The sequence below is a fragment of the Buteo buteo genome, chromosome 24 (assembly GCF_964188355.1).
Source record: "Buteo buteo chromosome 24, bButBut1.hap1.1, whole genome shotgun sequence".
Classification (NCBI taxonomy): Eukaryota; Metazoa; Chordata; class Aves; order Accipitriformes; family Accipitridae; genus Buteo; species Buteo buteo.
Genome location: NC_134194.1, coordinates 22,232,348 through 22,779,758, shown reverse-complemented (window position 1 = coordinate 22,779,758; position 547,411 = coordinate 22,232,348). Strand labels below are relative to the sequence as shown.

The following is a 547,411-nucleotide window of genomic DNA, read 5'->3' as shown; positions in this document are numbered from 1 at the left end:
TGAATTCCTGCTCAGTTCAGCTGCGGATGACAGCTACAGCTTTCTTTGCTGAGGTAAGGCAGGAGATGGGGAAGGAAGGGGTCAGAGGACTTTTACCGAGATACTGCTGCTTGGGATGTCTTTTTTTGTGGGAAGATCCCTGGCGAACGGGTCCCTGGAGCGGGGTGGCCAGGGGAGCACCTGGCCGGGACCAGGTCCCCACGGCGCTGCCTGTGGTGTTGTTCCAGATCTCTCGGGACCGCAGGACGACAGGGACCTCCGAGCGAGGCAGGCACTAGAGCAATCCCTCCGCAATACCTGGCCCCAGCCAGCACCACGGAGTTAATTAAAGCTCATCAAAAGACACCGAAAGGGGAGTGTATCTGTTCTTTCCCTAATAGCACCCTGGCAGCTGGTGAGACAACGTGTGGGTGACACCGAGGCTGGGGGCTGCCAGCTGTGGGGCCCCTCTCAAATCTTCCCGGGCTGGGGACAATGGAGTCATGCCAGGACAGAGCCCAGAGCAGGGGTCTCCCCGTGGGGTCCTGGGGCCTTGGCGTGCCCTCCCACTGCCCATGGGGATCCCCTCGCCACCCCTCCCACCGCGGCACGACCACCTCCAGCACCAGCCCGCGCTGGTGCAGGGAACAGCCCGCGAGAGCCCCGACCGTATCGCCACAGCAGGCTTCGCCCTCCCGGTGTCCCATCACGCTGGGACCCCCCACAGCACTGCCCAGTGACACACTGGGGGGAGTAGGGGGCACTGGGGGGAACCGAGGGGGTCACAGGAGGTTACAGGTGTGTGGGCAGGGGGCGGAAGGGGGGCACTGGGGGACGAGTGGGGAATGGCGGGGGGACCTTAAAGGGTCAGCAGCGGCACAGGGGCCGAGCAGAGGGACGGAGAGTAGCATCTGGCTGGCCCATCGGACCCCTGCCCGTTAACCCAGGCCCCACTGGTGCTGTTCCTCACCCCCAGCGAGCCTCCGCACATCTGCAGGGGGCAGGGGCAGCTCCACACAGGGAGGCCACCAGCAGAGACGTGGTTTTGTCCCTTGGGCTGCTGTGCACGCTGGCCCGGCTGCGAGCCCACGTGAGCCTCAGCCCCCTGTCCCGCGGGTCCCACCACACGCGCGTGACCCAAACGGAACGCTCTGCAAAGTTCGCTCAAAGGAAGCACGTGCTTCCGCCTTGCCCAGTCCTTCCTAAAGGTGTTCCTTGGTAAAGGTGAGGATGTAAGCGGGAACGGAGCCCCTTTCTGGGTTGAACAGCAGGCTGAGGGGGGCTCCTGCTGTGGCGGGGGCACCGGCAAGGGCCAAGCTGGCCAGTCTTCCTTCGTCCCGGTCTTCAGAGGTGGCAACCTCCTGCGTGCTCTGGGCTGGCACAGCCTTGCCCGTGAGCCAGAGGAAGCTTCCCTCTCCCCGAGTCCAGAGTCCTACCCCATACACGGCACCCTGGGGCAAAGGGCAGAGGAACCAAGAGGTTCCCCTCCTTCGCAGGGTCCCCAGCGTCAGCTGTAGCATCGCGCCTATCCTTTGTAGTGCCCAGAGCCTCCTGTTTCGGGCCGAAATCCTCGGTTTTCGGGTCCAAACCCGCCTTTGATGACCCCCAGCCTTTCCTCAGGGCCCACAGCTCCATGCTGAGGCTCTCAGCCCTAAAGGTGGAGTTCGTTGCCTGGCAACCTCCACCCAGCAGTCCCTGGGGAGTCAGTGGGCCCAGGACAGCCAATCGCATTTGAGGAGGCGGGGGCAAGGCATGTGATCGATAGGTAACCCACCAGTCAAGCTTCGAGGCCTGCAGGAGAGGTGGCAAGAGGGGAAAAAGCCGGGCTCCCTGCCGGGTGTGTGTGTGTGGGGGGGTGTTGGTTGGAGGCGGGGCATGCCCGCTCCACCAATCACAGCTGGCAAGAGCAAAGCAGAGATGACTGATGAGCCGCCTGACCCATCACTGGATGGGAGGAGCGATCTCATGCAGCCAATCGGAGGAAACATCGCCTCAGGGAAGGGCGGGCCCCAAAGCAGGGCACAGTGGCAGCCGAGGGGAGCGATCCTCCGAGGCAGCACCGCCTGAAGGGAGGAGACTGGCAGCCCTCCCCAGCTGTGCTGACCCATGGGAGAAGAAGGTGGGGCCTTCTCCTGGGGCCAGGAGTTTCCTCTAGGCACCTGCAGTGCCGAGGGCTCCGGCAGTCCTGGGAGCTGAGTGTGCCAGGCGCAGGGCAAGCGGCTGAGCTGGGCGTTCTCCAGCGGCAGGCATTTGGACGAGGGGGGCTCGGCGGGAACCCGTCTTGCCCTCCCGCTTCTTCTTGTGCTTCTTGAAGTGGAAGCACTTGTGCAAGGCTCCAGGAGGAGTTCATTTGGTGCCCGCCCTTGCTAATTGCAGGTGGGTGGTCTGCAGCGGGCAGGGAATGGGACAGGACTGCTCGCAGGAATGCCGTGGGAGGGGAGGTCCGTCGCTCAGGGAGACAAGGATGAAGGGTGGGCATTGAGGGTTGTGGTGCTTCTCTTCCCAGGTCACCATTACGCGTGAGGAAGCTCTGCTTCCCTGGCAGTGGCCGAACATCTGCCTGCCCTCGGGAAGCCAAAGGCAGAAATCAAGCAAGCAGTCGGGATGGAGTTGCAGGAATAGTCGCCACCTGTCGACCCCAGCTGTCGCCCCAGTTCATTCTCTGTGTGGAGAGGCAGTTCAGGGTGCCAGGAAAAGGTAATTTAAGGGATCTCCACTGCTTATCGGTTCTGCTGACTCTCATGACTTTACTGGCATTGTGGCATTTGGTGCTAATGCCAAAGCTCTTGGGGAAATCTGTGTCAGGGTATTGGCATCTCTTAGGGTTGTGATCCTGTGGTAGGGGGGAAAGCTAAAAAAATGAGACACAACTGTAAGTAAAGAAGCAACATTGAGGGGGGGGGGGGGGAAATACATTTTCCCAAAACACTTTTGAGGTTTAGGGATTTGGTTTGAGAACTCTTGTTTTGGTGACAGACTTGCTAATAAGTCCAAAAAGAGATTTATCTTTGCTTTCATTGAGATTTTGACTTGAGTGCAGTTAGTGATCTGCTGAAACCTTAAATCACTCCTGTCATCTGACCAATTCTCTGTTTTGTCTCTACTACTGAGCTGATTTTCTTTTCTCAAATGTGGCATAAAATTTGCATGTACTTCCTGGAAATTGAAAGATTTAACAGTGCTTTGTGGAGTGCTATTCAGTCGATGGGCGCATGGCACACAAGAATTTAGGGGTAAAAGTTCTTTTAGAGGTTCTGAGGGTTATGGTCCTGCTGAAAGATTAGTGAGAAATTCAGCTACACAGTTGTCAGGACTCATAAAACTTGCCAAGACTGCAAATATGTGATGTCTGGGCTTTGGTGTTGACTAAGCACAGTGCAAACACAGGTGGATACAAAAGCTGGAAACAAGAGCTTAGGCATAAAAGAACCAAACCAAACCAAAACCCAAGATGATGGAAGAGAGAAAAATGTCCTGCCAAAAATACTCCTTTAATTATTCACCGACAGAAAAGACAACTTCCAGAAGAGATTGTCTTCCTGGATGCAACTGTGAGAAGAAACCTAATTACTGAACCAAAATAGTACGCATATTGTAGGATGATAATAATGCATTAAGTATAAAATAAATAAAAAGGCAGAAGAAGCCATGCTGCATTTCCTTCAGATTGTGGATTGCCTCTCTTCCAAAGATACTAGATGTTTATCTGCCCAGTACTAACAGCACTTAAATATTATTTGCTGTTTGTAAATGAAGTATTTGAATTGGAAGTAAAGGCTTAAGATTATGAAGCTTTTCACTGCCAACAAAATGTCTAGGTGCTGAAGGAGCTGGCTGCTTGCTGGTCCCAGGGTGCAGGTAAAGCTACTTTCTGCTTATCAGAGATGAATCAGAATCTCGGACATTGCCTGACTCTTCATCATCTCGGTATCGTGCTGAATATCAGTAGCAGGCAGGGAAGGGGGTTCTTGTGTCCCTGTCTGAGATGCCAAATTGTGATTTCTGCTCTCTGTCCCAGGTACGTGCCTGTGCAGGCAGCTAGATGGGAGCTTTCCCTCTGCAGAGCACGGCTCTCTGCGGTTTGCAGAGAATAATGTTTTCTACAGCCTTGTTTTCAGCTTTAGGCAGGTCTGGCTTCATTTTTCGGGGGAGGCAAGAAGGCTTGCCTTCTGGGAGTGTGTTTCACCACTGTCCCATTTTTGCTGAGGTCCATGAGTGTCCCTAGTTGTGAGTAAAGGAGCCCTGGTGGGACTGTGGGCTGGAGATGTGCTGCTTTTTGCCCCTTCTGCCCCTCCTCTGAAGATCTGATAGCAGAAGTGTCTTTGAGACAGGTTTTTTGACCTGCTTCAATGCAGTAATGGATTACTGAGAAGCAGCAGTACCAGGGAGTATGAATGCAATTTTCTCTTGCATGATTTGGCTGAAGATCAGAAATGTGCTTCACTGAATAGGAACATTGTTGATTAAAATGGCATGACTGTTGATGCCATATTACAGCGGTATCTTGCAGTGTTGGAAGCTCAAATCTATCTTTTCGTGTTAACTTAAAGCTTAAACTCTGAGAAGACTGTAGGAATTTAAAAATCACCCTCTGCAACCTATGCAGACCTTGAGGTATGAGCCAGACTGAGAGGAGTGAAGAAAATGTGTTCATGCTTTTTTATCCAGCTGAAAGAGCTCTGTATAGCTTTAAATGCTGTTGCATCTCATTTTTAGTTGAATATAAGCTGATGGTAGTAGATTAGGTGTCAGATATCTTGTGAGGGCAACTACCTGGCAATGACATATTATTAACAGTAGTTTAAATGATTGCACTTGTTTCAGAACAAAAAGTGGAGTTCTGTCTATTTTTAATCTGAGTTTCTGAACTATCTGATTGGAACTTAGTACTGGGGAGGCCTTCAATACAATTTTTTTTATGATGATCACTAGAGTGTGATGGTTGTTGGTTATTTTTAGGTGGTGTGGTCAAATCAGAGGTGTTTGAAAGCTTACCCCTCATCTAATTGGGGTGGGTTTTGTTTGTTTTCGGTGCTTATTTCTTTTGGAAAAGCTGAAGATTAAAATCTCTCTGTATATACCCATGCACCCCTTCTCCATGGTGTTTACATAAATGTTTAGGCTGTTTTCCAGGCTGTTTCCTTCGTGCAAGACTGGTTGGAATCCCCTTAAAACACCCTTTTACCCAGCACCTGCGAGGGAGGACCACAGTGTTTGGGGACCTCGGTGGTCCCAGTGCCTGAGGATGGTGTGTGCACACACACACACATTTATCTGGGGTGTTCCTGCAGCTCCCTGGGACTGGGCTGTAGCCAGGGCCAGGGTTTGTGAAACCCCTTGTCTGAAGATTTCTTGGGACCACAGCACCCACAAGGGCAGGAGCAGAGGGACAGGGAAGAGAAGCATTTAGCAATATTTAGCAGGGGCTCTCACCAAACCAGGCTGATCCACTCTCCAGCTTCTCCCTTAACTTGGGGGGAATCTGCTACCACAGATGTTTCTGGCGTTTGCCGCATCGGGAGGATTGTCAGTGGGCTGCACTGGGAGCAGGTTATGGGAAATAAGAGCCTGTAATGGTCAGACTACAATGCTGGGAGATTTTTACAGTAATGCCCGTGCTGCAAGAATCCAAAGGTCAGAGAGGAAAATTGCAATACCAACTTCAATTAGTGACTAAGAAAGGGAATGACTTTCATGATGTGTCAGACTGTGCCTCTAAGCCCTATGAGAAGCTGCCACCCTTCTCCGATGACAGGTAGCGTCGTGGCAGTGGCTACTGCTGGGCCAGGAGCAGCAGGCAGATGCTGCGCAATAAAATGAGAGCAGAGAGCAGGCAGGCTTGGTCTGTGAAGGATCTGCTATCCCATAATTCATTCCCTGCCCTTATTCACCGGAGGCTGAATGTGAGGATCTTTGTTCACTGGGGTTTTTTTGTTTTGGTTTTGTGGTTTGTGGTTTTTTTTTTTTTCTCTTTCTTTTGGTTTGGTTTGTGGTTTGTGTTTTTTTTTTAGGGGAGTTTAGGAGAACTGACTATGGGCAGCAGAGAAGATCTGGTGATTCAAAGGATCTTTTTTCAGTTGTTCATGCTAGAAAGTTCTTGGGGTTTTTTGTTTTGTTTTTTTGTTTGCTTCTTCCTGCTGCCACTGAACACCTCTGGGATCCATTACATTTTACGGGGATTGTTGCTTTGGAAGATGGCAGGAGGTCCTGTGGCCCTTTCTGCCAGCCAGCCCTGCAGGAGCAGGGAAGCTCTGCTGGGAGGAGGCCAAGGAAGGGTGTCAACAGCTGCTGTAGAAATCCAGACGAGCAGTTCAGGTACATAGGAGGGATCAGGGGTACAGTCCAAAGGATCCACGCAGGGATGTGCTTGAATGATGACTGTTCCCTCCCACCCCAGTGCTATGAAGGACATTTGTGCCCAGGTCTTGTACCAAGGGACTGTCATACCCTCGTGTACGGGGACCCCTCGTACACGCACCCTGGCACGATTAACTTTGCACAATCTTGGCCCCCTTCCCTGTCTTCAGGGGAACCCGAACTAGTAAAACGTTTTTGGCTTGTTTTTCTTCCTTGCATGGTGAGGATGGACCATGGCAGCATGATGTCCTTACAGTGTCACTTGGTGGGGAGACTTGGACTTGTCCTCTACAGGCTGGACACTAACTGTCCAAATGACTTCCTAGAGCTGGCTGCAACAAAGAAATGCAGTGTCATGCTAGGGAGGAAATGACAGCTGGATAGCTCCCTCCCAGAAGCTATAGCAAAAGAAGAGAATGAGAAAAATGACGGATAATTGTTCCTGACAATGGTGTCTTTTAAAATCAAAATAGAGATATTTTTTTTCCTTCAAAATAGAGATTTTTTTTTCCTTCAAAATAGAGATTTTTTTTCCTTCAAAATAGAGATTTTTTTTCCTTCAAAATAGAGATTTTTTTCCTTCAAAATAGAGATTTTTTTTCCTTCAAAATAGAGATTTTTTTTCCTTCAAAATAGAGATTTTTTTTCCTTCAAAATAGAGATTTTTTTTTCCTTCAAAATAGAGATTTTTTTTTTCCTTCAAAATAGAGATTTTTTTTTCCTTCAAAATAGAGATTTTTTTTTTCCTTCAAAATAGAGATATTTTTTTTTCCTTCAAAATAGAGATTTTTTTTTTCCTTCAAAATAGAGATTTTTTTTTTCCTTCAAAATAGAGATATTTTTTTTTCCTTCAAAATAGAGATTTTTTTTTTTCCTTCAAAATAGAGATTTTTTTTTTTCCTTCAAAATAGAGATTTTTTTTTTTCCTTCAAAATAGAGATTTTTTTTTCTTCCTTCAAAATTTCTCAGGAAGTTTTTGGTGATGTTGGACTCTCCAGTGCAGAATGATCTGAACACCGCTGCAGTGTCCTGATGACAGGACTTTTCCAAGCACTCATCTTTAGAAATAGTCTATGGAAAGATGTCCATGTCCTGGGCATGAGATTTAAAAAAAAAACAAAACAACCAACCAAATTAAGAAAATAAAATTTGAGCGGAAAGTCCTCCTTTCTCCCCAGTGCAATAATTCTTCATGGCACTTGGAATCATGCTCAAAAATGTTGAATCTCTTCCCCTTAAGTTTGAAAGACGGAAGAAAGATTTGAAAATAAACATGGAAGAACACCTGGTCTGCAGGAAAGTTTTTGTGGGGAAAAAAGTTATCAAAAGCAGCTTGGTGATGTGATTTTTTTTTATTTTTTTTTTTCCTATTGCCATTTAGGTCAGAGGGACTAATTTGTATGATTTTCTTAAGAATGCTTTCATGTGTAAAATTTAGATCTCATAAATCAAGACTCAAACAGGACAATAGTAAGGATGGAAATGTTTTCTTTACTGGCATACTGGGGACAGACTTTATAGTAGAGAGTGTTGCAATAGGACAAGGGGTAATGGTTTTACACTAAAAAAGGGTAGATTCAGACTAGATATAAGGAAGAAATTTTTTACAGTGAGAGTAGTGAAACACTGGCACAGGTTGCCCAGAGAGGTGGTAGATGCCCCATCCCTGGAAACTTCAAGGTCAGGTTGGACAGGGCTCTGAGCAACCTGACCTAGATGAAGATGCCTGTGCTCATTGCGGGGGGGGGCGGGTTGGACTAGATGACATTTGAAGGCCCCTTCTAAGCCAAACTATTCTATGATTCTACGCTAACAAGTTTGGAACAATGTCATCCAGTTCTGGGCTCAGCAGAGAGGAGTGAAACATCACTGGAGTCAGGGTGCCACTTGTTTCTATTAAACATTTTGTTAGAATCTTTCTTTTCTTACTGTAGTTTTGTACAGGCATTCATCTGCCTTTTCCAGTGTTTAATATTCACATGCTGGAAGAGTAATTTAAATGGGTAATAGATACAGAGTGTAACCATTAAATCTAGTTCATAACAATGCAAACTATTGGATGGCAACAATTGCAAATATATGCCTGGCTTTGCAGGATGCCAACTCGTTGGCTTGGGACACAGAGCTCACCTTAAGTGACAATAAACATTTTATATTTAGATGTTCATTGCTGAGCCAGATGAACACAAAGAGCTGCAGCGTTTCATTTTTTTTTTTCTTTTTGTTTTATGTAGGGGCCTTATGCGGACTGACGGCAGTCCCGGAGAGAGATCCAGCCTCGCTCGAGTGGAGTACACCTGCAGCTTTTAATCAGAAACGACAGCTATAAAGCAGCACTATGTGCAATACCTCTGAGACCTGTACCCTTGCTGGTGCTCACACTTGCATGGAGGAGGAGGTGAGCAGGATGCCTAGCAATAAGAGAAGGATAGCATTTGAAATTTCTGGAAGAAAAAGAGTTATTTCTGTCTGTTTTCTTCATTCCTGTCTTTTCTGCTCCTTCTGATAAGCAGTGTGGCTATGTTGTCGGAAGGATAAGCTGAGAAGTGGGTTAAATGAGAAGGTTTTCCTCTGGGGGGAAAAATCTGGAAGTGGCTTGGAGCCATATTTTGTAGCTAAATGGATTGTAGCTGTAAAAACGTGCTGTAGCTAGACGATGAGTAAGGCTGTGTCACAAACTGGAAAAGTTGTGGCTGACTGAGGAAATCTGGAGGGGTTTTTGTGCTTATGGAGTGTCTGTTTTTTAAGAGCTTCTGGAGAGCTGGATAGCTTCAAGAGTAATGTCAAGTCGTTTTGGGGTCCAAAAAAATGCTGAATTGCTGCAGGAGGAGTGTATGGGGTTTGCTGAATCTGAAATAGCTTGTGAGCACCACTGGAGGCACAGTGTTGTGGGGACACCCCCAGAGGTGCAGTGCCCTGGGCGGTGGGGTAAGGGTGTACTTGTGTGGCTGTCACCTTAGCCTGTTTGTAATTCTGTGCTTGTGTGGGAGCTGCCTGTGTCTAGGTGAACAGTACCTCAGTCACACCTTCCTTCTCATACTGTTTTAATGCTACCGTATTTTAATTTGTCTCCCATTATTAATTAATGGATTGACTCCCCTTCAAAGCAGGTTACTGCTTTTTTCCAAGTGCTGAACTGAAAATGGTGACCAAGTCCTGCATACAATGATACTTTCTGCTAGAAAGTCATTGGAATGATTCAGGCACCCACTTTGGTGCTCATCCATTAGGGGAGGACTTCACGTGTGCTGTACTTTGGGAAATGAGTGTGCATTTATTTCTCCATTTAACTGGATTTTTGTGTGAGTGAGATTTGTTAATATTGTTGTATCACTGATTTTGCTGGCTTGCTGTGGAAATCTTCCCCAAAAGAGTTAACAGCTATTTCTAAACAAGATCCTCCAGACCAGATACATCCTGAACAGCTGAGTTGACCTGGGAAGTGGTTGTAGCCTCAGGTGGAGTTGCCATTACAATCACAATAACTGAGCTATCATATTATCAAATTCTCCAGCTCCCTGAATTGCTGATCTCACTTCTAAGCTTTCTGTAAGTGGAACTTCTGAGTCCTTGATGTAAGAAAAGCCTCGGCAGCTTTTAGTTATCTTTTTGGCATTTTCCATCAAAATTTCTGACTAAACTTCACAGCTTCCAGCTGCCTACTTGGCAGTAGGTTTAGGGAGCTGAGCCAGCACTAATGCCAACCCCATGGGGGTCTGCACTTGCCCTCAGGCTGTGATGGCTGGTGTGATGCTGGTGGTGCATCTGGTGCAGAAAAGGAGCCTTCCCACAGACACAGGAATAAGGCACGAGTCAGCTGGCACGCTCAGCTCATGCTGCTGTAAATAAGCTGAAGTTTTTTGAAGGCTGGCCTCAAAGTGACAGCCTTTCCATTGTCACAGGAACTTGAAAGTCAATAGTAAAGATTGTAAAGTAACAAAAGTCCATGATAAAGATTTCATCTTTGAAGACCGCAAACAGCAACCCGCGTGAGGAGTACCTGCTCTAGCCTGAAGTTATTGAAGAGAAAAGAGAAAATGTGTTAGTTAGCATTCAGAGGGTAACAATTTTCTGATTTATATTGATTGCATGAGCTAAAACCAAGAAGTACTGAATGCTTATCTGGGAAGTACAGCAGAAAATTGAACTTAAAGGGGATTTGGAGAATGTCTGTTGGAAGAAAAAAATTCTCTTTTATCTATGCAATTTCCTGAAAATAAAAGCACCCACACTCCATATTCCTTAATCTTTTATTCCTCTTTTCATTTCTACTAGTTGTGAAAACTAGAAGACAAACTAATTTGTTATCCTTGTTTAGCCAAAATGATTTCCTAGAGGAAAGAAATATTAAGAAATGTCTAATGTGCAAAACCAGCAGGATTTCTTGCAAACTAGGACAGGGTTTATCAGGCATAGCATACACATGGCCATTTCACCCTCCCAGGGTTTAACAGAGGGCTGAGATTTACCTGAACTCAAAGTTGAATCAGGAGAAATGGATTTGCCCCAAACCAGGAAACAAGGTTTGTAGTTGTCTCAATAGATACAGTGTGATATAGCCCAGGGGAGGTGGAAAACACTGCAATGGTTTCTGCTGATGTTATATGGAAGGAAAAAGAAAAGCAAGCTGAGAGAAAACCTATCAGATAAGGGAAATATCCAGTCATGATCCTACTGTTTGCAGTAGGGTAAACTGCAGCTACTCAGAACAAACATAAATGTCAGAAACCTATGGAAGAGATGAGATCATCCAAAGGTTAGGTACAAAACCAAAGCAGCTTCAGTGTATTGACATAAGCAGTCCTCATATTGAATGTTAAAACATTTCTCTTCTATCAGCTCAGTGCTAAACAGAAGCTGTAAAATGAAATGATAAAGTGAATCAGATAGAGCAATGTATGTTTGGCTGCTTATTGCTGACAACTGGCCCTGGCAAAAGCTGAAATGGTTTTGTGGGTATCAGCAGGCTGCTGCATTCCTACAGTATTTGCAGTTAATGAGATTATTGGGTTGTTGTGTGATGTATAAAAAAAGCTAATATTCTGTCTACAATGCCAAGATGTCTGGGCAAGTCAGAGACATGGAAAGATAAGAGTGAAGTTATGGGACTCATATATTGGGATGTATATTTCAGATATTTTATCCATTTTCTCTACTGCTTGCAGAGAATAGAGATGATTTATTATGAGGTCCAAAAATGCCATTAGTATGCTACATTTGAAATGCATGCCCTAATCTTATTTACCATTGTCCTGTGTGAGGAATTTTAATTATTCTCTAAGGTTTAAAGGAAAAATACCTCCTGGAAGAAAAAAGGAATAATGCTGCAGTAAACTGGCTTTCTCCAGTGTAAGCTTTCAGCCGTAACAGAAGAGAAAATGTGGAAGTGTGTTAGCAACATTCATTTTTCACTACATTACCTTGTGGAAGCAGTATACAAGAGCTATTAATATTTTATTACAGATATCTGTAACTGTGTTTGCAGTTGACTGATCTGACTGTATGATAAGAATTAAGTTGGCAAACAGGTATTTCTCAAGTACAGTCCTGTCTTTTTGTTTGTTTGTTTTCATGGCCAATTGTTAAGCTGTATCAACCAAGCCACTATGTTGTTATGCAGGGTTTTCCATTTCACACCACGCCTTTTCATGCACACGTTGCATGTGGTGAGGTGCTCAGAACAGAGAGAAACCTGCAGCCCAACACGGATGATGATCTCCTCTGCCTGCACTCCTCTCAGAAGCGATGGCATATACATGTAGTACTCTTACTGAATACATAGTGGCTGGGTTGGTGTGGTGTTTGGGGTTTTTTTGTTGGTTTTTTTTTTTTGTTGGGTTGTCATGTCCGTCCCCCCCAGCCCCCCCCCCTCCGGTTGCTTGGCTTTTTTGCAGTACTACGTTATAGGCCTGATCCAGCTGAAAATTCCCCCCAACAAAAAGTCTGCTTTTTGTCATCATTTTATAGATGAGCTGAAACCAAAAGATACTGAATACTCAGGTCCTGTTCAATACTTGCTCAAGGCTGGCATGCTGCCATAGAGCACAGCAGGGCTGGGAAGCGGAGCTGGCTCTGGGGCAGCCAGGGGGAGCATGGGGGCAGAGATGCTCTCTTGTGTGGGGCACCCTTTGGCTCTCTGATCTGACCTTGCAGATGGAGGGTGGGTTTCTGTGTGTGTGTGTGTTGGGTTCCCTTTTTTTTTTTCCAAAATTATACAAACTTAGGATAGATAACTAGATAAATTCATGTGTGTAGCTATGTTCGAGTCAGTGGGAGAAGGAAGAGCTCTTTTGTGGAGTCTAGAGCTGATATTTGCTAAGAGTAACTATGGTGGTGCAATTATGAAATTTTATTGTTAACTGACTGTACCATATGCACGTTTTTGTTTTTATTATGCTGATAATTTTCACTGTTTTGAGCTATCTTCTACGCAATTTTCTGGTTCAAAAAATTTCCCCAAACAAGCATTTAATAATTTTTTTTCCACTACCTTCTTGAATCTCTATATAGGAAGAACCACGTAATTTTTTATTTTTTATTTTTTTTAGCGTTCAATCTCAAGCCCCTGGGATACAGTTAATTTCTCTGGCTCTGTATCACTGCTTTTCCAAGGATGTGAGTACTAGATGGCTTGTTTGAAAAACAGCAGCTGACAACTGCACTTAGTTTCAGACAGCCTTAAACTTTTGTTCCTCATTTACTTGAGTCTGTCGAAGATGCATTTGATACGGAATACCTAATTCTGGTACAATCCTGTTCTTGTAAGGTTTAGAATGTACTGACACAGAGACTTTGTCACGTACGTAATGAGTTATTCTGATAATTATAGAAGAAAATTACTTGGAAAGAAATGCCACATGTACGTGCTTAGAAATTCATGTATTAAATTGAGTCCAATTTGTTATAAGTTTCAAATGTCAAAGAAAATAAAATCAGCAAACCCAGATATATGCGTATTTTCCACAGGGCTGAACAAAACCATCATAGAAACTTTGGAACAGAGTTTTGTGTTTGGACACCTTTCTATTGTACTGTCTCTTCTCTGTCAATGTTGGGCCATTCTTCTCTCATAGCTGAAGTTCACTGAGATGAGAAGGTTGAGAGCACTCTGCTCTTGTATAGCCACTTTTTTTCTCAGTATGTGTAATGGTCCCCAGAATGAATCCTAATAGCGTGATAATCTTGCTCTGAGCTCAGAGGTGAATTTTGGTCTTAAGTCGGATTTACCTAGCTTTCTTTGAATACTCAGGATGTGGAGAAAAATGCTGTCCTGGTGTCAGCTGGGATAGAGTTAATTGTCTTCCTAGTAGCTGGTACAGTGCTATGTTTTGAGTTCAGTATGCAAAGAATGTTGATAACACACTGATGTTTTCAGTTGTTGCCAAGGAGTGTTTAGACTAAAGTCAAGGATTTTTCAGCTTCTCATGCCCAGCCAGCAAGAAAGCTGGAGGGACACAAGAAGTTGGGAGGGGACACAGGCAGGGCAGCTGACCCAAACTGGCCAAAGGAATATTCCATAGCATGGGACGTCACATCTAGTATAGGAACTGGGGGGAGTGGGGGTGGGGGGATCGCCGCTTGGGGACTAACTGGGCATCGGTCGGCAGGTGGTGAGCAATTGCACTGTGCATCATTTGTATATTCCAATCCTTTTACTACTGTTGTCATTTTATTAGTGTTATCATTATCATTATTAGTTTCTTCTTTTCTGTTCTATTAAACCGTTCTTATCTCAACCCATGAGTTTTACTTCTTTTCCCAATTTTCTCCCCCATCCCACTGGGTGGGGGGGGAGTGAGTGAGCAGCCACGTGGTGCCTAGTTGCTGGCTAGGGTTAAACCATGACAAATGCCTATCACAAGGTAAGAAATAACATATTAAGGGACCTTGAACCTGCACTTAGTAGCCGGATAAATTCCTTCTAACTGGTCCAGCTGAGGGGAGAGGGGGTCCCTTGCATGAATGAGGGTGGCAGAAGGTCTCTGATTTGCCTTAAAACCTGCTTCCTTGCCTATAGGCTCACAGAGGAAAGAGGAGTTAAGTTCTGAGAAAAGACAGCAGCAACCCATCATGCCTGGTGGGACCTTGTAAAGCAATTTACAGCCTTTGGCTGTCCGCTTTTTCACCATTAGAGAAATGCTGTTTTCTTTTATTTCACCTTTACGTTTTGCAATGCGTGTTCCACTGTTCACTGCAGAAAATTATCAAACGTGTGTACAAGAGAGTCTGTATTAATACCTGGGCGGGAGATGGGGTTTTGTGGGCTTTTGGACCTCTCTAGGAGTAACTTGGAGCATCCAGGGCAGGCAGGGAGATGGGTTTATATTTTCAGTGAGTGCATCTGTTTGTGTAGGGAGCAAGTTCCCTGGGTGCAATTTTGGTGCTGGCTGTGGGAGCCAAGGGCCTGTCCTGGGAGCTGGACTTCTCCTAGGGCCAGCCCTGGGCCACTGCCAGCCGTGATTTGGGCATTGGAGAGATGCGGAGCAAGCACCTGAGCTAGGCTGTGGGTGTACAGAGCCTCAGCGGTGTCCCCCATGGTTTGGTGCTGGCGAGGAAGGGTGGCAACTCCCTGTGCTGCTACAATTGGGGTTGCATGTGGAGAAGCCTGGGGGTGTGCTGCCTGCCGTCCCATGGCGGGGGGGTCAGCCTGCTGCTGGCAGCAGGATGGGGCACCCCGGCTCACTTGTTGCATCTTCCATCCAGATGAACACCGTGTGGCCAAGGTGTGTGACTCGGTTTACAGGAGGTTAAAACTGTGGTGTGTGCAGCACGCTGGCATTGTTTCTTTTTTGCACATTGCAGCAGTATATTGTGCAAGTGAGTTACCAAAATATCCTGGAGCCCACCCACAACTTCAGCTGAGAATGGATTGTGTTCATCAGCTTTTTTTTTTTTTTTTTTTTTTCTTCATTCCACTGAGTCTACTCCCCCACAATTTAGTGAAGCAGGGATGTGCCTTCCTCCCCTGGCATAATGCAGCATGGCTCAGGAATATAGAACCAATTTGTCTGCGTGACAATATGAAAACTCAATAGAATTACAAAAATAGAGTTATTATTTTTTTAATCCCCCCACCCCCACCCCGCAACGTGAGTGTGTATTATACTTTTCTCCTCATCTGGTTAAATACGCACAACTCGCATAAATGACCCTCAACATGAAGTGAGAGTTGTTTCCTTTAGGCATGGAATTATTCATTTTTAACTTGATACTGGTGCATCAAATTGCATGCAATTTAAGGGTTGATAAGGTATTTATGTTTTTCCTTTAGACTGTAAATGAAACAGAGTTTTCAGACACATTAACTTCTTTAAAAAACAATTCTCTGTGAATTTTGCGTTTTTGAAGTATGCCAGAAAATTTCTTCTCAAAACAGACACTATGTAATACTTGCTTCTAGAAATCAAATTACATATTGGGAAGGTATAATAACAATTGCAACACACAAAGGCAGCACTTAATATTTTCCTAGTCTCACCTACCATTGATGATGACAACCTTTGTTTTTCCCCTTGGGAGTACAATTCATGGTGACCTTGTGACACCATTTTTTTTCTGGGCTGTCATAGAGGAAGAAATTGTGTCATCTGACGGAGGTGCTTCAGAACTTCTCCAAATCCAAATACTGTCCAGGCAAAGGTTTTGTTCTGTTATCTCCCTTTCTCCTCAGCCACCCTCAATCCATGTTGTACTTGTGCATGAATTACGTCCAGTTTGCAAAAATATTGACTGCTACAGAATAGCCCTAGTTAGTAAGCAGAACCACTAGGCCAGAGAGAACTGGGATTTCCCCCCCCCTTCTCCGTAGTGTTGATAAGTTATCGATTCCAATTCCAGCTGTATAAGGTGATTTTCTGCAGGTTTTTTTCATGCATCAGTCTGAGCTCAGGTCCCAAGGCCAATAATTTCCTGCTTTGCCATCTGTCAGTGTCAGTAGCCATAAAGATACAGTTTTTGGGGGTAGCTATTCACAGGGGCCATGGTGGCAGATGTGGAGGGCTGTGCTGCGTCCCCCAGGGTGGTTCCTGCCCTCTGCTTGAACGGTTACAGCTGCAGAGGCTGTTCCTCCCTGCTGCCTTGCAAATGCCATCTGACCTTGCCTGCAGGATGTCTGCCAATAGTTTGGGTTTGAGTATTTTAAATGGTCCTCTGGTTTGCCCAGTATGTCATTTCCTTTATTGGCGGGCTGCCGCATTCCCCTGTACCGCTCCTAGTATGGTGACTTCTCAGGATTTGACCCAGAGCATGCGTATTTATTCTTCTGTCAGCACCTCCTGTTCGACTCTGTTCGAATTTGACGAAGCAGAGCTTGCTGCTCATTATCAGGACAGCAGAGGGAAAGACTTGCCACAGAAAGCCCTTGTGGTGCAAAGCTAGTGGAGTTGAGCATCCTCTCCTGCCTTCTCTCAGTTTGCCACTCCTTCTGGCATTGCAAAAGGGCAAATCCCCTTTGTGGTCCCACATGTATGTAAGACCTATGACCTGAGCCATAGAGAACCGCACAAAGAAATAACCTGGGTGCTAAGCTGCTTCCCAAGAGTCAGATCCTCTCCAGAGGGGTTTCCACAGCCTTCCACTTGCCTCACTGCTGCGAGCAGTACACTTGTTCCCAGGTAAAAACCCTTTTGCCATTTTGCATTTGTGGAGTCCACCAGATTCAGATTCAGGAGGACTCTACGCATGGCAGTATTGGCATGTGAAGGCAGGACAGACCTCCCTATGGCCTCCTGAAGATGCAACAACAAAATATCCCAAGCAGCAGAGTTGCACTTTTGCATCACCTGTTGGGAAAGCTGTTACCTGTAAAGGTTGTAACTATAATGCACATTAGGGCTGTGAGTTTTTCTATGCTGTACAGATAACGTCTGGGAGCTATCACTGCAATGAATATGAAAGTGCAGCATAGTGCTTGGCCTCTCAGCTGAGCTGTTGAATTTGTAGTCCCACAGCAGGCAGCAACAGTAAAAATGGGGGGTTTGTGCCATTGACAGTGGCAGTGATTTCTCATCCCTTGGACTCAATAAAAACCTGACACTTCCTTCACTGACATAGTTAATATTTTCTCAATAGCATGTCAGCGTGCATGTGATCAGAATCTGGCTCCTCTGACTTAGAAACTGGACCGTTTCAGCAGCAAATTTTGCTAGGCAGCCATCCAGTTGACCTAAACCATTTTTAACATGGTAATTTAGAGGCAAAAGGCAGTTCTATATACTTTGCTACATCCTGAATCATCTGTGCTTGTTCTCCCTGTAGTTGCACTATGTCATTTTAGTAGACGTATTATAGCTGAAGCATTTACACTCAGCTCCAAAAGCTCTTTGAATATTCTTCTAAGAAAAGGCTGCTTTATAGGAAAATAGAGCACAAATTATTACCAGTCTGGAGCTGACATGGAGATTTGGCACTCCAGCTGGAGTGCTTGCTTTCAAGAGGTATTTCTATAAATTCTGCCCTGTTCCTGATGAACAGGCAGTCTCTGTTGTCAGTGTCAAACTGTACACTTGTCAGACGTGATAAAGACAAAGGAATATATACAGTGTGCGCTGGCTGATTGCACATTGTCTGGAGCTGTAGAATTTTCCTACACTGTTACTGCTTTCAGGTGATTTATTTGTGCAATTTCTTGGGGAAAGTCATCTGCAGGTTTCAAAATGCATAGTGTTATGATCTTAGGGATTTATTCTCACTGTGTAAATGGGGACTATCAGTGTCATCTGTGAAACTACACTAAGATAGTATGGAAAAATAATCAAGACCACTTTTAGAACAGGGACCTCAGCAGAATGACTGCAGGTTTATATTAACACGCCTGGCATATAATGATGTGACTGGAGAGCAGTTGATAGTCTATCTAAGAAGTAGTACTACTTTTGGATAAAAATTATTGAACATTAGGGGCAATGAACAGAAGGTTTTAGAGGTGTAGTGTGTAGAATTTCCCACATCTCTTGAAAATAAATGTCTTATTTTCATGCTAAGTACTGTCTTTTTCATCTTCTACAGGAAATACTTCAACTCTCATGGAAATAAGTAGGGAAGATAATTGTAGTTTCTTACTCATTTTTGCCCTCAGAGGAAGGAGACCAACTTTTCTTTTAAGACTCTTCTTACTGTAATTGAGCCAGGGTAATTACTATGCAAACAATACCTACTTTTCTCATAGCTTCAGGAAATTTGTGATCTCATTATTTGTTTGCTTGTTTGTTTTCCACTGCCTGCAAATCACTACCTAGATAAAGTAAAGATTAGCCTGGTGAACCCTGCCATAGTTTGGACAATACGTTCCATCTGCAGAGTGGTGAGGTCTTGGCTGCAGGAAAGGCTGGGCAGTTTAAGATGCCAGCTTGTTGCTCTCTGATAATTTGTTAGTCCTTGGCTGTGAGGAATAAGCACCTTTCTGGCTGATGTGGTGGAACAGACCATGGCTCAAGCTCTCTTCTGTTGGCTGGAAGAAACCATAAGGTATTTGCTATATTAATGTGTTTTTTCTTTATGCTGAAATTGCGTGCACTGGTGTTGAAATTTTTCCTTAAACAAAACTGATAGTGACTTGTTGTCCAGCTTTTGTATAATGGTGAAACTCTCCAAAATCAATAGACTTTTCTCTGGGCTGTGTGATGGAAAGCATTTCTAGACATAAAACAGCAGTGCTTAGTGTGGACAAAAAAATCCTTCCATTTGCAGGGTATGCGTAGGGGTAAAGACAGTGAAATAAATCACCAGTGTAACATGGACACATTGGAATAAGTTAATTCTTTTCTCTGTCAGTCTGTAGCCTAGAAATACGATGCCGTGATGTGAGGAAGCAACTTCTTGTAGTTTTCCAAAACAGTGGTTTGAGTTTTGTGTTTCTCAGAAGTCCAGCTGCAAGCTCTGCCCTTGAGCTGCCAGCAAGGCTATTGTGGGGAGCAGCTCCTGTGGCTCGCTGGACCCTGGCTGTCTTGGTACCGGCTCCTTCAGAGGAACCAACTCCACATTAAACATGCTGCAGCTGTGGCAGATGACCTTCCCTTGCTGCTACCTTTCTTTTAAGATGGACAGCATTGCTGGAGTGCTTTTTTTCCAGCTGACACAGCATGTTTTATTTACTGTAGGAAGCAGAAATATCTATGTCACTTTTGGTCTGACTACACATTCCCCCCCCTTTTGTTTTATTGCCTTGTTGGTCATGGAAGTGCAACCTCCTATTGTTTTGTCTTTGTTGCTCTATAAATTACTGAATATTGCCATGTTTCATCAGTTCAGAGCCAGGCAGTTGTTGCGGTTGTAGCAAGTAGATGTTCTGCACTTTTATATCCTTTACTTTCAATGTACAGATCATATTTTCTGCTGATCATAAAAAAAAATGACAGGGGCACATGGGATTCTTTGGATGCTGAATATACATGACTGTTTTGATCCAGGTAGTGAATTCAAACAGAAATATTCTATTTATGAAGGAATCAACTGCTAAAGTACTAGCACTGGTGCCCAGTTTGGGGTCATGGTAAAACTGCAGAAGCAGAGCCCCCAGGAGAGCTCTGTCACTTACTGTCAAGTTCCTGAAACTAAATGAAGTCCAAATAACTAGCATTTAGTATTACTTAATATTTCTTTTCATCAGATCTGGCAGTATCTCTTCCAGTCCTACAGGTTTCTGAAATGCTGTAAAGAAATTAACTGAGCCGAAGAAATAGCTTTACTTTATAAAAACTGAAGGTGTGAATATCCTTTAGTTTTGCACTACTATACGCACAAGATCTTTCTGCTCCTTAGTGCCTCCACAGATAATTTCTCAGCTGAGGCCCTCTCATTAACCCCCTAGGAAAGGATGAGGCCTTGAACTCCTACTTGCTGACCAGAGCAACCAGAAGTCTTACAAATAATGGGCAAAATGCGTTGTGTCCTTCGTAAGTACCTGCTAGTGTTGAGCATATGCTGGTGAGTTCAGCTTGGATAGGAGATATCCTTTAGCTATATACCGCTGTGTCTTCTCTGTCACTCTATGTTTTCTGCACCTAACATCCCCCTCTGTTTCCCCAAGGTGAGAAATTATTTTTCCTTACACATTCCCAAGGGTGCTGATCCCCAACTCAGCTTGTCTGTAGTGAATCGATATTTGTGAGAGACAAAGCAAATGCCATCTTATATTACATGTGTACTAAAGAGAGAGAGAACAAGAAAGAAGCAGTATCTCCATATCTGTATTACTCTCACTCAAACCACAGACTTCTCGACCAGTTCAAGTCCCATCTCAAATGAGGAATGGACAGCTTATAAACTGTCTGCATCAAACTTATTTGCTGTGACTTGGTCCTTCCACGGGGAGCTAGTTTGGTCCTTCCTAACAACAGACAGAGTTGCAGAGAACTCGGCGTTTCCCTTGACTGAGTTGCTAAGTTTCAGTCTACCTGTATCATCAGAAATGTCCATCCTCTTTACTTTGGCAACTCTAAGCTTACTTTTTGAGTGACTAAAAAGCCCACTTTAGCACATTTTATATGCTCTCCAGTCCCTCAGGCTTCTCAGTTAGCAATTCCTTCCATACCCTTTTTCTTAACCAGTATAATTTTGCAGACTCCTCCACAGAAAATATGATCTCACTGTAATCTCCTATACCTTAAAATAAACCATAACCCTTCAGTCCATTTCCCTCTCTCCATCCTCTCTTCTTTTGCCCTAAAGCTTAATGAACTGCTTTCTGGTGTCTTATTATAGATACTTCCCAGTTTATCCTTATTTCTGCACTGAAATGCCTTCAGTAGTGACAGACCTTTGCTGGAGGTCTAACGGCATTTTCTTTTTTTCTGGTGATGTGCTATCTCTGGAAATCTCATATATGGACTCAGATTCAGGGATCTGTGCGCACTCAGCAAATGCAAGCTAAGCTTGTAGCATTTTGGACAACTCTTTGGAAATTCAGTTAACAAAATTCAGTCTCTTGCCCTTTCCTTGCTAAAGGTCACTTTCTCTCTTTTTTTTTTTTTTTTCTTCTCCAGGCACTGAAGACAAGACCACCCAGTGTCTTTGTCACGGCTCAGCCTGCAATGTGAGTGTTGTTTCAGTGTGTCGTCCTCACACCCTACTTCCAGGGCATCTGTGTTTTGCTGTTCTGTTCTGTGCAGCAGCATCTCTGTGTCCGCACAACTAAAATTCTGACTCAGGTTTCATCACCTCATGTTTGGAGTTACTTAGAACACTCACACTACATTTATATTTGTTTAAAATGCTGCACCTGAGATTCACTTCTTGCCTTTGTTAATTTAAGTACTTCATCACTCTTCTTGCCTCTCTCCACTGGCTTGCTTTCCTCCCCGTATACACTGTAGTTCTTCACTTTTTAAGACCCTTCCAGGCCTGCCCCATGAGGCTATGAAGCTGTTAACTCTTGTTTCTGCCCGGAAGATGATGCCAGTCTTTTTCACCCTCCTGCTTCACCTTTCCTTATGTTTCTTGCCAGGAGTGGGCAAAGTTCCTTGTAACCCCAGGAGGACAACTCGGTTGGGTGCCTCCTAGGCTAGCCTTGAAATTCCCTTTAGCAGTGATGCCTGTGTGACAGCAGACGCCCCAGTGCGCTGCCTTGTTCTGGCTTGTGTTTGTGCCCCGGTGCTGCTGTCTTCTAGGAAGTGGTATTTGAGGGGACAGAGCCCGCCTTGCTTTTGTCACCCAAAAAGGAAGCCTTGGTAGCAGTGCACTGCTATAATATGAACAATGCAGCTTACTCGTTATGAAGAGTCTGGGTTATCTATATGCATAAGCTTCTCCTAAACAAATTGTTTAGACTGAAAGTATCTACATTTTAGAAATGTAATTCTATAAATCAAATTGTTTTCACCGATCACACTTCCCTTTTATTGCTGTTTGTTATTTGAGGGCATATGATAGCTTTCTGTAAAATGTCGCCTTAATTGCCTTCTGGATATACCCTATAAATCCTGACAAATACTTTTAAAAGCGAAAACAAAGGCATATTTTTCTTCTGTCAGAGCTTGCTCAACAAACCGCCTGTACCTTTTCCATGGGGCCTTGCAAAATGGTGTTATGTCAAGAAGAATAATGCTATTTAATTTATGAACCATTAATATTTATTGCACATGCAATCACTGGCATTTTGTGTGTGAGAGCTGGGCAGCAGCTAATAAAATTGGGAAGAGGCTATATATTTACCAGGACTACCCAGATAATTCATATAGGATAATTTTTGATTAATTTATTTCTTTGTGTTGACCAATTTCCTGGTAGCGGCCAACGAGTTGTTTGGGGTTTTTTTGGGTTTTTTTAAACTTATTTGCTAGCTCATAATGAATTGCTCAATAATTACTACAAATAATTCAAGTCCTTTGTTATTAGGGATTTGTAAGTGTGTTGAGGAAACTTGCTTATACCACTATACAATTAACAATCGGATCTCAGTCTTATTTCTGAGCGGAGATCTGCTTATTTCTCACAAAGATCAGGACTGGGGACTCCTTATACTGTATTTTGTATCAGTGCATCTGGAGACCCTGCTGTGTAATGGTGCTGCCCCAAACCACACATCCGATTGCCCCGTGCGAGGAATTGGTTTTGCAAAACCTTGTACCGGTGCTTAGCTTTACAATGAGTCCCCCTGCAAACTGTGTGTGGAATACTGGCCCAAAAGAGGGCTCTGGTGCCACAGTATCATCTTTTGAAAACAGTAGCATTAGTTTGGGGGAAGAAATTAGATACATCTGCAAGTCTTTGTAGAACAGGTTGCCTGAAAATAACTGGTAACAAGGTTTTAAAATTCAGGTTGTGTTGGTTGCTGCTGATAGGTGTCTGCTCTTTTCAGTTCCTGATGGGGAATAATATTATGTTCTTGAATCACGTTCTGGTTGCAATGTAAGTTTTATTTCCCTAAGTAGTATATGTGGCTTACTTTCGAATTAGCTGCTTCTAAGACGGTTCTAGCCAATAGATTACTCTGGGAGGTGCTCACAGAAACATGTGAGTATGGGTGAGAGCCATCCACATAGAACAGGTGGGAATTCTGACCCGTTTTGATTAATGTTTGGGGTGGGGTTTTTTTTGGTGTTATTGTTTTCTAAATATTGTGATACTTGCATCTGTAACAAAGTGGAGTCTGTGACTATCACTGAAGAGATTGGTGGAGGAATATTATGCCTAATGCGCCGATACAAATACAAATTTGACTCCCATGCAGATTGGAAACCTGGAAAGCAGCAATATTGCAGCCAATTAAGAGTCACAGTTAGCAGCGTGCTAGTCAGAACTGAAGTGCTGCACCAATACAGTTCTGGCTGATACTGATGTAAGAACACAGAGATAATGGAAGCTTTTGCTACGTGCCTGTGTTATACAAAGGGATTAATTGTGATTGGATCTAGGGTGTTATTTAGATGAATTATTCCCAGTAAGATATTCACAGAACAAGAGGGACTTCAAGGTTGGTGAAGCACAACAATCCTATTAGCTGTTTTGAGAAGATCTGATTTAACTTTGTCTTCTAAATTCAGTCCTTGGAGTCTAGGAGGGGGGAAACGGCTGCTCAGGCCGTGGCCCAGACGACAAGGTAGCAAGCAGTCCTGTTAGGAAGAGGGTAGGCTGCGCAGAGGACTGCTCCCATACAGTCCTCTGGTGTCTCATTAAACTAAGTTCTTGCACATTGGCAACCAGGCGCAAATGTCTCAATACGTGTGTGGGAAACTAGTAAGTACAAGCAAGGGAGCAGATTTTAACTACTTTTTGGATTCCAAATATGTGGTCTTGCAGAAAACTCTTCTTAAATGCATTTTGAATGTTGCCTGAATAAGGACAGCCAGAAAGAATCTCTCGAAGTCTTTTGGGGTTTTTTTTCAGCACACTGGGGCTGGAAAAGATTCAGGGAAAACCTGGCATCACTAGCAATAGTAAGCTTCCAGCACCTGTGGCAGACCAGGGTCCCTCACTTGCATTTTGAAGTTGCACTGAAATGACAGTAGTTAAAAACTCTTGCATAGTGTCCCTGTCTGTGACAGAAGTCAGAGCTTTTAGATAGAAAACGAAGAGAAATTAGAAATATGTCATCTTTTAACTCCTGGAAGACACATCAGTTCTTTTGTGGAGCTGGTAGAGATTTGTTAGTTGAGTTTGAATAGGGAAAGCAATGCAGTGTAGTTACTGGCAACTTCCACACTAACATTTTAATGAGCTGATTTTTCTGATGTGGACAAGCAGAAGCAGCAGCAGCATTTTATTTGTTTCCATAGGGTGCATCAGAAGCACAAAGCTGTGCTTTTGAGTTATGAGGAAAGATGAACATTAATAAACAGGCAGGTCAAGAAACCCCACAATACAAAGGATTTTGTTCTTCCTTCAACATTTGTCACCAGATGCTAGCCGTCCAATAAATCTTGCTTTGAGCAATAGTTTTTAAGTCTTGCTTAGATCTGACAGCAGTAAAAGTCCCTTGTGAACTTTGAAAAGGCAATCTCAATCCAGCTGCTGGTGTTTAGGGCTACACAAGATGAAAAGTGCTGTAAATGACAGAATCTATCTTCTAATAGATTTGACAAATGTGGGGGCTGAACCTGTGCACGATGGGAGCTTTTTTATTGACTTGCCAAAAGCAACAGCTCTTGTAACTTGCACGACTGAAATAAACAGTAAAAACATGCAGTGATGCAAGTTGCTGAGTAATCATGTATCCTTCCAGTGAGCAGTAAATACCTTTTTGCTAACTAAATGCTATGTTCAAGAAGAACAAAATATAAAGAAGATGCAATAAACTTCAGAGTAAATCTGCCTCTTGGGTATCCAGTACCAGGCTGCAGTTACTGTGTGACTTTGGGTAGACTGCCTAGCTCAGGCTCCTCAGTTTCTTCATCTGAACCAGGTGGTTTGTAAGATCCTTCAGATCAATGGATGAGGGATTATTACTCATGTTGGGGTATTTTTAGGGACTTGCTAATTATTGCAGTCTTGGTAGGTTGATCTCTCCACTTGCTCACTAAAAAAGTTTGTTGCTTTTTCCACAAAGCCTAAGTAGAAGACAGGCGCTCTTCATCCGGCACTAGTAGTTTTGCTCTAGTGTGTGTGTATTTTTTTACTTTCCCAAAAAGTTAAAACAGTCCTCTTAAATAGTGTTTTAAGAACAGTGCTATCCAGGTAATATAATGTACGCTATAGTCACCAGCAGGTCAGCTTCTTGGAGAAACAGTCCTCACTGGGTTTATCAGCGTGACATCTGTTGAAAACAGGGAAATTCTACCACCAGCTGAATTTTCATCAGGGACACTTGATACCAGAGAGGAATATTGCAGGGCTGTAGCACACACTGTGGCTCCCAGACAGGTTGCATTGCTCCGCAGTGGCTGGGTGAGCATGACCTCAATGGAGACTGGGATCCTGTGCAACTGCTGGGAGTGTGGGGGCACCGGCTGTACTACATGCCACGTACCGCAAGCCCTCAAGCTGACCGTGGGGAGTGAACTTCGGAAGCAGTGGTGTGACAGCAAAGCCTCCAGCTGAGGAACGTAGAAATTCCTCAGGCAAACATTAATCTTTCAAGGGCACATGCTCTACTGGTAGCCAAGCAGAGAACTCCCCCTTTCTCTAGCAAAAGAAATCCACTTCGAATAACTAAAATCTGCGCTTAAACCTTAATAACACAATCCATGATATTTTTTGAAAAAGCCAGTTGTTCCCACGCATGCCTTTCTAGCTAGGATTGGGGCACTGAAAAGATTAAATCTCATCATTCTGCAAATCTCTGTATTAACTGACTGCAAAGGCAACAAACACAAACTGCAAAAGTGTCTCTTTTCAGCAGATACCCATGGCTGCTTCTTGGACAAAATTATCTGAATCACTGATGGGCACGTTTAACTCCAGTCGAAGCCCAAGCTGCCTATCGCATTCGTCCCCAGCGAAGGTCCCAGCAATATACAATCTTAGTAATTAGTCTTTGCCCTTGTCTCAGTGCAATTTTTCCCCCCCCCCTGCTAAAAGCTTGGGTGTAAAATGCTAGCTATACAAGTTTAACTGATGTTCATTTCCCCCACACTTTTTCCTCTTAATTCTCCCTGTCTTTTTAAGAATTCCCCTTTATTCTTTCTCCCTGCTGGTTTAGGATTTTGCAGCAGCAGAGAAAATATTTTGTTGTAGTGATCGTGAAGAGTATTTTCCATACAGGTATCACTGAACTTTAATGGCACTATACAAGTGGCACTTAATTTTTTATATGACCTAGATGTTTTCTGGTCTTTCCACTCAATATTTGATTTGGGAATCTGCAGCAGTGAGCTGGAGGAAATGAACGGTATGGTAAATTCAGCAGAGGAGGAAACTTTGGAGTAAAATACTGTAGCTTGCTCTGCTCTGGGGAGATAAGTCATTGCTCAGTTGCAGTAGGGCACATAGGGATGGTGTAACGATCCCTCAGGCAGAAGCAGGAACCCTTCAGTACACAGACATCCCCACATGTTCAGCTGTGGCAGTGAATTTTGGTCCCAGGACCACTTCTGTTTGACTGGCAGGGCTGTCCCAGCTGGTTGTGAGTTCCTGGTGCCACGCTGAGCCTTGGAACTGGGGCTGAAAGTGGTACGCAAACAGCACACACTGGCTTGGGCTGCAGTCTGTCATGTATGTCTTGTATGTCATGTCTCCTACTCCCAAGAGAGAAGGAAAGAATTGCTGCTGCTGAGCATGGCAAGAGGAGTGTGGGGAGCATGTGCAGATAAGCGTCTGGATTTTGGTCCCACCCGCAGAGGCCATGCCACTCTGTAGCAGTCTTTTGCTGTCTTCTCTTTCTCTGGTTGCAACTCACGTAGCCTGGGGTGTACACATGCAAAGACAATGGTGAGAGAGAGACGGCACGGGATATGTGGTGTTCTTCCCATTGTTCTTATAAGGCACTAAGTAAAAAAGTGAAAAGCATGATTATTTATTAATTCTGCTGTGTAACAGGCATATGTGACCACAGACTTGCAAAAGACATTAAATTTGCAAAGTCAAGCCCTCAGAATACTTGTGCAACCTTGATGCAGCCCTCTGTGTGCGTACAGTTAGGAAATGGCCTTTAACTACAGAAATGCAAACTGGAGGGAAGCATCAGAGTGGGAAGGATGAATAATGGACGTGAGTTGCAAGCTGTTTCTTGGGGCAGATAATAAAAAAAAATTGAGGAATGAGGGTGCAGTCAAAAGAATGAAGCAAGGGCATGTGGAGTGGACAAGTGGTCTGGGTTGTCTATATCTGGAGACTGCAGGGCACAAGAGTTCCACATATGAATGAAATGCTCTCTGGAACTTTGGAAGAGAGTTTTCCTTCAGGAGACCCTCAGTGGGATCCAAATGACCCTGTAGACAGGAGAAGGTTAACTCGGTACCAAAGGTGGGTATTGTATGGAGTGAAACATGCAATGCCAAAAGCTCTGAATTGGTCTAAATTATATGAGATAAAACAAGATAAAAATGAATCTCCTTCTGTGTTTTTGGAAAAATTGAAGGAAACTGCTCGAAAATATACTGATTTAAAATTGGAAACAGAGGCAGAACAGCAACAGCTGGCCTCGATTTTTATGGGACAATCGGCACCTGATATAAGGCGAAAGCTCCAAAAATTGGAGGGGGAGGACTCAAGAAATCTGAATAAAATGTTAGGAACAGCATGGAAAGTTTACAATAATCGGGAAAAGGAGGAGGAACAAAGAAAAGAAAAGAAAGAGAAGATTAGAGAATGTAGGTTAATAGCTGTTTTAACAGGGGGTGCAGTAAGAGGAAGAGGACAAACCCGAGGAAGAGGAGGTTTTAAAAACTTTGGTGACCAGGACCCTAATGCACCTTTAGGAATAAATCAGTGTGCTTATTGCAGAGAGAATGGACATTGGAAAAAGGACTGTCCTCAGCTGCAAACAAATCAGCAAGAGGCTGTGAAAATGATGACTGAATGAATGAAGGGGACCGGAGGGGAGCCCAGCTGAACCTCTGGTTACAATTAAGCTGGGAAATGATAAAGTTGAATTTTTAGTAGATACAGGAGCAGTATATTCTGTTTTGAATACTCATAAAGGGAAATTAGGAGACAAAACAGCAACCATAATTGGAGCGACTGGGAAACAGGAAAATAGACCATTCTTTCAACCCCTTGATTTAAAATTTGGAAATAAGGCAATTACACATGAATTTTTGTATGTGCCAGAATGTCCGCTACCCTTGTTGGGTCGAGATCTGTTATCCAAATTAAATGCACAGATAGTTTTTGAGGGAGGAGAAATTCTTTTAAAGATACCGGAGTCAAAGACAGGAGAAATATTGATGATACAGGAGAAGGTTAAGACTCAAGAGATGCCACAAGAAGTTGATGATGCTGTGATCCCTACAGTTTGGAACACAGACATACCTGGAAAATCTAAAATGGCACAACCTGTAAAGGTGGAACTGAAGGAGAATGTGAGGCCAGTGAGATTAAAGCAATATCCAATTAAACCTGAGGCTAGATTGGGAATCAATAAATTAATTGATAAATTTTTGAAATATGGAATTTTAGAGGAATGTGAATCTGAATATAACACTCCAATTTTACCGGTGAAAAAGCCATCAGGAGAATACAGATTAGTACAGGATCTGAGAACAATAAATCAGATAGTGAAAGATATACACCCTGTAGTGGCCAATCCATATACACTGTTAACAGCTCTAGGGGAGAATCATCAGTGGTTTACAGTGCTTGATTTGAAGGATGCTTTCTTTTGTATACCCCTGGAAGAAGGAAGTCGGAAATTATTTGCTTTCAAGTGGGAAAATCCAAACACAGGACGAAAAACACAATTGACATGGACAAGACTGCTGCAAGGGTTCAAGAACAGCCCAACAATTTTTGGGAGCCAATTAGCAAAAGAACTTGAGATGTGGAAACAAGATGGTCCCAAACCTGGACATTTGCTCCTTCAGTACGTAGACGACATACTGATAGCTACGGAAGAGAGACCAGCGTGTATAAAGGTAACAATTGATCTTTTGAACTTTTTGGGGCTAAGTGGATACAAAGTCTCTAGAACTAAGGCCCAAATAGCAAAGCAGACTGTAATATATCTGGGTTTTGAAATCTCCCAAGGACAAAGACAGCTGGGAACAGAGCGGAAAGAAGCAATTTGCAGTATCCCGGAGCCGAGAAATACCCATGAATTGAGAACCTTTTTGGGAATGGCTGGGTGGTGTCAGCTGTGGATAATGAACTATGGTCTGTTGGCTAAGCCATTGTATGAAGCTCTTAAAGGTCCACCATTTGAATGGGGTCCAGATCAGCAAAGGGCTTTCAAGAGTTTAAAACAGGCCCTGATGACAGCACCAGCCTTGGGACTTCCGGATTTGACTAAAGACTTCCAGTTATTTGTACATGAAAAAAAACACATTGCACTGGGAGTACTGACTCAGAAGATGGGAAGTTGGAAGTGACCGGTTGGATATTTTTCCAAACAATTGGACTTTGATAAGCAAAGGCTGGCCTGCTTGTTTGAGAGTGGTAGCAGCCACTGTGATGATAATACAGGAGGCTCGAAAAATGACTTTGGGAAGAATGATGGTGGTATATGTGCCACACATGGTGATATCAGTGTTGGAGCAAAAGGGGGGCCATTGGCTATCCCTGAGCAGAATGATGAAATATCACAAGATGATGTGATTTTAAAAACTACTAATTTGACTAATCCTGCAGTCTTTCTGAGTTCTGTACAGGAAAAAGGACAACTGGAACATGATTGCTTGACTACCATTGAATATGTATATTCCAGTCAAGAGGATCTGAAGGATGTACCTATGGACAACCCAGACTGGGAATTGTACACAGATGGTAGCAGTTTCGTTGAAAGTGGAATTCGCTATGCAAGATACGCGGTAACAGCTGAAAAATCAGTTATAGAAGCCAATACCTTGCCGAGCACAACTTCAGCTCAGAAGGCGGAATTAGTGGCTTTGACAAGGGCTCTAGAATTGAGTAAAGAAAAGAAAGTAAACATCTGGACTGATTCGAAATACGCATTTGGTGTGGTCCATGTCCACGGGATCTTATGGAAAGGGAGAGGATTATTATCCTCTCAGGGGTCCAACATTAAATATAAGGAGGAGATTTTGCATTTATTACAAGCAGTACAGAAACCTAGTGCAGTAGCAATCATGCACTGTAAAGCACATCAATCAGGGAACACAAAAGAGATTGTAGGGAACAGATTAGCAGATAAAACAGCTAGGGAAGCAGCCAAAAGGAATACTTTACAATTGGCATTGATTCCCACAAAAACTATTGCATTACCAAAGGAAAAACCTAAATATTCAGAAGAGGATGAGAAATTGGGGAAATTATTAAATGCAAGGAAAAATCTGGAAGGATGGTGGGTGACATCAAAATGACAAGTAGTGGTCCCACCATTTGTAATGAGGGAAATAGTGCAGACAAAACATAAAGAATGTCATTGGGGAGCAGAAGCATTAGTAACCTTTTTGAGAAGGCAAGTAGTATCAGTGAAAATGCTAGAAATAGCTAAAATGACAACTGCTACATGTGAAATATGTTTGAAAAACAACCCAGTAGTAAAGAAAAAGGTCCAAATGGGGATATTGAAATCAGGAATGGAACCAGGGGACTATTGGCAAATAGATTTTTCAGAGTTACCTCGACAAAATGGGTATCGATACGTTCTGGTGGGGGTTGATACTTTTACAGGATGGCCAGAAGCCTTTCCCTGTCAGACCAACCAAGCCAAGGAGGTCATTAAATGGTTATTACAAGAAATCATCCTGAGATTTGGAGTACCTATTGGAATCTCTTCTGATCAAGGTTCCCATTTTGTTGCAGAAGTGGTCCAGGGTGTTAGTAGAATTTTGGGAATTACATGGGATCTACATACACCTTGGAGACCACAATCTAGTGGAAAGGTGGAAAGAATGAATCAAACATTGAAAAGACAAATTAGTAAAATATGTCAAGAAACCAATTTGAAATGGCCTCAGGCACTCCCATTAGCCCTTTTACGAGTTCGGGTCCAACCAAAGAGTGGGACACTGATTAGTCCTTATGAGTTATTGTATGGAAAACCTTATGAATCTCCTGAACCAAATTTGAGCATACATTTAAAAGGAAAACAAGATGTGTGTGACTATTTACTTTCTTTAGGAAAAACTTTAACTGCGCTGCGGAGTGCGGTTGTTTAGAGCAGACCTCTGTCTTTGGAAAATCCGGTACATGACTTCCAACCAGGTGATTATGTCTATGTGAAGACATGAGCTTCTGAACCTCTACAAGAACGCTGGAAAGGACCCTTTCAAATATTGTTGACTACTTTCGCTGCTGTCAAGATTGCTGAATCAGATGCATGGATTCATTATTCAAGAATAAAGAAAGCACCAACAGGGAATTGGAGGTCTAAGGAAGTTGGTCCTTTAAAACTGAAACTTTATAGATAAGTTGCATGCTATGTACTTGGGAAAATAATTGTGTAAAGCTTATAATATTAGGGTTACTATTAGGGATACTGTCAGGGGCATTGATCCTCTTGTGTGGTATAGGCTGTGAATATTTCCTCATAAGTTGCTCTAAGCGTAAGATACAAAGCAGATGTAAGATTATAAAAGTAGAATCACGAATTGACATGGTAAAGGAATAAGTAGTGTGAGGTAAACAAAATGAGGCGATTATTGCTTAAATTATTAATCTTGATATCAGTCGCTCCTGGGATGTTGATTCAGGATAATCTAGTTTTACAATTGATTCAGGGTTTTGAAGAAGAAAATCAATCATAAAGCTATGATTATCCAAGTTATTGACATCAAAATGGACAAACAATCCCAGAGCTTCTTTTAGCTTATAGTGAATAATTGATAAATTACAGTGAAAGTACTGAAGTGATTTTCAAAACTTTCAAAGGGGGGAAATGTTACCAATACTTGATAAAAGTTGAAATTTTACTTAAGTCAGGTTTGGTTAAAAGGTAAAAATTGTAGAAAATAGGGGTTTGAAGCTCACAATAGCTATAGAAACTAAGGAACATACAAAATGTGCAGTATGCAATCATAAAAGAATAAGTCTTGTCTAAGATCGGTTAACCATAGAAATTTTGACAGATTTGTTAGGTTGTAGTGTTTTGTTTTAAGAAACTAAGAGAGATTGTTATGGACCTTAGTTCCGTTGCTTAGAAACCCCACTTTGATCAAGATTCCAGTTAGTGGAATTAAGTAAGATTAACCAATGAATGTTTTAGTATAAGAATATTGATAAGGTGGTGTGACTGAGGGCCAATCACTAGAAACGTTAAATTCAAGAATTAACATTGAATGTACTTTCATGTAAATCTAATACATGATGGCAAAATCGTACTGCGCAGAATCACATAAGAGAGGTCAACTATCGGACAAGGTGAGGAAGACTATGGAAGACCACCAGAGGGCTTCTGAAGACCACCAGAGACTTCACCACGCCTGCATAAAAGGACATTTACATATGCTAATGATTTATCGGACAGTTGATGATTATGTATGACATTTCCCAGGCATCTAGTGAATATCTATAACAGGTGTGTATTTAACCTGCATGATCAAACCAGACAGGTGCACACACGAGGTGGAGGGATCCCCTGTGTGCCCAGCGCTGCAATAAAGGAGTGCCTGCTTCTTAACTTCTCATTGCCGTTAAGGAGTTTTATTCCGGTTTTCGGCGACGTTACCACCCGGGACGCCCCCCAGCTGTTTCCAGTGTTTTAAAACACACCGCAGAGGTGATTTTTTATGGAGTTCACTTGACTGTCCTGTTCCCATTATCAATACCTTCAGTATACAAAAATCAGAAAGTCAAATATCAGAGCCTAAGTCAAAATACCAAACAGAATCAATCAGAGATCTAATGTCATATCCAGAATCAATAGTCAAATACCAAAGCCTGAATCAAATTACCGAGACCAAACCAAATGAGTATCTTTGCCTTCAACCAGCGAGACGAATACCCTTTACCAGAGGAGTACTTCTACCAGAATACCAGATTTTTAAGGATCCTTTTATATTTCTTCCTTGCTGACTTCTCTTAGTCGGGCTTACAGGTAAGAGTACCAGACCAGAATACCAGAACCAAGTTAATCAAAAGAATGCCTTTAAATAAAATCTTACCAGTGGCCTTGGCTTGTGAGCCCAGGGAACAGGGATCAAGGGTCTCCCCAAGAAATCTCAGTGCCAGCTGGAGGTCCTGCGATCCCAAGTCCATCGAGTCTCAGAAGCCTCGTCCCATCTGGGTCACCAAAATGACACCGAAAAGCTGGTCGAAGAAACTCTCAAAGACTCGTTTTGGCGTTTTAGAAAGCAGGCATTCTTTATTGCAGTGCTGGATGCACGGGGGATAGTTCCACGTAGCGTCCATACCACAGCTTTAGCACAAACAGGTTATACAGAATAAGTAATTGCATATTAATCGAATTAGTGTACATATACATAGAAACGATCGCAACTGATTATCTTAGTACTGCCTACATCCGATCATGCGCAATGAAGGATCCCTTTGAGTCGAAGGGCTGCTTTTGCGACCACCGACCCATTGAAGTTCTTGCTGGCTGTCCTTGAAGTCTTTATTCTTGTCCTTGTTCTTTGATCTTGAAGCTTAATGCAGCTTCAATCACATGTGGTCAGTTTCAGCATTGTTCTCATAGTGTACAGGAACATCTAGTCATAAGAGCAAAGAACTGCAAAACTTATGAAGATTTACTAGTCAGTCCCTTGACTACACTCTTGTAATTATCTCCCCAGTTACCCTTTGTCTCTTGTTTCAGCCATGATTTTAATGCATGATCATTTATCAAATCTCACTTAGTCATCTAGCAGCAAACCAGTTTTCATAGAAGGTACAAAATATTAAAAACAAAAAAGTTTGAACGAACCACATGAAATGTATGGACATATGCTATCAAGTTCAGTTATACACATTCGATTTCCAAAGTTCTTCCCCAAAACTATTACCGGGAGTCGCTTATCTCGCACAGTTTCTATCGGGTTGAAGTTCCCCCGCTTTGAATTAAAGGTCCAGTGTTCTTTTCTTCTACAGCACATGCCCAAGGGGGGTGTGTGTGTAAGTGTTTTGGTCGTGAATTGAGTCGGTGGTCTGATCTGCCCCTGCTGCCTTTACCTTTCCTCCGGTTATCCAAGATTTTTGCTGACTTCGTGCCTATTAGCAGCTTTTCAGCTTCTCGGCGCCTCCTGGGGTAGGATGGTCCCTTCTTCTCAGCCTTTTCGTTCTCCTTCAGGGGCCCAGTCGTTAGCAAGGCATGCCTTGTACAGACAAAGGATCTCTTATTTCACAAGACCTCTTCTTAAGTAAATCCCTCCTTCAGTCCATGGCTTCTCTCTCCAGTCCATCCTCTTTTGTTACTGTGAAATATGTTCATCTGATTCGTGTCACTATAAACAATGCTAGGGCCGCATAATAAAATGTGACCCTCACTGTCTATGTAACCTTTAACCATTTTGTGGATCCTCGTCTAACCGCAGGCCGGGAGGAGACAGATGATACGTGCATAGTTCGTTCTCTTTTTGCCAGCCCAGAGCCGGTTTTGTTGTTAACTATCCTGGAGGAGAACTGAGGCATTTGGATGTGTGTTTGGCCTCAGGGATTGCAGTGCTTGGGATCTCGATGGGCCATTTGTGGTGTGCATTTGTTGAGGGGGAGGTGTCTGTTGTGAACTTGTTTGGGTCCTGGTGACCGCAGCCGGTGCTGTGCAAGGTGAGACCAGTTTCTGGGAGAACTACTGCACCCCCACAACCAGGAGGTGGAGAAGAACACTCCTAGTATGAATATGTAACGAGCGTTGGACTACAAAAGAAGCTGTCTTGTTTTTCGCGGCGCGCGTTGTGGTAGAGCAGAAGCTCCCGGCGCGCCCAGCGCTGTTTGCTTGCCTTTATTCATTGAATAAATTGTTAACTTTGATTGGAATCCTGTTTGGGACTAAATTCATTTATAACAGTTACTCCTTTGGAATCCAGTAAGATGGAGGCCTGCTGCCCCTCTGCTGAGAGAAGCCTCTTGACTGAGGTAAGCACCGCTGCAGCCCTTGGCTGCTCTTCTCGGGATCTGCTCCCTCCCTGTTTCGGGGTTGTTTGTGTGTGTGCCGGGTTTTTTGTTTTTTTTTTTCCTTTGTGTGGCGGGGGAGGGTCCGCAGGGCCGTCTCCTGGGAGAAGCTGCTCGAAGCTCCCCCGGCTCGGAGCCGGACCCGCCTCTGGCCCAGGCCGAGCCCCTCAGCGACGGCGGTAGCGCCTCGGGGAGAAGAGATTTCAGAAGGGGAAGGCCCCGTGAGGGAGTCGGGGGAGTGGGACGTGAGAGGAACCCCTCTGCGGATGCCGAGGTCAGGGAAGGAGGAGGGGATGCCCCCGCAGCCCGCGGGGAGGCGGCAGGCTGTCCCCCCCAGCCCGTGGAGGGGAGCGGGGGAGCGGATGTCCCCCAAAATGGCCGCGACTCCCGCGCTGGAGCAGTCTGTGACGGAAGGACTGCACCCTGCCTGTGGAAGGGACCCGCGCTGGAGGAGTCTGTGAGGAACTGCAGCCCGCGGGAAGGACCCACGCTGGAGAAGTTGGTGAAGGGCTGTCTCCCGCGGGAGGGACGGACCCCCCGGCGGAGCAGGGGCCGAGCGCGGAGTCCTCCTCCCCCTGAGGAGGAAGGAGCGGCAGAGACAAGGGGTGAGGAACCGACCCCAGCCCCCGTCCCCGTCCCCTGTTCCCCTGCGCCGCCGGGGGGAGGAGGTGGAGAGAGCGGGGAGTGAGTGGAGTTGAGGCGGGAAGGCGGGAGGGCTCCCCGGGGGGAAGCTGTTCTCAGGCTGGGTTTTGCTTCCTCGTAGCCTTGTTGTGATTTGATGGGTAGCAGGTTACGTTGATTTGGTTTCTTCCTCAGGTTGAGCCTGTCTTGTGACCGTGACCGCAAGCGGGGAGTGATCCCTCCCTGTCCTTGAATTTGAGGAGCTGTAAGTCAGGTCTTCTGTTCTTCAGGGGTGGGGAGGAGATCTGACTGAAGGGTGCTAATTGTACTTTGTCAGTGGAGCTAGGCTTACAGATGAGGATGGGTTCTCTGAATGACATGCAAGAGGCGCCTGGTGACTCTTGGAAATGAGTGTAAAAAGGCCATCCATAGAAATATTTTGGCATTTGAATGTCTGCTGGGAAAAGTTGCAATTTCAGCAGAAAAGAAGTATGTTTTTTTGATAGGCGCCCTTCAGTGATATCTCAAATCTGTAATTTAAGCACTAAGAAACGCAACGGTTACTATTGTATTGATTTGGTACTTTGTGTTCTGGTTAGTTCTTTGGCTTCAAATACAAGTACGCCAACACATGCTAAGCTCTAAGTTGATGTGGAGAGGATGGTTTTTACTGAGATGTGAAAACTCCCTGTTCTGTAACCAAATCTTTTTATGGGAAGCATTGTGGTCTTGGACTTGGAATGAGCTGAAAGTTAGTGCTTATTTCCACTTGGAGCTTTATTTTGGGTTTTCAGGCTTAATCCCAAACTGGTGGTGATGGAAAGGTAAAAAGATGAGAGAGCATCTTTGTTTTGCAGACTGCTGAGAGGCTGGGCAGTAGGCCTATGAATGTATTTTGCTGACTGTCTGGTTTTGCAGGGTCTAAATGACAGAACTGCTTGTGGAACCCCATTATCGGTGGGCTGACCGGCAAGCTCAAGGCAAGGCCAAAGCCGACCATCATCAGTGACCCGAGACCTCCTGAAGAAAGCTTAGCAGATGGACTAGCAGCAGTGGACAGTCCTGAGGCATTGGTGAAAACATCTTTCAGGTCTGGCGGATATGAGCTTACTTTTGTTTATCCTTGAGAGGATATGTTTTTAAGATTAAGTCTGCAGTGTGGGTTTGGTGGGAGAAATCGGTCCCGAAGGATTCCGCAATGCTGCGTATCTGTACTGAACAACAGTGAAAAAAGAGGTCCATAAGTAATACTGGCTGGACTTGTCCTTTACTTCTCTGACCTCGTTAGCCTTCCTAAAAGATGAAGAACTAGACAGATATAAAGTCTGTAACTAGTCAAAATGGTCAGGAGAGACAGCTCACTCTAGGAGGATGTCTTTGAAGGTTGGCACTGTTTCTTCTGAAAGTGGTTTAGTGGTGAAGACTTGCGCTTTAGGTCAGATGATGTGCTTTATTGATGCGAGGGAGAGCTAACCCTTTTCCTGTTGATGTGATGTCTTGAGAACTGTCTAGCATTAATTTATTTTGCCAAGGAGAAGGATTCTGGCCAGGGGCTTGCGAGCAAGCGATCGCTGCTGTTGTAAAGTGTGTGATAGATCTATTGCTGGGTTTTCCTACCTCTTATTTAATCATGTGGACGTACCGTTGTCCGATGTTTCTTGGAGGCATGTTTTCTGAAAATGATTTTCTCAAAGTGAGGTAAACTGGAGAAGCCGAGTGATCTTTGACCAAAATGTGAAAATTGGCGTGCCCAGCAAAAGCGGAGTGAGTGGCAGAATTTATTTTTTCCAAGTGTTTTTCGAGCCTTTTTTTGGTTGTTGTTGAAAACCTACGCTCTACTTTTCTTTTCTAGTACACATACATGTGTGCAAGCATGAAATGGTTTTTGCTTTGGATAAATTTCTCTTGACTCCAGTGATTTTGATTATACCTCAGTCTGTCAAACTTATTTCAGTCTTCGTAGAATTGTGATTTTGAAGGCGCTGAAGTTCAAGTCATTGTATTAGGTGGTAATTTCAGATACCTTGTTTATGCTGCTTGACATTTAAAAACATGTTACCACAAAGTGAGTTTGTCAGTCTATATAAATGAATCCTGTAATTCCATGGAGCGTTTTCATCCTTTAATATTTCCATTGAAATGATTCAGGACAAGTGTTTCAGAACCTTTTATGGTTTTATGGTGAGCCCTGGTATTGAATGGCTTTTAAACACTTTGTGTCTCTGGTATTTAAAATGTGTAATTTCAAGAGATCTAACTCTTTTTTTCAGCTTTCACTTCTGATACCAGATTCTGGGTATCTGCAGTCCTTAGGTTGCCGTCGTCACGATAATTTCAACCTTTTTATATGCCCAAATAATGTCAGAGCGTTTCAAGTGGCATGATTTGATCATGTGAGTAGGGGTGACTCTTGGAAGAAGTGAGCTTGTACATAGCATGAAGGGTTGGAAAATGTCATTAAGCAAGATAGTTTTGCTCATGCAGTTTAAGTGTCTTTATAAACATTACCGAACCTTTGTATTTCACCAGTAGAGCAATTACTGTACAGTGTGGCATTTTTGGAGGCTTTTGTAGATGGGAATCCAAACAAATTGTTGTTCCAAAGTAAATTTTAATTGTCTAGTTTCATAAAGAAAGGAAGCCCCGTGTGCGCTTGAGCTGTGCAGGGGAGTGGAAGAGAAGATGGTACGTTGCAATTACTGTCTAAAGACACGAGAAAATAAAAACACTGTGGTGTTTTGACTGAGTTTGGGATCTTGTTGATATTATGGTGCAAACTGGGGCTTAGGAGGCAGTAGCATCTTTTGTATGATGGGCTGCATGTTTGATTCATCAAGGTCGTCTGTGGGTGGTGATCTTCAAGTGCTTCCATGACAGAGTTTGCCTGGTGTGTCTGAGGGTAAGTGATTGCCTGGCAAGCATGGGCTTTCCTTGTTTCTTGTTTACTAGAGGCTAGTGGAAGATCTTGTTACCCTGTTGCCTTTTGGGGACTGAACTGTGCTTTCCAAGTTGTCCAGTTCAGCATGTCTTAATTGGGAATCTGGTGGCTGAATCTCAGGGGGTGCGTGGGGCCACGTTGGGCTTGCATGAACTGATTTTACAGAGAGAAAAACCAGGCCTTGCTTTCGAACGTGACTGCTACGAACTGTAAAATGCAGCGACTCCCTTGCTAGTTCTGATTCACTGCTGTTGGAGCCGTGTATGGTGAAACTATCCCTTCCATGCGCAGCTAGAAAGAGAATGCCTCTCCAGTGTCAAAGGAGTGACGCTTGCTTGTGATTGCATATCTGTTTACGTGAATACATACAAGCAGCATGAAATCCCAGCTGCCACCTCTTGTATTAGATCTTGTTTTCTACTGTGCGGTACTTATTGTTCTGTAGCTTGGAAAATTAGGAGGAGATCTATGTTTGATTTTGTTCCGCTTCCAGATATGAGCTTGAAATGCATTTAAACCTTATGGAAGGAGGAATGTGACTATTTCAATCATTTTGGTTGTACTTTTCCTGCGGTAATAATCCATCTTTAAGATGTAAAGCAAAACCCAAATGAAACCGACCCCCTCTCTATACCCGGCATAAGTCTAGTGCACGATCCCTCCCTAATGAAGAAGTGTTCCGAAGGGTCTTGATTGTCTTATACAATTATTTTACTATCTCTTTTCTGAAGATACCAAGAACCAGCCCCAGATTGGTCTATGCAAGGCTGATTACCTTTCTAAAGAGAGAATTGAAAGAGTTTGTAGTATCATCTTGTTTGGAATATTGCAGTGAGGGAGCAGTTGTAAGTAATTTTGTGTCTTGACTAGTTCTACTTCTCCAGTGCTTAAAATGTAGATTTAAAATCCATTCTCACTGGCATTTAGTCTGTTTGCCTAGTAAAGGCAGGGGAGGCCCCAACTGGAATTACATTTGAAAATACAGTGGACTATGGAGAATGGTGGATTATCCCCTTTTGACAAGGGAAAAAAGTATCATGAGACACATAGAAGTGATTAGCTTCTTGGCCCACACTTTATGCAACAAACCCGATATATCCACTGTCTTTCTTTGCACCAAGATGCAAGTTCACAATTACAGGGGCTGTGATGCCTTTCTTTTTGAATAGCTGTGCGTGGATCAGCATCCATGTACGTACAATGGTTGGCAGTGGCTGTGGACTGATGCCAGTGTGGAATATTAGGTGGTGGGCGTACGGCCTTGTCCGGGCTGTGTGATCTGGCTGTTGGCTGGAGATGTCAGCGGTTGCCGACACTGAAGCCTGTAACTCAGAAACTCTCTTCCCGGATCTGCTTTTTGATCTGCTTGGTCCCTGTAAAGAGTAGTGGTGGTATTGTTCTTGGTAAGAATTAACAGTGGTAATTACTGAGCTCTTTGGGAGACTGTGTAGTAACTTTACAGCCTGCTTTAGCTTCTGTGTGCTGCTGCCTGGCAGCGCTACCCAAGCAGGCATTTTGATAATGCTGGGCTGGCACCCAGCAGAGGGAGCAGAGAAACGAGAGACAGTTTGGGTGCTGTTCTCCCAATACCACCTAGAAGTTTGTGGAAGTGCTTTATATTGGAGGGTAGGAGAGAAACTGCTGCGTTTGTCCCCAGACTGCTGCCTGGAGTGAACCAAGTCACCAGGGTGGCACTGTTCCAGCGGAAAACTCGATGTGTCCAAGATGTCATCATTTCTGCTAGACTTGATTGGTTTTGATGTACGGGAGAGACGGGCTGTTCTTTTGAGTCCGAAGACCCGGGACGCTGGGTTGGGGTATATGACTGTGGTGGTGCTTATGGGATGTAATGGCTGTGCTGGACCTTGTGGCAGGAGAGATCCCATGGTACAAGGTGATGGTGACATCCAGGGAGGAGTGGAGATGCTCGCCTGAGACAAAATGTTCAGTGCAACCTGCCATCCTGGTCCAGGGCCTGTGTGACAGCTGAAGTTGGTCTGGAATCGTGGAGTAGTGCAGCTGGCTCCATCTAGCACGTGGGGGCTTGGGGCAGCAGTGATTCCAAAGTGATCAGCCAGGGTAGCAGGCAGCTGAAGAGTCAGCAGGTGAGGCAAAGACCCTCTGTCCTGTAGCAGACAAGCCTTACGGGATACCTATGTAGCTATACTGAACTAGGAAGGGATATATATCATCTGTTACTGAGGCCATATGTCCTGGGAACCAGAAAGGCAGATTGAGTTCCTTCAAGGTGAGAGTGTTTTTAAGCTCAAGGCTTGCATGGGTTCTTAATTGCTGTCACCTTTCAAAATACTTCTAGCTTGAGACTGGTAACACCCCTGCTTACCTTAATAGCTGCTTTTCCTGTGTCAGCTGCAAAGTTTCTTTATCTTTCCAAGGAGGGTTTGCTTTGCTTCCCTTATCTGCTTCTGTTCTGCTTTGGGAGTCTTAAATGGCCCTGGCAGCTGATCTTCCTGTATTTCGGGTTCGGTTGTGAGTGATGTAAACTGTTGCTCGTGCCAGCGACTGGCCATTTGATCGACAGGATAGAGAGGATGCTGCAGCGCTCCAAATGCGAAAACTTCAGTCACAGCACCGCGTGCTGGGAGTCAGCCCACGAGGCTCAATCATGTGGGTCAAGGTGGCATCAGTGGGAATAAGGGGTATGAGCCAGCCTTCCCCCTACCTTGCCTGAGTCCTAGCAAGAGCCCATCTCTAGTGAGCTGGTGGAGAGGGACCTACAGGACTCCTTTAGCACCTCTCACGTTTTGACACTCTCTGGGCAGCACCGAAGCTTGGCTGTAGCTCCCTAAGCTAGTATGTGAGGTCTGAAAATCAGAGAGGGAGGTGATGCTATGCGGGAGAGCTGTGACCATGACCGCAGAAGAACAGGAGTCGAGGGCTAGTCGTGGGGTAGAATAAAGCCCGCCTTCCCTGCCAGGTCTCAGTATTTGTTCATTGCCTTTTTCATTTGGATTTTCTTCTTCTTTTTTTAAAGAACACACAAAAATGAGAGATGACTCTCACTTGCCCTAACTTGTTAAAAAAAAAAAAAAAAGACGACATTTTCTCATTGTTTTTTGTACCCATCTACTGCAGATTCAGGTCTTGCTAAACATTAAAATGTAAGCAGTCTCTCTGAAAACCACCCTTCTCAACATCTTTTTCAATCCAGACTTGTTATAAGGCACTTTACTTGCATTAAACTTAAATTCATCAGCGTTGTATTCAAACCTGTTGCTTCTTCCTGTTATTTATTGGTAGTCATTATGACAAATAAGAAGGGAAGAGTGTTCTGTTCATTAAGGAAATGGCTCCCATATCATTTGTCTCTCTTGTCTCTTCTTTTAATTGTGCTTCCCTTCTAGGTGCATGTCATGCTTTGTGAGAGCTGTGCACTATTTTCTTGGTGGATTGAGATTTATGAGTCAGAGGGCAAATGATCAGAGGAGAAAGATTTATCCCAGTTACTGTTCAAAGGCTGCATTCTCTCTCTCTTTGCGTATACGCACAGGGGTCCAGGAGGAAGGTGTTTTTTCAGGCAGTTGAAAGAGAAATGGACTTCTCTGTCTTTTGGGTTGGGGTTTTTTTTTGGTGTCCCAGTCTTCTTGTTCTTCATAGGATAGATGTATTATTGATGACAAGCAAAGCCAGAGATTCTGTCCCTGTAAATATCAGACACATGAAGAGACCCAAGTTGAGAAATTCAGATGGACTGTGGGTGTCCTAACAGAGCTGTGCCTCGGAAAGGCAGGGAAGAAATCCCCTTCCAAAATGGGAATGAGAGTTTGAGCTGAAGCTCCATGGCTAAACAAAGTCCTGGTAGTAAAGAAGTCCTGCTTTGAGGACTGCCCAGTGCCTGTCCTTGACCACCCTTCTCTGCCTGACGTACGTCACGTGAATCTGGTACCATAATAAACTCTGAGCATTTGTTTTGCAGCTGTGCAAGGCTTCCAGGTCTGTCTTTGTAAGCATGCAGATCACCCCCAGTCCTTGACATGGACTACGGTACCCCCACCACACACAGAGGACAAACATATTTTTAAATCCGGATGGTGGTATACCTCTCCAACCACGTGAGTCTCAAATGTCTGTGCGGCACTCCTGTGGGTATACAAGGCTGTTCCCGGGTCTGTGCTTAGTTGCTTGGCTTACCGAAGTTGCTAGCCCAGTCTTCCTTGCAGGTTTTCAGAAGAAACTGTATATGGGCAGGGAGTTGTATATAGGAAAAGACACTAACTTAAGGATAGCCTTTATTCTGATAAGGAAGTGTTTAATAATGCACTATTTAGTTGTCTCCACCATGAGCGACTAAAAGCCTCTACCTACTAATATCAAACTGGGATGCCTTGCAATTCCTGTTGACATAATTTTTAGCCTGGTTTCCTAAGGAAAACTGGCTATCCTTTTCCAAAGGAAATTGCTGTATATCTCTCAGTCAGCCTTGCCGTTAAGTTCTTAAGCATAGCTGAACTTGATCAGTAGCTTAACAGAATGGTAGACATCTCAAAGGTGTTGTTGTGGTTTAACCCCAGCCAGCAACTAAGCACCACGCAGCCGCTCACTCGCTCCCCTCCCCCGCCAGTGGGATGGGGGAGAAAATCAGGAACAAGAAGTAGAACTCATGGGTTGAGATAAGAACGGTTTAATGGAACAGAAAAGAAGAAACTAATAATGATAACACTAATAAGATGACAACAGCAATAATAAAAGGATTGGAATGTACAAATGATGCGCAGTGCAATTGGTCACCACCCGCCCATCGACACCCAGCTAGTCCCCGAACAGCGATTCCCCCCCACCCCACTCCCCAGTTCCTATAGTAGATGGGACGTCGCATGGTATGGAATACCCTGTTGGCCAGTTTGGGTCAGGTGCCCTGGCTGTGTCCTGTGCCAACTTCTTGTGCCCCTCCAGCTTTCTCGCTGGCTGGGCAGGAGAAGCTGAAAAATCCTTGACTATAGTCTAAACACTACTTAGCAACAACTGCAAACATCAGTGTGATCAAGGTTCTTTGCATACTGAACTCAAAACATAGCTACTAGGAAGACAGTTAACTCTATCCCAGCTGAAACCAGGACAGGTATTTAGTTCCTCTCTGCTTTGTGAAAACTGCTGGTAGGATAAGAAAGGGTCCCAGTGAAGGAATGGATAGGAGAGAGAGAAGCTGACTTCCCAGAGTTGCTGTCTGGCTGAGCAGTGCTAACATCCTCTCTATGTAATCAGCACATCTGTAGCTGTGAAGGAGGCGCCATATGTGACCACACAAGCAGGCAGGGCGCTATTTGGAGGAAAAGCCCAAGGAGAGCAGAGCAGCAGGAGACACAGCAGATCAGAGAATGTGTTGCTGTGGGGAAGGTAGGAAAGATGTAAAGCACAAGTGCCTAAGAAACCAGTCACAGCTTGTGCTGCAGCTTTGAGTACTCGAAGTGCTGCTAATGAAAGGTACTCTTGTCACTACTGTTATGCTATAAATCGTGTCTAATCACCCTGGTGGAGGGGACCACATATCTTATTCGGGTTAATTCTATGCCATGACCCCCTGGCCTCTTGGCATGTGGTGACGCCCAGCGTGGTCTTTCTGTGCACATGCAGAGGTCGAGGGTTTCCTGATGTGAACTGACTGTCCTGGCATGTCACCTAATGGGCAGGAGCAGCTGGGTTTTCAGGCAGAATAGCCCTGGAAAGGGGCTGGTGGCCACCTGGCCTATTCCTCCAGCCTGCAGCTTGCCCTTGAAGGGCACTTGGGAGGAGGGGAATGCGGGCTCTGGAAGAGATTTATTGTCCTGGCAGTCTGTGCATGTCCTGTGGTCCATAAGTTGCTCACGCTGTTATTGAATTAAGGCTGTCATGGTGTATAATTGATTCCCAATGAGAAAGTGGGATAGTGGCTTTCTTAGTCTTGGCAGTCAGAGAGAGTGTGATGAGCTGAGCTAAGTGTCTTTGAATTGCTGAAGCCTTGAGTTCTTTAATTTGCATAAGCAAGAAGCATTAAGGCGGCACTCCAAAGGAAATTCCTATACAGTTTCATCTGCTTTTAAATGGCTGGCTGATGGCAATGAAGTTACGTGGTACGTTGTACTGTGATGCTTTCCTAAAGGATGTGGTAAAACATTCTCCAGATCCAATCCAATCAAGGACAGATTTGGTTTGGTTTTGAGACCACAAAACCTGCAAGTAAGAGTTCAGGAATATTTTGAAGGGAATAACAACAATAGCAATCGTGCAATGACCCAAAATAATCTTAAGGCTGATGGATAAGAGCTTAATCTTTGTTAAGGTCCTGCGTTTCTTCTTAGTGTGAAGAGCTTTGAAGGAGGAGGAAAAAGGGATACTTAGCTCCAGTTAATTGAGTGTGACAATCAGATCTGGAGAGAAAACTGTGTTCCGTCTTGGGAAAACACTAGCCATTTATGCATCGAAAGACCAATTTGAGATTTGTTTTTTTGATGAAACCCAGGAGAGAATCTATGCTAAACATTCACCTGGGACACATTGGAAATCCCCATACCTGTTGCAGGTGTCATGCATCCAATGGATTGAGTTGTTGATTCCCCCAGGAATGCTCGGACTACCAGCTATGGGTTGCTTGGAGTCCCCTGTTTGCACCCCCTGCTCTGTGTATCTCTCTTTTGACCCTGTGCTTTCTGATGAAGGTTTTGTCTGGTTTGCCTCCCCATGCAGAATGATTTTTGGTAACTGCTGTATTTTGCTGGAGATTCCTTTGCCAGAAATTCTAAAGCCCAGCCTAGCAGTGCCTTTGCAGAGAGATAGCAAGGTGTAGGTAAGCTGCCGTGAACTGTCAACACTCCTTACCCCCCTAACTTGCTAATGTCTGTTCTTTTATCTGGTTTTTGCCTGTTAGGCTGCCAACTGGCAACTTCTGGAAACTCTCTTATGTAATAGAAAGGTCTCATTTGGAAATTATCACACTATCCATCTGAGTACTCAGCACATGCTGATGTCAGAGCCGCTGTGCCTGTAGTTTGCAGATTGGGACAATTATTTGTAGTTGTAATAATTTTTGGATCTGAATCTACTGAAGTGTTCACAGCAAGACTGCTAAAGCTATCATGTGTTAGCTGGTTTCCACGTGAACTTTATAAATGGATCTAAACTTTATAAATTGACTCCGGTTGTTTTGAAACCAGGCCTGTAGTTTAACTTTGCTGTCAGTGCAGCACCAGTACTCTGGCAAAGAGCAATCTTGTATCTTCTTTTGGTGGAAAGGCCTTTATTCTGAGGTGTGGCAATTGACCCAGGAATGTGGGCTTTGGGTCCCCATTTGTGCCCAGGGCTTCCTTCTGTTATGTCTGTAGCTTTGATCTGTCTCTTCTTTCATGTGAGCTCTTGCAGTTCCTTGTCAGAGCAAATTTTCTCTCAGCTCAGCTGAGAAAGGGCTAGACCTGAAGTTGTGTTTCTTTTAAATGAGAGCTACTGAAGAGCATTTCTTGTAAAAAGGAAAACTCTCAGAAGCTTCTTTTGCTTCCTCTTAAATGATGTGCGCAAGCAGCATTTAGATCAGTGTGAGCATCTGTAGTTGGAGTTTCTAAGAAGAAGGTAACATTTCTCTTTCCAGTACTTGGAACCTCAAGACTGATTTTTGTCATGTAATTGTCACCAATAGTATCTGCTCCTGAATCAAAAAGATGCTTGTTATCCTTCCGGCTGCTTGTAGCAGTTACAATTAAGCCTGCCCTAATTCCAGACAGTATTACTCATGATAAAGTAATACTCAGATTCATTCTGAAGATGTTGAGAAAGTTGGATTCCTCTTCTGGCACTGTAGCTCCTTGTGAGAGTTTCTTCGCTTCCTAAATAGTTTTAAAGTTGCTTCTAATGTGATTACCTGCAATGCCTGCAGTACTTGAGTAAAAGAATGAGAGAGTGTAGTAGTGTAAATGGGGTGGGCCAAAACTGGTGTAAATTGGCATAAAACTCAGTTGACTTCTGTGGAGTTCTACTGATTTACTGCAGGTGAATGTGTGGCTTGGTATTTCAAAGCGGTGCTCGTGCACTGAAACGTGCCTCTTTGTTGATTAATGTTAGAAATCTGCTAAACTTGGCAGAGTGTTTTTGCTGAATCATGAGCGATGCTGTTGAATGATGTGTTAGTCAAAGTGGCCTGGGCTAGATACAGCAAATTCCCGTCTGTGGAGTGCCCACTGGCTTTCACAAAAACTCTGTGAAGCTTGCAGACTTGGAATCAGTATGGCCTTTAACTGTTGACCTTTTTTCTCCACTGCTTTAATGCTGATTCTAATGTAGCCAAGGCACTTTCTGAGCACCTGAAGATGGTGTTGGCAAGCCATGAGCTGACACGTAGGTTTTCTTTGTGTTGCTTGGGCTTTGCGTGTTTGCTCATTGCATTAGTTCTCAGAAAAAAAAAATGTGCTTAGTGCTTTTCTGCTTTCTAATTCATTATGTCATATAAATAATTGTGTTATCCTGATACATCATCTCTTCTGCTAGCAAAACTGTCTTAATTTCTTACAGAAGCTGCTGTTTGGTATCAACAGAATACAGGCTCCTTAGTTTTGTGCTGCAGCAGAATATCAGCCGTATTGCTCTCTTTTTTCCAAACTCATTTTTTTCTGAATTGAGGTTAAACTCAGATTTGTCATCTTCTATATGTCATTCTTTTTGAAGCAGCGGTACAATAATGAGTGAAAATTTTATAATAGCAGAAACTGATTCAATCTATTTTACACAGATCGGTTTCCGCCCCGGTCGCCCGTGCCCCAGCATGGCTGTGTTATGGCCTACACAACTGTGGTTTGTGCTGTTTAACATGAATGACCTGGATGATGGGGCACAGCGCACCCTCAGCAAGTTTGTAGATGAACACCCCCCCGCCCCCAAAAGAGGGGCTGTGGTTGGTAGACCTGGTGGGTGTGTTGCCATCCAGAGGGACCTCCACAGGCTGGAGAACTGGGCTGACAGGAACCTCATGCAGTTCAGCAAGGGGAGGCACAAAGTCCTGCTCCGCGGCAGGGAAAAACCCCATGCCCCAGTATGTGCTGGGGGCTGACTGCCTGGAAAGCAGCTTTGCTGAGGAGAAGCTTGGGGTCCTGGTGGACAACAACTTAGACCGTGAGCCGGCAATGTGACCTTGCAGCAAAGGCGGCGGCCAACAGCATCCTGGGTGGCATTAGGAAGAGCGTCACCAGCAGGTCCATCTTCCGCTCTGCTCAGCACTGGTGAGGCCACATGTGGAGCGCTGGGTCCAGTTCTGGATTCCGCAGTGCAAGAGAGACAGGGGCATACTGGAAAGAGTCCAGCAAAGGATCATGAAGAAGATGACGAGACTGGAGCATCTGACAGAGAAGGGGAGGCCAGGAGAGCTGGGACTGCTCAGCCTGGAGGTGAGAAGGCTTGGGGGAAGCTTATCAATGTAAATACCTGACGGAAGGGAGCACACAAGATGGGGCCAGGCTCTTTGCCGTAGTGCCCAGTGACAGGACAAGAGGCGGAGGGCAAAAATGGAAATTCAGGAAATACCATTCAAACATAAGAAGCAGCTCTTTTTTTTTTTTCTGAAATGGTTTTTGGGTTGGATTTTTTTTGGCTTTGGGTTTTTTTTTACTGGGAGGGGTAGCCAGACACTGGCAGAGGTTGTCCAGAGAAGTTGTGGAATCTCCATCCTTGGAGATATTCAGAACATGATGGGACAGAGTCCTGGGCAACCTGCTGTTGCTGACGCTGCTTTGAGCAAGGGGGTTGGACTAGATGATCTCCAGAGGCCCCCTCCAGCCTCAGCATTTCTCTGTGATTCTGTAGTGGGAACAGCGAAGCTGAATTATCACCCTGTGAGTAAAATCCTAGCGTCTGATCCGCATTGCGGATCTGTTGTCTGCATTGCAGATTTTTGTTGCATTGTCTGCACACGTCTGCTGGGTGGAACTCCCTGTAACATCAGTATGAAGTAGAGGTCTGCGGTGCAGATTGACAGCTGGGATTTTTCTCTGGAGCGTTTCCCCATCTGTGTTTGAGACAAACCAGGATAACATATTTTAACTTTTTTTTCCTCTGTAAACGGAGTGTTTTGTGAGTTGAGTGTTCCATAGAGAGGTTTCTTAAAAGGCAAGCTTCATCTCCCAGTCCTGGAAAAAAAGCGGCGCTGAGTTCACAGCTCAGATGATAGGAAAGAAGAAACTCATGTGACGAGATACTAATACAGGTCCGCAAGTGTAATCTAAATTTGTCTGAAGGAGTTTCCTCTAAGGAGGGAGGGGAAGTGCAAATGACAGAGACAACTTCCATAGAGAAGCAGTGAAAACGTTTTTATCAGTTCATTGTGAGTTGGGTAATGGTCTTAGTGAGATTATCTGTAGCCTTAGAAAGCATTAGTTCATTTCCAGGGTCAGCCAAATGCTTTGATCTGTTTTGAATCGAAGCCTGGTCGCAGAGGTTGCTGCTTGTTGCTTCTGCAGAAGCATTTCTGGGGGTCCTGCTGAGCTTTCTCTAGGTCTTAAAAAATACTGCTTAAATGTTGATCTTTGCAGAGATACTGGACTAAGGTGGCATCTCTTTTTAACCAGTACTCTCTCCTAATGTTGATGTCAACAGAGAACTTGGCCTAAAATACTACCTGGGCAATTTTCTAGTGTATTTCCTCCAGCCCTGAGATAAGACAAAGTGATAGGAAAGCAAATAAGCCCGTTCTCTCATTAATCTTTCAGTTGCTGACTTTGTGTGTCTATTGATGTGCAAAATGTGATTATACTTTTCCTTTGTCTTGTCAAAGGTGAAGTCATCTTAGTGACACTCCTCCTGTCCACAGACACTTTCTTGGGAACTACCTGTTCAATACTTTCAGTAGCTGGCTTCTAAACTTCTCTATTTTTGTTTGGTTTTGTTGGCCCAGGCATGGCCTCAGATGTGAGAGCAGATTCTCTGCCAGTTTTATCCCTGCAGTTTTATCAGAGTACCTGCCTTTAGCAGGGCTGTACCAGTATATGCCTAAGGCAACTAAGATGTCACAAGCTGAATGGCATTAGCTAATGGAGTGCAATTCAGATGGAGAGCAAGGTAATCAATCAACCAGTTCTCTGTTCTCTTCTGAGTGCCTTCATACTTCTGTGGGAATTTCAAGGACTCTGGTGATAGCAACAAAGCACCAAAAGCTAACTTGACTCAAAATTTCAGATGGGTAGCATGAACAGCGACCATCTGTGGTTTTGGGTTTTTTTTGAACAGGAGATATTTTCTGGAGAGGAGGTGAAAGAAACAGGTTTGCTGTGTGACCACATTGAGATAAACACTGGCTTTGTTGAACTCTGAGACAAAATGCTGGCTTTTGAGGGCCAAGTATGCGCAATTTGTAGAGTAAGTCCCCATGGCTGTAGCTCTGGCTAGACAACTGCACCTGTGTTCATGCTGTTTGACATCCCCAGTACAGAAAGGCTGAGTGCTGCGAGGGATCCTTGCTATTCCACAGCACCTGACTACGGTCTGCCTAGTCTTGGAGAGCATTTGTGCCATACTTGACTTCTCTGTAACCATGCGGACCCCAGGGCCACCTCACTGTTCCCTTTGTAAGTGGCTCTGCCCCGTGTCCTCCTTGGCTGTTCTCTGGTGACCACGGAGGGATTGTTTTTCAGTGGGATGTTACTAGCAGGACAGGAAAGGCAGGAGGGGTTCAGCTGTTTTGTGAGGGACAGCCAGAGCTGCAGGTAAGAGAGCTGAGGTGACCTGCGGTGACCTCCTCGTGGCCATGGATAACCAGCTGGTTCACATGCAGGGGGGGTCTAGCTCCTGTGCCAGTTTTATGTTGTGTGTGGGATTTTGTGTGATTTTGTTTTTGTTGTTGTTTTTAGGTTTGGTTTTTTTTTGCGATTCTTACTGAACCAAGGCCTGTCACCCCAGGCTGTTTCTGGCAGAGTGACACCAGCATCCCTTGGCAGGACTGGATTTGCAGGACTGAGCTGTGGGTAAATGAGCTGGCAGAAAGCCTGGAGTAGTGCCAGGTCTGGGATGAGCTGCCCAGTCCAGGAGGAGAGAGAGGGTGGTGGTCATCATCCTCTGCCTGCACTAAACTCGCATTACCTTGTGGCCTTCCTCGCTTGGCACCAGCCTGTTCAGTGTCAGCACTGGAGCGTGCAGGTGTGTGAAACTACAGCCATCTGGCTTGTCCTCGACTTAGTGATGAAACTAACAGTTGCTTTCTGACAGAAGGCCATCCTTGGCTGGGCTGGGCATGTCCACGGGTTCCCTGTTGCGTAGCATCTACTGGAGGATAGTGTCCATTTGTGTGGCACTTAGCATTTTCCTGGGATGACTGCCATAAGCATTCCATTTATGCTAGTGTCGCTGATCAAGTCTACGATTTCTGCGTGTTTTAGGACTTTTGTCTGTCCCAAACTTGTAAGCAGTCAAGACCCAGGTGTTAGTTTAGTCTTGTGAAGCCCAGTGGCAGTTACCTGATCAGCAACCTCCTTGCTTGGTGCCCGTGTTGAGATGACACCATGACTGGTCACGGTGAGGCATCGTTGCATCTAGTTTTCTGGGTCACACTGGCTATAGCATCGTGCTGACCTGGCCATGTAACTACAGTGGTTTGGGCTATGCCTCTTCTCCAGGTGTGCGTTGACTAGTGATGCTTCAGGTGGCTTGCGTCCAGAAGATGCATCCAAACTACATATGAGTGCCGACTGGAAAGTGCGTCAAAAGCCCACTATTTTCAAAGCGTTACTGCTTGTTGAACAAAGGCTGGTGCCTTGCTGCAGCCTAGGCAGTGTGGACATATGGCCAACTTAGCCTGCAAAGCGGCTTTGAGAAGATCGTCTCAATAGAACCAATGGAGAGTTGAGAGAGGATTGCTGAGTTCATTTTATACCCATTTCCTGAAATTTCTTCTTCTCAGCTTTATTCTTCTTGGTCATATATTCTTAAAATGAAACTCTTCTTTATGAAAAAGAAAGAAAAAAAATTCTGGCTCTATAGTTTCCAGGCAGCCTGGATTATAAAATGAAATAACCCAACTGTATATTTAGAAGCATGCAAGTAAATGTCTCGTAGCTAAAGTTAATATAAAGGTACAGCTAATTGGAAGTAGTATGTTAACACTGAGAATAACAGTGTATTTATTTCCCATTTCACAAGGTGGAAAACAGACTTCAGTTAAATGAAACTGCAATGAAAATCATAATTATTTTGTTGTATTTCTGAGGAAGAAAGTAAGCCTTGGAAATTTCTCAGGTGATTTTGGAACTTTCTTCTATTGTGGGTGTTCTTTCAACTTTAAAACATTTTCATCAGAATTTTTTGATGCCTGTAAAAATAGTAATAACATAGGAGACTAGCAATATTAGATAAACAATTGCCAATTAAATCAATCTCACTGTTAAAACACAATAGGAAAATGTACACTGCAAAGCAGCATGAAAAAAATGCATAGAAAAATGGTAATGCATGATTTTCAGAATCACGTGCTTTGTGGTTTTTACATGCCTGTTTAGTGGTTTGTCATAGTCCTTACCAAACAGTCGTGTAAGGAACCAGCTTTGCCAAGGACCTTCCTTGCAACACTCTCGTTGGGATACCTAGTTTGTGACAGCAGAAATGGGAATGCCATGGAAAGGAGAATGAGGCATGAGAGTAGATGGATGGTTTTCTGTGTGTGTGCATGTGTAGGTAGGGAGAGCCCTGGCCCATTTCATGAATGTCAGGCCAGGATCCTGCTGAGAGATGCTGGTGGTCCTGCAGGATAACTCAGCCCCGGATTGTCTTCCTTCTTCAAGTGCTCTGTCTGTGAGAAGCCTGAAAAAGGTGGCCTATGTTGGAAAAGCAGGGCGTGTGGTACCAAGTACCTGCTTTTTTTTTACCCTGATAGGAGAGGAGGATTTGTGGCCTGTCACAGACTGCAAGTTTCCTCTCTAGTGTCAGCAAGTGGGAATTTTGCTCCTTCCAGGGCAATATGGTAGGTTGAGACCGATGAACACAGTGCAACAACTCGGCCAGGTGGGAAGCCTGAAACCATAGTGAGGGACAAAACTTAGCTGCTAGAAGAAGCATTAGAAACTGGCAGTGAAGTTTGTCATGAACAGGTCCAGTGAGGAACCCGCTATGTTGTGCTCATCTCTGAGGAGATGCAAAACCCACAGCTGAATACTAAGCAAAAAGGGGGAAAAAAGGAGGAGGAAGAAAAAACCAAGCAGCATCATTTGGAGGAAAGCACGTATTTTTCACTCTCATGTAGAATCCAGGAAGTTGGTTTCAAAAGTTTTGTTGTTGTCATTACCTCTTTGATAGGAGTAGTTCATGCTGCTACAGGAGAATCACAATTAAAACTGATGACGGTGTGAGGGTAGCGTCCATGATAGGAGGCAGCACATTCCCCTCTCTCTGTGTTGGCTTGCAGAGCCTCGCTCCTCACTGAGGGCGGCGGGCTGCCACACTGCTCTGAGCATGGAGGCGGGTGATTTTGATGCTGAAGGTCATGCCCAGCTCCTCTTTCATGTGCCACAGGTCTGTGACTAGCTGATGAGTGTAGCTGCCCATTATGTATATGCAACGGGAGAGAAGAGGGCTGTTTTGCTGTGGCTCTACAAAAGCTGTGGACAAGAAGACCCAATGACAGAGGAGCGATAGCTCTGATAAGCCAGACCTCTACGCAGTGTCTAATGTTAGTGTTTATCTGGCCAGTGGGTAACTGGAAGTGTTGTCAAATGGCAGATAAAACCCTAAAAACATGCACTGTGACCATCCTTTTACCGTTCGTTGCAAGTAACCATGGGGCTAGGGATGCAAGAAGTCCGTTTTTGTTTCCCCGTTGTTCAGTTGAGGAGTGAAATCGGGAGTAACTTGTAAGTGAGAGTCAAATGGACTCCAAGCCTGTAGATGAAACGAAATACAGGGATGGAGACTCTGACCTTGCCTATCCACAAAATAGCAGTGATTTAGAGATCAGTTTATGAACTTATGACTTGCATCTATTTAATTTCATTCAGTAACTGATGTGTGCAGCATTCCCTTTCTAGCACACCTGGGTGGAGGAAGATGTTATCATGCCAGTTCAGGCACTCATGCAGCAGCAAGTAGAATAGCTGTTGTTTTCTTCCTTCACTTCTTCTAGATGAACATCTGAAGTAAGGCAGAGGGGCATCTTTCCACACTGTCATTCTGTGAATTTCTCTTTCTTCAGCCTGTTTCCATTGTACTTTAATTTTGTGCAGAAGTGATGGCTTGCCCATGACACCTGGCTGATGGTTGTTCTCTCATTTGGCCCTTGTCATGGCAGAAGCAGGCGTACTGTGATTGCTTTACTCACCACGTTAGGCTATCAACCAGCATTTGTTGATCACTTGTGCGCTTGCAGATTTGAAGTTGTCATTCTTTCCATTTGCCACAGTTCTCTTTTCTTTTTTTTTTTCTTTTTTTTTTCTTTTTTTTTTGTTAAAGCTTCTGGCACAGGACACAGCCCTCACTATACTTCAAGTAATCCTCTCTGCACCCTTCCCAAAATTCATGGCTATTATTCAAGAAAGCAAAGAAGGGTTCAATGAACAACACTGAGACAGAAAGAATGAAGTCCTGTCAGTTTATATTAAATGGATGGCATTTTTTAAAATTCCTAATTAAATACCGCAACCTTTTCTCATTTCAATTGTTGGCAATAGTTTTGCTGTAGCCCAGTGTCAATTTACTGTTCTCAGGCAAGAGAGGAGCCCTGTTGGTGGGAGAATTGTGCGGGTGGTGTAACACATAGAGCTTCTAGCTCACCTTCCTGTTATTCAGATGCCAGAGTCTGTGATCAGTTGTATACAGCAAGTTGCCTATATTTGCGTTTCACATTTTGGTGGCACTTGCAAGATACCTACTGCTATGTATTAGTCTTGTATTTTGCCACTAGTAAGAGATTGCTGCTGAGCTGATTCACCCTTGTGGAGAATGAAGTCATATATGTAAAAAGTAAATTATTTGGCATGTGCTTGACTTACTACCCTGACTTTTTATGATGTTGTGAGTCAAATTGAGAGTGTTTGTCCTCACCCAACTTTTGAGAAGCTGGCTTACAAAAGATGTCGTTAATAGGTGCGAACACAGTTTGATGCAGGCAGTACACAACTCCCAGCATCACAGGGCCTAGCTCCAATGCTGTGAAGGCCCGTTCCTCTGCAGGTTTGCACTGTGGAGGGGATTGAGAGACACGTCCTGCCGGTTCCTTCTTTTAGTCCCTTGAGCAGAATGGCATTGCGATAGGCTGGAAGAGAGAGGTGCTGGTTTGAGGGCACCTTGTCAAAAACCCCAGTCCTAAAGGTTAGTGAGGATTGACTGAAAAGATCTGATCTCTCATCCTTTGTATCCTCAGATGCACAAAATACAAATGGGCAGAAAATTGAAAAGGAACAGTCCTTGTGGAAGACTGGATGTTTTTTAAGAACAATAAACTGGGAATTCATCTGCCTGCTAAGTATTTTCTCTGTGCAATGGGAATGATGTTTTGTTGTTGTTTAAACTCTTACAAGGAACGTAGCTCTGTTGCTTTTTGGCTGGGGTGGGACTAACTCTCTGTTTGTTTCACAGCGGTCTGGATCTCGACACCACTGAAAGTGCTGTCAAGGAGTTAGAGGTAGGAGATGAAGCAGGTCCACGGGAGCTTAGCTGAATGTTAGGCTGAGCAAATCTTTTGTTTGTTATGGGACGGAGGACGTTTTGTCAAATGCAGCATTTCAAGTGCGGGTAATGGGGAACTTCTCTAGAGAGTACGAGGGTGAAAAAAATGACGTAAATGAAAAGTGTCATCAACAGGCAGCATTAGCGCGAGTAATGCTTTTATCAGAAATACTTCAAAGAAGCTACTGCCTGTTGAAATTGGACAAATGAAAACTCCTATTTGTGGAGCTCGTTGCACTCCGTGCCTTGCTGGTTCCTGTTCAGATTCGTTCTGCAGTAGCACTTTCCCGTGGTTTCGCTCTCAGCCCCAGACCTGACCACTGCTTTGAACTTCTCAGGCTTGACTAGCTGTCAGACCCTCCTAGTTTTTCAGGAGCTGTGGCAGTACTGGTGAGCTAGCTTGATAGCAGCTAATCTAATGCTCAATTGCATGTGCTTTCCTCATAGCTGTGGGAGCCAGGGGACGTTCTTTTAATGACGCCATTACTTTGTGGCCAAGCTCGGTGACAGCTGATGAGTTCTGTTGTTGTCATCTTCTTCCTGAGACAGAAGAAAGCCCCTGCCATTCCCGAGGAAATGAGACCAATATACTGCCTGCTTAAAAATGCTCCTGTTAGTTAAGTTTAAACAAATCTTCAGAGTACAGTAGTAGCATTGTAAATAGTATTGAAGAAAGTGTGCTGATCTTAACTGATACAGAAAATTATTGGTTCTTTTTTTTTTTTCTTTTTCACTTTTGAAAATACTGAAAGGTATTCCTAGAAAAAGTTTCCCCTTTATAAAGCAGGAGTTTGTTGGAGCTGAATTACAGTTCCTTTGTAACTGAATTGGGTCAATATTCCGAAAAAGGGGAATATGTTTATTTTTGAAACAGGTCAATACTGCATGTGTTGTGCTGGCAAGGAGGAGGCTTCTTAAATGTAGAACTTCTTAAATTTAAAAGCACACCTCCACTCTCCATAGTAATGCTTCCATGTTAATTCAGGGTTAAGATATTCATTCACTTCAGTTTCTGTGAATCTGTTAGGGCAGCATGCTCTGAGGTGATGGGAGGGAGCAGGGGGAAGAAGGGGAAGAGGAAAAGCAAAATATCTGGAACCTGCTCTTCCATGACTCCTGCAAACTGCAATGTTATTTTTTTCCCAAGCCTGAAAACTGTACTTGACAGTGGAATTGTGGCTATCTTGTTAATATTCTTCCTTCCTTTCTTATTTTGGCCTCTCCAGGAAGCAATTCGAGTAATCCTCGGAAATCTTGATGATTTACATCCATTTTCTACAGACCACTTCACTATCTTTCTGTGTACCCTTTCTTTCCTACTTGTAAAAGAAAAGATCCAATGACTTGTATCTGTTGGGCATTGCTTAATTTGACATTCCTGCCTAGTAGTGCGCAGATCTTTAGATGGAGTACGAGTCCTTTGAGCTTTGCAGTTTTACACTAGCTGAAGATCCTCCTCAGTTGTTGCCTTCACCAGAGAACTGATGTACGTAAAAAGAATGTTTTGCAGTGTTTTCAGATGGCCACCCCTGCGTTCCAAATCTGATTTAGCCAGAGAAAACAAACGTGTATATGTAAAGTCCCAGGAAGCCCACGTAATGCGATTGCAAGGAAAGCTAGTGCGTTGTTTCAAAAGGTTAATAAAACGTAAAGCGCTCCTTACAGGCGCAGCAGTGTTGGCCCACTAGTAGAGAAGACCGCAGTAGTTTTCTTGTAAGGTACATTAGGATTAAACATTGTAGTTGCTGTAGTGTAAAGGGTTAAGAAGAAGTTACTCTCCTGAGGCTGTTGTTGCAGAGAAAAGTAAGTTAGTTGAAGGAGAAGCCTTTTCAGTCCTAAGGTGTGTCAGTTTGTGAATCGGATCAGGCCCTTTGGCATCATCACCTCCCGTGATTCCGAGTGCCCAGGAGTAATGAACACCCACGTGTTTCTGCCTCCAAGGCATTCCCTTCCAGTCTCGGCAGACTGCGTTATTGCCACCCCTGGTCCTAGCAGGCAAGAACGAGATCATCCTCTTTCCCTGTCAGAAGCTGGTATGTATGAGAGCAACTTATTCCTCTTACTGCCAGGAAGAGAAAGTAGCCCAGAGCATTGTCAGAGAGGAGGCGCCCAAACAAACGAAGCCTCGTTGTTGGTTTGCTTCGCTAAAGCGCAGCCAGTTTTGCCTGCGTGCTTGAGGAGGGTTTGATTCCCGAGCTTGTATTTCTAGAACTGTGAAGTCCATCCACCTGCTCAGCCAGCACCGGGCCCTGCGGAGAACTGCAAGCTCAGAGGCCTGGCGTGATGAGTTGTCCTGCAATCTGTGTGTCGGGCTCCTCGCTGTAGCATACCTCTTAGTTAATCACCAGCTGTGGGAGTCCTTGAAGCCAAACTCAAACGAACAATTTCATCCCTTAAAGGAACTGATTGCGTCAGCGTTTCATCTAGGCAAATCTTGGGCTCCATCTCTGGTCCTCAGGATGTTAGTTTCTGCTAGCAAATGGAGTAAAAGTATTCATGTTACCTGTTTCTTCCTGAGATCAGAGGCACGTAAGGAGACTGCTGCCTGGCGTCACCCATTCTTGCACGCATGAGCTCCTAGGTGTGCGAACTGCACCCCCAGGAAGGAACGTCTGTAACTGTGGCGTTTGTCATGTCAATTATCTTTTGTCCTCCCATTTTGAACTGTGAAGTGAATGTAATGACGCTACTCCTGTGAATCCTAGTCCTTTTCAGTTTTTAAAAAAATTACTTTTTAGTTAGGAAAGCTGATGAGGTTTTATTCACAGGGTTGGGAGCGCCTGGCATGTTGTTTCTTGCGGGAAGATGTCAGGACTGAAGCCAGATACAGTTAAGGAAACACAATGCTATTAATGCAAGCAACTGATGGGAGAGTGTCACCTGGGTGAGTGTTTCTTGTAATGTGTTACTAGCGCTTTTTCACCAAGTTCATACGGACAGATTGTAGGTGCTCCCTTCTGCATATACATTCAGTGTGGTATGACTTTTGAAGCTTTACAAGAGGACTCCTGCTCCTTTGAAATGTTAGTGCTATGTTCTTAAGTCTTATTGTTGTTCTCAGATGTCAGTAAATGGGAGAGAGTATCGAAGATGAGATTCAAACATGAGAATGTCCACCTCGTGCCTTATCCCTACATTTGCACGATGTATCTAGAACTCGGCTCTATTTCAGCACGGCGTATCTTGTGGTAATTCACTATGGTTATGTTTGGATAATGTCTGGAAACATCTATGATCTATGTCTTGCTTTTCCCTTTCCCTTCCTCCACTGTGTCTTTGAATGAGAGGGAGCAAAACTGCGTGCGGTATGGCTGTACCATGGATTTGAAATAGAGCATAGCAATGTGTTCTCTTTTGTCCTGTATTGCTTTTTTTGAAAATGTCTGGAATTTCTCTTTGCCTTTTCACCCACTGCTGACTCTTCAGCTAGTATTTTTATGAAGCAATGCCCAGTGGCTCCCAGCCTTCATTCTTGAATGTCGGTAACTAGGCTGGAGCCAGCACATATATATATGGAACATGTGTTTTTCTTCCTTATGCTTGACTACATTTGTTGACGTTGAATTTCACGCTCTTTGTTTCTGTTTTCCTAAAGAAAGAATGCATTTGTTTTTCTAAATAATGATAGTAATAATGGTAATAATGTCTTTTGTATAATTAGCAAATGTTGTCACCTCCCTAGTGTCTCATTTTCCAGGTTTTCTATGAATTCCCTGAAGAGCCTCAGGCCCCAGCTGAGACCTCTGTGGGACTCTGCATTGAACCTCCTCTGTTGTGAAAACTGAGGTTTTTTTCTTATGTTTCCTGTTCTGATGATTGGTCCCTGGGAAAGGCTGCAGCTGGTCTGTCTTGTGAGCACTTAGTAGATATTCTGGTCTTCCTTATCAAATGGACAAGTAGTCCAAAGCAATTGTCCCCATCCCACTGGCTTGTGTTATTCACAGCCAGGAATTCTGAAAGAGCTGTATTTGCAGTTCTTCGGTTTCAAGATATCATATGCAAGTCCAGCATTGTTTCTAAGTCATTTATCTTGTTCTCAGGACGTGTGGTGCAATGCAAAAATGTACTATAAAGTTGGTTAAAGAAAGTCCAGTCACCAAATATTCACCAGATTTTACAATACCTCTGTTACAGGTAAAGAAGTAAACAAGGGCAGTGATGAGCTTTTAAGTTGCGTGTGTGGTTCTCTTTTGTGTGTTGTTTTTTTTTTTTAAAAAAAAGTGATATTCCAAGTAGTCTGGAGAAGCAGAAGATATATCTAGGCAATGCTGTAGTTGTCCTGTTTCTGGGTGTCAGTCAGGCAGTGTAAGGTGGGAGTGAATTCTCACCTAGAACCATCCAAGTTGAGGGAAACCTTCCTGTCAATTCCAGCGGACTTTGAATGAAGTCCTGCCTGAGGACGTGAGAGCCGTGCTGGCTTCAGTTAAATGTGTTTTCGCCAAGTCTGAGCTGAGCTGTCAAATGGTTTCTTCGCTGTGAGAGTCTGTATGAGGTCAATAGTGCTGAATAATGAAGTAGTTTCCTAAGTGCTGCATGTGTCGAAAACAACCAAGTTAAGCTTCTTTGGAAAGTAGTTGTTTAGTGAGATCTCAGGGTGGGTTTGTTTTCAATACAGGTAAGTGTCTGAAGATGGAGTGAATTAGTGAAGGTGTCCTGTCCAAATTCCCCCCGAGGAAATCCCGCTCTCTCTGCTAGCATTACGTTCCTGCTAATGATGTTCCTAGGCCCTCCTCTAAAAATGGAGCCAATAGGATGTCCTGGGAAGCAGTAGTTCTTCTTTAAAACTGTTGAGCATAATTCTCTGGATGGCCTCTCAGTGCTTACCTTCTGTTTGAATAAGGCAGCTAATCTTTTATTCCTGAGTCATTTTTTGGTTTTTGTTGTATAAGCCTGGACAATGTTGCGAAACACAGATGTATATTAAGTCTGACTTTTGTTCTAAAATAGAAAAGTCAAAATCAAATTTTATCAATACCAAGTTTGCAATGTTTTGAAGGTCAAGAGAAGAAAAGAAGTGTCAGATAGTGCTGCAGTGGAAGAAATGGTGAAGAGGAGAAGAGTGGAAGTCGGAGCGGAGGCCTCATGCCCACAGTCGGGTGTGGGCAGGTCAGTTGACTACAAAATAGTCTTCTGGGGCACATATCGATGTTTTTGATGTCTCTTGCACCTTCCTCGTATTTCATTCCTGTGTAACCCTTTGGCCCATTTGTCGTCTTCCTTCTCTTCCCTAGGTGACAGAATCTAAGCAGCATTGCCCACGTTTGGGGAAAAGTTGTCCTGTGCTTTCAGGTTCCCATGCCGTTAACTAAAGCTCTTCCCCTCTCACTCCTTTGTGTTAACGTTACCTGCAGAATCACAGCGGGATGAGAACTGGGCGGCTCAACAAAGCGGTGCACTGGCTTGCACACCTGAGGCAGGGATGACAAGGGAGGAACTGGGAAGAGTTTTCTAGCTGCCTCCCAGCCTGCTCCTCTGAGTCGGCTGATGACTGCTGCCTCTCGGCTTGAGGCAGAGATCTCTGTCTGTGGCTTTCACAGAACCGTTGAGGTTTTTGGGACCTTTGATATCATCGAGTCCAAGCCCTCCTGCTCAAGCAGGGTCACCCAGAGCAGGTTGCCCAGGACGTGTCCCCTCAGGTTTTGAGTGGACTCCAAGGGTGGAGACACCACAACTTCTGTGGGCAACCGGTTGCAGTGCTCGACCACAGTTGCAGTCAGAAAGTTTTTCTTGTGTTCAGCTTTAATTTCATGTTTTGCAGTTTGTGCCCTTTGCCTCTTGTCCTGCCAGAAGGCGCTGCTGAGAAGAGCCCGGTTCCCTCTTCTTCATTCCCTCCCATCAGATGTACATGGATAAGAGCTCCCTGAGCCTTCTCCAGGCTGAAGGGTCCCAGCTCTCCCAGCCTCTCCGCATATGAAAAGTGCTCCAGTCCCTTCGTCACCTTTGTGGCCCTTTGCTGGGCTCGCCCCAGTGAGTCCCAGTCTTGTCCTGGGGAGCCCAGTCTGGACAGAGCACACAGACTGGCCCCAGCAGCCCTGAGCAGAGGGGAAATGATCCCCCCAGGCCTTGCTTTCTCATTCAGTGCTGTCTGTAGGTACATGCATAAATTTGCATGTCTGAGCAGCCTCTCAGGCTGTTGTTGCTGGAAGGGTCTTTCATTCCGTCTAGCTGGCGCTCTAGGCTTTCACCTGTCTCCTGCCTTGCTGCTCTTTCTTCTTGAGCTCTTGGGGTATTTCTCACGGAATGTTAAGTGGTTAAAACGTAACACAAGACATGGTTATTCAAATGCATTTGTCTCTTGTTTCTCTGTGCAGCCTGATGAATATGATGGCACTAAATGACTCATTGTTATTCCTTGTATTGCAGATAACTAATTCTTGTTCCTCAGATGCAGCTGTCCTAGGCGGGTAGTATGTTTCACCGGAACTGTTGACCCAGGTGGAAAAAACAGTCTTCTCGGTTCTAGCTAGCAGCCAGGATAAACTACTGTGTAGCAGGGTTTTTTTCTGAATCTACCCATTGATCCAATAAGATATTCTTTTTCCCTACCGTATTTGTGCCTCCTGTTATCCTCAGGATGCTAGAGCTTCAGCTCTACTGTTAGAAAGAAAAAGAGAGAAAACATGATGCTGCTAGTGGGCTTTGCTTCTCAGGAGGGTGAACGAGCCTGTGAAGGGTTTTCCTTCTGCACACTTTTGAGCCTGACACCTCTCATGCAGGAAGTTTCTCTGTTCTGGAGAGTTTTTGCTCAAAGCAGAGCTGGCTTCTCCCCAGGCACTAAGTTTTCCAAGCGGGAAGGCTCTAGGGGTGCATGGCTTTAAGTAGCTGCCTGGATCCGCATCATAGCTTGTGATTTCACAATGGTCCCTATTGTGTCTCTGGAGTTGGTGCACACTGGGTGCCACTTAGCTCCTCCCGTGAGGGCTACTCCATCAGTCCCTGGGGAATCGGGCCCCCTGACTGACCTGGAGGTTCAGTTGTCCCCGAAACCCAGTGACTGACGTGAGGATGAACCCAAACGGGGGTTACAAAATGACACTTCTGGAAGAGTTACAGGTAGCACGGCCGGGGCTCAAAAGTGCAGTTTTGTGGGTTGGGGTTGTTTTTTTTCCAGTTTGGAAATCACTTTTTTAGACAGGAACCTCAAGAACAAAGCAGGAGGTGGGTTTTTTTGGTCTGAAACACTCATCCCTCTCCTGATGTATTAAAGACGTCCAGACTCTCGTGGTATACAGTAGAGGTGATGTTATGGGCTGTTTTATTTGCGTATGGGAAGGAAAACCTCCTACAAGTCCGTGGTTTTAGGGCTGTGCCTGAAGGAGGAGGAGGCGGCACGTAGAGGCGTGATGGCTCGTGGACTCGCGTGGACGCAGGGGTGGGTGATGGCTGGGAGGACGTAAGGGAGCTCTCCACCCCCAGCCCCAACTTTTCCCTTCTTGTCGTTGCTAAACAGAGACATGACGAGGAGGCAGTGATTGACCGGGGAAGAAGGAGCAACACTGTCAGTGTTCGCTATGAGGAGGAGGAGTTGGAAGGTGAGTCTCTGCTGAGATCCTGGTAGAGGAGCCACCAGCCCAGCGCGTTTTCCCATTGCACAAAGTCTCTCCTGTGTGCCTTGTCGGGTGTCACATCATGTGCAGCAAAACGTGCCGCGCTTCTCAATGAAGCAGCACAGTTATTGTCACGTTTTTTACTATTACGGCTTTTTAAACGGAGGGAAAAAGCCCCCCGGGAGGCCACGGTGTGAGTTGTAGCCACAGGGCTCGATAATTCACAGCTTTTTTTCTCGCAGAGGCTGCTCCTGGCTTGGAGAGGTCAGGAGAATCATTTCAGGGCTGCAGACGCGGGGCTGTGATTTTCTTTTTTTGTTCTGGAGTTCATTACGATGGGACTGATTTGATCGTCTCTTGTCGCCTCGTGCCATACAGAGATTTTGAAAATAATTAGCTTGTGTTGCTGCTTAATGAGCAAGTCTGAGTGTTGTCCAGCCGAAGCTGGAATTTGAGAAGAGGTCCAATACTTTGGGGGCACTTTTAGATGACCCAGAGCCAACACTTGTTGTTGCTGTGTTGTTGCAAAGCTCGAGTAAAATAGGCTTGGAAAAAAGGAGGTCCAGTGAAAATAACATTCAGGGAAGCTGGCGTTGCTCCTGGGATATATAACCGTGGCTTAGCAAGGCACCGGCCACCTCAACCATTGCCGCAATGCCGAGAGTGCTGCAAAAACCGCTGCTTTTTCGCAGGCCACCGGACCCTGTACGTGGGCGCGCGGATGCCACTGGTTAGGCAGAGCCACCGGCATCACCGACGCCACAGCCAGAAGCATCGGGAAGGGGAACGGGAGAAGGACTCTGCCCCGATGGAGCAGGGCTACCACTGTAAGTCCCACCGCGGCATTCGCTAAACTCCTGGGGGCAACGTGGGCGCTGGGGCCTTCTGCAAGCAGGTCCCCGTGGCTAGTTTGAGTGAGTTGCTGTTCTTCCGAGGGAAAGTGGCCGTATTGAGCAACACCCTCTTTTTCCCAAGTTTTCTTTTTTTTTGTTGTTTTTTTTTGTTTGTGTTTTTTTTAATGCAGTTAAATGCATAATGGGTTTAGGCTCGTCTTCCTTAGAGGGATCCTGGCTTTAAAAATGGCAATGTGGGGAAGGAAAGCAGCCCATCCTCATGCAGAGGTGGACTAGATGCTTCTCCTTCTCCACGGCTCTGTGCAAGCCCAGACAGACGCAGAAGAGAGGGGCCAGCCCAGTGTTTATGGCTGCACTGGTGCTGATGGCCACTTTGCACGTGAGCGTGACGAGCTGTGTTCAGGCGCGGTAACGGGATGGGTCTTTGCCTTCTGCCCCCAGGCTCCCCGTCCCAGCGGGTGCAGTTCATTCTCAGGAGCAAGGAGGACGAGCAGCACCTCCCTCACCACTTGTTCTCCGAGCTGGATGAGATCTGTGTAAAAGAGGGCCGAGATGGCGAGTGGAAGGAAACGGCAAGGTAAATCCCTGCTGCTTGGCTGCGGTGGGAGAGGAGTCCCTGCACCGGCAGCGCCCGTGGGCTCTGCTTTCTCCTCTCCAGGATGCGAAGCTTTTGCAGCTGCAGGTGGCGGCACGAGGAGCCTTCTCCTCTTGCCACCCCGTGGCTCTGTCAAAGGGGTTGCAGAGCTGGGGCTGTTTTCTTGCAATGGGGCTGATCGCACCCGATGTCCGCAGGTGGCTGAAGTTTGAGGAGGACGTGGAAGATGGCGGCGAGCGCTGGAGCAAGCCCTACGTTGGCACGCTGTCCTTGCACAGCCTCTCCGAGCTGAGGAGCTGCATCAGCAACGGGTCGGTGCTGCTGGACATTTGTGCCAACAGCATCGAAGAGATTGCAGGTACCATGGGCGCTGCATCCCTCCGGGAACGGCCGAGCTCAGCTCGCCACGGTGCTCTTCACTCCCAAATCAAACCCTGCCCCAATGGCACGTCCTTTTCCAGAAGTGCCACTGTGTTTTTCTCATGAGCTGTTTTTGGATGTAGACTGGGCATGCAACAGTCGCACCGTTTTTTTATTCCAATGCGGGGTCCTTTTGAAAGCAGTTTGTGGGGTTGGAGAAGCCACTAGAGAATATTCTGCAGCCAAAAAGGAGCGTGTGTCAGGGCTTAGCAGGCTGCTCTTAGAAATACAGAGTCTGCGTAAGAGCTGAACCTCCTTAAAGGAACTATTTCTTACAAGCTGTTTCCTCGCATTCTTTTTTTTGCTTTTGCCTTAAGATCCAGCATGTAAGAGTTTTAAGGCAGAGTTTATCTGGCGATGACCAAGCAGTGTATTTCTGTGGGGAAGATACTTGAAGTTAATTGCAAAAGCCGCTTTGGAGAAGTTATCTTTGACTGGCGGCAGGTCTCCATTCAGCCCTTTCAAGGGCTGGAGAAGTCGGAGCCGTTCTTAGCACGTTTCTCCCTGGGCTCGGCAAATTGCACTCCATCAGCACGGGAAGCTCTGGGAACGTCTGTGCTATAGATCGCTTATAATTTGGGTGAACGTGTAGAGTCAGAAAGGCCAGGTCGGGCAAGAAAATTGCGTCATTTAGAATGGGAAATATTTCTCTTAGCGGAATGATGAATAAGCACTTGGATGCCATGTTTCTTAGCAGAAGAAAATTCTCGTTTTGGCTGCAAAGGCTGAACATTATTAAAAGGCCTTGCTATGCAAGGCTGAGCCGGCATTAGGGTGCAGCCTGTGTGGCACAGCCTTCCCTGGGGGCTTTGGGGGTCGGGACTTGTTGGGGTTTCTGCTCTGATGGCTTTGTTTCCCTTTGCCATCCTCAGATACGATCCTGGCCCAGCAAGAACAGTCCACGGAGTTTGACGAGCACGTGCGGGCGCAAGTTCGAGAAGTCCTTTTGAGGAAGCACCACCATCAGAACGAGAAGACAACCAACCTTCTGCCCGCTGTCTGCTCGTTTGCTGATGTGAGCAAGAGGCAGTCAGACCTGCACCTCCTCTACAAGCCAGGTGAGGCTTTCTGCAGGGCTGTGGCCCCATTAGACTTGTCCGGGCAAAGGAGAAGCGTCCCAGTTGCTCCTCGTCCATCTTTCTGAGTGTCTTTCTTTTTCCTACCAGCCCAAACAATCACCTCTTGTCCTTCTCCCACCGCTGCAGAAGCTAAAGATGGGGTGAACCCTGAGAGCAGAGCAACGGATTTAAGCAAGGTGAGACACTCGTAGCTTTCTCACGCCTTTAGGGCCAGATTTGCTCTTGCAAACTTGGCTGGAGAGTGTGCTGCAGAGCGCTGTGGGCTTTGCTTTTGGGGTAATTGCCTGAAAATCGCTTGTCGTGCCCAGGCGGAGCTGCACTTCATGAAGAAAATTCCCACCGGGGCTGAAGCATCCAACGTGCTTGTAGGAGAGCTGGATTTCCTTCACCAGCCCATCGTGGCATTTGTCCGCCTGAGCCCGGCTGTCCTCCTCTCGGGCATGACGGAAGTTCCCATCCCAACAAGGTGCGAATGAGAAGCGCAAATTTTTTCCGTAAAAAAGACACCCAACCAAAGATCGAGTTGCAGGCATCAGTTTGGTGTCCCAAGGGAACAAGGCGAGTGGGAGGGGGAGCAAGCACGTTTCCCCCACCCGCATCTCCTCGCCTTCGTTTCTCCATTCCCTGCTGTAGCTTTTAAACCCATCGGCCAATTGTAATGAAAGTTGGCCCCCAAATGAAATTTGCCGTCGGTTTTGAAGAATTTCAAATTCATCGTGGCGTCGCTGAGCCTACGTGTCCCGTCTTGAGCCACGCTCCGGGCTGGGAGCTGCCAGGGCTTTCCTTGGGTGCTCTTGGAGCAAGGACACCTTCTTCTCTCTCTCATTTTGTTTTTCTTGCCCAGGTTCCTGTTTGTTTTGCTTGGACCAGAAGGAAAAGCCCATCAGTACCATGAGATCGGCAGGTCCATGGCCACTATCATGACAGATGAGGTGCGACAAGATGAGATAGCTCCGGGTCATTTTTGCCTTTCTTCAGCTCTCCCTGTCTCTGAAGTAGTGAGGAAGAGGATTTGCTGTCCCAGCTGCCCGCAGCTCTCCAAATAGCCCAGCCCTCTTTCTCACCCCAAAGCGAACACGCAGATTTGCATCACCCCACATCCTGGAGGCTGAAATCCCACCCGGGGTGCATCCTGCACCTCATCCTTCTTGCCGGGGTCCCCAGCACGCTGTCCCCAGTGGTGGCATTGCCAGGGCCAGTCAAACTTCTCTTGCTCTTTAAGCAGAAGGGTATGGTGTGCCATGGGGGACGGGGGCCTCGTGGGGGAGATGATTACAAATGCCCTGATGCACAGATTTTTCCTTTTGGGGGAATATTTCCTGCCCTTTCCAGCAGGAAATTTTGGGGAAAAAGCCTTGCGTTTAGCCAAGAGCTTATTGCACTGGTTAGGACCTCCGAGCTGGGTTGTCCTCTCACCAGGTTGTCTTCCATTGGCAGGTTTTCCGTGACGTTGCCTATAAAGCCAAGAACGGGGCTGACCTCGTGGCTGGCATCGACGAGTTTCTGGATCAGGTCACGGTCTTGCCGCCAGGAGAGTGGGATCCATCGATCCGAATCGAGCCCCCGAAAAACGTCCCTTCGCAGGTGGGAGGCGCGAGGGGGACGGGCGGGACGGCTGGGGATGCTGTTCAGGGGCCCAAATTCACAAGGTCCCACTCTGACACAGTCACAGAGCCAGACCAGAAGCAAAACAAGCCAGCGGTTACAAGTCCATAGCTTTATCTTACTTCCATTTTAACAGGAAAAAAGGAAGATGCCAGGAGCTCTTGACGACAGTGCTTCTCACAGCACGCTGGAGAAACACAGTGGCCCTGAACTGCAGCGGACGGGAAGGTGGGAGCTTTAATAGTTTGGGTTTTTTTTCTGTTTGCTTCTCAAATCTGAGCATGCACCCTCCCTTCTAGCAGGTCTTTGGGGTTAGCTGGTTCAACGAAGGGGCTCCGCATTGCCAGCTTGGTCCCCTGGGCTGGGCAGGGGGGAGATCTGGGCAGCTGGGCTCAGCCCCAGCCATCACCATTGCACGCAGGTTTCCTTGATTTGGGAGGAAGGAGAGTGCTTCTTTTTAGCCACGAAAGTGACTCCGTGCTTCTGATTGCCCTTCTGCAGCAAAGCAAAGTCACCGTGTTCCTCCAAGAGAACAGACTCTCTTCTTTTTCCTTCCTGCAGGCTCTTTGGAGGTTTGACCCTGGACGTGAAGCGGAAAGCCCCGTGGTTCTGGAGCGACTTCCGGGATGGTCTGAGCCTGCAGTGCCTGGCGTCCTTCCTCTTCCTCTACTGTGCCTGCATGTCCCCTGTCATCACCTTTGGGGGACTGCTGGGGGAGGCGACCAATGGCCAGATAGTGAGCACCTCTCTCTGTTGGGGGGCATGGGGGAGGATAAAAGTCAGGCCAAAGTCCTCGCTGCAGTGAATCGGCTTTGGTTTTTGTTTCTCCCTAACGATTTATTTACTCACGGCTGCCTCTCTTCCCCGGACAGAGTGCCATGGAGTCGCTGCTGGGCGCGTCCATGGCCGGCGTGGTGTATTGCCTCTTTGCCGGCCAACCTCTCACCATCCTCGGCAGCACCGGACCCGTCCTCGTGTTTGAGAAGATCCTCTACAAATTCTGCAAGTAAGGCTGGCTGCCGCAGCTGGGTGCTGCGAGAGCCTTCAGAAGGGGGCAGTGATGGAGAAAAGATGCTTTGCTTTGCTTTTCTGTTTCTTAGGGGTAGTTGCTAGATTTTAGTGACAGTCCTTTTGTTGCTGTGGCTTTGATGGGAGATAAACCACCCTTATTGCCATAAGGTTTATCATTAAGCCCCAGCTTGCTGGCAGCAGGTGACTGGGTGCAAACCCAGCTGGTTTCAGTGTCAGGGCATCAGGGTGATGTGGGAGAACACCACCTGGCCCAAGAGGGACCTGACCTCAAGCAGCCTCCAAGGTGTTAACACAAGATCCTTGTTCAACAGTGGTAACTAAATAATTGGCCTCTCCTCCTGTGGGTCTACACCCTGCACCACAGCCCCGAGGCTCTCTGTAGTAGTACATGGAAACTGCATTTCCCATCCGCAGCCTTGACACGCTCCAGAATTGCTCCCTGTTTTCCCCGAAGGCAGGCATGTCTCAGGGCCTCTTGCTGGCCTTTGCAGCCTTTGTTTCATTTTGCTTTCCCAGGGAGTACACGCTCTCCTATCTGTCTCTGCGGGCGTGCATTGGGCTGTGGACCGCCTTCTTGTGCATAGTGCTGGTGGCCACCGATGCCAGCTGTTTGGTGTGCTACGTCACCCGCTTCACGGAAGAAGCCTTTGCCTCCCTCATCTGCATCATCTTCATCTACGAGGCTCTGGAGAAGCTGAGTCACCTGCGAGACACCTACCCTGTGCACATGCACAGCAAGCTGGACTTCCTCACCAGCTACTAGTGGGTTTTTTTCCCCCTGAGAAAGCTGCTGCCCCTTGGCAGGAGCTGCGGGCTGCACCTCCATCGCCTTTCCCTTACCCCTGTCTTGGCTTCTCTCCTCCCAGCTGTAAGTGTGAGGCACCGACCCATCCCAGCAACGAAACGCTGCGTTTCTGGGCGAGCAACGGGATCAACGTGTCTGGCATCGCCTGGGAAAACCTCACGGTGACCGTAAGTGCCCCGAGCCACTGCTTCCTCGCGCCGCGGCCACGGGGTCCAGGGGCATTTGCATGGTGCAAAAGTCAGAGCCCTTCAGGGAATGATGGGCTTCAAACTGTGCTAGTGCTGCTCGGAAAAGTCCTTGCTTAAATCTAGCGTGTGGTTTGTTAAAACCGCTTGGTCCTCGGGAGGAGAGTCCACCTTGTCCCAGTCTACCTGGTCCCCAGCGTTGTGGGTAGGTAGCAAGTGTCCCCCTCAAGCCTGTTGCCGGACAGTATTTCTGACTGGGAGGAAGGTTAAGTAGTGGGTGGTTTGATTATTGTAGAAGTTGTAGGTAGGACTTAAGTTCATGCTTGAAAGGTAGTAATTGGCCTCCTTAATGGGTTCCTAGTAACTCTGGGCCTTGCTTTCTCGTTCAGTGCTGTCTGTAGGTACATGCATAAATTTGCATGTCTGAGCAGCCTCTCAGGCTGTTGTTGCTGGAAGCAGAGCCCGGGCCTAGGGCGGCAGGCTCTTATGGTGGCCTTCATCCCCTCTTGGCCAGGTTCTGCGAGCCCTCCCCTGGGAAGGGACGATTTGTCTCTTCTCCTCCTTTCCTACCATGGTTGTCTTTAGCCCTCCTTCCCTCTTCCCTCTCTCTCTCTCCCCAAGAGTTTCCAGTGTTTCCTTCCCCTCTGGTGTCTTCTTTAGCCACGATTGCTCGAATGGCAGGCAGAGGATGTGCCGAGGGTGCGTGGTATGGTGTCCCCTCACATCTCGTTTCTCCGCTCTATAGTTCGATGTGTCACTTGTTCAGCTGCTGCTGCTCATTACATATAAATCTCCATTGGCAGGAGCAGTTAGAGGGTCGTGGATCTTGGACCAAGATCCTCAAAACCCCCTAGCTACGCGAGGTTTCCCTGCCGCACGTGCACTGCCTTTGTGTCCTGACGCTCTGTTTCTCCAGGAATGTCGGCATTTGCGTGGGGAGTTTCAAGGACCTGCCTGTGGACGCGACGGCCCCTACACGCCTGATGTGTTCCTCTGGTGCTGCATCCTCTTCTTCGCCACCTTTGCCCTGTCAAGCTTCTTGAAGAAGTTTAAAACCAGCCGCTACTTTCCAACCAGAGTAAGTAGAAGATGGTGGCCAGCGTCCATCTCCACACTCGTTTCCCAAAATGGCTTTCCTGGAGCACTAAGCAGTATTAGCCCCGCCATGGTCAAGCTGGGAAACGTTGGCCTTGCAGGCCAAGCTCTCCAAGAGCTTGGATGTCCCGCACTCATTTCCGTGAGTGCAAAATCATCGTAGCATTTCCCACCTGCCTCGCGATCTGCCCCAGATTGAAGATTTTTGGGGTTTGATTTTTTTTAATTTTTTTTTTTTTCCCCCTCCTCAGGTAGTAGGAAGTCAGGTTTCCCAAAGTTTTGGGGGTTGGGGTTGTGGGTTTTTTTCCCTACCTTCTGCGCATTATGTGCTCGAGCGGAAAGTAGATTCGAATGAGGAGGTTCCTTTTGAGGACTAAAGGATGCCTCAGTGCCTTGTTGCCGTTGTAGCTGTGAGTGTAGCTGTAGTGGCAGACATCTCTTTTCTTATTTTTAATATTATTATTATTATTTTTAGGTTTTGACTTAAACCAACCCTTGTCCGCCTAATTAAGCTTTTTTTATTATCTGACGCCAGATCTCACGGGGACAAACACAGCAACAGTATCTAAGCAAGGGATCAGGCTGCATGTGCTCAGAGGGGTGGTGGGATTTGGTTAACCAGCCTGAATGTTGTGGATGTCCGCAACTCTTGCATCTCACGTTACGGCCCTGTTTGCCATGCCCCTTTCACCTCTGGTTTCTCGCCCCAGGTACGGTCCACGGTGAGCGACTTTGCTGTTTTCCTCACCATCGCCATCATGGTGCTCCTTGACTTTGTGGTTGGGATCCCATCGCCAAAGCTCCAGGTCCCCCACACGTTCAAGGTAATGGGGTGTTTTGGCACGTGGGGGTGCCACAAGGTGATGCCGGGGCAGGGCAAGGCTGAGTCTGGAGGAGATGCTGGTGGTGTGACCATCTCCTCTTCCACCTCCAAGTGCCTTCCTTCCTCCTGGCAACGAGAAGATGGCCCCAAAACTAGATACCTACAGGAGAAGTACCTAGAGGTGCTTGCAAAGAGGAGACTGGCACTGCTGAAGCCCACGGGAGAGGGGGACATGAAGCCAGGGCTGGGAGGTGCTCTGACACAGGGAGGGAGGGGAAAAGGAAAGCCAGTGGAGTGCCTGGGCTGGGAGACGATGCTGATGTGTGGGCTTTGTTGCAGCCTACCAGAGACGACCGCGGGTGGTTCATCAACCCCATAGGACCCAACCCTTGGTGGACGGTGTTGGCTGCGCTCGTCCCAGCTCTGCTCTGCACCATCTTGATATTCATGGACCAGCAGATCAGTGCCGTTATTGTGAACAGGAAGGAGCACAAGCTGAAGGTAAGGGCCTGCGAGAGATGACCCCGGCCCCAGCCCCTTCTGGGCTGCAGGTCTGGGGAGAAGCTCTTATTGCCGATGCTTTCTGAAGGCATTGGTTTGGGACAAGGTCAGGCTGCGTGGCAGGATGCTCTCCTGGATTAACGATGATGCAGGGAGCAAGTGACAGGGCAGTTCAGATGAGCAACCTTTTGGAGGAGCAAATTAATCTTGGAGCAATATGGAAGCGCGTTTTTGTTTTGAAACGGCAGCGGCAGCAGGTGCGGGGAATGCATTGTTTTGATGCGCTGCCAGGGATAACTCAGAGTCACACCTTCCTCGCAAGTGGTAGAATTTTCTTTGTGAGTGAAAAAAACGGTTTGGTGGTTTTGGGTTGTGGGTGGGGTTTTTTTGGAGAAGTATGTATCGCACAAGCTCCCCATATCCCTTGTGTCTGAACTCCTGCCAGATTTTCATGCCAGGTGCTTGTGCAAAGCCTGCGTACACCCTTACTTGTTTCCATTTCTTGTTTTAAATTCTGAAGAAGTTGACCTGTGCTCGAGCAGGGTTTGAGTCTGACTTGCGACGTTATCCTTGCTCTTGTGCTATGGGATGCTCTGTTTCTTGTTTTCCTGCCTGCAGAAAGGATGCGGGTACCACCTGGACCTTTTCGTGGTGGCCGTGATGCTGGGGGTGTGCTCTGTGATGGGGCTGCCCTGGTTTGTGGCTGCGACCGTCCTGTCCATCACCCACGTGAATAGCCTCAAAGTAGAGTCTGACTGCTCAGCTCCAGGAGAACAACCCAAGTTTCTGGGGATACGAGAGCAGAGAGTCACTGGCTTGCTGATCTTTGGGCTCATGGGCTGCTCCGTCTTCTTCACTTCCGTGTTAAAGGTGAGAGGAAAATGCAAACCACCCGACAACCGCGAGCTTGTTGGAGGTTACAGAAAAACAGTCCCCTCTCTGCAGGCCTGAGTAGTTAGTTGTGGAGCAGAGGAGGAGGGGGTGATCCCAACCCTTGGGGCTTGACCCACGGTGGGAACCAGCCTCGGTTAGGCTTTGCAGCCCTTTGGGCCCCCGTTTGGTGTGCTCGAGGCAAGCGAGCAACGCAACTGCTTGAATTTTCGGGTGTCTTTCAGGCCCGCCCATGTTTATGGGTTACAGCTGAGCATATTCAGACCAGCACGTCTGCTCTCTTTCAAACAGGCAGCCCTTTACGGGCTGCAATTTGCTCCCCAAATGCCCCGGAGCAGCTGTTCCCAGGAGCTAAACACACTGAGGTCATCCCCGTGGGCTTCCTTGCACGTTCCTCCCACAAAGTAATCTCGTCTCTAGGCTAAAAGGAGGCCTGTGGCCTTTGCCTGTTGCCCCAAGATTAGGCAGAAGTGTTTTTCTACCGCCACAGAATGCGGCATAGGGTAGCACGGGTGAAATCGCCTATTTTCCTCCAACCTTTCTGGAAAATAGGAGTATTCTGAGGAGAGGTAACTCCAAAGTTCAGCCTAAAGCAGAGCCTTAGCTCACTCATGCGCACAAAATCTTTAATGGTTAAAACCTGACCCATCTGTAAGCCTGAATGGAAGCTGGAAGGCTTCAAGCAATTTTAGGCAGTGCCTGTGGAAGAGGGTGGTAATACTGAAAATGCAATATGGAGAAAGAAACGATTGCATTCTTTTTTTTTTTTCTCTTTCCCCCCCCAGTTTATACCAATGCCTGTGCTTTATGGCGTCTTTCTCTACATGGGTGTGTCGTCGCTCAGAGGAATTCAGGTACGGACTCTTTTACAGCGTGCAGCATGTCGTTTCCCTGGTATTTTGTCTCCGTAGCAGCAGGGAAAAAAGCAGTGGCATGGGAAAAACTTCTTGCAGAGCAAGCAATGAAACTCTTTTGTGTAAGAAAAAGATTGGTGGAGGCACAGGAGGTATATAGGGCTGGGAGGACCAGGCAAGTTCAGCGCTCTCTGTTTCAGGGTTTAGGGCAGGTCAGTGTTTGGTTACGTGAAAGCGGGGGAATTCAGTGCAAAGGGAAGGCAGTTTCTGCCACTGGTGGAAATCCTCGCTGGGGGATTCAGTGGGCCGAGAAATGCTAATAATGGAATGGCACGGAATAGTTGCCGTTTGGTGGGCAGCTCTCAGGGGCAAGCCGGTTGATAGATGGAGCGAAGGGAAAATGGGTGCTGCTCCCAGGAGGAACGCGGTGGGATCCAGGATTTCTGACGGCAAGCGAGATGCTGCAAACCGCCTCCACGTCTCGAGAGGGCCAGAAACTTGCCGCAGTCCCAAGGCGGCAACCTTTCCCTTTTATTTTGCAGTTCTTTGATCGCTTGAAGCTGTTTTGGATGCCAGCGAAACACCAGCCGGATTTCATCTACCTGCGGCACGTGCCCTTGCAAAAGGTGCATTTGTTCACGGTGATCCAGCTGACCTGCCTCGTCCTGCTCTGGACCATCAAGGTGTCCCGTGCCGCCATCATCTTTCCCATGATGGTAAGAGCTGCCGCCGCTCAGCAGCGGGGTGTTTGCAGCGTTGGAGTGAGAGGTGGCATCGTCTCTGAGCTCACCGCATCTTCCCTCTTATTCGTGAAGGTTTTGGCTCTCGTCTTTGTCCGGAAAGCGATGGATTTCTGCTTCTCAAAGCGCGAGCTCAGCTTTCTGGATGACCTTATGCCAGAAAGGAAGAAGAAGTTGGACGATGCCAGAAATGAAGCCAGAGAAGAAGAAGAGGTAAGGCTTGCTGGGTCCTCGGGGCTGGACATCTCCGTCGGGCTGTGAGGTTGCCTGTTTCTCTTACAGCTTGTCTGGAAACGTTGGGGGAAGATCAGCACTCAATCGAAATAGATCCCAATAGCCTGGATCCCACGTTGTAACCTTTGTTTCCTCAAGTAGCAGTGAGCTGAACGCTTGAATACAGGTGTAATTTTTAAAACGAGTCGTTCTTCACAAAGGTCATTATCATTACGATGATTATTATTAGAAGGTGCTGCTGCTGCTGCTGGCAAGATTTGCTCATAATCGTGTTTTGAACACCCAATCCCCCTGCCCCAAAACCTTTGGAGTGAACGGTTTCTACCCTGCTGCACTAATACCTATAGCTGCCAAGGGGCAGAAGGGGAGGGCAGACTGCTAAGTTTGTGCTGGGCATTCAGCTTATCTCCACTTTGACCAAAGACAGAGAACGTGATTTGTCCCTTTTTTACCTCAGGAGTCCAGGAGGGCGATGGAAGCTGCTGCTGCTGCAAGTTCAGTTCAGCTGAACGTGGGGAAGACCAGTGACATGGATATCCCAAAGCAAGGCAGTGACAGGTAAAGCCCCACCAAGCGCCAGGACCCCCGGCAAGATTAGCTTGAAGGGGTTTGGCAGAGTTTTCTCCACTTGCCTCTTTGTGGGGCATCCCACAGAAACCAGCAGGCAGCTTGGTGGGAAAATCAAATTCGGGGGCAGGGCTGCAGGAGGTGATCGCAGGGCTCTGACCCCAAGCAGAGTGGCTGCAGCACTCGCGTTTGACCCCCAAACCTTGCATCATCAGCGCCTTTACGGTAGCTGGAGTTCCTCATACTTACACATGAGGAGTTGCAGGCGTGATCTGTACCAGCAGTGGCTTAGGAACCCGGACCAGGGCTAAACCCCAGCAAGAGCCTTTGCACAGAGCTGTTGCTCTGCAGCTCCCCAGCTTGCCTCCCAAAACTCCTCATCCAGCAAAACCTCCCATGCTTATGCGCAGCTTTGATTCTCAGGGCTCCGCTGTTCCTCTTGCTGATGCTAATGCCCTTGGTGGCATCAGTTCCCATAATCACGGATTGCTGTGTAAAATATTTATTGCAGGACTGATCCTTCTGAGATTATTATCCTGGATGAAATGTCACAAACGACTGTATGGAAGGCTCTCACTTTGAAGACAGAAACCCTTTGAATCCAGGGAGGAAAAAGGTAAAGGATTGCACACGAACGTGTCCGTGCTCCTCTGCAAGCGACGGTGCACGCCTACGCTTTTCCCACGCTTTGGCCGGCAAGGCTGAGCAAACAGCCTGTCCCTGGGAACAGGCAGTGAGGACCGTGGCATGCAAACCAGCTCCTCTCTGCTGGGGTGGTCCCCCAAACAGGGCTGAATCAGCAGCAGCTGGCAGGTCTTCCACTGATGATGCTCTCCCTCTTTTTCTCTTCCCTTTGCCTTTCCCCACTCCCGCTTTTCACGTTTAGGAATCTTGACTTGGAAGGAGAGGAGCGAGAGCGTGACTCGGGGATGTGCCAACGCAGACAGAGGGAGAAAGCGCTTTGTTTCAGTTGGAGGATTCCCATTAAAGCCATGCAGATGTTTTCAGTTATCCTTGGTGTGCTTCAGGCATTCAGTGTCTCTAGACCAGCAAGCTGAGGTGAACGTCACAGTCAATGGGAGTTTGGTGGTGTTAAGTCTGTGTGCGTACGTGTGCGTGTGGGGGTGTGGGTTTGTAGTGGTAGAGGGACTGCTACTGCTTTATCATTCAGTGCTCTTCTTTTGATACCTAATTCCTCCGCTTTTTTTTTTTTCCTCTTTTTTCCAAATGTAAACTGGGAATGTCCAAAATAATTTTCTGTTATATTTGATGCATTCTCCACTTTCTTCTTCATCACGACCGGGTTTTTGGTCTGGTTTGGGGTCCTGGCTTTAATTCACTCTTCTGTCTCTTACTGGTACGAGAGGGATGCCCTCTGTGGCAGGGCAGCATAGAGAGCGTCCGAGCAGTTGGCCTAAGGTGAAAGAGAAGCATTTGCTCCCTGCGCTTCAGTTTTACCTCTCTTGCTTGGTTTGGTTTTGGTTTTGGTTTTTTTGCTTTGGCTCTGCCATCAGCCTGGGAGCTGCAAAATGCAGAACTGCCACCTTCTTGTCCCCTGGCTGTACACTGCATCTAAGGGAGCACTTCAGGTATTTGATTTTGAGTACACCGTATGGTCACAGGAGCGGCCAGATGAGACCTGGGGGGGGCTCTGTGTCCCTGGGCTGCCCCCTCTGTTGTTCCTCCACTTTCCTTCTGTATTGGGTCTGGCTGAGTTGGAGTTCTTTTACCCCATAGCAGCCCTCGTAGTGCTGTGCTCTGTACTGGTAGCTAGAAAGCTGTTGATAACACAGCAGTGTTTTGGCCATGGCTGAGCAGTGCTGGCACAGCATCAAGGCTGTCTCTCTAACATTCCCCCCCTCCCCAGTAGGCTGGGGGTGGGCAAGATCTTGGGAGGCAACGTAGCCAGGAAGAAGGCATACAGGCAGCAAGAAGAGGCATCTCGGTAGCAAGTAAATCTTAGGTCCCTTCAGATGCTGGGGACCCTGCGTTCATGCAGCATTGGGCAGACCCCAGATGGATTTTCCCTTGGCACACTGTACAGATCCTGCCTGTGGAGAAGTTCCTCCTTTTGGTCATTCACGGTGTTATACAACTTTTCTTAGAAGAAAACAACTCTATGCGTAAAGGATGTTCACGCGCGGACTTCTTGCTGCACTTTAGATAACGGCAGGGCCGCGCAGGTGGCGTAATCGCTGGTACCAAGCAGGAGCTGCCTGGAGGCTCCTCTGTCACAGTCAACCAGCTCCGTTTATCCTGCGGCCAAGGGCCATGTGTAGGGACACAGCCTGAAGGCCACGCCGTACGTACGGTGCAGCACAGACCTGCACCCGCTCCGGTGAACTGTTAGGTGGATCCCCAACTCCTGGAGGTACAGTGATCTCCCAGTCAGGATCTCTGCAGCAGGCTGTTAAACTGCACGGTAACTTGGGAACCAGAGAAGATCCAGATCTGGAGGGGATGGTTAACCACAGGGCCTCACGTTGAACCTCCTCTAAGCTCGTCCTGTGCTTCCAGGGTTCTCGAGCCTCTCGGGGGGCATGTCCCAGACTGGCCGGTGACTCCCAGCTCCCTCGTTCCTGCCTTCCCCTCCCTGCCTGCCTGCCCCACTGTGGCCCCTGCAGCAGCACTCAGCTGAGCACCCTCCGTTGCTCCTGGGGAAAGAGCGTCCTCCTTGCTCTCCGTGGCATTCCCCCAGCACACGGTGCTGTAGCGAGGACAAGGCAGTCAGATACAGACACAGCCTGTTGAACAGAGCGTCCTGCACGCAGTGCTTCCGATAGAGCAGCTCAGGAGCAAGGAGGTGAGCTGGGTGTGCTGCCTCTCACAAAGAGCATTTGACATCGGCGACCTTCCCCGCTGGACCCTCTGCAGCCTCTCTTTTTCCCGATGTTGTAGGTGTTAGGTTGTGTGGTTAAAGGTTCATCTCCACAAACACAGAGGAGGACAAAGGAGCAATGGCAGGCAGGGGAACCCCAGGGACCTAGGCAGAGGCAAGGGAGCACCCTGCTGTGGCTTTTCCCAGGGCTGTCGCAGGAGAGGGATCGCCCAGCTTGTCTGGGTATGAGGCTCACCAGACAAGTATTGACTCTCCCTTGCTCACCTCACAGACTGACGGGGGGAATGCGCTTCTGTGGCCATGCCCTGCCTCTGAAGCCCGGCCGTAGACAAAAAACTGGCTCAAACTGTGAAGGTTACCAGGCAAGACGTGACTGGGTGCACGTGTGTGGCAAGGTCTGTGCATGTGAATGTCTGAAACTGGATTCTGAGCTGTCAAGCAGAAGCCTGCTTCTCGCTACACGCAGCCAGCGTGGGCTGGTTGTAAATTTGGGTAACACCTGGAATAAGCAAAAGTGGCATGTCCCGAATCCTACAGTTAATAACGAGCTAGGAGAGAGAAGCCTTAATTCGGAGGCTGATCAGGCATTGTACTGCTCCCATAGACAACTTAGATTGGGAACACTGGGGGCGTGGGGTTCCAGAAAGAAGAGGTGGTGGCAAAAAGAAGGGTTCCCAGAAAGAAGAAGGGATCTTGAAGAGAAGGAGGGGACCCAGGAAGGAAAAGGTGAAGATCCTGGCTGGAGGAAGTATCCTGGAAGTGGCGGAAGATCTTGGAGACCAGAGAGCTGCGTGGAGACAAGTGCCAGGGGATGCCCAGGGACCTTGACCAGCACCCTGCGAAACTGGTAACGGCGAGCAGCTGCACAGCAGGAACCAAGGTGATGTTCTGCCTGACCTTCCTGGACCTGCAGTAGCCTCCCTGCTGGGATAGGGGAGTTGGCTCAAGCAACTGCAGGATTCAATAGGAATGCATTTCACCAAGGTAAAGAGGACACAGCAGTGGCTTGGAAATGCTGGTTGGTTTAATGGTAAAACTGGAATTATTCTGTGAACTGTGCATTCCTTTTAATACGGACTTAATTTAAAACGGCTGCTTTGAAGTTGTTCTGGCTTCACCTTAATCGACACCTGCAATCTTCATCATCTTATCTTCTCCAACAGCGACACCACACCCTGCCCCTCCCCACCCCCTGCAAAAAAAAACCAAAACCAACCCAGGAAAAGAAAGACTTCAAGGGCAAGCTAGGCAGCAAAGTTGTGCGAGATTGGTCAAACTGCTCAAAGTTTGCAGGGAGATTGGAGCTTGCAATTCAGATGTACGTCACTCAGCGTGGGGAGGGTAGTACGCACCTTTCACTGGAGTCAGAGGGAAAAACAGGGAGAAGGGAGCTGCAGCGTAAAGAGTAAAGGACACAACATTCTTAGGAAAACTCTCCTTTTTCTTTCCTTTTCCTTGCTCCTTCGCTTCCAGATCTCCGTGGTCGCAGTTTGTGCTGCCTCACCTCCAGCACAGCGTGCAGAATGAAAAGACTGTCACAGAATTCGTCTTCCTGGGGTTCTGCAGCACCCCAGCCCTGCAGCGCTGCCTCTTTGGCCTTTTCTCTGCCCTCTGCTCTGCCACTCGGATGGGAAACACACTTGTCTTTCTGCGTATCTGCCTGGACTACTGCCTCCACAGCCCCAGGTACTTCTTCCTCTGCCACCTCTCCATCGCGGACATCTGCTACGCCTCCAGCAATGTCCCCGTATGCTAAGGAGCCTCCTTGGACAAGGCAGAACCCTCTCCGTTGCTGGGTGTGGGGCACAGATCCATCTTTATTTAATCTTTGCACTTACAGCGTGCGTGCTGCTGGCAGTGATGTCTCATGTTCGCTACGTGGCAATCTGCCGTCCCCTCTGCTGTGCCCTCATCATGATCTGGAGGCTGCGCCTCACCCTTGCCACAGTTTTGTGGGCTTTGGCGTTCGTATTTGGTACACTGCAAGCCTCTCTGGCTTTACACCTGCCTTTCTGTGGCCCCTGCGAGGCTGTCCACTTCTCCTGTGAAATTCTTGCTGTCTTAAAGCTGGCCTGCACTGCCGCTCCTGCCAATAAAGTCCTGATCTTTGCTGTTTGTGTGTGCTTCTTCCTCTTCCCTTTAGCCTTAATCCTGATTTCCTCCCTGGACATCCCAGCCACCGATCTGCGCATCCGCTCTGTGCCAGGATGGCACGAAACCTTGTCCACATGTGGCTCTCACCCGACCGTGGTGGGTGTCTTTTATGGAAACGCCATCTTCATGTACGCGGGGCCCGGGAGCAGTAAGTCCTCTGGGAGGGAGACAGTTCTTTCCCTTTTCTACACTCTCGTCAGCCCCAGTTTGAAGCCCGTCATTTACAGTCGGAGGAACAAGCAGGTGAAGGAAGCCTTGCTGAAGCTTCAGAGAAGGAAGAGGGTCTTTCACTCCGTCTAGCTGGCGCTCTAGGCTTTCACCTGTCTCCTGTCTTTCTGCTCTTTCTTCTTGAGCTCTTGGGGTATTTCTCACGGAATGTTAAGTGGTTAAAACGTAACACAAGACATGGTTATTCAAATGCATTTGTCTCTTGTTTCTCTGTGCAGCCTGATGAATATGATGGCACTAAATGACTCATTGTTATTCCTTGTATTGCAGATAACTAATTCTTGTTCCTCAGATGCAGCTGTCCTAGGCGGGTAGTATGTTTCACCGGAACTGTTGACCCAGGTGGAAAAAACAGTCTTCTCGGTTCTAGCTAGCAGCCAGGATAAACTACTGTGTAGCAGGTTTTTTTTCTGAATCTACCCATTGATCCAATAAGATATTCTTTTTCCCTACCGTATTTGTGCCTCCTGTTATCCTCAGGATGCTAGAGCTTCAGCTCTACTGTTAGAAAGAAAAAGAGAGAAAACATGATGCTGCTAGTGGGCTTTGCTTCTCAGGAGGGTGAACGAGCCTGTGAAGGGTTTTCCTTCTGCACACTTTTGAGCCTGACACCTCTCATGCAGGAAGTTTCTCTGTTCTGGAGAGTTTTTGCTCAAAGCAGAGCTGGCTTCTCCCCAGGCACTAAGTTTTCCAAGCGGGAAGGCTCTAGGGGTGCATGGCTTTAAGTAGCTGCCTGGATCCGCATCATAGCTTGTGATTTCACAATGGTCCCTATTGTGTCTCTGGAGTTGGTGCACACTGGGTGCCACTTAGCTCCTCCCGTGAGGGCTACTCCATCAGTCCCTGGGGAATCGGGCCCCCTGACTGACCTGGAGGTTCAGTTGTCCCCGAAACCCAGTGACTGACGTGAGGATGAACCCAAACGGGGGTTACAAAATGACACTTCTGGAAGAGTTACAGGTAGCACGGCCGGGGCTCAAAAGTGCAGTTTTGTGGGTTGGGGTTGGTTTTTTTCCAGTTTGGAAATCACTTTTTTAGACAGGAACCTCAAGAACAAAGCAGGAGGTGGGTTTTTTTGGTCTGAAACACTCATCCCTCTCCTGATGTATTAAAGACGTCCAGACTCTCGTGGTATACAGTAGAGGTGATGTTATGGGCTGTTTTATTTGCGTATGGGAAGGAAAACCTCCTACAAGTCCGTGGTTTTAGGGCTGTGCCTGAAGGAGGAGGAGGCGGCACGTAGAGGCGTGATGGCTCGTGGACTCGCGTGGACGCAGGGGTGGGTGATGGCTGGGAGGACGTAAGGGAGCTCTCCACCCCCAGCCCCAACTTTTCCCTTCTTGTCGTTGCTAAACAGAGACATGACGAGGAGGCAGTGATTGACCGGGGAAGAAGGAGCAACACTGTCAGTGTTCGCTATGAGGAGGAGGAGTTGGAAGGTGAGTCTCTGCTGAGATCCTGGTAGAGGAGCCACCAGCCCAGCGCGTTTTCCCATTGCACAAAGTCTCTCCTGTGTGCCTTGTCGGGTGTCACATCATGTGCAGCAAAACGTGCCGCGCTTCTCAATGAAGCAGCACAGTTATTGTCACGTTTTTTACTATTACGGCTTTTTAAACGGAGGGAAAAAGCCCCCCGGGAGGCCACGGTGTGAGTTGTAGCCACAGGGCTCGATAATTCACAGCTTTTTTTCTCGCAGAGGCTGCTCCTGGCTTGGAGAGGTCAGGAGAATCATTTCAGGGCTGCAGACGCGGGGCTGTGATTTTCTTTTTTTGTTCTGGAGTTCATTACGATGGGACTGATTTGATCGTCTCTTGTCGCCTCGTGCCATACAGAGATTTTGAAAATAATTAGCTTGTGTTGCTGCTTAATGAGCAAGTCTGAGTGTTGTCCAGCCGAAGCTGGAATTTGAGAAGAGGTCCAATACTTTGGGGGCACTTTTAGATGACCCAGAGCCAACACTTGTTGTTGCTGTGTTGTTGCAAAGCTCGAGTAAAATAGGCTTGGAAAAAAGGAGGTCCAGTGAAAATAACATTCAGGGAAGCTGGCGTTGCTCCTGGGATATATAACCGTGGCTTAGCAAGGCACCGGCCACCTCAACCATTGCCGCAATGCCGAGAGTGCTGCAAAAACCGCTGCTTTTTCGCAGGCCACCGGACCCTGTACGTGGGCGCGCGGATGCCACTGGTTAGGCAGAGCCACCGGCATCACCGACGCCACAGCCAGAAGCATCGGGAAGGGGAACGGGAGAAGGACTCTGCCCCGATGGAGCAGGGCTACCACTGTAAGTCCCACCGCGGCATTCGCTAAACTCCTGGGGGCAACGTGGGCGCTGGGGCCTTCTGCAAGCAGGTCCCCGTGGCTAGTTTGAGTGAGTTGCTGTTCTTCCGAGGGAAAGTGGCCGTATTGAGCAACACCCTCTTTTTCCCAAGTTTTCTTTTTTTTTGTTGTTTTTTTTTGTTTGTGTTTTTTTTAATGCAGTTAAATGCATAATGGGTTTAGGCTCGTCTTCCTTAGAGGGATCCTGGCTTTAAAAATGGCAATGTGGGGAAGGAAAGCAGCCCATCCTCATGCAGAGGTGGACTAGATGCTTCTCCTTCTCCACGGCTCTGTGCAAGCCCAGACAGACGCAGAAGAGAGGGGCCAGCCCAGTGTTTATGGCTGCACTGGTGCTGATGGCCACTTTGCACGTGAGCGTGACGAGCTGTGTTCAGGCGCGGTAACGGGATGGGTCTTTGCCTTCTGCCCCCAGGCTCCCCGTCCCAGCGGGTGCAGTTCATTCTCAGGAGCAAGGAGGACGAGCAGCACCTCCCTCACCACTTGTTCTCCGAGCTGGATGAGATCTGTGTAAAAGAGGGCCGAGATGGCGAGTGGAAGGAAACGGCAAGGTAAATCCCTGCTGCTTGGCTGCGGTGGGAGAGGAGTCCCTGCACCGGCAGCGCCCGTGGGCTCTGCTTTCTCCTCTCCAGGATGCGAAGCTTTTGCAGCTGCAGGTGGCGGCACGAGGAGCCTTCTCCTCTTGCCACCCCGTGGCTCTGTCAAAGGGGTTGCAGAGCTGGGGCTGTTTTCTTGCAATGGGGCTGATCGCACCCGATGTCCGCAGGTGGCTGAAGTTTGAGGAGGACGTGGAAGATGGCGGCGAGCGCTGGAGCAAGCCCTACGTTGGCACGCTGTCCTTGCACAGCCTCTCCGAGCTGAGGAGCTGCATCAGCAACGGGTCGGTGCTGCTGGACATTTGTGCCAACAGCATCGAAGAGATTGCAGGTACCATGGGCGCTGCATCCCTCCGGGAACGGCCGAGCTCAGCTCGCCACGGTGCTCTTCACTCCCAAATCAAACCCTGCCCCAATGGCACGTCCTTTTCCAGAAGTGCCACTGTGTTTTTCTCATGAGCTGTTTTTGGATGTAGACTGGGCATGCAACAGTCGCACCGTTTTTTTATTCCAATGCGGGGTCCTTTTGAAAGCAGTTTGTGGGGTTGGAGAAGCCACTAGAGAATATTCTGCAGCCAAAAAGGAGCGTGTGTCAGGGCTTAGCAGGCTGCTCTTAGAAATACAGAGTCTGCGTAAGAGCTGAACCTCCTTAAAGGAACTATTTCTTACAAGCTGTTTCCTCGCATTCTTTTTTTTGCTTTTGCCTTAAGATCCAGCATGTAAGAGTTTTAAGGCAGAGTTTATCTGGCGATGACCAAGCAGTGTATTTCTGTGGGGAAGATACTTGAAGTTAATTGCAAAAGCCGCTTTGGAGAAGTTATCTTTGACTGGCGGCAGGTCTCCATTCAGCCCTTTCAAGGGCTGGAGAAGTCGGAGCCGTTCTTAGCACGTTTCTCCCTGGGCTCGGCAAATTGCACTCCATCAGCACGGGAAGCTCTGGGAACGTCTGTGCTATAGATCGCTTATAATTTGGGTGAACGTGTAGAGTCAGAAAGGCCAGGTCGGGCAAGAAAATTGCGTCATTTAGAATGGGAAATATTTCTCTTAGCGGAATGATGAATAAGCACTTGGATGCCATGTTTCTTAGCAGAAGAAAATTCTCGTTTTGGCTGCAAAGGCTGAACATTATTAAAAGGCCTTGCTATGCAAGGCTGAGCCGGCATTAGGGTGCAGCCTGTGTGGCACAGCCTTCCCTGGGGGCTTTGGGGGTCGGGACTTGTTGGGGTTTCTGCTCTGATGGCTTTGTTTCCCTTTGCCATCCTCAGATACGATCCTGGCCCAGCAAGAACAGTCCACGGAGTTTGACGAGCACGTGCGGGCGCAAGTTCGAGAAGTCCTTTTGAGGAAGCACCACCATCAGAACGAGAAGACAACCAACCTTCTGCCCGCTGTCTGCTCGTTTGCTGATGTGAGCAAGAGGCAGTCAGACCTGCACCTCCTCTACAAGCCAGGTGAGGCTTTCTGCAGGGCTGTGGCCCCATTAGACTTGTCCGGGCAAAGGAGAAGCGTCCCAGTTGCTCCTCGTCCATCTTTCTGAGTGTCTTTCTTTTTCCTACCAGCCCAAACAATCACCTCTTGTCCTTCTCCCACCGCTGCAGAAGCTAAAGATGGGGTGAACCCTGAGAGCAGAGCAACGGATTTAAGCAAGGTGAGACACTCGTAGCTTTCTCACGCCTTTAGGGCCAGATTTGCTCTTGCAAACTTGGCTGGAGAGTGTGCTGCAGAGCGCTGTGGGCTTTGCTTTTGGGGTAATTGCCTGAAAATCGCTTGTCGTGCCCAGGCGGAGCTGCACTTCATGAAGAAAATTCCCACCGGGGCTGAAGCATCCAACGTGCTTGTAGGAGAGCTGGATTTCCTTCACCAGCCCATCGTGGCATTTGTCCGCCTGAGCCCGGCTGTCCTCCTCTCGGGCATGACGGAAGTTCCCATCCCAACAAGGTGCGAATGAGAAGCGCAAATTTTTTCCGTAAAAAAGACACCCAACCAAAGATCGAGTTGCAGGCATCAGTTTGGTGTCCCAAGGGAACAAGGCGAGTGGGAGGGGGAGCAAGCACGTTTCCCCCACCCGCATCTCCTCGCCTTCGTTTCTCCATTCCCTGCTGTAGCTTTTAAACCCATCGGCCAATTGTAATGAAAGTTGGCCCCCAAATGAAATTTGCCGTCGGTTTTGAAGAATTTCAAATTCATCGTGGCGTCGCTGAGCCTACGTGTCCCGTCTTGAGCCACGCTCCGGGCTGGGAGCTGCCAGGGCTTTCCTTGGGTGCTCTTGGAGCAAGGACACCTTCTTCTCTCTCTCATTTTGTTTTTCTTGCCCAGGTTCCTGTTTGTTTTGCTTGGACCAGAAGGAAAAGCCCATCAGTACCATGAGATCGGCAGGTCCATGGCCACTATCATGACAGATGAGGTGCGACAAGATGAGATAGCTCCGGGTCATTTTTGCCTTTCTTCAGCTCTCCCTGTCTCTGAAGTAGTGAGGAAGAGGATTTGCTGTCCCAGCTGCCCGCAGCTCTCCAAATAGCCCAGCCCTCTTTCTCACCCCAAAGCGAACACGCAGATTTGCATCACCCCACATCCTGGAGGCTGAAATCCCACCCGGGGTGCATCCTGCACCTCATCCTTCTTGCCGGGGTCCCCAGCACGCTGTCCCCAGTGGTGGCATTGCCAGGGCCAGTCAAACTTCTCTTGCTCTTTAAGCAGAAGGGTATGGTGTGCCATGGGGGACGGGGGCCTCGTGGGGGAGATGATTACAAATGCCCTGACGCACAGATTTTTCCTTTTGGGGGAGTATTTCCTGCCCTTTCCAGCAGGAAATTTTGGGGAAAAAGCCTTGCGTTTAGCCAAGAGCTTATTGCACTGGTTAGGACCTCCGAGCTGGGTTGTCCTCTCACCAGGTTGTCTTCTCTTGGCAGGTTTTCCGTGACGTTGCCTATAAAGCCAAGAACGGGGCTGACCTCGTGGCTGGCATCGACGAGTTTCTGGATCAGGTCACGGTCTTGCCGCCAGGAGAGTGGGATCCATCGATCCGAATCGAGCCCCCGAAAAACGTCCCTTCGCAGGTGAGAGGCGCGAGGGGGACGGGCGGGACGGCTGGGGATGCTGTTCAGGGGCCCAAATTCACAAGGTCCCACTCTGACACAGTCACAGAGCCAGACCAGAAGCAAAACAAGCCAGCGGTTACAAGTCCATAGCTTTATCTTACTTCCATTTTAACAGGAAAAAAGGAAGATGCCAGGAGCTCTTGACGACAGTGCTTCTCACAGCACGCTGGAGAAACACAGTGGCCCTGAACTGCAGCGGACGGGAAGGTGGGAGCTTTAATAGTTTGGGTTTTTTTTCTGTTTGCTTCTCAAATCTGAGCATGCACCCTCCCTTCTAGCAGGTCTTTGGGGTTAGCTGGTTCAACGAAGGGGCTCCGCATTGCCAGCTTGGTCCCCTGGGCTGGGCAGGGGGGAGATCTGGGCAGCTGGGCTCAGCCCCAGCCATCACCATTGCACGCAGGTTTCCTTGATTTGGGAGGAAGGAGAGTGCTTCTTTTTAGCCACGAAAGTGACTCCGTGCTTCTGATTGCCCTTCTGCAGCAAAGCAAAGTCACCGTGTTCCTCCAAGAGAACAGACTCTCTTCTTTTTCCTTCCTGCAGGCTCTTTGGAGGTTTGACCCTGGACGTGAAGCGGAAAGCCCCGTGGTTCTGGAGCGACTTCCGGGATGGTCTGAGCCTGCAGTGCCTGGCGTCCTTCCTCTTCCTCTACTGTGCCTGCATGTCCCCTGTCATCACCTTTGGGGGACTGCTGGGGGAGGCGACCAATGGCCAGATAGTGAGCACCTCTCTCTGTTGGGGGGCATGGGGGAGGATAAAAGTCAGGCCAAAGTCCTCGCTGCAGTGAATCGGCTTTGGTTTTTGTTTCTCCCTAACGATTTATTTACTCACGGCTGCCTCTCTTCCCCGGACAGAGTGCCATGGAGTCGCTGCTGGGCGCGTCCATGGCCGGCGTGGTGTATTGCCTCTTTGCCGGCCAACCTCTCACCATCCTCGGCAGCACCGGACCCGTCCTCGTGTTTGAGAAGATCCTCTACAAATTCTGCAAGTAAGGCTGGCTGCCGCAGCTGGGTGCTGCGAGAGCCTTCAGAAGGGGGCAGTGATGGAGAAAAGATGCTTTGCTTTGCTTTTCTGTTTCTTAGGGGTAGTTGCTAGATTTTAGTGACAGTCCTTTTGTTGCTGTGGCTTTGATGGGAGATAAACCACCCTTATTGCCATAAGGTTTATCATTAAGCCCCAGCTTGCTGGCAGCAGGTGACTGGGTGCAAACCCAGCTGGTTTCAGTGTCAGGGCATCAGGGTGATGTGGGAGAACACCACCTGGCCCAAGAGGGACCTGACCTCAAGCAGCCTCCAAGGTGTTAACACAAGATCCTTGTTCAACAGTGGTAACTAAATAATTGGCCTCTCCTCCTGTGGGTCTACACCCTGCACCACAGCCCCGAGGCTCTCTGTAGTAGTACATGGAAACTGCATTTCCCATCCGCAGCCTTGACACGCTCCAGAATTGCTCCCTGTTTTCCCCGAAGGCAGGCATGTCTCAGGGCCTCTTGCTGGCCTTTGCAGCCTTTGTTTCATTTTGCTTTCCCAGGGAGTACACGCTCTCCTATCTGTCTCTGCGGGCGTGCATTGGGCTGTGGACCGCCTTCTTGTGCATAGTGCTGGTGGCCACCGATGCCAGCTGTTTGGTGTGCTACGTCACCCGCTTCACGGAAGAAGCCTTTGCCTCCCTCATCTGCATCATCTTCATCTACGAGGCTCTGGAGAAGCTGAGTCACCTGCGAGACACCTACCCTGTGCACATGCACAGCAAGCTGGACTTCCTCACCAGCTACTAGTGGGTTTTTTTCCCCCTGAGAAAGCTGCTGCCCCTTGGCAGGAGCTGCGGGCTGCACCTCCATCGCCTTTCCCTTACCCCTGTCTTGGCTTCTCTCCTCCCAGCTGTAAGTGTGAGGCACCGACCCATCCCAGCAACGAAACGCTGCGTTTCTGGGCGAGCAACGGGATCAACGTGTCTGGCATCGCCTGGGAAAACCTCACGGTGACCGTAAGTGCCCCGAGCCACTGCTTCCTCGCGCCGCGGCCACGGGGTCCAGGGGCATTTGCATGGTGCAAAAGTCAGAGCCCTTCAGGGAATGATGGGCTTCAAACTGTGCTAGTGCTGCTCGGAAAAGTCCTTGCTTAAATCTAGCGTGTGGTTTGTTAAAACCGCTTGGTCCTCGGGAGGAGAGTCCACCTTGTCCCAGTCTACCTGGTCCCCAGCGTTGTGGGTAGGTAGCAAGTGTCCCCCTCAAGCCTGTTGCCGGACAGTATTTCTGACTGGGAGGAAGGTTAAGTAGTGGGTGGTTTGATTATTGTAGAAGTTGTAGGTAGGACTTAAGTTCATGCTTGAAAGGTAGTAATTGGCCTCCTTAATGGGTTCCTAGTAACTCTGGGCCTTGCTTTCTCGTTCAGTGCTGTCTGTAGGTACATGCATAAATTTGCATGTCTGAGCAGCCTCTCAGGCTGTTGTTGCTGGAAGCAGAGCCCGGGCCTAGGGCGGCAGGCTCTTATGGTGGCCTTCATCCCCTCTTGGCCAGGTTCTGCGAGCCCTCCCCTGGGAAGGGACGATTTGTCTCTTCTCCTCCTTTCCTACCATGGTTGTCTTTAGCCCTCCTTCCCTCTTCCCTCTCTCTCTCTCCCCAAGAGTTTCCAGTGTTTCCTTCCCCTCTGGTGTCTTCTTTAGCCACGATTGCTCGAATGGCAGGCAGAGGATGTGCCGAGGGTGCGTGGTATGGTGTCCCCTCACATCTCGTTTCTCCGCTCTATAGTTCGATGTGTCACTTGTTCAGCTGCTGCTGCTCATTACATATAAATCTCCATTGGCAGGAGCAGTTAGAGGGTCGTGGATCTTGGACCAAGATCCTCAAAACCCCCTAGCTACGCGAGGTTTCCCTGCCGCACGTGCACTGCCTTTGTGTCCTGACGCTCTGTTTCTCCAGGAATGTCGGCATTTGCGTGGGGAGTTTCAAGGACCTGCCTGTGGACGCGACGGCCCCTACACGCCTGATGTGTTCCTCTGGTGCTGCATCCTCTTCTTCGCCACCTTTGCCCTGTCAAGCTTCTTGAAGAAGTTTAAAACCAGCCGCTACTTTCCAACCAGAGTAAGTAGAAGATGGTGGCCAGCGTCCATCTCCACACTCGTTTCCCAAAATGGCTTTCCTGGAGCACTAAGCAGTATTAGCCCCGCCATGGTCAAGCTGGGAAACGTTGGCCTTGCAGGCCAAGCTCTCCAAGAGCTTGGATGTCCCGCACTCATTTCCGTGAGTGCAAAATCATCGTAGCATTTCCCACCTGCCTCGCGATCTGCCCCAGATTGAAGATTTTTGGGGTTTGATTTTTTTTAATTTTTTTTTTTTTCCCCCTCCTCAGGTAGTAGGAAGTCAGGTTTCCCAAAGTTTTGGGGGTTGGGGTTGTGGGTTTTTTTCCCTACCTTCTGCGCATTATGTGCTCGAGCGGAAAGTAGATTCGAATGAGGAGGTTCCTTTTGAGGACTAAAGGATGCCTCAGTGCCTTGTTGCCGTTGTAGCTGTGAGTGTAGCTGTAGTGGCAGACATCTCTTTTCTTATTTTTAATATTATTATTATTATTTTTAGGTTTTGACTTAAACCAACCCTTGTCCGCCTAATTAAGCTTTTTTTATTATCTGACGCCAGATCTCACGGGGACAAACACAGCAACAGTATCTAAGCAAGGGATCAGGCTGCATGTGCTCAGAGGGGTGGTGGGATTTGGTTAACCAGCCTGAATGTTGTGGATGTCCGCAACTCTTGCATCTCACGTTACGGCCCTGTTTGCCATGCCCCTTTCACCTCTGGTTTCTCGCCCCAGGTACGGTCCACGGTGAGCGACTTTGCTGTTTTCCTCACCATCGCCATCATGGTGCTCCTTGACTTTGTGGTTGGGATCCCATCGCCAAAGCTCCAGGTCCCCCACACGTTCAAGGTAATGGGGTGTTTTGGCACGTGGGGGTGCCACAAGGTGATGCCGGGGCAGGGCAAGGCTGAGTCTGGAGGAGATGCTGGTGGTGTGACCATCTCCTCTTCCACCTCCAAGTGCCTTCCTTCCTCCTGGCAACGAGAAGATGGCCCCAAAACTAGATACCTACAGGAGAAGTACCTAGAGGTGCTTGCAAAGAGGAGACTGGCACTGCTGAAGCCCACGGGAGAGGGGGACATGAAGCCAGGGCTGGGAGGTGCTCTGACACAGGGAGGGAGGGGAAAAGGAAAGCCAGTGGAGTGCCTGGGCTGGGAGACGATGCTGATGTGTGGGCTTTGTTGCAGCCTACCAGAGACGACCGCGGGTGGTTCATCAACCCCATAGGACCCAACCCTTGGTGGACGGTGTTGGCTGCGCTCGTCCCAGCTCTGCTCTGCACCATCTTGATATTCATGGACCAGCAGATCAGTGCCGTTATTGTGAACAGGAAGGAGCACAAGCTGAAGGTAAGGGCCTGCGAGAGATGACCCCGGCCCCAGCCCCTTCTGGGCTGCAGGTCTGGGGAGAAGCTCTTATTGCCGATGCTTTCTGAAGGCATTGGTTTGGGACAAGGTCAGGCTGCGTGGCAGGATGCTCTCCTGGATTAACGATGATGCAGGGAGCAAGTGACAGGGCAGTTCAGATGAGCAACCTTTTGGAGGAGCAAATTAATCTTGGAGCAATATGGAAGCGCGTTTTTGTTTTGAAACGGCAGCGGCAGCAGGTGCGGGGAATGCATTGTTTTGATGCGCTGCCAGGGATAACTCAGAGTCACACCTTCCTCGCAAGTGGTAGAATTTTCTTTGTGAGTGAAAAAAACGGTTTGGTGGTTTTGGGTTGTGGGTGGGGTTTTTTTGGAGAAGTATGTATCGCACAAGCTCCCCATATCCCTTGTGTCTGAACTCCTGCCAGATTTTCATGCCAGGTGCTTGTGCAAAGCCTGCGTACACCCTTACTTGTTTCCATTTCTTGTTTTAAATTCTGAAGAAGTTGACCTGTGCTCGAGCAGGGTTTGAGTCTGACTTGCGACGTTATCCTTGCTCTTGTGCTATGGGATGCTCTGTTTCTTGTTTTCCTGCCTGCAGAAAGGATGCGGGTACCACCTGGACCTTTTCGTGGTGGCCGTGATGCTGGGGGTGTGCTCTGTGATGGGGCTGCCCTGGTTTGTGGCTGCGACCGTCCTGTCCATCACCCACGTGAATAGCCTCAAAGTAGAGTCTGACTGCTCAGCTCCAGGAGAACAACCCAAGTTTCTGGGGATACGAGAGCAGAGAGTCACTGGCTTGCTGATCTTTGGGCTCATGGGCTGCTCCGTCTTCTTCACTTCCGTGTTAAAGGTGAGAGGAAAATGCAAACCACCCGACAACCGCGAGCTTGTTGGAGGTTACAGAAAAACAGTCCCCTCTCTGCAGGCCTGAGTAGTTAGTTGTGGAGCAGAGGAGGAGGGGGTGATCCCAACCCTTGGGGCTTGACCCACGGTGGGAACCAGCCTCGGTTAGGCTTTGCAGCCCTTTGGGCCCCCGTTTGGTGTGCTCGAGGCAAGCGAGCAACGCAACTGCTTGAATTTTCGGGTGTCTTTCAGGCCCGCCCATGTTTATGGGTTACAGCTGAGCATATTCAGACCAGCACGTCTGCTCTCTTTCAAACAGGCAGCCCTTTACGGGCTGCAATTTGCTCCCCAAATGCCCCGGAGCAGCTGTTCCCAGGAGCTAAACACACTGAGGTCATCCCCGTGGGCTTCCTTGCACGTTCCTCCCACAAAGTAATCTCGTCTCTAGGCTAAAAGGAGGCCTGTGGCCTTTGCCTGTTGCCCCAAGATTAGGCAGAAGTGTTTTTCTACCGCCACAGAATGCGGCATAGGGTAGCACGGGTGAAATCGCCTATTTTCCTCCAACCTTTCTGGAAAATAGGAGTATTCTGAGGAGAGGTAACTCCAAAGTTCAGCCTAAAGCAGAGCCTTAGCTCACTCATGCGCACAAAATCTTTAATGGTTAAAACCTGACCCATCTGTAAGCCTGAATGGAAGCTGGAAGGCTTCAAGCAATTTTAGGCAGTGCCTGTGGAAGAGGGTGGTAATACTGAAAATGCAATATGGAGAAAGAAACGATTGCATTCTTTTTTTTTTTTCTCTTTCCCCCCCCAGTTTATACCAATGCCTGTGCTTTATGGCGTCTTTCTCTACATGGGTGTGTCGTCGCTCAGAGGAATTCAGGTACGGACTCTTTTACAGCGTGCAGCATGTCGTTTCCCTGGTATTTTGTCTCCGTAGCAGCAGGGAAAAAAGCAGTGGCATGGGAAAAACTTCTTGCAGAGCAAGCAATGAAACTCTTTTGTGTAAGAAAAAGATTGGTGGAGGCACAGGAGGTATATAGGGCTGGGAGGACCAGGCAAGTTCAGCGCTCTCTGTTTCAGGGTTTAGGGCAGGTCAGTGTTTGGTTACGTGAAAGCGGGGGAATTCAGTGCAAAGGGAAGGCAGTTTCTGCCACTGGTGGAAATCCTCGCTGGGGGATTCAGTGGGCCGAGAAATGCTAATAATGGAATGGCACGGAATAGTTGCCGTTTGGTGGGCAGCTCTCAGGGGCAAGCCGGTTGATAGATGGAGCGAAGGGAAAATGGGTGCTGCTCCCAGGAGGAACGCGGTGGGATCCAGGATTTCTGACGGCAAGCGAGATGCTGCAAACCGCCTCCACGTCTCGAGAGGGCCAGAAACTTGCCGCAGTCCCAAGGCGGCAACCTTTCCCTTTTATTTTGCAGTTCTTTGATCGCTTGAAGCTGTTTTGGATGCCAGCGAAACACCAGCCGGATTTCATCTACCTGCGGCACGTGCCCTTGCAAAAGGTGCATTTGTTCACGGTGATCCAGCTGACCTGCCTCGTCCTGCTCTGGACCATCAAGGTGTCCCGTGCCGCCATCATCTTTCCCATGATGGTAAGAGCTGCCGCCGCTCAGCAGCGGGGTGTTTGCAGCGTTGGAGTGAGAGGTGGCATCGTCTCTGAGCTCACCGCATCTTCCCTCTTATTCGTGAAGGTTTTGGCTCTCGTCTTTGTCCGGAAAGCGATGGATTTCTGCTTCTCAAAGCGCGAGCTCAGCTTTCTGGATGACCTTATGCCAGAAAGGAAGAAGAAGTTGGACGATGCCAGAAATGAAGCCAGAGAAGAAGAAGAGGTAAGGCTTGCTGGGTCCTCGGGGCTGGACATCTCCGTCGGGCTGTGAGGTTGCCTGTTTCTCTTACAGCTTGTCTGGAAACGTTGGGGGAAGATCAGCACTCAATCGAAATAGATCCCAATAGCCTGGATCCCACGTTGTAACCTTTGTTTCCTCAAGTAGCAGTGAGCTGAACGCTTGAATACAGGTGTAATTTTTAAAACGAGTCGTTCTTCACAAAGGTCATTATCATTACGATGATTATTATTAGAAGGTGCTGCTGCTGCTGCTGGCAAGATTTGCTCATAATCGTGTTTTGAACACCCAATCCCCCTGCCCCAAAACCTTTGGAGTGAACGGTTTCTACCCTGCTGCACTAATACCTATAGCTGCCAAGGGGCAGAAGGGGAGGGCAGACTGCTAAGTTTGTGCTGGGCATTCAGCTTATCTCCACTTTGACCAAAGACAGAGAACGTGATTTGTCCCTTTTTTACCTCAGGAGTCCAGGAGGGCGATGGAAGCTGCTGCTGCTGCAAGTTCAGTTCAGCTGAACGTGGGGAAGACCAGTGACATGGATATCCCAAAGCAAGGCAGTGACAGGTAAAGCCCCACCAAGCGCCAGGACCCCCGGCAAGATTAGCTTGAAGGGGTTTGGCAGAGTTTTCTCCACTTGCCTCTTTGTGGGGCATCCCACAGAAACCAGCAGGCAGCTTGGTGGGAAAATCAAATTCGGGGGCAGGGCTGCAGGAGGTGATCGCAGGGCTCTGACCCCAAGCAGAGTGGCTGCAGCACTCGCGTTTGACCCCCAAACCTTGCATCATCAGCGCCTTTACGGTAGCTGGAGTTCCTCATACTTACACATGAGGAGTTGCAGGCGTGATCTGTACCAGCAGTGGCTTAGGAACCCGGACCAGGGCTAAACCCCAGCAAGAGCCTTTGCACAGAGCTGTTGCTCTGCAGCTCCCCAGCTTGCCTCCCAAAACTCCTCATCCAGCAAAACCTCCCATGCTTATGCGCAGCTTTGATTCTCGGGGCTCCGCTGTTCCTCTTGCTGATGCTAATGCCCTTGGTGGCATCAGTTCCCATAATCACGGATTGCTGTGTAAAATATTTATTGCAGGACTGATCCTTCTGAGATTATTATCCTGGATGAAATGTCACAAACGACTGTATGGAAGGCTCTCACTTTGAAGACAGAAACCCTTTGAATCCAGGGAGGAAAAAGGTAAAGGATTGCACACGAACGTGTCCGTGCTCCTCTGCAAGCGACGGTGCACGCCTACGCTTTTCCCACGCTTTGGCCGGCAAGGCTGAGCAAACAGCCTGTCCCTGGGAACAGGCAGTGAGGACCGTGGCATGCAAACCAGCTCCTCTCTGCTGGGGTGGTCCCCCAAACAGGGCTGAATCAGCAGCAGCTGGCAGGTCTTCCACTGATGATGCTCTCCCTCTTTTTCTCTTCCCTTTGCCTTTCCCCACTCCCGCTTTTCACGTTTAGGAATCTTGACTTGGAAGGAGAGGAGCGAGAGCGTGACTCGGGGATGTGCCAACGCAGACAGAGGGAGAAAGCGCTTTGTTTCAGTTGGAGGATTCCCATTAAAGCCATGCAGATGTTTTCAGTTATCCTTGGTGTGCTTCAGGCATTCAGTGTCTCTAGACCAGCAAGCTGAGGTGAACGTCACAGTCAATGGGAGTTTGGTGGTGTTAAGTCTGTGTGCGTACGTGTGCGTGTGGGGGTGTGGGTTTGTAGTGGTAGAGGGACTGCTACTGCTTTATCATTCAGTGCTCTTCTTTTGATACCTAATTCCTCCGCTTTTTTTTTTTTCCTCTTTTTTCCAAATGTAAACTGGGAATGTCCAAAATAATTTTCTGTTATATTTGATGCATTCTCCACTTTCTTCTTCATCACGACCGGGTTTTTGGTCTGGTTTGGGGTCCTGGCTTTAATTCACTCTTCTGTCTCTTACTGGTACGAGAGGGATGCCCTCTGTGGCAGGGCAGCATAGAGAGCGTCCGAGCAGTTGGCCTAAGGTGAAAGAGAAGCATTTGCTCCCTGCGCTTCAGTTTTACCTCTCTTGCTTGGTTTGGTTTTGGTTTTGGTTTTTTTGCTTTGGCTCTGCCATCAGCCTGGGAGCTGCAAAATGCAGAACTGCCACCTTCTTGTCCCCTGGCTGTACACTGCATCTAAGGGAGCACTTCAGGTATTTGATTTTGAGTACACCGTATGGTCACAGGAGCGGCCAGATGAGACCTGGGGGGGGCTCTGTGTCCCTGGGCTGCCCCCTCTGTTGTTCCTCCACTTTCCTTCTGTATTGGGTCTGGCTGAGTTGGAGTTCTTTTACCCCATAGCAGCCCTCGTAGTGCTGTGCTCTGTACTGGTAGCTAGAAAGCTGTTGATAACACAGCAGTGTTTTGGCCATGGCTGAGCAGTGCTGGCACAGCATCAAGGCTGTCTCTCTAACATTCCCCCCCTCCCCAGTAGGCTGGGGGTGGGCAAGATCTTGGGAGGCAACGTAGCCAGGAAGAAGGCATACAGGCAGCAAGAAGAGGCATCTCGGTAGCAAGTAAATCTTAGGTCCCTTCAGATGCTGGGGACCCTGCGTTCATGCAGCATTGGGCAGACCCCAGATGGATTTTCCCTTGGCACACTGTACAGATCCTGCCTGTGGAGAAGTTCCTCCTTTTGGTCATTCACGGTGTTATACAACTTTTCTTAGAAGAAAACAACTCTATGCGTAAAGGATGTTCACGCGCGGACTTCTTGCTGCACTTTAGATAACGGCAGGGCCGCGCAGGTGGCGTAATCGCTGGTACCAAGCAGGAGCTGCCTGGAGGCTCCTCTGTCACAGTCAACCAGCTCCGTTTATCCTGCGGCCAAGGGCCATGTGTAGGGACACAGCCTGAAGGCCACGCCGTACGTACGGTGCAGCACAGACCTGCACCCGCTCCGGTGAACTGTTAGGTGGATCCCCAACTCCTGGAGGTACAGTGATCTCCCAGTCAGGATCTCTGCAGCAGGCTGTTAAACTGCACGGTAACTTGGGAACCAGAGAAGATCCAGATCTGGAGGGGATGGTTAACCACAGGGCCTCACGTTGAACCTCCTCTAAGCTCGTCCTGTGCTTCCAGGGTTCTCGAGCCTCTCGGGGGGCATGTCCCAGACTGGCCGGTGACTCCCAGCTCCCTCGTTCCTGCCTTCCCCTCCCTGCCTGCCTGCCCCACTGTGGCCCCTGCAGCAGCACTCAGCTGAGCACCCTCCGTTGCTCCTGGGGAAAGAGCGTCCTCCTTGCTCTCCGTGGCATTCCCCCAGCACACGGTGCTGTAGCGAGGACAAGGCAGTCAGATACAGACACAGCCTGTTGAACAGAGCGTCCTGCACGCAGTGCTTCCGATAGAGCAGCTCAGGAGCAAGGAGGTGAGCTGGGTGTGCTGCCTCTCACAAAGAGCATTTGACATCGGCGACCTTCCCCGCTGGACCCTCTGCAGCCTCTCTTTTTCCCGATGTTGTAGGTGTTAGGTTGTGTGGTTAAAGGTTCATCTCCACAAACACAGAGGAGGACAAAGGAGCAATGGCAGGCAGGGGAACCCCAGGGACCTAGGCAGAGGCAAGGGAGCACCCTGCTGTGGCTTTTCCCAGGGCTGTCGCAGGAGAGGGATCGCCCAGCTTGTCTGGGTATGAGGCTCACCAGACAAGTATTGACTCTCCCTTGCTCACCTCACAGACTGACGGGGGGAATGCGCTTCTGTGGCCATGCCCTGCCTCTGAAGCCCGGCCGTAGACAAAAAACTGGCTCAAACTGTGAAGGTTACCAGGCAAGACGTGACTGGGTGCACGTGTGTGGCAAGGTCTGTGCATGTGAATGTCTGAAACTGGATTCTGAGCTGTCAAGCAGAAGCCTGCTTCTCGCTACACGCAGCCAGCGTGGGCTGGTTGTAAATTTGGGTAACACCTGGAATAAGCAAAAGTGGCATGTCCCGAATCCTACAGTTAATAACGAGCTAGGAGAGAGAAGCCTTAATTCGGAGGCTGATCAGGCATTGTACTGCTCCCATAGACAACTTAGATTGGGAACACTGGGGGCGTGGGGTTCCAGAAAGAAGAGGTGGTGGCAAAAAGAAGGGTTCCCAGAAAGAAGAAGGGATCTTGAAGAGAAGGAGGGGACCCAGGAAGGAAAAGGTGAAGATCCTGGCTGGAGGAAGTATCCTGGAAGTGGCGGAAGATCTTGGAGACCAGAGAGCTGCGTGGAGACAAGTGCCAGGGGATGCCCAGGGACCTTGACCAGCACCCTGCGAAACTGGTAACGGCGAGCAGCTGCACAGCAGGAACCAAGGTGATGTTCTGCCTGACCTTCCTGGACCTGCAGTAGCCTCCCTGCTGGGATAGGGGAGTTGGCTCAAGCAACTGCAGGATTCAATAGGAATGCATTTCACCAAGGTAAAGAGGACACAGCAGTGGCTTGGAAATGCTGGTTGGTTTAATGGTAAAACTGGAATTATTCTGTGAACTGTGCATTCCTTTTAATACGGACTTAATTTAAAACGGCTGCTTTGAAGTTGTTCTGGCTTCACCTTAATCGACACCTGCAATCTTCATCATCTTATCTTCTCCAACAGCGACACCACACCCTGCCCCTCCCCACCCCCTGCAAAAAAAAACCAAAACCAACCCAGGAAAAGAAAGACTTCAAGGGCAAGCTAGGCAGCAAAGTTGTGCGAGATTGGTCAAACTGCTCAAAGTTTGCAGGGAGATTGGAGCTTGCAATTCAGATGTACGTCACTCAGCGTGGGGAGGGTAGTACGCACCTTTCACTGGAGTCAGAGGGAAAAACAGGGAGAAGGGAGCTGCAGCGTAAAGAGTAAAGGACACAACATTCTTAGGAAAACTCTCCTTTTTCTTTCCTTTTCCTTGCTCCTTCGCTTCCAGATCTCCGTGGTCGCAGTTTGTGCTGCCTCACCTCCAGCACAGCGTGCAGAATGAAAAGACTGTCACAGAATTCGTCTTCCTGGGGTTCTGCAGCACCCCAGCCCTGCAGCGCTGCCTCTTTGGCCTTTTCTCTGCCCTCTGCTCTGCCACTCGGATGGGAAACACACTTGTCTTTCTGCGTATCTGCCTGGACTACTGCCTCCACAGCCCCAGGTACTTCTTCCTCTGCCACCTCTCCATCGCGGACATCTGCTACGCCTCCAGCAATGTCCCCGTATGCTAAGGAGCCTCCTTGGACAAGGCAGAACCCTCTCCGTTGCTGGGTGTGGGGCACAGATCCATCTTTATTTAATCTTTGCACTTACAGCGTGCGTGCTGCTGGCCGTGATGTCTCATGTTCGCTACGTGGCAATCTGCCGTCCCCTCTGCTGTGCCCTCATCATGATCTGGAGGCTGCGCCTCACCCTTGCCACAGTTTTGTGGGCTTTGGCGTTCGTATTTGGTACACTGCAAGCCTCTCTGGCTTTACACCTGCCTTTCTGTGGCCCCTGCGAGGCTGTCCACTTCTCCTGTGAAATTCTTGCTGTCTTAAAGCTGGCCTGCACTGCCGCTCCTGCCAATAAAGTCCTGATCTTTGCTGTTTGTGTGTGCTTCTTCCTCTTCCCTTTAGCCTTAATCCTGATTTCCTCCCTGGACATCCCGGCCACCGATCTGCGCATCCGCTCTGTGCCAGGATGGCACGAAACCTTGTCCACATGTGGCTCTCACCCGACCGTGGTGGGTGTCTTTTATGGAAACGCCATCTTCATGTACGCGGGGCCCGGGAGCGGTAAGTCCTCTGGGAGGGAGACAGTTCTTTCCCTTTTCTACACTCTCGTCAGCCCCAGTTTGAAGCCCGTCATTTACAGTCGGAGGAACAAGCAGGTGAAGGAAGCCTTGCTGAAGCTTCAGAGAAGGAAGAGGGTCTTTCATTCCGTCTAGCTGGCGCTCTAGGCTTTCACCTGTCTCCTGTCTTTCTGCTCTTTCTTCTTGAGCTCTTGGGGAATTTCTCAGGGAATGTTAAGTGGTTAAAAGTGTCCTGGTTTCAGCTGGGATAGAGTTCACTGTCTTCCTAGTAGCTGGTACAGTGCTATGTTTTGAGTTCAGTTTGCAAAGAACCTTGATAACACTGATGTTTGCAGTTGTTGCTAAGTAGCGTTTAGACTAAAGTCAAGGATTTTTCAGCTTCTCCTGCCCAGCCAGGGCACAAGAAGTAGGCACAGGACACAGCCAGGGCAGCTGACCCAAACTGGCCAACAGGGTATTCCATACCATGCGACGTCCCATCTACTATAGGAACTGGGGAGTGGGGGGCGGGAAATCGCTGCTCGGGGACTAGCTGGGTGTCGATGGGCGGGTGGTGAGCAATTGCACTGCGCATCATTTGTACATTCCAATCCTTTTATTATTGCTGTTGTCATTTTAGTAGTGTTATCATTATCATTATTAGTTTCTCCTTTTCTGTTCTATTAAACCGTTCTTATCTCAACCCAGGAGTTTTACTTCTTTTTCCCGATTTTCTCCCCCATCCCACTGGAGGCGGGGGAGTGAGTGAGCGGCTGCGTGGTGCTTAGTTGCTGGCTGGGGTTAAACCACGACGGAGACAGAGTCACAGCAGCACAGAATGGATGCTGAAAGGGACCTCTAGAGATCATCCAGCCCACCTCGGCTGCTCAAGCAGGGTCAGCTGCAGCAGGTTGTGAGTCTGGTTCTCAAAGATGCCGTTGGCTGCGTTGCTCCCAGGTCGTGGAGCTCGCTTGGGAAATGGGCAATAAAGAGGGATGAAGTTTCCAGGCACTTTCTGGCCGGTGCAGTGATTTGGGGTTTTTTGGGGGGTTGGTTGGGGTTTTTTTCCTTCTGATTTCCGCTCCCCCCGCCACTTCCCGGTCTTGTGGCTGCCCAAGGTGCAGCCAGAGAAGGGGAGGAGGGTCCCTGCCTGGCCTGCAGCTCCCTCCCTCGCCATTCTTGGGGTGATTTGGGGTTATTTTGCTGTGTCAGTGAGGCAAAGCTGGGCTCTCCGGGGCTGAGGTCAGTGGGACCCGAGGAAGGCCGTGACGGTCTTGAGGCTTTGAAGGGCTTTGCAGCGAGCCCCGTCCCCGCTGGAGGGGACGCTGGTGGTGTTCAAGACGAAGGCCTTGCAGCCCTTGCTGTCGTGTGTGCCCGCGTCCCCCCCGGCCCCCAAGGTCTGTCGTTGTCGCAGGGGCTCTGTGCTGCTTTCTGCGTGGGGCCGTGCCCGTGAGTCCTGCAGGGACCTGTCTGTCCTGGCTTCCCCACCAAAGGGCTGCTCCCCCTGGGGAAGGGGAGAGGGGAGTAGTCCGCGTCCCGCCCACCGTTGCCTGCCCCGCTGGTGGTGACTCGGCCCTGGGGGGATGCTCCCGCGGGCTTGCTGAACCCCCATGCGAAAAGTGCCGGGGGAACGGGTGTGATGGGGATGGCGAAGGTGCCAGAGCAGACTGGGGTGCCATACCTGCTGGTGGGGCCTGGGGTGCCTGGGCTGCAGGGAAGGGCTTATCTTTTATAGGTTATCTTTTGTGATGGTAACTTGTAACCTTCCTTCTTGTCTTTTCCCAGAGAGACCTGGCCACCATGCATTGTCTGGATGTCCTTTACCATATTGTGGATTGTTAAATAATGATACATTTATTGGCAGTGGCACCCCTATCAAGGGTAGGACTTAGCTTTGTCCAGAGGCTGGCATTTGGGTAGAAATCCAACAATCACTTTTGCGGAATATTTGAGCTATATTCTGTGTTAAGATTAAATGGAGGTTCCGATCCCAAGATGGTATCTGGCACACTTGACTCATTGCTACCGTAATTGTTACAAACAAATCATAAAAAATCAGTCGTAACTTTATCAATTTCAGTTTAAGGGGAGACTCTTGTTCAACTGTCCATGAGGTTGGAGCCCTTTTAATCTTGGAATAATGAATCCACGGGCCTTTCCCTTGGACCTTGACAGCTGTATGAGTAGTCAGGAACACCTGGAATGGCCCCTTCCACTTCTCAGTTAGCTGCTCCAAATTCCACGACTTGATGTAGACCAAGTTTCCAGGTTGAAATGGATGGGCTGGTGTATCCAGTTCCAAGGGCCTGCTTGTCGTCACGTACTTGTGCAATTCCTGTACAGTCTTTCCCAAGGACATTAAGTAATTAAAGTCCATTTCCCCTTTAATGTGAATTGTTCCTGGTATATGTGGGGCCTGGTAAGGCCTTCCAGAAAGTAAGTTGCAAGGGCTCAAGCTGGTTTTACCACGAGGTTGTATTCCAATTCTTAACAGCGCTCAAGGTAGCGCTTGTATCCAAGTCATTGATGCTTCCTGACATATTTTCCCGATCTGCAATGTAAGTGTATGGTTCATTCTTTCTACTTTTCCACTTCATTGTGGCCTATAAGGGGTATGGAGATCTCATGTTATGGCTAAGTTTTTACTCAACTGTTTTATAACTTCAGCAACAAAATGTGGTCCTCTGCCTGAGGACATTCCTAAAGGGATACTGAACCTCAGGATAATTTCTTTCAACAAGATTTTAGTTACTTCTCTAGCTTAATTGGTGTGACAGGGAAAAGCTTCTGGCCATCCAGTAAAAGTATCAACTAGAAGAAGCATGTATCTATATCCCCTTTTCTAGGCAGTTCTGTAAAATCCATTTGCCAATAGTCTCCTGGGGAATTTCCTCCTTTTGTAACCCCCAATATTAATTTATTACTGGTATTTGGGTTATTTTTACAACAAATTTCACATTTTTCCATGATAGATTGGATAATTTCTGTCATTGCTAGGCTTATAACTATCTTTTGAAGATGTTTTACTAAATTTTCAGTTCCCCAATGTTCTTTATTTAGCAATGTTCTCGTTTAGCAATTTCTCTCATTAATGAGGGTGGGATTATTGTTTGCCCTGTGGGTGTGACAGCCCACCCATCTGTTTGTTCTTGTGCCTGTAAGGCCTTTATTAAGTTAGCATCTTTACTATCATATTTAGGTGGTGTTTCCGGTAAAGTTATTTCTTTTTCTAGTAATAATGCCATGATGCCTGTTTCTGCAGCCTCTTTGGCAGCTTCATGTGCCAATTGGTTACCTATTTCTGGTGGGTTTTTTCCTGTTTGGTGGGCTTTGCAATGCATTATTGCTACCGCCATCGGCTTTTGAATGCTCTGTAATAGTTCTTGAATTTGTGCAGCATGCTTGATTTCAGTTCCTTGTGCTGATAGTAGTCCTCTCTCTTTCCAGATGGCTCCATGGGCATGTACAACTCCAAAAGCATACTTAGACTCTGTCCAGATATTAACCTTTCTCCCTTCACTCAGTTCCAATGCTCGAGTTAAGGCTATTAGTTCTGCCTTTCGGGCTGATGTTTTGGGAGGTAAGGCTCGTGCCTCTACTATGCCATCTAAGGTCATCACAGCGTATCCTGACAGTCTCTTCCCATCGTGAACAAAACCACCACCGTCAGTATATAACTCCCAGTCTGGATTTTCTAACAGAACCTCTTTAAGATCCGGACGGCTAGCATATATTTCCTCTACAGTTTGTAAGCAATTGTGTTCTGGTGAACTCTCCGCTCAATCAGTGGAGAGGAACACTGCAGGATTTGTAACTGAAGTGGTCTTGAGATCGATGTCATCTTGTTCTAGTAGTACCACTTGGTATTTCAGCGTACGGCTGAGGGACAACCAATGCCCCCCTTTTTGTTCCGAAACTGTGACTACCGTATGTGGTACACACACAGTAATTTCCCGAGATCCCGCTGCAATTAAGATGTCATCTACATATTGTAATACAGTTCCCCGTCCATTGTCTTTTCTCCAAATCTCTAATTCATTCACCAGCTGATTTCCAAAAATAGTTGGGCTATTCTTGAAGCCTTGTGGTAGAACTGTCCAAGTATATTGTGTCTTTCACCCTGGTTCAGGATTTTCCCACTCAAAAGCAAAAAGCTTTGTTCACTGGTGGCGGTAGTTAGTAACATACACAGGTTTGCAGCAACTGGATGTATATCTTGTACTCTCTGATTTATTGCTCTAAGATCCTGGACTAAACGGTAATCTTTTCCGTTAGCTTTCTTTACTGGTGAGATAGGTGTATTATATTTTGACTCACATTCTGTTAGCAACTTATATTTTCAGAATTTTTGAACTATTGGTACCAAGCCAGTTCTCGCTTCTAATTTTAAAGGGTATTGTTTAATTCTTCTTAGGTGACGATCCTAGATTTAGATCAATTCTTACTGGTTATGCTCTCTTAGACCTTCTTGGAACTTCTCCTGCCCAAACGATGGGGATCGCTGCATCTTCTATTTCTCAAGGTATCTTGTCCCTTTTGGGGTTTGTATCCTGTAACAACAAGGCTATGGCTTCGACATATTTAGATTCTGGGATTAAAATTTCAACTTCCCCATCCTTGAATCTGATTTCAGCTTCTACCTTTTCAAGTAATTCTCTACCCAGTAAAGTTTTCAGAGAATTTGGCAAATATAAAAACTGGTGAGTAACCCATTGTTTTCCAAGTTTAAATTTCAGGGATTTGAAAAATGGCCAGGTCTCATGAGTCCCTGTCACACCAATGACATTTATGCTTTTGTTACTTAAATTTCCTTCTAGTGTATTTAAGACTGAATACGTAGCCCCAGTGTTGACTAAAAATTGTGTTTCCTCATCTCCCAGCTTTGCTTTAACCAGAGGTTCTGCTGGGAGAGGTTGCTCTGGTCCCCATCAGTCCTCTCCCCCTGCTTACTTCAAAGGCTTCTCTCAGCACAGCCACAAATACACTTGATTCCTCTTTCCTTTAACATCCCTCTTCCTTAACCCTTTCCTCTTCTTGACCACTGTAGCCAAACACACTACCTCATCCATTAACTTCCCTGGTCATTCAGGGACATGTTTAGAAAAATATTTTTATTGGTGCACATATCCCAGATTTCCACAAGAGTAACATTTTCTTCTAGTGTTCCTTCACATTCTCCTTCTCTTTTTCTAGGTCTTAGTTCAGACCCTGCACCTGATCATCTTTCTTCCTAATCCTTATCTCACTTGTAAACTCTTTGCAAAAGCGACTGCCAATAAATCAGCCTCTTGTTGCTTTGCTCCTCTTCTTTTTTCTCTCTTTCTTTTTCTTTTTTTTTTTGTTTTGTTTTGTTTTGTTTCTGCTATCAGGGGCCATTTGACCCACAAGGACACAAATTGCAAGTGCATCATTAAAATTTTGTTAGCAGAGCTTGTCTGAGTCCCCCAAAATCACTGGGACGCTCATCAGGTCTCTGCCTGCATTCTTGCACTTTTAGTTCAGTTTACCAATTTACCCCTAGTTCTCCACATGCCCTAATGGCTTCTATTAAATTTCAGAGCCCTGTCTGACAAACGGCTCAGTCTCCTACACCGTTATAGTCCCAGTTTCGATTTTTTTTTTTTCCCCTAGACTGTTGTGCTAGTTCTGCTCAGGGAAATTTAACATTCACCCTTCTCCTTTTCTTATAGGGACATCAGACCCCAGATAGCAGCCGCAGCCTCCTCCAAGGAAGCTATCCTTGAGATTTTTTTTTCTTTTTTGGAGGAAGCTCTCCCCTCCAGGATCCACCTGTGACTCCTCCCAGCAACCACGAGAGGCTTTTAACCTCCCTTTTAGGCACCTGAGATCCCGGGTAGCAGCCCCAGACTTCCCCAAGGCACCCACCCACGATGATTTTTCTCCTTTGGAGGAAGCTCTTTCCTCCAGGGTCCACCTGAGCCTCCCCGGAGGCATCTCCCAGAGCCTTTTGGCCTTTTCTTATAGGGACCTCAGATCCCAGGTAGCAGCCCTGGATTCTCCAAGGCAGGTACACAAGATGATGTTTCTCTTTTGCAGGAAACTGTCTCCTCTGGGATCAGCCCAAGACTCCTCCCAGTTATCTCTCAGAGTCTTCCGACCTCTGCTTTCGGTACCGGAGATTGCAGCTACCTGCCTCAGACTCCTCCAAGTAAGTTACTCGAAATATTTTTTTCTCCTTTAGATAAATCTCTCAACTCTGCCAGCCACCTGAGACTCCTCCCAGGCATCTCCCAGAGTCTTTTGACCTCTGCTTTCAGGACCAGAGATCCCAGGTAGCAGCCCCAGACTCCTCCAAGTAAGTTACTCCAGGTAGTTTTTTTCTCCTTTAGATACAGCTCAACTCCGGCAGCTGCCTGAGCTTCCTCCCAGTCATCTCCCAGAGGCTTTTGTCCTCTGCTTTACCTACCTAAGATCTCAGGTATCAGCCCCAGAATCCTCCAAGTAAGCTACCCTTGAGGTTTTTTTCTTTTTTGGAGGAAGCTCTCCCCTCCGGGATCCACCTGTGACTCCCAGGCATCTCCCAGTCTTTTGACCTCTGCTTTCAGTACCGGAGATCACAGATCAGATTCAACAAGGGTGTAAAGAGGGTCCGCCGGAGGACATTTTGGAATCAGTCCTCCCAAAAGCAGCAGATCTGCAGTCAGGGACTCCCCCTTGGGTCGGGACACCGCCCGAGGTAACTCCTCAAGGTAGAGAGCCCTCAACTTTTAGGTGAGTGATACGCGCATTTTGAGTCATCATTTTAAATTCTTAAGTCGGCTGTGTAGTATTAATTCCCCTTACATCACTGAGCCTGTGGTTTACAAAATGTTACTGGAGTGCTAACTAACTTTTTACGAAAGAATAAAGCTGAGCTTTAACACCTGTTGGATTTGACTGTGTGTGCCTCCATAACATCCCTTCGAGTGTAGGTTAAAGCTCTGCCAATGAGCCCCGTTAGCTCGTGAGCCAAGACCCCCTTCCCCCTTTGAGAAAGGCGAATCCCATCTGACACCAGCAGGCCTGGGGCCGTGCCGGCCACCCCATTATTGAAAAACCCAAAACTCTGGCAGTGACACCAGCCGCGACCCACGTATTAACAGACCGGGTCCGTCTCTTTCTTCCAGTGTTGCTGCCCGCAGCTGGAAGGAGAGAGGGAAAAATAAGCCGTGTTCCAGATTCCCCTCCCAACCATCCCAAGGCCCCGAAGTCTCTTTCGATCGCCCTTGGACCACGCATTGCAGCTTCGTCGCCACCCAGGCAGAAGAGCAGTAGTGGGCAATAGCCCGTGGGCTGTCCCAGGCTGGGAAGTTTCCCAGTGCTGCCCTGAACCTGGGCCCCTGGGAGGCAGCAGGCTTCCCTAAGAGGAGGCTCTGTCCGGCATCTCGGCCCCTCTGTTCCCCTCAGAAGGGAGTCACCCACACCCCTAAGCTGTCTTGGCTTCCTCGGGGAGGCGGTCGTGATACGGGGGTAGGCCTTTCTGACCATGGCAACACCTCTGGCGCAGCTGGCCCGAGCTCCACATCCTCCCTGGACTGGCCTTCCACCTCCGCAGCCTCACAGCTCTTGTTGAGAGGCACCTGGGAAGGTGAGGAGGGGGTTTGCCTGCTGCCCCCAGCCTGGCCTCCTTTTTCTTTTTCCTTTTTCTTTTTTCCTTTCCTTTCCTTTTCCCTTTTTTCCCTTTCCTTTTCCCTTTTTTCCCTTTCCTTTTCCCTTTCCTTTTTCCTTTCCCTTTCCTTTTCCCTTTTTTCCCTTTCCTTTTCCCTTTCCTTTTCCCTTTCCCCTTTCAATTTCCCTTTCCTTTTTCCTTTCCTTTTCCCTTTCCCTTTCCCTTTCCTTTTCCTTTTTCCTTTCCCTTTCCCTTTTTTCCTTTTCCCTTTCCCTTTCCCCTTCCCTTTCCTTTCCCCCGGAGGCGGGAGGATCCAGGGTCCCCCCGGCTCTCGGGTGCTTTCTGGCGCCCGTTTCTGCCTCGGGGAGGGCAGAGCACGGTTCCAGCAGCCAGAGGCTCTCAGAGTCCCGGGTGCGCCTTCCCCTTCCTGCTGCCTCCCGGAGCTCTGCCGGCGGGCTGGGCTGAGCTGAGCTGAGCTGGGCTGAGCTGGGCTGAGCTGAGCTGAGCTGGGCTGAGCTGAGCTGAGCTGAGCTGAGCTGAGCAGGTCGTCCCCTCGGTCCCACCTCTCAGGGCTGGTCCCGCTCCTGCCAGCCCTTCCCAGGGCCAGGCTCTGGCACGCCCTGAGGCTGCGTGGGAGCTCTCTCTGGGTCGCCACATCCCTGCTGGCGAGCGCAGAGGACGTGGCTTTCTGCTACCGTCGCCTGGCTCCTTCCCCCGGCCGAACTCCCCTCTGGAGCGGGCAGGGGCACGCCGCCCTTCCCCACCAACTGCCGCCCCCGGCTCTCTTTGCCCGCTCTGGCCGCGGCGCTCCCCAGGCCGCTTCGGAAAGGGGTGGGGGTGGCGCTGTTACAAATAATCTGGTAAGTTAAAATTTTATATAAAGTGGGTTCGATCAAAAGGTGAAGACTGTAGAATATAGGGGTTTGAAGCTCGCAATGTAGTCGTCGAAACTTAGGAACGTACAAAATGTGCTGTATACAGTCATAAGAAATAAGTAGTGTCTAAGATTGGTTAACCATAGAAACTTCGACCGATTGGTTAGTTTGTAGTGTTTTGTCCTAAGAAACTAAGAGAGATCGTTGTGGACCTTAGTTCTGTTGCTTAGAAGCCCCACTTTGATCAAGGTTCCAGTTAGTGGCATTAAGTAAGATTAACCAATGAATGTTTTAGTATAAGAATATTGATAAGGTGGTGTGACTGAGGGCCAATCACTAGAAACTTTAAAGTCAAGAATTAACATTGAATGTCCTTTTTATGTCAATCTAACACATGATGGCGAAAATCGTACTGCGCAGAATCCCATAAGAGAGGTCAACTCTCGGACAAAGTGAAGACGACTACGGAAGACCACCAGAGGGCTCCTGAAGACCACCAGAGACTTCACCACGCCTGTGTAAAAGGACGTTTACATATGCTAATGATTTGTCGGACAGTTGATGATTATGTATGACATTTCCCAGGCATCTAGCGAATCTGTATAACAGGTGTGTATTTAACCTGCATGGTCAAACCAGACGGGTGCACACACGAGGTGCAGTGATCCCCTGTGTGCCCAGCGCTGCAATAAAGGAGTGCCTGCTTCTTAACTTCTCATTGCCGTCAAGGAGTTTTATTCCGGATTTCGGCAACAGCGCGGCCCCCGGGCCGAGACCTGCCGCTCCGCTCCGCTCCGCTGCGGGCCGGGCCGGCTCCGGGGCAGCTCGCCTCGGCGACCGACTGCCAGCCGCAGTGACAGCCGGGCAGCGGCCCCAGGCTGCTCCAAGGAAGCTCCCGGAGACGAGGGCTCTCCTCTGGAGGAAGCTCTCTCCGCCGGGAGCCACCCGCCGCTCCGTCCGTCCGTCCGTCCGTCCGTCCGTCCTCGGGTCCCCTTGTCCCGGCAGGCTGCGCTGGTGCCCGGGAAGGGCAGCGGGAGAGCCCCAGGGCTGGGCCGGGGCCGGGGCCGGGGCCGGGGCCGGGGCCGGGGCCGGCTCTGTCCTGGCGGCGACCCCCCTGTGGCGGGGGCACGGGAGGACCCCCTTTGGTCCGCCCCGGGACTGACTGACAGCGCTGCCCTCACAGCGGGGGGGGACTGACTGACAGCGGCGTCACGCTGCACAAAGCCCTGGGGAGCTGCCCCGGCGGGGGGGGGGGCGAGGCGGCAGACAAAGGGGGGTCCCTCGCCTCCCCTGCGACACACGGCCATGGGGGCTTCCTCCCCTGCACCGCTCCGCTCTGCCACAGATTGCCTCTGTGTGTGGGGGGTGTGTGTGTGTGTCTGTGTGTGTGTGCGGGGCGGGGACCGGGGGGACACGGACGCTGTGCATCTAGCGAGGTAGCTCTCGCCCTCTCTCTAGTGCAACTGTAATTGCCAACAAGCCGTAACAGCAACCATCAATCGGAGGAGCACCGGGTGTCTGTGTAGTATTTTCATACAAACTTATCCTCCCCAAGAAAGTAAATCGCTAATAAAGCAAAGCCAGCAGCAGGACAAGCAGCACCGGGGCAGAGGAGAGCCCCCTTTTGGGGAAGGAGCGGGTAAGTAGCACAAAAATGTCCTGCGGGAGGAGGAAAAACGGAGAAGCCTTTCCCAGTTCCGACTTCCCTCACCCACGAGCTCTCCGGCCTGATCACGCTGACTTCAGCAGCTAGGAGCATCAAGGTCCACAGTCACCAGTGCCAGCAATACGGGACCGGTGCCACCAGCCCAGGTACCGCTGGAAGTGCTGTCAGATACAGAAAACCCTGTGGTAGGTGAGAAAGTCCTGGTTTAAATTTAGTCAGTCAGCCAAGACCAGTCCGATCGGTTCTAGTCTTCCTGTTTAACGGTGCCTCACCTGGAGCACCAGTGCCGATCCCTTCTGCTCTTCCTCATGGATGGCGCGTCCCTCTTGGCAGGAAAACGGACCGCTGACCCGATACAGAGCGACTGAGCGGTCAAAGTGAGGAGGGGACACCTCCTCAAAAGACCACCGAAGGCCAGCCGAGACCCCCGCGCGTGCGGAGAGGGCGTCTGATGCGTCAGGGTTACACAATGCTAGGCACATGCACCAGATAGTTTGAATATGTATTAGGTAGGAGTAGTTTAATAAATTAGATGCAATTGTTACCGTATAAAAGGGACACAACTGATGAATCCGCCCTGCTTGATTTGTGCAAAGTCCACGGAGCACCCTGCGCAGAATAAAACAGTATCTCTTCCGCCTGTGTGAGATTGCTCTCTTGCACACCGTGTACCAAATCCGCTTTTAGGACAACAGAAGCAAGCGTGTGGCTTTTTCCAGGGTTTATGGGATGCCAAGGGGAAGAGAGGGAAGAGCTTGCTTGTTTCTGCTTGTTCTTCTTTAAGTACCTTTCCCTTTCCTTTTAGAAGGCGGCCAGTGCTTTAAAGAACAAGGTGCTTTCTCAAAGTTAAAAGAATGCCTATCCCAGTTAAAATAAAAACCATTTTTGTTTAGATTTCATTAACCCATGTTCTTTATCGTCTAAAATGATTTTCCAAAATGGATGCGCATCTTGCCCGTAATTCTGTAATGGCATTTTCCGGACTGAGACATCAAAATGTCTTTGTGTGTAGGTTGTAGCCTCAGCCAGCCCAGCTCTTGCAGGGTAAAGGCCCTTTCTTATGCAGCTGCATCTAAGATCAGGGAAGTGGGACATCCTCCTGCTCCTGACAGAACCAGTGCTAAAGAAGATCAACTCATGGATATCTTCCCTTATTTATGGCTTGTTCTCCATCTGGTCAACTCTCTAGCCATTCCCTGGTCCTCACCGCTGTCCATCTCATTGTACAGCCCCCCAGCAGAAGGGACCGAAACCTGGTGCACTCCGCCTGTACCACGGTTTGTGGGACAGGACTGAGGAGAACGCCGTAAATGGAACCAGTTTCTCAACCCCATTTCTTCTTGGAGGGAAAGCATTCTTTCACTGCTGATGGGAGTCCGGGAATGAATACAGAGGCATATAGGGTGGATAATCCGTGCATCATGGTGGGAACAAGCCAAACAGACCCCGTGTTGCGTTATCATCTGACTCTTTTAGAACATCGCCTCATTCTGCCAGACACGTTACCCCATCAGACGGCCACACGTCGCTACTGCTAAAGTAACCACCAGTAACACAGTGTTATGTGTTAGACCAGCATTGTGCGTGTAGGTGCTGACGGTGCCTCAGCTCGGGAGAGGGCTGAAGAATGACGGTTTATTGCAAATGCGCTAGCGTGATGGCAAAAAGCTGCCTCAGCATGCCCTAGGCGCGTCTGAAATCTTAACTCCCAGCCTCATCCCACTACCTATCAAAGGCATAAATAATTACACAACTTGTAGCAGAGTGGCAAAAGCTAATCCAAAACATTTTCACCAATTTTGACCTTTTTAATGCTGTGAAGCATAGGGCAGCAGTCCATCCAAGACGAGAAACCTCTACTTCTTCTTGGAGGGAAGGAGTGCTTTCTGCCAGGGTAAGACTGATTAAAGTAACACACAGTGCCAAGCCGATGCTTGTTTTATTAGAGTCTCATACAATGATTTTCAAATGTAAAATTCCCGATTTATGACACTCAAGGATCAACATCGTAAAGCTTGTCGCTCTTTTTTCCAAAACCTCTAGGTTGTGAAGAAAAAGACATTCTAACCCAACATCTTCAGTATGTTAATTTGAAAACGTAAACAAAGTAGAATTTCATTTTAAAGCATTTAATAGCGGAGACAAGCCATGTGTAAAGCTGAATTACAAAAGAAACAATACAACCCGACATTCATGCTACAAGTTTACCTTTCCACAACCAGTAGTACTTCCAGGTCAGTTCTTTCCAACAAAGAGATGCTGTAGTGGCGAGAAGATTATGCTGGGGAAACAACAACAACAAAACCCCACCACGCTGTACCTAAAATACTTCTCTGAGAATTGTAACAACAAGGTAATTTCTGTCCACCAGAAAGACACATCCCCAGCACAAAATAATACAGAGGAAGACCAAAAAAGTAGAGGAAACATAGAGAACAACCTGTGCCATAACGGTCTAGTCTCAATAGTTAAGGGGACTGGCATACATTATGATTAACAAGGAGTTTTATTCCTTCCAAAACCAACCCACCTATCAAACAGTTACTGCCAACGTTCAACACGGGCTGTGCAGTGAACAGACCACTCTTGTTTCGACAGCTTTAGAGCACTCCTTTAGTCAGCAATGCCCAGCAACTGCTGGCGGGGCTACTTTCATTTCAGTTTAAAATGGTGTCTTTGGGAGTCAGTTACAAAGGCCACAGTTGCTAAGCGGGCAAATAAAGGCCATACTTGCCTTAAGGGGACTGAAGGTCCCTCCCAGGAAGGCCCCTCGAGAAGGGGCAGTGTGTAAAAGTCCTTTAGAAACCGGGCTGGAGACGGCACTCCGCAGCTGATAAAAGCCACATCCTATGAGGGCTGTGACTGAGGTCAGTAACACCCCCCCATCTCCCCAACCCCAACCCCCCATGAGGAGTTTTTTCCCCAAAGACAGCCCAGAAGAGGAACGTTTCCTGGGAATGCTGCACCTTACCACAAGACAAAAGGACACCCCTGAATGCTCCTTTGCCTTGGCAGACTTTTTTGTTTAACCACAGAAAAGAGGGACCCATTCTTCAAGAGAACGTAGAATCACCTGAACTGCCAGAATCAGGCACAGGCTCGGACAGAGCCAGGACTGCATCTGCTCGTAGCTGCAGTATTCGTACCTTCTCCAGAACCTGGACAGACCCCTTCCTTCTGACTCCACGTTTCCTTTGTTTACCGTTTGGTCCAGTTGCTGCAGTAGCTGCACCGCACCCTCAGCCTGACCGGTTCCTGTTCTTTGTTCAAGGTTCGATCCCACAGGCGCCCCTGTCAGAAACAGCAGCAAGAACAAAAACACAAGCTCGCTCTCTCCACACTCCCTGCACACCCAACGGCAGACCCTGAAACCGAGAGGTCGGTCCAGACTCTGACTGACATCACGCCTGGGAGCTTTCAAAGCAATCACAGTGCAGACTGGTTGGAGGTAGGCTCCCATCTCACAGCCCGGCTCTGAAAGAGCTACGTAGCCTGGCTCTGTGGGTGGGAATTGCTTACAGCCAAAATCATTGCTGACCTACTGCTCTTTGGTGGTTCTAATTCCTAGTCTCACGTGCTGGAAAATACCAAACACCACTTTTAAAGGAAAACTATTACCAATGTCATCCTTGCGGCTTTTGACTTCATATGACCAATTCGAATGAAACAAGCCAGGAATTCCTTACTTACACAAACTCACCCGGTTACAGCCCACAGTAAGGGATGCTGGACTAAACTCACGCTCATCTTCTTTGGAGGAATTCTGAAAGGAAAAGGAACCCAAGAACTTTCACACCATGTAAAATTCTATTCTACAGGAGATCTTTGTTTCTTTGCTTGCTTGCTTGAAGAACTAAAAGGCAGGGTCTGCTCTCTTGTTCTGTGACTTTATTTTCTTTCCTGCTACTATGAGGACCTTCTTCACCAATATCTTTCTGCCCCTCCCTCCTCAGGACGTTCCCAGGCCTAACATAAAGCTGGAATTCATTGACTAGACTTTAATATAGCAGATAGTGAAAGCGGGACACCAGCTACGGCACAGACAGACATTTTAAAAAACATCGACAGAGGTGCTGTGGGAAATAACAGCCGCTGGACAATACAGGCCCCTAGACATCAGCCCTGCTAAGACACACTCATAGGAAGCAGAGTAACAGGGCAGGGACAAAAGTGAAAAGTGCCAGAAGCAAGAGGTGAGCCAGGAATACCCATTCACAAGGCTATCAGCAATACAAAGGACCACAAACAACAAAACCACCCCGTAAGCTTCTTTAGGAGAAAGTGAAACAACTCTGTCACAGAGATAAGATAAGCAAAGAATAGATCCCTCCCTGATGGTGCTTCTCTTGCACTAAGCTCAGGTTCACCTGAAATTCCAGACTTTAGATGGCCAGAGATCTTTGCAGTTTAGTCTCAGAGCATTAACTAAGGTAGGAAAATTATCTGCAGTGACAGGCTGAGCGTCTCCCAGTTCTTTCTTCCTTGGACTTCTACTGGTGCTCTTGGTAAGCAGAAAGATGCACAGGCTCAACTCCAGTCACCCTGACCAGACAGCCTCCTGTCAAAATCACAGGCCTGGAAGGCATTTGGATGAGAGCTGAAAATGCAATCTGTTTAAAAGCCATGCAACTGCAGCACTCCCACGCTCCTCCTTCTGAATCGACTGCCGATGCTGTAAAGTCAGTCCTACGCGTACTAAGCAGACAGATTTCCTTCATGTTTTAACGAGAGCCTTCCCTTTTCGAGATGCACTCTAAAACACCAGCTGGATTTGGATCCAAAGTCATACACTGCTCATAAACTGAACAAGAGCCCTGGAGGAATGACCAGAAGAATCCTGAGAAAGCACAGGCGCTACTGAGATGGTTTTTCCTAAACCTGATCTTTCTTCTCATCCTGAATACCAAAAGAAAACAAATGGAAAGCAAACCAAACGGAAGGCGTGTCACAGAAGCACCTGGCCCTGATCTCCTAAGAAAGCACACGAGGGAGAGGTCATCTGCTCAGGATTCCATGCGGTGCTCCTGACATCTGGTCTGGTATTCATAAAGACACCAGTTTGTGTCTGGAGCTCCCTCTCAGTGTAACAGTGCCCTGACTAGTGCAAATTGCAGGTACGAGTCATGGTGGCACAAGCATCTCTTCTGGAGAAGGTTCTTCTCACCTGAACTGGTATTTGCCGACTTGATGATTCACTCATCATAGTTCCAGATTACCTGGAAAGAGCTCAGGACATGTCCTCCCACATCAGTTAACATAACAGGAGGTTACGGTGATGTCTGCCACCTACCACATCATTTCTCAGGGTCCAACATGCTAACCCGGAGCTCCAGCTTCCAAGGACCCTAATGTTTGGGAAATTCAGCCACTGTACAAGGAGCGGAGGCATTCTGGGGACAGCAGTTATGGCAAAGCGGGGAATAAAAAAAAGCATCTTTCAGAGGATGACCCTTATCCCACCAACAGAGTGTTTGGAGCACCTGAGGAAAGAAGCCAGAAAGGGCACGCGTAGAGAGACCTGTCACTAATCCTGCAAAGGTAAGCTGAAGGGAAAAAAAGGGATACAGGTTTTGGAGACAAATCAGCCTACTTGTTTTAGAGAAGTTCTGTACTGAAGGCTCCTGAGGAGTTACCAGACAGTCTCCTTCCTATCTTGAAAATCCAACAAACCTGTCAAAAACCCCTCTTCTGAAAGAAAGTTTTGGGCTTACAACAAGGTGAGGGCTCTTTCAATACAGGAGTTTACCTGGGCAGGCTGAAGGTAACCATGCAGCTAGCAGCACCTGAAATTGCAGGCCACTGTACATGCAGGGGATCCCTGCAGAGCAATTATGCTGAGATTGGCCCTTTGAAACTAGTCCTACAGCAGCAAGCAGGCAGCATGCCCTGGCCAGCAGGCACCAAGCCCACAGACGATATTTGCGTAAAGGCTCAGCCAGTTGTGGAGAGGTCCAAAAGGTTTCTGAAATGGGGGCAGCACGTCATCATGCAGAAACACGCAGAAACCTGGGCATCTGATGCAACTCTTCCCCTCCCAAGGAACAGTGGGAGAAGAAGCTGTTCCTTTTATACCACCAGGCAACTTCCTTTGTGGACAACCCCAAGAGGAATGAGTTTGCCTCCTTTGAGAAGACTCTCTCCAAAGAGCTGGAGAGGTAAGGTGGCCAGGAAGGCAATAGTGTGGCAGGGGTTTGAATTAAATGCAGAATGGCTATCAGGATCCAGAAAATGGATGAAATGCACTGGGAGGATGGGCAACAGCCAAGAGGAGGAGAACAGGGGGGTGAGGGAAGACCCTCTTACCTAAAGGGTGTGCCTAACAGCAGCTCTGTCAGAGCAGCCTTTTAGCTTGTGGGCTACAAGAGAAAGAATCTTGCCCTCCTGACAAGCTCTCTGGAGAACAGTGGGTTTAGAAAGCAACTGCCAATCCCTCTGGGACAATCCTGTCGTAAATCTGCCTTCTGAGGACATAGCGAGAAAAAAACATGACACTGTTTCAAGAAGAGGGAGATGCCTGCAAGGCCATCTGCACAGAGAAAGGACACTGCTGAGGAGTGGCAAGTACTCGCACCGAAGCCAGCGTCAAGGTGTCAGCACCCACTGTTGGCCCTTCATGGAGTTCTGCACAAAGGAGCATGTGAGGTAAAAGAGGACTGGAGTCTCTTGAGGACAAGGCAGGGCAACCTTCAGGTTCAGCTGCGAGAGGCTAAGTTCACCCCTAGAGCTTGTAGCTTCACAGTCAGAAAAGCCTGTGTTGGTTCCCGGTAAAACTCATCCCGTGGCTAAGTTTGATGAGCAGGAATCACAAATGTCTCCATGCAGGTGATGCAGGTGAAAAGGGAAAAAAAGTTACCTGAAGGCATTTTTATGCTTGCCACTTTAAGAACCTAGGACTAAACAGATGCTGTTGTCTCTGAATATTCTGTAGCTTATCGTTTCAAATCCATGCTTTGCTTTACTCGTATGGCAAACGCGCTCGGCTCCAGTTCTGAAAATAAGTCAAACGGGTAAGAACTGAGTTTACCAAAAGTCACAAAAAGGAAGCAATCTTGTAAATGGCTGCTCAAGTATTTCATTAGAAAGCAGGGTTTTAGTACCTCCCTCTAAGCCAACAAGACAGGTACCCTTAATCTGTATTTGTACTCACGTTTCAAAGTCTCATCTAAAAAATGACAATAGGCACTCACTCCAGTATTAGGCTTTCTGCTTTTCTAGGAAGCCCAACAAGCAGTTAAAGAGAAAAACAGCGTGACGTGACAGGGAAAGGGGCATGAGCAGCAAGGTGAGAAAGCTTGCAAATCCTACAAGATTACTGACACAGGGAGAAGGGCAGGTAGCAAAGAACCATAGAAAGGTCTTACAAGACTCGGTCGTGGAGCAATAAAATGGCAGAGAGGTACAAAGTGGCGCACGTGGGGAAAAACAGTCCTGGCTTCACACACAAAGGCTCTAGAGCTTCTCAGCTGAACGCTTGAAGCAAAATTTCAAACTACCGTCAGTAAAACCAGCCTCTTTTCCCACTGAAGCACGAAATCCACGCGCGGCAGTGAAACAGGAGCGCTTTTTACAGCTCCCATTACTCGATGCTCAGCCCGTGCAAGCGCAGTAGCCCCTCGGAAGTGACCGCTTTCACGGTCAGTGAAAGAAGGCAGGAAAAGAGCAGCCCCCCCCGTCCGAATTTAGGGTCTCCTAGGAACTCACTGCTACCGGCAGGCACCAAACCGCAGGCTGTAGCTTCAACACGCTCACCTGCCGATTTTAAGTCCGTACACACGCCTGCCTGCATGAAGAAACCTGGTTTCAGGCGACCGACAGGTACCTGCTTTCGAGGACGTCCTCCTTTCTCCCGGCCTAGGGAAGGAAGCAGGAGAGCCAACGGGACGCGACTGCTCTGGAAACGCCGCTGCCGACCTCCCTGAAGCTTGACAGGCCTCTTGCCCCGGGGGCTGCCAAGAACGCCCGGGCAGGACTGCGTCGCAGCCCGCCACCGACGCCAGGCTGTGAGGGAGGGACGGACACCCCCGCCGGCTGCGGGTCCCCGCGGGGACAGCCGGCAGAAACCCCTTTCTCTCCACAGCCGCACGTCTCCGCGGTGCCCGCCGGCCTCCGCCGGACAGCCACCAGCGGCAGGCAGTCCCCTGCTGCCCCCGCAGCCCCGGGGGCGGCAGGGAGGGGCCGGGGCTGGCCGGGCCTGCGGGGGGAAGGCCGGGTCCCGGCGCCCCGGCCTGCCGCGAGGGGAGATGCCGCCACCGCCGCCGCCTCAGCCCCGCTGCCGGCCTGCGAGGCCCCCGGGCAGCCCCGGCGCTGGCGACCGCCGGGCAGCCCACCGCTCCACGGACGGGGAGGAGCCCCCGCCATGGCCACCTGCCCCGCCACACCCGCCGCCCGCCCTTGCCTCAGGCGGGGCCGGGCCGGGGCTGCGGCCAGACCGGAGCCGAGGGCAGCCGAGCCCAAACAAGATGAGCCAAACCGAGCCAAGCGGAGCCAAGCCCAAATGAGATAAGCCGAACCGAGCCGAGCAGAGCCGAGGGGAGGCGAGCGCCGCCAAAACGACATGAGCCGAACTGAGCCGAGGGGAGCTGAGCCCAGCTGAGATGAGCCGAGCGGAGCCGAGCCCAGCCAAAACGAGATGAGCTGAAGGGAGCCGAGCCGAGCCAAGCCCAGCCAAAGGGAGCTGAGCCCAGCCGAGATGAGCCGAGCCCAGCCGAAGGGAGCCGAGCCCAGCCCAGCCGAGGGGAGCCGAGCCCAGCCGAGATGAGCCGAGCCCAGCCGAGGGGAGCCGAGCCCAGCCCAGCCGAGGGGAGCCGAGCCCAGCCGAGATGAGCCGAGCCCGGCCCAGGCGCCCCCTCCCTCTGCTCCAGCTCCCCACGCTGCTCTGCACTGGCTGCTGCTGCTGCTGCACTGCAGACGCAGCTGCATTTTGGGGCTTGGAGTGCTTTGGGTTCCAGCGTGAGCCCGAAGCATCAAAGGAGTTGGCCTGTACCTCGTGGCAGGTCTTGCAGCTGCTTTCAGGGGGGTCTGTGCTCTGCCCAGGCCTCTCGAGTCAACGTTGACTCTGGTGCCTAATGACAGTATGCTGGCAGTGGCCCTGGTAGCTCAGCCCTTTCTCTCCCCAGTTGCGATGATGTCAGCAAAAAAGGACTGTTGTGGTTTCAGCTCAGCCGGCGACCAAGCACCACGAGGCTGCTCGCTCACTCCCCCGCCGCCACCATCTTTGTCCAGAAACAGGAACGAAGCCTCTCCCCAAGAGTAACGTCCCGACGGTGCTCCACGAAATCTAGAGTCCCCTCGGATGCTGGCGGGAGCAAGCTAGGAAAGTCTGAGTGCCAAAGCCCACAGAATTTCTTCTTTCAGCTCCAGGAAAGATTCCTGTTCATCCGTAAGAGGGAAGCCAGCGTCACCCTTGCAGGGCAGGAAAAAAGGCTTATCCGATCGACGCTGAAGTGCCGCGTGAAGCCAGAGCGCAAAGCTGGACAAAACCGGGGGGGCAGGGGAGAAAGCCTGGCCCGGCCCGGCCCCTTGGGAGCCCCGAGGGCCCCCAGGGAGCGCAAAGCTGGGCAGCTGCCCTTCCTCACGCTCCCGGCCAGCTCCTCCCTGGAAAAGCGGGCACCGGCCTCCTCAGCCATCCCGGGGGCCCGGCCGGGAAGACCCCCACCAGGGACAGCCCCGAGTGGTGCTGCCCAGAGCCCACCCAGCCCCGCCATCCTCCCCTCCGCAGCACCCACCCCTTCTCCCCCGTGGGTTTGTCCCCGCGGCAGCTGCAGCAGGATCGCGCCGCTTTCCATCCCCAGTGTGAGGGGCAGGGCTGCCCAAACGGAGCCTGAGGGGTCACGGCCCGTGGGCTGAGACCAGCGGAGAGCTGCCAGGGAAACCGCCACCTCCGTCCAATGCATGGATGGGAGCCGCAGCAGCCAGAGAACGCTCCTGAGTCGTGCCACTCCCAGGGCAAGCCCAGGCACCGCTTCATGCGTGGGACGTGCCGTCCCGAGAGCAGGGCTAGCCCGGGGACGGGCTGGCCAGCAGCGCTGAGCCCGAGGCAAAGTCTGCCGTGGGTGCAGCCGAGGGCTGGCGCAGCCTGAGTCCTGGCTGGCCCTCGGCGCCTCTGCAGAGCGCCGGAGCCACGAGAACCGGCTCGGTCCCTTTGCGTCGGTGTCCTTGGAACCGGCTGGGTCCCTTTGCATCGGTGTCCTTGCACTGGCTGGGTCCCTTTGCGTCGGTGTCCTTGCCACCGGTTCGGTCCCTTCACGTCGGTGTCCTTGGAACCGGCTGGGTCCCTTCGCGTCGGTGTCCTTGCCACCGGCTCGGTCCCTTCGCGTCGGTGTCCTTGCCACCGGCTTGGTTCCTTTGCGTCGGTGTCCTTGCCACTGGCTTGGTACCTTTGCGTCAGTGTCCTTGCCACCGGGGCAATCGCTGCGAGAGACGCGAGGCCCCCCGGGCCGCTCCCCAGCCCCTGGCAGTGTCCCTTTCCATCTGCCCGCCCGCCCCTGCCGTGGGCAGGAGGTCTCCGCGCCCGCACTCCCCCAGACGAGAAGCTGCAGCGCCTGGTGCACAGTGCCGAGGGGCCAGCTCCTGCCCACCATCACCTGCGGCTGGAGGAGCTGGACCGTGCCCGCAGGCACCGCTTCCTGCCCTGCCCGCCCATGCTGCTGCACCCGACCGCCTCCGCTCAGCTCGGCTCGGCTCGGTACAGCTCGGCAAAGCTCGGCTCCGCTTGGCAAAGCTCCGCTCAGCTTCACTGTGCTTGGCTCCATTCAGCTCAGCTCAGTTCGGCTCCATTCGGCTCGGCTTCGCTGTGCTTGGCTCCACTCAGCTCGGCTCGGCTCGGCGGAGCTCAGCACAGCGCCGGAGCCCCCCCCAAGGCGAAGCGGTCAGGATGCTGACCAAGCAGGAGCTCTCCTTCGGCGGGTCCCTGGACATCCCTGCTGAGCTCAGCCAAACCCTCCTCACTGGGCAGCAGCTGGCAGGACAAAGAAACCCGGGTGGGGGCAGGACAGATACACGGCAAGAGCAACCTGCCCTTCCCGGGAAAGAGGAGTCAGCGATGGCTCTCCCAGGACTGATGCCCCACGCCCACCCGTGCCTTTGCACCAAACAGGCTGGAAAAGGTCCCTGGCTGCCGACCCCAAACGCGCTCACCCGCAGGAGCTCCCCGGACCCTGCTTGGGCCACCAGGGCTGGGCTCAGGAAGGACTTTTTTCCCCCGGGCAGATTGGCACAGGTCCCAGGGGGGTTCGCCTTCCTCTGCAGCACTGAGCACAGCCCCTTGCCGGGGTCCTTGGGGCCATTTCTGGCCAGCGAGTCCCTGCTGTTGCAGGAGCAGGAGTCCAGCTGTGCCCTCCAGCCCTCCGCCTCTCTTCCCTGGGCCAGCTTGGCAGGGGAACCTCACATCTCCAGGTCACCTGCAAAACAAGGAGCCTCAAGGAAGCCGACTTTTCCCTGGTGCTTTTAAGCTGGCACACTTCTGTGGGGAGAAGAGAAAGCCTGGGGGTGGGGGGGGTGTCTTATCTATCTATCTATACCAATCTCTCTAAACCTGCTGGGAGGGAATGAAGATGAGGGAGCCAGGCTCTTCTCAAAAGTGACCACTGAGAGCACCAGAGGCAACAGGCACAAATTAAAACACATGATATGCTCCAGCTGCACTTGAGAAAACAACTTTTTCCTGTCCACGTGGTCAAACACTGGCACAGGTTGCCCAGGGAGTTTGTGGAGTCTCCGTCCTTGGCGATGTTCAAAACCCAAGGGCACATTGTCCCGGGCAACCTGCTCTAGGTGAGCCTGCTTGAGCAGGCGGGTTGGACCAGAGGAACTTTACAGGTCTCTTCCAACCTCCACCCTCCTGTGTGAGTCTGTGCTTTGGTTTCACTCCTAAACCACCTGAACTCAGCCCTGATGCCTGCGGGAAAGGATGCTGGGACAAGGCAAGATCCCAGACTCCTCCCTGAGGACTCATCACAAACCCCCATCTACCTAGTCCAGAATATCATATGGCAGGCACACTCAGAAGAGAGAAAAGATCCTTTTATTGCAAACATCAACCGCGGCGGGGGGGTGGGCCCAGGAGTCACAGGGCTTCAGCCAGTAACAGGGAAACGGCACCTACAACGACAGAGTCAGAGAGCACTGATAAACCCATGAAGGCAGGAATAGGCATGACTTGGTTCCCCTTTCTTTGGGGAACACCGTTGATGAGGAATTGTTCATAGCCCAGAAGAGAGAGCTATGGCTGGCATCAACCAGGGCACGGCTCTGGTGCCTTATCCCCACGGGTAATGCCCTTAGAGACCTGCACGCGTGCACAGATGCACAAGGCCCCTGTGCCACGCAGCAGGGCTCGATGGGGAGCCCCTGGGGAGCAGCCATGGAGTTATTTCCAAGCCCCACGCAGCACCGTCCCTTGCCAGCGGGTCGGACTGACTTGGAGCAGCGCTGAGAGTTGGGAAAGATGGACAGCAGAGCCTGGTACACACCTGGGCTTCTTGACCTGCTGGACCTTCCTGCTTCTTTTAAGTCCCCATCTCTTTCTCTCTTCCTTCTTTTCTTTTCTCGTTGGCATTCCTTCTCCTCTGCCCAGGCCTGTGTTCTCTTTCTTTTCTTTCCGTTTTCCTTTTCCTGGGGGGACCCTGCAAACCTTTCCATCCCACAGTATGATTAGGTAGGTAAAGCCAGGATCAACTAGAATCAGTTCTTGATTTACCCAAAGCTGACTCATTTTACCTTCTTTCCTCTGAAACACTCTTTAGTCCTTCTGTGCATCCCAGGGAGTCTACTGTGGTCCCTGGGGTGGTTGGAGCCAAAGCAACGGGTGCCTACAACAGAAATGTCAGAGTCAGCAGGTGGCAAGGGACACCCTGGAGTAGCAGGCAACTGTTTGGCAAAATGCTGCCTTAGCCCTACAGAGAAGATCCCTTTGGCTGGTTTGCATTAGCCCTTTCTTCCAAGGGCCTCACTTTGGAACACAGGATTCACACAGGTGTGTGACACTCGGTTTGTTTCTGGCAGCTCAACAAACACGGGGATACCATGTCTCGGGTAGGAGGGTAGCTCCTGATGGAGCTGCCATACCTCTGCCGTTTCGGACTCCACCACTGCATCTCCCCCAGCTTCTTTGAGGATGTCCAGCAGAGAGGAAGGTGGTACGTGCAGCAAGGCCTCTGCCTGGTGGTCCTTGTCTGCTCTGCCTGCAGAGCCACTTTGCTCTTCGAAATGCAGGTCTAGAAAAGAAAAGCACGTGCAGCAAATTGACTCCTTGGAAGTAAAGCACACCTAAAGCAAAACCCACCCAAAGCCCTACACCAGCTGTCTTCTCGACATTGAGGTTTCTGGTACCCCAAGCCCCAGCCTGTGACAGCCCTCAGTTCCTCCTCGTATCTGTGGCTCTGTCCATGGGTGCTGGCGACTCCCCGGCTGATGGACAGGAGCGGCCAGCCATCTCCTCCACAAAGATGTCACCGCAGTTTTCAATGAGAAACGCCACCAGCACTTTCACCTGCACACATCAAACCCTCAGTCTCAACCCAGGTGCCTGAAAATGTATCACACAGCCTTTCCCACTCCCGACCCTTGCCTCTGTGCAGGCGGCTGTGGTTGTGGGGCTGCTCTTGCAGGCAGCCACCCCACAAGCATTTGCTTAAGAGAGGAGGCAGCCAGGGACCTCTGAACAGCCAAGCTTGGATGGGCCGGCAAGGCTGCAGCCGGCTGCTCAGTACAGCACACCTTCTCAGTCACCACCAGCAGGTCCTTGTGAGGTGGGCTCAGCAGATTTGGCCCAAGGCAGATGGCCAGGTTGCTGGCGGTCATTCTGCTGCTGGAGGTGTTGTGGCCAATGTGCTGGAGAAGGGCCAGCAGCCACTTGAGGAGGAGGAGATTGGCTCCAGGCAACTTCTTGGCCACCCTGAGGGAATAGGAGGAACTCAATGTTAATAGAGAAGATGCTGCCCACAGCCGTCCCCAAAGCTTGCCCAACGCAGGTGAGTTGCGCAGCTTTCCGGGTGCTCTCAGCCAGCAGTCAGTGCTCCTGCACTTCAGGAAGGAAGCACGGCGTTGCTTCCCAGTTCCTCATTTCACCCAAGCCCAGGCGAGGGAAGGCTCCCTGTCCATGCCCTTTCCCCCAAAATCTAAGCCCACCCCAGCAAAAGCAAGCTGTCAGAAGACACAGCTTTTTAAGGAGACCATCCCTTTCCAGGCAAGTCCCAGGCCTCTACCAGTCCCTCCTCAACAGGCAGGCTGCTGCCCACACTTACGCTTTCAGCTCTTCAACCTTCTCCTCCTTGCCGCTCTTCTGCATCGCTGCCATCCAGTCCTTGTAGAGGTCTGTCACGAGGAGCTTGGCGGGGATGCTTCGGAGGAAGTCCTGCAATGCCAGGGGCTCCAGGTGAGCCTCTGAACACTCCAGGCCAGGCAGGAGCTCTTCCAGCTCCAGGTCGGAAGCGCTCACCTTCAAGATGACGGCCAACAGCAGCGCAGGCTGGCTGCCCAGGTCAACATCCACACCATGGTCCAGGGCCTCCCGCAGCTCACGAAACTCTGTCCCACCGGCAGCTCTTCGGAATACCCCTTCTGTCGACGGTCCTTCCTTGTGCAGGACAGCCAGCATCTCCTGCAGGAGGGGCAGGAGGACAGTTGCTTGGCTGAGAAGCTGCCTTCCAACAGCAGTGACCAAAGCACTGCCCCAGATCCTGCTCCTTGCCCCCCCCCCAACAGGGCTGGCACCAGAAGCGTCTTCTGGGGGTGAAGGGCCCAATCCCCATCCCCGGAGCTCCTGGGGACACCCACCTCCCCTCTGGAGCAGCCGGAGGGAGGGCTGGGGACCCCCTGCCCAGGCTGGCTTACCTGGATGGGCTGGGGCAGGGAGCCATCCTCCCCGCAGAGGGCTGCCAGGGGCTGTCCAAAGAGTGCCCTGCTGCAGCCGGAGCCCGCCTGCCCTGGCGCCTGGGCAGCGGCCGGGGTCCTCCACAGAGCAAAGGGCCAGGGCAGCCCCAACCTCCTCCTCCTCCTCCTGCTGCTGATGCTGTTCCCTCCTTCTGAAAAGGAAAACGGAGCAAGAGCACGTCAATGGAGACAGCCGGGCCAGCACTCCTGGAGCCTGCCCTGCCTGCAGCACGGTGCTGAGCGGTCCGGCAGGATGGGCAGGGAGCCAGCAGCTGGAACCACAGCTCCAGCTCAGCGGCTCCAGCTCAGAAGCTCCTGAGAGCCGGCGTGCCACCGGGACAACCTGTCCCAGCCCTCACCCTGCCCTCCTCCAAGCTGTGGGCAGCAGGAGAGGCTCTGGGTCCCCGCAGAACCACATCCAGTGGCTGCTGCCCAGCAGGTGTCCTTGCTCGTCCAGGTGACGTCCTCCCTTGGGGTGCCGCACCTGCATGGAGACACTCAAGGGACAAATGAGCACAGCTCAACCATTTGCAGGACAATGCATTTCTTTCCAGAACTCACCTGGTGAGTGGCAAAGTCCCCCAGCTTTGATAGACAGGGCTGTCACTGGCCCTCGCTTGGGACGATCCTGCAAGAAGCAGGCTGCGTTTAGAGACCAGCCCCGCAGCAGAAAGGGCCACTGGCAAGCTGCCACATGGCACCAGCAGCCTGAGCGCGGCAGAGCTGGGACCCTCTGACCTCCTGGGCTCTCTGCCCCACACGGCAGGCTTCCCCCCAGCACCGCCAGCAAGGATGTGCTGGCATGCCTGGTGGCTCCCCAACCCTCTACGCTCCCCGAGTGGCACCACGGGATGCTCCCTCCCTCCATCTCTGCCTTACAACTCACCCTGCTGGCCGCAGACGCCGGCACAGCCAGAGGCGGGTGAAAGGCAGCCATTCTCACCTCTGCCTGGTCCTCCATCAGCCTCTCCAGGCTCCTGGTGCTGAATGTCCTCCACTGGGCAAGAGAGAAAGAGCGGAGGAAGGTGAGCAGCGATGCCTCTGCTGCTCGGCTGGAGGACCAGGGCTCGGGGACAGAGCCCAGACTGGAGAGACACTCACGGTGTGGCGGCGGCTCAGCTCCTTCTGCAGGGGTCTGAGGGAGGGGAGACGGGTCAGGCGGGCTCTCTTTGCTCCTCCTGGTGTCCTGTGCACCGGCAAGGGACAGGGAGAGAGCTGGCTGAGCCCCAAGCTGCCCCTTCTCTCCTGTGAGGCAGCTCTGCCTGAGAGCTGCCCGCAGCCGCAAGGGCACCTCTCCCCAGCTGGGGAGCTGTGTTCCCCCCTCCGGCTGTGCCTGGAGCATCCCCCCCAGCTTACCCCAGCAGTGTGCCCACCCACAGCTCCTTCAGTGCCTGGGAGCTGCAGAAAGAGAGGAGAACCAGCGTCAGGCCCCGTTGCCCCCAGCCCGTGGGGAAGGAAGGACACAGGGGCAGGATGAAGCCCCACGGGGCAGGACAGAGATGCTGCCCAAGCCCTGGCTCCCCGTGTCCTGCCAGAGCAGCTGCTTTTGCCCTTCTCTTCTGGGGACCCAAAGGGCACCAGGGGATGCAGGACCTGGCAATGCCCCCATCCCTCCCTGCCGGCGTGCTTCCCGCTCCCTGCCCAGGCTCTGCACGTAGGGCAGAGGCCGTTCACAGGCGTGGGCATGGTTGGGAACCTCTCCTGCCCGGCCATGGGACGTGGCAGCATGACTCACCCAAAAGCGGCAATGCAGGAGCCGGTGGGCCAGATGAGGATGATGGAGGTCCTCTCCTCATCGCTGCCTTCCTCCTCCTCTTTTTCCTCTCCCGCTGCCTCCTTTCCGCCGCTCAGCACCCACAGCTGGTCCAGGGCCAGGCGGAGCTGTGGGCGCAGGGTGGTGCCACGTCTGCAGAGAGGAGAGGCAGGCAGTGAGCTGGAGGTGGCCTCCTGGGGGTCCCCCTGGGCAGAGCCCCGTCCCCCACCTGCCCTTGGGACGGACATCGATGGGCGCATCCAGCACCATGGTCCCGGGGCCTGGGGCTGGTGCTGGGGTGTCCCTGCCCTGGTGCCAGGGCCAGGGATGGGGGAAAGGCAGCTGGGCTCTGAGGGTCTTACTGCAACTTGGCGATCACCACTTCCTCCTGGAGGAGGAGAAGGCGTCTCTCGCTCCTCTTGCGGCCCCGGGTCAGCCGCACGTCCGCGCTCAGCACCGGCTCGGTGTCAGTGAGAGCCTCCCTGCAGAGCAGAGAGCGGCGGGCATGAGAAAGGCCGCCGCCGTGGGTCCTGGCCATGCCTGCGTGTCCCCAAGGCACAGGGAGAGCCCACCTGGAGCCACAGCAGCAGTTGGCCTGGCCCATCCTGCCCGGGAGAGGAGGACCCTCGCCGTGGACCAAGGACGCGGGCCAGTCGGCGACAGCGGGGATGGGAGGCGAGGTGCCGGTGCCGGCTCAGTGCTGCTCGGCCAGATCCTGCCTCCTCCCAGCGCTCCTCCGTGCCAGCACAGCTCCGTGCTGCTGTCTCTGGTGGCTGTGGGCTCCAAATGACCAACATTCTGAGCCCAACGGAAAGTGGGAGGGGCACTGGGGTGAGAGTTCTCTCCAGTATGGCTGTCTCTGCCAGGCACTAGGGAGCCCAGGGCTGGATGGACACAGCAGAGGGGAAGGACCACCTACCTCCACCTGTTGCCAATGCTTTCCCTGCTGCAGCCCAGGATGCACTTAGCCTTCTTTGCCCCAAGGGCACTTTTCTGGCTCTAAATCGGTCAACTTGGCGTCCACCGTGAGCCCAGGTGTCTGCACAGCTGCTTTCCAGCTGGGTGTCCCCCAGCACTTACTGGTGCAAGGGCTTGTTCGTCCCCAGGTCTGCAGGACTTTGCTCTTCCCCTTGTTGAACTACATGAGGTTCCTGTCAGCCCCTTTCTCCAGCCTGTCAAGATCCCCCTGATTGACAGCAGGACCCTCCGGCGCGTAAGCCTCTCCTCCCGGTTGTGTGCCACCTGCAAGCTGCCTGAGGGTCCACTCTGCCCCATCTCCCAGACCAGGGAATGTGAACAGGTCCCGCATGGTGCAGCGCAGGGGGGGCAGACATGCACTTTGATAGGCCATCACTTGTCACAGGAGGTTCAGAAATTTAGGGGGAAAATCCATATTGGTTTGGGTATTATTTACACAGTGCTTCCCCTTTGTATTCCTGCAAGCTATTAAAAGGTGTTCAAAATGTCTCCTTTTTCATTTGAATGTCACAGCTCTTCACAGTGCTGATGTTGCGTGTAACATTGGATCGGGTTGTACTCTCACATAGATCGTTAGGTAGTATGTAGCCTAGATTATTAGGTAGAAGATAGCAGATTATCTGCATTAATTGTGCTAACACCAATGACAGGAGGTTGTGTCTAGCTCTTGAGCCGAAGGATAAAAATCCAAGGTGTCTATTGAACTCAGTGGGCTATTGATCAGCAGATTGAATTCACCATGTTCAAAAAAGAAAAGGTACGTGAGAAAGGCGTATTCCATCTTGACTGCTACAATGCCTGTTTTTGTAGGTATGAAGATAAATTATCCATGCCCCTCCCGCCACCCCCTTCCAAAAGAAAAAAAAGGACTAGAGAAAAAAGATTCAACTTCTGGAGCAATGGGGCTTTTAATAGCCAAGTAAATTTCCCTGGATCATTCCCATTCAATGAGCCACTTTGTCTGACATTCTGCCTCTACTTGGTACCAACGGAAGACTCTACCTGTGCCATGCTATGGAAGATGTAGAATTCCTCTCTGATCCAGAACTTTCCACCTACAAGCAAAACCATGGTGAAGTTTTCCTCCACCTCAACCACTCCCTGGTGCCTCTTCCCCAGGGAAAGTCTTTCCTCTGTCACTCTGTGCTCATAGCTGGTCACGGGCAATGCAAGCCCCAAGCCTCAGCCACCGTCCGAGGCCACCAACCCCCTTTAGCCATAAGCAAGCTCTCAAACTCCTTTTCGGCTGCAGGAGAAGCGTTGTTAATAGAAATGGATGCACACGGCACAGTCTATTCCAGAATAGCCACAGCGATTAAAAGCTTTCCGTGTCCTGGATTGGTGGATTTCAGGACCAGCTCCTGGGTGCCGTTGCACGAGGCTAGCGATAGCTCTATTTCATGAAGGTAATTCAGGCTTAATCCTTTGTCCCCACAGGCCCAGCGGCACAGAAAGTCACCCTGGGCTGTGTTTGAGCAGCCTGCTCCACTGGACTTGTGGCAAATGGCCGCATCCCTGCTCTTCTGTTGTCCGCGTAGGGTCCTGGTCAATACAACAAGCTGTTTTCCCTGGAAATGACCATCGTGGCTAAAGACAGACTCCTCCTTGTGGATGCCAGCCAAGCTGTGGGAACGTCTCTGGCACCCATGCTGTGCCAGCTTTCAATCCCCAAGAGACTGGAACTGAGGCGGGTCCAACAGGAAGAAAATTTGCAATTGTTACTGAAAGAGGGGAGCAACCACCGGCACTGAAGAGCCATTCATATCCTGCCGAAAGCCACAGGGAAATGCAATGTGTGGTGAGCTTAGGCAGGAATACTCCTGTCCGAGGAGCAGCACACTTGATTATTAAGGCTTTATCACACTTGGGTGATAAGGCTTTATCCTTGGCTTTCCCGCCGTGCTGACCGCTGTGGCTGCTGCCTGTTCTTTCCTGCCATGCTGGCTGCACCCACCTGTGGGGCTGTCCTTGGGAAGGGCACCAGAGCCGAGAAAGCCCCTGGGAGAGGGGCGGGGAGAAGCTCTTCTCCAGAGATTTGCCAGAAGCTCTCCAGAGCATCCCTTTTCCAGCCCATGAGACGCTCTGTGTGACAAGGGAAGGTGCCCGTCGGTCCAATGTATGAGGCCTTGCAGGGCTCCCATCAGGGTCCTTTGACCTACCCATCTTCCAGCCACCACTCCAGGGGCTGGGGGTCTCACGAAGGGCAGAGCCCTGTCCCCCACCTGCCGTTGGGACAGACATTGGTGCATCCAGCCATTAAAACCTGCCGAGGCCAGCTAACTAGGAAAAAGAGATGAACCACACTGCGCATGCCCAAAGGGCGGACACTATGTCAAGGATAACATAAATAAGTATATGATTAGAACAATATGAGCTTGCCTTGCTGTAGGTAATGGTATGCACGATAAGCAGAACGATCCCCCGTGCATCCAGCGCTGCAATAAAGAATGCCTGCTTTCTAAAACTCCAAAATCGAGCCTTAGAGAGTTTCTTCAACCGGCTTTTTCGGTTACGCACCCCTACCTCTGACTGGCATGACAGAAGAGAAGATCGCTCGGGCACCTGTCCCTTTCACTCGTGCCACTCAAGTCCTGCTCGACCTTGCCCAGGTTTTGCTTTACCATGTACTGGTGCCCGCATGGAAAAGGAGCAGGGGAAAGTGGTCTGTGCTTCGAACCAGTTAGTCATGGCCCGGTTTTGAAGCTTTGGGTGGTACTTGCTGCTGAGAGTTGTGGGTCTGAGGGCTCTTCTGGAAGAAAGACGCTTGTTGAGTTTTCGGGAGGTGCTCTTTCACACCTTTGGCACTGAAGACGTGGCCCAGTGTGGAAGCGTGCATCCACGAGTGGCTGGCAATGCTGAGGGTGTCTCTGCGTGGAGTGTGGGAATTGCGCCTGTCTTGCTGTGAAAGGATCCAAAGCTGAGAATGTCCGTGGCTGCGTGTTCCCTCCAGTTGCTTGTGGGACCGTGACATGTTACAGAGATGGGATGGGTGGTGCGGCTCTCCCTTTGCCCACGAGTCTGCCCACCTCCTGGCTGTTTGCACGATGAGGATGGGGTCCGGATACGGTGGGTCTTGCGGAGCTGCCTTTGTCCATGGCTGTGAGCACCTTTGATCAGCCTGCGGGACCTGGATGGGGTCGAGACAGGGTGGGTGGTGTGTCTCTGTCCTTGCCCACAGGGTTGGGCACCTTCTGGCTGTCTGTAGGATGAGGATGGGCTACAGATAGGGTGGCTTTTTCAGAGCCTGTAAGTCTTTGCTAGCCCGTCTCATTGTCTGCCAGTCTCGTCTGGTGCAGCCCCTTTTCTACCGTTCCGCAGCCAGCCGTGTGTCCAACCCCTTTCTGACCTGGACCAACAGGCGTAGTCTGCTGGCTGTGACATGGCCATGGCTGGTGCCAGGATGTCCGTTTCGGGACCAGCCCTCAGCCCCCCAGGGCACAGTTTTATGGCGTTCCCTTTGCCTGTGGCTTTGGGAAGCTCCCTGCAAGCCCGGGATGGGTAGTGGCCAGGGGTGTCTCATCTGTCCTGTAGCGTGTTGAGAGCTCTGCGTGCAAGTGACGAGGTGGGCGAGGACAGGAGCCGTGGCCTTGTTGCGTCCCTTTGCAGGAGTCTGGCTGTCATTGTCAGGAGAAGCAGGCAAAGAGAAGTCACCCTCCATTGCTGTGGGGAGCCCCAGCCTCTTTGCCTTCCCCTGGGTGCCTGCTCCTCTCGGATCTCGCTCACCTGCCCCCTGGTCTGGCAGTGTGGCTTGGCGCAGCCCTTTTTATCCTCTTCTGGGGCTAGGGGTGTCAGCAATGCCTTTGTGACGTGGAGCACCAGGAGCAGTCTGCTGGCTGCGATGTGGTGGCCGTGACATCAGCAGGGTGGGCTGGTGCCTGGAGTTGGTGCTGCATCCGTGTGATCCTGCTTTTCCAGCAGTCCAGTGAGAAGGCGCAGTTCAATAAACGATGCAATACACTAGAAGAGAAGAATTGGTAGTGCTGGGGAAGGAAAGGAGGAGGCTGTAGGATGAGTTCACAGAGCAACTTGTTTCTCCTGGACACAGAGGCTAGACAAACTCAAAGTGCAGTTTTCTCTCTTCCCACTAATAGTTTATTGGTGCATGGCAAGCAGTCTTGTAGCTTATTGGGAGTCTCTGCTAGCAGCATCATTTCTTTCTTTGCTCTTTGTGTGTGGATCTGATGAGTAACTAACTGCAAGTGGTCATTCCAGGAGCAGAAAGTCTGCTTGGCTTTCCCTTCAGATTGTATTGAGCCCGACCTTTCTGTTTCCTGATAACAGTGTTCTACACTTAGTTACTGCAGAGGGTTCCTCCGATTAATCAGAAGCCGCTTCTATGTCTGATGGCCTGCAAAGAGAAGGGCCAAGGAGAGCTCAGTGGCAGGATTGCTTTTCTCATGGGGTTGTGCCCTCCTGATTTTGACACCGTGTCTACAGTGCCCAACCTGCTCGTCCAGCCTGTGCACTACTCTTTTATTTCGGACAGTCAGAGTTTGGTGCACTGACCTGAAGGGTGTAGCAGTATCTCTGGGCATAGGACCCTGTTCCTCTCGTTGCTCCAGCAAGAGAGGGCTTAGACCTGGTGTTGTGGTTTTCAGCCCAGCCGGTAACAAAGGACCACGCAGCCGTTTGCTCACTCCTCCTGCCCCCCTCTGGTGGGATAGGGAGGAGACAGAGGAGAGAAAAGAAAAAAAACCTGGAACCTCAAGGGTTGAGATAAAGGCAGTTTACTGGGACAACACAAAAAAAAGGTTATAACAACAGCAACGGTACTAATGAAAGAGTATACAAAAAGAGTGATGCACAGTGCAACGGCTCACCACCCGGAACCCGACGCTCCGCCACTTCCCCCACCGAAACTAGAGAGCTCCCCCCGGCCCACTCCCCATTTATATACTGAGCATGATGTCACATGGTATGGAATAGCTCCTTGGCTAGTTCAGGTCAGCTGCCCCAGCTATGCCCCCACCTCCCCGGTTCCTGTAAAAATTAACTCTATCCCACCTCAACCCAGGACATTATCCACCCCTTATTGTATACCATCTACATCATGCCTAGATCTTATATTTTTCCAATCAATCACTACCACTTTCCTTGTCTTATATAAAAGTATATGGACACCCTCCTACCACACACACACACAAATAGTATTCCCTTAGTCGATGGGCTATTCCTCTAATGTGTCCATCAATTTTATTTAGTCCATGACTTTGGGGCTCCATCTGTTGAAACAGTTCTTCAGGATAAGAGAGATGGTGTGAGGTGTTGGGTTGTTGTATGCTGCCTCTGGAACTTGTGGCTAGTACATTTGGTGCAACCCACGCCCTTGGTCTGCAGGTCAAAGATGTTCATCTTGAGGAAATTGCTGGGCGCCAGTTCAAGTTCTTTCACTGTTGTACTTGGCTCAGTTTCAAAGTCCATCCTGCAGTCATTTGGGTAATTGTTACAGTAATACCCTTGATATGGCATATAGACACTATAGATACAATGACACGCATTGGCAGGTTATTTAGCAGTTAAATATCATACAGCCTAATTCACTGGCTATTCTCTCCCAAAATCAAATCTCCCTGAGGTACACATCGAACTTCCCCATCCTTCTGCATCACCCACCAGGTGTACCCAGGTCCCTGAGCAAAAACAACCCCTTGAATGGGTTTGCCTCTGCTTGAGGGAGGACTAACCCAGACTGTCTTTCCTAACATACTACTCATGCGCACTACAGGGACTTTATCCCCTTCTACAGTATGTGGAAGTCTTGGTTGGGTGGGGCCAGCCTGATTGGCGGATCCTCTAGTATTAACTAACCAGGTGGCTTTTGTTAAATGTGTATCCCAATGTTTGAAATTTCCAACCCCCATTGCTCTCAATGTAGTTTTCAGCAGTCCATTGTATCGTTCAATTTTTCTGGAGGCCGGTGCGTGATTAGGGATGTGATATACCCACTCAATGCCATATTCTTTGGCCCAGGTGTCTATGAGGTTGTTTCGGAAGTGAGTCCCGTTGTCCGACTCGATTCTTTCTGGGGTGCCGTGTTGCCATAAAACTTTCTCTTCAAGGCTCAGGATAGTGTTCTGGGCAGTGGCGTGGGACACAGAATATGTTTCCAGCCATCCACTGGTTGCTTCCACCATTGTAAGCACATGGCACTTGCCTTGGCGGGTTCGTGGGAGTGTGATATAGTCAATCTGCCAGGCCTCCCACTGTTTATATTTCAGCCATCGCCTTCCATACGACAGGGGGTTTAGCCGCTTGGCTTGCTTAATTGCAGCACATATTTCACATTCATGGAGAACCTGTGCGATAGTGTCCATGGTCAAGTCCACCTCTCGATCACGAGCCCATCTATATGTTGCATCCCTTCCCTGATGGCCTGAGGTATCGTGGGCCCACTGAGCCATAAATAGCTCACCCCTATGTTGCCAGTCCAGGTCCACCTGAGACACTTCAATCTTGGCGGCCTGATCTGCCTGCTGGTTGTTTTGATGTTCTTCAGTGGCCCGACTCTTGGGTACATGAGCATCTACATGACGTACTTTTACCACTAGCTTCTCTATCCGAACAGCGATATCTTGCCACAGTGCGGCAGCCCAGATGGGTTTACCTCTGCGCTGCCAGTTGCTCTTCTTCCATTGCTGTAGCCACCCCCATACGGCATTTGCCACCATCCATGAGTCAGTATAGAGATAGAGCACTGGCCACTTCTCCCTTTCAGCAATGTCTAATGCTAGCTGGATGGCTTTCACCTCTGCAAACTGACTTGATTCACCTTCTCCTTCAGCAGTCTCTGCGACTTGTTGTGTAGGACTCCATACAGCAGCCTTCCACCTCTGATGTTTTCCCACAATGCAACAGGACCCGTCAGTGAACAGGGCATATTGCCTCTCATTTTCTGGCAGTTATTATACAGTGGGGCCTCTTCAGCCCGTGTCACCTCCTCCTCTGGTGACATTCCAAAATCTTTGCCTTCTGGCCTGTCCATGATCGCTTCCACAATTCCTGGGCGACTGGGGTTTCCTATGCGAGCTCGTTGTGTGATCAGTGCAATCCACTTACTCCACGTGGCATCAGTTGCATGATGTGTAGAGGAGACTTTCCCTTTGAACATCCAGCCCAGCACTGGCAGTAGGGGTGCTAAGAGGAGCTGTGTTTCAGTACCAACCACTTCTGAAGCAGCTCGAACTCCTTCATATGCTGCCAATATCTCTTTTTCAGTTGGAGCATAGCGAGCCTCGGATCCTCTGTATCCCTGACTCCAAAACCCCAGGGGTCGGCCTCAGGTCTCCCCAGGTGCTTTCTGCCAAACGCTCCAGGTAAGGCCATTCTCACCAGCTGTAGTGTAGAGCACATTTTTAACATCTTGTCCTGTCCGGACTGGCCCAAGAGCTACTGCATGAACAATCTCCCGCTTAATTTTTTCAAAGGCTTGTCGTTGCTCAGGCCCCCATTTAAAATCATTCTTCTTCCGCGTCCCTTGGTAGACAGGACTTACAATTTGACTGTAATTTGGAATATGCATTCTCCAAAATCCCACAACACCTAAGAAAGCCTGTGTTTCCTTTTTATTGGTCGGTGAGGACATAGCTGCTATTTTGTTGATCACATCCATAGGGATCTGACGATGCCCGTCTTGCCATTTTACTCCTAAGAACTGGATCTCCTGTGCAGGTCCCTTGACCTTACTTTCTTTTATGGCAAAACCAGCCTTCAAAAGGATTTGGATTATTTTCTTCCCTTTCTCAAAAACTTCTTCTGCTGTGTTGCCCCATACGATGATGTCATCAATGTATTGCAGGTGCTCTGGAGCTTCACCTTTTTCTAGTGCAGCCTGGATCAGTCCATGGCAAATAGTGGGGCTGTGTTTCCAGCCCTGGGGCAGTCAATTCCAGGTGTACTGGATGCCTCTCCAAGTGAAAGCAAACTGTGGCCTGCACTCCGCTGCCAAAGGAATGGAGAAAAATGCATTAGCAATGTCAATAGTGGTATACAACTTAGCTGCCTTTGATTCCAGTTCATATTGAAGCTCTAACATATCTGGCACAGCAGCACTCAGCGGTGGCGTGACTTCATTCAGCCCACGATAATCTACTGTTAGTCTCCATTCCCCATTAGATTTCCTCACAGGACACATGGGACTATTAAAGGGTGAGTGAGTCTTGCTGATCACTCCTTGGCTCTCCAATTGGCAAATCAGCTTATGGATGGGGATCAGGGAGTCTCGGTTGGTGCGATATTGCCGTCAGTGCACCATCGTGGTAGCAATTGGCACCTGTTGTTCTTCAACCTTCAGCAACCCCACAACTGAAGGGTCTTGGGAGAGACCAGGCAGGGTAGACAGCTGTTCAATCTCCTCCGTCTCCAATGCAGCTATACCAAAGGCCCAACGGTACCCTTTTGGGTCCTTGAAATACCCCCTCCTGAGATAATTTATACCAAGGACTATTGGTATACCATGGGGCCTCTGGGCCAGTTGCAATGGGGTGTTTATGCCACTCGTTCCTGGTTAGACTCATTTCAGCTTCCAATACGGTTAGCTCTTGGGATCCCCCTGTCACACCAGAGATACAGATGGGTTCTGCCCCTTTATAACTTGATGGCATTAGGGTGCATTATGCACCAGTGTCTACTACAGCCTTATATTCCTGTGGGTCTGATGTGCCAGGCCATCGAATCCACACTGTCCAGTAGACTCGGTTGTCCCTCTCCTCCACCTGGCTGGAGGCAGGGCCCCTCTAATCCTGGTTAGAATATCCGTTACTCACTTTTCGCACATGTGAATCAGAAGTCCCTTCAAGAGGATCAGAAATGAGATCAGCCCATCTACTGCATCTGGGGGACTGCTCACGGGAAACTGGAGCAGCAGTTTTCCAAGAAGAATCCTCTTTTCTGGTTGCTTCTTCTCACAACTCCCATACCCGTGCATCCAGGACTGAGGTAGGTTTTCCATCCCACTTCCTCATGTCCTCTCCATGGTCACGCAGGTAAAACCACAGGTTAGCCCGTCATGTGTACTTTGTCTCTCCTCTCTCTTGGGCAGAGGAATGCTTACGCCCAATAACTGCAATGCGGGCGTGTACAGGTGAGGAGGAGGACATATCCACTTTGAATTGCTGGAACTCTCGGGACAATTCCTCTACAGCCAAGACACAGGCCCATAGGGAGGAAGAGAGACTTCCTTTGTATTGCTGGAGTTGGACAGCCAATTCATCCACCGTTTGTCCATAGCCTTCTTTCCAGGACATTACTGACAATGAGTTGGCATAGGTTGGTGGTGCACTTCGTAGAAACTTCCGCCACATCGGTTGTGTGCATTGGACTTCATCTGGATCTGTGGGTGACTGTGCATTTTCTGGATCATTATAAATCACCTCCAGCTGTCCTGGTTTCAGCTGGGATAGAGTTAACTGTCTTCCTAGTAGCTGGTACAGTGCTATGTTTTGAGTTCAGTATGTGAAGAATGTTGATAACACTGATGTTTTCAGTTGTTGCTCAGTAGTGTTTAGACTATAGTCAAGGATTTTTCAGCTTCTCATGCCCAGCCAGGGCACCTGACCCAAACTGGCCAACAGTGTATTCCATACCATGTGACATCCCATCTAGTTTAGGAACTGGGAAGGGGAGGGCAGGGATTCACCGCTCAGGGACTGGCTGGGTGTCGGTCAGCGGGTGGTGAGCAATTGCCCTGCGCATCATTTGTACATTTCAATCCTTTTATTACTACTGTTGTCATTTTATTAGTGTTATCATTATCATTATCATTTTCTTCTTTTCTGTTCTATTAAACCGTTCTTATCTCAACCCAGGAGTTTTACTTCTTTTCCTGATTTTCTCCCCCATCCCACTGGATGGGGGGGGAGTGAGTGAGCGGCTGCGTGGTGCTTAGTTGCTGGCTGGGGTTAAACCACGACACCAGCACAGCTAATTCCCTCAGGTACTGGATACCTCTCTCCATGGTGGTCCACTTGCCTTGGTGACATGTAACTTCATCCTTGAAGGGGTATCTTTCCTTTACACCTAACAGAAGTCACCTCCAGAGGCTGAGGACTTGTGTTTTTCTCCCAATCGCCTTGTCGATGCCCCCTTCCCTAGACAGAGATCCCAACTGCTTGGCTTCCTTACCCTCTAATTCTACACTACTAGCCTCATTGTCCCAGCATTGGAGCAGCTGGGTAACAATGTGCTCACCTGGGTGGTGGCTAAAATCTTTTTGCATGTCACGCAACTCACTCAGGGATAGAGATCGGGTAATTATTTCAGGTTCTGCCTCTTCCTCCTGTTCTCACGATGACCCTGGTTCATCTTCATCTCTCACTAAGTGAACTGATTTCTTTGTGTGTTTCTTTTTCTGTACAGGGGCAACTGATACTGGCACAGGTTGGTTCTCTGGTTTAGCTGCAGTATCTGTCACCGGGGTAGGGGTAGCCACGGTGCCTGTTGTTGGGGTTTGGGTAGCCACGGTGCCTGTTGTCGGGGTTTGGGTAGCCACGGTGCATGTTGTCATGTTGTCCTGTTTTCCATCTTTTCCCCCTTTTCCCCCTGAGGATGCTGCCTAATATCAAGCAGTGTTTGGTAGATACTGGCCAGGGCCCAGCACAGTGTAGTGAGTTGCGTGTCTCTGGGATAGCCACAGCATTTTTCTTTCAAATATTCTATCACTTCATCAGGGTTCTGTAGTTGTTTGGGAGTGAACTTCCAAGTCACTGGAGGTGAGAAGTTCTCTAGATACCTGCCCATATCCTCCCACATGCCGTGCCACCCATGAGTATCCAGCTTTGGGGCAGATCTCTGGGTGGTACTCTTAAAGAGCCTTTTTGTAGCCCTAAACAAGACCTGAAACATACTCAGGAGGCATAGAACTAACAGCACACTGGCTTGCGCATCCCAAGGATATTCAAAATTCTCGAAAGCTGTTGTAATTAGTCGGAAGGAGAGAAGGGAGGCGAACGGACGGGGGGGAAGTATCCCCCCCTAACTTCCCCATGGATTGGGTGTAATTACCAATAAAATCTGACAGAAGGTGCCCAAAGTATGGAAATGATATCACTGCCTCATACAGATACCAGCTTAACCTCATGACCAGTGATGTAATCATTTCACAAGTCAACATTGCCCAGTACAGCAAAATAATACTCCCAATCACTCTCCCAGAGATGAGATATGCAACTACAGGCAATACATAGAGCATATAAGAACTTACAAAACGCCACCATGTAAACAAATGAATCAACATTGTGACTAACATCTATTTATCCAGTATAAGAAATGCATATGACAAATTTGTTTCAACACACTCTGGCCAGATATGTCGTTATCTCAACCCTTCGTGCCCCACCTTGAGTGCCAAAAAAGACTGTCGTGGTTTCAGCCCAGCCGGTAACAAAGGACCACGCAGCCGTTTGCTCACTCCTCCCGCCCCCCTCCGGTGGGATAGGGAGGAGACAGAGGAGAGAAAAGAAAAAAAACCTGGAACCTCAAGGGTTGAGATAAAGGCAGTTTACTGGGACAACACAAAAAAAAGGTTATAACAACAGCAACGGTACTAATGAAAGAGTATACAAAAAGAGTGATGCACAGTGCAACGGCTCACCACCCGGAACCTGATGCTCCGCCACTTCCCCCACCGAAACTAGAGAGCTCCCCCCGGCCCACTCCCCATTTATATACTGAGCATGATGTCACATGGTATGGAATAGCTCCTTGGCTAGTTCAGGTCAGCTGCCCCGGCTATGCCCCCACCTCCCCGGTTCCTGTAAAAATTAACTCTATCCCAGCTGAACCCAGGACATATGCCCATCAGACAGTGGCAGTCACTACCAGTTAGCAAAAGCAATGGCCTGAGCAGAAGGGAAGCACGAATTTGATGGCAGAGGCAGAACATGGATTAGATCTGGAAGTTTCACCTTAAGCTCCAAGGTATATCATAGTGGCCTCATCTAAAGTCTGTGGAAAAAATTTACTGTCGGGGGATGCAACAAGCCTACGGAATTCCTGACAGTTTGAGAACAGCGTGACCTTGAGCAGCTTGTAGTGTATCCTTGAGAGTCTGGAAAGATCCAAGAAGACCAATACAAAAACAAGATAGTGATAAGAAGAACCGTCCTAACGAACTCACCAATCATGAATTGTTAGTTACTAACCAAACCAATCATATACTAACACATACTCAAAAGAAGGGTATAAAAAGGTGTGTTAGAACAATAAAGTAGCCATTTTGCATGATCTATTACTTGTCGTGTCCGTCTCTACCGCGACAATTTACTGTTGTTAACCCTGGGCTGGTGTCATTAATGGTAGCAGTAGATGGTACTGTTCTCAGAAGCTGGGAGCCAGCAGTAGCAATTATGTTTTGTTGTATTCTATTCTCTTGTACATTTTTATAGCTGACACTGGCAAAACCACCAGCTTCTTGGAGCACTGCCTGAATGAGTGCTCTCCACTGTTATTGCCGCTAATGGAACAAAAATAGTGATAGCAAGGAAGGGAAAGGCCAAAAAGCACAGTGCAGGAACCTTTCTACCCCACCCTCCAGCTGGCAACGAAATGTGAGGGCACGAGTACAACAGCCGCTTCATGGATAAAGGGGACAACCTCAGCCTCCAAGACCGTCAAGTCAGCACTTTTTACAAGCAGTACGTCTGCGTGAAAAAATGCGCAGAAAGAGGTGGTGCCATGCCATGCCAAAGTTCTTACAAAACTGGCGGTCTCTCCTCTTTAAACCCAGGCACTATCACACCAGTTGAACAATGGACCAGCCTTGGATTAGATTGCCAAATATTTCCAATTTGGTCAACAATGATGGATTTTTCTAATTTTAAACCCCTTTCACTGCACTTAGAGGTGATGAAATCAGACAGACACTCTGAGATGGGTTGGCACTGAGAACTGCAGGAAACTGGGAACTTGGTCAAATAGGTTTAGTATACTTAATTTCAGTTTTCCAACTTTCTGACACTTTAAGAATTAATTTACTCCCCATATCAGTTCTCTTGGCATAATGTATGCAAATCACATGCACTTGGGAGAGATTAAAGGTTGAGTAATTAAACTACATGATCTAATTCCTGCAAAACAATAATAACCTCTTTAAGTGTGTTTATTTTCATTGCAGCTTAACCAAGGGAATCTCTATAAACAAGTCAAAATGTGTTAGTGCCGTAACCTCAGCCAGAGAGCCTGGATAACAGGAAGGGGGTGGGATTTTTTGTGCCCCATGAAAACAGAATGAACATGTAGAAGTTTGACACTTCAATAAATGCGTTTATAGCAAAAACTCATGTTGCATGACAGTTTCTGTGGAAACCTTTTTTATAACTGATTGGCAGAACATTTTAAAGTCTCATCAATTTTTTAAGAACGCCTTGGGAAAGTTTAGCTTGCATTACATCCTCTATGCCAGTCTTCCATATTTAATAAGTTACAGCGTTTTTAAGGACAAAATATTGTGGGGGTGTTTCAGACTCCAACCTCTGCTGGCAGGGATAAATCACTGACTGGTTTATCACGTCAAAACAAATTGCTGGTAAGATGCCTGTTCATTCCCAGTACGTGCTAGCTATTCAGTTAAATCATGTCAAAGATTTTCTTCAGGTTTATAATTAGCCAGATCTGTAAGGGCTGTAAATTAGATAGTAATGGAGATGTACCGATTCACCCTCTGGAATGCCTGAATTCAGTATTATGATTTTGCTATTTTTTGATGTGAAATTATTTCACAGTTTCCTGTGAATTATCAATATCAGTTTCCAGTTCCTAGAAAAATAGGCCCTTACAGAGAATCTGAGACAGAATGATTTGAAACTACAATTTGCAGCACGTTAACAGGTTAGCCAATAAAAACAGTGTGTAGGAATGTGGGGATGTACCTGCTTTTGCTAGCAACCCAAGGAACACTTTTTTTAATACTAAAATTGCCAAAATGTACTTTCTGCCAAGAAGTTATTACTAAATTTGAAGTTGACTCTGAATGAGGAAAAATAAAGCCTATGCAGGGAAGAATGGTGATTTAAAGCAGGCAAGGCATTGTTTTAGGAGATAGTTTTGCTGAGGTTTCCTCATGAAAATATTGGGCTTTAGGGCCATTTATTGAAGAGGACTGTACTTAGAATATTTGTTTGATCTTATTTTCTTTTGTTCTCAGTTATTATTCAAGAAGCTGCATTTGTTTTGTGGTGGTTCGTTTTGAGATTTACTCTCTTTTTGCTGTCTTTAAATATAACCTTCACACGAATTTGCTAATGATATGCATTAGGCAACAAAGGTTATAAATTCTAGTGCAAAGACCATGACTCCCAAAATAGACTATTACATTATGTTTCAGTGTAATGATTTCCTCAGAATAGTTACTCGCTTTATAAGTTATAGCTCTTACCTCTTCTATCTTTACGGTCTTACCGTTCATTTGCAGACTACCGTGTTACAGACTGGAAACTGCGGAGAAGTTGCTAACCAGTCTGTAACTGGGATAATCCATCCTTCCTAACACACTTAGGAGCAGCGTTGCACCAAGTTTAATAGCTATCAGGTTCCACTTAAAAAGAAAATGTTCAGCTGTGGGCAAAGTCACTTGAAGTGTTTTCGTATCTGTATGGAAGAACATTTAAGGAGTGAAGAAACATGCCATTTTTGGTCACACACAGCAGTATCTGACATATCCCAGTGAATGTGAGCTATGTACAGTACATATAAGGCTCCCGCAAAGGAGCGCGAGCAAAGTGAAAGTCACTGTTTATTGGCAATGCAACTCTGAATGAAGCGTGTGGCTGTTGTGGTCTCTGAAGCAATGTGTTGCCCATCTGGCATCTCTTTGACCTTAAGATGGGCACTGCTGGGATGTGATTTGATGGACCTGAAGTCTGTTCCTATATTACTGCAACTCCTAAGTGCCTGGAGAATGAAACATTAATCAAAGTATCTCTGATGTTAAAACAAGCTTAGCAGTTAATTGGGAGGACTTGCTGTGTCACAATACCTATCTCAACAAAATGGCAGTCTAGATATGCTCAGTTATTCTAATGGTTAATTAGTGAATCGCAACCCTGCAGAATAAGTGAAGCCTGAGACTATGCAGTAGCTGCAGAGAGGGGTTACGAAGTTTTTGCTTCATCAGAATACTGGAGGTATCAGTTGCTCACTGTGCTGTTCTAGGTTGGTAATTTGATATGAAATTCCGTTTCTTAATGATCCTCAATGTTACTGCACTATGGAATGGTAGTACACTGAGAACACAGAATGTATCTAAAATTGTTAGAAAAATGGTGAAAGGAACTTCTTTTGGCACCTCCAGTATATTTGGGAGGCAAGATGCATCTTTGAGATAAACAACTGAGCATCTAGATAATCATCACCGAACTAATTACTGGTGTTGACAACTGAATCTACATCTTTTGGTTTCAAAATTTCAGTTTCCTAATGAAACAAAAGGAGCAGCTAGAGCTTGAAACAGCGGGCATAATATAGACTAAAGAGAGTGGTATTGTTTTCACTTTGTTCACGTGAAATGGTGCTAGCAATCGGGGATTTTTATGGAAGCGCTGAATTTGCAGCAACTGATGGATTCCACACCCTCATTGCAGGAAACATACCAATCGCATGGTTTCAGGTTTTAGAAAATTGTTTAGATTTCTCTTTCATATAAGAAAGCACTTACCTAAATAGCTCACAGATACGTTCTTGTATACCTGGGAACATCAGATGGGTCTTTGAGATCCAGCAGATGTTCTAAAACTTGGCTTTTATTTTATCTGCACAGATCTGAACTTGTTTGTACTTTTGAACATGGACAGTTATGCCTGAGTGCATCTTTAATTCAGAAAGAATGCGACACAATTCTGTTTTAACACTCTCATCCCATAAAAATGAAAAAATATATATGGCTTGTGATACTTTGAAGGTGCAGAAGCATGGGTAAATTAAGCTTCAGCTCAGAAGAGCTACAGCAGCAACTGCTGTGGATGGGTACATTACTCTTAATTAAAAAGGAATTTAGTGAACTAAATTAAATTACTGCAAAGTGGCTTATCTGTATAAGAGCATCAAGTCAGCAGGGCAACCAAAGTTACATTTGCAGATCACTATACTTTTCTGCTATTTTTTTAAATAGTGCTTTTTGCTTTTGCAGCAATTTTGAAATGTAATGAAAGTGCATTAGAAAACTGGACTGTTTAGAGTGCAAAGCATAAATGTGTAGGGCTTTGTCTTGAAAGCAACATAAAGTGAGTAACAGTATACTCATACAAACATATGCATCCAATGTCTGCATATAGAAGGATGGTCTGTAATCAACAAGATGAAATTCTTTAAGGAAAATACATACATGTGTTGGCTCGCTGCCTTCTTCCTCTCCTGGGTACAGCTGGGTGGAGACTGTTACCACTTGTAGTTCATCCTGAGTTGCACCATCTCAGCATCTTCCTGAAGACGTTTCCCACTCCTGCAGAGAAGCAGAAGCTTGGGAGTGGGTTCCCTAACCTGCATCACTTCTCACAGCATGGGTTAGCAAGGGCTGCTTAAGCTTACACAATTTATTTTCACTGTTACAAAGCAGTTAGCTGTTCCAAAGAACAGCTGAGAGCAGTAATGGCTGACCTGAAGGAGCGCTGGCCAAAGCCCAGGGTTTTGGTGCTTCTGGCAGAAACTGTATGGTAAAGTGGGAGAACTCCTGAAGGCAGAAGATTAACTTGCCAAATGAAAGGCCTGCGCATCTAATGCGTTGATATGTTTGTGGAGGTTCCAAGAAGGCTGGATTGTCGGCTCGCACAACCTCTGTACTATATTAATGTGCCCACTGCTGCTCTGGGGGGGCTCCAAGGGACTCCGGTGTTTTACTTTATCGGTGCCTAATTTTGATTGTTCCTCTATTTAAAATTATATTTTAATTCTCCAGGTACCTGCTTGAGGGTGTACTGTAGTTCAAAACAGGGATGGCATTTGGGTTCAAGAGGGAGTATTTCCTCAGGTCAGATTGGTTCTTGGCACTGACGCCCGTTTGGCTGATTTTGGTTGTCATAGGAGGTGATGCGTGCCCTACCTCCTTGTTCATTTTGATGGACCGCCTCCACGGACTATGGCAAGAGCTTGGATCTTTCCTGCTCTCTTCCCGCAGCACTTCATAGTTGCCTTTTAGTGCAGGCAATTCCTTCATCTACCTGTGTGATATCAACTGCCTGTATACAGAATGGAATGTGAGCATTGGGGGGGGGGGGGAGGGGGGGGGCGGGATAAAAAGATGAATACACTTACCTACAAAATGCAATCTTTTAAATATGTATCTCTAAGCAAGAAAAATGCTTACATTTCTCTGGAACTATTTACAACTAATACTGCAGTAGTTTTGGTTTTGCCATTAATATCAAACTATTCATTTCTGAGATATTTCTTTTAGCAATGCACTTTAACTTTTAATGACTTCCATTCAGATACACCTGCAGCCTATCAAAAGAAAAAAAAAAAAAAAAAGGCAGGCAGCTTTTGAGAAGGTAATTGCTATAGGTAGGATTAATTATCAGTAGCATACAGATGAACCAGAGTGTTGACCTTGAAACTGGAAAAATTAATGGTATAATTAATCACTCTGCTTTCACTACTTCAACAGCTTCACCAAACTGTATAGTGTTTGAGCAGATCTGTAATTCTACTGTAACAGCTTAATCTGGCAATTATTTCTGAGGAGATAGTTACGTGTTTCAGTATTCCTAGCAGAGCAAGATCTTTTTTGTGGCCCCAGAATAATTTACATCACATAATCTATTCTATGCTTTGGAAAGGTTTTGAGGAGACAGTATTTAAGTATCCTCACTTCAATTTCATAGCTTGACCGGAAAATCAGTTTGTAAATAGTCACTAGCAGACTTTTCACTCATAATTTTTTTTATCTTTTCCAAGGATAATTTTATAGGTAGCATGATTATTACTTTGTAAATCCTTAGGACTTAAGAATCCTATACCTCACAGCTTGGGCTGGAAAAGGTATTTCATAGTTTTAAAATGCAAATCTTCATCTGAAATTTGAAAAAATAGCAGGTATATACTTATTTTCACTTACATTCCTCAAAGAATGGTGACCTATGAAAATCTTGTTTCTCTAAGAATATGAAGATCTCTTTAGATCAGATCTCACACTAATAATTTGTTATAGTAGTTTTTCCTGCTTCTTGGTTTATGTATGAAGGCTAAGGTAATACTGTTCTGACAGCCTGTCCCAACAGGCTGAATTTGGCAGTTCTCAAATTCTCCCGTGACAAACAGATGAACCATTTACAAATGTCCTTCATACCTCTGATTTCCAAAATTCATTAAACAGAATGCAAATACTGAAGGAGGAGGAACATCACCTGCTTAAAAATTTAGGGAAAAAGAAGCCCTTGAAGAGGGCTTGAAAGGAAGCTTGTCAGCCCTGACAAATTTTTTTGTAATACACCAAAACCAACAAAAAGTACTTTGATTATTGTTTGCTCAGTAGTTTTAAAATTAATTTTAGTAATGAAGGTTCAAGACTCTTTGTAGTCTTAACTTGCTAGCTTTGGTTTGGACTAAAGCAATTTCTAAAAACACTATTGTTATTTGGGGGCGCAGGGGAGGGGGCGCCATTTCTGTAACTGGTAATCCTGTCTCTAAAATGGCACTTTAAGCCTAGTCAAGAATTATCATCCAGAATTGGATTTTCTTGGCAAGAACTTAGTCGCATATACCCAATTAAACTCAAAGTGTGTTTCCAATTTCCTTTTTAAGACCACTGTTTCTCAGGTTTGGATTTTCTTTTGCCTGTTCCTTGTGGTCAGCCTCGTAACTCCAAACGAATACAAATACTAAAATTATTCTTCATTCATTTATAGCAATGATAATGATGTTCAGAGCTAAATTTACTGAGTTGTAAATGACATTGCAAGTAACTATGCTAAGGAGAAATGAATTTTCCAAGAGAACAACCTATTTTATTTTTTTAAAGCAAGCGTTAACAGAGTGAAACATTTTTACGGACGGAGGCTTCAGACAAGGGAAGATTTCTTTTATAGTGACTCCCAGAAATACTTTCCTTCTATCGGGATGTTGCATTCCTTTTCTTCGCATGACATTTGCAAGCCCTGTGCCTGCCCATCCACCATTACACGGTGCTTTGCCAGAAGAGGGTGACTTTTGCCACAAGCGCAGCACCCAGGCGTTGGTTTACCCATTCGGGCGCTTTGTAATTTGTTTGGTATGTTTCTGATGCAGAATCAAATTAGAACGAGATCACCTTGCGCCTTTGTGCCTGCTAACCTCTGATGGAGCGTTTGGGTTCACTGGAGATCTGCTTTGTTTTGTTGGCGTTCTGCATCTTGGTCTCTCCGGGTGGACTTGTACCTAAGGAAGGTATGGAGAGCGGGACTTTGGGGAAACGATACCTTCTGGGTGCGATGAGCCGCACTGTGCCGGTGTCCAGGCCTTGGCCTCCTTGAGGCGCTGCCCTCACGATGGCTCTTGGGGTGACTGTCCTCATAATGGAGCCCCAAACTCCCCTCGGGAGCGCTCAAGACCTTCCCTAAAATTTGACTCGAGATGTGTTACTGCGGGGATGAAACTCACCCTCTGATCCCCGTGCATCCCACACCCCTTGAAGAGGTTCGCAGCCTGAGGCCGTTACAGGCACTCCCGAGCCCCGCTCAGTTTTCTCTGCTTCCCCCCCACAACCCCCCCCCCGCCCTTGCCCTTCTCTCCTCGCGGAGCATCTGCGTCCCTTTCACCGCCTCTGTGCCGCACCGGGCCGGGGCCGGGGCCGGGGCCGGGCCACCCCTCTGCGGCTGGCGGGGAGCCCGAGCCCGCTGCCCCTTCACGGGGCTCCGCAGCTTTCAGCCTCCCCCCGGGAGGGAGAGGGCGGTGGGCGCGGCCAGTCAGCGGGGCGGGCCCGTCCGCCGCCGCGGCTCCCCCCGCTCGCCCGAGCGCTCCGCAAGAACGGCGGCAGCAGCCGAGCGCGGCGCGGAGGCGCCCGCGGAGCCGCCGCGGGGGGGTTGGGCCCCGAGGAGGCGGCGAGGCGCCTGGCTGAGGAACCTGCCGGCCGAGAGCAGCAGCCAGGTATGGCCGCTGCCTTCCCTCAGGCGGCCGGCGGCGTCGCGCGCTCCCGCCGGCGCCTCAGGCGGGCCGTGCCCGGGGGTGGGGGAGCGTCCGGAGGGGGAGTCAGCCGGGGGAGCCGCTCCCCAGAGCCGGCGTCAGGGAGGTGCCGGGCTGCCCGGCGGCCCGCGTTTGCCCTCGTCTCCGGGGGAGTGAGGGCGCCGCGGCTTGCCTTCCTCCCCGCCGCGGGTCCGCTCGGGCTTCTCCTCCCGACGCCGCCTTTGGCAGGTGGCTTTGTTACCGCCGGTAGCCGCGGTGCCTGCGGAGGGCGGCTCCAGCTCGTCCTCCCCTCACGGTGGGAACTGCCGCCCTCCTCCGCGGGGGGCGACGCCGGGCTGGCAGGGAACGGCTCCGCGGCAGCTTCGCGCTGGCGCCCGCGCTTACCTGCTCGCCTGTGGGAGCTGGAGTCGGGGTGCAGGGCGTGAGAGAGCAGCCCCCGTCCCGGGGCAAAGCCGGGGGGACTGTGAGGGGCAGCGCTTTTTTCGGCATGCCGGCAGCAAGGTGTGCAAGTCGGCAAGGCTGATGAGTGGGGTAATGGCACTTGTGTGACCCTCCTGAAGGGAAGCGGGAAGTGGTGGCCGGTGTGTGGCCCGTTAGCAGCACCCCTGAGGTGGCACCTGCGTCCTCACTGCATCCAGACAGGTAGGGCGGCTTCACGATCCTGCAACACGTCTGGTTTCTGTGTAAAAGTAAAGCTAAGAAGCTTCAAACCCGGGTTTTGTTTTTCTTTTTTTTTCCCTGAGGTGAGCAGCGTGTAGTCAGTGCAAGTGGTTTTCCGCAATCTGTTGGTGATTTAGGAAAATTCCGCTCAAACTACTGCACTTCAGAGGAGAAGACGGGTGAACTCTTAAACCTGATGCATGTGGGTCAGATTTTGAGGTGATTTAGTTGCACAGTCACTTACCAGATCTTTACCGTGCTCCAAATATTCAACTTGATGCACAAGTGTAAAAGAATGTAATTACAACTTTTGTTCTAAATCACTCCGTGTGTCTCTTCCCCTCTTTTTCTAAAGCACAGACAATTTTACTACTTGCGGGTAAGTGCAGCATGTGTGTAGACTATCATTTTCTCCGTAACTCCTGTAGAAAGGGACCATTCATTTTAGAGAGAATCTTTTCAGTGATGAGCATAATTTGGTCCAGAGTACTGAGCTTGCTTGCCAGTGTACTTCACGTTTTGTTCTCACGTATAGGGTGCCTTTTGGTCTGTTTGGCCGTGCTGTAGTGTGATTGTAGGTAGTTAGAATTTTTAGATGTGGCAGTTTTGCTATGATCCTGCATGATGTTTTACACACAGAGCCTCACCTCTATTTACAGCGACTTAATGACCCAGTCAGTAGCAAACTCACAACTTGGAAAACCCTGCTAATCTTCATCGTCTCTTCAAGAAGCCATCTCACGTGACCGTGTTGACAGAGAGGGCTTATTGGCATGTCACAAGATGCTTGCTGTGGATAGCCAGAGTGGGATCACTTTGTCTAACGCTCAAACAGTTGTGTTACTTGCTCCTGTTGCACACAGCAGGCACGTCATGAATTCACGTGTGGACTGGTTAGAAGCCCATCTCGCCAATATGGAAGCCATCAAGTCTGGCGTTGCTTGGTCAGACAAAGAATGCTAGCGTTAAGGACCAATTTGGCAGCCACACAATATCTTGGAAGTTTGCCATTTGGTTTTGATGACTTAAAAGTAGCACTGAGATGCCTTTTTCTCCATATGCAAGGTTCTAATGTTCACCCGTTACTAGGCTAGAACAGTACCACCATGTACAGATCCTGAAATACAGTTTCAAAAGATGTCATTTTGATTTTTTAACATTGTTGGGCTATTGGTGTTGGCGTGTAAAGGTAGAATAGTTGTGCTGTAGAGAGAAAGTTTCTGGCCTGGAGCAGTTTTGGAAAGAAGTGTGTTTGTGGTCAGGCATATTCAGTACACCTGTGTATTTGGCTGTCACGCATTTCCAAAAATTACCATAAAACTTAACATTTCTTATTTCAAATTAGCACCCTTGGTAAACACTGTGCAGAGGTGTTTTGTCTGCTGTTTTCTTCCTGAAATGATTGGTTAGCCAAGTAAAATCAGATAAACTATAGCTAACCTGGCCAATTTATTCACCGTCAGGAAAGAGATGAACATGGTTAAAATGCAGCAAAGTCTTCTAGAATAGGTTTTCATAAATGTAATTATTCATTTCTAATCACTAGGGTGTTGGGTTTGCTATCATTCGTTGTTATCATGTGAAGAGTGAGGCCAAGATTTACCAAAATAGTTTTCAAGCGAGAAATGACTCTTCTGCTGATATAGATTGGTGGAGATGTTCAGTTTTGTCAGAAGGTTCATCATCTTCAAAATGAGAACAAAACTCCAACATTTTTCAGGTGAAATTAGGTAACAAGCATTTTCCTCTGCCAGTTGTAGCTACATATTAACTTTATTTATTTATTATTGTACTTGTAATCTTCTATTACCTTTGGAGTTCCACTTGTGTTAAACTGAAAAAAAAAATAATAATACTCTTAAGGCCACAGAAGAAACGTACCTTAGCCATGAAGTTTCTGAACCAAAAACATTGTACCAGGGGTTGGTAGTCTTAGAAACCAAACAAACAGAGGGATCTTTATGTGTCAGAAGCATTCAGCACTTTAAGTGCTCGGTGGCTATTGTTAAGGGGCAAATGCTGCCGAGGAAGGACGGCCTGAAGAAAGCACTTTGCAGTCTGTCACATCAATTAAGTCAGCATTCCCGTAGGCGCTGTTTTTCATGGAGTGTCAGTATGAAACAAATCCAAAGGGGGAACAAATTAAGTCAAAATTATGTCAAGAAGATTCTTTCTGCATTGGGCTTTATAGCTCAACCTGCAAATATGTACTTGCAGGATTAGTATTTCTTCAAGCAATTCTAGCACTACAGCCACGGCGAAAGGTGTTTTTGTGACAGGTACGCGGTAAACATTTTTATTAGCACCTTCACTGTTCTTGAAGGCAAAGTCTCCATTTACTGTTTGGTTGGCAAGTCAGTCGATTTTGTACTCACCTGTCTCGGTGAAGTCTTCTAGAGTTGCCAGTTAGTCCCCCATATTTATCCTCTTTGATTCCTCCAGCACAGTACCCGAACTGTGGACATTATCAAACCTTTAGTGTGATAATGACCTAAAAATGGACATACACCGTTGCTGTGACTTCTCTAAATCTTGAGATGAAGCACCGTTGATATCTGTACAGCTATATTTTTGGTACTTTTCTGATTGCTGAATCTATTCTTAGATTACTGACTAAGATTCCTGTAAGTTGGGTCAGTGTTGTAAGTAAACCAGCTTACCAGATCAACTCCTGCCTTAACTAATGTCGTGTTTTCCCTCCCTCCCTCAATCTGATATTTTTCTATCATTGTGGCTATATGGAAACTATATTAAAAATGGGCTCGGTATTTTGTTCTACTTGGGGGGCATTCCTTCTCCTCTCAATCTGATCTTCTTGCTCTGAAGCTTTTGGAGAGGTGTGAACTGGTAACACACCATGCACTGAGAATATGGGACCCCTAGGTGTTATTCTGAATGTACTTCAGATTTTGAGGTAATACGGTAGCAGTGACTACTGTCTTAAAAAGAGAATTCCAGTACCGACTGTGGACCAGGCTGGACGGAGGGTCACAACGGGCCTTCCTCTTTCTCCGTGGAGCTTCGCTGCTTGCATCAAGAGCGTTGTGCCGCATAGCAGCCTTCATGTACAGGACGCGCTCTCCAGAGCAGCGATCCTCTCTCCTGCAGCCTTTGCAGAACATACTCCTCTAACTTGCAATTCGTCTTGCGAGAGTGGGGAAGTGTCATCTGCTCCTGCCAGAGTAATCATTTTATGGCTTCATTAGGATGAAGGGCCATAAGGAGGATCCAAGGAATCCTAGCAGGGAAGTCATGTGTGATGTTTTACAGTAAGACAGGCAAGATTGTCCCATTGGTGCCGGTCTTTCTGAAAAATGTCAGATAGTGGGTCTGTTCTTGTTAGCATTAATATCCTCTGATGCAGTATTATGGTAAGACTGATGTTTGTATCAAGAATCTTTGCAAAGAGACTTAAAGGTAAGCGTGGTTGTAGTTGTTCATTTTATTCTGGTCAGTGCTTGGCAATGAATCGGCAATCTCTTCGTTGGATGTCTCTTGTGCTTGCCTTGTTGTGCATGCATCTCCCTGAACCATCAGAGATGAATCAATTAATCCATTTCAACAGCAAGGAACACAATTGTAGACGATGTTGAAAGAGCAGTGCTCAAAGGCATGCATCGCATATTGAAGGTCCTTGGAACTATCATAAAACTGCTCTGGGTGCTCTGGGAGGCAGGAGGACTGCTCTGGGCTGAAGGAGGGAAGGTATCAATCACAACTTCTCTCCTTTACTGGTAAAGAGATGCCAAGAACTTCAGGATGACCAGAGTGTAAGTAACAGAATGTTATTTTAAAGTGTGTTGATCTTCTCTTTTTACTATCTTTTTTTTTTTCCCACAGCAGACTTTTTTGTTTTTTTTTTAATATCTGCACTGAAATCCATGTATCATGTCATGGACTCAAAGATTCAGTGGTCTGAAATTTGAATGAAAGGAACACCCCATTATATAATTTGTAAATGTAAAGCTTTTTCCCGAGAAGTCCTCCTCTTTCCTGCTCTGCCTGCACAAATGAAAACAAAGTCTTTTTTAGTTTATGAGATGATTTAAAACTTCTTGGTTAGCCAAACATGTTATTTAGTTCAACTACTTAAAACATAATTGAGTCTGTTTCAAGAGTATGCGAGTGAAGTTTAGGCCTTCAGCTACTTACTGAGAGCGAAGTTATAGACCAGGCTTGTACAGTGTTTATATTGGAAACACCACTAAAGCTTACTGTAGAAATCTGGCCAGGTGCCATTATAATTGTTAAATATTTTTGTTGCCAGAATAACACATTTCGGTATTGCATCTGGAGAGAGAAAAATACTTGGGGTTAGGGTGCTGTAGGCTTTATATACATGGTATCTTGTTCCAGGTGACGACTGAGTATTTCTTGCGTATTTCTTTTCCTGCACTATGAGATCCTGGGTATGAAAAGCTGATTTTATTAGAAATAATACATTGAACTTTACTAATCTGATAAATAGGACAAATGTGCCTGTTAATGACTCCCTTTCTTGTTTGTGTTTAAAACAGTGCAGGTAATAAAGCATAAAGACAGATCCTCTCTAAGGAAGGCATTCTTTCCATTTGAGAGATGCAAATTTCAAACGGATAGTATGTGGTAAAAACTCATGTTGCCAGGTTTTCTCCCCAAGGCAAGACAGAACAGGCCAAGAACTGAAGTATTTGAAGACCACATTTCTTATAGTAGTAAGTAATACATTTTAAAAGTATATTCAGCCTGTACTTACTAGTGGTTTCTCTTAAACTCCCTTTAATATATTTGGTTTTGCTTTTTCTGCTAATTTTAATTATGAACTGATTATTTTCTAGTTAGGATTTTAATTTTTACTGATGGTAAGATAAAGTAGCTTTCAAAGTCTGCTTTTAAGAACTTTGAAAGTTTAAGGGTCTGTATAGTAGCTAAGCATTGTTGGTTACATTTCTGTTCCAGGATGTTCAGTTAGAGCTGCTGGCATGGCCCATGTGTTTATGCAACTGCTGTTACTCTGAGCAAGGTCTGTCCTCCGTTTTCTCTCCTCTCCGTTTCTGTGGTACGTATCATCCTTGCTTTGACCAAGGACACATCCCCCCGGGAGCTGCCTGGCGGGGACTTTGCTCAGGTACAAACACACCTCGGTGCCCAAGAGTTGTTGCTGAGTTTTACATCTGGTTCAGGAGCCAACTAGGAGTCAATCCTAGGAGTGCAGTAATTGAGGGCCAAGATAGGCACCGCTATAAACAGCGTTTGCGTTGGAAACTTCACGGGATCCATGACTGCTGTATGTCTGCCGGATAGCTTTATAACTGCTTACAGGTTTTGTTGTCAAAATACCATAATCTAGCCTGATGTTCAGTGCATTGACGCTCAGGCAGCTAGACCTTCAGCATATTAGTGGATGTTGCCGTTTTGTTTAGACTTAGTGTGACACAGTTAAATCATGATTATCATGGTAATTGTCAGTCACTCTTTTTTAGGCTAGTAGATTCATTCATTTATAAAAGAGGAAAAAATCCTTTAGGAGAAGCAGTTTTGTAAAAGTTATGTGGAAAAAATACTAATAGTGGCCTGGCTTGCCCAACAGGTGGTTTGGATGTAGATATTGTGAGCATGGGCGAAGTGGTGGCACTGGGGATGGCAGCGAGTGCTCGCATGTGGTACGACCACGGGGTTTATTATTACTGCTTTGCTAAACCTTGTGTGATGATAAATGGTGAGTGCTTGCGTTGCCCTTCTCAGGTGGCTGCCCAGCACAAGGCAGTGCCAAGGTGAGGCTAACCTGGGGAGGGCGAAAGGTTTTCCTCCTGCACAGTGTGGGTAGGGGCTTGATGACTTCTCCGTGGGTGTGTGCAGTGGTGGTGGTAGGTCCTGCCATGGGGAGAGGGCTGGCGTAGCTGGGCTGGGGGGTGTGGAGGCTGGGCTTCCCGGGTGCATGAGCTGGCGGGCTGCTGGGAGGTTGGGAATGGGAAATGAACCGTGGCTGTTTGTTTCTGCTGTGCTCAGGCAAACAGCCCTCTGCTTACATTCGTTGCAAGTTAATAGGCTTGTGCCAGAGAATACACCTGACTTGGATGACCTGTTTCTCCTCCCAGAGTAAACACTCCTTCCTGGCCCAAATACTGGGTAACTGTTTACACCAAAGGGACCAACCATGTTCAGTGCTGTTGGTGCATGATGTTTGGTGGTGCACAGCTGAACCTGGTTAGGAACAGCAAGTAAAGTGTTCTTGTTGCTTTCCCTGAGAGTTCTGATCTGAACTGTCGGGAGTAGAAACTGTTAACAACATTAAAATGGTAGTGTTCGTCCTTTTCTAAGGGACCTAAGTGTTGAAAGATGTTGAAGGTCAAGTTTAGAGAAGTGCCCGAGTCCAAAAGCCGGCTTTGTAATTCTGAAAATATTATGAAGAATCTTAGTCTAATGTGCACAGATATCTATGTATCTGTTTAATTTGAAGGAGTACACATTTGCTTAAGAGACGGCGTAGTGTGTTTTATTTTTGTAAATTGTCACAAATGGTTTTTATGTGAAAAATGCTGTCATTGAAATACTACACAAACCCAATTCCACAGGTAGAGGTCTCAGCCCTGCCACTGGGGGCCATGAGAGCACAAGAACAAGCACCTTCCTGGAAGAGCCCGTTGCACAAACCTGGCAGTGTTTGCAACAACCTGTGGAAGTTGGTGTTAAAGTCTTTACCAAAACTACTTTGCTTAAATTAGGCTTTCATTTTAAATCTTCCTTATGTTCTCATCATTTTTTACATGAGACCTCATAATTATCCCACAAAGATATGTTCAATATAGGCTGTTTTCCCTCTCAGTTGAAGTTTCAGACAGTTACTGGGAAATCATGTGGAATCATCTGATTCACAGACGGCTTTCAAGGGTGTTCTGAGCTGTTTGAAATAGTATTTCCTGCTACTTAATCATCATATGTAATTTTCAGTGTTACTCTTGTAAAATAATCTAGGAAATAGGTAAACATGTCCCCCTTTCTCTAAGTGGGACAGAAATAACTTCTTTAGAGTCCTCAGTGCCACAGTACAGCTGAGCTGCACAAAACTGTGCAGAAAGTGTCTTCTCACTCTCCCATGACTGAGAATGAACCACCGTCTAATCCTCGTTAGAGAGATGTCCACAGTCAAATTGCCTACCTGGTCCAAATCTTTGAATTATGCCTGGTGTATTTTGCTTTTCCGAAACCACATCCTTATGGTGTCTGATTAGAGGATGGCTGGTAGCTTGTGAAATGCTGCATATTTTCTTAATGTAGTATTTGACAGCTGTTAACTAGTGAAACTAGAGATTGGTGCTGGCTTGACTAAAAGGTATGAACCTGATACCAGTCACAGAGAACCCAATTAACCTCTAGGCTATATATATTGAATTAGCAAACTGGCAAGTAGACTGGGCTACTGGAAATTGTCTGCAATTAAACTTTCGGATAAAGTTGGTTGATTATTTTGCTTACTGAGATGGTCTTTTGCTATTGTTTATGGGACTTATCCACGTAAAAGAATACTTATATCCACGTTACTACTCCCAGTTTCTTCTTGGGGATGGTTAACGTTCATGTTGGCATTCTTGCCACTGAACTGGTAATAGTTTGTCGGTTTTGTGGGTCATGTGCCTACACCTTGCTCTTGTTGGGGAATAGCCACAGCAAACTGGTACACACCTCTTTCTTACACTCGCTCCTACCCCACCCCTCCCCCACCCCTGTTCTCTCTCTGTTAATTAGTGGGAGCAAATAATGCTCTTGGGATTGATTCTTCATTGAGCATTTGTGCAGTAATTGATAGAAGACACTTTCCAGGGGTTATTCTGGGCACAGTTATCTGCTGGTTGAAAGAATATTCATTATTAAAAGAATGAAAATCTGTTAAAGTGAACTTGAGCAGTTATAGGAAACTAAACCAGCTGTTGTATTCTATGACAGTGTTCTGCCTTCAGTAAACTGCATGATGTGATGTTGCCGGTATTTCTTGTCTGTGTGGTATTTTAACTATGCTAGCTGTACTTCGGAGAAATTGTGGGGTGTTTGGTATTTAACGAACTGTGATGTTATTCATCTTTATCAAAAGACAGTCAAGAGGACATGCTGTTGTGCTTATGTGACTTTATGTAACGAAAAGTAAATTAATCAAATTCAGTAAGCCAATTTTATATATGAGATAAAATCATTGATACAGTAGTATAACGAGCTCTTTTAAAAACAAATATTTGATAGTGTTTCTATGGTGAGATTTTCTGTTTATTGGGAAAGTTTTTTGGTTGGGGAGGTTTTGGGGAGGTTTGGGGGGGGTGTTGTTCCCCCCCCCTCCTCCCCCCGAAGATGAATTATGCACTTATTTGGTCTGGTGAATTATTTATCTGATGTTACTTGTACTTTTCTCTTTAGGAAATCCATGCCTTATTTAAAGATTATGAAATCAAGTATTGTTATGTGGACAGAAATAGAAGAACAGGTAAGAACTGAAAACCTTCCAGTGTCATGTGTTTCAATTCTGTAATTAAACTAGTGAGGAACATCATCTGCCACGTATGATGTCATCAAGTTCTCTGCTGTCACCTAGCTTGATTGTCCCTCAGTGCCTTCTTTGGCTGCATAGTTTGTCACCTTCTACTGAAGCCTATGGAGAGTTGGAAACTTTACTGATGTCAGCCAGAGGTAGATTGGTCCACTATAGTATTTCTTAGGTGTATTCCCTTAGCGAGTGTCTCTTTGGGACAAAGCTAACCTCGACTTTCTGATTTCCTGTGAAAAACTAGGCTGAGGCCTCTCTTAGGACAAACTACAGGTGCCTATGACATGATCAGAGGAAAATGTACCTAGCTCCAGATGTATTTGTGTCAGGTAATATAAGCCAGAAGCAATTTATTAAAGGAATACTTAAGTCTTTGAAGGAAACCTCGTCCTGAATTAAATCCTGAATTATTTAAGTGTGATCTCCCATTTACAAATTAATTCTCTAAATGGGGGATTCACGGATTTTTAGTGCTTGTGAGGTACAGAAATGGACAAATATTTCTCTACGTGTTCCTCTCCTTCCAAATCACCATAGGTCCCACAGCCTGGGCTGTCTCCTGAGGCAACCTTGGTTTCCAGGACAAAATCTTCATGCGGTAGCTGTGGTAGATTTCTGCCGGGATTTTGTGAGGATGATGGTGTTTCTTGACACCTGCCTCTAAGGAGCAAAAATTTGTGCTTTACTGTCCCATTATCTTGCAAATTTGATTTCTGAATATGGAATAAGGCCAGCTTGTGTGTGAGGTACTATAGTCTGCCATCTAACAACAGCCTGAGTGCCTGTTTTCAGTGTGAAGGGAAATGTTTGAAAATACTTGGATAGAGTAAGAGAAGGATGAATTTTTTTCATTTAACTTAGATCTTCTTATAGATAACTAGTTTTTTACTGTTTATGTATTTGTGTTGTTGTTAGAGTGTATATGTATGTGTGTCTTTGTGTATATATATAGAACTTTGCCTATTCCTGTGAATATTTGCATGCCTCTGCAAATTTTCATGGCTGGAATACACTTTAGGTCTTTTATTTTTTCTTGGCTTCTCATTTGGATAGATTAAATTACTTTATCTCCAGATTCGTGAAGGCTTTAAAACTGTGTTTGGAGGCCCTAATGTTACAGAATCTTAACACGTTACTATACAATCAACAAAGTTCTTGAGCATCTCAGCTCCTCCTGCTCATGTTCTTTGTATTGCAGATTATTTTTGGTGTTGCTAGTTTTGCTGTGCAAAAAGCAAACGTTCTGCTAGTGCTTTTGACTGTGTCTCTGGGTGTTTATGTGTATTTATTTTGTCTTGTCCAATAAGTACTGACACAACAGAACAGTCATCCAGCCAAAAGATGGACGTACGTATTGTAGTGCAAACTGTTTCTGTAAGGAATTCCGTTTGTATTGAGGGTTTTTTGTGTGTTTTTTTTAAATTTTTTTTTTTTTTCGTTAGATAGATTTAATGACTTTTTAGTTTAATGGACATAATTGGAACTTTGTAGAGCTCTGTAGATGTTTCCAGTTAGATCATCTAAAATCCTCCTGAGTTTTCACTTGGTGACACAAAATAATTTCAGATTAATGATAAACTCAGGGAAGTAGCCCTAAGCAACTTCAAAACATGGGGAAAACCCCATTTTTATCTTAAAAAAGCTAACAGTATTTTTAAACTTCAATATCTTCTATGTAGCTATTCGTAGAATGCCAAATAGTATCCTGTCAGAGAAATATGTGATGCTGTGTCAGAATACTGGGGAGCAAAAAAAAGTAGGTTACCCAGGCACGTTTTAATCTATTTGAGAACCAGGTTGCTGATTTCCACACCATGTCATATTCATCTGATCACAGAAACATCTCTTTGGTTATGACTGATTGTAAAACCCGCTGCAAAGGCATTGTTCGTACGTTAGTACAAACTAATTGCTTGCAGGATGCATAACATTCATTTTGACTAGAACAGCAAAACTGAGATCTCAAATATTATGTGCGTGTCACCAAGATTACACTTGCTTTTTTTGTTGGCATAATAAACTGCTACAAGATAGTCACAAACCAGAAGTTGCTTTAAAACACCCTGTGGATGTTTAAGTTTTAAATAGAAATCCTCATTTAGACTGTTGTAACTGATGATTATTAACGCATGAAAGAAAATCTTGGCAGTTTCTAGCTGGCTCTAGGACTGTGAGGAGGTAAAGATATGATGGATGGTACGGTGCTCCCTTTCTCAACAGCTGTATGAAGCTTCAGATATATCTGGTATGATGATGGGGTACAGATAAAACAGGTGTTGCAACGCTCTCATTGTCCACGGCTGCATAATGCTTCCAGGTGCTTTAGAAACCATGACATGGTGGTACAGAGGTGGTGGGTGTTCCGACATTGCCTTTGTCCATGGCAACTGGGCACCTTGAAGCTGCCGTGGAACCTAGATATTCTGCAGATATGGTCGATGGTGCACCTCTGCCTTTACCTGCGACAGTGGGCAAATTGGGCATTGAAGACGTGGCCCAGTGTGGAAGCGTGCGTCCACGAGTGGCTGGCAATGCTGAGGGTGTCTCTGCGTGGAGTGTGGGAATTGCGCCTGTCTTGCTGTGAAAGGATCCAAAGCTGAGAATGTCCGTGGCTGCGTGTTCCCTCCAGTTGCCTGTGGGACCGTGACATGTTACAGAGATGGGGTGGGTGGTGCGGCTCTCCCTTTGCCCACGAGTGTGCCCACCTCCTGGCTGTCTGCAGGACGAGGATGGGGTCCGGATACGGTGGTTCTTGCGGAGCTGCCTTTGTCCATGGCTGCAAGCACCTTTGATCGGCCTGCGGGACCTGGATGGGGTCGAGACAGGGTGGGTGGTGTGTCTCTGTCCTTGCCCACAGGGTTGGGCACCTTCTGGCTGTCTGCAGGACAAGGATTGGGTATAGATACGGAGGTTTTTGCGGAGCTCCCTTTGTCCATGGCTGCAAGTACCGTTGATCAGCCTGCGGGACCTGGACGGGGTCGAGACAGGGTGGGTGATGTGGCTTTCCCTTCGCCCAGGAGCACGGGCCCCTCATGGCTGTTCACAGGACGAGGATTGGGTACAGATACGGTGCGTCTTGCAGAGCTCCCATTGTCCATGGCTTTGAGCACCTTTGATCTTCCTGCGGGACCTGGATAGGGTCGAGGTGGGGTGGGTGGTGCGGCTCTCCCTTTGTCCACAAGGGTGGGCACCTCCTGGCTGTCAGTAGGACGAAGATGGGGTACAGATATGGTGGGTCTTGCGGAGCTCCCTTTGTCCATGGCTGCGAGAATCTTTGATCTTTCTGCGGTACCTGGATGGGGTCGAGGTAGGGTGGGTGATGCAGCTCTCCCTTCGCCGACGAGTATGGGCCCATTCTGCATGTCTGCAGGATGAGGATGGGGTCTGGATACGGTGGTTCTTGCGGAGCTCCCTTTGTCCATGGCTGCGAGCACCTTTGATCGGCCTGCGGGACCTGGATGGGGTCGAGACAGGGTGGGTGGTGTGGCTCTGTCCTTGCCCACAGGGTTGGGCACCTTCTGGCTGTCCGTAGCACGAGGATGGGGTCCGGATACAGTGGTTCTTGCGGAGCTCCCTTTGTCCATGGCTGCGAGCACCTTTGATCTGCCTGCGTTTCTTGGATGGGGTAGAGGTAGGGTGAGTGGTGCGGCTCTCCCTTTTCCTCGACTGTGCGCACCTCCTGGCTGTCCGCAGGATGAGGATGCGATATAGATATGGTGGTTCTTGCGGAGCTGCCTTTGTCCATGGCTGTTAGCACCTTTGATCTGCCTGTGGGACCTGGACGGTGTAAAGGTAGGGTGGGTGATGCGGATCTCCCTTCGCCGAAGAGCATGGGCCCCTTCTGGCTTTGTGTGGGACGAGGATGGGGTACAGATACAGTTGTTTTTGCAGAGCTCCCTTTGACCATGGCTGTGGGCACCTTTGATCTGCCTGCGGGACCTGGACATGGTTGAGACAAGGTGGCTGGTGCGGCTCTCCCTTTGCCCACGATTGTGCGCACCTCCTGGCTGTCCGCAGGACGAGGATGTGGTAAAGATACGGTGGTTCTTGCTGAGCTCCCTTTTTTCATGGCTAGGAGCACCTTTGGTCTGCCTGTGGAACTTGGACGGGGTCAAGGTAGGGTGGGTGGTGTGGCTCTCACTTTGCCCACGAATGTGCGCACCTCTTGGCTGTTTGTAGCATGAGGAGGAAGTACAGATACTGTGGGTCTTGCAGAGCTCCCTTTGTCCATGGCTTCGAGCACTTTTGATCTGCCTGCGGGACCTGGACTAGGTCGAGGTAGGGTGGGTGGTGCGGCTCTCCCTTTGCCCACAAGGGTGGGCACCTCCTGGCTGTCCGTAGGACGAGGATGGGGTACAGATACGGTGGGTCTTGCGGAGCTCCCTTTGTCCATGGCTGTGAGCACCTTTGATCTGCCTGCAGGACCTGGACGGGGTCGAGACAGAGTGGGTGATGCGGCTCTCCCTTCGTCCAGGAGCATGGGCGCCTCCTGGCTGTCTGCAGGACGAGGATGGGGTACAGATATGGTGGTTTTTGCGGAGCTCCTTTTGTCCATGGCTGCGAGCACCTTTGATCTGCCTGCTGGACCTGGACGGGGTAGAGTAAGGGTGGGTGGTGCGGCTCTCCCTTTGCCCACGAGTGTGCACACCTCCTGGCTGTCCACAGGACGAGGATTGGGTACAGATACGGTGGGTCTTGCGGAGCTGCCTTTGTCCATGGCTGCGGGCACCTTTGATCAGCCTGCGGGACCTGGATGGGGTCGAGACAGGGTGGGTGGTGTGGCTCTGTCCTTGCCCACAGGGGTGGGCACCTTCTGACTGTCTGTAGGATGAGCATGGGCTACAGATACTTCCCTTGGCACCCTATTTACAGGCACAACAGCACTGGGGATCTGTGCTTTTGCAGAGACGGAACATCTCATGGCCCTCGTCCTCAGCAGAGCCTCTTCCCAAAAAGGCAAACGTCTGGCTCCTTCTTTCACAAGGAAGGGCCCAGCCCTGAAAGCTCTTGCTGGTCTTCTCCTTCCCTTGGCGCCTTATCTACAGGCACAGCAGCACTGGGGATCTGTGCTTTCCCAGAGATGGAACATCTCATGGCGCTCGGCCTCACAAATTCACCCTAGGACAGAGAATTACAGTGTATGTTCCCCACATGGTAATCACTGTGCTTGAACAGGAAGGGGGGCATTGGTTATCCCCTAGTAGAATACTGAAATATGAAGTGGTGTTGTTGGAGCAAGATGATGTTTACTTAAAAACTACTACTACTGTTAACCCTGCTGTGTTTTTAAGAACTGATCAAGTTGAAGGAGAACTGGAACATTACTGCCTGCAGACAACTGAAGAAGTCTATTCCAGCCGACCCGATCTCCAAGATGCACCACGGGAAGAAAACTGACGGAAGCAGTTTCATCCGTGAAGGAAAAGGCTTATCAGGATATACGGTAACCACTACTGAGAAGGTAATTGAATCATGAACTTTGCCTTCAAATGTATCTGCACAAAAGGCTGAATTGATAGCTCTTACTCGAGCACTGGAACTGAGTCAAGGGTAGCAAGTCAACATTTGGACAGACTCAAAGTATGCTTTTGGAGTAGTACATACACATGGAGCAATATGGAAAAAAGAGGACTGTTATCTGTACAATGAACTACCATTCAGCATGCAGAACAAATGCTGAAATTGTTAGAAGCCATTCAAAAGCCAACAGCAGTCATGATAATACACTGTAAAACATATCAGTCAGCTAGGAGTGTCCCTGAAACAGGTAACCGATTGGCTGATAGAGGTGCTAAAGAGGCTGCAGTAAAAGGCATCCTAACACTAGTTCCAGAGAAAGTGTAAATTTACCTAAAGATGCTCCAAATTGTAATGAAAAAGACATTGAAAAACAGAAAACCTTGTTAGAGATATGACAAAGATTATTCAAACAATTACAATTGGATGTGAAATTTGTATACGCAATAATCCCAAAACCAATAATAAGATTACTTTTGGAATTATGAAGCAATGAAATTCTCCAGGAAAATATTGGCAAATTGATTTTACAGAATTGCTTCAAAAAGGGATACTGATATATCCTAGTTCTAGTTGATACCTTTACTGGGTAACTTGAAGGTTTCCCTTATCACACCAAGAAAGCAAGAAAAGTAGTTATCATCATTGTTATAATCTGTGTTGCTTTTAGCTGTCTTAAACGAGCTGTGACACAATCTATGTTCAAGTGAGACTACTAAAAGAATTAGTAGCCTCGAACAGAAAGCAGGGAATTGATAGCGTATTTCCATACATTCTGTATGGTACGTCTAAATATTTTGATGGTTTTAATATTTTGTACCAGCTGTGGAAACTGGTTTGCTGCTAGGTGACTGTAAAAGTGAGATTTGGTAAATAATTATTAGAAATCTCATGCTAACATTATGATTGAAACAATAGACAAAAGTATATCCAAGCAATTAACTAGTAGAGGTAGTTACTCATAAGTTTTGCAGTTCTTTGCTCTTATGACGAGATGTTCCTGTATGCTAGATGAGAACAATGTAGAAACTGACCACATGTGATTGAAACTGTGTTAAGCTTCAAGATCAAAGAACAAGGACAAGAATAAAGACTTCAAGGACAGCCAGCAAGAACTTCAATGGGTCGGTGGTCACAAAAGCAGCCCTTCGACTCAAAGGGATCCTTCATTGCGCATGATCAGATGTAGGCAGTACTAAGATAATCAGTTGCAATTATTTTTATGTATATGTGTACTAATCTGATTAATATGCAATTAGTTATTCTATATAAACTGTTAGTGCTAAAGCTGGTATGGTATGCACGCTAGGTGGAACTATCCCCCGTGCATCCAGTGGTGCAATAAAGAATGCCTGCTTTCTAAAACTCCAAAACAAGTCTTACAAGAGTTTCTTTGACCGGCTTTTCGGTATCAATATAGAATAAGAACAAATCACAATACATAACTTCATCCCGTTTCTGCTCACATCTCAAAAATAACATAATTTGTAACATGGTGTTATAATTTAGTGTCCCATTCACAGGCCACTTTTCCCCTTCATCAAGCTTATACAGAGGCCACCAATGATTACAATATTTCATCAAATCTTCTCTCCGCATGTTACCACCCGCGACGCCCCCCAGCTGTTTCCAGTGTTTTAAAACACACCGCAGAGGTGATTTTTTAGGGAGTTCACTTGACTGTCCTGTTCCCATTATCAATACCTTCAGTATACAAAAATCAAAAATCAGAAAGTCAAATATCAGAGCCTAAGTCAAAATACCAAACCGAATCAATCAGAGATCTAAGGTCATATCCAGAATCAACAGTCAAATACCAAAGCCTTAATCAAAGTACCGAGACCAAACCAAATGAGTATCTTCGCCTTCAACCAGTGAGACGAATACCCTTTACCAGAGGAGTACTTCTACCAGAATACCAGATTTTTAAGGATCCTTTTATATTTCTTCCTTGCTGACTTCTCTTAGTCAGGCTTACAGGTAAGAGTACCAGACCAGAATACCAGAACCAGGTTAATCAAAAGAATGCCTTTGAATAAAATCTTACCAGTGGCCTTGGCTTGTGAGCCCGGGGAACGGGGATCAAGGGTCTCCCCAAGAAATCTCAGTGCCGTCTGGAGGTCCTGCGATCCCACGTCCGTCGAGTCTCAGAAGCCTATTCCCATCTGGGTCACCAAAATGATACCGAAAAACTGGTCGAAGAAACTCTCTAAGACTCGTTTTGGAGTTTTAGAAAGCAGGCATTCTTTATTGCAGCGCTGGATGCACGGGGGATAATTCCACGTAGCGTCCATACCCCAGCTTTAGCACAAACAGGTTACATAGAATAAGTAATTGCACATTAATCAAATTAGTATACATATACATAAAAATGATCGCAACTGATTATCTTAGTACTGCCTACATCTGATCATGCGCAATGAAGGATCCCTTTGAGTCGAAGGGCTGCTTTTGTGACCACCGACCCATTGAAGTTCTTGCTGGCTGTCCTTGAAGTCTTTATTCTTGTCCTTGTTCTTTGATCTTGAAGCTTAACACAGTTTCAATCACATGTGGTCAGTTTCAGCATTGTTCTCATCTAGCGTACAGGAACATCTCGCCATAAGAGCAAAGAACTGCAAAACTTATGAAGAATTACTAGTTAATCACTTGACTACACTTTTGTAATTATCTCCCTAGTTACCCTTTGTCTCTTGTTTCAACCATAATGTTAATATATGATCATTTATCAAATCTCACTTATACAGTCATCTAGCAGCAAACCAGTTTTCGTAGAAGGTACAAAATATTAAAACCATAAAAGTTTGAACAAACCACATGAAATGTATGGACATATGCTATCAAGTTCAGTTGTACACATTCGATTTCCAAAGTTCTTCCCCAAAACTATTACTGGGAGTCGCTTATCTTGCACAGTTTCTATCGGGTTGAAGTTCCCCCGCTTCAAATTAAAGGTACAGTGTTCTTTTCTTCTACAGCACATGCCCAAGGGGGGTGTGGGGGGCTGTAGGGGGTAAGTCTTTTGGTCGTGAATTGAGTCGGTGGTCTGATCTCCCCCTGCTGCCTTTACCTTTCCTCCCGTTATCCGAGATTTCTGCTGACTTCATGTCTATTAGCAATTTTTCAACTTCTCGGTGCCTCCTGGGGTAGGATGTTCCCTTCTTTCTCAGTCTTTTCGTTCTCCTTCAGGGGCCCAGTCGTTAGCAAGGCATGCCTTGTACAGACAAAGGATCTCTTATTTCACAAGACCTCTTCTTAAGTAAATCCCTCCTTAAGTCCATGGCTTCTCTCTCCAGTCCATCCTCTTTTGTTACTCCTTTGGAATCCCGTAAGATGAAGGCTTGCTGCACCTCTGCTGAGAGAAGCCTCTTGACTGAGGTAAGCACCACTGCAGCCCTTCGCTGCTCTTCTCGGGATCTGCTCCCTCCCTGTTTCGGGTTTTTTTTGTGTGTGTGTGTGTGGCGGGGGGGGGGGGGGGGGGGGGGGGGGTTGTGCGTGGCAGGGGAGGGTCCGCAGGGCCGTCTCCTGGGAGAAGCTGCTCGAAGCTCCCCCGGCTCGGAGCCGGACCCGCCTCTGGCCCAGGCGGAGCCCCTCAGCGACGGCGGTAGCGCCTCGGGGAGAAGAGATTTCAGAAGGGGAAGGCCCCGTGAGGGAGTCGGGGGAGTGGGACGTGAGAGGAACCCCTCTGCGGATGCCGAGGTCAGGGAAGGAGGAGGGGATGCCCCCGCAGCCCGCGGGGAGGCGGCAGGCTGTCCCCCCCAGCCCGTGGAGGGGAGCGGGGGAGCGGATGTCCCCCAAAATGGCCACGACTCCCGCGCTGCAGCAGTCTGTGACGGAAGGACTGCACCCTGCCTGTGGAAGGGACCCGCGCTGGAGGAGTCTGTGAGGAACTGCAGCCCGCGGGAAGGACCCACGCTGGAGAAGTTGGTGAAGGGCTGTCTCCCGCGGGAGGGACGGACCCCACGGCAGAGCAGGGGCCGAGCGCGGAGTCCTCCTCCGCCTGAGGAGGAAGGAGCGGCAGAGACAAGGGGTGAGGAGCCAACCCCACCCCCCATCCCCATCCCCTGTTCCCCTGCGCCGCCGGGGGGAGGAGGTGGAGAGAGCGGGGAGTGAGTGGAGTTGAGGCGGGAAGGCGGGAGGGCTCTCCAGGGGGAAGCTGTTCTCAGGGTGGGTTTTGCTTCCTCATAGCCTTGTTGTGATTTGATGGGTAGCAGATTACATTGATTTGGTTTCTTCCCCAGGTTGAGCCTGTCTTGTGATTGCAAGTGGGGAGTGATCCCTCCCTGTCCTTAAATTTGATGAGCTGTAAGTCAGGTATTCTGTTCTTCAGGGGTGGGGAGGAGATCTGACTGAAGGGTGCTAATTGTACTTTGTCAGTGGAGTTAGACTTACAGATGAGGATGAGTTCTCTGAATGACATGCAAGAGGCACCTGGTGACTCTTGTAAATAAATGTAAAAAGGTCATCCATAGAAATATTTTGGCCTTTGAATGTCTGCTGGGAAAAGTTGAAATTTCAGCAGAAAAGAAGTATGTTTTTTTGATGCGAGTCCTTCAGTGATATCTCAAATCTGTAATTTAAGCACTAAGAAACTCAACGATTAATATTGTATTGATTTGGTACGTTGTTTTCTGGTTAGTTCTTTGGCTTAAAATACAGCCACGCCAATACATGCTAAGCTATAAGTTAATGTGGAGAGGATGGTTTTTATTGAGATCTGAAAACTCCCTGTTCTGTAACCAAATCTTTTTATGGGAAGCATTGTGGTCTGGGACTTGGAATGAGCTGAAAGTTAGTGCTTATTTCCACTTGGAGCTTTATTTTGGGTTTTCAGGCTTAATCCCAAACTGGTGGTGATGCAAAGGTAAAAAGATCACAGAGCATCTTTGTTTTGCAGACTGCTGAAAGGCTGGGCAGTAGGCCTATGAATGTATTTTGCTGACTGTCTGGTTTTGCAGGGTCTAAATGACAAAACTGCTTGTGGAACACCATTATCGGTGGGCTGACCGGCAACCTCAAGGAAAGGCCAAAGCCGACCATCATCAGTGACCCTAGACCTCCTGAAGAAAGCTTAGCGGATGAACTACCAGCAGTGGACAGTCCTGAGGCATTGGTGAAAACATCTTTCAGGTCTGGCAGATATGAGTTTACTTTGTTTATCCTTGAGAGGATATGTTTTTAAGATTAAGTCTGCAGTGTGGGTTTGGTGGGAGAAATGAGTCCCGAAGGATTCCGCAATGCTGCGTATCTGTACTGAACAACAGTGAAAAAAGAGGTCCATAAATAATACTGGCTGGACTTGTCCTTTACTTCTCCAACCTCATTAGCCTTCCTAAAAGATGATGAACTAGACAGATATAAAGTCTGTAACTAGTCAAAATGGTCAGGAAAGACAGCTCATTCTAGGAAGATATCTTTGAAGGTTGGCACTGTTTCTTCTGAAAGTGGTTTAGTGATGAAGACTTGCACTTTAGGTCAGATGATGTGCTTTATTGATGCGAGGGAGAGCTAACCCTTTTCCTGTTGATGTGATGTCTTGAGAACTGTCTAGCATTAATTTATTTTGCCAAGGAGAAGGATTCTGGCCAGGGGCTTGCAAGCAAGCGATCGCTGCTGTTGTAAAGTGTGTGATAGATCTGTTGCTGGGTTTTCCTACCTCTTATTTAATCATGTGGACGTACAGTTGTCTGATGTTTCTTGGAGGCACGTTTTCTGAAAATGATTTTCTCGAAGTGAGGTAAACTGGAGAAGGCGAGTGATCTTTGACCAAAATGTGAAAATCGGCATGCCCAGCAATAGCGGAGTGAGTGGCAGAATTTATTTTTCCTAAGTGTTTTTCGAGCCTTTTTTTGGTTGTTGTTGAAAACCTATGCTCTGCTTTTCTTTTATAGTAAACATACATGTGTGCAAGCATGAAATGGTTTTTGCTTTGGATAAATTTCTCTTGACTACAGTGATTTTGATTATACCTTAGTCTGTCAAACTTATTTCAGTCTTCGTAGAATTGTGATTTTGAAGGCACTGAAGTTCAAGTCATTGTATTAGGTGGTAATTTCAGATACCTTGTTTATACTGCTTGACATTTAAAAACCCGTTACCACAAAGCGAGTTTGTCAGTCTATATAAATGAATCCTGTAATTCCATGGGGCATTTTCATCCTTTAATATTTCCATTGAAATGATTCAGGACAAGTGTTTCAGAACCTTTTATGGTTTTATGGTGAGCCGTGGTATTGAATGGCTTTTAAACACTTTGTGTCTCTGGTATTTAAAATGTATAATTTCAAGAGATCTAACTCTTTTTCAGCTTTCACTTCTCATACCAAATTCTGGGTATCTGCAGTCCTTAGGTTGCCGTCGTCAAGATAATTTCAACCTTTTTATGTGCCAAAATAATGTCAGAGCGTTTCAAGTGGCACGATTTGATCATGTGAGTAGGGGTGACTCTTGGAAGAAGTGAGCTTGTATATAGCATGAAGGGTTGGAAAATGTAATTAAGCAAAATAGTTTTGCTCATGCAGTTTAAATGGCTTTATAAACATTACTGAACCTTTGTATTTCACCAGTAGAGCAATTACTGTACAATGTGGCATTTTTGGAGGCTTTTATAGATGGGAATCCAAACAAATTGTTGTTACAAAGTAGATTTTAATTGTCTAGTTTCATAAAGAAAGGAAGCCCCATGTGCACTTGAGCTGTGCAGGGGAGTGGAAGAGGAGAGGGTACATGGCAATTACTGTCTAAAGACATGAGAAAATAAAAACACTGTGGTGTTTTGACTGAGTTTGGGATCTTGTTGATATTATGGTGCAAACTGGGGCTTAGGAGGTGTCCTGGTTTCAGCTGGGATAGAGTTAACTGTCTTCCTAGTAGCTGGTACAGTGCTATGTTTTGAGTTCAGTATGTGAAGAATGTTGATAACACTGATGTTTTCAGTTGTTGCTCAGTAGTGTTTAGACTATAGTCAAGATTTTTCAGCTTCTCATGCCCAGCCAGGGCACAAGAAGTTGGCACAGGACACAACCAGGGCACCTGACCCAAACTGGCCAACGGTGTATTCCATACCATGTGACATCCCGTCTAATATAGGAATGGGGAAGTGGGGGTGGGATTCGCTGCTCAGGGACTGGCGGGGTGTCGGTCGGTGGGTGGTGAGCGATTGCACTGCGCATCATTTGTACATTCCAATCCTTTTATTACTTACTGTTGTCATTTTATTAGTGTTATCATTATCATTATTAGTTTCTTCTTTTCTGTTCTATTAAACCGTTCTTATCTCAACCCAGGAGTTTTACTTCTTTTTTTCCCGATTTTCTCCCCCATCCCACTGGATGGGGGGGAGTGAGTGAGCGGCTGCGTGGTACTTAGTTGCTGGCTGGGGTTAAACCACGACAGGAGGCAGTAGCATCTTTTGTATGATGGGCTGCATGTTTGATTCATCAAGGTCTTCTGTGGGTCATGATCTTCAAGTGCTTCCGTGACAGAGTTTGCCTGGTGTGTCTGAGGGTAAGTGATTGCCTGGCAAGCATGGGCTTTCCTTGTTTCTTGTTTACTAGATGCTAGTGGAAGATCTTGCTACCCTGTTGCCTTTTGGGGACTGAAATGTGCTTTCCAAGTTGTCCAGTTCAGCATGTCTTAATTGGGAATCTGGTGTCTGAGTCTCAGGGGGTGCGTGGGGCCACGTTGGGCTTGCATGAACTGATTTTACAGAGAGAAAAACCAGGCCTTGCTTTCGAACGTGACTGCTACGAACTGTAAAATGCAGCGACTCCCTTACTAGTTCTGATTCACTGCTGTTGGAGCAGTGTATGGTGAAACTATCCCTTCCATGCACAGCTAGAAAGAGAATGCCTGTCCAGTGTCAAATGAGTGACACTTGCTTGTGATTGCATATTGTGATAAATAAATTTAGTCTCAAACAGGATTCCAACCAAAGTTTACAATTTATTAAATGAATAAAGGCAAGCAAACAGCACTGGGCACGCCGGGAGCTTCTGCTCTACCAAGACGTGCGCCGTGAAAAACAAAACAGCTTCTTTTATAATCTAACATTAGTTACATATTCATACTAGGCATGTACTTCCAAAAGACTCTCCACCTCCTGGTTGTGTGGGTGCAGTAGTTGTCCCAGAAACTTATCTCTGACCAGGCTCCCCACTGTTCGCACTAGACAGCAGACATCCTGTGTAACAGCCGACACCTTGCACAGCACCAGCTGTGATCACCAGAACCCAAACAAGTTCACAACAGACACCTCCCCCTCAACAAATGCATACAACAAATTGCCCATCAAGACCCTAAGTGCTGCAATCTCTGAGTCTAAGTATACATTTAAATGCCTCAGTTCTCCCCTAGGATCTCTTGTTTAACACAGTGCAGTTAACAACAAAACCGGTTTTGGGCTGGATACCTATCATCTGTCTCCTCCCGGCCTGCGGCTATACAAGGACCGACAAAATGGTTAAAGATTACATATACAGTGAGGGTCACATTTTATTATGCGGCCCTAGCATTGTTTATATTGACACAAATCAGATGAACACATTTCACAATATCTTTTTATGTGAATACATACAAGCAGCATGAAATCCCAGCTGCCACCTCTTGTATTAGATCTTGTTTTCTACTGTCCGGTACTTATTGTTCTGTAGCTTGGAAAATTAGGAAGAGATCTATGTTTGATTTTGTTCCACTTCCAGATATGAGCTTGAAACGCATTTAAACATGGAAGGAGGAATGTGACTATTTCAATCATTTCAGTTGTACTTTTCCTGTGGTAATAATCCATCTTTAAGATGTAAAGCAAAACCCAAATGAAACCAACCCCCTCTCTATACCCCGCATAAGTCTAGTGCATGATCCCTCCCTAATGAAAAAGTGTTCCGATGGGTCTTGATTGTCTTATACAATTATTTTACTATCTCTTTTCTGAAGATACCAAGAACCAGCACCAGATTTGTCTAAACAAGGCTGATTACCTTTCTAAAGAGAGAATTGAAAGAGTTTGTAGTATCATCTTGTTTGGAATATTGCAGTGAGCGAGCAGTTGTGAGTAATTTTGTGTCTTGACTAGTTCTACTACTCCAGTGCTTAAAATGTAGATTTAAAATCCATTCTCACTGGCATTTAGTCTATTTGTCCAGTAAAGGCAGGGGAGGCCCCAAATTGAATTACATTTGAAAATAAAGTGGAATATGGAGAATGGTGGATTATCCCCTTTTGACAAGGGAAAAAAGTATCATGAGATACATAGAAGTGATGAGCTTCTTGGCCCACACTTTATGCAACAAACCCGATATATCCACTGTCTTTCTTTGCACCAATATGCAAGTGCACAATTACAGGGGCTGTGATCCCTTTCTTTTTGAATAGCTGTGCGTGGATCAGCATCCATGTACGTACAATCGTTGCCAGTGGCTGTGGACTGATGCCAGTGTGGAATATTAGGTGGTGGGCGTACGGCCTTGGCAGGGCTGCGTGATCTGGCTGTTGGCTGGAGATGTCAGCGGTTGCTGACACTGAAGCCTGTAACTCAGAAACTCTCTTCCCGGATCTGCTTTTTGGTCTGCTTGGTCCCTGTAAAGAGTAGTGGTGCTATTGGTCTTGGTAAGAATTAACAGTGGTAATTACTGAGCTCTTTGGGAGACTGTGTAGTAACTTTACAGCCTGCTTTAGCTTCTGTGTGCTGCTGTGTGGCAGCGCTACCCAAGCAGGCATTTTGATAATGCTGGGCTGGCACCCAGCAGGGGGAGCAGAGAAACGAGAGACAGTTTGGGTGCTGTTCTCCCAATACCACCTAGAAGTTTGTGGAAGTGCTTTATATTGGAGGACAGGAGAGAAACTGCTGCGTTTGTCCCCAGACTGCTGCCTGGAGTGAACCAAGTCACTAGGGTGGCACTGTTCCAGCTGAAAACTCGATGTGTCCAAGATGTCATCATTTCTGCTAGACTTGTTTGGTTTTGATGTACGGGAGAGACGGGCTGTTCTTTTGAGTCTGAAGACCTGGGACACTGGATTGGGGTATATGACTGTGGTGGTGCTTATGGGATGTAATGGCTGTGCTGGACCTTGTGGCAGGAGAGATCCCATGGTACAAGGTGACGGTGACATCCAGGGAGGAGTGGAGATGCTCGTTTGAGACAAGATGTTCAGCGCAACCTGCCATCCTGGTCCAGGGCCTGTGTAACAGCTGAAGTTGGTCTGGAATCGTGGAGTAGTCCAGCTGGCTCCATCTAGCACGTGGGGGCTTGGGGCAGCAGTGATTCCAAAGTGATCAGTCAGGGTAGCAGGCAGCTGAACAGTAAGCAGGTGAGGCAAAGACCCTCTGTCCTGTACCAGACAAGCCTTACGGGATACCTGTGTAGCTATACTGAACTAGGAAGTGATATATATCATCTGTTACTGAGGCCATATGTCCTGGGAACCAGAAAGGCAGATTCAGTTCCTTCAAGGTCAGAGTGTTTTTAAGCTCAAGGCTTGCATGGGTTCTTAATTGCTGTCACCTTTCAAAATACTTTTAGCTTGAGACTGGTAACACCCCTGCTTACCTTAATAGCTGCTTTTCCTATGTCAGCTGCAAAGTTTCTTTATCTTTCCAAGGACGGTTTGCTTTGCTTCCCTTATCTGCTTCTGTTCTGCTTTGGGAGTCTTAAATTGCCCTGGCAGCTAATCTTCCTGTATTTCGGGTTTGGCTGTGAGTGATGTAAACTGTTGCTCGTGCCAGCTACTGGCCATTCGATCGACAGCATAGAGAGGATGCTGCAGCGCTCCAAATGCAAAAACTTCAGTCACAGCACCGCATGCTGGGAGTCAGCCCACGGGCTCAATTATGTGGGTCAAGGTGGCATCAGTGGTGTCGTGGTTTAACCCCAGCCAGCAACTAAGCACCACGCAGCCGCTCACTCACTCACCCGCCCATCCAGTGGGATGGGGGAGAAAATCAAGAAAAGAAGTAAAACTCCTGGGTTGAGATAAGAACGGTTTAATAGAACAGAAAAGAAGAAACTAATAATGATAATGATAACACTAATAAAATGACAACAGTAAGTAATAAAAGGATTGAAATGTACAAATGATGCGCAGGGCAATTGCTCACCACCCGCCAACCGACACCCAGCCAGTCCCCGAGCGGCGAATCCCTGCCCCCCCCCCCTTCCCAGTTCCTAGACTAGATGGGATGTCACATGGTATGGAATACACTGTTGGCCAGTTTGGGTCAGGTGCCCTGGCTGGGCATGAGAAGCTGAAAAATCCTTGACTTTAGTCTAAACATTACTTAGCAATAACTGAAAACATCGGTGTGTTATCAATGTTCTTTGCATACTGAACTCAAAACATAGCACTGTACCAGCTACTAGGAAGACAGTTAACTCTATCCTAGCTGAAACCAGGACAAGTGGGAATAAGGGGTATGAGCCAGCCTTCCCCCTACTTTGCCTGAGTCCTAGCAAGAGCCCTTCTCTAGTGACCTGGTGGAGAGGGACCTACAGGACTCCTTTAGCACCTCTCACGTTTTGACACTCTCTGGGCAGCACCGAAGCTTGGCTGTAGCTACCTAAGCTAGTATGTGAGGTCTGAAAATCAGAGAGGGAGGTGATGCTATGCGGGAGAGCTGTGACCATGACCGCAGAAGAACAGGAGTTGAGGGCTAGTCGTGGGGTAGAATAAAGCCCGCCTTCCCTCCCAGGTCTCAGTATTTGTTTATTGCCTTTTTCATTTGTATTTCCTTCTTGTTTTTTTAAAGAACACGCAAAAATGAGAGACGAATCTCGCTTGCCCTAACTTGTTTTAAAAAAAAAAAAAGACATTTTCTCATTGTTTTTGTACCCATCTACTGCAGATTCAGGTCTCGCTAAACATTAAAAAGTAAGCAGTCTCTCTGAAAACCACCCTTCTCAACATCTTTTTCAATCCAGACTTGCTATAAGGCACTTTACTTGCATTAAACTTAAATTCATCGGTGTTGTATTCAAACCTGTTGCTTCTTCCTGTTATTTATTGGTAGTCATTATGACGAATAAGAAGGGAAAAGTGTTCTGTTCATTAGGGAAATGACTCCCATATCATTTGTCTCTCTTGTCTCTTCTTTTAATTGTGCCTCCCTTCTAGGTGCATGTCATGGTTTGTGAGAGCTGTGCACTATTTTCTTGGTAGATTGAGATTTATGAGTCAGAGGGGGAATGATCAGAGGAGAAAGATTTATCCCAGTTACTGTTCAAAGGCTGCATTCTCTCTCTCTTTGCGTATATCCACAGGGGTCCAGGAGGAAGGTGTTTTTTTCAGGCAGTTGAAAGAGAAATGGACTTCTCTGTCTTTTGGTTTGGGGTTTTTTTTGGTGTCCCAGTCTTCTTGTTCTTCATAGGATAGATGTATTATTGATGACAAGCAAAGCCAGAGATTCTGTCCCTGTAAATATCAGACACATGAAAAGACCCAAGTTGAGAAATTCAGATGGACTGTGGGTGTCCTAACAGAGCTGTGCCTCTGAAAGGCAGGGAAGAAATCCACTTCCAAAATGGGAATGAGAGTTTGAGCTGAAGCTCCATGGCTAAACAAAGTCCTGGTAGTAAAGAAGTCCTGCTTTGAGGACTGCCCAATGCCTGTCCTTGACCACCCTTCTCTGCCTGACGTACGTGATGTGAATCTGGTACAATAATAAACTCTGAGCATTTGTTCTGCAGCTGTGCAAGGCTTCCAATTCTGTCTTTGAAAGCATGCAGATCACCCCCAGTCCTTGACATGGACTACAGTACCCCCACCACACACAGAGGGCAAACATATTTTTAGATCCAGATGGTGGTATACCCCTCCAGCCACGTGAGTCTCAAATGTCCGTGCGGCACTCCTGTGGGTATACAAGGCTGTTCCCGGGTCTGTGCTTAGTTGCTTGGCTTACTGAAGCTGGTAGCCCAGTCTTCCTTGCAGGTTTTCAGAAGAAACTGTATATGGGCAGGGAGCTGTATATAGGAAAAGACGCTAATTTAAGGATAGCCTTTATTCTGATAAGGAAGTGTTTAATAATGCACTATTTAGTTGTCTCCACCATGAGCGATTAAAAGCCACTACATACTAATATCGAACTGGGATGCCTTGCAATTCCCGTTGACATAATTTTTAGCCTGGTTTCCTAAGGAAAACTGGCTATCCTTTTCCAAAGGAAATTGCTGTATATCTCTCAGTCAGCTTTCCCGTTAAGTTCTTAAACATAGCTGAACTTGATCAGTAGCTTAACAGAATGGTAGACATCTCAAAGGTATTGTTGTGGTTTAACCCCAGCCAGCAACTAAGCACCACGCAGCCACTCACTCACTCCCCCCCACCCATTGGGATGGGGGAGAAAATCGGGAAAAGAAGTAAAACTCGTGGGTTGAGATAAGAACGGTTTACTAGAACAGAAAGGAAGAGACTAATAATGATAATGATAACACTAATAAAATGACAACAGCAATAATAAAAGGATTGGAATGTACAAATGATGCGCAGTGCAATTGCTCACCACCAGCCGATCGACACCCAGCTAGTCCCTGAGCAGCGATTTCCCCCCCCCACTCCCCAGTTCCTATACTAGATGGGACGTCGCATGGTATGGAATACCCCGTTGGCCAGTTTGGGTCAGGTGCCCTGGCTGTGTCCTGTGCCAACTTCTTGTGCCCCTCCAGCTTTCTCGCTGGCTGGGCATGAGAAGCTGAAAAATCCTTGACTTTAGTCTAAACACTACTTAGCAACAATTGCAAACATCAGTGTTATCAAGGTTCTTTGCATACTGAACTCAAAACATAGCACCGTACCAGCTACTAGGAAGACAGTTAACTCTATCCCAGCTGAAACCAGGACAGGTATTTAGTTCCTCTCTGCTTTGTGAAAACTGATGGTAGGATAAGAAAGGGTCCCAGTGAAGGAATGGATAGGAGAGAGAGAAGCTGACTTCCCAGAGTTGCTGTCTGGCTGACCAATGCTAACATCCTCTCTATGTAATCAGCACATCTGTAGCTGTGAACGAGGCGCCATGTGTGACCACACAAGCAGGCAGGGCGCTATTTGGAGGAAAAGCCCAAGGAGAGCAGAGCAGCAGGAGACACAGCAGATCAGAGAATGTGTTGCTGTGGGGAAGGTAGGAAAGATGTAAAGTACAAGTGCCTAAGAAACCAGTCACAGCTTGTGCTGCAGCTTTGAGTACTCTAAGTGATGCTAATGAAAGGTACTCTTGTCACTACTGTTATGCTATAAATCGTGTCTAATCACCCTGGTGGAGTGGACCACATATCTTATTCGGGTAGATTAAGTGAATTTTATGCCGTGACCCCCTGGCCTTTTGGCATGTGGTGACACCCAGCGTGGTCTTTCTGTGCACATGCAGAGGTCGAGGGTTTCCTGATGTGAACTGACTGTCATGGCGTGTCACCTAATGGGGAGGAGCAGCTGGGTTTTCAGGCAAAATAGCCCTGGAAAGGGGCTGGTGGCCACCTGGCCTATTCCTCCAGCCTGCAGCTTGCCCTTGAAGGGCACTTGGGAGGAGGGGAATGCGGGCTCTGGAAGAGATTTATTGTCCTGGCACTCTGTGCATGTCCTGTGGTCCATAAGTTGCTCATCCTGTTATTGAATTAAGGCTGTCATGGTGTATATTTGATTCCCAATGAGAAAATGGGATAGTGGCTTTCTTACTCTTGGCAGTCAGAGAGAGTGTGATGAGCTGAGCTAAGTGTCTTTGATGAATTGCTGAAGCTTTGAGTTCTTTAATTTGCATAAGCAAGAAGCATTAAAAAGGCACTCCAAAGGAAATTTCTATACAGTTTCATCTGCTTTTAAATGGCTGGCTGATGGCAATGAAGTTACGTGGTACGTTGTACTGTGATGCTTTCCTAAAGAATGTGGTAAAACATTCTCCAGATCCAATCCAATCAAGGACAGATTTGGTTTGGTTTTGAGACCACAAAACCTGCAAGTAAGAGTTCAGGAATATTTTGAAGGGAATAACAACAATAGCAATCATGCAATTACTCAAAATAATCTTAAGGCTGATGGATAAGAGCTTAATCTTTGCTAACGTCCTGCGTTTCTTCTTAGTGTGAAGAGCTTTGAAGGAGGAGGAAAAAGGGATACTTAGCTCCAGTTAATTGAGTATGACAATCGGATCTGGAGAGAAAACTGTGTTCTGTCTTGGGAAAACACTAGCCATTTATGCATTGAAAGATCAATTTGAGATTTGTTTTTTTGGTGAAACCCAAGAGAGAATCTATGCTAAACATTTACCTGGGACACATCGGAAATCCCCATACCTGTTGCAGATGTCATGCATCCAATGGATTGAATTGTTGATTCCCCCAGGAATGCTATGACTACCAGCTATGGGTTGCTTGGAGTCCCCTGTTTGCACTCCCTGCTCTGTGTATCTCTTTTTTGACCCTGTGCTTTCTGATGAAGGTTTTGTCTGGTTTGCCTCCCCATGCAGAATGATTTTTGGTAACTGCTGTATTTTGCTGGAGATTCTTTTGCCAGAAATTCTAAAGCCCAGCCTACCAGTGCCTTTGCAGATAGATAGCAAGGTGTAGGTAAGCTGCTGTGAACTGTCAACACCCCTTACCCACCTAACTTGCTAATGGCTGTTCTTTATCTGGTTTTTGCCTGTTAGGCTGCCAACTGGCAATTTCTAGAAACTCTTTTATGTAATAGAAAGGTCTCATTTGGAAATTATCACACTATCCATCTGAGTACTCAGCACTTGCTGATGTCAGAGCTGCTGTGCCTGTAGTTTGCAGATTGGGACAATTATCTGTAGTTGTAATAATTTTTGGATCTGAATCTACTGAACTGTTCACAGCAAGAATGCTAAAGCTATCATGTGTCACCTGGTTTCCACGTGAACTTTATAAATTGATCTAAACTTTATAAATTGACTCCGGTTGTTTTGAAACCAGGCCTGTAGTTTAAATTTGCTGTCAGTGCAGCACCAGTACTCTGGCAAAGAGCAATCTTGTATCTTCTTTTGGTGGAAAGGCCTTTATTCTGAGGTGTGGCAACTGACCCAGGAATGTGGGCTTTGGGTCCCCATTTGTGCCCAGGGCTTCCTTCTGTTATGTATGTAGCTTTGATCTGTCTCTTCTTTCACTTGAGCTCTTACAGTTCCTTGTCAGAGCAAATTTTCTCTCAGCTCAGCTGAGAAAGGGCTAGACCTGAAGTTGTGTTTCTTTTAAATGAGAGCTACTGAAGAGCATTTCTTGTAAAAAGGAAAACTCTCAGAAGCTTCTTTTGCTTCCTCTTAAATGATGTGCGCAAGCAGCATTTAGATCAGCGTGAGCATCTGTAGTTGGAGTTTCTAAGAAGAAGGTAACATTTCTCTTTCCAGTACTTGGAACCTCAAGACTGATTTTTGTCATGTAATTGTCACCAATAGTATCTGCTCCTGAATCAAAAAGATGCTTGTTATCCTACCGGCTGCTTGTAGCAGTTACAATTAAGTCTGCCCTAATTCCAAACAGTATTATTCATAATGAAGTAATACTCAGATTCATTCTGAAGATGTTGAGAAAGTTGGATTCCTCTTCTGGCACTGTACCTCCTTGTGAGAGTTTCTTCGCTTCCTAAATAGTTTTAAAGTTGCTTATAATGTGATTACCTGCAATGTCTGCAGTACTTGAGTAAAAGAATTAGAGAGTGTAGTAGTGTAAATGGGGTGGGCCAAAATTGGTGTAAATTGGCATAAAACTCAGTTGACTTCTGTGGAGTTGTACTGATTTACTGCAGGTGAGTGTGTGGCTTGGTATTTCAAAGCAGTGCTTGTGCACTGAAATGTGCCTCTTTGTTGATTAATGTTACAAATCTGCTAAACTTGGCAGAGTGTTTTTGCTGAATCATGAGCGATGCTGTTGAATGATGTGTTAATCAAAGTGGCCTGGGCTAGATACAGCAAATTCCCATCTGTGGAATGCCCACTGGCTTTCACAAAAACTCCGTGAAGCTTGCAGACTTGGAATCAGTATGGCCTTTAATTGGGCTTTGCATGTTTGCTCATTGCATTAGTTCTCAGAAAAAAAAAAATGTTCTTAGTGCTTTTCTGCTTTATAATTCGTTATATAATATAAATAATTGTGTTATCCTGATATATCAACTCTTCTGCTAGCTAAACTGTCTTAATTTCTTACAAAAACTGCTGGTTGGTATCAACAGAATACAGGCTCTTTAGTTTTGTGCTGCAGCAGAATATCAGCCGTATTGCTCTCTTTTTTCCAAACTCATTTCATTTTTTTCTGAATTGAGGTTAAACTTAGATTTGTCATCTTCTATATGTCATTCTTTTTGAAGCAGCGGTACAATAATGAGTGAAAATTTTATAATAGCAGAAATTGATTCAATCTATTTTACACAGATCGGTTTCCGCCCCGGTTGCCCGTCCCCCAGCATGGCTGTGTTATGGCCTATACAACTGTGGTTTGTGCTGTTTAACATTAATGACCTGGATGATGGGGCACAGCGCACCCTCAGCAAGTTTGTAGATGAAGATACCTACCCCCCCATCCCCCCCCCCCCCCAAAGAGGGGGTGTGGTTGGTAGAGCTGGTGGGTGTGTTGCCATGCAGAGGGACCTCCACAGGCTGGAGAACTGGGCTGACAGGAACCTCATGCAGTTCAGCAAGGGGAGGCACAAAGTCCTGCTCCGCGGCAGGGAAAAACCCCATTCCCCAGTATGTGCTGGGGGCTGACTGACTGGAAAGCAGCTTTGCTGAGAAGAAGCTTGGGGTCCTGGTGGACAACAACTTAGACCATGAGCCGGCAATGTGACCTTGCAGCAAAGGCGGTGGCCAACAGCATCCTGGGTGGCATTAGGAAGAGCGTCACCAGCAGGTCCATCTTCCACTCTGCTCAGCACTGGTGAGGCCACATGTGGAGTGCTGGGTCCAGTTCTGGATTCCGCAGTGCAAGAGAGACAGGGGCATACTGGAAAGAGTCCAGCAAAGGACCATGAAGAAGATGAAGAGACTGGAGCATCTGACATAGAAGGGGAGGCCGGGAGAGCTGGGACTGCTCAGCCTGGAGGCGAGAAGGCTTGGGGCAAGCTTATCAATGTAAATACCTGACGGAAGGGAGCACACAAGATGGGGCCAGGCTCTTCTCGGTAGTGCCCAGTGACAGGACAAGAGGCAGAGGGCAAAAATGGAAATTCAGGAAATACCATTCAAGCATAAGAAGAAGCTCTTTTTTTTTTTTAATGGTTTTTGGGTTGGATTTTTTTTTTGTTTGGGGTTTTTTTTTACTGTGAAGGGTAGTCAGACACTGTCCAGAGAAGTTGTGGAATCTCCATCCTTGGAGATATTCAGAACATGATGAGACAGAGTCCTGGGCAACCTGCTGTAGCTGACGCTGCTTTGAGCAAGGAGGTTGGACTAGATGATCTCCAGAGGCCCCCTCCAGCCTCAGCATTTCTGTGATTCTGTAGTGGGAACAGCGAAGCTGAATTATCACCCTGTGAGTAAAATCCTAGCATCTGATCTGCATTGCGGATCTGTTGTCTGCATTGCAGATTTTTGTTATTGTCTGAACGCATCTGCTGAGTGGAACTCCCTCTAACATCAGTATGAAGTAGAGGTCTGCAGTGCAGATTGACAGCTGGGATTTTTCTCTGGAGCGTTTCCCCATCTGTGTTTGAAACAAACCAGGATAACATATTTTAACTTTTTTCCTCTGTAAACGGAGTGTTTTGTGAGTTGAGTGTTCCATTGAGAAGTTTATTAAAAGGCAAGCTTCATCTCCCAGTCCTCGAAAGAAAGTGGCACTGAGTTCATAGCTCAGATGATAGGAAAGAAGAAACTCATGTGACAAGATACTAATACAGGTCTGCAAATGTAATTTAAATTTGTCTGAACAAGTTTCCTCTAAGAAGGGAGGGGAAGTGCAAATGACAGAGACAACTTCCATAGAGAAGTAGTGAAAAGTTTTTTATCAGTTCATTGTGAGTTGGGTAATGGTCTTAGTGAGATTATCTGTAGCCTTAGAAAGCATTAGTTCATTTCCAGGGTCAGCCAAATGCTTTGATCTGTTTTGAATCGAAGCCTGGTCGCAGAGGTTGCTGCTTGTTGCTTCTGCAGAAGCATTTCTGGGGGTCCTGCTGAGCTTTCTCTAGGTCTTAAAAAATACTGCTTAAATATTGATCTTTGCAGAGGTACTAGACCAAGGTGTCATCTATTTTTAACCAGTACTCTCTACTAATGTTGATGTCAGCAGAGAACTTCGCCTAAAATACTACATGGGAAAATTTTCTAGTGTATTTCCTCCAGCCCTGAGATAAGGCGAAGCGATAGGAAAGCAAATAAGCCCGTTCTCTCATTAATCTTTCAATTGCTGAATTTGTGTCTATTGATGTGCAAAATGTGATTATACTTTTCCTTTGTCTTGTCAAAGGTGAAGTCATCTTAATGACACTCTTCTGTCCACAGACACTTTCTTGGGAACTACCTGTTAAATACTTTCAGTAGCTGGCTTCTAAAATTCTCTATTTTTGTTTGGTTTTGTTGGCCCAGGCATGGCCTCAGATGTGAGACCAGATTCTCTGCCAGTGTTATCCCTGCAGTTTTATCAGAGTACCTGCCTTTAGCAGGGCTGTACCAGTATATGCCTAAGGCAACTAAGATGTCACAAGCTGAATGGCATTAGCTAATTGAGTGCAATTCAGATGGAGAGCAAGGTAATCAATCAACCAGTTCTCTGTTCTCTTCTGAGTGCCTTCATACTTCTGTGGGAATTTCAAGGACTCTGGTGATAGAAAAAAAGCACCAAAAGCTAACTTGACTCAAAATTTCAGATGGGTAGCATGAACAGTGACCATCTGTGGTTGTTTTTTTTTTGAACAAGAGATATTTTCTGGAGAGGAGGTGAAAGAAACACGTTTGCTATGTGACCACATTGAGATAAACACTGGCTTTGTTGAACTCTGAGACAAAATGCTGGCTTTTGAGGGCCAAGTATGTGCAATTTTCAGAGTAAGTCCCCATGGTTGTAGCTCTGGCTAGACAACTGCATCCATGTTCATGCTGTTTGACATCACCGGTACAGGAAGGCTGAGTGCTGCGAGGGATCCTTGCTATTCCACAGCACCTGACTACGCTCTGTCTAGTCTTGGTAAGCATTTGTGCCATTCTTGACTTCTCTGTAACCATGCGGACCCCAGGGCCACCTCACTGTTACCTTTGTAAGTGGCTCTGCCCTGTGTCCTCCTTGGCTGTTCTCTAGTGACCAGGGAGGGATTTTTTTTCAGTGGGATGTTACTAACAAGACAGGAAAGGCAGGAGGGGTTCAGCGGTTTTGTGAAGGACAGCCAGAGCTTCAGGTAAGAGAGCTGAGGTGACCTGTGGTGTCCCCCTCGTGGTCGTGGATAACCAGCTGGTTCACATGCAGGGGAGGTCTAGCTCCTGTGCCAGTTTTATGTTGTGTGTGGGATTTTGTGTGATTTTTTTGTTGTTGTTGTTTTTGGGTTTGGTTTTTTTTTGCAATTTGTATTGAACCAAGGCCTGTCACCTCAGGTTGTTTCTGCCAGAGTGACACCAGCATCCCTGGGTAGGACTGGATTTGCAGGACTGGGCTGTGGGCTAAATGAGCTGGCAGAAAGTCTGGAGTAGTGCCAGGTCTGGGATGAGCTGCCCAGTCCAGGAGGAGAGGGTGGTGGTCATCATCCTCTGCCTGCACTAAACTTGCATTACCTTGTGGCTTTCCTCGCTTGGCACCAGCCTGTTCAATGTCAGCATTGGAGTGTGCAGGTGTGTGAAACTACAGCCATCTGGCTTGTCCTTGACTTAGCGATGAAACTAACAGTTGCTTTCTGACAGAAGGCCATCCTTGGCTGGGCTGGGCATGTCCACGGGTTCCCTGTTGTGTAGCATCTACTGGAGGATAGTGTCCATTTGTGTGGCACTTAGCATTTTCCTGGGATGACTGCCATAAGCATTCCATTTATGCTAGTGTCGCTGATCAAGTCTACGATTTCTGCGTGTTTTAGGGCTTTTGTCTGTCCCGAACTTGTAAGCAGTCAAGACCCAGGTGTTAGTTTAGTCTTGTGAAGCCCAGTGGCAGTTACCTGATCAGCAACCTCCTTGCTTGGTGCCCATGTTGAGATTACATCATGACTGGTTACGATGTGGCATCGTTGCATCTAGTTTTCTGGGTCACACTGGCTATAGCATCGTGCTGACCTGGCCATGTAACTACAGTGGTTTGGGCTATGCCTCTTCTCCAGGTGTACATTGACTAGTGGTGCTTCAGGTGGCTTGCGTCCAGAAGATGCATCCAAACTACATATGAGTGCCGACTGGAAAGTGCATCAAAAGCCCACTATTTTCAAAGTGTTACTGCTTGTTGAACAAAGGCTGGTGCCTTGCTGCAGCCTAGGCAGTGTGGACATATGGCCAACTTAGCCTGCAGAGCAGGTTTGAGAAGATAGTCTCAATAGAACCAATGGAGAGTTTAGAGAGGATCGCTGAGTTCATTTTATACCTATTTCTTGAAATTTCTTCTTCTCAGCTTTATTCTTCTTGGTCATATATTCTTAAAATGAAACTCTTCTTTATGGAAAAAAAAAAAAAAATTTCTGGCTCTGTAGTTTCCAGGCAGCCTGGATTATAAAATGAAATAACCCAACTGTATATTTAGAAGCATGCAAGTAAATGTCTCATAGCTAAACTTAATATAAAGGTACAGCTAATTGGAAGTAGTATGTTAACACTGAGAATAATGGTGTATTTATTTCCCATTTGACAAGGCAGAAAACAGACTTCAGTTAAATGAAATTGCAATGAAAGTCATTATTATTTTGTTGTATTTCTGAGGAAGAAAGTAAACCTTGGAAATTTCTCAGGTGATTTTGGAACTTTCTTCTATTGTGGGTGTTCTTTCAACTTTAAAACATTTTCATCAGAATTTTTTGATGCCTGTAAAAATAGTAATTATGTAGGAGACTAGCAATATTAGATAAACAATTGCCAATTAAATCAATCTCACTGTTAAAACACAATATGAAAATGTACACTGCAAAGCAGCATGAAAAAAATGCGTAGAAAAATGGTAATGCATGATTTTCAGAATCATGTGCTTTGTGGTTTTTCCAACCCTCTTTAGTGGTTAGTCATAGTCCTTACCAAACAGTCATGTAAGGAACCCGCTTTGCCAAGGACCTTCCTTGCAACACTCTCCTTGGGATACCTAGTTTGTGACAGCAAAAATGGGAATGCCATGGAAAGGAAAATGAGGAATGAGAGTAGATGGATGGTTTTCCGTGTGTGTGCATGTGTAGGTAGGGAGAGCCCTGGACCATTTCATGAATGTCAGGCCAGGATCCTGCTGAGAGATGCTGGTGGTCCTGCAGGATAACTCAGCCCTGGATTGTCTTCCTTCTTCAAGTGCTCTGTCTGTGAGAAGCCTTGAAAAAGGTGGCATACGTTGGAAAAGCAGGGCGTGTGGTACAAAGTACCTGCTTTTTTTACCCTGATAGGAGAGTAGGTTTTGTGGCCTGTCATAGACTGCAAGCCTGCTTTCCTCTCTAGTGTCAGCAAGTGGAAGTTTTGCTCCTTCCAGGGCAATATCCTAGGTTGAGACCTGTGAGCATACTGCAACAACCCAGCCAGGTGGGAAGCCTGAAACCATACTGAGGGACAAAACATAGCTACTAGAAGAAGCATTAGAAACTGGCAGTGAAGTTTGTCATGAACAGGTCCAGTGAGGACCCTGCTATGTTGTGCTCATCTCTGAGGAGATGCAAAACCCACAGCTGAATACTAAGCAAAAAGGGGGGAAAAAGAAGGAAGAAAAAACCAAGCAGCATCATTTGGAGGAAAGCACGTATTTTTCACTCTCATGTAGAATACAGGAAGTTGGTTTCAAAAGTTTTGTTGTTGTCATTACCTTTTTGATAGGAGTAGTTCATGCTGCTACAGGAGAATCACAATTAAAACTGATGACGGTGTGAGGGTAGCGTCCATGGTAGGAGGCAGCGCATTCCCCTCTCTCTGTGTTGGCTTGCAGAGCCTCGCTCCTCACTGAGGGAGGTGGGCTGCCACACTGCTCTGAGCAGGAGGCGGGTGATTTTGATGCTGAAGATCCTGTGCCACAGGTCTGTGACTAGCTGATAAGTGTAGCTGCCCATTATGTATATGCAACAGGAGAGAAGAGGGCTGTTTTGCTGTGGCCCTAAAAAAGCTGTGGACAAGAGGACCCAATGACAGAGGAGTGATAGCTCTGATAAGCCAGACCTCTACGCAGTGTCTAATGTTATTGTTTATCTGACCAGTGGGTAACTGGAAGTGTTGTCAAATGGCAGATAAAACCCTAAAGACGTGCACTGTGACCATCCTTTTACCATTCATTGCAAGTAACCATGGGGCTAGGGATCCAAGAATTCCGTTTTTGTTTCCCCGTTGTTCAGTTCAAGAGTGGAATCAGGAATAACTTTAAGTGAGAGTCAAATGGACTCCAAGCCTGTAGATGAAACTAAATACAGGGATGGAGACTCTGACCTTGTCTATCCACAAAAATAGCAGTGATTTAGAGATCAGTTTATGAACTTATTACTTGCATCTATTTAATTTAATTCAGTAACTGATGTGTGCAGCATTCCCTTTCTAGCACACCTGGGTGGAAGAAGATGTTATCATGCCAGTTCAGGCACTCATGCAGCAGCAGGAAATCATGAATAGAATAGCTGTTGTTTTCTGCCTTCGCTTCCTCTAGATGAACATCTGAAGTAAGGCAGAGGGGCATCTTTCCACACTGTCATTCTCTGTATTTCTCTTTCTTCAGCCTGTTTCCATTGTACTTTAATTTTGTGCAGAAGTGATGGCTTGCCCATGACACCTGGCTGATGGTTGTTCTCTCATTTGGCCCTTGTCATGGCAGAAGCAGGCGTACTGTGATTGCTTTACTCACCACGTTAGGCTATCAACCAGCATTTGTTGATCACTTATGCGCTTTGCAGATTTGAAGTTGTCATTCTTTCCATTTGCCACAGTTCTCTTTTCTTTTTTCTTTTTCTTTTTTTTAAGCCTCTGGCACAGGACACAGCCCTTGCTATACTTTAAGTAATCCTCTCTGCACCCTTCCCAAAATTTGTCATGGCTATTATTCAAGAAAGCAAAGAAGGGTTCAATGAACAACACTGAGACAGAAAGAATTAAGTCCTGTCAGTTTATATTTCATGGATGGCATTTTTTTAAATTCCTAATTAAATACCACAACCTTTTCTCATTTCAATTGTTGGCAATAGTTTTGCAGTAGCCCAGTGTAAATTTACTGTTCTCAGGCAAGAGAGAAGCCCTGTTGGTGGGAGAATTGTGCGGGTGGTGTAACACATAGAGCTTCCAGCTCACCTTCCTGTTATTCAGATGCCAGAGTCTGTGATCAGTTGTATACAGCAAGTTGCCTAGTATTTTGCCACTAGTATGAGATTGCTGCTGAGCTGATTCATCCTTGTGGAGAATGAAGTCATATATGTAAAAAGTAAATTATTTGGCATGTGCTTGATTTACTACCCTGACTTTTTATGATGTTGTGAGTCAAATTCAGAGTGTTTGTCCTCATCTTCAGTGATCTGGATTGACTGTAGTTCAAGCTGCAAACGAAGGCTGTGGTCAACAGCTTTCTGGACAGTGGAGCTTTTTCTACAAGCGTACCAGTCTGTACAGAAAATGGAAATAACTTTAGCTTTCAAGATTTTTCTGCATTTTAATGGAAACTTACAATTCTGAACAAATCCTGTGTGCAAAGGTGGCTGGTGACTCCTAGGCAAACAAGAACAAGGGGAAGTTTGACAGAAACTGGTCCAAATTCATGCAAGCATTTGGATAAGTTAGCACAATTTTTTTTTTTAATAAACTTGAGGAGATCTTCTGGGCCTCGTTAAGGTATCTTTCAAGGTTGTTAGTTCCTGCAACAGAGAGGTTTCCATAGTCATCCTGAGACCTTTCAAGCATGGGATGTTTGGCTGAGCAATATTAATTGAGGAGTGAGGAGTTTTTGGAGTCTGCTATTAATAGATGAGTACTAATAAGGTAATCCAGGAGAATTTAATATTTTATGAGGTTTGGGGGGAAAAAAAAGATATAAAAGAGGTGCAGGAGGGGAAAATATTCCTCAGGTGAATCATTCTGATTTAGATAAATGGTTCTCATTCCACCTCCCAAAATGTGAGTTAAATATTCAGAACAAGTAATTGTGAAGTAATGGACAAAACCTGACATCCACCTGCTGCATCATTTCTACCTCTTAATGAACAGTAAAGGATGCAGCTGCTTTGCCACACTGCGTGTGTTTAGCTACAGAAATGGGGAGATGGCAATAGAGAGCTGTGATGCAGCTGTGGTAAGTTTCTGTTTTTAACAAAGGCTGCCAAATGTCAGTGTGTAATTTATGATCATTTCAATAAAGGCTGCTTTTAGATTGAATACAGAGGGGAAACAGGCATGTCGTGCGTGGCAGATTTATGCCCAAAGTCCTGTACTTTTAAGAATATAAGTGAAATTCGAGAACAAGTAATTCTTAAACCATATTTTACTCTGTCCACTGTAAGTTAGGAGTAAGTAGGTGCGTATCAGACTGATAAAGGAGAAGTCAGATGCTGTTATCTGATTTTACTGAATGAACCTAGTCTATAGCGTCTCTCTTGGTTCTTGTCTCAGAGACAATGTAGTGCTCTCTTTTCTCATCTGCATGGAGATGCTTTTGCATTTGTTTTTCCTTGATGACAATATTGTTGCCCAGTTGACAGCTTAAGAAAATTTCTTCTCTAAGCAAATTACCTGTAGTTTGCCAAGGGCAGGACTGAGGTTTGTGTGGGAAACCATCTTAGTTGTTGTTCATTGCTGATTTTGTTTGGTGTCAGAGGTCTTTGCTGTGCTGGCAGTTTCAATTTCAGGACAGAGTGACAATTAGAGCAGTCAAAAATTCCCTCCTCCTTTTGAGGTTCTTTGCATGTTGATGCAGCTCCCCAAACGTTTTCCAGAGGCAGCCAGCCATATAATTTGCTGGAAAAGCAGTAAGGTAACCTTCCAGGTACTTTCTATGTTGCTTGTCTTCTCATATCTCTGAGAAGGGATTTGATCATGGGGAAAAGAAAGCAGACTAGAAGCAGAGAGTACGTGTAATTTTTGCATAGCTTTTTTTTGGTACCGCGGTTCTAGAACAGGACAGGGTGTGGTGTGTCAAAGCCAGGGCAGATAAAATGTTAGTACACAAACTTCCTAATTTGTCTTTACTTCCTGTACAAATAAGCCAGTACTTTATCATGCATGAACACAGCTAATGTTGATGAATGGTGAAACCGTGTAGCATGCAGGCAGCAGTGTTTTGGGATTACCATATTCCCCAGTGGATATCTGCAAGTGCTGCAAAAGAAAGAAACAACACGGAGAAAATGTAGGATGTGACTGATGCGCCGTTATCCCACGTGCTGCCGAGCAGAGACAGTCTGTGACTTCTGTGACCGGAGGGACTGTTTATTAAGGAGAAAATATACAATTGTTTTGTGTATCCTTCAAGTAGCTTGGATTACACAGCTTTGCATGTTCACAGCAGCGTAATTCCTCTGGGAATGTCCACCCAAGGAGAACTGATGTGGATGTGCAGAGCTCTGAGGTGTCCTGGGAGTTGTGGAGTGGCAGGGCTGCAAGGCAGCAGGAGCATTTATTTGCTCCCACATGATGCAGAGGCTGCATGCAGAAATATAATAGCAAATTATAGATCTTTGTGGGTCCCAAGCAGTGTGAAAAATCTGCCCATTGTCCTTTTAGGCAGTAGTGGGGTGGAGGAAGAGATCTCCATAGCCATACCTGGTCTATGGGTTTTTTACATGTGGGCAATGAAAGGATGTGCCTTGGCATTTTTGAAATCAGCATTTTCTACTTGTGTGTTTTTCCATCCAGCCTGAATTTTCAGTGATATTAAAGCATCTTTTTAACTTCCCTGGTAATGGAAAAGAGTCTACACTGGCACATACTGCATTGCACCCACCTCAGGAACATTGCGCTCGGTGAAAGACCTGTGATGTAAATGAGCATCAGACTGGTGGATTTACAGGTGAGGGATGTTTTGGAGTTGCACTTACAACTGGACTGCTGTAAAACTTAGAGATGTTTTAAAACTAAAAAAGTGTTTTTAAAACCTGAAATCAGTTGTTTGTTTTGAGTGGGCCCATGTTTAGAGATGAAAATATTGAGTACAGTGTAAAACAGTTGGAATTACAGAAATGAAGGATCTCACCCAACTGGCTTACCAGTGGTGGAGATGTAAGGATAAAAATGAAACAAATTGCAAATTAACATATTAACACTGTTGTACGTGTGACACAGACAAATCACTGATCTACCTGTCATTTCTCTATTATTCATTGTCGTGGTTTCAGCCCGGCCGGTAACAAAGGACCATGCAGCCGCTCGCTCACTCCTCCCGCCCCCCTCCGGTGGGATAGGGGGGAGACGAAGGAGAGAAAAGGAAAAAAAACCCAAAGAAACCGGAACCTCGAGGGTTGAGACAAGGGCCGTTTACCGGGACAACACACACACAAAAAAGCCCCAACAACAGTACTAATGAAAGAATATACAAAAAGAGTGATGCACAGTGCAACTGCTCACCACCCGGAACCCGACGCTCCACCACTTCCCCCACCAAAAGTCAAGAGAGCTCCCCCCAGCCCGCTCACCATTTATATACTGAGCATGATGTCACATGGTATGGAATAGCTCCTTGGCTAGTTCAGGTCAGCTGCCCCGGCTATGCCCCCCACCTCCCAGGTTCCTGTAAAAATTAACTTTATCCCAGCTGAACCCAGGACAGTCATGTACAAAACCTCCCAGTTTCCAGAATGTCTGAAAGATGGTCAGCCTTTCAAGCCATATCACTGCGTAATTTTTGTAGTAATTACAGAGCAATAACTTGAAATAACACTCAGGGTAGGTGAAAACAGCATTGGACTCTAGTCTTTCTGTTGTCATCTTCACCTCTGGAAAGAAACTAAAACTATAAGTTGTGTTGCAGTGAAGCTTACAACTTGCAGTTGAGTGAGTAGGTGTATACTTGTTTTCTCATGTTGAGATATGTTTCTTCAGCTATGAAATGAATAACTGATCATTTGAAATGAACACATGCATATGTATTTTATAATCTGAGATATGTAATTACAGGACAGTAAGTTCCATGCTGGTGCAGTATAAAGATAATATACAGCAGGTTTTTCCAATAGCTCAGCTAAGTTTATGACTAGAAAACTTGCTTCCAACAACTACGAACTGAGATTCAGAAGAAAAAAAGCCATCAGTACAGTGTGAAGTATTTTCAATGCTAAACTGTGTGCATGTGTTTTTCCTTTGGAGGCAGGGCTACAAACCATACAGAAACACACAAGCGTACTTGAAGAGCTGTTGACATTTACTACTTTCTGGTAATTTCTTCTGGAAAAACAAACAACTACCCCATCTAGCCAAAACACACCCTAAGGGTGTGATAAATACACTTGTATTTGTCAAGTATGTACAAGTGGAGAAGGACTGTTAAGTACTCAGCTCAAAGGAGTCCTCTTAGCTGCAGATTTTTTGAAAACAGTTAATAAAAGCCGCAGTTCTTGCTCTTGAGAAGAGTACTGTCCAGTTTCAGAAGGCAAATCCTCTTCCACTTTCTCCCTTCTCACCCAGTAAATTCACTGTATCATGTGAATCTTAGTCCTGTGTTTGTCTACGCTGTGGAAAGAGGATGCAGCACCCATCCTGGATGCACCAAATGAAACTGTTTTACCCACCTCGTTAGCCTTTGCACAGACATTGTCTCACAAATGCCAGATTTTGCATGTGCGGGTACGTGTGGGAATCGTATGTATACCTAAGGGTTGACCAGTTGATGTTGCCAATGAGACAGTATTCAAAGCAAGCTGTGATGAAAATAGCCCTACTAAGATAAGTTGCTTTAAATGAGTATGCGTATATGAACGAATGAATACTGATAAGCAATGCAGGTAATTGAGAAAGTGTATAAGAAAAGCTTCTGCGCACATAGAATGTCTGGCGCAGGATGCACGTTAGGCACCTATCCATCAGGTAATTTTAGCAGAGCTTGAACTAAAGCAGACTATTTTCTTTAAAACACTGAGCTTTATTTTTGTTAATACATCTGCCAAGGTTTTGATTAATTTTAGAAGTTCTGATCTCTAACTTGCCTGGTTTATCAAGCTAAAGAGAACAAGCTTAATCTATGAATATTTACTTTCTGCAATGTGGTAATACTTTCTACATCAGCTTTTATGGTATGCAATTTAACTATGGAACAGCTGCATAACATGTAAGAGTACTAAGGCGATGTGTGTGGTACAGTGGGGTATTTTCCAAAGTATGACAGGTAGAGGTGAAAAGCGTACTTTTGTGTTGGGAAACTTGCTCCTCCGCTGTGCTTCTTGGCCAACGATGCACGAAAGGTGCTCTCGTGCTGGCCCTGCGCTTGATTTGCGTGCAGGGAGAGGTGAAAAGTGGCAGATCCTGATGGGGCAGCGAGCCTGGAGCCCTTCCAAGCACAGGCTGTTTTGCCCAAGCCAGAACCCCTGGGAGAATGGAGCTAAGGGAAGAGCAGAGCTCGCTCCCGCTCCAGACTTGCACTGGGCAAGAGAGCCCAAGAGAGCCAGGGCACAAGCAGTGCCTTGGAGGTGCAAGAGCAGCAGGCAAGGACCTAGCCAAAAGGGCCCAGAGGAGCCCTGACGAGGGGCTGTGCTCAGTGCTACAGAGGACAAGAAGCAACCCCCCGGGAGCATCCCTTGGAGCCCGCCGTGGGAGTCAGAAAGCTTCCTCCCCCCGGATGCGGGGCACGAGGGCCACCTTCGTGGAGCACGAGCAGCGGGCACCTAGCCACAACGGCCCAAGGGAGCCCTGGCGAGGGGCCATGCTCAGTGCTGCAGAGGAAGGCAAAAAAACCCCGGGGACACTTGCTAGCCCACCGTGGGGGGAAAAAAAGCCTTCCTCCCCCCAGCTGCAGGGCACGAGAGGCCATCTTCATGGTGCACGAGCAGCAGGCAGTAACCTAGCCACGATGGACCGGAGGAGCCCTGACAAGTGGTCCTGCTCAGTGCTGCAGAGGAAGGCAAAAAACCCCCGGGGCCCAGTGCCAATCTGCCCCGGGGAAAATTCCTTCCTGACCCCAGAGCTGGATCGGCTATTCCCTGAGCACGTGAGCAAGACCTGCCTCCTGGTCCCACAGGCTGGTCACGCCTCCCAGAAGATGCCCGAGCCCTGTTCTCCCTCAACGTGGAGCCATCTCAGGGGCTTCCGAGAGTGGCCAAATGCCCGCGGCCTGATCGACCTTGGGGGCAAGAATCCTTCCCACGCCTTTGGGCCACCAGTGGGTGCTCCAAGGCACTGGGACCCTGGCAATATCTCTGCATCCCGGTTCTTCCGGCTGCTGCCACTGGTTCCGCAGGGAGTGAGGATGGCGAGCTCTGCAGTGCTCCTCAAGAAGGCATTCCCTTGGTCTTGCCACAGCTCTCCATCCAAAAAAGCCTGAGGGCCTCGGGCACCTCCAGGGCTTGGTGGTTCTTCTCGTCTCCAGCAGCCTGGTGCAGCCTCCAGTCGTCCTCCCTCAGCCCCCTCCAACTAATTCCAGCGGCTCCTGGCGGACTTCGTCTCGGATGTCTCTGGGCCGCCTGCCAGGCAGACTGGCAGTGGGACAGGGGAGGCTGCCCCTTTTATAGTGCCCCGGGGCATTGCGAGTGCTGCGTTGCCGGGTGGTGGCACTGCGACACGGGGGTGAGGGGGCCCCCGTGCGCAAGCCCTGCCCGCCGCCCCTCGGCCCAGCATCCTTTGGAGGAAGGCCTTTGGGGTGCCGGCCCCGGGGGCTGTGTTGCGTTACCGAGTCCAGCAGTTTGGCAGAAAATAAACCGCCTTGCGTTCCAACTTACCCTCAGATGTCAGAGGGGCTGGAGGCGGCTGGGTTTAATTTCTGAGTGATGTCCAATTCAACGCTCTTAAGGGCGGTCGCGTTCAATGTGCTGAACTATCACGATGACGGATGCACTTAATAGTGCACTGCACTCTCGGCTTAGCCGCGTTCAACGCATGAGAATGACCAGACTTAGGGAGTTTGGTTGCGCTAAGGAACTATCACGACTAGGTGAATGAGCAGCGCAGCTTATTAAAGCAACAGGACAGGTGCTTTTGGATTGCCCGTGATAAATAGACTGTCTGCAAAGCACGTGCAGGTGGCAATACAGTCGACTACAAGCGCGTGAAATGATGAAAGAAAAGAGCTCTAAAGAATTCTAAGTTTCCCGGGGAAGCACTTGGTACAGCTGAGTGTTCGAATCTCACGCAAGAGGCGTCCCGGGGGGGGAGGGGGACGGAGAGGCTCAGCCCGTCGAGCGATCCCAGAAGTCAGCGGTGTCCTCCTGACTTGTCTGTGATGGTGTCTTCCCTAACATTTCTCCTCTCTTAAGCCCTTTTATATTTTCTGATTTTTTAGGTGGAGCTTGAGTGACTCTAGTCATACATACCTTTCCTTTGATTGGTATAAAGTTCTCTTGCTTTGCTTTTAAAGGTGTATGCTAGAGAAAATTCAGAGCGCATGCTCAGTGGGGGAGTGGTCGCACCTTGGAGGTGGGTACCTTTGGGGATGGAGGTGTGTTTTGGTGTTGTAATGAGCAAAGTTCACCCAAAGGACCTGCTGTTGCGTGTCAGCACCCCAGAAGTGGGCATGTGTGATACGAACCAGAAGTGTAGGGCGTTAGCTCGACAGAAGCGCCGTTATTTTACATTATTCCTTGCTTCAGTGGATTCAATGCAGGGACCAAGCGTTCTCATTCCGATCGTTCCAGTTGCCTGTCCCTGCGATCACAGAGCCTGGCCGCAGGGTCTCGGCTCCGCTCTGCCCTCCGTGTTCCTTTTCAGAGTCAGCGTACCAAGCTCCCCTGGTGTTGCTGACGTCTAAAGTTGCAGGTCATGTTGCTTAGGGAACTGCCACGGAACCGATTCTTTAGGTGTGCACTGCGTTCCTCCCTGGAGGTTCACCTTCCCTTGAGGGGCGGCGGGGGGCGTGTGTCATGCTGACAAGTCATCTCCAGCAATCATTCCACGGGCTGTCGCTGTGCCCAGGAGGCCCCGGGGTCTCTCCCTGCCCTTGGCGGCCATGCCCTGGGCCCAGCTGCTGGGTGTCCCTGACGCCTCCTCTGCCACTCGGCTCCCAAGGCCAAGCCTGGTGCTGTTCCTCTTCTCTCGGGCCATGGAGAAAAACCAAGCGTGCAGCGCAGAGACCACCCCTATTAGCCGTCCCCTCTCTGCGCCAGAGCTAAAGCCTATGCAGCCCCACAGCCAGGAGGAGCAGGGACTTGATGTGGCTGGACACAAACCCTTTTCCTGGGGAGAAAGGGGGGGTGATTTTGGCAGCTGCAGCCTGGAGGAAAGCCAAAGTGTAACCAGAGCCCTAGGCTGGGATGGTGGGTGCCAACAGCCCGCCACAGAAGTAAGCCAGGCTTTGAGAAACAAGTGCGCGGAGGTGAGCCTGGTGTGGTGGAAGGGAAGGTTGGTCCTATTCAGACGTGGACCATTTGGATCCATGACCAAAGCCCAGCCAGGCAAACGGCAGCTCTTCCAAACTGTCAAAATAGCCCATTGCTGCTGTCACCGTCACGTCCCCTTGTCCCACTGAAACCAAGGTGCGCAGCCCCTCTATTCAACGCACCCGTTGGCCGTGTTTCTACGGGATACAAAACGCACTTCAGCCACGGGGTGAAAGCTTCAGAGCTCCTTTGTGACTTGAACCTTTCCGAGAGTTCTTAGCCTACCTTGGTTTGTGGGAAGATGTTTGGATCTTACCTCAAACCCTGGCAAGTCTCCTTTTCCTTTAGGATTTAGCATTTTGAGTACTGAGAGATTAAGAGAGGTACTCTCCTTGCCATTTTGTGCGTTGGTGCCAAAATTGATCTGTACCTGCAGGCTATGTAAATAAGGGCATTTATGCCACAGACATTCCTTTGGTTGTGGTGATGCCAGAGGTGAAAGACAGGGGTTTGGTTCCCTCTGCAGGAACTCTGCGGAGATGCAGAGAGCATGCATGATTTCCTCACCATTCCTTACCAGCACACCAAGGGACATTTGCTACCACACTGTCAGGGGAGGTTTGGACTTGACGTGAGGAGACATTTCTTTCCCAAGAGGGTGGTCGCACCCTGAAACAGGCTTCCTGGAGAGGTGGTGGATGCCCCATGCCTGTCAGTGTTGAAGAGGCATTTGGGCAATGCCCTTAATACCATGCTTGGAACTTTTGGCCAGCCCTGAAATGGTCGGGTAGTTGGACTAGGTGATCGTTGTAGGTCCCTTCCAGCTGAACTATACTATTCTCATTCAGAATGTGAATAGAGAAAAAGAAATTTTTTTTCCTACTTTGTTGGAATTTGACAGAAAGTAAATTGAAGATGCCTTGTCCAAAGTTGCTCAGCAGTTTAGTAATTGCATTTCAAAACGGTGTTTTGGCAGTCGAAGAAATTACACTGCCAATAGAGCTGTTTAGGAAAAAAAAGTAGTAGTTTTGCGGAGGATGTGTGAAGGGCTTTACAAAAACATCTCTAAAGAGTCTATCGTTGTTTCCCATGGTAAGCACTGATTTTGTTTGAAAGTGAAGGCTCTTTCAGTTTGGGCATCTTTTAGTTTTAGAGCAAAAACTTAGTATTTCTCAGAGGAAACAGGAACTTCTACAAATTCAGTTGAAGCCTCAGCTTCCTATTTAAAAATGTCTTTAAGGGAAATGTACCATCAGGCCACAACTGTGCAATGGCATTAGTCCCGAAGTTAATCCCAGTGAAACTCTCTGAGGCTCGATTTTGGAGTTTTAGAAAGCAGGCATTCTTTATTGCAGCACTGGATGTACGGGGGTAGTTCCTCCTAGCGTGCATACCGTTACCTACAGCAAGCAAAGCTCCTATTGGTCTAATATATACATATTCAAGACATTTCCTGGAATTGTTGTACATATTCACGTTATTTCCCAGAAATTATTTACATAGTGTTATTTACATAGTGTCCTCCCTTTCGGGCATGCACTATTAAATGGGTCGATGGTCTTTTGGAGTCCTCGAAACCCTCTGGTGGTCATTTTCTTGGTGTCCGCTAATTGAACTCTCTCTTAAGGCATGTGCAACACGGGTCATCTCAGATGGTTCATCTCTTCTTCCCCATTTGCTGGTCCTGGCAGGTTTTAATCACAAAGCTCTGCAGAACTTAAGGCTTCTTAAGTATTTGTGCATACTGTTAACAAACTTCAAGGTTTTCTTATATGTTACAAGTTTCAAAGCCGCTTAAGCAAGCACAAATTAAAATACAATGGAGTCTTTTAACTCCAGCCTTTATGCAAGGCATCAACTCCCCCTTTTTAATGAGACTTTGGACCTACAAATCCAAAGCCTCAATATTTAAACTCAATTTTCATACATAATTTACTGGGAAACCGTTACAAAAAGCCTTGAAGAAATCCAGGTAGACAGTGTGCACTGAATCATTGTACAGCCTAAGATGCACACTCAAACTATAATCATTATAAAACAAAAAAATTCTTTAGCCATGTCCAATTTGGCAGCCATGAGGTAAGTTTATGCCATAACTCTTCAAATCCCCAGGATGTATTGTCCTTCGTAACTTGATGCAAGGCTTTTGTTTATTCCTAAATTTCTGCTAAATTGGTATAAGTTCTTCCGCTTTGACTTACATACATACAGCAGCTTGTATTGTGCAGACACCTCCCTGTGAAGCCAGTAGTAAGCCAAGAGCCGTTCATTTTTGCAACACTACATGAGATAAACTAGATATTTCAATTTGTAGTGCCTGTGTAGCAGCAATGGTTCTGTTTTCAATGTCTTGTATAACAGCTGATATATTTACAATTGCCTTCTCCAATTCACTAACTCCAATTCAATGGACAAACCAACTGACAAAACTATGGAATCCTGAGGAACAATCTGCAATGGGATTATGAACCCTCCAGGTTCATTTGAGAAAGGTTTTCACCCATCTGCTGTTTATGTAGTTTGTCAATTATTGTCACATTGGGAACTATGGCTCCCAATGTACATGCTCCTCTCCAACCTGACTGTAACACTTTCCAGGCTTGGTTCCCCCACAACCAGGACGATCCTGTCCCATTAGGGACTGGTAAACCAATGTAATTCATTTTTATAAAGGTTTTTTACTATTGAAGTAAGATTAAGACTAGTGGTTTAATTACATTTTGGGTACATTCCCATGAAGGCACCTCTATTTTCATCTTGTGTGCATGGGAAGGACATACTGGGTATTATTAATGTGGTTACATTTAACTCTGGAAATTTACCCGGTGGATCCTTTTTCCAAATACCGGGTTTGGTCCAATTAATCCAGGAAGGAAGGAGAACACCAGCTAAAGGTACTCCACTTTCTGAATGTCCTGGTATTTGAGTACAAACCCAGCAATCATTCTTGTGTAGTATCTGAGTGATATTTTGTGCTAGAATCAGGTGCAGATTTTGGTTCCAATTTGATATTTGCCAAACTTGGCTCATGGCTACCATAATCGCTACAAACAAAACATAAAATTCAGTCATAACCTTCCCATTTCAGCTTAAGGGGAGACCTTTGTTCAACTGTCCATGAGGTGGGAGCCCTTTTAATCCTGAGTAATGAATCCACGGGCCTCTCCCCTGGACCTTGACAGCTGTGTAAGTTGTCAAGAGTAATTGGAATGGTCCTTTCCACTTTTCAGTTAGCAGCTCTGAATTCCACGATTTGATGTAGACCAAGTTTCCAGGTTGAAATGGATGGGCTGGTGTATCCAGTTCCAAGGGCCTGCTTGTCGTCACGTACTTGTGCAATTCCTCTACAGTCTTTCCCAAGGACATTAAGTAATTTTTCGAGTCCATTTCCCCTTTAATGTGAATTGTTCCTGGTATATGTGGGGCCTGGTAAGGCCTTCCATGAAGTAACTTGTAAGGGCTCAAGCTGTTTTTACCACGAGGTTGTATTCTAATTCTTAACAGCACTAAAGGTAGTGCTTGTATCCAAGTCATTGATGCTTCCTGACATATTTTCCCAATCTGCAATGTAAGTGTATAGTTCATTCTTTCTACTTTTCCACTTCATTGTAGCCTATAAGGGGTATGGAGAGCCCATGTTATGGCTAAGTTTTTACTCAATTGTTTTATAAATTCAGCAACAAAATGTAGTCCTCTGTCTGAGGACATTCCTAAAGGAACACCAAACCTCGGGATAATTTCTTTTAACAAAGAAATTATTAATAATTTCTCTAGCTCTGTTGGTGCGACAGGGAAAAGCCTCTGGCCATCCAGTAAAAGCGTCAACTAGAACAAGGATGTATCTATATCCCCCTTTTCTAGGCAGTTCTATAAAATCAATTTGCCAATAGTGTCCTGGGGAATTCCCTCCTTTTGTAACCCCCAAAATTAATTTATTACTGGTATTTGGGTTATTTTTACAACAAATTTTACATTTTTCCATGATAGATCGGATAATTTCTGTCATTGCTCAGCTTATAACTATCTTTTGAAGATGTTTTACTAAATTTTCAGTTCCCCACTGTACTTTATTATGTTCTCGTTTAGCAATTTTTCTCATTAATGAGGGTGGGATTATTATTTGCCCTGTGGGTGTAACAGCCACCCATCTGTTTGTTCTTGTGCCTGTAAGGCCTTTATTAAGTTAGCATCTTTACTATCATATTTAGGTGGTGTTACACGTTTTCTGGTAATAATGCCATGATGCCTGTTTCCGCAGCCTCTTTGGCAGCTTTATCTGCCAATTGATTATCTATTTCTGGTGGGGTCTTTCCTTTTTGATGGGGTTTGCAATGCATTATTGCAACCACTATTGGTTTTTGGATGCTCTGTAATAGTTCTTGTATTTGTGCAGCATGCTTGATTTCAGTTCCTTGTGCTGACAGTAGTCCTCTCTCTTTCCAGATGGCTCCATGGGCATGTACAACTCCAAAAGCATACTTAGGCTCTGTCCAGATATTAACCTTTCTCCCTTCACTCAGTTCCAATGGTTGAGTTAAGGCTATTAGTTCTGCCTTTCGGGCTGATGTTTTGGGAGATAAGGCTCGTGCCTCTACTATGCCATCTAAGGTCATCACTGCGTATCCTGACAGTCTCTGCCTGCCACAAATCCCAGTCTGGATTTTCCAATGGAAGGTCTTTAAGATCCAGATGGCTAGCATATGTTTCTTCTACTGTTTGTAAGCAAACATGTTCTGGTGGACTCCACTCAATCAGTGGAGAGGAACACTGCAGGATTTGTAACTGAAGTGGTCTTGAGATCAATGTCGTCTTGTTCCAGTAGTACTACTTGGTATTTCAGCAAACGGCTGAGGGACAACCAATGCCCCCCTAAAGTAAGTTTACGAGCCTCTTAAATTAATAATACTGTGGCTGCTACTGCTTTGAAGCAGCTGGGCCATCCCTGGTTCACATTGTCCAATTGTTTGGAAAAATATGCTATGGCCTTCTGTTGCTCCCCTAAAAACTGTGCCAGGACCCCTAGTGCCACTCCTTGTCACTCATAAGTAAAAAGTTCAAAAAATTTTGCCAGGTCTGGCAATCCCTGGGCAGGGGCTTTCATCAGAGTTTGTTTTAGCTGCTTAAACACAGCTCTGCTGTCATTTGTCCATTCAAGAGTCCCTTTTTGGGAGTCTTTTAGTAATTCATATAGACGTTTTACCAGCAGTCCATAATTTACAATCCATAGGCAACACCATCCACTCATGCCTAGAGATGTTCACAGTTCTCTTGGCTCTGGGAGACGGCAAATAGCTTCTTTCCATTCAATTCTCAATTGTCTCTTCCCTTTTAGACTTTCGAAACCCAGATAAATGACTGTTTCCTGGACGATTTGCACCTTTTCCTTTGATACTCGGTATCCGCTAAGTCCCCAAAAATTCAAGAGGCTTATGGTCAAAGAAAAACATTGTTCTCGAGTTTCTGCTGCATTAAGATGTTATCTACATATTGTAATACAGTTCCCTGTCCATTTTCTTTCCTCCAGATTTCCAATTCCTTTGCCAGCTGATTTCCAAAAATGGTTGGGCTGTTCTTGAAACTTTGTGGTAGAACAGTCCAGGTATATTGTGTCTTTCGTCCTGTTTCAAGATTTTCCCACTGAAAAGCAAAGAGCCCTTGACTTTCGGTATCCAAAGGAATGCAGAAAAAGGCATCTTTCAGATCTAAAACCATGAACCAGCTTTGTTCACTGGTGAGGGTAGTTAGTAACTGCAGCTACTGGATTTAGATCTTGTACTGTCTGATTGATCACTCTAAGGTCTTGAACCAAACGATAATCTTTTCCATTAGTTTTTTTTTACTGGTAAGATAGGTGTATTATATTTTGACTCACATTCTATTAGCAACTTATATTTCAAAAATTTTGGAACCATTGGTATCAATCCAGTTCTCACTTCTAATTATAAAGGGTATTGTTTAATTCTTAGCGGTGATGATCCGATCCTGGTTTTAGATCAATTCTTACTGGTTCCGTTCTCTTAGACCTTCCTGGAACTTCTCCTGCCCAAACGATGGGGATCACTGCATCTTCTGTTTCTCGAGGTATCTCGTCCCTTTTGGGATTTGTATCCTGTAACAACAAGGCTATGGCTTCGACATATTTAGATTCTGGGATTAAAATTTCAACTTCCCCATCCTTGAGTCTGATTTCAGCTTCTACCTTTTCAAGTAAATCTCTACCCAGTAAAGGTTTTGGAGAATTTCGCAAATATAAAAACTGGTGAGTAACCCATTGTTTTCCAAGTTTAAATTTCAGGGGTTTGAAAAATGGCCGGGCCTCAGGACTTCCTGTCGTGCCAATGGCATTTATGCTTTTGTTACTTAAATTTCCTTCTAGTGTATTTAAGACCGACTATGTAGCCCCAGTGTTGACTAAAAATTCTATTTCCTTATCTCCTGGCTTTGCTTTAACCAGAGGTTCTGCTGGGAGAGGTTGCTCCAGTCCCCGTCAGTCCTCTCCCATTGGGAGTAAAGGAGTCGGAGGGGTATTTCGTTTCAAGAGGGGACAATCAGTCTTCCAGTGTCCTTCCTTTTTACAGTAAGCACATTGATTTTCTCCCAGACGGGGACTAGGATTATGTGATGGCTTAAAGCCCCCCCTTCCTCAGCCTCTCCCAGGGTACAGTCCTCTTCTTTGACCGCCCTCTAATACTGCTATCAGCCTACTGTTTGTCGTTTCCTTTTGCCTTTCCCTATTTCTCTATGCAATCCATCTAGTGATGTGCTTAGGTCTCGAGTGTCATTTCCTTGTAGCTTCTGCAACTTTCTCCTTATGTCATCCAATGACTTCCCTATAAATAAAGGAGCTAGTTGGTTCCTTCTTTCCTCCAAATCAAGGTCTATAGTTATATATTTACGAGCAGCTTCTTTCGATTTGTTCATAAAATTGGTAGGAGATTCTTTCTGACCCTATTTAATTTCATATAATTTGGACCAATTAATAGCTTTAGATATGGTGTTTCAAATACCAAACAAAATCCACTTTTGATATTGATTCAGAAGCTGCCTCGATCTTGGTATATTTGGATCCCAGTTTGGATCTACAGAAGGAAAATGGACCTCAATGGGTCCCTGGTAAAGTTCCCGAAGCAACTTGAGCTTCCACTTGTGTTTTAGCTGTTTCATGAACTATTTCTTTTTCTGTGCTATCAAACAAAATTTGCATAATTGCTTCAATATCTTTCCAATCAGGATCTTGAGTTTTAATCATCGTTTCAAAAGCACTAACTACCCTATCCGGATCATCCCTATAACTTCCAGCAGCCAATTTCCAGTTATTGAGATCAGTAACTGAAAACGGAACTTTTACAGTCACCGGTCCCTCATTTCCCACAGCTTATCACAGGGGTGCCTGTATAACTTCCCCTTGCTTGCCTCTCATTCACCTGGCTATTGGGCTAAAGCCCTCAGCCCCCAGGACCGACTCATCCCCTTGAGGGTGACATTTTTCACGACTTTCTCCATTCTCTTCCCCTGGGACATCATACCCAATGTTTGAGGTTCCCAACCTTCGTTCAGGGGCTATTATTAAATCAATATCATCCTCCTCTTGCTCGGAAATTTTTAAACACCATTGCCCTATACTACAGGCAGAACAACACCTTTTCAAAGTTTTACCCTTCTCCTTTTCCAAAGCTAAAATGAGGTGTCCTGGTTTCAGCTGGGTTAGAGTTAATTGTCTTCCTAGTAGCTGGTACAGTGCTATGTTTTTGAGTTAGGTATGAGAAGAACATTGATTACACACTGATGTTTTCGGTTGTTGCTAAGTAGTGTTTAGATTAAAGTCAAGGATTTTTCAGCTTCTGATGCCCAGCCAGCGAGAAAGCTGGAGGGGCACAAGAAGTTGGCACAGGACACAGCCAGGGCAGCTGACCCAAAGTGGTCAATGGGGTATTCCATACCATGTGACATCATGCCAGTATATAAACTGGGGGGAGCAGGGGCAGGGATATCGCCACTCAGGGACTAACTGGGTGTCAATCGGGAGGTGGTGAGCAATTGCATTGTGCATCACTTGTATATTCTAATCCTTTTATTATTACTATTGTCATTTTATTAGTGTTATCGTTATTAGTTTCCTCTTTTCTGTTCTAATAAATCGTTCTTGTCTCAACCCACAAGTTTTACTTCTTTTCCCTATTTTCTCCCCCATCCCACTGGGTCGGGGGGAAGTGAGTGGGCAGCTGTGTGGTGTTTAGTTGTTGACGGGGGTTAAACCACAACACGAAGGGATCTCAAAGTGCAAGATTTATACCACATTCCTTTTGCCACTCCAGATGTCTCCTCAAAGGAAAGAACATATCCACATACAACACTTCATCCCACTTTCCTTCTCTCCTCAAAAATAACATTAATTGTAATAAGGTGTTCTAATTTAACATACCATTCATAGGCCACTTTTCCCATTTGTCCAATTTATACAGTGGCCACCATTGATTGCAATACTTAATCAAATTTTCCCTTGTCACGACCCCACTGGAGGTCTGGCAATCTGTTGGCAATGTTTCAAGACACACCCCAACAGTGACTTTTTCAGGATGCCTCACTTAGATGATCTCCCACCCATATTAAATATGAGTAGCAAGACGACTATATGATCCATGTAACCAGAAACAATTCTGTAATTCCAATAGCCAAGTTCCGATAACCAAACCAAAATTCAGAGACCAAATCAAGACAGTTAGCCAAGTTGGGGACTTTTAACCCCTTTAACCAAGTTGGAGACTTTTAACCCCTTTTACCAAACCAGAACCCGGGCTTATCAGAACAAATCCCATAGGTACCTTTCTAGCCCAACCCTGCATAGCTTAGGCTGTGTCTTATAGTCAGGCAACCAAAAAAACCAACAGATAGAATGCCTTTAAACTTACCAGGGGTCTTACTTTGAGCTCTTTGGTCTGGGGATTGGAGGTTCTCCCCAGGAATCACTCAGTGCCAGCTGGAGGTCCTGTAATCACATAGAACCATCGAGGTCTAGAAGCAGTGTTCCATCTGGGTCGCCAAAACCGTTACCAAGAAAAAGCCGGTCAAAGAAACTCTCTAAGACTCCATTTTGGAGTTTTAGAAAGCAGGCATTCTTTATTGCAGTGCTGGATGTACAGGGGATAGTTCCTCCTAGCGTGCATCCAGTGCTGCAATAAAGAATGCCTGCTTTCTAAAACTCCAAAATGGAGTCTTAGAGAGTTTCTTCGACTGGCTTTTTCAGTATAACAACCTTGGAGAAGTTCGTGAAGGGTTGTCTCCCATGGGAGGGACCCCACGCCTGAGCAGGGGCCGAGTGCGGAGTCCTCCTCCCCCTGAGGAGGAAGGAGCGACAGACAAGGGGTGAGGAACCGACCCCAGCCCCTGTCCCCTGTTCCCCTGCGCCACTCAGGGGGAGGAGGTAGAGAAAATTGGGAGTGGAGTTGAGCTGGGAAGGAGGGAGGGGTGGGGGGAAGGTGATTCAAGATTTGGTTTTACTTCCCATTATCCTCGTTTTGCTTTGATTTGTAGTAAATTAAATTGATTTTATTTCTTCTCCAAGCTAAGCCTGTCTTTTGCCCGTGACTGTAAGTGGGGAGTGATCCCTCCCTGTCCTTGTCTCGACCAACCCACGAGCCTGCCTTTATATTTTCTCCTCATCCCACAGGGGCTGGAGGGGAGGAGTGAGTGAGCAGCTTCATGGTGCTTTGTTACCGGTTGTGCTGAAACCATGACAAGAGGTTACAATTCGGACAATATCCCTTAGACTGCAAAATTCTGCAATAAGGCAGATCTTCTGTTTAACTAACAAAGAAACTATTTCTGAATTAGAGATATCTTCAAAATCGAATGTATGATTCATTTTTTATTTATTAGGCAGTTCTCCTTGCAGAAAATGGGCCAAGGTTTGGGCATCTGCTGGGTGAGATGCTTTATGATATTCAGTTCAGACAAATTACATGCTTTTCCCCTTGGTTTTGTAAAATGGCATTTCCTGTGTGCTACTCAGATGATCTCAATGGGCATCTCATTCCCACACTTCCCCTTGCCTTATTCTGTGCCTGCACAGAGTGTTTGACTTCTATTCAGAGCCTGTGTTTGGGATATTTGTTGTTACTAGCCAGAGTGAGCAGCCTGTATTGGAGGGCAGTGCAGCTCATATTTGTGTATAAGGTAGAATTATCTAGCAACAGTATTTTCGTGCTGAATGCTTCATTACACCCATTCCACTGTCTTCTATGCTGCTAAATTCTCTGATCATGTATGTAAATCCCACTGTCCTGGGTTCAGCTGGGATAGAGTTAATTTTTACAGGAACCTGAGAGGTGGGGGGCATAGCCGGGGCAGCTGACCTGAACTAGCCAAGGAGCTATTCCATACCATGTGACATCATGCTCAGTATATATATAGGGAGCGGGCCGGGGGGGTGGATCCTTCTTTCGGTGGGGGAAGTGGTGGAGCGTCGGGTCCCGGGTCCCGGGTGGTGAGCAGTTGCACTGTGCATCACTCTTTTTGTATACTCGTTCATTAGTACCGTTGTTGTTGTTGTAATTCCTTTGTGTTGTCCCAGTAAACTGCCTTTATCTCAACCCTCGAGGTTCCAGGTTTTTTTTCTTTTCTCTCCTCCGTCTTCCCCCCATCCCACCGGAGGGGGGCGGGAGGAGTGAGCGAGGGCCGCGTGGTTCTTTGTTACCGGCTGGGCTAAAACCACGATACCCACCTTCAGGCATGGTCTTTAAAATTACATTAATAATCCAGCTTACCACTTAGCACAAAAATTCTTGCCTGGAAGTACTTTCCTTAATCATTTAAAGCAGAGATCTTTTTTTTTTAAAGGAGAAGCCTCAGAATAATATTAATTATAATGCATACATACGCACACATGCACACAGTGGAATTGCAATGTGTAAACAGAAACAAATACACAAGATCAAAGACTAAAAAATATGGATCTGTACATATAAAGGGACAGCTGGCAGCCAAAACTGGAGCAGACTTGCTGCATCCTTGTGATACCAAGCTGTCAGTCCTGTAGAGAGGAACCTATGAACCTGAGAAGCTGCAGTATTAAACTTAAAACTTTCCGATACATCTTGCTGAGGATGACACTAACGTTCCGTTGAATTCTGAGGCACTTATCTCCATTTTAGCCCTTTTTTTGGTTCTGTGCCAGGAGGTGGCAGTCACCAAGCACCTGATAAAAATCTGTGAGCAGATTACCAGTTCCTTGGGCACTGGTGCATTCCCCACCTCTTCTGCTTTCACAGCCAGATGCAACCTCAGCGAGGGTGTAATCCTTCCTCTGCTTCACTGGCTTGTGCTGACAGGTTTGCTGTGTATGAGGCTGTCCTCAGTTTTTCTGGTCTCTCTTCCTTCCAGAATGGCACGCTCTCTGAATGAGTGGCTGTGGCAGCATGAGTTCTGGCTGCCCCCAGGAATCACCTGGCAGGACATGGAAGAGTCTGAAGACATCCATTACCCTCAGCCTCATGATGTCCTGCTCAGTATCCCTTTTGCTTTAATCTTGGTTGTCATTCGATGTGCCTTTGAAAGGTAGGCTATTTAGTAGTGTTTGGGGGTTTTTAGGGATAATGCTGGGAGTTTGGGTCCAAAAGCTGGCTTTATTGTCTATGCCAATGTATAACTGCAGAGGTCCACAGAAACTCCAGGTCTTAAAGTCCGCTGAGGTACATTTTCCAGCTCTTTCTTTCCAGCCCTGTGTACTGGCTAAAGAAGTGTGTTGAATATAGAACATAAACCCTACCCTTAAGGTCTAATTATAAGCAATGTGACTTCCTACACTTAAAACAGGTAGGCCCTAGATGAGGTTTATGCTTGTGTTTTAGAAGGCAGACATGCTGTTTTGTGTTCTGTTGCACATTACTTGCTGTTTCTGGGTTGAGTGCAGCAGAAATCATGTTTAGACTACCCAAATACAGTTAAGCCTCCTTTCTCTTGGGTAATGGGGATCTGGGTATCGCACCTGACAGATGAGCCTGAATAAGATGCATTAGATGAGGGTGAGTCATCTGACCTCAGAATCAGCACCACATAGCCACATGAACATGTGCATGTCACTGACCACTGCTCCGGGTTCACGAGTGTCATTTCCTTGGGACTGCCATGTAGAGACATTTGTAGCTGCTTCCTCTGGGTTGAAGCCTGCTACAGACCCTTCCAGTTGCTGGGCTGCTAGAATTTCTCCTCTTCTTCTGCTACCAGACCTGCTTTTGTTGCTGCTTTTTGCGGACTCTGCAATATCATCTTCCAGGGTTGGCACAAGAAGTTACTCTGGCTCTAGGATCTTTCTGACCAGAGCCATTTGAGTGTTTTCCACATTATGCTTCAGCACAGAACATTTGGGGGTTATGACAAAGGCATAGCTAGAAATCCTGCAGAGTTCATTGACTTTGAGTTTCATAAACGCCCTGAGCTGGTGCTGTTGCTTTACGCAGTTTAGTCAGATTAGTGTGCTGTAGGTAACCATGAAAACACAAGTGACTCGCATTTCTTCCTTGCTGATCTGCAAGACGTGGCTGGATACAGTACTCCTTCAGGCAGGCACTGTCAGTCAGTGACTTGGACACATTTGCAATGTGACGCTGGAGATTAGCCCCCATGTCCTGCATTTGCTAGAACTGTCCAATTCCAGGCTCCTCAGTACAAGACATGAACAGGAAGAAGAAGGAGCCAAACTCTTCTCAGTGGTCCCTAGTGACAGGACAAGAAGCAATGGGCACAAAGGGAAACGCGTGATACTCCATATGAATGTAAGAAAATGGTTTTTTTACTGTGAGGGCAGTCAAACATTGGAACGGGTTCCCCCGACGGGGAATGGATTCTCCGTCTGTGGAGATACTCAAAACCCAGCTGGACACAGCCTTCCACAGCCTGCTGTAGCTGACCCCGCTTGAGCAGCCAAGGTGGGCTGGATGATCTCCAGAGGTCCCTTTCAGCATCGATTCTGTGCTGCTGTGACTCTGTCCCTTTATCCCCCTTTCTCCTGCCACACAGCTCCTAGTCAATCTAAATATCTTTTCCATCTGCTTTAAGATGCTGATGGCCAGGTTAAAAAGATTTTTTGCTTTCCCATCCAAGTGCTGCCTCAGCTGGGAGAGTTTCCCCAGGCCTGGTCCTACTCATTAATGTTAAAGCTGTTTTGATTCACAAACTTCATTAAATAAAAGCTTCTTGTCACACCCTTAAAAAAAGATAGTATCACAAGCCCACTTTATAGGTCCAGGAAACCTATAATCATACCACTATCTTACCTATGCCAATTACAAGGCAGTGTTCTGAGCTGTGTTATTGTTTGTCCTAACTCTCTGCAATCATTTATTTCAGCATGACATTTTCTCATTCTCAATCACTTAGTTCATCCTGGAGAAGAAAGCTTCCCCTAGTGAATGGGAGGTATGAATCAAGTGCTCTGTTGCTCCATTACCTTGTGTGTACACGGGCACTAGCCCTGTTCAAAATAATTTGCACAAAGTTTGAGAATTGCAGACGGAAAGCATGCGTGTGTTATTTCTCATTCTCCGTGTAGATGACCTTGACTTTGTAGCTTTATACCTCTGGTCTGTGGGTCAAAATGAGTGTATGTAACTAGTATACAAGTTTGGGTTTGGTGGCTTTAGCTTGGCCTCTGGCAATTTATTCCACCCTCACCTATTACTTGCAGCTGTGCTTAGGTGCAAAGCATTTTTTTCCTCTAGATATGCTCTGTGTTCCTCGTGGTGCCTGCTCTGGGATTTCAGAAATGCTGTAATGTGTTCACATCATTTACCTGTGTCAGAACTCCAGGAAATTACTAAGAGGTGGGAGAAGCCCAGAGGATTTTTTGCAATCCCTCATTCAGCAACTGCATCAGCCACTGTGCTTAGCCGATGGTTCCATCTTCTTGGTTTGGAGATTAAACCTGGGAAAGACCCTGCCTCCTCCAGCATGGATTTTCCTGTCCTTGGCACCTGCTGGCTGAACTGGGAAAAACTGAGACAGCAACATTTTTTTAACAGCCAGTTATTCTGTGGATTAGGTGCTGGCTGTGGGAAGAGGACATGCAGTAGCTGGGTGGGACCTGGGAGAGTTGAGGAGGTTGTGGGTGCAGCCCTGGGGGAGAAGAAACAGCTCACACTTCGATGAAGCCACTCTTCTGTGAGCCAGTTCGCTCTGGGGAAGGTAGGAAAATGGGGCATTTAGTGCTGGAGAGCAGAAAGCTTGTTATCACTGCAGCGCTCCTAGTCTTTGCCACACTACTGAAGCAGGTGCTGGGGGAGGTAGGTAATGATGTCCTGACAAAAGAGACAACCCAGAAGCTGGGAACCTCTCCCCTTCCTTTGATGTTTCCAGACTGTGCTTGTGAGTAGGAGATATGTCCTGCAACCATAACTTGGAGCCTGATTTTAAGCATCTCTGTACCTTACCAGAACTTTTCCCTGGACATATGCCTGGAAGCAGGGATGTTGGCTTCTCTTCTAGTTCTATAATGTTGAAGACTCTTTTCCATAAAAATCGAATTCTTGGAATTTTATGATTCTGAAGGAATCACAGCTTCTATTGCAAAGTGTTTCTTGCCTGTATGGTTAGGAAAATGTGGAAGCTTGAAGTGCTTTGAGGGATAGTAAAGCAGAAAGTTGAAAACCAGAATTTACATATAGTAATTGTCTGATCTTGGACTTGACTGTGATTTTTGGATGTTTGGGAAATGAAAACCAATGTCTGTGAATTTGAATCCACATAGTTCCCAAATTGCACTAGAGGAGGATTTGATCTCTGAGAAGACTGCATACAGATGAGGGTTTTCAGGGCACCAGGTTTAGTGTCTGCTGGGAGACACTCTCATTGCAAGGAAGGCAAACCGCACCCTGGGCTGCATTAGGAGGAGGATAGACAGCAAGTGTAGGGGTTATTACCCCTAAAGTCTGTTTGAAGAACATTTCTGCTAAGCTGTAGCAGTTTGATTTACCCAAGGCCGGTGCTCTCATGTAGTGCTGGAGAAATACCATCATTTGTCTCCCTCAAGCAGGACAGCAGGGACTTGCTTTCTGTTGTGTGTCCGCTACTCTGTCTTTGGGCTGTGTCTGTGTACACCTATTGAATAAAATGTCACGAGCGAGAAAATCATAGAATTGCAGAATGGTTTGAGTTGGAAGGGACCTTTAACAATCATCTGGTTCCAACCCCTCTGCTGTGAGCAGGGACACCTTCCACTAGACCAGGTTGCTCAAAGCCCCATCCAACCTGACCTTGAACACTTCCAGGGATGAGGGATCTACAACTTCTCTGGGCAACCTGTCCCAGTGTCTCACCACCCTTATTGTAAAAAATTCTTCCATATGTCCAATCTAAACCTACCTTCTTTCGGTTCAAAACCATTGCACCTTATCCTATCACTGCAGGCCCTGGTAAAAAGTCTCTCTCAGTCTTTCTTGTAAGCCCCCTTTATATATTGAAAGGCTGCAATAAGGTCTCCAATAAGAGAGTGTGATGGGTTGACCCTGGCTGGACGCCAGGTGCCCACCAAAGCCGTTCTATCACTCCCCCATCCTCAGCTGGACGGGGGAGAGAAATATATAACAAAAACTTGCGGGTCGAGATAAGGACAGGAGAGATCATTCACTAATTACCGTCACGGGCAAAACAGACTCAGCTTAGGGAAAATCAGCTCAATTTATTACAAATCAGCCAGAGTAAGGTAATGAGAAATAAAACGAAATCTCAGAACACCTTCCCACCACCCCTCCCTTCTTCCCGGGCACAACTTCACTCCCGGATTTCTCCACCAAGCCCCCCCAGCGGCACAAGGGGGACAGGGATGGGGTTTACGGTCATCACACGTTATTTTCTGCCGCTTCACCTCCTCAGGGTGAGGGCTGATCACACTCTTCCCCCGCTCCAGCGTGGGGTCCCACCCACAGGGTCAGTTCTCCACGAACTTCTCCAACGTGGGCCATTCCCACGGGCTGCAGCTCTTCACGAACTGCTCCAGCATGGGTCCTTTCCACGGTGTGCAGTCCTTCAGGAGCACACTGCTCCAGCGTGGGTCCCCCATGGGGTCACAAGTCCTGCCAGAAAACCTGCTCCACGGGCTCCTCTCTCCGCAGATCCGCAGGTCCTGCCAGGAACCTGCTCCAGCGCGGGGTTCCCACGGGGTCACAGCCTCCTTCAGGAACCCACCTGCTCCGGCGTGGGGTCCTCCACGGGCTGCAGGTGGAGATCTGCTCCACCGTGGACCTCCCTGGGCTGCAGGGGGACAGCCTGCCTCACCAGGGTCTTCACCACGGGCTGCAGGGGAATCTTCACTCCGGCGCCTGGAGCATCTCCTCCCCCTCCTTCTTCACTGACCTTGGTGTCTGCAGGCTTGTTTCTCTTACATGTTCTCACTCCTCTCTCCAGCAGCTGTTTCTCACTCTCCCAACTTTTTTTTCCTTCTTAAAAATGTTATCACAGAGGCGTTACCACTATCACTGATTGGCTCGGCCTTGGCCGGCAGCGGGTCCGTCTCAGAGCCGACTGGTATGGGCTCGCTCTCTCTCGAACACAGGGGAAGCTTCCAGCAGCTTCTTACAGAAGCCACCCCTGTAACCCCCCCCGCTACCAAAACCTTGCCACATAAAACCAATACAGAGAGCCTTCTCTTCTCCAGGCTGAACAACCCCAACCCTCTCAGCCTTTCTCCATAGGAGAGGTGTTCCAGCCCTTGCATTATTTCCATGGCCTCCTCTGGACCTGCTCTACCAGGTCCATGTCTTTCTTGTACTGGGGGCCCCAGAGGTGGAGGCAGTGATCCTGGTGGGGTCTCACCAGAGCAGAGGGGAGAATCACCTCCCTCGACCTGCTGGCCACGCTTCTTTTGATGCAGCCCAGGATACAATTGGCTTTCTGGGTTGCCGGAGTATTAACAGGATAATAATCAGGATTATTGACAAGAAAAATAATGTAATTTTACTTCACATTGTTTGGGTTGGTTGTTTGGGGTTTTTTTCCTCTCATGTAAGTAATGCAGAAATTTCCATCGTCATAGCAGTGTGGAAGATGTAGAGAAGTAATGACAGTAAGTTTTGATGGGAGATAAAGGAACATATCTAATGTCTTAAATCAGAGCTATTTTTAATAGACTCCCAGTTTAGTCAGAAAGATTAGGTCTCTTCTTAGGAGAGTTGCAACAGTATGTGAGCCATGCATTGTGCATTAAAAGAAAGGAAAACTTTTGATCTGCAGGGAACAAATAGTTGAACTCGGGACCAGAGGACAGACAGAAGAGGGCACCCTTTTCAAGTACTTTATTTTGAAATGTATCTTTCTGAAATTCATTTTGCACAGAGACTTTTGTTGTTGGTCAATAATCAGGAGGTATCTGAAAATAGCTTCCTCTTAGGTCCTATAGGCAGGCTGTAGTATTTAATTAAAAACTGGGAACTGACTTGACTCAGTTTCAACAGTAGCACTGTGGTAACTTGAGATCTTGTATCAAATGGAACAGTCAGTTTAACTAATTGTGAAGCGTTCTCCTGTAAGCAAGAGAAGGTAGAGACTATTCCAGGAGCACAGGGATAGCCCTCTGCCAAAGGAAAGCACGAGGTTAAAAAAGATTGTGTGGTGCAAAGAGTAGAAATTCTGGTTGCTGCTGTCAGTGGTTCTGCATTTCTTAGTACTAGAAGATATTTGCAGAGTGGCACCCTTATAAATTCAAAAACATTTGTGGGGAAAAAAACCCCACCCCCAAAACCCCCCAAAGTTAAATTATTTCTTGTATCTCATGCTGAATCTGAAAGCCTCTACAGAAGGAGTGTAGCCCACTCTTGCAAGGTGGAGGAGTATCAATTTATGCCCCTTCACAATTAATCCATTTAGTTTCAACTTCAGCAGATTTTGGCCAAGACAATTAGTTCTTTGGTGATTACTGAATAAAATGCCCTAGTGTGAACTTTCCCATGTAAACTGTGAAGTGAGAGAACTCAGTGATGAAGAAGTAGGCTTGAGATGAGCATCATATCACTGACTGTACCTTGCCTTACCTAGCTGTGGCGAGTGGTACAGTTTAGTCCTCAGATTTTTTCCATCTGTCTTCCAGAGAGCTGATAAACTGCCATGATGAGACCATCCCAGCAACTGAGATGATGAATCTGTGATGTTGAAATCAGTACAACCATCATCTTCTTAGGGTTGTGCTTGGAACAAGATTTAACTGAAAACTGAGTCAGAGCATACATCCAACATGTATGAATGTCCCTTAGGAAGAATTTCAGGCCTTGATTTCCCAATGAAGTTCATAAAAGTAGGATTGGTCCCATAATTCATGGTTAAACTCAAAACCTCAACAACAAAGTAATTGTAACTTCGGTTAATTACACCATCTTCATTAACTGCAACTGGTCTTTTTCTGTTATAGTGAGATTTTATGCCATGACCATGACAAACCAGCAGGAAGGAGAGAGAAAACAGGTGGGGGGGGTTGACCCTGGCTGGACGCCAGGTGCCCACCAAAGCCATTCTATCACTCCCCCCCCCCGCCCCTCAGCTGGACAGGGGAGAGAAAATATAACAAAGGGCTCGTGGGTCAAGATAAGGATGGGAGAGATCACTCACCAATTACCATCATGGGCAAAACAGACTCAACTTGGGGAAAATTAACTCAGTTTATTACCAATCAACCAGAGTAGGGTAATGAGAAATGAAACCAAATCTCAAAACACCTTCCCTCCACCCTTCCCTTCTTCCCGGGCACAGCTTCACTCCCGGATTCTCTACCTAACCCCCCAGCAGCGCAGGGGGACGAGGAATGGGGTTTACGGTCAGTTCATCACATGTTATCTCTGCCGCTTCATCCTCTACAGGGTCAGAACTCATCACACTCTTCCCCTGCTCCAGCATGGGGTCCCTCCCATGGGAGACAGTCCTCCACGGGAGACAGTCCTCCACGAACTTCTCCAATGTGCGTCCTTCCCACAGGCCGCAGTTCTTCATGAACTGCTCCAGCATGGGTCCTTTCCACGGTGTGCAGTCCTTCAGGAGCACACTGCTCAAGCGTGGGTCCCCCACGGGGTCACAAGTCCTGCCAGAAAACCTGCTCCGTGGGCTCCTCTCTCCACAGATCCGCAGGTCCTGCCAGGAACCTGCTCCAGCGCGGGCTTCCCATGGGGTCACAGCCTCCTTCAGACACTGACCTGCTCCGGCGTGGGGTCCTCCACGGGCTGCAGGTGGAGATCTGCTCCACCTCCCTGGGCTGCAGGGGGACAGCCTGCCTCACTGTGGTCTTCCCCACGGGCTGCAGGGGAATCTCTGCTCGGGTGCCTGGAGCATCTCCTCCCCCTCCTTCTTCACTGACCTTGGTGTCTGCAGGGCTGTTTGTCTTACGTGTTCTCACTTCTCTCTCTGGCTGCCGTTTCTGTGTGTCCTGGAACTTTTTTCCCTTCTTAAAAATGTTATCACAGAGGCGTTACCACTATCGCTGATTGGCTTGGCCTTGGCCGGCGGCGGGTCCATCTTAGAGCCGGCTGGTATGGGCTCTCTCGAACACAGGGGAAGCTTCCAGCAGCTTCTCACAGAAGCCACCCCTGTAACCCACCCCCACCCCTGCTACCAAAACCTTGCCACACAAACCCAATACAACAGGGATCAAACAAAGTTAAGAAATCAGTCAGGATACTTGAAATTGTTTTTCAATTAAAAACTTGTTGGCAAGCTGCCCTGACAGCTGGCAGAAACATTCTCTTTCCTTTTAATGTGTCTGGAAATTTTCAGACCTTTCAGTTCCTGATGTGGACTGATAAGAAGCTGCAATAGGGTTCTTCTTCAACAACAGAACTTGATTAGATCTTCCTCTTTGGAGGAGTTTGTATCGAATGACTTACATTTGAAAAAGAAAGATCAGGCCCACTTCAAGGAACTGCTTAATATAAGAACCAAGACCTAGTGCAGAGCTTAGGGTAGATGTTTTCTCAATTTTGGTATACTTATGGATATCATTGAAATACTGTGTCATTGTTCTTAGCACAGGACCTGCCGGTCCAATGTCATTGTCAACCCCTTTGATATTAACCAAATTATAAGATATTATTGAAACATTTCTTAAGAGCAATCAGAGCTAAAACCCAAAATTCCCAGTGGTAGCTATATTCTTCTGCCATCCAGCAGTCTGCTGGTTGCAGCAATGCCAGGGTGCTGCTGAATTTCACTGAAACCAATCAGTGCTTACACATAGCTTTTGTGGTAACTGTGTGTCTTGTTGGAAAGTAGCTAGCCAGCACACTTACCCCTGGCCCTTCTCTTATGGTAGAAACATATCTTTTTCATTGGTCTTGGTACATCTTTGAATGTTCCTGTAGCCAGTGATGCCAAAGGAATTTCCCAGAGATGATGAAAAAGGACAACTGATCCACAACTGGTGGGCTGGCTGTCCATTTGACCAGTCACCAGTGGTGTTCCTTAGGACTCAGTTCTAGAGCCAGTTCTGTTCAATATATTTATCAATGATCTGGATGCAGGAGTTGAATGCACCATTAGCAAGCTTGCTGATGATACCAAATGGGAAGTGCTGTTGACTCTCTTGAGGGACAAGAGGCCTGGCAGAGGGATCTAGATAGATTGGAGCATTGGGCAATGATTAATGGGATGAAATTTAACAAGTCCAAATGCCGGATCCTGCATCTAGGACAGAGTAATGCCGGGCACAAGTATAAATTGGGAGACGAGTGGCTGGAGAGCACCCCTGCAGAAGGGATCTAGGGGTGCTGGTCAACAGCAGGCTCAATAGGAGCTAGCAGTGTGCCCTGGCAGCCAAGAGGGCAAGCCACATCCTGGGGGGCATCAAACACAGCATAACCAGCTGGTCAAGAGAGGAGATTATGCCCCTGTATTCAGCATTGGTGCTGCCTCACCTCGAGTACTGTGTGCAGTACTCTGGGCCTCACCATGTAAGAAGGATGTATAGGTACTCAAACATGTCCAGAGGAGGGCAACAAAACTGGTGAAAGGTCTGGAAGGCATGTCCTGTGAGGAGCAGCTGAGGACACTGGGTTTGTCTAGTTTGGAGAAAAGGAGGCTGAGGGGCGACCTCATTGCTCTCTGCAGCTTTCTGAGAAGGGGAAGTGGAGAAGGAAGTGGTTATCTCTTCTCCTTGGGATCCAGGGACAGAACATTGGGGAATGGTTCAAAGCTGCACCAGGGGAGATTTAGACTGGACATTAGGAAGCATTTCTTTACCAAGAGGGTGGTCAAACACTGGAACAGGCTTCCTAGAGCAGTGGTTGGTGCTCCAAGCCTGTCAGTGTTTAAAAGGCATTTGGACAATGCCCGTATCAACATGGCAGTTGGTACCTTCCAACTAAAATTATTCTGTTCTTTTTTCTTTCCTTTTCTTTCCTTTTCTATTCATTTAAAGACTTTCAGAAAGGATTGATAATTATCCTGGCGTTATAATAGCTTGATTTCTACTGCCTTTGCATCTCTTTACATTATTTTTGTATCAATGACTTTTGAGGTATTATTTCTACGTAATTTTTTTACAAGATTTTGTAGTCTCATACTTGATGATAAGGCTTTGCAAGTTTAAATGGGATTGCAGTTCCCAAGGGGAGGCTTGTTAGAAAAGAAAGAGTTTATGTGGTACTATCTTAACTAGAGTATTCACTTCATCTGCATCTTGCAGGAACCTCCAGAGTCTGACATACTCAAGCCTCACTCTTGCCAATTCATGAGCATGATGCATGACAGGATTACCTCTTTGATGATGAATCTTCTCAAAAGAAGAGAGGATTTATGCTGACTCTGATGGCAGATCAGCAAGGGCAGTAAACTGGCAAGAGCAGACCTTGGATACAATGCAAAGGTCAGTGTCTTGCAACACTGGATTGTGGTAGTTGGATAAAAAGAAGGAGCGGGTGTGTATGCATGTGTGTGTAGGTGTCCTCACCACTTGTGTTAAATAGCAAATAAAAGTGTTCATTAACATAGCTGTAAGTCCAGCAACCAGAACAGTAAGAGCTGATGCTAACGGCAGAGATGCCATGCTCTTTAATGCGTGGCATAAACTCACAGTGCTGTGTAAGAAAGTACAATTGGTAATGAAACAGCAGCGACTTTCCAGATCCTAATGTCACTTATATTCTTTCTGATGTCTTTCTATTATCTCAACTGCTGCCAAAGTTGAGGTATGAAGAGCAAACTTCCCATAAACAAACATGATTATCCAGGAATTTGGAGGCAACTGGGCATGCAAAAGATGCTTCCTACCTCTTCCATACTTGTGTCTTATTTCCTTTCTGTGCTTTGGGAATGAGAATATTCATGCCTGAAGTTCTCCAAGCATGTACTCAACCCCAAAGCAGGTGGAAAGCTGGACAAGACAGCCTTGTAGCTAGGAACACATGGGCACAAGCAAGCATAGGGAAGGTCCAGCCCCCACTAGACTTTCACTGGGGGATTTAGGGTGTTACAAGAGCCCTCAACACTGTGTAGGTTTTGTTCCATGAGGAAAGCAAAATTGACATCTGCCCCCAGAGTGGGCCAGCCATACCAGCAGCAGTACACCCTTGTACTTGCTCTCTGGGACTGTCAGTCAGGCTGGAAAGTACAGTAATCCAATGCTTGCTTTGTATTGAGGGGCCAAAGTAGGGGAATGTGGGACTTGCCTCACTATTAGGGAAGTCCACTGAAGCTGTGTCTGCAGCACTGACAGTGCTTGTGGAGCTCGCCACAGTGCTAAGGGATCACTTACCTGCAGGGTGGCTGTTGCACAGTATTGAAGGAGCTACTTTTTGGCATGTTCCAGTACTTTTTGGTTGCTGAAGGAGCTGGTCCTGGTCATTCCTACAGCCCTTCTCTTGCTAAATAAAAAATGCAGGTCAGAGAAGAGCCTTGAGATCCTTCTAGGGCTGAGCACCAGGTATTTACAAGCTAGTTACCAAGGGTGAGATTTTTCAGATCATTTTGAGATTATTTCCCCTATGAGTTTTTAATTTGAAAAGCATCTAGATCTTCTCAGATCAATCTGAAAAGAATAAGTCTGAGTGCCTGAGGGTTTGTGCGGTAGCAGCAGGGCTTGTACAGCTCCTGGCGCGCTGCACTCTATGGCAGCATAGCTCAGCAGAGGGGCGCTCTGCTGCAGTCTCTCAGGGCACTGGGGGAAGAGCATGTCTGTGTCTCATCTTCATTGAACATTGGGATGAAGATTCAACCGCATTTTAAGAGGTCTTGAGAATCTCAGGAGACATCCTTACTTAGAGACAATAATGAATACAGCTGTTTTAACATGGCTGGCTGAAGCAAAAAGGGAACTTACTTAGGCTAGTTTCCAGTATCCTCTCAAGTCACCCTGCTCCAATGCTGCTGGAAGTGTAACTTCCACCCATCCTTGTCACTGTAGCTACATGTAACAGCACAAGGAGATGATGTAGTGAGAGAGGGTAGAGGCTGCCAGCAATTACACAGCCTGGTGTCAGACCTGCTTGTTGGTGCCCCAGGCTAAAGGATGCAGTTAAATGCTGGCAGCAAGTCCGACGCAGAGCACACATGAGACAGGGGCGTATTGAAAGATGTGTTGCTACCAGTATCTTCACTGGAGCATGTGAGGAAAAAGACAAAGGATTTTTCCAAGGATATTGCAATAATGTAGAAGGAATACATGAGCATGCAATATAAACATTTTGTTACCATATTTACCCAGATTACCCAATAATATCCAAAGTGTTACTTTGTAAATGGTATTTGTTTACACTCACATACTGAAGTAGCAGCAGAGGATTGCAGCATTACTGTAGGTACTGAAGGAGGGTATTGTTTCCTATATTATTGGGAAAGAAGCCAGAATCGCTTCCTTCCCTCCTCCCCTCTGTAGAGTTCCTAGACATTTAAGCCCTCTATACTGCTAACATTGAACAAAATCATTGTATTAGAAGGAGGGGGTTTGTGTTCTAACTTCAGGAGAAAAACCTTTTTACCATCAGACTACTACACAAAGCAGAAGTAGGAGGAAGAGAAGTGGAAAACAGAAAAGCTACATCAAAAGAGTGCTATGAGAAAGGGTTTAACAGCAAGGGATGAGGAAAGTCAAATAGTCTGAGAACCATAATGTAAAATGAGTGTGGGAGTCTAGCAGCATTGGAATGAGAAGCAGCTATGGACAGAGAGTGTGAGTGGGAGAAAAGATCAGATGGAAAGTCTCCCCTGAAAAGAAAAGCTTGGCCCCCTTGGTTGTTTCCCTCTTCACTGAGGGTGGGTGAAGGCTTAGGATGATGTTCTGTCTGTTGGTTAAAAGAAGTTACAGTTTTTGTTTCCTAGTAGAGGCTTATCTTTAAAATAGGAATTAATTGGCTAAAATAGAGTGAGCAAGGCTAGTACAAAGGACTGATGACAGCAATATTTCTCCTTTTAGCATTTCATAGGATGTTTTAGCTGTATCAGCAACCTCTAGTCAGCTCTCTTTGGTTAGGTATTTTGGAATCTTATCCTAGCATAGCCTAGCTGTGAGAGAGACAGTTCACTGTACCCATAAAACACACACTTGTGAGTTTTACTGTACTGGAACACACATTTTGCTTCCTGTGTGCAATTACTTTGTGCTACTTGGCACCAAAAGGGTTCTGGTCATAAACACGATTTGTTAAGTATAACTACATGTTCTTTGTAAATTTAATCATGTGTTTTGTGACATGATAATTTTAAGTCTCACTTCAAGTGGACACTTGTACCAACGTACTCTTTCCAAAGTTCCTCTGTTATGACTTATGCTCACAATGCTAAACTTTGGACATGGAAATCATAGGAACTGAAATAACTGTGATGCAATGCAGGAATCCAAAAACTCTCAGGAAAGTGGCAAATGGACTCTTGGGAAAACATCTTTATTTCTTTCTTGCATATTTCTCTGCTAAGGGAGGAAGGGAGAGAAGCAGAAAGAAAGCAGGCTGAAATAGCAGAAGTTCCCCCCAGAATGTTGGTTCTCAGTGCGCTTTTTTGAATGGAAGTCTCTTTAACCTTAGGCACAGATTGGCTCAGCAGTGTAGTCCTTGTCCAGTGTGGGAGACAGCATTGGCCCTGTTCTTGGTGGCTCTCCAGCATGGTCAAGCTGCTAGTGAATAGCATGTCTGGACCTTGCTGAGGATACTTACATCCTAACTTCATCAGTAAACAAAATGGTAGCACAATCCAAACTAGGAAATAAAGGTGATGAATAACTGAGACCCTGTCAAAGGTGATCTAATCTGGAATGGCTGTTGTGTTTGTCAGTAACATGGAACCTATCAAGCCTAGTGACATATGCTTCTGGTATAAAGGCCTGAGCTTTTTGGAAGCTCAGGTATTAATGGAGTAGAATCCAAGAGGAGCATCAGATCTATTCAACAGCAATTAAACAGTTTTAAATGAGTAAGGTCACTCTGAAGTTTTCAGAATAAAATAGGGCAGAGAATGTTGATGTCTGGGAGAGGCTCAGCTAACCTTGGTGGTGCAAAGAATACAAAGGAATACTGGTGGTGCAAAGAATACAAAAAGGAATACCTTGGCCATATTTTGAGAATAATAGTTCCAGGTTCCCCAAAAGCATCATATTTTGGCAAGACAATCCCAAGGCAGAAGAAAGAAAAGTCAGTAGCATGAGAATTGAATTGTATTAGTATTTACTCTTGTTTTTTCTCTTGCTATATCTCATTGATGAAAGAAGAGTTGGGCTTTTTGATAGCACATGGGAGCTTAACTTTTCGTTTGAAGTTCAAACAAATCTTGCCCAGCTAGCAATTAAGTTTAAAACAAAGCTCTGTAGCCAAAAAATCCCTGGGCATGCTATTAGAAACTGTTCTACCAGAAAATCTTCCAAATGTGTTATAATATTTTCTCACTCAGTAAAGCTTACAGTACTAACTGGATGATATTCTTATTAGATTTAAGCAATTGCATTGTTTGTATTTTCTGACCACTGGGAGGTGGGGGTTAGTCCTGAAGGTAGGCTGGACATTGTAGTTTATTCAAGCACTGAATTTGGGAGGCCCTGAATTATAATGAATCACCCCTAGGAAGAGATATCATCCACAGGATGTGCCGGTCCAGTGCACTGTACTGCCTCAGACAAGGTTAAATGAAGATGTGATTAGTATGGTGAGGTTTGCTGATGCTGATGATAAGGTTTGATGACCAAGTCCTACAAGTTGCATTCATTCTCTTTTGACCTTCTTCCTCAGTCTCTGGGATATTGAAGTGGAATTTAAAGTTTTATTTGTAGCAAAACATAGCCTGTATATGGAACATTTTTCCTTTGCCAACTGTAATTTTATCTTTTTTTTTTTTCCACTTTCTCTTTCCTTCCCATTCCTTTTTGTCACTTTTCCTTTCTTGCTGGCACATAAAATTCCTCCAGTGACTTAATGAAGGGGTGCTATCTTACTAGAGCAGCAAAACACCCCTGCCAGGACACTACTGACTGGCATGCTGTAAGTCAGCCAACCTTTCAAGCTCCAGGCAGGTGTTTTCAAAATCAAGTGGAAATTTGTTTCCAAGAAAGAGGCAGAGAGTTAGTAGAAATGTAGTAGTAGGGACAATTTAATATCTCAGACCTTCAGCTCAGCTGAGAGTCAGTGGCTGCAGTAATAGGCTTACAAATGGAGATGAGATTCGTGATGATTTATTGGTTGAAGAAAGGGAATTGAAATAAAGAAAAGCTTGGCAAGAGCCTCAAGAAATAATCAGATGTGAAGTCTAAAATGGGTACAGTTAGAAGTGTATTTTCATTATGTTGCAGAAAATTAAAAAGGCTCCCCCAACAGGTGTTCAGCCACACTTCACTCTTCACTGAAAAGTTTTACCAGGAGGCATTGTGACACCTGATTTCAGTACAGTTGTGGGGTTTTTGTGGTTTCCAGCCCTTACTGCATCTGCACACTCTCAGCATGAGTTCAAGTCAGGCACAAGCCTTCAGTCAGCATATTTCCACTATACCAGAAAGTGTTGCACATATTATTATAAAGACAAATTGCAAGCTTGCTTAAAAAAAAATGTTTCTGCCCAATTTGCCTTGTACTAGCAAGAAATGCAGTTGTGTGCTTCACCAAAAACTGGTCCTTTTGGAGCAGCATAGCTCCAAGTCCCTTTCTTTTCCTCTATTCTTTTAATTTAACACCTGAGGAAATGCTGATGGTGGCTTGCTGCCTCCCTTCTCTCAAGAAGATCTGCAGGAAGCTACTCCCTTCCTTACTGAGGCAGGGGTAAATGCAGAAATGCCAAGCAGGATTATGAACCCTGGCTATATAGAAGAACAGCAAGGAGGAGATGAAGAAAGGTATAGGAAAGATCTGAAGAAAAAAAACCTTTTCCCCACCTTCCTGGTTCCAGTGCTGTGTTCTCATCTCTCTCCACCCAGCAATCAGTGTCTCTGATGTTTTGTGAAGCTGTTGTAAATGTGGTGTTTGTTTTGCTTTGCTCTCACAATGTTTCCAGCATCCGCCGCCCCACAACCCATACAGGATCTCCCTCAGAAGAGCTCTCCCGACCCACTGTGAAATTTCACTCTATTCTGGTGAATGGAACAGGAGACTTCTCTTGAGTATTTTAAGTGCCATTTGTAATCAGAGAAGTCAAAAAGTATTGACTCAGCTAGGCAAACGTGCTATAGAGGCAGTCTTTCCTAATGATGGATACAAAAATAAGGACAGCTTGCAGTGCTACGACCTTTCCAATCACACTATATTAACAATGCTGAATCTTCCATTTCATGATTGCCAGGTTGTCACAGAACCCTACACTGTGAGGATGTTTTACTATATACTGACAGCATCTTACCTACCTCAATAATTGTGATAAAATTTCTTCTTGAAATGTTTTTGAAGAAAGCTATTCCTATTTTACCAATAGGAAAACTAAGAGAAAGAGGTTAAATTACTTGCTCAGGGCAAAAATGTAACCAAGTTGCTGAATTCTAACATCTTTGCTGTCAGTTCTGTACTCAAAATTACAAGTATGCTCCTCTTTTTTAATTACATTATTTTATTGATTATTTCAAGGGCAGTGGGAATATTTTCCAGACATCAGCTTTTCTATAAGTATGTTCATCTGAAGAAAAGTGCTTAGAAGTCTTCGTCAATATTATGGTTTTAATAATATTTACATCTTTAATAATATGTCCAAAACTAAAACACTAACATTCACAGTACTGATATATTTGATTTGTATTTCTTTAAGATTCGTGATGTATTAAAATATCCATATGCTGTACAGCTTTCCTAACAACCCAAACAAAGCTAGAGTCTTTCTGGCATCCCAGAATTGAACATTTAAATTGGACATTTAAATTTAGGTGATATCTTTTTACCTTAATCTGGATGTTTCTAGGATCCTTTCTGTAGTGTAGATAATGTCCCCTGTCATCTCAGGTGAGTGTGTGAAGCCATATTTTGTTCATGTAGACAAATGCTTCGCAACCTGAAAATAAGGAATAACAGAAAATTTCAGAAGGACATTTTTATGCTTCTTTTCAGGTCAAAATGGGAGTAATATTCAGTAAATAAGATCTTTCACCATACACTGAACAGCAAAGATTAAAACTATTAGAGATACTTGTTCCGTAGGCATTGTCCATTCTGTGTACTGGATAAAATGGGGCACTGTGGTAAAAAGTATGTGTGCAATAATGTAATTCAAGATTGTATCCTTCATAGCAAAAACGAGACAAATTTAGATGACACAAGCAACCTTTATTTCTGGTATTTTCTAAGTTTCAAATGTTTGACTTTGTAAACATAAGGTTCCTTTCTTTCTTACATACAGTTTTCAATTGGTAAATTCCTCAATTTACAAAATAGCAAAGTGTCTCTTTGCCCTCTCCCTTCTCAAATCCCATCACATGAGTATTGATGTCATCCACAAGCAACATTAGAAAGTTTATGACTTCAGCTAGTCCTTTATGGTAGTTGTAGAACAGCATTCCCCATTTCTCTATTTGGTCAAATGGTATTTAGCTACAGGGGGAAATGATTGGAAAGCTGCTATTCCTTCCTTGTCCTCAGCTACTTTACATATTTTCCCTTCCTGTGGCCTGCTTTAGGAAGGAAGTGAAGTTCCAAAGGATCCGTTACACATCACTGAAAATCACTACCTTCTGGGATGGGAGAGGAGGGGTTGGTTTGTATGGATTTTTTTTTAACCTGTTTCTTTTATCTCGTTAAGAAAGTTACCGAGTATTGGTATAGAAGGGTATGTTGGTAGTGGTTGAAAAGGCAAAGGAACCAGGCCTGGTAAGAAAAAAGGTCCAGGAGTTCTGGGCAGGAGAAGGCCTGGAAACAGGCAAGGATCAAGTTCATTTCTTTTTCACATAGGATGCGCTGCTGCTTTTTCAAAAGGTCTTTCCTTAAAGTGAAATGAGCCACTTGGAAGCTCTCCATAAACTCTTGCTTGCACTGGGTGGGAGGCTGTCACGTCCCAATTTCTCAGGACAATGACTCCCTTTTATTCACTGACAACAAGAATTGGCATGCTCACCACAAAAATTGGTATGCTCACAACAAAAATTGGCATGAAACTATGTCAGTAAACTGTGTAACACATGCTAACCCTACATCACCAAACATATACTACAGGCCCTGCTTATTTGGGAATTAGTTCAGGTAAGACAATAAGACGAGCCCTCCCATTGAGTCACAAGGTTCAGAGCAGACCTCCTTGCTTTCTAGACTCCTTCTAAGAGAGGAGCCCAGGGGTGGCTGGATCCACTCCTAGTCCCAGACTTGGTCAACAGTTTATGTCTAAAGTGATTAGGTGTAGGGATTATGGAAAAAGAAAGCAGGAAAGAGAGAAGAGAAAGATTTCACTGGTCCTGGATCCAGCGCTGGTTCAGTCAGCTGAGGGGGGCAATCCCGGTGGGCTTGCGCACCTGTGTCCTTTTATCATCCTTGCCCCTCCTTCAGGCGGGCACTCGAACTTATTAGGCTAATTAGGTGTCATGAGCAGTTTGTGAGCCTTTGGGACTTGGCAGTCCTTTAGGGAGTAACTTCCCCTTCCCTGCATGGTGAGTGGCCCTGCTCAGCACATCAGAACAGCACATCTGAACAGAGAGCTGTTCACCCTCCAGCATGCCCTCCCCCTCCTGTTGCTGATGGGTGCTGATCGGCTTCTTTTCACCTGGGGTTCCTTGCCTGGCAGAGTTCCTTGTTATGCAGAGTTAGTTGTTAAGCAGAACTTGCCCCATCACAATGTTTGAGACATTAACTCTTTCAGTCTCTCGCAGAGACTGGCACAGGGACCGTGTTTTTCATGACCTGCCTTAGCTTAAGCACTGATTTACTGAGTTCTTGCAGTGCTGAGTGGTGTGTTACCATCTCAGGATGGCTTGGTGTGATGGGTTGACCCTGGCTGGACACGAGGTGCCCACCAAAGCCGTTCTATCACTCCCCCATCCTCAGCTGGACAGGGGAGAGAAAAATATAACAAAAAGCTTGCGGGTTGAGATAAGGACAGGAGAGATCATTCACCAATTACTGTCACGGGCAAAACAGCCTCATTTTGGGGAAAATTAACTCAATTTATTACAAATCAACCAGAGTAAGGTAATGAGAAATAAGACGAAATCTCAGAACACCTTCCCTCCACTCTTCCCTTCTTCCCGGGCACAACTTCACTCCCGGATTTCTCCATCAAGCCACCCCAGTGGCACAGGGGGACAGGGAATGGGGTTTACGGTCAGTTCATCACACGTTATTTTCTGCCGCTTCACCTCCTCAGGGTGTTACCAATTGGTCACTGATTTGTTATTAGTTAGAATTAATCATATTTAATTTTAATATTTTAGCAAAATCATATGTATGTTGTATTTTATACATTTAACCCCAACCAGTACGTGCTGTGAAATCCCCTGTATAGCCCTGTACCAAGGCCGGAGAAATTGGCTAAGATCATCTAGTAGGAACATTTAGGACTTAGATAACAAGATAAAAGAAAATTAAAATCTGATTATAAAAGAGTTTGGTTTGACTAAAAAGTAGAAGATTGTGAAGCGTAAGTATGGGAGTGTTGAGTTTGAAGTGTAGCCTTAGAAACTTAGGAGCTTAGGAACTGTATAATGTGTAACCATAAGAATTTAAGTATTGTTCAAAATCATTTAACCACAGAAGTTTTGACAAAGATTGGTAGTCTTGTAGTGTTTGTTTTAAAGGCTAAGGAAACCGTTATGGACACCAGCTTGCTGCTTGGAAACACCTGAGAGGTCAAGAAGCGGACGAGTGAGGAAGACTACGAAAGACCACCAGAGGACTCTAGAAGACCACCAGAGACCATTAGTGCGCCTGCGTGATGGACATTAACATATGCAAATGATTTCCTGGAAATCTGATGAATATGCAAATGACGTCTTTGTAATCTCATGAATATGCATAAGTGAGTTCAATATAAGGTGTATTGTTTTAGTTACAGGTGTGCGTGGTTTGTGAGAGGACTCGCCCGCGCACCCGGCCGTCAATAAAGAAGTGTCTGCTTATCTACACTAAATTGGTGTTGATAAGTTTTTTATTCCGAGATTTCGGTAACAGTTTTTGGCGACCCAGATGGGACCTCGCTGAGAGAGACCGGAGGAGTCGGGGACTTGATCGGTTCCTGCCGGCACTGAGGATTTCTCGGGGATACCCATCGATCCCCGATCCATAAGGCTCTTTGCGACGTCCCCTGGATTTTGGTAAGACACTTCTTTTCTTTGAAATATTAAGGATAGCTATCCGAGTGGGTTAGAGTCCCACTAAGTGGGGTTAGAGTCCCCCCCGAGTGGGTTAGAGTCCCACCGGTATTGTTTGGGGTTAGAGTCCCCCCGAGTGGGTTAGAGTCCCACCGGTATAGTCTGCCTGTCAGACGCGGCGAAAGCTGCGCAGGGTTGGACTGAAGGATCCTGAAGAAAGTGGAAGCCTAGGCGTCTGCCCGTAAGACATAAGCGAAAGCTATTGCTGGGTTGGACAATTTGGGAGTGGGTTAGAGTCCCACAACTTTTGAAGATTCTGGGTTAGAGTCCCAGCTTCAAAGAGTCCCACAACTTTTGAAGATTCTGGGTTAGAGTCCCAGCTTCAAAAGCATTTTGGGAGTGGGTTTGAGTCCCAATTAAAAAAAAAAAAAAAAAAAAAAAAAAAAAAGAGAGAATTTTAAGAGTGTATGTGTACCTTTGTGAGATATATTGTGTATTTGGAAGCATTTTGGGTCAGAGTGAAAAGTGTGAGTGTGAGTGTTGTAAGTGATTATATATCATATTGTATAGTGATTTTGTTATAACATTTAAAGTGAATATTTGAATATTTTGTTATCCTGCTGATAAATCTTGCCAGGGGATATTGGTTATGACTCTTGCCTAGGGAAGTTGGCTCAGCCCGTGCCCTAGACAAGTAGGTGGACTCCATTACCTGGCAACAATTGTTATTTGTATACATTTGATATCTGGTGTTTGATATATGCATTTGGTATTTGAAACTTTGTATTTGATGCTTGGCATTTGATTATATATATATTTAATAGATATTTGGTATTGGGTATAAACATAATGGCATTTGCCAAATTATTTAAGAGTAAGAGTATGGGAAATTTGTCCACTGATGGAAAGATACCGAAAACATCTCCATTGGGATGTTTGTTGGCACATTGGGGTGAATTGCATGATGATTTACGTAAAAAATCAAATGATTGAATACTGTAATCATTAGTGGCCTCTGTATACATTGGAGGATCAGGAAAGGTGGCCCGTGAATGGGACACTGAATTATAACACCATTCTGCAGTTAATGTTGTTTTGTAGAAGAGAAGGGAAATGGAGTGAAGTACCATATGTGGATTTATTCTTTTACTTAAGACAGAGACGGGATTGACAGGATGAATGTAAGCTAACTAGTAGAGACAATTTGGTGATGGCTGTGACTTCTGATAATAAGAAAGGGAAGAAATGCTGTCTGGCATGTGATACTGGAAAGGAGTGTTTAAAGAAAATAACTGTTCCCACTGCTCCCAAAGAGGATGAGGGGCCAGAACTGGATATTTCTCCTCCTGGGAGAGGAAGGAATTGGGATGCAGGGTATGGGGAACAGATTGAAGCGCCAGATAGCAGTGGACTAGAGGATGTGGAGGAAGAGCCGTCTGAGGTTGTAATTCATACCCCCGTTTCGCGAAGGACCCGACAGCAAGTACAAATGGTAGCTCCCCCGCGGCAGCAGCGAGCACAAACAGTGGCTCTCCTGTGGCAGCAGCGAGCACAAACAGTAGCTCCCCTGCGACAGGGAGTGGGTAATGATGGGCCGGTGTATGTAAAAGTGCCCTTTTCAGTTATGGACTTGATGGCTTGGAAACAGGCAGCTGGAGTGTATAGAGAAGATCCGGAGAGGGTAGGCAGAGTGGTGGATACTATAATTAAAACACAGAATCCAGACTGGAGTGATTTACAGGTGATTCTGGATAATTTGCTGGATGACACAGAGAAGCAGATGGTATTAAAGACCGGCAAAGCACAGGCAGAAGTGGCTGTATTGAGTGAGACAACAGGTGGAACATTAGAGCAGAATTTTCCGTCTGGGGATCCGCAGTGGGATCCAAATAACGTGGAACATAGAGAGAGGCTGAGTCAATATCAGAAATGGATTTTATATGGAGTTAAACATGCTATGCCTAAATCTTTGAATTGGTCTAAATTATACGAGGTGAGACAAGATAAGAATGAATCTCCCTCAGTGTTTCTGGAAAGATTGAAGGAAGCTGCTAGAAAATATACTGATTTAAGAGTAGAAACAGAGGCGGCTCAGATACAGCTGGCTTTGATTTTTATGGGGCAGTCGGCACCAGATATTAGAAAGAAACTTCAGAAGCTGGAAGGAGAGGATTCAAGGAGCCTAAATAAAATGTTGGAAGCAGCGTGGAAAGTATATAACAACAGAGAAAAAGAGGAAAGGAGAAACAGAGAAAATAGATTATTGGCTGTGATGACAGAAACAGCAGGCAGAGGATGAGGTAGAGGCAGAAGACGAGGTGCTTATGGACAGGGAGGATTTATGAACTCTGGCAATCGGAACTTTAACACCCCCTTAGGAGTGAATCAGTGTGCTTTGTGTAGGGAGGAAGGACATTGGAAATGAGATTGTCCTAAGAACGAGCAGTGTTCAAAAGGAAACATTCAGAAAGAGGTAGCCAGAATGATGGTTTTGGATGAATGAAGGGGACCGGAGGGGAACCCAGCTGAGCCTCTGGTTGTAATTAAGCTGGGAGAAAAAGAAGTTAAATTTCTAGTAGATACAGGAGCGACATTCTCGGTATTAAATACTTGTAAAGGAAAAATTGGAACGAAAACAGCAAACATAGTAGGAGCCACAGGGAGGGAGGAAAACAGACCATTCCTGCAACCCCTGGATTTGAAATTTGGAAACAAAATAATTACACATGAATTTTTGTATGTACCAGAATGCCCGATACCCTTGTTAGGAAGGGATTTGTTATCCAAACTAAATGCACAAATTGCTTTTGAGGATGGGGAATTTTTTTAAAAATACCTGAGTCAAAAACAGGAGAAATCCTGATGATACAAGAAAAGGTGGAAGAGCAGGAAATTCCACCAGAGGTGGATGCTGCAGTGATCCCTACAGTATGAGAAACAAATATTCCTGGTAAATCAAAATTAGCAGCACCTGTGAAAATAGATTTAAAAGAAGGTGCAGGAACGGTAAAAATTAAGCAATATCCAATCAAACCAGAAGTTAGGCAGGAATTGAAGAAATTGATTGATAAATTTTTAGAGTATAAAATTTTGGAAGAATGTGAATCTGAATATAATACTCCTATTCTACCAGTTAGAAAACCCTCAGGTGAATATAGGTTAGTGCAAGATTTAAGAGCAGTGAATCAAATAACCAAGAACATATATCCTGTGGTTCCAAATCCTTACACATTGTTAACAGCATTAAAGGAGACTCATCAGTGGTTTACAGTGCTTGATTTGAAAGATGCTTTCTTTTGTATACCCTTGGAAAAGGAAAGCAGAAAGCTGTTTGCTTTTGAGTGGAAAAATCCACAAACTGGACAAAAAATGTAGCTGACATGGACAAGACTACCCCAAGGATTTAAGAACAGCCCGACAATTTTCGGAAACCAGCTGGCAAAGGAGCTTGAAATCTGGAAACAGGAAAACCAAGGCCTGAACATTTACTTCTACAATATGTGGATGACATATTGATTGCTACAGAAAAAAGATTCACCTGCATACAGGTAACCACTGACCTTTTGAACTTTCTAGGACTAACTGGGTATAAGGTATCCAGGAAGAAAGCCCAAATAGCTTGTCAGACTGTAATATATCTGGGCTTTGAGATTTCAAAAGGACAGCGACAACTGGGAAAAGATCGCAAAGAAACTATTTGCAGTACACCTGAACCGAAAAATATCCATGAACTCAGAGCATTTTTGGGAATGGCGGGGTGGTGTCACCTTTGGATTTTGAACTACGGTCTAATAGCTAAACCGTTATATGAGGCCCAAAAGAACTCTTCTTTTGTGTGGGGTCCAGAACAGCAAAGGGCCTTTACAGAGTTAAAACGCGCTTTAATGTCTGCACCTGCCTTAGGCCTCCCTGATTTAACTAAAGATTTTCAGTTGTTCGTCCATGAAAGGTAAAGCCTGGCACTTGGTGTGTTAACCCAGAAGATGGGAAGCTGGAAACGACCAGTCGGTTACTTTTCCAAACAACTGGACACAGTGAGTAAAGGGTGGCCAAATTGTCTTAGGGCAGTAGCTGCAACAGTAATGATCATACAAGAAGCTCGGAAATTGACCTTGGGAAAAACAATAACAGTCTATGTCCCACACATGGTGAAAACTGTTCTAGAACAAAAGGGGGGACACTGGCTATCTCCGAGCAGAATGATGAAGTACCAGGTAATATTAACTCAACAAGATGATGTAAATTTTAAAAATAACTAACCTGGCAAATCCAGCTGTGTTTTTAAATTCCATACAGGAAGAAGGACAATTGGAGCATGATTGCCTGGCTGCTATTGAGTATGTTTATTCCAGTCGTGAAAATTTGAAGGATGTACCACTGGAGCGACCAGACTGGGAACTGTATACAGATGGCAGCAGCTTTGTGGAGCAAGGAGTCCGATACGCTGGATATGCGGTAACAACAGACACCACAGTTATAGAAGCAGAAGCATTGCCAAGTACCACCTCAGCTCAGAAAGCGGAACTTATTGCTCTGATTTTAACTTTAGAACTAAGCGAGAAGAAGAAAATAAATATCTGGACAGATTCAAAGTATGCTTTTGGAGTGGTACATGTCCGTGCAGCATTGTGGAAAGAAAGAGGATTATTGTCCTCCCAGGGATCAAATATTAAACACCAAGATGAAATTTTACAATTATTACAAGCAGTTCAGAAACCAGATCAGGTAGCAATCATGCACTGTAAAGCACACCAAGTTGGAAACACAAAGGAAATTGCTGGAAATAATTTAACTGATCGAACGGCAAGAAAGGTGGCAAAGGGACGAGCATTGCAAATGGCACTAATTCCCTCTAAAACAGTAACTCTCCCTAGGGAAGAACCAAAATATTCAGAAGAGGATGATAGGCTAGGTCAAGTATTAAATGCTAAGAAAAACCTAGCTGGATGGTGGGTAACACCTAAAGGACAGGTAGTAGTTCCAGCCTTTCTAATGAGAGAAATAATTCAAACAAAGCATCAGGAGTGGCACTGGGAAGCAGAGGCTTTAGTAACTTCTTTACAAAAACAAGTGGTATTGCTCAGAATGTTAGGAATAGCTAAAATCATAACTGCAAAATGTGAAGTATGTTTGAAAAATAATCCAGTGATTAGGAAAAAGGTTCAAATAGGTCAAATAAAATCTGGGATAGAGCCTGGAGATTATTGGCAAGTAGATTTTTTCAGAACTACCTAGGCAAAATGGGTGTCGGTACATCCTGGTGGGGGTTGATACTTTTTCAGGATGGCCAGAAGCTTTTCCCTGTCGTTCCACACAAGCAAAGGAAGTAGTAAAGTGGTTACTACGAGAAATAATTCCAAGGTTTGGAGTTCCTATTGGAATTTCTTCTGACAGAGGTCCACACTTTGTTGCAGAAGTAGTCCAAAATGTTAGCAAAATTCTGGGTATCACATGGGATTTGCATACCCCATGGAGGCCGCAATCCAGTGGAAAAGTAGAAAGAATGAATCAAACCTTAAAAAGACAAATAAGTAAAATTTGTCAAGAGACTAATTTAAAATGGCCTCAAGCACTTCCATTGGCATTATTGCGAATCAGAGTACAGCCAAAGAGTGGAACCTCAGTCAGTCCTTATGAATTATTGTATGGGAAACCTTATGAATCTCCAGAACCAAACCCAAACATGCATGTAAAAGGAAAACAAGATGTGTATAACTATTTGCTTTCCTTAGGAAAAACTTTGACTGCAATTCGGAGAGCAGTGGTGTGGAATAGACCATTATCCCTGGAAGTTCCGGTGCATGACTTTCAACCAGAAGACTATGTCTATGTGAAAACGTGGACTTCCAAACCCCTGCAGGAACGTTGGAAAAGACCCTTCCAGATACTGTTAACCACCTTTACGGCTATTAAAATTGCAGAATCGGATGCTTGGATACACTACACCCAAGTGAAGAAGGCACCTACTCCATGGAAGATTATTAGCCGTAATCCAAAGACTTTAAAATTGACTCTGAAACATGTCTAATTTTTTTATATCTGTTTGTGATTGTTTTCTTTATATTAGGTCGGCAGATAACGATGGTGGAAACCCGGACTGATTTGATGATTAGGAACAAAAGACAAGTAGAAACAGAACAACTGATTGGCATTCCTGAAAAAATGTCTGAAGAAAACTTGATGTTAGGATTGATTAGGGAATTTGCCAGCTTGCAAAACATTACTCAAATTACTGCTTGTTTGCCAATACCGAGAACAGTAGGAGAGTCTATCCCTTGGGGAATCTTAACTATGAATTTAACCACCCTGGAACATAAAAATGAAACTGCCTATTGCAAACAAAGGCCAGTGACTAAATGGTCTAAACAGGTAAAGATCATCAGAAAACAATGGAAATGGATGGGCAGAGAAGAAAATTGCTTGAAATTATTAAATTATCATTTTATACCAGCCTCCCCTATAGGAGACATGTTTGCGGTGAGTAGTCCTATGGGTTAGTGTTCATATGATGTATGAAGGACCCTTGGAGAATAAAACGAACCAAGAGGTCTGAAATAAATGATAATACATAGAACGAACCATGAACAGGAGTGAAAATTGGCTGGACACTTGAATCCCTTTTGAACCCTATAGCTTCATATAGAAACAGAGAATGACTCCACCAGTTAACAGGTCAGGTAAAAAAATGAGCAAACATCACAAAAAGGGTTCAAAGACGTAGAACGTGACTTGGAGTTACTGAGCAAAGTTGAAAAAGAAACTGAAACTATTTGAGAAGATATGTCAGAAGATTAGCTGGGAAAAATTTTCAGTGGATTGGGATAAAATCTGAGCTCTTGGTTACGATCTATAATCGAAACTCTGTTTCTGTTACTAATTGTCTTTTTGATGATCATGCTATTATATATTTATCTGAAGAAACAATTTATCAATAGAATTACAGTCAATCGCATGATCATAAGAGAGGTTCCAATTGTTCCACCAGAATGCGGTCCACCACCGGAATATGCCGAGACAAATACTGACTCTCAAATCAATAGCGGATAAATGTCATGAAGATGATGTGAAAGTATTGAAGTAATCTTCAACACTTTCAAAGGGGGGAAATGTTACCAATTGGTCACTGATTTGTTATTAGTTAGAATTAATCATATTTAATTTTAATATTTTAGCAAAATCATATGTATGTTGTATTTTATACATTTAACCCCAACCAGTACCTGCTGTGAAATCCCCTGTATAGCCCTGTACCAAGGCCGGAGAAATTGGCTAAGATCATCTAGTAGGAACATTTAGGACTTAGATAACAAGATAAAAGAAAATTAAAATCTGATTATAAAAGAGTTTGGTTTGACTAAAAAGTAGAAGATTGTGAAGCGTAAGTATGGGAGTGTTGAGTTTGAAGTGTAGCCTTAGAAACTTAGGAGCTTAGGAACTGTATAATGTGTAACCATAAGAATTTAAGTATTGTTCAAAATCATTTAACCACAGAAGTTTTGACAAAGATTGGTAGTCTTGTAGTGTTTGTTTTAAAGGCTAAGGAAACCGTTATGGACACCAGCTTGCTGCTTGGAAACACCTGAGAGGTCAAGAAGCGGACGAGTGAGGAAGACTACGAAAGACCACCAGAGGACTCTAGAAGACCACCAGAGACCATTAGTGCGCCTGCGTGATGGACATTAACATATGCAAATGATTTCCTGGAAATCTGATGAATATGCAAATGACGTCTTTGTAATCTCATGAATATGCATAAGTGAGTTCAATATAAGGTGTATTGTTTTAGTTACAGGTGTGCGTGGTTTGTGAGAGGACTCGCCCGCGCACCCGGCCGTCAATAAAGAAGTGTCTGCTTATCTACACTAAATTGGTGTTGATAAGTTTTTTATTCCGAGATTTCGGTAACAAGGGGGAGGGCTCATCACACTCTTCCCCTACTCCAGCATGGGGTCCCACCCACAGGAGACAGTCCTCCACGAACTTCTCCAACGTGGGTCCTTCCCATGGGCCGCAGTTCTTCATGAACTGCTCCAGCATGGGTCCTTTCCACGGTGTGCAGTCCTTCAGGAGCACACTGCTCCAGCGTGGGTCCCCCACAGGGTCACAAGTCCTGCCAGAAAACCTGCTCCACGGGCTCCTCTCTCCGCAGATCCGCAGGTCCTGCCAGGAACCTGCTCCAGCGCGGGGTTCCCACGGGGTTACAGCCTCCTTTGGGAACCCACCTGCTCCGGCGTGGGGTCCTCCACGGGCTGCAGGTGGAGATCTGCTCCACCGTGGACCTCCCTGGGCTGCAGGGGGACAGCCTGCCTCACTGTGGTCTTCCCCATGGGCTGCAGGGGAATCTCTGCTCTGGTGCCTGGAGCATCTCCTCCCCCTCCTTCTTCACTGACCTTGGTGTCTGCAGAGTTGTTTCTTTTACATGTTCTCACTCCTCTCTCCGGCGGCTATTTCTCCCTGTCCCAACTTTTTTTTCCTTCTTAAAAATGTTATCACAGAGGCGTTACCACTATCGCTGATTGGCTCGGCCTTGGCCAGCAGCAGGTCTGTCTTAGAGCCGGCTGGTATGGGCTCTCTCGAACACAGGGGAAGCTTCCAGCAGCTTCTTACAGAAGCCACCGCTGTAACCCCCCCCCCCCCCCACTACCAACACCTTGCCACACAAACCCAATACACTTGGTTTAGAGCTCACCTCCTCAGACCTGCAGTCATGGCACAAGCTTTTTGCATTTGAGCTGTCTGGTTTTGTTCTAGTATTTCTACGCATTTGGCATTGTTCTGGTGAGTTTGATGGACCCTGTGGAGCTGGTGAAACAGCCACAAGACGTCACTGAAAATCTGTATTGAAAATCATGGAAGGAGGCTCAGAAGACCAAAGCACCCCTGTGTGCAGAGCTACCGCTGCCTCCCCCACTCTGGTTTCACTCACTGTGTTCGGGGAGCTTACAGTGGTGTTTGGCTTTAACCTTGGACTATTTCTGTCCAAAGCATTTCAGGGTTCTCTGCAAACAATTTGCATCAATCAAACTGTGTAGATGTGACACATGGGATCATGGGATTTCATGTTACAGTTTGCTCCCTTCTTCCTGCAGGCCTCTGTGGTGATGCTGTAGTTAGATCTGCTTGCTTGCCAGGACTGTTCCTTATGGTGAGACGGGGAGCCAAAGGAACCTTAGTAGATATAGTAGATATATGGATGTAGATAGGAACTGTTTAATAATTATCTAGCTTATAATGAAGTTAAAGAAATTTCAACAGAGGTAGACATGGCCCAAGGAGATGAGAAGTGATGCTTAACGTTTGTATTGTTGGCCCCAGGGGATGAAAGGTGATGCTTAAGGTTTGCATTGTTGAGGCTGGCTGGGGCAAGAGATAGTCCCTGATAAGAAGCAGCAGTCGACCCCAAGAACCAGCCAAGACCGGCCTTGTGATTTGGATAAATGCCAAGGAGCGACTGAGTGTGCAGAGACAAAAGGTTAAGAGTTCACCACGAAGAAGACATACAGCCTTCATCTTCACGACCACCAGACGACCACCATAAGGAGGCACGGCGCAAGTGCAGTTGAGAGGAGACTGTGGAAATGACTTCCTGGACCTAATTTTAATATGAAGCAGGGATAAGTAATGCCTATGTATAGGCGTATTGCAAAACTCTATGTATATGTAACACTTGACTGTATAAACTTGAAGCGAACTGCTGAGTCAGGCGCGCACAACTTTGGTGGGACTACCCCCTGTGCTGCCCAGCGCTGAATAAACATACCTACTTTACAGTCTCACTGATTGTGGAGTCTGTTTTCCCAACGTCAGTGGGCACCTCAGCATGCAAAGTCTTGTTCTTTCTGCAGAAGAGCAGGGGAGAGCTCAGGCAAGTGGTGCCTCAGAGGATCTTCCCCTGAGGGCTGGAAGCTAAAAGCAGAGACTGGAACAACTAGTGCTTGCTCCCAAGAGTCTCTGTCGTGGGAGAGGAAGGCTCTAAGCAATGCTTCCCACAGCTGCATGTGTTGGAGGCACGCAGGGGGCAAGGGCCTCCCTCGTTGATGTGCTCCTGGTCTGTGACTTCCTTGGGGTCTGCAGGAGCATGGGCCCTGGCTCTGTGGGGCAGGGGAAGCTGAGGAGAGGGAATGAGGTAGCCCTGCAACTCCTCCCTGGTCTGCAAGGCCACCCTTCCCTGGCTGCAGATCCAGAACCAGAGGCAGTGTCTGCACCAGGGCTTGGGGTGGGTTCCCAGGGCCACATCCCTCTCTCTCCTCCCATTTTCCAGGACCATAAGTCTCCCTCTCCCCCAGTTTTTGAGCCACATCCCATACTCTCCCCCAGTTCCCAGGCCGTATCCCTCCCACTCCCCCAGTTCCACAGGGTTGAGCAAACTGGCATGAAAGAACCCGAGTGTGGCCTGTTTCAGCATCCTGGGGGTATTTATTTCTAACAGGCCCTGGAGTGGCCAGCCACCCCACTCAGGAGCTGGGCCTGGCGCAGCAGTGCACCTAGTCACCCGAAGCCAGCTCCTCTTCCTGACCCTCCACAGTCATAAGGCATCCTCAATGGCCACCAGCCAGGGCTGGAGCTGCCTGCGCCCATTGCAGTCCTGGTGCCAGAACAAGCTCTGGACCTGCTGAAGGGAGCTGTGGTCTGCACATCCAGCGGAGGAGCTCTGGGGCCAGGGACCTCTGGGCCCCCACTTCCGCTGCCGCCACAGCCCTGACCCTGCGCCGGGGTGGAACCGGCCCTGCGGACGGCAGGTGGAGGCCTCATTCGCCTGGCTGTTGTCCTCCTCCCAGTGGAGGATGGCGGTGATGGGCTGCCAGCAGAGTGGGCAGGTCGCGTTGGCGACAGTGTTGGCCCAGTGCTGGATGCATTCAACACAGAAGATGTGCCAGCACAGAGCCACACAGGCAGCGTCTTCAAAGGGGGCCTGGCAGATGGGGCAGGTCCCCTCCCCGGAGGTGACTTGTGGCAGTACCCAAGGCAGCTGGCTCATGGCTGGATGCTCCCAGCGCCACTGCTGGGACTCAATACTTTGTTGGCTGCTGCCAGGACTTGATGCCTCCAGTGCTGCTGGCAGGACTCCATGCCTCGGGTGCCACCATTCGTGGTTTAACCCCAGCTAGCAACTAAACACCAGGCAGCCGCTCTATCACTCCCCCACCATTGCCTCAGCTAGACAGGGGAGAGAAAAATATAACAAAAGGCTCATGGGTCAAGATAAGGTCGAGGAGATCACTCAACCAATTACCATCACGGGCAAAACAGACTTGACCTGGGGAAAAGTATCTTAATTTATTGCTAATCAAACCAGTGTACGGTAATGAGAAAAAAAAAAATCAAATCATAAACACCTTCGCCCCACACCTCTCTTCTTCCTGGGCACAGCTTCACTCCTGAATTCTCTACCTACCCCACCCAGTGGCAGAACGGGACAGGGAATGGGGGTTACGGTCAGTTCATCACATGTTATCTCTGCTGATCCACCCTCTTCAGGGGCAGGACTCCTCACACTCTTCCCCTGCTCCAGCGTGGCGTCCCTCCCACAGGCGACAGTCCTCCATGAACTTCTCCAACGTTGATCCTTCCGACAGGCTACAGTTCTTCATGAACTGCTCCAGCATGGGTCCCTTCCATGGTGTGCAGTGCTTCAGGAGCACACTGCTCCAGCACAGGTCCCCCGTGGGGTCACAAGTCCTGCCAGAAAACCTGCTCCAGCGTGGGCTTCCTATGGGGTTACAGCCTTCTTTGGGCATCCATCTGCTCCACCGTGAACCTCCATGGGCTGCAGGGGCACAGCCTGCCTCACCATGGTCTTCACCACAGGCTGCAGGGGAATCTCTGCTCTGGTGCCTGGAGCATCTCCTCCCCCTCCTTCTTCACTGACCTTGGTGTCTGCAGAGTTGTTTCTCTTACATGTTCTCACTCCTCTCACCAGCTGCAGTTTCTGTGCTGCAGCAACTTTTTTTTCCCTTCTTAAATGTGTTATCACAGACGTGCTACCATTGTTGCTGATGGGCTCAGCCTTGGCCAGTGATGGGTCCATCTTGGAGCGGGCTGGCATTGCCTCCATTGGACAAAAGGGAAGCTTCTAGCAGCTTCTCACAGAAGCCACCACCCCTGTAGCCCCCCCCCCCCGCTACCAAAACCTTGCGACACAGACCCAATACACACCAGCAGGACTTGATGCTGGCATTTATAGTTGCCCACCAAGTGATGTAATGGGGTGACAAGGCTCTCAGAAGTGCAACCAGGAACTTCCCCAGCCTCAGAGACAGACCTTTTGCTTGCAAAGCCCATCTGCAGCATGCTTCATGTCTCCGTGTTTGCTTGGGCACCTTTCAGGCAGTCTCTGTTGTTGTTGATTATTGTACCAGAATCACACATTCACAGAGCAGTTGGGGTTGGCAGGGACGTCAGGAGGTCATCTGGTCCAAGCCCCTGCTCAAGCAGGGCCACCCTGAGCTGGATGGACACTGGACACCACTGAAAAGAGCTGGGCTCTGTCATCATTGCACCCTCCCTTCAGATATTTATAGATATGGAGAAGATCCCCTGAGCCTTCTCTTCTTGAGGCTGAACAGTCCCAGCTTTCTCAGCCCCTCCTCATTGGAGAGAACTTCCAGTCCCTTCACCATCTTGGTGGCCTTTCACTGGACTCTCTCCAGTCTGTCCCTGTCTCTCTTGTCTCTGTGCCCAGACCTGGACGCAGCACTCCAGGTGTGGCCTCACCAGTGCTGAGCAGAGGGGAATGATCCTCTCCCTCCACCTTCTGGCAACGCTTCTCGTGCAGCCCAGGACACCGTTGGCCTTCTTTGTGGCAAGGGCACATTGCTGGCTCAGGTTGAACGTGGTGTCCACCAGGACCCCCAGGGCTTTCTCTGCAGAGCTACTTTCCAGCCAGGCACCCCCAGCCTGTCCTGGTACCTAGGGCTGTTCCTCCCCAGGGGCAGGACTCTCCATGTCCCTTGGTTGAACTTCAGGAGGTTCCTGTCAGCCCATTTCTCTAGCCTGTTGACATCCCTCTGGATAGCAGTGTGATCCTCTGGTGCCTCAGACACTCCTCCCAGTCCTGCATCACCTGTGTGCTGAGGTTGCATGTGGTCACCTCACAGTAGAAGGTCATCAGGTTGGGGATGCATGACTTGCCCTTTGCAAATGCACACTGAATCCTCCTGATCACCCACTTGTCCTTCACGCCCCTGGAAATGGCTTCCCAGGTTAGTTGCTCCATCCTCTTCCCTGGGATCGAGATGAAGCCATCTGGTCAGCAGTTCCCCAGTTCCTCCTCCTTGCTCTTCTTGGAGCAGGGAGTGGCATTTGCTTTCTTCTAGTCACCAGGAACCTCTCCCATTGCTGGGACTTTCCAAAGGTCATGGAGAGTCGCCCCGCATGGACATGAGGTAGCTCCCTCCTGGGTGCACCCTGCCAGGCCCCTGGACGCATGCAGGGCCAGTGTTGGCGTGCCCTGCCCTGCTCCTCCTCTGCTGAGGGTCCTCACCTGGTCCTTTGCTGAACAGCCCCTGGGGCTCCTGAGGGCCAGCGTGACCAGGGCAATGAAGGCAGTGACAGGACACAGGCCCCACATGGGGCTGGTCACAGGCACAAAAGCCCTGTGCAGGGTGTGGGCAACATCTCCAGCTGCTCCTGACTGGACACCTCCATTCCCCAGGCAGCAGCGGAGCGCTCTGGGCGCTGCAGCTGGAAGTGGTAGCAGCATTGGGCCTCATGGCCGCAGCAGGAGCTGCAGCTTGAGCAGCTCCAGGGTGGTGGCCCTGCTGTTGCGCAGCTGAGGGGGCGGCCCAGGCCCTGGCAGCCGCTGAGGCATGATGTGCTTCAGGCTGGCCTGTGGTGGCCTGGAGGGGCAGCTGGGGTGCTCTGTGGGTGCGCCTAGCCGTCCTGGGCGAGAACGGGCCCTTTGGCATATGGCTCCAGGGGGCTGGCAGGGTCTGGGCCCAAGGTGCCCCACTCCGCTCCCTCTGAGACACTGGCGGGGGCACCGGGGGCTGTTCCAGGTGGCGGTTCCCTCCAGATTCCTGTACCTATCCTGCGGGAGAGCAGCGGCATGGGGCTCTAGCTGGGAGCCTGCCTGCGGTGAAGGATAACCAGCAGCAAAGCAACTGCGTGGGTGTTAGGGGGTGCAGTAATCTGTGGGCAGAGACTGCAGGAGAGCAGCCATTGTTTTCAAGTTGAAATGCATGCTTGTTTCAGTGATGCATTCAATACTAGATGCACAGAAACAGAGGAATTTCTGTTCTATGCCAAGTGTAATAACACTGGAGTGATGCATGTCACAGTGTTGTGGCGATAAAACATTGCTGAAAGAATCATGTGTGTCATGCCTGTGCTTAAACGGCAACTCTGGCTTTACATGATGCAAAACCTAAAAAGGTTCTTTTGGGTGTTGGGAATTTTTTCATCCCTACTTCAGACACAGAATGGCAGAGCATCTCACAGTTGGGGCCACAAGATGTGAGGAAGAAGTTGTCACTCTGGGTGACGTAAGCAAGAGATGCAGGTGATTGTGCTGTTCAGCAATCTGCTTACTTGTGTCATCGCCGTATGTGACTTTTGAATTCAGCAGTCGCAGGTAATGTTGTAATGTTAAAGCAGTTAAGTAGGAAAACTCACTGCACAGGGGAAGGATGGATTTATTTCATAACAAAACCCACCTCACTCACAGTCTTGTACTCAGAAGCACAAAGATGCACATCTGAGTTGTCTGTCCACAACGTCTGCAGTGCCACAAGGAGCTTTAATAAGGCCAAGCAGCCAGCATAGCTCATTCCAAACGCTGATCTTCAACAGCACAGTGATTCTGTTTTGAGAATCTTCCCAAGTATGTCCTAGGAAAACAGACTGGCCTAAGGTTTATGCATGCGAACGATTCAAGGATGAAAATCCAGCAGGCTACTTGGATAGATGAAGAGAAATGTTTTTAAGTAATGAGGGAATAGAAAACCCTACAGAGCAAGCAAGACTTGGACTTGTTTCAATTTTTGCTCAAGGCTTGGGTTCTAAAGTTTCTGAAAACATCTGAAATATTGTAATTGGCTGGGAGGGGAAAAAGTAGAGGAAATATTATGATAAAATCATAGAATACCTCAAGTTGGAAGCAATCCATAAGGATCATTGAGTCCAACTCCCTGCTCCTCTCAGGACTACCTAAAATGAAACCATATGACTAAGCAGCGTTCAGATGCTCCTTGAACTCTGTCAGGCTTGGTGCCATGACCACTTCCCTGGGGAGCCTGTTCCAGTGACTGACCACCCTCTCAGTGAAGAACCTTTTCCTAATGTCCAATCTGAACTTCCCCTGACACAGCTTCTGACTGTTTCCTCATGGCCTATTGCTAGTCACTAGAGAGAGGCGATCAGCACCTCCCCCTCTGCTGCCCCCTTTGAGGAAGTTGTAGGCTATGATGGGATCACATTAGCTTACTGAAGGTAAGATCAGCAAGTTGAATGTAACAAGGGCAGCTAAAAGATGCCTCTTACAGGCTGGACAGGAGAGGGACTATCCCCATTTGGGAAGCAGTATCATTAAGACCATGCAGACTCTGATTACCAAGCAAACACACAGATGTTAAACTTGCCCATATAGATGTCACTTCTCTTTCAAAAACAAGATCCCTTTTTTCATGGGGGCGGGAGGTGGGGAGGAGACCCTACAGCAGACACTTAGCCTATCCCACTCAGAGAGCTTTAAACGACTTCAGTCCAGTATGGGAAGAGTAGATATCTCAAGCCTTGTCAAATGGCTTCAGTTAGTAGCTAAATCTGAAAAAAAGTAAGAAAATGTTCCTTTGCCTTGAAGCCAACATAGCCCATCAGCCTTTTTCTTCCCTTCTCTCCCCTTGACTTAAGAGGAGCTGGTGACAAGTTTCAGTATACAACAGGTGAAATTAATGCTACCTTTTAAAGCAGGGAAAAGCCACATTCAGCTGAGAAAAAGAACATTGACACAACTTAAAACTCTCTTCCCTCCATCTGCATGGTCTCTTCTCTTGGTTTCATTTAAGGGAGCATCACCACGGAAGGATGTACGCATCAGACTGCCATAGAAAATCTCTCCTCATGGCTGTGCTTGCTGCTATCAAAATCACTTCTCCTTCACCACTGTAAAGCCATCCCAGCTCCCACTGCTGCCCTCAGTGGTTAATGCAAAAGAGTCCTCTGGCCCAGGTCTCTCTCCATCAAGCAGACAACCCAGCCGCATGCTACATTTTTATGTTTCTGGTCAAATGCAAGCCATCCCATAGGTCACACAGACTGCCTCAGTCCTGCTGGGCTTCACAGGTTTCCTCATCCTGATCCCTGACACTTCCAAGGGGAAAAAGTGAAGCCTCCTCATTAAGGGTAAGGTACCTGAGAAACCCATGAGCAAAGAAAATGCACTTGCCCTGCAATTTGCTTGTGACCCTGGAATTATTCACAAGCAATTGTGTTCCTCAACACAGAGACTGTAAATGAGATTTTTTTTTCATTCTCTGGCCATTACTAGACCCTGGAAGATACACACGCAGAGCCAAAAGAAACCTGGATTAAAAGAGACTCTGTACTTGATCCGATCGTTCCCCTCCGACTCCACCATGGGCCGCAAGCATCAGCACATTTGATACCCACATGGAGAGATGGGAAAGTGCTCACAGCAAAACCAGAAGGCAAATTTCAATTGCAATGAGATGTATGTGATTTATAGGCTGTAATCTTATGGATGGCAAACAACATCCTGAGACTGCCTGCCTGGTTAGGAAGGTTGAACTCAAAAAAAAAGATTTTTCAAATAACATGTACAAGCTTGTGAGAACTGAAGCAGGGAATTTGCTACATTTTAAATCTGAGACTCCACACTTAACCAAATTAGTGACTTTGCAATGACAGCTGCTGCTCCCAGCTCAGAAGCATAGCTTGACATTTTGAACCACAAAACAAGCTTTCCATAAATTCCAATGCCTGCTCAAAAAACCTTCAGACCTCACACAACCACACAATGTCACAGACAACTCACTATAAGTAATTCTGAATTACTATTCACTTAAGTAACAAACGGGGAAAAAAACCCTCATTGGGACAAAAGTAAAGGTAGACACAAAAGAAAACAGTTTGTCAGTGAAATGGTTTAATCAGCCCACTCTGCAGGGGCCAGCAGAGGACACCTTCAAAAGTTCTGTGGCTTCAACTTTGTAGAAAAGATCGATGAAAGACACTAACTGGATATAAATAGTTAAGTGGTGCTCAACCAGAGAAGATTTTTAGGAATCATGTGTAAGCCCAGCTTTCAGGTAAAAAAATGGGCCCCTAAGTGTGCACAATGAACCCTCCTCATCCTCCATTCCTGCCACCAGCCACCCACTACCAAGTTCCCCTACAGAAGTGCAGTTATGTCTGCACCAAAGAATGACCCTGGGACACTGGTGGCTTTCAGGTACAATTTTAAGATTTTCACTGTAGCAAAAGTTTTATAAAGCTGCTTATAAGCCAGGAAAGAAAAGGGGGGAAAAAAGAACCAAAACCAAACAACAAACCTCTTCATTTTGGCTATCCTATTTTCTTCTGTGATCCATTTTCTTCTATGTTCTGTCATCTTCTGTGTAATCTTCCTACTGAGTTTGGTGTCATAGAAATGGATCCACCACCTCCAATCAAGCTTATCACAGCCTGAAAAACTCTCATCAGGTCCACCTACTCTCTCTGTTTCTCAGCAAGGCAGTGAGCTCCTTCTTTGGTCTGACTTCCTTCTTCCCTACCCCAGAGGGAGCATCCTTTTCTGGACCAGCATTACTCAGTGCATGTACAGTTTTTGCAGTATGTCCCTTTAATGGTGAATTCTCTTTGTTTGGATGAACTACAGGAGGTTTCTCAGGGACTGAGCCACTTCTATCAGCCCTGTGGGTTTGATCAAACCACATCTGCGTGTCAGAAAATACGCAATTCCAAAATTATGAAACAAAAGAAGTGAAAAAAAGAGAATCAAAGTCTGTAAATGCGGCAACTTAAATTAATGTCAGTCTGTTTCATCAACTGATGGAAAAAAAGTGCAAAGGTCACCATCAGCATGATGATATTCACAAGCTTACCACAACGAAGATCTAAGTGTATCACTGAGGCAGGTTGAAATACTACAAAAAGAGTCCCCAAACTCTCTGTTCCCAAAAGCCAAACTCATTCAATAACGTATTTGGAGATAACTGAAATAAGCTGTCCTGCTTCACCTTTGAAAACTATTTACAAAGCCCAATGGACAAGTGTTGTGGTTTCACCCTGGTAGGCAGCTCAGCACCATCAGTCACTCAACCACTCCCCCACAGTGGAACGGGAGAGAGAATCAGAAGGGTGAAAGTGCAATAACTCATGGGTTGAGATAAAGACGATGTAATAAGTAAAGCAACAGCTGTGTGCTCAAGCAAAGTAAAATAAGGAATTAATTCACTCCTTCCCATCAGCAGGCTGGTGTTTAGCCATTGCCAGGAAAGCAGGGCTCCATCACGCATAACAGTGACTTGGGAAAACAAATGCTGTAACTGCACTTCCTTCTTCTTCCCTTGCTTTTATTGCTTTTATTTATTAAAAGCTTATTAAAGCTTTTATTGCTGAGCATGACATCATATGGTGTGGGATATCCCTTTGGTCGGTTGAGTTTAACTGTCCTGGCTGTGTCATAGAATCATTGTAGTTGGAAAAGACCCTTAAGATCATTGAGTCCAAGTGTTAATGTAACACTGCCAAGTCCACCACTAAACCATGTCCCTAAGCACCACATCTACACATCTTTTAAATACCTTCAGGGATGGTGACTCAACCGCTTTCCTGGGCAGTCTGTTCCAATGCTTTGACAACTCTTTTGGTGAAGAAATTTTTCCTCATATCCAACCTAAACTTCACCTGGTGCCACTTGAGGCTGTTTCCTCTCATCCCATCACTTGTTACTTGGGAAAAGAGACTGTCATCCACCTTGCTACAACCTCCTGTGGCAGACCTGTGGCAGGTGCACCCACCTGGACAGGAAACAAAACTTCTCCAGACAGGGAGGAGAGGAAAAAACAAACCCTAGAGGCCACAGGTTGAAAGCCAAACTGTCGGGGGATGCAACGGGTCTGCGGAATGCCTGACAATTCAAGAACAGCGTGACCTTCAGCAGCTTGTAGTGTATCCTTGAAAGTCTGGAAAGATCTGAGAAGAGCGGTACAAAAACAAGATAATGATAAGAAGAACCGTCCTGACGAACTCACCAATCGTGAACTGTTAGTTACTAACTAAACCAATCATATACTAACACATACTCTGAAGAAGGGGATAAAAAGGTGTGTTAGAACAATAAAGTAGCCATTTTGCATGATCTAATACTTGTCGTGTCCATCTCTACCGTGACAAATGGTGACCCCGATGCATTTGGGCGAACAGATCATTTAAAGGCGATAAATCTAGCACTAGCAAGAAGTCTACTGGCAGCAACGAGAGCTGTGGAGGAGTATACTAGCGGCGAGAAGAGCTGTGGAGGCGGAGCCCGGTGAAGCTGAGAGCAGTGGGAATCTGCTTGGTCCGGACCTGAACTTCGACACCTAAAAAGGTGAGCCACTGGGGACCAAACTGTTAGAATGGGGCAGCAATTAACAAAAGAAAAGGAGACGATTTTGTCTACCTGGAAAGCCCTATTAAAAGAAAAGGGGTTAAAACCCCAGAACAAAGCCTGAAAAGGATTTTAATATGGTATAAGATGCAAGGCTTTGCAGCCACAACAGTTACTGCATTCAGTGTGGGTGCATGGCAAGCAGTGGGATGGAAAATGTTTGATGAGATCTTTAAAGGACAGAAAGAGCTGTGTAAGTTGGCGATCGTATAGCGTCTATTACGCGAGACCCTGAAGGAATAGAAAGCAGAATGTGATGCGAATGATCAGCAAAAGAAAGATGAGAAACCAGAAAATGTTAGCAAGGAAAAAGATTCTGATCAAGGAACAACTGCAGCTGATGCTGCAGTATCAGCAACTGCAGGCAGAAAACCCCTCACGGGCAAAATCAAATCATGCCCTTATCCACCTCCTCCTCCTACGCCATTAAATACTTTACTGGGCGATGAGGGGCCCTCCTCACCTACTGGTGCAGCAGCGGAAGGGGTGACTCCATCAGCCCCCCCCCCCGAGGAGGAAAATATGGCAAATCCGGCGAATAACACTGAGCCAGAAAGTGAGAGCCGAAATGAAAGTGAGGCAGAAGAAGCTCTAATTGACGCTATGCAATCTCTGCATCTCACAGATAAAACCATAGCGAAAGAACCCCTGCCATGGACTCTCCCCCAATCCACAATAACTATAGTCCCAAGATCCTCTGATCAATTTTGGGAGGGAGTTAAGAGATATGCTGCCGACACTGGCAACTGGGATCTAGTAGAATGCCTCAGCCTGTGCTCTCTAACACCAGCATTTCTAAAGCCTCTAGATAATGCAGCAGAGGCTCCTGCTACATTTCCTGTTTTCAAAGCTGCTGCAGGCACAAACCAGCACGATGAGCACAATCCAATCAGCTGGAAAGTGGTGCAGGATTTGCAGAATAAAGTACAAAAATTTGGAATCAATTCTCCTGAGGTGATGCAACTTATTCGAATAATCAGCACAGATCTGCTGTGTCCATATGACATTATGCATCTCGCACAAGTGCTCTTTCAGCCCGTACAATTGCAAGTGTTTCAATCTACTTGGAGGCAGATGGCACGCACAGCAGCACAGAATAATTTACGACTGCCACAGGGTCACCGAGATTAAGCCTTGGAGAGGATGTTTTGCTTGGTGAAGGGCCGCTTAGTAACCCTCAGCTGCAGGCTACATGGCCTCTAATTGTTCTCGAACAAGCACAAAAATCTAGGGCTTATGGCATTAAAGCGAACCATGGAAATGGCAGCTCTGAAGCAAAAATACATGGCTATCCACCAAGGCCCCAGAGAACCCTTTTTACAATTTGTAGAAAAAATATCTGCTGCACTGGAAAAACAGGTGGAAGACGAGGTGTTGAGACAAATGCTGTGCAAACAGTTAGCAAAAGATAATGCTAATGAGGACTGTCAAAAGATAATACAGGCTTTACCAGGATATCCTTCTGTTCCCGACATGGTGGCTGCATGTTCTAAGGTTGGGACAGTGGAATACACAGCGGTCGTCCACTCAGCAGCACACATGGCTGCCCTAGCCAATGCTATGAGAAATTCAGGGAAATGCTTTGGGTGTGGCAGAGAAGGGCACACAAAGATAACTTGTCCACACAAAACATCACCAGGTAAACAACTGGTGAACAACCCACTGGAGATTAATTGCAACAAATGCAGAAAATCAGGACCTTTTGCAAAACAGTGTCGTTCCAAATTTCATATTAATGGGCAGCCGCTACAGGGACACCACAAAAAGAGCGCGGAGGGCGCGCGAGGACAACAAATCCCCTCCCAACAGCCAGCCAACTCCCCTCTGCGAACAATTGTCAGCTGCAACAGCTGGCTCAGCAGGGCTGGATGTATCCATCGCTGACACAGTCACTATAGTCACAAAAGACATCGTTAAGGTCCCTCTTAATGCAAGGGGTCCTATAGGACGAGGACTGAGTGCATTGCTACTGGGAAGATCAAGTAGCACGTTAAATGGACTAATTGTGCATGTAGGAGTTATTGATGCTGATTTTACAGGTCAAATTTGCGCGATGGTTTCAACCCCCTACCCACCAGTAACAATCCCAAAAGGTACTCACATTGCACAACTTATTCTTTTTTCGAGTTGTATTTCGAAAGCAGAACAGCGACTGTGATGTGATGGAGGCTTCGGCTCTACGGGACCCCCTCAGGTCTGCTGGTCTCAGACTGTTTCATCATCCAAACCACATATGACATGCACACTGTCGAATCACGGAAGATCGCCAACTACAGTAAGGCTTGCAGGGCTCCTGGACACCGGAGCCGATGTGACTATTATTGCTGATTATCTGTGGCCGTCCACCTGGCCAACAGAGGAGGCTGGTATGGGAGTAGTGGGGCTGGGAGGATCCGCGCGAGCAAAGACGGCAGCCACACCAGTTCTGATTACCAATCCCGAGGGCCAACAAGCAGTCATTAAACCGTATGTGATGGCAGCTCCCCTCAATTTATGGGGGAGGGATTGCTTGTCACAATGGGGGGGGGGGAGAATTACCACGGATTTTTAACGGTGGCCACTGTGCTGCAGGATGTTAGACAACCCACGCTTGTTTTAACTTGGTTAACAAATAACCCTGTGTGGGTGGATCAGTGGCCCCTACCAACTGAAAAATTAAAGGCCCTGCAAGAATTGGTAGCAGAACAACTAGCTGCCGGACACATTGAACCCTCTCAGAGTCCATGGAATACTCCAGTGTTTGTGATAAAAAAGAAATCAGGAAAATGGCAATTTTTGCATGACCTGCGGCAAATCAATGCTGTCATGGCCATGATGGGGGCTCTGCAACCAGGCATGCCTTCACCTGCCATGATCCCTCAATATTGGGAAATCATTGTCATGGACCTTAAGGATTGTTTTTTTACGATTCCATTAGCTTCCCAAGACAAAGAAAAATATTCATTTTTCTGTGCCTTCTATCAATCATGCAGAACCAGCAAAAAGATATCAGTGGAGAGTTCTGCCACAGGGCATGAAAAATTCACCAACAATTTGTCAATGGTTTGTAGCACAAGCTCTGTTACCTGTAAGGGAAAAATTCCCTACTAGTTATTGTTATCATTATATGGATGACATTCTGTTAGCATCAGGCAACAAGGAGCAGTTGAATGACATGAAAAATTTGGCCACGAATTTGTTACAACAATATGGGTTAGTTATTGCCCCTGAAAAAGTGCAAAAAATAGAACCCTGGAAATATTTGGGAATGACAATTACAAGCAAGCAGGTTGTGCCCCAACCTGTGAAACTCAACCTTGCGGTTAAGACACTCAATGATGTACAGAAACTGATGGGATCCTTGAACTGGATCAGGCCCTATCTTGGACTGACCAATTTGCAGTTGCAAAATTGGTACATTTCTTTGTACTAATTGACAAAACTGTGCCATTTGGTGCTTTGGTGCAGTGGAATTCTGACTGGGATGACCCATTACATATTTTAGAATGGATGTTTTTGTCATTCTGGCCACTAAAAACTGCTCCTGGCTTGTTTGAACTGATTGCTGATGTAATCATAAAAGCCAGAAAACGATGTGTAGAACTAACAGGACATGATCCAGCTACGATTGTTTTACCTGTTCAAAATTGGTACTTTGAATGGTGTCTGGCAAACAATTACGAGCTGCAAGTGGCTATGGCGGGTTTTCAGGGGCAGATCTCATATCATCTACCGTCACACCCGCTACTAAAATTTGCTCCAGAAATACCATTTGGTCAGAAAAATTTAAGCCAGCCAGAACCTGTGAAAGGCCCCACTGTCTTTACAGATGGTTCTGGAAAAACAGGTAGAGCAGCAGTAGTATGGTATGAAAACAACAACTGGTACAGCAAAGTAGTATATCAAAATGGTTCTCCACAAGTAGTAGAGCTGCGTGCACATGGCACGTTGAAGCGGCAGCTTCAAAAACAAAAAGGGGGAATGATTGGGGAGCCACCACAGGCATGTTTAGATAAAGCAGTTTATGTTCTTAACTTTCTCCATTATGGGGATAATTCTTCTCTACCTCCTCTTTTTCAACACTTCTCTTTTTCAACGCAGAATTTACAAAAAGGCATCAAAGTACACATTAAAGATTTAATTACTGGTCAGTGGAGTGGACCATGTGAGCTGTAAACCTGGGGGTGAGGTTATGCTTGTGTTTCCACAGATACAGGCCCACGATGGACTCCCGCTTGATTTGTATGACCATCATCATCTGGAACATCCTAGATGGTGCGGCAATATGAATACCACCTTAGCCAAAAACTAACGTGTAGGTCACCTTGGCCAATATAACAGGTCAAGATTCTCTGTGCATTGCAACTGCATCACAAAGCCCATGAACCAATAGACAGGATGGCTATGACTCGTGCAGCGTGCCTGGCCAGTGAGCGCATGCATCATAGGTTGCAACTGAGGCGGATTTTGGCACCCCCTGGCCACGTGTGCTGAAATCCCTTCCTCTGCAAATGTATAAATACCGGGATTTTCCAAAGAGCATCGGGCTGGTGTACGGCAAGGCCATTGTTGCCTCCATGGGGACGCCCACGTAAAGCTGGCACCTACCGATTGCTGGGCTGAGTTCGTGGAGCAAGACGGCACAAGAATGTACAGATGGTTCATCTTCCTCACAGTCCTCAGATGGACGTAGTCATGGATACTGCCGCAAACCAAAGAAAACATCTGGATGACCCTGGCTGACGTGATCGGACAAGATTGCTTATACCTCAGTACAGCAACACCAAGCAATCCCTTTTTCACAGGTTTAATAGGGGGTTCCACTGACATCAACAAAGTTTAAGAACTTGTTGATGGAGACCCCTGTGCAGCAGGTCATGGACTCAATGGATGGGAATGCCTGGTTTCCACGGATCGGGCATTCACCCTCATTGACACCCCAGGAATCACAAATTCTGGGGTCCCTGAATACAGACTGGTGTAATATTATCTGATTTACTGCTAGACTTTGATAGTGTCAGACATGCTACGCTACAAAATAGAGCTGCAATTGATTTCTTGCTTTTAGCACAAGGACATGGTTGTGATGAGTTTGAAGGGATGTGTTGTATGAATTTATCCGATCACTCAGAATCCATTTTCAGTAGTATTCAACAATTAAAGAAGGGAGTCAGGAAGCTGACAGAAAGCGATGAATTAGATTGGCTAACAAAGATGTTCGAGGGTTGGGGATTGTCTGGATGGTTGATATCTCTGCTCAAGACTGGGGGGGTATTTATCTTGGTTGTGATAACTGTGCTCCTGATGTTGCCCTGTCTTTTCAGCCTTCTGCAAAGGGCCCTGCAGAGGGCAGCCGGGACAATATTTTTAGCACAAATACAAAAAGGGGGAATTGTCGGGGGATGCAACAGGTCTGCGGAATGCCTGACAATTCAAGAACAGCATGACCTTGAGCAGCTTGTAGTGTATCCTTGAAAGTCTGGAAAGATCTGAGAAGAGCGGTACAAAAACAAGATAATGATAAGAAGAACCGTCCTGACGAACTCACCAATCGTGAACTGTTAGTTACTAACTAAACCAATCATATACTAACACATACTCTGAAGAAGGGGATAAAAAGGTGTGTTAGAACAATAAAGTAGCCATTTTGCATGATCTAATATTTGTCATGTCTGTCTCTACCGCGACACCAAACTGACCAATCTGATATGCATCAGTACACAAAGGTGTTTACCTTTTGGCCAATGGGGATTAAAATGACCACAGATCAGATTCGACAAGGGTATAAATGGGGCCCCACCAGAGGACATTTTGAGTCAGTCCTTCTCGGAGCAGCAGGTCTGCAGTGGGGCACTCTCCCCTTGGGTCGGGTTACGGCCCTAGGTAACTCCTCAAGGTTGAGAGCCCTCATCTTTTAGGTGAGTGATATGTGCATTTTGAGTCATCATTTTTAAACCTTAAGAATTCTTAAGTCAGCCATGTAGTACTAATTCCCCTTACATCATTGAGCCTGTGGTTCACTAATGTTATCGGAGTTTTAACTAATTTTTTTACTGAAGAATAAATCTGACTTTTTAACACCTGTTGGATTTGATTGCATGAGCCTCCGTAACACCTCCTTCCAGGTAATTGTAAAGACCGATAAGGTCTCCCCTGAGCTTCCTTTTCTCCAGGCTAAACAACCCCAGTTCCCTCAGCCGCTCCTCATAAGACTTAGTCTCTAGACCCTTCAGCAGTTTTGTTGCTCTTCTCTGGACGCACTCCAGCACCTCAGTGTCTTTATTGTAGTGAGGTCTTGCAGTGTCCCCTCCCAACTTCTTGTGCAGCCCCAGCCTGTTCACTGGTGGGGTGGTGTGAGGAGCAGAAAAGGCCTTGATGCTGTGCAAGCACTGTTCAGCAGTAACTAAAACATCCCTGTATTATCAGCACTGTTTTAGTCACAAATCTAAACCATAGCACTATACCAGCTGCTATGAAGAAAATTAACTCCATCCCAGCCAGACTCCCAGCTGTATTGATTCTCCCGGTGGCAAACATTAATGAGTTGTACAGTCAATTACAGCATGTGTTTCCCCTAACAACTGGCCCATTGTTTATTTTGGCTGTACTGAGAACAGATCTGCTCTGCTCCAGCAACTCTTTCCTCCACCACAAGAAGGACACAAGTTTCCTTCAGTCAGATGCTGCTGGGAGAACATTACCTTGTTCCTTGTGCCCTGAACAGGACCGACAAGGGGAAGAGCAGAAAAACATTTTTCCTTCTTGTCTCCAGTGGGATCTGGTAATGAACTGAAAGTACTTTCGTTTCCTTCTACCAGGAACATGATGGCCACCCATAGACGATCTTGCTCATCAGGCCTTAGGCAGCTGCTGGCAGGGCTGAGTCAACCCAGCCACTGTAAAAGCTGTATTTCATTTATTAAGGGAAGATGTCAATCGACAGGGACTTTCAGACAGCATCTACTCCAAAAGCAACAGTGGCCATGTAATTTCTGAGGTCTGACAAAATTGTATTGTCATAACTCAAGGGTCGTTATACTCCTAACAACAGGCAAGATGGTACCTGTTAAATTTATTCCCACCAAGAACATCAGGCTTCTGCTGAGAACCTCATCCCTCAGAGATGCTGAGACCCTGTGCTCCCCAACGTCCAAAAGAGACCAGCCAAAGGTGTCTCAGGTTGGCTACATATGGCAGGAAGAGCAGAAAGGGCCCAGCACTTCAGTGAGGAGCGATGACCATAGCCCAAGCAGGAGAAGAGAAAGCACCTGTCCCTTGCAGAGAGCAGCAGCCTAAAAAGTCACACTGAGTGTCACTTTATTAGTGAAAACAGGCTGCAGAAATCATGTCAGTGACAAACTACCCACAAGAAAAATGTCAAGTGCTTGATTTTTCCTTTTCCCCCTGACTATCAACCTGCCTGCATGGGCTGTTTTTGCTGTTGCTTGCTCCCACCCAAGGATAGAGCAGGGAGCACACTCACTCCTGCTTTACTACAGCAGAAGACTGGCTTTACTGGTCTTACACAGAACACCCCTGCTAGCCAGCCGTGGAGGGTTTGTCACACTGCCTGCACCCTCAGGAGAAACAGGCAATCTGCCCTGTAGTCAGTGCTGTGAAGGGACAGTAACAACATCAGGCTCTGGATCAAAAGGGACTGCAGTTAAAAAGGAAAACCAGCTCTTGAAGGGGAGTTTGCACTGCAGAACTGCCATGCAGACAACCTAGATAGACGCACAAGCTAGAGAGGGCTCCCATCAGCCTTAGCTAGGGCCTGCTGTGTGCATTTAAGGAATAAGTGCTATATGCACAAGTGGGGTTTTTTCCTCCCCATCTGAACAGCAAGAAACAACTGAGACCAAGGGAAGGCCATACTTGTTCCTACCTCTCATTTAGAGAAGTGCTGAGAGATCCCCCTTGTATTGTGAACAGATCTAACTGATAATTGCCCTAGGAAGATAAAATTCTGAGTCAAGTCAAGGAGAAATCTTATGCCACCTATCCAGGATTTCATTATTCAGGGCAGAAAAAAAGAGTTCTACTCTCTAGCCCAGCACCAAAAATGACACCTGCCACTCTATTTCATCTTCAAGCACAAATCAAACCAAACCAAACCCAGATCTCTCTATCTTCAGGGCCAACAGCAGAAAATTATGAGAGCTCTAGAATTACTAGATGTCAGCTACCTTTCCCTAAGGACTATAAGGGCTTTCCTTATACTACCTCCTATGAACCAAGGAAAAGCTTCCCCTAGCTCTCCCAGGTAGCTGGCATTCAGCATTTGTCAGCCCCAGAGCCACACAGCATTGCCTGCTGCCTGAAGACAGACAAAACAATGTTAGTGTAGGTAATCAATGCCTGCTTGAAGAGGTAAACCAACACTTCAGCGAAAAAAACCACAGAAATAAAGGCATCTGTGAAAAGTCTGGGCTTTGCAGAGCTGAGATCAGGCAAAACTGCAGTAGAGCAAGTCCTGCTTCAGATTCCCACTTGCAAGACCCAGAGGCATTATTGGATGATGGCCAGAAGAAGCAGGGGAAGAGTGATCCCCTCTCCATGCCACCCCCTAGCTCAGGTCCCAGCACAGCATCACTGCTGGGGTTGATGCAGGGCTGCAGCCAGCATGGACCAAGCCAGGCTAATTTGGCTTGATGGCCTAGGAGAAGCGGGGACTGCGAGAAGCCAGTTGTGAGGCTGACACTGGGGTGCGCTGTGCAGTGTGGGCAGGGAACCGTGGGCACACTCCTCCATCACTGCCACATCCCTACCCTGCACACATGGGTCTTCATGCAGCTGGAAACAGCTCCTAGCCAAATCTCATCCCTCTGATTGAATATTCAAGAAACCACCCAAAGAACTGAAAAAAAAATTCAGCAAGACATTAAAATCATGAAAGATAAAGCTTCTTAGGGTATTATTTACCTCCAAGTTGATGGAAAGGCTATCCTGCTCATTTGGCCTCATTCGCCATATTCCCAGGGAGGTACATAAACTGCGCAATGCCCCACTTCACAGACTTGCTGGGATTCCTCAGAGACAGCAGCCCTCTTTTCCACTACACTGACATCTGAAAATACACTTTTCCAATGCTAAGGACTTGCCTCTTTGTTTGGGGTTGGGAATGGGTTTCTTATTAGACAGAGGATCATACCCTTGCCCCCACCCTCTCCAGCCCACCCAAGCCCAGACATTGAAGTAACACACCACAGACCTCTAAAATGGAGACCCCAATTTTAGGCTTACCCCAGGCATTAACAAAATCAGGACACATTACATGGCAAATGACTTGGGCAGCAGACCATCAATTTAAGCCATAGTTTAAGGGGTTTTACCTTAGAGGTAGCTGAGTCTGGGGAACTGTAGAAAGCAGGGCATGGCCCATCCCTGATTCTGCAGAAAACACCTGGGAAAACCTTGCCCAGGGTCTTCTTGCCTGTCCTGTGCACTGGCTGGTCTACCTGGGAGATGGCCAACCACCCATGCATGTGTGCATGCACATTTACAGACTCTGAGCATGAGTTTCTGGTGGCCAGCACCCAGACCCTCAGGTCCCTCAGACCGTACATGGCTTTGCCATACTGGGCATCAAGATCTCCTGCCCTACTGAGCAGCTGGTTCAGTCTGAGGTTCACCAGCTGGTCAAAAACACAGGCTTGGAATGGGGAGCACAATCACACAGAAGAAATGTGATTTAATAAGAGTATAGGACAGACTGCAGTGATGAAACAAGATGCTTAGGCAGGCAAGCATATCTACCACTGTTTACATGCCACCGAACCCTTTTTTCCCTTTTCTTTCTGTTTTCCCATGCTTGTTCCTCCCCTGATCCCCCCCCCCCTTCCCTTCCTACGTCTATTCCCCTAAACATCCTATACGAAGTTTCATACATCCGCAGGTTCTGCTCTGCACCATCCCACCAACCCCAGATTCTCCTCCCTCTGCATCCCACCATAAGTCTTATATCACTATAGGCCATCATTGCTCTTAAACTTCATGACTGTTATGGGTTTGTGTGGCAGGGGTTTTGGTAGCGGGGGAGGGGCTGCAGGGGTGGCTCCTGAGAGAAGCTGCTTGAAGGTCCCCCGGCTCCCAGTTGGACCTGCTGCTGGCCAAGGCCAAGCCCATCGGTGATGGTGGTAATGCCTCTGGGAGACCATATTAAGAAGGGGAATCCCCAGTGAGTCGGGGGAATGGAATATGAGAGTAACCCCTCTGCCAATACCGAGGTCAGTGAGGAAGGAGGGGGAAGAGGTGTGCCAGAGGAGGGGATGCCCCCGCAGCCCACGGTGAGGTGGCAGGCTGTCCCCCCCAGCCCGTGGAGGGGAGCAGGGGAGCAGATGCCCCTGAAGATGGCCATGACTCTGTGGGAAAGCCCGCGCTGGAGCAGTGCATGGCTGAAGATCGGCCCATGGAAAGGACCCACGCCAGGGAAGTTTGTGAGGAACTGCAGCCCGCGGGAAGGACGCACACTGGAGAAGTTGGTGAAGGGCTGTCTCCCGCGGGAGGGACGGACCCCACGGCAGAGCAGGGGCCGAGCGTGGAGTCCTCCTCCCCCTGAGGAGGAAGGAGCAACAGACAAGGGGTGAGGAACTGACCCCAGCCCCCGTCCCCTGTTCCCCTGGGGGGAGAGAACTGGGAGTGGGGTGAGGCAGGAAGGCGGAAGGGCTGGGGGGAAGCTCTCCTCAGGTTGGGTTTTACTTCCTAATATCCTTGGTTTGATTTGATTGATAGTCAATTAAATTGATTTTGTTTCTTCCCCAAGCTGAGCCTGTCTTTTGCCCCTGACCATAAGTGGGGAGTGATCCCTCCCTGTCCTTGTCTCAACCCAGGAGCCTTTCTTTATATTTTCTCCTCATCCCACCGGGGCCGGGGGGGGTGTTGTGAGTGAGCAGCTGTGTGGTGCTTTGCTACTGGCTGGGCTGAAACCACAACAATGGCATTGCCAGGAAAGAGAGTTGCCTTCAGTAAGTCACCTTGGTGGGCTTTGCTGAGCAGGAAGAGGAGTGGGAACAGTTTATGTCAGGGTTGCTGCCTCCTGTCTGATCAGCCAAGCTCGGTTTTTGGAAGTGAAATGCATATTGAACTAAGGACAAGGAGACAAGTGTGGCAGAGGATGCCACAGTGTTACAAGTCACCATAAGGTTGTTTCTGGTAGGGGCGAGCTCACTCCTGGCCACTGGAGAAAGAGGAAGCATCACTTGGTATGGGCAAAGCAGGGGTGAAGGTAAGGCCCACAACCCCCTCTGACTCCCATCGCCTCAGACAAGTCTGAATGCAGGAAGCCATGGGTTAGGTAAAACATGTCCCAAGGACATGGTGCTTGACTGGGGTCTCAGAAATCTGACTAGCTCTCGATGGATGCAGAAGAAATAGCTTGTAGCCAAAAAAGCAGATGCCAACAGAAGATACAGAAATGATTGTGGACAACTACAAAGTTGGACTATGCAGCTGGTGCCTTCCTTAGGCCAGTATATGTGAGCAAGGTTAAAACATGGGTAGGAGGGAAGGGTGTCTCACAAAATTAGGGGCATGTTAGCCCACAGAGCACATAAATGAGGCCAAGCAAAGAGGCAATGCCTCGCTGAAAGAGAGGAAACAGGCATGGAAAATTCATTTTGCACTTCCAAAAACTTCAGTCTCTGTGGACAACTGTGTATGGAAAGAAGCAGGGGAGCTGAGGTGGCATGGGAGGCTCTCAAGGACACAGGCTACATCCAGGACTACTAGCTTCTGGCTCTGAAGAAGAAAAGATTAAGAGGCCATGATGGACTTTTTGGACATGCCACAGATAGCAAACCATCTTGGAATGGATAGCAAACCACAGGTCGTCAGACACCTGTGGCTTGGAAGGACTTTGTCCCTAGCAGCACATGGGGAGCTCCATGAGGGAACTGAGGTGTACAACAAATGTCTTCAGCGCTTCTGTCCCTGGGTACTGAGCACCAACCAGGATTGTCAGCTCAAGGTAGCACAGAAAACAGAAGTCCTAAGCTGGAGATGCAAAGCTCTCGGCCTCTGGTAAGAAGGGGAAGATGACCAGCATGCACATTTAGGTGTCTTCAGTACTGACTGAAGGAGGCTGGACTGCAGGTGGAGGGAAATGGGAGGACCTGAGCATGCGTGGAAGAGAATGAATGTGGAATAAGCTGGATGCGGAGGACTAAGGGTGACCTGTGGGGAAAGGGAGGAGAATGGAGGAAACCTAAGGGTGCGTGGAGGGGGAGGGACCAAACCTAAGGGCTCAAGGGGCTGACCTGGACCCGCTACTGCAGTCGGAAACCTCCTTTCCTGCCCCCAGATGCCCCTTCCCTGCTCCAGTGTCCCATTTTCTGCACCGAAACGCCCGAAGGACCTCACCGCCCCTCGGGGCTCCGGTAACCCCGCCGGGCACCCAGACACCCAACACCGCCGAGAGGTCCCCTCCCGCGCTCTAGGGCTCCGGCTCACACCCACGCCCCGCCTCGCTCCTTTCCTCGCCCGGGCAGCCCCTCCCGTCCCCGCCCGCCGCCCGCCCGTCCGTCTGCTCGGCCGCCCGCCCCGCCCCGGCCCCGCCCCTCCCGCCGCAGCCGCCGCTGGGTCCGGGCCTGGGGAGGCGGCGGGCCGGGGGGGCCGCGCCGGGGCGGGCGCCGGGGCCATGCTGGGCAAGGACTACATGCTGGCCATCGTCCTCGTCAACTGCGACGGTCAGCCGCACCGGCGGGGGGGGGGGGGGGGGGGCTGCGCTGCGGGTTGCGGGGCCGGGGCGGGACTGCGGGTTGCGGGGCCGGGGCCGGGGTGCGGGGCCGGGGCCGGGGCCGGGGCCGGGGTGCGGGGCCCGCGGGCCGAAGCAGCGGCCGGGTGGGGGCCGGGGCCGGGGCCGCGTGCGGGGCCCGCGGACTGAAGCGGCGGCCGCGCCCCGGCGCTGTCCGCGGTGCTGAACGCGGCCGGCGGCGGCCTGCGCCGGGAGCGCTCGCCCGGCCCGCGCCGCCTCCCCGCCCCTCCCAAGGTCGCGGGGCACCGCCGCGTCCCCGCCCCGCCCCGCCCTCCCGCCCGCCGGGGATCCCGCGGGGGCGCGGGGGTCGCAGCCGTGGACCGCCGCAGAGCGCCCGCCGCCCCCCCCCCCCCGGCAGCGCAGCCGCGGGGGACGAGCACCCACGAGGGGTGCGCCGAGCCCTGCGGGTTTCGGGCTGCCGTTCCCGGGAGCAGAGCTCGCCGCTGCGCTGCACCACGGGCTCATTTCCGTGCCCTCTCCGGGTCTTGGGGCGCAGGGAGGAGGGGGTTAATCCGCCTCTCCTAGCTGCAACCCTCCAAGGGTGCTTTCCCCTTTCCCCCCGGTCGAGCTGGGAAGAAGCCGGCCTCGGGCACCCTGGGGTGTTGGCAGAGGGCTGGGCACCGCATGCTGGCAGGGGGAGCTCTGGGCTGGCAGCCCCGGGCCCTGCCTGGGGCACGCAGCAGGGTGCCTTCCTTGGCAGGCTCAGGCTGCCCGTACTCTCGTGCCCCCGCCGGGGCCACCCCACCCCTCCGGGCAGCAATGAGGCAGCTGCCCACACCGATCACCCACGTGGGGTCCGCCACTACCGCAGCCTCTCTGGCCTCTCGCCAAGCCTTCCCTAGCCCCGTGGGCCGCGTGCCCAGCCACCCACCCAGAGGCAACTGCAGGACCCTTTCGCCGATGGGTGCATCTGCTCGCTTCTCAGGGCACCCTGCGGCTGGGGGGACCTTTCCCCCACCCCTTGTCTCACACGTTCCATCTGCACAGACAACCTCTGGAGCGACCAGAGCTTGGAGACAGACCCCGACCTCCCCCCAGGCTGGAGGAAAATCCGTGACTCTCTGGGCACCTACTACTGGCATGTGCCAACTGGCACGACGCAGTGGCAGCACCCCACACGCACCAGCACCAGCCCAGGAGGGCGCACGGAGACTGATGGAGAGGAGACACTCCAGGGAATGGTAGGGGATGGGGGGGGGGGGGGTGGTATTGGATCCCAGCTGGCTGGCAGGAGCCTGCTGAAGGGCCCTCTGGGCATTGCTGGTCCAGCCTCCCCTTGGAGCTGGCCTGTCTCTGTCACCCCAAAGTCCTGCTCAGCCCATTCCTGGCCAGGGTTAAGCTCCTTGAAAGGCTCCAACAGGCCCCATGCTGGCCTCCTCCTGGCTACATGGGATGCCCACAAGCTGAGGCATTGCTGTCCTGGAAGGCAAGGGTCCTACCTGGTGCCTCCTGTCAGCCTCTCTGCTGCCCTCACCCCTTTCATCTTCTCTCCCAGGACTGCCAGACCCCCGTGGCCAACCACGCGGCAAAGGACAGGCCCATTCCCAGCCCCATGGCTTCGCTGTCCCGGAGGTAGGGCTGTCCGTGTGCTGGCTTGTGGGGCACCGTTGACCCTTGACCACTGCTGAGTGCTGGGTCCCCAGTGCCCCCCACCAGAGCAGCCCCACACGTTGAAGCCAGCAGGACCATGCTGGTCACCTCCATGGGATGCTTCCCAGCTGGTGGCATGGGGGTCTGCTGGTGGCACTTCCCTGGGTGGCCCAGGTCCATGCTGCTGAGTGGAAGCCGTTCCCTCACCACCCATCCCTCCACAGGACCTCACTGCCCTGGCACGGAGATGACTTTCAGCACAGCGCAGAGCCTGGCTCCAAGGTACCGCACCCAGAGGCTTCACTGCGGCATTTTTGGCTGGTGCTGGCAGAGGAGGGGGCAGGCAGCAGCTGGCAGGGACAGGGGTGGGAGCAAGAGCAGGGGTGACCACAGTGGCACGGCGAGGGGCATGGGATGGGGGTGGCTGTGATATCTGGGCACCAAAGCCCCGTATATCTCTGCTCAGTGCTTTGCCGTGCGCTCTCTGGGCTGGGTGGAGATCCCTGAGGAGGACCTGGCACCCGGCAAGAGCAGCATCGCCGTCAACAACTGCATCCAGCAGCTCTCCAACAGCAAGGGCCAGGGCTCTGTGGAGAACCGGGGCGAGGTGAGAGCCTGGGATGGTGCTGCCAGGCAGGGACCCAACCCAGGGCCACTGCTGCTGAGGCTGGCTGTCCCCGCCAATGGGGACCGTGCCTGGGGGGGAGGGCAGGGACCAGATCCTGTGGCAGAGTCAACTCTCTGCATAGGGCATCCATGCAGTGGTCCCAACTGTGCGGCAGGTGGCTCTGAGAGGGCTGCCCCTTGGAGACAGCGCCAGGGGTGCCTGGGTGGGCTGTCGCCATGCTCAGGGCTGAGTAGGCTGGGGGGACTGGGGTGTCCCTACATGTGGGCTGGATGCTGGGGACGCCCAGGCCGTCTGCTAGGGTGAGGGAGCCACTGACCCTCTGCAGGGCCAGGACCTGGTGATGATCCTGAAGAAGGACACCATGAGCCTGGTGGACCCCCTCGACCGCAGCCTCATCCACCGCCAACCCATCCTCAACATCCGTGTCTGGGGCGTTGGCTGCAACAACGGCAGGTGCCGGGGGCCGGGGCAGAGCTGGGGGCTGGGCGGTGGCTCTGCCCGCTGAGGGGCAAAGGCACCCCAATAATAACCTGTCCCCTCTCCTCCCTCCCCGACTGCCGCTGTGGCTGCAGGGACAGGTAAGGGGGTGTGGGACCAAGGGTCAGCGCAGAGATGGGGGGCTGCCTCAGCCAGGGTCTCACTCTGTTGCTCGTGGCCTTGCAGAGACTTTGCCTTTGTGGCCAGTGACAAGGACACCTGTGTCCTCAAGTGTCACGTCTTCCACTGCAACGTGCCTGCCAAGGGCATCGCCAAGGCCCTGCACGAGATGTGCTCCAAGGTGGGATGCAGGGGCCCCGGAGGGTGTTGGCACAGCCCGGGAGTCTCAGGGGCGAGGGGAGGCACTGGGACCCCCATCTCTTGCAGATTGTGGCTGAGCGAGCCATAGCGAGCAGCGGACTGCCACACACTGCCACGCTGGAGCCCGTGTCCACCGAGGACCTGCCGCTGCAAGGTACCGTCCCCCCGGCGCTGCCGGCTGCTTCCCCTGCCCACGGTCCACCCTCGGGCAGCAGGATGCCCAGCAGCCAGCACCCTTTGGCCTGCCCAGCTGTGTCCCCGGGGTCCTCGGAGATGGGGGTGGGGGGGGGGGGAGGACGTGGTGGGGGTAAACGTGGCAGGGGACGTGAGGGGGTCCTCCCCACCTCTCCTGTTCCGGCAGTGGATATCCTGGAAGCAGTGAGGCAGTCAATGCAGACTTACGAGGCGCTGTACATCGGCAGCCTGCCTGTGCCCAGGGCCATGGGTAAGTGCCGCCGGCCCCACCTCAGCTGGGGGATGCCCGAAAACCCTGCGCCATGGGGCAGCCGAACAGCCCGTGGGGCCGGCTGGCAGCACCCTGCCTGCACAGTGCCCGCAGCTGGGGCAGGGGCCGATGGGACGGGGTCTCCCGCTCCCCAGGGATGGACGTACTGAACGAGGCCATCGAGAAGCTGACGAGGGGCCCCGGGCGGGAGCGCTGGACGCCCTCCCTCATCCGCGTGTCTGACACGGCCATGAGGGTGCACCCCGCGCAGGTGGGGAGGGGGACAGGGGGCTCTGGCCGAAGCGGGCACCCCGCTGCCGCCGCGGCGGGACAGGCCCCCCCCGTGGGGGGCCCGGCCTCCCGGCAGAGGGGACCTGGCAGGGGTGGCAGGGCCGCCTGGGCCGCGGCCAGGGGTGCATGGGCCCACGGGGTCCCCGCAGGAGGACGAGGAGGAGGCGGCGGCGCACATCTGGGAGTGCCAGGTGCGCTATGTGACCTTCCTGGGGGTGGGCCGGGACGCCCACACCTTCGCGCTCATCGTGGACACGGGGCGACGCTTCCAGTGCGCGGCCTTCTGGTGCGAGCCCGACGCCGGCACCATCTCGGAGGCGGTGCAGGCAGCCTGCATGGTGAGTGCTGCCGGGGCGGCCCTCGACCCCCCCCCACCGGCTTCCCGGCCCTCCGGGGGCGCCCGGAGGAGGCGAGGGCTGGCGAAGGGGGAGGGCGAAGCTGGGGCCCCGGGTGGGACGCCCGAGCCTGGGGAGGGCGGCCGGGGCAGGAGGGAGCTGGCCCCGCGGCCCCGCGCACAGCCCCACGGCCACGCCGCGTCCGGTCACGTCGGAGCCCACGGCCGCGCCGTGTCGCGTCCCACCCCGCGGCCGCGCCGCGCGTCAGCCCCGCGCCCCGCTCTGTCCCCTCGCGTCCCCGCAGGTGCAGTACCAGAAGTGCCTGGTGGCCGCCGCACCGGGGGCCAAGGCGAAGGCTGCCGCAGCCGGCGGGGACGCTGCCGGCGGGGCGGCCAAGGCGAGCGGGGGCAGCGGAGGGGCGGCGGGGGCCGGTTCCCGCAAGCGGGGCCTCTTCTCCTTCCTGGAGACCTTCCGCCTCAGGCGAGCCCTCCTCCACACCCCATAGGGGGCCGGGGCGGGGGCCGGGGCCGGGGGACGGAGGTCCCGGCGCCGTCCCCGGCCGCGGCCCCCGGCCCCGCCCCCCGCCCCGTCCCCCGGTCTCCCCTGCAGGGCGGGGCCAGGGGAAGCCCCGCCCCTTCCAGCGCCGCCCCGCCCCATGGGGCGGAAGGGGCGGGGCCGGGCGTGACGTGGCGGGATGGCGGAGCTCTACGTGAAGCCGGGTGAGGGGGCGCGAGCGAACTTCCGGGGCGGTGGGGAGGGGGGGGCGGGTGCAGGGCCTCGGGGCGGGGGGGGGGACGCGGGGCGCGCCCCGTCCGGGCGAGGGGGCCCGGGGGGGGCCGTGCCGGGGGAGGGAGAGCCGCACCCTGGGGCCGGGGTCCCGCGTCCGGGGGCTGGGGGGCGTCCCCTCGCCCCCCCACCCAGGGGTCTCACCGTGCCCTTTGCTGCCGCAGGGAACCAGGAGCGTGGCTGGAACGACCCCCCCCAGTTCTCCTACGGGCTGCAGGCGCAGGCCGGGGGGGCCAGGCGAACCCCGCTCACCCGCCGGCCCCCCCCCCCGGCTGCGGAGGCCCCCCCAGGTCAGCACCCGCAAAGCCTCCCCCGCCCAGCCGGTGGGGGGGGCGGGGGGGGAGAGGACCAGCGGCAGCCCCCGGGCTGCTGGCGCCCGCGGGGACCCCCTCCCCTCCTCCGCGGGCCCGGCCTCCCTTCCCGCTCGGGCCCGGTGGGAACCGCGGGCCGGCGCCGGGCTGACGGGTCTCCGCGCCGGCGCCTCTTCCCCGCAGGTGCTCCTCCAGACGCGGCCGGGGCCCCCGCCGGCTCCCCGGCGCCGCCCCCCCGGGCGCTGGGGCCGCCCCCCCTCGGGGCCGTCGGCCCTGCCCCGCGGGCGGAGGGCGGGAGGCCGAGCGCCGCAGCCCGCCCGGAGGAGAGCGGCGTCCCCGCCGCCGCCGCCGTCCTCGCCCCGCTGCGGGAGGCCCTCGCCGCCTGCCGCCCCACGGTGCAGGTGAGACCCCGGCCCCCGCCGCCAGCTCTGCCGCGGGCGCGGGAGGGGCAGCAAGGCGGGGGCTGCCTCTCGTGGGGCGAGGAGAGCCGCCCCTGGCCCCGGGGGGGCGCTCCCCGCAGCTCCAGCTCACGGCTCTGCTTCCAGAAACAAGTGTGCGACGACATCGGGCGGCGGCTGACGGTGCTGGGGGACGCCTGGGCTCAGGGGAAGCTGTCGGCCCCGGTGAGGAAGAGGATGGGCCTCCTGGTGCGAGGTGAGGGGCGAGGGGGAGGGTGGGGGGGCTGCCTGGGGGCCGGCGCCAGGCCGCCGGGCAAGGGAGCGCCGGCAGGAAGGCTGACCCCACGCCACCGAGGGGTTCCGCTGTCCTGGCAGAGCTGCAGCAACAGCACTGGGACGCGGCTGATGAGATCCATCGCTCGCTCATGGTGGACCACGTGAACGAGGTGAGCCAGTGGCTGGTGGGCGTCAAGCGCCTGATCGCCGAGACGAGGAGCCTGCCTGCTGCAGAGTCAGCTGCGGCGACGGATGGCAGCGCCGAGGATGGGCCTGGCCAGGAGGATCCCTGATGCCGGGGACAGGGCTGCAGACTGCGGGCGCAGCAGCCCAGGCCTGGGGCCACCGACAGGAGAAGAGCCCCTGCTGCCTGAGTGGGTCTGGGCACCTCTGCCTCCCAATCCTCACCCAGGAAAAGGGGATTTTAATCATTGTGACATTTTAGTGGCGATTCACTTCATGACGTTTAATAAAACGGCACTAACCTGCCCCTGGCCGCAGCCTGCTCTGGAGTTCTGGCACCAGATGGGTCCTGGTTCTCTCCCAGGAGCAGCAGGACACGGGACAGCTGGGCAAGGCCACAGCAGCTTTGGGCTTGGCCAAGGGGCTCTGGCCCTGGCAGGGCGTTCCCAGCCTGCCAAGCATGAAGGGAAGGTAGCTCCCTGGCAGCAGCCCCAGCATCACCCGGGTCGAGGGGGCGGCAATGCGTTTCCCTGCTGCACCGGTTGGCGGAGCCTGGCCCCCTCCGGCCTTGCCTTTTGCACTGGAGGGGAACCCACAGCGGCAGGCATATGGCCCAGCTCCTGTGCAGCAAGAGACAGGCCCCTGAGGAGTTCTTGGCTGGCTGGGGAGGCCAACCTGCCACCAGCCCAGAGCAGCCTGGCAGGGCCAGGGTTTGTGCTGCAGCTGCAGCCTGTGCTCCCATCTGGGCTTCTGCCTGTCCTGGCACAGTTCAGAGCCGAGTTTGGGACCCAGGAGACCCAGGTGGCCTCAGAGACAGGGAGTTCCAGGGAGAAATGTCACGGTGCTAGTGAAGCTCACCAGGTCAGGTAAGGCCAGTGTGGTCACGCTTACCCCAGACAGCAATCGGACTGCTCTGTGCTGCTCCTTCCCACATTCACAGGAGGGCCTCACCAGCCATACCCCCCACGGCTGGGGCAGGCTGCATGTGGCACCCCAAGCCTTGGAGCAGGCCTTGAGGCCCTGCATTCACCGCCCCAGCCTCCAGCATCCCAGTGCAGGAGGGAGAGATCCTCTGCACCCTCTAAGGGCCCCTGGTGCTCCTCAGCTCCTTTTAGCTCCCCTCCCTGGGGCTCCGAGGACCCAGCTGAGCCCCAACATAGAGATGCACCTGGTCAGCACAGGGGGTTCATGGTGTTTATTGATCAAGCATGAGCTCCTAGGCAATTGCACCAGCCAGTTGTGCTAGAGCCTGAGGTGTCACACATCCATCCCCAGCATCAGAGAGGGCTGCAGCCAGCTGGTCACGGTGCCAGCAACTCCACGAGGCCCAGAAACAGGCCCAGCCATGGCCTGGAGACGGGGAGCTGGAAACTCAGATGTCCATCTCAAACTGGTCTTGATCTGCAAGGGTATGGAGGGATACAGGGCCAGGGTTAGGATGGGGCTACCTTGGGAGAAATGTACAGGCAAAGGAACTGTAACTGGGGCTGAGCCGGGATCTCCCCTTGCCCTTGCAGCCAGGTGGGAGCCCCACGCCCGAGGCAGCGTGTAGGCAAGGGGCTGCCTGCCTGGGCTGCTCACCTGGCATGGCTTCTTCGCTCTCATTCCGCTCCTTGAGCTCCTCCAGCTTGACGAGGCTGGACTGGGCCAGGGATGTGACACCGGGGATCTGGGGCAGGCAGCAGGGAGGGGTCCTGGCCACGGGCGAATTCTTGCACTCCAGCAGGAACTTGCGGTCGTAGATGATGCGGGTACCTGCCAAAAGCAGGGGGCTGTCAGGCACTGCTGGCCCCTGGCCGCCCCCATCTCCGAACACCACAGCCTGAGCCTGGAGCAGGGGGTGGAACCCCACGCTTGGCCACAGCTCGGGGACACGGCTGGCTCCGGAGCCACTGTGGGGCTTCCCACATGGCAGACTGTGACACCTGTCCTGCCCAGCAGCTCTTCCCCACATTGTTCCTCCCCTTGAAGCTCCTGGAGCTCTGCCACGGCACAGCACGGCAGGTGCAGCCTCAACGAGGTGCCCTGCGGCAGCTGACACCACAGCCACCCCTGTGCTGCCTGGAAGGTAGGGCCAGCCCTGGGGCACTCAGCACACAGCCCAAGCCCAACGGCCAGGTAGCAGGCAGGTCCCCAGCGCAGCCAGCCCAGAGGCAGCAAGCTCAGGGGTGGCTCCCTACAGCTATCAGAACAGCAAAAGCTGGGTGCCTTCCCATTGGCAACGAGGGGAGATGTACCCAGGGAACTGTTCCCATCAACTCAGCCGATCAGCTGCCCGGCTGTGCCCTGCATGAGAACAACATGCTGGCTTCGATGGGACACCTCCTCTAGTGTGCCAGCCTGCTGCATGTACAGCCCCAGGTCAGCGCCCAGCCGGGGCACACGCTGCCTCCCCAAGCGCCTGCTAGTGATCCCCAAGATCGTGCCAGTCTGCACCCTGCTGCAACAGGTCCGGGCCTGCCTTCCCCTGCCTGGCTGTCTCTGCAGCTAAGCAGCGGTTCCCTGCCAGGCTCCAGCAGCGGGCACAGCCCAGGTGGCAGCGAGCCCAAAGCTCCTGCACAGGCCAGGCCCTTCCCAGCACCACAAACACATCATGCAACCCGTGCCTGCCACGGCCCTGCCATCACCGGGCCAGGCTCCCCCACCCCAGATAAGCTTATCGGAGGCACACAATAGAGCCGGCACCCACAGGGTGGGTGCCTGCGGCTCAACCAAAACATGCCCAGGGCACACGCTACCCTGAGGGCAGCCAGCAAAGACCTGCTCAACAGCTGAACCAGGGGCTTTGGCGGGGGGCTGGAAGGGGGGCAAGAGGACAGGCCTAGGGTACCTCTGGAGGGAGCCGTGCTGCCCAGTACCTTCCCCCAGGGCTGGTGAACTCAGGTGGGAGCAGACTTCTTGCACTAGCCCCCTGCACCTGCACCAGCTCCAGCCAGCCGTGCCCAGGCATGACCTACCCCCGAAGGACCAGCGCTGCATCCACCACCCCAGCAGCACAAGCACCAGGCACTGCTTCCGCCTGCTCCCCTCGGTATCATGGGGCAATGATGGCCCTAACTTCTAGCAGTATCTTGCCACAAAGCTTTGGGGTTCCCTTTTCCACTCCAGCTCTGGGCTGCCAGGGAAGCCACCACCCCGTGGGCCTGCCTGGATCTGGTGCCCAGAGCAGGTGCGCGTGCTCCCAGGGACCAAGCTGCAAGGTGGAGAGCCCAGGGAGAGACCCACTCAGGAAGGAGCTGCCTAAACTAGGCAGGGATGGGGTGGCTAAGGCCACCGTTCCATTCAATGGACAAGCCCATCCCCATGCTGGGTCTTACCCCCTGGCGTGGTAGACTGTGCCACCTGGTGTGGAGCTGTAGCCCTCCGGGATGAGGAGATGGTGGCTCCCCGGGATGGGGCAGGAGGGGGTGGTGGTGCCTGTTGTGGCCATGGAGCCCACAGGGGTGGGGTAGGGGAGGGACAGGCCCTTAGGCCCCTCCCCTGCAACTCACCCCAAGAGCAAACACCTATTGCACTACAATACCATTTTTTTCCTCAATACAAGTACTGTTAACACGAGTGTTTCTCCTTTGGCATTTCACTATCAGGCAGGCAGCAGCAGTTCAATGTTTTTTGCATTTCTTCCTCAAATACTAGAAAAAAATATCTGAATATATCATCCAGTAGCATTTCTGAGGTTTATCTGCCTGCAGTACTCAGATACTGCTTGTGCACTTCGGGTTTTCAGTACTCCTTCCTCATGCTTTTCCTGGGGAAACTCTGCTGCTGCTGCATGTAAGGATTTGTCTGGAGAAGGTGGAGGAGTCTCCATCTGGTCCAAGAGACCACCAAAAGTGGTCTGTTAGATTGGACACTACATGCACTGTATGTAGTTACCTGCTTGAGGAATGGACCAAATATTCAATGTAGTTACCGCATCACCACTGAGCAAAAGCAGAAATAAGCATAGTCCAAGTGCAGAAAGTGGAGAACTTCTGCACCTGTGTAGAAAATGAACGTTCATCTTAAGCAGTATGCAAAAATCCCCTTCCTCCTTACAGAAGGGACTTGAGGAGCTCTTACCAGATTTAAAGGGTAACAAGAAGCTTCGAATTGAATATAATACATTTTTCTCTAGTGGGAAGTGGTCTCTGCTTTCCTAAGATCTGTTTCTAGGCAGCTGGTCACAGCAAGTCAGGTGAAGAAACCCTGGATTTACCTACAAGCTACCTATTTACCTTCCACAAATTAAGGTGCCATCAGTTGCCATGTTGTCAGCTCAGCCCTTATTTCCAACCCCTGAACCAAACCTGATCTCTCAGGCAACCCACCTGGAAAAAGAGTGCTGGAAGCAGCAGAACCAATCCAGCAGGAAAAAACCCCAAAATAACGCACAACCATGCACACACAAAAATAAAGGCTAACAACTGGCAGGGGGAAGGACTCGGCAGACCTTGTATCACAGATGACTGCAGACCAAAACCCTCCCCCAAACCCTGACTGCATCCACATGCTAATTACGTGACCCTAAAAAGATGCATCACTGGGCACGGCAGCAGCTACTGATGACAACAACATACAGCCTCTTCCAAAATTCTCACACACAACCTATAAATACTGTTTGCCTTTTATTGAATATTCAGGTAAATATTTCACATTAATACAGGCTACATAAAGTAGAGCCACTATACGACATGAAATTTACTCAGCTTTTCCTTTTAAGTATGTAAACAATTATACATGTATTTACCACCCTAAAAGGTTGAAATCATGTAATCAGCTAGTTCTCTGCTGCATACAAGGAGCATTCAGTAGTGTTTAGCCAAAAGCACTAGTTTTGTCTGATTTTTAAGTTCAAAGTGGCTAAACTAACTGGAGAGCAGAATCAGTTTGTACAGGTAAATCAATTTGTTCTTATACAACGGGCAATCAAGTTTCCATTGTTACAGCCCACAGAAAATTGCTTAGTTAGGCACATTAAAAAAATCCCCAGGGTTCTTCAAGACCGTAAAGATTCCCAAACAAGGCTAAAAAAGGATAGACCCCCTTAAATCAGTTGACGTACTTGAGATGCATGTTTCCAATGTGAGGTGCCCAGGTGCCAGGCCAAATCTACAGCAAGAAATAAAAAGACAAGTCTATTATGAAAACAAATAAAGGTTCCTTCAACAGAGTGTTTAACCACTAGAGGGCAAGCTTAAGGCTTCCCCCTAAAACACAACCAGACTGTCCAAAGGCTGGGAAGCCCTCTTCAGCTCTGGCAAAGGTTTGACTGACAACCTGCAAGATGCTGAGTATGGATATAAACCCTCTCACTTACAACAAAGTCGATTACCTGGCTGAGCAGTCTTGAAATGGTGCTTATTTTACCTGAATGGTTTGGTAACGATAGTGCAATATATTTTTTTATAAACACACACAAACTGTAGCGGAAAAGTCATGCAGACAATCTCAATTCCAGTATCAAAGAACTGAAAAAAACATCACCTATCCAAAAATGAAGAAAAACAAAACAAAGCACAACACCATAAATAGCCCCAGGTAAGCAAAAGTGGAAAAAGGCAGCCACACTACCTGCTGAGCATCAGTACATTCTGTTGAGTTCTGGACAACTTTGATCATGGGATTCCAGGCAGGATCTGGAGTATGGAGCCCGTTAAAGAGGGGGCCTCCTGGGCCATCCGCTAGCTGAGGGTGTGAGGGTATTAGAGTGCCACCGTACATGGAAATCGGTAGGCCCTGAGGGAACAAGAGAAAGCAGTCAGTGAAGAAGGCAGTGGTTGTGAAGGATGACGGTAATACCACATTTGCCAAGATTGACAGGCAGTTCACATCCACACGTAACGTTCACCGACGCAAATATCTCAGCACTGTGAGGAAATGGGGCATCGCTGCACACCTCGGCAGAGTATGGAATACAGTCACTCTTCAGAGCTTGAAGACTCAAGTCAGTTTACCCATTTTTCTGAAATTACACCTCACCAGTATGCAGCAGGCTCTGCACAGCTCTTTCAGATGACCCCCATAAAGCCAGACACCGCAGCTGTACAAAGTGATCTCAGTGCTCCTTCCTCTCACCTCTGCAGCACATGATAACCTTGGTGCACACCGGGCTGCAGCCAGGGGCTGCACTTCAGCAAAGCCTGTGTACAGCTTGAACCTACAGGACTCCGAGTTGAAGATTTTCCATAGATTACTAATGGCCATCTAAAATATTCTTCCAGTTCAGAAAGAGCAAGTTACAGAGCAGCTTTTTGCAATTAAGAGATTTCTTCCCCATGTTTGAATGATTGCTGCTCTGCAATTTAGAAGATCCAAGAGCACATGCTACAGCTACTTCTGAAACATGCTGTGTGCAAGTCTGCTGTTGAGCACACTGTCCTGGATGTTCCCCCAGTGGTGGCTGAGCTCACTATGGCTTGGCTACATCCGTCTGCCTCAAGCTCCTTTCCAGCATTAACATACAAGGCACAGGCTTACATGCGGTCCTCTCATCCTGCCACTTCCTGAAGAAAGGCATGTAGTATTCATGGGCATGATTTGTACTGAAAGCATTAAGCTGACCTTTACTCAGCCTCAAGAGCTGAGCAAGCCTTATGAAATGTTTCTGAGCGACTGAGCCTTTGAGAAAAGAAACACTGGAGAGCATGGAGGCATTCAGCTACTTGACAAGAGAACATCTGCAATCTACAAATTCTAGTTTTGTTTAAATGCACCACCAGGCTTGGACACCCTTTCTAGTCAGTACTGGGATAAAAGTAGGTTCAGGACTAGATGCAGCAAGCAATGGTGGAAGAGACACACACAGTGTAAACAGGCCGAACAGGAGACAGAACAAAGAAATTCCTTGGTCATTTTATAGACTAAATCCAACCCTCTGTAACTTACTTTAGAAAAATCCACAAAACTATTTGGCATAGGTTGGTGGAAAATATTTGAGGGAGCCACTATTCCAGAATCATCTCTCTCCATTGGCTGATGCTGAGAAAACGTGCCTGGGTCCGACAGCTGCTGATGCATCGGATGATTTCCCATGACAGGCTGAGACCAACCTGACAAACCTTCTGGAAAGGAGGAGATTGAAAATGGCTGATTACAATTCATTGAAGATACTCTGGAGTAGAATTCAGCAGCTGCACACATCTGCATACATCCAAAGGCTCCCCAAAAACACACAGCCGCAGAGGTATCCAAGGGCTCTGCTCTGAGCAAAGGCAGACCTTCCACAGCCTACACAAAGCAGGAAGATACCTACAGTTTTTAGGCTAATAACCCATTACAGGCAATGCAAACACACAAGTCTTATCTGTAGCATCAAGGCCTCTCATAGAGAAGCTGCAGCAGGCAACGCTATATAAGGCCGGCTACACGCACACACACCTTCTTTCCCTCCAGCTCCCACATCCTCTCATGTACCATGGCAACACAGAAAAAAATTACACTTATGACAGGGGCAAAAATAGCGAAAGAAGAGAGACTGGTGAGGCCAGGGAAGCTTGGCCAGGCACATGCTGTCTGCATGTATATTCATCTTGAACCTCCACACAAGTGTGGAGATAATGGGGACTACTAGTAACTGCAAGTTTCAGGTGTCCACAGCAGAACAGCTAAGATCCAATAAACCTCCCAGCACTGTCTGTGAGCACATACAAGCTTTTCCTGAAAAAACACAGTAATGCTGAGACACTAAGTTAACCAAAGTATGGAGGCCTTCACTGAAAAATAGAACAAATACAGGAGTACTAAACATTTGTCTTTAAAGTTACCAATGGCAACACTTTACACCTCAAATGCTGCAGCTCCTTTCCACAGGAACCTCATATTAACAGGAAACTGAACATAAAACTTCAGCTGTTTCAAAGTCATTCTTTTGAAACTGGGGCCACCTGGTACAGAGGTTACCCCATACTATTCAAGAGTCATGAGGAGATCAGTGCAAAAATCAGCATCCACAACTATGTGTTTCTGGATGCATTAGCTGCACCACAACTAATATTTTAAAATGTTAATGGAAAGCAAGCTAGAAACTTGGATGGAGGCAGTTGTCCTTTTAGGCCAAGGGCCAGACTTGGAAATGGATGCCCTTAACAGACAAAAGTTGTTTACTTTTAAAATTCTGTACCATTCAATAGACTTAATATGAAATTTCTGAACTCTTCTCAGGGTTTACAAGTGTAAATTGACAGATAATCTAGGTTGTGTGAGAGCCACCTACATTAGGAGAGAAAACCGTGGTGCTTTCATTGATGCGCACTCTCCCACCACTGACACCAGTTTTCCCTTCAGGATGTACTACATGAAAGTTGATTACAGACTGTGGAACTTTATTCCTCCTCCCCTGCTTTCTTTTCAAATGTAGTACTTCCGAAAGGCCCTAGAAGTTTCTTTAGGCTACCCCAGGCTGCACAACAGACTTACCAGATACACTGTTAACTCCAAAAGACCAAATACCACTATGACCAACAGGAGCTGTGAAGTTGGTTCCCAAGGGTGTAGGAGTGACAGATCCTCCCTGTCGAATTCTAGCAAGCCTTTCTGTCCCGATGGGAGGGGGTACCTTTCGATCTTGATTGGCGTTACCCGTTTTTGGCTGGCCCAAGTTAGAAGGTGCAGAAGCAGCTGAAAGGGGCGAAGATGATCCTGAGGAAACTGATGGAATAGGAGATTCACCTGCTGAAGAGAATATTTCTCTTGCTTAATGACATGCAGCACACAAGCTAGCAAGCATAAATGCTAGCCGCTCTATCCCCCCCAATATTCTCTCAAAGCAAATGATAAACAGGTTTTAAATGCTTTTTTTGGCAAGCATTCTTCAAGTCTTTCACAGAAATTCTGTTTATTTTAACTCTAAAATCAACATTATAAACACAAATGCTTTCAGCCATCAGAATTCATGTGATATTCTCATGACATAGCAGTACATCTAAATTAATTACAAGAAAGAATAAGAAACATGGAAGAGTTTCAGGAAGAGGTGAAAACATCAGCCAAAATACCATAAATATCTAAACAGCCTGGTTTTGGTATCCACCACTTCCAGCAGAAGAGAAATTAGACAGCTTCCCAAAGCCACATGTGTAACATAAGAGCGTAAGTCCCACCAACTTCAGAAGCGTCACTGACTCTTCTTGGGAAATCCAACTTCCTTTGGACACTCATTTAAACATTTTGGTTCTTAAGCTCAGAGTGGCAATGAAGTTGCATGCAGTGACATGAAAAGCCTCTTCACTTAAAATTCTGAATCAAAGACCCATATTTTCTATAAAGCTACTTCCATGTTCTTCCCATTAGGAGAAAAACCCACTGTTACCTTGGATGATGCTTAAAGATTTTGGAACATTAAGTAACATGAAATAATTCCAGAATCCCAATTTAAAAAAAAAAAAAAAAAAGGCAAGTATAACTTCAAACCATGGCAAACATGACATTTTCACCTAATATTACACTCATACTATTTAGAGGGGAATCTTTAGCTTGGTGTAATCACCTCCACTCCCCCACAGCTTCATGCCCTCTCCTCTCGGAGCCTATGATTACTGGTTTTTTTTTTTGCCCAAACATGCCTTTAGTAATGCTACCAGAACTAATGGCATTTTACATGGGAAAAACCCCACAAAATAGTACAGCTTGGGATTTGCACAGCATCCTCAGAGCTGCTAAAAGCAATTGGAAAGCATTTTGTGCATCACTGGTTACAAATCTACTAAAGACAATAGCTACGAATTTATAGTTAACTAAGACAGACCCATGAAGTTCCTACATGAATTTGTTGCGCTTGTCCAAGGATGTGGTGAAAAATGCTGTCTGTTAAAGCTGGGAGTCCCAACAGGCGCTGGCCCTTGAAGGTAAACCCGTGCTCCTTGTATGTTTGCTGAAAAGCCTGTCAAAGGACCTGAAGAAGAAGTTGTAGAGCTGTTGGATGGATCTAGAGAGGGTAAGCCTGAAATAAACATAAATTTGATTAAATATCTCTCTTTGGGAACCTGCTTCAAAGCACCAGAGAGAGCTAGTGCTCCAAATATAATTAAAGCATCTTATCACCTTCAGGGGTATCTGCACATGGTAAGTTCATTTTACAGGTGCATGATTCTCCCTTAGAAACCAACAGAAGGCATTTCTGTACACTCTCTGTTTTGGCCTGAAGTTTTAACAAAAACAGCCATCCCTTCGGTCACTGAAAGGAAATGATCTTAGCATGGAGGGCAAAGGAGGAAAGCTGGGAGTGGCAAGGATCTTTGCTTACAAAAAAGCCACGCAAGTCAAACAGGGATACAGGGCTCTGTGAAAGTCCCAGGGGAATCCGGCACCAGGGAAGCAGTTCGCTGCAGTATTGCTTTTGCTATCCTATAGGTACATTCACATATAGATTGGTCAGAGCATGCCGTGTCCAGAGAAACAGGGCTGACAATACACAGCACAATAGGTGAGGGGGCTGCTTTCTACAGGGATGCGTGAGAGGAAGGGAGAGACGGAGAGAAAGTTCAAAGTCCCACAAAAATTATTAGCAAGGGAGAATTACAGTTTTTTAATAAGCCAAAGCTTTTAAGTACTTTTCCAAAATGTTATAAAAGCTCTTATCACACATTATTACCTGAAAGTAGAAATGGGCATGGCCATATATTCACCTGAGTTTTGGGTTTAGTTTCAAGGGCCTATTAAACAAGACTACTTTCAAAACCATTTAAACATTTTGAAATGACCACAACCAGGACCAGCCTATATTGCTGCGGGGCAAGGTTGAAGGTTGTACCTACTTACACCACAGCAGTCTGCAAACAGCAGTGGTGACAGGCAAGACCTTAGGTCATAGACTAGATGTGCATCTTTTGTTGCCTAGATACGTTCCTGAAAGCCAGGTCCTTTTCCCCCAATATTATCAACCAAGTCAACCTGATTTACTGCTTCCAGAAGTGCCACATCCAACCTGCTCACGTTGACAGAAATGATTCACTGGATTTGAAGGAGGTATTTTTCTCATTAGCCCTACCCCAAAGGTTAAAAAAGAGAAGTCTCCATTACAGACAAGGACAAATAAATCACCACCACCAACAGAACATGGGTTGCTCAGATGAGGAAACCTTGAGTGTCGGAGGACAAACTTTCAGGGTTTGTCACAGCACAAAGTGCAAGACTCTGTGGCTATGAGGAGGATGCTAATGTCTGCGCAGGCTGCCTGTAAATGCAGTTCGATTGATCTGTGTTTGTCTAGAGCTGCAGACTGGCCTCCAGCACAAAGCCTAGCTGTAAGCAGATTGCAGCACCTCCAGCTGAGGGCCCTCCCTGGGTATCCTCCATGGAGCTACTGATGGGACACTCTTGCTAACCCTCCATCCACAAAAGTCAACTCAGAGGTAGTCAAAAGGCCCCTATGGTGACTGATTCCACCACACATCAAAAACAAGTTTCCAGCTGCTGACACACCACCGAAGTTCACAAGTCTCTGCTCTATACAGATGGGGTAACAGAGCTGCTGCTGCCCATGGGGACTGCTGGTTTCCTAAACAGAGAACAAGGCAGAGATTATGACAAAAATAGCTCTTCTACAGAAGAAAGATGCCCAGCTGCGTCTTTTGAAGGCTTCGTAGGATGGGTACACAGCTTTCAAAGTGCATTGACTGTACAGCCAAGACTATTTCAGCACTGCTGTGTATTTTCTACAGGCTGAAGGAAGTGTGACAGCCAGAGATGCACAAATTCAACAGAATAGTCAGTTTTCAGGTTGTAAAGAACACTTTTTATCATTAACTTGCCTTTCATAAAAGTGGATGAAAAAACACCTTTGCTCAATATTAAAAATGGCTTTTATGAACAATGACTTACAGAATCCTGATTTCAGTAATGAGCTTCCTATTTATGTACTTGCCAACAAAACCAGGTTTTGTAATACTAAAGCCTTTTGCAATACCATACTCGGCAGTTACTTGGGCCATGAGTTCAAACTCTTCATCATGCTCTGAAAGCATAACTGAGCTTTCAAGACTGGTGTATCAATCTCATATGAACTCTGCTCAAAATTCAGTTTACCAAACCCCCAGGCACTTCTGCAGAAGCTGGTTACTGCAAAGGCGACCTCCACCTTTAGAGAAACAGCTGCAACACTTGGTCACTCCATGTAAAACAGGGAGCCCAGCCATTTCGTGCAATTTCATACTCTTGTGCTGCTTCCTAAGCTGGCACATTTCACATTTGTGATAACCTTTTAATGCCACGTGAGCAAGGACTCAAACCCCTTCTTAAAATGCAGAGGAAAGAAGTAACAAATAGACTTCTTTTGGTCTTCTCCACAGCCCCTCCAAATGGTTGGGCTAAGTCTGCCCTTAATCTGCAAGCTGCTAGGACAAGAGATCTGAAGACATAAGTGAGACAAAAGGCCATTTCCAGAGCAGATCCACAGCTGGTAAGGAGATCTGAATGTGTACTTGTGCCTCAAAGGAACTGGTGAAATCAGAGAAAACCTAAACTGCAACTGAGCTTGCCCATGAACAGGAAAAGCAGAGTACCCAAACTCCACCCTGAAGTGACAACTTCTTAAAAAAAAGCTGGTTTAGTACACAATCAAATTATATTAAATCTCCACCAAATTAGCTTAGAGGTGATCACCAAGAGATGTTGATTTCTGGAAAAATTTGCCACAGCTCAACTGTTCAAGACAGGCACAAAAGACAAACCTCTGCTCCGTCAGGTACAGTCACAGCTGACATTAAAGGATCAGTGTCCAACTGCTCTGAAGGCCATTACTACTCCCTCTCATCACACAAAGTGTACTGAATTGCCAGGCAAGGCCCAGACTGCCCCTTGTCCATCGCACTGCTGTTGGCGAAAGCGTAAGCCAGCAGTGACTGACTCTTTTCCCCCCTTTTCAACATCTCATGAAACCTGCCACCGAACCCTATGCAAACAGCCAAGGTAGTCCCCAGTTCAACCCACCTCAGAGGCTGAGAGCAGAAAGGTCTGTTCCCCTGGGAAGAGCCAGTGAATAAGATGGGTGGACAGACCACAGGACCACACTTAGGCTCCAAGGGAAGGCATCAGAGAGGTCCTCAGCCTACCGTCCCCACTCCTTTCCTCACTATCACACCTTTAAAAGACCCCTTCTCCCCAGGCTCCCTTAACCTCCCCCTCCTCCTGTGTGACAGACTATTTAGATTCTTAAACAAAAGGTGTTCAAAAGCGGTATTAAGTAGAATGATATTAAATGAATAAACTAAGGACCCGGCTAACCAGTCACCTCCTGCCAGGCAGAATTTTAGTGGCACATCTACCTATTTGCAGTTTTTCTTCACTTTGCAAGATCCTAATCAAATTCCAGCTCAGAAAAAAATGTGTTCTGTCCAAATATTTTTGTGCTTCAGTTAAGAACTTCATACTTACCTCTCCTAAGTAAGCCACATGAGCTCTCCTTGGGTATCTACCTAACCTTCCTAATTCAGGGAAGAAACAGATTTAGACTACCTTTTAAATACTTACAGTCATTTAAGGATATATAAAGGACCAAGAAATTTTTCCCAATGACAAACAGATGACCTTAGCATAAGGGAACAGCAAAATGTTTTGCTGCTATGGGAAGTCCCAGTCAGCCATCTTTGCATACACAGGATGCAATCATTAGAAAAATCAGCAGATCCCATTTGGCATAAGCTTCCTTCCCCAGGGGTTATTTCAGCAACAGCCAACTCCGAGTTTAAAGCACTGCAGAGAAAAAGCTGAGCCAAAGTCAAGTGTCTCTAGAGTCTGCTGAGGAGGGTCTGGCAATTCTTTTATTAGCTGCCTATCTGACAAACAAGGTCCAGTTACTTTACCTTCCACAGCCTTAGTTACATCTGGTTCTGCTTACTGCCCTGGGACTGGACGTGGCACAAGAGCTCTAGGTATTCACTCTCTTTGCAGAGCTACACAGCCCCATTTAAACTATGAAGAAAACTACAATCACAGCAAACATCCCAGTTTTGCGGTTAGAGCTAGTCAGAGAGAAGCGTTCTGGTTTTCAGAAGTCCCGCACATTTGTAAATCAACCAAGAGGAATGGGAATGCTGAAAATCTTTTTTCCTCACCGCCATATCTTCCAAATGCCCCCTCCTCCTTTAGTCTGAAAGTCAAACTATTTGACTTGTCCCAATCCAGCATTCAAGTCCTGAAGCATTAGCCCCAATATCTAACATACACTGCAGGGGTAAAGACAACTTCAAAGCAAGGCTCTCTAGCTACCCAGCTTCAAGGCACCATAAAGCCATTATGGCAAGAATGAAGGGAAGAACGGGGTGACACAAACTAGATCTCTTGCGAGTCCCTTACAGCCAAATGGGTGCAGCTAATTGCCTGCAACACAGTTTGAACGCTAAGATGGTAATAATCATTTAGGCAGGGCACAGCAAGGGCAGGGACCTCACTGTAAGCGTTCCTAACACATTTCAAATAAATGCAGATAAGCTTGAACCGCTATATTTAACAGCAGAAGGATTGTAACTTCCTAATAAAACACCATGCAGCAGCACACCAATTTCCCAAAGCACAACATAAGCTTATTAAAACCTCAGAGCCATATCAAGGGACAAAAAGTACAGTGAGTTTACCCTCACTGAGTCAAGCTGGAGTCTCAGATAAAATATTGAACAACTGCATGCAGTCACTCCTGCAGCTGGAACCTGTCAAGAGTCCTGGCCCTGCTGCTTCAGGTTTGGTATCACCCGACCCCATGTTACATTCCAACCCAAAAGCTAAAATCAATGCTACTCTGAACTCTACAAACAGGTGGAAGCATTCCTATGTCTTACAGAGGACAAGCAATGCAACATTTGCAATGTTCCCAACACCTGACATGATAGAAGAACTGAAGAAAAGAGGGAAAAAATGATCATCAACGTTTTAAAGAGCCCTTGGAAAAAATAGGCCATCCTTGTTACATCAGTATTCTCTAACTATCATTTGTAAACTACTTCTCAATCAGTTTGAGATGATCAAAGCGTGATAGTTGGAGAAAGAATTCTGACCAGTGCATGATCTTAATGACTTACCTACAGGACTAGTCGAAACTCGCTGGGAAGGTGGCCTGAAACCAGGAGCCTTGGAGTTGTCAGGATGCACGTTTTCCACGTGTCCTAGCACAGAGTTATTCAGAAAGGTAGACTGAACAGTGAAAGATGGGTCAGCTGCTGCTCGGGTAGAGAGTGGACAGTCTCCCCATCCTTGGTTAGCTGGCACCTGGTTGCTATCAAAAAGACTACTAAAGTGATTGAAGAGTGTTGCTGGCCCAAAGGTCGGAGGCAATGATTTGTTTGTTGGGTTAATGTGCATCTGAGAACCGTTCATAACGTTCATGGCTGACGAAAGCTGCACTGCAGCAGGTGGACCTTGAGAAGGTGTTAAAGGAACTTGATTCGTAACAAAAATAGACTGAGGATCTTGATGGAGGTTTGCATTTGGTACCACTGAATAGAAAGAACCTCTGGACTGCATCCTGTGAGTAACTCGAGGTGCTGGTACAGCTACTTGAGGTAAGTTACTGTTGTCCTGATTATCTGCAACAACTGACCTGGGTGACACTAAGCTTAAAGGAGCAGTTTCTGAGCTGGATGAAAAAGGCATCGACATGGAAGGATTGATCTCTGACATGCTGGTTGGCAGTATTTCATCTTGGACATTGTTTAGAGGTGCAGGGCTGCTTGATGGGCAAGTTTCAGTGACTCCTGAGTTGCTGCTAGCTGACATACTGCAACTACTTGCAACCGAAGATGGTGCACATGCGTTTGCAGCAGGCTGGTCTGGTGTTGACACCTTCTCTTTGGGTGCTGAGACAGCTGAGAAAGAGTCCGCTTTAAGTGCAGAATGCTGCGTCTGTGGAGCATTAGATGACAGAAATGCTGCGGGCACTTGCCCATTGTTTGGGGTGGCAGAGGAAGCTGAAGGCAGAGTGCTACAGGTGCTCGTCACAGTTGAGATGGCTGTTGCTGCAGCACTCGTCTTGGGAACGCAGGCAAACAACTGCTTTCTGACCGAAGAGGGAGTCCGATTACTGGTCACGCACAGCGGTTGGGTAGAAGCAGCTACAGAAGAGACAGTAATGGGACAACTAGAAGTAGCTAGTCCGGGAGACTCCGTCTGTAAAATATTTCCATTCTGACTACCTACACGACTTGAACTACTATGCTTTGGAGAGCTGTTTGTGCTGCCCGGGTTAACTGGTCTCACTGGGAATGGTCCCCAAGTGTTCGGTGAAGGTGAAAAAGTTCCTCCAAATTGGGCCATAGGTAAGCGAGGGTGCCGGATCTGTTGCATAGTTTGGGCAGCCAGCAAGGCAAAATGGGGGTGAGAATAAGCTAGAGGAAGAGACACTGGAAAAGATGAGCGCACATTCGCTGGGACATTCTTGTTTAATTTATTAGTAGGCTGGAAAGTAGATAGTGTTGATGACTGTGATGTGACTAGGGGTGGTGCTCCAAGAGGAAAGGAGTTCTTGTTTGAAGCAGTCGCAGTGCTGACTCCAGATGAAAAGTTTGCATGGATTGATTTGGTACTCGAAGCAGGTGTTCTTATATGAGTTTTAGGAATCAAGTCTTCCAGTTCCTTGGCAGGATCTTGAATAAGGGCATTGATGAGCTGCACTGCGTATCGTGTCGACTCTGTACCACCCCTAGATTAAATACAAAAATATTTGTCTTTTGCAAAAAGAAACCCCACTTTGTACAACATTCCATAGCCTCAATTTTATACTGATCTGCAAGTCTATTGCATGTTTACTCCAATAAGTTATTTCTTCACTTTTGTGTATCTCAAGGATTATCTTTGAAGAAGTAGACCTTCAGCATATCTTGGCAGCAGTAGTATGTTCTATTCTAGTACCAAGAAGCTAAATATGTCCCATCTTAAAAAGCAAACTTCTTCATAAATGACATTGTGGACTAACTCAAGATTTTAATTTCTAGATACTGTACCTTATAGTGATCATTCTCTCTCCATTCTTATCTTTTTGCTTATCAACATCAATATGGGCACCAGTGACATCTTGAATTGCTGTGATGTTGCACCCACCTCTTCCCATTATTCTAGATACGACAGAAGCTGGGACAGATAATTTCTTTGACCTATATCACAAAGATCACAAATCTGTGAAATGTATTCAAACTTTAAAGGCATACAAAAATCCCTTGCTGCCTGACAGGTGGCTGAAGCAATATTCTTAAGTTTCAGGGCAACAAGTAGTTTTTCTGCTGATATTTTCTTCACCCTTTGAAGCCTCTCTAAAACTTCCCCACTTAAATTACTTATCATCCTCACTATATGTACTAAGGATTCTCCAGAAGCATTTATTCCACCACTGTTGTAACACAGGTATATGTGCCTTACACTGCTTCAGAAACACTTTTGGATTTTATCTTGTGTACCTTCAAAGTGAGACAAATCTTTAGCTTATCAATCTAAACTTACATAAATAGCGCTGCTTCAAATATAATAGCCCATGGCTTAGCTACTTTGATCGTTTATAGCAAGGAGAAGGTGGTTTTTCAATGTTTTCCCAGCGATCAGCTCTGTAATACCACTTGCATTCACAACCCTTTTAGTATCCATCTCTCTGAGACCTTGAGATCTGAAAGTTTATTGGTGACACAACAGTGGATGGCAGATGGTTAAATTGTGCAGTTCTGCGATTTAAGGAGCTGCTGGAAGCCACCATGAAGGCAGCACAGATTTTCAGAAGCAGACTTACTGTCAGGCCGAAACACTAACCCATGTGTTCAGCAAAACAAGTCAGTTCAGGTTTTTTCTAATTCACATGGTATCACTGGGTCAGTGCAGGCATACAGTACTGGGAAGTCTCTGAACATGAGCTATGCTTGCATCCAGACCCCAGCCAAGGTCTTTCTGGGCCACCATTGTCCCCAGATTTTAAAGGCTGGCCCTCTCAAGCCCACACACCGCTTTCAAGCTTGCCAGTGATATGCAATAGTTCAACACTGAACAATTAGAGAGGATTCAAAGGGGTTTCAGAAACCACTGTGATCACACTGCAGGCGCCTCTGAACACCGTACAGATCACCACCACCTCGTGAAAAGGCTGCCAGCTTCACCTAGCTATTCCAGTCTTAGAAACTTTTAAGTAACTTGATCCTCAGGAAATTGTTTCTTACTCAATAGAACTTAAAGGAAACCCACTTTATTTTAAACACATTTAAATACATGGAAATGTTCTAAAACATCACCTCATTGCCAAGGTGTTTTTTCTTTCCCCCTCTCCTGCCAGGAGAGCATGCTACAATCCTCCCCATCCCCAAAAACCAGGTCCTTGGAGCATGCACCCAGCTCTCCTCCCAAGGCTGCTTCATGCTTTGGGCTTTCTTCCCCCCTCCATCCCCCAGGCTCCTCTCTCAAGCTAGACATTCCAGTCACACCCTCCCCAAACCAGAGCTTCCATCATCACTTAACTTTCAAGATACGTGCACACTACTCACAGGGCTCCTAACTGTACCTTGGTCTGCTTCCACCTCAGCCCACTAGGAACCCTGTGCCACCACCCATGGAGGCATTCCTTCTCCAAGAGAGCGCACCCCAGCACCCAGGCCCCTACCCACCCATCACCCACTGCCGTATCCCTCCCTACCCACTGAGCTCAATGGTTTTTACCTTGAGAAGTGCCCAAAACAGTACCTTTTTGCTCCTGAACAGCAGCGCCCTCCTCTCTGCAGCTGAAATTGCTCAATTGGTGTTGGCTGCAGAGTGTTGCTAGGGGGAGGGTCTTTCAAAACTCTGCCTACTTGCCTGTCAAGGGCAGAAGGGATGTTTTCATTGGTTACTTCTTTGATAGACATCCCTTCTTAGCCAGGGGATTACTCATGGGGAGAGGGGAGGAGAAGAATTCTTGTTGAGTCCAGGAGAGACTTTAGGAGAAGGCGGGCATGCAGCTCCCAGGCATTTTGCATACTCATCTAAAGTTGCCAAAAAGCTCTTTGGCAGGATACAGGCTTTGATCAGTCAGAGCATAGCGAACACCAGTGCAGAACGCTTTATAGACACATTCTTTATGACACAAGGGGTGTCATAAATGCCTCAGGGATGAGGAAAGGTCGGGTTTTAGATGCCATCTCTAGAACCCTACCATCTCCAGCAGAAGAGCAGACAATACCCAACCAAGCAGTTGACTTGAGCCTATGACACTTAAGAGACCAGGAGGAGAGATGGAGCAGCTCCAGGGTCAATGGTAGGGTCTGCGTGCAGCCCTTGAAAAGTCAGCTGCCTGTTTAATGGTTTCATGCCTGCACGACTCACCAAGTGGTGGGCAGTCTGCAACCATATATTTAGCAAGGCCATGTCACAGTGGAGAACCCCATTTGCGAACACAACAAAAGGCAGTCACTCAACCACCTCTCTAAGGGTTCAAATGCTTAAATTTTCAGCTAAAACTGCCTTTTTAACCTTTATTAAGAACAGTCTGTGGCTTCTAGTAATCTGAATGCATTAAATCCTCCACACAATTCCATTCTTTGCACATAGCCTAAAATTCTCTAAAATGAGCATATTTGGTCACTACCATTGCAGAACAAAAACGAGGGCATCGTAAGTGCACCCAAAGCATCTGACAGTTGTATGTTCATGTTGTATTCCTTTTTGACAAAGAGAACAAAAAAAGGAAAGCCAGATGATCACTTCTAGTTACAAGTAGTAGACATCATAAAGGTTACAGAAAAGATACTGGGGTGTTAATGGCATATAATAAAACCCACTACATTTTCGATAGGAAAGTTTGCTTTACAGAAAAATCTTTAAATCTAATTGCACCTCTAGCACTCACTTCAAGATGACAAAATTTTCCATAGAGTCAGCGATCAAGGTCACCGCCCAAAGCACAATGAAATTTAGCTTTGAAGAGATCATCCACCTCTCCTCTACTAATATCCATCCTGCCTTTAGTTCATGTGCAAGCAATCATCTGCTGTAGGGCCTTTTCACTGCCATCTGCTCCCTCCCCCTTTTATCTTATCCCCACATCCTTTACTCCACTGCAGTCACAGGTAAAGAAAACCCTTGTGCCAAATAAAACGTTCATATCATATTGACATTAAGTTAGTGAGGAGTTACTACGAATTAGGACTGCAATTTGTTTTCACAGCACTGCAAGAGTAAGGGGGGTAGTTTTTTTATAAATTAATTATACAATTAAATAAGCTCTCTGGACAGTCTATATTTGAGAATAATTTACAAGCTAGAAAGCTCACAGACAGTTTTTAAACATAGAATAACAAGTCTTTACCTTCTAACCACTTCTTTCCAGCCTTCTTCTCTTTTCTGGCCTCTTTTTGGACTAGTCAGATTCAGCTTTACATTTGGAGAGGTCAGAGGCAGGGAAACAGGCTTATAAGTAGTTGACAAAGAATTTGAATGACCTTCACCATCAAGTCTGGAAACAGAAACGTACGGGATTACAAATTACAGAATAAAACGACAGCATTACAGTATACATTTCTGCAGCTTAAAACTACTAGCATGAACCAGTTCCATTCTTATTTTCTACCTGGAACAACTTTTGGGTGACTTCATAGCTAGTTTTTTTTAGCCTTTTAGTCCACAGCCTATACCCTTCCTCCAAAAAGTGTAGAGCTAAACTGAATGAAGTAATACCAGAAGCACTAAAGATATCAGATTAAAATAGTTTATAATAGGCAGTACACAGCCACTTAGGCACATCCTGATTACGTGTCTATACTGTGATCTCCTTTTTGAATAGCTTTTTAAGAAAAGGTACTTTGGTAATAATGTCTTTTTCTTAGTAAGTACTTGAAAATGTCCGTTTTTCAGCTCTTACTGTTTGAGATTCCCTGGTAAGTGCTTCTACACCTCACCCCCTATTTTATGAATGGGTAACTGAGGTGCAGATATTTGAGCATATTTGTGTATTTCAGTTCCAGTGACATCAGTTTGTGAGCAGGTGCCCAAGTATCATTACCTGTACTAATACAGCTGTAGCAATAGTCTAGTGATACAAACAACACAAAGTTTGGGTGAGAGAGAAAAAGAGAGAGAGAGAGAACAGGCAATCTCTTGTTAGGCTAACTGATCCAGGTGGAGGTGAAAAAAAAGCAGCACTGGGAACTCACAAGTTCATCTGCAGCACTGAAACATTGGCAGCAATCTTCACAAGTCATTGAAAAACTAGCCTTATGTGATTTGACCCAGAAAGTCTATGGCATAGCTAGTAATTTTACAGAGGACCTCATGCTTCAGCTGTCGTGCTAAGCATCACTCCTTTTCTTCACTATATGCAAGTTTTTACTCATTCATTTTATTCCCCATTGTTTACAGCATTTTATGTTCATTGTGTCTTCTTGCAGGCAAACTGTTTGTTTATACTACACTTTATACAAACTTCAGAGATCTATCCACATTTAAGTAACCCAAGCACACCGATCATATGAAAAGCAACATTTGGACAATATGCCTTTTAAAATGGCAGCATTTCTCTCTTTACCTTAGTAAGTACTAGCTCTCTGATAATACACCTGCCCAAGGCATTTCAAAGTTCTATGGAGAATTTTAATTGTCCTCAGATAACTGTAAGATTGAGGCAAAGAGAACAAGAAAATGCGTATGAAAGAAAAGAACAAAGTCCATTGTGGAATATCCATTCCAGAATAGACTTTAAAAGCTTTTTTCTGCTTTAACTGAAAATGTCTAGATATGTTTTAAGAAAAGCATCATTATGAAGCCTGAGTTCAAGTTTCAATTACAGTAGCCTTGTCATTGGCATGTCTATGACTAAAAAGAAGAGGATTCAGGAAGAGCAAATTTAGAAATGATTTTCAAAGTCTGCTTAGTGCAAGAGCCAAAGAGCACCTGCAGAAGTTAATAAAATATACTCATTTTGATATTTATATACTATCTTGTTTCTTAGGTGTACTCGATCTAACAGAAGCACTGCTTCTAACAAGGAATTAGAAGTATGTGTTTAGTTAGTCCTGCTGTAGTGAACTGCACAGGATTCCAAGGCTTTTGTAGGAGACCTTGGACGAAAGGTCCAAGGCAGAAACAATTTATGTTCATAAACCAGAATGTAGACAAAATCCGATTTCTGACATTCCTAATGGTAATCCAAAATCCACTCATTCTGCACCTAACTTTAATCTGGGGAAAAATAAAGAAAAGAAAACAGAAAATCCCAACTCTCTTCCCACTCCCAGAGAAGTGCCTCAATCAGTCTGGCAACAGGCCTCTCGTTTGCTGCCCTTTTTGATCCCATAACATTTGCATTCCTATTGAAGCTGGATTCTCAATCAGTCAGGTGTCCTGTAGATCAAGCCCCGTACCCTCTCCCCTCCCTTAATGTAGGAAAAGAAAAGAAGAAAAAAGAAAACTATGGAGGATCAGACTCATACTACTTATATGTAAAAATAAGCAAAGACCACAGATTCAGATGGGATCTAAACTATTTGATTTAGACCAATGACCTGTTAAGAAGCTGGTGTTATAAAAGTTATTAGCTCATTCCCTGGCAGCTGAATGATCTTCCAAACTATTCATATGGCTCCTGTACATTCACCAAGTTCTTTTGACTCTCACCTCTGGCTCGACAAGGTTAAATCAAACTGGCCATCAACCTGGCAGGTGAAATGCTCAGAGTCATCAACTTCTTCCCTCCTTAAAACAAAGAGATTGCAATTCAAATGAGTTAATGACAAAATCATAAAACAATCAAGAGGTAATGAAATAACTTCTGTAAATAGATTATAAGTAAAGCTGGCACTTCCGTTTTAAATTCCCAGCATATTCACTTTAAAATCTATTCTAATAAAGTTGACAACGCAACATGGAGGCTTAAATAGTGCAGAGAAAACTGGCTGTTTTGCTAAAGCAGTATTAAAAACTAGCCACGAATGCCCCCCCCAAAATATCTTATCTTTACCATTTTAAAGAGATTACGTTCAATAAACTCGACAGCATTATTTAACAGCTATGCAAATAAAGCAAACTCAGTCTCTCAAGACTTTGGGAATGTACCAGCTCATGTAAAGCTTAAGCTACAGAAAATTTACATTGGCATAGGTAAAACCCTGTGAAACAATAGGGGAAGCAATATGGCAGTCTCACCTCGTTGGTGTTTTTGAAGCCGAGGTGCTTGTTTTTTCTTCCTGAGAGGGGATAAGCAATGAGGCATAGCGCCGCTCAGAGGAATTTGTATCCATTGTGAAGTTCAGCTCTTGGCTTTTACCTCCACTGCTACTTTCGCTATTGCAATCTGTGCTATCCAAGTTATCTGAATCACTATTCCCACTTGCACCACCACCTCTTGGCTCTCCATTTATTTTATTTTTATCTGCTTTTTGCTGTGCTAGAGATATATGCTGATCTGGCAAAATTATCTGCATATTCTGAGGAGTCTCTTTTGTTTTATTTTTCTTATTTTTTCTATTTGTGCTGGGGGTAGTCACCACATTAGCTCTCTTCTTCCCAAAGGCATTTGTGAAAGTAGTTGAAGTCGCAGAAATTCCAATTGTAGTTGTAGTAGTTGCACTAGGAGGCTCTATAGGAACTTCTTGCTCCACTGAAAGAAAAACAGTTGATAGACAATCAAAAGCCACAAAATACAGAAATCAGTGCCCTGACTGAAGACACTACAGCTGAAGTTATCCTCCTGGCTGAGCTATCAGACTATGTGCACTGCATTCAGCTGTAAATCTTCCAAGAGTGAAAGACTTGGGGGGGGGGGGGGGGAGGGAGGCGAACAAGGGGGGGCGGAAGGAAGCGAACAAGGGGGGGCGGAAGGAAGCGAACAAGGGGGGGCGGAAGGAAGCGAACAAAGGAGTTTTGCCAGGAACTCTGACTGCAGAGGGAAGAACCAGGGCAGAAGCTATGTGACAATGTCACAGTACCAGAGAAGCCAGCTTTCAAACAGATTCCCTTATCTAGATGGTTAAAAAAAGGCACCCCCCACAACTACACTGGACACAGAAACCGTTGTTCTTTACCTTCATCATCATTTTCTTCTTCATCATCATCCTCTTGCAGTTCCAGAGTTTCTTTAGGCTTGTTTTCTTCATCTTCTTCTTGTTTTCTTTTTTGTTCCTCTTTCTTCTTCTTTCTCTTTTCCTTTCTTTTCTCCCTTTTAGCTGCAAGAGCTTGTTTTCTGCTCTCCTCTCTTGACTATGTAGGAGAAAAGGATCCATATTTAAACATTTTCACACAGACTAGATTATAACTATAATTCAGATCTTCCCTAAAAATCTGGGGGGAGGGAGCAAGAAGAGAGCACGATGAACTAGAATGATTTTGTCACATACTGAATCATTACGCAGAAACTGGGCAGGCCTTATGGAACAACAGGACTACTTAGTCCCAAAACTTCTAAGGAATGACAACAAAACAACAACCAAAACAGAGGTGGTATAAAAATATAATTTTACTGGAAAACCAGCAAAATCTCTCATCTCAGTCCTTCCTCAAAAAACATTTAATAACCTTATTAATATTTTTGCAGCAATGTTCATGTCTTTGACTCAAAAAGATCTCCCAGGGTATTTTACAGAAAAAGCTGCTATCATTTCAGCCGCTTTTTTGTAATATATGGAATCAATCAAGCCAACTAGGCAATGCTGTAGCTTTGCACAGCAACTTATAGGTGTTTAACAAGTCAGCAACCTGGAAAATTTAATAAGCTAATACGGAACTTGTTTGTCAAAAATTTTAAAAGCCTCCATTAAGAGAGCCCACTGAAGAGTGCTTAAGAAGTGTCTGCATTACTCTGGGACACTTCACAGCATTCTCAGTGAGGGATAAGTTGATTTTCCCCACTATCTGCTCAACTCCATATAGCTCATCAGGGAGCTTGTAGGCTCTCCTTTGTAACACTGAGTAGAAGTCCACAAAATGCTTATGGACTACATCTTACACAATATATAACATACCATGTATCACACCATCGAGACTGAAGGCCTCCCTAATTCACACATCATCTGTGCTGAAGTAATGCAAGACAGCTACTACCTAAAGTAACTATTGCCAAGTCCAAGCTTTCCTAAAAAGGACAACACAGTGGCTGAAGGAGAAGTCAGTTCTAATTTGCCATCCTCAGTATATGATTCAGTTTTTGTATATTAGAGGAAGGAAAGCACATACAGTCACAGCATGAAGAACTACTGCCCCAAGAAGCACCAAACAGGAAACACAACCTATAGATTAATACATAGTTCAAACCGTTATGCTATGACAGCAATTCTCTACTCACTTTTTCCAGGTCTAGCTCCTTCAGCAATATAGTTGCATTCTTATTTGCTTCTGCAGCCTGCTGGTCTTTAGCTTTCACAATTGTCTCCACACACTGGTGACACTTTTTCAACAGGTCCTAGAATGCAAACTTGTCTTATTACCTCCACAATAAACTCAAATTGAGGAGTGAGGCTTGGTCTACAAACATGAGATTAGCTTCCCTGTATTCACAAACATACAAACTATTTCAACAGAATAGGACTCTAAATGTTGATTTATTTTAAGTTCTGTATTAAAAAGGAGACATGCACAAATCTCCGAATCAAACGTACATGAGCAAACACGTACATTGAGTTTTTGAACACTTAAGAATTTCTCATGCATATTTTCACTGAAAATAAGGGACAGAGTCTTTTCCTGAAGCTAAACTCACCTTGTCAGTTATAGTCGCTATGTATCGCATGCATTCAATATCCGAAGGAAACTGGTTAACTTCTTTCACCAGGAACTGAACTACTTTCACGTGCCCCTAGAGTAGCAAAGAAAATTCTAATCTCTTGTATACAATTGTCAACATTAGTCATAAAAATACAAGTTTGATACCTCTTAGTCCAATGCAAAAGACTAAAAATAAGCAAGAACATTTCTAGTAAGCTGCTCTTTGGAAAGAAAGGTAGTTACTGTTTGCTCAGTGTTGACAGCATGTCTGCTGTTGTACATCATGGTGGCAAAGACAAGCTCTCCCACAAGTAATTTATTTTAAAATACAAGGACCAAGCAAGGCCCAAGGGCAGAGGCAGCTGTTCATATTTTTAGTAACAGCCAAGATGACCCTCTTTAGACCCCACCTGTTATCCCAGCCCACTCTCTTTTGCCACTCACACCACAGAGCTAACTTAGATTGTTCAATTACAAGGTAAGTCTGATCAGGCAACTGAGCCACACATGTTCCTCTGCTGCTGGATCCACTCCTCGATGGGGTACACTGTGCAACCACAGAGAAACTATCCAACTGTTGCCTCTCAAGTTATTTGAAAGCAATAGAGGGACAGTAGTGGCATGCTCAGTATTGCTGTTTGTCAAAAAAGCTGTACACTTATTTGATATTTTGTTGATATTTGTTGGTATTTGTAGCAAAGCAGCTACAGTTAATAAATTCCTCTGCTATAGCTATGCTCCTTGCATCTAACAACATAACTGATGAAACCATCACAAAGTAATGTTCTTCCTGCCACGAAGAAAAGGCTGTGACAAAAGAGCCAACTACACAAAGAGTCCCACTGAATAAAAAATTAGGAACAGAGCAGGAGAAGCACAAAGTAATCAAGACAGATTATTACAGACTGGTATTTTGTTCATCTTAAAAGCAGGACTGAAACAAGCAGTAGAGTCTGCAGAAATTTAAAGGGGACTATGGTAATCTCAAGACAGTGAAATCTCAAACAGTGAAAGTTTTTTTGTACAGTGTATAACTGGAAATAAAAAAGTTAACATGGTTTATGCAACAAAGTTTTTCACCTCTCAAAAATGAGATCTGTGTGAAGTACACAGATTATGATTACTTTAAAGCAGGCATTTTATCAAAATAGTAATTTTGCTGTGTTATATTTGATTCTTCCAAAGCCAAGTGTTCAGATTTAAAACCAAGTAAGAAACTGTTTTGAAAACATTTAGCATTGAAACATAAAATTAAATTGGTCTCCTACCTTGCGAAACGCTGACATGAGAGGTGTAATTTTCCGATTATCTGCAGCATCCACATCTGCTCCTGCTTGCACAAGCAACTGAACCACATCATAGTGACCACCATTAGCTGCCAACCACAGAGGTGTGTTTCCTTTCTTGTTACGAACATCAATATGCGCTCCTCTAAAAAAGTACAAGTTAATCAAGTGAAACAAAGTATGAATAAAGGTGGAAGTCGGGAAGTAAGATCATGAAAGATGAGAGTCCAATTGGATATATGACTTTAATTACTGGAATCTAGTGGCTAGGTAGAGAAATTCTGTCCCTGAAATCTGCTGTTGAAGTTGCAATGTAGTGACGCAGGAATTATTTCAACCTCCGTCCCAGAAACACTCACTTAATGTAGCCTACTGTGCCACAGCTATGCAACTAGCAACCATGGGTCCTTTAAATTATCATTAATGTGGTGACCACCTGTAGGACAAAGCAGCCCCTTGAGATTTTAGCAGCACATAGGGTTATGTTTAAAGAGCTCAAGAGCTACTTCCAGGCTTTGCTCCCTAGGTGACAGTGGGGAAATGCTCATGTGGGAATTGCTGGATTAATACACAGCCAACAAAGCTGCCAAGCCAGACACTGTTCGCTTACCTCTGGTCCCAGCTGCCTGCTTAGCTTAATTAACACTGGCATAGCAGGATACTCCAGGATAACACTGGAGAGTATGGAATAGACACAACATCCTACTTCCAAAGCTTCCCATTCCCTTTGCTCTCAGGTGCATAAGGCAACGTAAACAAGGGCACCCTTGCCACAGGGGAATACAGCTACAGAACAAATGTACCGCTAATGAGGAGAAATAATTTACCTATTAATCAGGAGCTCACAGAACTTGTAGTGACCCTTATCTGCTGCAATTGTTAAAGCTGTATCTCTTGAGGAAGGCACAGGTGGAGCATTAACATCTGCTCCTTTATCAAGGAGAACCCTTCCAACCTCTGCATATCCTCCTGAAGCCGCTTCCATCAGGGGTGTGAGACCAGTCTGTGCAAAGAGAACGAGTTACACAGTGTGAAATTTGTACAATATACTTTGGATAAGACATAAATGATTTCTACACAGGGAAATCAAGATTTTTTTTTTTATTTAGCTGCTTATATTTAGTTTAGGAGCCTAACTTCAAGCACTCTCAAAAAAAAAAAAAAAAAAAAAAAAAACCAAACCAAACCAAACCAAAACCCAAACAAAACAAAACCAAACCAAAATACTCTTGGGCTTTGATTTATACAAACCCAGGCAAACTGTTGACTAAGCACCACCAGACACCTGTCTCAAAAGCAAAAACAAAGTCTACAACAGGATCTCTAAAACAGAGGTTAGAACAGATCCAAATGAAGACACAAGTGTTTCTATGAAAATGCTCAGAAACTGGCTTTATAGATTTTCTCTAGCCTCCCTTAGCACTGAGACTGATCTGGGCCCAACTTAGTTGCCAGGCTAGACTGTTAAATAAACTTATACCAGCTGCTAACATGCCCAACTGACCATTTGAGAGCTGGCTTTTATCCATATCCCCTTTTCTCCAGCCACAGTCATTCCAGAAGCAGGCGGGGTAGACAGACACAGCAATTATTTCAGCAGCCTTAGGAGTTACCAAAAATTCCTTTGTGCTGGGGAAATCAGTCTGGCTGTCTACACAAGCTTTAAGCTTGCTTTATGGCAGGAGACACAAAGCTGTCCCAGAGTACCAAAGGATGGGACCTGTGGAGCATTTCAGAGGCACAGAAAGTCACAGTACTGAAGCCATGGGTTCTACAGCAACGTAAAAGCTTTACAGTTTGATTGCACTACTTCTGTTGTAGACAAGATATCTGTTCTATATGAGAATCACTAAAAGCAATGCTATTCTCTTCCTGCCTAGACTTCACTCATATGTAAAAATATATGTATCTATCTGTACTGACTATTACGTCAAGCTTAAACCTGAAAAGTTTCTCAGTACTACAGAAGAGTCAATCTAAGTTTCATTATGAACTCAGAAGGACCAGTCAGCTTTTCCCTAATGCAAAAAATTCATCAAAGCTTTTATTTATTTTTTTTAAACCAAACTTATTTCAGAACATTTAATACATCCTCTGATTAAATAAGTCCTCTGACTCTGAGAGGCTCAAAGTAAGAGGAAAATTTGAAGAAACTTGATGACTCAGAAATCACCTGTTAGAAATAAGTCATAAGCAAAGGCGATTCACACACTTACCTTTGCCCTGTGCTCAACATTGGCCTTCCTGTCCAAAAGCAGACTGACCACCTCTGCTCGGCCCTGGAAGCAGGCCAGGGTGAGGGCTGTATTCCGGTTGGTCTCAATTTGGGCATTAATATCAGAACCCATATCAAGCAACAGTTTCACGGCAGGTACATGACCATTCATAGCAGCCAGCATCAGAGGAGAAATACCTAGCTTACTCCCGGTCCTAAAGGGAAAGAAATAAACTGCAGTTCCCAGAACTGGAGGAATGCTCTGGGAAATGTAAGTGTATCTAAGAGGAACAAAACGTTTTACTGTAAGCCAGAAAAGAACATTTAACATACAAATACAGACACTGACCTAAAATACTAGCATTTTTGAATTGATTAGGAGAAACCATCAGGGTAACTACATGCAATAGACAACTGCAATTTATAAACAGGAAAATACATTTCAGCTTTTAGTCATTCAGATGGCTGAAGCACACATAAGCTTTAAACTACATATTCTAAAAATCAAGGCTGCATCTAATTCATTCAGAAAAACATGCTTCTAGTATAGCTACAGTTTGAAGTTTCTCTAGTAATAGAATATATGTTAAGTTTTCTTAAAATTAATAAAGAGGAGGCTTAAGAGACATAGCTGTGCAATTTTGTTCATCTTACTGCAAAAGACATCTTCAAACACATAGAGCTGCCCTGAGTGCTTTGGCTCATTCCTTTACTTGGTTCTGTTGGAAATAGTTTGACTTCTAGATCCCAGAATGGTGGAAAAGGGAAGGAATAGGTTAGCAAACTAGAATAATCCCTTAAAATTTAGGTATAAGGGAGATGAAGTTTGTGATAGTTAAAGGCAATTTAAGAACACTAAGATAACATGAACATAAAGGATAACATCAGTGTAGAAAGGCTGCAAGGTAGAGATTCCAGCCTATGCCTCAGTACATAGCCAACAATGGAGTGTGTGTGCTATAATGCAGTTCATGTGGTGTACATAGTACATTACCTTGAATTAATTTCTGCCCCAGCATTGAGAAGAATCTTGATGATATTAACATAGCCACCAGATGCAGCAAGGCTTAATGGCGTATAATCAGACACATTCCTATGTTCTTTATTTGCTCCCCGGGCCAACAGCAAATCAACAACCTGAAAAGACAGCATGGATATTAAAAGACATATTGTGGCCTTCGCTATCATCCAGGAAGTGAAAGGATGTTATCACATGTTCAAACCTTCCAGTATGCTACCAGTTTCCACCATCAATAGATAAGATTCTACATGAAAACCTCTACCCTCTTTTGCTTTGTCTTTGCATATGTGCTGTACAGACTTAGCAACTGATGAATACATCAGTTAATCTGTGTGGGTTGTAGCAGTGCAGCACTTGCCTTCCAGAAAGATTATTTTACCTAATCAAAAATGCAAGGCTTTAAAGTGAAGCTCTTCCTGTGAATCTTAAGTTTGCAAACAAGGGCTCTATCCCACTCCCATAATGTCTCACACTATTTGAGCGTCTCTTTCAAACTCCCACAACTTTAATTCAAATGACACTTAAGCCAAGTTTGACCATCTGTATTATATGGTCTTTCCAACAAAACACACAGTAAAAATCAGACCAACTGATGTTAAGGAACAAGTATGAGGAACGACTTCTCTCCTCTATCAGAAGCTGCTTAAGAGAAATAAAAGGGGGAAAACTTGAAACATTTCTGGTGATGTACTGCACTTTAGTGGGCCCCATTTTACTACTAACGTAGGCTAGGTGATTTTCAAATAAGCCAGAAAAAAGGCTGCCTCACAAGTTGCTAAACCAGAAACAAAAGAGGTAGATTCTGGCATATGGGGGGAAAAAAAAAAAAAAAAAAAGAGGAAGAACAAAATACTTAAGTAGTTCAGTAAGTAATGCTATCACAGGCCACACTGATCTCTCCTTTTATTTGTGAGCAGCACTTTTACTGTTGAAGATCTGCAATTCAAAACTCAAAGTGGAAACTTTCCAATTTTGGCCAACTGTTTTAATCCTCAGAAGTTCCAAAACTTACCACTCCCATATCTGGCACAGAGCCCTTTGCCATCTCCATGCCATCTTTTCTAAGCTAGTATGCCCATGACTAAAGGAGGAGGGATTTAACAAATCTTATTTGGAAAAATAAAAAATAAATAAATAAAAAAAGCTGACAGAAAACTGAAACGTCCTTAAAAGACTAGTATAATGTGCCCTGCATTGCATCTGTACTTACCAGCCCTGCACATTACCACTAAAACCAGGTACCACCAGCACAAAATTCTAGTTTGTCCTTGTGTGCCTGCACCGGCTGTTTTAGTTTTGAGAGCAGGGAGGATGCATAAGGGAACTGTTCAGTGAATGAAGTTTAATGAATAATTTCTCTACCTCCTTCACAAAAGTACTTATCTTGCAAGGATACATCGACAGAAGAATGACCACAAGTTAAGACAACCAGTAGCTAACAAAACTGGGATAGCCAAGGGAGAAAAAAAATAAATTCCCTTTCCTCTTGGAATTAGCTACACTTATACAGGTTAAAAACCTTCCAGAAAAAGGATGATTTATTATACCATCAACAACAACAACAAAAAACCCCACTGTACAAAAAACTATCTACAAAACCAGTTCAAACCCATTGAGGACAAAAGTGTCCTTACTTCTTGGCGTCCACCGGAGCATGCCAACGAAAGCGGAGTATCCTTTGTGCGCTCAGACTGTGCTTCTATATCCCCACCTTTGTCTAGAAGAATTTCCACTACACCAACATGTCCAGCAGTTGCAGCCAGAATCAAAGGTGTAAAACCTAGTAACAAGAGATCATGTTAAAAGCAACCTTGAGGATCTCAAAAGCATTATCAAGGAGCAGAAATGCACAAAAAGATTAATTCACAATGACTTCTATTGATTAGTCATGTCTTCCTCAGACTGGGGGTTTCCTGGTATAGGCCACAACCTCAGAACCTTTCCTAGCCCTCTTCTAACCCTGACCCATCTAGGCTCTGATTCCAGCCAAATATAATTAAAGGCTCTTCAAAAGAAATCTAAACAGTACTTGCACTTATCAGTTTTGATTAAGTTCCAACCAACTCATCTCTTTAGAGAAGTCACAGCTTTCCACTTAATTCCTATTTAATAAAGCTCCATCAAGTGGACACATCTGGACTGCATATGTTGCTTATTTCCAGTGGTCAACGTGAGTTCCAAGGAGAGAGGCATGGTGGTTTTGTTTTCTCACCTCTAAAAGATTTTGCTGAACTCTGTTATTGGGAACAATATGATATACAACCTGACAACTACTCCCCATTAGCTTTGTCAGCCAAGATTTGATATTTACCCCCATCAGCTGCTCTATCTAATAAGCTAAGGTCTTTTGTAGAGGGTGAATCATAAGGACACATTTCACAAATCTGCTTAAGATACCACTCAGATGCACTTCCTTTCAAAAATACAGATAAGAAAGGCATGCAATGTTACTGGCTTTATATGGCCAGTATTTCTACATGAAGTGCAAGAATGCAATTCTACATTTTTGCAAGCTTTGGTAATTTTCTGAAGCAAAGAATCCCAAATCCCAGTTTGAAATTTGCTGTTTCAAGTTGTAGTTCATAGTCTAACTGTTTTACTGTTTTAGCTTACCCTTCTTGTCTCTGTGTTCAATATTGGCACCACGTGCTATCAGTACAGATACAAGTTCTTCATGACCTCCCGCACATGCAAGGGTCAGAGCAGTGTCATGATTACTTTCAGTCTTCACAGTTGGGAAGAAAAAGAAGCAGATATTCAGAAATTAAAAATACTTTAAGAGAACTTTAACATTTTTAAGACAGTACTAGATTAATTTTTTTCCGTTCAGAACTTATCAGAAAGCAAACTAACTCAAAACCAATTGCAGTTAATCAATTACTCACATGTGCATCGATGTCAACTGAAGGATACATAGGGAGCACCGACTGTGAGGGCACATTGCTCGATGCCTGTGAACAAGGCTCAGGCGTAGGGGATTCGGTAGTGTGCGAGGAGCTGGTGGAGCCACTGGGCACTCTGCTATTCACAGCTGAAAAGTAACACTGTGTTATTAATCCACTCTTAGGAATGCCACATTTTATATGAAAAATCTTTAGTCCCGTAAAACTGCAATGGTCTAACATCAAAACAGTAATGGGGGGAAACAAATTAAGTGTTCCTGAAAACAAACGAGTTGGTGTCTTGCGCAAAGAAGCTTTCCAGCAGTTAAAAAGTGTAAGCATCGTCACCAAACTGTTTTAAGTTAGAAAATAATTTTATGAATTAGTCTGTATGCCTTACGAGTATGAATTATGAAGATATTAGTTATCCTTTTCAAGTTGTAAACTTCACTGTTAGAGTTCAATCATATGCTCAGTCTAAGCAGGCAAATGATTTATTGCTAAAACATAAACCTATGTTCAGAAATACAGTCTCATTCTGGAATGCAAAAGTTTTTCATGTAAAGGTTAGTGCACACCTAGTCTCCAGAGAAGGTTTTCAAAGCAAGATGACTGACAGCAACTTACGCCATTAATCACATTTCAGAATTAAAACAACCCAGGAAGGGTGGAAGAGAAGCAGACAGGAGGGGGCAGTCAATAAAAATAAGAAAGCTGAAAACTGTCTGTGCTCCCTAAAATTTATTCTCATTGATCCACAGCCTGTAAAAGATTTCATGCTGAAGATCTAGCACAGCTCAGGGACACAAGGAATGCAACTTTATCATCTTTTTAAAAAAAAAAAAAATTTTTAAAATTGATAATTGAGAATCAGATTTTATTAAACTAGTTTTAAATGAAGCTTTACCAGAACTAGCAGAGAAATATCCCTGCACATATATACCACAGGGCCAAGATCTCTGGCTGCCTTTGTAACCAAATGAGAGTCCAAGGGGAGCCCAAACAAATCTAAGGCTCGGCTGGGATTACTCAGCAGGAAGGTCTAACAAACCTGTGCACTACCTATAAGTGCACTTTAACTACTGTAAGCCATGCTAATACAGCAGCTGGATTTGACAAGTATTGTCACTGCTGGATTGCCACATTTCTATACTGTGCAGCCTCGTTAGATGGAATACCTGGTTAGCTTTAATTATTCCAAAACACACAGTATTTTGTATTATTCCTAGAACAAGCAAACAATGGAAAACACTAACAACTGCAGGTAAGAAATAAGCAGCAGCACTCTGCTTTTGTCCAAGTGTTTCAAGCAACAAGGGAAGACAAAGGATAAACTCAAACCTGTGTACAACTCAAAGAAATTTTGCAAACCCTTCTCAGCTCAACCTTCCTGATTCCACTGACAAATCACATACCAGCAATTACTCATAGGAAAACGGTGCAGACAGAAAAGTCTTAGAAAAATCATCAACATGACCACTAATACCTCTAATTCACCCTATAGAACTGCATATGCGCAAGAAAGGAAACACAGACTGGAGCAAGTTTAGATGGGTCACTTCAGTTGGGTTCTGGAAACACGGAGGGGAGGTGTGTGTGGGGGGATGTATGCCACTGAAATTTTGGGAGGTGATAGTTTTCAGTTGTATTTTTTAAATAAAGCATTCTCCTTGGCACATGGGCAAAAACCAGCATTAACATTTGGCTACCACATTTAAGCAACAAAGTACTGTATCTGAATTCAGAGTAGACTTCTGTTTCACATTACAACCTTCATGAGCAAACCAGGTTTGTATTAAAAGTTTCAAATATAAAAGCTCCCACACTTCATCTGCTTACTATGGATTCCCACTTATAGCAGCAGATGAGCATTAATTAATGCAATACAATTATTTTCTTGCTCAATGCACTGAAGTGCAAGATACTAACTAGATTTCTGACAATTATTCCTTCCAAAATACAAGACACTGAACCACCCTGTTAAGGACTTATATTAAATCAAACTGGTCCTTCCTCATGAAAGACACTGGCTCAATGCTTTCAGATCTTGCAACTATAGATACAGCTAAAAACACGTGCATGTGCTGTGCAAAGCAGGGGTGTGCAGAGGAACTCCACTGAGCTAGTTTAAGGGTCCTTAATGTAATATAAAACAGGTTCTACAAATTCTCTACATTTCAAAACGATGACTGAAGATGTCCAAGTACTTCTTGCACACTTTAGACTTTCATCATGTGCTTGAAACATATGAGTGTGCACTAAGCAGTTCACATGCACAGTGACAGCGATGTCAAATGTGAGAGGGAACATCACAGGCAGCAGAAATGCAGATAAACCCTGTACTGATACCCCAAACTCTTGCTTAAAATAAAATTTAACAACAAATAGTCCTATAGCACCCACTGATTAATCATCCCCTCTATAACTACTGAGTTTACAAAACTGCAGGATTTTTAAAAGTGTAATTTTCTTATTGTGGCTGGCAAGCTGGCCCAATGGAGCATCAATGTAATTCATGCTCTGCGGAGCAAAACACATCTGAGAACTTCTACCTCCAGTTCCATGGGGCTGATTAAGCGCCACCTAAGTTACACAACATCATATAGATTTTTAACTCAAAGATGACCTTGCAAAAATGGTTCCAACATGCCTTCACATACATTTGTACGAAATTGGAGTTAACTTGTACTTCCCCAAGTCCGTTTCCGGACTATCAACGTCAATCATGGGAGGTGGGGCAGCTACTGCTCCTGCGAATCCCATCCAGGGAGACAAGGTCATCCTACTGACAGGACACAACAGGAGAGCCGCCTCTCTGCTTCTGCCTCCTGCTACCAGGAGAAGCCCAGCTATGTCCTTGGGGATGGCTTCATCAGTCTGACACCAGCCCCAGGGAAGTCGAGCGCATCACTAGTCTTTAGCAGGTCATACTCACAATGCCAGAAGCTAATGTGCATTCTCCCCAAGGAGGAATATTACCATACCCACTCCAGACTTTCATCTCAATAATTGGCATTAATGCACCACAGCTCGGCAGTGGACAGCAGCACTGGCACTGCCCTCGACTCCAAGGGGAAAGGCTAGCTGGAGGGTATAAAGGCAGCTGTGGGGGAGGATCACCTTCAGCATCTTTATGCCATGCCACAGGATTTTAACAGTCTAGAAAAATGTGTGGCTTCCACCCTTTGAGAAGACAAGGGGGAAAACTTTCCACCATGCAGATTACTTCCCACTTAACAGGCGTTTTGTCTTTTCACCAGGAAGGGTACTGATAAATACACTGATAGCCAGGCATTGACGGGGGGGGGGGGGGGGGGGGGTGTTAAAAAAAAAAAATCAAATTTCACAATGCGTACCTCGGATCTTTATAAAGTACCTATTTTGTGACATAGGTTTTGGACATTTCCATAGACTTCGATATTCAAAAGACTTGTATTAAAAAAAAATATTATTCTACACAGGACAAAAATCCAGGTTCTTCACATTTTAAGAAGGGCTTGCAACTTTCCAAAGGGGCTTTCTTCAAATCAGTGTGAAGTTGGAGACAGGTCTCCAAAGACATGGGTGACTATTTTCCAAAGTTATGAAAAAATATCAGAGGAAACACGAGTAAGGCAAAAGGAAGCAGGAACTTAGTATTTTATCTAAGTATGACTCTGGAGGCATCAGCAGAACCTTGAGCAAGCAGCTCTGGATAAGATTGCAGCTGTAGTCCAAAGCTGCATCTTTCAGCTCCTGCTTCCTCAAAAGAACTGGGATTTTCAGGACAAAGAAAACAATCCTTTTTCATGACTGAGCAGTCTTTCAGCCTGTCCGTGCAGCTTCTCAGTAACATGTTACTGCACAGAGGCTTTTGCACATTGGTAACTGCATCTCATTTTATGAGTCACCATTTCACACTCCAGATTATCCTAGTAACCAGTTTTACTCTGAACAGCAATCCTAAATACAGTAACTCAGATGTCACCTTCCAAATCATTACCTTAAAAGTACCATATTTCTGTATAACCGACCACAACCAGAATTTCAGAACCAACCAAGAGTTAATAAAGTTTGTCAAAACACGCCTGGAATTTCAGTATACAAATGGGAGCTCACAGGAAGAGAGTCAGACAGAAGCACACAGAGATGCCACCTCCTGACTAAAAATACCAGCCGAGTAGAACAAACAAGAATAAAAATATTCCAACTAGAGACAAAACCTAGTAACAAAGAAAAGGAAGTTCCTCAACTTGAATACCCTAAAACAGCAAAAAAGCCTCAATTCAGATACTGCCAACTGAGAAATCTACTACAGTAAATGCATAATGTGAACTGAAATGAAACTCCAACTATGCAAGACAAGATGCTTTAAGAAACCAAATGGGTACTGGGTAATGAAAATTAGATCCAAAACATCCTCTTCCATTGGAAATTGTGATCCAAATTAATTTTATTGCTTTCCCACTCTAAACTGCACAATGTCTGTATCTCTTTTGTAAACCCAATTAAAATTTTGACTGTAACAAGTCACACCTTCAAAGATAGGATTAGTTGCAAGATTTTTGCTTCAGCACATCTAAAAAACTCCTTTACGAACAGAACATTCTGGAGTGGAAAGAGCTGCTTCACTTTCAGGTTTTACCTGACTTTCCAAAGGTTACTCAGTTACTTCTGCATAGCTTTATGGAAGAGGGGACTCAGGTACACATCTACCAGTGACTGACTGCCAGCAAGACTTCCAGCACTTCACACCTTGACATTGATCATCTCAACGTCTATCAGCTGACAGATTATGCCAGCAGACTGGCAAGATAAATACTCCATTTATGTATGTTGTCACAATTAAGGTAGTCAGCAAAATACAGATTTGAGGCTTTGCAGAAATGCAAGTTTTCCCTTACAACCGAGGCTTTGAACAATTTGCCTCTTATATTGCCACTGGTAAGAGCGACAGTAAAAGATGTTTCAGTGCAGAGGGCAAAAAGCCGATTTAACATTTCTGTTCTTCTGAAGTAGACCTAATACAAACTGGAATACTCGGCAGGAATAAAAATGTTGCTATCTCTTCTAAACCAAGAGTCACTCACCACCATTACTGCAGCTCCACCAGTGGTAGGTACTGTGATCAAGGGAGACATCAGCACACCCGAGGGCAAGACACAACTTCTTTAAGAGACAGACTTCCCACGCACCAGGTGAAAGCCCCTTAACAATTTTATCTGGCATCTGTAGCACGCATGTAAAAATCAGTTCTCATAACAGTTTTTATTGCTCAAAATTTCTTTACAAAATTAAGGACTAATGGGCAAGTTTGTGGAAAAAGGTCAATTGAATTTTAAATACGGATCAAAGAGTTTGGAGTATGAGTAGGTAGATTTACATTTTGTTTTTAAATGTACATAAATCTGAGACATAGTAGGATTATAATTTATGATGGGGTGACTTTTACGCAGTCTGGATTTTAGAAGTGAGCAAAATATCCAATTGTTTTCCAACATTTTTTTGTAGAGAGGGAAGTAAAACTAACTTAAGAATTTCAGAAGAAAATATATTTCAATAAAAGCAACATCAATACATTTTTGCAGGAGCTTCTGGAATTGGGCAGCTAAAGTTTCCCTGAGTTGCATTTCTGTAAATATAGTTTCTAATAGTTGTAGAAGAGCATGCTTTTTTATATCAATTTTTGAAATGAGTAAATCTCATTTCTTAGGAAAAAATGTCTTTAATTACTTAGCAAAAACAGTAAACGGTTTCAGAAAATGAATCAGTGTCTATTCATAGGGGTTTTAAAATTATTTTTAAGATAAAGTTTTTTTGGTTGTTTGCAATCTTTTCGCAAATGGCACAGTTCTCGCAGTCAGCTGATGGCAGTGGTTTTTCATTTTGGGTGCACTGAATATTTTGGATGTAATACGCAGCTGCTAACCATGAAAGGATATATACTACATGGCCTTGTGCTAGATACGTTAAACTGTCAGCAACAGGAACCACTCCAAAGATTAAGACCTTGTTGATTATGTCTTCCATTAACCGTTCAAATTTTTCTCCTCACACCCTCCAGTACTAAATCTTGAGTAATAAAAATCAAGAATAATCCAATTGCATTTTTGTTTTGATGTTGGTTGAACACTCTGATGACCATTGTAGAGTGGGGGAGGCACGCCATACCAGAAAAGGGGGAACTAAGACCAATTCTCTATAATACAAGAGGATTTCTTTGAATTACACTGTATAGCTGAAGGGAGCTGGTACAACACACCCCACTATTCCACCAACTATGGCTTCCATGGGAGGTTGCAAGTTGCAGGTAGTCTTGACTTGCATGAGCTTGATGCAATTAACATTCTAAAAGTTCACAGGAAAGGCTGGGCAAAAGGTCTTACCAAACATTTCTACAACCTTGAAATGAACTTAAGAGGACAGTGCAGTGACTATGAAGAGGGTGTGGGAAGATAGGAAAATAAGGGCTGAGGGACAGACACAAGGTGCAAAGAAAAGTTGAAAAACACTGAATTAAAAAAAACTACAGACCAAACAACACTGACTATATCCTACATACCTCCAGCAATCCTAGTCAAATCCATGAAACGAAGTCAACCAAAACAATGCTTCTTTTTCCACAAGGGGACTCACACAACCCAATGTGTGGGAACTTCCATTCCTCTTCACACCGTTATCAACAAATGGAAGTATGTTTGGATTTTTGCTTTTCATCCAGATAACAGGACACATTTTTGCCATATGTTATATCTAATAAGCAGATATTCCTGTACAACAACCAGGGTTTAGAGGGTATTCTGAAAACACAAGCCATTACAGAACTGAGCGGTTGTATGCGGATTCCAGGTTGTGTGTAAACCATAGCAGCACATGGAGCAGCAAGGAGAGGGACATATTTGTCCATTCAAGTGACAATAATTTGGCTTTTTCTAGAGATGACTATTACACCGAAGAAAGTCACTGAGGTATAAGCCTGTACAGAAAATTCTAAAGAAGATATAAAACTGTCACGCTTTCAGGTTTCCTAATGGGCACTACTCATCACTCATGATAAGGCTTTTTAAAGAAGCACAGAAAAAGATGAGGCCAAAGGGGCTGAAACAGGTCTCCAGTACAGGAAGTTTTGCACTTTGGAAAAAAGATATTTAAAAGTCTCATGTTAGAATTGGAAGTCACTGTTAGGATTAATAGCACTAATCAGGAACTTTATTCTTAAGCAAGTATTCCCAAACTGGAAAACCCCAAGATGTTTTTGAAGGGAAGGAGAGAGAGGGAAACTGAGCACACAAATTAACGCAAAAATAGGTATATTTCTTAACCCACCTGCTATTAGGTCATCAAGAGTGTCGGTAAGCGTCTGTGCTGGAGTGGCAACCATTAATCCGTCTGGTTCTTGAACTAAGAGCCCCTGCCCAGCAATTTGCTGCTGCTGTCCTACATTGTGCTGATTCCCTAATGCTTTCTGAAGTTCAAGAGACTCTGTCCCATTATAACCTAAATTACCAGAAAAATTACATTGCGGTGCTGGCAAAGGCTGGATAGGGACAAACTCTATTTGTTCAGCAGGTGGTGGAGACTGTTGTTGCTCGTCATCTTTAGACAAGATTGTGTCAGCCTGAGGTAACCCTGAAATGTTATCCTCTGGCAGACCCTTATCAGCTTCCACTTCTGGGAAGACCCCTGTAAGTGGGCACTGCTGCTGCAGGGGAAGTGGTGTGTCTGTCTGACCTTTGGTCTCCAAATATTCTTTGGTAAACTGCTGTTGGGTTTTCATCTGCAACTGCCTTTCCACCTTCTGCAGCTCCTTCAATATTTTCTTCTTCTTCTGTACTTGTTCTTCTCTGTTCTTTTTAAGTTCTTCAATCTTATCTTTATTTAAAGGTTCACCTTGAATTAATTCCAATGATTTAAGTTGTGCTTTTTCAATAGCACTAATTCTCTGTCCAAGTTCATTCAGCTTGCCTTCAGTCTCTTCTACTATGCATTCCAAAGGCTGGTATGGGTGAAAAGGTGGCAGTAGGTCCTTATCTGCTACCTGCAGGGAACTTGACTTCTGCTTGGATGCACCTAAGCACATGAAAAATGTTTGAAAAAATGCCATGCTGAAGATACCCCAAACCTCCCCTCTCACCCACCAAAAAAAAAAAAAAAAAAAAAACAAACTTTACAACTAACACTGCACATCTGTCAAACCACAGAAAGGTAAACCCTACACTCCATGTTAAGACAAGAAAGGACAAAGCATATAGCTGGAATTTTCAATATTGATCCTAATATCCCTTTGGACACAGCTATTTTAATCTTAAGGAATAAGGAACCTTTATGGTTTCTGACATACATGACAATGCATATCCGGGAAGTGAAATCAGCAAGAAGAGCAAGGCAATTTAAATAATTTAATGAGTTCCCAAAGTTGTTCTGGTGTGCAGAGCAATCAAACTATTTTCCAGAGGCTAACTTCCAACAGCAAGGTTACAAGCAAACTAGTCTCTATTTAAGAGAAGACTAACTCTACAGTAAGATCAGTATTTTGAACTAGTATTTCTCTAAAGACTATAGCATTCCACCTTTACATTCCAAACAGAATCCTACCAGCGTAGAATTAATGTATACAAATGTATTTTGAAGCTCTAGCATGTTTTTTAAAGTTCTGAGGCAAAATTAACAGTTTGCTTGCCTCTCTCTCTCCAGTAACAAATTAACAATTCTGCTCACTATTAAAAAATAATCTTCAACACGAATCTAGCAAGGAACACCAAGCCAGGGCAGCACTTCTCTGAGTGCTCACTGCCGTCAAGCAACCCAAGGCTGCTTTCCTGAAAGCCAAGTCTGTGAAGCATCCAGTCAGATCTTAGGAATCTATTAAGTGCTGAAATTTTAATTATGACTTCAGTGTAAGAAATTTTAATTAAAAATATGGAAGGTTTTAGCCTGATCAAATAATTTTCTGCAATAACACTCATTTACTATACCCAAACAATAATACATGTAGATTTAAAAAAAACCCCAAACACCAACCAAAAAAAAACCCCAAATCCAAACCTTGAATATTTACAAAGCAGACTCATACAATTAATCATTAAAAAGGGAATTAAAACTTGTACACCAAAATACTAACTCACAAGTGACTTCATTTTGCATCGCTGTCAAAACAGGAGTCACATACACCTCACTCTGAAATGAATCTTTTTTTGAGGAACTAATTGAAAAAGCAAACAAATGTGAGAATTTTCTCTTAAAAGAGAATTTTCTCTTATAAAGAGGAACAACAGATATTAAAATAGAATTGAACCAACTCTGTGCTGAATACTTTCACTAGACCCTCTGGAGTGAAAGCAAGCCATATCTAAATTTAAGGAAAACAACAAAAATCTTAATGACCCCAGGAAATACCCCAGCATCCCACAAACACTGTAGACACCCTTCAGTAAGCCCCTTCTCCAGCTCAGTACTTTACACAGCTGCCTTGTACAGGTCAGTAGTTCCAGCTGAACACCTATTCCAACCACTACTGTTATTTTGTCTCTAAACCATAAGTGAGTCCCAAGACAATTTCTTGGAAGACAATAAAGAATTTGACTAAAGTTTAACAATAACTTGCTTTGTGCTAGCTGGTGGATATTTAGCTCAAGTCTGCTATAAGCTGCTGGCTATTTGGCTTTCTAGCATACTTGGGGTTTATACAGTTATCCTTTCATTTTAAAAAGTGTGACTTACATTAGGCTACACTTGAAAAATACATTTGAACTCACCAAAAATCTCTGAAATGCTTGTTTATATCTTTGTTAGAAACTAATAAAAGTCAGTTAGTGTCTTTTGAAACTAAGCTGCTCCACTGTTGAAGTGGCAGAAACATTATAGTAACCTAACTGCAAATTAACCCTGCCTTTAAGATATGACTAAGATGGGAACCCTTTGCACTGCTCCGTTTAATGTTGTTCCTAAGGTTACTGTATCTCATTTCCATCCTAACACAAAGCATTCCCACGATCTGGCAGCTCTGGACAGCTTCCATCACTCTGGAGGAAAGAAAAGCTGCAGTTCAAAGAGCCCCGAAATAATACAGTACCAATATTGTCGCTCTCAATTAAGTCCCACCTGGGGAGACAACAAGCCTGTCATAGGAAAACTTTTCTATAAGCACAAGAGAAAGTAAAGAGCAGAATTACAGCCTCATATCAAGACCTGGACTGGGTAGAGGAGCCCAGGGCTGGTCTCACAACAGGCAGCACTCCCCAGACAGTAGCTCAGATCAGGAATGACCATTGAAAGTTGGGACAGTTTCTGAAGACAGGCATTAGGAAACCAGCAAGTGAAGAGTTGGGCTCTCAAGTTCCAGAAAAGGTGCAGAGATTTACTTTAATCAGCTTCTAATTAGTTAACAGGGCCACTTTTCAGGTTCCAGATCACCCCTTTCCATGCCAGAAAATAGTTGCAACTGGTAATTTTGGGGATACTGGAAGAGGACAAGGGGCAGGAAGAAAGATCTGCTAAACATGACATGCACTCCTGAACAGCCATTTCAAACCAGAGGTGGAGAAGACACTGTTGGTAGCTTTGAATACATAAGCACTATAATATAGTATTATAATATTGAAGTATTTAAAGTAGCCATTTCCTGTTTTATCCAAATCTCATCTATATTACAGTATCCTGAAAAATACTGTGCCCATTTTAGTAAATAATTATGAAGACACTACTTTATACTTTCACTTTTGAAATACAGTGCAGTGAGACTTAAAAATCCAATCATAGGCCTGATCATAGTTACTTCAGCTTCCCACCACCCCTCCAGTTTATCTTTTTGGTGGAGCATCAATCTTCTACACAATCAACCTACTACAAAATTAATTATTAGCAATATTAAGTAGTCAATTTAGCCTGTAAAGCAACTGTATTGGCCACTTTTAGAAGACTTCTTTAGTATGAAATGAAGAGCCAAGATCAATGAAATCCAGATGTTGCTACACAAATACCGCTTGCCATCAGGTAATCAAAATTATAGGACAAAGAATTGCTTGGTTGACAGAAAACCCAGAGTGGTTATGGGCACACCAGAAAAGCCACAGAGTAAGGAAACGACCATTTCCCGATTTATTTTGTGAACAGTAGCACCAATTGCTCTTTTACTTATATTTCCATATTCCCACAGGTTCTGGTCCCTAACCTGACCAACTCAGCCTTCACCACCATTCCTACAAGGCACGCACATGTCTTCAGCAAGTTTTCTGACCCACACACACAACTTAGGGCAAGACCTACTCTGCACAAATGCAGCTTCCCATCCATTTCTCTGAATTCTTATTCTCTCCAGGAAATGAGTGCTAAATGTTTCCTATGGAAATCTCCTGTACTTCTCCTGTACATTGTAGATAATCTCCTAAGTCCCTCAGTTGCAATAGTCCATTCACCCAAATGAGCATCCCCCAAGCACCATTACTGGTCTCTTGAGCATCCACTAATATGCAGAGAGGACACCATTACCAGTTTTTAATGTCTTCTGGCTGCAAGTAACATTTAAAGGTCCTAGACATCTAGACACTGTGGACAAGAGTTTGGAAAAATAACCTTCATAGTTATAGTCCTCAGGTGGCTCTCCTAAGCAATTAAACTCTTCTAATTTAAGTTTGCTTAAAACACATTCACTCTTTATAGGGTTGCTGCCTACAAACAAGTCTGACACCATATTTCATCCTGTGTGCTTATGGTTCTCAAGGAACCTGCTCTTCTAGCCCTGACTTCTAATCTATAGGATGTCATCTTCTTCCAAGAAAGAAGTAATTTATATGCCCTTTCACAATGAGTAGAGCAGCACAGATGAGATGGTGTCGGTCCAAAATAAACCTACCTAAAACTAGCTTATTTACCCCAATGACACTGTTATTAGATGTACCATCTACAGTTGCTAAGACCCAAATGACAGCCTCGTACTTTAGAGCAGTAGCACAGACAGGTACTTGTGCCATCCTCTGCAAGTATGAGGACTGAGAAATTTACTCCAAGGAAGTGTCTGAGAAACATGAAGTAGATAAGTAATTTTCTAACCTAAACGAAGCCTAGTTCAGATCTTACCCTAAAAGCACTAACTGATGAATTAGCAAGGACAGACATTTGTTGTATTTTAAAGCAAGCAACGAAAGTTTAAGAAAAATCACTACTTTATTTTTAAGGTCTTTTCAGAAAATTAAAAAGACCAAAGGTTTGTTTTTACAAACCATTATACTCTTCAGGAAGTTTCTGTCAACACAACTTGCATTTCAGCTTAGTGGTTTTCATCTTAGCCACCACCTGAAACAGTTGTATTATACTTTACTTTTTATTAGATGAAATTCTGGAACTTGTTGACAGCTCCTTAGAGTTGTTAAATGGGGAAGAAAAAAAAAAAGAAAAACGAAAGAAAAAAAAGAAAAAAAAAAAAAAAGAAGAGTGGATCCGAATCAAAAAAGTTAAATTCTAAAAGATTTTTCCAGTATAAAAAAAATGGCAACAAGGAAAAAAGTCAACTGTGTGATACACATTTGTACATTGAAATACATCTTCTCTGCTGGAACCAATGCCTAGCATATAAAGCTGTATGAATCACCATGTCATCCTGATAGGTAATATTACCTAGAACTTGAAAACAAACAAACAAACAAAAAACCACACCCCAAAACCCAAAACAAAAACAAAAAAACACAAACAAAAAACCAAAACAACCAACCAAAAACCCCCAGATTGAGTCTGTTCCTCACTTCACAAAAGACAGATGTCAGGAAGCATAAATCTATACTAAGATCTTTATGCTTTGTTAACAGAATTGCTTTTCCACTGTTCCTGCACTTTAGGGTTTTTTAAAAATCTGACTTCACTCAGAAGTCGAGAATTAGATTTGCAGTCTGCAATTAAAATTCACCAGCCTCATCAACAGGAATAAGATGAGTTCAATATTGAATTTTCATGAAAATTCTATATTTAACTGTAATTCATAACAGTAAGAAATTCAGCTCTAAGAACCTGGGGAAACAATCAGTCAATCCATATACAAACAAATGCAAAGTACAGTATTATATAATCTGGCTAATTGGGCAATAAAAAAATAGCCTACTTTTTCCAAGTAAATTCATCCACTACGTTGTTTTTAATACATATTGAATTCTTCTTTAAAAAGAACAGGACAATTTGTGGAGGGCTGAATGATGAGATGAGTTTGTATTTTCACTACATTCCTCCTGTGAACCATGCAGTATTTTTGCCAATCTTTATCACTCCTGCAGCTGTTTCTATGGAAAACTTGCAGGGAAGAGGTGCAATGATATCCAACAGGCAACGGTTACATGGCTGAAACCAAGCCAGACTTTCTGCCAGTCAAAAACATGAGTTACCTTCCAGTATTAGTCATCTTCCCAAGTTTCCTCTGGTGGCTTGACAGTATCTAACTGGAAAATTGCTAAGATGTAATTAAATTAGTCGGTGGCAAGCAGGTGACTGAAGCTTCAAAGGAGCAGAATTTCAAGAATCACTGCGAAAAGATTTTTATACGTTTGTGCTCATAGGGACCTACACGTGTCTTGATTTTAAATCATCTGCTTGCACTGCTAAAGATTTGCATAAAAGAATAACAAGTCTGTAAGTCTACTAAGAAAGTACTAGTGAAGTTAGAAAGCCATGAAGCATGGACTGTTACATTTCATTTGGTAACTCATCCTGGATAACTGGGTCAGTTGCTGAGCCAGGCAGAAAATACGGAGGAAGTGGCAAGAGTTAATGAGAAGATGTTGAAGCACATGAAACAATGAACAGGCAGCTGGACTGTGCACTAGAGAAGTCTGAAAGGAGTCAGAATGGGAAAGCAAGAATATCAGCTTGCCTTTTTAATACCTTCACCTCAATGAAAACAATATAATCTTTCTAGTTCTACTGTTAACCTGGCCCCTATTTCAATTAAATCACACAATGTATGAGATCTCTGCCAGTATATAACTCAGTATTAGGCATAAAAGTCAGATATTGGAGTATAAAATATTTATTGAATTTGTAGCTACTGAAGCTATGTGGAGTTTGTTTTTCTTTCCTTTCTCCAAGCCATTAGACTGTTAGATTTAGCATGGGGATACAGGGGATACCGTATATTGAAGGTCTAACTTAAAAAGCTTACAGATTCCAAAAATCCTACTCAACTTTAAGGGAACTCTGGCCTCCTTCCCAAGGATCAAAGGCAGACGTAGGCAGCTTTCACATGAATAACTTAAGTCTATTACATCTTCTGGAATTCTAAGAAAACATGCACCCCAAATAAGAAACACTGCAAGTTACTGCCCACTTAAAAACAACAGTAGAGAAGTCTAATGACAGCATGTTGATAGGTTTTAAGCACTCAGTTAAGGCCTATTAGTTCATTTGTAAGCACAATTTCAGATTAGCTATTAAGTAAAGCAAAGCTGGAGAAAAACTTACAAAATAACAGACACCTCAGCCTCCAAAAATAGACTACTTTAAATTTTGACATGTTTAAAAACACCTTACATAGTTCAAATATTTCAACTATGAAAACAATCTTGCTGCTTTCCATAGAGTTCCTGAGCATCCTCTTGTTGCACTAGTGTGTTGTTTTTCAATAATGTTCTAAAAATATGCCGCGGGTTCAAGCCACTCCGCTCACCAGGCACACTCTGCGAAAGACTAAGGCAGAATCACAGACACTGCTGGGAGCTTCAGATCTCACTCTTACTAAACGTTAGCTTGCATTTGCAAATTAGACAAGATTATCAACAGCAACACTATTACACCAGCTGATTTCCTGAAGAAATCCAACAGCATTCCTTTTGACCATTTCACATGCTGGGCACCGAGACCCCTCGCCCCAGGGAACGAGATGCAGGGGCACTTGGAGCTGCATCATAGCCACTGTGCTTTACACCCCTTGCAGTATAAAGCAAGAGTGACCCTCTGCTCCTGCAGAAATAGCACATTTGTTTTTTCTAGCCAAAAGGCTCTCCGTGTTGAGCTGCCACATCAGAATTGCTGCTGGCTGCCGAGCAATTCTGACCACATTCAAATGAGGGCAGCAGCAAGTACAAAACACCAGGGAAGGAATCTCCTGCCTCTCCCCATGAAAGCCCAGAGCTCAACTTCACTGGGATTTCACTTTTACATGGACACAATAGACACATGCTAAACGTAGTGCATTAAAAACGATCCTTCCTAAGCATGTAAGAGTTGAGGTCTGTTCAGTCCTGTGAACTAATTTCCCTGCTTCTTTCACCTGATTTTTCTTCAGCTCTTTAGGAGGTTACCATCTTTGTGTACTACTTTTATCTAAGTCTCTCTAGATCCACTGTCAGCTCTGAAATTTTTTTTTCAGTTACTAAACATTGATATTAAATCCTTTGCTAAAATAATTATTCAAATGCCAACTATTCCATATGCCTTCTTACTTTACTGAAGAATAATAATGTAAGTCAAAATTAGACCCTAGATGCCTCTTGAAAAAACCTCACACATATTTGAATCATAACAGTAACATACAAGTGTATTGTAGTTTTACACTTGACTTGCCAAGAACTCTTCAGGAAACAAGTTGTTACTATGGCATTTCTTGCAAAACTAATACAGGTCCTTAAAAATCAGACTGCATTGAGGTTAAGAAGGCTAGGTGCTCCTCTCCTTCCTCCAAGTAGTTAAGAGTTTATACAAAAACTCAGAGGGCTACTTCTAACTGTGAAGGCAAGAAATTTGTCTTCCCCAGGATAAACTGTTTTGTTACATAAGAACTTACAACTGCTTCCCCTCCCTCCTCCCATGGAAATAATGAACACGTCTTTATTCACACCCTCTTTTGCCCCTCGTCTCCTAAGAAGTCTAACAATGAAAGTCCGGTATATTAAAGCCACGTGTGTATAACAAGTTAAGAATGGAAGTTCAGCAAAGAACTCTAACTCTATCACAGTTAAAGTAGCAGAGTGGTATCACTACAATCATCACACAGCGTTTACCACAAAAATACCATTTTTCCCCTAAGGATCTGAGATACACAACAGGTTTGCACACAAAGTTTTCAGGAATGCTTCATCAGCCCAGTGACACTTTTCAGATTACTACTTCTCTTGCAACGCATCACAGATTAGTTTTGCTGACACGCGTGAAGCATGTCTTGAAACACTGAGAACTACTAGATCTCTCTGTGCCAGTTCCGACACAGTACTTCTAAAAACATGCCTAAAGTATGTGCTGACATTTGCAATAAGGTTTGTTTTTTTTTAAATGAGAGCTATTTCTTAAACTACAATCAACTATTTGCTTTGCATAATTTGATTAAATAACATGAGACTTTAAACTTATAACTTTAGTCTTCTGACTCGGTATCAACTAATCTCTCATTGATTCCTATGCATCACAAAATGTACTTCCAGAACACTAACCCACTTCGCAATACTAATAGTTATTTAATTGTAAGGGCATGCACGTACTGGTAGATAGCTTTTTGCTGTTTTATTTGAACCAGAAGTTGCATATTCTTTTCATTTGTTTGGTACTCATTTTTATGAAATCCAAAATATCAAGTGTTGCATATCCTAAGAAAATGATACAATAACTGCATTAGAGAAGTCACACACATGGCATATATGCATGGAGAGAGTCATGGTTGCACACTTAAATACCATTAGGTACACAATTTTTTTCCTCTCTTCATTTGTGCCCTTGGGGTTTTTTTGTTTGTTGGTTTTAGGAAGCACTGAGCACTTCCAGAATAAAGGAATTAAGTAAAGCTAGCTAATAGAACTTTGGATACTATAATATTTAAAATTCAAAACTGTACATCATTAGGAGCTGCAGTTTGTAACTTTCCACTTGAGAATCTGCTGCTCTTTCTGAGCTGACTTAGCAGACATGATGAATTTGTTACAGAACCCATAGCTAGAAACAAACTGCTAAATTCATCATTTAATGACTGCAAATAGTTTTAACCAGTCAGTTCAACCATGGTCAAAGCAAAAACCCTGACGTTATGATCACTTACAAGAGTACTATAACTAATACAAGAAAGACTCTCCTGTAAGTAGATCTGCATTGGCTTTTTACAGTGCTAACGTGTTTGCATTGCTACTGTAGGAACAGAAAAAAGTTGATATATCAAGTTCATGGACAACAGTTGCAACTATTCTAGATAACCAATGTACAATATTTAAAAAGTTAACACCACACCTAGAGTTTATTCAAGTTTTTTATCAGTCTGCACTATGGCAGTTACCACCATCATTCTCTTCCAAAAAATTAGAATAAGCATAATTCTAATAAATTAGAATAAGCATAACAAAATTAGAATAACCAGTGTTACTTTACTGTAGAATACAAGAAAATAAGCAAAAACTATGCACTACATGAAATACTTTAAGTTATACTTCATTAGAGGTGTGCAAGAATTGATGGAGTGGACTATACTATGCATAAGCTCTAACAAAATTGTCCCCAGCCTATCAGTTTCCAAACTGCATATATTCTCCAAGTGGCTACATACTAACCTTTCACCACTCCCAAGAGAGGTGGCGAGTTCTCTTGAGGGGTTCTGTCAGGTTCCTGGGGGGGTACAACCATAGCAAGTGTATGCACCGGTACACGTGGAACCTTAAAACAAAGCCACAGACACACACTCAGATAAAAAAACTTTTAAATGAACCAGATCTTGGAGTGTTAATACAAAGATACGTTTCTACAGCAGACCTCCATTCCACGCTTCCCAAACTGTGTATGCTATGCTACCTCTTGGTATGACCTGTCCCATGCTATTTTATTGTGGATAATATGTCAAAGTTAACTATGTTACTCTTCACAAAATCCTGGGTTGTGTAGGCTGGAAAACTTAACATCTTTAGGCTTTTAATCAACTAACTCCCCTGGAAAGCTACCTCTCCAACCTGCAGAATTCTAAATTTACACAATATATTTTCTTTCATATAACAAACAAAATCAGCAACAACATTTGAGGGGTGCTGTCACAACAGTTTGGAACTGTTGAAACAAAATACTAAACAAACGCAAACAAGAAAATAATATTCTTTTGAGATACCAGGTTTGGGACTATCCTGTCTAAGGAGCAGGAAAGAGAACAAAGTTCGTGTACTCTTCAGGACGCTGCAGACAGTACCAATCAACTTTCTCACTCTCTACCATTTTCAAATGCGTAGACTTTTTAAAATTCTTTCCACTGTTCATGTTCACATCTAAATTAACCTCAGAAGGTAACTACTAAGAAAATGCTTCTTTGCAACATTCATAGTGATATTTAAAAAAGAATTCCTTATTCCTTACCTGAGACTGATCCTGAGATGGAGGTGTGAGTTGAGACAAGTCTGCTGCAGGAACTGACAAAACATTGTTTGGGTAATCCAGCAAGTAAGAAACAACATTTGTATGTCCTCCTTTGGCGGCTTCAATGAGCATTGTTGAGCCATCCTGAAGTGAGATTTTAGAAATAAAAAGCCAGAAGATGAATTTTGCTACCTGGTGTAGCACATAAGATATGAATTAGACCATTTAAAAATGCACATTTACTAATCCATTAAATCACCTACGTGGTTCTTTCAGTACCTATGATAAATGCATAGTTTTAAATGAGTACCTTGAGCCGATGAGTAGGATCTGCACCATGAGCCAGAAGGAGCTCAACAACTGCCAGGTGGCCTCCGGCACATGCCAGTGACACCACCGTGTGGTCATTATTAGCTGTAGCCCTGTTAACATTGGCACCTATAAAGAGAAGATCTCAGAATTAAACACAAGGAAATTCTTTTAAAAAGAAAGTATCAACAAGTACAGTGTTTTCTGGAATAGAGGTAAACTTTCCTACTCTTCCTAATTCATACAGACTTCTAGGGTAAAAGCAAGGGATTTTGAATAACTGATGGCTTCTACACATCATCCTCTTCATCTTGTAGAGACAAGGCAGTACTAACAGTAACAGTGGGCCTCATAAGTGGTAAGAGAGGAGGAACACAGTGTACAAAGCACAACTTTTAAATTTTCATCCTAAGCACTTATCAGTATCCCTACATGGTGCAGTTTTTACTGTTTCAGACAGTACTTGAGGATGTGTGTTTTCTGAAGGAGGAAGTGCTTTTTTTAAGAAACTGAAAATATTTGCTGTACTTCAATTCTATTTATTAATTTATACAACTGAGTAGGAAAAGTAGCAAAATATTTTGATTCATTGTATCATGAACTAAATGAAATTCAAAAACCCTTAACAGTTTGACAAATGTTCACATATACACAACCAGATTAATTTTGAAGAAGGATCACAAACATTCAGTAAAGTGCCATTTTAAGTTTTTTAATTAGTTATTTAAACTAGTATTTTACCTTTGCTAATAAGGAATTGCACAGTGCATAAATGACCAGCTCGTGCAGCCTTCATAAGTGGGGTTCTCCCACCTTCAGATTCATGTTCCTATTGTAAAGGAGAAATAACAGATGTATAAATGGGCAAATATTATATCACTGTTTCAGCTTTTGGACCATCTCATGATGGGACCAGAATTACCTGTCTCAGTAGCAGATCTATCTTATAAGCTGACTGGAATCAATATAAACTGACTGGAATCAATTTTCCTGTTAACTTAAATACTGAATCACACTGTCAAAAAGCATTAAGACCGCATCCATACTGTTATCACGCAAGGAAGTTTCCCTACTTACATAGCCCTGTTTATTTTAGTCTTCAAATGCATAACATACTTGAGAACAGTAACATCTTGTTTCCTCCTCAAAAAGGAAAGACCATTTAACAGAAATATCATCCAGCATCAGGCAGTATACAAATAACTATGAACTGATGTGCAATAGTTCTGAAAGCTGTCACATACTGCATGCCAGACCTTTAAAACTGCAGTAACGTCTGAAGTGCAGACAACATTTTTAAAACACACTGAAGAGGATCAGCAACAAAAATGAGACAAATCACTGCAGATCACAAAAAGTCTCTGAATAAGAGGACTGGAGAATAAAGCAGAAAGAAGACAAAAGGATGATACAAACCAACAAAAAGGAAATGAGTGACAAGAACAATTTTCTAATTTAAAAAGTTTCTGAGTATTGGAAGGATGTGGCTGAATACAACTGCACTGGAGAAGTTACAGAACTAGAAAATTTGCCTGCTATGTAGACATATCAATACCACAAAGAATGCTGACTAGTATGTATCAACCCTCCCACAGCAACAAGGGGAGAGAACATAGTCTTCCAGGGAGTGTTTGTATTTACGCTCTGAATATTCAGGCTGATCAATAATATACTTGGACCATGGGCTTTTTTAATTAAATATCTGGGAAGCCAAGCTCTAAATTCACTATGTACTTCTGGAATTGCACGAATATCTGACAGTGAAAGTTAACATTTAGTACTGACTGTGGATGATACTGTTATTTACAAATAAAAAAGGACAAAAATAGATTTGACAGAACAAATCAACTCCTTCCCATAGTTTCAGTATTCCTGAAAACTCTGCATATGTCCTCTGTCATATGGCTTGCTTTGGTTGCAAGCTGCACTGTAAGTTAGCTTTCTGTTCATACCCACAGTGAAGAAGTGTCTTGACTGGATCTCCTGTTGGAGTCAGACCCCATGCAGAAAACACAAACCAATCCTTTGCTGTAACAAGGGTTACACTACCCCTCTCCTGTGAGCTTTGGAAAGAGCAGAAATGCTCTGCTCCTCCGCCTTCATAAGAACTTTGTATTATTGTACACCGCTTTAACACATGTTTAAACACCACATTAGCGCTCTGATTTCTTTGCTTACTTGGTAGTATGATGTGTAAGTGCACACATGCAGATAGGAAGCCTTACTACTTACAGACCTACTAAAGTCACCTTTTTTTTTTTTTTTTTTTTTTTTTTTTTAATAAGTAGTTTCCACTCCCAGGGCAAATGACTGCTTAGCTGTCGATAAATATATGCATGCTTTTGGATTGTCTGCATGTCAGAAATATCTGCAGGACACGTAAAACTAATTATGTTAGTATGTGGCCCTGTGATGTGCAAGACCTAGTAGCGTGCCCTTGAGTTCTGATGCTTACTCTGGTATTTGACATAGTTTTGCCTTCCTCAGCCACTGCCAATAGAACATAAAAAGCCAGATGCTGCTGTTTGCCTTATGCACAGTAAACCCCTGGTATTGCTAGCAAATCACTCACAAAGCAGCTATGGATGCAAAGAACTATTGAACATCGCTTCACTCACTGAGCAGGACCAGAACATTGCTGCCCAAACAATTTAATACACATTCCTAAATCCCCACTGATGCAACAGCAAAAGATGGCAAGAAGCAAAATTTATTTTAGGTCATCTTAGCTATATTCAAGATAGAGGAAAGACATCCTATATTGCCTTCAAATGTAGCATTTTAGATAACTAGCAGTAAGATATCATTATTTGTAACATTCTCTATTCCTAGCAGACTTCACTGTTGAAGTCTTAAACACAGATGTCAGGAGGCTTCCTCATTTAAATGCAATGCAGTTATTCTGCCCAGTTTAACCAACTGTCACTTCATCAAGCAGGCAGAACTTGATCCTCAACTATTATGCACTTCAAATTCTTGCAGTACTGTACACATCATCAGTTCAGCCATACTAAACCATTTGTGTGCCCACCTGCTGTAGATCTTCAGAAGTTATTACATTTTGATGGTATTTTTCACACCAGAAGATAGAAATGCTTATTTTATTTTAAGATGAAATTAGTTCTATGACTTCAGCACTCTACTTACCCCTAATAAAGGCTAACAGCATCAGCTCAAGCTTTAAGGGAAAACATCTAGAACAAGCCAAAACAAGAAGCTGAGCCACTGCAGTGCCTTTGTCTACTCACATCCTTTCTTTTACCTAGAATAGCCATAAATTTCAAAGACTTTTCTTCTTAGCTGTAGTAGATAATCAAAATCAGGACAGACAACATGAAAGCTGTCCAAAAGCATCCCCCTCATCAGCTTTCCAATATGCTTCTTCCTTGTATTAATATGAAGTACATGCAAATGCTTATTTTCTAAGAACAAAAACTAGCAAGGAGTACTCATCTCCAAAGACATATTTTCCCCAGCTATCTGCACTGTAGGCCTCACCACAGTATTCTGTCTCTCTTCACTGCTCCAATCCTGAGAAATACTGCAGTTAGTACGATCAGAAAGAGGTATAAAGGAGAACATCTATGCCAGCTTTGACTAGAAAAGCCAGTCTCTAAACACTTGAGTAATGTGCTCTCCTGCTAGTTCTGCTTGAATAGAAAGAAAGCCCGAGAAGAATTTTCTGTAGGTTTGGGTACCAGATGGAAAGGAAGGGGAAAGCAAGACTATTACCCAAATCGGGAAAGAGTTTACATTATCTAAACCTTTTCCACTGGGACTCAAAAAGGAGATGCGAATCCACTCATTAATAATTATTTCCTTTCTAGACAAATGAATACTTCAGACAGCAGAGCAAAAGCAGTGTCATCAGAAGCATCTAATGACAATCATTGATATTTTTTTATTCTTGACTTTTGAGTTCTCTGTTTCAGGCAATTCCAAGATCAGTTACATAAGGGCTTTCCCGCCCCCATTATTCTCCTTGATTCACAAGTATTCATGGTTGGCAAGTATTCACTAGGATATTTTTCTCGAGTTTCCACTGTCATCTGTTATTTAAAAGTTCTAGAACAAAATTTGCGTTTTCAAAGTAAAGGTCCAACTGCTCTCTTCAACAAGCCTCTCTCATCCATGACAACAGTGAATATTTAACGGAAATCTAAATGTTATTCTAAGCAAAATGATTTAGACAAAGTTTTTGATGCCAGACAATAGCCAGACAATACAGTTCTTAATACTATGCCACTTTGGTAATTTTCAAGATTGAACTCCTATCAAGAGATACAGTATTCTAGCAGTTACCAACCTAATTGTCCCAGATAACCTTCCTGAGATATGTAGCAAACCAGTATTTCAGAAGCACCTAAAAACTGAACTAGGCCTCTAGTTTAAAGTAAATATCTGAAAACAGAAGACCTTACAGGAAGCTAGGTATGTACTAACAGGTTTAACATAGCTACTTGTGCTAATAGACTCAACGAGATAACTTGCTGCATTTGTGATGGTTGAGATACTGTTTTTTCAAAATAGAGCTTTAGAAAACCCAACAGAAGGGAAAATGCAGGACAAAGATGACATGTCTAGCCTACACAGCAAGTCTTTGTATTTTTCAAGAAATTTAGACGCCTTAAAGCCATGCTTATTTTTAGCATGTATCCTGAGGCTGCAGCTTACAAGCATCAAAGGCCAACCTCACCTGATGCTTGCCCGGCTCTATGCCCTCCAAAATAGTCTTCTTTAAGTCCTCCTGTTTGTCCTGTGAAAGAAAAAGAAGAACTCACGGCTCTTGTTCTACAAATAGATGTTGTTCTTGGTCATGAAGACCTGGAATATGAACTTAAATGGACCAGATCCACCGGCTGAAAACTCTGTTTTGCTAGAATTAGGCAAGCAAGCACAAAGGTAAGACCAAGCAATGCAGCTCTCACCAGTTAAGACTCCTACCACAAGCCATTCAGATTCATGAAGAGAGCACAAAGGTCATACAAAGCATCTCATTAAATACAGGTGACTTTTTGTTCACTACTGGCAAAAGAGAGGATTTCATTGTACTTTGCACCATCCAAAGACTGCAACACAACATCCAAAGGTGTTAACTACAAAAATTAGCTTCACATGTCCTACAACCTTTTGCTTTATTTGTAGAAGACTGAGGGCCAAGTCTAAAAAGACCTGAAAACCCTGACCGTCCCCTGATGGTTCAAGAAACAGTACTGAAAAACATGACAGCCTCTCAGATCCCTCACTATAACAACAACATAGCTACCTCCAAGCATGGTTTCACTCAAATCCATAAAAGTATTGACTACTTTTGTAGATGTTTAAATGCTGCCTTATGCACACATGACTGTCATACACATAAAGAAAAGCGAGTTTCTAATTAAGGAGCCATGTTAGTGTGAGGGATGTTATCAGTTGAAGGCAAAGCAATGTTCCATGCAATGACAAAAACTTATCTGTCTAAATATATTTTGTCATAGGGGAAGGATCAAGAGGTAGCTTGGCATGCCTGTTTGGTTCTGGGTGGGGGGTTTTTTTGCAACTGGAGTATGCCAGGTAGCCAGTTTTAGTCTTTCAAGAAAAGCCATGCATGGAATTTTAACAAGTATAAAGAGCTTTGGGGAGAGCTTGACAGTATAAAATGAGAAGAATGCAAGGATGAAGCTGCCCTCAGGGGTCCTCCTCTGTCTCTCAATTTCAGCATAAAAGCACCCAACTCCAGCACTAGATCAACTCTCCTGTGCAGCAGAGACTCATGCACAGCTGCAAGGCAGCCCAGATTAGAAAATCCCAATTTAAAACTCTTTTCTGTACATCCCAGTTGAGAAAAGCTGGGATCTTCTCAGTGTCCAAAAAAGAAGAATCTCTCTTCTGTTTTCAGCTACACTGAAACAGACAAAGATGCAACCACCTTGTCAAGAGCAGTCTCACTTTCAAAAGGGAGACTGGAATCTCCAGTGTACAACACTTCATCAAGGTCTGATTCTACATTAAAAGGCAACAGGCATACAAACAGACACTTTTAGTTTATAGAAAGGTATACAGCTTAAAAGCAGGGTATTTCCTCTTATTAAATATCACCAGTACTCTTTGTGAGCTTTACAGTCCTTAACCTAGCTCCTGTGAGAACATATATGCAATACGCATGTCTTACCTTACACAAGCTTTGAGATAAAGGCAACTTCTAGTAAAGATGCAAAGAAGAAGAAAAAAAAAAAAAGAGAACTCTTATAGGAAAAACAAACGTCTCCTCTCACCTTTGAGATTAGACAAATCCTTGCCATACAGGTAGATAGCTGTATTACTGAAGTGCTGGTAATTTTTTCCTGAAGCTATTAAACCATATCACCACTTAGAAAAAATGCTTTTTAGCAAATCACACTTCAGAGTTCTAATCTCCAAAATTTTACACCTATTAATCACAAAAATCTTTTGTCCCCATAAAGAAGTTTATAAACAAGTAAAATGCACATTCCGTCCAGTGGCAGGAGTTCAGACTAAGACCCTGAAAGCCTCTAGTCCTGCAGGCAATAAAGGAACTAGAATGAAACTAAGGCACAGATGGGATCACAGGCTGAAGTCTTCAGATGTGCCACATATTAAGTCATACATATACTTGGCAAAGCAAGCTGATTTCAAAATGCATACATTAACGAGGAAAGGTGTAGGCCTGCCAAGCTCGTTTTGCTACAGATTTTGACAGGCCAACTTTGTCCCTGTAAGGACATGGAAGAGACATATCCCTTAAAGAAGGGCATCAGAAAAGCATCAGAGTAATTGGTAACAAGCCAGACCTCATAAACAATTAGTCACAAGGAGATACAAATTCATCAAAATACCATGCACGATTGAGCAGCTCTCCAGCAGACAGAAACAGATAAGCATTTACTCTGACACTGTTCATTTCTAGTGTAACTTGCCACTGCAGAGTTTTAAGGAAAAATTAACCACAAACCAAAGAAAGTTCACCTTAGCCATCATTTTCTTTTTGTTCTCCTGGTTCTTATAAAGCCACATTCCTTAATGAATTTAACAGGAGCTCTCAAGATTTTCACTGGTTCTTGCACTGAATTACATATTTGATATCTAGGCCAGAGGATCAGTCCCTGAAAAGCAAGAGTTCCCATTCTCTACTTGCAAGAACAACAGCTTTTTTGTGCTGAGTTGTAGTGGCAATAATCGCTCCCCATTCAGACAAAACTCTACTGGGGACTAGAATCACTTATAATGATCATAAAATGGTTTGGGTTGGATGGGACCTTCAAAGACCATCTAGACCACCCCCCTGCCATAGGCAGGGACATCTTCCACTAGACCAGGTTGCTCAAAGCCCCATCCAACCTGGCCTTGAACCCTTCCAGGGATGGGGCATCCACAGCCTCTCTGGGCAACCTGTTCCAGTGCGTCACCACCCTCATCGTAAAACATGCTCAAACTTTAGCTCAAGGTTCTATTTTGACATTGAGAAAACCTCAACTGGACATGAACAACACATAAGAATCAGTTCATTAGAGTGAGCTGGGTAACTTCAGCAAAGTTGTAAGACATCACTTTTCAATGAGCACAATACAGGAAACCCCCTGACAAAAACATCTCCTGCCCCCTGCCCATTTGGCTAACCCAGCATGAAAGAGGCTCATCTTCACACCTGGAGTCTCAAAGTCTGCACCTCAAATCGCACTCAGTTCTGACCTCCTGGCAATTGAAGAGAGACCTGAGAAGCCAAGAAAGATTTGAGCTCTTAAAGTAGATTATACGCTTTCCAAATCACGGAATAAAGGCTCTGAACTGGGAAGAAATGGGAGAACTGATTGCAACAGATCTTGACAGCCTCTGTTTATTGTTCCTTTAACTCAAGAGCATTTGGGGAAGAAAGATCAAACTTCTTTCCTCAATCTAGAATCAGGGAGAAGAAAAAAAAACACCTCATAAACTATGCTCCTTGACTTCCTGGTCTGCAATAAAACAGAATATGCAGGTGGCTCACAAAACAATAAAGTAACAACAGCAAAATCCAGTAGGGGCTACATCTCTACAGGTAAATAAAATAGGGCCAGGAGACAAGCTTAGACATGAGATCACTGGTCATTCACACTGCTTATTCCTTTGCAGCCTCCTTGGCACAGCGCTGGCCCTCTCAAGAACCACAGGGGAGGAGGTCACCAGGGACTGTTCCCAGTGGGCAGCATGGAAAGAAAATGTGACATCAGTTTAGTCTCTACTTATCTCCAGGTCTTCAAACCCTCAAGAACCCCTTCAAGATCTCATTCCACAACCCAGGGGTGTCCAATGTATGCTCCCAGTATTGCATTATGAAAACACCACTCTGATGGGCTGCAACGTCACCACTGACGTTCTTATGGACACAGGGGCACAACCCCAGGCTGGATAACCTGCCAGACCCAGTGCTACACAGCAGGTATGCATTCAGTGGGTGCCATTTGTCCTTGCCATCACAGAAAAGCCCTCAGCCCTGTTTAGGACATAACCAGTATTTTCCTCAAAAAGGACCATTCCACAGCAGGGTAAGATGTTGTATGTCCAGCTCCTCAGTCACTATGATATAAACCTCAGGTATAAAGAATGCTTCTGGAAAACAATGAAACATCAGTGAAAGCAATCCCAGGTAAGACTGAAGTTGCAGGATGAAAAGGGAAAGAAAAACAACCAGAGATGTACTTTCATTTGCTGTGTCTGAACACTAGGAGAGCAAAATTAACTAGACAAAGACAGACTGACCAGAGGTTTAAGTCCAGATCTGCATTCAATTCCCTACTCCACCACAGATTCCCTGGGACAACTTCGTGAAATCATCTAACCTCATTTAAATTATTCTTCTAGATTTCAATTTTCATTAGTAATCTGCCACAGTACTGCCAAAGAAGCTTTTTCATACTCCAGCAGTAAAGCAACACACTTCAGAAACCTTTCTCAGAACAATTACAGAAATAACAAAACAACTTACAACTTCTAATAAAGCAAAAGAACACAGAGGTTTGAAAGGAAACTACTCCAAACCCAAGGTACCTGCTGTAAAAGCATCGCTGCAGTTTTGCAGTTATTTCCACATTTACTGACAATCAGAATTCAAAACTGGTAGATTTATATGGCAGGTCTCCCTTTCATGTGCAATTTTCCTTTGCTTCCTTACTATATTTTTCTTGACAGCTCCACATTTTGATTGGCAATACAAGAAAATGCAGTAAAATAAAACTTTACTTTAGAAAGGCATGAGATTTTTCTCAGCAATACTGATCAGAACTCAATGCTAAAGGCCACAAGCACTGCTCACCTTAGTGATGAGAGGAGAAAAATAAAAATGACACAACTCTAGTAGTTTGAAGCGACATTTAAGCAGCAACCCCTGCATGTTTTTTAAAGTTTATGCATAGCAATTTGTTTGTTTGTTTGTTTGAGGCTTTGCTTCTCACTGTGAGATACTTCATGGATTATATGTTTTTATAACCAAGTACTTCAATTTTTAATAATCAGTAAAACCCCCCAAACCTATCCTGCCTCTACTAAAGTGGCTGATGCTCAATACCCAACACTGAATTGAGCAAAGTGCAGCAGGTGTGCCAAAAAACCCCACAAACACACACGCACACTGCCTGCCCCCCCCCCCCCCCCCAATAACATGACCTTCCTCCCTGGTAGGAACATATGACGCGGAACTTTACTGCAGAAGAATTAATAAGGCCTAAAAAAAGTATTTTCACAAAGAGGAGTGGAAGTATTCGTAATTCACAATTACAGCGTTAATTTATTTATATTTGTAAATATAAACTTAAAAAAATAAAACACTTCATTTAAGAGTGAAATTTAAGTAACTTCATTAGGATGTTGATTTACCAGGTTCAATGATAAACTCTTCTGGCATTCTTATTATTTTAAAGGAACAAAAACCCCTAAAATATCCAATGAAAACCCCAACCCCCTCCCCAAAACAAACAAAACAAAAACCCACACAAGCAGAGAGTGTGGAAGAAGGAGAATAGTGGGAGAAAAAACAAAAAGGCAATGAAAAGAACAATCTTCTCTGCTTATGCCATATTAGAGATAAGGCTCCTAAACTCCTTTAGAAGACTAACATATCAATTGCTTTTTATTGCTTAAAAGCCAAACAAACATTATATCCCTGTAGCTGATGAAGAAGCAGTTTTAAGTCTCCCACCACATAACATGAAAAAAGTCAAGACAATTATGTAAACAACCTAGTTATGATTAAATGCATTACAGAAAATAAACTCTGTGAAAGCAATATGCTAAAACCAAGAGTTACAAAAAGAAAAGAGATCATATTATGCTCTTCATTTAAAAGGCATTGCTTTGTTTGGGTTTTTTTGTAGTGGTGGTTTAAAAAGTTAAGAGACTCACAGTGTTCAGAAACTAACACTAAAATAGAGAAGCAGTAGTTCCTAGTACTAAAACATTTTAAATTCAGAGCAGCAGAGCAGGTAAACTCTAATCCACAAGAGTTTGGGAATACTAAAATAGCATAATGAATAAAGACAACACAGAAATATATCCTGCTAAACAATTAAATTTATGGATTATACTGAAATGAAGTTAATAAACTGTCACAAGTGTAAACTATAGCTAAAACATTTCACTTATCAGATGAAGGATTACTCAATAAGAATTTTTATTTTTTAGACCAAACAGAATATGCAGGCTTTTAAAAAAGTTTTTCATGCCTCTTTTCACACACATATGAATCTCAATTGCTAAAACAGTCTTCCTGCTCTATAAGCATATAAGTACTTTTCCCATAAGATGCAGCAGAATTCTTACCAAATCAGCACCAGCTTGAAGCAACACATCTGCAACATCAGTATGTCCATTTTCACAGGCATAGGTCAAAGCTGTATCTCCTGTTGCTGTGGTGGCATGAACATTAGCTCCTGGAAACACAACATTATTTTTTTCTTATTGGACATCTCCTTATCAAGTATTTCATATCAGATAAACACAAAAATCAGGGCACTTTATCTGTAACAACAGCTATATCCTACTGACCAACAGCTTCCACAACCCAAGGGCATTGCTCTCATAGTAAAAATCAGTCTTGTAGTAAAAATATTCTGAGTAGAGGGGATAAGCCAAGGCTTGGAAAAAGCAAGACTGGCAATCTAAGCACTTAAACCTATACGCTCACATATTCCTACGTTCCCTCTACAGCAATGAAGATTTCAGTTGTTACAACAAATAAAAGTGAATACAGACAGTTGTCTAGACTATCCATTTGACAGGGAGCTGCATGCCAAGGAAAACCAGGCAAAATGCATGTTATTGAATTAGTATTAATATTACAAGACCATACACTTCTACAAGTTTCATTTCTTCCCTGCTCTTTAAAATCGTTTGCTTTAAAACCTTTTTGTTGAAATAATTTCACTAGCTTTATATATGCCAGTTACATGAAAACTATGCATGATTCTTGCTACGTAATGCATTATTCTTCAAAAGAAACGCCAATATGATTAGCCATTTTCTTATTTTCAAAGTGTGAGGTATATTTAGAGACTCCCTGATACCAAAACAAGGCGCCTCAATTAACTTTCTACATTATCAGAAGTGAAGTGCAAGCAGCATTCCAAGTGAGCTGATGACGGGTGTCACATGCTGGTATCACTGCACAAAGAGACACAGTTGTTACTGTCCCTTGATGAGCAGGGAGCATTACTTTCTAGAATTACAAATCCAGACAATTTTATGCTTATTCTTAGAAAGGACAAACAAATAAATCACCTCCCATAACAAGGAAGATTTCCAAAATGCAACTCCGTTTTATTTATTTATTATTTTAAGCAGTATTACTACACTTTAGTCTCTACCAGCTGTAAACTGACAGATGAACATTGAAGTGTCATTTCCCCCCAACTCCATCAAGATTTAACTTTTACTACTGTATAATGTAGTAGTAAAACTCACTCATCACAGAAATTCAGCAAATTCCAGAATCTGTCTTGCACACTATTTCCCAGGGCACAATTCCTAAAATACTTGTTATTCAGGGAGACTGACTGCAGATAAACAGGCTTAGTCAAAGCAGGAGTAGCAAAAAAACAAGCATTATCTGTGTTAACATTTTGTCCTAACTGCAGTTAGCTGGAAACAATGTTCATAATGAACATTGATGTTTTTTAGATATGCAACAGATCTGGTGCTCCATGAGGCACTTTCCTCTGTTAACAGTATCAAACAATATTAAGGTGTAACATACACTATTTTTCTTCTTGCTAAGGTATCTGAGAATATAGTTTCTTGTTACAACACTGCCACCATGTAGCCCAGATATCTTCTAAATCATATAGAACATGGAATCTCTAATACCTGTGGGCTAGATCATTTGCACTGTACACTTACCTGCTGCCAGCAAGTATTTCACCAATTCAAGATGACCCTCTTGAGCAGCTTCCATCAAAGGCGTTGAGCAACCAAGTTCTATATCAGCTCCTGCCTTAATGAGGAAATCAGCTACTTCAGAAAACCCTCCACAACATGCCAGAGTAAGAGCTGTTTCCTGCGTTTCTTCTGTCTGTGCATTTATATTTGCCCCTAGGAAACAAAATAGCTGTTATTTTAACTGACTAGACACAGGGTAGGAAGGTGAATGCTCATCACCTCCACAGTTCAGGTGTTTTAGCTTTGCTCTATAGTTACAGCAACAAGCGGTGACAGCCACACACTCTATCAGAGGAGTTTGCACAGAATACCTAGTGGCAAATGGTCAACTCTGCATTCTTCATAACGAACGCTCAAGAAATGACAGTAATCTCACCTTGTGCCAGTAGCAAGGCTACCATCTCTTCATGGCCTTCCCGGGCAGCTTCCATTAGAGGAGTATAACCTTCATCATTAACTTCCTCCAGGTTAGCTCCCCTTTCTATCAGAAGAGCTGCCAACTCCACATGTCCACCACAAGCAGCCAGAGTGAGTGGAGATTCAAATGAATCTGCAGGCATATTCACTTGAGCACCACTGTCTAAAAGCAAGCGTGCCACTTCCACATGTCCATCCTATAAAACAAAGGTCAACACAAAAATCACGAATAGTTGAAGTCACTTGATGCTGTAGTTGCAACCACTATCATACTACATCTGAAAATGATCCTATAAAAGACAGGGTCTTTCGACTTAGGATAGTTCAGTTTATGACATAGTTATGGTAATACTTGGATTAAACCGACATTTAGGTTTCCATCTACATCTAAGTTAGGTTTAAATGCATGAGGAAAAAAGAGCTAGATATATGTTGGGTTTGTTTGGGGTTTTTTTTCTTTCTTTCTTGGGGGAGTAGGGAAACAGTTATGGGATAAGACTTTCTTAAATATCCAGCAAAATATCTGGGACACAAAAGTAACAGAGATAACAAACAAGTACCATAATAATAAACCCACTCCATAACTAAACCCCAAAACAAGCACTGAAAAAAATATATTATTTTTCTTTGTAGTTGATTCATGGTTTCTACAGACCAAAAAAAGCTCCAACTGGCAGCTTCTAGACCTTGGGAAAGATACCTGCAGAGAAACTGAAGTGGGTTACAATGAGGTAGGTAACAGGAAGAGGGAAGACTTGAATAAATCTTAAAGGAGACTGAAAAGTGCCTTGGGGCAAAGCAATCTTTGCCATAGAGAAAAAGAGAATTAGGATCACCAGAGCAGTCTGTTTGAGCCCTTACCAATCAAAGCATATAAATGCAGCTGCCAGCTTCTCAAGAAACTATTACTAAACTCCTCAAAGTTCCTTGAAAGAGACCAAGAACCAAAAAAAAAAAAATAATCCATGTTTAACCTAAGGTGTTCTTTGTAGAGAGTCACAATACCTCTGAAAAGGGGGAAAACGTAAAGAAGTTTTGGCATTAGGAAAGAAGAAACACTCACATGGTTTCCCCCTCCTACATAACTTAAGAAACTGGGACCCAAACTTGTGGAACAATTTGGAGAATAGATCTTGGAAAAGTGAAACAGATTACAAACTACACCTAATGAAGGGAGAAGGTTCAAGTCGTGCAGAGTGCTCAGTGTGATACAGAAAGTGTGAGGGTCTAATCAGAGGACTTTTCTTCAGCATACACAATTAATAGGATAACTTAAGGATGGAAAGGGAACTCCAAGTAAAAGACTTGAACTGAAGCATGCTCTTTGTATCTCTCAGTGGAGAGAAAACCACTTGCTGCCTTGCATACTGCAGGTGCATAGATATTAGGTGCATCACCTTGGTCACTCCATTTGCCATCCAAAGAAATGTGGGGTTCTTCCAGAAGGAGGAAACTGTCAGCCAGCTTTAATGATGTAGAGCACTGTGTCCTGACACAGTGGTTCTCCTAGGATTTGACAGTTAAGCTGGATTAATTCTTTAAATTAGCCCAAATGCACACTGACAGATTTTGCTAAAGAACTAAAGAATACTTCTTCCTGAGGAAGACATAAAAAAGGCCAATTTCAGTGGCAAGTAGCAGATGTTTTTATGTTGTGTCCTTGGAAGGAAATCTAAATAAAAAGTTGGGCAATACTAAAGGGGGGAAAAAAACCCCAAAACAAAACAAACGAACAAAAAAACCGCAACCCACATTAGAAGACCTCCCTGCCCAAAGTTAAAGACAGAGTTGTCCAGGCTAGGACACTGATACCTAAAGGTGATTCAGGAAGTTATAAAGCTAAGAAGAATTCCACTAATTCCCCAAACTAAAGAACTTACGTATTAAGAAAAGCAACCTCAAGCAACCTACCAGTTCCTCATTCCGATCTCACCAGAACTGTCAGCCAGTAACTCAAACAGCTAACACAGAGCTATAGAAAAGGGGGCAAGAGGGATATCAAACACACAACTCCTGTCAACATTTGTCTTAAATTGACCAGGAAGCAGGTATTAAGTAACCTGAGATTGACAGCAATCAAGTCTGTAAATTAGAGACAGGCTGTTGTTCTCTAAGAAGCTGACTAAAAGCCAACAACCACCTCACCTAACTAAAGGCATTATCCTAGGTGTGGCACTCCATCTTGACCAAAACATACTAAAACTCAGAGGCACTTACAATATAACTGGTGATCAAACACCAGATGTCTCAGCTTCCTGTATCTGCAGTATTCATTAGTTGGAAAACAGTGAAGACTGGAAAAAGTCACAATAATTTGGTTGAATAGTTCCCTTCTGCAAGGGTGCAGCCGAAAGATAAGAAGGAACAAACTCCATCATTCAACTTGGAGTTGGAACTTCAAAGGATCAATTTCCTCTCTGTTGCTTTTAAAGGTCAATATACACTCTGCAATGCAAACTAGTCTGAAACATCCAAGAGCTAAAAACGTGCAGGCAACCCACACAACTTTATCTTCCCCAAGCAAGATACTTCATAGCCTCCAAGTCAACCCAGTGCTCAGACTGTATCACCATGAAAGCAGAAAAAAAAAAAAAAAAGAAAAAAGAAAGACTAAACCTATACAGAACAGTGGGCTGATTAAAACATTTAGTTTGCAGTCATGCTGCAATCTCCTTTAGGTGACAACATACACCCACTGCAACTACATCCTTCTGAATTCCTTACTGGCACTAGGCTCTGATACAGGGAAGACTATTCAAGGATACTATTACCATCTCGCTATCGGAAGACTTCAACAGCTTGAGACATTATAATCTGACCTTGGTCACTTGCATGATCACCTCACAACTGCACTAAAAGAACACTTGATCCTGCAGCTCTCAAGACAGTAGGAACATTGCAGCCTATCTTCTAAGGATTATAGGCTACTGGGAGCAAATTAAGTTTTCCACTATTCGCTGTGCTTCCTATGAAAACAAGGTCCCTGTTCTTTCTTCAAAGAAGGTCTCCAGCTTGAAGAACAGATAAAAGGTCACCTAGGGTCTGGACAAAAATGGCTGCAGACATACTTTGACACAATAGCACACTCTTAATAAAGAGGAAGATCTTGGAAAGGGAAGTTGTTCTTCAATGGCTGCTTTGAAATGACATGAGTTGTCCAAGAACTAAGAACTAAACTACTTCTGACCTACCATTTTATTTTCAAAAGAAAAACCTCACAGCACCATTTACAAAAGCCTAGAAGAGAGCAAACCATCTCCACATGCAAAACACTTCCTGCAGTGGTGAAAGGACAAGTGTAATGCATTAGTCATCCAGCTCAGTGCACTTCTAGTAGGCTCATACCATGATGACCTGAAAGACCTTGTTTACAAAGTCAAAGGTGGAAAACTAACTCTTACACTGCAAAAACAGTGACTTGGGCTCAACCCACCACTTTACTGCATTGCAGATTAGTTGCACCTACACTTCACATTGGGAGCATATAAAACAACACATCACACCCCCAAAAATTAGAATAATTTTTTCCCCTGTAACCAATTAGGCTGAAAAGCTGGTCACCTATGGTAACTATAGTAAAGGCTTTCTTACTATAAAAAGTAACACACACTCACTTGCAGACCCAAACAAGCTTGTTAACAAAAGCTCACTTTATTTTGTTATCTTTTATTCCTCTCTCATTGAAAAGAGAGCAGTACAAATAAAGGCTATTTACCATGCAGGCCTCCATTAGCGCCGTGTGCATCTCATCTGTTTTATGTTCTTGATCAGCTCCAGCTTCAAGCAAAAACCGAACCATATCTAAATGGCCTTCAAATGAAACAGATCAAAATAAAGAAGTATTTAATATTGTAAACTGTTAGTAGTACATACAATACATTTAATGAAATAATTTATATTTTCATAGTTTGCTATTACAATTTTTAGAAGTTATAATTTGCAAACCTGCTCTTTTTAAAGTACTCTAAAAAATACCAATGCAAAACAGACAGCCAGACTTTAGACAGTCTTTCCCAAAGATACTGCCCAACCATGAGATGAAAACAGACCCCTCTAATTCAAGTTTACACAACAGGAACCTTTCCTTGTGACTTCAAGCTATAAAAGATTGTACTTATTCCTTATTCAACTGTATAGAGATGTATCATTTAAGTGTTCCAAGGCAGCATACAATTGGGGGGCATTATCTTTTAGAGAAAGGTCCATGTAGATCTGAACTAAACTTTAAGCTTTTTAGTAAAAGCATTCACAGACATATTTCTGAGAACTAAGATACATGTATTATGTCCTCTGACACTATTTTTAAAAGCTTCCACTGAACTTCACCAATACTTGTTTTCAACACTATTATGACTTCTGTCATTTTAGAATTTGTCCCTTACAAGTTCTACATCTTAACCTCTTGACAAGCATCCTCTTCCAAGACAAGACTTAGTTTTACATAAACTGATAGGAAAACAACATAGCTCAACCATCTTGCCAAAGATAATGCAGGAAATTTCTAGTCAACGAAGGTCTCGCATTACATCACTCTCACAAGAAACAAGAATGCTCCTCCAACACATCCAGGAGTACCATTACTGAAATTTCTCTGTAAGGAATTACTATACGCTGCAGGAAATCCATGACAAATCCAGATGCAAGTTTTCAGATGGGTTATACATAGTATGTATCCTCCAATTCTAACCAGAGGCAAAACCTGAAGTTACTATGACAATAATTTGCATCATTAAAGCTTCTATTACAAGAAAAACAATTGTTGGAAATTTTATGAAGGTTTTTGAAAGAAAAAAAACACCACTTGGAAGCACACTGGATTAGCACTGCACTAAGTTACTTTCTATATAAACTTTAAATAGCAAAATAAATTAAGTCAAAAGTTCATAATACTTAAGAATTTATAGACATCCTCCAAAATTACACTAAATGAAAAGTATCTAGTAATAATGCTAGCATTTGCACCCGATCAGGTATTCCAGGAAGATTTGTTCTAACTTCACATTTTCCTAACAGCTAACAGAGATGTTTTCAGAACTTGCAGATAGTTAGTGAGGGGAATCTGAATGAAATAGGGAATGTGGTAGTGAGGGAAGAGGAGAGTGGCAGTGTGTCAAAGCACAAGTTTGGATGCAGCCAGTCTCGAGTTTTCACCTGCAACATGTCGAATACACGTCCACCACATCTGAACACAAGTAGACAGGATTAATACCACTACACCACGGATGAGCATTTCCTGACATTGAGTTTAAAACCAAGATCCAGTATTCCAAAACTCTTAAGAAAATATTCAAAGTACAGCTGGAAGCTTTAGTTAGATAAATCCTAGCAAATAAATTCAGACAAAAATACAAAACAAGGCAAGAGACAATACCTTTATAGCATGCAAGTGTAAGTGCACTTTCTTTGAACTCGTTGGAGTGAGTGTTGATTCCTGCACCATATTCCAGCAATACTCTTGCAACCTCAACATGACCTGCACTGGCTGCTTCCATTAAGGGGGTATGCCCATTCTCATTGTGGTCTTCTATATTAGCACCGGCTTTCAATAGCACCTTCACTATGTCAACAAAGCCCCCAGCACAAGCATAAGTGAGAGCTGTGTTCCCTGCAGAGAAGAAGTAGTTTACATGAAAGGCCTTTTCATCATCCACTCCTAATACAGGAAAGAAAATTAGTTTTAACATCTCTGAACAAAATCAAGTACATCACTAGCAGCAGCTTTCTACCTCACAGCAATGTTACTCCAGCCAATAATTTCAGGCTGGGTATAAAAATCACAACACGACTATAATGTGAAAGAGTTTTAATGCTAAGCCAATATTACAAATCAGGATTTTTTTCTTTTATAATTATGTTTCCTACTTCAGCCCACAAAGAGAGACCAAATACATGCGCGCGCGCGCGCACACACACACACACACACACACAAAGATCAATGAGTAATTTTCACGCTCACTGTGAGTTTGGGCAGAGGGGTGTTTGGTTTTTTTTGCCTGAGACTGTATCCTGCAATCCCTTGAAAAACTTTTACGGGCTAGATGAAAATAAATTTATAATTTTAAACTCCAGTACTGTAAGTGACAATTACGTATGGCTCATGTTTTAAATGCTACTGTTAATTTTAAGCTAAGTTCTGCTTAATATGGCTAAACATCAAGATAAAAAGAACATTTCATAGTTCAGACACCTGACTTTTTTTAAATCTGAACAAAGTTTAAATTCCATCTTAATATTAGCAGAATCCAACTGCAGGTTAATACTCTTAGCAAGGTTAGTTAAGCTGTGGTCAAGCATCAGCAGTGTAGACAACATTCAATGCTCAAAGAATTGTACCTCCGCTTTGGTAAAAAAACAATAGACCGAAATAAGTGGTCTTGACCAGATGTGTCCCATGGTCTTCTTACTGGCTAATTCTGGATTATACAGATAAGAAAAACTAAACTTCATGTATTTTTCTGGTCATCTAACACCACAGTGGTTTTCACGGGAAGAGTGCTTTCCATTACAGTTTATATTTAAAACAATCTTTAATAATGGCCAGGTAAGACTCTAAACACATCCTCTATGTATCTGGCCTATTCTTAATAGTTCCTGTCACGTTTTCTTGTGAATGAAACTATCAGACAAAAACACAGATGTTCAGAACAGCTGCACATCTTATATGCCAATCTTATTAATTCTTCGTGTTCCTGCTTCCCAGTTACCTGTTGAAGATTGCGCGTTGACGTCTGCACAATGAACAAGGAGAAGTTTAACAATATCTACATAGCCTCCGCTGGCAGCTGCCATTAAGGGAGTTATGTCTCCTTTATTCCCTCGATCTTCAACATTTGCATGCATTGCTAGTAGCACCTAGAGAAAAAAGTTCACTTTAATAAATAAATTATAACACCGACTTTTAGTTTGCTTTTCATTCAGTGGGGCTTGTGAGAATGATTCCCCAGCCAGCCATGACATTCCCTTGCAGCAATACCCCCAATGGTGAAGCACAATGGCACTCCCCAGGGCCATTTATAATTACTACCTGCACTGTGCTCTGCTTCAGGAAGTGCTGATTTTCTACATTTGTTCATATCTGCTAAAATCAACATTAAGTTACAGTGCAATACTGACATTTTCAAAAGTCACAGGGCAATGCACTAACCAGAATGACAGCAGAGAAAGTGTAAACTTGCATTAGTGACCACATCACACATTGGGTCAAGCTTACAGGTAAACAGTTTTCTCCCTGTACTCTTGCCTGGCACCAAAACATGAAGCTGGCCACTTTCTGAGAACTATCACCTAAATATCTTCAAGCACAAATTCTGCCCTTAGATACATAAGTATAAAAGCCAAAAATTAACAAATTAATGCACTGTTTTTACAGATGTGATTAAAAAAAAAGATTGAGTGAGAGAGACATGAGCTTTTAGAAGGTAACCACTTGTAGTGTTTGATTTTGCTGCTATTTTAGATCCTCTTACAATGTCTACTTGGCAGAACAGCTCGACTGCATCTAGACCGATGCCAGAAAAGCAGATACATCATAAAACGCAAGACACATTCCTCAGACGAGTCCCTTAAACCTAAAGGCATATATGATGGCATTTTTCCATTAAAAAGACAAATGATAACCGGAAGCCCACAATAAACTTTATTAACTGATACCCTGTTTAGAGTATAAAAAATTATTATAATCAGAATAGCTAAAATGTTTACCGACCAAAGCAGCCCCTTAGAAAGTGCTTCATAAAGGTTTAGTTGTGAATACATTTGTTACTTACTTGTGCCAATTCATAATATCCTGCTGAACAGGCCAAGCAAAGGAGACTCTCCCCTTCTTCAGTATGTTCATTTACGCTTCTTCCTTCATCCAACAGCTTCCGGACAGCATTTACATCCCCATCTGAGCATGCTTCTGCCAAACTGCGACTGGAAAATCAGTTACCACAGAATAAGCTCAGAACAAATCTGCCATAGATGGGTAGCTTTCCTATGCAAGGAAGAAGTCTTCACTTAGAGACTCACATTAGTACTAAGCCTTGCTAGAAAAATATACCTCACAGATTCAAGAAAAAATATATACATAAACATTATTTCCATAGGTGCAACAGAGATAAAGAACTTGCTTATATCTAAATTAGCTCTTGTCCTCATCAGTTGCTAACTCACATAAGCCTCATACAGACTAGATGCAAAGAAGAGTGCTCAAAAGCAGGTAACTTGTGGTATTTGCAAGACACAGAAGTAAACCCCACTGATGCTATTCACACTTTGGCTGAATGCCAGACACAGAGGCTATGATCACGAGAAACTACTGACTATAGGTACCAAGGCTAATTTCTAGTAGACATAAAGCCAAAAAGTAAACAGCCTAGTATCAGAGAGACCACTAATACTGAATACTGCAACAAGACAAACTTCCAACCGTTGTCTCTGCTGTAGTGGGACTATTTCCTTCTCTACACTAGCCAAAAGATTTTTTTTCTTTTAATTCAAAACACCAGTTTCTTAATTTAAGCAGCCATTTCAAAGAAAAATCCTTGCCTTACCTAATGACATCTTAAAGGAAGAAAGGAGAAGAGCCTTACAAAAGTTTACTGTGTTTCCTTTCATGCACTGTTAAAAGCATATTACAGAAGTTTTCAGATGGATGAAATAAGCCAGTTGAACTGCAGGTTTTTTAAACAGCAATAACACCACAAATCCTACATGGAATACTACTAACTCATCCTTAAAAAAAGCATAAAAGGTAATTACAAGCTAAGAGTCAAAAGGAAAAGACAAGACAAACCTTGAGTTCTTGGCATCTAAAAGCGCTATAATCACTATGAAGTCTATAATAACTACTTTAACCATCATTAACCTCTGAAGTAGAAGAGAATAGCTATTTCCCCCAAGACCTAGGAAAGTACACTAATCAAATCTTGAAAAAGATGAGCTGAGCTTCCATTTCAAACCAAGTCACCTGTCCTTTAAATCTTTTTCTGTACAAAAAAAAGTCTAACAGCAAAGACAACTGTTAAAGCACTGCTAAAAACAAGTGTAAACAAGTGCAAGTCATGCTCAGTACCAACTCAGTTACACTTCTCCAACTGATGATATAATTTTATTTAGAAAATACATGCAAGGAATCATGGTCCCTCAGCCACTGGGAACCAAACCACAATTAATGCCCTGGTGGGAGGGGGAAGGGAGGAAGAACTTTTTGTGGTAACAGCAGTGGACTGTATGTGATGCATTCCTATCAGTATATTTTATTTGCAAGATATGGAAGCCTGTTGCTTAAAACAAAAACTAGTACACTCAGATTCATTAAAAACTTCAAACTTCTACTCTTCTTCTGTAAAAGACAGAAGTTCACTCAAGAAATTCACTCACAATGAAGAAAATATCCATTTGAGCACAAAGTTCCCTCAGGAAGGCATGCAAGTCTCAATTTTCAACTGTTCAAAGACTGTAACAGTTAAAACATGTTAAGTCCCTATTTTAAAAGGAACTCATTTGCCATATACCCCAAAATGAAATAAACTGTGGTAGCAGCTGCTAGATAAAAGCTGAGATCTGACTGAAAGAGAATATCCAGTATCTGATCACTTACATTTGCATTGTAATCACTAAGTATTTTAAGCAAAAAAAATGGTATTTTGGTAAAGTGTATTATTTGACTACATAGTCAAATTCATATACTGAAGCAAAGGGATCCCACTAAAAGGATGCAGGACACTATCAAACCTGCCACCTTCTCCTGGGAGGTAGTAAGGGACAGCTGTGTGCGCATGGCACAAGCAGTCAAAGAGCCTTGCTGCAACCCACACGTAACCAGGCATTTACAGCTTGGGCTCCCGTGTTCAGCTGGGAGGAGAGTGGGGATTCATGTACTTTTGCACACACATAGTCTAGCCTTTAGAAACGGGAGCCACCCAACACCATAACCTGTGAGACAAATCCTGAAGCAGGTCCCATCATTCTCAGAAGATGACCTTAAGCCACCTCACATAATACAGAACTGCAGTGAAACCAAATATGCTCGGGGAAAAAGCTATTAAAAACAAGACTTGTAGTTGATTCTAGTTGACCCAGGCACCTCAGGGGGTCTCCCATTTTGCCCTCTGCTCAGGTTCCCTTTGAGGTACTTCCAACACATTTTGTAAAAGTGACAAGAATGACACTGGGATGCTCTTCCAAATTAAGCACAGAATGCTGTTGACTTTTGCTCCAAGGATGCATTGCTGGCTTATGTTCCACTTGTTGTCCACCACAAAACTCAGGTCTTTTTCTCAAATGTTGACTTCCAGTCATTCGGCCCTCCCCATCCGTATTAACACACAGAGATATTCGTCCCCAGGTGCAAGACTTTGCATTTCCCTTTGTTGAATTTCATGAGATTCCTGCTGGCCCCCTTCTCCAGCTTGTCAAGGTCCCTCTGAATGGCAGCACAACCATCTGGTCCACCAACCACTGCTTTCAGTTTTGTATCATCTGCAAACTTGCTGAGGACGTACTCTGTACTCATCACACGGGTCACTGATGAAGACATTAAACAGTACTAGCCCCAGTATCATCTCCTGAAGTACAACACTAGCAACTTGCTTTCACCTGAACTTCGTGCTACTAACAACTCTGAGCCTAGTAGTTCAGACAGTTTTCAGTCCACCTCACTGGTCTGTACTTCATCAGCTTGTCCCACAGGATGCTGTGGGATACAGCATCAATACTTGCTGAAGTCAAGATAAGCAGCAGCCACTGCTCTCCTCTCACCTACCAATGCAGCCATCTCATCGTAGAAGGCTATCAGGTCAGGTTTGATCTCCCCTTTGTAAAACCATGCTGACTACTTCCCATCACCATTTTGTACTTACTATGCCAGGAAATGGTTTCCAGGAGGATTTGCATCATCACCTTTTCAGGGACTGACTTGAGTCTGACCTGCCTATAATTCCCTTGGATCCTCTTTCTTGCCCTTCTTCAGCACAGGGGTGACATTTCTTTCTTCCAGTCCTCAGGAACCTCCCTCATTCCTCATAACCTTTCAAATAAATTGAGACTGGCCTCGCAGTGACAACAGCCAGCTCCTTCAGTACTCATGGGTACATCCTATCAGGTCCCATGAACTTGTCCACTGGATTATGTCCAACCTGTTTAAATGCTCCCTGACCTGACCAAGGGCAAGCCCTCCTTGGTCCAGACCTTCCCACTCATCTCAGGGGCCTGGGATTCCTGAAAGCAAATCACACCAGTAAAGCCCAAGGTAAGTGCAGCATTCACTACCTCCTCCTATTCTGTGTCCCCGTCACTATGTCCCCTGCCATATTCTGAAGCAGGCCCACATCTTCCCTCATCTTCCTTTTGCAGCTGATATACTCACACTAGTAGATCTTACTGCCTTTCATGCCCTTTGCCAGATTCAACTCCAGGTGGGCTTTGGCCTTCCTAATCACAACCCTGTATGCTTGGACATTGTCTCTATATTCCCCATGGGCCACCTGGCCTGCTTCCACCTCTTGTACGCTTCCTTTTTATGGTCAAGCATGCTTCCCCAGCTTATTTTCATCTCCCCGTGTTTTGACTCACAAGTAATTTCTCTAGCTTGTTAGGAAATGAAACTATATTTGTTCTGTATTTGTATTTACATTTTGAGTACTGACTCAAGACTACCGCCTTTACTGTAAGCACTTTGTTTTGCAAATCCCAAGCCTGAATTTCAAGAAGATATCCATATGAAAGGAAACTTAAGACTTTCAATTTTTGATCCTAGATCTTAAGTTCAACAGTATATGCAGTCACACCATCCCAACAGTTTAGGAACTATTTGCCTAGTAGAGTAGAAAATATTGTCAGAGTAGAAAATATTTCAGGACCCCTAAAGATGGTTTGGAATTACCAACATAGAAGAAAGCTTTTGATGCCATAGGACAAATCTTCAGTTTTGTCATCATGGGAGTTAAATGCCATCCTCATTAATTATCAGTTACAAAAAGTTATCGGATAACACGGTTTTCATTTTCCCCTAAGTTCCGGAGCAAGATCCTGGGACAAATTGCTGCCCTGTAAGTATTAGTATTCTCTTCCAACTTTTAATACAATGAACTAGATTCATTAGTTTCCAAAGTATGCTGAGGCAGTAATTAGAGAACTATCACCAACTCTTCTACATGTACGAATTTAACCTGTTTTTGAAAAAAAAAAATAAAAAAATCAACTGTCTAGTTGTCTAGTACACAGAAAGAGCAGCAGGTTAGAAAGTAACATTTTTTTGTACTTTTCTCTTACACTTTGAAGCCAATAACCTGATAGGACAGTAGTTACACCTTCAGATTCAATAACTGATTCTACTAGTAGTAGAGCAGATACACTACCAAGTACTAGCTATAAAATTAACTGAATTTGAAATTAAAAATACAAACTTGCATTCTATAGTTGGGAAACTAGGGGTGGGGAGTGATCAATACATACTTGTCCACTTGTCCTGCATTGTGATTGTTCTCTGCTCTCATCCGCGTCAATGCAGCAGCAGCTTCATCCAGTGCACAGCTGACAGAGGACGTCAGTCTTCGGAGAACCTCAGGATCTGCGAAGGCTTTACCATCGGCAGTGGACAATTTACCAATTCCTTCAGTGTACGTTCGTTCATCAGTCAAGTTAGTATGAAAGTCACACAAAAGAAATGCAAAGACACTATTTTAGATTTCAGCCACATGCACTATTAGTTAAAAATCATTTGCAAACATGCCAGAAAATCAGCTACTTAAAAGTAACTGTTAACATTTGCCTAAGACCTGAACATTTAATTAACTATAATACAGCAGTAAGAAAACTATTTTTCAACTGGCAGCTTCATTACCTGTCCCAAATTCCCAACTCATACCTTTGAAGAATAAAATAAAACATTAAAAAAAAAATCTTGGGGGGAATAAAGATAAGTCCAGGGGTCAAGCCCAAAACCAGAAGTTTGGGAAACAGGGATTATTCTACAGGCTTGGTTTAATATTTTCTGAATGTGAAGAATTTTCTAATTTAAAATGTAAAGTTATTACCTCTTTCCCACCCAACTTCACCCAAAATGAAGTGGACTTAGCTCTAACATATCTTTTCTTTTTTAAAAGTAGGAAAAAACTTTAGAAAGTTATTAGCTTAAATTCCCAATAATTTAACATTCTAAACTGCACAGCTCTAGCTACAGACACTAAAACAAAACAAAATTTCAAATATTTATGTATACTTGAAATCAATGCCCCCTCTACATTAACATTACACAGCAGAAATGCTTAGACTCAAGGAACTTTTGTAACAGGTTCTTTTATCAAAACAGTTTCTTTGCTGCAAGACTAAAGCTGAAGGCCAATACAGAACAGCACTATAAGAAGGTATTTATCCCACTCATTTACATGGCTGATATAAAATTATGGTACAGCTGTGTAGTTTTACTCCATACAGTTCAGCACAGCCTATTTTACATATGCAAACAGCACTGCACAGTTGCCTCTGCGGTGTAGGCAGGGCTTATATTTGCATATACAAATGTGCAAACAGTGTAAGGAAATGCACTGATGAATAGTAACACCCCCCCCAATCAATTTCACATGCTACAAAAAAAAAAAAAATGGTTACTGGTTTATAGATTAGCTACCTTCAGCAGTGATGTATCAGTAACTTTTCAATTCCTTAGCTGTTAAACAGGGTCAAATTAGATATAAAGCTCTGAAAATAACACATCTTTTACCTCAAAAGATTTGTTATTTGGTATGTGCATATCTCTGCAAGACTGATTCACACCATGTCTCCCACAACCCAGCCTGTAATTATGACAGAATAAATACTGAAATCATACTCTGAAAGTTTCAAACATTTGTCTTCAGACAATGTATTTCCCCAGTTTGAGAGCATCCAATTTGCTTCTCATTAACGTAAGAATCAATACTTACCAAATTTCTCCACCCTGAAAACATTTTAGGCCAGCATACCCCAGGCACACTGTGTTACATTACCCATCATCACTGCTGCAGTGCTGGTAGGTGTTGGCTTACAGTATTCAAACTCAGTGTTGCTGGAAATGATGAGAGTCCCTATCCTGTCATCAAGGCAGACGCCTACGATGGGGTGCAGAAGTTTACTTGGCTGACTGAAACTGAGCACGGGCTATGAAGGTTGAGATGAGCTGCTTAAGCAACCTGGTCAGATCCAAGCGTACTACCTCCCTAGCTCCAACATCCTATCTCTGGATCACTTCAGCAGTGTCAAGAGGCTACGAAAAACAATTTATTATGAATTACCCACTCCGCAGTAAAATGAGAAATTACAACTAGATCTGTCTACACCATACCCATCTGGTCTTCAAAGACTGTCTAGTGCACTGCAGACCAATCAGAGCAGAGAAACATAGTGCCACGGACTCTTGACTCCACGTACTTCAAGAGGCTATCAGCCACATGCCCCCTTCCACTGCCAAACTGTTGAGGCCATAACCCTTCTAGCCACTGCTGTTAAATATAGTGAGGCTATAAACAACAAGCCTCAAACACCACAGCTCACACCTCACATTAACGTAAACCGAATTTGTTGTTGGTTTAAAAGGGGATGTAAGTCATGTTCGGCTCTGCAGTTGAAGCAGGTGGGACAGCAGGAGATAGTCACTGCGAAACTGCACCAGGGCATTGATTTAGTACTAAACACACTGAGAAAGTGATAGGTTTTTTTTACATAGATCTGCTTCCCAGGACAGGTCACAGAGTAACTACACAGATGTTTACACTAGCTATTTCTGGTGGCAGTGCTGGCTTACACTAGCTTGCAGAGTACATGAAAGCACTGCCTAAGGAAAGAAAGGGAATTAAGTCTTCACAGCTCAGCACTGAGGCCTCATCTAGGACCGCTGCAACCAAAGCTGAACACTGCAGTAAGCAAAGTAGAAAAGTACTTGAGAGAAATCCACAGGATTTAGAAGTGACCTGAGTAAAGTCTAAAAAAGTGTAGATTTAGCTTACAAGGAGCAGCACAACAGCAGTTTCCCTCCACTTAGATGGGTCTCATGAAGGAGCTGGTAAACAGCTCTACTGCCAGCAAAAGAAGTGAGAAATAAAAAAGTCCAGTAAAAAAAAAAAAAATAAAAAAAAAAAGACCCTCAAAACCCCAAAACAAACAAACAAAACCAAAATGACCTGACTATCTCAAACTAAGCTGGATATCTCAATCATTTCAAATCATTAAGGTAGTAGATCAGACAGGTTACCTAGACAAGCAGAACCTACACTTGACTATTCTCTCCATTTTTAAAGTTTGCATGTTGAAGCATTCATACACAGGATTTCTGAAGGCAAGAGAAATCACACCATGGATCCAAGTCCTGTATCCTGTAAAGACAAACTCACTCCAACTGCTGCAGAGCTCCTGTTCCAAAGTATCTGTTTTCATGGATTACTGCTGCTGGTGTCTGGGAGGACTTACCAACCACAGATGACTGGCTCCCCCTTCTAGCTAGTAAAAGCAGGCTTACAGCTCACTACAGTTTCCTACTTTGTTCCAAAAAAGATGGCTATAACCACAGCAAGCACTTTCGGAGGGTAAGCTGAAGATGCCTTTTATTTACCTCACCAGCTAGGACTCAACCCAGGTGCCATCCCCAGCTGTTAATTTCATACTTTTTTATATATTGCACATGCCAACACTAATCAACAGCCACAGAAGACATCAGAGCAGACATTTGTTAGGCTGGATGGAGTAAAAGGGAGACAGACTACAAGAATTACCACTGCAGACACCCATTCATTTATTTCCCTTCTGCAAGTTTACAGTACCATCTAAATAATTGCTCAGTTTTTACTTCACTGTGATTTAGGATGACTATGCCAGAATCTTATTGCTGTAACACTCACTTATCTTTTAATTTCTAATTTAATTGGTTTTGTCCATTTCATAAGTATTTGCTCTTGTGTCACTCTCCCAGGTGTTTAAGACACCTCAGACACAGGGCCAGAAACAACCTGATCTACCTGCAGGTGCTGGGCTAAAACTCTTCTTGTCTCCTCCCATCCAACGAATACTGAAAGCATCCTGAAGACCATTCTCCACATTTACTCAAATTCATCCTTCTTGCACACAAGTGATCACAATTTCTCACATTATTACAGTCTCACCAGCATGTTACTGATTACTGATCTGACACTGCCTGAACTGAAACCTAGTGTTTGACATTCTCTTTTTTTCTGCACAGCAATGGCACATTTTCAGGAATACAAGCCATCACAGAGGTTGTTTAACATCATCTTTTCATGGACTCATCACTGTTGCAGGATAAGTCTGAAAAGAGAATATGGGAGCCACTGAGGACTGTTTTTTATTGAGAACAGTCCATAGTCATTAACCATATCGAGATGGTGATGTTCCCAAAGCAAAGTTACAGCTTACCAGTCAAATTATGAAGAGCATGTTCATAAGTAAACCAAAAGGAAGTACTTCCATACAACATGAGCTGCCATGCAAAGACCAAAAAGGTGAATTTAAAAATAGATAGGTTCACAGAAGGCAAAGGGTTTACAGTAATACTAAGAACAGTGGCCCTGGGAAGTCACTATTTAAGGACATTCCTGCACAAGAGACTACTGGAAGGATAGAGAGAGGAGAGACTATCACTTGTACTGCAATTTTACTGCTTTTCCCTCAAGTGTCCACAGCTAGCCCACTGCAGGACACAGGGAGCTAGACACATCTTCAGTCTGCCTTTATGGGGCAGTTCTTTAGCTGAGCACCTTCTGCTGAAGCCACATGCCAGTGTGTTCACAAACCCTGGCAGGGACAAGGCCAGTAGCATTATCTAACAACTGAAAAGAAAGCTCTTAAACTAAACCTGGGAACAGGTTGTCTAAAGGAGTTGTGGATTCTCCATCCCTGGAAGTGTTCAAGGCCAGGGTGGATGGGGCTTAGAGCAACCTGACCTAGTGAAAGACATCCCTGCCCATGGCAGGGGGGTTAGACCAGATGATTTTTAAAGGTCACTTCCAACCCAAAACCTATTCTATGATTCTATAGTCTCCTCTGACTGGAAATAGATGACCTAGCTCCTCCCCATCCAACACATCAACACACAGACTGTAGATCTCTAAATTAAGAGAGAAAAGCATAAATTCCAAGATCTACAAGCAGATTAGTCCTTCTACTGAGCCACAAACCACCAATTCTATGGTACACAGATTCGGGCTGCACCTGAAAAGGATATTTCCACCAGTTTAAAGAAGTCAACAATTCAACAGTTTAACAGAGATTAAATGCCCAGTACAACTGACTACTATATAACTAGGTTGAATCTGGAGCAGATGGCTTTTTTTTTTTTCCTAAAGCTACTGTGGCATACAGCATGACTGAACTTAGTGGCAGATAATGCCAGATGCTCCTCAAGTTAGTGCCACACTACTGAACTATTTAAATTACCCTGAAGTTGATTACAGAGGTGTATTAGAACAAGATCACCTTTCAAGGGAAAAGCTTGCTCATCAGATACACACCTACGCACCTATAACGAACACTCCAATTTGAAGCATGGGCTTCCTTGTTGACTTTAAGACACATAAGGATATTCCTACCATGTAACTACCAAGGTTACAGTTGTAGGATAACCTGAAATGAGCTGGTAACATCTCAGTGTGATCTTCCTCAGTTTAACGAGTCAAAGATACAGATACCACCTCAGAAAAAACAAAATACAACCAGGGTTGTGTCTTTGGAAGACCCAAAAGAGCACAACCTTATACCGCTGGTGTGATTTTGCCATGAGGAATCAGAGATTACATTCTCTGAAAACCATGTCCGTGTACTTTCACAATTTGAACACAGAAGTTGAAAGCCATGAATATATCTTAAGGAACCAACTTGAATAACCTAGGCCAAAGTTGTTTCAAGTTCACTGCAGTAAAGGAACAAGTCAGATACCCACACTTGAGCAACCATTCCCTTCACTTCTATTTCAAGAAAAGGAACATTCTCACAGGAGCATCAGTTGCTCTACCCTCCCTAAGGACAAAGAAAATACTTAAGCATAGTTTCTAGCTAGTAGCTCATAATTATCACCACTTAAAATAACTGTCGGCTTTGTACCAGAGTGATTTCTTTTTAAGGTAAGTCCCTCATACCACACACAACTGGTGTCAGCATATGCTTTGACCAAAGGAGATTGCTCCAAAGAGATCAACATATCTAAGCCTAAGAGGTAATGTCCAATAACCCTCACAAAAAACTGCAGAATCAGTGGTGATTATGTTCCTTCCCAGTCAGTTCCAGCACACCAAATGTTCTAACATACACTTGAGGCCATTCACCTACTAATGTGTCCAGTTTATGATCTCACATTCATCACAAAGTCTAACTCAACTTAAGCTCACATGGAATCATCTGCTGGTCCCAGAAGCTTAAAGGGATTCTCCATTTTCCTTGAGGTCTTTTATCACTTGTCCCCCAAAGGCAGGTTCTGATGGAAATGTGGACAGCTTTGAAAGCCCAAAAGAAGAATTAAATGAGAATTCTGGCCCAGAAATGTGTCTATTTTTTTTAATATGTCAAGAACCTGCTTTAATCAGCATGGCGTGCAAGTAGCACCTCAAACAAGGTGAAGTGGGTTCAAGGAAGGAGAGAGGGGACTTCGTTTTAGCTTCTTTATTTGAATCCCCATTCAGAGGAATCAAGAAGTTCTACACTGTCAAAAGCAACTGCCACAGTCTTGTGCCACAAGCAGTAACTCTGCCAGAAAAGTATTAATACTAGCACATCACACAGGTGCTACTGCAAGACAAGGCAGCAACATGAAGGACTGAGCACACCCTTTTCTGGAAGGTCTCAGGTGGCTTAACTCAAATTCTCAACACAGGTACAGCTCCCCTAGCAGCATACCAGAGGAATTCAGTTCAGGCATGTTAAAAGTAGAACCTAAGGGAAGATTTCCTAAAGAAGAGATTTCTCAGGACCTTTTAATCCACATGCTATAAGTTTATTTCTGTTAATACTTCGGAGCAGTGCAGCATCTGCAGAAAAATTACCACCTACTATTTTCTGTAAATTCTAGCAGTGGCGGAAGCAAGCAGAGATGATATCAGCCATCTACCAAACAGCAGGCTGCTGCTCTCTGCAATGTCGTAACTTCCTGCTTCATGTATTTTAACAGAAAGTGATTTTTGTAATTCCTCATATAACTAACAAAAAAGTGTACGCTTCAGCCCTCTCCGATGATGTCAAAATATTTTCTCAAACACTAAGTTCATATTACATCATTTATAGAGCCAATAAACCAAAGTATAGTGTTGTCAGCACACTCACCAAGACCCACATTGATCTTCTGGCAAACCCAGGAAAACACTGAATCGGCTCTAACCTGCTGCCCATGTTTAATGCCTAAGCAAGGTTTGCAAAATTCTAGTTGCCTTCAATAAGTAACTTGTTAGCGGCCAGGTGGTGAAGCAACTGGAATTGGTAAGCACAGCACAGACACCAAGAGCACACTCATTGACAAGATCTGTGCTCGCTCCAGCTCAGGCTTCAACAACTGCATGATGCTCCCAGCACAGCCACTGCCAGTTAGAAAGCCACAGGCACAGAAGCACTGAACACAGTTTTGTCTCACCAGTTTTCTAATAGACCCCAGCTACACCAAAAAGAGCTGGGTCCCACTGATTACATGACCACACAGCAATGGAAAGGCAGACAGACTTTAGTCTTGCAAAAGAGATTTCAGCAAGGACGCAACACAAATTATTTCAGCCCATCTAAAGAGTGGATTGTGCTGGCTCTATGTTTTCTTGTAAAAAACAGTCCAAAGACAAACAAATCAAATGGAATAGCCATTTTCAAGTGTCACTGCTTCTGCATGAAGGTATCTAATTTACAACATCAGAATGAGGGACATAATATATATTTACAATTTTTGAATATATTTTAAATATTTAAATGTGTTTTATTGTATGCTGATTGCTCAGACTAAAGTCCTCAAGGAAGAAACCACACGTTGAGTAGTGCTTTTTGTATATAGGACTTAAAAATATTAATAATTCATTCTAGTGCAGTAATCTTTCTAAAATTCATATACTTTTAAAAACTTTAAGATAAAGTGGTGTTAAAAAATGTAATTCACACTAAGCTAAAGAACATTAGAGTTACAAGGGAAAGTTTACTTGTTGTATAAGGAAAATAACTGTTTTAAGTCAGAGTACAGACTGAGCTACACCATTGGGATTTTTGGGTAAGCCATTTGGACTTTAAAACAAATTTCTTCATTAAAGCAGTTAAAGTTTTAAACCCTCTTTATTAAGTTAAGCATGCCATACTTAAATTTCTGTATGATTCTGGTGAGCCTTTGAAGAATTCACACAATGTTTACAGACCCTAATCGCATCTAATGCGGTACCCAGGACCATGTGTCTTCGAAGGGAGACCTTCAGAAGCTTGTAATCCGAGGATACACGCAGAAGGGTTGCACTGAAATCTGCACAGATTTTGCATCTGGAATATCCATATCTCAAAAAGAAAACAAAACAAAACAAAAACCCAAAAACAAACAAACAAAAACACACAAACAAACAAAACCCCAAACAACCCAAAACCCCCAAAAACAAACACAAAACAAACAAACAAAAAACCCCAAACCCAACCAACCCGTCTAGTTACTTCAGACACTATACTTTGCCTTACCTGCCTACATTTCATTGCTAACATTATTTGTATAATGACATAAACCCTGTTCAGGAATAGCTGATTCTACTTCGCCTTTCAAAAAACCCACATTTTGACATCAATTTCATAGCACACAAGTCCTCTCTTGACGTACCTTCCCTTAATAAACTCACTGGTAGCAAATTCCCTTTTATCATAATTTTTTTTTACCTCATCTTTTACATCATTCAGAAGAAAGATGAACTTGGAACGGAAATGCTCTTTCAAAGTTTTTGAATTCTCACTCCTGACATTTAAAATGCCATATACTTCCATATTGCAACAAACTTGCTTATAATCTTACCATATCATCCCAATCCAAGAACACTTTGATTATGGTCTGGCACATCCTCGGAAAGATATCTAAGCCACTTGGCAATACCCTTTCTAATTGCTACATAACATCATCACACATTACTGTGCCACTATGTATGAGATTACCCATTAGTGCTTAAATAAGCATGCAATTTCATAGATAATATGAATCTCTTTAAACACCAGTAATTATTTTGAACATGAAAATATCATGACCTAAATTGGTTGGGTCCCCCTTCCTGCTCCAGATTCTTCCTAAATCAGTCCTTCTGCACTGTATAATACTGAAACTCAAAGACAGGAAACCTTAATCCCTATTTAACAGGAAGGGTTATTTCCAGAAGACTGATGTGAATGCACATCAAAAGAGACAAAATTATGGTGACACATATTGGTCATGTTTTCAAAGGCCTGATCAATCCTCATTCAGACTAACCTAGTTCCCTAGCGCATCTTCAGCAGCCAGTAGCAGGAAAAAAAAAATTCATTATATACCTGCTCTGATTACTTCTATACATTGTCCATGTGCTTAAATTGTAACTCAGTTGACCATTACTAAACTTCTTGCTAAAATGCACAACGCTTTCTCAAATACAGCCAGGCTGGATTATTCAAGCTGACTAAATGGCATATATGCTGAATTTAGAGATCTAGTTTTTGTGCTCCTTACAGTCCCCTTTTTACTAGGGCAAAATAAAGTACCTGAGTGATTTGTCTTACAACTAGCCATATTATAACTGAAAGATTTTTCTTCTCCAACAAATACAGATCTCTAAAGGCTCTACAACAGCACTTTCCAAAGTTTTTGAACCTCAACCAGTGCCACCCAGTAACATTTCTGGAAGGCTAATATAATTCTTTATTACCATGCTGATTAAAAATCAACCTCTCTAAAGGCAGTGCCATTCCCTTGGAAGCAATGCTTGAGATCTATGCAACCACCACAGTGCTTGAGAACACACCTACTGCCCTGGCCTGCTCTGTGATTCTCACAACACAAATAACTCCTCTTGTACAGCACAGTCAGCTTGCCTGAGCAGGCTGCAGCTTGATAGCTTTCTCAACAGATGATTTATCACCTTATAAAATCAAAAAGAAAACCCAGGATAGGAGAAGGTCCCTTCTAACTGTATTCTGCTGTATTTACCAGATTTCAACTCAATGACATTCCCAGACTGAAATGGTAACCCTGAAGTTTACTCAGTTTACTTGTTGCCACAGAGGTTCAGTTCCTTGGCTGTTTTCTGTTGGTTTTAGTTGTAAGCCTATCAAAGTGTGAAAGTTCAGGGTACTGCAAAGCCAATGTAATATATGAAAAACAGGGCTTGTCTTCTGCCCCAAAATCTCTAAGATAAAATCCAATGAATAAATATTTAAACTCCCCTCCCTACCCCGAAGTCATGATAACTCAAAATCATGCATCAGTAAGATGCCAGCTTCTAGTTAAGATATAAAAATCTTCAAGCACCAAGTCCTCCGTTGGCTATTCCCTCCCCACTTGCAAGGGCCAAATTTTGGGGGGAACTCAAATTATAGGTGACTTCAACAAGAGGTCATGTTCATTTCCTCACCATAAAATGTACCACCTAGAAGGTATTCTTTCACACAGAGCTAGATTTAAAGTTTTACATTTTCCCAACACCTTACTGAGATTAAAAAAAAAAGTTCAGCACTTTTGCTGGAAACAGATCATGTAATAAGGTAAATGAAGCATCTTTCTGACATGACATGGTGGGTGAGTAGACCACCACTGTTACACTCAAAAAAATCTCACTCCAGAAACCATTTAGAACAGACTAAGCTGTTACCATCTCATGGGATACCTCCAAACAAAAAATATACAGGCAAAAAAATCATGCAGAGGTGTTACTCAATCGCCTCATGTGCAGCAAAAGCTAGCCATGAGCCTTCCTAATGCTTCTGTCCTTTACACTGATGTATTTGCAGAGCAGTAACAGCACTACTTAGCACAGTTGTTCAATTCAGTAACTCCTCTCGTATGCCTGGAAATCCCATACATCTACAGAAAAACTTCGAACTTTCCCAAGCAGAGTACCTGTAGAGAAGAAAGAATAGTATTCCCCATGGACAGTACCAGCCAACAAGAGGATGATAAGCTCAGCATAACTTAGGCACTTGGTGCCAAATTGACAGCAGAAAGGCCCAGCTTAACTCCTTGAGTAAGCCCTTGCCATCTTCCAAATCACAATAAAAGAATTCTCCTGCAAATAGTTCTGCTGGCTTAATGTGACACCAGGAGCTGACACCAGTGGCAGAAAGAAAGCATTCATTACTGTGCAAAGGAAACTTGATGTTGTGCCTAACTTCAGACCCAAAAGGATGTAACAACCAGACAATTAATGGCAGCGCTACTATTTAAAATCCTGGGACATCTGAAATATGCCCTCAAAATTGCAAAAAGCTTGTAAAAATAGACAAATTTGGTTTGACTGGGGAAGGAGAGGAGGAAGGTGGCAAATTCCAAATCCCTTAGGAGAGAAAACCTGCCAGGGAAAGACAAGAACATCTCTTGATAGCAACCACAGAGTGAGAATAAACTTTTTGAATATGTAATGGTGAACTATTTAGACCACAACTAAGTAAACCTTGTAGAAGTTTTACACCACCCCCACCCCCCCAATGGTATTTTCTGCTTAGCTTGATCTCCCTGAAAAATGTGTTTGGTCCTTTGAAAGTTCTCATTTAGAAGATATTTTCATGTAGATATAGCCTACAGCCTCTTTTTGAGAAAAGCATTAACCAGAATGCCTCTCCATTTTTCAGTTGGTCATTCCAACACTATTAGTCCCAGGCAGGGAGTAGCAGAGATTTGATATGGTAGGGTTTATTTTAGCTTTGTTTTCTGAAACACTAAAAAAACTACATTGAGGCTTTCCGTCTTTTCAAAGTCAAGCACACGCCTTTGTAATCTTCACCACTGAGTATCAAAATTATAGTTTGATCTTAGCTCCAGTGCACAGAAAACTTACTGTACCCTTAACATCCCTGTTGTAACTATGCTGAACACAAGAATTTATCCTTTTATATACATTCCATACAAACTTTCACTATAAAATTGTATTTTTTTTCCCCTGTACCACCAAGTGCATGGCACAAACCAAATTCACTGGCTACAACTTTTATTTTTATTCTCCTCAATTGATATTTGGACATGCTAAATAGAACTCATCTAGCATGAAATTAAGAGGTACAGCTGGGGGGGGGTAATTAGCATTTTACAATATTTCATGTGTCACCATCACAGTTCCTCACAGACTTTCAGAGCAGCCGAGTTTTCAACTTCTACAGATCAGATTCCTGACAGCAAACCATCACATCCAAAAATTACATTTTCAATGCTATCTGAAAAATCATGTTCAGATCATCTGCTAAGCATATTCTGGCAAAAGCAGAAATAATTTTATTCTCCTAGGTTGTATTTCATGGTCTTAACCTCAAAATATCCCTTTATTCACAAATCCCCACTCCTAAAAACAATAGGAACTCACCCACTTGAGCAATATCCACAAGTGAAAGGGGATGTCTGGAAAAAAAATGAAAGGCCAACACAACATACACATGCCATTGGAGAAAATTACCCTTAATTCCAGCTTCTAATTTTTCACTTGCTTGACACTGAAAACTCTTAATATTATATTTGCATTTACATGTATTTCAATGTAGTTGTCAGAACAGGAGCCAGAAATCTCAATGACATTTCCCTCTGCTTTCCAGTATGGCAACTGTAGCAACAAGATTTTCTTTTTTCAGACTCAAAAGCTAGGAAGTACTTCTCCAGCTACAATTAGTTCGTAGTGTTATTTTGGTAACATTTTGATGACAAGGGGTCCTTTCTGGGATCATCTGCTTTTACATCAGTGTGCTCAGATATCTCAAAATACAAAAACTTATTTTCTATATTTCAGCACAAACATGAATTCTTGTTTAACTAGTCAATACTCATTAACATTTACATTTGAGAGTTTCTCCATTAGGTTTCAATTTAGTCTCATGCTACTTCAATACTAGGTTACCTAGTCAGGTAATTCACAACATTAGCCAGCAACTTCCACTTTCACTAAAGCTTGGAAGCCCCGTAATCAAATTCAGCAAGAAAAAAAAAACCAGCTCTACATAGACTTACAGATATTTCTGGTAAAATCCCAATCTCCCCAAATAGTCTGCAATTTCATTTAATTCCTCTCCACCAACCCAATCCACTCATTTCCTTTCTTTTCAGAATGCAAGAAAAAATACAGATATTTGACAGATATGGAATACCACACATATTTTAAAATACTAAAATAAAAGATTGGTTTAGACCTTGTGACAGAGTTTTGTTACCATACGAGAGCTCACACAGGAAAGAAAAACACCAGAAAAGTTACCCATCTATCTACTTCCTCATACTCTTCATCTTATTTAAATTCCTGACCACGACAGACTTTACTACAGCATAACTCCAAATTTTTCTATCCGTTTGATTTTTTCAAGCTTTCAGTAGGCATCCTTTTTTTCCCATTGTAAGAAAACTGAGTTACCTTTTCTAAAGCTGAAATAACACGAGCTCTTCTGTGCCGATCTAACATCTGGCCACTGCCAGAAAGATGACTCAGTGCTCCTTTTCTCTCTGGGTTTCCCCAGGCACTCCCACCAACCCCACTGCACTCACACTTGGGAAAAGAAGAGGGAGCTTTCTACCAGCACAGCACAATGAATTTGACCAGTAAAGGGTCTTTCTAGCCACCACCAAAACTGGCAAGAGGAGAGAACACTGTGCAGCCAGGAACAGAAGATTCCTGCCTGATGGTGACAGCAAATAGTCACTAAACCACCTCAGCCACCTCACATACCTCCCCCCTGTGCCACTCATTCAGAATGTCCAAATTTTTATCTTTCCTAATCAAATATTTTTACAAAGAAACCCAACCTTTCCATTTTTCAAGATTTTGTTTCTATTAAATCTCTAGCAAAGAAACATTTGCCTTACTACAAGGTGACAAGTTCCCACATACAATTCTCAATGCTCCTGACTCCTTACAGGAACCAGGACTTTCAGATACATTCATCATGTATGTGCATAAAATGATGGTGATCACACAACCAAATGCACTTTGATCCCATATGTATTACATATAGTTAATATGGAAGCATCATAAATTACTCCTGCATCATAGTTACAGATGTACTTCATCATCAGCAAATGGCTTTTTCATCCATCTCACTGCAGGTAAGCATCTGGAAGAGGTATCTGCCTCTTTGATTACCTCGTGCTTTAAAGAAGCAACTACAATTTTGACAAAAGCGATAACACAGTAAAAAAACCTACCAGCTCTGCCACAGTTATCATTTAAACAGCAATTCAATGGCTGAATTGCTTTAAAGCAAACCAAAGCTCAGGGGAGAATATGAGGGCTTGTAGTTCAACACAAAGCCTAAAGAATTATATTCAAGTACAGGAAAGTGTTCATATTTCCTCTAGCAGAGAAGCAAAAACTTAACACAATTACGAACTGAACAGACATTAACATTGAACTTGTCCAGATTGGTCTGGCGTGTTCACTCATTCTCCCATCTTTCTTTTTTGGGGGTTTTGGGGTTTGTTTGGCTGGTTGGTTTTGAAGTATCTTTGGAAGAATTAAGCCTTGGTCCAAAACCTAGTGAGTACACTCCCCACACCTATGAAATACTATAACCAATCATGGGAAAAACCTACTTGGAATGCACTGAAAGCTACTACACATGTGAACCACTGGATTGAAGTTCTTACTCTCTACCTACCTCTAATAGCTACGCTTCAATCAATATGTAACTGCTAGTTTATCTCATCTTTGATTCCACAGCACCCCTGCTGGCCACAGCATCTGCTCAGCTAGCATATTTAAGAGGCAACAAGATGAAGAAGCATCTTCTGCAACCCTATGATTTTGTACTGGAAAAACGTTGTTGTTTAGTGTCTTCAAGGAACGTTTCTTATTTAAAAAAAAAAAAACAACACAAAAGTGTAGGGCAAGAGATGCAGCTAAACTAGATCTTTTCAATGTGTGGCAATAGAGATTCCTACAAAAGAAGTTCATCGAAACTATCTGTGTTTTGGCTTGCAAGATGTATCAAATGCAAGTACAGACAATTGAATTTGGTCTTGGAGGAGAAAGCTTCTGTTTACTCGTTATGAGTTAAGAGCAATGGTAGAAGACCAGCCCAGAAAAGAAAAAAAAAGAAAAAGAAAAGAAAAAAAAACAAACAAAAACACTAAAAACCTGACCAATGTGCATAGGGACGGCTAGGTAAGAACCGCAATAGGAAAGAGTCAGACAAAGCAATTATTCATCAAGAAACTGCTCTAACCCTGGGACAGTTGCAACCCAGTAACTACAAGTGATGTAAGGCACAAGTCAAGCCAGGGATGATCCCAGCAGCACAAACTACTCTTTTTCTAGATTTTCTCAGTCTGTAAAGATCTAATGTCAACTAGGCATCTATATTGGAATATTCAGAAAAAAAAAAATTCTGCATCCTATAGAAAAGTCACAGCACCCTGCCTGTCTTCCCTCAGTACGTGCACTAGTTCTAGTTAGTGCAGTATTGTACAACAAAATCCGACAGCAACTCAGGTATTTTTATTAAGCAAGTCACAGGTTAACAACTAGTTCTATCACCTCCAGTAAATTGCTGGGGTTTGTTCTCATTTGTTTGGGGTTTTTTAATTAAAAAAAAAGAAGCACTTTTACCCATGGCAACTAAGGCCTCCTTTCTAACTTGTTTTTGATTGTAAGAAGATGTATGGTCTTGCATTTGAGAGGAATATTCAAAACACAATGCTAACTTTAATCCAAATTATAAAGGACAACGATGGGATTAAGCACTAGTTTATAAACATCTACATTACTCTGGATGTGAATTTGTTTTGGTGCTTCTCTAGGATTAAATGGGAGGTACTGTTACAGTCAAATAGGAGCTTATGACTTTTGTTTGTTTGTTTTAATGACCAAGTCAGGGATTTTTTTTTAGGGTTTTTTTTTCACCCTTAACATAGATAAGAGCCAGTGATACACACCCAGAAAGATTTGCCATGGCAGCAAAATCACAGTGAATTACTTGGGTGTCTGATGCCTTTTTCATTGCCAGGCTTCTCTTCCCTCCCTCGTTACCTCCTCCTGCAACATCTTTTCCAGGGCCACAGCACCAGCAAGCATGCAAGCACATTTACGCACTTAACACAAATGCTCTTCTGGTTGTATCACGCTTGCCAGTATTACTGTGATTAGCTAAGGGAAAACTTCAGCCACAAGCTGAATTGTTTGCCTGGCTTTGTTTAGCTTTTAAATGGACACAGGCTCAAATGGCAGACTCAGCACATTTCCCCTAGAGACAGGCAGTCACCTGCTCACACCCTGTCAAATGAAGCGTGAGGGCACACACACATACCAGCACACTCAACTGGATCGTAATGACAGTATACGGTGCTAAACGAACATGCAAGAATTCGTATCATCTACTGAGTGCCCCAGCAAGAATCAAAGGAGCTAGGCTCCAAATTCAGAGCTCTGGACATCAACTCTGACGCTCCTGTATTTCAAAGAAGCATCCAGGCTAGAGACTGAGAAAAAAGAATCAGATTGCCTCTGGTTGCTTATACAAAGTAGTATTGAAATCCCAAGTCACTCGTGGGGAATTTATTTTCTTTAAGTTGAGATTGTAGTGCTTACAGTATTTACCCATACAGCTGTAAAGGCAGTGACTTTGTAAATTATCCAGAAGCAGAAATCATGACCTCTGTGAGGAAATCTTCAAAATAAATTCTTTACTTCATGCCATAAAATACGGGAAAATTTCCAAGGTTGATTCCATTATTTTACAGAAAAATACCAAGGCTGACAGTAGGCAATAATTCTTTAATTCCTGGTTCTTCCTCTCATGCCTTACCAGAGAGAAAAACTAATGTTTCCTCATTTAAAGTCTGACAATTGGTTGCCTGCAAGAATCTGAAAGATAGACCTCAAAGAGCTAAGACTGCTACTGAAACATGAAAAGGAGGAACGTGGCAATGTTACCATCCACTGTGGGAGGGTAAGGAGCAAAGAAAAACCTCACATATCCCTGAGAAACACCAAGAAAAAAAAAAAATTCATTCATGCTGAAGAAGGTGCACAAAATTCCTATTCTTGACTTCTAGCATTCTAACTAAGCCAAATATTTTAAGTCTCACCTACTTTTGGGCTTCTGACCTTTGAAAACAAGTTACCTCACAGACACTCTCGCCTATTTGGTGATAGAAGGAGAAGAGTGGAATTACTTTCTGCTTTCTGAGTAACCTAAGGCTAATGGAGGAAAAGTATCATACCTCTATGGAGCCTAACACCAGGATATGAGCCCCATGGACAACAGAGATGCAGGAAGAAGAGAACTCAAATAACCTTTGAATGCTATTTATAAGCAAACATCCCACTTGAACTCTTTTCTCCAAATTTCTAGCACTTAGTGGGAAACCGAGTCCAAATGGGCTGCAATTGCCTTCCTGAATCAGAAAATGGCTCTGGCTCAGTACAGTACTCAGTGACTAACTGGGTTTAAAAAAAAACAACTTGAAAACACTTCTACATTTTCAAGCAAAGAGCTAAGAGTAAACTTTGAGGACCAGTAACATCATCGACTTAACTCAGAAGCCCATGGACTTTTAGCCCACAGTTTATGCCAATTATGTATAGCAAAGCAAACCAAAATACTCAAGTATTTTCAGAGGCTGACCGAGTGTGCAACTTTAAAAAAAAAAAAAACACTACCCTAATGGTGTATAGCACAGACTAGTGTATAAGATCATGTTTCAAACTGAACCTTTGAGAAACTGTCCATAAAACCTCTCCTCTACCTAGGAGGATCCACAGCCTTTCAGTGTAGTGTCATTACATACATGCTGCATAAGAAAACATCCTGAAAATAAGATCTCTGGGAATGCCACAGTAGATTACAGAGTATAAAACAACCAAAAATCAGGATGTTACAGCCTTCAGAAAGAAAATAAGGAATTTATTTTAATATGACCCAACTTGAAGAAAGAACACACTAATGCATTAGAAAAAACACATCCCTCTACAAGAACAGTCCAAGGGACTCATACCATCACATCTTTTTATTCTTTTGCAGCATCCTCCTACAGTTCAAAAACAAAAAGGGAAGAGGGGACAGGTGCATCAAGAGATGCACTTTCACCTAGGTCCATGTCTCTGAAGCTGTGCTTCTTCAGATGGAGTTTTTGTCCATCAGAGGTCACAGAATCCAATGTGTGGCAGGCACTATAGAGCACAAGTTTTACTGAGCTTCTTTGGAGCACAATGCAGAGAGAAATTGTAACAAGCATTAATCCAATGGACAGCTTCTGGATGGAGTTGCTTCAAATAGCGAGTATGGAAAAGTCCAGCCAATTATGTTTTTACTAAAGCAAACCTCTTCCATCATTTATCTCCAGGTCTTTGCTCCTATCTGCGTAAAGACTAAAATAAAGTTATTTTATCTCTTATTCTGCCTCTACAGTTCAGGACAATCAGGCACTGGGTGTGCTCACTATAAGAGAAGGCTAATAGTCAAAAGCACAGCCACACTGCAAGTTTCTCCTCTTTTCATTAACTAAATTTTCCTACATGCTCCTTTCCCTGTAGAGACTTCGAAAACATGTATTGCCAAAAACAAGCATGCAGCAAGTCAAAGCCAACCAGAAGTCAGGCCACGTTGGTTAGAATATTCTTGCTCACCGTGGCCTTCCTCTGTTACTCAGAAGCCATGTAATTCTTTGAAAGCAAAGATAGAATTTTAGCCTTTATAGCGATTCAGATTCATGAAGCTTTTTTAAAGGACATACCCAAACAGGAGTGTCAGCAAATACATAATACACACACACACACAGAGGAATAATCAACGGCACAAATACAGAATAATTTGTTCAGGAAACAATTCTTCAGCAAAGTATTGGTAGATTTAAAGTCAAATTCAACTTGCAAACCAACATGTCTCCTGCAAAAGGCAGACAACAAACTGGGATGTATAAATAAAAGCACAGCTTGCAGTACAGATGAAATAACACTCCTACTCTCCATGCATCAATAGAGCTCAACTTAAGTAATATGACTAATTTGGGGCAACAAGCTATGAAGAACAGAGATCACATACAGAGACTCCAGAGGAGAACAAGAGAAGATGAAAGTCTAAATAACATCACTTAAGAGCAGAAAAAGATTTGATGTTATTTAGCTTAAAAAAAAAAACACAAAAAAAACCACACCACAACACCAACTGAGGAAGATGACAGTCTGCAAGTCGGTTCTAAGGATGGCTGCATTGAAAAAGGGAACACTGAACTTGGATACAATGCATAAAACAAGCAGCCAAAGCAAGGCCACTAAAAAACCACTAATTGCTTTATTACGACAATTTTCTTCCTTCCCTCGTGAAGCTCTTCCAAAGCAGCGTAGTGCCCCTTTTGCCCCAAGTTACGTATTTCAGCATGTAACACTAAGGACTGATACTCGGAAAAACCTTCTCATCCTAAGGACTGCAGTTGGCTTGGCATGCTGTGGAGCTTCCAGCACTGGAGATAGTTTGTCTAACCAGTTCTTAAAGCCACATGTCAGGAATGACACAAGCATAGCTGAATTTGCCTGGGGAGAAGGAAGAGAAGGAGATAAATCTAGATCTACTGAGGTTTCTTTCAGCCCTATTTTTCAAAAAGTTTTAAGAAGCTGTACAGAATTTGAGGAAAAGGTGATGCCTAAATGACAAGTTAGTAATTGCTGTTTTAGAGATAATGCTTTGTTACACAGGGGGAAAAAAAAGTCGTTAAGAGAACTGCACTGTGCCTTTTGTTCCCACAGCAAGTATTTTCTTGATGGATACAAGGATAAATTTGTGCAATGCAATAATGTTGGGGTTTTTTTTTAAGTTTCCTAGGACGTGTTGAATCCTCAAGTATTTAAATACCTCATATTCACAAAGAATATAAACACCATTTTTGTGTATGATGCTTAATGTACTACAGCTTGTTTTCAATCAAGAGACTTAAGTTCTTACCTTTCAAAATAAGGTCTTTAAAAAGGCAGAAAATAATTTATAATAGGCAATGAAGGTGCTCATGCCCCACTGCAAAAAAAGTCACCTGCTTCCATAAGTAGAATCAAAGATGAGTGGCAGTATATTTTACATAATTTTATTTTTCATTCATCTGGTGAAAACTAGCTTGACTTTCTAGAAATAAGCAGAATTTGATTATTTATGTTATGCATATACTATATTATCGTTTATTTTGCTAGAAACTCATTTATTGTAATTACTTCCTAAATATACAATAGTAATATTTTGTCAAAGATAAGTTACCAATTGAAAAAAGCAACAGATTCACCTGTCATACCATATATTGTAAAGCATTAATTAAAACAGTATAATCTGTTGCTTCTGACACTTTAAAAAACCCAAATATTTAATACCATTATAAAACTGATAGAAGGACAATGTGTCGTAGGTCCACCAACAAGAGCTCAGTTAATTCCTCTCATGTGCCCTGAGACACTCCTCACAGCACACAAACTAGACAGTTTAAGCAACTCCTACATAAACAGGTAGCAAGCAGCCCTGCTTCCAATATAATTGTTACATTGCACAGTATACTTCCAATCAGCCCCAGAAGGGGTGGCTACACACTGAGACTACCAACCTGCCTTACCAGTCTGTCTAGTATGGAGCTAAGTGGCTGGCACTAGTTACTGCCACCACACTTTGCCATTAAGTTACAGAACATCAAAAAAATTGAAATCTGAGTGGGGAGATTCAGCTCTGATCTTCTGCGCACTATGAAGCATTCACTTAATACTCAAACTCTGTTTTGAACACTTCTAAACTCTGGTTTTATCATCATGTGCTAAGGAAACTACATGACTGACATGCAGAAAATGATAAAAAATGCAAACCTAAAACCCAACTCTATGTAACTGAGTTTTTTTAATAAACTATTAATGGAGTCTTCTTGCAGAAGATACAAGCAAGAAACACAGGCTTTTCTACCTTCTCACTCCTTCCTCATGCTCCTGACGCACTTAGGGAGAAGAGTTACATTTTGATGAACTCAAACTTGCAAGCATAGTAACTGCTTCATTTCACAAGGTTAACATCTATGCTCCCCTCTTACACAGGCATCACAAAGGAAGAATCTTACCAGTAGCCATCTGTTTAGAGAGGAAAAGCATGGACATGAATGAAACAGAACAACACAGAAAAAAATACTATACCACACTCAAACAAGATACATTTTGTGGTAAGACACTTGGGTCAACAGCAATATTTACCAGATATAAGCTTTAAGTGACCTGTGGTTTGAGCTAGTGTTCTAACTTTTTTTCTGTACCTGATTAATATCGGAGACCCGCATAACCAGCTTACCTGCAACACTGCTAAGCAAGATCTTTATTTACCAACTCTAGCACAAATCTCAAGACAACTAAAACAAAAGCTTGCTTCGATGTACTGTCAACAAACAAGTGTCTTACTCTCTGTCCCACAACAGACCCCTTGTACCTTGTAAGGGGTACCAGCTCCCCACTACAGACCACAGTGCTACACAGCCAGCTCTAAGCTGATGGCCAGCAGTAGCACAAAGCCCAGTGTAAGCTTCTGCACCCCACTGCAAAGCCTGAATGTGATTATTTTCTCTTTGATGGATGAAGGAAGAATACTTGTAAACAAAAGAAAAAAGTAGGATCTCCTCTTGGTATAGGCTAAATTCCACCTCAATTCAGGCATTACGTAGGACTGTCAATAAAGCACTGCTGCTTTTCTCCTGCCCAGACCCTCCCTAATTTCCTTCTATGGCTGAGGCTACTCCAAGCACTAATATAACAAGAAGTCCTGAAAAAAAAACACTGAATGGAAAGAAGTTTTTAATCAGTAATATCCCCGTATTGGAACAGGAGAGCAGAGGGGATTTTATCTTCCAGAAGAATCCAACTTGCATGAAAAATAAAATATGACAGAAGTAAAACAGAAAGCAGAAGTAGATATCCAGGACTTTGCAAAAATCATGTTAAAAGGAGACTTGCACAAGTTGTTTACAGTACGGTCATGAAGCAGTGGCTGATTAACTATGATTACCTCTGAGATATATAGATAGATAGATATAGACATATATATATATAAATATGCAGACAACTTAAGAAATTGGGGAGTACCCTGGCCAATTTTAATACTTCACAATTAAAACTTGTAACTTTGTCTCATCTCTTCCCAAAGAATTCCAGAAGCATAGTGTTCAGATCTGGTAAGATAATTTAGCTGCCTGATATCCAAAAGCATCAATTCGAGTGTTACAACAATGAAACTGTTCTTCACAGCAAAACCCAACTGAAAAAGAGCCAAAGAATATGAAGCTAGTACATTTAACACACTTTCAAAGTATAGAAGTTAATTTGACTAAGAGCAGGATTAGACTAGACTTCTTCTAATCTAAAAGCCTACTAGATTAGAAAAAAATATTTAAATCATGCAAAACCTCAGAAAAATATAATATTAGTAATTCAATTACATGCACAAAATTCAGACAGTTTATCCAACTTACTCAAAAGCACAACACATCTGTACATTTCACATACCATATATTCCTTCCCACTCTGAATCTTTAGGTGGTGAAGAAAGAAAATGAGCAAGTCACTGTAATGTGCCAGTATCAAAAAAGGCAAAAGTTTTCCAGTTAATAAGACAGTGGTGATTTTAGCAGTAGTACAGCTTTGATCTCTAAAGAAAGGCCTAGAATGAAGTCTATTCAAACTTTCTTAATGAAAACTGTTTCTCTTATTTGATTTGTATACTGTGTCCATGTAACACCATATTTCAGATCAGATCAAATTAGGGTGAAAAGCCCTTCTTGGTTTAAAAAAAAAGTATCAGTCAAAACAGTTGGACTAAGGTAAGACTTCTGCCATGTTGAAGGTGGCTAAAAAACTTCAAATTTGATATTGCTACATTTTTACAATATAGTTCCATCTTTGTTCAAATTCCAGCAATTGTCTCTCAAATTCCCCCCAATAAAGGCCCTATTTTTCTTTTTTATTCAAAACCACCAATACAGACCTAGAAATGTATTTGTTACATTCCACAAGCACAGGGGTGCAGCCATTAAACTGACAAACATGAATCATCCATTTTCTGCAGTCCTCAACTTTTACAGTTTGAAGTGGAGCTTGAAAAACTCTTCAGAGATTAAGTTTCTAATGGATTAGATGCCCACCTCCATTTAAATCACAACTAAGTTACTCATCATCCCTAAGAAATGAAACACCAGGTCCACACATGAATCTTACTGATCATAAACAACATGATCAAAGAATTTATTTAGCCCAGTCTCTGCCACTTTCCAAGGGGTCTCTCTGATGCAGGATGAAAGCAAGCTGTGCATCTTTTGAACTGTTCTTTTAGACCACAGCTCACTCCCCAGTAGTGCTGGATCACAGGTCTATCTTGTCACATTCAAGTCCTCTAATGTTGGGGGAAACAAATATAGTTCACTTTATTTTATCTTAATAATAAAAAAACCAAACCCTTGCTGTTAGTGAATAATGAATGGGTTTGGTCACATCACACACACACACAAAAAAAAAAAGCAAGTTTGGTCAACAGTTTGGCAAGTGAGTAAATATAGAGATACACATACACACACTGGAAAGCATTCAATTTTACAATTGCTGAATCTCACTCTATCCTTTCAGTTTATCCTAAAGCAGGCAGATTTTAGCTGGGCCCATTCATATTTTGACCTGTGTTCTGTATTTCCACTAAGTAGGTGATTACTTCCACTTTTTGCCTTCCCCAGTTCCAGAATACACAACCCATTCCCACCCCCCACCTCATCCCACCAGCTTTCCAAAGAGCAGTGTCAGGCCCTCATGCCTGAATCAGGTACTGCAATTCACCAGGTATTAAAAGACACTTGCTACTATAACTAGATTTCTCTTTCACCATTTATACTGCATTTAATCCTACAAAGTGTCAAATACACCAAACCATCTATGTGAGGGTCTCTAGTCACCTTTAATCCTGTATTTCAACAGAAAAGAAGGATGTATGTAACTCTGCTCCCTGTTTGAACATAAGGATGGACTACTCACATCCATTTCATTACGCAAACCTTGGCTGAACATGGTTCCTCTCCAAAATACCCTGATTTTCCTCACAAGCCTCCTTATAAACAACAGTAGGACTTCTGAAGAACTCACTGCTAACAAAACTCCCTGTGTAGATACTCAACAGGAACACCAAGTGCTCCAATGCTAGACAAAGAGTTTCTTTACCACTTTCTTCTGCCTCTATTTTTGATGCTTCATTGTCAAAGTGCTTCAACATTCATATTGAGAAGGAACATGCTCAAAAGCTCTGCTAGTAAGGATACAGGCACCCAAGCTACTTCAAGGTAAAAATCAGTTCAGTAACATTCTACATCACTTCCCAGAAAACTCAGCAAAACCATGCTGCAACACTATGAACACGGTATTTTAACTGCAGGGATTAACATTTTGATGTTTTACAACTTTCTGTGTAATTCTGTGTTTCGAGTGCAAAATACACCAAACCAGCATCCGGGATGTTTATGTGACCACATGCTTCAACCAACACCTTTCTCCAGCCTCTTTAAGAAACAACCTGTACTCCAGAAAGAGGACTGCACTGCATAAGTTATTTCCCCTTCCTGATGCCTATAACAGGCGGGACCAGAAAATGAAAGAGCTTTAACCTGTTAAACTTTCCCCAAGTCTTTGGAGGTGAGTTTGCCCTTTTAAGAACACATGTTGAGGGACCCACAGAGGAACCTGCCAAGAAGAGCAAGAGCTCTGAAGGCTGTAACCATTCATTCACAGCAGCAAAGAGCTCTCATCCTCCAGCAGTCAACTACTGTCCCTAAAAAGGAAATTTAATAGGCAACCTTACTGAAGATCCACAGAAGAACCACGATTCTTCAGAGCTGGAATATTATTTTAAGAAATCAAGTCCCCTAATTAGCAGTGGAGCTGAACGTTTCTAGTGCAGAACATGAATCCACTGTCAGAATGCTAAGAATCTGTTTAATTACAGTCTGAAAAATAGAAACATCTCTGAACAGTATGGTTCTCTTTCCATAGGCTATTTTACCTATAAATCCCTTCTTTGCTACTAGAAGTCAAACTGAAGGAAGGTATACAAAAGACTTGGTTTGTTTAGGATAACTTCCCAAAGAACAGGATTCAATTGTTTTAATTTATCTTCCATTTCTGAAGATGAAAACAACTCATATTTATGATGTTCACAGAACAGTGAAGTCTCTCCTTCAGAATGTAAAATTAGTTTTTTTGTGAAATAATACAATTGCTGACAGTTGTTTAAAAGATAGTTGTTCATTAACAAAGTGCCTGCACTTTGCTTAAACAGACTACAGAAGGAAGTACAGTTGTCCAAACTAAAGCTAATCAGCCAGGTTTTCAGAGGGCCTAGTAAACATAAGGAATCTAACCACTGTTTGTGTGCACATGTACATATGTATGTCTGTGTATACTTGCTGCTATGTTACGGGGGGCGAGGCACAACCCTCTTGCTAGAAACTCTACTTAAGACTGTCACCCTCAACATCCAAAACCACAAAATATTTTAAGTCCTCTTGGAAACAGAATAAACAAGCTGAATTGAAAAAAAAAAAATATCCAGCGCTCTTATGATGGGTAAATATAATGTATAGAAACATTTTTAAGCAGTTCAACTAACCTCTGGCCTCCACAGTTGCATATACAGGCCTAACCAGCTCTCAAATCAAGACAGCTACTTAAAAACAAAACTCCCACGTATCTTAAAGAGTGCAATGGTTGAAAACCACTTCTGCATAAGTAATTTGAAGAACATCATCCCATCTGGATGTAGTTGCTAGAATTTACCTGCCAGAATTAATGAACAGCATGTTCATGTGAGATCTGAGCATTAAAGGATTCATGAAGAATGAGCAAAACTAGTTTTGCAAGTCATACTCATTAAGATCCTAATGACACAGGCACAAACCCTCCATGTGAGAAACCCTAAGAAATAAGAGACACTAAATGCAAGATCGATTTTCCTCTAGATTGTAAGTTAGGGTCAAGCCTCCCACAGGAGAGGGGATCATGACAACAAAGGCCAAGCTACCCTGGAAACCACATCAGCCAAGGCCATAGCTAAACTACTTGTTCGAGCAATAGTTCTGCCATCTACTTTTGCAAGCTATCCTTAACACTGGGGACTAACATAACAAGAGAAATCACTTGCTTTTGCCAAACTACAAAACAATAAGAAGTCCCAACACTAGGCCACTTTGTTTGTTGCCATGATGTAAACCTAGAAGCTCACTTAAGGTTAGTTAGAAAGGGTATTTTCAGCTAAACCAGCCAGACAAATCCAGCGAAGATATTAGAACACCTCCCAGAAACACTAGCTGCTTTTTCAATCACTTTCAAATTATGGCTTTTAATAATAAACTACCAGATTCTCAGTGTCTCCTTTAGGATAGCCTAATTATATTTTTAGTGTTCAAATTCACAGTGGGAAAGACAAGTACTGGTTAACTAGAGGACTTTCTTAACAGTATTTTCAGTCTTTTGATCTCACACATTCATCAACTGGCATTAATTTTGTCCAGTCTTTTTAGAGAGGGAGATGGAGCCCCCAAACAAAAGCACTCTTTTCTTGATTTGCTCTTCCTTCCAGATTCCTTCTATTCTGTCCAGTTTCTACAGCCCTACTCCAAGCACTCAGGGAATCAAAGCATGGAAACCTCAGCTTAAAAACAAATCATCTAATCCCAGGGCCAAGTGGCCAACTACTGCTTAGAAATCTAAAGAAAGCATTCTCACAGGCATTTCAAGAAGCAATGGTATCTCCTAGATTTGTTAAATACCGTGAAATCATTTTGAACACTGCAACCCTAGATGTAAGCACATACATCAGAGACTGAGTGCCCTCGTTCACACTAGCCATCAGACATCTCCACTGACAATTTATAAAGCTAGCAGTAAGTTTTAGAACACACCAGTCACCAGGTACATGAGAGAAACTGAAACTGATTTTCATTTTTAAAAGTGCTTAAAAAAGGATCAGATTATTCAAATTCTCTTAGTGTCCAGATGTATCCCAGAAATAGTCTATCTTCCCTGCAAAGCAAAGTTTGGTCCCCAAGAGTTATATCAGGTTAGAATAATTTTAGGGGACCACCTTTAATTAGGCTGCTGCTGCAACTTTCTGCTGACAAAAGGTATGCTATGTTCTAAGTTGGGTTTTTTTCAAATTCAAAATTCAAAGAGAGCCCAAAGCCTGAGTCCCTTTCCCCTGCTTTGCTTCAGAATGCAGTTCTCCTTTAAGACTCTACATAGCTTTATATCTAAACACCTGCAAATAAATGCTATTTTATCTAGCTCTTAAGTGTGTTCAAAGCTAAAGTCTGAAAACTCCAATTTCAGCACACTACTGCTAGTCTGAGTATGCGCCCATAATGATCAAACAGGCAGGGCTTTGTTTCAAGGCAGGGTTTTTACATCTTTTTGTCCTTGGAATTCTGAAACTGACAATTTTCAAACCCATTGTAAACACCCCAGTCACAAACCTTCCCTATAGAAGTAACAAATGTAGTAGCACTATGTTTATCTAGTCTGGTTCTGAAACATGAACATTAAATATGTGTTTCCCAACAGTCATATCTCAGAAACACAGAATGGAAAAATATTTTTGTGAAAGTAAAACCAGAGAAACAAGTATTTCACCTGTAAATTTCTGGAGTAATGAATTAATAATTATATATTGACCAAAGCAGCAGAAAAAAAAATGTCATTTTAGCAAGTCTACTTTCTTCTACTCTCTCCCCTTTAATCCTCCCTCTGGTAACACATGTTGTCTCATCTGATCAATGAAATACCATTTAATTCAAATTAACTCTTCTAACTTTCTATGTACAGAAAGAGTGGACCTAGCAACCCTCAAGAGCTGTAAGAAATATGAGCTTGTTTTCCCTGTTCTGCTCCCCATCATCATGATAACTTTCCAGATTTGTCAGTGTTTCACCAGGGTCAAAATTTACAGGTTGCCAGATCTGTATGCAAGTTAAGTTCAGAAAAAAACTATATAAAGAAAGTACCTGCTGCCTCCAGTAAGGCTTCTAGTCTTGCTTGTGTTTCTGGATCCACAGTCCTCAAGTCTGCACCTTCTGCAGCACTTGATAAGAATAACTCCGACGTGGTTTTAAGCACTGGATTATCAAGATCTTCTTGGTCCAAAATAAATGATTCAACCTGTTTGCCAAGTTAGAAAAAGAATTTTACCATTTTTGAAGTTTTATACTAAACCTGTAATATTAGGAAAAACACAAAATAATTTAACTGTACTATCATAATCATGTTTTAACTGTATAGATTATAGGACACAACTGTAAAAAACATGCAATCAACGTGCTGAAAAGGTAGTTGAAATCACAAAAGAAAAATCTCTACGTGAAAAACAGCTTAATGTAAAAATTACAACGAACAAGATCTTAAAACTACAGCAAGGGCAACTCAGATTAAATATTGAAAAAATGTTACACATTTGGACAGTTAACCACCAAAACAGACTGCCACAAGAGGCTGTAGCATCTTTGTCACCAGAAGTCTGTCTACCTTGTTATTAAAAAAAGCTGTCAGTAATGACTTTGGTATATCTGAACCTATCTGAGAGCCAGGGAGGGATTGAATGATTTCCCAAGATGTCTTTCAGTTCTATTTTAAAAGTAATTTCAACTAACTTAGAACAAGGATTTTGTTTGGTTTGAGTAGAAACACAATAGTTCACTAAAACTCAAAACCAAAACATCTGTTTCCAAGCTGGCACTTACTATTACCTCAGTCATTAATGTTTTCTAGACAAGAACAGATACGTGGAACAATTAAGCAGCCAGGTATTCCAACTGAGCAGCAATAATGCTGTCCCACCAGTGGCCCGCATGATCTCCAAATACAAGCTCATAGAATTACTCAACATAACACACTGTAGTTTTATGACAGCTTGCCAGAGTAAACAAGGAGAATACCTGACTCATACTCTAATGAGAGCAGAACTACATTTCAGAATCTGTCCCAAGTTCAGACATAATCTCCTCTATTTTCAGTAATATTTTAAGATAAAAACCCCACAATTTCATAATTAGACCTTATCTGTTCAACACTATCAGTGCCTTAAATACACCATAGAAATGAGACATGCTCATTACACAACCATTGCTGCCCTTTCCCACTTCATGCCCCAGTCTCAACTTCCTTTCTGTTTTCCCCTATCTTTCTCACATCAGCAGTAAAATATCATCATATTCAGCCCTATCACAAAACACCCACAACACCTTAAGAAAGGGATAGTTTATACTTTAAAAAAAAAAAATAAAAATCATGCCATCTGCAAATTCATTAAGTGCCCCATTGTGTGAAAAATGTTAACAAGAGTCTGGAGATCTACATAGAGCACCACTATTCAAGAGCAACTTGTGTTAGTTTCTTCCCCTTTTTGATATGTAAATGTTCTGTAACATTATTCCCTGGTGTCCAAGCCAATCCATGGGTGTCCAGGGAAATGCAGTGCTAACGTATGAATACAATGGGCATCAGGGAGAAAGAGCTAGCTACAGGTGTTATATCTTATGTGCCAAGGCACAAATACTAAAAGCTAAGACAGCAGGCTATGATTTAGGACTCAAAGCAGCAAGATTTCTAGATTAGTCCAGACGACGGTCCTAAAATAAGAGAACTGTCACCGGGAGAAAGAGTTGAACATTAAACAAGCAGAAAATTAGTGACCTAAACCAGTGATACACATTTTTACTACAAATGAAGAAGAGCTATTTACAACTCACAGCAAAATGTATCCCTACAGTAAGATTCCCCTCTGCAGAACTCAGATTTCAGGTTATGTCTATCCAGCCAGTTTAAGGACTCCCTGCTGGCATAAGCTCTGATGCAAAACTGACTTCTGGAAAAGTTCACCCTTATCTACAGGAGTACTTCAGGGTATTTCATTTTCTCCCCCAAGACTACACAAGGCAATCTGCCTCACCAATGTGCTAGAAATATTATTGCAACAATGTTTGTGTGACATGGTGACTGGCAGAAAAATCTCACTGTGTGCGGAAGTGACTATTCATTATATATAGCTGAGAACTACATACAAGAAATTTTATTACATGCTAATGGACTTTTTTTCTTTTTCAATTACACCACTAAATTTAACAGCAGTCCTCTCTTTTGAAGACATACGAAAAGGGGTAAAAGTGCTACCTACCACTGAAGTAACTGCACTTATGAGCAACAAATACTGCAGAAACGTGCAAAGTGGCTTCTGGCAAGCCTTAACTTTCAGCCTCAAGGAACAGCCTGACAACACCCAGGCAAAGGTAAGCACATCAGCCTTGCATCAACCTTCCAGAAGCTGTCCCACTGCAAGTTTTAAAACTTCATTTTTTTGACACTTAGGTAAAGATATGGACCATCTTCTCCCTGACTGCTGCCACCCCAAGCTCACTTGTATATATTTACAGGACCTTACCCGCAACAATACACCTCTTGAACCTAAATCAGTGTTAATTCACCATTCACAAATACTCTATCAACTTGCAAGGAACTTCTCTCTCTCCCCCCAACAGGAAGTACATTTTGCTTACAAGAACCTCTAAAAAAGTCTGTCTTTTTAATATTGATTATGCAAATACTACTTATTAAAGTGAATTACAGATACAGTTTTTACTTAGGGTACAAGCTGGGTAGTACTGGTGCAGTCTGTTCTTTTCACCACTCTTTTCAACTCTTACTGCCTTTCAGCTCTTCTTTAGGTTTGCAACTGTACTTCCAGAAACCTCACACATTTAAAGTCTCACACAAAAATCTTGCTTCATATACAGTATTTTCATCTTAGTTTTATATCACAGCAAGAAAAGGCAGCTGCTTTCATTATTTCTGCACATGTTGAGCATCAATTTTTAGTTTTTGTTTTGATTTTTAGTAAGAGCTTAATAACATACCCACAATACAAATATAACTTGAGTGTGAAAATACTGAAAATCCATATGCAAAATGTTAAAATAGCTGTACCATTGCCAGTCTCCCAGAACAAGTTTCAATGCATTTTCAAGTCAGAACGTCTGACATTTCTGTAAATCAATGTGGTTTCTCACACATGAAGATGAGGCTAGAGAGGATGAACCTTATCACTAATAGCAGAGTAAGAAATTACCTAATCAACCAGATGTCTCCTGTGAATGGAAGTGACCTGCGATGATCACATATTAGTAATTTTTAATTTTTTTTTTTAAATCAAATTACCCCAAATAGATCAAACAAATTTTAATTTTTAAACAAACAAAAAAAACTTTGCAAAAAAAAACCAAAAAACAACACAAGCAAACAAAAAAACCAAACAGATTTCATGTTAGCATTCCTGGAAGACTCAATACACTGCTCATGTGGCAAAATTTAGGCACTCTGCTCTATCCTAATCAGATCTGCAGCAAAGTGATAGAGTAACCAGTCACTGTGCTATTTTTGGATTATTTTGCGAGCTGCTTTGGGCAATTAATAAGCATCTTACTTGGTAAGGCTTATTAGGAACACATGGATTCAAGACATTATTCTAACTGCCAGAACAACTGCAACTAGGAATAATTCCGAATCAAAAAACAAAAAAGCTGCTAGCTGCATGGGACCTGAGTACAGGGTGCTGAACATCAGCGTACTTCACTATATCATCGTGTTTCACACTCATCCACAGGAATGATGGACCTTTCCTGAAGTTCTGCCAAGGACTGCAGCAGCCTCACAGCTCTGCAGATCCAGTTACACCACTGGTTCCTCCCTCCATAGCAGCTACATTCGCAGCTATTTGGACCCAACTACATCAGTATTTATATGTTAATACCATGATTGAGTTTACCTCAGGTCAGGGGTATGTAAAGGCATAAAAGACTTTGCAAGCACTAACATCACAACTAACATGAGCAATTCTTGCAAGATGGGCAGTGATATATGGGGTTAGAAACACATTTCTAATATTAAGTCTAAAGTGATTTTTCCTACATCGCACTCCTGCAAAAAAAGCACTTTACCCAGAACAGCCCGAACCTGCTCACAAAGAGCCTGTCACTGACACAGGCTACAGAGGATGGAAAAGCTTCCTGTTGTAGCTGTACCAGCACCATTCTCTCCTCCTTGCCTTCCTGCAGGCAAGGGCAGCAGCAGAGACAGCTCATTCTACCTTCTCCGTCCATTCATGCCAAACTAGTACTTCTGGGAAGACTATCTTCACAAAAATTGTTGATAGGAAAGAGAAAGCTGCTATTAAATCTTTTCCTTGAACTTGTATTTTCCAGATACACCCCGAGTTAGGAACACTTTTCTGGGGTAACAATACTCCTTGCTCTGTGTTTGTGGAGTGTCTACAAATACTGAGGACCCAAGCCCTTGACTAGGACTCCTGAACTCTTATCTATTACGCAAATAAACAACTACCTGATTTTCTCTTTTGTGTTAGGTAACCCTTCCTAATTATTTCTATAAAAATTCCATTTGGACATGTGTCTAAATACATCTGAATATATGCAGAGGGACCTTAGCTCACTTAAGGCTAATACAGGCCTGTAGATCAGGCTGAAAGTTCTTACCTACAAAGTAGAAATAGATCATCTATATTTAAACTATTTTCATTCCATAATTAACAAGATGTGCAATGGTCTGTTAGCATCACACTAGGAAGATACTGTGGTTTTGTCTGATAAACCCAACCTCTGACAATTTATGTTGTCATGTCCTTTATTACACTGAATGCCAATATCTGATTACTACTTGTAATCCTACTCTAAAAGTTTTGGGGAATACTGATAGGACATCAGATACTATAATACTAAGTTAAGATTTATTTGTATTTCAAATTTGACATCAAACCTCTTTAAACTGTACATATAAAGAATGTCAGCTTCAAAACTATTAAACATAATTAATCCAAGGAGAAAGTAAAGTGAAGGACTTTGTCACTGACATGACACTCTCAGGAGCTTCCTGTGACAAGTGCACCACTACACCCCTTGCATAGACTCTTCACGTCAGCAAGTCTGGCTGGCTTTGGTTTACCTTAAGATGTACTTTTCAACACTCCCCCTCACCCCCCACCCCAGCCATGCCAGTCAAACATTTTTGCACCTACTTAAGATATCTTCCTAGCATTATTATTACAGTTTCAAGAGATGGCATAAAGGAAAAGGAAAAACCACACACAAATGCAGGTATTTTCACAACACCTTTCAGTGGGACCTCAGTACACTACCTTTTCTTGGCACTTCAAAGCTAGAGAAACAAACATTTCAGAGAAGTACTTCAGAGTCAGTACATAGGAACAACATATAATCAATCTAAACAACAATTCAGACATAATTAATGACATAAGACCATACCCACTCTGTTAGGCTTGAACTGTAATTTCTGAAGACAGTTTCTTCAATAAAAAAAAGTTTCAGCCCAAGAAGACAGAAGCCGCTAAGATCTGTGAATCACCAAGGGATCATCTTCCAGTGCCAGCCCTACAGATCTCGTGATTACAAAGTACCCTAACAACCCAGGGGAGTTACAGGGTGCCTGGGGACACCGCCACCTCAATGGAGAAAGCATACAGCATCTGAAACATCATTTCCAGTCACTGCTCATCTTCGAACAAGTCAGGCAGCTATCAGACACTTTCATGGGTTGATTTAACACATCAAAAAGGGAGAAAACTCGGGGCAGGGGCAGGCAGGGAACAAATAACTTTCTACCACTTCACTGAATTTCATGGACTTACAAAGGGGTCTGATAAGTTGGAACACCATTCTTCCAGGAACAGCAAGCCATTAGATCAGCTCAGCTCCCTATGAGGCTACAAACCCGACTGCCCCCCACATTTAAGCAGAGCTGTTCGTACCTGCACCCCACCTTAGCTTAGCAGTCTACAACAACAGTTTTGTAGGCAGTAAATTAAACTGGGAGGGTGAGGGAGAGGAGGGGTGCAAATCTATTTAGCTCCAATTACAATAGGAAGTTGACTAACTTGAGGCAGGATTATCTAAAGGACAGCCTTTATTCCAATATATATTAAGCAATTATCAGATAATGAAACAAGCAGTTACAGGATCTGGGCTGTGATAAGTTCATTTCAAAACACAGGTTCATTTTGCAAACACTGCTATAGATACAATGTAAATAAAGATGGACACAGCTTTATGCTTTGTCACTGGAGACAAGGAAAGTGCCCCTCACGCACACACTGTGGTCCAGAAGTCTGACATTCGTGTATGAAACTGTGCCATATGTTCTTGATGTGTTAGCACACACTCAAACTGATCTCAGCATTAACTTAAGCTGACTAGAATGGTGGGTGAGACAACCAGCCATGAGAGGCCTGACATTTGTATGGCAGCTCCTCTCTGCTCAGTCCAGCTCCATCAAAGGATCTCTCAAGCCTGGCACCCCAAGTCACGAGTCAATTCTCAAAATTATGGCTAGTATTTGAAACATGCAGATAAAACAATAAATCAGAATTAACGTTTTATGGGACTACTCTTCCATGCCAGAGATTGTTGATCCTGGGTTTTCAATTTTCTTGCGCCAATACTAAACGCATAAGCAGGCATTCATGAGCAAGCATCTGTCAGATGCTTCACGTAAATTTAACCACTTACCTAATTTCTCTCTTAAGCAATCAACTGATACTAGATATCCTTATGCCAATTCAAGTAGTTTTGAATACTACAAACTCCACCTTATCACATGCCTCTGGACAGAGCTGTCCGATTTATGGTTCTTCCACAAACAAGAAGTCTCCAATTCACTTTTATTAAAATACTGTTCCACAATGACAAGCCCAAGACATCACTGCACCCCCAGTTAACCTTCAAAAAAACTAAGCCACAAAACACACAGGTTGAGTCCTCTTGGTACAAGAGGCTGGCAACACTAAAAAGTTTCTCTGTATAGCAGAAAAGAAAGCATTACGCATTTCAGTCACTAGTGGGAAAAAAAAAAACCAAACACAACAAAAAAACCCCAAACCAACAAACTGCCATCACAGAACTGTCAAAAACCAGCCTGCAGCCATCACGTATTCAATGTCTGATAAACAAAAATAATTATGACTAAGTTTTCCTGATGTACAAGAGAATATTTTGCAGCAAGAAGCTGCCATTTACAGAAATGGAACTGACAATTGAAATATATTCAAAATTCACATGAATCCCAGAAAATCAAGTGCCTGTTCTTGACATATACAGTCTTCATACTGAAGAAAACCATTGAATGTAGACCAGTAAACCTTACTAAAATAAACAAGCCCCACTTACACTAAGCACTCCTTATTTTCACATATTATATCTCAGTCCACTCTGAATCATGCTTTCAGTGCTCCATCTTCTCCATGTGCTTTAAGATTCCCTCATGCCCCACTTTTTCTATCTAATAATCCCGCAGAAATAGACCCTCTTCTTTCCTCACCTCAAACCAAGGAACAGCAGGCATAACTCAATATTCTGACTTATTAGAATATAAAACAGGATTGTTGCATCAATTTAGCCAGGGCTTCCAGGGTGGGATCCTTGCTCAAGTATTAAATCCCAGGCATGAAAACAAAAGCGAAAGAAACTTCAAAACAGAAGATGAACAAATGCATTTATTTGCTGATGTAAAAGCTCACACCCACCCAAGATGGCAAGTATTCTAAGCCACCTTGTTGGGAGTGACCCTTTAACACCTCTTGTCAATCCAAAGGGACACAGTGCTTAAAGTCATACAAGTGGATCCGACGAATGTAGCCCAGTCTAGTAATTCAATCATCTGTTCTCAGGCCAAGCTATATGTCTGAGAGGAGTCTCAGCATTTAAAGTGAATAATTAACTTCAAGTTATCTAGAAGCTTATACCAAACTGAAAATCATACTGGGCTTTCTGTTATTCTTAGAGCTGAGGCTAGTGGTAGCTATTTTTTCAAGGCTTGTATAAACAGGTTTGTCCGTGCTCTACTACTGCAAAACCAGCAGAAACCATAATGTAACTACTGATCCATCAGTTTGCCATTGAAAAGAAACTATCATGATGAATAACATAGCAGAGATTCCTATCTAAAATACGATCCACTGAAAACTCAAGATGTAGCACTAAAAGGGCTTTAAAATGTAATGATTTTAGAAAACCAATGAAAAGATGTACATCCCTATAAGGTATTGAGTTTACCCTACCTAACAAATCCTAAATGTTAAGCATCCACTTCACAGACTCCCTTTTCCCCTGGCTACCTGGCCACGCTGTGGATGAACACATGCTCCAAACAGGTGATGCTCTGAAGCCACCATGATTGAGGAACATGGCTCCAAAGCAGAACATTCAGCCCTGAAAGCTGATCTCCTCTTTTCCCTTGGTTTGAAATACGACTGATTTACTACCTACCCGCCACGTGATGCCATTACTTTCATTCATGATTTTGGAAAGGGAAGAGTTCAACAGGGTTAGGGATTTTCCTAGAAGAAAATCTTAGTTAATTAGTAATCTCTGTGTTTTACTGACAGCAAATGAGAATAACTTATGGACCTAGCTGAAACTTAATGCCTATGAAACGCTAAAACAACCAGAGAAGTGCTTTTCAGTTGGCCCACTGTTCATCAGCCAGTGAAACATCCTTTTTTTTGCTTGACAGATAGAGAATAATTTTTCCTGCAGGATGGATATACAGTTAGGTAACTTTCAAAACTTCCCCTGGTCAGAAAAGCCAGCCACACACCTTCCTTCTCACTTACCACCAGCATTCTGACAAACACAATGTAGCAACTCAACCATGAGTAACCAACCCCTCTGAGTCTAGGACACTTTTCCTTCAGATTCCGGGATGCTTTGGAAGAGCTAAAGACAAAAAGCAGTTTTTAAAAAAAATAAAATCTGTGCAACTCCCTCTTAGAAGCAAAAGGCAAAAATGAGTAAGTGGTCTCATCCCCTGAAAAGCAATTAAGAAGTAACAGGATCCAGCACAGGACCAATACTTTTATTTATGTTTCACAGTAATAAGTGTTTTCTAGATGCATTTGAACAGAAGATGCACTTGAACAGAAGATGCACAATACTGCCAAAATTGAGGAAAAAATCTAGTATTTTATAAAACTTCCAAACAATTGATGTTACCTAAGAAAATATTCTTAAGTAATGAGTTGCAAGAGTAAAAGGAAGACATTATCCTCCGACAGGATGCATTTCCATAAATTTCACTTGTTCAGCATTCCTCTAAAAATACGCAAAATGAAACCTCTGCACCTACCCAACAAAAAGGGAGAGCTAGTTGTCAGGAGGGGGGAACAAACAACAAAACCAAACCAAAAAAACCCACAGAAACTATCTATTGGAGGTATACCAAACAGTTAGAGCTCAGACAAGCATATCATCCTAACAAAATGAACCCTTAAATCCAAATATTAATTCACCTGTACCCATTTTTTTCCTCTTATTCAGAGGCAGCACAGTTTTATAACACAGACTGCAGTAACAAGGTTGCTACAAAAACCAGTATTTATATAATTTGAAAGTTAAAACTAATCTTCAGCTTATCATAGAAGACCAAGGTCATATGAGGTATCAGTGAGAAAGTTTCTATTTAAGATAACCTATGAGGCCAGGCACTTTTCAAAAACTTCCTAAATTTACAAAAGTACTTGAATAAATCACTGATTTCTGAAGTTTTGCTTACAGTATCAGTATCCCATTCCTCACATGGACATTCCCATTAGGGAGATAAGCTTTACATAAGGACTTTAGATGGTATTTGCATGGTTCATGGGCTGCTATTAGGAAAGAAAGTATCCACAGAAGGAAAATGAAAGCACCCTACTGAAGACTTGAGGCTCCAGAGCTTAACACCAAGTTCCACAAATAGTCCTCAAACAAGATGTAGAAGTTATTTTTCTTGCTTCATAAATTTTTAAGTGGAAAACAAATCTTAAAAAGGTTCCTTTTTCCATATAAGTCAGACTTGCCTCTGTTTTAAATCCAAGAGTCACTTTTACCCCCAACAACAGCTTAATACTTCTCAGGAATCTTCATGTATGCTACAAGAACTCATAAGAACAAAGCTATGCAGCCTCCTCACCTGCAGGGTCTAAACCCCAGTTTTGAACTCCTTCAACAAACACATCAATTCAGTAATGTCGCTGCTCCTAGTTTTAAAGGCCAGGCCACATGTGCACACAGAAAAAGGAGTGCATTTACATTCCCCTTCCCTCCACACCTACCCTTCTTTTAAGTGAACGTCGCAGGGATGGTTTGAGCTCTAAGCACAGGACAATGTTGGAACAGCATAATCCAGCTGTCCTTACAGCTGTATTTCAGGATCCTCTGAAAGGAGGAGAGAGGAGAGCATCCCAACATCAAGCCCACAGGGGGGCAGCTGGGTAGCCCCAATTTAAATCAGAACACAAGAACTCGTGATTCACCAGCTGTAGTCTTGCCTTGCATTAATGCTCAAATGAACCCTTTCCCCCTCCCCGTAACTAGTCGACGGCTGAAACCTATGTGCAAATTTGTAACTAAATATAGAAGTTCTGCTAAATTTGGTAAATCTCTCCTTACCAAGGGGTTGCACCACATATTTATATAATTATACAGTAGTATTTCACATCTTTACTGTCTACACCTATCATTAGAAAACGGTTACTGACATTTATTTTAGGTCATGTGCTCAAGTGGGTCAAGCTGCACTGAAGGGAAACTAGAGTTCTGCAAGTAACTTTAGAAATCAGTTCGTTTTAAAGTGTTACTGAATAGTAAGTATTAACTGTAACTAGACAGACTGTTTCTAGCTACCAGTTAGTCTGAAGGCCAGACTTTCAAACTTACTGAGATATCTACCAAGATTTTTCCAAGAATTAAATGCCTAATCAGGCTGGGAATGGATGAACACCCGACCAACCCTACTAAGCAATCTGCATCCTTAAGCATCATCCCAATACTTTTGGAAACCTGAACCCATTTTCCTCACTGTTTTCTAACCAGTGAATAATTCTTGAAGAAAATTTTCCATTTTGCTCCACCTCTTACTTCCTCAACTTTGAAAGAGCTCGTCAACATAAGAAAAACATCAACTGCTAAACTGAAATTTAGGTTTTTCAGATGAAAGGCTTTTCTGCCTAATATTATCTACCTGAATTTGCATCAATTTTTTTAATTTCTAGTCCTTATGGTCGAGAAAATGCTGCCATTCACGTTATTTCAAACCTAATACAGAAAACTAAAATGTATAAGCATTACATTGACCTCAGAAGTCAAAGATATATTGCATATACTATTTAAGAAGCAGTGCCATGTTAAGAAGGTTCACTAACATAGCAACGACTTTAACAGACTACATTGCCAATTTAGAACAAACTACCTAAGTATTTACTCTGAATTCAAAACCCTGTTTAAAAATTAAGAGGCCTCAGATTTGGGGGGTGGGGGGGAGGGGGGGGGGGGAAGATTAAGCTCCAGCCAAAATCTCCAAGTACTGAACTGATCTGGAGTGCATGCCATTTGACTATTAATTCTACTCATTGTAGGAGGTAGGTTATGTCTGATTTTTAATTATGCTTTATGTAAATATCCCCAGAGGCTTATGCAATAGGTACAGGCTTAAGTAAGGCAAGCTGGTGTAGGCAAGCAGCCTGCTCTGGAGAGGGAAGCTGAGAGCTGAGTTGACTCCATAGCCAAGGGGTGGGTGAGCTCTAGTTGCCATTGAAGGCCTCCAAACCCCTGAATTACAGAATGCAAGAGAATTGCTACATTTAAACGCTCACCACCAAAAGCCACTTACTGAACTGAGCTCCAAGATCCTCTGGTACTTTTGTCAGCACAGCTGGCTTCTCCTACTTGATTTACAACAGATCAGCAAACTGCACAATCCTGCAAGCACTAACACTTGCCATATTTATCACTTGCTTCAACTCTCTATTTCTACAGCCCAGCTTTCTACAGCCCAGCTTTCTACAGCCCAGCTTTCTACCACGATGGTTTTTGATAAGAACCTGCATGCTCTGTGGCCAGAAGCCCTCAACCACCACGGACCCTATGGACTTCACATACATGCACTATTAATCACCGCCCTGCCAGCACACCTTCACCTTGACCTACAGGCTTCACAACTAGTATGGAGGAGGCTGTTTAATACTCATGCCTTTGGCACCACTAAGTGCCAGCAAAATTCACAAGGAGTGGTAGTAACATACTTAAAATTACACCAAAAGCTCACTCTAAACAAGTTGCATGCTGTGTCCAAACCCTGATCAAGCTTAGAAGGCAACCAAGCAACTATTTACACCAAAGTCAAAGCCACCTCATCCCTCAGACTGCAGCCAATGGCCAAAGTTTCTCTGAATGCCCAGGAGAACCATGGCTTCCCCTCTGTTTTACAGAGAAATAGCACAAAGCCTTCTGGCCTTGTCCTTCCATGCCCAAAGGCGTGCTTCAGCTTGCAACTGTTTCTATTTGCATGTGATAATTTTAACTGGTAATTCTAGAAAATATTCTATACAGCCGTATTTAAATTTCACCTTGCAGACCTGATACAACCCATTTATACAGGATCCAGTTCAGTCCCTGGTTTCCCACCCAGCAGTCTGGTGAATACTGTAAGTGGACGCTGAGCTTGGAAACCAGAAAGCTTTGATTTTTCTCTTAGTTCTGCAAGGCAGGATAAATGTGGCACACACTCTTCACTGTCTTCACCCATAAAATGGGAACAGTACTCCCACTGTAAAGTACTTGAAGATCTGATGTAAGAAATGCAATATATTTTCAAAAAAAGTTAAGCTAAAATATACTGTTCTTTTCATTCTCTAGATAAATACTTCATTACACTCTTCGTCCTGTGCTTCCCTGATTATTTTCTTTTCTACCTAATTTGCCATTTTGACTAATCCAATTATTTTAGCATATTAAATTCAGACTAACGCAAGGATACAAAACCTAAATACCACTGCAGAGCCTACAGAACATTGTACCATTGTTTTTATGACTTCAAAAGTAGAGAAAAAAGTACAGATCACGACAGCATGGCAAACACTTTATTTTAATTCTCCCTTCTAGTTCTCACTAATTCCACTCACTGGTAATAGCTGAAGGCATACACCCAAATCAGTGACTCATGGCACAAGACCACAGTCCAAACAGACACTGGGTTTTCAAAGCAGTGCTGTTCAAGAATTGCAATGTTTCATCCAAGGAGTATAATTGCCTTTTCTTTGTTAATTAAAAAAAAAAAAAAAAACACACACAACAAAAAACAACACTGACAACAGGTGCTTCTTTAGTTCTCATACATACAGAAGAAAAAAAATTGGAAAAAAAAAATTCACTCTTGGTCCTCCCAGCCCTACCCTGTAGTCCAGCAAGGCAGCACAGATGTGAGGCACATCCTTCCCACCCATGCTTCTTCCCCAGGTTACTCTCCACTACCAGAAACACAGGACAGAAGGAACTCCCCAGGCAATTTCAGCTTCGAGATCAGCCCAACTCCTCTACATGTGTTCTGGAAATCTCCAAGTGTTTTAACTCCAACTTTTTTTTTATTATATATTTTAAACAAGAAAGCTTTTCCCAGGTTTTTCAAACGAGTAATTTTACTTTAGCAGCTGTTTGGAAACCTTTATTTTTTTGACCTCAATGCCAACCTCCCAGACACATTATTTATAATAGGCTGTCTTTCTTAATACTTGCTATTAGTCAAAAGACTAATAGAGTGCTTAGTAAACACCTTAGCTGTTCAATCTTCACATCCTTTACATAATGGGGCGGGTTCAAAAGGGCTAAGCTTTCAAAGCAGAACTCTGCTCATCTTTTAAAGAGTCACAAACACTCTAATACAGCCCACTTCCCATCATTTTCCATGTTCTGTAACTACTGCTTTGTATGTTCAAAGATACATAAATATGTGACATGAAAGACATCCTAGAGAGCGGAAACTCATAAATTACTTGCATCCTATTCTATCTACAGCAGGCCTTCCAGCTCCCCAAAACAGGTATGTACCTGAACACGTAATCCCCTACCATCATATGTTCAGGATACCAATCATGCAAGGAATGTTCACATACAAGTGCTCATCTGCCTGATCATTAGATTTTTAGTTTAGTTAAACATCCTGCTCTTAACACAGTTTTTAACTTTGGTTAGGTGGTCACGAGCAAAGAGCAAATGTGAGCCTGCATCAGTTTAATCACTTTTTTATTCAGATAAGACAAGTCAGTTCAGGTGTCGGGAGGGCCGGACAAAAGAGGATCATCAACGGAAAGCAAAAAATTTAGACATGGGAGGATGAATGCAGGCTCCCCTCCTTCCATTTATTCAGAATAAACATGGACACACACCAAAGCACCCACTTGTGGCCCCCAATGAAAAAATGGTACGTATCACCTCGGCTACCATCTTCTTCGTCCTGCAGGAGCACACAGAAGTACAAAACACTGGAACCGCAACAAGCTTGCAAGTGCTAGCCACTTTCTCCTGCTTTCCACTAAGACTACATAAGGGCTGCGATGGTGGCTGTGATCTCAAGTCTTCTTTCTAAAAGAGGCAACTAAAGAAATAAGATTCACCCCTTTGGTGTAGGATGAGTGGGCAGTAGCGACAGATAAAAGCCTTCATTTACCTTCTCTCCCTAGGCTACATAAAGCTGCATTAGATGCAAGTTTACAGGCCCAACAATGCTCCATTTGGTTTGGGATAAGGCTCCAGTCCCTCCCCCACGCCCTTCCCTTAAAACTCTCTGCAGGTTTGGAAGATCAAAGGAAGACACCTCCATTACCCTCGTCCATTTTGTTGGCTAAGAAATATTTCTACCGCATAAAAGCGTATATATATGCATCCCTATGTATCTCTCTCAGGAATTTAGCAGAGTCTGGGAATCCCGTATGCTTCCTCCCGAGTCCAGAGCAGCGATAGCGGGGCCGTAGGCTTTACTTTGTTCTCCGCTGGGTGGAAGATCTCGCCTGCCCCTCCAAACCTGGTTCAAAGTGGAAACCACTCCTCGAGGTCAGGAGGCAGCAGCACGGGAGACATCTTTCCCCCACCCTCCGCACGCAGAGAGGCAACGGCGAGCAGAGGGCCCGACCGCCCCAGGAGGGTGCCGGCGGGGCGCCCGGCCCCCTTTCCTCGGGGCCCGCCGGGAGGCGCGGCGGTGCCGAGACGCCCCCCCGCCCCCGCCCTCCTTCCCCCCCGCTCCGGCCTTAGCAGAAGGGCCCCGGGCCGCCCTGCCCGTGCGGGGCTGCCTGGACCCCGCCCCCGCGGCTCCGGTGCGGCCGCTCACGCCCATGGCGGCGGGGAGGCCCGGCGCGGCGGGGGGGGGGGGGGGGGGGGTGCGGCCCACGACCCCCGCGCCCGGTCGGGGCGGCGCCGAGCGCCCGGCTGGCGGCGGCGGGCCCGGCGCGGCGAGGGGCAGGGCGGGCGGGCGCCGGCCCCGGCCGCCGGCCGGGCCTGTCAGGAAGCGGCGGAGGGGAGGGGAGGGGAAGGGAGGGCCGGGCCCGCCGGCGGGATCGCTCACCTCGGACACCTCGTCCTCGTCGCTGCCGGAGCCGCCGCCGCCCCCGCTCCGCAGCACGGCGGCTGCCAGCTTGAAGTCGAGGGCGGCCTCGCCGGCCGCGGGCGCGCCGGGGCCTCCCGGCCCGCCGGGCCCGGCCTCCCCGAAGAGGCGCACGGCCCGCAAGCCCAGCGGGGAGGGCCCGGCCGCGGCGGGCGGCTCGGCGGCGGGCGGCGCGCGGGGAGCGACCGAGTCGATCTCCTCGTCGCCGACGGGGGCGGCGGTGCCGTCCGTGAGCATCGCGCTGATCCGGGGCCGCCGCCGCTAGCAGAGCCCAGCCGTCTCCGTCCCCTCACGGCACCGCAGCAGCGCCACTAACTTCTCACACCCTACCCGGCCGCGGGCGCCGCGCCGCCCACCCGCCGCTCCGCCCGCGCCCATTGGGCGCGCTCGGCCGACGGCGGCGCGCTATTGGGCGCGGCGCCCGCCACTCCGGGCCGCGTCACGCGCTCCCAGCATGCTGCCCTGAGAGCGCACGCCGAGGCGGTTAGAGCCCGCCGCCCCGCCCCGTTCCCCCGGACTCGCTTCCTGAACTTCCCGGAAGCTGATTGGTCGCCTGGAACATCAGTCACGCGCCGTGCCAGAGCTGCGGGCGCCGACGGGGCGAGCGCGCTGTCGGTCAAAGCGAATCCGGGAGCCGCGGATTCCGGTTGGCCAGCGGGCGCATCGCTCGCGGCGCACGGCGTCTGGCGCCTCCCGATTGGCTCCTGCCGGGCCCCGGGCCCGCCCCTCCCCTTCGAACCCCTCTGAAGGTCTCAGTCAGCGCGAGAGAGCGTCACACGCCCGTCCGTCCCGAGCGGCGATTGGAGCCGCGCTCTGCCCGTCGCGGCGAACGGCCCGCCCCCCTCCCTTCCCGCCCTCCCGTCCCGAGCGCGGCCCGCCGTAGGCTGAGCGCGCCGTCACTCCGCCGCCTTTGCCTCCCCGCCCGCCGTGACGACACCGGCGCGGCCACGTGGCCTCTGTCAGCGCCGCCGGCCGGGCCCACGGCTGCCCGCGGGAGGGGCGGGGCCGGCGGCGGGAGGGGGGAGGCGGCGCCGCTCGTTGCCCCCGGCCGCGGCGGGCGCGGGCCGCCGTCAGAGGGCGAGGGGCGCCGGGGGGGGGGGGGGAAGCCCGCCGGCGGGCTGGGTGAGGCCGGCCCCCGAAGAAGTGTTGTGGGGTGCGGGGGGACCCCGGGACGGGCCGCCGCGGGTGCCTCGTCCCTGGCGGGGGGGAGCTCCAGGCCGGGCCGGACGGGGCCCTGAGCCACCCGGCCTCGCGGGAGACGCCCCCGGCCGCGGTGGGGGGCCGGCCCGGCTGGTCTGCGAAGGTCCCTTCTGACCCAGACCGGGCCGAGGTTCGACGGCGCCCCGCGTCTGCCGAGCCGGGCGGGAGCCGGCGGGCGGGCCCCAGCAGCGGCCTCCTCGCCTCGCCCTGTCCCGGCTGCCATCCTAGTTCACGGAGATGTTGATCTCTGGTCCCTGGCGATGCATCAGCTCAGACTGGAGGGAGAAGCGAGAGGGGACGAGGCTGGCAGCGCGCCTGGCCCGTGCTCCCACCGCGCCACCAGCTGCAGCCCCGCCGGGCAGCTCGGTCCTTAGCTCTGGCCCGGCTCAGCCCCCGCACCAAAGCATCCCCGGTGACGGCTGTGGACGAGCGTAGCGCCCAGGACGTCACCCACCTCCTCGCCGTTGCTTTCCTCCTCCTTCCGCTTCCCGGGGTGCTTCCCCTCTGCCTCCTTCCTGGCCGTTTCGGGCAGGAGGCTGTCCAGCCAGCTCAGGTCGCGCAGGGAGAAGACGCGCTCCAGTCCCTTCCGGATCCCCACCAGCGCCAGCAGCTGGGGCCAGGGCGAAGCATGGATCAGCATCGCGCAGCGCTTGGGGCTGGGGGCCAGGCAACAGGCAGCGTGGTGCCTCTCGCACCCCCTCCATCCCCCCGGTAAATGCCAGGAAGGTGGCACGTCACCTCTCCTGGCTTGGACCCAGGGGACGATGCTTGCACAACGCCTGCAAAGCGGTGGCGGCCCCAACCCAGGAGGTGAAGGCTGGCAGCCAAGGCGTGTTGTGGCCCTGCAGGGACCCCACCGGCTTTCGGGGGTCTGAGCAGCCACGTACGCTGCCCGCCAGGGCAGCACCTGCACCCTTGCCCAAGGCGAGCACCAGGGCTCCAGCGACGCTCAGGGCACGCGTAGGCAGCGCCCAGCCCGGCACCAAAGTAGTGCCACCCAATGAAAAGGGTCATCATACCATCACTGGGAAAATAATAGCAGCCATGGTGGACTTCAGGACCCAGAGCAGGGCCAGGCACAGCAGCTGGATGATGGTGAAGAGGTGCACTCTGCGCAGAGGCACGTGGCGGAGGTAGGCGAGGTCTGGCTGGTGCTTGGCTGGTATCAGGAGCAGCCGCACACGGTCTGTGAGCTGTAGCAAGAGGATAGCATGTGGGTCACACACCTCCAGCTTTCAGGCAGCTCTCACCCACTTCCCTCTTGGGACCAGGGCTGGCAGGATGGGTTTTTGCCATTGTTTTTGCAGTTTGGTCTTCCTGCTGTCTGCCCTGACCGCCAGCATGATGCCTGGGTGGGTGAATTTGTCTGCAAGACTAGGTGTCTTGGTACCAGCATCAAGCCAGGCCAGGGGAGTGCTTTCCAGGCAGACATCTAGAAAGGGCTCAGGCTTGTCTTAAAGGGTTAATTGAGCAATAACAACCCCTTGATCCCTCTCCCTGCATGCAGGAAACTGCTGCTGCCTTTGCCAGAGCACAACCCCGGATTCCCCAAGGGATTTCCCAGCCTGTCATCCGGAGCAGGGTAATTGCAAGGAAAATGTACTGTTTAGAGGAAAAAAAGGGGTAGGTATTTCTGGAGAGGGGATTTTTTACGCCTCTGTGGGTTTCTCAGGAGAGGAACAGAGCTGGCACATCAGCAGCAATGCCAGGACCAAAGGACCAGCAGGTCCCAGCTCTGCCTGCAGCTCCCAGATGGGGACATCCCTGCAGCTTTGAGAGCAAGTCTGGGTTATCTACTGGTCCCTCCACTTCTCCCAAGCCACCTGATCCATCAGTGCAGAAGTCACTTGTGCTCCTCAGCATCCCAGGCACCTCCCTTTCCCTTTTCGCTGCCCCAGAAAGGTCCCTGTGTCCCTCCTTGCCCTGGGCCTGGCGGGGAACCAACCCGTGTACCAGGCTGCACATCACGCAGAGATAAAATCCAGGCTCTGCTGTGGAGTGAGAGCTGGTATTGAGCAAGCCCCCTCATTGCCAAAACGGACCCCACCAGCACCCCTGGCATAGCCCCCGCTCACCTGGATGCTGTTCAGTGCCGCCACCCCCATGTGCAGAAAGACCCCATACAGCACCGGCATCGGGATGTGCTGCAAAACAGCAGGGCAAGGGGTCAGCAGGGTGCAATTCCCCGAGGGGACTGCGCTTGCTGAGCATCCTCTCCTGTGTAAAAGCCTGCACATGTGGCTGCAGCATTTGCTTCCTTCATTTCCAACAGCCCAGTTTAATTTCATGGCTTTTTGCTTATCTTTTGGCTTCGAGGGCTTTAAAGCCCAGATGTGCTCCTGGCTACGCTGCTCCTGCAGGGACATTGCAGTCTTCAGAGAGGGGAAACATGCACCAAGTTCCTTGCCCTGCTTTCCAGCCCATGGTAGGAGCAATCCAGGCTGGAGATGGAGAACATGACGCCAAGCCACTTGGAGATACGGCTTATGGCTATAAATGCTGGGGGGGTCCTGCCTCCCTGGCACATCGCTTTCCTTTTTACCTCCTCTGCAACTGTGATCTAGCTCCTGCCCTCTGTGTTGCTCAGCATGGTTTGGTTTTCTCCCAAGCCTAGGCAGGCAAGGAGGGAGAAGGGGGTCATTTGCTGCTCCCCCTGGATTCCACCAAGGACACAGGGACTGGCCAGGGCTGGGTTGGCTTCCCTGGCATCACACAAGGGCCGTTTGAGAGGAAGCATCAACCCACATGCCTGAGGCAGGAGGTAACTGCTAGTCCTGGGGCTGCCGCAGGTGTGGCAGGGGGGCTTATAAGGGGAGATGCATCCTTGCATGAAGGACCAAGCCAGACTCATCCTAGGGCCGGGGAGGCAAGAAGATTTGCTCTGACCGAGGCTCCCAAATCCCACAGACACCACTCACTGACCTGCATCTCGCCACCTGCTGCAAAGGGAGAGGGAGGACCAGGCAGGCTTGGTCTCTGGTTTCTCCACCACAAAGTCACAGAATGGTTTGGGTTGGAAGGGACCTTCACAGACCATCCAGTCCAACCCCTCACCATGGGCAGGGACATCTTCCACTAGATCAGGTTGCTCAAAGCCCCGTCCAACCTGACCTTGAACCCTTCCAGGGATGGGGCAGCCACAACCTCTCTGGACAACCTGTCCCAGTGCCCCACCACCCTCATCATAAAACATTTCTTCCTTTTGTCCAGTCTAACCCTGCCCTCTTGCAGTTCAGAACTGTTGTCCCTTGTCCTGTGATGGCAGTCCCTGGTAAAAAGTCTCTCTCCATCTTTCTTATAAGCCCCCTTTAGGTATTGAAAGGCTGTAAGAAGGTCTCCCCAGAACCTTCTCTTCTCCAGGCTGAACAACCCCAACTCTCTCAGCCTCTCTCCATAGCAGAGCTGTTCCAGCCCTCGGACCATTTCGGTGGCCTCCTCTGGCCCCGCTCTCACAGATCAGTGTCTGTCTTGTGCTGGGGACCCCAGAGCTGGAGGCAGTGCCCCAGGGGAGTCTCAGGAGAGCGGAGCAGAGGGGGACAATCCCCTCTGTTGCCCTGCTGGCCACGCTGCCTGTGATGCAGCCCAGGAGACGGTTGGCTTTCTGGGCTGCGAGCGCACATTGCCGGCTCATGTCCCATCTGTCACCCACCAGTATCCCCAAGTCCTTCTCGGCAGGGCTGTTCTCAGTCCCTTCATCCCCCAGCCTGTATTGATACTGGAGGTTGCCCCCACCCAGCTGCAGGACCTTGCACCTGGCCTTGTTGAACCTCGTGAGGTTCACATGGGTCCACGTCCTCCAAGGTCCCTCTGGATGACATCCCTTCCCTTGGGCATGTCAACCACACCACTCAGCTTGGTGTCCACTGTAGATGTGCACTCAATCCCACTGTCTATGTCATTGATGAAGATATTACGTAGTATTGATCCCAGTAGGGACCCTGGAGGGACGCCACTCGTTACTGGTTTCCACTTGAACATTGAGGCACTGACTGTAACTTTTTGGATGCGGCCATCCAGCCAATTCCTTATCCATCTAATAGTCCATCCATCGATCCCATATCTTTCCAATTTGAAGCTAAGAATGTTGTGAGAGGCAGTATCAAAGGCTTTACAAGGCCATCCTCAGAGGTGAGGGCAGAGGTGGAGGAAAAAGGACCTCTTGCCTGCCCCCACGTAATCCAGATGTGGCCAGGGTACCCTGGTGGGGCTCTGCCTAATGTGGCAGCAGCGGCAGGCGAGAGCCAACATCAGCCAGGCTCCGCTCCCCACGTGGCGGTGTGGAGGGTAGTGGTGGGGTGTGTTTGGGGACTGCGGGGGACGCCGATGCCCACAGGGAGGCCGGCCAGCTGACACAGGGCAGCAGTGTGCTGGTGTGCCAGCCCTCCTGCGGCACTCAAGCCAAACACTTTGCCCAGCTCCTTCCCACACAGCGCACAGATCCCTACCTGCCGGCCAGGATTCCTGTGATGGATTGATGGGATAAGGGACGGCGGGGTTAGGAACCCTCCAGCCTTACGGGATATGGCCACACCCCCCGCCTTGGAAAAGAGGCCAAACCCAGCAGCCAGGCTCCCTACCTTGAGAACGGGTGCCATGAACACAGAGACTCCCGTCAGGACGAAGACGGCCAGGCCGGTCAGCCTCTGCTCCCTGTGGGCAGCAGCGCAGGTGTTGTGGGTGCCCTGGGGTCCTTTGGGAGCCCGCAGCCCCTGCCTGCCCTCCTGGCCCCCGGGGTCTCTGCTCTTTTCAGCTTTGATGGCCATGGGGACTGGTGGCATCCCCGGGGAGACACAAGCAGCCCCAAAGCCGGATCTGCCGGCCAGCGTGGGCACGGCCCTGCTGCCTCCTGGCTCTGCAGCAGGGGCTCCCCCAGAGCAGGGCCCAGGCTCGTTGCTTACCTGATGCCCAGGAACTCGGGGTGCTCGCCGGGGGCCGAGGTTGCGCTCTCCTTCCTCAGGCTCTCCATGTGTGCCAGGGAGATGACAGTGGCTGAGACATACCAGGGGAGGCCGGTGGCGGAGGTGACGACCATCAGGAGGGAGACGCAGAGGAGGTCCAGGTGAAAGCCTGCTCCTTTCTGCAGTGGGAGAGGCAGCGGGGCTGGGGGCAAGCCGTCTCCCCCGGCAGCATCAGAGGGGCAGCAGTGGGGTCTTCGCACCCTGCCAGCCAGTTCGGGGTGCCACTTTCCCCTGGCTGCCCCCCTGGCCCACAGGGTCCGGCCGGGACCTGGGTCCTCCCTGTAGGCTGGGTCCTGCCCATCCCCTGTCCCCCACTCACCTGCAGCTTGTACTCCCTGCGGTTAAGGATGACAGCTGTGATCTGCTGGTCCATGAAAATGAGGATGGTGACAAGGACAGCGGGCACCACGGACACCAGGCAGACCCACCACGGATTGGCTCCAAAGGGGAAGATGATCCAGCCCCGCACTGGGTTCGTGGGCTGCGGAGAGCAGAAGGGTCATGACAGCTGCCACCCGCCCGTGGGGTCTGCAGCACAGCCAGGTGACAGGACCAGGCCTGGGTGCCCAGGCTGGAGCCCGCTGGGCACACAGGGATGCTCCACCCAGGGAGAGGAAGAGCATCCTCTCTCGTCCTGGGGATGCTTCTGGGAAGTATGACCCACCAGCCCCCATGAGGACACCCCGGCTGGGCAGTGCAAGCCAGGAGCCAGGCACATGCCCCCAGGAGCGGGTGGAAGAGGTGGCACTGGGCGTTGATGATGGCAACGCCAAGGAGATGGCAGCGAGCACAGGCTGCTCTGAGGTGCTGCCAGCCCCGCTCCACACCCAGGGTGGGGAGCCCAAGCCCGGACTTGAGCCTGTGGCTCTCGCTCCAGTGTGAGCTGTACCATGACGTGGTTAGTCCAGGGCCGAGCCAGGTTATTTACAGAGTGTGGGATCGGCTGTGGTTCAACCCCTTCTTGTTTGCTGGGGTGCAGCCTGCATCCCTGTAGGCCTGGACCCAGCGGTGGGAAGGACAGCAGCAGCACGGCAGGATGGCCACTGTGGGGGGCACAGACCCACTCCCTGACAGTGCCATGCCCACCCCACCAGCACCTTCAGCTCGCTGGGGACAAGGAGCTTGGGGGTCTCCAGGCCCAGGGCGGCATCGACGGCACAGGAGGCGAGGATGGCCAGGATGATGGCGAAGTCGCTTACCAGCTTCCGCACCTGCAGATGGAGAGGACTTGTCCTGGGCTGGCCGGGGCGGGGGGCTGCCCCAGGAACACCCCCGGAGCCATCCCCACATCACCAGGACAGGTGGCCATGCAGCCAGGGTGGCCAAAGGATGCTCACACCCGCAGGGAAGTAGCGGCTGCTCCTGAAGCGCTTGAGTGCAGTGCAGGAGAGGAAAGTGCCCCCAAAGAGCAGGAAGGAGACGAGGGTGACATCAGGCACATACTGGCAGCTGGTCCCCAGGAGGTGCCCGCCTCGACCCAGGCACTGGGTCCTGCTCAGCCCAGCCGGGGTGGCAGGAGGCTGTGGGGACAGGGCAGGGAGCGAGGAGGGGTCACGCATGGACACCTCTGGCCCACCCCAGCCCCTCGCCCAACCGCCTGGGAGCAGGGGCTGTACCTGCAGGGGGGTCAGGGGCAAGGGGAGCGGCGTGTCATTCCCTGCGGAGCTGTGACCTGCAAGGGGATGGGGGGTCAGGGTGCCAGCACCATGGGGATGCTCCATCAGGGATGACTGGGACTGCACTGCCATCGGGGCAGCTCCCCAGGCTCTCCCCAAGGGCTCAGGGTGCTAGATGGTGCCCCATGGGACCGCTGAGGCCCCGGCACCAGCAGATGCCCAGGGAGCACCAAGGGGGGATGCCCCTGTGAAGGGCTTGGCTAAAGCGCCAGCCACTCAGAGGCATCAGCAGCCCCAGGCCGTGCCCAGCACTGATACTTTTGGTACACGGTGTGGGTCTCATTTGCAGGATCAGTGTGGACACCTCTTCAGGCCCCAAGAACCACCCTGTGATTTACAGACCAGGCTGGAAACAGCAGCGCAAATCCACCCAGGTGCCCACGTCCAACCCCTGCCATCCTCCATCCTGGAGCCACGGGAGCCGGACCCAGGCTCTCCTTGTCCCTGGCGCTGCCCTGCCCAGTGCCTGGGCAGTGCCGGCAGGCAGAGATGGATGGACAGACGGCATGGAGAGGAGTGGAGGAAGGTGCCGATGTGGCCGGGCAGGCGAGGATGGGATTGAGCAGCCTCCTCCTCCTCCAGCGTCTTCTGCCATCTAGTCAGGCAGCCGGGTCCCAGTGGGCTCCCAGTGTGGCAACCTCCTGTTTCCCACCAGCTGCACAGCTGCTTGGGCTCACCGGGGCTGGACAAGTTGCAGACGCAACTGTAGGAGGTGACGTTGTCCAGCCGGTACTGCCAGTTGATGGGGAAGGCATCCGCCAGGCTCAGCATCTTCTTCAGGGAGTCATAGATGAATATCAAGCTGATGAGGGCACAGAAGCCTTCCTCTGTGAAGCGGGTGAAGTACCGCACCAGGTGGCTGGCCTCTGTGGCCACCAAGACCACGCCAAAAAAGGCCACCCAGAGCCCAATCCAGAGGCGAAACTCCAAGTAGTCCAGGCTGTGGTCCCTAGTGGGAAGAATGACCCAAAGCCTCAGCAATGACACCCGCCTGGCATGATGGGGGCCTGTGCCGCAGCGAGGGGACAGTGGCCCAAGGAACCATCCCTGGCAGGGTACTTACTGGCTGAAGGAGAAGAGGAGGCGCTCAAAGACCAGCATGGGGCCAGTGCTGCTCAGGATGGTCAGGGGCTGGCCAGAAAAGAGGCAGAAGATGGAGCCAGCAAAGGCCGTGCCCAGGAAGCTCTCCAGCACCCCCTGAAATGCAGGGAAGGGGTGCCAGGTGCCAGTCGCATGGCAGGGATGGGGGTCCCAGGCCTGTCCTCCACAGCAGCACAGCTGCAGGCAGCTGCCCACACCTCCCTCCACTGCAGGGTGCAGGGTCAGTGCTCAGGGACTGCAGAGGCCAGGGAAGGATGCAGGATTTGGGTGATGCTCAGGATGCCACAGGGGCACCACTGGTTCCCCGGGCACTGGTGGGAGGTGGGCACCCAGGAGACCCACGGGCTGGGCTGAGCGGGGTTGGTGTGGGACACCCCGCGGCCACACCGACCTGCATGTTGGCAGTCGCATCCCCCAGCATGCCCCCAAAAGTGATGGCATTGGTGACCGTCGCCAGGTAGATGTAGAGCACCGCTGAGAGGCACTGGGGGTGCAGGGCGTCAGAGAAGTCGCTGCCATACCATGGTGCCTTCCTCCGGATGTCTCGCAGCAGCCCCCCAAAAAGCCTGGGGCAGTGGATGGAGATCTCAGAGCAGCCTCTGCCAGCCAACCATCACCCCCTGAGAGCAGCAAGGCAGGGGACAGTCCCTTCCCCAGAAGACACCAGCCCAAAGTGGTTTGGATGTGGTAGCCCCATGTGCTGGGGAGAGCCAGCACCCTGCCCCGAATTCGGCATCCTGCTGCACGTCTCACCACCCTTGTCCTTCCCGGCACCCACCTGCCCGTCCTCTCCAGCTCCTCCCTGGAGCACGGGTGCCTCAGGCTGGCTCTGTCCCCAGCTGCTGCCATGTTCCCGTTGCTGTGGGACTGCTGATCCAGCAGGTGGATGGTGGTCCTGTGGCAGACCAGAACCTGAGCCAACAGGCTTCAGGTTGGAGCCCTCAGGACCCAGCTGCATCTAGGGGATGCTATGAGGGGACAGGGAGGATGGAGAGGGGACAGGGATGCAAGCAGGGCTGGGAGGACCTCGTGTATCCCCTGATAATGAGGAGGAGGAGAAAGGTCAGGAGGAGGAGGAGGAGAGATGGGGAGATTGGACTAGGTGATCTTCAAAGGTCCCTTCCAACCCAAACATGACATTCCCAGCAGCTCCTGCAGGAAGAACACGTGGGGCGGTTTTGCCATCCCCTGCCAAGTGGGACGGCAGGACCAACAGCAGCAGGGAGCAGAGCTGTTGTCATCAGCTGGAGCTGCAGAGGGGCTTGGCTGGGAGGACCCCACTGGCAAAGGCTGGCTCCTGGGTGGCTTCATCCCCCATGGAGATGGAGATTTCAGTGTCACAGACAGAGGTCTCCACCTGCAGAGGGGCTGGCAGAGGCTGTGGGTGCCCTCCCTCCAGCCTACCTCCTGTGTGGAGACAGCAGACAGCTCAGCGGAGGAATTCGGGCACTGGGGTCCCATTTCCTGGGAGGAAGCACAGTCAGCTCATCCAGGAACACCTCCATCCCTGCAATGAGGTCCTCTCGGTGCTCAGCCTGCCGGGCAACCCTTTGGAAGAGCTGCGGGGAGATGCCATGGTTTAGCCACCACGTCCCTGCATTCAGCCACTCGGAGCCTTCCTCCCAGCCTGCAGCCATCACCAAGAAAGGCACCTACCCACCTCGGTGCAATGGGTGCACCTACATCCTACAGACCCACCCTAAACCTTTGTTTTCTTATCCTGGGCAAGGGAGGCCACCTGCTTGCCCTATCCTTTGCCTCCTCTGCTGCAGCCTGCAGAGGAGAGGAGCCCCAGCATCCTCAGCCTAGGCCTCATCCCAGGCCCATCCCACCCATGGGTGCTACACCAGGCTCACCTCATCCATCAGCAGCATGGCCATGGCCCTGCCAACCTCGTGGTAAGCTTTCACTTTGGCTCGGGGACCCAGCAGAATGAAGAGGAACCTGCAGGTGAGACAGCGCATCTCCTGAGCAGCCCTCTCCCAGGGGAGACCATGGTGCTGCGGGGATGCTGGGGTCGGCAGCTGGGTAGGCTTGTGGGGGCTGCTGCCACCCTAAGGGGTGGCCACCCTAAGCAGGGGGTGTGGGGCAGGAAACAAGATACATGTCTGCTGCCCACTGCATGGAAACCCCACGGGAGACCATGGGACCACCAGGACTCTGGCTGGATCACAGGGTCTGCAGAAGCCTGGGCTGGGGGCAGGGGGACGACAGGTCTTGGGGACAGAGAAGGAGACATCCTCGGCTGGGGATGTCTGTGGGGTCAAGGTCTGACTGGGGCTATCATGGGGTCATGCTCATGGGAATGTTGCTTGCAGGCAGGATGCAGGACCGTTAGCATCGGGAAGGAGAACTTGCCAGCTGCACGGGCAGCAGGTTTGATAGGACTACGGGGACATGGGAGGAGATTGGAAAGAGGGCTCAGAGTTGTTGAAGAACTATGGCTAAAATCCCACACCTCAACGGGTGCTGCAAAATAAGAAGGTCTCCAGAGGGACAGCCCATCCAAATATTTAACCAAACCCTCCACTTCTTTCCAAAACTGACAAAAACAGTTACAGTCCTGGTACCCCAAGGCTGTGGAGCAGTTCCAGTCATTGCACCCCAACCAAACCTGCAGAGAGGGGGTAGGGAAACTCCTTTGACAGCACGAGCAGGGCTGAAGGTGGCTTGACAGAATCTGCTGCAGCCCTGATGTGTGGCATCAGTGCTGGAGGCCTCCCAGAGCCTTTTCTGAGGGGTCGGGAGATGACGGTAGCCACCTGGGATTGCTTTCACCTAGGCATCTTCATCAAGGCAATGAGAAAACCTTAGGATCCTAGAGATGGACCTGGGTGGGAGATAGCCCCGAGACGTTGGCTGCACCCATGGGACAGCCCAGGGCAGTCGGCAAAGGGGATGGCACCACGGGCAAAGGGATGGATAGGGACAAGCTCTCCTTCCCCTCCTGTTTGGGGGAGGAAAATACAGAACAAGGGGTTGTCGTGAGCCTCTCGAGACCCACGGGCGCTCCTCAGCGACCCGCCACCCATCTCCCACCAAGGAGAGAGCAGGAGGTGGATGGATGTCCTGCTCCACCCAGCTCAGGGAGGATGGGTGCTCTGGGCAGAGTGACCAGGAGGTGGCAATGTCCCTCCTGATCCCAGCCTGCCTCCTCCGCACACTCCCTAAGGGAGTCCCCAGCTCAAGGGACACACCAACCGTTTCCCCTTATGGCTTCAGATGACGCATTCCTCAACGTCCTGCCCTGCTCCTTTCCTCCTGTGCCAACAGTGCCACAAGAGCCACCCCACCGCTTAGGAGAGCATCATGGGCAGCAGGAGGGCAAAAGGCACCTGCAAACCTGTGTCCCTTCTCAGCTGCGAGCCCCCATGCTCCCGGGCAGTAAGTGGAGATCATCCAGACCCTCATAAGGAGGAGAGTGAATGCAGAGCCCAGGTGGGGATAACCCAGGGGATGTCCCCCCCAGGATCCCCAACAGATGCTCCACTCCAATCTCAGCCCATCATGGGATACTCCTAAGGAGCTGGGAAAAGCAGGAGGGGAAGCAGTGAGCCAGGGTTCTGGGACTGCATGTGACATTGGGTGCTGTACCCTTTGCTTTTGCCAAGCAAAATGCTGTCCCGTGCAGGAGGGAGCGGGAGACAGGGATGAAGGGGGGCACAGGGCCATCAGCCGTGTTCCATTTACCTGCTGGGGAGAGCAACTTCAGCCAGCGAGCCAAGGGCCACCCCTTGCCTGAGGCGGATGAAGGCAATGAAGGGTTTCTCCAGGAATTCAACTTCACCTACTGCAACGTGGGCTGCTTCGGCCCCCAGCGGGACCTTTTTCTTAAATCGATTTCTCAGCTGAAAGGAAAGGGATGCAGCAGCTTGGCACTTGGGATGCAGCAGCTGCTCTCAGCCCAGCTCCGTCCTGCCTTACCTGCTCCTTAAGAGGTGTTTCGGAGAGCTGGGCTCCAGGCTCAGACCAGATTTTGGCCTTCCCTGCAAAGAAAGGGAGAAAGCAGCAAGATACATGTGCAATTGAGCAGCTAGCACGGGTCTTGCCCCAGGCTGGTGGCAGCTGAGAGATGCCCAGTGGGACAGCCATGTCGCCACCCATGGCCAGGCACCATGCCTACCTCGGCAGGGAGAGAGGCTGAGCTCGGCGAGGAGCCGCAGCAGGGATTTGGTGGGCTGGTGCCTTGGCTGGCGGAGCAGGAGGGCTGCCAGGCGCTCCCTCAGCTCAGGTTGCAGTTCTGCTTCCTCAGGCTGCCCAGAAAGCGCCTTGTCTGCAATAGGGATGGGGACAGCCCTGAGTCCCTCTGTTGTCCTGCCCGGTGGGGGGCTGCCCAGGGAAAAGCCCACTTTGCTGGAGCAGCAGACAGCCACCCCAGGTACCTGGCTATCATGCATCAGTGCTTTTATACAGGGACCTCCTGGTGGCCTGGTCCCTCTCTGGTGACCAGCCTGTCCCAGGAGGTGACCTTTGCATTCCCCACGTACCGATTATTTCCTTGAAACTGGGGGCATCCAGATCCAGGAGCATTGTCCCCTTCTGCAGGCACGTCCTCAGCTGGAAGAGGCTGTGCAGGGGGAGGGCTGGGACATGGGGTGCACTCCAGCGCTCCCCACCATCCTCCACCTTCTCCTCAAACTTTATCCACCTGCCCGGGGAGATGTGCAGGGTCAGCAGCAGGGTAGTCCCATGCCAGGCAGCGGGAGCTAGAGCTTGGGTCCATCTCTGAGTGTGGCATGGGGCTGCCAGCGGGGAGGGGGGAAGTTGGGGGCTCAGAGGGGCTGCAGTAGGCTCATGGAGCAGGAGCAGGTGGGCAGCCTCAGTGGTCACATCCCCATTCCTGCTGTCCACACCTCGCTCCGATCTCCTGATCAGGGGGATTTCACCACTTATGGGATCACAGAATGGTTTGGGTTGGAAGAGACCTTCACAGACCATCCAGTCCAACCCCTCACCATGGGCAGGGACATCTTCCACTAGATCAGGTTGCTCAAAGCCCCGTCCAACCTGACCTTGAACCCTTCCAGGGATGGGGCAGCCACAACCTCTCTGGACAACCTGTCCCAGTGCCCCACCACCCTCATCATAAAACATTTCTTCCTTTTGTCCAGTCTAACCCTGCCCTCTTGCAGTTCAGAACTGTTGTCCCTTGTCCTGTGACGGCAGTCCCTGGTAAAAAGTCTCTCTCCATCTTTCTTATAAGCCCCCTTTAGGTATTGAAAGGCTGTAAGAAGGTCTCCCCAGAACCTTCTCTTCTCCAGGCTGAACAACCCCAACTCTCTCAGCCTCTCTCCATAGCAGAGCTGTTCCAGCCCTCGGACCATTTCGGTGGCCTCCTCTGGCCCCGCTCTCACAGATCAGTGTCTGTCTTGTGCTGGGGACCCCAGAGCTGGAGGCAGTGCCCCAGGGGAGTCTCAGGAGAGCGGAGCAGAGGGGGACAATCCCCTCTGTTGCCCTGCTGGCCACGCTGCCTGTGATGCAGCCCAGGAGACGGTTGGCTTTCTGGGCTGCGAGCGCACATTGCCGGCTCATGTCCCATCTGTCACCCACCAGTATCCCCAAGTCCTTCTCGGCAGGGCTGCTCCCAACCCACCCGTCCCCAGGCTGTGCTGGCACTGGGGGTTGCCCTGCCGTTGGCAGCGCATGCCAGAGTCAAAACAGGAGTGTCTTGAGCTGTTTGCCATGCTCAGGCCCTGCCAAATATTTTAATGCCGGGAGCAGACAGAGCTTCCCTTTGTCCCCATGGGTGGGCACGCTGCTGCGGGGTGGCTCGGCGTGCTGCACGGGAAGAGCATGCCCCAGCATAGCAGGCTCCTGCTGATGAGCAGCCATGCCAGGGAGAAGAGGGCTGGGTGCTGGGGAGAGCCGTCACAGCCACAGCCTGCTGGCTTTGCCCCTCCCAGACCCTCCGACCCTGGGGGCAGACCTATTGCTGCCCCCAGGCCCCTGTGGCCCATGTCACTGTGCCCCTGCCAAGCCGTGGAGGGGCGGTGTGGGGCATGGGGACATCCCAGCCATGCTCCTGCCCCACACCAGCACCCAGCTGGCCCCAGCTCCTCTCCGTTGGGCCCCATCATCCCCAGACAAGCCTGTGCTGACTTACCCCCCAGTCGCCTGCGGGGCGAAAGCATCAAAGCACCATCCCAGCCCCAGCACAGCCACTGGAGCCTCGGTGAGGCCGCAGAGGCAGGAGCAGAAGCAAGGGTGCTGTGCCCGTGCAGGGTCACTGCTTGCGCCCTGCCTGACATTCTGCTCTCTCCCATGAAACGAGCCACTCTAAGCCAGGCAGAAGCACTGCAGGCACCGGCAGCGAGCAGCCCTGCTTTGGGGCTGAGGTTGAGGAACCACCAGCCTTAGGAGATGCTGTGGGCTCCATCAGAGCTGGGCTTGGGCTTCCCAAAGTGTTGCCAGGCAGTTTGGCCATTGCAGGTGTGCCTACCTGGCCATCTCTCTCCACTCCATCCCTGCCGGGGTGCTGAGTAGCTGGTTGAGCTGGATGAAAAGCAGCGGGCAGGTGGCACCCCCCCATTCCTCCTGCTGCAGAGCGGCACCGGCTCGCTCGGCTGCTGGGGCCATGCTGGAGGGGAAGATGCTGTGGCCGAAAGCCTGGTAGGGAGCTTCAGTGTTGCTCCCCTCCGGTCTGGGCTGTGAGAGGGTGTCTGCTGCCTGGAGAGCCATGCTGGCTGCCCCAGGCATGTGGGCTCGCATGGTCACCAGCACTGGCAGTCACAGGCGTGGGGTCCCCTCTGGAGCTGCCGGCACTCACAGGTTCCCACTCATCCCACACCTTATAAAAGCTGTGAACCAGTTTAAACTGGCCACAAACCAATACACGGGAGCCAAGCCCAAAACAATGATCTCAAAACAGCAGGGCCAGCCCTGTGGGTCCCAGCGTGGCCAGCTCCTGCTACACACAGCTGCCCACCACAGACCAGGGGACCCCCCTGCCTCCTTCCAGTGACCCGTGTGGACAAAGCTGCACCGGTGCTCTCGGGGGAGCAGCGTGTCCCCAAGCCCTCCTGCACCCCACAGTGTTTTGGCAAGGGGGTGGCAAGGCCAACCCCAGACAGCCAGTGGTAGTGTTGGTGCCTGTGCCAGTGTGCCTGTGCCCACTGCAGAAGGGGTGGCACGGCCTCGTGGCAGCTCTTCCTGAGAAAAGGGATGTGGGGACATGCTCTGGGGAAGGATGTGTCACCACTGAGGAAATCCAGAGTGGGGCAAGAGGATGCTGCCAGCGGTGGGAGTCACGGCAAGGGCCAGGAGCGCATCAGGGCTGCAGCCATCCTGGTGTGCGGAGGGTGTCTACATGAGCTGCAGCAGGTGAGCGGATGTTGCAGCGTATGGAGGGAGGAAGGATGCGGGCACAGCCGCGTCACCCTGCCAGGCTTGGGGAGATGGCACAACCAGCACAGTGCTGCGGGCGGAGAGCAGCGCCCCGTGCTTGCTCTGCCTGTGGCGTGCCCACCGCCGCCATCACTGGGCCCGGCTCCCTTGGCTCCATGCAAACAAACAGCCGGGTTGTGTGCAGTGCAAACACGGCGGCAGGCAACACAAACACCCGGCCAGCACAGGCGGGTTTGTGCTGCAACCCGCTGGCCCCGGGCAGGATTCAGCCCCAGGAGCGGGCACGGGGCCAGGCACCACCGCAGCTGAAGTCACGTTTCAGCCGGGTGTGGGTGGGCGCGCACCGGTCTCTGGGGTGCTGGTACCTGCCTTGCAGCACATAGGCTGGGGGGGGACACCCATCCTCATCAACCTCACTATCCCAAAGTACAACCAAACCTCACCCGTGCCCATCCCTTGCCCCATAGCTGACTCCCAGGCCTCCTTCCAGCCCCACAACCAGCTTCACTCCAGCACCAGCAGCTGCCCAATGGGGCCTGCCTCATCCTGCCCCCCTTTAGTGCAGGCAGGAGGGTTGAAGGCAGCAGCCTGCGGCATGGTGGGGGCAAAGGTATGCCAGGGCACCCCGGGTGCTGAGGCATCCCCTGGCCATGCGGTACCAGGTTCGGCTTAGGCCACCCCTGGCTCCTTGGAGACCCCCAGCTCCTCCAGAAGAGGGGTGGGGTGGGGAGAGGATGGGGGGGGGAAACCCGGGAAGCAGTTGGGGCTGAAGTCAATGTGGAGATCCTGCTTTGCTGGGCTGTGATTCCAGGGGTGCACGTGGGGTGTGTGTGGGGATCACACAGCTCTTGGGGTTGCATGCGTGGGGGGGTCACATGGCATGGGGGGAACACATGGTGGGGGGCTGACATGGTGTGGGGGGGATCGCATGGCATGGCAGGGGGTCACACAGGAGGGGGGCAGGCAGTGGGTGGGGGTCAGATAGTGTGTGTGGGGGGCTATCTGGCCAGCTGTCCCTTGGCTCTGCCATGCCTGCCCTCCCCCAGCTTCAGGGCTGCCATGGGTTCCCCCACCCCAGTCCCCCTCACCCCAGTCCCCCTCACCCATGTGGAGGCCTGGGGACTTGGCGGTGGCCTTGGTGGGCTGCCCTGTGCCCCAGCCCTACCCTGCACCCCATCCTCCTGTCCCCACAGTGCTGTTACAGTGCTCCCCAGGGCCAACCTCCTGGGGGAACAACGCTGCCCATGGGGCTAGATCCTGGCATCCGCCTCTTCCTCAGCCTTCGCATCCCCAGCCATGCTCCCCGTGCCCCCCCAGCCACGCTCCCTGTGCCTGCCAGGCTGTTTGCTCTGCAATACCAGTGTGTGCCCAAGGCAGGTGCCGCTGTGTGTGTGGGGTGCCCTTGGCCAAGGTGGGGACCATGGGGAGACCCCCCCAGGCAGCAGGACCCACGGATGAGGGGAGCTGGAGAGGCCCCGGGGCACCCAAACCTTCCTGGGGGTTCACCCCCCCCTCTGGTGGTGGCTGCCCCAGCCTGGGATGGTGCACGGCTGGCAATGGGGTGCCAGCAGGGAGGCTGTGGATGGCTGCAGGAGGTGGGCAGGAGATGGCTGCAGAGGCTGTGGGAGGCAGACCCAAGGGAGGCAGAGGCAGGCAGAGGGGAACAGGCAGCAGAAGGCAGGGAGGCAGAGGCAGGGAGACAGGCAGCAGGAAGCAGTGGGAGGCAGAGGCAGGGAGGCAGGCAGGATCGGCAGCCTGCAACCCCCCACCCTTGCCCACTGCCAGCCCTCTGTGCCAACAGCCTCCCTGGCAGCTGACGTGAGCCGGTGCCTCCCTCTCCCGAGGTGCCAGGTCAGTCAGCAAACGCTGCCCGCACATGCTGCCGGTGCACACCTGGCCTCGGGGACACGGCAGGGAACTGGCAGGGGGGAAAATCCTACCCCCATGGGACCTACTGGGGAGCCACTGTGCAGGGCTCCCCAGGGATGCAGCCTCTGACCCGCCTCAGTCTGCTGCCAAAGTCTTTTGGCTGCTGATGGCCGGAGGAGGCGGAAGGAAAAACATCCAGCAAACAATTGCAAAAGTCAAGTCTGAGCAAGAAGGAGGGCGGGGGGGGGGTGGGTGGGTTGCCAAATCCGGTGGTATTCCTTGGAGATGCCGACAACAATGGCAGGAATATTTAATCACACCTTGCTGAACCCAAACCGGCAGCGAGGCTGGGGGCTCGGGTCCTCGAGGAACTGGCAAGGGCCCGCAGCCAACCTGAACGTGAGCTGGGACAAAACGCTGCACTCGCCTGGCACTGGCGTCAGCAGTGTTTTCTGGGCTGTCACCTGGGCTGAGGACGAGGCCAAACACAACAAGAGGTCACCAGCGCGATGAGAGGGACAGAGAAGCGCTGGCACCCCCAAATGCAATGGCCACGGACTGGGATGGAGGAGACAAGGACAGCGGCTGACTAGGAGAGGATTGCGAGATGAAGCTGTGACCGAACCGCTCGGGCTGTCCGTTGGGGCATGAAGGTGGCCTCTTGGACAAAAAGGGTCTCTGCCACCATCTCGGTCTGCCACTGCCAGCCCTCTCCCATCGCCAGTGTAGGGTGGCACATGGCTGGAAGTGTGTCCCTTGTCGGGGTGCCACCCCATCAGCAAGGCCAGGAGGAGGTTTAGCTCTGCACCGTGAGGTCCTGCCTCTTGCCCGACGCTCTTCTTGTGGGGTGCTCCTCCTAAACCCCCCCGGGCCGCCGCTGGCACTGCTCCCAGCGGCCGGTGGATGCCCTGTGGCGGCGTACCAGGGTGCCCACCGTGATGGCCCCTCTTCTTCCCTCGCCTGAGGCCAGTCAATCAAGTTTCCCGTCTACTGTCCCTGAGCCATCTCCTCGCCTCCCCAGCGTCAGCGCAGCCCTTAAGGGGACATCAGCTCCCCCGGGCCCCCCGCCACGCAGCCCAGCGCCGGGCGCCCCGGGCTGCGGACAGGGGGGTGCTACCGGTGCGGCGGGGGCTGATGAGGCCGGGGGGTCCCTCCCCCCCCCCGGGCCCCGCGGCGGCCGGGGAAGCCCTTCCCGGGGGCGGGACGGCCGGGCGGCCCCGCCCCGCCGCCTTCTACCCGCCGCGGGGCCGCGTCGCCCGGAGAGCGGTTGCCGGTGCGGGGCCGAGCGGACCGGAGCGGGGCTCGGGCAGCGGCTGGGACGCGGGTGCCCGCGGGTCATGGACGGGCGGGCGGTGCTGATCCACGCGCTGCTGGCGGCGGGTACGGACACGCGTGGGGAGGGTCCCGGGCGCGGGCAGCGCGGGCTCAGCGCCAGCCACGCGTGGGGGCTCCCGGGCGAGGCGGGCGCGGCCCCCGGTCCCGGGTGGGAGGTCCCGGGCACGGGCGACGCGGCCCCGGGCACGGGGGCACGGGTGGGGGCGGACGGGGAAATCGGCCTCCGTCCCGAGCACGCGTGGGGGGTCCCGGGCACGGGCAACGCGGCTCCGGTCCCGGGCACGCGTGGGGCGTCTCGGGCAGGGTCGGCCCGCCTCGCCTGACCGTGCCCCCTCCCCGCAGTGTGCTCGGCGGCGGCGGGCGGGCTGGGCCGGGACGAGCTGCACAACGAGGTGCTGCACAAGGGCGGCGGCGGCGGCGGAGGGGCGCCGGTCCCGGCCACGGCCGCGCTGCTCGGCGGCAGCCCGGAGAAGGAGGGCGGCGGAGCGGCCTCGGGGGACGACCTCAGCGAGCTGCCGAGAGGTACGGGCGGGCGGAGCCGCCGCCGGGGCGCTTGGGGCGGCTGCGGGTACCGGGGCGGTCCGGCGGGGCGGGCTGGGGGCGGTTGGGCCCGGCGTGGCGGGGGAGGGGAGCGGAGGGACCGGGCCGGGCTCGGCTCGGCTCAGCCCCGCGGCTGCCCCGGCAGCAGCTCCGGCTCCGCGTCGGAGGGAGCTGCGGGGGAGCCCCCGGGGCCGGCCCGCGGCGCAGCAGCGCGGAGCAGCCGGGCTCTGGCAGCCCGTCGCCTTGCGCCAGCGGCTGGCTGTGTCCCTGAAGTCCCTGGCTCGGGGGTCCGCAGGGCTCCCGGGCCCCCGACTCCTTGGCCAGCCGCAGGGCAGAGCCCCTCTGGGGGCCGCGGCAGCCCCTGCCCGCAGGTGCGCAGCCCCGGCCGGTGGGCCCGTGCCGCCTTCCAGGCGGTGGCCGCCGGCGAGGGGATGGCCGTGACTCACCCGCCGCCTACACACGGCTGCTCCTCATACCTAGGCAGGGTTAGTCAGCCGGCGGTCCCCGCTACGGGGGCGTTGGGGACACTGCCGCTCTGTTAGGCTCGCTGGGCACTCGTGCTTGGCTCCTCTCCCCCGGCTCGGGACCCGAGAGTGTCCCGGGGACTCTCGTGGGGGTGGGACGGGGAGGCCCCACCGCAGGCTGAGGAAGGGTGACCTGTACCTGTGCCTTGCACGTGTGACGTGCTGAGATCGGGAGCGGCGCGCTCTGCCCCGTACGGTCCATACCCCTTTTTTTCCCCCCCTTGTTTTTCCTCGCTTTCCGGCTGTGCTATCAGACTGTGACAAAAAACCTGCAAAACCGGCCTGACCCCCTTGCATCCAAGGGGTCGTGGCCCCCGTGAAACACTGTTACCCTTCCTGCTGGGAGGGAGATGCTCCAGCCTGCTCCTCTGTGCACATCCCCCTGAGGAGGGGACTGGGTCCTAAAGCAAGCGATCTGGCAGGCGTGGGCTGACCCTTGTCTGCAGGACAGGCTGAGAGGATGGGGGATATTTGGTTACTGAGGCTGCAGCCTCTCGGAGCACTTTCTCGATGCCTCGAGCTGAGCTACGGTCAGAAAAATCTGTCTTTTGTGTTGAAGGCACCTTCCTCTGTGCCGCAGCACCCAGGGTGCCTGAGCTGGGGGAGAGCAGCAGCATCCCCCAGCCCACCAGGGCTGGACCAGTTTTCCTACCAGCAAGATCTTCCAAATCTTCTCTGGCTGTTCTAAGGGACAGAGCCCTGGGGAGGAGGGGTGGTAACAGTGGAGGTGGCTTGGGGGGGTCAGCAGCACTGTGTGTCTGCTGGCTGCAGCCGGGAGATAACCAGCAGGGGAAGGGACAGCCTCCGCTGCCAGCCCAGGGCAGAGCCCCAGGCCTCACCCGGATCTGGGGGTTTCTCCAAGCCGCAGAGTTTCCTGGAGTATCAGTTTTCTCCAGGCTTATTGTCAAGGATGTTGAAATAGCGACATAACTCTGCTAGGTGTGCAGCCGGTGTGCCGCAGCACGAGAGGCGCCGGGTACGTCAGGAAGTGGCTGAGAAGGAATTGGGCAGGTTACAACTCGCCAGGTTGGACTCGGCTGCCCTCTCATCCCCGAGCAGCGTAGGGCTTAGTTCATATTTCCCCAGGCTTGCTGGAATTATTAAGCACCGTGGTTTTGAGGGGAGCTGAAAAGTCCCTCTTGGAGCAGTGAGCATTCTCTAGCATCTCAGCACCTTGCGAGATCAAGCTGGAGGCTGATTTTTTTTTTGGCATCTGCACATTAAAACTATTAAAACTATTCCAGTAATGTTGCTGGTTTCGGTCCCTGTCCAGGCAAGGAGCTCACTGCTCTGGTTCCCACTAACCCAGCAAGGAGCTGGCCTTGCACCAAAAGCCACTGGTCCCTGCACCACAATTAAAACATACCTTTGTAATTCATGGGAACGCTGCCCTTGCCATCTCTTTGGCTCTGCAAAACCAAAAATTAAGCCAGGCTTGCTCTCTTAATCCTGCTCCGGGTGCGCAAGGCATCCTTGTACCCACAGGAAGGAGAGTCCCTCAGAGCCATGAATAGGGTCTTACAAAAGACCATGCTCATTAGGGAAATAGAAGCCTGATAAAGGGGCAATTAGCAATTTTCTGTGTTCAGTGGAAACTGGTACATATAATAGCAACATTTGAGATGCGTAAAGCTCTGTTTCCCCCCACACACACCCTGATCCCTTTCTTTCCTTGAGAATTGTTCTTATGAATTGGAAAGGACGTGATATTTGTGAGAAGCTGGGAAAAAAAAAAAAAGGAAAAACCCCCTCTGCTCGGGGGCAGATTGCTGCACAAAAGGCTGCTGAGTGCCAGGGCTGAGCTGGCTGCAGCAGCCTGGGGTTTGCAGCTCTGCCTTCTCTTTGGCTGATGCATGGAGATGATCTGACCACTGTTTTCTCCTTCCCAAATTGTTTTCCAGTTGCTTTCCTGTCAAAGCCTCAAGGCCTGGTTACTCCCAAGAAAAAAGGGAACGGGAATAAAAGAAGAAAAGGCAAAGGCCTGGGGAAGAAGAGAGACCCATGCCTGCGGAAGTACAAGGATTTCTGTATTCACGGCGAATGCAAATACATCCGAGAGCTGGGAGCTCCCTCCTGCATGTGAGTTGCTGGCGTGTGCCTGTGCCCGGGGGAGCCTTAGTCATGGTTCCTTCAATTCTCCAGGCCGGGCAGAGGAAGAGCGGAGGAGATATTTTTAGTGCATGTTCCCTGTCTGTGTGGGGACGACTCTGACTTGGCCTCTTCCTTGTGCTGTTTGAGCAATGTCCATCCCCCACCAAAATCCACCATGGATTTAGACCCAGCATCCCCGGCCAGTGCGGTGAGCTCTGGCTGATCTGCTGTGCGGAGACCTGCAGCGCTGGGGTTCAGAAGATGGTGAGCAGGAGCTGGGGTCTTGCAGCCAAGATCTTCTGCAGGGCTGGTTTGCGAGACCCCATCCTGACTCTGTAACCCTGTGTCCCCCCGTCCCTCACTGCTGCCAGCCTTGGCTGAGAGCTTGGGGTTCCCGCAGCTGTCGGGATGTATTGGCAGGAGAAGCATCTCTGCTGTGGCACCAGCAAGGCAGATTAGAGGTAGTACCTTTGGGGACAGCCTGCCAAAGCCATGCCCAAGCTGTCCTTTGGCCCAGATGAAAGACAGAGCTACGTACCCCTGCTCTCCCACTCCCCTGAGATGCAGGTAAAGAGCAGGGACTAGATGAGGCAAGTGGAGGAGAAAGCGTTTGCCTGCTACTGGGGCACCTGGATCCAGCACTGCTACTGTGGTAAATACCCAGGGGTGCATATTTGATCCCCGCTGACGTGGGCAGGAGTTGAGCTGGCATACATATAAGAGGCTTTGTTTTTTGCTATCAATCCTCTGAGCCACCCAGCCCTGCGCCTGGAGCCTGGGGAAGATAATAGCTCCCCGGCTTATGGTGCCCACAAGATCTCGCGCCCTGCAATCTGCAGGGATCAGGCTCCACATAGCTCCTTGAACCGCTTAGTTTCTCTCTGCCTGGAAGCTGTCATGAAGTTGGGCCCTTGCACAGGGGGCTCGGGACTGCCAGCAAGAGGAGATCTCTGCTGGCTCAGCTTGGGCTGGTGACCCAGCGTGATGTGGGGTGCAGCAGCCCCTGCCTGGGACTGGGACAGCCAGGTGTCCCCTGCCCAGCCTCCTGCCCTTCCCATATCCCTGGGTCTGGGAGAGGACCTGGGACATGGGCAAGCAGGAGGGGTCCAGGGGCCAGCTTGGGCTCTCCAGCCTGCTGGCATATCCCTGGGTGACATCTCTCCGGAGCCATCATGGTTTTTAGGAACAGCGACCAACTGCCCCTGTCCCCTCTGATAATGAGGCCTCGTGTTGGCTGGTGTCACTCGGTTGTGGCTGCTCTTGGTGGCTGGCTGCCCGTGTCGCAGGGTCTCCTGGATTGTGGCTTCCTTGGGCTGGTCCCCGGGGTGTGGGTGGGGTGAGGATGCTGCCAGGCTGGGTCCTGCACCTCTGCCTTGTGCCCAGCTTTGCTGCCATGGCTGGGAGGTCACGCTGGCACGTGGTGGTGTTGTGAGCTGGGCAGGAGGGCTGGGCTGAGACCCCGTCTTGGAGATAAGCTTGAGGGTCAGTGGCACTGGATATGGAGAGATATAAATATCTGGTCGCATCAGTGTGCTTTGACTCACGGGGAGGGTTGGCAGCCTCACAGCTCTGCTGGAGAGCGTTATTTCTGTTATGTGAGTAACCTCCTGAGTCTGCAGGGAACTGGCACCTCTCTGGCTGGCAGGGTGTGCAGGGACATCCTGCTCCGAGGGAGGTGCTGAGCTCCGGTCCAGCTGCCTCTCTGCTCCCTTGCATGGGTCTTCCCACTCCCAGAGGTGGCCTGGGCAGCCTGGCTCTGCCTGGGGACAATTGGGAAAAGCACAGACCCTGGTGCCTTCTACTGGGGGAAGCTCAACCTTTCTAGAAGTCTTCACTTGGTGCTTAGGGCAGAAGAAACTTAATTTACCAGTATCAGGGAAGTGATGGTGACACCAGACCCTCCAGGTCAGGGGAGGGGGACCAAGGGGAGTGGGCAGTGTGCTGGCTAAGGCTGAGCAAAGAGGCAGCTCCTTTCCATGTGGTTGTGAGGGACCCAATGACCTTCCGCACTTGGTCACCACCAACATTTAAGACTTTTTTCTTCTCGTCCAGATGCCAGCCAGGATATCATGGAGAGAGATGCCATGGCCTCTCGCTGCCTGTGGAGCACCCCCCCAGCACATACGACCACACCACGGCACTGGCCGTCGTTGCTGTCGTCCTGTCCTCCCTGTGTCTCGTCATCATCGCAGCCCTGCTGATGCTCAGGTGAGTGGGATGGGGCTGAGCCATCGGATCCGCATACCCAGAAAGACCACAGGGGAGGGTGGCAAGGGCTTCTCCATGCTCTGAGCATCTCTGCTTGGCTTCACAGGTGTCACAAGAGGGGTGTCTACGATGTAGAAAACGAAGAGAAAATCAAGCTGGGCATCACTGTGAATCACTGAGGATGCCGGGTGCTGGCAAGGTGAGCCCCCGGGCGGGCATGGGGCAGCAGTGGGCCTGATGGGTGTCTGGGGGCTCTGCTTGTTCACGCTGGCTGGGACCATTACGTGGACCCTGTGCCAGAGCCAGGCAGGAGCTGAAGGCAGTTTGAGCCTGGAGAAGCAGCTCGCTGGATTTGGCCCGAGAGCCTGGGCTGCCCCAATGGGCTCCAAGCCCCCTTTGTGCCCCTTCCTGCTCAAGACCCTGTCCCTTGACACCCCCAGCCACCACCACCTCCTCCTTTCTAACCTTAAGTCCCTGCTTTGCCCTGTTGCACTGGGGAAGCTGCTTCTGCTCCCCCCCCCCCCCGCCTTGTTCTGCTCTCTCTCTGACCCTCTGAGTCACTTCCCCTCCTTAGATATTGCCTCTATTTATATATATATCAAAAAAAACCCCCTTCCTTTTCACTCCCACTCTGCTTATTACTTGCATCAGTGTAAAGCCTTGCAGTTGGGCATGCAGGGATCGTGGTGCCGGTCCCATGCGATGTAACTCTGGCTGGGTGGTGGGGTGTGCTCTGCCCCAGGGGTGGCCACGTGGCTGTGGCTGGGTGCTGGAAAGCTTGCAGACTTCCTCTGGTCTGGTCCAAACCCTGACGTTGGATGTGCCCATACATATTACAGCTACTTCTTTTTTTAAAAAAAGAAAAGTTTTGTTCTTTGTGAGGATGAAGTAATGCCTTCAAAGAATTTCTGTAACGTTGGTAATAATGTTGGGGGTGGGATTTTTAGCTGTTTATAGGAGTTGAATTTTGGGGAAGGGGATTCAGCACAAGGTTTTCATCACTGTCCCCTCTGCCCTGGGGATTATTGGGGTGGATGTGTCCAGGGGGAAAAGTGCTGTGGTCCCTGGAGCATGGTGGACATGGGGTGGGATGCTTAGCCACTGCTCCCCCAGCATCCTAGCTCCCAACCTTCTGGGTCCAGCCCTGCAAGGCGGTGAGTGGCTCCTGCTGCTGGGCCTTCGGTGGCCATGAGGGCTGTCCCGGCAGGCTGGGTGGGATGGGCACCTTGGCCCTGCTGTGCAGGAACAGCTCCATGGGCAGAACGACCCAGGGCCGTATTGTGAGCTCTCCTGCTGCTGTCTTGCAGGGGTCGGCACTAACGCACTTCTACCTCCTGGAAGAGGCGAAAGCCGCGGAGCCAGCGCCATCCCTGGGAGCCCACAGCATGGTGGGAACTTGCTGGAGCAGCAGAACAGCACCCGTTTCGGGGCTGGTTGGGCAGCAGTGTCACTGCAGGGAGCTTTGTGGCCATCTCCAGGATAGAGGGGGCTCGGGAGAGGCCCTTGCTGACGAGGTGGCTGTGTGGAGGCAGGAAGGACTGGCCAGCCGGCGGCAGAGGGACTCTCCAGCAGCTCTCCATCCACTGAGGTGCATGCCAAGGAACAAACTGTGAAAGGCGAGGAGACCGGGCTCGGGGCTTTCTAGGTGCAGGAGGGGTGGGAGGGTAACAGCTATTTAACAAGAAATTTTTCATTTTAAATTATATATTTATTTTAGATAAACTGTACATAGTATTTATATTTATTGTAGGTCTGGCCCTGCATCCTTCATGTAGATCAAGATGACAGGGTCAGACCTCCCTTATTTTTTAAGTGCAATGTAATATTCTAATAAATAACACTTTGTTACAAACACTTGTGTTGTTAATTTAATGATGGAGGTGGAAAGGAGTCAGACCTCCGAAGGCTGCACGTAGCAACATGCCCTTGCTAGTGGGGCATTGCAAACAGTGGCAGAGATCCTGAGTGCGTGGTGGGGGTTGCTAGATCAGGTTGTGCCATCCTTGGGACGTGGCAGAGCAGCGTGGTGCAAGGGGCTGGTGGCAGCATCTGTCCTGCAAGAGCCTGCAGCCAGGCCAGCCCCATCTGTGTTTCTTTGGAGATCTGCATCTTTGCCAGCTGATGCCCTGGGAGGGATGGGATGTTTGGGTGTCTGCTCATCAAGCAAAGCTGCCTCTGGTATGAGTGAAACCACTCTGGCCACTGATCAATCGAAATGGGACTGATTCCTGGTTTTAAGCCAGCATTTGGCTAAAAAATCAAGAGGTGGACTCACACCTCCCTTGCAGGGGATCCCAGCAGTTCCTGGGGTGGCTGCAGGCTCCTGGGGCTGGGATCATTCCAGCGAGCTTCATTTCAGATGGTAGTTCAGGACTGATTCCTGACTTTGCAGTAAAAATAACCCCCAAACCACTTCTTTCCTCTTCCCTGATCTTCCCCATGGGAAGCTGAGATCAGGGTGAGATGCTGGCTCTAGTAGAGAGCCTTGAAGCAGAGAGAAAGGGCTTCCCCCCTGCAGGAAAGCTGCTTTCCTCCAGCCCTTTTCCCTTGAGCAGATGTCAAACTTCAATTTTCAAAGGGGAGTGCTAAGCTACTGCTTTCCACTCCTGCTCCTACAATGTGTGCTAAAGCTGGGCAGCGAGCAGTCTGCAGAGCTTTTTGGCCTAATTTAGCCAAAACTTAGCTCTGGTAAAGTAGGAAATAAGCTTTATGCTCACTGGGGGAGGGGTTGCTTCAGAAGTGAGTGTGTAGGTTTATCCCCCTTGTGCAGCCAGTAAGTGTTGTGGTAGCAAAACCTGAGGTGTGGGAAGGGGGGAATGCAGCAATACTTTGGCTTTCCAGCGTTTCCTGAGATAGAAGGGCTAAAGTACATGGCTACAGGAGATGGGAAGTGGGTGGGTGACAACAGGCACCCTCATGTGTTATCACCTGGAGAGTAAGAGCCCCAGCAGCTGCAGTGGCCTGAGTCCCAGAGCCAGGGAAACAAGTTACTGGCTCTGCTTTGTGCAACCTGAACCTTAATGCTGTGGGAGTGCCAGTTTAATCAGACTCCAAACTTTGGCCTTTTTCAATGTCTATTAAGCAAATAATGCCTCCAGCTGCTGTGCAGGAGCCCTTCTGCTCCAGGTCACCTGGCTGTGTCCCTGCCTTGCTGTGCTGCTGCTGCTGCTCCCCTTCCCAGAGCCGCTCTCCCTGCTTCAACCCTGCTGCCTTTCTGCCTTTTCTGGTGGGCAGCTCCACATGCCTGGGGCTCCATGCCACCCTGGCAGGCACTGGGAATAACTCTGCTGGAAGGTTTTTCTGCAGACAGCTGGAGCTTCTGCCCGGAGCCTAGCTGCCCTCTGCCCTCCTCCTTCCCTGCAAGGATGTGTTCTGGTCCACTTTGTTCCTCTGCAGCCAGCAGTGCAGGCTGGGCTGCCTGCAGGGCCATTTAACAGGCTAGATCAGAAACATACTTTGGAGATGTAGGGAGTGGGAAGCTGGCTGGATCTGTGGGCTGGCTCCCTCTGCCCCGCAGGGCTGGGAAAGGCTGGCAGATGCTTTTTTCCTGGCTAAGGCAGGCAGGAAGCCCCCAGATGGCCACCCCCATCTGGCTGCACTTGTGGCCACAAAACAGGAGGTGCCCCAGAGCCTAGCTGGGGCATAGGGGGCTCTGCCCTGCCCAGGATGCCCACATACTGCAGGGGGAGGCCAGGGTGCTCACCTATCGGTCCCTGCAGGAATGGGGTGCCAGGAAAGCAGTCTCCACCTGGACAGGAGTGGGCCGCCGCAGCACCTGGCCAAGCAGGGGTCCTGGGGAAGGCAGGCGGTGGCCTCCAGCAGCCCCAGCTCAGCAGCCTGGCCTTTCACCCCCGCTCCAGGCACAGACCCAGGAGCACAAACACGTCCCCAGCTGCAGTTTCCTGACCGCCACGGTGCCGAGCCCACTTGCTGCCTGTCTGTCCCTGGTTGTTAACACCCGTTACTGCTTTTTGGTCTGTCCCTGGTGCTCCCGCTCTGGGGACCCTGGGACCCTCTCCCGGGGCTAGCTGGGCCCCCGTGCCGGTGCTGGTGGGTGGCAGGGAGGTGGCCGGGGTGGCTGCTGGACTCCCAAGCCCTGGCAGGCCTCCGCCAGCTTGGCCGGGGGGGGCCGGGCTGTGGCAGCCATCGCGAGGAGCGGGCAGGGGAGCGGCGCGTCCCCCCCGCCACGGCCGGGTACCGCCGGGCTCCTGGGGCACCTCCGGGCTGCCCCGGGGAACTAAGCAGCCCCCGGGCCCACAGGGCACGGCCAGGCCCGCTGGGCTCTCCCCTGGCTTTGCCCTCGGCGCCGTCCCCCGAACAGGGGCCGCGTCCGGCCCCCCAGCGCGGCCCCTGCCTCCTGCTGAGGCGGCTGGGCCAGGGACACCCACGCGGGACCGGCCCGAGGCGGAGGCCTCATACCCCACACCCCAACCAGGTGCCCCCGCCCCATGAGGGGACCCCCAGCCCAGCCCAGCCGGACGTCCCCACCGTGCGAGCAAGGCGCGAGCACGGCCCCGCCGGGCCCCCCCGGGCCCCCCCGAACCCACGGCGCCGCGCGCCGCACTGAGGGGACCCGCACCCCCCCCCCCGCGCTTGCGCAGCAGGACGCGGTGCCGGCGCTCCCCCACCGCGCAGGCGCCCTGTGGAGACAAGATGGCGGCGCCCGTAGACCTGGAGCTGAAGAAGGTATAAGCCCCTCCGCGGCGGGTAGCGTGTGTGTCTCCCCCCTTTTCCTCCGTGTCCCGGGCGGAGCCTGCCCGGTCCCCTCCTCCCCTGCAGGCCGGGGCCGGTTCGGCTCCCACCGCCCGGCCTCAGCGGCGCGGGGCCGGCGGGACGCGGCCTGTCAGGGCCGCCCCTCATAGCCGCTGCTCTCCCCCCTCCCCAGGCCTTCACCGAGCTGCAGGCCAAGGTGATAGACACACAGCAGAAGGTGAAGCTGGCCGACATCCAGATCGAGCAGCTGAGCAAGACGAAGAAGCACGCCCACCTCACCGACACGGAGGTCATGATGCTGGTAGATGAGACCCGCATGTACGAGGGCGTGGGGAGGATGTGAGTACCGGCCCGGCCTGTGGTGGATGGCGGGGGCTTCCTTGCTGTGCCGAGAGTGGCTGGCTGCCTCTCTGCCTGGGCGTCCCTGGCTTCTGTAGCCGAGTGGGGTAGTGATTGCGGCCCCGTGCACAGGGAGACCCCCCAGCCTTCCTGTGTAAGAGCCCTTTAGGCTGCTGCCCTGGCCAGGAGGCTCTTCCCTTTACAAAGAACATGCCAGCTTTCTCTCAGCCTGTTCATTTGTTTCAGTTTTCTCATTGTCTTTCATTTTTAATTCCAGCCATCTGCCTGGGAATGCAGTGAGACTTACTAGGTTTTATCTCTTGGGGTTAGCTACCGGCTGCCTTGAAGAAGGCCTGTTATAAATGTTAGTGGCTTTGTGTGGTTTTGCTTGCTGGCTCTGCTCCTGGCTGTGATGGTCTCATCCGACATCTCTGCGAAGTTTGTAATCTAGACTAGCAGAGTAGCATTGTAACAACAAACAGCATTTGTGAGAAGGCCCTCACAAATCTGTCCAGCTTCAGTCATTTCCACTGTAGTTGACATCAGGCTCCTCAAAAAAACACAGTGCACAGTTCATCTTCTCAGGGCTTTGCTTGCACAAATGTTCTACAGAAATGCACTTTGCAGTAGCATGCCAGGGAATGGATCTAACGAGTGTTGCCCGGATTTTTTTAAACCCTCGGAAGTGAGTGTAAAGCTCATATGGGTAGTCCCAGTGCTCTCATAAAGATGTGCTTCCATGTGTTGGATGGCTGTCAGAAGAAACACCTTAAACCATAAGTCTGTGTTTTGATTAACTTCCACAACACATTTCTGTTTGACTTCAGCAGCCTCTAGAAGACCATACAAAGTGGTTTCAGATCCGAAACATGTGCTTAGTTGATAAATTTCACACTAGACTTCGGTGTTTCTGATTTGAGAGTACTGTGGTTTTTGTCTTGTGTCTCTTGTGAGTTGGGTAACAGTGATGACTGCTCAGCTCGGGATGTGGTTTTGCGAAACACTGAATCTGCTCTGACTACTGCCAAAAGGGGTGATTGTATCGACCTCTTCCCCACCCTGTGTTTACCCCACCTTCTTTGTGTCAAAGTGGATGATCACAGGGCCAAGTGGTGAGCCAGGTCAGACTACAAGTGCCCTGACGGTGCAATCTCCAGATCAAGTTGTAGGGAGGTGACAGGATTGGGAAGCCAGGAATGGTGTGTAGTTTGCCCTTTACTGCGAGTTTTCAGGTGAAGTTGTACCCAGGCTGATGGAGGTGTTCAGTGTGACAGACTCCTCTTCTTCGCTCCCAGTAAATAAACTTCTTCATATAGGTGAATTAAATGTTGGGTTTGTGTGGGGGTGCTAGTGACTGGTACCTTAAAAGGAGATAGGTTTTGTTCCCTTGCAAGAGGCAACTGATTTGACCTGGACAGGCTGTAGGTGTAGCAAACACTTGTGTTTAGAGTAGTCATGAGACGAGTCATAAGGGTTTTTTCTGTTTGATTTTGTCACAGAGCAGACAGATGAAGAGTAGAAGAGAATTCTGGAGTCAACAATTTTTTTAAAATCCAAAAGTACAGAATACTTCTATATGGAGAATTCCCTCAAAATACTTTAAAAATATGAGTGTATTGATTTTTATCATAAAGTAATCCTGCTTGTGAATCAGATGTGGGAAGCAGATGGTGTTTCGGCGCTGGCTGAAATACATTTTCCTGCATTCTGCTTCTGCCTCCCACTTAGGAGTAAGAGATGCTTACCTTCTTTGTGTCCTAAACCATTTACACTTTCTCTGTGTGTGCAGCTGTGGGAGTGGCAGTCTTCTGGGGAGTCTTCTTTTGCTTACCTTTCCATGACCAGACAGGGTGGCTTAGGCATGGCGGGCAGCATTTGCTCCTCAGGGGTGGCAGAGGCGCCATCAGAAAAATATTTGCATTATGATAGTTATTTAAAAGCTGAACTTTTCATGGGCTTTGTTGTACTAGTCGCTATGCAAATATAGATTAAGAGAGTGCTCTTCTTCTGAATACTACTCATTCACTTATGTTTTTTTAATTTTTTTTTTTTTTAAATTCCTGCCTTAGCTTGATATGGTATTTCTGTGACCTCTGCCTGTTCTGGCCATGGGGCTGAAGACTGCCTTGCCAATTGGCAGTAATGCTCTGGTGTGATTTGTGTCACTCCCTAGTGTGGAGATCGTGCATCAAGGACATGAGGGTCTTCCTGGAGCCCACTCCAACCCCTAGTAGAGAATTTATTGCTGAAATCTGGGCTTTTAGCAAAGCAGGCTAAAGCAGCCCTTGAGAAGGAGTTAAAATCCAAGGGCAGTCTGGCATCTTGTGTTCCACTGCAGACCAAAGGAGGTGGTCATTATGGTTCTTCTGGACATGTAAGCCATGTTCTGTGAAGTGGAATTGCAGATTTTTTTAATTTGTTGGCTTCAATGGCTTGCACAGATGTGGGAGTTCAGCCACCAAAGGGTTATTTATGATGTCTCAATTTCTTTTGCATAGTCTAGCATGCAAATGTTAGAGCTCTAGTGGGTTTCAGTTATCCAGAAAGGGTGGATGTCTGCATCAGTGTTAACTCTGATTATCGGTGCTCTTCTGACAGCTTGCTTGAATAGCTAAGTTCTTTGAAGTAAGTTTTGTGCTTCTATTCCCGTGCTCAACTACTTTTTTTTTTTCTTTTTTTCTTCTTTAATCCATTTAAGCTGCTACTTAGAGTCTGGCTTCTAATAGAGTTTCTCTTTTTTTCTGTAGCTTTGGTGGTTTGGGGTGTGTGCAGGGGGCTAGTACGTATGCTTCTGTAGGATAAGATACTCCAGGTCTTCGTGGAATCTGAGGGCTTGAGGAACTGTGGTGATGTGCTGCATCCTGGGAGGAAGTCTGCCTAGTTTGGTACTCGCTTCTGCACTACTTGGAAAGCAGTTGGGCAGTTTGTGTTCTTTCGTGTTCTCTGAACCCCTATCTTGAGCCTCCTTCCTTTCCGAGAGGCTTTCCCTGCACTGCTGGTGAATGTGAAAGTCCCATTTGTCGTTTCTCAACTTGGTTGTTTTAGTTTTTTTTTTGTTGTGGGTTTGTTTGTTTTTTTTTTTTTTAATTGTAGTCTGTATAGCATGCAGAGGCCTTACTGGCCTCCACATGTGGAGCTCAATTTACTTTTGCTGTAGCTATTTTTGGTTTGACACAAGAAATGTCAGTGCCACATAGTATGAGATGATGAATTGCTGTGTACTGTACATATCCATGAGGCTGGGATATCATCTGAGTGGTGGCATCTTGCCAAATACATTTCAATTCTGTTACTTCATACTCTTTTGAAAGGCCTGTTACGTAGCCTGAGACAACTACCACTATCCTGGACTTCTTAAGCTATTTGTGAACTGATACCATCATATTGCTTTGAGAGCTATGCTGAAAGTTTAAGCTTCAGAATTCTGTCTGAATATTTCAGACCTTTCCCTTTACATTCTTTTAACCCATAACCTGGACAAGATTCTTATTTACAGAAGAAAAAATGTCCGGCACTTGTGCTAGGCACAGTGGGGAGAGCGCTGCAGTTTTTCATGCCATGCCAAAGTAGATAGTCAGTTTTGGGTTGATATTGCTTTATCATCAGTTTACTTCTACAACAAATGGAAGAACACGTACGAAAATAAAATATAAGAAAGTAAAAATCAAGCAAATGCTGTAGCACAACTTTATGATCAAGGTTTTCTGCAAGTATGGTATATTATTACAGCTGTCCCTATAAAATGACTTTGTGCGAGTATAGTACTTTATGAGGACAGCTGTAATAATATGATTTTGACTTTTTTTTTAGCGGTTCAGATTTTTAGTGGCTGAACCATATACAAGTGAAACCTGAAAGAGGATTAAATGTTCTTGATCATTCCTGGAATTTAAATGTATTCCTGCTTTTACTGTGTTTCTTGGTTTTGTTTGAAAGTGAGACATCACAGATCGTTGTAAGCTCTTTCCTGAACCCCTGAAGACAGCAATCGCTACCACATATCGCTTGATATAGCTGCAGTAGCTGCATTTTCACTTTTTGTGTGTGTTTGAGATTGGTGTTCAATTCTACCAGCACACATCACTGCAGAATATGGTAGCTGTACTGTGCTTCCTGCTCACATTTCAAAAAACTCACAAAGAACTGAAGGACATGCAAGGCTTAGTCTTTATGGTTCAGTTACTAACTATAGGCTGGTCTGTGAAATCCGAGTGGCTTCTCTATCGCCCATCTCCTTGGGTAAGGCTTTGTGCGGAGTTCAGCACTGAAGCCCAGCTGCTGAGAAGCTGACAGGTGCTGCGATACTTAAATGCATCCCAGGGACAAGCATGTTGCTATCAGCCTCTGGTCAATATGTGGTGTATAAACTTGAAGCTCCTCTGTCTAGCTATTGAAAAAGGGAAGATTTTATTTTCAATCAGGCACTGAATTGCGATGAAACCAAAATTTATGTCCAGCTGCTTGCTACTTGACCACTGTTTATGCTGTATGTTGAACAAGACAAGGTTGTTGGAAGATGGTGCGTGAGGAATCAAAGCTACGTGGTATGACACATGTGCATAAGCCATAAGGTTTTCCATCACCCAGTTGGTTTTTATTTCAGGTTTTTCTTGATTTTGAACTACTCACTTTTGTTGCAGCCTGAACAATGTTCTTCACAGTGTTATGTGTGAGTGGGCCTCTAAAAGCTTGCAAGATCTTTTCAGAGCTGTTACAGAAAGCAAAAATCAAAATTGTGCACTCAGGGGTAATGCAGTAGTAGTCTGTACAGGTGCTTTTGACTTAAGCAGGGAAGTAAGGGGCAGCAGTTTGTTGTCATCCTCTTCCTGGCACCGCTGGTCAGCGGGCTTCGTGATTAGCTGCTGACAATAATGGGATACTGGGAGTCTGGACTCCTGGATTCTGTTCCAGATCAGAAAGGGAGCTTGTTCTCTTGGGCACAGGCTCCTTTTCCAATGACATCTTCTGATTCCTCAAACACGGTCCCCCCTGCCCTTCCCCCACTTAGTTCTTGATCTTATTCCTGCTGCCCTGGGCTGCTCATTTGTAATCTCCTGGGTGTCTTGGTCCAGTTATAGCTCTCCTGCCCTGCTGCTCTACATAATTTCTCCATGCAATACTGAAACTTCAGAGAAGAAGAGATTTCCATGGCTTGCATGCAAGATGTGTATCTGCCCCATTCTAGGAAAACAGCTGCATTTCTTTAAAAAATCAGCTTTAGACAGAGAACTGGTGTAGAATGGACGCATCTGATAAGTCAGTGTTTGTCAAATGTATAAGCAGTAGAAAAAAGGGTCTTACAGTAAAAATAATAGCTAATTAAAAAAACCAGATGTTTCATTTAGCCCTACTTGAAATAAACCTGTTAGTTATAGTCCCCGCACCTACTCCATGTGCATTGTGATAGAAGATTAGTGATACAGCTTTTACTTGATGCTTGTCTCCCTTGCCTGGAGACATTAACTCTTTAGGAACATTTTTCTGTTGGGACTAGGAGTATGACATTCAAACAAATCTGTTCCATTTGTCTTTTCTTTATCGCTAACTTTTTCCCTGCCTGTTGTCTAGACAACACAGAGGAAGGAGCTACCTGAGTAAACATAAAGGAGATGAAATCTAAACTGAGAAGATAAGGGTCAGAACAGAGACAAGCTACTTGTGCAGACTGCCGTTGTTGCTAGAAGAGGCAGTTTGATCTGCTGTGATCCAGAGGCAACGTGCTGTCATATAAATGCCAGAGCCTTCAAGAAGTCTTGCACTTGCAGGGCAGCAGTTTGGAGGGCAGACTGTTGTGGGGAGTGAGGGCCATAGTAAGGCACCTTTGTTTTGTCCCTACCTCCAGAAGGAGGAAATCTGGAGTCTCTTGCAAGTGCAACCGATCTGTTGCTTCAGTGGTGCGGAGTTCTCTTTGGATACCTGCTAGACAAGTATTAAATGTTTTGGGGAGCTTGAACTGCTCCTGCTCTTGTGGCTTGCTGTGCCAAATGACTTTGCAAAAAAAAATTATGGAACATGACTGTCTTATTTCTGAAGTTCTCCAAGCACTTAAAATGTCACTCTGATATTCTGAAACAGCAAGGAACTTCCATTTATTTTAATATTTAGGGGATTTAAAGTACTGTATTTTGAGTCTTTTCTGCCATTTCCTAAACGAAATGTTGGAATCAAGGGTTAGAGTTCCTGGGGAAATGCTGAGTGCTAGAGCACTTTTAGCATATAGGGCTGTTTCTCTGGTTTAGGGTGGGCACTTAAATTTGGCTTTCCTGTGGCAGAGGAGAATGGCCAAATCACTGGACCAAAGTAGTACTGGGAGAATCCCTTTCGTATCCCTGTCTTGCTTGGGGATGCCCTTCCAGGTGTGGTATCAATGGATAACTAGCCAGATGGGCAGGGTGTGACAAGGTACCCAACACTTGGGGCCCACAGCTGTCGGGTAGAGATGCCCAGAGTCAGTCTCTGGTCTTATATGCATATGTCAACATAATATGTAAATTCTACTTGGAACAGCCTTCATACAAATGAAAAATCTAGGTCTGAGCATCCTCTGACCTAGCTGCCTCTTCAAAGCCTAAAAGGAGGAGGGTTTAATTCATGACCTCTACATTAAAACACTGAAGTAAAATATGAGGAAACCAATCCTGTGGGATGAAATCACTATTTTACACAAGTTTAATACAGAGGCGCAAGAATCAAAGTGCTGGACTCAGGAATGCTACAACTGCTGTCTTGAATTTTTATTTTTGTTTTCTTCAAAACTATTTGCTGAGCTAACAGAATGTTTCAGCCAGTTAAAAAAAAAAAAATAAAAAAATCAGGCTTTCTGAGAAGAAACGATTTTCCAAAGCAACATCCAGCCTTTTTGGTCCACAAATGCTGATTCTAAAAAGTTTATTCTTACTGATTAGGAAACAACAGTGTGATTCTTTTAGTGCTAGCAAATTTAACTCTAGCATCCAGAAATATCTCTGTATTAGTGTTATGCTTGAATTCTTTTGACTCGGTTGTCTTTACATCCACTTCTGTGATGTTTGCTGTATTGCTTTCTTTGATGCTTTGTTGTAGCAGAATTTGCGATGTGCAGAAGCCAAGGCTGTGCTATTTAACAACCACAAGCCGATAGTTGGGTCTTCCTCCTCACTTAGCATTTCAAAAGTTTCTTCCTGGGCAAGGCGCAAAGCTTTTTTTTTTTTTTTTTTTTTTTTTTAACCGTGGATGGATTTGCTTTTCAAAAGAGATGTACCCTGGTTTTTCTAGTTTTCTTGTGTACATTCTTGGTGAAGGGCTGCTCCTGAGAAGGGTAAATGTAAGTTTGCCTGTCAGAGTATAACAGTATCTCTGTGTTACTTCATTTACTACTGCAAAGTTCACCTTTCTGATCACAGAAGATTTACCAATAGAAAAAAAACTTTTTTGAAACAGAAATTTCTTTAGGATTAGTTGACCAGGATGTTCACAGAAACGTTTGCTTGTTTGTGTTTTCCTAGATGTGTGTTTATTTGATGTTGTGGGGATTTTTTTGGTGTTTGGTTGGTTGTGTTTGTTTTTTTTTATTTAATGTTCTTCCTTAGGAATTTGTGGGGAATTCTTAAAAATATAGGAGACTTTAGAAATGGATTTTGACTTCCCATTATTGGAAAAATTGTTTCTGTTTTCTGCTGCTTGCAACTTTCAAATATGGTACAATGTAGACTGCAAAATATCTATTAGAAGTGCATCTGCTTGTAGGCCGTCATGTGGGTTTCCTTTGTTTAAACAAGCTACAGGTCATCATTGCTATGTAGTAAAAAATTACATTAAAACAAAATTAGAAGGTAAAACCACTAAACCAGGGATATAGTGAGAAAAAACTACTCATGGAGATATCGCCTCCGTGAGCTGCAGTCATGTTTGCACTGTTTTCCCCACATGGTTTGAATCTCAAATGTTATGAATTGCTGTATGATAGAGGAGCCATTTGCTTTCTGTTTTGTTTTGTTTTGTTTTTAAAATCCACTTATGTCAATTAAGCCCTCAAAAAGAATTGATCATGTTCTTTAAAAGCAGAACACAGTACTATTTTATTATTTTGGGTTGTGCTATTTTTAATACACACTTAAAGGTATATTCCTGCTTTCTTTTTTTAAAGAACCAAGCACGAACAATGGTATAAATCTACCATCTAGTTAAGTGTCTGGCAATGCAGAAACTGCTGTTTGCAAGCTGTGTTACTATCTTGGCTTGAGGTAATGTAATATGCTGTAGCTATTGACAGATCTCCCCCCCAAAAAAAAAGAAGTGAAAACTCTATGTAAACATGGCCTGAAGTGCAGAACAAACACCATTGGCCCTCAGCAGGGCGGGATGGACGTGTTGGGCTGGTCTGTGGAGAGGTTACAGGAAGCAAACAGTGTGGCACTTTTTGTTCTTGTCCTTTAGCTCCTTAAAGTAAATAGGTTTATGGCTTACAAATGTTCATCTGAGTAAAAGTTACCCTTGTTGTGGCCTACATAAGACTCAGTTTGGACTGCTTCCAGTGCCGCTAATCCTGGTCTCTATGCGTTCTCCAGTGCTGTTGGGCTGAGTTTGCACAGGTTCTGCTGCCCACGAGAGATGCTGCCAGTGTGCTTCAACCCATGTCTCCCTCCCAAACAGTTCCTGGTGCATATCCACCTCTCTGAGTGCAGTAGTAAAATGACATGTGAACTATAAACTGCTGCTCCTGGAATGTATTCATATATAATCCTCCCAATATAAGCTGCAGGATTTGTTTTGCTTTAAGGTATGTGCTGCTTTGGCAGGGGGAGGGGGAATAGTTAGGCTTAGCTATATTGAGAGTGACCCAATGAGATGACTGACCACTAAAATAAAAGCAAACATAGGAAAAGCTTTAACTCATCTGTTCCAACTCCATCTGTTTCTGAACAAGCTCTAGTTAAGGCATATGATCTGTTGAATGGGAAATTCAAAATCAGACTGAAAAATGTGAAACCCTTAGACATGAAGGGTGGCAACACAAACTATAATTAGTCATGATTTTCCTTTTTTTTAATATTGCTTCCTTGTCTTGTTTGGAACTGGGTAATTCATCTAGGATGACTAAAATTGGAATTTGCTGGGCTATAAGCAGTGCCTGTTATGAACTGCATAGGGAATCATTTACAGAAGCATAAGCAGACCCTAGGAGAGTGGAAGGGGACTACTGGGTGCTTGCAATTGTGCACAGCCAGCTCCTGTTCAATCAAGCTAGATTGCTTGGGATCAGCTCATGGGAAGCCTCTCTTCCATTGGCTTTGAATAGTACTTAAAATGCAGTAATCCCCTACTGAGTCTGCTCAAAGCTTGAACAGCAGTGCAAGTTCAGAATTAAAAAGTGTCTTTAAATAGATAAGGGCATGACTGGGCTTAGCCTAACTTTTCTCATGGAGTAGTCTAATGAAAATGTTTGGTTTCAAGGAGCAGGATATTCCATGTAAATGACTGTGCTGTGTTATAGCACAGCATGTTAGTTTTCTTAGGAATAGAATAAACATGTTAAAATAATGTTACAGCTTTGTACAAAGTTTTTAGTTTTCTTTTCAGTATCTTAAGTTTTTGTAGAGAGTTTCCCAAATGCAATGGGAAACGTAAAGCTGAAGTTATAATGACACTTTGTGTGAGCTGGGACCCAGGCTGAATGAACTTTTAGATCTGTCATTCATCATTACTCTGGCAAAATAGCACTGGAGCATTCCTACCTGTAAAATTGTCTCTCTCTGAAATTAGGCATAGGGACGTATGTCAGTATTGGGCAGGGGAAAAGCTAAGGCTTCCCCTGGTACCCTGTGCAGGTTCTTGGAGTGATCTACATGGACCCAAGTGGGAAGATTTGCTTTGCAGACTGGCAGGATGGAGCCCTGTGGCCTGCTGTGTGGCTCCTTCCCGCCTGGTTTTAATACTTTAATATGAGCAGCCTCTTGCACTGGCAAGCTGTGCAGGAGAAACACCTGAACCATGTTCCCTAACCAGAAAGGGAAGAGGAGAGAGTGCTCGTGTCTGGGATAGATGCCTGCCACTGAAAGCTTCAGATGTAAGGGTTGAAGTTGGCTGCAGTTGCAAGTAACTGAACATAGGGGTTCTTAATGGAAAACATTAACTATGAGCATCGCTGGTACTCCACCTTTAATAACTTCAGTGACTTGTATGTCATAATGAAGAGTGGTGTGTGCTGAACAAATATCTCCATAACCTCATTCGTTAAGAGACGAATCTTTCATTATCTAATATGTCTTAAAGTCAAATAAACAGTACATTTTGGTGCAGACAGACTGAGTTATGGAATTACTTACACTGTACGAACATCACTTTGTGGGTGTATACGTGTGACACAAAGGAGCAGGCAGATGATGAAGTTGACAGCACTGCTGACCAGCCTGACTAGAGCCTGAAGACCATTTTGACCAGGGTATAGGGGAGTGCTGTATAAATACTCAACAAATGGGCACCATATCTAGATATTTATAATTGGGAAGGGGTAAGAGATCCCTTCAGAAGGAGACAACTAATGAGTCTCAGAGAGAGTGTATAAACCACTTTCTCTGCCTTAGGGAAACAAAAATCCCAATGTGGAGCTAGCAGAGGGAGGAAAATAGAAACAAGTGGGAATATTTAGAGTGAGGTTTCTCTTTCAGTTCCCTTGTGCTCTATTTTTGTTCCTTGTATTACACTTGAGAACCAGCAGTCACCGGGACACCAGAGCACGTAGGTACAGCCGATTTGCAAACGCTTCCCTCTGTTATTGAGCTACTCTTGTCAGCAGCCCACGTTTGACTGAACATTGCTGTCGAGGACTGTGCTCCTCTGTAGCTTTCTTTTGTAAATTCCTTTGTTTTGTTTTTTCACCTTTGTCTATGGACATTGGAAAAATTGCTAAGTATCCGAAATCCTGCTCTGTTTTTACTAGCCATTCCCTTTGAAAGGGGTGGCCAACTGAGATATGGTGAACTTGCCCGTTCTGAGCCAGATGCTTCTGGTGTTATTTAACAACAGTGAAAAAGTTCCTGTGTGAAGAGGTGATTGTTACTAAGCTTTGTAATTGCCACTGTGGTGCTGAACATTTTTCTGAATCATTGTTTCATGTTTGATAGTGTAGGTGGTATGTTTGACAGATCTATTAGTGTGTGCTGTGATGCTTCACTGAGAGGAGGCGGACATGAGTGAACTCACTTATCTGGAAGAGGATTTGGTTTGCTGCTTGTCTTCTGTGGACTATCAATACTTAAAAGTGATCCCAGTTCAATGTGCAAACTCTCAGAGCTTGGAGCCTCCCATGGTGGACTCCGGCAGAGCGGTCTGTGGATGTAGCTCTTTGGTGCTGATCTGCGCCAAGGGGTTGGTGTTAGTCATGTCATCTGCCAAGCTCAGCGTCACAGAGCAGAAGGTGGTTCCTCAGCTCTGTGATGCGGTGACTGTAATGTGGGGCCTGTTCTCAGCTGGTGGTGTACCTCCAGGCAGTGAATGAAAGTTCATGTATTTGAAAGGCTTGTTCACAAACTCACTCCGGGAAGAACTAAGTCCTCAGAACCTCCTGTCATTCTTTCATGAGCTTAACAATTCATAAATAAAATAATCACGTTTAACTAAAAGTAGGCAGCAGTATGATACTGCCCTTTGTCTCTAGCTAGGTGAGAAAAAAAATACCATCAAGTTGGTGTTTTACTTAGGGTAATTGGAAGGATGAAATCCAGATTAAGTTTAAACTCCAGTTTATTACAAGTGACCCGCAGAACCTCTTACCTAGTGAGCAGAACAAGCTTCTGCTTTTTCCAAGTGCTGCCGTAAACCACATTATTTCCTTAGGTAAAAACTTTGGCCAAGATCTCTATAATGTGTGTATCCCAAGCTAGAAGCTAAAACACTGATGAGTTTTTTGAGTCCTCCTTTTGTTGTAAAGTGAAGCCACAGATTTAAATAGTTAACTGTGGATGTGGATTTATAGTTTCAACTTTGGAAGAACTGGCCTTTGACAGCTTACGCGGCAGCACCCGTGTGCTTTAGGCTGAGGACTTGATGGTCTTGCAGCAGGGAATTAAAATGGGCGGCTTGAAGCCAGTACTGGTAAAGACCTGAAGGATGCTGCTGGCCAAGTCACAGACATTTGATCTGCTTCTGAGCCAGCGTGTGAATGGACACAGGTTCCAGCCCACTATTTTATGGCAAGTAAAATCAGTGTGGTTGTATTTGTGCCCAGCTGCCCGCATAAGTCTTGTCAGTGCTAACTTTGGCCATCCAGTTTTAATTTGCTGTCGCATGTCTGCCAGAGCATTGCCAGAGGGTGGGAGGGAGGTTATTTTCCCCAATGACTGCTGTTGACATTTGCAGAATAGAAGTGAAGTCAGCCGCTTGTTTTTTCAAAGGTTTTAGTGCCCGTAGTGGTTCTCAGCCAACCGGGATCGCTCAGCGCCTGTAGCCCAGCAGGGACCTTCCCAGCTGTAGCATGGGGAAAATTGATCAAGCTGTGTTGGTGTTTAACTTTGTTTCTTAGACCAGGGGCGTCAGTGAAACCAAAATGGTCCATCTTGCTATACAGTTTGGGGAAGCAAATGAGGAGGTATTCTGTTCTTCTTTGCTGCCCCCACAAAAAAAGGAAATAATTAAGGAAACATTCATATACACACACAAGCTCAGAGAAGCTGTGATGTGGGAAAGGACTGATGGCTTTGTTTACTGAGGGCATCTTGCAGCTTTGATTTTTCACTAATGGCAGCTACTGCAGAAGCAAGGCAAAATTTTAGTTTTCACCCCAAAATCTACAGGGGGTGTGCGTGAAGGCTAATGTTTGTTTCTTCTGGTGTTGCAGGCTCAAGGTAAGAGTGTCAGAATGACTTGATTGCTGGTGGTCCTGGAAAATAGCTCCTCTCTGGCTGGATCCAGCCTCTGCAGCTAATAGCAATGTAAATAACTTCTCTTTTCTAGAAGGGTGGTCAGGGACTTGATTTTTCACAAGACAGCAAAACCTGCATTTTATTTCAGCAGGCTGGTGTCTGCTGGACCTGGAAACGTTACCACTGGGTGAAAGTGGATTGTGGGGGCACCTAATGGAAAGGGGGACATTGAGGGGACAAAGAGAGTATGAGTGAGCCGTGTTGTAAAGAACGGGAGCAGATGCAGAACAAAGATGATGCCAGTAATAAGAGTGAGCTGAGACTGGGAAGAAACAAGGAGAGATTTGAGAAAATTGCAAAGTAAAAGATATGGTGGAAGTTACTGTAAGAAAGAGGAGATGAAGCGGAACAAGGGAGAGAAGTGGGAGAAGGAGGAGGAAGTGATTGCTGAGTGCAGTTAATAGCAGCACTGAAGAGAGTTTTAATTTGAAGCCTGTTATAATTAACCGCAGTTCTGCTCCCATGCGTTTCAGGAATGCATGTGGCAGGTAGTTTTCCTTTTGGCTGTTGTGTTGCTGATGCAAAGTATGCTGGTTTCAAGCCAAGTGGCAGATCCGCATTTGTGTTTACCAGGCCCTGAGCAAACACATTAATAATGTCATTTGTCATGGGACATGGCACTACAAACTGATTTCAGATTTTTCTGTAGCAGACGGGGAATGCTCTCTTATACTGCCCTGTCTAAAGCTGCTCATTTTAACTGTTCAAGCATGAGTGCTTGTCACCTGGCAGGAAGACATTGACCCTAGTTGGTGCTGGAGGGAGACCTTGACCTCGTTGGTATGACCCGTAGAGGCTCCTTCTAAATCCCCTGGGGGACTTTCTAAGTAGGGAAGGGGCGAATCTGTGGCTTGTACATTCTTTACGTCTGGAAGGATGAAAAACAACCATGAAGGGTTCCTAAAATTCATTTGAACTTAGTTGTCCTTTACCTCTTTGTGGGATGCCAGTGCCATGTGCTGGAGAGCTGCTTTGGATGCTGGTGCTGCATCAGAAGCTCCTCTGAGCAAGTCAGGCAGCTTTTTGCATGCTGGTGAGCAGGATTGCTGTGACTGAGATGTTATAGATGCACCTTTCAAATCCCTTTGGCAATTCAAAACTAGAACAATTTCAGTTAAAAACGACCACTTCCCATGCCACAGAAAAACCCTCTGAATGTAGAAAACATGGGAATTCAGAGGTCAGTGAGGGGGTGTGTTAAAGCCAAGCTCTGAGCAGTGGGAGATGTGAAAGTTCAAATAAAGGCAGGTATACCATGGCTCTGTGTTTCTGGTGGAAGCACCTGGCTCTATATCATCAAATCACGGAAGGGTTTGGGTTGGAAGGGACCTTCACAGACCACCCAGTCTAACCCCCCATCATGGGCAGGGACATCTTCCACTAGACCAGGTTGCTCAAAGCCCCGTCCAACCTGACCTTGAACACTTCCAATGATGGGGCATCCACAACTCCTCTGGGCGACCTGTCCCAGTGTCTCACCATCCTCATCGTAAAACGTTTCTTCTTTATGTCCAATCTAACCCTGCCCTCTTGCAGTTTAAAACCATTGCCCCTTGTCCTGTCACGACAGGCCCTGGTAAAACGTCTCTCTCCATCATTCTTATAAACCCCTTTTATATATTGAAAGGCTGCAGTAAGGTCTCCCTGGAGCATTCTCTTCTCCAGGCTGAACAACCCCAACCCTCTCAGCCTTTCTCTGTAGAAAGCTTTGTTTTTATTGTGCAGGTTTGTTTAGCTTGTGAGCACTAAAATGGTAATGAATTACTTTTATCCATTGAAAGAGGCTTCCTTGACTATATGCTGTCAACTGATCTAGATCCCTTTGAATGGAACGTGATGACAGACTCCCCTTGCTAGCTGTGTGTAAGAACTGCTTTCAAATCATTCAAGGACACTGAATGATAGAGGGAGATCTGTGTGCATCCATTTTCTTCCTCTCAAATCATGGCTGAGATTCGTGAGCCAGCCTTTGAAGCCAGCCCCGTAGTTTGTGTGAGCTATCATAGCAATTTCTTCTGCCTCTGTCCAGAACGCACGGGTTGAGGATGAATACTTTGCAGAGGTCAGTGTAGTTTAACTCAGTGTGCAGCTAGGTGTACAACAGATGTGAAAAATACCCAACAGTTGTCTGTCTCTTTTTCTCTTGTAGGTTTATTCTTCAGTCTAAAGGAGTGATTCATAATCAGCTCTTAGAAAAACAGAGAATAGCTGAAGAGAAAATTAAGGAATTAGAGGTAAGTTTTTTTGGCAGGTAATGATGATGAAAGAACATTGAAGGTCAACAAGATGCTGTTTGCTACATCCCTTGTTCTTTCCTGGTACTTTTCACTCTGAAGGATTGTAACTAGGTGAATGATAGTGCCTGTTACAAGTAACCTACAAGCAATTCATGTCACTTGGTTTCTTTGCTAGATCTACAACCCTAGCAGGGATTGATTGTTTGCTCTGTGTCCTGATAAGAAAACTGGGATTCAAATGACATTAGTAGGAGCAAGGTTTAAAACCAGCAAAAGGAAGCTTGTGTGGTTATTTGCAGCAGATAGGTGATGTGAAACTTTGCTAGTGCTGTGGATATTAAGAGTTTACACTGGCTCAGGACAATTGCACAAATTAATGGAAGAGAAATCCATTGAGAATGACCAAATATGTAGAAATGGCATCCTGCTCAGGAAGTCCCTGAGCTAAAAATGTCTTGAGGCTGGGAAAGTATGAGGAGGAAGTACTGTATATGCCTGCCCTGTCCTTACACTCTGCCCTAGGCATCTACTTGTGGCTGCTGTTGAAGACCGGAGCTAGGGGGAGATGGGACTTTGTTTTGACGATGTGGTCAGAGCACTGTTGTGTTCTTATGTTTATCTGGTTGGAGTATTCAAGGCAGAGAAGAATATCTAGGAAATACGAAGTAGTGCCTGTGCAAGTTCCAGTGTTCAAACAAGTTATCTAGTGAATCTTGACTATCTTCTAGTGGCTACATGTACAGCTTGCAGTTCTTTGGAGATGTTCAAAATGTACTTCTCCAAGGCCGTTAGCGTATTTTTTTTTCTTAATGCCCCTAAAATGTAATTAATACAAAACCCTGTTCTGTGGTTTTTGGGGAATGACAGAGAAAGCAGTTGAGTTGTGTCAAGCTGCTTATCTCATCTGTTAGTGTTTTGGAGAAAGTGAGTGTGGAGACCAGCTAAGAAGGGACAAGCAGGAATAGGAAGTCAGTGCTCAAACCTACTCAAATCTGTGCAGTTCTGCCTCTGTTGTCTCATACTTACATTAAAGCAGAAGTAGAGTTTGTATTCTTTTTAATTCCTTCTTAAAACTCAGCTTGCCTGGGGAGCTGTAGGGTAAGCACATCACCATATGTTGTGTTGCCTGGAGTGTTTTCTGTGCCAGATACTGAGGGGTTTTGTGTTTCTGGTGATGAGAATGTTTTCTGCACAGGGAAAACAAGCACTCTGTAGATGGGCTATATGTTAAAGGTAGTGTTAATGCAGACAAGGCACAGTTAATTTTTTTATGGTTTTGTGATAAAAGTGATTGTATCTTGGCTACTCTGGAGCCATCTCAGGTGCTAGTGGATTTGTGCAAAGACCCCTGTGATTGGGGTTGGAGAACTTCATAGCAGCACATCTGGATTTGGAAGTGATTGGAGTGTGGTTGACAGCCTCTGTTTACAAACTGCCCATTGGGTTCCTTACTGCCAGGTCCATCAGGCTGCAGTCAGCTTTTTGGCTACTGTGCCCTTCAGCTGTGCATCTCAGTTTCTTCCTGTTCCTGGTGGGGAATGATCTTACCTCCTGAACTTTCCAATTGCTGAGTTCAGCAGAATGGATGGAATTCCCCCCAGATTTTAACCTTTACCATTCTTGCACAAAGCCTCAGAGCTGGCTGCTTTGCAAATGTGTTTTTTTGCTTCATAGCTCCCTGTTGCTTGAGTCTCTGGTTAGGGCCACTGAACTGAAGTTCCCAGCAATAGTGACTGTCTCAAAAGGTGGTGGGAGTGGAAGGTTGGTTGCCACATGGGTTGGTTTTTTTTTTAACCATGGATAGTAGGGCTCAGATTGCCAAAACTTTTAACAGTTTGTTTTAAGTGAACATTCAAGTCCATCTTTTAACTATTCTGCTTCTAGCTGACTGGCAGTTTTGTGAAAAGGATTTTCTTTGGGCTTGGGATTCCCCATGGAAGAAGACAAGCTCTTAGACTGACAACTGCTGGAAACTGAGATTTCAGGGGAAATACCTGAGTCCAAGTCAGGGAGCACTTATCACAGGAGTAGGGGATTTTGCTGTCCTGAAAACAAGTTGTGACAGAAGCAGGAAAGAATGTGAAACTTTGTGACCTTGTGCTTCCACTGCATCATTGTAAATTAAATATCAAACTAAGATAGGTTAAAACTTCCCTCCATTCATTACTAAAACTGGAAGGATTTTAAAGCTTAGGTTTATATTTTACATTGTTAACTACCTTATTGCTTACTCACATTTCTCACTTTGCATAGTTGAATCAAGCTGCTCAGAGTAATCTTCCAGTATCCATACAGTGTGGCTGATCTGGTTACTCATGTAGTGTGAGCTTGAGACAACTATGCCTTGCTATTATGACGCTATTGCCAAGGTATTGCGAAACGTGTATTTTTGATACAAGCCTGAATTTGAGAAATGCTCTCACCACTAGCTTGGTGCTCTTTGCAGAGGAGCACAGCACAGAGGGCTGGATTCACTGCTGAGCTCTTCTGTAAATCTCTGACCTCCTGAGTGCTGACTATTCATGAAAATGTGGGCTTTAACCTGCTTCAGAGATGTGAGCTGGATTTCCTGATATTCATAGCTGTCAGAGTGGACTTTGAAAATAGTGACATGTTTTGCATCTGGTTTGAAAGTTTCTTTTCTCCCTCCTCTGATAGTCTCCAGTGCAATGCATGATTGCAGGTATTCACTTTCCCTCACTCCCCTCTCTTGGGTTCCTCTGCTGTTGAAGCAGTGCATTGCCTTTTTCAGGGCAGCATCACAATATTGATGTGATACTGCTAGTTTGGTCCTCCCTGTTGCTGATCACATGGCAAAGCAGCAGGCAGAACCAGACCTGTCTTTGTACAGGGCTGTGAAAATAAGGCTTGGCTGGAATATGCGTTGGACGTACTTAGCTAGAGGAACTGTGTTCTGAAAACACCAAAGGAGTACGGATGTGTACAAGAGGGCAAATGCATAGCCTATCAGTTACTCTGCAGAAAAAGCAAGGTAGCTTTACCCTTCTTGTTAAAGCTAAGGTATGAATGTGAATATATGTATGTACATATGTAGCATTCTCAACTTCACAACCTGTATATAATCCTTTGGAATCCAAATAGACTGCCCAGGCTTGCTGGCAAAACACACATGCCTGCTTAAAGGCTGTGCCAGTGAGGCTTACAAAAACCTGCTTGAATCTTGCAGAGATTGATGGCATAGGCTCACTCACATACTGGCAGGGGAATTGTCCCGCTTAGCAGTAACGATTGGATTTTTCCAGTACTGATACTATCAAATTCTTGTTGTGTTTCACAGTACGAGGGGTATGTGTTAAATCTATTTTGAAAGCATTCTAAAGGGATGAGCACAGACTCTTTTTAGCTCAGCAATGTTTGTGCAGTATTAGGAGAAAAACCAAGTAATGTTTTTCTTCCCTTGTTTTTAAGGAAACATGATATGTGAGGGGTGGAACAATGCTTTGTTTCAGGAAATGTTATCCGTTTCCATTGTAAGGCTAGATGGATTCTGTTTTTAAATGTGGCATTTTAAAAAGAACAAACTCTATGATGTATAAAGACATGGAAAATTGATTCTTCGTTAGGGGTGGAGAAAGTGATTATCACTGTGTGTTTTCTCTGATAATATCTGATAGTCCCCTTCTCTCCTGCTATATTCAGCATGTTTAGTTGTCAGGCGTTGTCAGACTAAATTGCTAAAAATAACAAATAAGGAGGAGGCTCTGCTGGGCAGCTCTGTCTACTGTGTGCCACTGAATTTAGCTCCTTCGTGAAAAGGGCAAAAGCAACCTGCAGCTTTCTGGTTGAATTGGATTTCGGTTTTAAACTCTGACCACAACATTGTTGCCTGCTTGTTTCCCAGGCAGTTCTTTCACATGTGTATGGGAGACTGAAGGTTTACTGCTGTGGAGGTAAAAGGTTGGTTGTTTTCTTCTCTGCCTGGAGTAGAAAATATGATCGGGAAAGCTATACCTAAGTGCTTGATTTCTAATTTGGAAATTCTTCATGTGGTCCCTAAAATGCCATGTCCAATTGCCCTATCCCACACAGAAAACTTCTTTGCTCTCGTTCATGGTGGAGAAACGAACAGCATGCTCTCAAATACTACTGTGTTCCATGTTTAAAGGCTTAGATGGTGTTACAGGTCTCCTTCCTGGTAAAGTTAAAAAGTGTCTGCATTCTGATGCCTTATGGTGACCAGAGGTAACAACAGACTTCTTCCCTGGTGCTGCCTGGACACAAATTTGCTTATGCTGCAGCTTCCATTTCTCTAATCTTCTTTCTCTAGGAGCTTTAAAATGGCTTTGCTGCAGCCCTGAGGCATAATAGGTGGTGCCCCCCTTCTTGATGAGTCGACCAGGGCGTCTCTGATGGTTGCCACAACAGTGTTTTCGTACCCTGTGGGAACAAAGATTTAAACAGGCACGGTGTGGCTGGGGAGAAGCGCCAGAGCCTGGGAGTTCATGTTCTCCAAGCAGGTATGGGTCGGATGGACCCGCTCAGCGTGGCTGCGTGCCTCTGAAGTGCTCCAGCAGCAGCTCTCTTCATTTTTTTACGCTGAAACCGTCAGCATGGAGGCCAATTCTGAGGGTGGCTTTAACTATGTGAAAACAAGTCTCTTGAGATTTGTGGTGCACTTCACAGACCACTAAGCGACCATCAGAAGGTAACAATTGTTAGGCTGTTCCCAAGTTAGACCAATTTCGGCCTGGGATTTACAGCATAAAAGTTCTCATCCCATGGTTGGCTTGGGATAGGCCAGTGCCCAGGAATGTGCGGTGGGCTTTTTAAATAAACAGGGGAAAATAAGGAATGCTCCTGTTTGCTTTGGAGAGGGGAAGCCTCAAGAATAGCCCTCTGTGCTTTAGCCTGGAGCAGATTTTACTTTGCATGAGCGTGCTGTTCTCTCATTCCATCGCTGGCATACATGCACGTACCGAGGACATGATTTTAAACACATGTTGTCACAGAAGCTGCCCCTTGTTTCTAAGTGTGTGCATAGACGAGGTCAGTCCCTGGCTTGGTTTCAGCACTGTTGGCATTATGGCCTGGTCTGCTCTAAGGAAGGCTGGTGTGCTTCTGTCACTGTTGTTCGTACAGGAGCCAAGCCAGAATCATCCATGCAACCTGGAGGCTTGGCTGCAGTCATGATTTGCAAACATGTACAAAACTCCTCTGGCACATATCGTTTGCAGGTTTCGGGCGTTACTGGGGAGTAGATTGATTTTTCTTTTCTTAATTTACTTGTCCTGGAAGGTGGTGTGTTGTGGCATTGGTTTTTTGTGGGTGGTTTGGTTTTTGGTTTTGTGTTTTGGTTTTGTGTTTTTTTAGCTATTTGTTTCCCCTTCTCCCCAACCCCACCCCAACTTTACTGTACCCGATGTTTGGGAATTCAGAGTGGTGATAATCTCCTTCTCCTCTTGCCCCTGAATTACACCTTGGAGTTTCATTAAGTCTCCCTGACCATCTATGAGTCAGGAGTCCAGATGTTCTCTGCAGTCAAGAGAAAGACAATAAATGCTTCCAGAGGGTCACTCGTTCCTAGAGGTGATCATCTCCCTCTGCTTGCTGTAGAGGGAGGCTGCACACCTGATGTGGGGAGAGGTGGAATACAGAAGTGAACTTAACATGTAGGATTAACATTTGGGCTTTCATGGACCTTTTAGGAGGAAGCTGTGGGAGCTCCACAAATTATGGAGATCAGTCTGAAGGTGAGCTGCAGAGTCTCATCAGGCCCCCTGTGAGGACCAGGCCAGGCAATAGCCTTCATCTTGCATGGCTTTGGGTGTCTGAGGCAGGTGCATGTTTCTGGGCACGGACATTTGGACTGGGTGACGTTCCTGGGAAATGTGTTTCATCTTGACTCTGTTGGCTTCTGTCATCCAGGCCTGAGTCTGTGCCTTCACTGAGGGCTTGCTCCTGCTTTTCAGGCTGCAAAGCTGGAAGCTTAGCTTGCTTTTTGAAGGACATGGGTGGTCCAGCTGTCTGTGTAAGCTTGCTGTCAGCTGGGGAGCATCCACAGACACTCCTGTAGGAGAGCAGAGCACGGCCTGCATGGGCAGAGCTGTCAGCACTGTCTACCCTCCACAGAGATGCTTGTTTTGAAGAAGAGAGTAGCTGAAGCCTCCCCCCCCCGCCCCCGTAGGACTCACTGTCTTAGAGGGAGGAGAATCTGTATTCTCATTCCTGATTTTTTGAATGAAAAATACTCTGAGCAATGAGGAAAATAGGCTTTAAAATAATAAAACGGTGTGAAGGTTGAGAGTGTAAGGGACACAGAGCTAACACTATCAGGACAAAATCATTCTTTATGGAGAAGCCCTCTGACATTGGGCTGGGGCCATACAAATTCAAGGTAAATACTGGAGGAACTGGGGCATAGCTAATGCTGCTCTAATTCTTTCTGTCCCCTAAACTGACGCTGCTGATGGTAACATGAATAACAGGCCTTATTCCTTGCTTTCAAGGCTGTGATGAATCACTGACTTAACATTTCTTTATGTTTAAAGCCTCACAGTCTGTCTTATTGTCATTTGTCAAAAGTGAGGATAGCGAAAGGATTGTATTCTTACAGTCTAACTTAACGTGCATGTTATGCTGTTTCTCTTTTATCCAAATCGCATCATCTCTCATCCCACATAAATGAAAGTTGATTGTGTGCAGCAAGCACCTTGCAGCTTTAAAAGGGAACAAATGCTCTTCAGTAATCGCATGAAAGGAGGTGTATTATTTTTAATACTGGTTCTGCTTCCTATGGTAGATTTGTTAGATAAAAATCAAATAAGAATATGTTCTGCTTTGAAAATTGCGTAAGAAGCTTGTCCTGTGTTAAATAGTGCACAAGTCACTGGTTGCAAAACATGACGTTGTAATCTTAGAGGCATAGAAAGAAGAAATCATCACATTTAAGAGGGGATTCCCAGCTCTCTGAAAGGGCCTTCCACTGGTTTAGATCTGGGATGGCTTATAAAAACTTTAACATCTCATCACATTTTTGTGAAGAGTGCTTGTGCACGATGCTGATTTTGGTGGAATGACATTTATAACATCACGTGTTGTATGGGTATGCATTTGCGAGGCTGAATCTTTCATTTGGAGCAATCATTCACCACAACAAGTTTTCAAACTCCCAGATTTTTGCAAGCAACTGTTCAATTAGTAATTCTTTGTTAGTCTTCCCTGCACTGCAGACTGCAAAGTAAGCACACAAACTAGCTGAGAGGGCAAAGGCTTCATGAAGGGAGAACTGGAATTTGATGACTCTTTATTTTCACTGTTCCTACCTTTATTTTTAGGTGGATAATTGTAGATTTTAAAAGCAGAATAATTAACATAAGTGTTGATTTCTTCCTTTTAAATCGTTTAGAAGCTAGTTATAGAGATGCTTTCAAAATACATGTATCCCAGAACTCGTTTTAGGATTTTTTTTTTAGGGGTTTGCTCCGATTAAAAAAAAAAAAAAAAATCTAATGGAAAAAGCTTTTCAAGCAAACTTTGCCAGTATGCTCACATTCCTTTGTAATTCAGGGGAAAGTGAAATACATTATGCATTAATAAAAAAACCACTTCTGCTGTGTCTAAATGGTTTTGTCCATCCAGGAGCTTACATTTAGTCATCTCGGTCTGAAAATGTTGCTTGTTTCCTCTGATTAGCATTAAACTGCTTTTATGATTACACTGAAATCATTTTAACACAAAGTTGGTAGATAAGTCTGTCTTTGTCATTTTAAACCAGGGTCTGATTCATTGTCAAAGCTCTCCTTTGTGCTTATGGCTGCAGAAGTATCCAAAGCAACGAGCTGAGCTGGATGCAAGTCCCTCTCCAAATTCCTCCTTGCATGAGTAACAGTTAGTCACAAAACCAGTGCCGCTGTCCTTGCCTTAGTCACCAGGCCCATGCAGTCGCTCCTTGCTCTCCTTTATGCTAGGCAGCTCTGGGGAGGGGGATTATCTGTGCCCTATAAACCTCCATCCTGCCCCCATCTCCTCCATCTCGCCTGGGGAGAACAGGAAACAATTATTTGGAAAGCGTGCTCCTGCGTGTAGGAGACCTGACCCAGCCCTGAGTCAGCTTTACAAAGCCACACCTTGCTCACCAGGTATGCGGGGAGGCCGTCAGGACTTCCTGCTGGCCCTGCTGCTGCTCCAGTCGCTCCTCTCATCCTTCTGTAAATGTGTTCCTAGAGGGGATGTGGCTGCTTTCTGCCTGCGAGGCAGCCGAGTTCAAGGGTGTCTGAATTAGGGGGCAATGCTGGTTAGTTGGGAGTTTACCTCATCTTTTTGTTGCTGATTTGTTGAGTCTTTGAAACTTATGGAAGTAATTTTTCTTTTAAAATGGCCTTGTTTGGCTGGGACTGCAAGAGGTGAAAGGTGTGGTATGATTTTGCACCAGTCATATTGCTGGGAGGTATTCTGATGAGCCGTACTGGCTCTATAGGACCATAGAAACCAAAGCACCGAATCAGGGAACTTACCACATTTTGTAAGAGGCAGTTTGGTGAGGGACACTTCCACCAAAGCAAAACGTGGGGATTTTCAGAATCTGGGTGAGTTTCCCCTCCCCAAGTTCTCTGTGTTTGACCTGACTCTGCTATTGTAAGTCTGGTTAAGGTGCGGTATCTGACCTGAAGCAATGTACCTCTGAAAACTGCTCTAAATGGGTAATTTTGCCAGGAAGGGGTGTCCCTAAAGGAATCCTCTGGGTTGATAATATATTTCTGCTGCCACCTACTGAAAGGTTGCCAGTCGGCTTTCTTTTGTAGTGGTTAACATCAGGCAGCAGTTCAGTGGAATAGTCGGTTATTTCCCAGTCGCAGAGAGCAACAGCTGTCTCCACCTCTACTGAAAATACCATCCTGTGGCCGAGACAACAGGTATGTGCATTGTGCTCCCATCGGGACTGGGGCTTGGGGACAGAAAGGCTGCTATGCAGGCAGGTTTTCCTGCCCCTTATGTTGCACCTTCTTCTCTTGAAGGTACCAAGTGTGGAAAGCACTGGGTGCTTTTCAAAATTAGCTTTTCCAGTGTATGTTTTTCAGGGTTTCAAGGCACTATGATAACGATGGTAGAAGGCCTGCTGGTTGTGCTGTGGGTAGGATCGATACATGATGAAGGTTGGAGGTGCTTATAAACATCCTCCTGAGTTGGCAAGTGGACTCGTATGCTTGATGTCTTGTCTTCTCCACTCTAATCCAGATGGTTTTGAAGTGACCGAAGGTCCCCGTTACCTTGTGGAAAGAATGGCTAAGGGAAAACCCAGGGATCTGAATCATCACTTCTCCTCTTAGGTAAATGGCATCATCGTGCTTCTGTCAGCAGCTGTCATCAGAAACCAGCTGGGCTCCCTTCCTATTGCAGTTCATTCATTCTTGAGCAAACTCTGGGCAACTTCCTGAGAGCAATAACTCTGCTTGGAAAGTCTTGAAGTGTATCTAAATATTTGGTGGTTGCTGTAGCATGGTAATTCCCAATGTGTACATGTGCCACAGTCTTGCACTGGGTGAGGACCAGTGCTGGGTGGACCCATCAGGGCGTAGGACTGCCAGCAGACCCACCCCGCCCCATCACTGGTGCCCACTATTTCAGTTTCTCCCAAAGTAGAAGCAACCGGGTGCTGTTCAGCAGGTCCACCTCCTTCCCATGTATGGGTTCCAAGTGAAATCCTGTTAAACAGAGCGCACGTCCTAGGCGCATCATTTTCCGTGATCTCAGGCTGACCAAAATGTTTACCTTGCCCATGGTGCATGCATTGACAGCTTGGTGTGCTGTTCTCCGGCAAGGCGGGTTTGGGCAATTCTAGCCACCCTAATAGCAGCAGTGGCCTCAAGAGCAAGGGCAGCTCATGGTGCTGCTTCTGCCTGGCCCCCAGCATGTGGGCAGCACAGCTTGCTTTCCTCTCGGGGAAGATCCTTCCCCAGACAAGTGTGTGCTCCCAGCTCTATCTCAAGATCTGCTGATCACTTTCCCAAACAGTGTGCGCACAGAGTCCTTGAGGAATGCCAAAAATGACCTGGGTTAACTTTGGGAGATACAGAAACTCTCAGCTAGCAGGTTTATTGAGACTGTGTCACAAGATGAGTTGTATCAGGGCTCCTATTTGAGGCACTGCATCATGCCTGAAGACTCTGCAGCATTCCTCGACGAAAGCCTTCTAAGTGCAAGAGTGGGATGCCAGCATCTGGCAGCTGGTAGCCAAGCATGCTGCGAGCTGTGGGGAGGGAGGTGTTCTCTGGGAAGGAACCTGCCAGCTTGTTTCATCCTCACAAAGTTGGATATAAAACAAGTTTGTAGAAAAACAGTTTAAAAAAAAAAAAAAAAAAAGGCAGAAATATGAAGGCATGTTCCAATACCAGATCCTTAAATTTCCATGGAAACATTTTTATTTGGGTTTAAGCATATTTGTGTTTGCAGGTCAGGGGTTGAAGCTCTTTTTCTCTTGCTGAGGTGAAGAGAGAGAAGTGGAATTTGAAGAGCAAAAGGAGTAGACATTGAATGAGAAACCACTACGTAAAACAGGAAATTCACCTGTGAGTGCGAGGCGTAGTGCAGCATGAATAAACCGCGGCTGCTGTGTATTGATTTCCTGCTGAGAGCAGAAGTGTTGTTTTGGCTTTTGGAGTTGAGTGTGCACACTGTGAAATGCTGTGCTGAACTACCAGCTCTAGACAAGGCTCTGCAACACGTGGGTCTGGCCAGTGGCTGACCAGCTCTCTCTGAAGGCAGAGGTGTCTGAATCACAGTGCTGGGGGAAGTATGTTGCTTTGATCATCAAAAGCCCATCCAAGAGGAGCTGATTAATAGTTTTTTCTTGCTGTGGAATCTGTGGATGCTGGCTTTTTAATCTGCCAGGAATGTAAGGTCTGGGTGCGTCATTGTGCTTCTCCAGCAAAGCATCGGCCTCGCTAGCAGCATGATGCAATGGGAACAGAGGTGGGAGGCTCGAGCAGGAGGTGACTTCCCACCGTGTCAAAAGGCCACGGGCCACCTCTGTTAACCACAACTCCTTTTCTTCTTTGGGGTGTGAACTGTAATTGTATTTGCACTAAATCTAGTATTTCCACAGCTGCTGCCAAAAGCAAATAGTGCGGAGCTGGTCAGGGAGCAAGTGTTGCCTGTGTCAGGGAGCGAAGTGCAAGGGAGAGCCGTGGTATGGGATAATGGCAGGGCGAGTATTTACCGTGTTGCTTTTGCTGTAACCACCAGCACCAGGGCACAGGCTCGCTGCTCTGGTGCATGTTGGTAAGAAGCGTGCGCAGTGAGGGATGGCTTGTGGGTGCTGCCATACGTTGCCTCTGGCTGGGGCCAGTCAAGCTGGCGTTTCCAAGAGCTTGCACTTCATGCACCAGCAAAGCGAAGAGGCAGCTGCCCAGAGCCATTGCCTGCAGCTGCCCAAGAGCAGAGCATGTTGGTAGCAGGCATTGCAGCCCGCCATCCTTGCTGGGTTACGGGGTCCGGTGTAAGGCAGCTGCCCTGTCCTCCTTGCAGGCAGTGCTGGGGTTGCGGTGCCCTCCCTGCCCGGCCATGTGGCTCCTTCTGCGGGGCTGTTAGCTGCACAGCTGCCCTTCCTCCTGGGAAGGGTTCCCAGGATATTGATGCGCCTTGCCTGTCAGATGGGGCTGTGTGAGCAGCCAGTCCTGGTTTTGGCTGCATCTCTGATCACATGGGAGATGGCGCTTTTACTCTACATGGCTGTACTGACACCCCACACAGGTTAGCCCCTTGCCCCACACACCTGGCTTAGGAAGGCTGCAGGAAGGCTTGGAAGTGGGGAGGGCTTCCGAGAGCAGGGAGGGGAGAGTAAGGGCCAGGCTTGGTGGCACCATCTGTGGTCAGATGCAGCAGAGCCTTAGAGCCCAGCTTCAGAGCCCCTGGTAGGTGCTGGGAGGTCCAGCTGGTGGGGTTGGCTCTGCTGCCCAAGGAAGAGTTCTTGGCCATCTCTTCTCACCCTCCATCTCAGTGCCAGGCAGCCATTAGCATGGCAAACCTACTTTCAGAAAGCAGATTTAGGTGAGAACATTTCCTTTTGGGCTAGTTTTCAGACAGATCATCAGGGCTGTGGTTTGTATCGCTCCCAAGCGTGGCAACCCTTTCTGGCCAGGGAAGGTGACTGTTGTTGCCAGCAGGGTTAGCTTAAAGGAATTATGAAGCTACAGGCTGGGAGGAATTGACTGCGATGGCTTTGGGGGGGCATATTCTGCAGTTTTGCACCCTATCAGTGGTTCTGCACGTGGCCCAGACCTTGCTAGCCTGTTGCAGTAGCCATGGGTTGGTCTCATGTCCCAGTGCAGCTGGCAGTGCCCTTCCTGTGCAGGGACAGAGCGGGGCAGGAGGGGGATTGAGGTGCTGGCACTGCAAATAAGGGGTTGGATGAGAACTGGTGAGTGGCATGTAGTGGGAACAAGTGAGGAGGGTGCAAGAGCTTGTCCTGTACTGGAGCAGGGTAGCTCGCTTGATTTCACAGTGCGTGCGAAGCATGCTGCCCATCTGGAAATCTGTAGCTGCAAATCTTGCTACCTTCCCACGTGCCTTCAGACACCTTCAAGGTGGCCTTCGGCTCCCCTTCCTCGCTTCTGCAGTGGAGAGGCTTCTTGCACGCTGATGGGACCTGCAACCTCAGGTCATTCCTCCCTGTGTGGGAGTTACTGTGCATGGTTCATGGAAACAAAGCGGCATTTCTGAAACCTCTGAAAACCACCGGGCAGTGGAGGCTGGTGGGCGTGTATGCTCCTTGCCCTGACCGAGCAGGCATTCAGAGGCACATTCAGTCTGTGCCTCTTAAGTAAGTTTCAGTAATGCTCAAGAAGTATATTTTGCAGTGTGGTAAATAAATCTCTAGCAAGTGGATGTGGCAATCGCAAACCAGGAGGAGGAACTGGCCTCTCACTGCAGCCAGAGCCATCATCTGACAAAGCTGTCTCTTCCTGCTGTACTGTCTGTATTTCCTCCTTCGCTGCCTTGCCACGCTCTTCTCGTAACTGCTGGGGAGATGCCAGCACCTCATGGCACTGCCTGGCCTTGCTGCAGAGCGTGGCCCTGTTTGTAAGCCGTGAGTTTGGGCTTTTCTGGGAGCTGAGTGGCATGCGTCACCTTCACCCTATTGCCTTCCCAAAACAAGTTTCCTTTCTCAGTCCTACCCTGAGACTCTGTGACTCAGGCAGTGGTATCTCTTGCTGTTTTGGGTAACCACCTTGTCTGGCCAGAGGCCTGCAGCAGCTGGTGGGTGGGTGAGGGCAGTTTACGGCACTGCTGGTGTGGGGAGCAGGTAGGAGCTCTGAATCTGCAGCTCATAGGTTGTGCAAGCCTCTGAAGTCAGTGGCTTGCTGTGCAGGGCCAGGGTGCTGCAATGTACCGTTGAGCTCCTGACTGGCAAGCACTGGAGTTACTGGTGTAGAAGTAATATCAGAGGCTGCAGAGAGCAGCAGCCTTTGATTTCATGAGGGACTAAAACCAGCAGTACGTTTCTGGCATTGCACTGGAAATGTGCTGCTAGCTGCGCTTGCTTTGGCACAGGCAACAGAGAATTAAGATTTGGAGTGGCAAACACACCTTCACAGGAAAATATATGCAGCTAATTGGGTGATGAGCTAAAACCTAGCAGCCATGGGGTTGGCCTAAAATGTGAGGTCACAGGACATAGAGTTAACTAGGGCTGCAAGTCAACATCAAGTGCAAATGAAAGCATGTGAGTTCAGGGAAGCTTGGAGGAGGGGTTTGGGAGGTTGTGGTACTGTTCCTCCCACAGGGAGCAGATACCACCAGCCTGGCAGATCTGGCTGGACTGGAACAGCCTCCAGGGTGACTTAAGAGCTGCGCTGTCAGACCGTCTCTGGGCTCTCGCAGAGCTGGTGTGACTAGGCAGCATGTGTGTCAGCCGGCTTGCTCACAGTGCTGCTCTCTGGGAAGGCGCACCAGGGAGAGACCGAGTTTCCTGTCTAGACCCCAGTAATCGCAGTGAGGAGGGGTTTGCACGCAAGCTCCTGCTCTTTCTCCTGTGATTACCGAAGCAGAAACCAGGCCACAGCTCCTCAGGAAGGAACACCTCGCTTCTTCCACGTGTCTTGGAAAATGCAGCGATCGTCTGCTCCTCCCTCCCCCTTGATTTGGGCTGTTAGTTGGAGTGGGAGCCAGATGCCATGCTGGCTCCAGTATTGCCTGCTTGCTGGCCTAAAGGAGAGCTCAGAACGCTTGCAGCCCCCCAGCTGCGGGTGCAGGTTTCCCTTGACACCCAAGGGATGCTCCTTGAGCCCAGGGGTGAGTCACCCTGGAGGCTTCTCTTGGAAGGAAGGAGTAAAAGCGTCAGGGCCAGCCCAGATCCTCTTGCCCCAGAAACTACATGACTGAGGAGAGTGATTGAGAGAAATACAAATTCCCTGAATCCTCACCTGCCTGGGACTGCAGGTGATGCTTAAGTAGAGAAATGGCATTAAACCATGTCCCTTTGCCATGAGCTGTGTAGCTCCAGCACCCCTGCTCCCCCGGGGAGGGCAGAGCATGCCACTGCACAGGAGTGGGCAGCATGGATCTGTGTGGGCCACGACAGCCATGAACACTCCTGCACTGCGTCAGGCCACGTTAGTGCTCAGGGTCCCTCGTCCTTGGGGAAGTGGGGCCCAAATGGTTGCCAGCACGGCTTCCTAACGGGATGTTTGAAATCCCACTGTGTTAGGGGAACAGAGCTGTCGTTTGCAGCCCACCAGCTCCCTGGCTGCATGTGGAGGCTTCCCTGTGCAGCGGCTGGCCTGCCTGGCTCTCCCGAGGTTGCTGCTGGGGCCAGCCTGCCCATGGAGAGCTGTTCTCCGGAAATGTCTCTTGCTGTGTGGTGAACATGAGGGGGAGTGGAGAGGACAGAAAGCCAGAACCATTTCATAGACTAATTTAATTGCAGTAAAAAAAATGTTTTAGTAATAACTGAATGCATAGAAGTCAGGTCTGCTGATGCCACTCTCCTCCAGTAAGCGGAGCGAGGTGGAGCTCGGACCCATGCAGGTTTTCTGGGACCTGTCTCCCCTCGCAGCCTTCAGATTCAGTTCCCTAGATGTGAAATCCCTCGACGTCTGTCCGGGCAGAGTGAGAACGGCACGGCGGTGGCAGAAGTACTGCTCGTGCGTCAGCGAGTTGTTGGCAGTGGGAACCCGTGCTGCGCCTCCTCTCCCAGCAGTTTCCTGAAAAGCAGCTCTTGTAAGCGAGAGGGATCCCACGTGCCTGGGGCACTGCGTGAGAGGGACAAGGAGCCCTTTGCCATACCCACAGCCCTAGCTGTCGCTAACAACCTTTACTGTTTTAAATAAAAGCCCTTCAGTATTTAGAAACAGGGCTGGAAGAGATGTCCTCATGGCATGGGCATTTCAGCTGAGTGTACAGAAGTGTCACTGCAGGTCTGCTGTGGGGGAAGAGATGGGGAGTGATGGCAGCAGGACTGTCCCATGTGCTAATGAATTTTCTTTCAGTGTTATGGGTCCCAGCTCCCTGTGGGCTTGCAGGAGTCAGGAGGAGGCTGTCAGGAGAGCATCAACTTTGCAGTTCCTGCCTGTCACTGGCTGGCAGGGGCTGTGTCCTCTGGCTCACACACAAGCCTCCCACGGCCTGCCCCCCATGGCAGGAGGGTGCTGCTTGGCAGAGGCCAGCACGTGCTTTTGCTGCAGCCTGTGCCCATAGGTGCTGCCCTGCTTCAGCCAGCTGGCAGCTGGGGAGCACCACAGAACAGCATGTGTTTTTACCCTTTCCTACAGCCCCCCTGCACGGCTGAGCAGTGTTGAGGACGTCCACTGCTGTCCCCCTTTAGCTGTCCTTGGTTTTGGTGGGCTTTGAAGGTCATTCATGCCATACTGGGCTCCTCTGCCTGTGGCTAGAGACATGATTAGTGGAGCGTATGGCAGGATGCTCTAGGCTGAGGCCTGGGCTCCTGTAATTTAATAATAATCCTGCCAGTGCTAATTGGTACCTTGCTTGGCCTGGAGACTGAGCTTGGTTGAGCTCCTCAGGCCTGTGGGAAGGTGCTCAGTGCGTGGCTGTAGCCGCCATGGGGTAGTGGGAGCATTGTGCTGCAGCGGTCCTCTGCAGGCTTTGCTGAGAAGAGGACCTTGTGAGGACAGCAAGCCCCACGCCAGCGTGCAGCAGGTACCACCCATGGACCCCTATGTGTGCCCCCGAGGCCTCTCCCCATGGTCCTTTACAAGCCCAGCTCTGGGGAGCCTCCCCAAGGGTCCCCCCAGCCTGTAACGAACTGCATTTGGAGCGGTGCTCTGCCTGCTGCTGCCAAAGGAGGTCTGCATCCAGCAGCGAGGGCTGCCTGCCCTCACACAGCACTGCCTTCTGCCGGCCTGACGTCCACCAGAGACTGTTGTGTCTGTTGTTTGGAAACCCAGAGAAAATAGTCAAAAGAGCCAAGCGCTGATTTTTCCAGTCACCTAGGAGCACGCAGACTAGCAGGAAAAAACGCTGCATGCTGAATTCCTATCTTGGGATGCACAGCTTCAGGCTGCTTCCCTGCCAAGCCTAGCCTAATTAAAGATGATTAAGGAAACACACGTATTTGGTGATGATGCCAGGGAATTTCTGATAGAAAGGAGGGTCTGGGTTTAGAAAACTGGCCCAGCTGGGAAAAAGAGCCTTTTTTACCCAAGTGTGAAAGGATTTTGCTGTTGTCTCCATAAGGAGGCCTCAGCATGTTAATTCCTCTCTAGGCTGCAAGTGTTACAGGATCTGATTTCCTTTTCGTTCCTTGCTACAGTTAATGTATCCCACTTTTCGCAGCTCTGCTGTTGCAACAGCGCAGGCAGCTCTGAGGAGAAGCTTTCACAGGGAACAAAATTCAAAGTCTGTGTAAATGTTGCCTAGGCTAAATATTAACGCTTTCAGAATGCCTCTGGAAATGAATAACCGCTGTCCTCGCTTCGGGAAACCTGCAGGGTCGTGGGTGCCCTCAGCAGGCTGCTCGCAGCTCTGCCATGGGCAGTGCTTGGCCCCAGCACCCTGGCATGTGCTGTCAGTGCCAAGGTGGACCTTAACTCCCCTCTGGGTTTTCTGCCTTGCAGCAGAAGAAGTCGTACCTGGAGCGGAGCGTGAAGGAAGCAGAAGATAACATCCGGGAAATGCTGATGGCCCGAAGGGCACAGTAGCTGTGCGGTTCCCCCCGGGCCTCCTGCAACGCCTTCTGGGTGGTTTTGGGCAGCCCTGCCTGGGTGCTGCTCACCGCCGCCCAGCTGCACAAACTCTGTTTCTGTGGCAGTTTCAATAAAATTCTGCTGTGAAGCCTGAGGTCATTTCCTCTGCCTGCCACCTCGGTGTCTTGCAGCAGCTGCTCTCCCTGTGGGGATTTGACAGAGAAAGGAGACGGTGGTGGGATTTGGGGTGAGGGCTCTTTGGGGAATCCTACTTCACTTTAAAGCAGATGTAGCCCTCGCCCTCCAGAAAGACCCCATGCACTGCTCGGCGCTGGGAACAGGGAAAGGCTCACTGTGTTGTTCTGCTGGAGCAAGGCTGGCAAGGCTCTGGTGGGGGAAAAGGGAGGCTGGCAGGGCAGAGCAGGGCCGGCCATCCCAGGCACCTCCCGGTCCATGACGGGTGGTCATTTACTCTGTCTCAGCGGTGACAGGCCCCGGTTCCCTCCTTGTACTCATGGGCCTGGCAGAGTCCCAGCACGGTAGCGAGCTGGTGGAGGGCCAGTGCCACCCTCTGCTTCGTGCTCGCAGTGCACCAGCCCGGCCTCCTTCCCCTACTCCTGGCTTTGGTGCTTTTCTGAAACAGAGCTTTCAGGGACGTCTCCTCTCCTGCCACCAGCTCCTTAGGACTTTGGCGCTGGGCAGGTCCCATTGCTGACCCCCCCGTGCTCTTGCCCCGTAGACATATGGGCGCTGTCACACTCTGGGCTGGCCCTTTGCCGCCCGCTGCTCCCCAGCCTCCCAGGCCACGTCACCTGCTCACCGGCCAGTCTGGCTTCATCTTCACCGGCTGCAGTCGCTGCCCCGTGGACACAGGGGCCTGTGGACTGATCCCCCCAGTGCACTCACACCCTGCCCACACACGTGCACACTCAGCATGGAGCCCTCACCCAGGACAGAGTTTAAGAGGAATTTAAGAAGATTAGACAGAGTGCGCTGATCAGGTGCTGGACAAGTGTACCGACCAGCTGGTCGTTTATGCCCAACTGGTCCTTTCATCCCCATACCTCACTGGTTTTCCACACTTGTTCCTCCCCAAATCACCTACACCTCTGCCTTTAGGGCCTCCACTAAATGTCCTATAGCAAGTCCTGTGCAATCCCAAACAGCTTTTCCCTGCATCCGATCATGTGTCCCACCTACCAGGCATCAACCACTTATTCCAAAAGGTGATCTGGACAGCTGCTCTGGGTCACTTATGGGGCTGGGTGTAGCTTGGAAGTGGGGCTGAGGCGCTGTGGGGACAGCCCTGGGGAAGGCCCCGGGCAGGGATCTGTGCCTCGAGTGTCCCAGGGTTGAGTTCCTGCCTGCCACTGTGCCCACGTGCTGCTCCAGGCTTGTGGAAGAGCCTGTGAGGGGCTGACAGACCCTCTGATGGGCCTGGGGGTGGCCTGGCTGGGTACTGCTTGGGCATCTGTCCTGCTGGGTCTTGCTGAGCTCCTGTGTGAGTGTACAAAGGTGCTTCACCCTGTAACTGACCAAAAGCTGCCACGTCTGCTGCTTCCCAACCTTGCCGTCCTTGGCAGCATCCAGCAAAGGTGTCCACCCATTTTGGTCCTGGGGCAGGGTGCCGGTCTGGCCTGGGCAGGGGGTGGATCAGCCTGCAGCTGGGCTCAGCAGCTGGGGACTTCCCCGCTGCAGGGGCTGCCTTGCACCAGGCTGGGATGGGCTGAGCGTCACCCCCAGCCTGGCCTGGCCCCTGCATGGGGAAGGCGGTGTCCAGGCTTACTGGGGGACTGGCAGAGCCCTCACTTCCCCAGCACCTTGAGCCTGATTTCCCTAGTGAAATCCTAGTGCCAGGCAGCTGGCACTCTGCACGGTGCCTGGTGGCTGGAACCCAGGGCAGCCCTTCCCAATGGAGCGTGGGAGATGCGGCATTCCCAAGGACAGGCACTGTGGCACCGGGGGCAGGGTGCTGCAGGGTTGTGTGCTGCTGTAGCCACACGAGCACAGGACCGCAGCCACTTTGTTGGTGTTTGTGATGGTGCCAAGCAGGAGGCAGAGAACAGCAAATCCAAGTCCTCCCCCCTTCCCACACTGGGGTCTGGGGGCAAATGGCCCCCAAGCAGCTCCTGCTCCTACCTGAGGCAGAGCAAGAACTGGCCTGCAGCTGTGAGGTGACGGCGCAGGGCTGGGGGCTCGCCTCGCACCCAGCAATGCCATTTCTGGGGAATCAGCCACGGCCAGGCTGGGTGGGCTGACCATTGTGCTGGGATGAGGGGCTGGAGGGAGGGGGAAAGGGGACAGCCAGGGGCACAGGCGTGGGGCAGCTGAACGCTCCACTTTTACCCCCCTGCCAAGGTGGGGTGAGCCAGGGACCACCCTTCTGAGCCTTGACAGGGAGGTGACTGTGACCGGGAAGGTGACAGCGACTGTTCCCAGGGCAGGGAGGCTCTGGGAGCCTGTCAGCAGGCTGCAGCCTGCAGGGGCCCTCATCAACCCAAACCAAATTGTCTTGCCCCAGACCAGAGCCCCAAAACTGCATTTCTAAGACCCAAGCAGAGGTGTACAGAATGGTGGCAGGCACCTGGTCAGGGGAAAACTCTCAGACAAAAAAAGCACAGAGGAACCCAGTGAGTTGCTTTGTGAGGCCTGAGCAAGCCTGGCAACACGGCAGTTTGCAGCTAAGCCCTGTCCCTATACGGGTTCCCTCAGGCCTGGATGCTGGACCTAGGCCCACACGGGAGCCGGGGCAGCAGAGCTGCTGCCTTGGCTGCAGCACAGGAAGAGCCTTAGGGTCCAGACAAGCACAACCCTCATTTAGCTCAGCTTGGGCCACCCTTCCGGCACCTGCTGCCAGGTCTCAGCAAGGCTGGATGCAGCATACACAAACTGAGGGATGGCGAGCGCAGAGCCCTTTGAGGCCCTGCTGCAAAAGGGTACAAGATCACTAGATGATCTTCAGGCAATACAAAGCAAAGGTGGTGTGTGCCAGTCCACCAGGATCAGTTTTGCTCCCAAGGCAGGGAGAGCAGCAGGGAACTGGGGCAGTGAGCAGCTGGGTGGGAACCATCCCCCATGGTGACTGGCAGCAGGTTTCCCCACTTTTCTGCAGGCAAAAGCTTTTTATCCCTCTTCTGGCCAGGCGTGCCATGAAAAAGCTTCAGCTATAAATCCTCAGCCCTAAATTAATCCATGGCCTTGTTTCTTCTTACCAATTAATTTACCCCCCGCAAGCCTATGCTCTGTGGCAGGGAGATGATGGATCACTGCTCAAAGCCCTTGAGCGGGATCAGTCCTCCCTCAGGAACTGCTGGCGCACGCACACAGCAGCTCAGCACGTGCTTCCCCCAGCTCTCTGCCGTCCCAGGAGCTGCTGGGGAGGCCCCTAGGCCCCGAAGGGGACCTGGATGTCCAGCCCTGAGTAAGCAGAGGGATGAAAACCCGAGCAAGCTGCCCTGTGTGGGATGAAGGGGCTGGTGGTGTCAGACACCAGCGTGCCACCCTCCCCACTCCAGCTGGCTTCACTACGCTTTCACAGCTTACGCACCAGGTTGCTGCAGAAAATCCCCCACGTGCTGGTGACAGCTGGGCCAGACACCCCCCAGCCCAGGCCCCAGCAAGGGGCCGAGGCACGAACTTCTGCAGCAAGGCCGCTTGAAGCCAAGTCCATCATTGCTGCTGCAGAGTCAGCGCATGCGGGAGGCTGAGAACAGACAGCGACAGGGCAAGCACACCCTCTACGGGACAGATTTATTGAAACAGTCAGGACCTAGCGAAGAAAATCAACTGTTGGCTTTAATTATTGCGTACATCTTCATTTCTAGGACTAGGAAAATTTCAACTGATAAATATACATTTCATCAGAATGCCTTTGGCTGAAATATACCATTAGCACATTCTTCAAAGTTACAACAAAAGTCTTAGAAATGTTAAAAAGGGATTTTTCCTTTACTAAAATAAAGGAGTGCACCCCCCACCCCAACAAGGCGCTAGGACTGACAGACGGGAACTCTTGGCTGTGCAAAGCAGAGCATTGATTACAGTAACAGAAAGAAGTCAGGACAGGAGTGGGGAGCCTGCATAGCACTCAGTGAGAGGTATGGGAGGCAGCTGCAGTGGAGTCAGGTCAGCATGTCCCAGAGGCAGCAGCAGCAGAGCGCGGTCCAGCATGCCGTCAGGCAGGCGCTCTCGCCCGTGTCATCTCTCCGCCGCTCCTCCACGACGTACACTGCGGGGACAGGAGAGCTCAGTCAGTCAGAGAGCAGCACAGCAACATCTGCAGCGGCCGACCACGTCTGCCGCCCTCAGCACAGCCGGCCCCGGCACAGCCATGGTGCCCCTCTTTACCACAGCGCTCACTTTGGGTGGCCCACACTTGCTGGAGACAATCTGGTGCATGGGGGAGCACTCGCAGGAGGGGAGGTCCCAAGCTCCCCTCAGGCCGTGATTTCATCACCGCAGCAGCACCCTGCAAGGACCTGCTGCCCCCACCACCACTGCAGCACCCCTCGGACGGGAAGGGTCCCCAGGGGAAGCACTTCTTTCCGCAGCCAGGCCCAGGCTGCTGGGACTGCGCAACATTACGGTCTCGACGCAAGCAGCTGGTGCAGGCCAGCCAGGACCAGGCTTCCGTTATGTCATGTACAGTTACTGAGAAAGGAAACAGGACTCAGCCTGGAAGGCATCTGCTCCGAGTGAACTGCCCTCCTGCAAGCACTGGTGCCTAAGCCTCCCTGCCTGCCTCCCCCTGTCCTCTGGAAACCCCCAGCCAGCAGGAGGTCCCCGGAGCAGAGCGCCCACGGGTGCCCCGGCTGCCCCAGCTGAAGCCAATGCCCCTCCAGGCCCAGCACAGCCGCCCTTCCCAGGGGGGAGGTCCCCAGCCCAGGCAACCGTGTTGGAGGGGGCCCCACGCTCCTATGGCACTTGGGGTGCTGGGGAGGGAGCACGTGCAAGGAGGGTGGTGGGTTCAGACAGGGCTAAGGGCCAAACTCCCACCCAGCTGCTCACTTGCTGCCCCTCCTCAGCAGGGCAAGATGGGAAAAGAGGATAAGGAGGCTCGTGGGTCACATAAAGGCAGAGAGATCGCTCACCTATTACCATCATGGGCAAAACAGGTGCTACTTGGGGAAAAATTAATTTATCACCAACTAAAATAGATTTGCATAGTGAGGAACAAAGACAAACACTAAAACACCACCTTCCCTTCTGCCTCCTCCACCTCCCCTCCAGCAACATAGAGGGATGGGGAATGGGGGCTGCAGCCCGTACACAGCAGCTCCTCTCCTCTCTGCCGCTCCCGCCAAGAGAGGCGAGCTGCATGACCGTGTGTGCAAACAGGGAGGTGACACCTGTGGGCTGGGGTTGTTCCCTGCAACCTTGGCAGAGCCCATGCCCCCCCCCCCCCCCCCCAAGCAATCTGTGGTCTGGGTACATTAATCTTTGGAGGGATCATTAGGCACCTGGTGATGGAGAAGGCAGCGCAAGGCTCCCAGCAAACAGTGCTGAGACCAGTGGGAGCAGCTACCCTGGACCAGACTGGGCCCTGCTGGAGGCTGTCACAGATCTCCCAGCTGGCCTGAGCTCCAACACAGCACGGCCTTTGGGCACCAGGGTCCTTGCCAGGAGAACCTGCTCCAGCAGGGGTCCTCTCCATGGGCTGCAGGTCCTTCTGGAAACATCCACCTGCTCCATGTCCTCTACAGGTTGCAGCAAATACACAGAGCACCTCCTCTTCCAAACTTCTTCTGTTTCTTACTCTTTTGTTCCCTCCTCTCTCTGTGGCATTTTCTGCCCTTTCTTAAATATGTTAGAATCATAGAATCATTTAGGTTGGAAAAGACCTTCAAGATCATCGAGTCCAACCATTAACCATACCCACTAAACCATGTCCTGAAGTACCCTGTGCACTCGCTTTTTGAATATCTCCAGGGATGGTGACTCAACCACTTCCCTGGGCAGCAAATTCCAATGTTTGACAACCCTCTCAGTAAAAAAAAATTTTCCTAATATCTAATCTAAATCTCCCTTGCCTCAACTTGAGACCATTTCCTCTTGTCTTATCTCCAGCCACCTGACAGAAGAGACCAACACCCACCTCACTACAACCTCCTTTCAGGTAGTTGTAGAGAGCGATAAGGTCTCCCCTCAGCCTCCTCTTTTCTAGACTAAACAGCCCCAGTTCCCCCAGCCGCTCCTCATAAGACTTGTGCTCCAGGCCCCTCACCAACTCGGTTGCCCTCCTCTGAACATGCTCCAGCAACTCAATGTCTTTCCTGTAGTGAGGGGCCCAAAACTGAACACAGTACTCTCACAGAGGCACCACCAGCTTTGCTGACGTGCTCAGCAGTGTCCCATGGTAAGTCTGTTGCAGAGCCTTGCCAGCTGCAGGAGGAGAAAGAGGTAAGCTCCCAGGGGCAGGAGGTGGTCTCAAGGTGAGATTCAGCTACTGTGTATGAATGGCCATGGGGAGGTGGGTACAGACAAATCCTGGGAAGAGCTGAGGTCAGGGGCAGAGCAGTGTCCCTCCTGCCCCTCAAGGCTGGAGAAAGCTCACTCTGCATTTTGGGCATTGGGCAGAAGGTGCTTTTGCACCAGCCAGCACTTCTTGGTGGTGGGAAGAGCTCGCTCTTCTCAGGCAGCAGGCCCCACAGAAATAGCAGGGATCAGCTCTGGCTGACCGACCTACCCAATTATAAAGCCACCTGGTCACTGCGAGGAGAGCGAGTGGGAGGAGGCTGTGGCAGAGCTGGGATGCATCCCCTTCAGAGCCTCCCTCTCATGGCCTCTGCAACTGAGGCCAAGGAACACTGACAGTGCTGGTTTCCAGAGGACTCCAGGATCAGCAACCAGCTGACTTGGAAAACAAACAGGTGGGTTCCTTGCTGTTGGGTCACTTCTGTGCACAATCAAAAAAACAGAGTTTTAGCACAGTGAAGATGACAAGAACCTGTCTGCTGCCAGGTCTGGCCAGGCCACAGGCAGGAGAGGCTGGATAGGCACCCAGAGCAGAGTTCTCCACGAGATGCCAGCTTCCATAGCTACAAGCACACTTACAGTTTGTCTGCTTGTTGTCTGTTTAGAGTGGCACTGCTAAGTCAGTTTGCTTAACTAAGTAGCTGTTCCCTGACACTACTGCAGCCCTATCACACACAAAACTGCCCCCTCCCCTAGGAAGTCAGCTCAGGGATCAGTCCTTGCTCCAGCAAGATGTATCCATCGTGCATGCTAGGGGACTTCCACCTCTGCCTGCTCAGCACACAAGGCACAGCCAGCTCTTAACCAGGCTAGAAGGCAGCAATCCTCAGACACTTCACCTGCCAAGGGGCGGATGCCCAGATCACACCCCCAAATGCTCAGGGTATTGCCTCATGGACAGAAACCATTTAAGCTCTGCCCCTCGAGGGCTGCCCAGAGGCTCCCAGCAGGCTGTTGCGATTTACTGCACACTGCCCGCTGCCTGAAAGCACAGGAGGGAGCCCTGGGTTTGGATGGAGCTCTCCCAGCAGGGTCTCCTACCCAAGGCCAGCGTGCTGCATGCTCTTTCTGCCAGCCCCTGAAGCCCGTTTGGGACAGATGAGCAGATTACCTTTGGTTCCTCCTCACTGAACTTGGGCTATCACACCCAGAACTGCAGCAGACTGCAGGCAGGCACATGACCTTCCTTCCTTCAAGCTTTCTTGGATCTGTTATGGTCTGTGTGGGAACCGTGCCTTCACACAGGAGTCTGACCCAGGCATGCAGCTAGTGCTTTAAGTCAAGTGGCTGAACACATGGTGTTGACAGGCAGAGGCCTGGGCAGGAGACAGCTCATATCATCAGCCTGGTCCTCCCTGGGCTTTGTGCTCAGAAAAATGTCCCCCCCCCCCCCCCCCGCCCTTCACTGCTTCAGTTCTCTCAAGAGTGATGGGTGGAGGATGATGTGCTCTGGCTTACATGATACAAAAATCCTGCCACCATCAGGGTAGGGCAGAGAGACCAATAGCCCAGTAATCCCCCTCGAACATATGCCCTCAGGTACAGCCTGTACCCCAGCCTCAGACAGCCTCCCTCTTGCCAACCGGAATAACACAGAGAAGAGGCACCTGCTGTGCAGGCACAGCCCAGCTCCAGAGGAGCCACTGCATGGTGCTGGCAAAGCACCACTGTCCATCCTTCCCTCCAGGGCTTTGCAGCTGCCTGTGGGCATTCAGTCACAGTGTATGGTGCCCTTGCTCCAGGAATGTCAGGGTGGAAGCACATCTCTTCTCCAGGCAGCCCCAAAAGGAGGTGGCAGCATGCAGCAGTGCTGTGACAGGCTGCACTGGAGCAGGAGACGTACCACGTGCTCTCCTCCTCCAGCAGCTGCTAGCCCTGCCTGCCCCTGCAGAGCCAAAGCAGGCACCTCCAGGCAGGAACAGACCAGGACCTGATGGAAACCTGGCTCCCACGCACAGACCAGGGCCCTGCAGGCTGCTGGGCAGTGCTGCAGTAGTGGGGGAGGCTGCACGACCTCCTCCCCAGAGCCTGTGGACAGGGCAGGGCTGCGCCCACAGCCAGCAGCCCAGCCATGCTGGCAAGGACCACAGAACAAGGTCAATGACTTGTGAGCCCAGCACCCTGGCCTCCTCCTGTGATCCAAGAGACCCTATTTCATCCCTTTGAAAGGGTGGACCACAGACCCATCTGTCCCAAGGCAGACAGGACTTTGGTCAGGCCCCTCCTTCCTTCCTGCCCACAGCCCCAAACTGGCACTCAAAACCATGCATGGAAGACTTGCAAAGGCTTCATGTTCCAAAGCATGAAGTCTTGCGAGTGTTTGACCTTATAGAGCATTATATCAGTATCTGTCTATTCAGTGCCTGTTCTCCCTGGTGAGGTGACCCAAGTCCACTTGTTCCTATACACCTCCGTGCAGTGCAAGCTGTCATCAAGTGGCTGGTCAGGTCCCTGGAGCAGTGGGTTATAGTGGGTCACCGACTGCTCAGCAGTGGGAAAGAACGGAGCTGTGCCCTGCTGTCCATGGGAGAAGCTGGCTTAGCAGAGCTGCCCACACTGTTTTGCCTTCCTTCCCTGACTGGCATTGCTGGGAGCAGCTGGACACCCTGACATTTGAACCTTTTACCCTCCTCAGCTGAGCAGCATTCTGCCCTACAGCAGATAGAGCTGCCCTTCTGTCTGGCTTAACAGACAGAGCTGTGACAAGAGGCGAGCCCTGGTGCCACACAGCACCTTTGTGCAAACCCAGTCATACAACCAAGCTGTTTGGGAGGAAGAGCAGCAGGGCAGAGCTGCACAGAACAAGTTCAGCTTGCAAGGACTGAAGGAGACACTGGTATGTTTCAGGCTGGGAAAAACCTTTGGGCTTTTTTTCCCTAGTGGATCCAGGAGCTCTGAGCAAGCAGCTAACTCATTGGTGCCTTTGTTTCCTCCGAGAAGGTCCAGTTACAATGAGCAAAGGCAAAACACATACCAAATGCTCCAAGAGTCCTGTATAAGACGATGACATGCAGTTGTTCAGCAGGACAGAGTGCACACCCAACAGGCAGAGATGGCCAAGAGCTCCTCAGCAGAGTGGGGTACTGGCCATGCTCTCCTGCCTATGTTCAGGTGGAAGAGGATGCTGGCTGGGTCCTGCCATCCCTCAGGGTGAACAGACAAGGGTGCTTTTCCCATGGCTGCTCAGGAAGCTTCCAAACCAACTCCCTGTGCTGGAGCCCTGATGTAGCTCTGGTTTCTAACGGTCTGCCAGCTGCCATTCAAGCTGTCCAGCTTTGGAGCCACAGAGAGCTGGATTGCTGCTGCCAGAGCATTGCCATACCCAAAACTGAGGGCCACAGTGCCCTGTGACATGCGGATCTGCAAAGCAGAAGGGGGCTGGGAGAATGTTTAGGGAAGCACTGGTTCCTCATGGTTTGGAGACAGCAGGGTGACTCTGACCTCTGGAAAACACCACCAAGAACAGATACCACAGAGCCTGCTCCAGAGCAAAGTCCTTGCAGCTTCAGACTGAGTGAAACCCAGGGGAATGTGACACCCTTCCCTGTCCCAGAAAAAGCTCTGCAGCATGTGACACTCCCAAATGTGGTGGACAGCATAAGGTTACACTGCTTTGGGGGTGCCTCACATACCCTCAGCTCCCTTGCTGGAGCAGCTGAGATGGATTGAGTTCTCAGGCTGACAACACCTGACCTGAGGGTGGGTACCCTCTCCTCTGAGCACTAAGGTATGGCACTTCACACTGAGCACAGGCAGACCTAGCTAGCCAGCTGCTCTGGCCAGCCTCCAGCAGGCATCTGCTGACCGGAGGAGGCCATGGTCACTGCAATGCAAACCATGGGCTGGAGGGCAGTTACCAGTTTTGGCCACTCCAGTCAAGCCCATCTTCACCCTGGTTGAAGGCAGCTGCATCCATAGCTGCAGCCAAGGCACCATCCAGGGAAGAGGTCTAACACCACTGCCTTTTACTGCTAGAGTTAAAGCAATTGTTGCCTTCTGGTAGCTCAGTGCTAAGCTAAGGAGTAATGCCTGAGCATGCAGAAGACATGAGCTGTCAAATGATACACTAACATTGACAAGTCCTCCATGGTAGCACACAGACCAGTAAAGCATTTTGATGGTTAGTCAGCAACTTGCAAAGAAGTCAGTGAAATCGAGTCTAACTGCATACTCTGCTGGAGGATGGGTCTGCATAACCTTCCCCACCCCAAAGCAGAGTTGAAATGGATGCTGCCCTGTGCAATTTATAGTAAGCTGTCCGTGACTGCAGGCATACAAGAAGAATTTGCCTGAAGTATTTATGATTAATCTATCAGAAGTTTTAAACTACAGCCAAGTGTCGAGGACATACTGACAAAGCATGTTCAAAGCATGTACAAAGTGCTGTTATGAAACACTTGCTGAAATATTAAACAAAATGGCTTTCCCAAATTTGGGCCTGTGCAATAGGAGATCGGCATTTTCACTACACAGCTGCTCAGCTGACTCACATCGGATGCTGCCTCTCAGCACAAGTGGGTCACAGCAGTAGCGGGCATCGCTGCTCCCTGCCAGCCAGCACCTTCAGCTGCCTGCACGGCACTGCTGGTGGCAGCTTGTGCTAGAAAGGTCTGCACTAAACTGGCTGAGACCCAGGCACAATTGCCCACTAACAATTCAGGGCAGGACTGGGACAGAAGAAGGTACAGCGAGGGACAGCAGCCATGCCAAGACCTTTCCAGGACTCACCATGGGTTTGGGGGGTGTGCCTTTCTGTTAGAAATGGTGAAACAGCACTGGAAAGAGCCACGTCCTTTCACTCTGTTCTGCTAAAAGCTGGATGTCATTTAAACGAGCAGCACATTGTGGCACAAGTACCATCCTGCAGAAACCCTTTGAGAAAAAGCTGTGGTTTTCCTCATGCAGGGAGTTACAGGACCTTACCAAACCCATTCACCTTCCAAGTTCAAGGAAAGCCCCAAAGATGACCATTTGAAATACACATTAGAGAAGTCGCTGCCTTCCACTGCAGAGTTCCTCTCCCAGAGAGAGCAGGAGTCTCAAGAGGGCAGCTCTCTGCCAGAGCCAGCTCACGAGAGCTGGTGTCAACTGCTGCTGCAGTTTGAGAGGAAATACAGTCACCACTGAAAGTTTTCAGACTTTGAAAGCATCTGGGCAATACTCTAAATAAAAACAACCACCTCTCCCTTACAGTTTAATGATTACTTCTTTTGAAGCTTATCAATGCTTCAGAATTTGTAGCTCTGTCCCTGTCACCAGACAAATTGCCAGAGAAACTGTAAACACAGCCACACAGCATTAATGCTAAAAAGCTTTTCTCATCAAATAGTTGGGTGTGGGGCTTATACAGGAGAGGGTAAGAGCAGAACAGGTGAAGGTTGGTCAACTATTCACTTACAGCTACCAAAGTGCATAGGGTAAAAAACAGTTCAAAGGCAGGCTAGATAAACTATTCCCAGCCAAGCCTCTCATTAAGCTGGAAACATCCTATACCAATCCTTTCATTTTGGACACTGTGCAACTGAACATCAGCTTCAAAGCACTAACACAAACACAGACATGGAAGTACCCAAGGAAATCAAGAGTGAGCGGTAGCACCTTTATTCACTCTTCCCAGCCTATGCATTAGCACTACTTTAAATGCAGAGGATCCCCTGTAAACAGCACAGTAAGAGACAGCATAACGAAACCCTAAGCACCTTACTCATACCTCTTAAAATGATTTCGTTAGGAAGACTTGCACTGCACATTACTGATGCAAACCACCCAACGTCTTCCCAGCTCACTTCATCCAGCAGCTTTCCATTAACAGAGATCAGGTTTTCTACTAGAATAGCTTTGCCAACAAAACCCCGGCGCAAAATATGTCAATTAAGGGAACTCCTGGTTTTGTATGCTTCTTGTCAGAAGCCTGAATGCCTCCAAGCTAAAGCCACGCGGTTTGCTGTGGCAAGCCTTACTGGGGACTTTACTAGCTGCTTTGTGCCTCTCTTTTGTCCAACGTCGGGCACTCCAAAGATCTCCTACAGCATGCTGGAGTCTTTGCCACTACAAGCAGAAGCCCATTAGCACTTTGGGACTGGTGGTCTGATAGAGAAGAGAAACAAGGGCGATTTCTCTCAGAGGCACTAGACAGCATTCAGTTTTAGGCTCAAGTTTTGATGCTTCCATTGTTTTTTCTAAAACAGGATGGGAGAAGGTGTAAGCTGAGCACACCCTCCCATCTTCTAATCAGCCTTAAAGAGTGTAGATCACAATGAATCATTCTTACCCCTAAAATGGTAGCACTCCCTGTAATCACAGAGTACCAGCCTGCACAAGCCAGTGCAAATAACTCCCACTATTTTTAAAACAAATATTACAATACCTAGTTATTTCATGTACAGTCTGCCTTATCTTAAGCATACACATTTTGTTTCTTCTCATACCTAATTGATATATTAATCATTAGCTCCATGAGGGACAGGCATGAGCAGTACTTTTCACCTGGTTTGATAGAAAGTAAAGTCGTGACCTGAGACTGTAGTGCTCCTTATTGCAGTGCTTTACTGGGTCTACAAGGATTGCAGCACAAGGATACCAGCTTTGATGATAGAACCAGCCCATCCTGTCCCAGGGCCTAGGCACAGACATCACTGTTAAGGTACTGATGTACCTACATTGGGACCCACCCCCCAGAAAGCAGGCAGCGACAGTGCCCGAGAGCACTCAAGCTCTGCAAGCCCTCCCAGAAGCCTTGCTGGACGTCACCGGGGGCCCTGGCCCTTGTCTAGGTATTTCAGGTATGACATCCAGGCAGACAGACAGCAAGCAAAAGCTCACTTCAGGCAAGCCAAGGGGCAGGCTCAGCCAAGAAGTCAGCCACCCGGGGAGAAGCGAGGTGCACGCACCCCCAGGGTCAGCCCAGCCTAGCACTAGCCAGCTGCAGGGACTCCTTCCTCTTCCTGAGGTGAGAGGGCCAGGAGCATGAGAAAAGCAGTAAGTCTTGAAGTTTACTACTTCTTTCGCTCCAGCTGTGTGCATGCAAACAAGTTAGTTACACTCCTAGCTCCTCTAAACTATTAGGCAAGGCCTGGAAAACACAAGAGGAAGCAGCAACAAGCAGTTTACCAACCACTGGTAATGCAGACCAAAAACTCTGCCCGTGGTATCTGAACGGCTGTTTGCCATTGTAACAACTGTTCAGAGCAGAAGTATTAATTAATACACAGTCTTCTCATCTGGGAGGAAGCACATGGCAGAGAAGGGACCAATAAGCCTCTTCCCACATATGAATAAAGTGGTTTTTATCACAAGCCACTTCTGCACCAAGAACTTTGTTTTTGCTTGTACAGCCAGCAAACAATAAGTCTTGCTTAAAACTGCACAACACCATTTTAATAGTAACTTCTTACAGGGTTAAGTGCTGCTGGCAGCAGATTGCTAAGTCAAGTCAGTCTGTGCATCCGGTTCTACCTTCAAAACCTTCTTACCCAAGTCCTTTGAAAGTCTTTCCATTCAGGATGGAGGCCAGAGAAGGGAAAGTCAGCACAAGGGCATTGGTGGCAGCCAAGGGATGCAGAGGTGACAGTGGCTAGAGATCAAGTGTTTCTGAGCCGCTCTTTGGGGTTTGCACTCTAGGTTTGCAGACCCAACTGCAGGAGGAAAGAACACCCAACCCTGACCACCCAGACAGCCATGTGTCCTGGAGTAAATCCCACGCAGGCAGCCAGTGTGGGAGAAGAGATTGCATGACTGGGGAACAGGGACCCTAGGACTTCAACTAAAACTTTCATATTAGCTGCCAACAAGCCTCCTCTCTGCCCCTGGCCTCCTCCCTTACCCACAAGACCTTCAGGGCAGAGCCTGGGCACAGATGAGATCTAATTCTCTTGGCAAGAAAGGCATTTAATTATTCTTTCCCCTCTCTGGGGATATTTGCTCATGCTTAACAGCTTCATGCCTGTCACATCACATTCCTGCCCCCCCAACTCCTTCCTGCCCCCCCAACTCCTTCCTGCCCAGAGGCTTTTGTTGTATGCACAGTCTCTACCAACACCATATTCAGATTTCAGGAAATACCTTAGCACACTCCTGAAACAGATACCAGCCAGGGCCAGATGGAAATACAGCAGTCTACTTCCAAGCAAAAATCTTCCAAAGTTGCAAACACTCAGAGCAAGTTTCACAATCCCCAGCTGCAAACACAAACAGCTCTACTGCCAGAGCCACCCAAGCAAAAGTAAAGTATCAAGGAAGCAAACTGCTAGTGAGTACAGGTAGTTTCACCTGCAAATCCCCTCTGCCACCAGACAGCTGCTCCTGACCCAGCCCAGATTTCATCCTGGACTCAAGCACAAGCAATTGATCTACAACTACCTACCCTGGTATCAGACCTGCCCTGTTTCGTGGCTGCGTGACTATGTCCAGCAGGTTAGGAAAATTCCTTTCAGTTCCTGCAAGTCTGAGAAGCTCTTACGGTCACCCTAGAGAGCTGTTTTAGCTTTCAGTGAGCTGAACAGACAACACATTTCAGGGAAATTACCGTGCAGGCATGCCAATTGAGCACTTTCCAGAGCCAATGCTGCACTGGCCACATTTCACACAAAGGTAAAGTTGTTCCCCTCTCGCACACTGCATGTGCTCCAAGCATGGGTTATGTCTGACCATAAGTCATGCAGAAGATTTTCTTGCAGCTCAGGGCTGGGAAAGAGGTGAGTTTCCTCACCTGAGCACACAGGGATGGGATTCAGAGATCTTTGAGATAATAGAATTGATACTAATCAGCATCTATGGAGTAGAGATGTGCCCAGGAAGGATTTAACATCTCTAAAACGCAGGGCTACAGTCACTCCTCATAGGAGAAAAGCGTACCTTATGTAGTAAGTACTCAAGTCTCTGAAGGATGTCAGCAGGCATTGGCCAGCTCTCTGAAGCACTATAAACCCCATCACACAGGTTAGAAAGTGTACAGGTCATAAGAAACCAGCTTCCCCCAGCTCAAAAGTACAGTAATTAAGGGCTTCAGACCCTTCCGTTTTCTTCTAGACTGCAACAGATGCAGAGACATCTCCCAAAACTACAGAATTTGAGAACTTCCTCTAACTTTTTTTTTTAATCAGTGAAATCTTAATTTAACTTTAAAGCAAGGAGGCATTTTCCACCAAGTCAACTGCAGGGCTAAGAACAGCACATTCCTCAGCTTGAGTCAGTGTTTTCATTGAAAATCAGCATCAGTCCTAGAATTAAACAAGATGTGGCTTGGAGGGATTTACACAGCACAAGCTCGGACTTACAAGGGTCTTGCAAGAATGTCCTGGGTGACAGACATGAGGGACAAAGTCCAGTTTTAGACTCTCCTTGAGCAGTGCCCCCAGGGCTTGAGTACCACAATCTGTGCAGCGCTTGCAGAGCTGGAAAATGGCTTTACACAATTTGCTTCTCACCCAGGCTAGGTGCTCAGCAGATGAAGACTGTCCAGAACAGGAGCCTCATTTAATTTGGTCCACTACAGAGCCAGCCTTAGCCTCATTTAGCCAGTTTGTCTCAAGCATGTTTTCAGACAGAGGACCTGAATTTGGAAATCCTTTTCTTTGCATCAGGCTTTTCTCAGATTATCCTCTCCTCCAGGGTGAAAAGCAGCGAAGGTGAGTCAGAGATCAGCCCCCAGGACAGCAGTTTGCCAGCAAACAGCCCCCACTGTTTGTGCAGTCAGCTGACACAAGCCAGGGACAGAGGGAGGTATGATACAGCAGTCTTGGGGGAGAGAGAACACCAGGTTTTAATGCATACTACAGTATGAGAAGCAAGTAAGAGGACAACTGCCAAGTGGGATTTTTTTTTTTTTTTTTTTTTTGGCAGGACACCAGCTGTCTGGAGTTGCAGGTCCCGAAGGTATAGTAACAGTTAAATTAAATGCTCTGACAGACTGCTTGGAAAGGGTCAATACACCCAGAAAGCCTCCTGGAATTGCTACATGCTGCCCTCCAAATAAACTTCTGGGGAAGGCTCAGCTTGACACAGTTTGAAAAGCGGGGGGGCAACCACTGAAAGGCACCAGAGAGCCTAACCAAAGCAATTGGAAACCCCTCCTTTCCATGCTGAGACCCATGAAGAGGAAAAATCCACCCCTCTAGCAGAAGGCAGTGACTGTATCTAGGTGACCTGTTTATTCTTGCAGCTGGACAAACACTAGGAGGCAGGCAGCATCACTGTGACTATTACTCTTACCACAGCCGGCTTTGCTACAAGTAATCAACTTCCAGAAATAAGATTTCCACCCTGTGTGTACAATAGGTCAAACGCAATACTGAGCTTTGTTTGCCTTCAGTTGGAAGGAAGGCTGCTGACAGAGCCTGGTTCTCTTTGGCACAGCACAGAATACCCTCATCCGTTATGTTGTTAAGTATCAATGAGGTGGGGGGGCGGGAAAAAATTAAGCTGCACAAATTGCTCACATCAGCTACTGCTTTCAAAATTAGTACGTCACTTTGTACTTTGGCTCATTCCACTTCTTTTTAAAGCATGCCATTATCAACAGCATTACATTTCACCTCTAATTTACATAGACAAGAAAGTACCTGCTGACCAGTCAGCAGATACTGGGGTTTCCTTCTGCCAGCTGATACCGAATTACTCTATAATGAAAGTACTGAGGGGGAAATGAGATTTTTCTGGAATGAGGTATTTTCTTCCTCCTAAGCAAGCCCGTGCTGCTCAAGGCAGCCTGGCTCCTTATGCCACGCTCCACGCAGGCACTGTGCTCCTACTGCTGTGCGTTTCTCAGCTTTGTTCGGGTGCAGGTGAGTTCCCTCGAGCTACCCAAAGCATTGTGTGACACTAAATGGCAGATCTATGGTATTCCAGGAACACATGCCTGGACAGACTTCATGTGGACAGACACGAAGACAGCCCTCGGTTTTTACAGCAGGAAAGATGCAGACAGAAATCAGCACAAGTCAGTTCACAGAGCTAGGAAGCTGAAGCAGATAGCCTTAAGGACAACTTCCCTCAGGCTTAGCATATAACTTACCAGCTCTAAAGGTAAAGGTCAAGTTGTTTACTTCTAATGAACAACTGCCAAGTCAGTTATTAGCCCTTACAAGAGGCGAAAAGTGTTTTTTCTTTGGAAACACTACTATCAGTAGCCTGTACAAGCCCAAAAGCCTGCTATCAAAAAACCCAAAACAAAAAACCGACACCATGGCCATGAGGTCTTCCGTGACATCTCAGCAAGTCACCTAGCCTCTCTGGCTCACTGCTCTTGCACCTGCAGAAGGAACATACGCTTCAAGGCCTTTCACACCCAACAGTGTTGAGGTAGCTAGGGTGACTCTGAGGGGGTGCAAGCTTGCACAGGCTGGACTCCATCCACTCAGGGAGAACGGACAAAGGACCACCAGCTGCCATTATTAGCTGAAGACTCCCTCTTCTACAATGCTGTAATACATGGGAGCCATAAGGCCAACACCACTAAGTCTTAATGCATAAACTGCAAGCTGATTTCTGCAACTGTCATCATGGCTAACTAATCCTACACAGACAGTCTAGAGTGGAATATACTTGTTCTTGTTCTGCACTGTTCTGGACTGCACCTTCGTCCAACAAGCCTTTATATATGTCCCCCTCTTCAATGTCATATTGAAAAGATGACAACATCATCCCTCTCTCACCTATTTCTAGCAGAGTCATTGCTCACTTAACAGTAATAACTTTCTCTTTCCAGCCTAGGTGTTAGCTACCCTTGCCAAGCATGACCCCAACAAAAAGGAACAAACTCTCCAGTCTGGGCTTACAGCTCCCACCTCCCGAGGATGTGGAGGAATGGGTGCTGTGGCTGGGAGAAGCACGGCTGCAGCACACGTGCCAAGTACAGGCGGCGTAACTCACACCAGTGCTGCTCAGCCTGAAGAGTCCTTCAACAGCAGCCTTTGAAACAAGGCTCAGTGGTTCACGAGCTCTTCTGCAGCGTGGGTGACAAAACCAGTCCTAAGTTTAAGCTGTTTCCCTATTACATCTCAGCTATAGCTTTCTTTTTAATACATGAGGTTTTTTTCCTCTCCAAGGGCCAATTGGACAGGCTATGTCCATTGCTACTCCAGACAGGCCACAAAGTGTTAAGATTAAAAAACACTGTCACCATGAAATGCTATTTTACCAGCAGATTTTGATAGCTCAACAGTAATTATTTCCATCTGCGTGATCCACTCAAGACCAAAATAAGATGCATAATTACTTCCACACATTAGCACACCGGCTGCGATCCACAACTTAAGAGCCCACTTTGCAGGTTGTCTACACAGTAAAATAACTTAAAGCATAAAATGTAAAGTATAGCAAATTTCCTAGCTTTCAGCATGAACACATGTTTGTTCACAAATACTAATGCATTACTTAATAGCTTAATTAATTAGATTAAGCTAAGTCATCTAGGAGAGCAAAACATCCGTTCTGAAAGGAAAGCATCCACACAGTAGCTCTTCCCAGATAACTGCTTGGAAACACCACAAGAACTGACAAGCCACATTAAATCATGCCCGACTGGCTAGGCAGACTGTAATGACTTGATTAAATTTAGATGTCAATTTTTTTTATATTAGAGGTTCAGCCACACCAACAGATAGACAGCATTAGTATAACAGATTTTTAAAAAATTAGCTTTTTTAGGGACATCTGTTCTATATTAGACACTCCTGGAGGTGATCATTAAACAAAGCCTTATTGAAAGCTCTCTCAGAATACTTCTGTTAAAGTGTCACAGGACAAAGATCAGGTTCCAGTTTGACGGACTGGCCAAAAAGGAGCAAGGGGGAGACAAGTTATTTAACAGAAGGAGAATCAAGAAAAAGGAAAAGCTTTTGCAGACAAACACAAAATTATAGCCCTGACTTCATTTTACACACATTTATTAATGTTTTTTGTACATTTAGTTACATCCACTTCAGCAAAAGCAACGCAAATTGGAGGCTCCTAAGGTGGGTTCAGAGACTGCACATGCTACAGGAAGGCAGTTCAAAGACAGGACTTACCAGAAGATCTTTTGTTCGTGGGTTAGGGTGCTACTTCTGCAGAACTGTAGTTGTGTTCACTTAGGTTTAACAACAAAACCAAGCCTCCTGCAGCATAAGCCTGGTCTCTCAGTGAAAGACACACTCAAACACTCAGCTACTTGTTTTCTGCAATTTCCCAGCCTACACCTTTGTGCTGGTCCATGGGTTTGTGAGCAGAGCAGAGGACATTCAGTGTCATCACTTCCCTGATCCAGTCTGATATGAGATCCTTTAAGCCTCCAAGGCAGCAGATCTGGCTCAAAGACAGACTGCCCAAAGCAGCAGACCCACTCTCCCTTCAGCTTCTGCTAGCACATCCCTTTTCATGGCTATAGCAGCAAAGTGACACTTGCACTAACCAAAGATGTTCTACATGGAAGACTAGGAATTCCCTTCCTTCCCCCTTCACCCCAGTACCAAGAAATGCCTGTTAACCACCCCAAAACTATGTGCATTTCCCAGGGAAAACCCTGATTACACTTTGAGTCCATGTGGTGATAGTGGTGGGAAGCATCACCATGCTGCTGCCTCCTTCTCAAAGGCAGACCCTTGAAGTTTTCACTCTTTTACAGAGGAAGCTGAACTCATGACTTGCAGTCATTGACATTCTTATTCACTCAGACCAATTGTTCGCTGCTTGTATTTGGGTCCTGTGGCCAGACCCGCACCAGAATATTCCTGACATCTTACATCAGCTATAAATCCAGGGATGCTACTATATACACTGGTCCAGTAGTCCAGCATTTTAGCCAAGAAGACTGGAAAAAAAAAAGTTCTTGAAAATGTCCTCTCCGCAGTTCAGCCTGTCCACCCATCTATGTCAAGTCTCCTTTGTATTTATTACAGTGAAAAACTCTTGCTGGGAACTTCTGAAGTTCCAGCTTCCCAAAAAGTGAGGGCTTTGAAAAGGCCTTTGTCACAGTGTGCTGCAGAGTCAGAGTAACATGAAGTGGTAGAGGGGCACAGCAGGCAGTTACCTCAAAATGCAGCAAATGCATATAGACCTCAGTCCTGAGCAGGCCCCAAGCGCAAGCGCACATTGTCCCAAGCCATGGCAACAACAGTATGTGGAGAATGACCTTAACGTGCAAATGGCCAAAGACAGCTTTGCATAGTGGCAAACGCCTTGGGGGAATTGTCTGAGTCCTGACAATTTTCCAAGCGATGTCAGCTTCAATACCCACTTTATCAGCCTGTCTTTACAGCAGTAGTATCTGCAGTGCTACTGCCTTGCATAGCTGTAAAGCATTTTGATTTGGGGTACATATTAGTCTCATTTCTTTCCACCCAAGGTCAGTCTGTCCATGACCATGCCAGACATACCCAGCACATAAAAACCCTGAGTTTCCTTTCCCTCCTGAGAGCAGCTTCCACCTAAAGCACAGTGCCCGGACAGCACCTCTACAGCAGTGCTCCTCACACTCCCTCCGGCAGAACAGGCCCTTTGGTAGCTCTGGCCACATCCTCTGCCACCCCAAGCCAGCCAGAACAGCTGTAGGTACTTAACACTCTTCTCAACAGCTCAGGTCTGTTTGTGATATTCACTGGAAGAGACACAATGATAGTTTCTGGCTTCGCAGCCTGGATGAGTATCTTTATCACTGAAGAAGCCTAGAAGGAGGCACTGGAGTTGGCATGACAGCATGAGCCCGCGTGCTGATGGTGAAGGGGTAAGTACACCCCCATGATGTACAAGCAGAGATTTTAGAACCAAAGCCTGTGAAACACGGACAAGAATAAACCTGGTCTCTAGGCAAGTGTCCTTACCAGCAAGACAAAGAGTTACCAAAAAACCCCAAGCTAAATCCTCCTCTTTCTAATGGGGAAAAGGCACAGACCACACCCAACCTCACCAGAATCCCAGAGCTGTTGAGTTGGAAGGGACCTCTGGAGATCACCTCGTCCAACCCCCCTTGCTCAAGCGGGGTCAGCTAGAGCAGGCTGCCCAGGACCACTGTCCAGTCAGGTTTTGAGTATCTCCACAGATGGAGACTCTACAACCTCTCTGGGCAACCTGTGCCAGTGTTTGATCACTCCCACAGTAGAAAAGTGTCTTCTTGTGTTCAGAAGGAACCTCCTGTGTTTCAGTTTGTGCTCATTGCATCCGGTCCGGTCACCAGACACTACTGAGAAGAGTCTGGCTTTTCTTCATTCCCTCCCATAAGGTATTTATACACATGGATAGGCCCCCTTGAGTCTTCTCCAGGCTGAACAGTCACACCTCTCTCAGCTTCTCCTCATATAAAGATGCTCTGGTCCCTTTATCATCTTCTTGGCCCTCCTCTGACAATTCAAGCCTGCACCAAGCACTGCAGCAAGCCCCACGAGAGCTATGGGTGCCAGACTAAACCAGCATTCCATACTGAGGGGACGTGGCACACAGATGGACCAGCTAGCTGCCAAGGTAAGTTACACTGTCCTCCTTCCCTTCCCCAGAAATCTGTTTTTCCACAGAACGTTAATAGCTTCAGAAAAAAACAAAAGCCCAGGAATGATTCCAATGGCACTATTAGGTCACTTGGACAGATATTGATGGGCTCAAGAAAACTGATGCACATTAAGTTAGTTAGGAACTGTACATCTGAATATTACAAGCTTCAACTGTGCAGCCTTCAGTTGAAGTTTATCAACCAAAAGACAGGCAAAATGAGAGTTGTGGCAAATTTAAAGCCAGCAAAAAGCATGTCTAACAACCTCAGCATAAGGATTCCCTTGAGGGATCAGCATTAAGGATGTTCAGCAGTACCTTCCAACAGCCAGAGAACTGTTAGAGACACAACAGAAAAACAGCCTATAAACAGAATTGCTACTGCAAACAAGTCTCCACCTCCCCCAGCCCCATTAGAGCCAGATGCTGGTAACCATATTACTTCAAGGTCAACATGTACTCATGCATTTGCAAGCCAGAAAGGGTCACGATTACATTGCACCACAGCTGCTATGCATACCTGTGTTTTTAGGCCCATCTGCATACACTGGTCCTGGAGGCGGAGGTGCGTTTTGCCATCCATACTGGGGATAACCTTGATAACCTGCCTGGCCTGGCTGGTATGGCCCAGTAGGTCCAGGAGGATAGCCTGGGTATGGGCCAGGAGGACCACCCGGTTGTTGTGCATAGGGTGGGTAAGGGGCAGTTGGACCCGGGCCAGGGTAAGGTGGAGGATTTTCGTAGTTCATGTGGGATGCAGAATCTGTCCTGCAGAAGAAGGAAAACAGAAGAGAACTGGTTTGCTTTTGTCTGCTTCATCTATGACCATATAGACCCATTTCAGACTGCCCTCCAGAGGGCCCTACATTAAGTGTGAGAAACAGACCTCAGAATACCTGGTCAAGCAGTGAGTTTATTTTTAACCCTTTGCCAGGAGCAAAGACTGAGTTGAAGAGATTTCTTTTAAGTGACATGAGTTTAGCTCAGCAGCAGAGTGACTTGCTGCTTTCCAGTCATGCATCAGCTATTCACCCTGAGACATTTAACAGCCTTGCAACAGCAAAGCAAAATCCTCTGCTTCCACTCATGATTAAATTGCTTTTAGGAGAGATTTAGAAGCGATTACTTCATGTTTCTGTCAATATTAAAAAAGAAAAGCATGCAGAAATGCAGCCTGTTCCAGACATGTTCAATAGCCTTGACAGGAGAGTGAACACAAAGGTCTGTTACGCTTCTGCTAATTGTTACAAGCATCTAGACCAATACTCTGGAGCAAGACTATATGAATAATTTCCTGATGACCCAGCACATTGCGTATTCTTCCAGTAATATGCAATTGAATCATTAAGCAGCCACAAGCAATCAGGACCTTGGGCTCAGTCTCAATCAAAAAGGAACACTAAAGACACCTCAGAGAGTTGATGTTCATAAAACCTAACATATTACTCATCATACAGCCATCAAGACTGTCACAATAATGCAACTTTAATTAACCTCTAAGCAGCATGACTAAGCAAACCATTTATCACATTAGGTTTCTGAAGCTTCTCCCTGTTTGAGAAACAGAAGTGTCCTTAATACTACGTGTTCAGGAACCATCCTGACTGAAGTAGCTGTACTCTGCTATTTCCTTTTACCATTACGGGGTACAGAAGGGTCACCATTTTCCCTTTGCTACACACCTCCTCCCACACGCCACAGGCTTCAGGGAGAAATACCAGGAGCATAATTTGCCTCCACTGAGGCTCACTGCTGCCAGCATGGAGCAGGAGAGGCTGGCAAGCAGGATCCTCTTTGGACAGTGCTGAAAGGGCAAGCAGCTGGGCCAGACTGACCTGGATGCTCAGTACTGTGCACCCACTCTTGGGGACATGCAGATTTTGAGTCCAGAGAAGACCATTAGCACATCTAGACTGAGCTCTGGCATGACGCAGATTAAAGAATTTCACCTTTGTAACTCTATAGCAAGCCCAGAGCAGTCATCTGCCAGGCAGAAGCCAAGTGAGTCAAGCCTCTGGGGCTATGTTTAGCTGCTGCAGTTCCTGACAGTGTTGAAGTGATCTTGGTTTGTTTATGGCTTGCTATTTCATCACCTCAGAGAGCGCTGACTGTCCCTCCCCAAGGAAGGATCCCTAAGGTCTCTGCTTATTTACACGTTACTCCTGCCCAAATGTCGCTAGCACAATGCTCGCTGCTGTACAGGCACCACGGGGCTCTCCCATGCACACAGCCCCATCCCACCCTCGCAGTAACAGCCAGTCTGATCCCACACAATGCCCAGGAGAGCACTGCCAACTTGAAATGACTCCAGAGGTGCACTCCAAGGGAACAGGGCTGCTGTCCCTCCCACAATGACACCGAGAAGCCCTTCAGTCTCAGCAGGCTGGGTCTTCCCAGGCCTCACCAGCCTGCAGTTGTCATACACCTGAATTCATTCTAACGCTCCTCTTGCTGTGCAAGCCAGGCACAGTCCCAGTTAATTGCTAAGGCAGTGCTGCTAACTTTCAAACTATATTTCTTTATGTCTTTGACAAGAATGTTAACTGTTTAACCAATGCCAGGGATTAGAGGAATTTTTTTTTTCCATTGCCAGGCCAGCCAGACTGCTAAACTCCTCATTTGAAAATGGACAAGCACAACATAGATTTAACTTGAGGCTCTTTAACCACTGTGCTGCACTGCAATGCCTCTACCAAGTCTGCAGCAAGGAAATTCTCCCTTCAGAGAGCCAGTGAAAGGCAGGCAGCAAGCCCTACAACTCACTTCAATGCAACTAGACAATCAGAACATAATGGGTCACTAATGTTCATCTAACCCAGAAAATCATCCCAAAATAGCAGCCAAAAGCAAGTTCCCAGGGAAGAACAAGGCCAGAGCAAATGCGTGTGTATACCTACATACTGTTGCACATGGCAGGGTAACCATTTGGTGCCCAAGCCAGACAGGGCCCAGGCAACCAGCAGACCCCTGTGAACTCTCCTAGAGTTTGCTGAGTCTCCCTGAGCCAGCATACAGCTGCGGTGCCCGCTCCCGGCATGAGGGGATCCAAAGCTCTGCTGCATGCTTTGTGGAAAACTGCCTCCTGCCCCATGGGGGTAACTGCAGGAGGTAGGGATCAGCGGCCACCCTCCTGAATTCAGGGATTCACCAAACCAGGGAGGAGGCTTGTGGGAGCACCCTGTCCGAGACCATTGTCTGCTCCTTGGGCAGGAGCCAGCCCCTCCATCCACCTTCCCCTTCTCTGAGTCCCTCCAGGTCTGTTTTAGGCTGTAAGTTGGCATCCTAGATACATATATATGTGTATGTATATATATACGTATACACACACAAGGCATATATACACACACACACCAGGCATTCAAAGGCAACAAACCGCGTATCATGTTTTTTGTTCATAAACCTTAAGAACCCCCAGGGATCAGCTTGCTTTGGTGATCATTCCCAAGCTCCAGCAAACAGTCGCATGCATTACTTCAGTTTTCCAAAGCCCTCCTACCTAAAAGGACAGTCAGCTCAGCCCACCCTTTCCAGTAAAATTCAGTGAAGTCTGGTCTTCCCTTCTGTCCCTTCATACGCATCAATTCATTCATCTACATTTGATATCATTGCCATTTTAGTACTACAGCAAGGCTTAAAAGATGTGTCAATTCTTCTGTTGGCTGTGAACTCAAATTCAGGCAGTAGATAACAAACTCAGCCATCACACTGCTCCCTTGCCACAGGGACTTGTGCTGGGACCCCTGGGGGCCATCCTCCACTGTCAGGGCTGGCCATTCTCACCCTTCCTTGTTCCCTTCAGTACCCAAGCAGGGAGCCTGCCCACTATCCTGTGGCTGCCTGGTTTCTATACGAGCAGCCAGTGTGGGACCATACCAAAAGGTCTTCGGGGAGCTGGTACAACTGCCGGTGGAACTACACAGGTAGAAAAGCTTCTCTGCAGAAAGGTCTGAGATGGGTATCAGCTGTACAAGGCTGTACCTGGTCAAGCTTAGAAAACACTGAAAGAGTGTGGGTAAGATGAGAGCCTGGCTAAAACCAACAGCCACAGGGGATGACTAAAGAAAACTGCACATCAGCAGCTCTACAAAAAAATCTGAGAAACCAGACAGGAGTTAAAGATCCAAGTCTGCCAATGGCTTGAGCAAACAGGGAAATGGTGGCATAGGGAAATGAGAAATACCAGTGCTCTTTGTCTGTTTAACAGCTCAGTGTTAGCCACGTCAAAGCAGTTTTTGAAGAGGAGGAGGTTTGGAGTGGAGCTAGTAACTGAGCTTCTGCCTGTTAATGCTGGAGAGGGACACTAAGGAGAAAACTGGAGTCTACTGAAAGCTAGACAGATGCCTGGTCAGATACCACAGAAGAACAACAGAACAGTAGAAAAGATGAAGAATGAGATTAAGAAGGGCATATTCCACCAGGACAAAGGTTACTTTTCCCCTCAAAACTGAGGGTAAAGTAACACAACTGAGATTAGGCAAGAAGTAAAATAGAGCATTCAGCAAAAATAGTTTCGGCAGCAACTGTACTGGAGATCTATCTGTGATGAATGACAAAACTTCTGGAGAATTTATCAAGGCATTCAGCAAACCCAGGAAGTGGTTGTGGAAACCAGGTCCTCTGGAGGTCTGAAGGATTAATTCTGTCCACTCCCTCCCAGCTCCACCTCAGCCGTGCACATCAGCCTTCTTGCAATGGTCTTTGTCCCCAGTTACATTCTCGGAAAGAATTTTTCCTTGTCCCCAGCTTCCACTGTCAGTTACTGCCACGCATATACCCTTCCCTACTTGCCCTTTTTGAACTGTGTGACAACATTCAGGTTTTCCTCATTCTCACGAACTCATACATGAATTTACATGCTTACCAGCCCTATTTACTCACCTGGGTATGTGTTTGCAAGGCAGAGCCTTGAATCACTAAGCAGATACTTTTCAGAGACATACTTGAGCTCCTAGTCAAATGCATTACCAAGCTTTGCTGTGGGTTCTCACCCCAACTAGTAATTCCATGTGAGCTGCAACTAAGACCAACTCTTATTAGCTTGCATCAGGGCTCATATCTGTGGGTTTCCCAATGAGCACCTCTCAAAGTCCAAGCTTGAAAGAAAAAAGCCAATGCATCAGTAAAGCCCTTTGTTTTTCACGGCACTGCAGGAGGTCCATCAGGAAAAGCCGGTACAGCACTGCACAGTCTCACCCGATGTGAAACTTCCATTTAGCACTAAATCCAGCAAATGATTGATTGTCACTAAGCACTTGCCCCATCTGTTGCTGATTAATGATAAGAAATTACTAGTCCATCTGAACAGAATTACAAAACATGTTCCTATTCTTTCCTCTCCCCACCCCCCCACCATTAATACTTTTGCTAAGAGGTAAACTCGTTAATATATCATTAAGTTTCCTTAAGCTATCTTTGAACTCCTTTGTTGCACACTGCTCAACAAACATCATTTCCCCTACCCTAACAGAAGGATTTTATTTCTAAACAAGCAGCTTCCCATACCCCAAAAAGCTGCACTGCCTCCCATAAGGTCTGCAAAAAAGAAATTGCTGAAGTAGGAGTATGCACACAATACATCATATAGAGAATACATATGGCACTATACATACATGTATGACACACACACAGAGATCAATATGTAAGAACCACCATCCTATGTGAGAACGTAAGTGCCCCTACATCTGTAACCTGTCTTTGACTAAGGTTTAGCAAAAGGTGCAAGTACATAACTATGAGGCTTTGTATACACTATATATTTTATTATTTTTTAACCTGTCCATTTTGGCAACTAATACACCTCAGAGAAACAAATTTCATCATGAAGTGTTGAAAATACCTACTCCTTTCTGATTGCTTTAAATTTACTGCCTCATACAAGGTCAGCATACCAATGCAGCTATTACAGAACTAGTTGCTGCTCCTGACTCTCCTCTTCCAGCACACTCATGAATTTATTATCTTTTTTTCTCCAGGCATCTCTCCCGAGCTGAGGGCTCTCTGCTTCTACAAAGCCTGTCCTATTCCTTGGTCATTCTTGCCACCCATTGCTGTTCCTTTAGTTTTACCATTTGTTTGAGAGGGAGCATGCAGGCTCCATGAAGTTCTGCTGCACAGTGCTGCAGTCTTCTACCTTCCGTCCCCCTCCTAGCCCATTCCAAGGGCAGCTCTTGCCATACGTCAAGCCAAACACAGAGCTCAAGCTGCACTGGACTAATTGTAACTGCAAGATCCTTCCAAGTGGGAATAGTTTATGTAGAGCCTGTCACTGCACATGTACAGCTAGGACCGTTGTCCTCCTCATACACATTGCTCACTAAACTACCAATGCAGAGTCTCTTCCACCATTTCACTGACTGGGTATTAGACTCTTCCACAAGCCTCTGAAAACAGCCTTAGTTTTCTCTGAAAACAGAGATGGGAAAGTCTCATCAACCACAAGCTGCCACCTATTTACCCCTTTTTACAGATCAGCACATGGTGTATTATGAATCCAGTGAGATCTACCTTTACCCCATCTGTGTTTAGGAATCACTGGGAAGTATTACCCGCCCTCACCCAAACTAGAAAAAAAGAAATCGGTAGCCTCATTTAGATATCCAACCGTTATCTTGCTTTGCAAGAGTGATCCTGCAGCACAGCATGAGGGCCTGAACAGGTAGGAGTTTCGGTCAGAAGATAACATGATGCAGGAAAACCACCACAAATGAAGAGAACAAGGGAAAGTGTGATGGAAGGAAAGTTCTTCTGTTAGCACAAGGGGTTCCCAAACAAAGAGCCTTCATGCCCTGCCAGATGACCCAGTTTCACCCTCTTCCCTCCTCCAAAAGGCCACTTACAAGGCTGGCGCTCCCAAGCATCAATTCTGAGGTCAGCATAATTCTGGCCTTCAAAGGGACTGGAGACCAGTATGAAACTGCTTCTACCTGTTGGCACTGATGACACCTTGTTATCTTGGCAAAATTGTAAAGAACATGCATAAAACAACCACGTGCATTTTTACACAGTAGGTGTTCACAGCTCCTAATCCACCTGCAAAGAAATACCAATCCCTACAGACAGCTGCCAGCAAGTCAGATCCTTCAAATGCAATCTCCTATGCAAATGAATCCATGAAAAAGCTGTGTATATGGGGGGAAATAACAATCTAATCTGAGCACTGAAACAGGGTTAAACGCTTTCTGTTGCATCAGGAACAGTGCAAGAAATAGCCCTCTGAAAACAAATGGGGGATTAATAAATTAAAAAACCCAAAGCAGATCAGTAGTCTGGAACACCTAGACAACCTCCCCCCCCCCCCCAAAAAAAAAAACCCAAACCACCAATTAGCAGATTTTAGGAATTTAAAGGCAAGAAGTTGTTTATTTTTAGGACAGCAGAACAAGCACCACACCTCATATGCTGCTCTACTTGGGAGGAATCACATTTGGGGCATGTCAGATATTGATTCAGCTGGCCTTTGCATGGATGAAGATGGAGAACACGGCGAGAGGCACAGATCCTGAGAAGGGCAACCAGGGCACTCTGATGTAACCCATCCCTTCCAATGCCTGCAGCACTAGGAAGTAGTTTTCCAATACAGAGCTCTAATGGAAAGTACATTTAACATCAACAATCCAGCTCCTGGCAACCAGCCTAGCATTGAAATTACATTTCATATGAACAGTATCCAAATGAAAAAAAAAGCACAAGCGGCTTTTAAATGGCACTGGTGCTGTGTTTCCCTCTTACCAGCTTCTTTGCAAGCTCCATTTACTGATTGCATGAAAGGTACGTTAAAGATAAACTGTAAGAGATTCCCTTCTTGCTTGGTTCGCTTCCAGGAAGCCCTCCGAGGTTTACCCACCCACTTCACCAGGCAGCACCATCAGCCTTGAGTAATAACTGAAAGAGAACTGCACAAGAAATGCACCCACCTTTTCTGACAAAAGCTGCTCAAAACTGTTTTACTTCCCAAAACGCAGGTGTAGGCAAAACTGAAAAAAAAAAAAGCCCAGCTTTGTGCTGTCAAAGGAAAAGCTAGAAAACACCGATTTGTTCAAACCCACTTCCGCAAGAGGTCTCTGGGCCTATGGGGTAGTCCATGATCATTAGGAAGATGTGCATTTCCTCATCTTTATTTGAGTGGCTGACAGGCACTTCCTGCGCAAAAAAAACTCCACTATTGATCCCAGTGGCTGAAGCCACCAGATCAGGCAGCTCTGTGGAGTCAACAGCAGTGGTTTGGATGAACAGGCACTCAGCCTTCCAAGTTCCTGAGCCACTTATTTCCTCCTCCTAGTACCCTCCAAGCCCTCTGGAGGCCTGAAGTCTGCCCATCTGTGCAAATGGAGAGTGCACCTGATGTGCAAGGCTGACACTTGTGTCCCTACAAACTGTCCCACCTCTCCAGTCCCATTGTCTGTCCTGCCTTCTTGACAAAACCATAATTGATATGCATGTTTCCAGGTGATTTTGGTTTCAAAAACCATGGGTTTGATCAGCTCTAAAGGACCTGTAGTCATGTTGACAGTGTGCCTCAGATGCAATGTCCTTTGTAGAGCTTCGCAGTCACATTATCTGTCCTTGCTGCTCTGTCTCCACAGGACTCTGTAACAATGTAGCCTCACACCCACACAGGTTTGAATGCCAGGATTTTCCTTCTGCAGACAAGCTTCAATGTCTTGTTAATCGTTACAAACATACAAAACCTTTTCAGAAATACTACGGGTAACTTATTGTCTAGTTTTCCTGCTTGCAATATGCTGTCCACCTACATGTTCTGCATGGCAGAAGTATGAAGCTGAAATAGTTACCTATGTAGTTCCTACAATAAAGGGGTTAGTAGAAAAAAAAAATAATCCAATGCTCTGGTACTGTTATTACATGAACTGCAGCCTTATGGGAAAAAATTTTCAGATTTTTCAGACACCTGATAAAAGGTTTTAAGAACATACAATTCAACACCAGATAACAATGACAACACTGGGAAGTACCACAGCCTAGCCCCTCCAGTGTTGTAAGGCAAGGCACTTGCTGCTGACACACCAGCTGAGACTCTGCCCAGTTACAGGAGTTACATGAAAAAACAAAGGCCTTTACACAGAAATCACTGCAGATATGGGCACTAACACCCTGGTTTCAGGTGCTGAATGCTTTTGTGTGCTCTTGTTCAAGTCTTCGTATAGTGTGCTACATCAGATACTTCCAAAAATACGTAAATATATTTTGTTCTTAAAAAGATGTATTAAGACAGTTTTAAGGTGCAACGAATACCAAAACCAAAAATCAATGAAAACATCTGATCATCAAGTTAAACTAGACCCTGCAAATAATAGTTAAAGAAAGAAGCTTTGTTGGTCCAACTGAGAAGAGAATGTGAAACAAACAGTATGACTGGCAAGAAAATTAAGAAGCACAGATAATACATTCATATGTGTTATTCAGATGGTGTTCTGGCAGCATCCCAGCAATGAAACAGCAGTAGTCTTTCACAATAACCTCCCCAGCTCTGATACAGTGAGGGATTTAGTGGAAGATACTACCCAGACTGCATGATGATTTTCTACCATGTCAAGCAGGAAACACGCTGAAGGGCAGCATACAACTTCTAAGAGACAGTAAAGTCAGTGTATGCAGACAGAAATACATGTATTTCTACAGCTAAGATCTCATTACTCAGAAAGAGATTTTCGTGACAGGCTGGAAAACAGAATGAGACAGATTTTTTTTTTCCCCTCACGTTTTCTCACTTTTTCTGCTTTTCCACATCCTACACGCAGTTGTAACGTGATGCTTTACTTTGCCTGTAGGGCATATGCATGAATCCTCTTTAGTGGCTGCTTGTCACAGAGCACATGCAAGTACCTCTGATACCAGTTGTCACGAAACCAAAAAAGCCTTTGCCTTACTCTAACAGAGTTTGAAAAGCTATTACAGTTCAGGACACTGCTCTCAATAGTTCGTACGACCAAATAATGCCTCAACAAGACATTATAATGCTAGCGTGGAAATATATCTTTCTGATATGCAAGTGAAAGAAACAGCAGCTTTTGTTTAGTAGTGGTAGTGCCTGGTGTAAGGAATACACTAGACTAGATGTTTCCACATAGGTGCATTCCCCGAAGGCCCCTGCAACCCTGATGGGCCGTGGGCAGGCACTGAAGCACAGCACAGCTCCCTCTCCAAGAAAGCAGTGTGGTGGCAGCAGGAATGCGCACATGCACTTCCACATCACCAGGTCCCGGCTGGGAAAGGCTCCCTGGGATATGACTGTGGAGGGCGGCACAGCACGCACCTGCCCTGTGGCACGGGTGCGAGGTCAAGCGCTTCATCCCAAAGTCTGGAAGGAAGGCAATCTCTCCCATCCCGGGGCAAGCGGCCTTGGAGGCTCCCAGGCTGCCTTGTGGGAAGCCAAGCTGCAGGTGGCAGGATGCCAGACCTGGCAATACTGACCGTCTGCTTAAATGACTCCAGCTTCTTGCTGTCGTCCCCTGTTCCCAGAAATGACAGAGTGCTATTTTCTACTGATTGAGCCATACAGTTTCAGTGGTTTCAGTTCAGAAACAGGAAGTTGAGAAAGACATAATACACAAGCAAGGGAGTAGAAAAAGTCAGTATCGAAGGCAGGCATTTGAACCCTGCTCATTCAAGTCTGCAGCTCCCAGCAGAAGTTTTCACGGTCCCCTGCTAAGATGACAGGGAGATCACAAACAGGTAACAGGAGAAATGCAGACCTGTTTGTTGAAAATCCAGAGTTACACAAGCTTGCTCTGCCCTCCTAGAAAAAATTAAGTAACATATTAATCTGATCATGCACAGAACTACCTGAAAACAGGTAGCTCCTCTGTTTACCATAAACACAGCCCTCCATGTAATTCTCCATCATCCCAGCACAACGCTACCCGCAGGAACACCGCTGCTTACGCTTACAGGAACACCTCCGTTTTTTTGAGCAGCAAGCCACTGCCAATTTTAAATGTAATATGAACCTGGGGGGACACTGGAGCCCTCTCCTCTAACTGACCCTGGGGTACCACCTCGCAGGGTCTGCTCAGCCCATGTCAGAGCCATTCGTTTACAGGAGAGTCCCTTCTCCTCTTTGACCTCTGCAGTGAGGACACCCACCAGCCTCTGCAGATTATCAGTTACTGCTCTCAAACCGTTAGGGGAATGACAAATCAGTATTTTAAGAAAGATAGCCTTTGTAGCACATCAGAAAGAGGCAGAGTGTAACAGACGTGGTGCTGAAGAAGTTTCAGTACTTGGTAAAAATGCTGTACCGTGCAGTGCAGATTATTATCCAATATGCACGCTAATTCCTGACCATCCCCAAAAAGCACTGAAATACGATTGCTAAAATGTACCAAGTCTCAGCATTTTCTGCCTCCTCCTCAGTCTATCTGATATAGTAATAGTATTCTTATCACCCAATGTTTCTAGGAACAGCCAGTCTTTTTATTAAAGTAACTGATGCAGCTGAAAGAAAAATACCCATTTTCTGGCACAGCAGCACTTCCCACACCTTGTATCTCATCACTATATTTACCATAGCACAAAGGAGGAGGCAGCTGCTCCACACAGTCATTTTCACTCACCCACACTTACTACCTTACTGAGCCTTACCCTATTCAGACAATCAGGTTGAACCTTCGGCTCACACAGGTCTCGTAGCAAAGGTGAAAGCAGCGAAAGCAAAAAGCACTTTTTTTTTTTTTTTCCCTTTCAGATAGAGCTAAACACGAATCTGGGATGACTGGGACAAATCTTGGCGCTGCCCCGGACAGAGAAGGTCTCCCCACTACTATTGGAAGGGGCTGCCAGATCCATGTGGCAGGAGGAAAGGAGGCAAGTACTCTCCTTCCCTTATTCTCCTATTTCACCATGACATCTAATTATCCAAATGAGGTCTTCAACAGCTACAGGAAATATATAGCCAGGACAACCATAATGGCTTTTAAACACACGATGCAGCATTATTATTTTTACTCAGAGCGTGCTAGCATGCCCCTTGCTGTACACTAAATAAGCCCATTAGTATTAAACATGCCCATCTGCTTTGAGCACAGATGCCTGCCTACCTCTTCTCCCCCCATGTTGCATAAACAACCGCAGCGGAGCGGCACAGTTCTCCCTGATGCATAGGGCAGGACCGTAAAACCCCACAGCACCCCAGAGCCGCCTCGCTCTCTGCAACGAAAGCCTGAAAGAGTTTAAAGCAACGTTTTGACAACAACTGCATCATTAGAGCTGTCAGACGGGGAGAGACAGCCCCTGGTCAGCAGCACCGAAGCCCAGGCCTGCCCGGGGGGCTTCACCGGCGACCCACCCTCCTGCTCCAGAACAGCATGCACCTGACCTGACACCTCAGAGACCCCTGACACCCGAGCAGCCACCCTGCAGCTGGCCGGCCAGAGGTGGGACGGGTCCCTCTCTTCACCCCGAGACGCCTTCCTCCTCATCCTCCTCAGAGCAGCAACCCTGACCAGCACACGCCCTTCCCTGCAGCAAGGGCCCCGCGTCCGCGTCCCAGGCCCACCCAACTCGGCCCTCCTCCCCGCAGCGCCCAGGCTCTCTCCCGCCCGCACGACGCCCTCCTCGGCCACCAGCCCTCGCTGCGCAGCCGGGGCAGCTCAGCCCAGCAGCAGGCTCACGGCTTCCCCCGACACAGGCTGGGGTACGGGCTGCTCCCGGCCCCACACCCGGCTCCCACAGCCCCTCGCCCCACGCACCCCCCCCACGGGGGCTCCCAGCCCCACACCCGGCTCTAACTGCCCCTCAGCCCCCGCACACCCCCACGGGGTCCCCAGCCCCGCACCCGGCTGCCACAGCCCCTCACGCCCCACAAACCCACCGGGTCCCCAGCCCCGCACCCGGCTCTCACAGCCCACCGCGGGGGCTCCCGGCCCCGCTCCCAGCTCCGCCGGCCCCTCACAGAGCCCTTCACCCCCGCCCGGTACCTCAGGCGCTCCCCGTCTCGCGCCGCCGGCGGCACCTGCTGCGCACTCCGCGGCGGGCCGTGACGTCAGGCAGCGAGGGCGGAGCCCCCGCCCCCGGCTGATCGGCGCCCGGCGCGGAGGGAGGAAGAGGGGGCGGGCGCGTCACGAGCCACGCGCCCTTCCTCGGGGGCGTGGCCGCGCGGGGGGCGTGGCCGCACGGGGGGGGGCGCGGCGGAGGCCTGAGAGGAGGAGGAGGAGGAGGAGGAGGAGGCGGTGGGAGCGGGGGGGGAGCGTCTGAGGGGCGAGAAGCGAGAAGGGGCCTGTCCGGGCGGGGCGGGGTCGCTGTCCGCTGGCAGCCGCGGGGGCCTGCCCAAAAGTAAGGCAGGCGAGGTCCTAAAAGGTGAATTGAACCTAAACAGGAACGCGCGGCTGAGTAAGAGCAGAAGCAGGGGAGGGGAAGCGCAGCCGCTGCGCGGGGATGGCGTCAGGGTGGAGGCGGGGGGGGGGGGGGGGCTCGTCCCCCTGGAATTACACGGGGGCTCGGCCTCAGCCCTCGCCGGGGCCGCCGCGGGTGCAGGCAGGGCAGGCAGCAGCAAAAGGCTGGCCGGGGTCGGTGCCGGCAGCAGCGGGGCCGGGGGAGCCGCATCCCCCTCAGGGAGACCCCCGGGGCCTGGGCCGGGACCCGCAGCCCCGCAAGGCCTCCGGTCCCCTTCTCCGCGGGACACGCGGGCCGGTGGCTGGGGTCTTCGCACAGCGCCGTGTCACCTTCTGCTGATCACGGGCCACGCGCGCCGGAGAAGGCCCAAGCACAGAGAGGGGGAACGCGATGGCGGGGGGTCGCCCGGATAAAATCGGTCAGGGGCGCAGGTCAGCCATCCGAACTACCGGCCCTGCCCTCCGCGCGCAACCGTGACTCACGGCGGTGACCGGTGGTGAGGGGTCGGCCGTTGCCACCCGCAGTGACGCTGTGCCTGGCGGGCCCGAGCTGGGGCTGGGGGCTGCGGTGGCACCTGCGGCCGGGGGTCGGTGGTGGGCCACGGGGGGTGGAGGGCTGTGATCCTGCTCCTCTGCTGCCCTGCGTGCCGAAATCGGCTTCCTTTTCCCCTTCATCGATTAGTAGATCTAATCAGGCCGGTTTAATACTGGGTCCCTAATGAGGCTCAGCCAGGAAGATGATTTACATGAGTTATATGACATGCCGTGTTCTTGGGCAAGAGAAAAACAAGATGCACAGCTACCACTGCTCTGCACGAAGAACCCAGCACCCCAAGTGCATCCTAAATGAAACCTTTTCACTGATGGGAGGTGTGGGAGGCACCAGAGAGCCCTTTCCAGGCAGCTGGCTGCTCTGGCAGAGGCTGCGGTTCCCTGGATGCAGGGAGTGAATCGCCAACCCACCGTTCCCCAGCCTCATCTGCCCCAGCCACGCTGCCCTCCTCACAGCTGGCAGAGCCTCCCAGGAGGCAGTTTACTCCGCTAAATGGGAGAAAACTAACATAACATAACAAACCAAAATCCTCTGGATCATTCTGTGCCACGCCAGTGATTCCCAGTAACTCGTGCAAAGGGCGTGAGGAGCAGGAAAGCTGGTGCAAAGGGGCCAAGGGGAAGGCACCGCACATGTGGGCGTGAGGAGGGGCTGCTGCTCCGCTGGTCTGGAAGCTGCAGACCAATTCCCTCATGAGCAGCTTTCTTTGCCCTACGATATTATTTACGTATGCATTTGTAAATGATACTGCCTGGCCAGGTACCTTGCAGCAGACTCAATATACTTTGTTCCGCTGGTTAACATTAAACTTGCCTTGGTCCTTTATTCCAGTGCCAGTGGGCACACACCATTGTCTTGTTAAACATTAACTGAGAAAGCGGCTTGAAAAACATTGCTTGGCTTCATTAAAATCTTAAAATGGCACTTGATACTTAAATCTCCTTATCACCCACGTTGCACCTACTTAAAATATTAACGCAGTCCAGGCTTTATCGCTCTTATTACCCCTCCAGCAGAAATTATACATTAACTTCTAGGTGCAGATATCTTTACTGTACCCTGGAAATGAGGCTGGGATGTAATGCTGTACAGCAAGTTGGGATTTAGCTCCTGCAAAGAGAAGACAAGCCAGCTTTCCCTGGGATGAGAAGAGGCAGGTCTCCTGCTGAGCAAAGACACATTGAGGGTACGTTCACCCAGTTTCCATCAGGTGTGTTAGCACATCCCCAGAAGTTAACCGAGAGGCGGTGGGAGCATCCTGGAGGTGTTACACATGTAGAACCGATGGGTTCACATGAGCTCCCATGCAGGCTTCACTACACACTTGTGATGTGGCCAGTACTGAGTCGCAGCTGAGGGCAGGAAACTCCTGTGACGCACTAATGTGATTGTTTGAAAATGTTGTCCAAAATGCTGGAAGGCAGATTGGCTTTTGCACCTATGAAACCAGTCCCCTTTGCGCTTTTCTTTTACTAGTGATTTTTCTCCCTTGCTTCCTCGTGTTCCCTAATATGACCTACTGTTATTAGCAGACGTGGGAAAGGAGGTGTGAATCCTGTTTACTGGGAAACTTGTGCTGCCTGGAAACTTTGGTTTAGCAACATTTATCTCCCCTAGCCCTCCCCCCATGCCTCGCAAACTCAGTGGCTCTATAATCACAGCTTTTGTCTTTGGTGTTTACTTTTTTTCATTCTGATTGCCTGAAAGACACAAACCAGAGGGAAGGACTTGACCTTGCAGAGGATGAATGCAGAAGCTGGACCCACACAGCATGTCAAGCTGCAGACAAGAGGTGAACTGTAAAAGGGAACAGCAGAGTGCAAGACCATTTCCTAGAGGACTTGCCATGGTTGCTTGCCCCCATTCTTGCTGCCTTTCGCACCTCTTTCCACACAGTCATTTGGTTAAACCTGTTGCAAAAGCCTTGTGAAACACCCCACTGTCTTGCAAGACAGTTATGTGAGACTACAGGTTGCAGGCAGGGCAGGGCAGTTTTGCTGGCTATTGGTTTTGGCAGAGGTGTCTGCAGGGCAGAAGGGATCAGGGAGGATACATCCTTGTCCTTTTCTCTGTGACAGTGCTAGGTGAAGACATCCCAGTCCATCCCCACACTCCCACCAGTCTGCATGTTCGTTCCTACCACATGCCAGCACCTCAGCACAAAAATACCCTTTAGGACCTTGTGGGCAGATCCAGGATTGATAAAACATCTCAAAATGAAAATGCTGCCTAGGAGGATAAAGTCAGTGGATCTGCACTCTGTGTGCTGAAATCCCAAGGACTGCTGGGACAAAGGTCTTTCTTAACTGTCACCTGTACTATCAGGAAATTTTTCTGACTTGCTTGATAAAATTTAGCAGTTTAAAAGTTCAGGTCCATAGTTTCTTTCAGGGACACAGATGGCTTTAGAAGAAGGTATTTGTCTGCCCTGCCAGCAGCTGTGCCCGGGTGTCTGATCCAAATCAAATGAGCGCTGCTGGATCTGGGAGCAGATGGGGCTGGTACTCCTGACGGCAAACCATGGTCCTGTGAACAGAGAAGCAGCAGCAATGCAGGCTGCAACACCCATGTGCGAAGTGGGTCACTGCCGTGCTGGCTGGTCCAGCTTGAGTCACACCCTCCTGGCATGATGCTGTTGAACAGATACAATGTCCCTTCATATCTTGCCAGCCTCATCTGGGTGAATCTAAGGCCTGCAGTCTAAAAACTGGCTCTGCAACAGAGAAGTGGTGGTTGTTCATCCCTCCTTCCTCAGGATGGGTTCTGATGTGCCTCCCACTGACTTATGAAACCCTCCAACTGCTCCTTGCCTCAGTTGCCCTGTCTGGTGGTGAAATGGAGTATTAATGGCAGCATCTCCCTTCCCCTCTTCAAAGGGCTGGGAAGCACCACATGCTAGAGCAGTGCAGAAGGCTGTTGTATTGCTTTCTGTGCCCTGACCCCATGAAGATCGTCCTGAAGTTGCTCTGCTCTTCTGCTCGCACGTCCCAGGGCTCCGTGTCCTTCCCCAGCTGCTGTCTGGGTCTCCCTGAAGACTTGGGTCTCTGCACTCCGTCACGCTCAGTATCTTTTGATCTCTGCCTGCTTTGTGCTCATCTCTCACTCTCACCCAGTAAAGTAAGATTTATGCTGGAAGATAAGATAGGAAGGCTGTTATACTTGGGTATGTGAAAATAAAACATCACCAAGGGCCAGGCTGATCACTAGTGGAAAGAGAGCAGATCACCTGGCAAGGCCCTAGGCTCAAGAACTCCCATGTGAAGGTGCCTACTGCAGGAGAAGATAGAGCTGTAGCTCTTCTCCTGCTATACCAGGGTAAGAGAGGCTTGGGGTGTATCTCAAATACATGAATGCTCCCTGCACTCCAAACTGGCTGGTAAAAGTAGAGCATTTTGCTGTGCCTCAGTTTTCCTAACTGCAATAAAAGGCTGAGCACAGGCCACCCCTGAAAGTGTGGATTTCAACTCACCATCATTTGTAAATGAGGTGAACAAACTGAAAGCTGGGTGCTGTTGAAAGGACAACCTCATTTGTACAGGAGAAAGCATGCAGCAGAGCCACAGGATTGAGTTCAAAAGGCAGATGTGATCACTTTGCTCTCCAGCTGGTGTATTCCCAAGGGCTGTCACTGAGGGGTTTGGGCAAGCAAACCCTGGCTGGTCTCAAGGGGATTGTTTAGTCCATTGCTCCTACAGCCATCAGAGCTGAGGGAGCTGATAAAGAAATACCCATTACCTCCTTGACTGAGTGCTCTGCAGCACATGGGGCAGGGCAAATTTCAGTTCTGCTGACTCTGCTCCAGAGGCGTTTAATCCATGGGAAACCAAGATAGCAGCAGCAATAAACCAACAACAATACATCATTCTTGGGCTGGCCTGACTGCGTTCAGCAGAAGAGATCGATGGAGGTTTGGCAGAGCAGATGTGGGCTGTGGGAATCGTACCTTTGTTTAGGCCACAGGGTCCCTGTGTGGTTTTCTCCAGGAGCCCTGAGCAATGCCAGGGAGCCCTGCTGGCTGCATGGGACTGTGGGGAGATGTGGAGTGCAGCAGCACAGCAAGGCTTGGAGGCAAAGGAGTGGAGGAGGCATGGGAATGGTCTGAAAGTGATCTTTGTAGAGCCAGAGCAGCTCCCAGCCAAATAGCCAGGGGAATTCACCTGTGGACACAGGATTTGCAGACCTGTCATATTCGGAGTACATGGTGCCCACTCGGTTGATGCTCTGCAGAATATACTGGCTGCTGGGAGGCCAGACAGCAAATGCCATAATGCCTGTAGAGGGGCATTGTCCCTGAGAGGTGCTATTTTAAGATGGGCCTCACAGACGGGATAAGCTGTTCTTGCCGTAGTCGAGGCTCTCATGGCAGGGCCATGTGGATCTAGCCCTCCAAAGGGCCAGGATTTTGATCTCCCATCAGGATCCCGTTTCATTACTCTGATGCTGGCCCCTGCATAGCTAAGAGGCTGCAGGCAGAGGCCTGGTGTTTGGAGGATGTTAGGGCAGACCAGCACTGCTGTTACTATAAACAGGATCTGCTTAGCTGAACTGGTGCAAAAGAGCTTCAAAGCAGCCATAAATCAGCCTCAGAGCAACCCCAGCTGGGTCTGGACCCTTGGGCAGACTCCTGCTGCCTCCTTGCACCATAGGAGTGAGGAGCAGGGGCTGGACATGACCCACTCCTCATTCCAAAGACACCTACCTGCATGGCCAGGAGGCTGGGGCAGTGCTTGGGGTGGCCTGGACAGGTCAACTGCAGCCACTGTAAAGAGTGTGATGTGCATGGAGGATGGCATGTGTCCATGCGGACGCAATGCTCCGAGCCCAGGCAAGTCTGGGGAGAGGAGGTGGTGCAAGATGAGACTGAGCACAGGAGACTTCAGTATGGGTTTTACCAGGGTCCTGCATGATGGCTGGAGAGGGGGAAGAGATGAGATTTCACAGTGGGAATTATATCTTGATGGTTGCAGTTTTATGCCGTTAGTAGGCAAACAACCACCCTTCAGAGCAGAGCAGCGGCAGGTACCCTGTGGTATCCAGGAGCCCTTGGCTCCTGGAAGGCAGACAGAAGAGCGTTAGAGAGAAGGCGTTCTCATAATAGTGCCTTGTGCTTCCTACAAAGCATTTTATCCCAAGAATGCCAAGTGCTTTGCAAGATCCTAAATAATTAAGCCTCAGAGGAGTACCACGCAAGACAGAAATACCTCCCTCCCTCCTAAAATCTGTCTGGGATGGCTCACAGTAGTGTGACCTAATGGGCAGAGCAGGAAAAGGAAAATTGTCCCAAGCCCCCCAGCTCAACATGCTGGGGGGCTCAGAGTAAATACTGAGCTGGGATTTCCCTGGGATGCCCCCAGTTCTGCAGGGACATTTGGTGGGATACTCAACCATTACCAGGGTAGGAGGCTGTGGTTTCAGCAGCAGCCCCCTCTGGACCTTAATTTTATTCAGTGTTTCTCTGTTAGTAGCTGGAATGATTATGGGTTTTGGCCCTGGTCCTGGAGGAACTGGGCATGACACATACCTGGAGAACAGACCTCCTCTGTCCAAGGGCTCTAAACTTTGCATGCGTGAGTTGCTTCAAGCCCTGTGACCGGTGTTGGAAGCTCTCTCTGCCGCTAACTCAAGCAATACCATACTTCACAGGACACCCATGCGATCTGCCTATAGCCCTTCTGCTGTCACTGCCCCATGGCCAACCCCGACCCACGGGACCTGCTGAAATCAGACCCTTGCAGAATTGTACCCTGGCCGCTGGCAGGGCCCTTCCCTTGCACCTGTGAATCTCATTTGCACACTATTTATATCCCATGGGACAGCATGTAGGCACTGCTCTCTTAACAGAGGGCTATGCCAGCCCATTTTCAGCCAGCTCCCCTATTGCTGTGGACTGACCTTACTTCCAGATGCCTCAGCAGCAATTTAGCAGCTTGAGGGCACAGGCAAAGCCCATGTCTGTCTTTGTGGGTGTTCTGGTTTGCTTCCAGTACTGGCTTTCCACCTCCCAGCTGTAGGACCAAGTCACCTTGTCTGTGCTGGAGAGACATGGTATGGCCACTTCGGCACTTGAACTCCACTTTTCTGGTGCGAACAGCATCACTACTGAGTTGCCACGCAGCTCAGCCCAGGAAAACCTCCTCCTGCTTAAGACACTGGTACAGAAAGGCAATGGAGGGAGGGAGTCAAAGGCTGAAATCACTCTAGGAAGTATTGTGAGTAGCAGCTGAGCCTGGGGAAAATCCCAATTGTAGAAAAGGCTCCATCTGAATGACCTTCACTTCCAGCTGAGATTGTTTAGATGTGGAGGAGCTGGCTTGGGCTCTGGGAGGCTGTGCCAGAGGGATCGGCTGCTCCCTGAGCAGCAAATACTCCATTGAGCCCAGTTGCATGGCCTGGGTGCCTGGCCTTTCCTCTCCAAAAGAGCAGGTGGGGAATCTACTTCTTTCCTCCACTTACTGTGGGAGTCCCTCTCCCTGCTCATGGCTACCCCTGGATGGGACCCTGTGGTTCCCAGGCCCTTCAGGGTGCACAGTCCCCACTTCTGACACAAGACTGGGAGGTTTCCCATGGAAAGCCTGCCTTGTGCAGCTCTGTTCCCTGTTCTTACACCTGCATTTCTCTCTGCTGGGATGCTTTATCCCTCACAGGGCCTGTCCTGGGTTGTACAGCCTCTTGTCCCACCTGGATTAATGGGATGACTCTTGAGTCCTTGAACCTGTGCAGGGAGAGAGGGTCTATCAGGAGAATATATATTCAATACTGAAGCCAACAGTAGCAGCAAAGACCTCTGCTTTATGCTGAAGGACTGTCCCCAGCAGCAAAGGGGACTGGGGTGATCGTTTGTACCAAAGTCCCTACAAGGTGCCTGCTGTAGTTCAGTTAGTGGAGACAGGGCCAAAATTTTCCTCCTCGGTGGTAGGAGGCTTTCCAGGTGTTGGGGTTATGGTCACAAGCACCCATGGACTGGCACAGCCAAGCTGATGTGGCCCCAGGGTCCCCAAACCTGGCTAGAGTGCTGCTCACTACCTCGCTGAGCAAGCCAAACCCTGCAGCTAATCAGAGTAGGTTTTGGAACCTGTGGACTGTCCTTCCAGGGGCATTAATGCAGATCTGTGTTTGCTGGGAGCTCTGGAGCCACCTCCCAATGCGGTCCTGACATTAAAGCATCCTCACAAAGAAAGCAAACCGTGGCTCCTCTGTTGTGGGACATGTGTAAGCCCTTGGTCCCATCCAGGGGCCGGTTGTGATGTCCTGGAGCCCCAAACCCAAGCATAGCTTTGGTTAAGCCTTTCAGTTGGATTTTATCGGGCTGACCAGGCCTGCACTGCCACAGGGAAGCTTGGAGAGGGCTGCAGGCCTGGGTAGATTGGGTTTTAGTTGCTCTGTGCCTGTTGTGAGCTCTTTGCCCTGTTGGGTGTGCTAATGGCCACAGTGGTGCAGGTGTCCTAGCATGGATGAGGCTGAGCAACCTTTGCAAGAGGTGCTGGAGCCACTGGCGTAGCTCAGCTCAGTGCACAGCCTTGTAGCTGCCACTGGTAGCATCCCTATGTCATAGAATCATAGATTCATAGAATCATAGAATTGTTTAGGTTGGAAGAGACCTTTAAGATCAATGAGTCCAACCCTTAACCCAACACCACCATGCCCACTAAACCGTGTCCTGAAACCATGTCCCCTCCCAGGGGGGGACATCTGCTGCTCGAGTCCTGTGGCTCCACAGCCGGGCTGGCTCTGGCATTTGAACTTCGCAAGAAGGAATTTAGGTCTGCAGTCCTCACAACATCACGCAGCCCCAGGACCTCTCCTGCCCCTGGCTGCCAGAGAAACCCTTTGCCCCAGCCGGGACAGGTGAGGGCGGGGCGGGGGTGGTGGTGGAACAGGCTTGTTCTGCAGCGCAATGCACTGGCACCCTCTAATGACACAGTTACGTATATTCAGTGAGTGCCTGGGTTGCTTGCCACAGTCCTTCCCACCATGCTGGCGCTGACTGTTGCACTGCTCACAGGTATTTTGGAGGCTTCAGTGGGGCAGGGCCGCAAGCTGGGTTCCCCGTTCTTCTGCCCCGCTCTACGCCAAATCTGCACCCTCAGCTCCCCACGCTGCAATTGCCCTGGGTGTAAACAGGGACCATGTGAGACAGCAAGAAGGGTTTGTGTTTGTGCATTGCTTCTGCCAGGTGCAGTGTCAGCAAGGACTCTGTTCCCATCCCTCTCAGCTCCAGGAGCAAAGCCAGCTGTGGTTGCCCCTACACAACTGGAATAGGAGAGCTGGCGAGCCTGCTGCCAGGTCGTGTAACCCCAGCTTTTGGCCACACTACCTCAGGAAGCCCCTTTGCTCTGACTCGTCCTACCCCAGAGACACCAGGAGAGTTTGCCAGCTTGGCTCCCGCAGGCTCCAATGTCTCCTTCCCAGCCCACTTTGGACAAAGCCAGAGTGTGTGGCTGGAATGGGATCGTTCAACTTCATCCCAAATGATGCTGAACCTAATGAGAAACTGAGCTGCACAATAACCACAGCATTTGTCTGCTTGGTAACATCGTGCTTTGGCCAACAGTCTGGGTGGTCCACGTGGCTTTGGAGATGCACAGCAGTACACTGTGCCCTGTGAGGCAGATCGAGGGGAAGCTGGGCTCCTCTGCCAGCTGCCCCAGCCCTGCTGAGCCCCTACAGCATGGCTCTGAAAGCCCGGTGGAGTTAAAATCACTGCAGCAGAGTTTGGTCTTGGTCAGCAAGATTGGTTCAGCCATGCTCAGCAAGGTGCCAAGACCTGATGGCAGAGCCTGCCACAATGCCAGGCAGCAGCTCTCTTGGCACAGGGTGGACAAATACGGCCAGCTCTTCTCTGGATCTTGTGTTAGGTTGAGAAAAGGCTTTGGTGCCCTGGATTTGAGTTTGGACATCTGGACTAGCAGGGCATGTCCCAGTGCTGTCCTGACAGTCTTGTGGCCAAAGTCAGCATGTTTTTACCTCTCTCCACTGGGAGAGAAGGAGAGGAGCTGAGGAATGGTCCTGGCAAAATCAGGATTGTGCATCCTTGTACAAACAGGTCAACAAGACTCTTGAACAGTGAATCAACAGTATGAGCAGGGCCAGGGCCAAGTGCTCCAAGGGATGCCTTTGCCTCCTGTGGCTGAGACACAGGCAGCAGAGTACAGGGGAGCAAGCTCTGGTCCATGTCCCAGTGCACCCCTCCAACAGCTCCAGCGGGAGCTGCCCAGCACTATCGTCCTCCCAGGAAATGTCCCTGGAAACCTTTCCCTGCAAGGCTGGATGGCTGTTGTTGGGGAAGCCTTTGGAGACTATACAAAACAGGAAGATAGGGACAGGGTGGGATGGGAATGGGGATGAGATAGGAATGGAATGGGTATGGGTATGGGATGGGGATTGGAATAGGGATGAGGATGTGAAAGGAGTGGGGTGGGATGGGAATGGGATGGGGATGACGTGGATGGGATGGGGGTGGGGATTGAGGTGGGGTTTAGATGGGGTGGGGAAGGGGATGAGATAAAGATGGTGAGTGGGAATAAGATGGGGAGGAAAGGGGAAGGGGGTGGGATAGAGTGGGGAGGGGAAGGAGTGGGATAGAAGGGGAAGGAATGGGGCTGAGATAGAGATGGGGAGAGGAAGGGGATGGGAAAGGGGATGGGAAAGAGTCACGTCTTGTTCAGAGAAGCACAGGTTCTGATGGCAGCTCGCACTAGCTCAGCCACATTGGACACAAGCAGCCTTGGAAAGCACTGAATGCCTTTCTCTTCTGTTGTTATCCCAAGAGACTGTGCTGCTCAGCTAGCTAACTATACCAGCAGGTTTTTATTTTACATTTATTTTCCTAATGGCTTGGGTGGCCTGAAAACTTGAGCAGTGAATTGTGACTGCTCAAGATTGGGTAAAAAAACCCACACAATGGATGTGCACTGCAGTGTGGCACCAGGGATGAGTCACTGAAATTGCAATTAGGAAAGAAAATAAGTGGGTTTACAAGCTTCTTTCCAGGAGCATTGCATTTTACCTGAATTACAATGATGTTTTAGACTGGTTTATGAGACATTGCCCCATGTTAAAAAATACATAGAAATGGAAGAAGTGGTAACTGATACAAAACAGTTTAACAATTAAGGGAGGAAGAAAAAATGGCACCGATTTTGACAGTGACAGCATAGGTGCTTTAGGAGGAACATGTGGGAGTGAGCAGAGGAAACTATAGCAAAACCCGGGGATGTGGGACAGTAGAGTTGTGCTCTGATGTGGAGTCCAAGGTGATGTAGGTAACCTGGGCAGAAAGGGTACACAGGGAAGGAATCCCCAGGAGTGATGGGAGTCCCACGAATGTTCCCTTCTCAGCTATCCAACTCTCAGCACCTTGCTGGAGGGAACCTCTGCGGAGTGCAGCAACCAAGGAAGATGCATCACCCATGGATTGCAGTGTGGCAGGGAGTCCCAGAAAGCAAAAGTCAATCTTTTGTTTGTCTTACAGTAGCTTTATTTTATCTTTCTGGAACGGCACGTACTGCTTTGCAATGAGCAGGGGTGTAAAGCACTAAGCAAAGCAGCTCTGTTGCGAATGGGCACATATATAATCTTTATGGCCTTGCACTAGCATCAGGTTTCAGCAAGTCCTGGCTATGAGGCTGAATGCAGCCCTCCAGTCCACATGGTGCCAGACAGACTTCTGACCCCTGCAGTTGCTGTCACCTCTTTAGCAAGTTGCCCCAGCGCTGGAGGAAAGCCCAGCAGTTCCCAAAGGGCTCAGCAGGGCTCGGACATGGGGAGCCTGTGTGCATTCATTGAGCTTGGCTTCACTCGGAGATCAGCAACTGCACAAGAAACTCTGCAAAACCTGGGGCCCTGGGGCTTCAAAGCATCACCTCCACCCCAGCAGAGACACACACTAGGGCCGGGGCAGAAGCAAGCTGCTCCTCACTTGTCCACAGGCAGGCAACAGGCATCAGCCAGCTCTTGCCTGTGGGCTCCGAACAATCCTCAAGTTCATCTTCCTGGATTTACATGTTTTTAATTATTTTAATTAAGCACAGAGATGTTCCAAGGTGGAGACCAGACAGCTGCTGCTGCCACTAGGAAGCAGAGCCCTGCCTGCTTGCTGTGATCACTCTCCTGCACTGCCTCCATCCCCAAAGCGACAGGACACAATACTAGGAGGGAGCCATCAGCACAGGTGCCCTTTTCCTGTGCCCTGATGCTCCTGGGCAGCCATCTGGCAAGCCATCTGGTCCAGCCTCCAAGGACAGACTTCCCGGCTCACACTGTCCCTGGGAAATCCTGGCAGGAAGCTTCTGGGGTGCTGGCATTTCTTCCCTCTAGTTTCCCCTCCTTTACTGGGGCCTCCCTTCTCCTGGAGCAGCACGTCTGGCAGCCACCATGCCCATGCCACCGATGGCAAGGAAAGCGGCACGTCCATGGGTTGTGCTTGGTGCCAGTGACAACATGTGATGGGACGTCTGCCAGCTACTGGCTATTTTGAGTCCCAGATCTCATTAGTCCTTTCTGTCCCAGGACTCCCAGATGTGCTTGACCCGAACCTTTCTTGGAGCATGGTTTGTATCTCCACCATTAAGACCACAGGAAGAAGCAGATGCTAGTTAGTGCTCTCTGTCACCGGAGACACTGTTCTGGTGGTGGCATCCAGCAGCAGCTTTAACCCCAGTGGGAAAAGTCCCTCAGTGCTAGTTAATATGCAGTGTGGCTATTCCCAAATACTTTGTTCCATCCCTTGGGAAGGTCGTGTCCCCAGAGAGGCCAGGCACCAGAGCTCCCTGGCTTCTGGGGCATAGTGACAGTCTCCTGCCCCTTAATGCCAGCTGCTGCCTCGTCAGACTGTCCCCAGCCTGTTCCCTGACTGACTACAGTCATGCTCCACTTGGGCAGCCGCAGGTAGTCTGCAGCCCCAGTAGCACAGGGGACCTGTAGCTCTGGGCAATGATGGGAACGACCACATCAGTTAATCTGAGGAGACTGAGCCTGGCTCGTGGCTGTCCCTGCCACATCTGCTGGTGGGTGAGCATGGCATGGGAACTTAGGGGCCTCCCTGAGCGTGGATGTTTGAGCCTTGTAATCGTCCTGTTGAAGGAGGTTGCTGAGCTTTGCTGCTTGCCAGGAATTGCAGAGTTGAAGATCAATTATTTACATACCTGACACCCATTATGCAGGGTTATGTGCCCTATAAAACAGCAGCATGGCATGCGTCCTGATCTCCAATGATGTGCCTGTCTCAGTGGCAAAACCACAGGGCAAGCTGTGAAATGGGATGTCTGTGCGGCGCTTCACCCCTATGTGCAACCTTAGGCTAATCAGACTAATCTCAGTCTGCCTAATAACACCTTATCCTTGTCCTGAGATCCCAGTAATGTGCTCCACTAGAGCGCTTCATAGCTTTGACTGCAGGGCAACACCAATTTGCTGATTTTAGGAGCACATCCCAGTTTGTAAGGAGCTCTGTGGTGTCCACTTTTGAACACCTCCTTCTGAAGACAGCCAGACCCAAGCTGGGGAGCGGCAGGCATGGCTGCAGAACATGACGGAGTGAGAAGCAGAGCGAAAACACTCAGTCTCTTCAGATTAATTCACACAAGCGAAGACTCAGTCCTGGTCAACTTGGGGTAAGATGCCTGAAAACAGCTGCCTTTTGGCTCCAGGAGGAGAAAATATGGAGGGTCCACAGCTGGCTAGACAGGTTTGGACTAAAAATACCCTGTCTGGCTGCTGAGGACTGATGGAGGGTGATGTTGGAGTCTCAGATGACTCATCCTGAAGGTCAGGACAGGGTGAGACAGGGACTGTAAACTTCAGGATCCTAGGGGAGGGAGGAGGGTGAAAAGCAAGCTCACAGTCCTGGACTTTAGGAGATCAGACTTTGGCCTCTTCATAGATCTGCTTGGAAGTGTCCCATGGGTTAAGGCCCTGGAGGGAAGATGGGCACAGGAAAGCTGGTTGATACTCAAGGATCACCTCCTCCAAGCTCAAGAGCTGTCAATACCGACAAGCAGGAATGCAGGCAAAAATGCCAGGAGACCTGCATGGATGAACAAGGACCACGTAGCCAAACTCAAACACAAAAAGGAAACATACAGAGGGTGGAAGCAAGGATGGGTAACCTGGGAGTAATACAGAGACACTGTCCAAGAACAAGATGAGGTTAGGCAAGCTAAAGCCCAGCTGGAATTTAATCTGGTAAGGGATGTCAAAGGCAGCAAGAAGGGCTTCTGTAAGTGTGTAGGTGACAAAAGGAAGACTAGGGAAAACACAGGCCCACTGCTGAAGGAGATGGGGGCCTGGTTACACAGGACATGGGAAAGGCTGAGGTACGGAATGCCTTCTTTGCCTCAGCCTTTACTAGCACAAATGGCCTTCAGTAATCCCAGGGGCCAGAGACCAGGGGGGAAAGTCTGGAGAAAGGCAGACGTACCCTTGGTGGAAGAGGATCAATCAGGTCAGGAGATAAAATGGACAGGAGATAAGTCCATGGGCCCTGATGGGATACACCCATGAGTGCTGAGGGAGCTGGCAAATGTCACTGCAAGGCCACTCTTGATAATCTTTGATCCATCATGGCAATTAGAAGTACACAAAGCCTGCAGGAAAGCAAATGTCACTCCTATCTTTAAGAAGGGCAAGAAGGAGGACCCAGGGAACTACAGGCTGCTCAGCCTCACCTCCATGCCTGGAACGGGAGCAGCTAATCCTGGAAAACCTTTCCAGGCACACGAAGAACAAGAAAATATCAGGAGTAGTCAGCATGACTTCACCATGTGGACGGCCACACTTGGAGTACTGTCTAGTGCTGGGCTTCCCAGCAGAAAAAGAGACATGGACATACTGGAGAGAGTCCAGTGAAGAGCCGCAAAGATGGTGAAGGGACTGGAGCATCTCTCATGAGGAAAGGCTGAGAGAGCTGGGACTGTTCAGCCTGGAAAAGGGAAGGCTCAGGGGGATCTCATCAATGTATATGAATACCTGAAGGGAGTGTGGAAAGAGGACGAGAGCCAGGCTCTTTTCAGGGGTGACCAGTGACAGGACAAGAGACGATGGGCACAAACTGAAGGATAGGAGGTTCCCTCTGAACAACAGGAAACACTTTTTCACAGTGAGGGTGACCGAGGACTGGCACAGGTTGCCCAGGGAGGCTGTGGAGTCTCCATCCTTGGAGATATTCAAAAGCTGTTTGGACAAAGTAATGGGCAATGGGCTCTGCGTGGCCCTGATTGAGCAGGGGGTTGGACCAGATGACCTACAGAGGTCCCTGCCAACCCCAACCAGTCTGTAGTTGTGTGATTCTGTGACTTGGCACAGAAATGTCAGGGTGAGCTTTGTGGCAGGTAGGACAAAGTATGCTGGTGGAGCAGGCACTGCTGGGTGTCCATCCAAAGGTTGCGAGCTTGCAGACAGATGACCTGCACAGGTTCCCTGCTAACCTGTGCTGACTGCACTGGAAGTGGGACAGTCGCAGAGCTGCTCACTTTGCTGGTTTTGGTGCTGAGCCAGGATGTGCATGTGTGTTTCTTACGTCGGACTATGAGCATTCACCAATGTCCTGGGTTTGGCTGGGATAGAGTTAATTTTCACATGAAGTTGGGAGGGGGCACAGTCAGAACAGCTGACCCAAACTAGCCAAGGGGATACTTGATACCATATGATGTCATGCTTAGTCTATAACTATGGGAGCTGTCCGGGGGGAGGGAGGATCATGGCTCGGGAACAGGCTGAGCATCGGGTTCCAGGTGGTGAGCAATTGCATTGTGCATCACTCACTTTATACGTTCTATTATTATTATTATTATTATTATTATTATTATTATTATTTCATCTCTCCTTGTGTTGTCCTATTAAACTGTTCTTATCTCAACCCACAAGATTTAACCTTTTTCTTCTGATTCTCTTCCCCATCCCACTGGGGGCAGGGAGGAGTGAGCGAGCAGCCATGTGGTGCTTAGTTGCCGGCTGGGCTTAAACCACGACAACCGTAAGGGCACCAAGGTGTATGATGTGACCTGTCTCTGTTGCCTGGCTGATACTTGGATGGCGAACATCTGGGCTGAGCTCACCCAGGGAAAAACAAGTTAAGCGCGTGACAGTTTTGGGGATAAGCTGATATATTGTATGGGCCAGGAGAAATGATAAGTACTTAAATATCTGCTTTAGTCTGTATTTAAACAGCTACACAGCTACTTTGAATTTTCAAAAATGCTGTGTGCTGAGCAGCTCCTGTGAGATACAGACTGTTTGTTGAGCTGGCTGAAATACAAATTGAAGAGGTCAGCTTCGGGCAACTTTATTTCACAGTCCTGGGGCTGGTATTTAACACACACATTTTATGTGAGCATCTCATCTGAGTGCCAGGAACAGCGTACACAGAAAGGAAGCACTGTCAGCCTTGCCCCTAATTTACAAGGCTTTCAGCTGGGCAAGTCCTTCCTGCAGAATGAAAGCTTTTGGCAAAGCGGAGTTTTAACTAGATGTGAAGGGTCACTCCTCCTTTTGCTGTCAAACCAACCCATAGTAATGTGCAACCCATAGGTAACAGCTCTGCACCTTCCTGAGCAGTGCCTCGGGTGGCCCCCTGCCACGGAGGGGGTTGTGCTGGGCGGTGGTGAGACAATTTCCCTGTAGGGATTGATATGAGAGAGGAGGGATGCACAGAAGGGTTTGGACCATGCAGTTTAAACACACGGGTGCAGGGTTTGGACCATGCAGTTTAAACATGCGGGTGCAGCCCATGCGTGGTGGCGAGTGGAGAGGCTGGTGGGTTGCTGTGCGGTGGCTACAGCCCCTCTGCCCCAGAGCAGGAGGGAACCCCTGGGATGCTGCATCCCACCAGCATGCCTCTGACATCTGCCTGGGGTCCGCAGGGTCCAAGACCGTGGGGATATTCCCCCTTAAACTCACTTTTACTTTGCAGTTCCCCATTTCTACCCATCTCATGGAGCAGAGCAGAAAGAGCCAGTGTAAGCGTGTCCCTTGCCGAGGGAGCTGGGCGGCACAACCTGGTGGTTAAAAATGCGTTTCATGTTCAAGTGCTCAGGCTGGATTTTGATCCCATTGTGGGCACAGGACACATTTTCTGTTATATCGCCCTTCGCCCCCACAGTGGTCGAAGCTATTGTACAGGCATCTCTAACACTTTTTTCTGAAGAAAAATTAATGGCTCTCTAAGATATTTTATAGAAATAAACAGAACAGTGAGTTGCAAAAGGAGCTTCAGGAAAAGCAGTCTTATAAAGCCTGGTTTCCTGCGGTGTCTCTGAGGGCTTGTACTGCAGTTGAGCTTTCACTGCAGTTTTTCCATACTGGAGGAGCAAGTTTAGGTTTCGTTCTCCTGCCTGGCCACCATTTTTCATGCAGCGTAGGGGAACTTAATTATCCTGATACCTCTCACATCTTTATTTTTACTAAAATTGGCTGAAATACAAATGTTAATGGGGAAAGAAGGGGGCTGTGAGAGTACCCACTCCGAGCATCCTCAGCTGAGGCAGCTCTCTGCTGTTGGACGGTGCCGTGGAGGATGAGCTAGCACGTGGGCAGCAAACTAGGCCAAGTGCTCAGCTCCTGGGGCTGTCCTGGCCCGCAGCAGAAATGAAATCAGGGACATGCTGATGGTTTTGCTGCAGAACCTGGCAATGAAGCAGGACGTGAAGCGCCTGCGAGTGCATGGGGGCTAGCAGAGCAGGAACTGTCCTAGCACCGGTGCAGATGTCCCAGCAGAGATCCCAGGGGGATGTTGAGCAGAGAGAGGGGGAAATCCCGGCAATGACATAGGGGAATTACCACCAGAGGGCACTTAAATATTGCTCTTGCTGAACAAATGGTGTTTCCTAGCAAGAGGCCAGCTCTGGACTGCCTGACAATGCACATCCAAGCCTGACTCATTCCTGGCACAAAGAGCAAAGGAAAGCACTCAAAAGGCATTTGAGAAATCATGCATGAAAGGGAATTCACTAGCAAGATGCAGAGGATTGAACTTTTCTTCCAGACTTTTTCAGACAGGTCTGCCAGTGGGTTTCCACCCTGCCTAGTCTGGCAAGGTGAGCAGTGCACCACTAAACTTTGACCTGTGTGGTACCTACAGGGCTTGGCACAGAGGAAAGGAGATTTTTTTACACCTCCATCTTGCTCGCTATGAATATGTCCTGTCTGCCACTCATCATGACTGCTGAGGAGAAAAGAGTCATAGCCCTGGCAGGGATCCTGGCTCGGCACCTTCTGTGATGCTCACCTGGGTGCATCTGTGGCCTGCTTTTTATTCCAGAGCTGGGCAGGGATAGAAATATTATCTGTCTTCTAGGAGAAATTGCAGGGAATGGGTAAGGAAGGAATTGAGTAGGATTTCAAACTCAATTCTCAGAGCTCTTCAATACCCATGAGGATCTGGGTGCCAAATAAAGTCTGCAGATATGAGGACAGCCATGTGCTGCAGGTGGAGAATCACATTACAAGGATGAAAGAGAAAAACTTCCACCCTCACTTTGAAAGCAAGCCAGAGCACCCTGTTCATCACCCACATTTGTCTCAGGGAGGCACCCTGGGGCTCAGTAGTGGGAAGTGATGATTTGGCTGGGGTCACAGTGCAGCTGCAGGTCTTGGTGCCATGCTTGGAGATCTGCTCTGAGCACAGAGAACTTCATGAGGACCCTGGGGCTAAAGCAGCAAAAGCTGAAAGTGCTACAGGTATAGGTGATGGAGAACTGAAGGGAGTGTGGTCTCTAGAGAGAAAAAGAAGACTGCAGACAACAGAAAGCAGATGCTGTTTTGGAAATGCTATTATTTGACTACCTCAAATATATGGAGAAAATGGGTTTAACTCCACTGGGAGAAGAGAGGCCCCAAGGCCTCGCAGGAGCACCTTTGTGCACTGAGAATTTCACCTGGGTGGGCCCAGGGTGCTGGGAGGACAGGAGCAAGGCTTGCTTTGCAACGTGGCATCTCCCAGCACCTCCTGGGATCATCTGCCCAGTGATTCTCCTGCCTTTGAAGTGGCCAGAAGCCCGGGGAGGACCAGCAGCCCATCCTAGGTTTTGCAGCAGCATTTCCCAAGATGCGTAATGTGAACCCTTCTGGCTATGGGAATTGCTTCCAAGGGACATGGGACAGCAGCTTGTGAGGAGCCACACGTGTGCTGCAGCACATAGGCACTTTTGTCTGGATGGAATATGGGAAGAGTGGGTGACAGTATGGGGGGCCGTGTGGGGTCCCCATCTCTGGGGTTCTCCCACTACGACCTACCAAGCAAGTGCCCTCCTCACTCTAGCTGGACCTATCGATTGGCTTTGCCAGGTCTAGGTTCCTTCATGTTCTTAGGTTTGGCCCATTTCTTGCAATTAGCACTAATGAGTGTCTCTTTTGACAGTGCCTTGTCTCTGCTTCCCTGTGTCTTGTCCTTGACACATGATGCTAGGTGCTTCCCATTTTGTCCTGTGGCACCATGGAGGTCTTGGCAGCAAAGTCAGAGGGTTATTTTGGGGCTGCAACTTGTTGTCCTGGAGGGCCTGCCCGTAGGGGTTTCAGCTGGGGCGGGGGGGCCCTGTTGCATCTCAGCTTTCCTGGAGGCTCCCTGATTTCTTTTGCTCTGCAAAGCCATGGTGCTGGCTGTGCTGTCCCACTGACCAGGTAGTTGTGGCTTTTCCCCAGGACTGGGATACCGAGAGCAATGTTACAGGATCTCCTTGACTGCTGCTGGCAGAACGGGACCGTGGGGGCCACTGCTGGGCAGCCCTGCACTTTCCCAGCCCCCTTGAGCCATCCTGAGCCCTCTCACGGGGCTGGAGCAATAAGGGCAGTCTGGTGGGAGCAGGATGGCTGTCACCGCCTGCCCCTGCTCCTGGCTCCACGGGAAAGCCCTGTGCAGGTCCTCAGGAAGTTAAATCCTGCTGGGAATTGGTGCAAGAGTGGTCTCAGCAGAGAGTCACATTTACTGAAGCAGTCTTACCCTCTGGAAGAGCATAAGCTAGGGTGGCAGCGAGAGGTACAGGATGGTCTTAAGAGAGACCCCCTGCTTCCCTGTGAGCAAGCCCAGGAGAAATGGAGAGGAACCCCCAACAGGGAAGGATGTGAAAAACCAACATGCAAATAATATATACTTGAGCATTGCTCTGCAGAGATTTTTGGATAAGGGGAATATAAGAAACCCTCAAATGATGCCCCAGATGACTTGAGCAACTCAGCAGGGAAAGCTGATTCACAAAGTGATGAGCCTTTGGAAACCTCCACCCCTCATCTCAGCCACTCCCTTCACTCTTGTCTTGTGTTACGTTCGCAGCCTACCCCAGCTCTGGATATCTGCCATTTGGATGGCACATGAGGAGAGGAGGAGAGGACAGGTCTATCCAGCCCCAATGGGATATTGCACTGTCATGGCCTTGGCACCACAAGCAGTTGGCCACCCTGGCCCCCGCCCGCACGGAAGCATTCAGACTCTGTGTGCAAACCTGGGCAAACTGTGAGTGTGGCTGTGGTGCCACACGATGGCACAGGCTGGAGAAGACAGCCACATCAGCAGTTAAACCATTACAGCAAAGTCTAACAGAGTCTCAGCTCTGGAGTCCTCCAGTGCAGCTCCTGGTAAATCAGTTTTCCTATATTTTCCCAAAAGTTCCTGTATCAGACTGCCAGGAGAAAGAGGGGCTGAACCGAAGACTTTTGTGAATACCAGTGCAACCATTAAAGAATTGTCTACTAAACCTGCAGTATTTTATAGTTGATTAATCTAAAAGGCTGCATAGGAAAGTATTATCACCTCTTCCCCATGCTTGGAACCTGATTGCATCAAACATAAATCTTGTAAATGGACTTGTACTTTTCTCTGGGAATTATTTAAATAGATAAGCATTTTATTTAATCTCACAACCATTAAATGTGTTAGGTCTAGCTGGAAGACATGGGCAGAAATAAAGTGCATCACACTTGGGATGGGTCCATTTTGGTGTGGGAGTGAGGGTTGAAGCGATTGCACCATTTGTGGTCTCCAAGCACCAGTGAAAAACCTCTGTGCCAGCCAAAAACTGTTGGGAAGCAAAAGGGAGGCCCTGTTCCTGCTGGGAGGTGTTGGTGAGCCAAGCGCAGGGATGCCATGGTAATGAAGTTTCATTTGGATTTTGTTGGGTTTAGACACAACTTTGGTGGATCTTTGCACACAGGTGTTGATGCATGTGTGCAGCCAGGACTGCCCAGGAACTGCTAAAATCCCCAATCCTTTGTGCTTCAGCTGGATTAGAGCCCTGAAAAGTTTTGATATGTATTTTTTCAATACTCACAATAGCGTGGTTTGGTGTCTAGTAAATAGCTGTTTAACAGCAGAACACACAGCAGTCGGCTTCACTTATCCTTTAGAGATGTTGAAATTGGAGAAAAAGACTTAAAAGGCAGAAGAAAGAAAAGGATTAAAGAAAAGATGAAAGGAGGCAGAGTCAGACCAGACACAAGCACCTCAAGAGAGCCAAATCTAGCTGCTCACACTCAGGAGTGCAGCTGGGAGCAGAGGTAAGGGCAGGGAAGCCTGCAGGTTGTCAGGGGTCAGAGAGCAGGATGGGCCGAGCCTCACGGGGCATCTCTTTCCCACCTCCAAAGTTTCGGAGCACCAAAGCCCTAGGTTGCCTCCATTTCCTCTTACCTCCCAACCTAGGCTGAGCACCTTGCAGGTCTCCTTTCTTTTCCTCTCCAAATTCTCCTTGGGCACCCAGTGGCCAAGGTTAGAAAAGCTGGTTTTGCACGTGGCTTGCTTAGGATTAGCTACTACAGTGAGTGGAAAAACTGGCTTTTTTCCTAATTTCAAAGCTGTTTAAGCCAAATGTTCCTGTGTGGACTTTAGGTGAAAATCACCACACTGTTTTTAGTAGGAAATCAGCTCTCCTAGAGTAGAAAGAGAAGCATTTTGTAGCCAAAGTTCTTGGTTAGATGCTGGGACACAGCAGGATGACTGCACTCTGTGTCCTGGGAAGATGGTCTTCCTCCAGCCTGGTGGAAGGACAGTCCCCTTAGACCTGGGACAGCCCTGTAGACCTCTTAGGCTATGGCAAAGGAAAGGTGCTGAGCAAAAGTTTGGCTGAGCCATGAAATAGAGGTGTGTGGAGGCGGCAGGGCAGCACACCCCATGGCAGAGCCTCTTGCACTTGGCTGACACCAGTGGGTGCCCCCTCCTGGCATGGCAGCTCCCAGACCACCCCTAATGTGGGCTGCTGTCGGAAGGGTGGCAGCATGCCTGCATTTCTCCGCTGTAAATAATTACTACTAATATTCTACTTGAGATCAAAGCCCACATGCTGGACATGCACAGGAAGCAATGAGTTATTCCCTTCAAAATAGAAATGTCATTAAAAAAAATTGTAGCTAACTCTGCTTTGCCCAAATGAGCAGGTCTTTTGAGAGCTCACATATGTGAATGATCCAAGAGGTCTCTGCTGTTATGCTGCTCAGCAGATGGTTTACATTCTTCTGAATCACTGATTCCCATTTTGTGTCGAGGATCTGTCTGGGCAGAATTATCTTAGGGTGCACAACTGAAAGGCCAAAAAGTCAGTTCTGCTCTGACTGAACCAGGGGACTTGACCCAGCTCTGCACCACAGAGAGGCCCAGCAGGAGTGTGGCTGTCACTGCACTGCCTTCCCCATCCTCGTCTTCCTCAGGCACCACTCTCCTAAGAGACTGAGAGCTGCCCTGGTGCATCCAGCTTCACCCAGTAACGGCAATTTGGGTGCCCTCATTCAGGTGCAGCCATCCTGGCTCCACAGGCAATGTCTGTCTGTCTAGCTCCCCATCACCAGGGCTCGGGCTGCATATTTTCCAACAACCCACAAGGGACAGCGTGGGTCAGTGGTGAGCACATAGGGCTGGGCCACCCATTCTGCTCACAGTTCTCTCTTTCAGTAGGGGCTGGACAACTGGGAGACACATAGGCCACCAGTTCTCCAGTCCGAGGTTCATTTCCTCCTCCCCAGAGGCGCTTGGTTAGCACATGGGCTCTCCTGAGAAGATCAGATGTGTTGGCTACTTAAGCCATATACCTGGCATCCCACTACCCATTGTGGGCAAAATGAGGGCAGAAGACCATGTTGCTTGTAGAGAATGAGGCTGCACGAAGGACAGCATTGCTCAGGAGACCCTGCCCAGCATGCTCCCAGTTCAGTGGCACTGGGAGCTGAGTGGTCTGAGATCAGGCCTTGAGTTGGAGCTGAGAAAGTCTCTTTCCTGCCTGTTCCTCTTGGCATCTCCTGCTGTGGCCAAGAGAGGTGCCAGGGTTGTGCCAACATATTGGCAATAAGGTCTGATGGCATTAAGACTGGCAAATGTCCTGGGATAGGCAGTGGTGTTGCCAGATATTCCTACCAGCAGTCCCACATCTAATGGCTGTGCGTCCACAGCTGTTTCAGGAGGATGGACTGGGTAATCCCTCCCACTCCCCAAAAGCCACGGCTGGGCTGCTCTTCCAGCCAGGGGCTGCAAAGGCCATGCCAGGGATCCTTGTGTTCTAGCACTCTCTGCACTTGAATGGGGACACCATGGCCCAAGGTGGCACACGGGTGGTTCCCTGGCTGTGACACCAGCACAACTCAAGGGCAGGTGTCCTGGCTCCAAACAGGGTCCTTCACTCACTGAGAGACTTTCTGGTGCTGCTCCCATCTGTAGCTCAACTTTCCCAGGTGTCCTTTGCTGTTGCCCCAATGATAGTGCTTCAGAAGCTTCTCTAGGTTCGTGAATGTTTAGGACTTGGTAGAGCTGCAGATTTTTAAAACCAAAAGGTCATTTCTAAGGGACCTTCATCCCATCTCTGGCTTCAGAAAGGGTGCAGAAACACCTGGCCACACCTTCCACGTGACAGTGCTGAGTTGCAGGGCTCTGCTCTCAATTTCAAGGTCTTGCGTGACTGTCAGTCCAACATCACTTGCTTAGCCATATCTTAGGCATGTCCTCAGTGCTATCATCTTCAGGCCACTCTCTCTTTCTGTGCTTTTATGCAAGAGTCATCTGCTACCAGAAACCTCTTCTATGCAGGTACCTGTAGAGATGCTCAGGGCAGATTGTCTCTCTGCACTAAAGACATCACACTGCTTAAGTTCCCCAGTGTATCACAGATACCATACCTTGAATGGTATTTATGGAAGGGCTGCAAGCTTTCATTAAAATAATAGAAAACCCATGAATTTATTTTTTGCTGCCAGTAGGCGTGCAAGGGGGTAACAAGGTGCAATAATAGTTTTCTATGTAAAGCAAATTAAACTGGTATTTAGTTTACTAATTACTAATTATTGAATAATTATTTGCTATTGCTGTATCCACTGTTACTAACTCCATCACAGAAAAGCAGAGGCTTGCTGAGAAATCATAGAACTGCAGGCTAAAAATGAACTAAGGGAAGGAAATCCACCACAGAAAATGCAAGGATTAGGAGCACTTAGTGCCATGGGGCATCAGGAGGGCCAGGAGGAGAAGCAGGGCCAGAGGACACCAAAGCTGGGCACATGGATTCCCTACGCCCCTGCTGCTCTCTATGATGGGACTCACAGCTCATCCTGCACATGATGTTACTTTTAGTGTGCTTAGACATAGTGTTTGGCTAAACGTGTGTCTGCAGTTCCTTTGAATCACACTTCCACCAAAGATTTTGTCTGCAGGGTTTTCAGTACATGAGAGGAGCCATGATGGGGAGAGCCCTACACTGGAAGATACCTGGGTGCCAAGCCCCCATTGCTCAGGCAGGGATGCTCCTCGGTGCCGGTTCTGGCACTGTGCAGTGCTGGGCTCAGCTGCTCCTGCCAGGCATCACCATGACTCAGCCCAAACATAGGATCTCCCAAAGAGCAGTGGGGGCTCACCTGTCTCCAGCAACCCCTGCTTCACCCTCCACTAAACTCTCAAACTTCCTTCTTGCAGCCACTGGTCAAAGCAACAGGTCAATCACAAAGTCTGTGGGGCATCAGCATCTGCTATGAGCCAGAACAAACACTAACAGGGTGGGGGGACACCACCAACCAGAGGGAAAGCTGTTGCTGCTAGAGGTGATTTTTGTCAAGGAGCGACATGATCTTCCACCTGAATGGTATTATCTTGGGATAGGTTTACTGACTGGCAAAGCGAGGGGAAGCATGAGCATCACTAGCTGGTGGAGATAAATCTGATCTCTGTCACTCAGGAAAGCTTCAAAGAGCCTCTAACACCAGGGACTGCTCACTCTTGGGGTAAAGCAGCTCCTCCTGTGCTTAGAGGGAGCCCAGCAACCACATCAGGCCACCAACTGCTCTCGTTACTGTCGGGAGGCCATTCTGCCCCTCTGCCGGTGCAGCAGTGGAACGTGTTGCGAGGTGCTTTTCCATTGCCATTCCTGGAAGAGATGCTTCCAGCGGGTTGATTTTCACAACCAAGGTGAACAGCCTCAACTGGAAATGCTTTGCAGGATGCAAACTGTAGTGAAGGTTACAGCTGTAGTTACTGTTCGTCTCACCTGGCAGGGTAGGGAGATAGCACTTTGCAGGATCTCCTGCTTTCAGTTTTAGTAGAATTCAGTTCTTCTTGTCAATCCTCAAAGCATTTGCTCATCCCTCCAGGCAGCCCGGGTGTGATGGGTGCAGGCTAGCTCAAGGAGACACTTCTGGGAGGGAGAGCAAAGGGAGGCACAGGGAAACCAAGCGTCTGTTGTAGAGGCAGTAGGGCTAGGCGGGGCTTTGCCATTCAAAACCAGCCCCTTCCTCTTTCCCTCTGTGTTTACTGCTCTCTCAGGGTATCCTTGTAGGGGGTCAAGCTCTTCCAGGCATCCATTGGCATTGAGAGCTCAGTGTAAGTGCTAACAGGCTTTTGCTGCACTGCAACATGAACACAGCTTCCCACGGCAGCGTCTGCCTGACGGCTGCCCAGGAGCCGGCAGCTGCCTCCAAACGCCCTGGTCAAACTCGAGCAGCCGGAGATGTTTGTGCACCAGCTTGTCTGGGAGGTGCAGAGCAATGGCTCGCCAGCAGTCATGCTACCTTCCTCCTTGCCGGACAGCAGAAATCACCATCTGTCTTTGCCATGCCTTTGATTCCCAGGCCAACTTAAACACTGGGCGAGTTATAAAATAAAATACAGTAGGAGACAAGACTCTCCCACTGCTCCTGTGGGTGGCTACAACAAATGATCAGGTTGATTTCCCATCTGAACAACTATTTGATGTCATCATCAGTATTGCTTCTCCCTTTTAAGCTCCTCTCTTTCCCCACTTTTAGCATCTCCATATTTTAGACTCGGAGAAACAAATCTGGGGTGAAATAATTCAAATTATGGCTTTACAGTTACCATGATCTGCTGGGCAAGCTGTTTGGACATGGATCAAGTTCATGTCTATGCCTCCTCATTGCAATGATGCATTTCTTGAACTCAAGAGCAGTGTCTACTCCAAACACCTATCTGGCACTACTGGGAAGCTATTAGTTGGCTTTCCAGTCACCTTTCCATGTGAGCAGTGGTGGTGACAGCAAAAGTACCTGCTCTGGTTTCCTATGTCAGAAAATGCCACACTGTGGCACTTCTTTCTTCTTGAATAACCTACTTTAGCCCATTTCCAGAAAAGACGGTGGGTTCTCTGCAATGCCAAACAAGCCAGCATGGGTTTGGTTGGAAGCCATCATGTGAGGCAAAGCCAGTTCAAGATGCTCCATATCTCATTGGAGTGTTGCCCCATCAGTTACAAACAAATGCAAGCATTTACTAAAAACACAAGTTTGTGATCATTGTTTTTGTCCAATGTTTCAGTTTTGTTTTTGTTTTAACCATTAAAATGAGAAGAGGAGCCACCAGAGGCTGCGGGATTGGAGCTGCAGGCACATCTCTGGAGCAGGTTGGGCCATCTACCTTGTTCTCTCCCAGCCTCTGTATTAAAGCATTGTTAGAGCTGCGAGGCTCAGCAGCGGGTTGAATCATTTCCTGAGCTATGTTTGCAATGTCTCATGTTAAAAAGAGAGTAGGGTAGGGGTGGGGGTGGGAAATAAAGCTAATGAGGAAGTATTTTCTTCCAAAATAAGGGCTTTGCATGGCTCAGCAAGGTGCAGAGCAGCTGTTTCCAACTTCTTCTGAAGCACCAACCATTGGCCAGGGCTGGTAGGTATCAGCTTGGAGAAACATCTGTCCCAATTAAGTTTCCTGATGTTACTCAGATAAATGTAGCCATTTTACCAGTGCGCTCAACTTCCCCCAAACTAGAAAGCAAATTACTAGGAATATACTACTCATAACCACGTGCTAGCTCTCCTGTGAGAAAAAGATGCATATAAATACACTATTCATAATAATAAGCGGAGAGCAGAATTATTTCCGATGGAAGCACTGCAGGGTGCAGTGTTGGGATCGGTGAGCAGCTGGGGGTGAAAGGTTTGGGGAGAGCTGGGACTGCACTGCGGGGCCAGGGGATGGAAATCTTGGACCTTTCCAAACCAGCAAGAGCAAGAGGACTGGGAAGGGCGAGTGGGTGGCTGGGGGAGACACTGGTTGTGTGCGTGGAGCAGGGTCTGGGCTCACCACCCCCCAGCTGAGTCACGGATCCCGCAAGCGCGAGGCAGCCAGCAGCATCGCTGTGGTGTGAGCGCACTTGGGGAGGACGGGAATCCTGCCCTGAATATGAAGTGTGAAATCCATGTCCAAAAAAATTTTCAAATAGTGCATAATGTAAGTGTTTGATGGGTTTTCTAACCAGGGATCTAGCATTGAGAGCATTAAACTAAACATTAGGTGACTTAGCATGCTGTACAAGAAAGCCTGGGAAATGAGAAATGCAGGGATAGATTGCATTATTTATAGTTTCATTTTTTTCCCAGTTTTGAACGCCTAAGAAAGAACAAACGTATGCAGTGCTTAGAGGGGGACACAGTGTGGCCAGACTCTGCATTTGCAACGACTGCCTGCTATTCTTGCCTGGTCCTTTTACATGGATTTCTCCATCCAGCCTCTCACTAACTGCACTCCTGCCGCTTTCCACCTGCAGCCAGAAATCCTGCCAACCCCACTCCACACCGGGCAGGAGCCCCAAGGCAGGGCATCACCTACTCCATCCTCCACCCCAGGAGCACTGAAGTGCTTTGGGAGCCACAGAAGCCAGCTTCCCCATGTCAGAGAGCAGCCCCAGTCCTCTGCTGTTCGGAGGGGGTTGAAGCCCCCTGAATTCACCTTCAGCCTCGATGATGATCCAAAGCACTTGTCCGCTTCAGCTTCTCGCGACTGCTCGCGGACCCAAGGGCCTTGAGTAGGGTCATGGGGCCGGGAACATGGGGCTTTCCAGCAGCCTTCTAACAGCAGAAAGCAGGACCGAGCCATGCTGGAACTGTTTGACAACTCGTTACCTTGAAGGATGGCGTTTTACTTCTATCCCAATGCTTTCTGCTAAAAAAAATAAATTATATATACACATGCATCAGGACTCAGAGCGGTGAAAACTGAAGCTAAGCAGTACCATTTGCCGCAGGGCTTTCAGTTCAGAGCATCCTGCTCTGTCTCAGCAATGTAATCAGTTGTTTGGGACATGAAGGGGCGACGTGGAGGGGGTTGGAAAACATTAGCTAGCACTCCTGTCAGATCTTGCAGGGAGAGGCATGCTTTGCGTCTTCCTCAGAACCTAATTTAAAACACAAGGATGCATTGAAAAAATCTGCTTTGGAAGATTTTAAAGAACAGCACGAACTAAAAAAGCAGCTGCCAAAATTAATTTCCAGCATTAAAAATCAGCACTGATGAGAGCCATCTTAGATCAAATAATTTATTTAGTAATTCCATGTAAACACTTCAGATTTACTAGCAAATACAATGCTTGCTGTTCTTTTAAATAGATCATTCAAAAAATAAGAATCTATTATTAATGGCAGGTTGACTAGAGATCTCCATACTACTGTACAATAAGGAATTTGTTTTCTAATGGATTTAACATCTCAATTTTTCTTGTTCTGCGTTTGCTTTACACAAAGCCCAAAGGACACACATTTGAACTGCTCCCTGACGATGCCACTGCGGACCGGGGTGTTTTGGGGAAGGTACGCAGGCAAATCCTCCCATCCTGGCATTGGTATAAGCTGATGTGAGAGTGGGATGGCAGAACTTGCGTGAACACTGTTCACAAACACACGCCTTTTCGGTCAGAAAACAGAAAATGAACGGTGGAGAACTTCTCTTTGGGATGTATAAAAGCAACGAACTCCATCGTTGGCATTTACTTATCAACACAGCAGTACACAAACACGTATCCACAGTCTCGGAAAAGCATCCTATGAGCTGGAGAAAGCAGTGGTTCTGAGGCTTGGTACACCAGTGCACTAAAACCAAAAGAATGATACCTTCTTACATAGTCAAATGAAAAATAAATATCTTTATTTTCTGCCTACTTTATTTCAGTTTTCAAATAAATTTTAAATAAATCTGTACAAAGTATACTGTTACAGTATATATTCGTAAGTTAACTGAAATGCCTAAGTGTAACAACACTACAATAAAGCAGTATAGATTGGCACATCTCTAATAAAGATTAACTTTTACACTCAAAAAATACCAGCTCCCGTGAAAACCCTTGATATATTTTTGGTATTTTTATGCAAGTTACGTTGCAAACATATTACAGACCAATTCTCCCCTGCCTTAAAAAGAAAATAATTTCTAAAGGTTTTTCAGAGAACGTGAACATCTTTATGCTGTTAAAGGGACACCATCAGGCTAAAAGAGAGAGAGAGTAATTTAAAAAAAAAAAGCAATAACTTTGGTCAAAAATTGGCAAGTTTTAGACCTTGTACACTTTCACCCATCTCACCGAGCTCCGACTGCAGTCGGTGCCAGGGATGGCAGGACCATGGCAGCACCGCCAGCCATCTCGCCTCTCACCGGGACTGGAGAGACTCCTCGTAGTGGCTGGATTTCCACCCCGAGCCCCGGCTGCACGGATGCAAACTGCTGCGGGAATGTTTCCAGCCAAATTCCCAAATGAACAAGAAATGGATTTTTTCCCCTTGAGATTAAAAAGGAATTAACACACATGCACTGGGGGTGAGTTTTGCTCCCTGCCCCCCCCCCCCAAAACAAGGATCTAAAATTATCTGACAGTGTCCCTTTGCTCAAAATAAAGACTTCCGTACTATATAGATTAGATATTGAAGCAAACTTGTTCACAGGGTGAAAGAGCCAGGTACATTTCAAAATTCAAGTTTTCAAATCCAGCAGTTGTTAGATTCATGAGCTCTTGAAACCTCCTAATATTTCGTTAAATAATTCCAAACTGGGAATTGGGGGATAAATATTACAGATTAAGAGTGATAGTTTTCTCTCTTAATCTTTCCAATGGTATATTAAATCAAAGTTTACACGCTGAAAGTTAATCTTACATTAGAATGTAATGCAATATTGGCTGCAACAAAAACCTATAAATAAATCAACTACCATAGATTAAACTCTGTTAAATATTTCTAAGTTAATAAAATATTGACAGTATTATAAAATTACAGTATTTACAATAAGAAAAAATCTAGACTAATATATACCTTTAACAGATCTCTTCTCCAATTTGGGATTGCAACGGAATTATGAATATATGAACAATTTATTAGAAAGTTGCATTGCAATTATCATTTTTCCATTAGAGCTAGAGAGGGTAATCTATCACTGCCTTTGAAAAAAAAGTAAATGACTTCTGATGGTGGGGTGTAGCTTTTGAGTACCAAACTGGTAACAGGAGTCCTCCGCAAGACGTCTGAAGATAATGTAGGACCAGCCTCAATTGCTCAGATTAAAGTTGTATTACAGAACTGCCAGCAATCAGAACCACCCAGGCTGCAAAAGGGGAGGAAAGGTAGTTTTCAGCTCAAAGTGCACAGCTGGAAGGGCTCCCCTCATTCTGGACTCCAACTAAGGCTGCAGGAGCTTCGATCTGCACTCAAAAACTGCAAAAACCTCAGCTTTTGGGTTCATTAGGAGGAAATTAGCTGCTGGTGCTCCTTAAAGGGACATAGTTAGGTTGCAGCTATGCCAAAAACGCTCTTGCCAACCATGTACAATAAAACCAGGCTAGGCATTTGAGATCCTCTTTGGCTTGCTTTTTTGGGAGGTTGCGTTTTTTGGGTGTTGGGGCTGGGTTGTTTTTTTTGGTTTTTTTTTGGTTGGTTTTTTTTTTCATTTTGTTTGCTTGGGAGAAAAAAATTGGCTGGGACTGTGCAGTCAACTCATTTTCTATTCCTCACCAGCTTCTCTGTTTCTTGAGTATTAGCATAACGCTGTTGTGTTTGGGTCGCAAACACTTGCGGAAAAAAAAAGCAGGCTTCAACACTCCCAAGTCAATTTGTCTTGGTATAAACCAAAACTCTGAAAAAAATGACCTAAAGCGATTCCCGTCATTAAAAAGTGCCAGCTGCTTTTGGGGTCCCAGACACCTAGCAATGTCCTTTTAAGGATCAGACCTTTTACTTGCCCTTTCTCCTAGCCTTGGAGGAAGAGTTTACAGCAAATTTAGGAAGGGCAACATTCAAATTCTCTCCCTCCTCTCCATGTAACACTTGCTTTCTAGCAGCAAATTAGAAAAAAAATGGGGGGGGGAGAAAATAATTTTCAAGTTCCTTTCCCGCCCTTCCCTCCCCCAGTCCTGCTCACTGTAAAACAGAAATGGCATTTTTTAGTGAATATTTTTGGATAAATTATTTTCTCAGCCCCAAGCCTGAAGATGCTTGTGAGGGACCTACCCGTTGGCTTTGGAGAGGTCAAGCAATTTATGCATTTGCAGGGGTTCCTACCAGTTCCCGTAGTGGGCAGCCGGGAACACCTCTGTCCTTAAAAGCAGGCTTTAAAACGGTAAAAGAATAATTTGTAAACTCGGGTCTACGTTACCAACAGAAGGCTCTAGGTCCTGCGGGCTCCAGTTCCCAGAGATGCAGAGCAGGAAAACTAGAAAGAAAACTTGGTACCTTTCAATCACCTGCCGGTTTGTACTGGGGGGGAGTGGGGAACAAGAGAGACAAAATGACAACTGACCTTATAAACAAAGGTATGTTTAGGGCTTCTGGTTTCAGGAATAAACCGATATTTACTGGTAAAAGTCTGCCAAAAAACAAAAACAGAAACACAGGATTACTGGTAAATATTGGTTTATACGGATAAGTTAAAAAAAAAAAGAGTCATTGTGCTCCTGATCTCCACGTGCTCCTGGGCAGGAGCTGAGAACTGCCCCGTGGCATCCCTACACTCAGCAGCATCTTTGGCACCCGGACACCTCAAACCAGAAGCCTTGTGTTGAGAGGAAAGTCGTGTTTCTTTCCTTTACTCCCCTTAAACTACGCGTTTCTTTCTGGATCACCCCCGCCCCCCACCCTCCGCAAGGCTGGTCCTACAGGGGTTTGGCTCAGGGAATGGAAAGTCTTCTTCCGAAACTACTTGGAAATGAATTTGTACATAATATGGTATCTGATCACCAAGGCTGCTGGTGCCTGAGCCTCATCCGCTCCCTGAGATACCATAAAATATACAAGACTGAGTGTATATTTTAAATAAAGCATTTTCTTGTAAGTGGCATAAACCCATTCATTTTATTTACATGCTTATTTATTTCCAAAAATAGAGTTGGTCCACATTGGACAAGAGAAATCAAGAAGCCATACAGTAGAAGAGTTAAAGGTCCAACATTTAACCAAAGTACAATGAAATTCCAGAAGTCTGTGGCTGACTTGAACCACAGAAACATACACATGAGCCACACAGACATTTGTACATAGAGCATTATATTACCAATAATATTTGCAAACATGAGGTCAAGATGGCTAAAAACCCAGCAGAACTGAACCAGGGGTCATGGCTGAACAGAAGCGGGTGGTGAACAGCTGTCACTACCGCGGGGAAACACCACTCTCCAGAGATTTTGCTTCACTTTTTGTTTTTTCTTTAACTGAGAAAGTCCTAATTTTTCTGCCCTGGGGATCAAAATTGAGGACACGGTGAAAGCCAACCACACGTAGCTCCCTAAATGCACACCAAGCGGCTGGGCGATGTGCAGGCAGCACCACCTGCGGAGATGCCGGGGGTCTCGTACCCGTGAAGATGCAAGGAGCGCGAAACAGCGCGGATGCCAAACGGCACTGGCCACCCCCGGGGCTGGCTGTGCCGGGGCTGAGCTCTGCTCAGAGGACAAAAGTCCAGCCTAAAAACCGTCGGGTGTGATGCCAAAGCAGGGCAAATCCGCAGGGCAGGACCCCCATCCTGTCCGCCCAGACAGACTGACCCTGCCCGCTGCTACCTGGCCTTAAAGATCACCTGGAAAAGAAAAAGAGGTATTTATACCCTTGTAGTGTGCTGCGGGGGGTCTGAAAAGGGTCTGGATGGGTTTTGTCTTGAAAACAAGGATTTCCTTGGGCAACTTTTGGCATTAGTAATTTCAGTCCTGTCTACCTTTTCTGGAAGACCACATATAATTCAGCCTGAACAGACCTATGGTATTAGAGGATGTCGCACCGGACAGATGAGGGAAGTGATTTTTACTGAAGCAATTTAACTTTTACACATTTAAAATAAAAAAGCTCAGAGGCCTGATTGACAGCAGAAGAAAAAAAAAATGGAAAAGATGCATTATCTCTGTGTTATGGCCTGGTTTATCTCGGTATTTCCATGGACCTCACTGTGATAATACCTCAGTGTCTCTAAAGGATGGAAAAATAGATTTAAATCTGTATGTTCTCCTGCAGAGAATCACAGCAAGTAAAAGGGGGAAGACAGTTGTAACACTCTGGTACTTCCACAAACAACCCCCTATACAGGGTAGAACCGCATTAAAAGGGTATAAATTAACTTTCCTTTTTCAAGTCATCTTTGACACTCACAATATTAAGCCTAGTCCAATGTGAATGCTAGTATAGAGCTAATTTACAGAATACCAATCATAATTATCTGTACCTAACAGGATTTAAAGGCAAGTATACTCAGTACATTTAGAAAAAAATATTATTACCAAAATGCCAGACCTTTGACAGCAGTTAAAACAGAAGCAGCCGTGCAGTTTTCTATGTGGACGGACAGCTTTTAGCACAAGTTGCTATTATCATCTGAGCCTGTAACAGACAACTTTATCTTCTGATTTGTCTTCTAGAATGTTTCTAATCTCAGATGTGAAATACATTTTTAAAAAGAGATGGGCCTGATCCCGTGCAGTTGGGTACATACAACACTCCCCAATGAAACTCAAAGCCCAAATTCCTAAAGAGAGAGCACAAGAGATTTTTTTTCTTACATCAAATAGCTATCATGCAAGCATACCACGACATTTTTATATTAAGTACTTCAAAGTCAGCTGGTATAATTTAACTAGAAGTGAGCAATCTAATGAAATTAGTATTTCTAGGGGGAGGGGACAAAGGTTGTGCCAGTGACAACCACCAGATTTACCAAGGGAAAACAGCACAGGGACACCGTGGGCGTTAATGAACTGTGTTACAGGAGAGTTCACGCACAGCAGCCTCTCAGACCTTAGAGCCTAAATCTGTAATATGCAGTTATTTTCTACGGCAGTCTATACACCATCACTTCATTTGCTTTTGCTACCCAGAATCAGATATTCTTCTTCCTGAATGAGCAAATCACTTAAAGCCTAGCAATATTGTTGGAGCATTAAAAATTGCTTTTTTTTTCCCTTGCCTGTTGCCTTGAATTTCCCAGGGTCATCCCCCCCGCCCCCCCGCTTGCTCACAGTACCAGACCTTATCATGTCCTTCTGAATTTTCCAGTCATGGTCAGGCTGAAGTCACTTCTCTAGTATAAACCAACCGCTCTGCTCTTTCAACTGTCAATTCTTATATTTAAACACTAACTCTAACCGAAAGCCTCGAGGTGCTTGCAGTTAACCTTGCTCCTATTGCAAAATCCAATGACTTATCGAAGCACTTACTCTTTGGTACCACCACCTACTGAAGACAGGTAAGGTGGGAGAAGCAAGGGTATTTGCCATGACTTCTAGACTTTTAAGAAGCCTAAAACTAAGCTAGAGCAGCAAAGGGTTGCTCTAGCTCACGTCAGTTAGCTATGGGTCCTCCTAGGTCTCTTGGGAAGAGAGGTTAACACAGGTCTGCACGTGCGTGCACACAGACACGGACAACCCTCCCTCAAGAACAGAGCTAGACAAGACCCGGAAAATGTTGACCAGACCTCTCTCCCTGCTCCCTCCCTTTCTGCCCATTCTCAAAACCAAAACCTTTTAGGTTTTCCTTGGTAAAAACAAAAGAAACCAGAACATATCTGCAACATTAGTTGCTGAGGCATGCTCTGGGATCTGGCAGACCTGCAAGTCAAGCTCAGGGTAGGAATTTGAACTGGGGGTGTCACATCACAGGAGAAATCTAGATGCCAAGATACCCAGTATTCTGGACTTGTTTCTCCTCTTTGGTCAACCAGACTTCGCAGACTGGATCTCAATGTGCTCACCAGAAAAGTTCAATGAAAATCAACCATTCTCGACCTGGCAACTTTGGTTTTAACAAATCGGTGTTTTCCAGAGGAAACTCATTTGCTCAGAGGCCAAAGATCTACTCAGGACGCAGACCTGGAAGCCTTCCATCACCATCTCCAACTAGAGTCTACCTTGTGCTGCCTAAGTGATCAACACTGGCTGCAACCAAAGACGGACTCCATGATATTTCACTTCTCATTACAAGCATAATTTTTTAATATCTTCTTGGAAGGCCTTGATAGAAACCTTTTAAAACACCCAAATAAAAATCAGTTGACACTCCATCTCCTGCTGTTAGTCAACATGTTCAAAGATTCTGGTAGATTACCCAGAAAACAAGACCAATCATAGAATCACAAAATGGTTTGGGTTGTAAGGGACCTTCAAAGACCACCTGGTCCAACCCTTTTTCTTTGCAGAAAGTACGTTGCTTTCAACCTATCACATACTGAAGAGTTACAGCGCTTCTGTTTCTCCTTCTCAAACCAGAGTTCAGGGCTGCTGATCTGCAATTCCCAGTGCCCCGTTTAATACTTTAATTAAAAAATAATAATCCAATATTAGGATGTTATCTAGTCATGGAGAATACTAAGCTATTTTTTAACAGCCCTATTTTTGCTAGTAACTTAGCGTTTCAGTCTCAGGCTCTTTTAAAACTCCTAGGTACATCTGTTGCTCTTCCACTTGAATTTACTACTTTGCTCCAGCATCTCAACCTCAAATACTTGAGTTTCAGAGGGAGGCTCCTTATCTTTACCATCCAAAAGGACTAGGTGACATTAGGTAGGCTCTCAAACATGCCCTGTGCTCCAGCATGACAGGGAGAAGTCACTTAAGTAGTATGAAGTAGTGCAGAGAATTCAGTGTGTCTTCAGTCCCACATGCTCAGATTTTCTCCTCAGCCTTCTCCCTGATATACTCAGAATAGCACTTGCTCCCTCAGGCCCCCAGCTCTTCAAAGCCCCCCCTAAACTGCTTCATTTCCAGATCATGGGTTACCTGCCGTACAGCATGGCTCTTTCAGTCTACTTCGCAAGAGTTGGACGTCTGTCTTTTGATGGAGTCTTGCTGGACTCCAGAAGTCCCTTCCTTTATAACTATTTTACTTCATAACTTTATAACTATTTTACTTTGTAACTGATTTCCACTTCAGCTCTGAAGCTCCTTCATGACAGACCTCTGCCTACCTAACTTGGACATCTGTAACCTTCCCAGGTATCGTGGGGCTGCTTTGACAAGTCTAAGGACTTCATTGTTCTGATCTTCTCCCCCACAGTATTTTATAACACAAGACTCATTTTTAGTCCAGCACCTTCCACCCCTGAGGATGCTGAACCTGTAATTGTACTGTGGTCACTGCTATTTAATGACTCAACGGTAATTATATCTTGAACCAGTTCTTACGTTTTAGTCCTAAATCAAGGCTAACTCTATACCAGGCTGTTACAAGAAATGATCCTTTAAGTAAATCAAGATGTTTGTTCACCTAAATGTTAGCCAGCTCCTTCCCAAACAATCCAGCCAGATAGCATGGACGTAATTGAATTTACTGCTTCTTACTGGTTTATGAAGACACGTGAGCCTGGTTTTCTCCCAAGCCCCATGAAATCCATAACCACCTTCTTGTCTGGAATAGAAAATTTCCTAATACCTCTGTGTCATTAAAATACGGGATTTATATCCAACATAAATTTGGCTGTGTGGTCGTCACTACTCCAATTTCCTCTCAGATTTTATGGCAACTTTTTAGATCTAGTGTTCCTTCACACCTTTATGACCTAGCACACCTATTCGGTATACCTTGATGGCAGATAATGCAGTATCTATCTTACTGATTTTCATCACTCCCCCCAGCAGCTTTCAATCAGACCAGCTATGCCAAGGTCTTTTTACACCGCTGAGCAGTCTACAACAACTATTTTTGTTTCATGTTTCCATACTGGTATACAGGCATTTTTCTTGTTTGGACCACATGCCCGTTTCTTATCCCAATCTGCAGCCCCGCAGCTGGTTGCTCCTCCCACGTACACAACTCTGCTCTCAACCTCCTCAGATCCCGTGCTGAAAAGTCGCCCCTTGCCCTCCAGGAGAAACAGGCACAGGTTTTTGCTCCCAACACTCCCATTCAGCACCTTCGCCTGAGCCCTGACAGCCTCAGCCTTCTACCAGCACTGCGTTCAGTCCATCTGTCCAAAACTCTGTCCACTTTCTGTGCCATCAGTCTAGGGACACTTTGGCTGAAGTGGAAACCAGCCCATGCTGCGAAATCATGACTCCTAATTTCACCCGCTTATCATATACCCATTCTACCATTTTCCCAGGCTCACATTAAGACTTCAGGAAGAGGGACCGGGATGTCCTAAATTCTGTCTTCTTCCCAGACATGCAAATTTAGCTACCCAAGTATCTCAGCTTCAAGGATAATAGCCTCAGGCTTGCCCCAAGCACTCTGGTATCTTCCAGGATCTACTTCTCCACTCAACAGGCAACTCGTCAGATGGATCTCCTAAGCATCGGGAGCAAAGCCTGTAATTTCCCAAGATCAAATCCTCTGCCATCCAAACCTCCCAGAGCTACTTCCCCAGCTTCTGGAGGCATCTCCAGCACAGAGAACAACCCCTCAACCAAGGCTTTAGTATTAAATTATAAATCGCCCCTTTAATCCTATCCAGTTGCAAGTCAAGTTTCCACAAATAAAAGGCAAGGCAGCCAGTGCTGAAGTGAGGATAGACCATGACCATCTGCACATGATTTGATGCCATCTCTTCTCCACCAGCTCAGCAACTTTGGCCTCAAGACATTTTCTGGAGCTTGGAGTGCCTCCACTTGTTGCACTGTATAGTATTTTATCAGAAGATAATAACTTGTAAAGTGTGTCCTCTCTGCACTCGTGTGTGCAGTTCCTAGTGCAATTAAGCCAATGTTCTTCAATTCCCATAATTAAGCTAGGATTTTTACTTTATGACCATATAAGTCCATCTTTAAACTAAAAATAGACTGACTGTTAATGGATTCTTCTTTTAATTACTTTAAACCACCAATTAGAGACTTTCATTGGACAAGATAAGTTACATATGGCCTTGCAGAAGCCTGCAAGGATTCATTTACCAGGACTTTTATTGACAGTTGCAGCTCAGAAGCCAACTTTTTTTTTTTTTAAAAGATCAAATGAGCCTCTGAACACAGCACTGTCAAAAGACCTATCCACAAACCAAACTGTTTGCATGCATGAAAGCAGAGATGACAATTACATGAATTTGCAGTGCTTAGTTCAGAATTATTAATGCCAGAAAATAATTCAAAGCCTCTAGTCCCTATTTTGCTCAGAGACCTGCCTGGTTGCCCTTCAGCAGCCCCTGGCAACAGTGATCCTACCATCATTTATTATTTAAATAAAATAATCTCTTTAATAAAAAGAAATTTTGACCCCATTTATAACTCTGTACCTGACAAGACACTGGCTTCTTTTCTTCACTTCTGGTGCTGCTCAAACAACATTTTTCTTAAGTTGACCTGCCCACACAGCTCCTGATAAGCCAATGCTACAGTGCCAGCTCTCCTCAGCATCACTTGAGTGGGAGGTTTAAATACCAGATTTCACAAAATCCTTTATCCATGCTTCCGAGCCCCAGCATTTCTTGAAGTATTGACAGATCAGCAAGCCTTCACAGTTCGCCTAGAAGTGAGACAGCTGGACCTGCTTCTGCTGGACTGACACAGAAGAGCTGGCCCTTGAAGACCCAGCACCCACCTCTTGACCCCCAGGTGAGTCTTGAGGAGTCTGGACCAGCTGACGCCGACGTGCTGATGCATGCTCCCAAGGAGCTGCTGCTTTGAGCTCCTCTGCCCATACTAAATGCCCGAGCAAAAGGCAAGCCCAGGAAAAGCAAGTTCCAAACCTCAGGAGACCACAGGCACTAAAGCCAGCAGCTTGCACTGGACTCACAAACTATTGTGCAACCAGGACAGAACACAGAGAAATAAAACTTGTTCGCTAGTGCGACACTACAGCAAGCCCAACCAGGGGGAGAGAAAGGCACTCAAACCAACGTGGCTAACCTTCAAATGACAGCACTGCTCTGAGATGTCCTATCCAGACAGGTCCTGCCCAAGATGCACAAACACTGTCCTGCATGCTGGCACATGACAGCATGCCTTTCTACCCTGAGTTAGAAGAACAAAACCCACCCCGCTCTTTGACCAGGGCTAACATACCAGCTGGAGGGCAGAGCAGATATGATGAGCACCTGGTGCTTTGAGCTCAAGTCGCACATCAAGACATTCACCAACAATGGAAAAAAACGCCACCGCTCATTTTCTCCACCCTCAACTCCCAGCAATATAAATTACCCAGGCATGTACCTTATAGAGACTTAGCCTCCTCCAGCTGCCATACGAAGCCTGCAGCTTCATCTCAGCACTGGCCACAACAGCACAGCTGATGACACAGAGGAGCTGAAAACACGCTGGAGCAGCAGAGACCCTGCAGCTCACATGTCCTCACATGCCAGCCCCGAAGTCCCCTGTGCCTGTGCTGGCCCACCTTACAGCACCTGCACATCGGTCCAGTGGGATGATGAGATGACTCTGAGATCCCAGGCTCAGCTCCCAGACCTTCCCGCAAGCATGACAGTGCCACCCCACAGTCAAAACCACTGATGTGCATCAGCGAGACACGATCTCTTGCACCAACACAGTCACCCATGGGGGCTGCTGCATGGTCTCTGCACCATGTCCAGCACAAAATCCAGACCCGCTGGGGTCAACATGGTCATGGGGATTCAGATGCTGTTTGCAACCACCTTTACGAGCAGCTCTCCGTAGAAATCAACATGCTGACCAGGATGACATTTCAATGTGTAGAGGTTTTTCCCTGAAAAGCTGTCTGAATCTCTCCAAGGCATGCACTTTGGCTTCCCAGCAGCACGCAGTGGATCAGCTCCCACAACAGCTGCCTCCCTCCAAGGTCTCACTCGTCAAGAGGGGCACATCCTTCCGTGCTGCAGATGTAACTCCACACCTCTCACCTCTCTGATCTGCGACAGAAAGAATGAAGCTTTTCTTTGCTTCCTGCATATTTCAAGATAGTGTTTCAAGAAAAAAACCCTTCTGCGCCACAGCCAGGAAGGCTCAGCACAAACTCCCTCTGTCAGCGTTGCAGCTAGTCCTCTTTTCACTTCAGCCTCCTATGTGGCCTAAGCCTAAGAAAAGGCTAAGGTGTGTATTTTTGCAAAGCTAACGTCAGGATGGACAGCAAACCAACTGATGACCAGCAAAGCCAAAGAATTATCTGAATTAAGACCGAGTTATGTGCTGGGGAGATCCAGAAGATGCCCATTCAAAGCAAGCGCTCTCCCAGCTGATGGCTGATCCAGAAAGGTGCAGAAGTACGCCGCATGTCGTGAACCTGAGCCTCAAGACAACGAGGTGCAAAAATGGCCAACCATCTACACAGGCAGTCTCCTGTTTTATCTAGGGCTACGTCTACACGAGCAATCAGTACAGACAGAGCCAAGTTTGACAGCAAAGGAGTCACTGCTCAGGACCCAACGGTCACGTTATCTGTGTTTCAGGGATTTTACTCCCCCATGAGCTTTAGCTTGGTCTGACGGACCTAATGCCAACCAGTTGGTAGAACTCATCTTTTGGCTCAGTTAAACCCCAAACGAATCAGGTCATGTGCTCTGAGACTGCTCCACAATAAAACCAAGGTATGTTATGCAGGGACAGCAGAGCATTTCGCTGCAGAAGTGTACACCCGACTCGAGCTGCAAAGCTACCACAGACACCGCCACGGCCCCGGGGATGTCCGGCGCGGGGTCCTGGTCACCCAAAATGAGACAATACCCACACATAGGCAAAACCTACAGCCAGCCTCGGCAGGGCTCCATCTTGGCTGGACATGCTGCCTTCCAGAGCAAAAGGCTCAGGACCAGATCCCCTCTCCAGGCGAAGGAGCACCAGTGGTATCGATCCCCAGAGGGACAGTGAAGCATTTGTTCGGGGATATTCAGCCATTCACTCTGTCTTGTTTTAATCAGTCAACACTCAAAAGAGAGACAGCGGGGCCAGAAGTCCTCTATCTTTATCTTTTCTCACTTAATCTCCAGCTGACATTTTTCCCTGAAAACATGCTTCATTCCTCGCTGTATGAATTAAACTCTCCCTCTTCTGTGACATTTTGCCTCAAACAGGCTACACAACTGTTTACTACTTGCACAGAGACAGGCGTGACATGCTCTGACTCTCCCAAAACCCATGACTGCACGTCTGGCTTCAGCCACGTACAGACACCAAATTGTAGAGATGGGACCAGCAGAGCTACCCCAGCTGGGGAGTTCAGTCCCACGCCCCTGCCACCCTGTGCTCCCCTGGGATCAGCTGCCCGACACCCCTCAGTTGTCTGCAGCAAAGGGTCTGCCAGAGATGCTGTCATCTGGCTCTTGGGTGCTTCTCCACAAGTGGCATCACCTACCCTCCATCCTGAACACCAGTTCAGGTGCTGAAGCACTCGAATGGTGGCCAAGGCGCAACTCGGCCGTCCACCTCTGCCAGCCCACCCCTCCCGCCTTGCTCTCAAAGGCTTTTCCCACCCTCCAGATGGACAACATCTCCTCTGCTGTGACTCCTGGGAGCTTCCCCCCCAGGACAAACTCTTTTCACCCGGCCTGGTACCTGCCCGAGCCCACCGGCTCAGGAAACGTCTTCATTAGCGACAACGGCACCATACCTCCCTGCAGGAGTGCAGGTCCGAACGCAAACCTGCTCGTCCTTTCCCTTCCAGTGTACTTCTCCAGCAGCAACTTTTACGCCATCCAAATTGCAATAAAATATCCAGTATAACATTGCAGAAGTAACTCTGTGAACCCCTAAAAATGGATGATTTGGCATTTACTTCTCTCTGCTATCTACAGCTGGTCAGACCTGCATTAATGACAAGCAATGCACGGCCCAGTAAAGCCTCGTAGCCTACTTGTATTCTGCAAGAAGTGGGATGCGTTGCAGACCCCTATGTAGGCTGACTTTCCCCCAGACTGTAGTGCTGCTAAAACACAGTCGCATCGGGAACCGAAATGCTTTGAAAAGGTAGAAGGTAAAAAAGAAGGACAGGCAGGCTAAGAGAAACTCCCAGAGCAGACCCAAGACTGTCTAGCACGAATGGGAGGCAGCATCGCTGATGGGAGCAGAGCAGGCAGCCCAGCTCTGGCAGAGGAACTTCTGCTGCCACCAGAAAGGAGCATCCTTCCTATGCCATCAGACCATCACCCTCAGTAATTTCAACACGAGAGATCCCACTTAAGAGGAAAAAAAAAAAAAAAGCCATGAACTTCAGGCCAAAGATTAGGCTCTGGTTAAAACAGGCTTTTAGAAAAGGTTATCATTTTGAAAGTCCATTTAGATTAACCTTAACTAGCTTTAAACTATATATACGCACCTCCTTGCCACACTCGCAACCCACGCACAACATTTTGCGGTGCCAGCGAGCTAAATCATGTGCAAGTGAGTGAGTAAAAGGAACCACAGGCTTGAAAAAAAAGCTCTGGGCTGAAATTATCTTTCATTGTTGCAAGTGGCACAGGAGATGGCAACAGCAGAAGGAATCAAGAATAAAAATGGAACTCGCTTGTTTACCTTGTCGGTTTTGTCAAAACATTTTGACAACACTTTGCATGCAGCCCGCATCTCTGTTCTGCTACCAAAAATTCAGATCCTTTCACCTATCTGCACGCATTATAGAAGAAAGCCAAGAAGAGTAAAACTTTTAGGGAGAGAAGTGCATGTGCAAAAAGTACAAAGCCCAGCACGAGAACTTAAAACTACGGTAGACTCTTCTTCCACATAGTCCCAACACCGACACGAACAGTGACCCTTCAATTACACAAGCTGAGTTAACAAGGAGCAGGCAGCCAGCAGAGGAGGATAGTAAGAAAATAAAAGGAAAGTTTGGGCAAGCCTGACAAAAATCAAAGACAAAAAAAAAAAGAAAGGAAAAAAAAAGAAAAAAGAAAAAAAAAGGTGCAAACGTGGATTTTAAATTTGTGATAAAAAAAAAAAATCTTCTTGACGGTGTCATTTTAACAGAGAAACTCTCCAAGCACTTTAGGCAGAGCCCTACCTCTCAAAAAGCAATCCAAGCCGGTAAGAGCAGCAGGTTTTTGAATGAGCAAATTGCACAGCCGTGGAAGCATTCGCTTTCGCTGCCTTCTTTCCAACTCACCTAAGAGAGACTCGTTTTCTACCCTTTGGACTAGCAAAACCCAGGAAATTGGTTGGTTCTAGTTATACTTTGAGTTTTCGTGTTTCATGAGAGCCCCCGAAATGTAAACCTGTTTTAGCATTCTTGTACATTAATGTCAGGATTCTCCACTTCTAGCTCCCACAACTTCTGCCACAGACAAGTCAATCAGATTTGGTATATGCCCTGGAAAGGGAAATGGGAGGTCTGGGTTTAAAGCAAACAAGCAAACAAAAAATAATTATGTCAGTACTCTGCAAGGTGTTGGATCCAAACTCGGTGGATCTGCTGAAGTCTTCAATCCAAAACACTCGGTAATTTTACTTAAACAAAATTAAAAAAAAAAACACCTTAACCTGTTGAACTTAGAGAAAAGAAGAAAGTGGCAGACCTTTGAGGAAGGGAGACAAAGTGTGTGGGTGCAAAAACATAAAGTGCCATAGTTCACCACCTTAGAAGGTATCAGAGTTTGCTTTGTTTGGTTTTGTTTTTCTTAAGTGCCAGGGAAGCGTGATTCCCAAAGGGCGGCTTTAGAGTTTACGGGCACCAAGGTGGAAGCATGAAGTGAAGACATGCCAAAAACATCAGGTTTTCATAAACCCTTCTTGAAAAAGTGCACCGTGTTTTTAGTAAAAATGCATATCTACCAAATCTCCACTGACCACGGGCCACTTGCGTACGCATCAATTTGCGGCATCAATGCTGACATTTTTGCCTTCTCCTTCCACCCACCTCCCCAATTTTTTTCCTTGGGAGACATACAGCGCCACTGCATTAGAACGTACAAGAAATGAAAACAGTGAGTACGACTGATATAGATCCATTGACTTTTTATTACAAATGTACTTGATCACTTGGCTTCAAAAAAGTTTAAATCAATCCCTATTTTCTGTACGCCAGTACAAAGTAAAATCTATTTTACAAATTAAATACCTAAAAATTTGACAAAAATATTAAAGTTTGATGGAAAAAACAGTTATAAAAATCTTAAATCCCCTTTTAAGAAGGTAAGAGATAACATCCCCTCCCAACCCCCACAGTCCTGTTATACAATATTAATAGTCATTTTTTTAGAATAGGTAGGTATGTTATATCTTGCTGTTAGCATACAAGTCACTCTAATAGCTTTATCTGTATATACTCCAGTTAGTGCATGAATGCCATCTGATTGAATATAATCAACTATCTTTAACTGATCCCTAATTTACATTTCATAGCTTGCATAGTTTGAAGGGACAAAGGTTATACTACAGCTAATCGTAAAAAAAGGTGGTTACAGTGCTATTTTTAAAGGCAACAAAGTCATTGCTCCCCCCAAAAAAAGAAGTTATCGGTCGGCTCTGAGCAGGGGTTAAAATCACCGGCAGCTTTCTGCCTCGCTCCACGGACCGTCTCTGCCTCGCACCCGCTGCCCGCACCGGGCAGCCCCCTGCGCTTTACAACAGTCAAGTTACAGGTTGCGAACCCGAACCGCTCCTCAGCGAGCGCTACACCGAGCACATTTCAACCCCTGCAAGGGATACGCAAGAAAGTGACACTGTCGAGTAGTTTTTTTGGTTTCGTGGGGTTTTTTTTTTTCCTTTTTCCTTTTTTTTAAAATTGAATTTTCCAAAAAAGCTCTCCACCGCATATGGGTACGCCTCGCTGGAAGCTCAGCGTCCTGCCCGCACCCCAGAGCTGAGGCTGTGCCCACTGGCACGGTTGCCCCGCGGCTCCTGCCCGGCGAAGCCCTGACCCTCGCGGCCACCACCGGCCTCGGAGCCAACGCCAGGTCGGGTCCGGCCAGTCCCCTCCTGCTCCCGGGCAGCGGGAGGGCTGCCCCTCGCAGCGCACCGCGAGCGGGACCACAAAAAAGAGGCAGGAGTCAACGGCGGCTCGTTCTGGTTCTGCTTTTTTTTCTTTTTTATTTAACTTCTCAGCCACAGAGCAATTTTACTTTTTTTTTAAAAAAAAAAAAAAAAAAAAAATAGTAATAAGGACTTTGAATTTGGAGGACGTTTCTCCGTTAGCATAAAACCACTTAAAGGGTGGCTGTGTTTCAACGGTAAATTACTTGACAGTGTCCCTTTAACTTAAAAATGAAATAATGTCAGTATTGCAATGAATTTCAAGTTTTCTTGCACGTAGTCATTATAAAGTAGTTTTTATCATGCTCTTGGACCTATTCTACAAGACATTTAAAAGCATATCATCAAGGAAAATATAAGGCATACTTCTCAGGAATTAGATAGCTTGGCACATTTGAGCATACTGTCTTTTTTTAAAACAACACATATGGTCAAATATACCTTTCTTCTTCTAACATTAAACAGGGTTTTCTGTACTTTGTTTTAAATACTGAGATATTAGAGCCTTGGTAAAGTACCGAGCACCTCCGGGAAAAAAAAAAAAAAAAGGAGCAAAAAAATAAATCAAAACATAAACAAAACCAGAAGCGAAATCCCACGAACTTTTACAGTCATTTTTGTCTTTCATTACCATCATTCATCAAGTCCTAGAACATGCATAACGTGCGTTAAAAGAAGAAAAAAAAACACCCAAAAACCAACGAAACAACGCAGAGAAGAAACCCAAAACCAGACAAAAACTGACCACGAGTTCTCGGACACTGTTCACAAAACTGCCAGTGGGCTGTTACAGGCTGTACTGGTTTGACCGGAACCACGCGGCCCGTGCGCTTCTCGGGTCAGCCGGATCCCGGGCAGGATCCGGGCAGCACAGGTGAGGAAGACCACGGGGAGCAGCCTGCCTCGTTAGCGATGCTCCCAGGAGCCGGGAGGGTACGGAGGGCCACTCCGCTGTGCTCTCATCGCCTCCCGCTACTTATTGCTGGGAACACGACGCAGCAGCGTGGAACCACGAGCGCCGGACCACGTCTGTCGGCAGCGCGACAACTTTTGGGAGGGGAGTGAACAGCAGGACCGAGACAATCAATCAAGTAGCAAAACCAAAGCAATTAATTTCCTAACTACGTCTAGCAGCATGGAGAATGCAGTCCCGCACACATCACAGTTGAAGTACAATAATCGATGGAACTGCCCATCCAGACCCTCCGATTCAAAAGCAGGTTATCAGACAAATGTTTACATGCAATTGAGAACCATTTCAAATGTCACATTACGCACTCCGAAAGCTTATTTTACTACTGGGAAATAGGAAAGTGCACATTAAAGCAATTTTAAACATTTCCAGTGATTGTTTAAAAGAAACAGAAACACCTCACTACCGGCATCTCGTATTTAACTTTCTGTGAACACTAACAGCAAACTTCTTCAAAGGGAAAGAATGCATGGTACAATGGAAACAGCTTGTTTTGACACTTACAGTACATCTCAAAAAAAAAAAAAAAGGGAATTATCATTTCAAATGGGAATAAAAAGACAACGGGAAATAAAATTCTTTAAAACAAGCTTTTTTTTTTTTTTTTCCCCACCCTTCCGAAACTCCATCCTCGACCATCAGTAAAGAAGCGCAGGCAGCTCCTGCTCGCACAGGTGGTGCCTTCTACACGCAGCAGCTAGGTCTACCAGACCGCTAACTTTGCCAAAAGCATTAAGAAAAATGATTGCATCCCAAAAAAACTTCCGAGTGGAACAAGATCCTAGTTTCTCTGAAATGCTGTCTACTGAATTCCGGCCAAGAAAAGAAAAGAAAAGAAAAGTTTTGTTTTCACTGTTTAAGGCATCTTTTTTTTTTTTTTTTAATAACGTTTTCTCTTCACTCATAATGATGATAGTCATGCAGCAGTTCAATGATAAAAATATATTAATATTTTACTATACAGCAGCAAGAAGTTAGTCAATTAAAAGCACACCAACTTTTTTTAAAAGAAAAAAAAAACAAACCAACAAAAACAACCTGTAAAAGTCTATTATTATTCTTACAAACGATTTCAATTTGGAGAACACACGTGGACAGATTAGTGTTCTGACAAATCTGCATTTCCCTACCCTAGGCTTCGACCAGAGCCCGCGAGCGCGCGCGCGCCGGCGAGGAGGCTGGGACGGGGAGGGAAGGGCATGGCTAGGCTCGCCAGGTATGTAGCCAGTAATAACTAGCACCACAGCTACATGGAAATCCGTTACAGACACACACCGGCTTGGCTTTCACTTTTAAACGAAACTCCGAACCCCATGGCTCAGTAGGATTACTCTGCAATTACATCGCACTGATTTCTAACAGGCCTACAGAAGTTAACGGCACTGGCAAGGAGCAAAGCATAGGTTCGGACCTCTCACGAGCTTAGGAGACAGTGCTAGTGCCAGTGGCGACACGGAAAGACTCGCTACCTGCTGTCCAAAACCAGGCTGACTGGAAACCGCTGCACGTCAGGTTAAGTACTTTAGGTACACAGAATAAAAAAAATATATTATGAACAATACAAGTACATCTCATATACACAATAATGACAATACGCCTACTCAGTTGTAAACCAAACAGGTGCAGAAAAAAATATTACGGGAGGAAATTCTTTACTTTTCTTTTTCTCTCTCTCTCTCTCTTTTTTTTTTCCTTTTCCTCTTTTCTTTTTTTTTTTTTTTTACTATTTGAATAACTTTGGTTCAAACGTAAAAATCACAAGTTAGCAAATTTCATTTAAATGCCTTTTTTAATAATTTTTCTTCATGTTCACAGAAGTTTCACTGACCATTTTTATATGTTTAAGGTCCAGATGCAATGCATATTGTATAAAAGAGAGCACTTATTGTTTACCTTGCATGAATTAAACCTACGTACCTTTTAACTCTACAAACTTCTGCATAACATTTAGACAAAGCTCAGACACACAGCATGCCTAGCCCTCATATATATATACACATCTCTAATCACAGGTATATAGGGTGTCAAATATACTATAGTAACCTCCATGTAAGGTTCGAAATTTGGTAACAAAATGAGAAGAAAAAACTAAAAATATTATTTTACGTGTTCTAAAATATCTCTTTTTTTTTTTGTGCTAAAGTCAAATGTTAGCTCAACATGAAAAGGACTTTTTTTTTTTTATATAATTCAGCAATATTATAATCTTGACCATTTTTGCAAACACTTTTAATAATAATAGCTTAAACGTGTACAAAAGTTCTCGGTTAATTAGGGAAATAAACACTCAGTTCTTTATATTTTTAATCAAGTAGGAAACACAGTTCATATATAATGTTATTACTTTTTTTTGACTTTTTTTTTTCTGTGTGTTTTGTTTTTTTTTTTTTTTGTTTTGTTTTGTTTTGTTTTAGCAGCTGCTTACTGTTTGATACGGTGGGTAAAGTGGAGGAACATCCAGCGATGGGTGGCGGGTCGGAGGCGCTGCTGCCGGGCGGCGGGGGGCGCCGGGCGGGCGGCGCGGCCGGGGGGGGCGCCGGGCAGAGGGGAGGGCTCCTCGCCGCCGCCCCCCCGCCCCGCCGCCCGCCCGCCCTCCCGCCGGCGGCGGGGCCAGTCCGCGTCCCGGGGGGGCGGGCGGTCAGTCCTCCTCGGGCTCCTCGGCCTGCAGCAGGGCGCCGGGCGGCCCGGCGGCGGCGGCGGCGGCGGCGGCGGCGGCCTCGGCCTCGGGGGGCGGCTCGGCCCCGGCGCCCGCGGGGGGGGCGGCGGCGGCGGCGGCGGCGCGCTTGTCCCGCTGCTTCTCCTGGATCTTCTTCATCTCGTCCGAGTACTTGCAGAAGGTGTGGCCGAACTTGGCCCAGACCTTGTAGGGGACGGTGATGGAGTTGCGGTAGGTGGGCTTCACCTCGCTCACCCGCATGAAGACGCCGTACTTGTTGGAGCCCACGTCGAAGAAGAAGCGCTTGTTGTCCACAGTCAAGGAGGTGCCCTCGGGCAGCTCGGCCGGCTCCTCCTCCACCCCGTAGTCGTCGATGAGCTTGGCCAGGGCGTCGCGGAACTCGATCAGGCCCTGGGCCGGCAGGGCGATGGTCTGGCCCTGCGTGGAGCCCAGCCCCGGGCCGCGGTTGACGGTCTGGCGGACGCGGAGGAAGCGCCCGCGCTGGTTCTCCTTCAGATCCATGTAGTACTTGCGGTTCTCCCGCACCAGGAACTCGCTCTTGAGCGCCCGCCGGGGCTCGTCGGCCGCCTGCGCCAGCTCGGGGGGCTGGCTGGGCCCCAGCTGGGCGTAGTGCTCGATGAAGTCGCCCAGGTAGTCGCGGAACTCGACGGCCACCGACATGGAGAGGGTCAGGCGGCTCTTGTTGCCGCCCGCCCCCACCTCGGCGATCTTGAGGAAGCGGCCCTTGGCGTTCTGCTTGACGTCCAGGTAGAAGCGCTTGTTCTGGATGTCCACCCGCTTGGAGGCCAGCTCCTGCGTCTCGTGCTGCAGGCCGCCGCCCGGGCCGCCGCCGCCGCCGCCGCCGCCGCCCGAGCCCGGCCCCCCGGCGCCCGCCGCGCCCCCGCCGCCGCCGCCCTGCTCGCTGCCGCTGTCTCTGTCCGCCATGATGCCGCCGCCCGCCGCCGCCGCCGCCGCCGCTCGGCCTCGGCCGCCGCCGCCGCCGCTTCTCGCCCGGCGCCCCCCCCGCGCCGCCGCCCGCGCCGCCTCCGCCGCCGCCGCCGCCGCCTCCTCCTCCTCGGCCGCCCCCGGCCGCCGCCCGCCGCCGCCGCTCCGCCCGCCGCCGCCGCCGCCGCCGCCGCCGCCGCTGCTGCAACAGCCCCCGCGGCCACCAGCCGGCCGCTCTCGCGAGATCTGCGGGAGCGAGGAGAGGGCGCGGGAAGGCGGCAGAGAGCGGCCCCCGACGCCGGCCGCCCCGCCGAGCCGGGCAGCAGCGCCGCGCCGCCGGGCGGCCGCGCCGCGCCGCGCACCGCACCGCACCGCCGGCCGCCGCCACCGGGCGGGGGCGGGCCGCCCCCCCCCGGCGCCGTGACACACACACCCACCCACCCACCCCGGCGCCGTGACACCCCCCCCCCCCCCCCCCGCCGTGCATCAGCGGCTCCCGGCGCCGCGTCCCGGTCCCGCCGGCGGGCTCCCACCCGCCCCTCCGGGCGGGCCCGGGACGCGCCGTCGGGCTCCCCGAGAGGGATGCTCCGGGACGAGACCGCAGGGGCGACCGGGGAGGAGCGGGGTCCGCCAGCGCCCCCCCCCCCCCCATCGCATCCCATCGCATCCCATCGCATCCCATCGCATCCCATCCCATCCCATCCAATCCCATCCCATCCCATCCAATCCCATCCCATCCCATCCCGGCGCGGCGCTCGCTGCGCGGAGGGGCTTCCCGGGTGGGAGAGCGGAGAGGGGGGGATACGGGTGTATTCGGGGCTGCGGAGGAAAGTGATTAATTAATACGTCTGTGGCGCGGCGCCGGGAGCGGAGCGGGGATGGGGACCGGCGCGGAGGGGGCAGCTGCCGGCGGGCAGAGCTGCCCCCCGAGCATCCCCTCCCAGCTTTGCTTTTTAGGCAACTGCTGCCGCTTTCTGCTGGTGGGTTTTGGAGGAGATCCCTTCGCTTCCAGTCCTTGTTACTGAACCCCGAATTCTGAATCCCGAATCTCGAATCCCAGGCCAGCGCCAGCCCAAGTGAGGATGCTTTCTGCAGGTGCTGGGGGCCGGGAAGCAAACTGGCAGGCTGGGTTTGGCTAAAAGTCCCTTCCCTGCCCGCTTCCCCGCCTGCTGCTTCCAGCACAGCGAGTGCTGATTTGCATGGAGGGCATCACTCTACCCTGAGCATCCCCAAAAACCTGCCAGCATTACACAAGGCAGTCGTGCTACGAGGCAGATTTCGCGGTGGCCCGCAGGATGTGCTCTGAGATGGAGGAAATAACATATGCGTTCACAGAGGAGAAGGAGAGTAAATTGCTAAGACATCTGCGTGTCTTAGAAGTTGCTTAGGTATCATGGGAGGAACCCCCAGTCTGCCCCATCGTTACGATTAAAGCCTTGGATATTAGTGACTCCATGGCTAATTAAAAAAAAAAAAGAAAACTGAGAGGAAAACGGTTTCCTTCTAATACAGAAGCGATGTTTTGGAGCTGCGGTGAGCTGCAGCTTGCAAGCTGGCAGCAGCTGGCTGTTGGCTTGCAGAAATGCCCTGCATGCCTGGGACGCGCGGTGCTACATGGATGCTACGTTTCATTTTCAGCCGGCCCGAGTGCGAGAGTGTGCGTGGCCAAGCCAGCATCGCCGTGCTGCACCCCTGTGGCAGGCTGAGGGCTGATGCTCTGGCAGTCCCTGTCTCTCGATTTGCTCTTTTTATCCTGAAGGCAAATGACATTAAACAACCCTAACCGAGGCCTAACCATGACACCTCTTGCTAACCCCAGCAGGTATCCTTATGGAGTCTAATCCACTGCTTTATTCATGCGGTTGAGCTGGGAAATACATAACTGCTGAGGGAATGCATTTGGTGAAAACCTGGCACCCAAGAAGCATGTGGCCGGTCTGTTACTGACTGCGGTGGGGTGAGAATTGCTGGTGGTGACGATGCTGGTCAAGTGCAGCCAGCAGCAGAGGTTATTCTTCCTCCCCAGTGCAGGCCAGCATTACTGCTTCCAGAGTGGATGCACTCCAGGTGGATGCTGGTGATCCCAGGAACAGACCTGCCAACATTTCTCCTTTGGTGGGATGGTGTCGGTGGGACCCTGCTTGCTCAGCGTCATTCTGTGTTGCTATTCACAGTGACTACCGAATACTCTGATTTTGAGTCTGAATTTGGCTTGAATACAAGCATTTGCTTATTTAAGTAACCAGAACAAAGCAAAAAATGCGTTTTTTCTTCCCAACAGGCAACCTTTTTCAATAGGAGCTCTACCATAGCAGCCCCTCCTGGGCGACTGGCCGTGGCTGTGCTGCCATGCTAGGTCTGCCCAGCGCTAAAACAAGAAAACATGGCCAAGACAAGCCTGGGATGACTGCTTGAATGAGACAAGGTGCAAAACAGGACAAAGGCAATGGACAAATGCGGGAGCCAGGGGAATCTCTTCATACCTCGTCCAGGTACTGATGGCCAAAGACTGGGTAGGGATCTTGCAGGGACCTCCTGGGTCACACGCTGCCTTCCCTTGCTCTTGCAGTCGTATCAATATGTCCCATATGTTTATTAGGCTACACGCTGGGCTGCTTCTGTGGGTTCTGCTGAAACCCATCCCAGACCTCTTTGCTCTGAAAATCAGAAATCAGTTCATCCCCAGCCTGAATGTATCAATGGCTTCTTTACAGCTCCACAGCTTTTGGCTTGGAGCTTTCGCAAGGTTTTCTCATGTTTTCTCCCCTTCCACATGTCTCTCAGTAGCAATTATATCCCCTTCAGCCCCTGTTCTGGTAGTCTAAATAAGACCAACTTTTGGTAGTTTCCTCTTGTAAGATAAATCCTCCTTTCTTTGACTGTTGTAGTTCTCCTTTATCGCACCAGTTTCAGTTCCTCTGAAAGACAGGGGAGAAGGTTTTCAGAGTCGTGGCTGGGATTTCAGGCTTAAGATCAATGGGCCTTTTGTTTCAAAATCCAATTCAGAGGGCTTTTAAGAACATATCTGATCATTACAGCGAGCATCTCAAATTTTGGAGCCCAAGCCTGTTATTCAGCTACAAAACAACAACTCTGCTGACTCCAAGAACTTGTACGAACATTTATAATCACAGGAGGGAACCTAAAAGCCATTCAAACAACAGATAAGATTAGTAACGAAAGTGGCTGGGGTGCAATTGTTATTGTGCAAGTCAAAGAAAAGGCTGTCACACACGGAGGATGTTGCCAAGGAAGATGCATTCGAGTTGCCGAGCCATCCTTCTCCCATCCGCTGTCCGGATTCTCCTGCAGTCTTCCCAGATCTATTCAGGCTTAGTTGGGTGATCTGCTGGATTAGGAGGTGACTGAGTTTAGACTTGCCACTGGACACAGCTTTTTGCCAGGATGTGTCAGACCTTTGCCCTGGTCCAGTCCTTGTTCAGTGCTCCCGCTGTGGAAAAAGGAGCGTATTCTGGTTCAGAGTATTTCCTGAGCCGTGATGGGGCTTGGAGCAATAAAGCAATCAAAGCAAAGTTCCCATTACCATCTCTCAGAGCCAGAGCGTTTAGAAGGCAGTTACAGCCACATGGGGATGTCTGAAGTTGTGCAAAGGCTTAGACCAGCCCCTGAACCGGACCATATTACAGGACGGTGAAAGCTTCCTTTGCTTTGCATCTGGGTCTTCTTCAGAGCGTGCCTTTGGAGAGAGGAGTTCAGCATGGCTTGTGCACTGTCTGCGAGGCGTTGGTTGCCCCGTGAACAAGCCCCATCGTGTGCAGTGAACAAGAAACTAGCACACCACATATGTAAGTCATTTATGAAGACGGGAATGATGAACTGTGCACACAATAGAGTTGCTATTAGGTCTGTCGATCCTAATTAAAAAAATACTTCTCAATGAAAATTATTTATAAAAAGGAATCACAGTGACCCTAAATCAAATTATTTGTGAATGGTTTTTAGTCTCCCAGATCAGTTAAAACTCCTGTGTTAGTCACTGGACGTCATCCAAACTACATGCTGAATGAATAACATGTCTGCCAAATTTCTTTTTTTTTTTCACCCTCGCCCGGTTTGGCACAGGACAGTTAAAGTCATTTTTCTAAATATCTTTCAGAACATCAAGCAGCTGTAAAATAACAATGGAAAAGCTTGGCCACGGTTAACTGCAGCCCTCCAGTTGTAACTGCTTCTCTCAAAAAAAGTCACTCCGGTTCCTTTGATGATCTCTTTTGGGTGAGCGGCGAAGCAAGGTTTCCCCCATGGGGGTACTGGAGGGTCACTGACTGAGGGGTCACCCTGATAGGGAGCCTGGCTTCCAGGTGTTCAGGAGTGGGGCACAGCTGGATCCAGGCTGGCCCTGGGTAGAGGGTTTGTGTCTTTCTGGCCACCTGCTAGAGACTGACAACCCAAGGACATACCAGCCATTCCTTGTCCACAACTGCAGTTCCCATGGCGAGCTGTAAAGACACCTCTTTTGCTCGTTCTTCAAAAAAAAAAGGGGGGGGGGGGGAAGGCAACTGGTGACTGCACAATGGCAGAACAAGTTCTTGCTTCTTGTGTCTGCAAAGATAAAGTGCTAATTCTTCTAAGCATCATGTGAAGTCCCATCCAAGTGAATTAAGTTTGGGATTGTTTTCATGATGGCTTGTTTCAATTATGCAGCGTGCTTTCTCTTTTTCCTTGACTGGCCTGCAAGTCTCCCCGCAACCCTTTTCTCAGCAAGCTGGCTTCCTCCTCATCGGTTCTTTCTCTTTCTGGTCATGGAGGATGCTGCGGCAGCGTCACCTGCAGAGAGGGAGGATCCTTGCCAGTTCTTGGTTCCCAGGGAAGTTAGAGGGAAGCGTGGTTCTCCAGCTCCCCACATAATCCAGTAAGTGCTGGCTGCTGTTCTGTTGAAAACTAGCAACAAATGGCCACCAAATTCTAATCTTGCTGGTTTTCAGTGACAACAATTTATAAAACCAGGGCTCTCTGCTCCTTGCCTCCTAAGGAAGAATAAGGAGTAGAGCCCAGCATCATATACAGTAGTTAGGAAGGGTTATGCAACCCCTAAATGTGACCGTGCCCTGGATCGACACCAGCAGTCTGGGGCTACACTCACCCCACTTTACAACAGCCGTCCTCCCAGTATCCAGCTTGTTTGCCTCCAGTCGAAGCGGTGCGATGCCTGGCTGGGCCTCCTGCTTCCCTTCCCTCTTCCCATGCCCACAGCGTTGGCTGGGAAGGTGCTCCATCCCCAGGAGTGTCCAGGAGGATGGACAGAGCTGGCTCAGTGGAACAGCTGGCTCTGGCTCCTGCTGCACCAGCTGACTCATCCTTTTATTAGGATGAGGGCACTCCTGTGTTTTTTGCTGCATGATTCCTGTTGTTCTCGTGCTGCCTTGCTGATGTCTCCAGAGCTGTGCCCGGATGGTCCTGGGGTGCTGTTCCTACAGCCATGACTCCAGGTCCTTGACTTGTACAGCCGTGCAGCAAGCCAACTGACAGCCTCTCTGGTCTTGCTCTTCTTTCTGGGCTTAAGGACATGCTGGGGTTTGTGGGCTGTGAATCTATCCCCTCAAGGCATGATTTTGGAAAGTGTGCTTTAGAAAGCACTGGCAGGCATTGCCTGCAGCACTTCTGGATTTCCCAGCCCTGCCTGATAGAGATACACCCCACTCCTGTGCCAGAATACCTGATTTAGCCTGCCATTAATTTACAACCTCCAAAAGCTGCTGAATCAAACCAAGTAGGGTCACTAACGTGTTCAAGAGCAGTCCAACCATTGCAGGTTCCCACAGAAGAACAGGGTGGGAGAAGGCAGTGCTCTTCACACCGTTTGGAGAGGAGCCATTGCTCGAGACGTCCAGGTATGTGTGTGCCTCAGTCCAGACAAACCTTCATGCCTCCTCCAGGCTGGGGGGGCTTTCTGGCCTTTTGTAACGTCTGGTTTCTGAGGTTAAAACTCCAGCCCTTCCCTGGCACAGCTTCTTGCAGTCTGGTGATTCTTTCCCACTACTTTAAAACCCCTTTCCTTAAAAAGCAGGTGAGGATGTTGGCAATTCCCAAATTGTGGACTAGATCTTTTACAATCCTTTGAAATGGCCTTCCTGTGTTCCCAGGTCGAAACAGCCTTCCGCAGCATTCAGACAACCTGCTGAGAGCTATGCAAGCCCATCATCTCGCCCATCATTTCTCACCACTTTAATCTCTGGATGGTACCCAGATGCCAGCCTAAAGCTGCTGATCTTGTGGGGTTTCTTTCTTCCAGTTTTTCTGTCTGAAGTGTTGTCTCAGTGGGAGCATAGGGCATTAACTTGACACATGTGGAGGAAGTTTCCTATAGTCAGTGCATGTCCCCAAGTCCTTGGGGCTACTGGCCCAGGGCAGCTAGGGACACCAAGATGACACAGTTTCTTTTGAGAAAACAGCTTCTGGTTGAGCTTGTCTTTCAGCCTCCTGCCTGTGCAAGTGGAATTTGACAGGTGGCTGCCCTGTGGAGACCTCTCCCTGGCTGGACCATGGTCTGGTGCTGGTAAAACCATTTCTTCAGGCTCTTTATTACCGAGCCATGTTAGGTGCTGGAGGTTGGATGTAGCTCTGCCACAGCTCCTGGTCAGAGCTGCCATGATTCATCTTGGCTGGGGAGGTGTGAGGAAGGCATCTTTGTGCTCCATGGCTTACTATGGCCAAGGTCCCCATGGGGCTACCTCATCCACCAGGAACGTTGAAATACAGTCAGATTTGTCCTGTTGGCCCTCCATGGCTCCAGGCCCATCGCTGCAGTGAGTTTGTGGTTTCCTTGCTAGCACTTCCCATGCCCTACCACCTTGTCCCAAGCGGTGGGATGTTTCCAGTTCAGGAGTCAGTCTTCCTTGTGAAGACTGCTGTCTCCACATGCTGCTTCCCATCGCCCTGCAGAGAAACTGCCTCTCCCAGCTCCTAGCTGGCAAGTTCCCAAAGTGATACAGCACTCGAACTGGTAGAGAAGTAGAGTTTAGAGCCCTTGAGGATCCAAAGCTGAGGCAGAGCTGCCTCCCCACTTCCATCCCTCCTCGCTTTTCAAAATTCGTACACACAGCAAACATAGAAGAAAGCTGTCAATAAAAACCATCGTCTGGGGCCTTAATGTTGGTGGCATTGTCCAGGTCATGCTGCTAAAGACATACCTCATCAGCAGCTCATTTACCCCTCACCCACTGTCTTCTCAAAGTACCAGCCAAAATACTTTCTTAGGCCAACTGGGATTTATTAGGGTACTGCAGGAGCCAGAGGTGGGCAGTAACCCTGTCTGCCCTGACCTCCTCAAGTCCCTTAGTGCACCCATCCCTGTTCACAGGGAGTGAGGTCACTCACGGAGCTGGGGTGAAGGGGGGCCGTGGAGTTGTCTGATCTGACTACTTCCATCTGGGACCAAAGAAATCCCAAACATTTGCAAGGATGAGAAAGAAGATTTAGAACAAATTGCAGTTTTGAAATGAGATTTAGAACAAATCACAGTTTTGCAGTTGTCAAGGAAAGAATGCTTTGCCTTTTTTTTTTTTTTTCCCCAAAAGAGAAGTTCTTCTCCCAAGCTCAACCAGAAGTGATGTTTCACAACTGGACAGGAGCATTGGGGTCCACAGCATAACAACTTTCCCCTGCAGAAGCCATGCAAAGGATGCTCTGAGACAGGATGCCAGCCCTAAAGCCTTTCTTTTTCCTTTTAAAACTCTGACTTTTAATGCATCTTTTTATTTCCAGCATAGCCCAATTCTTTGTGCCAGAGAACATAGAGGGACAAGTTCCCTATTACCTTGGAGGAGATGTCATAGCTTTGGGGATGCAGGGTGGGACACTGTGTGAAACAAAAGACAACACACCACAAGGACTTAAAGGCCTCCCCACCCTCAAAAAAAAAAAAAAAAAAAAAAAGGCAAGGAAGCATCAGCATAATCCTGTAGCACATGCTTTCAGCCAGATACCACAAATCAGCTAAGTGGGACTAAAAACAATTAATCCCTCACGGAGAGGATGAAATCATTGCTTAGCATAAAACATGTGGATTGTCAGAATGTATTGACATGTCAGCAAATGCCTGGATCTTGAGATAGGATGCTAACCCGACTGTTCCCACTCTGAGAGGACACAGTGAGTCCTCAGCTCTCAGGTGGGCTGGCTGCTGCCAGTGTGGCAAAGTACCAACTCCCCATCCTCTGTGGAGTTTTGTTTACATGGCTCCAAAAGGAAGACTTCCCCAATACTCACACAACAAAGAGCAAACACCAATTGTGCAGATCAACCCATGCAGAACAGACAAGTGCTTAGATTCATTACTGGATTGCAAGTAGTTGATGCTGTTGAGTTTAAATGTACCTATGGTGGAACCTTTTGCTGCATTCAGCTAATGGTTGTCTCCTGCACCCTGCTCCCACCTAGTCGTGTAACTGACTGTGGTTTTGAGTCTTTGATCCTTGTGGTGGTAAGCTGCAGTCAGCACTGGCTAATGGATGCGTTCAAGGCTCATTCTAGTGGTGTAAGCTCATTGCAGACCTGCCACTTGGGTCCTGGGGGTATATGTATGTGTGTGAGTGAATGCAGCCCTGCAGACACATAGCTGCTATCCAAAGCAGTAATTTAAAAGGATACTACATAAACCCAGGAATAGAGTAGGAGAGCAGAAGCACTGGAGCTGTGTGCACATATCAATAATTTAAACACTTCCAACTCCCCTCCCTCCCAATTCTAAGATACAGTGGACAAAAACATGCCCTGGAAGCTCTTGTTGATGCCCAGCCAGAGATGAGTGGGAAGGACCCAAAGGCATTTCCACAGATCCTCTTGCAGTGCAGGGGTCTTTGGGGAGGTGTTTATAAATGCCTGTTCTGTTCACAGTGCTCTTGGCCCCTCTCTGGCTTGCAGGCAGTCCAGCCTCAGCACTACCGCCGTGGCCGTTGTCCAAGCTTGTTTTGAAATGCTTCACCCCCTGCTCTCTGCAGGGCTGCCCTGGTGCTGAGGCTGAGCAGGGAATTGCCCTGGAAGCAGGTCCACGCTCTCCAGGGGGGCTGGGGGCTGGTGTGCAGATCCAGGAGGAGGGAATTGCCCTCTTCAAAGCTTCTCCTGGAGGTTAGTCATTGTTCTTCCAGCACCAAAACTGCACAGGACATGAGAGTCTTGTCCTGGAAGGAGACCAGTTGTGAGGTATCCCTGCCATTGGGCATGCTGGGAAAGGGCATTTCCAAGTGAGATTGTGCATTTGGGTGGGGATGGCCAGGACAAGCTGGCAGCCCCTGCAAGCCTGGTGCTGTCCCTGCCACTCGTGTCCTTTCCTCTGCCCCTTGTTAGGGGTCTACACACCTTCTTGGAGGGAGGGTCAGGGACAGACGAGACGAGGGCTAGTGGGAACCTTCTGCCTTCCTCGGGTCCCACCCCAGTGTGGAAAGCCAAGTGTTTTTTGCAGGGTCAGGTGAGCTGCCGAAGGGGCAGAGCTGGCTGAGCAGCAAATTGGCTGCAAGGAAAAGGTGAAACAGCAGTCTTTTATTTTCCCAAAGCTGCAGGGAACAGCAGCCGGAGGCGCCTGGCCAGTTGCTGTGGCAATTTGGGCACTGGCAGAGGGGAGCTGCGTGGCAGCTCTGGCTGAAGGAGGGCAACTGCTGGGTGCCTTTGGACAAGCACAGTGCTGGGGACCTGCACGCAGAGTGGAGCCAAGAAGCTTGGAGATGGTGCTGGCAGGAGGGAGATCCATCTGCCTTGCCTTGGGGAGTGGGGTCTCCTCCTGTCTCCCAGGCTTGTTGCCCCAAAACACCAGGAGGGGTTACCATCTCTCTCATTTTCCTGGTGTTCCCTTTCCAGAGAGGAGAAGTACCTGCTTTCTGCCTTGTCAGAGCAGGCAGACGGTCCTAGTCTGGGGTGTGGATCGGGCTCTGAGCGCCAACAGTGGATTGCCCCCTTGCAGGGCACATGCCAGAGCTGCTGTTTCTCTCCCCGCTTGCTTTGCTGGAGGCTTCCTTGGGTGGCACTTGCCCATGCACAGTGCCCTGTGGCCAGGTGGTGCTGTGGAGCCAAGGGAAGCCCGGGGCTACCAGAGGTGCCTGGCCTGAAGCCCCAGAAGAAGGGGCCCATTTCTGCCCCTAGAGCAATGCCTTGGGCTGCTAGCTCCTTCTTCTTAGTTATGACAGCAGAAGAGAAAGAGAGAAAGAGGGCAAGAACTGAAGCAGTCGCGTGTCTCAGCATCTCTCAGCCCCGGTGCCCAATGTTTTCTGTGTTTCTTGCATTAAGCTGCCTTCCAAGAAGACTTGCACAGCTCCTGGAGCTGGGTCTGAGTTTTCACACTAGCCCTGTGCTTGGTCTTGCCCTTTCTGAGATAGGTGATGTGTCCCATGAGCTTGACCTTTCTCCAGAAGGCTGGACCCTCATGTGGACATGGACCCCACAGCCTTCTGGGCTGAGCCCAGATTCAAGCAGGGTACCCGCTGCTCCAGCTGGTGCTAGTGGAGCTCGTGCTGACGCTGTTTGGCAGTCATCGGGAGAAGAATTTGGTTGGCTCCCCTGAGACGAAAACACTTGGTTGACTGTAAACAAACCTATTTATGCAGATGCCCCTCGGCCTGGCAGGGAGCTTAGAGAATGTGGGAGCTTTGGTCCAGAAGAATTTATAGCTTGTGACTTCTAAACTACTCATTATGCAATCATCTACCTGAGAACAACAAAGGCATCTCGTTATCAGCTCTTCACAGCAACTGGCCATAGTGGCAAACAAAGTCCTTTTGGAGGACATGAAGAGATGGTCCCTAAGTATGATTTGATGGAGCAGGCTGAGAGTTTGAAGCCATCCTTCAGGTACTGCAACACTGGCCTGTTGCCTAGTCCTTCAGTGGCCCAGTTAGGTGGCCTGCACCACACCTGGGAGGAGGCATCCACTGGACCCCAGTCCCTGTCTTTGCCAGGGGGACAAAGCTGTTCTTTGAACCATGCTCCAGTGTCTTCCCTGGGCAGAAGCCACAGCTGTCCTTCAAGGATAAGGAAGACCTGAACCGTGCATTGACCATGCTGATAGATGGAGGTATGGGCCAGCTCTGCAATCCTCCTGCAAGAGATGAGAGGGGGGCTGCCACTGATGGGAAGTGGATGTGATACCACCCTTTAAAAGTCCATCAGTCTGTGGACCTGGAGGAAGAGAAGAGCCCACCTAGCTTCTCACTTGAAGCTTCACCAAGAACCAAAGGGGCTGTGACAAGGGTGTTGTCTAAGGGCAGCAGAGTCGCTTGTCATTCACAGGGTGATGGGCTTGATATCTACCAGCTCTGAGGTGATGAAGAGGCCCAGCTTATGACTGCAGAAGTCCCATGTGCCTGACATGGGTGCTGTGACAAGGAAGAGTCAGACACAAGGTGGAGAGAAGTCCTCTCTTCCTCGTCTCCAAGGGACTTCCCATGGGCGGCATCAAGAAATGTTGTATTGTAACAGGGAAATGTTTTAAAGTATCTGGTTTTATTTATGAATTATTTAACCTTTGCTCTTATCTCTTTCAGAGCTGCTTTGGGGGTGTTTTCTGGAGCATCATCATGGCCCTGGGAACTGGTGGGATTCCCTTCTGTCCTACTGAGACCTGGCTGGGGTTTGAAAACCTGGGATGCCTGCTCTCTGTGGCGTAGCTGGAGACTTCCAGCTCGAGGATGTTGTCCCATAACTCGTCTCAGTGTCATGGGATTTTGCTGAAGGGGTGTTTAATTAAAACCTCTCAAGCCATAAGCCAGACTCTTACCATGGAGGCAACATCTCTTTACTTTTCCCTGCAAGATGCCATGGGAAAAACTCTATAAAGGTACTGGGTCTCTTGATACTCTGGTTTCTTATAGGGCAAAAGAGGCTGCAGGGTCCACCCTGGCACAGTGTCCACAAGGAAATAGCTTCACTTTTATGAGGCAATTCCTTGGAGGAGGACAGAGTAAGAGAGGGTGGCATTTGCTGGGATGACCCTTGGTATAAGAGAAAGGGACATTTTTGTGCCCCAGTCCTAGAGGGATGATGGCAGCTGTCTGCCCTGGCAGGTCCCCCAGCACCTCGCGGGTGTTTGGATCAGATATGGGCTCCAAGGATGTCTGCTGGTTGTATGCTTTTAGATCAGCAAGTCCCAGCTGGGGTTGTGCGAGCCCTGCAGTGGATGGGACAAGGAGAGCCGTTGACTGAATCAGGCCAGGAGGAGGAGAAAACCACAGCAAATCCATTGCTCCCCCAAATCCTGCTGCTGCGGAAAGCAAGAATTGCCTGGAGCCAATGAGAAAGGCACCTGGCACAGTGAGAAGTCCTTCTCCTTCCCCAGGTTTCAACCTCACACAGTGTGTCTAGATAGAGGGGCTGGTTTGTTTTTATGGTTTACAACTGAGGATATTGCTTACGGGAATGTTTTGGGAACTCATTAAAAAGAGAATTATAGACCAGCCCTGGCGTGATTGAGATAAAGTGGTGTGTAAGTGTGCAGGAAACATGAACATCCTCTCAATAATTATATTCAATTAATTGTTTTACAGCTGCTCAGCAAATACCACGTGGTACAGGTGGGAAGGCACAGTGCTCTGATCCTGCAAGGTTTGGATGGAGCAGGTAAGAGACTGCGTGAGTGGAGCACCCGGTTTGTGTTAGAGAGGAAAACTGTTTACAAAACAGGAGCATTAGCAAACTGGCTTTGCCAGAGAGTTGTGGGATAGTCTGCAGCCAGCACAGCAGCTGCAGCCCTTGTTCTGCTGAAACCAGTGCTGGCATCTGGAAAGGGAAGGGGCTCTGGCACGTGCGAGGGAGACCTTGTTCTGCACTGTGGGGTGAGGTGAGGTGTGGTGGGAGAGTGGGTTATTTCTGCATCTCAGTAAGAAAGGCCTGACACCAAATGGCTTAATAAAATAGCTGCTTTAATAAGATAGAATAAAAAGAAGGATATATAATAGCTTCAAGGACCAAAAAGGAGAAACTTCTCTCCAGGGAAGGGAGTATGCACAGCACCACAGGAAAATCCATCCTGGGTCCACCCCATGCTGCACGAATGCAGGGTGCCTCACAGCTGAAGGGGTGCAAGATTTACTCACTCTTGATATTTCTCTTATTACTATGCCTTATTAAAACAGCTATTTTATCAAGCCATTTGCTGTTGGGTCTTTCTCACTGACACCGGAGAGACCCCTGTACCACCTCCCCTCCAGCCCAGACATGCCTTGGGAAGAAGCAGGGAGTATGCCTGAGGAAGGGAGTGTGTGAGGGGCTTGCTGGGGGGCTTGCGAAGGACTGCTCCCCCCATATTGGAGCCACGGCTCCCTGCAGGCTCTGGCTCCTGCCTGCTCTCCGGCCATCCCCAGCCTGGGGATGTGGGAGGGATGTGCGAGAGCCCTGCTCTGAAGGGGCTCTGGGAGCCTCACTCAGGTCCTCACTGCTTCCCCACGTGAAGGAGTCGTGACTCCTGCAAGGGGAGCAGGCAGGGGTTAAGTGCTCCATGTTGTGTCACAGGCAGCCAGCATTTCCAACCCCCTTCCCCCCCACCCCAGTTAGGTGTTGAGAAGTAGCCTTGCCAGACTGGTTAGAGCTCTTATATCCCAGAATCATAGGGTGCTAGAAGAGGTAGTGGGATGGGAGCCCTGGTATGCTCTGGCCAGTGCCTGCTTGCACCATGACTGTTGCCAGCAGTAGGTCAGGATGACCACGGCCTCGTTGGGCTTAGCCTCATTAACCCCCAACGATGGAGGACCCCTGCCCCCATGCTGTGCTCTCTCCTAGGGATACACCATCTCCTGGGAGAAAAACCCAACACATTTGGATGTCCAGCCTAAGCACCCCAAGCTGCACTATAGGGCCATTGCCCCTTGTGACATGCGCCACCAAGGAGACTTTGGCCATGTTGTCTTTGTACCTGCCCTCCAGGTAGTTTTTGGCCACCATTCATTCAGCCCTTAGCCTCCTCTCAGCCAGACTAAATGAGACCACCTCCCATCATCCCTCCTTTTAGTCCCTGTGTCCCTAACCCAGCAAGCGTGTATGTGTGATCCTGTATTACCAGCATTTCACGAGAGGACAGAGCAGGCATTAACAGTATCCCCTAGGCCAGGTAAGCAGTGGTGATGTCTGTACCCCATCACTCCTGTAGCAAGCAGAGACTCCCACTGAAGCCTCTGTCTTGGCAGAGCTGGCCTGGCAGCCTTCCCAGATGATGAATTTTGGATGAGGAAATACAAATTGTTGTCCCTGACTTTGCAGGGTTAATCTCAGTACAGATGCATGTGGTGCCGCCTGTGTCCTCAGCTCCAGCCAGGACAAGCACAGCAAAGGGCTGAGGAGGGAGCTACAGACCAGGAAAGATGCGTGGCCATCACTCCACGATAAGTTGGGGAAATTCGTGAAGTACCTGTGGAGGGAGGATACGGCACACACACACGTGCGTGCCCACAGATCACACGAGTGAGATGCAGCAGATGAGCTGCCTTGCTCTATTTGTAACCTCCCACTGCTGTTGAACAGACTTTGCAGGGAGGAGATGAAGCTGAAAATGGAGCTGAAAATTGAAACTTGAGGCTCAGATGCTTGGAGTGGCTTAGAAGCCCAATTCAACCCATCGCTCCCTGGGGAAACAGGAGCTCATGTGCCTCTTGGGCCCTGCATTTTGCTCTCAAGCTCAGCACAGAGTGAGACTTCCATGCTCCACCTTGGAGCAAAAATCATTTGCATTAACTCATTGAGAAAAGGAGACATAAGGACACAATTAAACTGCAAAGCACAGGATTACAGTGTGATACGAAGCAAGGAAAGAAAGAGGGAGGAGAAGGAAAAACAACTTGGCCTTTATCTTTTAATTTGCATCCCTTTAACTGGCTGAAGGAGTGCTGGATGAGGACAGTGGCAGTGTCATGGTGTGCCCCTCTGGGTAGGATCCACCCTCCCTACCTGGGCATCACAGCAGGGAGGTTGCATTCAGGCCCTTAGTACCTCAAAGCCTGATGCCCTGGGTTGGATAGTCCCAGGTGGCTCCATCCTGGCCCCTCAGCTGGTGCAGGACAAGAGGCCGGTGTGCAGGGAACCACTGAAACCTGTCCTGCATGGAGGAGATGCATCTGGGGAGCTGACAGAGGAGCCGACCAACAATTCACAGGGCAGAGATTCCAAGGACTTGTCTGAGCCAAGGGATGTGGGATCACTTAGATTTATCCACGGGCATGAGTAAAAATCCCGTGGTGATGCTTAGTGGAAAATCAGACTAAAAGAGAGTAAAGCAAAGGCAACAGATAATTAAGCCAGGGCAAACATGTTTGCAGCAGCTGTCTTGGGACAGAACCTTCATCCCCACTCCCATATCCTTGACATTGCTTCAACCAAACTGCACGCCAGGTTGCAAGAGCAGAGCTTGCATGCGCTGCGCTGGGGAGGACCCAAGACGTCCAGCAGCTCTCCTCCTGCGATGGCTCTGCTCCTTCTGTGCAGTCACAGCCTGTGCCCAGGCCCAGGCTGTGGTTTCCTTCCTGGATTCAGCACTTGCTGCCCTGGGTGTTGTCTTTGGGGAGTGTAGGATATTCCAGGGAAAGTGCATGCTGATGGGGAGTCACAAGGAGAACAACCAGGTCTCATCTCCAGGTTTTTCTGCCCCTTATATGCAGCAGCCTGGGCACAGCCCACCCCTCTCCTGATCCCAGCCCTTCTTGCAAAGGACAAGATGGCAAGGTGAGGGATGAGGCTGCAGCACCCCTTTGGTCCTCCTGGCTTCTTGCCAAAACTGCTAATTAAAAAGCCAGCTTCATCAAGTGATTTTTCTGACGTGAAAACTTTTCCGTAAGGAACTGGTCCCGAATCCACCAACTCATTTCACATTTATTTTAAATCTAAGCTTTATATCATGTAATTTCCTC

At 47.2% G+C, this 547,411-nt stretch overlaps 10 protein-coding genes and 2 pseudogenes across 39 annotated transcripts; 8 read left to right on the top strand and 4 right to left on the bottom strand.

The window, feature by feature from the left end:
- The first annotated feature begins 62,827 nt into the window (after window positions 1–62,827).
- LOC142044303 (electroneutral sodium bicarbonate exchanger 1-like) lies at window positions 62,828–74,938 on the top strand. Its single transcript, XM_075056591.1, has 20 exons — window positions 62,828–63,935; window positions 64,392–64,527; window positions 64,743–64,903; window positions 65,838–66,023; window positions 66,132–66,220; window positions 66,353–66,510; window positions 66,889–66,976; window positions 67,482–67,628; window positions 67,786–67,877; window positions 68,211–68,385; window positions 68,522–68,655; window positions 69,198–69,443; window positions 69,548–69,653; window positions 70,588–70,749; window positions 71,477–71,590; window positions 71,929–72,090; window positions 72,709–72,960; window positions 73,767–73,835; window positions 74,378–74,551; window positions 74,651–74,938. Exons 1-20 carry the CDS (start codon window positions 63,818–63,820, stop codon window positions 74,834–74,836), a joined length of 2,955 nt encoding a protein of 984 aa, XP_074912692.1. The 5' UTR covers window positions 62,828–63,817; the 3' UTR covers window positions 74,837–74,938.
- A 4,561-nt stretch (window positions 74,939–79,499) lies between these two features.
- On the top strand, window positions 79,500–80,669 carry LOC142044441 (olfactory receptor 2A2-like; annotated as a pseudogene).
- Window positions 80,670–81,769: 1,100 nt separating this feature from the next.
- Window positions 81,770–93,893, top strand: LOC142044559 (electroneutral sodium bicarbonate exchanger 1-like). Its single transcript, XM_075057147.1, has 21 exons — window positions 81,770–81,836; window positions 82,744–82,878; window positions 83,347–83,482; window positions 83,698–83,858; window positions 84,793–84,978; window positions 85,087–85,139; window positions 85,191–85,465; window positions 85,844–85,931; window positions 86,437–86,583; window positions 86,741–86,832; window positions 87,166–87,340; window positions 87,477–87,610; window positions 88,153–88,398; window positions 88,503–88,608; window positions 89,543–89,704; window positions 90,432–90,545; window positions 90,884–91,045; window positions 91,664–91,915; window positions 92,722–92,790; window positions 93,333–93,506; window positions 93,606–93,893. Exons 1-21 carry the CDS (start codon window positions 81,770–81,772, stop codon window positions 93,789–93,791), a joined length of 3,120 nt encoding a protein of 1,039 aa, XP_074913248.1. The 3' UTR covers window positions 93,792–93,893.
- Window positions 93,894–227,336: 133,443 nt separating this feature from the next.
- LOC142044558 (uncharacterized) lies at window positions 227,337–234,970 on the top strand (annotated as a pseudogene).
- Window positions 234,971–258,327: 23,357 nt separating this feature from the next.
- On the top strand, window positions 258,328–263,060 carry APBB3 (amyloid beta precursor protein binding family B member 3). Its single transcript, XM_075056414.1, has 13 exons — window positions 258,328–258,400; window positions 259,456–259,649; window positions 259,964–260,040; window positions 260,283–260,340; window positions 260,525–260,665; window positions 261,012–261,139; window positions 261,259–261,264; window positions 261,350–261,464; window positions 261,551–261,638; window positions 261,846–261,929; window positions 262,085–262,200; window positions 262,370–262,558; window positions 262,860–263,060. The coding sequence occupies exons 1-13, from the start codon at window positions 258,352–258,354 to the stop codon at window positions 263,058–263,060; spliced, it is 1,446 nt and encodes a 481-aa protein (XP_074912515.1). The 5' UTR covers window positions 258,328–258,351.
- A 114-nt stretch (window positions 263,061–263,174) lies between these two features.
- SRA1 (steroid receptor RNA activator 1) lies at window positions 263,175–264,815 on the top strand. The gene is made up of 5 exons (XM_075056300.1): window positions 263,175–263,274; window positions 263,506–263,631; window positions 263,836–264,053; window positions 264,198–264,306; window positions 264,426–264,815. The coding sequence occupies exons 1-5, from the start codon at window positions 263,250–263,252 to the stop codon at window positions 264,617–264,619; spliced, it is 672 nt and encodes a 223-aa protein (XP_074912401.1). The 5' UTR covers window positions 263,175–263,249; the 3' UTR covers window positions 264,620–264,815.
- An 870-nt stretch (window positions 264,816–265,685) lies between these two features.
- Window positions 265,686–384,872, bottom strand: ANKHD1 (ankyrin repeat and KH domain containing 1). Of its 19 annotated transcripts, none has more exons than XM_075056814.1 (39): window positions 384,500–384,868; window positions 369,058–369,211; window positions 341,358–341,514; window positions 336,686–336,833; window positions 335,624–335,771; window positions 334,291–334,524; window positions 332,635–332,729; window positions 328,879–329,116; window positions 328,464–328,655; window positions 326,889–326,998; window positions 320,791–320,850; window positions 316,836–316,923; window positions 316,096–316,223; window positions 315,786–315,929; window positions 314,999–315,101; window positions 304,821–305,564; window positions 297,519–297,664; window positions 297,247–297,358; window positions 296,268–296,413; window positions 294,607–294,749; window positions 293,614–293,827; window positions 292,225–292,400; window positions 291,380–291,542; window positions 290,107–290,202; window positions 289,693–289,809; window positions 288,437–288,611; window positions 287,559–288,012; window positions 287,031–287,108; window positions 284,728–284,874; window positions 283,128–283,238; window positions 281,417–281,566; window positions 279,500–281,115; window positions 274,234–274,428; window positions 272,907–273,161; window positions 271,377–271,552; window positions 270,063–270,227; window positions 269,554–269,600; window positions 266,091–266,264; window positions 265,690–265,910 (listed from the first exon to the last, which is right to left on the bottom strand). In XM_075056814.1, the coding sequence occupies exons 1-38, from the start codon at window positions 384,773–384,775 to the stop codon at window positions 266,111–266,113; spliced, it is 8,055 nt and encodes a 2,684-aa protein (XP_074912915.1). In that variant the 5' UTR covers window positions 384,776–384,868; the 3' UTR covers window positions 265,690–265,910; window positions 266,091–266,110. The 19 variants fall into 19 exon arrangements, 17 of the variants coding, with proteins under 17 accessions (XP_074912933.1, XP_074912915.1, XP_074912918.1 ...); XM_075056817.1 differs by having other exon boundaries at window positions 271,377–271,549; XM_075056815.1 differs by having other exon boundaries at window positions 272,907–273,158.
- A 1,236-nt stretch (window positions 384,873–386,108) lies between these two features.
- SLC4A9 (solute carrier family 4 member 9) lies at window positions 386,109–400,181 on the bottom strand. Its single transcript, XM_075057146.1, has 20 exons — window positions 399,913–400,181; window positions 397,961–398,121; window positions 397,597–397,746; window positions 397,398–397,459; window positions 397,164–397,321; window positions 395,330–395,417; window positions 394,878–395,032; window positions 394,252–394,368; window positions 393,865–394,039; window positions 393,436–393,569; window positions 393,050–393,321; window positions 392,313–392,368; window positions 392,034–392,216; window positions 391,794–391,907; window positions 391,016–391,177; window positions 390,637–390,815; window positions 390,316–390,388; window positions 387,814–387,882; window positions 386,758–386,931; window positions 386,109–386,348 (listed from the first exon to the last, which is right to left on the bottom strand). Exons 1-20 carry the CDS (start codon window positions 400,179–400,181, stop codon window positions 386,109–386,111), a joined length of 2,991 nt encoding a protein of 996 aa, XP_074913247.1.
- A 3,754-nt stretch (window positions 400,182–403,935) lies between these two features.
- Window positions 403,936–411,246, top strand: HBEGF (heparin binding EGF like growth factor). The gene is made up of 6 exons (XM_075056667.1): window positions 403,936–404,066; window positions 404,364–404,543; window positions 406,987–407,164; window positions 409,229–409,384; window positions 409,491–409,583; window positions 410,692–411,246. The coding sequence occupies exons 1-5, from the start codon at window positions 404,024–404,026 to the stop codon at window positions 409,561–409,563; spliced, it is 630 nt and encodes a 209-aa protein (XP_074912768.1). The 5' UTR covers window positions 403,936–404,023; the 3' UTR covers window positions 409,564–409,583; window positions 410,692–411,246.
- A 2,722-nt stretch (window positions 411,247–413,968) lies between these two features.
- On the top strand, window positions 413,969–446,828 carry PFDN1 (prefoldin subunit 1). Of its 2 annotated transcripts, XM_075056212.1 has the most exons (5): window positions 413,969–414,070; window positions 414,270–414,436; window positions 429,485–429,569; window positions 435,239–435,283; window positions 446,606–446,828. In XM_075056212.1, the coding sequence occupies exons 1-5, from the start codon at window positions 414,038–414,040 to the stop codon at window positions 446,687–446,689; spliced, it is 414 nt and encodes a 137-aa protein (XP_074912313.1). In that variant the 5' UTR covers window positions 413,969–414,037; the 3' UTR covers window positions 446,690–446,828. The 2 variants fall into 2 exon arrangements, with proteins under 2 accessions (XP_074912313.1, XP_074912314.1); XM_075056213.1 differs by lacking the exon at window positions 435,239–435,283.
- Window positions 446,829–450,451: 3,623 nt separating this feature from the next.
- On the bottom strand, window positions 450,452–481,670 carry CYSTM1 (cysteine rich transmembrane module containing 1). Of its 3 annotated transcripts, none has more exons than XM_075056647.1 (3): window positions 481,540–481,670; window positions 469,125–469,372; window positions 450,452–450,902 (listed from the first exon to the last, which is right to left on the bottom strand). In XM_075056647.1, exons 2-3 carry the CDS (start codon window positions 469,351–469,353, stop codon window positions 450,796–450,798), a joined length of 336 nt encoding a protein of 111 aa, XP_074912748.1. In that variant the 5' UTR covers window positions 469,354–469,372; window positions 481,540–481,670; the 3' UTR covers window positions 450,452–450,795. The 3 variants fall into 3 exon arrangements, with proteins under 3 accessions (XP_074912748.1, XP_074912749.1, XP_074912747.1); XM_075056648.1 differs by lacking the exon at window positions 481,540–481,670 and adding an exon at window positions 481,434–481,454; XM_075056646.1 differs by lacking the exon at window positions 481,540–481,670 and adding an exon at window positions 480,661–480,751.
- Window positions 481,671–510,187: 28,517 nt separating this feature from the next.
- Window positions 510,188–531,796, bottom strand: PURA (purine rich element binding protein A). 9 transcript variants are annotated; one of them, XM_075056921.1, is made up of 4 exons: window positions 530,397–531,796; window positions 513,462–513,527; window positions 511,982–513,374; window positions 510,188–510,769 (listed from the first exon to the last, which is right to left on the bottom strand). In XM_075056921.1, the coding sequence occupies exon 1, from the start codon at window positions 531,570–531,572 to the stop codon at window positions 530,610–530,612; it is 963 nt and encodes a 320-aa protein (XP_074913022.1). In that variant the 5' UTR covers window positions 531,573–531,796; the 3' UTR covers window positions 510,188–510,769; window positions 511,982–513,374; window positions 513,462–513,527; window positions 530,397–530,609. The 9 variants fall into 9 exon arrangements, with proteins under 9 accessions (XP_074913022.1, XP_074913027.1, XP_074913028.1 ...); XM_075056926.1 differs by having other exon boundaries at window positions 510,189–510,769; window positions 513,318–513,374; XM_075056922.1 differs by lacking the exon at window positions 510,188–510,769 and having other exon boundaries at window positions 510,803–512,270; window positions 513,173–513,374.
- Window positions 531,797–547,411: the final 15,615 nt, after the last annotated feature.

Excerpts from the sequence above, each read along its gene's own strand:
- APBB3 (XM_075056414.1), top strand. The coding sequence starts at position 258,352 with ATGCTGGGCAAGGACTACATGCTGGCCATCGTCCTCGTCAACTGCGAC. Across the intron at positions 260,341-260,524 it reads GCGCAGAGCCTGGCTCCAAG|TGCTTTGCCGTGCGCTCTCT; the intron begins GTACCGCACCCA and ends ATCTCTGCTCAG. Across the intron at positions 261,639-261,845 it reads CGAGGACCTGCCGCTGCAAG|TGGATATCCTGGAAGCAGTG; the intron begins GTACCGTCCCCC and ends CTGTTCCGGCAG.
- SRA1 (XM_075056300.1), top strand. The coding sequence starts at position 263,250 with ATGGCGGAGCTCTACGTGAAGCCGG. Across the intron at positions 264,054-264,197 it reads CCTGCCGCCCCACGGTGCAG|AAACAAGTGTGCGACGACAT; the intron begins GTGAGACCCCGG and ends CTCTGCTTCCAG. Across the intron at positions 264,307-264,425 it reads GATGGGCCTCCTGGTGCGAG|AGCTGCAGCAACAGCACTGG; the intron begins GTGAGGGGCGAG and ends CTGTCCTGGCAG.
- SLC4A9 (XM_075057146.1), bottom strand. The coding sequence starts at position 400,181 with ATGCGAGCCCACATGCCTGGGGCAGCCAGCATGGCTCTCCAGGCAGCA. Across the intron at positions 394,040-394,251 it reads GAGCTGGAGAGGACGGGCAG|GCTTTTTGGGGGGCTGCTGC; the intron begins GTGGGTGCCGGG and ends CCACTGCCCCAG. Across the intron at positions 390,816-391,015 it reads GCAGGGAGTACAAGCTGCAG|AAAGGAGCAGGCTTTCACCT; the intron begins GTGAGTGGGGGA and ends CTCCCACTGCAG.
- CYSTM1 (XM_075056646.1), bottom strand. The coding sequence starts at position 480,722 with ATGCATCAGGGAGAACTGTGCCGCTCCGCTGCGGTTGTTTATGCAACA. Across the intron at positions 469,373-480,660 it reads GCAACATGGGGGGAGAAGAG|GACAGATTCTGCATCCCACA; the intron begins GTAGGCAGGCAT and ends CTTCTTCTGCAG. Across the intron at positions 450,903-469,124 it reads AGATGGGCCTAAAAACACAG|TGTACGTCGTGGAGGAGCGG; the intron begins GTATGCATAGCA and ends CTGTCCCCGCAG.
- HBEGF (XM_075056667.1), top strand. The coding sequence starts at position 404,024 with ATGGACGGGCGGGCGGTGCTGATCCACGCGCTGCTGGCGGCGG. Across the intron at positions 404,067-404,363 it reads CCACGCGCTGCTGGCGGCGG|TGTGCTCGGCGGCGGCGGGC; the intron begins GTACGGACACGC and ends CCCTCCCCGCAG. Across the intron at positions 409,385-409,490 it reads GCAGCCCTGCTGATGCTCAG|GTGTCACAAGAGGGGTGTCT; the intron begins GTGAGTGGGATG and ends TTGGCTTCACAG.
- PFDN1 (XM_075056212.1), top strand. The coding sequence starts at position 414,038 with ATGGCGGCGCCCGTAGACCTGGAGCTGAAGAAG. Across the intron at positions 414,071-414,269 it reads TAGACCTGGAGCTGAAGAAG|GCCTTCACCGAGCTGCAGGC; the intron begins GTATAAGCCCCT and ends CCCCCTCCCCAG. Across the intron at positions 435,284-446,605 it reads TTATGGAGATCAGTCTGAAG|CAGAAGAAGTCGTACCTGGA; the intron begins GTGAGCTGCAGA and ends TCTGCCTTGCAG.
- ANKHD1 (XM_075056814.1), bottom strand. The coding sequence starts at position 384,775 with ATGCTCACGGACGGCACCGCCGCCCCCGTCGGCGACGAGGAGATCGAC. Across the intron at positions 332,730-334,290 it reads TACACTTGCATGCTATAAAG|GCCATTTAGATATGGTTCGG; the intron begins GTATTGTCTCTT and ends TTTCATTTGAAG. Across the intron at positions 297,665-304,820 it reads TCTTGATGACCTAATAGCAG|CTGTGAATAGCAGAGTGCCC; the intron begins GTGGGTTAAGAA and ends GTTACTTTTCAG.
- LOC142044559 (XM_075057147.1), top strand. The coding sequence starts at position 81,770 with ATGGGAAGGAAAACCTCCTACAAGTCCGTGGTTTTAGGGCTGTGCCTG. Across the intron at positions 85,140-85,190 it reads CTGCAGAAGCTAAAGATGGG|CTTTCTCACGCCTTTAGGGC; the intron begins GTGAACCCTGAG and ends AGACACTCGTAG. Across the intron at positions 92,791-93,332 it reads CGTCGCTCAGAGGAATTCAG|TTCTTTGATCGCTTGAAGCT; the intron begins GTACGGACTCTT and ends TTTATTTTGCAG.
- LOC142044303 (XM_075056591.1), top strand. The coding sequence starts at position 63,818 with ATGCCACTGGTTAGGCAGAGCCACCGGCATCACCGACGCCACAGCCAG. Across the intron at positions 66,511-66,888 it reads GAAGTTCCCATCCCAACAAG|GTTCCTGTTTGTTTTGCTTG; the intron begins GTGCGAATGAGA and ends TTTCTTGCCCAG. Across the intron at positions 72,961-73,766 it reads TCTTCACTTCCGTGTTAAAG|TTTATACCAATGCCTGTGCT; the intron begins GTGAGAGGAAAA and ends TTCCCCCCCCAG.
- PURA (XM_075056921.1), bottom strand. The coding sequence starts at position 531,572 with ATGGCGGACAGAGACAGCGGCAGCGAGCAGGGCGGCGGCGGCGGGGGC.